The following is a 562,115-nucleotide window of genomic DNA, read 5'->3' as shown; positions in this document are numbered from 1 at the left end:
CAACACTGTCATTCAAGGCAGTTGACATATTCTATGCCTCAGTGGTAATCCCTCACAACAAAATTTCCCTGAAAGACAAGTGAACCCAATTAAAGGGCAGATTGGGTCATTTAATGATGAGCCAAAAGCCAAGCCTATCCTTGAAATATATTTCATTTTAATCAAAACTAGGAGGCACATTTTCCTGCATTCTAGTTAACACAGCTCTTAAAGGGAGCTATAGGCCACAATCTCAAGACACGCCAGAGTGAAACAGGGTGAACTCTGCTGGTTTTCCTTCACACATCTGATGGCTTCTGGCTCATGGCAATTGCTGCAAGCTGGCAAACAAGTCACTCTTCATTCTCTCTAGGGCACTGGCAGAGGTCAGCACAGCATATGTTACACAGAATTGAACAAAACTACAAATTATTGGATAATTTGAATATGTAAAGGATTTCTTCCTGGTATAAGTACAAATTCAGGCAAGTTATTTTTAGAAGCCATCTAAAGCTGGACAGCTTTTATCTATACCATTTCCTCAAGTATTAGACACTACTAACATTTCCATATATGTAAAACTGCTTACAAACAAGATTATTATCAAAGGTGTGCTGTCTACTCAGCAGGGATTTAAATCCTGCCTGCTGCTCCTGCAATAAGAAATCTAGTACAAAGAAATATAGTTTCTCTTAATAAATTAGAAGTTCCCTACTTAAAACAGCATTGTGTCATTTTGGAAACTGACTGATACATAAATATTTTATTTAGCCTATTTGTTTTCCAGTAAGACAAAAAAAAGAAAAAAAAAGGAGTTTTGCTTTTCATCTTAGCATGGGAGGATATCTACCATGCTGATGTTCAGAGCATATCTACATTTAACCAGTGCTGCCACCTAAGTACTGCCATAGCTGCCTTCTCTCAGAGCCCCCCACTGACATGACCAGTACCTCCACCTTGCAATAGCAGCCTCAATACCACTTCCAGCCTAGGAAAGCTGAGTTCTGGGAGCAGGGTGGGCAGAACTGGGCAGCTGCCCAGGGAGGGGTAAGTGGAGGGGAAAAAAAAAGTCCCTTCTCTAGACAATTTGGAACTTCCAACACGTTCTTCATGAAACATGCAAGCACAAGTGTTTGCAGTTAATTTCAAGATTAATTCCATGGTGTGTCATACATAACGTCACCATGTTCCTTGTTGGGGACTTCCTAGGCAGTTGTGCACAGCCACACACTGTGCAGCAAGTGGGACATGTCTGAGAAGCACAGGGCTCGCTGCACTGGTGCTGTGCATGTGGCCTGCACATGTGCAGCACAGCTGATGACTCCCAAATGCTCATACTTTTTGCATGCACAATAGTGAGTTGTCTAGAGGCCTTATGGGAACTGGTCAGCTGGATGAAGTCCTGAAATCTCAAAGTTTATGGGCAAAAAATAAGACCCATTAAAGGAATTCAGGCATGTGGGGCTCTGGTTGAAGAAAAGACCATCGCAGAAACCCATGCTGCAGGACTACCTGCACAACAGAGCAGAGCCTCCACCATCGCAGCAGTAACCAGGAGGGTGGAGAGGAAATGACTGATTTTGATCACTTCAAAGGAATCAAGCCTTGAATCTTATCATAAGTCACAAGGCTCTCCGAACAGCTTAAAGAGGAGCTCTCAAGCACATCAGACACATCCCTTTATGCTTCGTCACATGATCAAGCTGATGGGTGCATTTTAAACGTGCTCAGTTCAAACCCCGCCTAATTTTAAAGCCACTGATGCAACCGTCGGGGAAGCAATGACATACCCCGAGTTCAACCAAGTCTCCGAGTACATTGCCTAAAAAGGCCATGAAGCGAACACTCGGGAGCCCTATCAATGCCGAGGAATCCGAAGTTGATTATTGCTAGAAGCTGGCAATAGGCTCGTTCGGTTCGGTGTGACAGATGTCCCTCGCGGGGCTGTGCGGCCGCTCGGGACGCGGCGCGGGGAGCGCAGCTGCTCGGGGTTCCGCTGCCCTCTCGCGGCCGCCGCTGCGCGGACCTGAGCGCATCCATCCATCCATCCATCCATCCACGGATCCATCCATCTATCCATCGGCTGGGCAGGGCACAGCGAGCGCACCCCGGGCACGGGAAAGGGTAAGGGCTCTTTGAACCCCTGGGGTTTTAAATTGCGTGTGCAGAACGACAGCTGGTATACCCGACAGCAAGATGAGAGCGGCACAAAAAATGTATTCACTTGATGCCAAATCACTGTTTTTGCGCAATTACGTGGGCTCACAGAGGTTGGATGACACAAATTTCATAAGTACACCACTATTTTTACTCCCATTTCAACAGAAAAATTATCAATTAAATACTGAATAGTATCTTTTTCTAAATATATTTTGATGATCTTTCTCTTTGTCATTCAAGAAAACATTGTTTTGTTTTATTTGTTAAGAATGTTTACTTAGCTTAACTCAATGTTTGCACTTGTGAGGTGTTTTTTTTAAATATTGTGCCTATTGAGATGAGCATGTGCTGCTCTTAAAATACTCCAACCATAAAATGAAAACATCCATCAGATCCAAGACACTACTGAAGGTTATTCCTTCCTCTGAAATATCAAAGAGATTAGAAAGTCTAGCACCAAGGAAAGAAGCATCATATGCTCCTCAAACAAGTTTATGCCACAAATATCAGCAACTTGCGCATCTTTACTCATAAATGCATTTGTATTGTGAGGTGTGGTAAGAGGGGAGATGACTCCATGCCAGAAGGCTGCTGCTGCTTTGTCCCCTGGCACACTAAGATTCACCACGTAGTACCCAAAAAGTGTGGTAACTTTAAGCAACAAAGAATTTAAATGGGATTTCCTCCACTTAGAGCAGCACTCCCATGCACAGCAATTATGCAGGAGATCATGAATGAAACTTAAACCATCTATTTTCTCTCTTGCTTAGATTCAGAGAGTGAATTGCAATTGTCCTTGAAATTTGGAATTAGTTTATTCTGTCAGTTTAATTCTAATAATGGATGGTATTGAATTCACTTGCTCTTTATTCTAGCTCCTAATATGCTATTGCTCAAGCAGTCAAAGTGGGAAGTACCCAAAAGCCAACATTGAGATGGGATCATGCACCTTCACAGGTGCTGAAAGTGTTTTAAATGTGTTAAAGAACTTTAGATTACAGCTTATGAAGTACACAAAAACTAGTTCCACTAAAAGCTTAGTAAATTAAATTAGGCTTTTTTGTATTAGATTTGTATCCTATATCAGAAACAAGCCCTCCACATGATATCCCCTCTGCTACTTCCTCTGCCATATATTCCATCAACTACAGAGCATTAACTATTGAGGTACCTGTCTCACACAGTTCACATGCACACACACACACACAACTTGCTTTTTTTGCTTCATATTCAGCATTTTATTAAATGAATGACAAAAGGAAAAGGCAGAAAGTAAAGCTTACTATTAAATGCTTTTACCACAAAAAAGCATCTTAATAGATGAGCATTTTGCCCTTCAAGTCAATAAGAGCATGGTTTGCATATAGCAGGCAATAGTCAAGACATTTCATTCTGTTTACAGGGCATAAAACAGTCCTGTGAAAAAGTACTGTATTAGTTGGAAAATCTAAATAATTTCAATTATGGAATATATGAAAGGCCAAGGAGGTCACAGTGTGGCATCCTTTCAGGCTTGAGGGTGTTACTTTTACTGCAGGGCACAGCAGGTTTGACAATGGTTACAGGAGAGAGTCAAAGTATGTAATCCATGATCTTCATTGCTGTATGGAGTGTATTTCCTTAACTTTAGGTTGTTCTGTCAGAGGTAGAAATTGTCACTTAGCAATTTTGAGAGCTTCTGCATCAGAGGACATTTAGGGTTTGTTTTGTTGTTGGTTGTTTGTTTTGCTCTTCTAATTCAAGGCATAATAATTCATTATTCATGGCTGTCTACATGAGTTGTTAAAACCCTCAAGGAGTTAGAGGGGCACAAATCATGGCTAGAAATTTAAATACAGGCTTTCTTGCTCCACCATTGAAGTGTATTAAATGTAGAAATTCCAGAGCTGTAGGCCCACAAGTGAACACTTCTCTTGGACAAGAGCTAAAACAACTCCATACTTGGAGACCAAGCAATCCTTTCCTTTAGCTAGAGACCATCAGCTTTATAACTTAAATACTTAAAGCTTGCAATATTTGACTAGTTTCTCAGTTTGGAACCCAAATCAGAAAGATGGGGTAATATGCATCCCAAATAAAGCCTTTTCAGATGGAAAAAGTGTTTATTACCTTGGATTGTCTTGGAGGACAAAACTAATGTGCAAGTCTTGGCATCTTTGGAGAAAATTAAGCATTCAAAGCAGTTATAAATCATGTACATACTGTGATTGAATGTTATTAGCACTTGCACTTAGAGCAGTGCCACTGCCACAGTGTGAAACATTCCATTACCTCACCCTGGATGGTTCACATGATCAATGTGTCAAGCAGAACTGTCTGGTTTTGAAGCATAAGTGCCTTTCTAGAATTTTGGCTTCAAAAGGTGCAGCAAGGGAAGTTAAAATATCATTTAGCATGTGCTGGCATCAGAGGTTCAGGTCTTCACCTCCTCACAACAGAGTGGTTTCCTAACATTGACTTGAAAAGTTCAGTAACATCAGAAGTTTAAAAATATGTTCAGTGCAAAGCTTAGGCAGCTAAATCCCCATTTTGCCAACACAGTCACATTAAAAAATTCTTCTGAGTACAGAGAGGAAATATCTAGTGCTTAAAGCAGGAACCAGAAAACCTGGATTTTGTTTTTGTGTTACTTCAGGGCTATGACCTTGGCAAGTCAGCCTTCTGGCCTCCATTTAGTAGTTTGTAAAGATTTATAATACACACCAGGTTATAGAGGAGTCTGAGCTTTACAAAGCATGTTTCAAGAATTATTTTTTCTGTCTAAGTTAAAGTCCACATTAAATATAAAGAACTAGAAGTATTTTGTAAATATGCAATGTTTTATTAATGTGAACATTTTGTGGTCTTTGACAGTAGAAAATTTTTTTCCCTTATGGATGTCTTTAATGGATATGGTAATTGAAAGCAAAGTACTGGAGAAAATTCCAACTTTTCCCTGTAAGTGCTTACATATGTATGTACATTGATCCGGAAGGCTGTAGAACAGTATTTTTAACAGTACTCTTCAATGTCTGCTCTGCATGTTGTATGAAAGGCATGGAAAACCAAAGAATGAAGGATCTGAGAGTGTTTTATGGATTTTTCCACTTCAAAAGTTTTGCATATCTATTTAACACATTTTGTAGATTTCTACATGTTTGGGCTTTCTAATTTCACATCCTCAACCCCCAGGGGAAAAAAAATTACAAGAAATTTCCCAATGAAAGCATAACCATCAGGACAATACTGTGACCAGCCACACTGCAAAGAGCAAAAAGGATTTCTCTGGTCTCTGGGTTGCACAGGCTCCCCACAAAATTTATTCCATGTAAATACTTGGAAGGAAAACTCCACAACAGTTAATTCCAAGGCTTTGGAATTGAAGGTTCTAAGCTTAATCTTGTGCTTGCTGTAGAAGGTTGGTAAAACCCATTGGAATGAGAGCAGTTTGTATCCAATATGGTTCCTAACCAGAAAACAGATGCTGTTGATTTATGAAGCTGATGGGCACAAAAGACTCAGAAGTGTTACTTCAAACCTTATTTCCACTTTCAGACACAAAAAGATGGATCTGCTCTGACTTTTGAAGAATTAAGAGTTTAAACAGTTTAAAAGTACAAATGAAAGCCTTAAATGTTAACTACATTCATCATTGTTAAAAAGATTGGCAAATAATATGTTGAAATAACCAAACTTCCCTGTGATCGTGGTTGTCTTTTCTCAAGAGAAATTGTCCACAAGTGTTAGATTTTAAAGGGCAACTATGTTTTCTCTAATGAACATATACTATATGGAAACGAACAAAACTATAAAATAAAACTTCTCTTTCTGGTGGCAACTGGTAGGGCTGATTTCAAACACACTTTCATGACATCACTCACTGTCACTGTGCAAGAAATAGGAGAGAAATCCTGAAATTATGTAACTTTGAATGTGAACTCTCAGGATTCTGTAATCTAACTGCTCTATCATTTTCTCTTTAAGAAGTACTGAAGCATTTTATGATTCACCCTCAACAACTCTCCTCACAAATATTAATGCAATTTACAAAAGAAAGAATGTAATTTACAAAAGAAAACTAACACCATTAACCTTTTTTTTCTTAAAGGAAAGTCTCTGAATGTTAAAAAACCAATTTTCCCTACAGTGACTCTAAAATCTGGCTTCATAACCAGAGTGATTTCTAAGCTTCAGGTTTTATGCCATAAATATCCTCTCTTTATACCATTAAAATTATTCTAATGCTATCGTAGATTATTATCTCATTATAAATAGACTAAAATATTTACTTTTATTAATTTAAAGTGTCTTTTACTGTAACTTGTACCTTCTTACTGTCATATACAATCATCTACCTTTAAGCACAAAGAAAAGCAAAATGTGCATCACAGGTAGAATTCTCTTCCAAGATGCTGTGCAGAAAATGTATTTCAAGTTTCCATACGACTGCTAAATATCCAGAAACAGCCTCTTTCCTCCATAACCACTGTCAAACACAATTATTTATAACTTCCAATCATGATTTTCACTTGCACTGTTAGTCTGATTTTCAATTCCTCTTCTCTCTCACTTTAGCTTGGCCAGTGGAATTGTGGTCCCACTTAGCAGGATCCATTGCACATGCCTCCCACGCCATCCCCAACAGTTTTGAGTCTCAGGGAGCACAGCTCCCCACTGACAGACAGCCAGGCTGGGGTGGGACACAGCTCTGGGACTGGGGCTGTTTGTGCTGTGACAGCTTTGCCTTTGCTCTGCACCAGGTGGTGAGCACAAAATACCAGCTGGTCCCCTTGGGCTTGGTATTTAACTCTCTGGAAGTAGATGGAATGGGAGACTGTAATCAAGACAAGCAACTAAACAAGCATTAAGCAGTTGAAGATCTGAGGGGACAAAAAGGAAGCAATAGAGTTATTCTCTTACTGGACAGTACAATCAGCTAAGAAAGTGGAAAGTAATTGCTGTAGGAAGCCTGGATTCCTTCTCGCTCTTGATCAGTTTGAGTTTACAATGAACATTTCTCCACCATTTTATTGTCATACAACAGCTTCCTTGTGCCAAAATGTAAGAAGCAATTCCAGGAATTAGGACAGAATTTTTCTTTTGTAAACAGGCAACCTGGAATGGGTCCAAGTGCATCAAGTGCAAATTTATCTGGTTAGTGGGAATTTTTCTGGCAATTTAATTACTGAAGTAGCTTCTTTAGAACATAAAACAGACAGGAGACAGATTTGAAAAATGCCAGATAAAGGCTTTGAAATTTCAATTGGGAGTCTAAACTCTTCACTTTTCCACTTCACACAAACAAGAAATTTTTTTGACCCAGCATTTTGGATTGGAAACATTTTCAATGCAATTAGGCAGAGTAAATATGCAGGGGCAAAGGCCAACTCATAAAACAGAAGAGGGTATTGGGTTTGATTTGTTTTGGGATTTTTTTTTTTTTTTAATCAGAACAACATATCCAGTGGAAATATAGTCAAGTATTTTGACTACAGCAATGAATAACATCACTGCTTACTGACACCTTAAGTCTATTTCTCAGGACATAAATTGCTACTGCCTGAGTATAAAAGGCCAAGAACTCTAGCTGCTTCCATGTTATGTTATTGATTTCCGTTATCTAAACTCAATATCGGCTTCACTTTTCTCTCCCATGTCACTTTCCAACATTCAGCTAACAACTCCTAAAATACGGGCAAAATACATACCGAATTCAAAATTGCACTTTAGGCTGGACACATTCAAATGCCCATCCAGTCTGGCAGCAGCTTTCTCTGAAGGCAGTTTTTAGGCAAGCCAGCTTGAGCCATTACAATCAAACATTTCTGCAGGGCCTGGCATCAACAGACGTCAACACTGTCACCTTTTAGTGACATCAAATCTACCATATCCACATACAATGGCAGGAAATGTGCCTTTGGAGTTCTGTGTATTTTGAGACAGCACTCAGCCAAGTTGGACAGCAAGGTTTCCCTTCCAGGTGTTCACCTTTATCCTCACTGGTATTCCAAGGTCCTTATTTTGTTGACATTTCAGAAGGACATTCCCAGCCATGCCAAAGCATCTCAGTGTCCTCACTCCCCAGCAACTTGGTCAATCTGCCTGCTGCAGCTGGGCCACCCTGTGCTGGCACTGCCACCACCAGCTCCATAAGTTGGGCATTTAAAGCAAGAGATTCAGCCCAGGTAGGCAGGGGCTCACAGGCACTTCAGTTCTCCTTTGGTGACATTTATTAGCGTTTGACTAGAACAAGCTGGTCTTGAATTCTGGATTTTTGCCAACACATTGTTTCATTCTCTGTTTCTGTGATTTGATTGATGGGATGAAAAATGCATTATGGGAGAGTGGACTGAGTGGGAAGAAAAAAGGCTTCTGGAAACTCAAAAGAAAGGCACATTTAGCACCATTTTGTGAAGGTGCATGGTGATTATAATGCCCTACTCTACTTCATTTTTTCCTTAGAAAAGATTACATCTCTCCAAAAAAGCAAAGTATTGCCATGCCAAAGTTACACAGAGGAACAGGTAGAGGCGAACACTCAGTGCAAAGGGCTTCCCCCACAGGTTCAAGCCTCCACACATGAACTAAAACTACTGTACTTGAAATAAAATTTCAGGAAGTTACCCACGCTGATACCACACATTGCTGCCACAAAGCCGTTCTGTCCCATCTGAGCATCAGTTTCCTTAAGCTTTTCATCACGGTGCACTTGGGAGTTATTTTTATTTGACCTCCAGAACAGGCTTTAAGTGTTGTAACATCTGACTCATTTTCACATCCACTGCAATCTAGACAGAAGTCACTGAAAATGACCCACAATATAAAAAAGGAGCCACAATGAATTCTCAGCATCAATAAGGGTTGCAGCTCCAAACCACCCTGCCATTTTTTCAATAGCTTCAGGACAGCCATCTGGAGATGCTGCTGATCTCCAAGAGATGAGCAAGGTTAAATTCAATGGAATTAGAGCTGGAACTTTCACCTCTGAAATTAACTCCTGTGCCTTCTATGCTGCTGCAAAACTAAAAACCAAGTAGCTCATTGTCATCTGACTGCACAGAGCTTTTGTTAACGTAAGAAAACATGGAGAACTCAGAAACATAAGTGAAAACTGAGCCATATCTTCTGTATATATGAATATTAAAGAGGAATCATCTGTACAGTAAGTGCAATAGAGATCATGGCTAAGCTCAAGATGTACCACAGACTCGGTTTTCTTTTTACCATGCTGATCATCATCTCCCAAAGAAAAAAGGAACTGGAAGAATCCTCTCCTTAAATCTGGGCAACTGTACAAAGACTAAACTTAAACTCAATGTTTGGAGACATTGTTCAACTGTCTTATTGCTGCCTCAAAACACTAAGTGGAAAGAGATCTTTAATTGTGCAAAATAAACTTTTGTAATCACTTATCTAAATAAATATGCATTAGAATTGGAAGGATTTTTCTTCCTCAGCCCCTAAGTTTCTGGTGTTATAATCAAGGAAAATATTTGTTCTTCCTGCTGAAGTTTATTACACAAAATCTCATTTAAAACTCTCAATTACCCTGGCAATAATAGAACTATTCCAAGAAATGACAAAGAATGTTTTTTAGAGAACAGCAGAGTTAGAAAATGCAGACGAAGACAAAATGCAACCATGATGAAATATGTTAAGCTGTATACTTTGGGTTTTACTTGTGTATACAGACACAGAAATACCCAGATTTCGTAGTAGGCCTCCCAACCCATTCCATAGAATTATTGCCAAAATCTCTTTAAGTGTTCTGGATCTGCTTAATGCAAATATTTTGGTTGTAATTATTGATTACTTCACTCTTTTTCAGATCTTGGAGACATACTTTCCTTCAACTTGTTTAAAATTAAGAGCTCTAATCTCTAAGACTACCTTTATTTCTACTACAAATACTTTCAGGAACCAAAAAACCAGCTTTTTTAAAATCATGGGAGGTTTGTGACTTTCAGGAGCTTTTTTTGGAGGCAGTTTTTTTGCTTCATTTTTTAACTATTAAAGTTGTGTTTTACTTTGTTAAAGTTCCATTATCCTAATTTTACTACCAGTTCAATGTTCATCTGTCAAATTAAGTGTATTCCTACAAATTGCTATTCAGATAAGGGATACCTAAAGCTTCCCTTGAACAAAATATTCAAAGTCCATTGAATCTTATTTATCTGCTTTGTAACTATTTCAACTTTGAAAATTTTACTCAAACTAACGAGTACCTATGTGTGCACTTTATTTTACATTCAAAAAGAATAAATTTTGAACCATTGCTCATCTTAAAGCAGTTTGCAAAACTGGATCACAATCACTTAAGAGGCCTACTGACCTGCAGAGGAAGCTCAGCCCATTTAATGCACTAACCAAGTCTGCAGAGCTGTTTCAGCACCCATCTGGGTTAGCTTTTGAAGCCTTCCCAGGTAAAAAAATGTAATTTTCACTACCTATTGCTAAAGTACCTTTTAGATTCTCATATTTTATATATTCCCTCTACAAACCAAAGCCCTCAGGCTCATTGTAAAAATAAAAACAATGCATCACTTAAGGGAATAGAAATCAATATCTTAACTAGACCATTTTACACTTTCCACCAAGTTATTTTCATCCAATATGACAAGGGGGAAGCAAAGGCAGAAATATTAACTTGTTGCTGAATTTACACACTCACTGCCCTAATAATGATCATTTTCATCTACTGTATTGTGTTCAGTGCAGACTGTGCATGATCAGGACTCATCACAGTAATACAAAATAAGAAATCTAAGATTATTTTTCTTTACCCAAAATAGTCAGGAAACTATATAGACTAAAATCACATGGTATTTAGCCTTTAAAGGCTTAAGGAAAGGATGACAGGGTATTAATAGTGAACAATAACCACCTCTCTTCATAGATAATTAGTAATCCAGCACAGGTAATCAACAATGTTCGCTGAACTTTAGAAAAGGATCATTTTTCAAAGTCCCTTTCAATTGCTGCCTCCAACAGCTACTCTCACCACCACAGAGGGCTCTCCTAGCTCAAGTTTATTCCCTTTGGAGCATTTTGATGAGCACAAAGTCCAGGAATGAACTGAGCATTTGATATGCTGCCAACAGCAGTTCTCTACCTACATTTGCTATTTTTTTAGTCTCGTGTCACAGACCTTAAGACTCATTCACTATGACTGACTCTCCATTCTGAATTTAGAAATTCCAGGGTTGGGCACCACCCACAAAGGCAGTGCTGTGAAGTTTCAGTCATTCTGACCCGTTCTGCAGCCTGGCTCTGTGTGAGCTGGGGAACCTCTGTGCCCCTGCAGCAACACCAACACACTTCAGACCCAAAGTACTTCAGCTGCACCTCATGAATTCAGATTTTACAAATCCTCTTCTGGAACAGGACATTTCTAGGAATTAGCTGTAACAGCTCAATATGCCACAAGACAGGGAAAGTCCTCTCCAGATGGGACTCAGCATTTGCTATCTCAAGTAAAGAGGATGATTTGTGCTACTGGGTGCATCCATCCCCTCTCTGGAGCCTGAGGCTGCTCTCCAAACAAAGTCCCAGCTCCACCAGCACAAGCTGTTTGACTGATGTGTTCTTACATCAGCCCAGCTTCTCCTTGAAGAGCAGCACAGAACTCTTACGTGCAGCCTTAAAGGACTTCATTTCAGGGCCAGCTGGGATAGAAAGATCCTGATTCTAAACCATCTTCGTGGTCTAGAATGCTGTTTAACTAAAATAATCTCTTCTGTTCAAAGCTGCATAACAGTCAGCTGCCTTTTCTCACCTGAGCAGGACAGCAGTAAGGTGAGACCTAGGAAGCAGAGATGCCTCAAGGTGAAGGAGCAGAACAACATGCAGAATGACAAATGAGTTAACAGCGATGCAGAAGGACAAATTCAAGGAGCACACAGCAGGAGCTTTGCACATCAGTTCCCAATTGCAACTCCCATGGAAAGAGAGAAAAAAAAAATTGATCCTACAAGGAGGGACCCTCAGAAGAGCATGATTCTTACAGTACAATAACAAAACAGCTACTGAAAGACTCAGCTTTAGCACTAAATCCTGCCCCAAGGTAAAATTAATTAAATATATTACTAAAGGCCACATCTTCTCTAATAATAACACTACCAAAATCAAGTAATTGATAATGACATTCTGAATGAGAACCTATGTAAAGCTAAATAGTGCCATGAGGTAGCTGCTTTTGGCCAAAAACAAACAATTACAGTAAGGTGTTTTCTTTCAAAATACTCAATTTTCAAACTAGATTAGATATATGCTCTGCATTGATTGTTCACACACATCTTTCAGCTGATCAGATGTATTAACTCACCCCATAAGAAAAGCTTACCTGGAGAAGGAATGAGCCATTAGTAGACCTTCATTTAATGGCATTGAACTTAGCAGAAGAGGTGTTGGAAATTTCAAACTAACACCAGCACTCTTCTCTTCTGATTTAGTCCATTCATTTTTCTTTCAAATTAAGACATTTCTAATTTGACTCAAACTGAAACAACTAATCAGTTGAAAGAATGCTGCTTCTCTGCTCTCCTGATGCACAGGGTTGTCCCATACTGATTTTGGCCACCAGAAACAGGACCTACTAATTCCCTGATATACTCCAGGATCTGAGCAAGGCCTGTCAGCCTTTTTTCATGGACTTCTTGACAACTGTTACCTCCAATTTCAAATGTGAATGTCTTATAGTCGTAAACAAGTATTTGGCATAATAAAAGCATGATTTATGAAAAGATTTCAGTACATACATGAACTCTAGAACAATTACTACTAGCAAAGCACAAACATCACAAAGACAAGACTGGGAAACATTCCAGAAACACCCTCCATGGAGCAGACAGAAAATGTACACTTACAGGATGAACGAGGTTCACACACTTACTGCAAAGAGGACAGATTGTCAGAATATTTTGAGTTTCCTTTTGAAGACAGTTGTTAAGTCACTAAGGTATCCAACCTCACCCCCTAAAGCAGCTAACTTCAAAACCAGTCAGCAAGAAGAATGTTTAAATAGGAACCATATTTTTGTTGTCTTCAGTTTTGTTGTTAAAAAGAACGGATGGAAAATGTTGCTTATATTTCATATGTCTTAGCCTTAAACTACATCCATACATCACACCAACTCAAAAATAACTATTGTCATCATACCATTAAGAGATAATCCAGAATTCTCTTTTTGGGGAAAAAGCCCTAAACAAGGAAAACTCCCTCAACAATGCTCATACTATCCTAATTTTTTCTTGTTAACAAATAATAATTCTTGTGTTACTAAAAAAAAAAAAAAATCTGTTAATGATGCTGTTGAAGAACACTCAAGGTAAAACTGTGCCAAGTGTTCCTTGAAAATACCTTTCCCTTCCTGCACTGAGAAACATACTTAGTGTGCTTATAAAATTTAAGGCCAAAGTATGGCATTTTATGCAATCTAAATATTTAACAGGATTGTAGAATGCTGGTAAAGTCCATACTACCATATAACATTGCAGGATATGCACAAGCTTTTTATTAAAGTTTCAGTGTTGTAAGATTTGAAAAGATTCTTATTAATTACTAGGATAAATATCTTGCCTTTTTTTAATGTCTGGTAACAACTAAACAAGCAATGAGTGATGGATGTTCCCATCAAAAATGTTTGTACAGTAGTCTGGGTATGAGAAATTATCCCAGAAGATTTTAGAGGAAAGTGACAGCAAGAACTATTGCTTCAAGTGTGTGGATCGTCATTCAGCTTCTTCAAGTGACATCATAAATCAGTATCTCCAAGTATTCCATCTGAATAAGGTTGCCCTAATCATGAAAGGAGCTCTAGGAATGCTGGGCCTAAATTTCCTTGGCTTCCACACCAGAGATGTTGGAACTGACAGTGGGGAACTGCAGGTGGTGACAGTGTCCAAAACATCCCATTTGGAGGTGTTGGTTTGTCCTGCACAAGGTGAGCTCTGGTTTATGTCTGTACTTGAGCTGGGGGGGTGACACTGCTCAGAATGAGCCCCCACTGTGTGCAGGGGGCTGCAACCTCTGCTTTGAGCAAGGAATGAAACTGGACTCTCATGCAGCAGGATCTGAACTGTCTGCTAACAAAACACATCCCTCCAACCCACTGCACACCGAGCTGATTGCTGAGTTCCACAACCCCTCCACAGACAGGTCTGCCCTTGGCTCAAACCATTTTGTTTTCATACCCAGCTGGTGCAGCTGCCTGAGGAACAGACTCCCCTTGCTCCTCGTCCCCTCTGACAGATCTACAGAAGGCTTGATCAGCAACTGCCCAGAGTCATGATCAGCCTTGCAGGATAGGTCCTGCTCTTTGTGCTGGATCAGCTCATTGCAGAGTGCAAGTTCCCTGATCTTTGCTGGGGAATAGGACCATACATGGGGAGTGGGGAAGCATGAATTGGTAACAGATGGTCACAAATTCAGACACTATAGACGGCATCAGGTATCTGTAGCTCCTCCAAGCACATCCATTACCCTTACTCCACTCACTTAGTAACATTTTGGTCAATAAGCCAGAACAGTCAGACATGGACAGCTGAGCATCTCCTGCACAAAATGTTTATTGTGTGCAGTTGGGAACTTCTCTTTTTAACTGTCTCAGCATTTACATTTCAATATAACTGGCCAATACACTCCTGCTTCCGTAACCAGAAAATAACTCTAAGATACCTCACATGCATGGCAGCTTCAGCAACCCAGGAAAGCAGCAAAGTTCTCAGATCATTACATTCCTCCAGTTACTGATGGATGTGTTACTCGTACATCTTGAATAAAGAGAAAAAAAAAAGACATTTGTTTCTTTCAAGCTCCCTTTCCTTTCTAAGGAACGCCCAGAAGAGCCAGCTGGCACTCACAAACTCTCACTACTTATTGCAAGACAAATGTTTACTTCCTTTATGAAGTGCTAAAGTAGCACATCACTGACAGTTTAATACCAGGACCAAAAGCAATTTCCTGGAGAAATCAAAAAAGTAACCTTGATTAAAACAATCAAGAACCAATTTTGAGACACTGAGTTATCAGCTGAAACAAGAAAGACTAAAATTGGTTTCAAATTTATTTCTTTTCTATGGTAGCATCCTAGATTTCACTGAACAGGAAAATAAAGTTTCTGTTAATTAACTGCTTGAGAGGTTAACTAGTGCACTGCTGCTAAATAACCCTCAGTGCTGATGCAGAGGTCAGGGTGCTCAGTTTTTCCTAACATTATGTTGTGAACAATCACTCTACTTCACATTCTAATGAGATAGAATTTTTTGTGTTTAAGTCATGAAAGATCATCACCTACTGCTGTAAAGCTTTCTATTGCCCTGCTGTTTACTGTAATTGTGAAGCTCATTTCGAGAACACTCTCTCATCCAGCTTTGAACTCATAAGCTGCTACACCAAGCCTGCTATAGGAAATGTCTGTTCCATGGGAATGGGGGAAAAAAAAAACCCACAGAAACAAAACCCAAACAAAACCCAACCATCCAACCAAAAAAGGACAGTGTTATTCAGTGTAGGACATGAACAAAGAATAGAGTTCTACCGAGGTATACCAGCTTATTCATGGTCTCTTAGAACTGATATGCACACATGACAGCCCATTTTTCCCAACTCTGTACTAGAAATAGAAGAAACTTTCATCCAACAGTAGCTGTAAAACAGCACAGTTGGAAAATTTATTATCTTGGAATATGAAAAAAAAAAAATAAAAATCAAAGTCAGCAAAGAAGAAAGCACCCCAAAATATTAAACCCTGAAAGTATTCACACTCACTATTTCTTCCGTGGTTTTTTGACAGTTTAACAGTTTCTGAGAAACTTTGATCCCTTGCCAATTGCTTCCTTTTCCCTTGATCCATGCCAGCTTGCTGCAACCATTTCCTTGGTCTCCCAACACCTCCCCTTTTCCTAACTTCCTTTACCTTTTTTAGTTGAAGGCTTGCCTTGGGATATGGAGACCCTATAGCTGCATATTTACACTTCTATTCTTGCTCTATAGCAGAAGTATTTAGCCACTTTTTCAGCAGCAACTCCATTCTTTGATACATTTCACAATCTGAAACATGCTAATAAATCAAACAAAGGTATCTGAAAATATTCCTTGCATTTATTACCATGTTGCCACTATAACTAAAATTCTAAAAATTTCTATAAATTGATAGAAGCAAAACCAAATAACAGATTCGAGGTGCTTGATTCTTTGGGCTTTTTAAATAATCTGAAAGGATGCCCAGGGAGCTCAGGACAGCAAGGGCTACATTAAACTTATTTTCTCAGTTGACCTTAATTCATTCATTTTTGGTTGACCCAGAAATAATTTTCTACTAAATAGAGGCTCATGAGAATCAAGAATTTAGAGCTGACAGGATTATTTTCATGTTTAGACTTGTAGTCTATTTTAGATTATTAGAATGTTAGAGGAAAAATCCACCAGGGAGAGCTGAAAGCTTCAAATCAGTTTCTCTTTAAATGGTGGTTTACCTATGTAGAGTAAATTATAGATTAAATCACAAATGTGGCCAAGGTTGCCAGCTGTGTCCCAACCAAAAGCAGACAGTAACAGGGCTGGCAGCAGAGTTGAGGGTCAGTGGCTGACACACTGTGAGGGCTCACAGCATGGAAAACACAGCCTTTGAGGAACATAATGGGGAGAAAACATGGTGGTCTAAACTGCAAATCTTGCCCAAAAATAAGGAAACATCCATTTTTTCTGAAGGCATCTTAGCAGGATCACAAGTACAGGCACGCTAGTCTCAGAACTCAGGAGGAAGAGAACTCACCTAAACCCACAAACAGCAACAAAAAATTGGAGGAATAATTTGATAGAGGGTAACTTGCTAAGTAACTAACATGTGAATAGGTAAACTTTGCTTACACTTGAGGGTGTGGGCTAATCACCAACCAATAAATTGATTTCTAAGCACTTCTTCCTGGGGCCTCAGGACATGAACTAAACCAGGCTGAAAATAATTTTAAAGATCTAATTAAGTCATTAGCTTGAAGTAAAATAGAGTCTCTTCCTCATCACAAACAGCTGTACAAGCCACAACAAAGCAAGCAGGGATGTTTCTCAGAGCTCTAGAAATCCTGTCAGCAGGAAAAGCTGTCAGGGAACCAGCCTGTTAAACTCATAAGCACATGTCACACTCAGAGCCCAGTGTCACACTTGATGGTGACAGTTCACCCCTCAAGAATAGCAGCTAAATTACAGAACACTGGGGAACACCTACTCCACATCCTTTAGTAAGACTGTGTGGAACAGACCTTCAAAACCACAAAAACTCTGCAAACCGCAAGAGATTAGTTTGCTTGCAATACCATTTCATTCAGAGAGTATCTTTAGAGATAAAGAAGTTGTAAGAAGACTGGGGAGTATCTAGTAAGATTCAGTCTGGGCATCAGAGACTACAAACTACCAAAGCACAAAATACCCTTGAGAAACTCACCATGGATAGCAGTTTCTATGGATTTCTTCATATAGCTTAAGGGGTTGAATTGCACATGGTCAAAACAACAATCCCTAAAACTCACCTAGGTACCTATTGCTCAGCTAACACAATATTTTTCTTTTGGAGCTCCACAGAGTTCAAATATTATTCAAGGTAATAATAATTTTCCTTCAACCAAATGTACTTCCAAAGCATGCTGCTGGCAATATCTGGAATTAATGAAAAGAGCACTGGAGAACAATACTAAAATGAAGATTAACCAGATAGCCTGGATGAATACTGTGGCTGTTAAGAAGTGATGAGTCCAGATTGCTGCAAACCATTAATCAGGAATTGAGGCAAAATACAGGAACAATAGTTAGGGGCAAGAGTGGGTCACAAACCCCAAGATAATACTCTTGAGAGAACAGTGAGGGAACCAGGATGGTGCTGGAATGCAGCCACCCACCCAAACCTCAATATAGCCCCATCAGGCTCATGAGAGAAATGAGAAGCACTCCAGAGAGGGCAGGATGATGAACACCAAAATATTACTTAAATAAGGCTCACTGAGTGGGAGTGTAGCCTAAGGGGAAGCAAACTTAAGTGCACAGAGGTAACAAAGATAAATAAGTGTTTATTTCAGGAGAAATCAGAAGAGTTCTTTCTTTTCCTGGTGGACAATTAGTGCTGGAGTTACTTCCTGCCACTCAAGTGACAGATGCCTGGCTAATACTAAGAAACATTTTCTAATATGGGCAGAGAAATAGCTTTTCCAGTAGTTGTTTGTCACTAGGGAACAGCATTTAGGCACACAGTAAGCACTTCTGGAAGGGTTCAGGAATAGAAAAATTAGAAAAAGGTATAAAGTAGTCTCATTTTATTATTAAAACTATTATTAGTTTTAAGAACATGACAACATTCTGACTTGTAGCTATTAGATATATGCTATTACTACAAACTTTGGGGTTCTGGTTTGGTTTTTTTTGCTTTGGATGTTTAGTTGTTTTGAACAGCACAGCATAAGGGCAGACTCATTTAAGATATTTTTTCCTAGATCATGTCAGTTTCAAAGTTAAAGACCACAAGCTACAAGATTTCGCACTTATACCACTAAGAATTTAGTAGAAATAGACTCAAACTGGTTTTATTTCAACCCTTTATTTAAAATACTGATGGGCCTCTTGATAACACATTTTTATTTATTATTCATAATAAAGTGTTCAATAATTCCTTCTTACTCTATTTGTATTCAACAGCCAGATTATACTATCAAAGAAAAAATGATAAAAATGGGCCAGTATTTGAAGTGGCCATATATTTTTATGAAAATTTTTTGTGTTTGCATTTAAGGGTCAGAAAGACCTACCTAAACTCAGAGACAGAAGGTGGAAGCAGCCCTCCCAAGTGACACTGTATACTTTGAGCCCACTGGAGAAGGGGAATAGAAGTTGAATAAAATAAAGTCCAAAACCACAGCTGCCCCAAGTAGATTTTACCTATGTGTTATGCAAACTAATTTTGTATTTTCCTGGCCCAGTTTCAAGGTTATTTTTCATCTTTGGAGCATAAAACCTTAGACAAGTAGTTGGTTCCTCAACACTGAAGTTGTGGTAGATGAAAAAACATGTCCCTTGAGCAGAGCCAGGTTTTACCATCAGAAATGCTTGGGTTTGGTTATTCTTTAGGAAAGTTTGATGTTGCCATGCCCATCTCACTGAGTCTCCTAGTGACCACTGACATCTGCTATGATCTCAGTGAAGTCTGAGACAGAAGTTTGACATGGAATTGTGGCTCTCCATTTGTTTGAAGTTTTAAGGCTCAGGACTTGAGGGAATATTGCCACAAAGTTTTTTCACTGTCCAGAGCCAAGACCTCTCCAAAACAGAGAATGAGTAAAACCTTTGGGTAATAAACACAATGACATTGATGTATTTTTTAATAACCTAAACACTTCATTTAGCACTCTGCTGGGCCTGACAATGAAATTGCCAGCTACTTACTCACACAGTCCACCAAATCCCAAGATAAAGACTTTTGTTAATCTTGTGAAACTCCTTCTGTACTACATTTTATAATCCATTCACTACACTAATAACTAGCTTGCCAAATGGCAATAAACTTCCTGATTTTGAGTATTTATTTCTCTGCTAGAATCACACACTGCTCATCATGCATGTGAGGAGACTTATACATACCACAGTTATTCTGACATGGCAGAATGAAACTATTACAGCAGCCTTCAAACAAACTGAATAATGTTCCATAGTCATGGGGGGGGGGAAAGCTGGAAAGTGATACATATCAGTCAAGACCTCAAGAAAACCCTGCCAAGCTCTATAACATCATTTCAGCTCCATCATTTATAAAGCTTACATATTTAATATGAACAATGTATAACACCACAAAAAGCACCAGATTTAATTAACACACCTATTGGAACAAAACTGAAATGAATAATAATAGTGAAGCATTGCAAATTTGTCATTATTTCTCACATACCAGGCAGTATAAAGAACCCAAGAAGTTTTCTTCTCTGTCCCTGTAACTTGGCACACACACCAGTTAGAGCTGAGGATGGTTTCAAAGAAACACCTTAGCCTACAGTGCAGGTGAATACTCTGAGCTTGCAACTTGCATAGCAGCATTAGTACATCTGAAACAATGCAGTGTCAGGCCTTCAACCTGTACAGAAAATGCTGAAAACTGGATCTGAAGCCACCTTCAGGACAGGCAGCACCTCCTGTGCAGCTTTGAGAGGCAGCAGTATTTGGCAGTCTTGCCTTACGGCATGGTTGGGAAGTCCAGTTTTTCTCCTTTCCCAAGTTTGCATCTTCCAGCCAATGAGAAGTTTTCAGCTGTAACATTTTCACTCATTTCAGTAAACCTTCAGTGCTTTTCCTATGCACAGGTCTATGTTAAATTAAATTTGATCAAGTGCTGCCTTAACTGTTTCACACTGTTTGACCTCAGTTGAGCCATGGAAGTTTGCCGTAGTTCAAGGTCTTCCAATCATCACAACTAAGTCTCATAAAAGCATTTTTGCTTTCTATTTATCTTAAACTGATTATAAGACTGAATGGTGCAAGCACATGTGCACTGAACTATTTGACTTAAGGATAATTTAAAAGCTAGAGATGAAAATTGGATAATGATGCTTTTTCTGTTGCACAATATAAGATCAAATGGTTTGTCACTTTCTACTTCAATAAAGTGAATGATTTAAAATAATGCTACCGACATCAATTCAGTGGACTACTAAATTGGCTTTTCAAAATATTGCTCACATATTTACAAAAACCATAAAAGCTCATAATTCTCCCTATTCTGTTTGCTGTTACATTCCATCCATTAAGTCACCGAGACTTCCATTCCACAGCAAAATAGAGTTGATGTCATTCAGCAATAGCTATTTTTCCAAAATAAATTTAGCTCCTGCATAGCCAGTGTATCAGCTCTCACAAAAGGCAATTACACCAGAGGAATTGTCAGACACAGGGGTTTTTTCAGTTGGTTTTTTTTTTTTTGAAAGCTACCAAGGATATAAATTTCTATATAGGAAATTTTAATTAACTTTGGATACAGAAAGACAACTCCCTCTCGACACCTTTATACCTTTGCTGATCTGTTTAGATGTTTGGAGTTGTTACCTGCAGCCACCACAGCTCCACCCAGGGATCATCAGCATTGCTGGTTCAATTTATACCTGCTACATCACAATTTCTGACCCCCCAAAGCAAACATTTTAGATTGTTCTTGACCTCCAGGTTATCTCAAAGTAATTTTCTAACCTACCTAGCATTATCTGTGGCATCTGAGTCAACCCATGTGCCTCTATTTACTGGCAATATTCTATCCTGAGGAGTAAAGGAAAGATGCACTCTAACCTCAGCATGCAGATCCACTGAGCCTTTAGCTTAGTTTGTAACAGAACCGATACCAATTTAAATTGCTTAAAACATTTGCTCAGTTTATTCCTATTTTCCAAGATGGGTCAAACTTAAATTTAGTGTTCAAAGATGCTTTCACGTCACTAATTTTTGTAACAGTTAAAACTGCAAAGACACAGGTATGAGGAACTGCAGCATGTACAGAGTTCAGTGAAATCTAAGATCTTCCCAACTTCCATAAATCTGATATTTTTGGTGTTTCACCTGCCTGGTGTTCTGGGAGTATACCTGGTTACCTCTAATGAGAAAAAATGTACCTGGTTACCTCTGTGTGACTGAGGCTTAAATACACTCAGAAACAACCAAAGAAAGTTCAGCTCTCAATGCCACTACCCAGTCCCTGGTAGTTGTTCAACTCACTGCTAGCAGTTGTGTTTGTTTTAGAATCTGCTCAAGTTCATTTTTCAACTTTTGCTGGGAAGTCTACCTACCTCTCTCATACTGTATTTTTCTTTCTGACATTTTTGTTATTTTATTAACTGCTATGCATTAAAGTGACAGACTGCAAGAAAACAAATGGACACTGAGATGAAGCACAGCCAAAATTCTAGAACATTGGCTAGATTGTGGCAGGTGATGAAGGAAGAGAGAATTGCAAATGACTCTTCTGCAGAGGAGCACAGCCAGAGCGCAGTGCTGGAATCCAAGGACACTGCCCAGAGCCATCAGCAGCACACTCCTTGGAGGATCATTTGATCAGATACTTCCATGGAATGGGAGCTGCCAGCACTGCAATCATCATTAGAGTGCATGTGGTCAGCAGCTCCTAAATGCTTTCTTCAAATTGACCTGTGTATATTTTGGTCTGAGTGAGAAAGTTTCAGAAAAAAAAAAATCTGGGAAGTACATGAGGAAAATTTGTCATAGAACACATATTAAAATTCTCTTATATATTACCCAATTGCTTGAGCTCTGAAGCTGTTGAGATTTAGTTTCTTGTTCCTTTCAATATGAAAACTAGGCTTAGTAACAGTTCATAAATTGTACTGTTAGTTACAGAGGAGAATTTCCTGTGATAGCATTTTTAAGCTCCAGATCACACCAACTAAACCTTAACAGCTTCTGAATCAACACCATTTTTCACAGAAATAAAAACCTATGAGGCTTTTTTTAGGCATGAAGACATGGCAAAAGCTAAAATAAAAGTCCATTGTTAAATGTTGTGTAGAAGTCTAAAAGCACAGGGAGCAGATGGAGCTGGTGGCCAGGCTGGGAGGGTGATCAGGGCAGGGACATCTGTCAGCACACCTGAGCAGGTGAGGTACAAAAGAGCTAAAGTTTCTCCTGTCCCTCCCTAATGATGTTCCAGCTATATGAATACAATAGAAGCAGTCAATAAAGCTCCGTATGATTTGCAGGTCACATCAGAAATGAGCTGCACTGTCGTTACGCACATTAGCTCGTTTGCAAACAATTAAAAAAGGTGCATCTCTGCATTGCAATGCAAAGCTTTCCACCTCAGGCAATGGCACACTTGGGGACATGAGGACATCTAGGAGCCTACTGAGAGCATGTGATAAGTCATGTAAATGTTTGGATTTTCCTGAGCAAATGAGTCATTTCTCAACACGAGCTGCAACATTCAGCTACTATAAACAGCAGGAAAGGCTGATAACAAAGTGCCCAGAATTCACAGCACTGGGGCCAAATGGATCCATGTCTTTGTTTTTTTGGGTTTTGGGTTTCTTTGGGGTTTTTTTTGTGTTAATGGGCATTTCTTTCATCAGAAGCATTCCAAGAACCACTGAAGAAATTTCTGACTTCTGAGAGTAAGGCTTCTTTGTCAACTTTTCAGTGTTAAATTATAAGTGAATTATCTATATAGCTATGAATTAACTGCAAAAAGCACAGTGATCTAGTAATGCTATAAAATATAATGTCCCCAAGACTCAGTATTGAATTATTTATGGAGTCCTAAATAAAGGGGGCAAAGAGGAGGACATTAAAATCAGTAAGCCCCATGGAGTTACTAGCAGCTCTAGTTTTTTCCTGTCCATTTGACCTGACCTGTCCAAACTTCCTCAGCCTACACTCAAATTCCAGCAGTTAAATGCTCCATCTTGATTATTGTTAGAGAGTTTTACTGTAACATTAAAACCCTCCTCTGCTGCAGCATTCCTGACCAACAAGCTGTAAATGACTATGCTAAAGAGAGTTTTAGCAGTTTATTCCCATACTTGCAGTTCTTAGAAACTGGAAAGACTTGGAGTAACTTGGGGGGCATTAAGGGGACTAAAGGAGGACCCTGTGCCACAATCTATCCTGAGGTACACACTTGAGGTGTTTATGCACATTTTTATTCCCTTTGACTTCTGAGCTGAAAGGATGTGTCCCCATTTCCCAAAGATTGAGCTTGGAAAAAAGCCACTCAAAATACATGTGACAATGCAACATATTTCCATTCCAACTCCCTGAAAGCTGCACACAAACTCTGAAATCAGTGTATCAAAGAAAGAAAATAACCACTATCATTCTATTTATCTAAAAATAACTCAATTTCTTGTAGAAAGCAATAAGCATTGATAATAACCGAAAAATAAACAAACTCTTCCTAGAGAACACACTGTTTTTGCATTACTGAATTTTTTTCTGCACCACTGTTTTTCATCAACTTGTATTCTTATCTGCAGCATCTGTCCCAGGGTAACTGATGTTTGCAGGAAAAAAAGTCTATCAGTACTTGTACAGAGGTTCAAAACATACAAAATTTGTCTTGGTAATAGCATAGAAAAGGAGAACATTTTGCTCAGTCAATATCTCGTACAATAACTTGATAACAGGGGCCAAGCCCAGATTACAGAGCATCCAAACAAGATAGACAATAAAAATGAAGGACACTGGAGCCAGGGACTGTTTCCTAACACTTCAGCAAATGAATTCTCAACATTAATATTCTGGGAGTGTTGCAGTTGATGGATCCACACAAGAGATGACATTTTGGTATCTGCAAAACTCGTTTATAAGTGATAGATGGATATTTTACAGGGACTAGGGCCTCATAAGAAACAACTGCAAGTAATACTTGAAAAAACCATGTCATTTGTGCAGTTCTCTGACTGCAGCACAACTGGCAAAATTCCCATCCCATGTTAATGGCTAAAGAAGGGCTAATGGAACTGAAGTGTGCAGGAACACAATGGGATTCTTGGGGCTGTCCTGGGCAGGAGTTGGGATTGGATGACCCCAGTGGGTCCCTTCCAATCCTTCAGGATATTCTGTGATTATAATATTCACTTAAGAGATACCATATTTTCCTACTGCAGTATGTACTTTCCTCAACTGCAGAACAGCAGCCACAACGTTTTAAGCCCATTGTGTCTATCTTGTATTTTTATATCAGTGCAAAGTGACAAAAGTAGTTGCAAAGGGCATTGCAAGAGATGACACTTTATTGCTCCTATGAGAGTAAGTAATTTTCCCTGCTCCTTTCCCACACATGTAATGCTTATCCATTTTCACCACTAAAAGGATTTTTTACCTTTTTTGTCAGGTTTAGGTGGGACAGACTTCTCAAAGTACATTTTAACACTTTGAGATCTGTACAGACTTGCTATGTATTTGATCTATATTAAATGCTTAGAGGTTAAAAAGGTGTGGATTTAAGAAGAAAAAAATCTCATGCTAAGATCAGTCAACAACCATCTCTCAGGAAGAAAGCACCTACCAGAGCCAACGTGGCAATTTCAATTATCAAGCTACTCTGTGTGTGATATCATCTGTCTAGGTTTTATTGTGCTTAATACTTATGAAAAAAAGTCATGTCTTCTAAACAATTACTCTTATTTTAAAGATGCTTATCAAACCTAAAGGTAGAAACCTCATAGCTCTCTTTCCATAGTCAAGCACTACCTTTATAGATGTAGGAATACAGCTCAGCACCAAGAACTTGCAATAGAGCAGCTTTAAAATAAAGAGAAAGAAGGCCTCTAATTTATAATTAATTTTGTGACAGCAGCAATTCAAACCAAGTCTTCCATAATAAAACCTTATACCTCCCTCTACCACTATTGAATTCAGATTCATCAGAAACTGGTAACTCCCAAGAAATTAAGTCAACAACCAGCACATTGAAAAATCCAGTTATGGGAATATCCATTCAACCACAGCTGGTAAATGTGCCTGGTCAGTTGTCAACCATTTTTAGATCAGCTGCCATAAAAGCCCCACTCTAGTCATGAGTCTCACAGAGATTAAAGCAGAAGAAAACAAGTGTTTTATCAATTTCTCTCACTATCATCAGTGGATAAGTCTTTGGATTGCTATTGGTTACTAGAGTCTCATTACTGGACGTGATCACCTTCCCTGAAAGCACAACCCTGCTTGTTGCATCTTGCAGTGGAGCTGACTAATCTTGCTCCTACTCAAGGAGAGTCAGTTACAGGAGTGGTAAATCAAATACGTTTCTGTTTGCTTTTCATTAGTTTTCAGAGATTTGCATTAATTAAGTTACTGATTATCAGAATGAACAAGACTCCTAAGGCTAAGATTTTACATGAGTCATCTCACTTTCAACTCAGTGAGCCAAAAACTGCAGTGCCTACATATTGTTCCAACCAGCAAGATAAGGGAATCTGGCATTTGATGCCACCCTTCTCTTTATAGTTACATCACACTATTGTATTTCCCTCAACACAGCAGAAATCAAAAAGGGCAATCTTTGTTTATAGATCCAAACCACTTCTAATAAAATCTTGAACCAGAAAGCTCTTTTATTTTTGGCAGTAAAAAGGGGTGGGAGGGTGGGGATGGAATGTCCCACTGGAAAGCTTTGCTCAAGGTACATTTACAGGTTGCTTGATCCATCCTTGGGGCCCTTTTCTGAGCAGCTCTTCCTGTTGATCTCAACTCTTATGTAGATACAATACCACCCAGAAGGCAAAGCTCTCTTCCTCACATCCCTTGAGGGCTCTACTCTTGGAGTTATCCTAATTGGGCATTTGAATTCAGTTTACTTTAGGGAGAGAGGCACCCTAACTGTGTATTGTATATGAATGGGTCCAACACCAGGCAGGGTCACAGTTTCCCTCCTGTGCAGGAAAAAAAAACAGCTCAGTTTAGTGGGGGTTTTTGGTACATACACAGGACTTTTTACAAAGATGCAGTTCCTGGTGTTGTAGTTTCTATCATGTTGTACAGGTACCGTGGAACACAAGACAATTTCGTAAGTGTTCCCCAGGTAAGTTGCAGCTTTTGAAGAGAAGCAACCCAAGGAGCCATGCACCTAAATTAGCCAAACAACTTGTTTCATTTCCTAAACCTGTAATTCCCCAAGCAATACAGGTGAGAACATCTTAGACAGTTCTCTCAAGAGCATGAATGAATGGTGGCTTAAATGCTATCTTGGTAACAGAAATGCAGGATAAAAGAAAAAGCTCTTTCACTCCCCCAGTACTGCTGGCCCCAGGGGAAACAATTCTGCAAATCCCTCAAACCAGCCAGGTGAAAAAGCCCTATTAGACACCTGCAGTCAGCAAAAAATGAACTGCAAGAGTCTCATGGATGATGGTCGTGGAGCAGTCACATGCTACTTACCAGCCTCTAAAGAGGTTGACATGCTGCAGCCACACTTGGAATATAAACTAAGGAACTGTTCAAAGCATTTGAGAACTCTAAATGAACCCTTTGCATAAGGTTTCTTTAATTTCAGCAAACTAAATTCACATCAGTCATGTTATATTATTGCACAAGGAAGGTACAGAGAGGAACCAGGCTTCTGGGATTTTTTTTCTTCATATTTGCAATTAGCACTAAGATTCAATTCTTCATCATCACTTGGCATTCAAAATTGGATAAGTTACTATCACTTGAACGACACATCCTGTAGAAAACAACAGGATAAATTCCATGTTATTCATTTGGAATACCAAAGTTACTATATCTCTCTGGCATCAAGGGACAGTATTGCATCTTGCTAAGGAGAAAAGAGATCATCATAGGGAAATGGTTTATCTTCCCTTTGATTTGCTTTGCAATGTTCTTGTGATTACCCATGTATCCATAGAACTTAAACTAGGAGTTACTACTGTGGTTTTCCCATTGTTTATATTAATGGGTAGTACATTAGTACTAGTAATGGTAGTACATTAGTAATGGGTAGTACTTCAAGGACTAGAATGGGGATATAATTTCATTTACAACTCAAAGTGCAGACTTAGTTCACCTGCCCTGACACCTCAACATTCAGATCCTTATAAGCTGAGGTGAGTGATGGCAAAGTGGCACCACTTTCTGCTACAGCCTGGGCCAGATCAGGGCTCCAGAGCTCTGAAGAGAATTCTCCCTGGACTTGAAAATCACAAAGCATAAAGCAGCCAAGCCCATTCAGACTGTGGTTCAGACTGTGGTTCAGCCTGGTTTGCTGTCCCTGGGTAGGTGAACTGCTCACAGAGTCTCACATGACCCAAGACCTTTTCTTTCCTAGAAATCATTTCATTTCATAGGTCCCAACATTCCAACAAGATATATGTAAGTCTCTGAAAGCCACACACTCAACAGGCCACAAAGCCTGATTTGCAAGCAAATTAATGTGCTATAAAGTAACAAACCAATACCTATGTGCTCCATGTATTCAACAAAGCAAAATGCTGTCTCATGGCTGGACAAGACAGAAAAATTATAATCACAGCCCAAATGAGAACCCTAAATTTGCCACTACAATGTGAGTAATTCACATATTAAAGTCTTTCAGGAATGCAAACTGGGAAGAAGAACAATCACCTCATCACTTCAATTTCATATCTTCTGTTTTATTTTAAGGCTTACTAGTAAGGGCTTTCATGTATCTGGGGAACTTCATTTTGTTTAACTTTCCAGTCTTAATGTTTGTTTAATAGATACTATTTGTAAACTCATAGTGTTTCTAGATCCAAACTCTATTTGTATTTGTTTCTCCAGCATTTTTCCTCCCTCCTGTGTTTATTTCTCTACTGACACATCAAGGGAGGGCTTACTTTTGGCACATGATCTTGCCAAAGCAAATTGTTTTATGTATTATTTCCTTTCATCAGAACTTCAACATATAGACTTATATGCAATATCCTAAGTTGTTAATATCAGGATTCAAAAAAAAAAGAAATGGGAGGAAGAACAGGACACATGTTGAGGCAAGAAAGATTAAAGGAAAACATTTCTCTGAATTAAAGTCCTCTTAACAGTGCAGTTGAAACTACACCCTAAGTTTTGTTTTGTCATTAGACAAGTTCAGCCCTTGATTGAGTCATGTTTACAAGAAATGTGGGATCAATCTTCCTTTTCTGGAAACAATCAACAGGTTAAATTCAGAACACTTTCTCTTTTTGGTGGGGGAGTGAGACAGTAAGGTGGCAGCTAGGTAAAAGTGAAAGATAATAGAAGAGCAAAACTAGAGTAATTAGCTATTAACTGTCTCAAGTTTGCCTATGAAATGGGAAGTAAAACTTACAGCAGTTAAAAGTATATTAGATAATGTTCCAAGTCAAGCCCTCCACAGAGATAGTTCAACATATACATTAATTTCTATGATTTTCCAGATGTTGACTAGAAGAAAATAAGCATAGTAATTCACACTAATAATTGAGACCTAATATAGTACATGAAGTAATCTCCACTGTCCCATTTAGTCAGTACTTGGCAAAAACAGCTTTGACAAAGGGTAACTGTCAAACACATTTTCTTGTTGATCCTGATCTGAGACGCTCCATGATTTATTCAAAATTCTGTTCATAGTGAACAAGTTCCATAAAGATGACAAACTTTGTGTCACCTAGATTAATTTGAAAGATGTATTTGTTCATTAGCAATGCCATGTCAAATAAGCTGAGTCCCATGATAAATCAGTGCTGTCACAGAAGATTAACATACATTCACACAGGCAGAAACTATCCACAAAGTTACTTGCCTTCATCTCAAATAATTCCAGAGGCATTCATTCCTTGGGCACTATCAAACAGCTGTGGAGCAGCAGGGAGTTTGTGTGTGACCAAGCAGCACAAGTACCCTGTGCTTTACTGACACTTTTAAAAGCATGAATTCTTATATCACCAGAACAAGAAATTTTAGAGAAGTCACTCACCTAACAGCCTTAGCATTCCATAGGTGTGAGCTCAAGACATGTACTAATCTTTCATTGCCAAAGATGCAAACTTGGCAAAGCAGCACAAAGGAAGGGGACCGGGAAAGCAAGGGCATGACATTGCCAGCAAAGCTGACATTTAGGCTGCATAAATACAACTGAAAGGCTTGTTTTCCTTTTGGTAGGCAATGGATTTATGGATTGTAATTTTCAGGTGAGCTAGTGGTGATGGGAGCTCTGTTTCTCCCCTTCATGTTTCTATTAGAACTTGTTAGGTAAAACTTGACCAAAGTTGTTTCAGGGCATTGATATCGGACTCCAATGCAAAAACCCAACAAAACCAAACTGTCACATTAGTGAGACCTTAAAAGCAAATAAACACATAAAGTGAGGGGAGTCAGTGATAGAAGTACCTAATGTTGAGAAGGGTGGTAAGTTAGATATGATCAAGATTTAAGACTTTAAACTTACTTTACAGATTTTGAACAGGTGAAAAGAGGTTACAGTTTCTTCACAGGGTTCAATAGTTGCAAAAGAACCGCAGGTTATCTACTGTATAACTTGGAACAGGGCAGTTGGGAAGAAGTCTTAGAGATGCAATGTTATTGTTTAAATTTTGCTAAACCACCTATCTAAAGCTGATGGGAGCAAAACCTTCCAGAATTAAAGCAAATAACACAATTATTCTCTCACCCAATTACCTATTTTTAAATACTTACTCCATGCACAAATCCACTCCTGAAACATGCAACACAAACCAGAAAGCTTGCTGTGGACAAACATGATTAAAACCCACTCATTTGCATTATTTGGTTTGGATTTTTAGTTATTGCATTGTGGTACATGCAGCATTTTTGACACTCTGTGTTATATTTGTCCAGTTTGGAGCAGAAACTGAAGAACTGATGATAAAATTTTAGTACAGCTCTAAAGTAACAACATGATGTTAACACAATTCATATTATCCTCTTGTATGATCTTTTTATTTTTATCCTTATTTTTCTCCACCCTACTATTTCTAGTCTAGCTCTCCAAGCTCTGTACTCCTCCTCAAAACCTTTTTTATGAAACTGCCCTGCCCACAGCATTCATTTTGTGCATGGTCAAGGCTTCAGTCTCATGAAACATAGCTGGTATCTACCAGCTCTGATGAAAGGATCACTCCACAGACACACAAAGGCAAATGGCTTTGGACCCCCCACCAACATTAAAGAAAACTTGAAGGAAGGAAAATTCAGGAGTTGGCAGACCTAATTACATTTTCATAAGATGGATAAGATCTTAAAAATTCATAAGCATTGGAACACTTCTGTATTATGTGTTTGAGACCTCAGTCACACTTGCTATGATTAAAGAGTTCTGTGAAGAAAACAAAACAAAAAAAAAAAGAGACAAAACCCACTCAGCCCCCTAAAGGATCAGGGAACATCTACCAGTCAGGGCATCTGGCATGGAAAAAACATTTTCATCTTGCCCAGGTTTTGATTGAGCAAGATAAAGCTTCAAAAGCAGAAGTAGTGCTATCTATTGGGCCTTGTCTCAAGACAAAGCTTGAGATGCAACCCTGTTGTCTCCAGATTGGCTTTTGCCTGCTACACAAGAATTGTTCCAGTCCCATGGGAGTTGATAACATTAAAAAATGATCAGAAAGCAAGAGCCCACTCTGAAATACAGAACTTGAAAGGAGATGTTTAACATTTCTGGCAACAGTTACAGGTGCTTTAACTTCTTGATTTGGGGAACCAGCAAAAAAAAGCTTTTTACGTATAAGAACAGCACAGTATCTGAGTTAGTTAAGTAGTTGTCCTAGGTTGCAATATTGAGGTAGTTAAGTATTCTATTACCACCAGCTGTGGGCCATTAGCTGCTATCACCCACTCGGATGACAGGCAATGGGCCATCCGTTAGCTATTATCACTTGCTAATGACCCACCCCGCATGACAGGCAATGGGCCATCAGGGACCCACCGTGTGACTCATGGACTTATCTCATCCCATTGTGAGATGCTCTGCCGAAGAAAGAAGAGCCAGGTGTTCCCACCTGGATATAACCTGGCCCTGAAACTGCCTGAGCTAGCCCTGTCTACTGGGTTCCCAGAAGACCAGAGCTACCACTGGATCTTCAGCTAGAGACTAGACCTTCACAAGATCACCGCTTCAACTGGACTACTTCAGTTGGACTGCTACTACCACCCTAACAGGGTGTTAGGTTGTATCTGACTTTGTCAGTGCTTTTGCTTATATTATTTCACTTATTTTTAATTTCAATCTTGACTTGTAATCTCCCACTGGTTTGTTTTCAAACCAATACAGTAGTTTTCCTTGAATTTCACCTCAATGAAAGCTGGTTACAAACTTTAGTATAGAACTACAGACTGTGGGCCAAACATAGGGATATTTGGTGGGGCATCACCACAAATTAGTTAAACAATAAGAATGCATATCAAGAACACCTTTAAAACACAGGTGCTACCTTGCTATCCCACACAAATACACCAGAGGAACAGACATAAGTAAGACAAGTACTACCTACATTTTTTCCCATTTGTCTGTTCTAAGCCCTTCTATGACCACACATGCTTGTAGACAAGCATGCTACAGATAGAACTGAACATTTTGACTTGGTTCACACTGCTTGATCAGGCATTACACCTTAATTTTGCAAGGCCAGCTCTTCATTAACTTAGCAGGATGCTACTAAGCACTGCTTTCAGAAACTGGAGGAGGTAATTTTGCTGGAGGATAGTACCATGACTTCACTGCTGGAAGAAAAGCTTTCATTGTTCAAGTTACTGGCAGAAATTCACAGAGGTGAAGGCAGAAGATAAGCTCTCAGCAGAATTTTAATTTAGGCACATATCCATATCTTTATCTGTCTTTGTCTTAGAAATTGCAGTTTGTCTGTGATTCACCTTTCAGCTTTTAAGAGTTTGGATTGCTTGAAAAGAATTCATCCCATTAAGGACTCAAATACTTGAAAGCTCCTATGTGAAAAGATTTCAACCCTTTACGATCAATACCAGATCCATATCAGACTGAAAGAATACTGGAAATAATGTGGTGAACTGCCAAGAACAGATAGCTTGTTGTCTTGGGTAAAAATCTGGATTGCTGTACCCTTAGAAAAAGTGTTTCATGATTCTAGAATGCAGATTTGCATGAACCAGCACATCTAAGTGGTGCAGGAATAAATAAGCAGAAAAACAACTCACAGCATCGTTGTGCTCTGTCTGGCTATCTTGTGTGGCAGCACCAGGCCCAGCCTGGGTAGTGATCTTCTGATTTAAGTCAATTTGCTCTACTCCAAGAAATGAAACTGGTCCTGAACCAGTCACCACTGCAGAAAGCAGAGTAAGCAGAGCAATGTTGGGAGACTTAGGATGAACTTCGTGTCAGCAACTATGAAGGATCACGGATTTTCCTTCAAGTCAGAAATTTTAATCGAGCAATAAAGAAGAAAATCAACACTTGAAAGTTTTATTCCAGTAACAAAAAGCAGTTGAGACACACTAGCTAAAGTCTGACACAGATACCATGACAAACAATTCCCCCTGCCTTTGAGTAGATCTCTATTAACCAAATTCAACTACTTATTGAAATACACAACCTCAGCACAAAAATCAGGCTGTAGAAAGAGGTTTGGTCTTTTACCAGCAACAGCCAAACTTCCAGAAGTAATGCAGGATTTAGGATTTACACACATTTAAATTATATTATCATTACAAAAGCATTATTCTAAACCAAACTTCAGACTAAATTTGACAGCAAAAATGTCTAGATTTCAAGTTTTTCAGCCTATCAAACATTAGTGAAATCCCTGTCTTGAAGTGTGTAAGAGGTGATAGACGATACATAATTCTGAGTGAACTAATTTCCTTAAAGGCAATTGATAATTTGATTGATTTAATAAAAGTCTGTCATCAGAACACAAAATACTGGGACAAAACCAAGCAATGTAAAAAAAGTTCTTTTCCCCTGTTGATAATTCTCAGGTTCCTTTTAATTCTGCACAGACCACTGCTTGAGTCCCAGCCCCTGCCTCATGGACAACAGAGCACAAGTGAATTACTTGTGCGGGAGCCTTCCCTTTGCTCTTTCATTCTTATCCTTTCTTCCCACTAGATATTCATATCCCTTCCTTTTACCACTTACCCCAGGCATCTACCTCAAAGAGACTGCTTTTCTCTTTTGGGCTTCAACCAATCAAGGTCTTTTGACAACTGCTTACCAGCTCCCAAAAGAAAAATCAGACTCTGTTCTGTACACATTTAGTTTACTTCTCTTGCCTAGAATACATTCCTGGGGACTGCAAAAAAGTCATTCAAATTGGATGGCAGTGTGCACCAGCTTTGCTAAACTCTCATATAAGCACAGCTAGCATGGCATTCACAGTATAATGCCTACTGGTGCACAGTTTTGGCTTTTATAAGGGTTCTTTGCATCTGGCTAGAAAAAAAAAACATTAAGCAACTTCAGAACATACAGACAAATTCTACGCAAGTTCAAGATTTCCTCTTACTTTGCTTGCTTAACCCAATAAAACACAGGAGGTTCCAAATCACCAGTATTTACAGACACAACCAGTTTTGTAGCTTCAAGCAGCATCACCCCAGAGAGCCCAGCACAAGCCTTGAAAAACCAGACACAGTGACCCAAGGCACAAAACCCTCATAACAGGGTTCAAGCCTGATAATTCCTATAAACACATGCTGCAGCAATGAAGTCACTACCACAGCTGTCCAAAAAAAAAAAAAAAAAATATCCTCCAGAAGGGAGCAGATGACAACATAAAGCTAAAGTAACCCTTAATTCTAAGCAGTAAAAACTCACAAATGTATAACAATAAAACTCACTTATTTTATCCAATCCCTAAATCTTTAGTTTCCAACTCTAGTCCAGGTGTTTTGCTTAGATAAATTCATGTAGTATTTCATTGCTTTACCTTGATCATTCAGAACCTTATTTGGCTGCCAATGATTTTGTATTCAGGAGCACATGCCATGGAGATCAGGCCCTGGAATCCACTGCTTCTACATCCAGGATGTATTAAAGTTAACAAGCAGGTGCACTTCTTGCTCCAGGATCTCACTGCAGCCACACAGACAAGTTTTTTGTACAGACAAGTACACAACAGCAGTGCCTTTCTATAGTAAAAATCAGTGTGTAGGTAGTGAGTACCATTTAATCACCAACACAAACTCTATAGTTCATAGCCCACAGGAAAGCCATTAATGGAAAAGGAATCATTACATTTCTTTTTGAGACTCTCCCCAGACACAGAGGTTAGAAAGTTGTAAAAAAGCCTAGAAGAGATTATTGGTCAATACCACAAATGGCAAGCTGCTTGATGTTTCTATCAATGCTAACTTTATTAGAACTCTTCCTCTCCAGCTTTGTCATTGATATTACTCCAGTAAACAATTGCAATTTAAGTTTTTACATGGCAAAATACATCTATATAAGTGATTGAAAAAGAAACGTGCCTTACCTATCCACTACAGAAGTTACCAGCACTATATGAAGTTCTGTATGCATCTGATTAACTGTACAATACTAAACCCCTTGGTGCTGTATCCATGTGGCAATCACTGCAAGTGATTAGATTTGAGCAATGTAAATTTGTGCAGGTACTTGCATTTACCTTCTAACAGTCTTGGTGGCTAATCTGATGATCAAATATAACCAACACAGGTCAAATCCTTAACACAAAAAGCTAAAATTAAAGCAACAGCTCTAGAAGAAGAGTCCAAAAGCTGCATTTGTTTTCCAAGATTTTTTCATCTGGCAAGAGGAGTTACCACAACCTTCTCAAGGTAATCACTGTATATTCTATGGGCATAAATACTGGCAGAGCAAAACAAGACATTCAAACCCTACTGTGATTTAGAAAGGATAGACAGAAAATATTAAATGCTATCAGAACTCAAAAATTCCATCCACGTACCTTAACAGACACTCAGTTAAGCAATTTTTACTGCTATTAACATTGACATTAAGAAAATTTAGGTTGTCAGTTCAGGATTTTGGGAAGGCCTGCTCTTCATGTACCACTTTAGTGGGAGCTATACATCCTCTCTACTCTTGTAATCTTGGTTACAGGAGCCTCCTGCTTCCCTGAGGAAACTCTAATCAATTTTTTCACAAAGGGGGCATTCTGCAATAAAAGCTCTTCCAAACACAGAACCTTTATCCCTAAGTTGACAGGTAAACTTCTGTTTTTATCAGGAACCTTAAGGCCTACATATTGACAGTCAAAATGGACTTACACACTAAAAAATTAAAATCAAGCCTTATATGGCAAAATAGAAATTGATCAATGAATAACTTTAAATGGTTTGTGGATAAAGTAACTCAACTGATTCTAGACTAGATTTCTGCTTTTTTGCTCCCATCCTACTAAAATAAAGATCTCAGCCTAAGGATATATCCCAAGTCTTGTTGCAAAGTCATGCTTCACTTGCTAAGATTAATTATGTATATCCAAACAACAAATGAGTTAGACAACATTCAGGAAGATTAATTAGTTACAAGCAGAACTTTTTACCTCCACAGAACTTAAAGAGCAATTGCTTGAGCTATTTGCTGCCTGAACATGGCAGACAGTTTATTTCCTAAGTGAAAGAGTACTTTCAGCTGTTAGCAAAAAGTAGGACACAAGAAAAATTCAAGCTAAGTAAAGTTTCAACTTCTAGAGGAGTCAAAGGGTCTTCAGCACAAATATGTGTTGGAGAGGCATCATTTCTCAATATAAGCACCAGAGCACTTTTTGCTAGAAACCAGTTATAATCCATATTGTCCAGGACAGATCTGTGAACCAGTAAAATTCTTATCTATAACTATTTGACAATAGCTATGAGGCAGATTACTAAAGGCAACATTTTCCAGATGAAACAGTCCTCTAATTAGAAATAAAGTACTTTTTTCTTCCTTTTTCAGAAAAGACTGCTGTGAGGCAAAACAATAGAAATGGCACCATCTGCTAATAATCCAATTAGAGAATTTCAAAGCACCAGCTAAAAAAGCTAGCTGTTAGGGATTTATTCTTCTAAACATATTTCTCAATTACACCACATGGATGTCCACATGCTTTCTAATTAAATTCTATTTGGAAACTGCAAGAGTTCATGAGATCAATGAGAAATCATATCATGGATAATGCAAAACATGAATTTTTCCAGTTATATTTATCTGCACTTGTGGCAGAACTTGACCCCTTTCTCAAGTTCCCAATGATGGGTGTTAGTCAAAAATGTCTCAGACATCATTTCACAGAATATTCTCCAGAATGACCCAGGATATACCCTTTCTTCCTCCTTGGTTTATGGTCAGAATTCTCATTACATGCCAAAGGAACAGCAACTCACTAAAAATTCTGAACTGCTATATTTAGGCAGCAATAGCTGCCTGTCACTCTGGTTTATTTAACCAGAGATGGGAATTCAGCTAACACAGTTCAGCTGGGACAGGTTTACCAACACCAAACATCTCACTGGCTCTTGGCCTCTTGTTAACAATAGCAAAAAAACCCAAAACCCAACCACCACTAACATTTGAACACATCTTCAGAAGACACTGACCTTCAGTAAAGCAGCTGAAAGTCCCTCATTAAATCCAATGTTTCTGCCTTTCAGTAAGTACACTGTACTTTATTGCTGAAGAAGTCATTCCAAGCTATAAAATTTTGAATCCAAAGGTGATTTTAGGGCAAAAAGAAATCATTAAAAGTAGTATTTGTCTGGAAACACTTCAACAGCTGCTAAGGTATAAATCATATGTCCACTATAATGCACTAGGCCCAAATATCTTCCTCTCACTTCCCTTTCTCCAGATGAGCCTCCAGACAAAAGCACAAAATATTATCAAAAGCCTAAGCTAACAAGCTTAACATGGTTCTATTAGGCCTTCAGAAGAAGTAAACTGCTAAACATTGTACTTAGAGCCAATATTTTACTCTACAGCAGCTCTTGGACAAACACCAAAGGTTGCACATGGATTATTGTTGCACAAGGAACATCCAAATGCCCAAACCTGCAAGGACAACAGAAAAAAACCTTATAGCATTTGTGCTCACACCCCAAGAGGAGACTAATTTTTGTTGTTTGGTAGAAAAAGCTAAAACAAAGCCTTTCGGGGGGGGTTGAGATTAATTTCCCAATACTGCCCACAATATAGAGCCCATGAAAAATACAGATTTCTTCTACCACCTCTAATACTCCTGCAATGTGGTAGAACACAAGTTTTGTCAGTAGATTAAAGTGAGTTTAGAATTTAACCACAGCAAGTCTCTCTTGTTTCTTTTCAACCCTCAGGTTCCTCACTCCTTACAGCTGTGCCATATCAAACCAGAAATTATTTAACCCCATATATCCTGCATCAAATAGTCACCAACAGGAGATACCTCTAGTGTGTCCAATGAGACCATTCACATAGCCACATTTGTGTGGATCTTTCCAACCCATCCTGAAATCGGTTCCTTTACAGCAGCAGCACAAAACTCAATGCAAACCAACAGTGGGAAAGATAAAATATAAACCGACCTAAGTTTTATCTACTCCTTGCCTAATAATGTAACTTCTTTGACTAACATACAACAAAAATATTCTGCAATTACACACAAAGACTCACGAGAGCCTAAGCAAAAATATGTATGTATTCAGTCACAATCTCAAGCAACCAATTCACCTAATGAGCCACTCTAAACCCTATGCTAATAGCCAAGATCATAATGAAATTTCAGGATCAAGAGCCATCTCCCTGATGTGTCACCAAGGTCACATTCGATGGGCAGCTATCATTTCTGTTGATAGCATGCAGTTGAAAAGAAGAAATCTTTCTGAGCAGTTCCATTTCAGTTTTATTCACCTCATTTGCTGAGAAAATGAAATGGTGCCACAGGACAATATTTTAATGCAATCCATCTATTTAGTAAGTGATAAGCAAATAGGTATTCCATGAAATGTGATCACATAATAATTCAGGCTTTGACTGCTGGTTTTCACACTAAGCTATAGAAGTAAGGAAAAGCACAGCGCATACGTATTTCTGACAAAAATATACCCCAACTGGAAGAAAATAATAAACAAAAAAGCCCATTAAACACCCAAACCCCACAGCTATCCATTAACTTTTGCTACCACAGCATGCCTGAGGAAGAATACAGAGCAACAAACTAGTAAAAATATTAACATGTATGTTTTCCAATACAGGCTCTGTACACAGTGTTAGCACAATATTTACCAGCCTGGCACTGACATTAATCCAGAACTACACAAGTCATCTGCTCATTGCAAGTCATACTTGATTTTGTAGGCATTTAGGATATATCTTAATTATTCCAAACAGCTGTATTTTAAGACCTGCAACTGAGACAGAAATTACTTTACCTAAAAAAAGTGTACCAAATTATCAATAGTAACCTAAATATGAGTTCCCCTCTCATTCATTTTCCACTATAATCTAATTCTCAATAATCAGAATAGCTTTCACTAACAAGTCTGCTATATTAAGTACCTTTTAGGTCCTTCTGCTCTTCTATCCCCAAGAGAAACAAAACCTCATTTCTAATGAAGCTAAAATTCATCAGCTACTTTCTGTGTTATACTTTTCAACTTGCTTCACTCACCTGTAAATCCAGAAGCAAGATGACTACATGCAAAGACAAAGGAGGAGGCAACTCTAAGGGATAACACAGGTTCTGTTCTGGATGTCAGCTGCACATAATGGGCTAAAATAAAAAAGTTCTTTAAAAAAAAGCAGCAAACAAGGAATTGTCTGACAGCCAACTTCCATCAGGATGTGACTGCACTAAAGGGTGAGATCTTCAGGACTCCTGGGGAGAGGCAGGTGCTCAACATGTAACTGTCTCAAACACTTCATTTGTTTGAAGATGCCAGCCAAGGAGATTAAACCAAATGTGCTCCAATTCATTTTAATTCATATTCTCTTGGAAGGAGCATTAATTACATAAACTTTTGCCAGTTTTCTGCCTAAAACTTAAGCACATTTAATTCTGTACCCCTGAAGGAAAAGCAAGAATAAAGTAACTTACAAAGGTGTATAAGGAGTCAGCATAAGTGCTCTCCAATAAAGTAAAACTTGTAGTAAACAACTGACTCAGTGGCTCAGTCTTCCTGCTCTGCCCATCACATTAAAAGTTTGCCTAAGGAAAAGGCTTAATTGGGGCTTGCTTCCTCAAAGTGGGAAAGAAGCCACCCAAACACTTTCTGCTAGAAACAACCAAAAAAACCCAACAAAAATCTTATATAAGTGACCTACCATCAGGGCAGCTGCTAAATTTAAGGCAGAGCCTAAGTACTATTCAAGAGTGAGATAACCTATATTATTCTTCCAGTCAGTAATGTACTGTATTTGCATGATACAAGAGGACAGAAGTGAAAATAATGTACCCAATACCTACTTCATGAAAATATTCCAGTGGAAATACAGACCCATCCCATTTCCTTACTATAGGGAATAAAGCAATGCTCAGCAGAGCTGAAGTCTGACCACTCCATTTCCAGAGGCAACAATCTCCCACAGTTCAAGGCAGATCTAAGTAGACTAACTTTTCTAGTTCAAGTTTCTAATGGACCAAGCCAGAACTAAAATATTTGCTAATTTTATATACGCAATGCAATGTTCATAGATCTTCTCCACAAACTCTCTATTAGAGTTTCACATTTTGTACTGAGAACTTTCTGAATTTAAGTTCAAGCTCCATTTTCCTTTTCATTAATTGCTTAGCTAATCAGCAGCATTAGTAAGCCTTGAAACCATAGGAGTACACTGAATTGAGAGTAAGCACAAGACAGATAAGTATCTCATTTAGTATTCATATAGGATCATATATAGTGATATAGTCAAATTCAGAAAGCTCAAATTAGTCTGTCCATCTTCCAGAATTATAGCAATAGCAGGGAGATACAGTTCAAAATCTAATGCAAAAATATCTGAAACAAATCTCTTGACTGAATTCCTCTGTTAGAAGTTTAAAGAATTTTAAAGAAGTGCCTATTTCTTCAGGCCTCAAGCTTCTCGCAGTAACTGAGTATCAAAGTGGTTCAAGGAGGTAAATTGGAGCAGCAGAGCAGATAGGAAACACATAGGGTTTCAAAATGACTTTTATTCTCAAATTCAGGCTTTTAAAGTCTTGTAGTCAAAGCAAAAAGAAGGGAATGGCATTCAAGGAGATAATGGATTGCACTACTCCAGGATCACTATGTCTCGCAAGTGAATTGCTTAAGCAAATGCATCTTGTCAACTTCAGAATTTATGCCTCAAGAGTTAAAATCTTGATGTTAAAATCTGCTAAGTGTGTAAAAAAACCAGCCTCAGCAGAAGACATGAGGTAATGAATGTCTGCTATAATTAATTACATGACTTGCACACTTTTCCTCCCAGAAGTGAAGGGAGTTTTCTGATGAGCAGCTTCCAGGCTAGGCACTAGAAGCAGCCAAATGAATCATCTCTTCCCCTAAACCTGGCAATTGATGACTCTTCTTTTATATCAGGGTTTAATTACTTTTTGCTTTGAAAGTCAGTGCACAGCACAGTGTTCTCTGCCACAAACAGCCAAGGAAGCAATGAAGACTTAAGTTCCTACATGCAGCAGCTCTCACGGCCTGATACAAATAAGCCTTTTCCAAATGTACCTTTTGGAAGCACCTTCCACACCAGTAAAATCATTACATCAGTTAGAAGTATCCACCAGTTACTGTGTAATAGCAGCTTTAGGGAATACATTACATTAATTCTAGATTAAAACCAGTTTCAGCATAACTTTTGTCATAAGGTTATAATACTCTGTGAAACATCACTTTAGGATCAAGAAAACCTCTAAAAAAGTCAGCTACAGCTTAAATCCACAAGAGATGGCCCTGCTTAATATCTGTAAAGATTAAAGCTTTACATCTTTGGTCTTGATAACTTTGCCTTTTAACTAATTATTTAACTAAAAAAAAAAAATACTTCACTGAACAGACCTCGAGGCAACAGAAGTGCTTTACTTCTTGTCAAAGTCAGCTTTACTATTCAATACCCTGTATAAGATAACAAAAAGTAGCAGTTGCTTGTGTTATGCAAGATGTACTTTTTCTCTCCCCTCCCTCCTCTTTTTCACATACTCTTGTAACTCTAACACATATCAGAAAGATCAGATTAATCTGTGAAGATATTTCAGAACAAGTCAACAGCAGATAAACTATTGTCTGATTACACATATAAACCCTGAACATGAAATGATGCATTACTCAACTCACACAAAACATCTACAGATCACAACTCAGACAACCTTTGATCTGATAACATTGAAGCCTCAATTCACTTAAAGCATCATTACAATATAATAGTTAAAGAGAATTTCTAATAGGTATATGTAGTATATCATTATGTACTGTGAAAAACCACTACTGTGTCATATTGCCACTTAGACTTGATTAAATAACTTGTGGGAAATGATACAGCAGTAACAAAGCTTAGAAATGCATGATACAGTAAAAAACCCACTATCTTCACAATCAGTCATTTAATCAGCAAGCAATTGCTACAGTTCCACAGAACCTGACCCTGTATCGTGACTAAAGCTAATCATAGTTAGTGGTAAAGTCAATCATGTCACTGAGGAGCAACAGAAATCTCTCAGTAATTGCTGAACCAGCAACCAGGCAGGAACAGGACAGAGGAATGACCAAGCCCTTGAGCAGTGGCACAACTGAAAGTTGACTGAAGTTAAATATGCAATTAAATCAACTCAAGAAAACAAACAGCGGCAGATTCTAATCCACCCTGCCATGTTTCCACAGCAGAGGGGGACAACAAGGTTTTCAAAGCACAAGGGACAATAAACACAAACTTCAACTTGAGGTCCAAACCACACCGAACTTCAGTTATTTGGATAGATGATACACTCTGCAGCAAAAATTGCCACATTTGATGCTTTCCTCATGATTCCACCAGTTTCAGCAGCATTTAAACTGCAATAAGACTTCAGGCAGCAGTTCTTTTGTATGAACTACTAGACATTTTTTCTATATATCTTTTTGAAAACAAATATGATTTAACTTCATTCATATTAGTGGTCTGTGAAAAGCTTTGTAATAAGAATTCGTCTCTGAAGTTACTGAAAACTGAGTAGCACAGAACTACACAGGCAGAACAGTCTTGCCCCATCCAACATTAAATAATAAAATACAATGAAACAAAGTCCAAAGGCAAAGCACAAATATGCTACAAAAGCAGTTCATTTAAATATTTTCCCAGATAGAACAAATACCAAGACATTAGAAGCAACTACAACTAAACATTTTGAATGCAAGCCTCATGAACAGCAGACCCACAAAACCACGTTAATGATAAAATCAAAAGTTTTGATGAGGCATGGGAGTCAAATAGAACTTGTATTCTAATTTTAGATTACTCATAAGAAATGGGGACAGGCAAAGCCCACCTCAGCAGGCAGTCTTTCTGTAGAAATGTGTCCCTTTATTTCCTATAATTTGTGTTTTCTAACCAAGTTCCCTACCCTACATTGGGCACATCAGATCATATGAACAGCTCTCTATTTTACCAGCTGAAAGGTCTTGTCAGCTATTGTTAACCACAATCCAAAAACCTTTTTCACAATCCCTTCTAATGTGAAGCTGTATCTATGAGAAGTCAAGACCAGTAATTGCCAACCTATTTCATAGTATCAAAGAAAATCTGATCTTTTCACTTGAAGAAAGACAGTGTCATCCAGACACTCATTACTTAGGTCAGTGATGTTTGAAAATTGCCATTTTCAGAAGTATTTCTAAAGTCCTATTACTCATCTAAACATGATAATTTAAACCAAAGCCAGATCCCAGCTGCTCAAATCACCACAATTTAAAACAGATCCTGAGACACAACAAAGACATTCTGTATACCACAGGAAAAAAAAAGATGCTTATTGTAATCTTAATATTGCTATCCTTTGATATAATCAGTGTGAAAAAATGTGTTAACAATTAAAGAGCATTCAACCTCAAATGCCTAACAGAAGTTAGCTATGTTCTCATTGCTATGATCAAGAATAAACAGTTATTTCATGAAGACATACATAAGCATCCTAATTTGTAGTTCAGGGTTTATATGGGAACACTAATTGTTGCTAAAGATCAAATAACCAAAAGCTCTTCACTGTGCTGCTTAGTCACACTTCAAAAGGCACCTTCAGGGCTCTGTTTTAACCACGAAAGAGAGGCTGCAATGCCTGTCACAGGACTGTTACCACATTTGTTGAGTTTACCAAGACTATTAACAAGTTTAGCAAGTAGCTTCAAAACACATAAATAGCTATTTTTTAAATTCAGTACTACCCAAAATAAAAATACAGCAAAAGCCATAAGCAAATACTTCAAAAGCTCTAAAAAATATGGAAATAAAGTTGAAATTAACCTTTTGATTGTATTATTTCCCAGCTGCCCAGAGTACACTGGCATTCATAAGGAGTACAAGTGAACAATCACTAAAGTCTCATCTAATTTTTCTCTTGCATCCATTTCTATTTGAAGTACTCTTTCACTTTACTCATTTTTGAGAATCTAATAAGCAGAAGTCCAGCTTCACTTCACACTGAGCTCATTAGTAGAAAGCATAACCCCAGCAATTTATCTTTAGCTACTCTACAATGGGGCAGACACAGTCCACCAAAAAGTGGCCCTGAGTGCTGCACAACATAGCTATTTTGCTACTCTCCTAGTTCTGAGTTAATCCCTAGAAACCATATTTTAAGAAGAGTGTTTCAATGATCAGAACCATTTGCATTTCTCCTTTAGAACACATTTACAAGCCACTCTTGCTAGGATTTTCTATGGGAAATTACTAAAAAATGTCAGTGTGAATTTGAGCAACCATTGCCCAAGTCAAGGCTTAAGCAAGAATGTATGCATAAGTTAATATTTTAGCAGGATTGGTATAGAGTGAAAATAGTTTCTTCTAGAGGTATTTTAAACCTAAAAAACCCTCAGATGAATCCGCCTAAGTCTGAGTAGATTAGAGTAAGTTTGGCTAAAACAAGACTTTGTAACAAATGCCAGGCTAAGTTCCCTGGCTGGGAAGCTTTTTGCAGCACACATTTTAAGCCATTCAATAGCACAATTTGTCTGTGGAAACAGATCAGTTACATTACTAAGAACACTAAAATCATAGCCACAAAGCAGTAAATATGGTTCCAGGCCATCTTCACTGAGGCATTTTGTGAAATCTTGCACTCAAGATTAAATAGATTTATATTTTGAGATACAGCATGAATGTTTAACAATTAAATAAAAGCCAACTGTGTTTAGAATTAAAACTAGGCTCTAAGCTGTTGATCTGCCAGTAAAGCTATTAATTAGTATAATTACATAGAAAATGAAATTGAGATTCTTAATGTCAGAATATTTTACTAGGCTAAGCAAATAGAAAGAACAAAGAACATATTTAAGTGATTAGACCCTTCTGTTTCATCTTTTCAAATTGCCCCATTTTACTCAATCATATTCACTTCACTGCTTTTATTTTTCATTCTGCATTCAAAGCTAAATATAAGGGGGAAACAATTACACTAAAGAAAAAATATCCAAACCACCACAAAAAGGTGTTGGTTTGCTTGGTTTGGTTTCTATAAACATTTTCCAGAAGCTTTGGCAAAAAAAAAAAAAAATCTATCTGCTTTCTAGTAAGACTTACCAGGTCATGTCATTTCAGCCCCCCAGCCCCAGAATGAAACTGTCCAGGGCTGTGGGTGATGATGCACTTGCAGACTAGCAGGGAAGAAGCAGCTGAAGAGAAAACTGGTAGTGCCTAAAGGACTGAAAACACCTCAAAGCCTACAAATGTCTAGTCTGCTATTCCTTCATAGAATCAGATTCCTAAAACATTAATTTCTACTTGATTCAGATGGTCTCAGGTCATGTTGCAGTCAGAAGAGGACTGCTTAGCCCCAAACAGTATCAGCCAAGTTCCATTCAGAACAAGAAAGCATCCATTGGTTTTATCCAATAAGGTGTTTGAGTCCACCATTTAAAGGAGAAAAGAAGGGAACAGGGTCAGGACGAAAGATAAAAATCAAGAGTTTTAACAAAAAAATTGTTGTTAAAAGCAGTCTTATAAATAGGAAGCCTGGAACAGAAACAAAGCTAAACTACTACAACTCAATTAATTACTCTTTTTTCTTCAACCCAGGATAAATATACTCAACTAAGAAAAAAAAAAGTAACTTCAAAAAACCCCAACCAAGTATCCTACAGTTTGATCTTTTAGTTTCTGTAGAGCAACAGACCTCAACCAATGAGAACGTAACTGATAATTTTTCATGCATTCCTATGTAAGGCTGTTTCTAGAAAATCTAAGTTAAGCTATGAATATGGTCCCCTATTACAAATAAAAACACTGTTATAAATAACATGAGACGGATAAGTTAGAACAGTCTTAACTTAAGCATTTCATTACACCATCTTTTGGTAAAAGCTGACCAAAGAAATAAAACATACTTATTGAGCTACCAGGCATTTTTGTAGCAAAATACAGCTCTTTTAACTTACTATCCTTCATTTTTCCTTTTATTCTTTGTTATTGTTGAAAGCATCAGAAATATAAAAGCATTAAATAATATTTTCAAAACTACTGGATAAGAAAGTATAGGTTAACAAGAACTCTATTAGAGTTACACAACCCCACACTTTACAGTGCTGTTTAAGAAAACCTAAAGAAAAAAAAAAAGCCTATAGCTCAATATATTTTACTTTAACAAATACGAAGTATTTTAACAGAAGAGAAAATTTCAAAGAAAAAAAAAAATAATTACCTTATCTTTCATAGCTACCCACAGCATACACCTAAACTACCACAATTTTGGGGGAAGTCAGGCTCTTTTATAGCAGCCCTGAAACGAGATCCAGGTGAAAGCTATTGATGGTTAAAAAAGCTAATGACCTCCAGCTGGCACAGCTGATTAAACTTTTTACTCAATTTGATTAGAGATTCACAGTGACAGTGCTAAAGTTATAGTCCAGAATGTAGCTGATGATCTGTATGAAATTAAATGTAGTTAAAAATAACGACAGTCACTCGTCTAATTGTTTATTGGGGGGGGAGCGCAGTCAGGAAAGTTAATTCGAAACATGCCTTTGGTCAGAAGGCAGCTATATGAGTCCATGAGATGTTTTTTGCCGTTAATATTTGGTAGCTGTTCCTCGTCTGGCTCCCGGGACGGGGATTCCCGCAATGGCGCGGGAGAGCCGCCAGATGGTGCTGGAGACTAGCGGCAGCAGCCCGGGCAATCCAGGGAATAAAAACCTGGGAAAAACCACCTGTGGCGAAGGGAATGTCAGGTGTGTAACTGAGTGCGTTAGGGGAGCTCTGCCAGCAGTGAGCACATAAAAACCGCACGGGAACTACAATCGTTTGTAAGGCGTTTCAGAGAATAGCAATCCTCTGGGTTAATTCATGTGTTGAGGATGGTACTTATATACATATTTTCATGTCACGAAATGTCACTTTTAAGTATTTGATGCTGCTACCCAAGAGGAGAGTAGCATTTAAATACTGAATTATCCGTATATCAGGGCAATAAGTTGGATCTAAACTTGTGTCAACTATGTAAACTCAAAATGCAAGGGGAAAAGTAGCCAAGATTCTCACCCACCATTATGTTACAGAGTGGTAATAATGCATTTATAGTGGGTGTGAAATTCAAGTGACTTTTTGAGATAAATCTAAAAAAATGAAAAGTTAAAATTAGTTTCAGTCACTGTACACTCCAGGTTCTATTACATGTGGATTTGGTAACCTTGTTCTGGGATTGACTGATCCCCTGAGTTACCAGGTATAAGCAAACAAAAAAATGAACTCCTTGAAGTTATCATAAAACTTGCATTGTTATTTTATTGTTTTTAGCAAAATCTTGCAATTGTGGCTTTAACGATGGATATTTGCAAAATATGAAAGATGCATCAAAATTTACTTTTTAAGAATATATTGTACACTGAAGAAAGTATATTTTCACAACTGGGCTACTTGATTACATAAGTCCAGGAAACTCATTATGAGGCTCCTGTCCCATTCAAGCAAGCAGTAAAAAAATGTGACCAATCTAAATAAAAGTAATGGAAAAGTTTAATAAGGGAGCTGCAAACCTCGGAGTTTGTAACTGAAAGAGACTCTCACACCTACTTGATAGATTTTGCAGTGATCCCATGCAGCCACAGAAGGCTATTTAAGGTTAAATTGGTAAGGAAAACGCTAAGTAAAGATGTGTTTTGCTACGATGACTGAAATAGTGAGATTGAGTGATTTGGATGAGGTCAGTGTCTAATAGTTTAGAGAGGATTAGAAACAGTTACTGGCCCTCAATCTGTTGCTGTAATTAGTGAGCTACTCAAGATCCTTGCAGAACTACTCAGGTATTGGTATTACTGCTCTTAGTATTCATGGTAATAAATTAAAACATACACTCTTCTGGCCTCTGTTTAATGGAAGGTGAAAGTGTCCCATCTCAAAAATGCAAAACAGTTTCAAATTTACCTACTGAAAAATCTAGACAGGGTTAAACCTGGGCTTTTGATGAAGCTGCACTATAAATAAAATAACATGGCTTTAAGTTGTGCAGCTCTAAGTGTTCTTAAATAATGAAGAGCAAGAATGTGCAAAGAAACCCAAACAAACAAACAAACAAACAAACCAGAAGTTAATGCTCCAGTAAGTTTCTATTGTGGTGAACCCTGGGTCAGTTGTGCCAAAGTGATGGGTAGTACTCAGCACTTCTCAACAGACTGCTGCAACTCACTTGCTCCGTGTAGCATTTGGGATCTTAAGCAGCGTTAGTAAAACATTTGTCAGCTCGTATGTTACCCTGAGCAATTAGCAGGGAAAGACCAAGAGGGCTTTTTTAACTCATTGGTTTTTATGTAGATAAAAGCAACAAGCCTCCCCCTCAGAGGAAAAAAAAACCACCAACAGATTTACTTGCTGCAATTAATCCCTTACTTATGTGGAAATCTTGCCTGCTGGTAGATAAGACTCACAAAACATAGATTTCCACTTCCTACAGGGTCAGCAGTACACAGTTAATTAAGTTTGGTGATATAAAATGTCAATAAACAAAAGTGAACAAACTACACACTTAGGAAACATTTATGCTTCAGTGGCTACTGGATTTATAGAGTCTCTATAGGGCAATGGTTTTGATGAGGTCAGAATCAGGAGAACAGTCCCTAACTGTAAATTTATAGTTACAATAGCAAGCTAGGAATAAATATAACCTAAGCTGGAAAGAAACATGAAAAGTGACAGTCTTCTCATAGACAAGTGGGACAAAAGTATTTGTTTCCATAAAGCCATATTTACCATAAACAATGGACATAATGACCTTGCCATTCTGTGTTCTTCTTACAGCCTCTTAAAGTGAAATTCAGCTTCACAGCTAAGGAATCCTGATATATATTAGATATTGTACCACCAGGGAACAATCTGCAGCATTCTGACAAGATGGTCACTGCACTTGACAAATTGCTAACAGCTTGTTAGCAACCCACGTTTAGGTTTTCTATTCACAAGCTGTAGATACAGTCTGTAAAACTGTCCAAATGATTGCCAGTTCAGCAAGGGGAAGAGAACAGGTCTGCAGATAATGGAATATTTTAAATAGTGAATTAGTTACTTTGCATCTAAACTCCTAACTCTGTTTTAGAGCTTAAATGGAAATTGTAAGATGAAAATATTACAGAGTTTGCTAAAATACTTCATGTATTAAACATCAGCTATCATAGATGGCTGTGGAACCAAAGAGGAGGAGGCAGCAGCTATTTTAACTCTTTTATAATTTAGCAGGCTATGAGGGTGGAGTAACCATGTTCATATTTAGCATTTACAATGTATTTTAATTTTTTTCCAGATGTACTCACTCACTGTCAAGGGAGTCATATGGATTTGTTAATTAAGTCACTGTTATCCTTATTTTAAAACAAGGGGGGTTGGCTGTGGGTATTTGGAGTGGTTAATCACACAGTGAACGCAGCAGAATCAGGATTAGAACAGGATTGTCTTGTTTCCTGTCCCTGTTTTAATCAACTTGGTAGTCTTGACTGTCTAGACCATTCTGTATTTAATTTTTAATCCCATTTCTATTGAAAAAAATCTAGACTCCCATTTTGATAGAAGAGTAGAGCTAGCATAATTTTGATAGTAGTAGCAGTGTTTTATTGGCTCTCTCTGTCAGATTTTAGACTATGTGCTCTTTGTCCATGCACCTTTTTTCTTTAGACATCTATTTCTGTCCCAGTTGCTCCAAATAGGATTGTTATCCTCACATCTACTTACAGCCTGTTGTTGAATTTAACCTTGCATTACTTGAAGCAAGTTTCCTTAGAGGAAGAATTTGCTGTCATGTATTTCTGTGGCTTTTTATAGGGATGTCACATCAGGTAGAATAATAAGTACAAAAATATATGAATCTTGCAACTCAGATTAAAAATTTAACTGCTGGTTTTGGGGCAAAAAGAAAGATACCTGTGCTTGAAATCTCAAACAGCCATGGTGAAACACTCTGCTGATAGATTTTGCTCTTCTTTGTGGATATCACTCAGCTATTCACCGGCTGAGGAAATCTGTGCATAGTGAACAATTTAGCACTATAAAATCCCTGCTTGGGAATCCTCCCTGGTACAGGAAGCGAGGATGGGTAGAAACTGCAGCAAGCTAGGGAGAAAAATGGGAAGTGAGAAGTTATTGACAGCTGTGCTACAAGCACTGAACTTGCTGTATCTTGGACGGTAAAGCGCCGCGGAAGGTAAGGAAAGGCTGGGCTGAGAAAGCAGGAGGTGACATTTGCTCAGGCAGCCCTGTGGGGAGGGAAGAGGGCAAAGGGACAGAGCCCACACCTGTCCTTGCTGATGAAGAGGGCAGAGGGACAGAGCCCACACTTGTCCTTGCTGAGGGAACAGGGCAGAGGGACAGAGCCCACACCTGTCCTTGCTGATGAAGAGGGCAAAGGGACAGAACCCACCCTTGGCACATGGAGCAAACATTTGAGTGTTCTGCTGCCAACCCCAAAGCTCTCCTGCACGGAGGGGGAGTGACGAATCAGCAGGAGAAACAAGAGATTTAACCAGATCCAGGAGTGTGAGTACTCATTCACAGGGAAGTTATGAAATTTGTAACCAAAAGGCTGATGCCTTTGCTGGAATGTATTAACAGTGTGAAGTTTTGCTGATCGCTGAGCCAGCCTTTCTCGTATTACCACCCAGATCCCTACTTCGCGCAAACTGGAATAACACACAGAAATCGCTCTCCGCGGTGTGCGAATCGGCGCCCGTGGTCGGGACAAGGCTGTGGCAATTAATACCAATGAACGAGGCGGCCACAGCCCCGCAGAGGCACCGACAGAGCCCTGCAGCGAGCGCGGCGGCTGTGCCGAGACAGGCTCTCCCTCACGGCAACCCGCCCTGAGCGCGAGGGGCGGGGCGAATCTCGCGAGACTTGGGCGGCGCCGCGGAACCCAGTTTGAACGGCGGCGGCGGCCGGTGCGGGACAGGGCGGTGTGACGGGAGAGGGGTGAGCGGGGAGAGGGGCCGGGGCCGAGCGGGGCTAGCGCGGTTTGCTCTCTATGGCGCTGCCAGCTCCCGTTCCCTGCAGCGGGTGGGGCCGTTTGCGGCCCCCGGTGGAGCAGGAGGAGCCCTTCCCCGCCGCTCTCGGGGCTCGGTCGGGCCCAGGGAGCGGCCCGGTGTGCAGCGGGACGGGCCCGGCGGGAGGGAGGGGACAGCCGTGACCCGGCACTGGCTCCGCACAGCGCTGTCAGAGGCTGCCCTGCCTGTCTGGTGGCTGAACCATGAGGCTGTAGTGCTGTTTGTCTGTTCTCTGTAGTGCTGACCCACCCGGAAACGTGTCTGTGGGAGGTGATTGACCCTGAAAGTCTTTCAGCCTGAGTGTGCAACCTGGTAGGCGAAGAAATGGTCTTGTGTAAGTAACTGGAATTGTCGGGGGAATAACTGGGTTAAGGGAGAAAAACTACCCTGGTAATTGTGTTCCTGATCAGAGAGCTGCCCAGGTGCTGCTGACAGGGTCAGAACTCAGACAGCTGTTACTGCGGCCCTGGGGAATAGAAGCTGAACCGGAAGAACTGAGCTAGAGTGGGAGAAGAAAGTTTGTCTGCCAGGACAGTGCCTTTTATCTCCTACTCTATTGCTTTTATTAAGGAGTACTTGAATGGTTGAATAACAGAGGTCTGCAGCTCTCAGAATATGTTACAAAACGTTGGAAGATACTTAGCCAAAAACCAGTAGCTCTCTTGTAACTCAGTAGAATAAATTAAGACTGATTTCTGTTATTTCTCCCTCCTGCCTACTCACCTTGCTACCCATTTAATTAATCTTAAAACATTATTTTCAGAGCAATGTATTTAGCCTCGTGTATAATATCAAACTTCTGGGAATTATTTCCTTATACAACTTCATGAACAAACGTACCTGGACTTGTTTTATTCATCCAGAATTGACAATGAAAAGCTGAGGATATCTGTGCTCCAAAAGGCATACCTGCTGTTTTCCCCATTAGTCAGCAAGAAACATGTGAATAGGAAAGCTATTTCTGTTTTTCAACCTACTTCAACTGTAAAGTTAAAAAACTCCCATCAGATTTTTTTTCTATTGACTAGTAAATGATTTATTAAGAGCTTAGAGTTCTTGTATGTGAAACTGGAGGAGAAATGCCATAGAGATTGTAGAAGTAGGAGGGAGTGGGACAAAAATTCCCAAACAATCCTTTAAAATTACAGGTGTACTAGAAGAAGGTGACCCTTCTTCTGAGGGTCACCAAAGAAGGTGTTTCCTTGCCTCAGAGGCCAATTCCAGAGCATCCATCCTTTGGCAGCATTGCCTGATCTGGCTGTTTCTAAACTGTCTGACAGCTGCCTGAGATTTGAATAAGATTTGCATTAATGGGGAGGTTAGCTTGTGATCTGCATGTTCATGAGACAGCCAGCAGGGTTAAGCCTCTTCTGAAAAGGGACTGCTGTGGAGAGCTGTGCTGTGATGGCAGCTTAGACTCATCCAGACTAGACAACTGTTGCTCTTTTTATTCTTTTAAAGGTGAAGTTCAAGAATAAGGTCAAGAAATACTTCAATGGGCTTCTGGAGGTGAGTTAAACACATTATTCCTTTAATTTAGTAAGCTAGGAGCTGCCAAAAGGCTGTGTTGCCTCTGTACTGTTGTCTGATTCAAAAATAAAATGAAACTATTTTTAAAGTTCTTTGTATGTAAGTGAGCAATGATTCATTTATTCTCTTTACCAATGGAAGCACGTGCCAGAAGTTGTTGTTGCCTTTATGCTTGTATTGCTACATCTTACCTTAAACCCTTCATTATTACATTGTATGTGGTGTACTTGTCCTTGCACTAGTATAATACTGTTGATTCTCAATTATGGGTATGCGAAATTCCTGTGTTTCACTGGCTTGTTATAGTATAAGTGCAAAACCAGTATTTCAAGCATTGCAGTGGTTAGAGGTGAAAATTGAAGTTTTGAAGTCTGGCTGTCTAGAGTGTCTTTGTATGCATTAAACCTGGAGAGCAACAAGCGAGGAGAAAATGCAAAAACCAGAATGTGGTAATTTCTCTTTTTTGCATTGGAGAGGAATTGGCACTGTATTGGCACAATGTACTTTTGCATGTTAATTATATTCTTTTCTATTAGCATAAGCTGAGTAACTCCACTGGGAGTTATTCTTGTTAAATAAAAGTTAGCAAAAAAAATTAAGTATGGATATTGCAACATTCATAAGAAGTATGTATGTGCCAGTAAGAAATGGTGACAAATCAATTGCTTCTGTGAGAAAAGAAACTAAGAGTTAGGTCTTCAATACAGAATTACTTTAATTCTGAAATTATATAAAGATTGTGAACCCTGGCTTTGAAAAATCAACTGCAGATTCTTTTTTTGTGTTTGTGTCGAACTGTTATTTCCTACTTTCTGAGAAAACTCTTGGCATGTGTTGTTCAGAAGCCCAAGTTGATTAGCATTTTCTGTCTTAAGAGGATTTTTTGCAGCAGGCTGATTTAGCAGATTTGGGAGCAAGCAGTCATACAAGATTATGGTGTTAATTTGAATTGATTTTTATTTTTTTAAATATTTGGTTTGTTTGATTTACTTTGACTAACTTTTTGGCAAAATTCACCTTTTGTCTTCTTTTATACTCCAAAGTTAGAAAAGGATGAATTTTCTGAAATGTAACAAGGTGATGATTATTTATAAATACATTGCCTGCAGCAAGTAAATTTTGAAATAAAAATCAGTAAAGAAAGATTCCATTAAGTGCTGCAATGAATTTAAAGCCTTGTGTTAAATTCCATGTATTGTAACAGGATTTCTATTTTTGACTCTATATCCCATGTAATGTTATTAGGAGTACACTGTTCTGCTAATGCAGCTGCCTATGCCAACTTTAAGTGTTATTTGTGTATGCAAGAAATGCTACACTTGGTGTGGCTTGCTTAATGATACAAAGAAAATAGTGTCAGCCGTGTGCATAGCAGTGCTTTTCTAAGGTTATTTAATTGCCTTCTCTGGTAATTGGCAAGAGAGCTCTGTCCAAGATTAACGCTGGTTGTGGTGTACAGAGAAGCCAGGCTGGGTACACAGGGGTGCCTTTGCTTGCTAGACATAATCAAGAATAAGGCAGTAACCATGGTTATGAAGAAATAGCTGTTATTTTACTATTCATAGGTCTGCTTGTGACCTGTCTTTGTGTGTGTCTTGTATTCATGTGAAAATAAAACATTCCATCCTGGATAAGAATGGAAATCGAATAACTTCTTTCGCATAACCATTCTAATTTACGGCAATATATTTTTTAATCATTTTGTATTTGCAGTGTTGAATAAAACAAAGGAAGAAAAATGGAGGCAGAGACAGAGACCATTTTACGTCTCAAGCAGCAACTCAAGGAAGCAGAGAATGAGCGAAGAAAAGCAGCACAATATGGTTTGCATTTACTGGAGTCCCAAAGCGAGGTTCAAAATCAGTTGGATCAAACACGCCGTGAATTGACTGAGAAAACTGAGGTGATGACTGCCTTTTCTACTCAAAGTTCAAAACAAGAACTTTGTTTTAAGTATTTTCTGAAAGGCATAGGTGTTTTCAATGCCTTCTAGCATCTAGATTAATTTTAATAAACCTCTAAGTAGTTGTAGAGAGGGCTCTTTCCTCTGCTTTAAGACATTGAGCATAATTGTGTCTAACTGGGACAGGGTTTCGTAGCTAATTATGCATCAAGTGTTCAGTACCATGTAAGACTAATTGCCTTTAATGTAAAATGAATGCTAAATGCTAAAGTAAATTTGCTTCAGAGCATGTGTTTTGCCTCTGTTTAGCAATTCATTTGTGTATGCTCTCCCAGTCAGCTTTATATCACTTAAAAGCTGTGAGAAGAATGCTAGCAGCAAGACTGTAAAATTGATTTCTTCTGTAATGAAGTTTTCAAATTTTCCAAATACCCAGGGGTACTGAACTTATTAGCACATTTCTTTGCAGCTCAGGAAAAAGAGTAGTATAGTGCTGAATTATAGAAGTATTATTTAGTTAACCAGTTTTCTTCTTACGGGCTGTTCAGGAAAATTACAACCAGCAAAATCTCTTCCACTTTTCATAAAGAATTTAATTTTCATGTTTGTATTCAGCCGGCCCATTTTTCAGATAAATAATTTATCTTCATTTAGTCTGTTTCTGGTTGTGCATCCATCCCTTCTCCTGGGATAGAGCTAAAATGTTTGTTTTGTAGCAGCTGGAGGGTTGCAGCACCCTGCTGTTCAGAATGAACAGAATTTTTTTAGTCTGGTCAGTTCACCATTAGTAAGCTCTGTGTGAGAGGCAGTGAAGGCACAAGTGGTAAGGAAGCCAGGGCAGGATCATGGCTTGGTGCTGCCCAGCAGAGATGGCAGTTACTGAGCTGTCAAGCTGCTCCCATAGATTGTGATCCTGTGTGAGAGGCTGGAGCCAAGTTAGGGGCTCTGTGAGCCAGATCAGTTGGTAACTCAGATTCCAGGGGTGGAGGGAAGGAATTGTGTGCTTTCATCCAGCAGAATAACATCTTGTGTGGGAACTGTGCTTACCCAACGGATTCTTTTGAGCTTTTGAATCTCTGGCTCTCCTCTGTGCAATCTGAGAGCCAAAGCAGTTACTATGAACACAAGTGTGATTTCTACCAGCAGGCACAAAGAAAAAAAAGCCTTTCAGAAAGCTCTGTGTACTCTTCTGTACAAGAGTGCAAGCAAGTTCTGCTAGAATTTTGTTGTTCTTTGCTCTTCTCAGCAGTGCACTCCCAAACCTGGCCTGTGCACAGTCTTTATCTTTGTGTTAGAGCTCCTGCCCTGGGTATTTGAGAGCTAAGCCTTGATAAGCTGTGTCTAGGCCACAGAGGTCAGTTAGATACCTGACAGCTTTTGGTTTTTTATTTAGTTCTGGTTTGTGTCTCAAGAGTCACATAACTTTTCAAAGGAAAAAAAACTTGCATATTTGATTTGCCTTCCTCATTACCTCTTTTGCTTTCAAGACTCTTTTTTTTGTTTTTATTTTCTTTAATTGCTGTCTGAATGTTGCATAATTAGCTAACATGCAATCAAGCATAGATGGAAGCTGTTTAAAAAACAGTTCTTCAGTCTAGAAGGGTTGATGGATTTATTACGAAACAGACAATTTAGCTGTCTTAAAAAAAACCATTGAATTCAGCTGTTCTGCTTGATGGACTGTAGCAATTTTTAGCATAATTGGGTTTTGTGGTGGTGGAAAGGGCATATAAACTGTGGCTAAATTTGTGACACTTGCAGAAAAGATACCCACACCCTTCATATAGGGTGCAGAGAAATACAGAGTTTCCAGGAAGAGGAGGATATTGCACAATCAAATTATAATCATAACATTTATAAATAACATTTTAGAGCAGTTTTTTTTTTTAAACATGGGTATTACAACTCTAATTGGCACTCCAAACAAAGGACTGAATGAGCTGCAAGCATCTTGGTTCTGAGCCTGTGCTTTTTCATAAATGCTTAGGGAACAATGTACAATTACATCTAGATTTATTAGTGTGTTATTTCTTTCAGAAATTTGAACAAGAGAAGTACACTCTACAGAGAGAAATTGAACTCAAGAATCGAATGTTGGAAAGCTTGAATTTTGAGTGTGATTCCCTTAAGCAGCAGCAAAATGTGCAACTGGATAAACAGAAAGAACAGCTTGACAGAGCCTATGGACAGGAAATCAGTGACCTTAAAAACAAGGTTTGGAAACTAATACATAGCTAAGAGGTTGTTATTACCACTTTAGATACTATATGTTTAACTTATAATTGCACTCTTAACTACAAAAAAACATAGTTACAGTGCGTAGAAGCTTGGTTGGATGGTTTTTAAAAAACATCTGTGTACTTACTTGTGAATTACATTAAATTTCAATGCTTATTTTTAAAAGCTTACTCTTGCGTTTCCAAGACATTTCTGTAATTGGAACAGTCAGAAGTATTGTGCTTTTCAAGAATTTCCTATGAAATGATACTACATAGTTGTCAACTGTTTTTAAGTTGGAGAACCTGAAAGCAGAACTAGATGAAACCAGACTCTCAGAGAAACAGCTGAGACACAAAGTGGACCATCAGAAAGAAATAATTGCTGCCAAATCAGAAGAACTGCATATGATGTCTGAGCGTGTCCATGAGACCATGTCTTCAGAAATGCTCAACCTTCAGATAGAGCTCACTGAACTACAGAATGAGAAGGTGTGTGAGTAGCACTGAATCATTAGCAATGTAGCCTTGTTGAAGATGAAGTTCTGCCCTTCTTGCTTGTTTTACTTTTAGGTGTGTTGTCTCTAGTATCATGTTAGGATTTACTTTTATTCAGTGTGCACAGCAAAATATAACAGCCTTATAGCTAGGCTTTAATACCCTCTCTTCTTCAAGGTAATATTTTGTATTAATACTAATTACTATGAACAAATGTATTTGGTTTACTTGGGCCTGCTTTTCTTCCAATTGTTTTAAACAATTTTTATTTCATACTTGTTTGTTTAGGCCAAAGATGAAGAAAAGCTGAATGAGCTGCAGTGCAGCAAAGAACAGTTAGAACTCATGAACAGTAACTTACGGAACCAGCTGGAGCGGCTGCAGGGAGAAAAAGAGGAGAGGGAGAAAGAAGTTGTCTTCTACTGTAATGCATTAGAGGTATTCTCCTAATTTTATTTGACAGGGTAGATAATCCCCAAATTTCACAAGTTGTGTTGCCAGCTTTTTGGTGAAATAGGAGTTTTGAGGAGTTGTGAGGAGAGAGGGGAAAGAGAAGGATGATGGTTGGTCGTGGTTGGTGTTGCCTGCTAGTAAATGCTCTCTATTGGCTTTGTTTTGTGGCAGCTGTGAAAGGAGAGCCTTTGCATGGCACTGCTCTGCCTCTGGGGGACCTTCTCACAGGTCACTGGCAGAATTCTCATTTTTATTTCAAATTTCTACCGAAGGGCTTGGAAAATCTTGTACGGGGAGTACAGTATTTGTGACTGATCAACACCACAAGGAGAGTGGCCTGAATACTGTGAATTGAGTTGACAAACATCAAAGCTTACCGTTAAAGGCTTTTAGTTGTGTTCTTGTCCTGAAGAGCAAGTGGAATATTAAGTGTTTTAGCAGAATGAAATTAGTTTGTCTCTTAGTTACTAGAACTGTATGTACAGCTAAGTACTTCAGTACAATATAATCTCTGCTAAAGTATAGGAAGTGAAAAAGAGTTAAAGCTATCTGATTAAATTCATGCATGCAGTACATCAGATGCTTAAATGACCAATATCCTCTTTGCTTTAATCTAGAAAGCTCGGGAGGCTAATCAGGAGCTTCGGGTTCAGCTGGATCATGCAGTGCAACAATCTTTGGACCCTACAAGTAAAGGCAATTCTCTCTTTGCTGAGGTACAGCTATGTCGCAGATGCTTGACAATGTACACAGGCCAGAAGTATTTTCAGTTTTCTTTCTTACATTTATTGAAAATATGAGAGTATCTGTACCTGATCTGGCCAGCATGTATATCTAAGTCTTCAAATATAACTTCGGTGTTGCTCTGACCTGGAAAACCATTTTATGCTCTCTCTGAAGATAAGGAATCACTTTAAGTTATCTGATTATCAAGTCATAAGTTCTGACTGAGGGTTCATGATGGTTCTGTCTGCAGCTCTTGATTCTAAGTGGTCTTGTTCAGCTGATAAAACTTTAATGTAGAAGACAGTATGTGAAATACTGAAAGATGCTTATGAAAGATGTCTTACAAACTTACTGAAAAATGTCTGGATGTTTGACCATTTGGGAGGGTTTTGGAATTAGTTTTTGAGAAGGAGGTCAGCTGCTGTTAAATGCATAGGGAGGCATCATGTTTCATGACAGCATCCAGGGAATGGGTGAAGTTGGGAAACAGTTCACATTTTTTTAAACTGTTTGTTCTGTTGCCAGTGGACAAAACTATTCTACAGCAACACTGAAGCACACGAAATGTTTGTTTTGATATCAAAAGAACAAAAAAATCTGTTGCATTTCACTGATTGGGCTTCAGTGGCACTGTCTACTCACTTCTATTGCAGGGGGAATGACAGTAGCCTGTATATTCAGGTACTGTTGCCGGAAAGACACTATTTGCAGACTGAACACCAATTGCTAAGCAACATGTCCTTATCAAACTCATCATCCAAGTGACAGCAAGTGTTGTAATTTCACAGTAATAATTGTTCACAATGTTCTGTAGGTGGAGGACCGTAGGGCAGAAATGGAACGACAGCTGATCAGTGTGAAAGTAAAATATCAGTCCCTACAAAAACAGCATGCATTCAGTAGAGAACAATTGCAAAGAATGAAGGTATGATGATTCCTGTAATACTCCAGGGTATCCTTGGGTCTGATAAGGCACTGCTTTAATGCACAGGCAAGGGGATTTGTTATCTTTAAAATATGATACAGTAGTCGGGGGGGATGGAGATGGGAGAGAAAATAAGTGAGATGATGTTGTGCTGTGTGACTGCTGTGGTACATACAACAGCATCCACAATACAGTGAAGGCACCATGTTTGCTTAAGTTGTCTAATGGATAAAAGTAGAACACAACTCCTGTCAGTCAAACTAGCAGCCACTTTGTCTTGATAATTTTTTCTTTTCTTGTCTAATTCTTGTGCTACATGAATACTTATTCATGCATTAACTGTGGTTGTCAGGAACGAGCATAAAGAAAAGGACAGGCTTTTACCCCCTCACACTGTAGGTTTTTGGGTTTTTCCACTTCTCTGTTGCTTTCTTGTCTTTGTCCATATTTTTTCTTGCTTTTCCCTATTTTTGGTGTAAGAGTAAGTCATAGCTTTCATCATAACTTTTGAAGTTAGATGACACTGTTATAGAATAGGAGCCTGTTGGTTAATATTGTTAAGAACTTGTTATCAGAAGCTGATTTACAAGATAATGCTGCAGAGCTGCCAACTGTTCTCATGCTGGCCTCATGATTTTTCCAACGCTAAAGTGGAACTTTTCAGTTTGATCACCTACTTGGTCAAGCAGTTTGAGGAGAATGCTTAAACATCAGGAGAGATGATCATGTGTTGCACTGAAGACACAGGTTTGTGTTACCAAGCTTTTGTGGAGTAGGTTGAAAATAGTTCAAACAGTCTTAAAGGAGTAGAAAAAAACTGATACAGCAAAGATTTGACTGAGGAAAGTGATTGAGTAGGATCAGTTCCTTTGGAAGTTTTCCCCTTGTAATACAGGGTAAGTCAGTCATGCTGATTGAATGGTATTAAAAACACACCTAATACTAAAAGTACCAAAAATGGAGGCAAATTGGTATTCCTGTACTACTACTTAATGCTTTTATTTGAAATTTTTTACTCATAAAATTTCTTCTAGCATTGGAGAGAGGTAGTTTATGACAGCTGTTTTGCTTTAGCTGCTGCCTTAAGATCCCTGTTAGCATCCTCTGTGTTGTGCTGCACTGTGATGCTGCCAATTAAAGCTCAGTCTGTGGGCAGCTGATCTCTCCATTCACAGCTGATTCCCACAGGAGAGTTAACTGCTGCTGCAGCTTTAGTTGAAGAATCTGTCTTTGTGGTATTCACTGGTACATCCTGAGGCTCTGACTCCTGAACATAATGTAAACAGCATTCTTGGGAAAGTTTTACCACCTCTAGTGTATTTTTGCCAGTCCAGAGCATCCCTTTTAGTTTCTTAACGTTCCTATTCTCTGTTATGTAGATCAGCTGCAATTTGCAATTCTGGCAGTTAGCAGGAGGGCTTTTAAGGGAAAAGGTAGGGAGGGTGTCTGTGCTTGGGAACTGTACGGATAGTTTTGGTCAGCCAGTGAGGGGGAGATTACAATTGTGCCTCCCTTACATCCTGTAGAAGCTCTGAGGAGATAATTGAAACTTCCATTAGCTCTAACTTGTGTACAGAATCATCAATACCCTTCACCTGATATAGGATCTTCTATAGGGTAAATGCTCTTCTCGCTTCCTCTCTGTAGTCTAATCTCTTCACTTGCTCCTTTCTCTGTGATTTCTCCCTGTGTTACCTTATCCATACTGACTAGACTGATAAAAATGTCTGTTTTCACTAATACCTTGTGAAGTCTTTCATTTCTTGTATTTCATGTTATTTAAATGTCTAATGTATCACCTATAACTGAATGTTTAAAGACCTTTGTACTTAAATATTATGTGAACACCAAGAGAATTACTGTTCTAACTGCATATAACTTCTCCTTGGAATGATGGAGGATGTTCTTTTGCTTGAAAGAATGTATTCCACTGGAGGAGCAGAAAAAACTGAAATTCTTGGGTATTGTAGAAGGCAAACATGGTGGTGTTATACCTCAAAATCAGAAATGAAAAAAAGCGGGGGGATTAAACCTGTGGGTTTTCCTAAGTGGTTTCTTGAGATACAGGCCAGGCTTATTTGTCAGAGCTAAAATGCAACTGGGTTTTGGCTGCCTTGGTGTTTGTTTGGATGTGGAATGCTGTGTGTGTCCTTGGCAGTGTATTTATGTGTTCCTTAGCCAACACAGAGATGAGTGTGACCCCTCAGGACTGCACTGTTGTGTAAGATATCAGCTGTCCTCATAACTTGTGGTGTCTATGATGATAATTGCTAAAATTATGTGGTGAAGACTGAGTTTAAGCATCCAGTGCACTTCTGTATTCAGGTTTAGAATTAAAAAGCTTGAGTACCCAAATAGTTCTGGGTAAGAGGCTGGAATTTTCAGTCACTAATCCAAGTACTTGTTGAAAATATCTTTTTTCCTTTTTTCCAGCTGCAAATGGCTACCCTGCTACAGCTGAAAGGCTCCCAGGCAGAATTTGATCAGCTGGAACGCTTACAGTCTATGTTAGAGCAAAAGAATGGTGAAATAGAAGATCTTCTTATGAAAGTGAGGCAGCTAGAAAAATTCAAGGTATGTGGTTTTTAATTAAGTAGAAAACTGTAATTGGAAGCTAAAACATGAGAAGAGCCATGAAAACTGTCTGAACTCCAAGCTCTGGTTTGAAAAGCAATCCAAAAGCAACTCATATCTTTATTTGGCCCAAGTTTTATTTTACAGTTGGAGAACAGAGACTCCTGAAGTGCAGAGAAGCAGAAAATTCTACTCCACCCAACACCTAGGTTGAAGAAACAATTTTTGTGGGTTCCTGTGTGAAGCACCTTCATATCTTATGTAGTTACTTACAGCATTTAAATCAGTTACTTGGTCAGAGTTCACTGAACTCTGACATCCAATTTTTCTCTTGGAAGGTGTAGCCATTTGGCACTGTTACTGTGTGTACTTAGGCTTTAGCCTTTTTTAGTGTCTCAGATCTGTTGAATTTCCTGGATATTTATTTTCTTGATGTGTCTTAATTCTGCAGTTGAAGCATGCTCTTTTCTAGCAAAACTGAATTGCTTAACTATGCTTGTGAGGCAGTTTTTTCAGTCCTCTTATGCCACTTGAATACATCTTGTCAATATTTTGAAAAGTGAGAAATACTTGAGGACTCCTCTATGTACCAGTGTAAGGCTACAGTATTTCACTCTGTAAACACACAAACATCAGTAGCATTTCTTAATTGTTTCATCTTTCTTGACTTGTTTGGCCTTTTCTTACCACAGCTCTGGAATGTAAACTGAGGTGTATTAGCTTGTGCAGCAGGATTATGCTTTCCAGGATAACCTCCTGTATTCTGTATTTAACCCAAGTGGTGTGAAGCCAGGCTTGACCCATTTTAGCAGTAGTAGAGGAGGCCTGATTGTTATACCAGTTTTGTCATGTTTAAGCTTGGGCTGTACTTAATTTCTGTCTCTAGGCCATAAATAGTGTTAGGAAGCTGAATGATTCCAATAAGCATCAAAAGTATCTGTAGTCAGTGAGTGACAGAGGCCTCACTCACCTCTAGAGTGAGGTCTATGGGACAGGATTAAGCCTGATTAAACCTGAATACTGCTTGTGCAGAGAAAAATCTAAACAAAAAACCCCAGTGTCTCATGTTGCTGCATTTACAGCATCTTTACCATGAACCAACTTCCTCATCTGAAATATATAATTGATTTTGAGATTTTTGACTGTTGATTAGCACAGCTTGTATTCTTTTGAGGTACAGCTGCTGAAGAGTAGAAATAAATGCTGAAAAAATTTCCTGTAGGTTAACTAAATATTGTGTATTTTCAAGCAAAAAGCAAGAAAGCTGTTCTGCAGTGCTACTTGCAAACTGTCTGGAGTTGAGATAACTTACTTTTTTGCTTTCTTCAGTGAATGAGAGAGAGCTGTCAGTTTCAGTGCTATTTGACATTTGTAACAAATGAGAAAGTACTCAGAGCAGCTAAATTTTATCTTCTGTGTGTAAATCCCTCTGTGATGAGGAATTAGATTTCCACAGAAATGCATGGAAAATGTCTCCTTATAGCTAAGCTAATGTGCTTCTGAAAGGTCACTGCTTGACAAGCTGACATTTTTTCTTTATCAGAGTTTATATGAGAATATGGAAGAGTCCAGACCTGCTAACAGCTCAAAAGGAAGCGATTCTGAAAATGGTTACTATGCAGATTTACTGCAAATTAAACTTGACAACTCCAAGTAAGTACTTAAATCCTGAGGCCTAGAAGTTGTTGTAGGAGGGTTATCTTCTTGTTTTTCTCCTCCCTCTTTTGTTAGTGTTTGTATGCACTGACTGTATGTGCAGACTTGTCTTGTTCTTGTTGCATTTTTTAATGCTGTGGAACCAACCTGACTTCATTATAGGACTGAGAGTTGTTTTGTTTGTAGTTTCAGTTATGTTTTCAAAGATAGAAGCCAGAACTATTGTATATTATTATTGCTTTCTTCCAGAAATGTTGTCACTACTCCTAGATACAGGACAATTGAGAACTTTAATCTATTAAAAGTTAATCTGTAAGGAAGCTGTATGAGGATTCTTAGTCTTTAGGCTGTTTATGTTCCTTTCTCTTATAAAAAGAGAGATAATAGCACTTGAAATGTTTTACAGAACAAAAAAAGCTTGATTTTTTTTTTTTTTCTACCAGTGTATTAAATACAAATTTAAGGTGAAATTGTTGAGTGCTTAGTTGTCTTTAAACCTGCTGCTTTACTTAAAAAAACCCCAAAAACCAGAACAATCCAAGTTTGACTGATTTTATAACTTTCCTCCCACCCCAGCAAGGAAACAGAAACATTGAAAAATGAGCTGTCCCTGCAGAGAATGAAAGCTCTGTATGAGAGCCAAAGGGTCCTGGAATTTGAAAGGAAACTCTTCACAAATGAGAGGCATTTGCAAGCTTCTCAGAGTGAGAATATGAGGTTGCGAGTTATGGTGGATGAGCTAAAAATGAAATACGAACCTGAAGGTAAATACTACTTTTCTTGTCTGGGAAAATACAAATATCTGATCTTCTCAGCCTTTAGCAACGGAGTGACATTAAACAGGAAGGCATTGCTTTAGTTCCTGAATAAACCAATGCTTAAATAGCTGCCTTTCTGATTATAACCTGGTCAAAAACCTGCTGAGCTGAAGTATAAAAGCCCTACCTTGCTCAAAGACCTCACTTGAATATGTGAACACTGACTTGAGAAGACTAAACAGTACAGTTTTACAGTTAGAAATGACACTGTTGAGAGGCTTTATAGAGCACAGATAGATAACCATACTCAGGTGGGTGGAAACAAATCTCAGGTGTTTCCCATAATAGCTGCAGGCTCTTCGTGTTGATGAGAAGCCTGGGCTGTCTGGATGTAGGCAGCTGATAGGAGCTTTCTAATAAGGTGCAAAGCATTTACAGGAAAAGTGGTTTAGTAGCTCAAGTTAATATGAAATAAGTTTTGACTACAGAGGCCCACCTGAAAAAGAGCTGATAGCTGAGTATGTGCAAAGCAAGGCAGCTGTAGACTGTGCAGTGAAATGATTCTATTTAAACTGAGAGAGAGCAGGTTTAGATGAGATGTTAGGAACAAAATTCCCTGTGAGGGTGGTGGAGAAGCTGTGGCTGCCCCTGGATCCCTGGAAGTGTCCAAGGCCAGGTTGGACAGGGCTTGGAGCAACCTGGAATAGTGGAAGGTGTCCCTGCCATGGCAAGGGGTGGAACAAGATCAGCTTTAAGGTCCTTTCCAACCCAAACCATTCTGTGATTCCATGAATGGGGAACCAGATAGCTAAATGGGTTTTATCCATACCCAAAGGCTTTAACTTCAAAATGCTATTTGTGGAAGCTTACCTCAGTAGCTTGTAGTTCAGAACATTTAATTTCAAGCCTTGCTGGAAGACAGAGTGGATGAGGAGAGAGAAGTTGGGTTTTTTTCAAGCTAACTTCTGTTGGGATTGTTAGATTATATGAAGAGGCATTCTTTAGGCAAACTAAGTGGTCTAAGAATTATTCCAATGTCTTTAGTCATATGAAATGTTCTTTTTTAGTTTTATTATGAACATGTTGGTGGGCAAGTCATCTCCAGCCTCTCTTTTGTACCAAAAGTCTATTCCTTTTTTCCTTAGAAATGCTTAAAGGTCCTAAAATTAAAAAGAAGAGGGAGCGAATTCCAGTGGACACTACTTGTGAATACTTAGACAGCAAAAATACTTCAGTGAAAGAAATTGCTCTCACTCAATTGCCAAGTAAGGAAGGAAAAAAGATGACTCCCAAGAACTTGGAGCAGAGTGATGTTTCTCCAAAAAAACAGCCTTTCCATGCATCCCCACTAAATACAGCTCTCCAGGCAATACGGAACATTGTTGAACCTGAAAGAGAAAAAAAAAGAGTTAAAATTCAAGATGAGCATCATGTTGCCTTTACTTCAAATAGCAGAAGTGGAAACAATTCCTTGGCTCCAGCTGCTCCCAGGTCAGTGTCAGCTTCTGTCTCTGGTCAAGGCAATCAGCACAGACCTGCATCTCTTTTCTTTCGCTGCATGAACTGTGCTCTCCACTTCTTTATCTATTTCCTCAGTGTTGCATGCAGTGTCATTCCTCAGCTCCGGCTGCCTACACTGAACCTCTCACTGCCTTTTAGAAGGATTAAAATGCTGACTCATAAAAAAGACTCTTGAAAGTCTCTGAAATAACTTTCCCATTGCTTGAAGACATTTAAGGTGTGCAGGTAGCATGACAGCTCACTTGGTTTGCTCCAGCATGAGAAACTTTGTGTTCTTGGTCCCTTCAAAACTGTCACACACGTGTGTTACAGCTCAAGGTAAAAAAGGCAGTGGGAATCATGCTCCAGTATAATACCTAATTTCAGCCTCCAGCAACTTCCAGATTTAGCTAAAAGTCTAAAACTTACTTATATAATTCTTGACCTGAATTGTGTTAACTTTCATCGTCCAAGATAATAGAGAATTAATTAGCTATCTCTGTTGTCAGACAAATGACTTGCAAAATCTGGATGCACAATAGCTGGAAACACAACTGCCAAATTAAGATGAAATTTTTCCCCTGAACTGAGAATTGAAGTTACTTTTTGCTAGATGGTAAAGTAACTGAGAAACAGTCATTATCTCCAGCTTTTTTATCCTGGTAAAAAGAATGCTGACTTTGTTTTTCTACTCTTTCAACTTATGCCTTTTGTGTTCAGTTCGTAATCTCTGTAAACACATATTTGTGTGTTTGGGGGTAGAGAAAGTCTAGGCTAGTCTAGATGTTTTGCGCTTGCAACGTGCTAATGTCTGCTAGAAGAAATAGCCAAAGTTAATGGCATTCAGGAGTAATTGGATTGATGTTTTGACTCTTAGATCAATTACTCAAGGTTGCATGGATGTAATTAACAGACTTAAAGTAACCAAACACTGCAGTCTTCCAAAACTGTGGAGAGAATATGGCAGTTTTAGCAGCTGGGTTAAAATGCACAGGGACTCTTAGGAGGGAAGATCAGGAAGGTCAGATGTGGGTGAAAGTGGAAAGATTGGGATAATTCAGTGATAGTGCTGTTTTGATAATGTCCTCTACACATAAAGGAACACGCAGAATACAACCTAGTCGGAAAAGCTTAACTTACTTCCTCATATTGTTTTTAGAAAAGAAGATATAGTCTGCTACCAGGACGTTGTTGAAAATAGTTTATGTGAACTGAAGGGGGAAACCTACTGGAGAGGGGATGAGGAGTGGAAATGATTTATGGAGTTGATGTTGGAAAGCAGAGAGATTAGAAAAAGTGGAGGAGGAAGATGAGATCATAGTTCATACCCATTGCTGCTGGTTCAAATAAGGAACAAAACATAAAAAAATACTTAAAATATAAAAACCACCAACACAATTAAGCTGTCACAAAACTCCGTATAAGCTGTTAAGCTTTTTTCAATGGTGGTATGAGCCTGTAAAAGGCAAATCCAGGCAGAAAGTTCTGTTTGTTTCTGATTGTGTTAATGAACTACTAAAACCTGAAATTATGATGTTAAGGTAACATTAAGGATTTACTTAATGCTGATCTGCTATAATGTGTTATGAAATGGGAAGTCATGTTAAAGTCTGGGTATTTGAGAAGTTGGATTTCTAAACACTGAATCTCTGGGCTGTTTGGTGATGGATGTGGCTGAACCTTGGGCATGAAAAATATCGACAGATGGATCAGAAGTGTGGACCTGAAAAGCGAGAGTTCGGGGGAGGAAAAAATAAGGGTGGATAATTGTCAGTGTTTCACCTTGTGTTAATTAAAATAGGATGCTCCAGCTGAAAAGGCTGTTGTGGTCATTGGGGACTGGTTTTGTGCCTGGAATAGATTTGTGCAGTAATTAATGGAGCTGACATTGGCCCATGAATTGTGGGAGAAAAGAGCCACTGCAGCTGTGAAAGAGCTGCAAGCTTCATTTCTAGAAAGTGGTGTTGGAAATCTGTGTCAGCTCAGCTCAGGAGGCAATGAGGAAGTGGTCAGAAGTGATGTGTGTGTGCTTGTGGAGGTGACAAACTCCCTTGTGTGAAGAGACTTTCTGGCTGAGGCGATTTAACAAGGTACAGCTGGATAATCTCAACCAACACCTGTATCTGCAGGGATGTCTGTGTCCTTACAGAGGTCTGCAGCAAGCACTGGAGCAGCTCATTAAGTGATGGTACTGATTAGGTTATGAATGAGAGTGTTGAGACTAAAGATTTAAATAAAAAATAAATATAAACTTTAAAAAAAGTGATTATTAATGGCTACCAAAATTCTGGCAATGCAAAGGTTATGTGCAGTGATATCTTTTGTTTGGCTAACTAAGTGGTCAATAAAAAGATACATTTCTGTACTGAAATGTTCTTCTTCCCTTCTGAAACTGAAATAGCAAATTCTGCTGCACAATTTATTTTGTATTTAGGTTTGTGTTTGTTTGCTTGAGTTTGATCTGAAAAAGAGCTTGGGTGCCTAAGAGCTTATTTGCTCCCTTAAATTATTTAGTTGGATTACATGTACCAAATCTACTTCCCTTGGGCTGTGTCCAATTGCCTGTGGCCATTTGGCTCAGCAGGAGATCTGGATAACTAATAATGCACTTTGGGGTTTTAGGCATGGTTCTCAGCCTTGGGAAGTGAAGCCCCACCTGATGAGGCAAGTTCATCTTCCTTAAATGGGTAGAAGGAGCCTCAATTTTATCTCAGTTTTGCAGTCCATACAGTCAAAGCTTGGTAGAATCATGTCATAGTTTCACAAGCATTTGCCTAAAGTGGAGGTATTTAATCATTGTCTGTTGTTTCTGATCATTTCCCTGTGCTAACACCTGATGACAGTGCCCTAAGGGATGCTCTGCGTGCTGCCAGCTGTCCATCAGCTGCTCCCCTTCCTCTCTTCCACAGGATACATGAGAGCCTTAGCTGGAAAAAGCTTGTGGGTAGAGATAAAAATCTCAGAGGTCAGTTGGTCCTGGGCAAACCAGACTTGGGGAGGATTAACTCCTTACCACGTAAAGACTGTGGGGCAGTGAGAAAGAAAGAAAACTGCCCCAGCCCTTCTTCCCAAGCTCGGCTTCACTCCCTCATCCTGGATTCTGTATCTTCCTCACCAAGAGGCACAGGGTGAATTTAATTTTCAGTTGTTACATTATATGCTGAGAGAACTACCTATTATTGTAACTTGGCAACATTTTGTATAAATCCAGTTGTGTTGCTTTGGGACATAAATTAAGTCAATATGGCTTTTATTTGGTCTTTTGGTTTGTTTGAGTTCTTTCTGCATGTTTATGGGGAGTCTTTGTTGGCAATTTTGACCACTAGAGTAGTGCTTTTGGTGGCATGTACAGCATGTGCTGATGAATAAGCATAGAGTTTGTGCTGCTGTATGAAGTGATGTTTAATTTGGAACTTCATTTTCCATCTTGTCTTTTTTTTCTGAAAATAATTGTCTAACAGTCATTGGGGCTGTGGGTGATTTGATTGGGTAAAATATCACTATTAATCAATTGTTCTAATGGCATATTTGCATGTTCAGTAAGTTAAAAACAAGATTTAGGCATCTGAGCACAATCTGATATTTTGGTTTCAGAATTGTCTTTAACAGCAGTAAGACAGTTTTATCGCCATTTACATCCATAGCAGAATTAAAACCTGACACTGGACAAATGATGTACTTCAGAGCCTGAAGATAAATCTTCCCTCAATTTAAGATATTCAAGCACTAAGCTAAAGGCAGTCATAGTATAGAGCTAGGTTGAAACTAGCATATTGTTTTAAGGGTAGTTTTTTGGGTGGTGTAAAAGCAAGAGGCTTTACTTCATCCTGTCTGTATGATCTTGCTCAGACTTCTCACTTGGAGTTGTGTGTTTGGGGACTGGATCTCCTGTCTGTGCATGACAGTCACTGGTGGCTTTGCAGGCTGATCTCAGCCACTTAACACATTCAGTAACCTTTCTTACCCAACATTTCAGGAGATGAGGTGTGGGGGGAAAGCTTTAAGTGCTGACATGTGATTAGGACTGATACAAAAATGCTTTGGTCTCACTTTCTCCTTAAACCCTGCTTGCTCTGTCTTTGTATATGGATGGTCTTGTATGCCAGTTGGCTTGTTGATTTTGCCTAAAATTCTTATTTTAGTCCTGGTTTATATTAACTAAATATGTATTTAGAATGGTTGCTTTGCCTGTAGGTTAACAGCTGAATCCAGATTTGAAACTACAGAAGAAGATAAGAAAGAAAATAAAATCTCAACACAGAAGAAAACACAGAAGAAAAGATATTCAACATTGTATGTGTCTTCTAAGGCAAGACCTGAAACACAATGTGCTCAGCAATAAAACACTTCTGGAAGGAGCCTGGACAGTTTGGAGTCCTGCTTCAGCAGGAGATTCTGAATCAACTTCTGTCACACATCAGTGTACAGGTTGCTAACTTAAAAACTGATCTCTCTGGTGGTATGAAGGGTATGATTGCATGACAGAACTGCACTTTTGATGACTTCCAGAGGGCACCTGTGTTCCCTGGCACCTGACCTGAGATATGGCCTGCTCCTGACTCTTTGCAAAGTCTCTAAACACAGTAATTGCTGTTTGTTTGAAGCATGGGGCTGTTGTTGAGTAAAAGTTCTGCCTAACAGAGGTTTTATTATATGGTAAGACATACAGTGTTGAGGGAGAACACAACCTAGTGATGTGCTCCTAAATTTCTTCCAGTTCCTGGATTCAGAGTTCTTAGTAGTTTTCCTCCTAATGTGTAACTTTTCAACTTTCAGGCTGGCCTAATTGCAAAACTGTGTGTGAATCACGTTTTGTGTTTCATTGGTCAGTTTTTGAAACTCTATGGATTCTTGTATTTGTACTAATAATTAAAATAAAAGTTTATTTCTTTCTTTGTAAATTGTGGCCTGTGTTGTATTTGAGAAGAGGCATGTATGCATTTTTTAAATGAAGGTGATATCTTTTGTAGAACTTTGTTTAAAAAAAAAAATTGTACCACTCAATAAACAAGAAATTAATGCAGGTGCTGTGTGTCGTCATGTTTTTAGGAGATAATTCTGTAAATTTCTGAAGTCCGTGCAGAATAATTCTGAGGGGAGGTTTTAAGCTAGTTCCATTAATTTTTTTTTTTTAAGCATTTGTTTGCAAGTTGATTACTTCATTTGAGTCATCATACTACATCTGTTGAATGGATTAGCTACTTTCTAAGTAAAAGACTCAGTAGTTAAGGGGAAAGTTCTTTAAGACTTCTTTTGAATCTATCATGGAAAAAAAATACATTAGGGAATACTCTTGCAACCCACTGGTTTGTTTATGGTTTGGCCAGGTCTGAAGTGATGCCTGGGATTTTGTTAACTCTGACTGTGCATGTGTGTACCTTTAGCTCATCAGTTGCTCACCTCAGCAAAAACTGAATTCTGGTCACAGCAGAAGTGACTGAAGAGGTGGGAAAGTCACCTTAAATGGCCACATGTTGTCTCCCTTGCCAGGGCAGCTCCATCTCATTATCAGATCATTTCTATACAGTTTAGTTTAGGAACAGCCTGGGGGCTGCCACGCCTGTTGAACAAAATGAGAAATGCATGTGTCATAGAATCAAATTGTATCACTTCGTTATCTAAGAAATTTGCTGTGTAGCTGAAGTTTTCAATCTGTTTTTAATTTAACCTACATAAACGGAATATCTTCTTGTTAACTCTTATTATGGTGTTGCCTATTACAGCAAATATACAGCCATGAAATAGTTCTTGCTCTTTCTGACTGTGACATGTGAACTGGAATGATGTTATGTTGAAGAAATCCTGCTTCTTGTGCTACAAAATGTTTGAAAAAAATTCCTTTTTTATGCAAATTATGAAAGTTACATTTGTTTACTGTCACTGCTCTGAGACACAAATAGCATAAAACAACTGGAGTACAAGATTGCTCTAATTAGAGGAAAACCTGTGCTAAGTTGACATTGGAGAATGTACTTTAAATGGCAGTACTGAGCTGTAGATTGTCTACTAAAACAATTATATGTTGAGTTATGTTAATTGTATGTTAATTTATATTATACTTTGCTATATGTTGAGCTACTTGGCATATAGCATTTATAAATTTTTTTCTAGATCAAAATAAGTTGTCGATTTATGCAACAAACAAAACTGGGATGTCATTTCAACAAATGATGAAATTGATTAGGTTGATCTAATTACCCCCAGGATCTGGTTTACAGTCTCTGCTGCTGGAATTCACTTGGAGTGGGTAACCTTTACCATCTTATGCAATGTATTTGTGTTTACATATCCTCTTGCAGGAGTGCAGCTGGCAGGTGAGGGAATGTCTGGGATTCAGGCTTTGGCTTTGCCATAATCCACTGCAGGTACTCTGCATGAGGCAACTTGGTGTATTTTCTTTCTTGGTTCTGTTTTGTCTCATCAGTTGCTTTTCTGCAACTGTGCTCACAGATCTTGGCACAGAATAGAATTTAAAGGCAATAACATGTAACTTCAGTTTTCTGCTCAAATTATTCGTTACAATGGGAATTAGCATAGCTAAAAATGGATAATTAGCTACTCAGCATCTTACAAGGTCTTGTTTCTGGAACTGATAGCAACGTTGAAAGAAGCAAGAATTGTCTCTCTTCTGCCTGTCCCCAGCCCCCAAAGGGTAAGTTTTTCATGTGAGCTCCCTGCATAGAGAGTTTTATCTTTTGGGGAAACAGGGAATTTTCTATTTTCCTTAAAACACATTCTGTGTTAAAGACTTAATAAAAAAATGGTAAGGTGTGTGAGGGCGATGAGTCTGTCCACTGTTTTCTGTGGAATATCAGTGTGGAAGTAACTGCACAAATAAACCCACTTGGAATAAAAGCTTCTATGGACCAAGGGTGTAACTATTACCCACCTTAATTCTTTAGGCCCATGTTGGGGTTTGTCCTCTGCTGTAAGAACAGGATTTTAGGGTTACTGTGCACACTTTTCTGAGAGCACTTTCCTCTTGCAGCTAAGAGAGGATTTTGTTCCCCAATCCATTCCTTAGGAGTTCCAGACAGGAGTTCTTCAGACAGTCAGACAAGGTGGTATAGCTGAGGGAGACGAAGTGGCAGTGAGTTCCAGTAGTTGAGAAGTTGCAAAAGTGTCATCATGAAATTGTGCCAGGAGGAAGTTCCAGCAGCTGTGTGCAATGCTGAGAGCTGGTGTGGGGAAGGGGCTGACAGTGGGAAGCAGCAATTCCTGTGGGAGTTCTGGCCCTTGAGTGAGCTTTTGGGGTGAATCGGGAGGGTACTAGAGGGGATGTGAGCTCTGGCCAGAGCCTGGTCCCTGTGTTTGAGCTGTGCTCTGCAGAATCACAACAGGGCATCAGGAGAGTGTTGCAAATGGGATCCCAGTTTGCAGGTGAGATTTGTGTTTTTAAGATAATTTACTTCCAAAAGACAGTAGTATTATTTAGGTTTATTAAACCTACATGGAGAAGGAGGTTTGTAAATAAGTGCTAGAAAAGAACAATTGTCCTCAGGGCTGTTCTATTGCAGGGAAACACAGTAAGGAAGAGCAACACAGATCAAGAAAATAAAAGCAAGTCAACCTTTAGGCCAAATAGTGAATGGGAAGAAGGGATTTGCTGCAACAGGGATTGGGAAGAGTAAGGAAAGTAATTACCACTGATTAGGAAGTTACTACTCAAAACCCATAGTAAAAGATGAAATGGTTCAGCCTCAAGATCTGCTTTTGACAGATTAACAATATAAAGTGGATTTTCCAGAGAAAGAAAAGATTTAGAACTTTTAGATGAAACTTGTTGTCTGTAAATGGATATCATGGGAGTTGCTGAGAATTTAGCCCATTTTAGTAAACATAACAACTTTCAGTGTTATTTTAAGGGAGAATAATGAGCTAAATCCTTTTGTAAGCTAGTATGTAGATATGGTTAAGATCAGAACAATTCAAGCAAATCTGTGGTAGAGGTTAAAGTGATTTTCCTCCAGAAATATGTATCAGGCCCTCCACGTGCAATGAGAGAGAAGTGCCAGTCTGTGCTTCACATGATTGCTAGTTAAAACTGAGGGAAAAAAAAGTAAGGTATTATCAAAAAAATCCTTTTGGATGTAGCAAAGCAGTGTTAAACAATTTGGGTGCACAATGATTGCTAAATTGCAATGGAATATCCAGGGGACAGGATTGTCAACTGAATTTGTTATACTGGGCAGAAGATCAAACACTAAATCTTGAGAGTATTTTGTTTGGGTTTTTTCTAACTCTAAACTATGAGTAAAGCACGGACTTCATGCTTTAAGGTGACATACTGCCTTTAATTCAGCATATTGTCCTTAATCCAAATTACAAACAACTTGGCTTGGTCTTTGCACATCCAAGATGTCCTTACCCAAGTTAGTTCACACAGCAGCCTGTGTGAAAGCACAGGCTGTAAATATAATAAAAAATGGTTTTGGCAGTTTTGTGTTGACAATAAGTCTTTAAGAAAGTACTGTTTTGTTTAGACAATAGAGTCTCCTACTTCTTCCTCCAAACAGAAAATGACAGAAATTAAAAAGAATGGGTGTGGTTTGAAATGTAGCTTTGTTTTCACTCCATTTCTCTTAGGAGAGGAGACATGAAAAGTACAAATCCGTGTTTGAGGACAGGTTAGAAAACAGCAATTTTTAAGATGTAGTGTCCCGTGAGGTCAAACCTTTCAAGTCTGGTGTTGGTCTGGCATCCAGAATGGAACTAACCATGGCCAGGGATTGTCACTGCAGCCAGGCTGTGCACTGACTTGAGGTTCAGGGGTGGTGCAGCACAGTCCTGGAGTGGTTTTGGTCCTTCTTTTTTCTGCCGATGTGTTTACAGCTGACATCGTGTGACAGAAACACCCAGTTTGGGATTCCCCTCCCCCATGACACCGGGGCACACTATCTTGAGTTGAGAAAAGAGGAAGGAAGCTCCGAGCAGCAGCAAAATCTCGCAGAACGCTCGCAGCTGCCTCCGCCCGCTGCTCCTCCGAGGGTTGGGGATCAACTGCGCTTCCGGGGCCTGCGTTGGTCACCCATCTCCAAATCTGCATCCCTTAAATCTGGGATTCTTTGGCAGTGAGCATCCTTGGGAGCCTCCCGGATTCATGTGTGATGGCAGCATGGCACAAGACAGAGAAGAGTGGCGTGGGTAAGTAACTGAGGGAGCTGCCATTCGAGCGTTGTCTCTGTCTTCTGAGCAGGATGTGGGCAGGTGTTTTCTCTGGTGTGATGAGTTAACACCAGCCACTCCACCAGGGTGGCTTGATGGAAAGGATCAACTTTGAACAAAGTTTTAATCTTTCAAACAGAATGGCATGAAGTACATGAGTATCAGTTTTTCCCACCTTGGTGCTTTAGAAGCAGACTCAATAAGCAGTATATTGTATAATGTGCAGCAGCCAGAGGTTGTGAGGAACAAATGTAGGGGAAGGAGAATCCTACAGTTGCTTCTGCAAGACTGTCACTTGTGGTTAGTGTTACAGAAAAAAATCTGTGTTTGAGTTGCTAAGTAGTGCTTTTTGGAAGGAAAGTAATCTTAAAATGAATTATGTTAACTTGTACGAAGGACTGAACTGCTGTTTAAAAAAAGCCTTAAGTTGAAATCAAAGCTAAAGCACTTGAAGGATGTGTGCTAATACTTAGTTATTAAACTTCTAAATGACTCTAAAAGCATTTTTTAAAAGTAGGCCATAGTGGTTTGTGATATGTATTAAAAGCCCTACTGCCCTCATGAAATAAAATGTAGCACCAAGAAATTTATAAGAGAAAAATAATGTTTTGTTCAATGTCTATGTGCAGCAGTAGCAGAATTGCAAAATGGAAGTAGCCTATTCTGGTGGCAGTTTACATTACAAAATAAAAGGTGTGAATATTTTCTGTTTCAATTTTACAAATAGTAGAAAGCACCTAATTTTTGCACTTGTAACAGCCTCTATGGTACTTGCAAGGTACAGTAAAAGTCATCTTGTGAAATACATTGCTTCAAAAACTAATGACAATCCAATGATGTTTGTTTTCATGTCCAAAACACAATATAATTTACTCTAGAGTAGGTCAGTGGGAAGAACTGACACTGCAGACCTGCTGCTATTGCCCTTCCCCTGCTGCTCTCACGTGTGAGCACAGAGTGAGTTTGGTGTAAAAGGGAATCTGGGCACTCTGTCCCCTGCAGTGTGGTGATAGTCCTAACCCTTACTGGCCCTAAGTACGTCCATTTCCTGGGTTAAAGAGGGTTTTCTGTTAAACACCTGATAAGACACTATATATTTGTATGTAAGAAAATCCCAGTTGTAGCAGTGTCTGCGGTTTAGTCCGTCACAAAACAAAATAAACAACAATCAAATGGGCTTTCCAAAAATATTAGAACACTGGTTATGTAAGTGATCATACATGTGACTTTCTGGTAGGTTTTCTTCGGTAAGAGCATTCTGACTCTGTTTTTGCACCATTGCTTGAATTTAATAGATGAGTACAAATTCAACAACCTTTAGTTCATACCCAGAAGTTCTTTTCTTAGCAAAGCTGTTGGCTCACAGTTTGTCTTATTTTACTTTATCTTGGAAAAAATGTTTTCTTTCATTATCTAAGTTGGTGAGAAAAATGGGAGACTCTTTCACCCAGAATAATGAAAACAATCAAACAAACCCAGGCAAGCATTACCACCATCACTGGTTGTCCTGTCCCATAAATTACATAAATTTATGCTCTTACAAATTGACAGAAACATAGTCTAATTGCTAAATTTCAAGTAAATGAAACTTGTGGAATAATGAGGCCTGGAAAAGGGATATTGACAACTCTAGTCACAAATGAAGAGGTTTTGGAATTTACAGTCTGTTGTAAGCATGCCTTCTGTGTCTGAGGGAAATAAGAAATGTGGGCAAACTGAGTCTATGGAGTCAGAAGCTCGCTGAGAGTTGATGAGCTTTTGAAATAATACACACTGGAAGCTTTTTGAACATATAGGGCTACTTTGTATTCTGAGCCTTTGAAAGTCTTGGGTTTAAACCCCTGATTACAAGCCTCATGCTGAATTTTCAAGTCTCTCAGAAGTCTGCCTGATGCCTTCAGTTTCTGCTGATGAGCAGAGTTTCAGTTTGAGAGTGTTGAGCCTATCATGCTTTGGATGAGCAGACGACACTGCAGGGTGGATTTGGAAGACCACACCATCCCTTGGTTATGGTAAAATCCAGCCTGTTGTGCCCACAGAGAGAAAATACCTTTATGCAGCTAGTTTGGTATGTTAGACTTGCCTGGTTCTTCCTGGTTCTGGTAATCCACACTGGCTTTATTGTGTTTAAGAAGGAAAATAAGTAGCTCAAGTCAGCTAATACCTCCATCTGGCCCCAAGGTTAAGCAAGTGAGGAAATCTGTGTTCAATTGTTATCTGAGATAACAGCTCCTTACCTGAGAGCTGCAGATTTACCATTTGAGCATGATTTGCAGTAAATTAAATCATCTTCTAACCCCCCAGAGGTTCAGGACAAGTGTCTGACCTGTGATTTGTCCATCAGATCTGTGTCCATGTTGTGGTTGTTAAGGCATTCTTGCTCTGTGAGGTTTTAGAGGAGCTCCTTAACTTGGAATACTGGAACACATTTTTTATAGGTTTCTTTCCAGCAGTCAAGACATCCTGCTAGGAATGTATAATTTTTTCACCTGGGGTTTGTCTGTCTCCTTGCTGAATAATTTCACCCTGTTTTCATGAGAAGAAAATGGTAACAGAACACCAATAATTGATAACTTATGAGTACTTTACTACTCATAAAAGTGGAGCTGCATATTTAAAAAATAAAACAGGGTGCTCACTGAGCCTATTAATTAGAAATTGTTTGAATATGCAAAACAATGAGCTATTGCATTGAAATCATACCAAATTGTCCTTCTGTTATGGCAAAGTGCAATTAGGAGCTGGTTCAGCAATACCTTAGCTTTTTTTTTTTTTTTCAAATTCTGTATAAGGGTGGAAAAGTAGCCAATGAAAACAGCTTGAAACATGACTTGTTACAGAAAGTTGAGTCTCACAAGGAAACAATGTAATGCTTGTATTTTTTTTATAAAGAGCAGGACAGAGACTGCATGTGAAGGGAAATGGGCAGCAAAGACACGTAAGATTGTTAGGCCATATTATGCATTCATAAGACCTGTGTATGTTGCTGATGATGTTGGGCTATTTGTCACACTTTTTTGAGAGGTAGTTTGGGAGGTAGTTTATTACAAAACGTGTGGTTAGGTCTACAGCCTAAAACTTTGCACAGGGTCTTTTTAAACTTATCCTACCAAACAACGCAAGTTCTACAGTAAAATCTCTCCTGTAAAGTTTCCACTTAGTCATTTAGAAAAGTCTGAGCTGCTACATCTACTTCCTTTGCCAGTTTGTTGGTGCGCTTTTCAATGCATTCAGGGCTGTTAAATGAAGCTTTAAGAGAGAAAAACCAAAATGCAATGTAAATATATGACTCAGTAATTTGCATCTATATTTTGAGACAGCTACAACCAAGTAGCGCAGTGCATATTTTGAAATCCAAAGTATTTGCTGGTCAACAGTAATCTTGATCTCCATGGACTTTTCAGGAAAACAGTGTAAGAGCATGACCCTGCAAACACATCCCTCACCCTCCAAACACTCCAGAGAAATGTCTCTCGAAATGTCATGATAACTTTGCAGGGCTGTTTGCCATCCTCCCCTTCTGGAAAAGAGACCAGTCAGAATATAAGTACATATGTACTATACTGCATAAGACAAATTTTGTGTTGAGCTAAGGCAGTTCTGAGGAAGTGTTTTCAAGATTCTCTTGAATAAACAACTGAATCTGGGCAGCAGAGCCTCACTTCAAAGTTATACTTCTTTTACTCCTCCCTGTATGTTGAAAATGATTCAAGCCTTGCTCTCCCCATTCAGGAGGAGGAACTGCTGGGAGCCCCTTCATGTCAACAAAAATAGGAATTTATTCTTGGTCCAGTAAACTTCTTCAGTCTGAAATTCCTTCTAATTTCTGTTCCAGAAATATAACAAATATAATGATGGCAAAAGAAGCAAGAAACATAATTTATGGAATACTTGTAAAGTGAAGAGGAGTATTTAGCTCTACTCTCCTACTTCAGGCATCTTCCTGGAAGGCAATTTATTTTGAGAGTTTAATAATTTAAGTAAAATAAGTAAAATGTTTAAACAAAATGTGCCATTATGCATGTTGATCTAGCAAAGATGAATATCCTGTTTTAGAAACCTGGAGAGGAGAGCTAGAGGAACAAGAGAAGATGCTGATGGTAAACTCTGCTTCATAGATCAGCTTTCCCTCATCCAAACTGCTTTGGGCTTGGCTGCAGCGTGTGGCTGGATGGGATCAGTGCCAGAGGCAAAGCTCTGCTGAGTGATCCCTGTCCTGCACCCCTGGGGTCACCTTTAGCAGCCAGGCTCCTGTTCCCACCTGCACAGGTTAGCTGAGGTTCCAGGTGTTTGTATTTTAATCATTTTCCCTGTGTGATTGTAGCTTCTATAACTACTTCTACTCCAATGCTGCTGTAGAAGTCTCTAACCAAGCCCATGAAGAAAAAAAATTTACAGAGGCAGTTACCATAGGAGCCCACATCCTGTAACCCTGGAACAAAACTGGTGAAGAGGTTTATTTTCTTGAATTCTCTCTGAAGCTCTGCTGCTTCTTAACCACACATCGATAAGTTTCTGATTAGAGCACTTTTAAAATCCTCTGCTCCTGTGTTCTTTTCAGAGTCATACAGAGACTACAGAAAATTATGAAACTTGGTACTGTTTCCACATAAAACATGGTTTCACATTAAATCATCTAAACCCAGGAAAGAATTCAGCAAATTCAGTTTTCACAGGCATCTTTGTGCCCTTTCATACCAGTGTAGTCATAAATTTGTCAACTGAGTGCCTAAATCCTTTGGGCCAGTAAACAAACAATTCCCCAGCACTTATGATTGTGTATTTATCAAAGACCTGTATCTAAGGAGGTTCTCCTATATCCTGTGCAGAGCAGTGCTGATCAACACTGCTTTCCACAGACTTACTGAATTTTCTGTGGGGTTGGTTTGTTTGGCTTTTGTTTTCAGCCCTGACCATTTTCAGCACCTTTCCTTTTGCACAAGAAAAGAGACTATTTAATGGTGACAAATGGAGCTTCTTGATAGAATTATGGTTCTGTTTGTCTAGCCTAGTGTATTTATCCCAGCATCCAAATCTTAGTGACCATGTCTGGTTTTTAGTTTAACTCTAGTCTGTGACTGTATTGAAAAATAGTATTTTCCTCCTTTAATTTTCCAGCTATATACAATTTCAAAGGCACAGGAAGATCACAACTGCCTCTACAGATTGGTGATGTGGTCCGTATCTTGGAGTCCTCTGAAGGTAAGTCACATTTCCCATTTCTTGGTGAATAACATAATCCTTTCACCTCACAGCAACTCCCTGTATGACATTAGCAGCTGTCTAATGCTCTTATTTTTAGTGGTGGTGGTGGTGGTCTATTTTGAGGAAGAACCTAATCTTTTCTGAAGTGCCAAAATTAGACATATTACAGTACATGTGGTTTTTTGGGATGCCTTTACCAAATGAGGAAGTCACAAAGGTGAATGTACAGTCCATGAAGTTTGGGCCAGTTTGTGATATACCTCATGGAATTTATATTAAATTTTATTTAAGTTTTAATGGAGTACACTTTTTGCCTCTAAACTAAATATTGTGAGGAGATACTCAGCACCCCCATCATCCTATTGTATAGTATGGAAACCCAGCTAAAGAGATCTGAGGGTCAGCATAATAGAAATAGTTCTGAAAACCATCCAACTTACTGACCATGGTAAGGAGCAGAAGGTCAAGTCATGCATGATTGGCAGTCGATACCTTCACAATTCTACTGAATTCTCTGTAAGTCTGACAGAGATTCTGAGGTCTTCGTTCGTAAAAAGCAAGGAGGGTGTGGTTGTTATTTTAGCTCACAGCAACATCTGCAGACACCTAACTTCTAAGTGTGACTTACTTCCAATTTGCAGTGGTGCTCTTCACCAGGTGAAGAGTTTTTTTAAAAAATTATCAAGTGCCTAAAGTTCTGCAAGGTATATTGTGAAATTTTCTTCTTCAACCTGCTTCTGCTGACAGAACCTGCAGCTGTTGTATCTTAACAGCAGTTATGTTAAAATGGGAGGTGAATTGCTGCATCACACGTGGCAGAGCCAGCTCAGTGTTGAGACACTTGGTTTGTTGTGGTCACAAGGCTACAAAACTGAAGCTGTGTGAACCCAGCCTGTTCCACCACACAGAACTCGAGGTTGTTCTGTCCGGAAACAACAAAGGATTTGAGGGAGGAGCACCCCAGACACCAGGTTTACAATGTATTGGAGCACGAAACCATCATTATTTCTCTCCTGTTTGTAAGATTAATTCAATATCTTTAAGCATCAGTGAAAACATTGATGTCACTCAGCAGTCAAAAGATGCTTCTCTCAGAGTCATAGTGATTTGTGTCCTCTCCTAAAAGAATTCTTTAAGCCTCCATTCTAAACCTTTTGGCTGAGAACAAAACAAACACACAAACCAGGAACCTCCTCATCCCTGTATTGTTTGTTAGTTGCAGAAATAGCATTTCAGTTTTCTGATTCCTGTGGCACATTTGTTGTCAGCCCAGCCTAATGAGTTAGGTGCTAATCATATGGGGTTATTTTTTTAATCTAAAAGTCTTTTCTGAATCTTCTGCCCTTGATATGGTCTGTCATGCCTTGCTTTATGGAATATATTTGTCAATGAAGAAGTTAAATCCTTCTCCTTGTGTGAGTGAAGTTCACTCACTTTTATCAGATATCTTCAAAATATGTTGCCAGCTGCAGCTGGCGAGTAACCAACAGTGACAGGTTTTTCTTCCTGTGCTCATTTTATGTCCCATTTTAGTTGGGTTTGCATGCACAAAATTTATGCACAGAACATATATGTGCTGTCACAGCAAGTGGGATGAAACAGATTCTACACACTTGGTTGTAAATTGAGACTATGTGCAAATAATTCCGTTTTAGCAGTAAGATGGCATTTCATTGTTGAGAAAACACAGGGGGAAAAAAACTATCTGTCCTGAATCTTTCTCTGAGGTCAGCTATCATCCTGTGACTTTTAGCATCGTCTTTCTGACTGTACTGTTTGGTGGTTTTGGTTTATTTATATTTTTTATGCTCTGCTTACACGGCTACAATACCTGTGCTGTGATAGAAATGGTGAGAGAGAAAGAGTGATAGCAAAGAGATCATATTTGTTTGTTAAATTATCATTAGAAAATGTGTGCTTTTACTCATAAATTCTTTCTACGGGATGAAAAAATTTTAGTATTCAACAGAGTTAGTGTTGCTGCACAGGTGGTTTCTCATGATGGGGTATATGCACAGTGGATGTGGTCCCTGATCTAATTTAGTCATGTTGAACTCTGCTTTTTATGTTTTTTGTAGTTTATTTTGACTTAATTGTGGACTAGATGGAACAAAGCCTGAATTAATTTTTTACTTGCTCCTACTGCAGGACTGCACTCTTGTCTTTCACAAGGGCTTTCCAGTTACAAATGGAGCAGAACCCAATAATAGCCCTGAGTTTTCTTGAGATTCCAATTTGAATTTTACCCCAGGAGGCTGTTTATTCGAGATGACTCCAGAAGCTGTAATTCCTCATGGCAGAAAAATGGCTTAGTCTTATCCTGTTCAAGGAAATTGGATATGTAACAACCATGTGCTGTATTGAATTAATCCCAGGCCTAGAACACAGTCAGAGCTTCCTGGGCTATCCAGGACCAAGGGTGATTGTGGCTGAGACAGAAATAGAAATGTATATTATATCCATATGCATTATATTATTACATGTGCATATAGTACACTGCAAAACAATTTATTCTACCTATTTTACGTGAGCATGGGGTGTTAAATTCTCTGTAAAGTTATCTGTACTTACTGTGTAAGACTTGAAAGTAGACCATATAATCATATTTGATAAAATTTGAGTCATACTTAATAAAATCCCTGCTATTCACTTTAATCTATGTATGTATGAAGTAACTATTAATTTTTACAAATACAATGCTAGATATTTCTTTTGTTAAATAAACCCCATGACTTTATTGTGTGCTTTTTAATGCATATTTTTTTTGTCATACCAAGTAATCTTTCTTCCTTTTAGGTTGGTACAAGGGTTACCTAGTGAGATACAAAGGAGCAGAGGTAAGATCCTCCTGTTCATTCCTATAAGATGGTTCTTCAGGAATCAACCCTTGATTTGGGTTTTTTTTTTATCTCTCAGTAGATAGCTGACTTGAGAGATCTTAACAGGACTATCTCCAACTTCTTTCTTTTCAAGATGAATAAAATGATCAGCATTCATCCTGGGCAGTGTTGGTAAATAGCAATGAGGACTGGGAAAAGCAGGTCAATCAAGAAGAAATGACTGTGCCTTCTGGTTAATGGTGTTGAAGGCACCATTTGGATTGAATTCTGAGTTAATTTGCTGCTAGATGTGTTTGTGTCTGTACTCTTTGTAAGGATTCTTTAGGCTACAAGCAATATAAACAACGTGTATGAGGCCTAAATTCTTAAATATTTCTAATGTGCAAAAACCAAATTAACTTTCAAAACAGTCACTATTCTTAAACCTGAAAATGGAAAGCCACAGATGAATAGTTTTTAGCCTGGGTATGATGACTCCTAAGTTAAGTAGCAAGAAAATGACTTCTTAGTTTCAAATGCACTTTTCTAGAAGAAAAGCATTTTTGTTTGTAACTTGCTCTTACTGTAAGATTTTTTTAGGGGGCAGCAATGCAAATGCATTAGAACACTACACCTGTGTTTTAATTATTCCTTTGACATTTCTTTTGACTGAAAATGCTATAACCTTTTATTCTACATGACATTTTTATTTTAATCAATTAAAATCTAGCCTAAAACTAAAAAGGGAAAATATTTGCCAGAACCACTTCCTTTTAACTAATTCTTAATTAATTCCTAATATTGCTAAAGGGCTTCAAGATTAACATGCATAACATGCTTTAGAAAGTATTATTATTTTCATGTACTAAGATCACTAAATTTACCATTACTTGGACCTTCTTCTTTTACTTTGTTTCTTCACAGACTTTTTTGAACTTAAATCTTAATGAAAAAATGTGTAAGTGATAAGACATGATTGTGTTTTGATTAAGATCCAGTGATTAAAAGAAAATGGTTATAAAAGCTGAAATCTAATTTGGAGAAAGACTTTGTAAAGTAGCACATTTGTTATTGAATTATTATGGTCTTGAAGTACCATAAGTGAGATATTGAATAGAGAACAAACCAGGAAGATTCTAGTTAATTACCAAGGTGAGATTGCCAGCTCATGTGAGGATTGTCATGGACAGACTGATTGTCAAACATTGCTTTGGGATGACTGAAGACATTTCAGCTTTTGTACAGCAAAGACACATCAATTACATCACTTTGTCTGGTGACCATTTGTTTTCTACAATTGAAAATTAAAATAGGTGTTGAGAATGTCATGAAATCTGGTGCCTCCTTGGCTACATCTTGCTGGGCATCTCTGCACATCCCTGGGGAGCAGATGAGGCTGCAATCCCAGCTACAGTGGGGACACACACGTTTGGGAGGGCTGAGACTTTAGGGCTTTATTGTCTCCCCTCCTTGTGCATTGCAAATATTTCTGTCAGTATGCAATGATCCTGTATCAGTACTTCTCCTTTGGTTTGATAATCAAGCTGATCTCTAAATTAGATTGTGTTTCTGTCCAGGAAAGTGGAATGTATGAGATGATGCACAGACAAAATATTTCTTTACTGAATTTAAGCTGTATTTTATGAAATTGTATTTAATTGAACTGTTTTCTGGGGTGGAAAATGCTGTTTCTTATTAAGAAAGATGCCTATGCATTCTGTATTTGCAGAAATATGAAAAAACTTTTATTATTTGTCTGTTAAATAGAAATGCATCTATTTGGACAGAAAACCAAATAACCAGCAGTTAAATTGGGTATTACAGTTTGTCATTACATTTTATGTTCATATTCGTGGTTGTTACCTCAATGTTCTTGAGGTAACAACCATGAATATGAACATAAAATGTAATAAACATGAGGGGAATAAGTGTGGATTAATATTTTTTCTTCTCCTTCAACAGGGAATATTTCCCAAATCCTTCATCCACATCAAGGAAGCTACTGCTGAAAAGAAAAGGTATTGAATTTATCTGTTTTATTACATAATTGAACTTGTCTGCCAAAGAATGAGTTTTAAGGCATTTATGTATCTCACCCACAGTAATTATAATATACACCCATGAAATGCAGACACTCTGATAAGTTTCTTTCTCTTTCCTAGACATACAGAAAATATCATTCCTGCTGAGATTCCCTTAGTCCAAGAAGTTACCACTACTCTCTGGGAATGGGGAAGCATCTGGAAACAGCTCTATGTGGTAGGACATTTTCCATACTGTTTGTTACCTGTTACCCCAATGTGCATAAAAAGGATAATTCTTCAAACTAATGTTTTTTCCTACATTCAGGGCAGGGTCTGGGTGGATTAAAGAAATTGCTTCCTCACTACTAAGATTTTCTTCAGTGGTTTTAAATGCCTAGTGGCTTTAAATCTAGTCCAGTCATCAACCTTGGACTGGATGATCTTGGAGGTCTCTTCCCACCTGGATGATTCTGTGATTCTGAAAAGGGAAAGCTGACTTGCTGCTGAGGAGTGGTTTAACTTCACGCCTGTTTTTTCAACCTTGAGTATCCCATACATGCTGAATTTTTCATCATTTGGATTTGTAGAGTTGAAAAGTTTCCAGATAGGAGTATAAAACATAACTAAGATGCATTTAAAATGTATTTCATGGAATGCTAGAACAGAAGTTATTCAAGGGTTACTGTGAGCATGTAGCTATTAACAGTTGGCAATTTCAAGAATTGTGCTGACTGTTCCAGGATCTCAGCCACTGGGTTCTGCTTTATCTCTTTTGGGGCAAAGAAATGTTAAATATGCTGTAGTTTTCTGAAACATGCCACTTGTTAGTCTTGTTGATTAAGTCAATGAAAACCCTTCTTTTTTTGCAGTGAATTACAGTAAAACTGCTTTAGTGACTTCTGTGTGTTCTCTCACTTTTCTCTTAAATGTGTTAGCACCATGATCAAATGTAGATGTTCCCAGCATGGTCCTATCAGTATCTCATAAAGAAGTTCATTGTTTTTGTGATGTTTTCTCTTGATGAGAATTTGTTAAAGAACTCTAAACCAGCACAACTAAACAAAAATAACACAATTCCCTATCCTGATACAAACTGTTTAAATTTAATGTAATTTTTTTATGATGACATGGGATATCCTGTCCTTAACAATTTGTGGTATGAAAGGAGGAAGGCAGGCTCATTACTTTGCATACTTCTTGTTCCTGCTGTCATTTAGCATTAAATATGACACATAGCCTTTAGTTGTCAAGACCAGTGTTTCACTTCAACTCGAAGACTGAAACTTATTGAGGTTTTTTTTTTCTCTCTTAGACAAATAAGAAAGCTCAGTTCCAGCAGGTGCAGTCCATGATGTATGACCTGATGGAGTGGAGGTCACAGCTTTTGTCCGGGACTTTGCCAAAAGATGAGCTCAAAGAACTCAAACAGAAAGTAACATCCAAAATTGATTATGGTAACAAGTAAGTGGTCTCCACTGCTTCTGGAAAACATGATTTATTTTAAAACATGGCACCAATGAGATGATAGTAAAGTTTTTGTGTTTACAGGTTTGGAATTCAAAAGTGTCGATCATAGAAAATCTTTTTCAGACTTCTCCCTGTTACTCCTGTGCTAATAGTGGATACCATGATGACGCTTCTCATAGCAAAATGCCTTTTAAAAATGTTAATTTATTTCTTAATTAAAATACATGACATCATCAATTGGGAATATTTGAGGGCAGATAACTGGCCTCTATATACATCTATCACCAGCGTGCTTCAGGCCCAAATGTTGTCCATCCTTCACAAACATGGCTATGTTCAGTAGTGTAATGTGACCCTCCAAGTGGTGCTGGCAAACTGTACTGAGTCTGCAAACAAACACACATATAATCCACACCCAGCTCACTAGGGAATTTCCAGGCAGAACTCTCTTTCTGGTAATAGAAGTGAAACCACCAGGGACAGAATAGTTATTTGACAAAATGTCTTGTCTGCTCCTTGCTAATAAAAAGTCACTGCAACACAACAGATTTTTTTTGGCAAAATTGTGGGCTTATGTGAGGTCAGTGGTGTTCCACCATCTGATAAGGGGGAAGAGAGAAAGAGAGAGCTTGGTTAAAAAACCTTCGCAGTATTGTTTTCACAAGCATTAGAATCTGCTATAAATTGTGTTTAGCTATTCTAAGTGACTGTGGTTGTTGTGGCCTGAAGGCCTCTATGCAGCTGAAAGTCTCCAGTTACCTGTGGCTACACATAAAAAATGACCACCAGGGGTTATGAAACTCTTATCTCATTCACTGTGATTTGGATGTAAATTTGTAATAAACTGCATTCATACAGAACACACCATGGAAAACACATATCCTACTGCAGTGTGTGGAGCTGAATGGTCACTCAAAACCTGAATTTAATTTGAAGTGCTCCAATCAAAGAAGCCCAGCTGTGATTAAGACAACATTAAAATTAATTTGCTTTCAGATTTTTGTTTTCCCACTCTTATATTCTTTCTGTTTTATGAGACAGTAAACTGCTTCCTTTGGAATAGCAGGGTGAAGGGGACATTTAAAATTATTTGGACTGCAAGCTGGATAGTGTTTGTAAACTTCTGAATGTGTGGGGCTGAGTTGTGTGGTGTGAAGGAAACTTGCCGAACTGTGGAGAAGGAATAAAGGGGAATGACAATGGAGGCTGAGTGGGTCACTGGGAGAGGGGAAAAAAGTGGCAAGGAAAAGGGCATGATTTGTATTGAGAGCAGGGCAGAACAGAGCAGACCTAAGTATTGGAAATGAAAGGGTGAGAGAACAACATAAGAGCAGAAGGTTACAGGAAGACCCTACACACCTTAATTACAAATGTTGAATGTTAAAAGCTAAAAGCAATGAAGACTGCTAAAAGTCATTGAACAGGGGTGAATCTATTTTATGTGAGAGGCACTTCAATGCTTTGGTGACATTACTATAAATTCCTAAATATTGTAGAGCAGCTTAAAAACAATCACAGGGTGTAGTTAAATTTTTCTTAGCTGAAATACTGTTGCATGTATTTAAATTTTATAACTTTCAATCTTTGTGGGCCTCCCTGTTTGTTACGTTTTTAAGCTTTCTTCATATGGAAGGAAATAACCCTACCATGATGCCTTTTGTATTTTCACAGAATACTTGAGCTAGACCTGATAGTTAGAGATGAAGACGGAAATATCTTGGATCCAGATAAAACCAGTGTTATCAGCCTATTTCATGCACATGAAGAAGCAACTAATAAAATCACTGAGCGAATTAAGGAGGAAATGGTAGGAAAGACTGGATAAACTTTATGATTCCTTTGCTAAAATATAAACAAAAAAAGAGTCTAAGGGTTGAAGGATGAAATCTTCTGCCATAAACATTGGTAGAAAAACTTTGCTTCTGAGTTTATTAAGAGTAGATCCACATTTGTGTTATGACTATGGCTAAGACTCAAATGGTATTAGTTGCATTTGTGCACTGGATTTGGGCTGTGGTCTGGGCTGAAAGCTTGGGTCTAAAATTGGTTCCAAATCCAGTCTTGGATTCCTGTATGGAAATATGTCTCTTCCTTCCATCTGTGGACTACTCAATAGGCTGAATTGCATAGTGAATATTTACACACTTGGAGTTCAGACTGCAAAGCAGGACTGAGCACAGCTTGTTTTCAATAGAGATCTTGTGATCTCACTAGGTCTTGTGACTTCACTGGTTGTTTGCTAAGTAATGCTGCTTGCTAGTTAGTCTGATGAAGCTGAAGAATTTAAGCTCACTGAAGAGGAACTAAGGTGAATTCAGCATAATCTTGTGGACATCAGAAGTCTGTGTGCCAAAGCAAAGCTGACAAGTGCATAAATTTAATCTTTTAAAATGCAAAGCAGGTGACTACACTTCCTTGACCTTTTGCAATATTGAATCTCTGCAGGGATTTTTAAGCCCCTTTGGTTCTTTTCTCCATTTATGAGAAAGTAAACTGTAAAAGAGCAAGTAAAACACTTGACAGAAAATAGTTGGTTTATCATGACACTTCAGTAACGCCCATGACAAATCACTGGAAAACACCTTGTAATTAACTGACAATATAAGGAAAATGAAACTTGGGAGTTTGTGATAGACTGTGGTGATTTATTTTAAAAATAGAGACAAACAACAGGTTTAGAAGTGTTAAGAAGCTGCTTCTTGGCGGTTAAAATGGGATGTAGGCAGGATTCAGGAGCCTGTTTTTGAGTCCATGAACCCGCTCAGCTGTGTCCTGATCGCAGCATGTTATTTGTCTCCTCTTCAAAGAGATGAATTTCATTTTACCATTGCTTCTAGCACACTGAAACCCCACTGTGATGTAGATCATAGGCCTTCTGCTACATCTTACTGTGTTCAAAAATATATTATTTCCAGCTTGTAGGCTTGTCACTGTCTTGACATCTTGATACTTGCTCTTCTCTTTAAAAGAGGGGAGAGTATTTCCCCCTTTGCATCATTGCCCACTGGTTGAAAAACTGGCCTAAGACATGGGAGACATGGAATCACAGAATATCTCAAGGTGGAAGAGAATTATGAGAATTATTGAGTCCAACTCCCTGCTCTCTGTTTCAAGTTTAACCATTACATATACTACAAAGTGAAACTGCTCATACTATCCCACCATTTCATTCATGGATTATTATTAACTAATGCTTTTTCTCCTCCTGAGCAGTCAAAGGATCAACCAGATTATGCATCGTACTCCCGAATGTCTTCATCCCCCACCCACAGCCTGTATGTCTTTGTGAGGAATTTTGTTTGCCGGATTGGAGAGGATGCAGAACTCTTTATGTCACTCTATGATCCACAGAAATCAACAATTATAAGGTAAAGCTTCTTTCTTTGAGTGCAGAGGAGTAGCAAATGCAACCAGCCAAAATGAAGTAAAATAATTGCCAATGTGTTATAAAAATATAATAATGCACAGAATACATAAATAAAAGGAAGAAAACCAAAAGGAAAGTGAAGCATGGACAGATCTAGTTGTTGACTGCTGCTAAAAGTTTCTAAATTTCCAAATATTTTTTTAGGTGATTCCTGGATTGAACATTTCAGAAGTTTGGAAAAGCCTGAGCCCACTTCAGATTTAAGAGATTGCTCTTGATGGGGAATATTGTGGTGTTTGGAGTAAAGTGCTGAAGTGGGGGGAGTGGAGAAGAAGTTAGAGTAATTTACAAGTTCCTGGATAGATTAAGTTTCTGTTGAATATTCCCATCAAACAGACTATGGTGATGATAAACTTGCCTGAAAAAAAGGTGCCCATTTGTGTTATGTTCAAGTTACTCTTTTAAAACTTACTGTTGATATTTGTTTAGTGTTTTTCTTGTCTTTTTAGTCTGGTCTTAGATTTAAACCATCACCAGAGACTGTTATAAAATTTCTGTACTCTGTAAAGGAAGAAGTTTTAAATCATTTGACAATGAGATATTCATCTTCCAAACAGTGAGAACTACTTGGTGAGATGGGGGAGTCGAGGCTTTCCAAAGGAGATTGATATGCTCAACAATCTTAAAGTGGTGTTCACAGTAAGTGTTTTCCAATTTATTTCATATTTGCAAATGAATTTGTCTCTTCTCTGTGGTCACTGTCAGACTCATAAAGAGTGAGCAAGATGAAGAAGGAAGCAGAGGTAATCTCAGGAACAGAGGATGATGACAAATCACTGAGTTCTTTAAAGCAGTGACAATGCTTCAGTGGCCTTATTCGGATCAGTTTTGTGCCTCATGAATTTATTGATGACTTGATTTGTTTGCTTTCATGTGCTGTATCTCTTGATTTTTGTTATTCTCTCTATTTATCTTACATTTTTTTTAAACTTTAAACTGTCAGTTCTTTCATTCTTTTGGTGTGCTCAGGGGTTTTTGTTTGTTGGGTTTTGGGGGGTTTGTTTGGGTTGAGGTTTTTTTGTTTACTTTTCCCATTGATTGCTAAGGTTCAGTTTATTACTGGAGGTCCTGTTTCAATTCCACAACTTGTTTTTTCCTCAACTAATGCTATGATTCTTTTTTGTTTGTGTCTTAGGATCTTGGAAATAAAGACCTCAGCAGAGACAAAATTTATTTAGTTTGCCAAATAGTCCGAGTTGGAAGGATGGATCTGAGAGACAGTAATTCAAAGAAATACACACAAGGGCTGCGTCGGCCTTTCGGAGTGGCAGGTACCTCATGTCTCCTGTGCTATGGCTGAACCAGGATATCAGTGATTTTTGCCAAGACTGGACTATAAAATATCTACAAGACACATCAGAATACACAACAGCTCTATCAACTGTCTTCTGTAGATTTTTAAGTCCATAAAGGCTGCACCTACACTAGTATTTAATTCAAGTCAGAAATGTGCTTTTGAATTTAATTTCCTAATTATTCATATAGTGCCAAGCTGTGCAAGTGAAAGCAGAGAACCAGTTTAATAATGGATTTCCTTGCAGATGAAATAGAGTCAGCAATTATGTCCCAAAAGCACCTCCAAAGCGCTCATACCTGTATTCACAAGTTTAAATTCAAATTAGTCTGAATTTTCCCTTCACACAGAAGCGTGTTTGTAGTTTGGACTTTGCACTAAATGCTCTGCCCCACAAACCCACCCCAGCTGATCTACACTGCTGATGAAAAATCTACATTTACCTTGGGGCACAAGAATATCAATAGATAAGAGAAGCTATTCTGAAATGCTTTTATATGTTCTGATGATTTTTCTTTCATTCTTCTAGTCATGGATATTACAGATATCATAAAAGGAAAATCTGAAAGTGATGAAGAAAAGCAGCATTTCATTCCCTTTCATCCGTAAGAGAGTTGTAGATATCTTTTCTTATATGCAAAAGAAAATATTTATCTATCTATCCCTTTGGCTGTAACAATTTGTAAAATGGTTAAAGAATAAGAAACTTTTCCTTTAACAATTTTATGTTGTAATAGTGCTAATTATTTAAGTATGACTTTAAAAGGCATTTAAGACTTGCAGGGGTATCACAGCACATAAAATTAATGTACAATTCCATGAATGTTCTCCTTCAGACAGCTGGTACATTGTCTCATTTCACAAACCCAAGTTTAATAGTTACAAGTAAGCTTTATAAGCAAGGGTAACTACTATCTTATGAGTTTGGTTCTGTTTTGAATTTGAGAAAAATATGAGTAAAAACTGTGTTTCCTTTAAAAAGTAATAGAATTATCATATACTATCTTCAGAAGAAATGCCAGAGCAGCTGCCTAAAAACATAATGCTCACAGATCAAATTCAGAGATACCAGTGGAAGTACTGGAAATAACTCAGTGTGTCCTACATAACACTGCTGATTTGTACTATGGAGGATAAATTTATTTCTGGAAGACCCAGGTGTGAGGCACTGGTTTACTATTTCACTTGTCTCTAATTTGACTCAATATGGTTTCTATGTGAGAATTTGTTTCTAAATTCAAAAGCAGCTGATAAAAATTCCAAGTTCATTTATCTGGCAATTTGTCAGGGAAAGTGGACTGAGCTGGAGTGACATGTTGGTGAGTGCATTCATATTGTCACTGTCACAAAATACTAGTCTTGGTTGTTGACTGAATCTTTTCACTTCAGTGTGCACTCAACTGAATGTGAGAGGGCTGCAACTTGAGTGGGAGATAATAAAAATTAAAAATGTATCACAATATGGCAATACTGCAAAGACTGAGGCTGTTTGTCACTTATATTCTAAATGGTGTCTCATACATTTAGAACTTAATTCCTTAGCAGAAACAATATTGTTGTTTTTCTTGCAGGGTAGTGGCAGAGAATGACTTTTTACATAGTCTCCTAAGCAAAATCACTGCATCAAAAGGAGACAGTGGTGGACAAGGTAAAGTACATTTTTATTTTCTTTCTGAGTGACACAGTATTTTTGTGAAACTTCATTTTACATTGGAGCTGACCCATGAAGGTGGGTCAACTTTGAACCTGGAATGGAGGAACCATGAGTTTGTTGCAAAACCTTAGGGACTATTTAAATTAGTAGTGACAGTTTTGCATAATAGAGCTTTTACTTTCATCTACAGGAAATGAGGAAAGTGAATTATTATCCCTGTTTTTGTGGGTAGAGGAGGAAATAATCTGAAGAAGATTGCTTTTTCCCCCCACCAAAAATGTAATCTTTTTCCCCCTTTTTTTGCACTTAATAGGTCTTTGGGTAACTGTGAAAATGCTGGTTGGAGATGTGATTCAGACCAGAAAGGATTACCCACACCTTGTAGACAGAACCACCGTTGTTGCTAGAAAGCTGGGATTCCCTGAAATAATCATGCCAGGTAGGAGGTGCCTTGTTGTCTAATAGGAAGGATTTCTTCTCATTCCCCATGTTCATAAGCATTAGCTGCTGCTTTACTTATTTCTGTAATGGGTAACTCTGAGGCTCTTTAGAATTCATTCATGGTAAGTTTTGTTCCAATGTTAGAGGCTTATATAAAATAGTGAAATCCTTGGAAAGTAGTTGTTGGTACTTAAACAAGAAAAATTAAATCCAGACAGTGAGGGATAAACCTATCTCCTTGAACATAAATTTCTTATCCTGTAAGTAGATTATGGTGGGTGTCACTTGAATTTTAAATTAACCTTGGTTTTATTGTAAGTTATTGCTGTCCTTTAACAATAATAAACAAATGAATTTGCAATATCTTTCTTTCATTTGTATTTGACAAGGTATTTTCCAGTTGAAATCACTCACTGTTTACGGTGCTCCTTTTTAAAAAACAAATCACCAAAACCTTCCTCGCCCCAACTCAAGTCAAACCTCGATCCTTTAAAAAGTCATATGAATTCGTTCAGAGGAGAAAATTAAAATACGAAGCTCCCTCTAGAAGGAGAGCTGTGTACTTGGGAAGATTCCTAATGCAATCATGCGCCACCTTACCAGCAGGTGTCGGGGCAGGACGGGAATTGCTTCGAGTCACTCTGAGCTCCCATTTGCTTCTCCTCACATCGCAGTTACTCCTTAGCTAAGAACAAAACCCGAAAATCTAAGTTCCAATGGAAAAGAATACATTTTCACATGTTTCACAGCAAAAGGCAAGGTACCCATGTGCAGTTCAGCTGATCCTATGCTCTCACAGCATTTTAAGTGATTTTTTTTAACCTTTCAATTTCTCTTTTAGGAGATATAAGAAATGACATATATATTACACTGCTGTATGGAGATTTTGATAAATACAATAAAACAACTCAGAGAAATGTGGAAGTGATAATGTGTGTCTGTGATGAAGAAGGAAAAGTGTTGCCAGTAAGTTTTCTTTTTTTCTGCATGAGGGGCATAGAAACACGAGCTGTGTTTTTGATGTAAGGCTTAACTTGCACATTTTATAAAATACCACTGTTCAAAAACTCAATTCCCTAACTTGTGACATCTCGTGACAAATAAGTTTTATGATTTTTACAGTCATCTATCTATTAAAGCCCTATAAAAGTCTTGCATAAAAATGTAACGAGGAGTAACATTGAATGACCTATTTTAGCTGTGCCAAGGAACAAATGCTGATTCTGACAATTACTGCATTCTTACTCTAGGGGTTTTTTTGTGGAAATTCCCAGAGGAATGCAATTTGCACATTGAAATGTTAGAAGTACCATTTCTGCTACATTACAAACCCATGATTTTTGCCAGGAAATCTGTGTCATTGTCTCCTGAATTAAGTACATGGCAAATAATGAAATTAGTGACAACAATTACACATGCAACATAAATATTTACAGTGTCTTTTTGCTTGTCTATTCCCATTATAAAGATCTTTTGTCTTTTCCTTAGGGCTTATCACCAGTTTGGTATTCCAGGGGATTTTTGACCTGTCATTTTCTGAGCTACATGCTGTTGGGATCATGAGGCTGAAATCACAGTGACACTTTTTGAGATAAAATAAAGATGCAGTAAATGGCAGTGGTTCATGACTTGTTTATGAACTGCAACTAACTGCTTGACCTAAAATATAACTTTAAAGCTTGAGTGAGGAAAATCCTAATCCCACATAAGGTCCACACAACAAACTGTGGCCCTGATTACAAAACACTGCCTGTACAGATGACAGCACCTGACCATGACTTGCATGCACAGAAGTTAACTCTATTCTGTATTCTGTTTAATCACAGTTAAGATGCTTAAAATACATAGAAACAAAAATATTCCTTAAGGAAATAAACCCATTACGATGCATTAAATCTTGCATTCCAATATGATGTATGCTCAGTACTGCACATATGTAATTTCTGCAAATACTAGGAGAAAGTGAATTTGTCACATTGTCTTTGAGCTGAAATATCACACCTGCTGTCTGGGGCTAATATGCCTTATATGTCTTTAAGCAACAATTTTGAGGAGGTAATTGAAATGCTGTTGAATGCAAGTAATAATAGAAGTGGTTTTCCCTTTTAACCTATAAAAAACCCCCACATCAATAGACTTTCAAACCCATGAATTTATATTAATGCTTCTCATAACAGGTATATGTTCACTACACAGGAAACTGGATGGTTCTGTTCAGGTATTGAGCTAGTTCCCGTTGCAGGATTAGCCCTTGATTTACTGTTACAAGGAAAATGACTTTTGTTCCAAGTGAATGTCACAGAGGTGACAAACAAGTAGATGCACAAACCTTGAAAAATCTCTGCTCAGGAAGATGAGACATTGCTTTCTGCAGTTAAATCCCTCTGACCACACCAGAAGATAGAAATCATCTTCAGGTATCAGCATCACACCCTTCTGGTCACAGGGCATCCTGGTGTTTGAAGCAGACTTCTAAGATTTCCTGGATTTTCAGCAGGAAAATTGCACCTTTGCAGTAGTTAGTAGAGAGCCTAGATTGGATTAGTCGAATCTGTGCCTCCAGTAGGGAATTTAATGTTTGCTTCCTTCGAGAACTTTAGTTTCATGTCTGACAGATCTGATCAGAGCTCTGATCTTCCCTGAGCAGATTTGCTGTTCCTCTGTGTGTAGAACTTAGCTGCAGCCAGCCAGACCACATGCAAGCCTCTTCACAGAATCACTGAGAGAACTGAATTCCTAGGAAACCACAAGTTTTGAAGTTGATCAAATCTTTCACTTGGCTCTGTCCTAATTCTGATAGTTTTTAAAGAATGGGAAATTCTAATTACTTGTTGTTGGTGCCTCTGCAATGTCCAGTTTGGAAGAGCCTAGCACCTCTGAGACTCTGCTGGAATAAAGTACTTGCAAGTAAATGGAGAAATAAACAGAATAATGGAACTAGGGTTTTTTTCCTTTTGTGTTTCTTCTACTGATTGAGATGATGTGTTGCATACTTAAATCCCTTCAAAAGGAGAAATCAAGTCTATTGTATGCTCCTCACACATCTCTCAGAGCCCACTGTGTGACCCTGTAAAATGCAATTACAACGGCCCTACCCATAGATTATGATAAATACTTGTCTTCACTGTGTTCAGAGGCTTGGAAAATGCAGTATCTTCACATTAGTGCTTCCCCTCTGTTAGCGCTGTCATTATTATTTAATTTTGAATGATGCCATGTCCAAATCCAAACCTGGCGTGAGGGAAGGAGGGCGGGAAGCCGTGAGGGGAAGCCCCGGCCTGAGGCCGTGAGGGGGCGCCACCTCCCACGGCCGGGCTGGATTTCCCAGGCCGGGAGTGTCGGCGAGGTTCTCTCTGGTGCTTTTTTTTAGTTTTGCCAAAGTTAGAAAAATTTACCCAAATGAACGAGGCACTAAGCCCTGTTTTTTCCCTCCTTGTGTAAGAATGCTGTGTGCCTGGGAGCAGGGGACAAGCCTGTGAGCGAGTACAGATCGGTTGTTTACTACCAGGTCAAGCAGCCGCGTTGGATGGAGACACTGAAGGTATGGCCTGCTTACTTCCCTCTTGCTCTTTCAATTCTTAATGCCTCACACAGAAAGGTTGCACAGCGTCAGCTTCTTCCAAAAAAACATCTTGTCCCTGACTACAGCTGAAGGATGGAGTCTTAGTCATACATCAGTTATTAGAGATACATGATCACCGAGGCTTGAAATCTGGCCTAGAAAATGATGTGTAGATTTTGCTCAGCAAAACAAATGAGATCATCTTAGATAACCTGATGTCCTAACAGGGTTCATCAAAAGTGAAATACTGCATTTGTTCTGTTGTGGGGAAACAATGGATATGAGGAGCTTCAAATAAAAACAAACAACACCATACAAAATCCAAATGCGAACATCCACCCCCTCTTTTGATTTCAAAAAGAAAAAACTGTCTTGCTTCTCTTTAGAGACACACTAATAATTATCTAATCAAGCTCTAATGTCTATGATTGGAAAATGCCCAGAAGCTGCCAGAAGCAGTTCTAATAAAGCAGAGTCAGGCTTGCACGTTTTTTTAAAGACAAAATAGCTGCCTATGACAAGCTTGCAATTATTACCTTAAGGTGTGTTACCTGTGCTGGTGCAGGACAGGGAGGGAATGGAAGTGTAGTTTCAAACAGAAGCTTATTTGTTGCTTTGAAAACATTGACCTATTCTGTTTACTGCTTATTATACTAGTTCCTTTTAAAATTATTCTGTCGTTTGGGCTTGTCTACAGGATCACTAACAGTAGATTCTGTTGAAAAGCATAGTTAATATTGAGGTGATGAGTAGTAAGATTTGTAAAGGCAAGTTGTGAATGCACACAAAGGTGTGCAAGTTCTTAAATTTTTAGAACAGTAAACTTGATTATATGAAAATTTGGGCTTTCTCTTGCACAGTTGGCCTTTTTTGTTGCACGTTTGTCCTAAAGCATGCTGCTTTAACGATAAAGCACTTGCCAGTTCCTTTGATTCTCCTCAAGGCTTTACAATAAACGTAACCACAAAAATACAGTCAATTTATTTTGCTGTAATTTTCATACCCTTTTCACCTGTTTAATAAATTGGTTGTCAATCACTGTATCTGAAATGTGGAAGCTGCGTAGTGCAGAAGTGTTTTTTTAATTCTCTGTGTTTAAAAGGGTGAGTGGTAGGACTGCACTGTGCTTGTTTTCTAGCATACAACACCTGTGTGCAGTAACTCACTGGGTTCTGGGCTTGATTTCTTTGCCATTGCCAGACTTTGAGCGAAGTCTAACAGATCATTGCTTATCAGCCACCACTTCTGCTACTGTGATCAGGCTCAGCAGTTTTAAATGGCCTGTGAAAGGCACTGTGGAACCAGCAGAAGTGGTACTCATTTATTCTAAAACAGCAGCTCATTACATATGAAACCACCCCCCTAACTCTCTTCATTGTTTTCTGATTTTACAAAAGGTAGCAGTCCCCATTGAAGACATGCAGAGGATTCATCTGCGCTTCACGTTCAGGCACAGATCAACTCAAGAGTGTAAGTAGGGGATTTTTACTTCAGTGAATTTTAATTCATTGACGGGTAGTCAACCCAAAATCTTTTGCTTTGCAGCTAAAGATAAGGGAGAAAAGAATTTTGCAATGGCCTACGTAAGACTAATGAAGGAGGATGGAACAACTCTTCAAGATGGCATCCATGATTTGTTAGTCCTAAAGGTATGGGCTCAGTTTTCTTTCTCTCTTTCTTTCTCTCATAAGACATCTTTTCTCAAACTGTTGTCTTTGCAGTGCATGCATGTTTACTTAGTGCTAGATTGAGTTTATTATTCTATCAAAGATAATACAATGTTTTTCATCTGAACAAAATAGAAAGATGTAACCTGTTCCATTGGCAGTAAACATTGCTCTGCATTTTAATGACACAGAGGCGTTATCTAAGCACAGTGAGAAATGATTTCTCTTTTTACTGATATTTGTACTTTTGGCCTTCTGTAGTATAGAGAAAATGATCCTGCAGCTCTGTATCTGAGTTTGTACCATTCCTTTTGCTGGAGGTGTGGAAGAGTTTTATCCATTTGGAATCTTTGTCACACGAATAATCTAGGAATGCACTCTCAGGAGAATGCTTGTTTTAAACTGCTCTGTGTAGTTACTCAGGTACAAAGGTGAAAGGTTCAGCAATTTGGTTTTGGGTGTGAGGAATAGCTTTAGCCCTGGCTGGACACATGTACCATCTTCAACTTTATGAAAGCAGGGAGCAGATTTTTTAAGACTTTTGTTTTGTTTACTTCCACTCTTGGAGAATGGTGTCTAGCAGGAACTAAGAACCAGAAATCACTTCCAACAGAAAGCAAACTTTAGTTATTTCTCAGCACTCTTTTCAGTAAACAAGTTTGCTGTAACATTATTGCCAAGTGAGATGCATGCAACTAAATCAAGTTGCTTAGGCAAGCCAAGAGAGATTAATGGCAGTGTATAGTTATTTATCTTCTCTTCATTGAAACTATCACTGATAAATGCTGAGACCAGAAGGAAAATAATGACCATGTTGTAGGACTGTGTGGTTAATGTTGGTTATGAAATTCCACCTAATTCATTTCTGCATCAGCTCAGTAATTTTTTTCTGAAGTGACAGCATGGATGAGAAATGCTAAATGGAGTTGACCTAGTTTATGGTTGTGAGAAACAGGCAGATTTTCTGACATATGCTTGCCTATTCTACTATTAAAAACAGTAATTGTAAGCTGTAAGTGTTTAAAGCAGTCATACATCTGGCCTCTCAAAATAAGTAATTTGAAAACTGCAAAGTTTAAACTGTCTTTAGGTACTGGATCTTTTTGAGAAACTTTTAAATAAAATTTCAAGTCTTCTTCCCATTGTCTGTCTGACTTGTCCTAAAAAGAAGTCAAAAGTTTCTTTTGCTTCCAGAAATCTGGGAAGTAATTATTTGGCAAGCCTGATACAATCATACATGTTAGTACTGCATGAGGGTTTGGCCTCTTGTCTGTCTAGGTCTCTTACAGTCAGTGTTTAACCTTTCCTCCTGTTAATTTCCTCCTGTTAACCTTTCCTGAGTCATATCTGTCACAGTGTTGTGGCTTTAAGTGACAGCTCAAATGCATCAGGGAAATTTTCTGGAGTAGTTTTATTAAAGAAAAACTGTGTTCTCTAAACTGTGAAGAGCATGATTTTTATTGCCTTCGTCTAAAACTGCCTTCCTGTCTGGGGAATACTAATTTGAGACCCAGAAAATCTGTGGGATTGTGGTACACAACTTGATCAAAGAGAAAAGGCAAAAATATCTGTTGGCTCTCTAGGTTTGTACTGTTCATTGTACTGAAAAGCGTATCTTCTGTGTCATTTAGTTACTGCAGCATATTGCCTGATATAAAAATATAATCTTTTATGTTCAGGGTCCAGGTATAAAGTTATGATGGGGATACCAAAATAGTGCTGCTATTCTTTCCTTCCTCAGTCCTGATTTTGCTTTTAAGTTGTGTGCAGACATCATCATTCTGTTGTCTGTATCCTGTATACAGTCTTTAAGGTGAGGCTCACTAGTCTGTTGTGTTCCACACCTATTGACATTTTAATGAGAAACTGGTTCTTGCTTTTACTCTGCCAGTGGTGTCAGTCCCTTTCTACACCTTAGTTTCGTTTACTTCTCTAGAAAGTACAAAATAAGTCTAATTTTAAATCCAGTGGTGTGAAATGTGCATGGTGTGTTGTTTTTTCAGGGGGACAGTAAAAAAATGGAGGATGCTGGTGCTTATCTGACGCTGCCTTCTACACGTCAGTACGGGGAAAACAAGGGAGCAACTTTAGTCAGGAGCTCAAGTATTGTTGGAGGGCTTTCAGTCAGCTCTCGGGATGCATTTTACATTTCAACTCTTGTTTGTTCTACAAAGCTGACTCAGAATGGTATGTATCTTCTAAGCAGGTGGAAGTTTTAGAAGACATTTGCACAAATTGATAAATCACATTTTATATTTAATGTCTGTCCATTTATTTTCTATTAGTGGGCTTGCTGGGCCTTTTGAAGTGGCGCATGAAGCCAGAGCTACTTCAGGAGAACCTGGAAAAGCTGAAGATTGTGGATGGAGAGGAAGTTGTGAAGGTATGTCTTTAAGTAGTTATTCTAATAATACTTATCCATCATGCCCCTTCATACAGTGCAGTGCCTTTGTTAGTTTGAAAAGGACATGAGCAAAGCTCTTCCTTAGAGGGAGCAAGAAAGCAAACACCTGGACAGGTGTTTTTCACAGGGCTGCCCAGCTTTTCTTCTACTTTTTGATCTCAAATATGTCTGGTATTGGGCTATTTTTGGGCTGGGGGATTTTCAAGATTACTACCAGGAGATGAAGATAGTAATGATAAAATACCTTTCCCAATCTCTCTTCATCTGTTTCCTTTTGTCTATCTGAAATATCACAAACAATTCTTACTGTTTTCTTTTCAGTTCTTAATATCAATTTACCTGTTGGTATGAAAACCAAGAAGTGTTATGTACCTAACACAGCCCTTTCTTAATTTAATAAGTATGATATGAATAAAAAATTGTTAGTATTTTGGGAAATGGCAGAGACTATTACATTTGTGTTTTTAAATATAAACATTAGATATCTCTCTCGAGAGCAGGGATGATAATTAAAAAAAAAAGAGGAGGAGTGGATTTTTTTTTTTAACCAAAGATTTGTGTCCCAAGTCACTGAGGTACTTTTATTTGATTTTAAGCAGAATTTGAATCAGACCACAGAAGCAGGAAGAGTGTTTTTAATCATTATGTATATGTGAAAATAGCAACTACTAATCTTTGTCACTAAGGAATTGGGACTGCAGTTTTAACAAGTTATGTCATTTATATAATATTTTTATCTTTTCCATAAGCTTTGAGCTAAGCATGTATTATTGATTGCTCATGTGTCTGAGGATGTAGGTTCTTAAAATTAAAGCAATGAGAACCTAAATTCTTGGAAATGTTTTCTGAATTTAAGTAATGCTTCAGTAAAGGCAGTAAAATTCTAACTTGAGGGAAACCAAGTCTACTGTCAGAAAACTTTCTTGTGAGGTTTTCAAGTTGAATTTGTTACCAGTTTGTGCTTTCATATTGTTCTATAGTTTCTCCAGGATACATTAGATGCCCTGTTTAACATCATGATGGAACACTCCCACAGTAATGAGTATGACATCCTTGTCTTTGATGCACTGGTAAGAATCAGCACCAATGAGTTTATATGTCAAAGTAAAGAACCTTATCATTTTGAACAAACTGTCAAGCTGTTCATTTCAGGGAATAAGTCTTAAAGTCTCTACAGAACAGATGAATATTACTAATTGACTGAAAATCAAATTGCTTTAAAAACTTAAATAGTAAATGATCAGAAATATTTTTGAAACTTAATATTTAAATTTGAATTATGACCTTGGCTAATTTTAACCATGTCTGTTTCAGATCTATATCATAGGGCTCATTGCAGACCGCAAGTTTCAGCACTTTAATACTGTCTTGGAAGCATATATCCAACAGCATTTTAGTGCAACGTTGGCATACAAGTAAGTTTGTTTTCTCTTCTTTCTCTCTTTTCCTAAACCTCCATCATGACAGAAAAGAAAGTAAATCCTGCTTATGACTTTTCTGATGTAATTAATGGTGACTGTGTTTTGATGCTGCTGTTTGCTTATCTGCCTCTGAGAGACATTTGATTATAAATGGAATTAATGAACCTATAGCAAATGATTTGGGGTTAAATGATGCTTTGGCATTTGTTTTCTGTTGCCTGGATTTTGCTGTGTCTGAGCACTTCACATGTATCCTGTCAAATTTATCAAAAGATACTTTGCTGTAAAGCCTCTCCCTTTACGTCCCTGGCCTTAAGTTGAAATGGCTTAAGTGAGGACTTGAAGATTTCCTTAACCCATTTACATAGCTTTCCATGTAATTTTTTTCACATCGAGCAAACTCAAGGGGAAAAGAATTGTTTGAGAACTGTCAAGTCTTCATATGCATTTTAGTCTGATGTTGTGTCAAGAGGGTTTCAGTGCAGTGAACTGGAATTTTGGTATTTGTTATGTGTCCTGCTGTGAAATGGAGTTTTATTATTTGTTTACGTGGTCAGGCCAGAGAGCAGCTGGATGGACTTGTGGTGAGTTTTTTATTTATTTGTTTTCAACTTTTGGAGCTTCCACATAATGCCTGGATGGGAAGACATGGGATCACAGAAGAGAGCAAAAACCTGTGAAGACATGTGATACACCAAACTTAATCCCGGTTTCCTACTTTATTTAGAACAGGTTTTTGCAGGTGATGGTAGGATAAAATGACTGAATTAGGAAGGAAAGTAGCATCTTCAGCTCGTGCTGATCTCTGGGATGTGATATAGCAGGATAGATGTGGACTTTTAATCTACCTGATATCTTGTTCTGGCATCTTAATGGAGTGGCAGATTGAAGCAGAGCTTTAATTTGCAATATGAATAGTACATGGAAGACCTAAGCTGAAGGTTTGCAACAGTGGAGGATATCTCCTAGTGCCCGTGCTGAATTTGTATCAGTTCTAACTCAACAGGATATGTCACACAAATCATGCACTAGAACATGAGTTTCCTAGAGTTGAAAGGCAGCAGTGCAAAATCAGACATTTCTCACATCCCAGGAAAGTTGAAGTGAGCATTAGTGGACTCAGAAAGCTCAAGCACAAACTATGTGCTCTTCTTTAATCCTCTCTCACTCCATAAGTAATAAGCACATGTAATTTAATGCTTTATGTTACTGTGAAAGAAGAGAAGGAAGGACACAGAACCTCTCAGCCTCATTTGCATAAAATATTTCTAAGATTTACCTGGCTGGGAGTTTTTGATGGCTTAATCAATCTGATAAAGGCAAAATAATAATGTTTATGATTGTTCCCCACATCATGTGTTTTCTTTTCATTATTGATTCAATGCACATCATGAAAGATTTACTCTGTTTCCAGAGCCATTTATGAAGTAAGCACGTGTGTGTGGCCTAATTCCTAACCAGGAAGTAAATACTGTGTCTCAGACATATTATAGCCATGTTATGATATGGTTGGTTGGCAAAACTCTTACCAATTTTTTCTGTTCCTATTTAGTCATCCTTTCTCCTGGCTTTTAGAGAGTTCTGAGAGGTCTTAATGTGAACTGCCCCTACACACAAGTTGGATTAATTTTGTTCCATATCAGAGAAGTATAAAAAGGAGTAAATGGAAACACACAATGGATATAATGCCCAGAAGGCTGAGAGGCTGAAAGCACAGTATTTTGGTCCTGAAATGTGAGTTAGACTGGGGATGTGTATTAGTTACAGAGTTGGTTGTTGGCTTTGTTTGTTTAGGGCAGAGGACAGTAGGTTTCCATTTTTGTAGTGATGTGGGAAATAAACCCCAACCACCCTTATCTTGGTCCTTACAGCTACATTTAGATCAAGGTTACATCATCAGTATTGGTTTTACCATTTAAGATGATGCTATAGATATAAATTAAGGGACTTAGGTTTAGATGAACTTCTGCATTTTTGCAGAGGGTTGTGTGTTTAGCAAAAAGTTGCTTTTAGATACAAAGTAAGGAAGTGTTTGAATAAAATAAATACTTTAGGCAAATATTGCTGTGTACTGGAATATTGTAATATTTACGTGTAGTTAATTAGAGCACGTAGTGGTGTTTAATCACTGCTCAGTCTAGGTAGGCAGAAGTAATATTTTGTGTTACTTTGTGCATGTGTATTACAAACCTCTGTAAAGGTTCTTCCAGATCTGTGTAAAGTCATGCTGTTCTTTTGAGATTTCAGATTGCTCTCTTGCTTGTGCAGCTATGAATTTTCCCCTGATTTGTTTACACTGCCAGAATTTGTGCAACATAAATGCAGAAATGCATGCAGTCTGTTTTGTTGTATGTGCTTGACTGAGCATAAACATATAATTAGAGTTGCCAAACAAGTTAAAGACGTTAACTAAAAATAATAATAAAAATAGTTTTAAAAAATGTTTTTAAACTTCAGGAAATTAATGACTGTTCTGAAGACGTACTTGGATATTTCCAGCCGAGGGGAGCAATGTGAACCTATCCTAAGGACTCTGAAAGCACTGGAATATGTTTTCAAGTTCATTGTTAGATCAAGGACATTATTTTCACAGTAAGTACCCAGCTATTGCCATTGAATTAGCTGTCTAATATCAGAAATAGAAGGAGAATTGAGTAGAAAAAGCTGATTCTAGAACACAGCTGGTTTTTATGTTTATAAATAAAATATAAAAACTGGTAACTGCTCTAAAATACAGGTATTGTTTTTTGGTATTTCTGTAGAGGGAATATTCAAAACTCTGCTTTGTGACTCTCAGTGTAAGTTCCAGAGATATATTTAATAATAGCAGCAGGTTTCAAAGGGTGATTTTTCTTTGTGTCAGGTGGCTTGGCCTAAGACCAGTGGATGGCCAAACGTCGCAACAGATGGCTGGAGGCTGGAGACTTGTCCTTGGGAACACAGTGTTCAGCCCCCTCAGACTGGGCATGGAGCAGTGGCATTTCACTAATCATGGTCCAACTGAATTTAGAGTTTCAGACCTGCTAAGGAATTTTTAGGGAAGACTGAATAGACTGGATATGTGTAGCTCAGGCAGATGGGGGGGTGTAGTATTTACAAGTGGTATTCCAGTTTAGGGGAAAAGGATGGGAGAATGTAGGAGATGAAAAGTGGAAGGAGACAAATTACACACTGGTAATTGTACTCTCCCCATATAGCACAGACCCATCTCCTCAGTTCTGCTTCACTTTTTCCCATTTATCCTGAGCTGGTTTCCCCCTGAAGCTTGTTCTGGTGTCCTTTTGTTCTGTGGCTGAAGGAATGGCAGGGGCAGAAGCCAGGCAGTGTCAGACTCAGGCTTGTAGGGAGAACGAGAGGTTGGAGGCTGTGTTTGTGGTTGGCATTCACAGAACAGGACAAGAGTTACCTGTCTTTTGCTCAGTGGGAGCTCTAATACAATTTTTCTCTGTTATTCCACTGCCCATTTTTTGGGGGGAAAAAAGAAACGCCAAAAAAACAACAAAACAAAAAAACCCCTCCATGTAGATTTATGGTTTTGCAAAATTAAGTCTACTTTCTGAATTATGAAGTTTTGGTTGAAGTAGGAGTAGATTCAGAAGGTATTTGTTGCTATAGATAGTACCTTAGAAATATTATTGTCTCTAGGAACTTATTATAGATGCTGGTAAACAAGGTGTAAAGCTGTATAAGGAAGAAGATAGTGCTCAGGAGAACAGAATGTAACTTTATGATTCTATCATAAGTGTCATGGCAGATGGGGACTTTAGAGTTTTGGGGAAGAAACCATTGCATAGAGGATTATGGACAATTTCTTGTCTGGATGCGGGTTAGAAGGCAGGGGTTTGTTTCAGGGAGAACTTTGGTCCCCATTTTAATCCCTTGTGTTATCTCACAGCAAAAAGTGTACATTGGACAATCTGTTATAAACTAGGTTATTGCAATATCTTGCATATTCAGGTGGTTAGCTGCTGGTATCTACTCCTACTTAACTAGAGGTCTGGAACTCTAAATTCATTGGACAATTATTATTGTAGGCAGTCTTACATTTCAAGTTGAAAAGAAAAGCAAATGACACTGCAATATATAACTTTAAAAAGAGATTTTTCTCTTCTGATGGAGCAGAAGAGGCAGCACTTAGCTCACAGTATTCTGCTCACATTTCAGGATTCTCTTGTCATCTTGGCTTTTTCCTTAGCTTGTTTTTCTTTAACTTCTGACAGCTATTTCACATAAGTAATTTCACATGTCACCAGTGTTTTTAGTGTTTATGTAGGCAGTGTTTAGTACTAAGAGCTAGTATGAACAAGAGAGGAGAGATAATCTCAGAGTTTCAAACTTCAGGACAGGGAATGGAGAAATAATGGAGTGAGCTCAATTTAAATGCACTTTTAAACTTTAAAGTGTCAAATCGAGACTTTTTTTCCAAAAAGCAGACTGGTTAATGGGGCCAGTAAAAATAGCTCTTTTAAAAAGTGGCAATAGCAGCAGAAGACAGAAATAGTAGTAATTTGTGGAAAATATCCTATAGTAGCTCAGTTGTAGTGGGAAAAAAATCAAATTTTTTAGGCATATAAGTTACTTTGCAAGTAAAATGACTTTTTGGAAGTAAAAGCTCAAATGTGGGAGATGTCATGCTTTAGAGGCTTTTAAAACAATTTAAAGTGGTTATCTAGTCTTCAAGCTGAAAAATTCCTACATGATACAGTGAATAGCAGTTATAAACCACTGGGGAAATATCTGTGTACATAATATTGGATCAACTTCTGAAATAGATATTTAATGTTAAATGTGTTACATTTAGGGTGATGCAACTTTCTGATTCTGAAAGGATAACCTAATGTATCTCTCAACAGATTATATGAAGGCAAAGAACAAACAGAATTTGAAGAATCTATGAGGAGACTCTTTGAATCCATCAACAACCTGATGAAAAGCCAGCATAAAACTGCCATTTTGTTGCAGGTTGGTGTGTGCTTGGAAACCAGATGGATATGGGTTTTTATATGGGTTTTTTGGTGGGCTTTTTATTGTTTTTCTTTTTAAATTGAGGGAAAGACTTTCTGCGGAAATTTATCCAATATGTCTCTTTTGTAATTCCCTTCTATTGGAAGACCCGGTTGTCTAATAAATTTGAAGCCTAGTTTGAAAAGGTCAGGACGAGATACCTGTATAAAATTCTATGAATGTAGTGAGTGAAAGAACCAAGACACAGATGTTGGAAGCTTATAAGCAATCTAATGACATGAAGCCTCCAGTGGGACCTGTATGTTTAATTCCTGAGTTTCTCCAAATAATGCTAAACAGGGATTCCATCATCTTAGTTGTAAAAATAAATTTTATTGTATCAGTGTTTGGGAGTTATGTTGTTTACACTGCAAATAGGATCAGGGTTTGCTGTTCATGTCAATCTTAGTTATTCTAACACTTCCGAATCTGATGTTTTAAAGAAAGCTAGGGGAAAAAAGGAGCTATTAACTCCATCATTATAAAATTATTTGCAGGTCTGTATTAAGATGAAAAACTATCAAGATTTCCTCTATAGTAAAATGTAGAAGATTTATTAGCCAGCTGCAGTATTGATGCTTCATACATTCTTTATTAAAAACTCATTGTATTTACTTGGCTTGAATTTTCCTCTAGTTTTTTGTTTTGATTCCTTTCAATATGACTTAGATTAGAAGTGGAAGCCAGTGAAAAACTGTGTCTTGAATAAAACCTCAGGTGGCTGATCTCAAGATTTGTGTTAGCTGACACTTTGCATGGAGTGTTAATGTGCAACTGCAAGAGAGCTGAAAAAGTAAATACCAAGTTAATTGTATAATACCATGGTTACAGTAATGTTCTAAATGCATTTGAAAATCAATCAGATCCACTGTTATTTGATAATTCTGTAGAGGCCTTCCTGGGAATAGATTATACATTTGAATACTGCATAAGAAGCAGGACAAACTCGGGAAGAAGAAAAAAACATCTTTAAAGTAATACTGAAAGAGTTTATATAATAATGTTCGCTCTTATGGTACTTGTGCTAATTAAGAACTAGATCTTGGAGGGTTTGTGCTCTTTGGGAGAGGATGTCACAGCACTGCACTCTGCCCTGCCTGATCTCAGAGTGCCTGTGTGGGATTGTCCATCTGTGTTTCCTCTAAGGAGCAGGGTAGATCCTTCTTAAGAGTGACAAGAAAGGGTTGTAGAAAACTGTTTTTCTTGGTTTTCTTCCTGAACTCTTGCTGGGTGTGCAAGGGGCAATGCTGCCTCTGAAAGGCTGGTGGGAGTATTTAGGAACAGGTTGTAGTGCCAGTGGTACTGTGACATTGCAGGTACTGAGGAATGATGACTCTGCCTACCTTCATTTCCACATTAGCATGTTTAATGCAAGTTCCTAATGGTATAGGAGCAAATAACATAGTTTTTATTTAGCAAAAATGCATGACATCTTGGTTGATATATCTGAGAAATAGCAGAACCTTAAAAACAGAACTGAACATCTCTTAGAAGGACTAAAGAGAAGAAATCTACAGTATTTTGTTTTAAATAAAGTAATTTTTTAATCTACTTAATTTAAATTAAATTTGTATTTTTTAAAAAATAAGTAATTTTAAAGAACATGTGAGCATGATTCATAAATACTGGTTATTAAACAGTTATGCTTTGCTCAATACCATATTGGGAATTAAAATTTTTGATTTCTAATGAGTGCTGTCAGTTGTGCAGAATGGGTCCTGTTTATGGTTATGAAACAATGAAGCACTAGTGGGCTTTTGGGTATCTAAATCTGCATAAGGTGCTGTAAGTTTTCTCTTTAGCAGGATCATTTTCCAGCAGATATGAAATACTAGTTTATATCAATACTTTGCTGGTTTTCCAGCTCCCGATGACTCATACAGCTGTGTCTCTAAGGGAAGCCTACAAAGGGATTTTTTTACATACAGTAAATAAAAACTACTGTATTAATGTTCTAAAGTTCTAATAGGGGAGACATGGAATGAGAAGTGTCCAACTGTAGTTTAGTGCTGGCTGCTGGAAATAAGTTTAATGGGGGAACAAAATTAAAATTAGCACTCCCTCCCATTCATCATGAACTCCATAGGCAAGTGAGCCACAGCTTTCACGAGGGACAGTATTTCTGTGCCTGTTTGGGGGAGACTTCAGGGATGACACTTGAGACTCCTGCTCTGGTAGGTGGATGCAGGCCAGAAAATGGAGATAATTTCTGCTGAGAGGGAGGAGAAAGGAGTAGAAAAATTCATAAATCTGCCTCTCTACCTAAATTCACCACTGATTTCCCTTGGGGAATTTGAGATGACAATGACAGATGTTGTAGTAGTATAAATTAACTTTGCAGAGTAAGGGACAGGTGGTTATTCAGTGATCCTACTGACACACAGGACTCCATAGGTGTTACACTTTCATACCCAGAGAGGAAAGTTCAGAGACTCTGTTAGAAAAATACAGAAATAATCAGAGTATTAAAACTGACTTAAATCTGTCACACTTGAAATTATCATTGATAAGTGGAACATAGATTGGTAGGATCAACTGAATGTGTTCAAGTAGATTATGGTCTGAAGATAGCAGAGAAGAAAGTTTTAGGAGCCCTGAAGAAAGTTAAAGTAATTGGGTTTCTCAGGATATTGAAACTTGAACTAGTTTGCAGAGCCTTTGAATGTGAATTTTTAACTCTTATTTCATCCTTGGTTGTCCAAATGCCTATCAGGTTTAACTGTAGATGATTTAAAGAATTATTTTGAAACCTGAAGTTCCTTGGTTTCTGCTATTTTTTATTATTATTTAGAACCCAGTATTTTAGCCAGTAGTAATTTCCCAGTCATTTTTGCTGATAGAATCACACTTAGACTTGCGTTGAAAATTAATTCACTCAAGAAAAGATTGTTTATAAAATTACATGTTATATGGAACAGCCTCATCTTTGCCAGAAGCAATTTATTGTTTCTATTTGACTTTATCTACTGAGTGATATCTTACTTCCTAATCTGTTAAATGCTGTGTAGGTTTACAAAAAGTTAAAAATCTGTCTTTTCAGTCCTTGTGTTAAAGCTGGATGAAGTGGATGAGGCTTTGACTGACTTTAGTCTCTGAGCTTTGAGAAAGGCTGATACCTGGTTCTGTTTTGCAGTACTGCTCATATAAACTTTGAACAGATTAAGACTGAATTGTTAATTTATTGTTGGTGAACTGGAAATGTACATATTAATCCACATTAGCCTTTTAAAAAAACCCAAAACTTCTGGAGTTGGTCAAGTTACCTCTTTTGTTTAAAGATGCAGACTGAATGCTTCTCAACTTCAGCACTGCAAGAAGTAATTAAATTACAATTGGAATTGTATTCTCAATATCCCAACTTTGCTGAATTTTAAAAGCAACCCTCTGAGCTGCAGAGTGGCTGGGGTGCAGGTCCTGGGATGGTGCTTTGTAAGGCTGGCCCTTGAAGTGGAGATTGCAGTGTTTTAAGTTCACCAGTGCAAGAGTCAATGTGCAGGTGTAGGATTCCTCCTTTCAAGAGTTTTTTTGCAGATTATTCTTGTAATTATTTTAAACAATTAGTTCAGAATTCATACTGTTTTTACAGTGATAGTTCTTTCTAGGTGCTGTACTTAAACCTTTCTCTATTTTATTTTCGCACGGATGATGTTACATCTTTGTTGCCTTTATGGACGCTTTTCTGTAGCCAGTGCTGGTGAATTTTGTAGTTTTTAGAGAGATTATTTAATGAAATCTGTACTTCTGGAGTAGAGACTCCTTGAAATCTGGAAACCTGGAAATCAGTTTCCAGAACCCACTAATAGTTTGGTGAAGGGATGCTCTAGGGGTGAGGGGGAGTACGGAGGTGTCCATGCTTTCCTTTCTCTGAGCACTCAGGGGGAAAAAAACCCATCATTTTTAGCAGATGTATTTTGTGTCTGTTTAAATCACCTTCTGTTTCTGGGAAATAAAATTGAATGAATGATTTTTACATTTCAGATTATATGTTTTTTTAAATTGTCCTACCGTTGACTTCTGACTTGCAGTCTGTGAGTGTGCCCTTTCATTGACCAGCTTGTGCTCTCAACCTTAATTTACAAATCAAGCCCCTGCTTCTTTCCCAACTGTTCTGTTCCCCAACTGACACACCACATTTGACCTACAGATGGTCTTGTCTGCTGCAAATGTCAGCTCTCCCCAGCTCGCTCCTAGGCACTGATTTGAGAAAGCAAAACTCCCAATGCTGTGCGTGCTTTCAGAAACCTTAGATGACATGTTCTCAAGGTCGTTGAAACATAGGAAAAAGAAATTGTCTGTGGCACTGAAAAGTATGAAAAATAATGTAATATGAAGATGCTGCCTTTCTCTCATTTTTTCCCACGCGGTTTTGACCCATCCTACTGCAGCAGTAGATTCTAAGGACTTTATGGGTTTCTGTACAGCTTTCTTATGAGAGAATAAGCCTAGAAAGGTACTGACAGGGAAGCTTGGTTTGTGATGCACAATGGGGGATGGCACAATAACTTCTTAAAGTTGCCTTGATGGCAAGTAAAATTAGATTAAGAAACAGAGCGCCAGTGATTTCTTCGAATGTACTTTTCATCTCATGGGCACTCGAATTTCATGAATATGTATAATGTAATGCTGCAAAAAGAGGGCAGCTAAAAATAAGCTTGGTCAGGAGTAAAGGTTAAAATAAATTTAACAGTATATTGTATATGTAAGAAATAATTTTCTGCAGTGCTGTGGGTTTATCTGTATCCTGCTTAAAAAAACTAATCTCTTAAGGTTTGAAGAATGCAGAACATCTTGTACTGCTGACTAGGAGATTTTTATGACTTCATTAAGGGCAGTGCTCAATTGTGTCCATAGTGCATCATTTGAAGCAATTATTGCAAATGAAACTTGGGAGTCTAAAACAGTGCAGGGGATATACTCATTATTGTACTTCAGCTGGAACTGTGGCTCTGCAGAGAGGTGGTAGCTCTGTCCTTCCCACATCCCTCCTCCTGCAAGTGTAGAACAGGGAATATGTGGAAGTCAGACAGCACAATAGAGCAGGTGTCAGTGGAGTACTGCTTGAAATATTTTGTGGCCACTGGTGGCTGTCTTTTATCAAACATCTTTCCCAGCGTTTCACCTGTGAATAGCTGTAAAATGAAAATCAGATGCTGCTGTGTAGTCTCTTCATGCAGTGGTTGTTGCTTGAAAAGTGAGGAACAGCACATGCCTGAAGTAAAGCTGGAACTGGTTTCTAGCCCAACACAGGTATTCGTATGGGTGTTTTAAACAGCCCCAGGATTTCCCAAGATCAGTAGAAGATACAATCTCTTTGCTGAAGTGGTAGCAGCTTTTAAACACTCCATTGACCTTTTTAGGTTTGTATATGGGTATGGGATCAGATCTGCAGGAGAATGACATTATCTGAAGGTATCTTAAAGCCAGCATTGAGTGTCTTTGACATACTGTATTCACCCTTGCTGCAGACTAAACTCTCTCTTTTTCGATCAAGACATGAATAGTTTTTCAGGGTTTTTTTTTTTTAAATTGGCTACTGCAGTGGAAACTCATACAAATAAGCTTTGTTTTGTTTAAAAGGTCTAAAGGAGAGCCAAAAAAAGCTGTACTCTGATTGTCTTCATTGTAACACTCCTACTCTCACTAAATTTTTAACAAGGAGCTTGCTGTGTAAGGTACAGAGAAATATTGAACCTAGATAGCCTTCTATCAGATCAGTAATGGAAGACTTCACATCACTGTAACTTAGTTTTCAGCAAAATGTTAGTAGGTATTCATATCCTAAAGCTGCACGGTGAAGTAAAGTACTGCAGGTTAATCTTTATGGTTATTGGCCTTAAGTGTTAGTGGTGATTTTGAGCCTGAAAATTGCCTGCTGAAGTTTTCTTGTCCATGTAAGAATAGTAACTTGTTTCTTACCCTTGTCAGGGTAAGGTTTGATTATCTCACTATACTGTCAAAATGTAACTCAGAAATTGATAGGGGAAGATAAACCATCAAACAGCTTAGCTGCAGATGGTTGCTTAGGGACATGACACCCTTTCCATCTATTCTAGAAAGGGTGGCATCGTGGTGGGTGGATGGCTGTTACCCTGACTTCTGCCTTCCCCATGGCATAATTCCTGGGATGGAATTGATACAGCTCGTGCTTTAATCAGTGCTTGGTTTGCTTATTTGCATCATAGTTATACTTCAGTGGTCTGCAAAGAGATTATCTACAAAGCCTGAACCCTCTCACTGGTCTGCAAAAAGAGTAAGATCCACTTGGTACTATGGTATTTGAGTTCCTCTGTATAGCCTAAGTATCAAAGCCCTCATGAAACTAGTATTCAAATGTGATGTAAAACTTCAGTCTGGGGAAAGAAGTCCAAGTTTATCAGTTTGTTTTGTGTGTATTTGTGTCAGCTGTGTGCTCTGTGCTGTTTATGTACATGTACAAACACTAGGACTAACATGATCTCTCTGTCCCTTCAGGTTGCTGCACTGAAGTACATTCCATCAGTTCTTCATGATGTTGAAATGGTTTTTGATGCCAAGTTACTGAGGTAAGTCACTCTTGAACATTTCCTTGCTGTCAGTTATGAATACTTATAGATCAGTTTAAGTCCACAAAGCTACAACTGTTCTTACTGACCAAGACACTGGTGGATCCCTGGACCCATGTTTGTTACTGCTCTCTTGTCAATATTTGTGATACATAAATAAATTTAAGTCTTAAAAAATCATAAATAGTTAGAAATACATGGTCTTTTGCTCTTTTTTTCTGTCCTTATTAACACATGAATTCATCTGTATGGTATTTATGACACTTTTCCTTTACATGCAGCCAACTACTGTACGAATTTTACACTTGCATTCCTCCAGTGAAACTACAGAAGCAGAAAGTGCAGTCCATGAAGGAAATTGTACGCAGCAACCTCTTTAAAAAACAAGGTAAATACAAAATGCCTCCAAGGCTTAAAACAAATGTGTGAAAATTGTCAATGACTTATGTTTGTGCAATTCTTGTTTGAAATTGAGTGAAACAAATGCTGAAAGAGTGTGAATGCCTGAAGTTGGAGCTCTGGAGGGGATTAATCTCTTTCCACAGGATGGCAAGAGCTGTGCAAAGTGTGATTGCTGGCCTAGAGCAAGGAACAGGTGGGTCTCAGAGGAACAGTTTTGTGTGGTTTTCTTACCATATAGTGGTTGGGTGGATGAGCTATATATCCTTTCAACACATTTTAAGGTCTATAATGGAATAGGAACATGAAGTGAAACCTTGTGAGCACAGATGTTATATAAGGCCTCTGCCTGGGAAAGGGACAAAAGAGAAATCTGATTGTGCTCTGGTGTACTCAGCTGCAATGCAGCATTTCCACTTACAGGAATTATGATGCTTCTCAACCTCTATCAGAACTTAGTGTCTTTCTCAACTCTCAGGAGTGTTAATGACACTGAAATATCTTTATCAGCATTGTCCTTATTTTTCCTTCATATCATCACAAAAAATGAATTTTTGCTGAAGGAATCCTATCAGAGAAGCCAAGCTTTCCATGATTTGCTTCATCTCAGTGTCAAGTGTTCTGACTCCTCTCTTGTGGACCGGATGGTTGCTTCTCTCTCAACACCTTTTTGCTGTGTAGATAACCTTCAGAACCTGAAGGGCACACAGACTACACAGATGAGTTCCAATTTCTGACAACTTAGAGATAATGATTCTAGGAACTTGACAGTATAACAGTGGGTTGCAAATAGTGCTGCATGTGAGTAGATTGAGAAAAGATTGCTTTGCTCACCTCATTCTGTGTTGCCAGGAGAGTGATGCACTTCTAACTAGCCAGGACAGATAAAAATCACACTTTATTTTCAGACCTGTGTTGCATTCCGTTGAGACTGAAATGTATATTGTAAGTTTTAACAATAACTAGCTGTGTCTGTTGTGGTTTAAGACCATTGTAGATTTGCTGGGGAAGAAAAAAAAGTCAAGAAAATAAGGTAGTTGAGTTTATTGTTTAGATTAAATTAACTAGTATTTTTACCTATCTTTATATTAATAGTTTCCTGGTCAACAGCTGTGATATTTTTTTTTTAAACTGTGTAAATTCACAATTGCTTTGAATTGGGGAAACTCGAGTAGCTGCAGCTTAGGTATCTCCAGACATTGATCCAAACTATTAAGAGATGATCCTAATTAATTTTCACTACAGTTCTAATCCTGTATTCTCCATTCTCTGTGGTAGTTGACTGTATTTTTGTTTTACAAGCAGAGTCTGATAGATCATTGCAGTATGAGCTGCTTTTACTGCTGCTACTTCTAAGATCAGAAGTGCCAGACTTAGTTTTATCTGTGGTGCTTGTGGTGAGCAGCATTTAGACCAGAAGGAGAAATACCCTTTCACAACACTGAAAGACTCTTGTGTTAAAACCAGGCACTCTCTTGAACTCTTGTTCTTACTAAAATTCTGTCAGTTACCCTGACTGTGTTTAATATTGAGAAATTAAGTGTAAGCTATAAACTTTTCTTTTGTTTAATATTTTTTTCTTTAAAGAAACCTGTCTCATTGAGGTACAGTTGTTATTGGTTCCTAGATCAGGAGTGTGTTGGTCAGGGCACCAGATGCCAGGCTTGTACAATAAGGAATAAAGCCCTAATAAGAATTCTGAAGGAAAATAGTTGAACATACAATAACTGTGTGCTTCACAGTTCTATTCAGTAGTGTACATCCTACAGCTCCTTTCTTCCATCCCTCTGCATGTTCCAGAAGAGAAAAGAGTGGGTTTTGGATTCCCAAGGAGCTTTTGTTATAGTCTGCTTACTGTGGTACTTGTTTCATGTGTTTAACAGGCCTTAGCTTTAGCTGTGGCCTGTTAATGCAAAATACTCTGTAAAGCTTTTACTACTTGCAGATAAATAATAATAATAGATTGCTGGTTGCTTGTAAATGCAGCTTGTCTGATTTCTTGAAATATATAGCTGGCACATCATGGAAAATGTCTGCCTCAGAATGCATTGTGAATTCTAAAAAGGGGACATGGTTTCTGTTTCTGTATTTTTCAGGCAATAATGAATAAGAAATTTTGCTAGGAGGATTTCTAATTCTGAGGACCATTTTTAATACCAATAAATAGTGGGTTTTGCATCGTGCTGACCAGATAATTAATACATTTTAATTTTTCTCAGACAGGTAGTTAGTGGGTTCACTTAGTCTTAAATTTGTAGATGAAAAACATGTATTGTCCAAAACCTCTCCTCTATTTTTTGTTACTATCAGACATTTGACAGCAAAACCAAGCAGCTGAGAGCATGAAGGCAGCATATCATACTCGATTTATTTGCCAGCCCTGCTGTTTCACCTATATCCTGTATGCCTGAGTATTGTGACCCAAACTTGCACTAGTAATTAACAGTTAAAGTGTATCCATTTGATAACATATAGAAATTAACTGCTTGTGGTGATTACATCTGCAAGATCTACCTTAAAATGTTTTACTGTGATACTTAGTATAGTAATACTTGAGATATAATTATATAATAAAAATTAGGTATTGGTCTTTTTAGAGGAGCCTGGGGAAGAAGACTAGTTTTTTTAATGCATTAATTTAAAACAAAAGAAGTCTTCTGAAGAAGAGCTTGCCCAAAACAGAGAAATCAAGCTGATGTCATTTTAAAATAAAACTAAATAATACCCTGTTTGTTTTAGCTTTATCATGACATATTGTTTTAGCAATATCATGACTTATGATAGTACCAGACCAGAGAATATTTTTGCTAACTAGAACAAACTTGTTCAAACAGTTTGTATGTCAGTAGTTTGATGAAGTGACAGAATAAAACAGCTCCTTGCTGGTAACATAGGATTTAGAATTGCCATTATTGTAGAATTTAAAATGCCTGAAACTGACAAGTTTGCTTTTTTATTTTATTTCTTCTTATTGGAGTGGAAGACATACCTTTAGCATCCTTGGTGCAACCTGGTCAGGGTCAAATAGACTCTTGCAAATCTATTTTCTAGCTCCTGAGACCATTCCATGAAGTTGTCATTCCTCTAACACAGTATGTCAAACTAACAGTTCTACCATTGACTCAGTGGTGTTACCTAAGTATCTTTTAGGGCATTTAATACTGGAGTTTAATATTGGTCATGATCTTTGTACCTTTCCTTTCACCCAACTGCACCAACATTCCTAATGGCAGAAAATCCTCCTTATAATAATTACAGGGTGTTTTTAAACTAAATTATATTTTTAGATTATTTACGTTTTGTTTTCAACCTTAAGACTGTAATTACCATGGGGGGGAGGGGGGAAGTCCACATTGTGTTTAAGTGCAGGCACTGAAAAATGTGAAAAACCAATATACAATTAAGTATCTATAATATTATAGTGGCATGAAAATAGCATTTCTGTACTGTGCTGTTGTAGTACTGTGCACAGTAAATAGCAAACAAATTTTTTTTCATTTACATTGCCATGGCTTAAAATAGAAAATTCTAAAGATGCTTTTTTTTGCTCTACATTAAATACAATTGATTTTAAAATTAATTGGGTAGAGAAGCAAGTGTGTGTAGGGTGTAGACGCCGCCTGATTCATTACTGCGCTCAATGAGCTGGAAGGTCATTTACAAGAATGAAAGCACATGTAGGCTATCTCAGAATAGGATGCAGCCTGATAATTAAGGTAAGACTGCCAACAGTATCATTAACTAAAGTTCACATTTATCTAGAACAGGTAGTATTTTTTCTGCCATGAATATGGAATATATTTAACTACACTGCTAATTACAGCGAAGTCTATTAATTTGCGTATGTTTCAGATTATCCATTTTTCCTCCAGACTTTAGTCTCTTTCCAGGTAGTTCATTGCAATTCCAGTTCAATTAATTTACATCCATTCCCAGAGGTGTTGTCTCTGTAATTCAATTGGATTGCATATACTGGCCTTTCTATCCTTTGATCTGTTGATATTCCCAGTATTTTCTAAAGAAGCAGACTTGTGAAAACATGGGGAGGTGTTTTTGAAAAAAATAATAAAATAAAACAGTGAAATTTGTCTTTATTCGATAAGTTACACGTGAACCTGAAGTTGGAAACCTTGAGGGTAAACTGAATTTATTGGTATGTATTCCCAGGCATTCCAGAGTTTCCACTGTAGACTTCTGGAGTGCTTTCATCAGGTAGGAAACATGGTCCCATGCACCTCTGCTGTAATAGATCTTCAAAGGCCTTGCAGCACTAAAGCACTTTTGGAAGCTTTTAAATTACATTGCCAGGTTTTTTGTAGAGGCATTGATTTCTTGTTCCCACTGTGCAACTACAACGTAGCTTGGAGAGGTGATGGTGGTGCAGGAATGTGAGGGGCTGAGTGTAGGATGATGGATGCTTTCTACTGCTTGTGCACTTCCACAGTAACATTTAGGAGTGTTCTAACAGGATGTGTGAGCACAAGAGCAGCCTTTGATACAGTTTTGTCTTCAGACAATATTATGTCCTTTTTGGTCAGAGGACAAGAAATCTGCTTAATTTTTGACACTTTGCATTTAGATCACTTGATATTTTATTATTTTGAAATGTCAGAGTGAAAGAAATGGTTGTCTTGTCTCATACGAGCACCTCTAATGGGATTTTAGAGTCTCATTTATGATGCAAGAAACTGTCTCCTGTCATATCTTTCACTCTGTCTAGGGGGATGTAGTGGATTATTCTCTCCCTCTAGTGAAAATTTTTGTTAGAATTGCTTAATTTCTATGTAAAACTACTTTTCAGGAGTCACTGGTTTGTTTGTTGTTAGGAAACTTACTGCCAAAATCTCCCCACCATCTCTCTGTTTTTGAGAGAGCAACAAATGAAGATATAGTTGTTTATAAATCACATGGAGGTTTTATTGTAGTTAGTGTTGCTGAGTTAATAGTATTTCGAGCTAGATGTTTATTCTAAGCTGGCCCTGGTATATTTACAGACTTTATGCTGAAATTTGTAAACAAGTAGCCTTGGGAGAACTGCTTTTTATTGGTGGGAAATGGATATAAAGTGCTTCAACATATGATAAAATGTGTGTCTTTTGAAAGTGGTGCCTTGTATTCCCTCATGGTGCAGTCCTGGTGCAGGGTTTGTGCTGCAGCAGAGCAGAGCAGAGATCTGCCCCAAAGAACACCAGCTCGAAGTAGGTCACACAGATGGTCCCTGGCAGGGTGGGATTGGAGTTTCAGTGTCTTGGCTGGAAGCACAAGCCCTGTGCTCACTGTGGCTGCAGACACGGCTGCTGCATGTTCAGCATATGCAAACCACTTGCTGATTTTGGAAGAACAGCAGCAAGAGACATATGTTAGCACCAGGGGTTAATTTGCCAGATGCCAGGAGAAATGCTGAGACTACAGTAATTTTTTTTCCTCACTGAAGAACTCTTTCTATTCTATTACTGTTTAAACAAAATAAGTACTGGCACACACCCATAATTATACTGATTTCTTAACACTTGTGTACATTACCGAGTTTTACCTGTGAAATACTTTGTTTCATTCAGGAATTGAATACTGTTTGTAGTTTGAGTTGATTCAGTGTATTGTTTTTATCTTCAGGACTGGTAGGAAAAAGGTTTTTAAAAAAACAGTAAAGGAGGAATAATTTCTGATTAAGCATCTTTCAGGTTTTTTATTATGGTCAGAACTGAGTTATGGATATTGATTTTTACTATAATCTCATATTTTTGTTCCTACTGATATAAGTTCCTAAGCCTAAGTTTTTGGGCATTTGTGGGGGTTTTCTGTGTTGGGTTTTTTTTTTTCCTTACACTGTGTTCAACACAACTTCTCCACTTTTAAAGTCCTTGGACATAAGAGATTGTTAATGCATGTGACTCTCCTGTTTTTAGCTATTGGGAAAAAATTGGTACGAGTCACTGTTCATAATTTCCTTTAAAAATGTTCTGTATTGAAATCCAGTCTTTGAAACTGTAGATTCAGTCTCGAATTTTGTATTTAGCTTTTTTATTTATTGGGGTTTTTTCAGGGGTACATTACCTCTAAAACATCAAGTCCTGTATACATTTTTGCCACTTCTGTTCCTGCAATGTTTTGATGTAGATAAGTATGGCATAAGCATATCTGTAGGTATTTGTCTGCAAACATTTGTGATGAACACATGTAGACTAAAGCCATTACTTGTGTTTATTGGGTAAGAGACATGCTTGATATTGCTGCTGATAACTTTTTGTTAGACTTGACCCATTATGGCATTTTTAGTTACATTTTTCAAAAATATCATTATATGGAGGAAAGTCAAGTTAGGTTAACTACTTTTAACAATGAACTTCCAAATTTATGTGTAAAATTTGATTTACAATTACTTCAAACAGAAAAGAGAGACTAAAAACATATTAAAGCAGTTGATATAATACATATTGGGTGTCAGTAAAATGAAATGTGGAAACATGAGAGTTGGAATTCATCAATATTCACAGAACCACAGGATGGCCTGGGTTGGACTGGACTTTAAAGATCTCAATCTGCCCGAGAGGATGTGCTGACAAGGCTGTGTTGCAGCCTGGCAGACTGCAATGACTGCAAGCTGGAAAAGGCACTGAAAGCTGAAAATGCTGTCTTGGCTACAGCAGGGCAGTGTTGGAAGTTCTGACTGTCCTGGAAGGCCTGGCATTACTCAGCCCCTCAGGAGGGGAGAATATCCACCTGGAAGCTGGGAGGTGGAGACTCTGCAGCTGCTGCTGGTGTCAGTGGTGTGATGGACCTGTTGTGGATCCTGCCTCAGCTGCTGACACTTTGAACAGTCAGCAGGTGTTGTGTGCTGCCCTCACATGATCCTTGTGTTTCTCCTTCCTTTGTGTTCATATCAGAGTCCAGGAGGCAAAAAGAATTTGCATCTTGCAGTGCTGTCAGAATCTGTAGGTGACCTGTGGTACATTTCCTTTCTGTGGCTCTTACCTGAGCTGCGAAATTTTAATTTAGATTTAACAATCAATGAAAAATATACAATTTTTAATTTGTTACTTTTGGGGTTCCCAGTAAAGCAAAGAGATAAATTGTAAATAACAAAGAGGGAAGATTTCTAATAGGAAGATTGCTGCAGTTGTGAACAGATGTCCTTTGTGAAGAAGCACAAGGCTTTAATTGAGCACTGACTGCCACCAGAAGTCTCACCTCATTGAAAGAATGTTGTTCACTGCCTTTATTTTTAAGGCTTTGTTCTAAATCTGTATTCAGATGACACCTATGTCCTTATTAAATTGGCATGCCAGTTTTTAAGTGGGCATGAAGCCATCCTAACAGATGGATATGACTACAGGCATGCCAGGGAATCAAGAGTAGTGTTTCCTAAGGGAGACAAAAGTGATGTTAAATCTTTATTACCATTTTGGCTGCACATACGAGGCAGTCAGGGATGAAACCCGTCTGTGATTTTTGCTGAAGGAGACCCAAATGTCTTCTCTAATGACATTATTGCATTAATGACTTAGGAGTTTGAATTTCATTTACCTGGAACATAAGAAATCATTAGGTACCTTCTGGAGGGAATAAGATGAATAGAGGGGTTAAAAAACCCAAGTAAACCCAAAATAGAAAACATAAAACTTCTTAATCTTGGATGACAATGAATCTACCTGTACTTATTCACGAAGGTGCTGCCAGGGAACCTCTCCAAGAAGTGTGTTGGAATTTGGGATTGATGAATATATAGAATACTAAATCTTTTGACAGACCTTGATGAAGAAAATGCAAGATGCTCAAAGTCTATGTTGATGTCTTATGTGCTCAAATAAATTTTGGGGCAGCTCAAAAAAAACCAGAACAGTTGGGCTTTTTCATGCTTTTGAACATTAAAGAAGAATAGGTGTTGTTGGCAATGTTCTTACATTATTTATCAAGGAGAAAAGAAAGCGGCTAGTACTGAAATAGGCATCTGCCCCCCTCCATGTCTCTCCCTCATCTGTCTTGAGCTTTCTGGGGGCATGGAAGGAGGTGTGAGAATGTGAATTGCTTTATCACAGGCTCAGAGATTTGTTTTGGCTGGAAAAGACCCTTAACATTGAATCCAACTGTAAAACCTAGCACTGCCAAGTCTGCCACGAAGCCATGGCCCCACATCCACACATCTTTTAAATCTCCCCAGGGATGGTGACTCCATCACTGCCCTGGGCAGCTGTGCCAGGGCTGGACAGCCCCTGGGACACTTTGTGCTCATCTCTTGCTACTTGGGGGAGCAACACCCACCTTTCTACACCCTCCTGCCAGCGAGTTGTGGAGGGATAAGGTTCCCCCCTGATCCTCCTTTTCTCCAGGATGAGCCCCTTGCCCAGCTCTCCCAGCCAGTCCCCATTAGGCTCATGCTCCAGCCCCTTCCCCTACTCTGTTCCCCTCTCTGCGCTCCTCCAGCCCCTCAGTGCTTTTCTTGCTGGGGCCTGGAGGGGCCTCAGCAGCACCAGCACAGGAGGATGGTCACTGCCCTGGTCCTGCTGCCACCCCAGTGCTGGTACAGGCCAGGTGCCCGTGCCCTCTTGCCCACCTGGGCACACTTGGGCTCTTGTTCAGCCACTGGCCACCAGCCCCCCCAGGTCCCCTCCGGCCAGGCAGCTTTCCTGCCCCTCTGCCCCAAGCTGGAGCCCAGGACCTCTCACCTCACCTTCATGAGCCTCACCTAGATGGCCTGGATCCATCATTCCAACCTGTTCAGATCCCTCTGCAGAGCCTTCTTGCCTAATTCAGTGTCATCTGCAGCTTTGCTGAGGGTGCATCCAGTGATGAGTCTAAATCCTCAACTACAATATAATGTTTTACTTTGGCTATTTTTCTCAATTATGGTCTTCCACAATTTTCTTATTTTTTTCTCCTTTTCCCAGGCCAGTGAATTTCTGGTGTTTAAATAAGAACTTGGTTCATTTTGCTTGTGCAATGGTACCTTAGTATTATTATCTGGAATTTATATACTGGTTCAACAAACTTTTCCTTGTCCCAAGGATTTCATGTTTTGTGTAATGTCCTCGTGAAATAGTTTTAGCTGGGTTTTCAAAGATACAAGCAGAGGACTACAGGTTTATGTTTGCTTTAGTCCAAGTTCAGGCTCAGGCTGAGATCAGGCCTGCCTTGCTGCAAATGCTGATCTTTTTCAGTTGCTTTGACTGTATGTGTTTTTTAGAACATCTTGGAAGTGTATCCTCATATGGGATAACTTTAACTGGTAGGGGTCTTATAAAACTCAATTAGTTTTCCTTTCCTTCTATTGCTGAATAATGGGCATTACAAAATTAAGTGATTCTTCTGTATTAACTAACAAGCTGAGTTTATCTAGCAGCCAGTCAAAAAGAATAGACATAAAGCCTTAATCTTAACCAAATTAACCAAACAAATTAACACAAAAAAATTTAATTTCCTTGCTAAAATCTATCAATTATTTTCACGTTAGTATCAATGGCAAGTTTGATTTTTTTTAATAGGAAATAATATAGCTAAGACTGGTTAAACAACCTTTGAATTTCCATGTAGCTTGACACTTCAACATTGCTCACATCTGAAAATTTACTGCAAATAGTTGATCAGCTGCATATGTTAAGTCCTTTTAAGAGATTCTGTATGTATCAAATATGGATCCAATTTTAATTTATATTGCAAGTACAACTGGGAGTACTGAAGCTTGCAGAGTAATTAGCTCTTCAAACTGGAGGAAATCAATTGTGCCTTCTGCCTCAGCTGTTCTCGCAGTACGACAGGAAAAGTTTCTCTATGCAAGAAGCTCTGCTTTCCCCACACTTAAGGAGTATGGAATGGCTATATGCAAAAGACAAACTATGTCAAAGACTTGATTCTTTCACCAAAATATGCATGTGTGTGGTTTTTAAATGAGTTATAGACAACAGCAGGCATTTTGCATTCTGGTAGGAAGCTTTGATTGATCTCTGAAGGCTGGTATGGAGGAGTTTTAAATTCAATGAATTTTTTTTTCTTCTCCTCTTAAAGGTGTCTAGTGCATCTTGTTAGTTATGATCTCTTGGATGCTTCTTGATTATTGATCAAATGGGTATCACTGCCTCATGAAGTCAGATGTAATTTAGGGATTAATATACCCATAATACTTACCTTGAATCCTCAGTTTTTATTTTCCATGTGAGGACAAATTTAAAATGTACTTTTTCTAAAAGGTAGGATTCCTCTTGATCAACGGCTTTGCTCAATCTACTCTCTTACTTTGCTTTTGAAATAAAGCTCATTAGGTATAGGATTTTATTACTCAGTTGCTCCCTGTAACTTTAACAGCTACCCAAAAGGAATTTTTGTATTTGCTGTCAGACAGTTCAAAGGGACATCTTAATAGCTTAAAATTGAGCTGGATATTATTTTGAAGGAGTGAGAGCAATAAGTATGTTTATCCTGGCACATGTAGAACTGGAATGTGCAAAGAACCTTCCATCCTCTTTGTGAGAGGTCAGAAGTGGCTGAGATGTCACGTAATGTGATGGGACTTTGAACTTTGCTGTTATGAACAAGCTTGTGAGCACAGCACTCCCTGCTGAGGTTTTTTGAAGTGGAAGTGTTTTCAAGGCACTATTTTTAAGAATGGTAGTTATGGGAAAAGAGTTGCCAGCTAAATTTCTTACATGCTGTTGATCTGGAATCTGTATTTCTATATGTCATTGCAGATTAATTAAGGCTAAATATGTTTGTCTAAATGTGTTCATCCTCATGTTGTATTAGTTGTAGCTGTTACTGTGTCTGGTGCAGATTGTTAGAGTAAGTTATGCATCCTTATAAAAAGTGTAATTTCTACAGAGCAGGTTTAGAGCAGAGAACTTGTGACACAAAGTGTGGCCATGGGTAGGACAGTGCTGTAACTGCAGACAGGCATGGAGAGTGATGCAGGTGAGTTTTACTGCCGAGCGTTTAGTTGGTGTCTGGGATCTACAGTGCTAGAGGAGAAAAGGGTTTAGCTTGTGCTGAATCATTTCTTCAGCATATTTTGCACACAGTCAGAGAATCTGGAAAGGAGGACAGGGATTGAGCGGAGTGGAGACCAGGAAAGAGATATTTTACTACATATGTATTTTCTTACTGGTTAAATATGTGTGAAATGGTTTTTTGCCTCACTGCAGATGCTGTGCAAGTGCTGTGGATTAAAATGACAAGAAATAGGTTTCTCCTATCTGTCTTTAGAGCAATGAGTTTGATATCATCTCTTCTGATATAGGACACCTTGATGTTTGAGTCCATGGCTAAAAAAATGACAAGTCCAAAAATGTAATTATTTCTATATATGGGCACATATGTAACTTTCTTCTTAACTTTCTCACAATCTCTGTTCATTTTCCAGAGATTCAAGATCTTACACTCTCCAGTAAATTCCTTGCTGTGTTGTGGCACCTTCTTGTTATCCATAGTTGACTGTTCAGTTTCTGGGGATTGTAAACTGGTCATTTGCAGTGCACCAAGCTACTTCTACACTCGGATTGATTAGCAGCTTTGGCAATCAAAGGTCGTAGAATAGTTCAAGTTGGAAGGAATGGGAGAATGTGTCCAGTCCAACCTCCAGCTCAATGTGAGGTCAGACCAGACTGCTCCAGGATTGCTCCAGAAACTGTGCAATTTGTTAGTTCTACTTCTTTGCTGTCGCTGTGAGGAAGGGGTTTTTCCTTATATCCAGCCTGAACTTGCTTGGGTTGTGAGTCCATTTTTTTGCTTCATCTGATCCACTTCAAAATGTGTTAAGTGTGTGCCATCTTTCAGTAAGACTATTGCACTTCAGGTTTTTCTCATAAGCACCATGAAATGGAACTTGTTTAGTAAAAAATGCTATATCCAAAATACATCTTGAATATTTTTTGAGTGGTCAGAATGTTGATGAAAGAATTCTGAACTGATCATACTAGGAACTGTTTCCCCCTTGAATAACCTTGGAATGTTGAAGAATAGTTTCTACACATAATAGTGAAAACAGAACTAAAGTTTATTAGCTTTTTCAGAAGTAGGGAGTGACTAATCTGTTTTACAACTTGTACTTATTTGTTCAATGTATATATAAAGCCTTTATTTAAAAAGTCCTATCACATTTCAGCAAATTTTTAAGGTATTGCATGTAACTTTTTTTGTTGCTAATCTTGCTTTTTTTTAATGTTTGCTTAAGCTAGTAGCACTGCATTGCTTGCATTTACAGTTAGTTATTAGAAGTGGTTCATGTGAGCAAATCAAGAAGGTGTTTGCTAGTTACTGAATTACATCTCAGTTTAAGAAAACTTGTAATTTTTTCTGTCTGCAGCTGGTGAGCACAAAGCTGCCAGTAATGCCTTCTGGAGGGCAGGTTTTCTCTGTCTCCATGAACACAAATCCACACAGAAGTGCTTTAGGAGTGTTGGTATGCCCTGCTGGGAGGCTCCACTTTGTGTTTTGTGAGTGCAGCTGTTTGGTTTCTGCTTCAGAAGGGCATCTGTGGCTTGCAGGAAGTGCAGGAAGCGTGTCTGTGCAGAATTGGGCACATAAAAGAACTCTGGCTGTGTGAAATTCATTTTTATGCTGCTGTTCAAATAGGTCTTGTGTTAGTACGTGTTCTTTACCTGCTATCTTACTGGTGAGTTTGTCATTTAGTCCCTGAGTTAGATTTGTCTTGCAGCTTGGAATAAGTGATAGAGAAATAGTTACTGAGAGAAGAGATACTTTCTGAGGCAAGAAATTATGCTGCTCTTCAGACATGATTAAAAGCTCTTGGCTTCGTATAGCTTGGAGCTGTTACTTCAAGTAAGAATAATCTTCATGGATTGCTTCTGTTGCTTCATCTGCACAATTCAGACAGTTATAATTTACTTTCCATTCTTTTTTTTCTTTCTTTTTTTCTTGCACTCTTGTCTTCCTGTACTAGCAAACTTATTCTGGGAGGATTCTGAGCCCCTGGCTTGTTTTAAATCCCATGGGGTACAGTTTCACCATATCTCACACTGCACTTGTTTATCACAGAATGCACTGTGTGTCCAGGTGCTCTAAATAATTCTTAAAAAAAAATACATTTTTTTTCCTAGATACACATATTTGAAATAACTTTAATGAGAACAATGTCTATTTTGTACTCCTGACATTTCCTATAAGCACCTCTCTCTCAAAAAGTCAGTATATGTGTGAGGTTGGAATGTAGCTTCATATTTGTGTTCGCTTCCTTAAATTTAAATAAGGTTGAATGCATGCACAGCTCTCACTCCTATCACAGGCATGACAGGCCTTCCATTAGAGTCTTTAGAAGATATGTTTCAAAATGATGCACATAAAACAGTTCTGTTCTGCTGTTTGATTCTTATTTTCAGAAATAATTTAGTAAGTATAGTACTTTTTTTATATTAAAATCCTGTCATTAGTTAAACACAATTAATTTTCAGATGCTTTGTATGTAAGTGAGTAATTTGTCCCCAAGTGTTTGATATAAGCTAAACAGCCTTCAGAATTTAACTGAAGCAAATTATTTTTATTGGGAACTTGTGGTTTTGATATATGAAAATACTGTTGACGTATGAAAATTCTACACCAGTTTGGAATATTCCTGAGACACTATTGGAAAATCAACAATTCCACATTGGGAGTGTGGCTGTTAAGGCATATTGTGTTTCACTGTTTGGAGGAGGGTTTATTTGCACAAAGTATTTGATTTATATTTGTTGTTAAGATAATTCACTTTATTTCAGAATGCAGAGACATTCTGCTTCCTGTGATTACAAAAGAGCTGAGGGAATTACTGGAACCGAAAGAGGATCAGCAGCTCCAGGTCCAAGAGAAGAAGTACTGTGTGGAATTACTTAATAGTATCCTGGAGGTTCTGAGCTGTCAAGACCCTGTAAGTATTGATGATGATGAAGAGGGCCCAAGTCTGTAGAAAGCCTGAGCTGATTAGGTAATAAATTATTGATGATGATTAATCTCTTTCAAATATTTAGTACAAGTCAGTGGCAAAGTGAACTTTTCTCCTATTTTTCACAAACTTCAACTTTAAAGGGCAGTTGAGGTATTAAAGGTGAATACTGACATCTGAGTAACCTGGTCCAGTTGAAGGTGTCTCTGCTCATCACAGGGCTTGGAATACATGGCCTTTCAAAGTCCCTTCCAACCCCTATTTTCAATTATTCTATAATTATTTTAATTATTCAGAATAAATTTCAAATTTCATCTTGCTTCTTTCATAAAAACCCCTGTAGTTTCTGAAACAAATGCTTCTCACTGTAGAAGGGCATGGCTTCTGCTTTCAGCAATGTCTGCATAAAACAGATTACTCTTTACTATATTTCCCTTGGAGACTGTAGTTTCTTTCTCAAACTCCTGAAATTTTGGAACACCGAAACTGTCATCTGGGTGCTTCTTTTTTTTCCTCATTTGAGATAATATTAAGTTGACTTTTTAGTCCCTCACTTTTTAATGAGCAGTAGGTTATTCCATGGAGCTTCTCAATAATTTGAGGAATTTATTCTGAGAAAACGTTATAATTAATTACATTAGTAAAGCTGTAATTTCTCCTGTGAATACATGATGCTTTTCCTCAACTATAGTTTTCTAATAGAGGTGTTCAAACTTTGCAGACTTTGGATTAAGGCAAGTTTTCATTTTAGGAGTTTTTTACTGTGGCTCCTTGGATAATTTCCTAGTAAATGAAATCACTAAAGCATATTTCTTGATTCCATAAAAATCTTTTGAGTTTGATACTGAAGAGGCTTTTCTGTTTGCACAGGGCAATCTTTTCATGTGTATTATGAACTATTTGCCTTATTGTTTTAGATATAAGCAGTTCAGGAGGGATTGTTCCTAGGGGATACCAAAGAGGTATTGGAACATTTGAATTTTAAATGTAATTCTGAAGAGAAATGGTGAAAGCATGATAGGGCAATAATTGAAGTTATCATCTCATAAGGCTGTAATGTAAAGTAACCAGTTTTGTTACTGTATTCTTTAAAAAGTAAAACACAATAGTCAAACAAGATGGAATAATACTTTCACTGTGAATTTAACAGTTGCTGTCCATAGTCTCATTAAGGCCTACTGAAATTATAGGTTTGTACCTCACCTTCTTGTGAGTGAGAACATTATGCAGAACAGCAGAAGAATTGCTGATAATTTCAAACATATGCCTTAAAAAGAATACATTGATATTTATTCAATAGAAGCAGCATTTCTTCAATAGTTTCTTTCAAAGAAGGTAAACTGAAGATTCTCTGTGAGATATTTGGGTCACAGTTACCTACAGATTGTGCTTGCAGTGAATATGTATGAAATTGTGATATAAGGAGGAAAGCCCCTTGGGGTATGCTGAGCCCTTTGGAGACATCATATTCCTGAGTCCAAGAAATATTGTAGATTATTTGGGATCTCAGCAAAAAAACCAGATGCTTCTGTTGTACAAAGTCCATCCCCTGGCCTGCCTCTGGCAATACAACTGCTGGTCAGAGAAAATATGGACTTTAGAATATATTAAGCATGTGTCATTAACTGTAAGACTAGGTTTTGTAACCACAACAGCAAATGTGTGGCCATCACTTGTAGTTTTTTCTTTCCTTGACAGAGAGTTCATGGGTTAAGATCTGATTTTTTAACTAAACGCTGATCCTGCTTCAGTATTAAAAATCTGCTCTTGAGGTGACTTATCTGAAGGAGGAAAAAGGAGTGAAGGAAGGGAACACAGCAGCATCCAAGAATCACACAGTCATTTGCCTTTAAAAGCCAGTACAGATTTCTCTGGAGTGGAACACATTTTCCAGCTAAAGTGAGAAATCTTGTTTCAAGGAAATACTTTGTAACCTGGAGGCAAATGGAAAGGGTTCACATATGGCCAGGTTAGTGTTTAGGCAGTGTCCTTCAGAATGCCTTTACTCAGTGGGATCTGGATACAGACCATTGGTTTGGTAATTAACCAGATTATTTCAGCTGGGATTACACTTGAACTGAAGATGAATGCAGTTTTTTTATTCAACAGTTCATTCCCTGTAACTCTTAGCCTCTTTCTAAGAAAATGGATGGTTTGACCTGCTGCAGGAGAAAGCTTCAGGCTTTAGTAGCAGAATCTACTGTAGTTACAATATTATTAACAATAATGTCTTGTCCTTATTTCTTCTCTCTTTTCCATTTTAGCAGAGAAACCTGGTTTCAGACTAGTATTCAAAACTTTTTGGAAACTTAACTTTGATATTTTTGTGTTGCATTTATTCTTTGAAAGTCACCAGAAATAGAATACACACAAAGGACAGGGAAGAAAAAACAGCAGCAGTTGTTCTGTTTCGTGTGGCGAAAATTTATACTGTGGGGTGATCTTTGAAGTTGTTACAGAATTTTTGAAGAATGCATTTTCTTTGTCAAAGGAAAAGATATTTTGATATTACCAGCTCTGCTCTGCTGTTTTGCCTCATATTGTTTAGCAAGTGGCAACATGGGAATAATCCGATCCTTGTATTCAGATGCTGCTTTCTTCAGCTGCTGCCTCACTGCTGGGTTCTGCAGATAGCTAGTGTGTTGTTAAAAACACTGCTTTGTGGAGTGCTTGTGTGTTTATTTTTATGACTAGACAGTCACTGTTGGGCATCTCAGTGAGATGCTTAGGTTTGATTTTAAGTTTCCTTGCCAGCAAACAAGTTTTGGACATGGATGGCATTGTTTTGACTTTATCATGTCTAAAATTAGCTTCTTAGCTTGAGACTGTGCTTCAAGCACCTGTGAAATGCTTGAAAAATCTCAGAACTGCAAGTAAGTCATTGATGAAGGTCATGGTGAAATCAGTGAATTTTTGTTTGTTTTGTTTAAAACCACTTCCCTTTTCCATATTTGCAACATTTTTTTTATGCAACCTGACAGTCCTTCATGAGGTGACTTTGTCTCTAATCTGACATGTATGCTATATTTTAATATTTACTGAATCTGAACGAGATTTTATTTATAGTGCTTACAAAATTAAATGGTAAATGCTTTCTGTTGGAACCTACAGTGAAATCTTGGTTGAGACTATTAGTGAAAGAGAGTTGAAGAATTTTTTCCTGTTCTGTGCATTGTCAGTAATTGGCGGCAGTTGCATTTTAAGCAGTTTAACAAACTAGCAAACAAGCCTGGAAGCATTTTAGAATTGTAAAGAAATTTTTAAGGCATTTGCCTAACTTATGGCAGATACTAAGGCTTTAGCAAAAGAGAATTTTAAAGGAATGTAGTCAGGAAATCTGCATGTTCTTTAAAGGCCAGTTACCTTAAGGTCTTCTGCAGAGACTTTTCAGCCAAAACAATGCATGATTGTGTAAAAAAGAATTGTTATCCTTCTATATGTGCCTTTATTTGTATGTATGTCAACAGTGCCATGTTTTAGATTTGTGACCAAAACAGTGTTGATAATGCAGCAATGAAAATTTTAGTTATTGCTGAGCAGTGTTTGCACAGTGCCAATGCCTCCTCAGTTTCTCACTGAGTGCCATGCCAGAGAGGACGGTAGAGTTGGGCAAGAGTTTGGGAGGGGACACAGTAGGGACAGCTGAAATGAATTGACACAAGAGTGTTTCCAAGTGAATATGTCAAGGACAGGTTGTGTAACACTGTACTTCCCAAGCAGCCATTCAGTGAGTCCCTGTTTGTCACTGTCCAAATAATTGAGCACTCCATCAGGATGTGAAGTGCAAGGTTGGCTCTGAAGCAACAGAATTGCTTTCTCTGTCCCAGTCCTGTAGTAGTTTAAATAGAAGATGAAAGCTAAATCAAAGACTATCTGCTTTTACCCTACACACATATTTTTAAAAGAGAGTGAAATTTTGTTTGGTTTGGATTTTCTATTAACTAATCTGTGTACCAGTTTTTGCCATCCATCCCAACAACAAACCTGAAGGTGTTTGAGTTCTGTGAGAGAGCTCCTTCCTGCTGACCTACATACAGAATGTGAACTCTGATTGTTCCATGCCTTGGTCACCTGGAAAATCTTTTCAACAGGGAAGATAAACATACCCTTTTGATCACCACATTTAATTAAATGGAATAATACAATTCCTGTTCTCCAAGGGAACATTTATATAAGGTACAAGTAGTTAATTTAGCTCCTGAAAAAACCTTATGCTTAATCAGTGGACTGAAGCCAAATGATGGTGGGTTTTGCCATGTCATCCTTGTGAAGAGAAATATGATCTAAAAAAGCACATGCTGCAGTGGGTTGTTCGACTATCTTCTGAAGTGAGAAGCTGCAAGATAAAAAAAAAAGCTAAAATCTCGTGTATTGACAATGTGTGAAAACAATTTTTGTTAATTTAGCAATGTCAGTATTGAATGCCTAATTGTTGCTTAGATTATCAAGAAGAAAGGGAGTCAGTTTCAGAAAGAAACAATTTAATTTTATTTGCAAAGGTTTATCTGAAAATTCCAAGGTCTAGCAGAAAATAACCTTTGTGTGCTTGAGCATATGTAATAGACTTTCCAGGAGAGGTTTTTTATGTGCTACTTGTGAATTAAGAATAGAGCTCATCTTTAGTGATGGAGTCAGGGCTAAATGTTAAAACTCATTATGCAATGTTCTGAACTGGTACTAATTATGATATAGCACATCCTGCAATGTGGAAGGGAAGTTACATTATATGAGCTCTCATCTTTGAATTTAAAAAAAAGGGAAACTAATGAACAAATTACTTCCCTGTGCTGAGTGCTACTGCATAGTTTATAAGTTTTGGCTGTTGATAGTTTTTTTAAATTATAGTGGTAAACGTTATAAAAACAGCAACAAATGTGTCTTCTATGCAGCCACTCTCAAATCTGGTCGTTATAAACATAGGAAAGTACCAGAGAAAGGGAAAATTTAAAGAGGAAAACACCAAACACACAAAATTTTTCTGTGAATACATTGTTCCTTTATAGAAAATAACTTCTGAAATGCTGTGACATTCATTGCCGAAATGAGCTGAGGAGATAATTTAAGCTGCTGTATCTGTCATAGTCAAAGGATATAACAGGACTAAATGGTAATAGTAAATAAATTGCTAGATATGAGGAAGGTCCCTGTTAGGAGGTGTGTGGTGTGATCCAAAGCAATCAGAACGAGAAAGAAAGAAAAAGGAGAAAATGTTGGCTGACTTGGAGGGAAACCAGAACCAGCAGCAGTTTCTCCTGGTGTGGTATTGGAGCTCAGCTACCTAAAACATTATTGAGATCTCGCCATGGCTTCTGTGATTGTGGTGTTCTTTCTACACTGTATCTGACATTAAATAATGGTCTTGGTGTAAGCTATAGAGCCTTTTCTACTAGAAATTTGTTCAGACTTTTTCATTCTTGTTGCATGCTGGTTTCCCACGTTGTCTAGTGATCAGAGTAAGGTCAGTGACACTGGTGAACATAAGGTTTATTCCCATTTGCTCAGGTGTTTAAAATAATCAAACATCCTTCTTCAGTCAACAAGAGCAGTGCATGGGCTGATCATCTCCAGTTTGTGCCCTCCCAGAGCTGCTCGAGTAAATGAAGACAACTTTCTCCTTTAATAACTCTATACTTTGTGACTGCCAGCCAGGGATGTTCCTGACTCCAGCCTGCCCTGACAGCACTGACAGATGTGGGCAGCTGTGATACAGGTTGCCTCAATTAACTGTTACCATGGCTGAGTTGCAGACTACTCAGTCAGGGGGAGAACACTTGAGTGAGAGATGAGAAGTGACTGAAACAAAAACCAGTTGTGGAGTAGATTGGGCTGAAATTGGACTGTGCCACTTGACATGAGTATTCCACTGAAATTGCTGGAACTAAGGAGCAGTGTGAGCAAGAAGAATTAGTGTTGCTCTTTCAATAGGGCTCTTAGATTATACAACTTGAACTGTCAAAATGGAAATAATTGGTTTCTTCTTACTCTTAAAAGAGATATGATTTTAATATCAAAACTCTGTTTTTTTAATTTGCAGGCTTCAACTTATCACCATATTCAAGAAATAATGGTGCAGTTATTACGCACAGTGAACAGAACTGTTATTACGATGGGACGAGATCCATTAATTGTGAGTAATATTTTAATGCATTTTCAATGCTCTGAAACTAATTTTATAGTTATCCTGGAAAAAAATGCAAATATAGTGTTTGTGAAGTCTTTAAGAATTATTTATTAAAATTTTAAATTAAAAGTCTCAGGCTTTACTAATGCAAATATAGTGTTTGTGAAGTCTTTAAGAATTATTTATTAAAATTTTAAATTAAAAGTCTCAGGCTTTACTATTTCTTCATTCAGCTGTGACACAGTAGTCAGTCTTTTGAAGTGTAGTTGTGAGATTTGGACATTCTTTAAGAGAAGAAACGGTAAATCTAAAGTTAATTGGTATTGAAAAAAAGAAAGTTTTACAAACCTACATAAAGGACATGGTTTAAGACATTGAAAACAACATTTCTATTAATCAAAAGTGAAATTGTCTGAGTAAAATTTAAAAAAAAATATTATTTGGTGATGTGCTGGCACAGAACACTCACCTGAGACTGTGGTTTTTCAGCGGCTCCATGCTTTAAGAGTTGTATGCAAGGATAGATTCTGCAATTTATTCAGATTTAGGTACACATCTCCTGAGTGCTTCTCTGGATTTAGAGTATTTGTGAGAATGCAGGGAATTCATTGGGAATTCAGAGCTTGCCCTTCAGACTCAGCACTTATGGGAAGATGTTTTTTAATTGTTTGTCTTCAGAAATTTATTTTATTTTGCAAAATCATTAGCATAATTTACTTGATGATTTCGGCCACAAGAGATACATTGTGTGCCTTTTAAAATGTCCTGTGTTTCCCTCTATATTTCTATCGGAAAATAACAGTTTTAGATCATTGCCAGCTAGAGCATGTGTGTCTCCTAATGATCAGTCTCCTAATAATTGAGGAAACTAATTGAGTTCCTCAGAGGAAATATTTACCAATGGTTGCTGTGAACTCCCTCGTGGTACATCTGCAAGGTTCAGGCATCCCATGAGCTGTTTATGTGAACTGCAGTCTGTCATTGTTTGTGTGTCACCCTGGGGCAAATCCATGGGCACAACAGGAAATGGTTTGGAATGAAGACCAGTGACCCTTTCATTCTCCCTTTCAGTTCTCCACAGTGTTTGAAAATGCTTTCTGTACTTAGAAGGGAAGCGTGATATGAGTGTTGTGGATGACCTAATCCATCTATTAAAGAGTATTTCTGGATACCATAAACAGCACATGACAAAGCAAAACAAAGCTGTTGTAACCCTGCATAATAAAAGATCCATTAGGAAACCAGTAGGAAACAAGCTGGTTACAGTAAATTGAAATGGCTTGGAAAATCTGTTTCTTCTTCTTTCCTCCTCCCATCTACTGTAATTTCTTTGGCTCTTTTAACCTGAAAAGGACAAATTCAGTGTGAATTTTGAAAGGCAGTTCTCTTGCTTCTAATTATGTTTATGAGCACCTATGTATATCTGTATTTTGGGCATTTTAGAGGGTTTTCAAAGCAGAATTCTAATAAATTGCTATGTTTTCTACAGCTGAGACAACACCTCTCAACAGAATAACCTTTTACATGCAAATAAATTATTTTTAATGAACCAAAATCTTGTATTTAGAATGAACTGGCAAAAGAAGGTTTTTCCATGCTCTGTACGCTACCTTTAGTTCACCAAGTTCATTTCCAGGTTTAACACTTTTGAGAGGCTTAAACTTGCTGAAAGCCTGAATGCTTGATCTTTTCAAAATGAAGCAAATAGTCAGGAGTTATGTCCTGCAGAATGCTTAGGTGAGTTCAAGTGGCTGAAAGTAACTCTGCAAGTACAGGGGGGACATGTGGAATTGCTGCAGCTGGACTGTGTAGCTGATGTTATACAGGCATAAGTGACATTTCAAATGGGGCTGAATCTACAGCTTCCAGGAGGACTGAAGGTTGCTCTTTAGGTTCTTAAATCTGTTACTGTGTCTGTGAATATTACAAGCATTTTTATTAACTTCTGCAACATAATTTTCTAAAACTTGAAAATGGTGTGGAAAGCAATGCTAATACTGATTTATACTGATAAAAACAATGGTTGGAATTTACAAGACCTGTAATTCCTTGCAAGTTTAAATGCCTTGCATCTGAAAGATAACGGGATTTTATTTACCTGAGGGGGTTTTTTTTGCTTTCTGAAGGGATAAGCAGGTTAATTTTCATATTCAGGTGTTCTTTTCACAATCTTCTAGCTTGTTGGCAGAGATTTGGGTTTACACTTGCCTGGATCTTTTCTTGCTGCAATGCCAGTTGAAAGGAAAGGGAAAGGGAGGGTTCTGCCTTGGGCTTAGCTGGTAAGTGCCTGCTGGGAGTTGTGTTCATGTAATTACTGAGAAGAGTCAGGCTCAGAAAGAAATGATCTCTCCAGGAGAAGGAGGTGGTGCTGGAAAGGTAATTTGGCTCTCTGCAGCTCCTGCAGGGAAAACTTAGTTAAATGCCATTCTTGCCTTCATTGTGGTGTTTTAGCAGCTGAAGGCTTTAAACAGCTTTTTACTCTTAAAACCCCACAAAACCTTGACTGTTTGTAGTGGTAGAAGTGCTCCTACACTTGTCATGGAGAGGGACAACTTTATTGTCTGAAATTGGCTATTCAGGCTTTACCTTGAATACTTCATGAAATTTAGACTTCTAGGTAAAAGGTCATTGTCGTGCAGTGAAGTCCTAGTACAGGAATTACAGAAGTGCAATTTTTAAAACATGTAGAACACAGAAATTCTTGCTTTCTGTCTTGGCTTGGTTAGATAAATAGAAATATCGTAAGTCCACCACAGACATCTTAAAGGTTTCTTTTAGTACTTCCAAACTTGATTTTGCTCACAATATCAGTTTAACATGATTAAATAGGTGTAGCTATGCTACACAAAGAAGTTTTTAGCCAATATACATACATATATATACACAATATTGTACAAATAAAACTTTGCCAAAAGAAATCTGCGAACTCTGTTAAGCAAAGCTACTCTAGAGCAGATAATGACCAGAGAAACTATTTGCAGAGCTGCCATAGTTGGAGAATTTGATATGTTCAAATATACTCATGGTCCAGCTAAAAGCTGCAGCTTTTTTATTTGGTATTCAAATTTACATCCTTGCTCTACCTGGAAACACTGCAGAATGATTCTCTGAAATTCCTGTTAGTTTTCCATTATTTTTTCTTTTTCCAAGGAACAGCTGCTCCCTTCCTTTGTAATCTAAATGTTGTTCATTAATTGACTCCTGAAACCTAATAAAAATATCTCATTTTATTGCAAAAGATAACATCACATTTAAAGGGCCTAGAAATATACAAAACATACATTAGAGAATAAATGTCATTAGGAAGATGGTGTCTGTCTGTGCTGGCAGGGTTATTATAGAGCACAAAACCATCAGAAGCCCTACATGAACTGCTGTTACAGGAGAGAAATCAATATTTTATTCATACATTTTTTATTTTTAAATAAAGTTAGTTTGACTCCATAAAATAACAATTTCAAATACAGTAATTTTGGAATATACTGCATTCTGTGCAATGTTTTATGTATAGGATATGTCATTTAAATATATATTTCACAGAAGCCCACAATACTTTCATAATCAAGCACTGCCAAGTAGCTGTGGTTCGTTTCGGTTTTTTGTAGGGGTTTTTTTTTGGCTTCTTATGGGGTGTTTGTGGGTTATTTTTCAGTTTTATTTAAGAATGTGTTTGTATTTCTAACATTTCTTTCCTGCTCTGGGAGCTGTTTTTAGGGATTAGACAGTGATTTTGTACACCAGAAAAAGTTTTTGCAGCCAGTACTTTCACCTTCCAACAGTCTACCAATTTCTTTTGCTTTTCCAGTCTTGACACCATAAATTGTGTAGTGGGTATCTGGTAATTTTTTATTTCCTATAGGAATTGATAATTAATCACTAAAATATTTTAAAAACATAAACAATAAACCAAATCCCAATGCTTTCATATTGTATTTTCATATAGCCAATATTTGCCAGATATGTATCACAAAGCTTTCCAATTGTAGCTATTTTATGTTGCTAAGATATGCATATTTTAAAATCTAAACAGAACAGCAACCAAACAACACTACCCTGTTCCTGGTGCATCCATGACTGACACTTCCCCACCATCACCTTTCAGTGGGACAAAAGCCTTTTGTTGCAATGCTCTCTTTCAAGTTTTCCGTAGAATACCTTCTGTGTGTGAAGTGCTGTGGGCATGACTGAGGGTAAAAACTCCTTGAGGTCTTTCTGAAGGAAAGTGCTTTCACAGCACTGGAATTTCACCTTTTGTTTCACGTAAAACAGATACCTTGAAGGGGCTGAGTTTGAAAACTCTGAGCAGAGGGAAGGCTGAGAGACACATGCATGTTCAGCAAGGCAGCAGTGGGAGCTGAGAGTCAGCCTGGGAACCTCCAGTGCTTCCCTGCTGCTGGGTGTGCAAAGCCTAGGATAGAATTTCATATCTGTGTGTGGATGATCCAGACCTGACTGACTGAGAGAGAACTCAAGAGCAACAGACTCAGGAATCTGGAGAACAAAAGCTAATTTTGACTGGGAGATTAAGGATTGAAAATTGTTTATGGTTCTGAATTCCATCGAGCTCAGACATTAACATATAAAACCTGTAAGCACTTAAATCAGTGTATTTCAGTTTTTTAGGAGTATTGATGTTTCTTCAGGTTATGAGAAAAACTTAGAGCCTTACTTGCAACTACCTTTGGTTGGACTTTCTGAAACTAAAACGAGTATTTCTGTTCTTGCATAGTTTTCCTGACCCCAGGAATTGACTGGTGCTATGTGGTGAACCAAAGTGCTGCAGTTTGTTTAAATTACATGATGTGCATCCTTTGAAAATAGGTTGAAGGCATCATATGCATTATGTGGTCAAACCCAAAATCAGATAGCATAAAATGAGCTTTTTTTGTGCTTATCAACAAAAAGAAAGGCAAAAAGATTGGTTTTGTATCATAAATTATTAAAAATCAGTACAATACAGAAAAAAACTTGCTGGTTTTACCAGTGTTATAGCTGTTGGTATTGCTTACTATTATATTTTCCCACAGGGGATATTGGTCTTTAAATGTTATTTTAATACACAAGAATAACTTCCACACTAATAAATCCTTCATTGTATCAATTATAGAGACCAATGCACAAAAGGAATGCTGTTGGCACAGCAGCATAAGCACTGCATGTACTTGAGTGTAATACAGTGACGTGTTCTGTTGTAGTAATTTAATTCTTACCTTTTTATAACCACAACCTATTATTGAAGAGCTCTTCTGTCTCACTAAAGGCATCTAAAGACATGTTAGTAAAAATTCATTTTCTTCTGAAGAGCCCCTAACATAGCAACAGTTTTGTGCCTGTCATTTCTGTACTAACTGAACATAACATGGAAATATTTTCTAAGTGTCAGTCCTTTAGAATTTGGATAAAATAAGCCATGGCATTATTTCTTCTAAAAGATAAGTCTTAGAAAAAAAATTAGTTCTTCCAGACAAAACTCTTCTGTGCAAAATTGTTTTTAATGTATTTTTAAATGTGTAATTAACGCTAAGAATTCAAGGAACACAGAAGTGTACAAAAAGTGAACAGACATTTAAAACTAACATTGCACAATTAATACAGGATGACTTAGAAAAATAAGATGCAGGGGTTAATCTATGGAATACCCTGAACCAGAGCCACTTCTAAGAAAAGGTCTGCAGTACATTCCACTCAACTTGCTTTGGAAAACCTTTTCCCCTCTGCCCCCATATGAAAGGTGACCATGTTTTCATGAGTAAAATAATAGTGTCACCAATCATAAACTGGGTTCCATTGGCACACTGTGTACTAATGGTAACTTGAGTATTTTTGGAGGAAAGAAGTAGCTGCATTGACATCTGATAAAATCTTTTCACCATATATAATTGTTTTGTGTAATACAGCTCAGTTCACTAAATATTATTTTTATCTTCAATTTTTTGTCATATATTAATTTACATCTTAAGGCAAAAAAACATCTTGGGATATTTTGGTAAAGCCATACAGGTTTTAAATGGACAGACTGGGCAAGTGATTCAGTAAGACAACAGCCAAAATAGTTAATTCCTCTTTATCCAGCAATTGTGTGATGACATCTGAGGAGCTGTGTCCAGTTCTAGGCTTCCAGGTATATGAAAGACATCAGCTTACTGGAGGGGAGACCACCAGGGTGGCTGTGGGCTGCAGCATGTGAGATGAGAGGAGAGGCAGTGAAACTTGGATTTGTTCAGTCTGTGAGAAGTGAAGAGTCAGGAGAGAGGTTTATTATCCATGTGGTTCTTCTTAAAGGTGTACTTGGACAGAGCAGCATGTAATGGACACAAATCAGAATGCAGGAAATACAGATCAGATGTTAGGAAAAAGCCCTGGAACAGCCTGCCCCAAGGAGATGTGAATTCTTGTCTTTGGAGATTCTCACAACTCAAATGCACTGAATTGGACCTTGCTTGAGTAGGGCTTGAAGACAAGAGTTACTGTGACATTCTCTTGTTTTACAACTCCCCAGTTCTTTTCAGAGAAGTCCATTAAATAGCTGAGACTTCTAAATGGTGGCTTTTAATAATGAATAAATAAAAGGATAGAGTGAAACTTAACCTGAAATTCTTTTTTTGTTGTTGTTGTTCAGTATTAGATGACAGCAACAAAAATACATCAGTGGGGATGATGAAATAATTATAATTGCCTCCTTTGAGGAGAGATTTGTTTGAACAACTTAGGTTTCCCTGAATTTGTTCTTGATGGTGTGGTTTGTTCAAAGCTCAGTGAAGTTTTTTCCTTTTAATCCATGTTCTTATAAATGGGAAATGAAGGCTGTATGACATGCTTAGCTTTGCCTACCATTGTTTTTTAAAGTAGAGATTTAAACCTTGTTATTTTTGGAAAGTTGAAAAAAAGGTCTTTACAAAGCATATGAAAGTGTCCTTGGAAAAAAATGAGAACTTCCTTTTGAAAGAAACAATTTCTTTTCTTGAAAATAGTATCTTCATGCACCTTTATTCCATGAGATGATTTAACTAAATTCAATTATTTTGATTTTTCAGATACTCTAATTAAACATTTTTAACCTTTGTGATTTCATAATAGCACATTTTCAGGTGTGTGCTCTCAAGCTCTTTCTGTTTTATTGTCTTTTGAAATGTAAAAGGATGCATAAGGAAGTCAAATCCACCAGAAGCATTTTCTCTTCACCTTTTTTGTTTTTCTCCTTAACTCCTTTTTCTCGGGAGCTGGAGGATCAGGTGGTGGCTTCTGAGGTGAAGCTGAAGCTGGATTTTGCTCTGCATGGTCCAGTGTTTTCAAAATCTGATGAAATCTTCCTTCTTGTTGTCTGAAGTCATATTCTACACTATGGGAAAAAAATTGAGAGGTCTATGCTAGTAAGTGAGAAATTCCCCATTTAAAAAACATGTGGAAAAGCTGCTTCCCTCATCAGAATAACTTGGAATTATTCAATGACAGAGCCTGGGGTAAACACAAAGGGTTTAGGGGTTGTTCCTTTGAAAATAAGTTCACCTCTTAATTTGTTTTTGTGAGTGAAAACTTTTACTTAATATGAGTTAAGAACTCCAACATTGTGCCCAAAGCAATGGGACAAAAATTATGGAGACAAAATGAAAATGTATGAGGATGACCTTTCAAAGCATTTTATCCAAAGGTCAGATTTTGACACCATAATCTAACAGTTATATGCTTGAAATTAAAAACTCTCACATGCTTAACTTTGTTAAATGTGAATGTCTCCCACTACAACACAGGCTAGGAACAAAAATACATGAAATTAAGGCAGTATGGAAGTCTTTGAGATAAGTGGTGTTAGTTAACAGGAAAGTAGAACTCGTTTCCTCCATTGAAACCCTAATTATTATTGATGTCACACAAGAGCCAAGATGTTAATTAGATAACAGCAGATGAGTGCATAGAAATAAACGTAAGGTTCAAAAGGGTCAGTGTGGACAGGGATTAAGCAGTATTGTATGTATTTTCTTTATTTCAGTCATCTTTTCTGGGTAGAAGAGTGAGTTGTATCAGCTGTGTGCACTGTGAAGGTTTTTGGAGGCAGAGGAGAGTAGAAGGGTTGGATTTGCCATGAGGGGAGGAAAAGAGAATTTTCCAAGGGATGTTGAGATGTCACTTTAAGGCCCTGAATCTGATTTTGGCACTGATCAGAAGAAATCTGTAGTTAGTAAATATGCACATCCTTAGACACATTTAATTGGATTTTTCTATAGAATCCACAAACATCATTAAGTAGTATGTTAAAATCAACTAGAAGATTGTTTACCTTATAATTCGTATGTTTTGGGGGTTTTCATCAAATAATATAGCTCAACTGGTAAAAGGAAAGCAGGAGGATTATTTTCATTTAGAAGAGAGTAGAAGGGTCTCTTGAACAAGAAGCAATGTATAATAAATATTAAAAAAAGCAGAAGGAAGTGATATAAAATCAGAGCCTCTTGCATTTTATCAGCTGATTACTAAAACTGCAGCTTAATACCTTTCAATATTCACAGACCATGGCACTGGAGAACGAAATGTTGGCTTTATAGAATACATAAGGGTAGCATCTGCTCATATTCCTTTTTGCTGCCCTTCTCCAGAGTTTTTAATTTAATGTTGGAGATATCATCTCCAGAGGCAAGAGGTCAATTCTTCATTTAATACTGCCCATGAGAACTGGTTTTGGTTGCTACTTGCATTTGTTTGTTATAATGCAAACATTTCCATTACACAATCTAGATGGAAAATCCCAAACCCGGAATCCCTGCTGGGTCGTTAATAAAGCCAAATTTACAGTCACTGTTAGGCTGAAAAGCTCTTTATTACTTTAGTGATCAGTGTTATCCAGCTGGGGATTTCTGTGGGATTAGTGCATTGTTTGACTCGGGCTGTGTGTGATAAAGATGGTTCAGTGACAGCCACCCAGCACTCGGCATGTGCAGGGCTTGCAGCAGGGATCAGTTAGGTTCTTTGAGAGCAGGAAAACTGGGAGCAAGATAAAACATTTTATAATCACAACTGTGATGCTGTGTCAGAGGAAAAATACTTGCATGGACCTTTCAGTCCACGTAAACCACAGGTACTACACGTGTTTGTCTAGAGCAAATACTGACAACAATTACTTCTCTCAGAATGTTGTCTAATGAGCTTCAAATATTAGTCACTCAGAATGCTTTTTTCACAACAACATCCTGTGGAACACCTCTCTAAATCAAAAGCTATTGTTTCCTTACTGTCTCCTGTTTGTCCTTTAAAAGTGCAAACTTTTTAGAGCAGCTGTGTTCTGTGCATGTTCTATGAATCATTGCACTGTGAGCCTCCAGGCACCATTATGGTTGCAAACTACCTGGTAAATCAAAAAGGCCCCTTAATGTTTTCTTACTTCCTCTGTTCTTTCCTTTGAATGATGGTGCCTGTTGTTCAGGATCTTTCCTGCATTGAAGCTATGTAAACTTAAAAACACTGAGTATTTTCCAGAAGAGAGAAGGCATCCTGTGGTCAAGACTAGTCTGTACATAAATTCTAGAGAGTGACCTGGTTGTGTCTAGTACCATAAAATACTCAGAGATTGTTTGTTCAGAGACAAAGACCAAGTAAAGGAAATCTGTTTTGTCCTGGATTGTTTTTTTTGTGGGTACAGCCTGTGCTCATGGATATGTCATGTAACTTCCCAGGGCATCCAGTGGGCTGTGGAGAAGACTTACAGCTTTGTCTCAGAGGAGTTGTGGTGTTTAATTTGGGACATGTTCATCACTTGGAAATTTCAGTACCAGAGGTTTAGGCCATCAGTATGTAGCTGAGTTGTATGTTAACAATAGGTTTCAGTGCTGTGTCTAGTTTATTAAGCTCTTTACTAAATTTGCTTCATGCAGAACACGCAGTGTGAAAAACACTTCCATGGGAGTGGAATTATTTTAATATCTAATTATTAATAATTATTTAAATAATATCTAATTATTATTTCCATTAAAAAATTAAAGTTATAGTGACTACAAACTGTTGAAGATAATGGTATTTGATAGATAATGTTCTGAATATAATGTTCTCTGAAATGAAGGAAAAGGTTTCAATCTAAAAGAGAAATTCTCTTACCCTTTATTTTTGTAAATGTAATCAAGTAACCCAAGATGTGGGATTTCTGCCTCATAACGGAACTTGCAGAGATTAGATAATGTCTCTGTAAAATCTCTTGCTGAGTGGAAAAGCTACCTGTGCAGTACAACTGGTTGTAACTTGGGTTGATGTCTGGACAGCTGAAGTCTCTTATAGTGTGTTTGTATAGACACAGCACTTGAAACTTGTACAGCTTCCAGAACACAGCCCTGCAAAGCTTTCTGGCCACAAGAGTTTAGCATAAACTGCAGGTTAAATTTGAAGTAGCTTACACTCAAATTGCACTCTCTGAAATTAATAACCGCTGAGGTGAAAATTGTGGAAATTTTGGTTTTGTTTTGCATGTTAACGTGAACTGTAGCTGCAGCTCACTGGCACTCAGAAGACTGAGTTTATCTTTTCCAAGATCTAAAATTATTACAGAAACCCTAGCTTTAAAAACGTGCCACACAGAGGGATTTCATCATCAGAAATGGCATCACAGATTTTCAAAGCATTCCGATAATAACCCTATGAAATTTCAGTGGGAAGTTTCTGTCTGAATTCTCCCAAGTCCAGCCTCCCTTTCCTTTCAGCTAACACCACTGTGAAGTGTTTTCTGCTTGGGGGACAAACAAAGCAGCTCATCCAAACCACTTGGTCTTTTCTTAAAAATGGGGTTGGTCACAGTTGAGACATTTTATAGGTGTGAGCAAAGCACAGTTGTGTGCAGCTGGAAAGATGTACAGGCAGGACAGAGCTGTGAGGGAGTGAGGTACCTGTAAATGATGCACGCCGTGTTCTGGCAGGTGCTGCAGTTGTTCAGGTCCTGCCCAGTGTGGTAGAAGTTACGCCTGCAACAGACGGCAGTTCATGGGATATGAATTTATAGACACAAGAACAGAGCTCAGAGTCTTTTATGAACAAAAGCCATTCACTATTTGTTACCTATACTAAAAATTCTAGTATCAAATTCTAAGTTGGAAGGTTTCTTTTAAAAAAAACTGAACCCTATGAGTCTTGTGTTGCACCTTTCCCATCTCATGCTGTTAAGGGTTCTGGTTGTTGGTTCTTACATGAATACTTGTTATGAAAACACTTAAGACATGAGACTGCTTCTAGCAAACACACGTTCAAGTACTTGAAAATCCCTGCATTTGCTGAATGAGTCTGATCTCTCTGTCCTTCTGCTTTCCAGTCTTCCCTTTTCATGTTTCCTTAGTTGAGTATAGCCAAGTCAGATTTTTTCTGCTGATGAGTTACAAACTTGGAGTGTTGAAAAAACAAGAAAAGTGATTTTTCATGTTTTCTCAGCACCTGCTAGAGGTGAAATATTTTTATGAGATCTGCAATTAGAAACAGGTTGAGACTGGTGACTCTTTATGTCTGGAAAAAGTGTTACGCTTATATTTAACAAGTTTTATTTGAATTAGGAGAGATCAGATTGTACCAAAATGATTTCCTGATTGTTTTGGGAAAAGTGGGAGTTCTTCACATGCACTGTTGTGCAATCTATACAAGTGCTTGGAACATTCAGTGTTACTGTGAATAAATCTGCCAAGGTAGAGTGAAGCTTCTCATTGAATCTCAGAATGACACTTCCAGATATTTCACAAAACCTTTCTTTTCAACCATGTGATAACTGAACAGAAACGGATTATAAATATTGCTGGAAAATCTGACTGTGCTTCACTGTAAATTAGTCTTTGCTATGGGCAGATTTGCAAACATAATTGAAACTTGTGCAGTCTCCCATACAGAACTGCAGGGGAGAAGGAGTGGGTGTTCTTTTCTGTCATTTCCTAAAGAACCACAGTTGGGTGGTGGTTGAATGAAGATTACAATAGAGAAGTGGTTGCTTAAGCCTGAGACATAGTTGGATCCCTGCCTCGAATCTTGCTTCTTACCTGAACTTTTAGGGGGTGTTGTGTCATAAATGTTTTTTGCATTTTTGCTATTAGAATTTCTACATGGATTTTCTCTGTTGTGTTTAGGCTATTACAAATGTGGTGCTAGAAAATCATATGCAACAACCCTCTGAGGGAGGGTAGCTGGAGCTGAATTGTATAGGGAAAATACTATATAGAATAAGAATTTATGTGGGCACAGTGGAATCTAATGAAAGTGTTTTCATGCTAACAGCCAGATGGACATTACTGGCTAATGTTTCCAGATAAAAAAAGGAAAGCTGTATGGAGTAAAATCACATGCTAATCTGTTTCATATTATTTTAATTTTGTAATGAGTGTAAATTCCTGTTGGGATTGTGACTTGGAAAGTTATTCAACAGAAATGCAAGAAGTTAACTTCAATTCCCAACTAAAATACTTGGAAAAAGGAAAAAAAATTTTTTTTTCTTCAGAAGTTGTAAGAAAACTGAGGTGTTTTAATATAAAATTGTGGCCTCAGTTAGTTCTCTTCTGACAGTTCTGCCCACATGGGAACAAGTGCCAAGCCCTGATGCTGGGGGGTGTGAGTGCAGCACCATCATGCTCTGGGCTGTTTTTATAACTGAAGCTACACAAAACCCTCAGTGCAGCCTTCCTGTTGGGATGTTTGCACAGTTTGTGGAAATGTGGAATATTGTCTGATTCATTCATTAATTGTAATCAATAAATACAATTGATGCACATGATCTGATTTTAAAATTAAGGGTACAGTTTTGCACTCCTAAGTGATTTATCTACATGCATGAGATGCCTGTGCTAAGGATTAAAGTAAATGTATGGTAATATAGTCTTCATGTTGTTTTATCTTTAAAAACTAAAGTAAAATGGAACCTTTATTCCTTTGGTTTATTTCTGCCTTTTTCAAAGACAAATTGATTGAAGGATATACTACTTTAGAACAAAACAACTTTCAAGTGTATCCTAGATGCAATTACTGTAAGTAAGAGATGCTGTTGATAATTTGGAAAGCTCTCCTAGGATATTGTGAAACGTGTTTTGAGCATAGAAATACTTAAAATTCTATTCTAACTTTGTCCATCCAATCTTTAGATGTTAGTTGAGTTTATGAGGCTGGGTTTTTTGGGGTGGGGTTTGTTTTGGGGTTTTTTGGGGGGAGGCAGTTTATTTATTTCATTTTTTTAAAATGCATGATAAGTTGCATGAATACTGCTTGCAGCCTTGGCTATCAACCTCTGTGTCACCACACTGACAATAAATACAGGCCATGCATTGCTACAGAGGTGCAGAAGGGAGCCACTCTGAAATCTGAGTCTGAAGTGAGTTCTTGCTGACAGTCTTCACATGCTCTCTCCTTAGTTCTGATCTGCATGTTTGGCATTCCCTGTGTATCTGACCTTGCCATGGCTTGAACACCCTAAATCTAAATGAAAAAGGGAGTTGTTAAGATGGGTCTTGCACCAGATTAAGTAAAGGCAGTGTCAGCTAAAGCCAAACTATGCAGGGACTTGCTTCGCTGCTGAGGCCCAAATACCACAAAAAGGGTGTTAAGATACATTTTGCAGACTCATCTTTAAATATCAGAAGAGCTGTGTTTTTCAGTAGCAAAGGTTAAAAGAATGCTAACATCTACTTTACACTTCCGATGAATTACTAATATTAAAAATGAACCATACCCTTCACTGAGAGCTCTGGATTTTTCCAGGTCTTGGATTACATTCAAAAGGACTTTAATCTTCTCCTGGTTCGACTGCAAGGATTCCTCTACAGACTGCAGCCTGCCTTGTAGGGCAGAGAGTTCACCATGTGCCAAGTGAATTTGATTTATTTCGCTAATCTCTTTGTTGCTTTGCGGGTTTACTTCATTCCTTGGCGGATAAGACTTCATGTGAAATCCTTCTAAACAGCTGTTACACTGGGAAACATCTGACTGGGTGGAATTCTTCTCGATTTCAGTATTACATGACAGACATGGTTTTGATGCATTACTGCTGGGCAGTGACACCGTTGGGTGATCATCACTTGGTAACGTCACGCAGCTGGAATCTGGCTTGTGCTCTCCTGCCTGGTGACAGTCTCTGAGGAAACAGGGAGATGAGCTGTGATTTGATGGAGGTGACAATGGAGTGGTTTCCTTACTGCTGGCATCTCTGCTGGCTACAGACGGCTCAAAATCACTCTTCTCCCCTTCATGAGCAGCAGAGTGGGGATTACATTCACTGCAGTTCATAGAATTGCTTAGACAAGGCTCTGCTTTTTCAGAATCAGATGACAGTGTGCTGTTTTCGTGACTTTCGTTGCAGTTGATGACGGTAGAAGAATGCAGTGAATTACTTGAAACCATGGTTGTGTCTGGTGCATCCAGGGAAACACTTCTGTCTTGTGGGAAACTCACATGAATGTATTCAGGCACCTGTGTAGACGCAGTTGTCTTGTCTGACACTGAGAAATCATCCGAGTACATCGGTCCATTGCTTTGTGCTTTTGATGCTCTTTGACCCAAGCCCACCTCACTATTCCTGCATCCATCCTCCAAGTGATTACTTATCCTTAAATAACAGAGCTCTGAAGACATAATGTCTGGTTCACAAAGATTGCCATTTACCTGGATAGAGTTTGCAGGCTCCGCTGGCATTTCTGTCAGTGATTTGCTCACTGTCAGCCTTTTCCTTTTAAAAACCGGGAAGTGTTTCCTGAGGCTGGGAGAAGTTTGTATGGCAATATTCCGAAGCCCCTTCTGAGCCCTTGCAAAAGTTGGAGATTGAGTTAGCAAAAAATTGTGATCCCTAAGTATCTCTGTTTTTGCAGTAGTGAGTGCTGTGTCTCGGGCAGGATTTGCAGCCAGCTCTGTCTTGGTGCTGACACCATCCTCCTTGAAGCGAACCTGCTGCGATTTGCTCCTGCGGTGCTGCGGGTGTCGCATCAACTCCGCCGAGTCCAGGCTGTTCCTTTTCAGGAGCACTGGTCGCATTTTCATGTTTTGCTGAGCCATTGAATCACAATTTAAAGTCTGTAAGTAACGTGTTTCTTTGCGACCCATTTCATTGGTCATCTGACCTGTATATTAATATTGTTCCTAAGATACAAATTAACACCTCACTCCTGGAGCTTATCATTCTTCTCCTTATTATGTCTATTAAAGAGAACTGACATGTTCTCTTTAGGGATCTTCTTTCAAATTTAATTGCTGATTAGACCAAAACCTAAGATAAATTAAATATAAAATTTAAGGAAAGATTTCTTGTAGCTTGGAAATGCAGAAATCCTCTTGTCTGGAGCTAACATGGTCTTTGTATTACAAAATTGCAACAGGCTGTTACATTTACAGTTAACTAATTTAAAGGTAAGGTTGAGTCTATGGCTTTCCTGGTGGCTCTTACTTGACAGCAGCTCTCCATTAGGGATCCAGCTTTTTTTTTTCTGATGGACCAGTCACATCTGTTTTATTTGAATGTTGTCTAAACAACAAGCATAATAACTTTTGGGGGCATTTTCATTTCTGATGCATAGTTTTGCTGACGGAATATATCCATTAATACCAAACTGAATTGCTTTCCTTAGACAGAGTTTTTCTTCCTCAGCCATTTTTTTAATGTTCTAATTGAAACTAATCTTCCCAAACAGGTAAGCAAAATGTAACTGCTTCTGACCAGGGAAAACTACAGCATCCAGTGGGATTCAGTGAGAGAATTATTGATGTGTAGTTGTTACTGCAGCTCTTGCAAACACAAGGCAGATCATATCCAAGGGGTTGGTTCAGTTCTGTAAATAGAAGAGAGGTCCAGGCTGAATAACCAACAAAAGAAGAATAGCAGAAAATGTTTCCTGAAAATGAAAAGACAACAGTTGTAGCTGAACAAACTGGCAAACAGTGTAATTTTCTTGTCTCCTAGTAACTTTCCATCGTCACTGGTTCTGCAACTTTTGCAATGAGATACTTGCATACAAACTGAAAAATGTTTTAGAATTTTGGGGTGCCTACAGTTGGGGTTTTTTTGTATGAAATACAATGTTCAAAAAATGGATATATATTTATATACAACACGTACAAAATATCATAGGCCTGAATCTGGTCCCAAAAGAAGATCTTAAAACTGAAGTAATCAGATTTGAAAACGGCCATTAAATCCTGTTATGGATGAAATACCCAAAACTGAACAATACAAATGTGAGTTCCTAATTTGGAGGTTAGCTGAAGTTTGAAAAAACTTGGATTTTTTTAATATTCTTTTTATTTTTATTCATTTTAGGTTGTTCAGATTTGAGTACAACACTTGGTCCAGGAAAAATAAATTTATTTTCCAGTGTGATTAATGCAGGTCTAACCTTTTCTGGGGAGATGAAATCTCTTTCCCAAGCCATATCAGTCTAAAGCCTGAGTACCCTCAGTTTGCCTGCAGGACACTGGCCTTTCCTGATCTGTAAAGCTGTGGTTTGCCACATTTGTCCAGGGCTCATCATGGAAAAACAAACACTGAACAGTTTGAATGACCACTAAATCTTACATTTCTGAAAATCAGTTCGGCCAATAACACATTCACAATGACCACGTATTACACAGTGAATTCTCCTATCCCAAATATTCCAGAATAGACTGAATCCAGGTTCTGTATATGCAATGAGTGGGTGCTGAAGGAGAGATTTATGCGATTGGCAAATATTCGATGGGATTTTTAATAATCCAATATCATTTACTTTTAGTGATTTTTAAGATTGCAGCTAAATTCCCAGAATACTGGTAATTTACTATTGATCCTGTTCCCTGTTAATTCACTGGTCATTTAATCAGCCTTACTACTTCCATTAGCTCAGAACCTTTTATTTAAGCATTGCACAGATTTTACCATATTTAATTTACAGGAATGGATGAGATGGGTGCTGTGGGAAATATCTTGTTACAGAATATAGCAAACTGTTATGCAGCATCATGTAACATTTAGGCACTGTAATATAATTTAAGCAAAGTAATAATGTGATATTACTTTATTTTGTTTTAGAAGAAAGTAAGTGTTGGATTATTTCACTGCAGAGAGAAATGTCGCATAAGACATTGAGGAAACAAATATGTGCATTAATACCAAATTTTACTTTTGTGATAGGCATGAAGTCATGGAAATCACTGCACTGACTGTGCACTGGAAACAAGCATTACAGTAAACAAGTCCAACAGTTTCTGCAAATAACATTCCAGTGCCAAGTTCTGAGTCCTCATATCATCCACTAATTACCAGAGACTCTTCACAGTTTTGTTTGAGAATTTATCCAAATATTGCAGTAGCATTCTCCCCATCACAGCTGCTGTGCTCCAGGCAGATGGACTGCTTTAAAAGTTATACTTGCCCAATTAAATTCCGAAAGAAGCTTTAGAAAGCTAATCCTTTGTGTTTTAAATAAAACTTAAAAGCCCTTAAGGATTTTATGAGAGCTCTCTTCTTTGGCTGTAGAGGCATGTGAGCTACATTCCTGCACTCTTAATTTGCAAATTGCTATTTTAACTCTGTTGGTTTTTAGCTACCTTGGCATCCAATACCCTGGGTTTAATATGAATTGTAATGAACATTTTGGTGCTGCTGTTTATATTAAATCAAGCTGAAAGAAAAAAATATATATAGCTAGAAATGTTCAAATATTTGGATTGAAAACCCAGACTAGTGAATTTCAAGGAGTTATAGGTGTCTGTGCTTGAGTTAACAAATCAGGGCAACATTGCCACTTACTAAGTTTAAATAACATTTTTGCTTGCCCAGCATCCAATTCCTCATTCTTTCCTGACACAGCAATTTAAAGGTCTTGTTTTGTTCATTATTTCGCATTGACTGAAGTATGAAAAATTCTAAGGATCCATTCCATAGAAATGCTTTCAATGTATTAATTTAACTTATGTCACTCATAAAAAAAAAATTAAGTCTGTTTTAAATTTATGTTGTGTAGCAATCATAACAGTTTTAGTAGAAGAAATTTACCAGAAGGAATTTAATGTTCCATGGCTCCATAACCTCTCATCCAGCTCTCCATCCTCTCCCTCCCCATCCCTTCCCTGGGCAGCTGCCCACAATCCCAAGGCAATGCCCTGTGCCTTGGCTGCTTTGCTTGATGATCTCTGTGGGTTTGCTCCTCTCTCCATCCACTGTTGAATAAATGCCCCATGAGGTTCACAGTTACGTTCATGCTATGTTTAATGGTTCACATTTCATGCTCTGCTTTTCAGTGTTTTGGTTATGTGAATCTGACTGATGTTGTTTCATTTTTTTCTTTTAGGCATGGTTGATAATTTAAAGAAAATCCTGACTTTTCAGGTCTCTGTGTGCTTTGCACACACTTGTTAATGGTCGTTTTACTCTTCAGAGCAAACTTACTCTTGCTCCAGTGTAATTGTATCCCAGGGTGCAACAATTGAACTGCCCAGCAAACACTCAGGTGGCAAAACCTGCACCCTCAAACAGCAGTGGAACTGGTTTGGTTTCCAACCTGAGGATTGTGGCTTTGAGTTCTTGGAAATGCACACACAGCCTGCGTAGACTGCCAGGCAGAGGGAGTTTAACAACAAGATATAAGTATTTTTTATATAGTTATTCTTCCATCTTTCCTGCCTTCCCAATTTCTTCAAGAGAGTCAAACATATTTTTTGGTTCATATTTCAGTTTAATGGCTGAAGCTGTGGGTAGAGAAGTGCAGCTGGTAAGGATAAATGGAGATTACAGGGAATTGCATGGAGTGAAAAACTGTGAAGCAAAGGACAGTGGGGATTTTAGAAGAGTGCAGATGTGTTAGAGTGGTGGTTCTGGGGATTTTCTACAATTTGTGGCAAAAGTTACATATTTGACATGGTTTTCAAACTCTTTCAGCTGTGGTTAGACACCTTAACTTTTCATTTGACAAGTTTGCTCAAAATAGAAATGTTTTTTCTTATACATAAAAGTGTGACGTGTATTTGTAGAACTTTGTTTTTCTCTTATGCATGTTTTAAACCCAATATTTCTAGAAACTAAATGTGTTGACAGATCCTTTTCAATAAATCAAGTCATTAGGTGAAAGTATTTTGTGGGGGCTTTCCACAGGAAGATGATTAGTGTCATTTGCCTTCTACTTTTGTGCATCCACACTTTAAATTTCCCAATTCACTCTGTGGCAGAGGGTTGGAACAAGGTGATCTTTAAGGTCCCTCCAACCCAAACTGTTCTGATTCTGTAGCAGGTAATGGCTGTAATAACTTTAAGATAACATATTCAGACTCAGCAGTTTCCTGTCACGTCTGATTTGTGGTTTATCCTGTATAATACAGATTTCCTATGATGCACATTTGATGGACATTTTAAGTTTAAAGAGGCAGCTTGATGTATCTAATTATGGTTTATGTTTGATAATAAGCTATTTCCTAGGTGGGAGATCCTCAGCTTCTAAGAAATGTGTGTGAGTCTCACTTTCCCCTCATGTTGCAAATCTTTCCAGGGTTCCTAAACCATTGCTGGGATCAGAGGCTGCCTGTGGGGGCTGTTGAGAACTGTGCTTGTCAGTGCTGCCAACAGCCTGGCCACTGCAGAGCTCTCCTTCTATACAGCTTCACCCCTGCTTTTCAAAACAAAAAACTAGTATCTGAAATGCACTTTTCCTTAGTTAACAAGTCTAAATTATGGCTTTAAGTGCATTTTTTTTAATGTTGCTTTTCTTCCACTTCATTTCCTGTCTCCATCAGAAACTTCAGCAATAGCTGTTGGCCAATCTGCTTAATTTAGTCATAGCTCTTCTTTGCATAAAAGTCATGTTTGGTTTTTTTCCTGAAAATAATGAGAGATGTTGAGGATAAGTTTAGATATGCTTCTGAAATCCCTGGAGACGGCAGTGAAACATACATCACCAGCTAGCACACAGAGCTAGAGATGGATTTGAAACCATTGGAATTGGATGATGCTGAAAATTGCTTCCTTTTCCTGTCCTTTCTTGCAGAGGGAAATGGATGGAAATGTGCTCAAAGTTACAGAGGAACTGCATGCAAGGAGGCCTCTGAAGGGAATATTTTCAGATGAAAATGGGTGACAGATGCAGAGCCTATAAAGTAGAAACAGTCCCCCAGAAGTGCAAATTTGCAGCTCATTGTGATACACAGGAAAAAGCTGGCAGGGAACAGGAAAGATGAAACTGCTGAGAGAGATTTTTAAATGGCCTCTGTGTACAGGGGCCTGTTGTTGATCACAACAAGGAGTCTTATTGCTTTGGGTCCCACAGAATAAAGCACAAAGCTATTTATGAAGGTAAATGTGTTTATTATAAGAGATGGAATAATTTGTGTAACATAGTTTTGTACCTGGAGTTTTCTCCAGTGCACAGCTTGTCTTGTGTAATATTCTTCTATTTCTTACTCTAATTGGGCAGTGCACAGAATATGTTTCTGTTGGTGTGCATAGCCACAGAGGAGTTCTCTGGATGCTCCTGAATGTGCTCAGTTTTCCCCATAGCAGTGGTTTAGTAATGCTGAAGGAACTTTGCTTGAGCATTTGAGAAAAAAGGACTGAAGAAAGCATGAACTTTTGTACAAATCCTGCTAGTGGGTTTTGTAAGCCACCTCCAGGTGGGATCAAGGTGACCAGAAAAGAGGATCTAACACAGATAAGAAATACAGTGTAGGATGAAAGCTTCTGTCCTCAGAAAGGGAACATTTCAGTGATGGAAGAGATTATAGGATTTTTCCCTCCGATTGATTTTACAGCAAAATTTGAAAATTACTTCGGGTCTGTGAGACGGGGTAGAGATGATGCTGTGATATTTACTGCAGCAGAAAATGGACTTAGCTAAGCAAGTTTTAGGGATGAAAACTGAGGGTGGTTTGCCTATAATTTGATTGAGATGATGCAATACCATTCCACATGAAGTGCTGAAGATGCACTAAAAGGTAAAACCATGATGGTCTTATTTCTGAAATAACGTTGGTATGGTACTTGAACTATGGTACTTGAAATTCCTTTAGTCTACTTTAAGAAAAAATAGAAGTTCTTTTCCTTTGAAAACATGATACATTCCATTTGCTCTTTCAGAAAAAAAGGCTTCATGGATTAGAAAACATTTTTATCTCAGTATTTCTTCTGGAGCATGCACTGGAAATTGTTCATGCAAGGTTTAGTGTCAGGAGGTAAGATACAACTCCTTATTCACTTAAGAGGAAAGTATTTCAGTCACATATTTATATACAGACACAAGTTGGATTTTTTTTTCAGTGATAGTTTGCAAAGATGAGTGTACTTAAAACTGAGAAATTTCTCTTGAAGAACTGCTTGAATGCCTACAGGGAGATGGAAGTTATCCAACGTGACAGGCTGGTGAGCTGGAAAGTGTCCAAATAGCTGGTTCATAGCACAAAATTTCAGTCCTCTTCTTGTATAAATCTTATCAGTTGAAAAAATACTGCTAAGTACTTGATGTTTTTATCAAAGTATGCACACATTTTACACTTCAGATTATTGTGGGTTTATATTCAGGCTTATTCAAATGTTAGCAGAGCTATATGTAGATCTGTAGGTAACCTGTGCATAGGCAGGTTTGCATCTTGTGCTGCTTGACAGGCCTCAGCATTTGGTTGGAGACAGATTAGTTAATGAAAATGACCTTTTGAACTTTCTCTTTGGTTGTCAATTATAATGGCTATGGCTGTTAAAACAGCAAAACTTAATATTTTTTCCCAAGTAGCAAACTGAAAAGCTGCATTTTCATGGTTCCTATGTGACAGGTTGCCACTGCCCAGCACCTTCCTTCTGTTGAGACACTGATATAGGAAAAACCATTTAGAACTAGTGTAAGTTGCTTGCTAGAGACTGTGACTTCAACACTTGAGTTGTTTTCATCATTACAGTATTTATTTAATTCTAAAAAACAAGCTCTGAGTGTACTTGCTGCAGCCCCTCAGCTTTCAGTTGGTTTCTGGGATTTTTTTTTCCAATTAATTTATCACTTCAGATCGAGAATGACATGGCAAAGCTGAGTCCAAAAGTATTTAGCAGTCTGCAGTGCTGCAGCTGTGTGCAATGCCTTGTAAGCACTGTGTGTTCAGTTATGATTCTTCAGGATCTCCAGAACTTTTTTTGCCACTTCAGTATGTGGGAGTGTTCAGTAAATGTAAGGAGTCAACTGTTACTCTCACTTCTATCACAAACCTGGGTAATTGGGAAGCAGGGAGGGAGGAAACCATGCCAAGCTCTTGCTGAAGTACATTGTCCCATGACTTCTGTTTCCTGTGGAAGTACTGTGCGGAAAGGTTTTGCCAGATCTCACTGCGGTAACAGGGCTGGAATTTAAAATTGCATCTTGAGGGGTTTTTACCTGTATTCCTCCAGGCCACAGAATGACATCAGGAATGCAAGTAACTGAATATTTTGTCCTCCAGAGACATATTTTGTGTACTCAGCTGAATATACCTGCCCCTTCCCAGATGCCAGTTTTGAAAACCATTTTTGGTGTGTGGGAATTGAATTATGGCTGCTCAGACTGGGTTACCAGCAGTTGGCTGACAGGAACTGCAGGAGAGACTGGAATTGTGTTTATTGGCTTTGGCAGGGTGTCTGCAGGGACTGACACTTCCCACAAGCTCCCAACTTCTGCTCCAAAAAGCTACAGGTGGAGGAGGAATGCAGGTTGGGAGACAATGAGTGGGGGACTCCTGAAAAAAATCTCTGATCAGTTGTGGCCACGGCTGCTTTCCAGAGTCACAGGAAGCTTTTCTCAGGCTCTATCACTGCAGTGGTGGCTGCTCAGTCAGTCTGATACCTTGGCATGCTTCCTCTTTCAGTGTTTTCAAAATGGAGCTGTGATACAATTGGAAATAAGGCTGGTAGTTCAGGTTCTTGGGTGAGTTCTGTTTCATTCTATCCTCACCCTGTCAGGAGGCAGAATGATGCAGTCTGGAGGGGGACTGGTGAGGAGTAGAGCAAGAGAGAAATCTCTGTTATTTTGAGTCTCTGCTATAAGTAATTTTATACGAAATTACACTAGCCTGCTGAGGTTGGAGAGTTCAGTGACATGTATTTTGGGGGGTTAAAATTAAATAGATGAAAATTAGATGATAAGAAATCCTTGCACAGGTTTGTTCTCTTCCTCTCACTTTGCAGTTGCAAGTTTTATTTTTGTTTCATATTGTCAATAGAGAAGGCATTAAGGAAATTCAAAATCCAGATTTATAAGACTTACAAATATTTGGTAAGAGCCCAACTCTTAGTATCACGACTTTCTATTTAACAACTCAGCAGTTTCATGTTGCAAATAAATAATGGGAAGGGACAACACAGGTATATTTTACTTGTGTCTGGTCTGTTGTGCAATACTTCTCTTTAAATCCATGAGAAAGGCAGCAGGTTTATTCTCTTTTATGAGCACAGTAAAGGCAGTTTTTAAAGTTGTGTTCTAAGTCTGGTTCACCAACTTATCCATAATTCTCTGTGACTTTATTCTGTCATTTTATACACCACTTCTGCCCTGTGTATTTTAACACTCTGCAGTTTAATGTTGTTTGTGAGGTGCACAGATTATTATTATGCAGGGCAGGTGCCTTTAAAAATGACTTGTAGCATCATTACTGGCTGCCTACTACCTTTTCTAAAGGTAAAGAGAACTTGCTTTTGAAATGCCTTGCTTTTTGTGAGGAGAAGATTTGAAAGAATCCTACTTCAGTTAATTATTTATAGCCTGAAAATTAATGTAGCCTTACAACTGCTCTCCAAGCTTTGCACCTCTCCCAGTGTTTAGGAGCACCAGGAAAATGAAAGTTTCTCTGTAGCTCATGCTTTGACAGAGACACCCATTCTGAGTTACAGCATTATTACCATGTGTAGCACTATTTTGTATTATTAAAATATTTATGGCTAGATACTGTTTTCTCTTCAAAGCAATATAATAAAAAATCAGTCAAAACTTGTCCACTGGGGTAAGACAAACAACTGGCTAATTTGTTCTTCACAGTTTGTTCAAATAATATTCTTTTATTTTTACTTTTTTTTTTGGTGGTTACTGCTGGCTTGGGACAGATTAGGAAACCTAAAATTGTACTGAGGAATGTAGGAATATGGAGTCTTCAAAAAAAAGCCAAGCAACTTTTTCTCATGGTATTTAAAAGAAAATGTGTGTTTCTTCTTAATCCAAAGCTTGTTTAGTTTCTCACGAAGTTGGAAACAGTCTGAGTTACAGAGGGATTGGACACTTGGCTGGAACTCAAATGCCCTTGATATCTGAAGGGCTTAGGGTGAAATGTTCAAAAACCCTTAAAACTAGAAGGGTGAATTTACAGTTTTTCTCTCAAACTTGTAACTGTTTTTCTATATTCAGCTCTTAATCTTGATAATATTTGCTATTTCTTAATATTTAAGAAATATTAATATAAATAATTTCTTAAAGATATAAATTCTCCATGTAAAGAAATTGAGGCTCTGCAGTTTGAGGCTCTTGTTGGAGATGCCACAACTCCTGAGTCAAGCGCTGAGATCAGGTAGCTGAGGGTCTTTGGCACAGTGCATGACTGCCTAGGGAAACAGAGGGTGAAGTAAATTCTGTGCAACTCTGGTGTCTTAGGAGGATGAAACTGTGCATGTAGTGAGATATTCAATATGGTAATTGAAAGGAATGCAATACCATGGCAGAAAAAGTGAGATGATGATACTTCACTGTGTGTTGAGATGGCGAGAGAGAGTGATCTCATAACATAGAAAAGGATCATACAAGATATATTTATCTCCTGCTGGGCACATTTAAGAGTCAGATGGATCTTGTGTCTAGTCTGTCCTGGAACATGTCCAAAGAGCAGAGGTGCAATCATGGTTTAAAAACATAAATCACAAAAGTGTAGATAAACATTTCAATCTCCTCTTGGGAAAGCTGATGCTAAACCTTGTTGAGTTTCTAAGGTGGCACCACAGAGGGAGGGAGGTGACCCTTTGACGACCTGAGGGTCACTAAAGGGTAGATGAACATCTCTGCACACTCCAAGGGCTCTGAAACTTGCTGGAGAAATTAACACCTTCTCTGGGCAACATAAGCTCCTGTCCTAGTGATGTCAAGGAAAAACAGAAGCCTGTTTGTTTCCTTGCTTTTTCCCATTTCAGGTGTTTCATAATATCTGTACCTTATAACTGATTTTACATCTTGTACAAATTCAAATTTTAATTTTAGCTTACAAAGTTATATTTAGAAATTCAGAGAAGTTAATAATTGATGATATGTCTAATAAACCTAGAGTGTCCTGAGCTATGTGGCACCTCCTTGTCACTCAGTGTTGGGGTTTTTGTTATTCAGTCTTCACTGAGGTTGGCAGTCTGAAGAAGTCCAGAAGTTATATTTGGGAACTGCAGTAAGCCTAATTGAACAGCTGCATGAAAATAAGTATCTTCAAGAAATTTTTGTATGTTGGAATTATTTTTCCGCAAGTGAGGGCAATTAATTTCAAAGAGGACAGGAGATGGAAGACAAGCAGCATTCTGTACAAATGAATAGAAACTCCAGTGTCTCATATGTTTCAAAATATGTGAAGTCCTTAGAAAGTAATGTGTAAGTTAATTGCATAAGCAGATGCATATTGCCTTAAAATCATTTTCCTTTTACTTTCTGATCCTCTGCTAAGCATAAGAATGCAGAATGGCCTGAGTGATTGAGTATTTCACATGATTGTATCATCTCTAGTTGAAGAAAAAAGGAGCAATCTCTGAAGTAGTTACATAATATGGAATATGGCCTGCCCTGTCTCAGGAACAAAGATGACCTTCCTTCTTTTTTGTTGCCCTGGGATGATCTCCTGAGGCCTGTTAGTGAAATATCAGCAATTTTATAGAAGTTACTTCCTTCCTTCATTATTCCATATAAGCACTGAGTTGCCTTAATGGCCCTGCAATGAGGTTATTTTCAGAAAATTGTACTGTTTTTTATTTTAAAGAATAATTTCATTGTAAAAGGTCTCCTTGGGAATAGCTTCAGGTTTAATTTGGGTAAGTAGCAGTGTGGTTCAAGCAAAATACTGAAATGTGTTCCTGTATTATTAAGAAGGCAGGTAAAACATGAAGCATGCAGGCGTGGTTGTGTCTCATTTCAGACACCACTGGACATACAGATTTTCCAGTGTTTTCCAGAAAAAGTTAAACAAGAAAGCAAATGAGTACCTTACCACAAAGCTGATTGAGGCAGGCAACCTAGAATCTGTTAGAGACTTGGGTTAGTGTTATCATACAGTGTGTTAGCTGCATAAAATTGTATGTTTCAGGGTTTAATTGGTTGTTTGGTTTGTTTGTCTTGTAAAAATTAAAAAAAAAAAAACCAGCTACACATTTAAAAAAAATTACAGAACTCACAGAAATGTTGCCATGTGTAATCTGTCAAGATTGCTTTGTTATTCCCCTAAGTCCAGAAAAAGAATTATGAGGCAGGAATGTCTAACTGGCAGCCTGAGGGCATGTGTATCCTTGTGTAACAGGAATCGACCTAGTTCAGTGGGAACATCCATTCCTTTAAAAAAAAAAAGTTTCATATGTTGATAGAGATGTTTGTAGTCCTGGTGTCACTTGTTTGGTGAAGAGCTTCCAGAAAATCACAGCATTCTCAGGGCTGTTTCTGTTGCCATAATTAAGATTTCTGTTAGCAGACTAACAAGGCTTAATCTCATACCCTTTGCATGTCCCCAGGAGATCCCACAGGTTTGACCTGTGGCTGTTTCCCCCTGTGACCTGTCTGGAAACACTGATGTGCCCAAAGCTGTAGGGGAACACTTCAGCTGCAGGACTTGGAGGCAGCAGCAGGGAAATGCACTTGAACAAGGACTGTGTTTGAGTTTTTCCAGCAGCTCCCAGAGGCCAACCCAAAGCCCTCTGCCAGCCCACTGTCCCCATCCTGCACATTCATGTGCTCCAGTGCCTTTGCCACCAAAGAACCTGTTCCCCACACGCTGCTGGGAAATCCTGGATCATGTTCTTCAATTCAGCAGAGTGCAAATTCTTTTGTTCTCTTCTCCCAGATCCCTGTGACTCCATTACTGGTTTCCTGTTTTCATGCTTGAATGCTCTGTTCTTCCAGAGCATCTGTGCCTTGAGCTGTACAACCTGCTAGGGCCGACCTAATGTCCTGGAACTCTCTAATTGCAGCACAGGCAGTTAGACTTTTATGATAATCTGGAAGGGGTAAGAGAGCTCCACTGCTGTTCCTGTATTTCAAATTTCCTCCTTCTCTACTGCCTTATTCATTCAGCATCAACATAGGAACAAAATTATTTCTCCTCTTATTTAGTTGTAACGTTAAAAAAAATAGTTGTAATTATTTAAGTATTTTAAAGTTTGTTGTATTTAACAATCTTGGAGATCAAGACCTTGTACCAAGAAGAGATCAAATAAAAAACACTTTTACCATATGCGACTACAGTGCCATTTGAAAAAAGACAAATGGCATAGGTCTAGTAGTAAATGCTTTATTTTCATATTTTCTAAACATAAGATAATATATCAGAATGGCATCTTTCTTTTAAGGGAAATATTTAAGAAAAAATACTCTACGTTACTGGATTCCTGACACTGAGCTCTGCAGTCTAGAAAATCCTGTTATAAGATATAAAGTATTAGCAGTTTCCTTTAAAATGAAAACTGAGCAGAACAAGTTACTATTTTTTTTTCTTCTTAATAAACATGCCTTGAAAACTGATAATAATCTAAATGGAAAATTTGATTCCAGTCCCTCTAGCTTCCCAGACTCTTGCCTTAATATTATAATGTTGCAGCCATAGCTGGGAGAGTCTTTGAGGAAGAACCACACAACAGATCACAAGATTTAGATCACACAGGTTTAGGAAGCTGTAATGTAACATTCACTTCAATGGGTTTATGGTAACTTATACAGGAAAATAATTTATTTATAAAACATACCATAATGATGTCATCAAGATATCTCTTCAAATATCTTGGAAGTTCTTTTGAATTTGTGATGGTACAGCATCTACCAAATGCTTATTCTGTCCTTCAGTTCTGTAGAACTAAAAAGACAAAACATTACCTGTTTCACAGCAGGTCCTTAGAGTCATTTCAGTGGAGGGGGATAACAAAGGTGACTCCACCGACCATGATCTAATAAGTTTTTATGAACAGATTCAGTAGGATAGTCCTGAAACTGCTATTAAACCCAATGGCACTAATATAGAAAATATAGTGGAGGTGTAGGTTGTAATAGTTCTAATCATAACCTTTTTTCTGTGTGTGTTGCTAGATATGTACTGATGCTCCCACACACTCTGTGCTGCAGTGACTAATCATAAAAATAAAAGACTATAAGACTGTTCAGGAGATGCAAACTCTAAATATCAGAGGCATAACAAACTATATTTCTCAGGCATTCTCATTGTTTTTATATGGGTGTGATTCTGCTTTTGCTTGTTTCCTGCTAGGATTGCAATTCCCTAACATGGATCTACACTCATTATTTCTGTTTGACCCCTTCAGGAGAAGGTGTTGGCACCCTGGCTTCTTAGCAAGACTATCTACTTGAATGAAATCCTAGTTTAGTGATGAGGAAAAATAAATCTCTGCAAATAGCCTTGAATATTTTGGCAGTAAAACAACACAAAGAAGTGACTTTTTGGCACATAGTTGTCATCCTCAGGAGGAGTTCAGGTGGTCAGATGATGTGGCACCACAAAATATTTTGTTAATTGTGTTTGTGAAATTGCTGAACACTGAAGCCCAGTTTATATTTGGGAAGACCTTTTGTAACACAGCACTGTTACATCAAAACACACCCATTTTTCTGAGGAAGGGTTATGTTTATGTTTTTTTGGGGAGAGAAAGTCTTAATTTCAGAATAAGGATATAATTTGTTGTCAGAGGGATTTAATGGCAGGGGAGCAGAGGTGCCACCTTTTACCATCCTGGTTTGTTTTAAAAGCAGACAGGAACAGTTCAGTTTGGTCCCATTGTGGTTTTAGGATTCAGAGGCTCCTGACTGAGCAGCCAAGGGACAGACACACCCCTGGTGGAGCCTGACCAGGGCAGGTTGGAATTCCATGGGCGTTTCTGTTCATTGGCAAAACTGCTGTGCCAGCTTCAGAGCAGCCCTAGAGCTCCAGTTCAGCAGCTCCCCAAGCAGATACACTATTAGAACTGTTGAGCACAAACAAACTAAGCTGGTTCCCCAAACACTGCAGTCAAGAGCAGTAATTTCTTTACAAATAAAATCCAAGCATTTGTTAAATGTATGAAGAAAAATGAGGTCCTGTAGAAATTCTCAGCAGTTTTCTTTACTAACTTGAGCTGTGAACCCCAGGAGATGTTCCTTTCTCTCCCGTGTCACCCCGAGAGTGTTCTGTATACATGTATGGTAACATACAAACCCTAATTATTTAATTAGGTGGTTGTTCATCTCCTGGATTAACAACTTTACCTTTTACAGGCTTTTGACTGCTTTTTCTTTTTCTCATTTAAAAAAATGGAAGAAAAACCAAGAGCTAAAATAATCCCTGATTTAATTATTCAAAGAAATTTCAACTCTCATCTTCATTCTACTTTTACTGTAAGTATATAATAAATCCAGCTCTCGGGCTGGTGCTAAGTTATTAAAGGAGTATTCCTTATTCTGCCAGAGCCCAGGGATAATGTGTTAGAATCTCCCTAAAAAAAGACAGAGTGCACATGCATATGTACAAATAATTGATGCAGACAATGCTATTTGGGAAATTCCTATCTATATATTATTATAGTATCAAGATTCTTTATTTCCGTTACATTGTAATTGAAATTAAATCAGGTGGGACATCTTATAAGTGACATTCCTTAAAGAGACCCACACCTGAGGAGGATGACTGTCTGCAAGTTGTGGAATACCCACTAGAAGGACATTCTGTGATTTTTGGAGCTTTGTCCTTTCATCTTTTACATGTATTTCCACAGGTTTTTTTTTTTTCACTGAGAATTCCCTATGCTTTCCATTAAACAACTTACCTAAGATTCAATATGAAAAGCTCTCTGTTTTAGAAAGATTTTGGGTTTTGCTATAAACTTTTGGTTTTAGCCAATTACTCTGCTAACCAGACTCCAAGATTTTTTTTCAGGCTTAAAAGTGGAGCCCACTGCTATATAACAATTAGAAACTTGATAAAAGCCCCTACTGGATATCATTTAAATATGAAAAATATTTCAGATACAAATTAAAACTGTTCTAACAGTTGCTAGTTGCTACTAATCAACCCTAAACAAACACAGGGGGTAGACTGGTTAGTGTAATGGATGTGAGTTGTTGGAAAGTTATTTTTATTAGGCCCTATTTTCTTTATAAGATCAATTTAAAAGTAAGAGAAAAGTTTCTGGAGTGACATGACTTTCAGCAGTTTAAGGCACAACTGTTGTGATAAAGCTTTTTTTTAGCCATTCAATACAAGTATATTGTATTAGTCTCATATCTGATCAAGTCATTGAAATTTGATTTAATTTTTCTGCCTTCGGTAAGTACAGCTGAAAAAGAACAAAATCAAATAGAGTGGCTTAGTTCTGGGAATACAGGAGGTGGCTCTGTTTAGTTTTAAGGAAGTGAATCATCATCCAAGACATTCGTCTTCACACAGTGTAAATTTAAAATACACGGCTTAGCATTACAAGATGTTACTGCACTTTGAAGAGCTTGGATTGCTCAGTTCTGCTCTTTTTGACCTCAGAGTTGCTGTCCCTCGCAGCTGCTGTTCTGCTCTGCACTGCCCTGTTGCAATCCTGGCTGGGTTAGTTCCTGCTGATAAGAATTGCACCTCTGGGCAGAGGCTCCTTATCCCAGGCACTGAATCACTTCCTGCAAGTTCCCAAGTTGCTCTCCAGTCCTTTTAAATGGAAGAGATAGGCCAATCTTTGTTACAGTAAATAAACTGTGGGTGGTATTGTTAATCTTATTCTTTGCCTGTATTTGGTGTGTAATTCCATGGTTTCTATGGAATGCAGACTGCATCATCTCCAGCGCAGGAATGAGTGCACTGGGACACCTGGCAGGAGCAGCCACGCTCTGCCTACTCCACTGCCCAGCTGGTTTAGTGGCATCAGGGCAGTGCAATAGCACTTGGAATGAGAAATGAGGGAAATGGGCAGCCTGACAGCCCTGGGACACTGGGGGTTCTCAGTGGACATCTTATGGAGCAGGGCAGGAAGTTCCTTCTGGCCTGTGGGACCAGGCTGGAAAGCAGCTCCAGTGATTGTGGGGAGGCAATGAGTGGAGGGAAGAAGCTGCACAGATCCCTGAAGGGCAAGGATGGAAGATTTCATCTGATAGAGTAGAGCTAAGATCAGGAGTGTGACAGCAGTGGTTAAGTGAGGAGGCAAAGCAGCTCTTTTTTTTTTTTTTTTTTTTTTTGGTAACTGTGCTCTAGACAAGTTAGTTCAGTTTCCCAGTAATGGCTGCTCGTTCCAAATCCCAGTACCACAGAAGAATCACAGGATATTCTGAGCTGGAGGAGACTCACAAGAATCATTGTGTTCAACTCTTTAGTGAATGGTGCAGATATTAAATACCTGTATTAAACCACAGCCTGGGCATTATTAGCACCATGCTCTGACCAGCTGAGATCATCTTGGTGCTTTCTGACCTCACTGATTAAAGTTATCTGTAATTTATCTGTAAACACATCTTAAAGATGAACACAAAGTTAATATTACAGGAAAAGTTATAAATTACACTACTGTTTGAACACAGACTTAAGCAAAGTTAAATCAATTACAGTGAAGTGTTCATATCAACCAGAGACAGTAGCAGAAATTCTGGAGTGGATTTTAATGGCACAAAACCAGCTAAACAACAAAACCCAGCAGCAGCAAAAGCATTGCAGGGAATGAAAAATCTTTTTTGGAATATTTCTGGGAAATCAGTACAATGTTAAAAATACACCCCCCTAAAAAAATAGATGGCAAAGGAAATATTCTGTACAAATCATAGCAACTTTATGGCCTACCATGAATCATTATTCTATTGCTTTAATCTATATATGGAAGAGTCTTAAATGAAACAATACTGAAGTTGTTTTGTTTGTCTAACTTGTAACCTATCTTAAAATCACACAGAGCTGCTGCTGTTACTCTCTCATTGTGTGACAAAATTCTTCTCTATTATTCTACCTGGTAGTCTGATGCTCTTATAGTTGCACATCCTTTTAGGCAAATCTTATGAATGTAAAGAAAATGGTAGAACAAGCTGAAACAGCCTGGCATGTTTTCAGTCAGAAATGCAAGGCTGTCAGCGAGAGGTGGAAGCAGGATGCTGTTCAGTCAGCTATAAAACACAAGGAGACAGAACCAATGAACTATATGAATGTATAAATGGAAAATTAAAAACTCAGACCTACTAAGAGTAGATGAATGTTACTGTAAATGAATTATTAGTACGATGTGCTCATTGGCAAGCTCCAAGTCTGTATGGATTGGGAGCCATTTCCCATTTCACACGTGATGAATACTCGAGGTTGTTGCATAGCAGCCTCTCCTAATGTTTATGTATTTGTGCCTTTACAGCTAGAAAAAGTACATTTTAGGGCTGCACATGCATTGGCAGGGACATCTATTTCTGGAGAGAAACAGAACTACTGCATTAGCAATTCACTTGAAATTCTGCTTATTTTTCCTTTCAGACTGGTATTGTTTAGTATTTGCATAATATGATCAAGATGTTTGTTTCAACCTCTACATATGCCACAGTTCTCAGGGTCTAATGAGGTTTTCTGAGGAGCTGTGGCTTCAAGCTATTGTGGTTCTTCGTGGCATCACTGAGCATCTTCCATACTTGTAATCATGTTGCTCTTTAGCTCAAGACACTGAACAGCTGTGATGACTCAATGATTCTGTGAAGACATTCTTTTTGGAGACCTTCTCAATAGGCTTCTGGTACAACATAAATATTGATGATTTTTAACACCTGATTAAAATAGTTGATTGGTTAGTTTAATTGCACTCAAGACAACATATTTATCATTTTTCCTACAGAAAGATTTTTGTACTTGTTTCTGAACACAAAAAGCCCAACCAAAACAGAAGAGAACAGTTCGGCCTATAGAAACTCTTGGTCTTTATGTATGTCATTTTTATAATTACTGTTTCTAGCATGTGATGAATTTTGAAACTTCTGGCTTATTCTAAGAGGGAGTTCAGAACTGAATCTAACCTATGGTTGCTGCAAACACCACAAAAGTGTTGGATTGTTTTAATAGGTTTCTTTGCGCAATACAGAAAAATGTGTGTTAAATCAAACCTAGAGCACCAGCAGTGAGTGTGGGGTGACAGGTTGTGAGGGTGGTGCAGACCCTCTGAGCTCACACTGAGTGTGAGTGTAAGGGAAATGAGAATGTCCATGTGCTTATTATTTATACTCAGACTCTCTTTTGGTGAAGTGCCCTCTTAATGAGGGTAAATGCTACTTAAGTGCCTACATTAAATAAATATCCTCCAGAGTCCCTCCAGAAGTGCATCTGCATGAAGATTGCCTGCCCTGCAGCCACTGAAATACTTCTACTAGATTAGATCAAAATGTAGCTTTATTCCATGTTATTTCTGTTGTTTTTCCAGTGCATTTGCCTCATCCTTTGCTGCTGCTCTATTTGAAGTTACTACGGCAACCTGTCACCATCTGCTATTATAAAGTGTGCTGGGGTTTAGTTGCTAGGTTGTTGAAGTTTGTCATCTTACTCATATGATGCTGATGTTCCTCAGCTGTTTCTTTTCCTGTACATGTTGCATCCACACCTTATCTGCACTTTTCCAGCAGTGCAAGAGATTCCACATCTTCCTGCTTGACCTTAGGCAGTCCTGTTTGTTTTACAGGCTAAGCCTGTGATTCCTTTTGGTGTACTTTGTATACATTCAGCCAAAACAGCATTTTTTTAACCTTATCCACTATTTAGCAGTGTTTTTACTAAAGACAGCATTTCAGTTCATTTAAATATGATATCGATTACGAGCGGGGTTCAAGTGCACAGAGTTTGAATGTTTCTTGAGACATTTTCTCCTCTGTCTTATTTTCCTTTGACTACCTATTTAGTCATGTCCCTGCTCCTGACAGAAATGCAGTGTTCATACTATCAATTTTCTTATTTCTTTACATCTTTTTTAAAAACCTGTCAGAAATTTGGATAATTAAAAAAAGATAATTCAGTTCTGTTTCTCTTCTGGGTTCTTTTGTGTTCATAAGGAAATCAATGTATTGAAGTTGGGAAATATTTTATTAGAACTCTTTATAGTCATGCAGAGTTGTTTCTAGGGTTTTTTCTGTTCATATTGTCTCAGCAGTCAAGTGTTTACCTTGATGCATTTATTTTTTTACATTTGACCTAGTTCTAATCAATGCTTTCCACTGTAATTCACAGGCGAAATCCTAAACAAGCCTAAGCACAGCTAAAACGACTCACTAGGATTCTACCTGAACTTCACCTTGTCTGCCACAACCTCTTTTATACTCTTCAATCCCTCTGTATAACGTTTGACTTAATGAAATAAGTTTTAAATAGACTGTTGTGTGATTCTGAATTCCTCCTGCCCATCCCATGAACACACAGTCTGTGTCCAGGCATCACAGCTGCTTCTTGTGCAGAACTTACTGTATCCACAAGCAGTGTGTGCTCTTTGCCCATTCCAGTAAGAGGCACTTAAACCCCAGAGGAGAATTTCAGTGACTACAGAGAGATATTTGCAGGTTTGATCACAGCTCTGTAGAGCCCTGTATTTATCCTTAAGTTCTGCCAGTGAGAAGGGCAGTGCTGGGGGTGCAGGGTTACTTTAGAGACATGAGGCTGCATCAGAGAAATGAATATTTATTCATTTGGGGATTAGGAGGGAGGGACAAGCTTTAAACCTATAAAGATGCTAGCAGATTATTTCTGATAGTTGAGATTGCTGGCAAGAAAATTATTAAAGATCAAACAGTATTTGTACTTTCCTGCTTAACAGTTACATGGAAAGGATGGAGGAAGTTTTTGTAGCAAACCATCTTTATTGTCACCTTTTTTATTATCATTCAGTCCAACTGATGTGAATTGGACAGGTTTGGTGTGAGGTCCTGGCCAGCAGGATGTGATCTTTGCTTATGGCTCTTTTCAAAGCATATCAGCTGTTAATATTAAAATCACCATACACAGTCACTGAGGCATTTGTGCTGTACCATAATCACAGACATAGCTAGACACATTTTTTGAAGTTGGTTTTAACAAAAGAAATAACCTTCTTAAAGTCTTTATACCCTTAAGCATCATAATACATCTATTCAATGCTTGTGAAGAAATGCTGCTTATTTCTAGCACTGATTATTTAACTTGAGTCTAGAAAGGCATTCAGTGGTGAATGCTTAACTACTAAAAATACAAGCTGCTTTTCGTGTCAATTCTCTAACTTCTGTCGGTTATCTTTTTTTCAAAATCAAGACATGAGAAGAAAACCCCCACACAATTTCAGTCGAGAATCCTTTGCAATTCATGTTTCCTTTCAGCTATGCATTTAACACCACAGCAAAGATTTGTCTGCTCCAGAACTGTAAAAGTGAAGTACTACTGCAGGAAATCCAGCATTTCTTTTTAGAAGAGCATCAGTACCCGAGAACACACGATTTCTTACCTGAAAGCTTTTGGTTTACCTGCAGAAAATGAGTCTTCTTAGCCTTAAAAAGTAGGCAAGGCTCTCACTAGCACTAAGGTTACTCCCAAAGAAGATACGATAAGTCCTTTAGGTTGTAATTTCACTGTTTGTATGCAAGAAGTGTGCCGGGTCTGCTCACGTAGGAATAAATAAATAAAGCCCCGGCAGCACGAACTGAACAGCAGCTCGTGGAGGGAAGAACAAGACCTCTAGTGGTCACAGGCAGCAGCTGAGGCAGGGACGATTCCCTGCTCTGGAATGGGGACAAAATGGTTGGGTGCGACAGAGCAGCCCAGGCTCGGGAATGTGACAGAGGGACAATGAGCCCGAGCGGAAGGGAGAATCCCAGCAGCACCACCTGCACGTCCTGGGCAAAGGGGCTCGCCAGTCCCTGAGCCAGGACAGGGAAAAGATTCAAGGGAATCTAGAAAATTATTTTGCTCATCAATTTTGTTGTTAAAATAAAATCAAAGCATTGAAAACAGGCTCACTTTTAAAACAAGGATTAGAACTTCAGCAAATTAAAAGGAATTAATAAGGAGGAATCTTTGTAGTCTGAAGGGAAAACTGCAAATCATTAAACTCACTATTATTGCTTGGGAAATAAGCGTGACTTTCAGTAAGTCACAGTGAAAACTCAGGACTGGAAATCACATATCTTTCAGCATTTTGACTTTAGGAATTGAGAAAGATAAAATTACTTCCTTTTGAGGAAGTTTGAAAGTTTTGAGATATGAAGGTCATAGTGTTCTATAGAAGTTTGTGGGTTCTGTAATAGCTGCTTAAACACCTGCAGAATGTAAAAAATAGCATTTCTTGCACTCTTTCTTCCTGTGAAGAATAGAACTCTTACAAATAGAATAGAATTTGTAATAGAATTCTTACAAATTTCTAATCATATTCTAATACGATTCTAACATATTCTCTTCCTATGAATTCCTAGTGGAAGAATCCTAGGGAACATCACATGCCTTTTAGGAATCTTAAGGTGATATTGAGTTGTACTTTATGTATGAAGTTTTCCTGTCACAATGTGTGTTTCCGGATGGTGTCTCATTGATGATGCAGCTTTCTCACAAGAGCCTGTCCCTTGCCAAGGCAGCCTTTGAATAATCCTTTTGGCGTTCTTAGTATGTTTCTTTCATCTGGGCTTGCAAAAGCTTGAATATTATTTATTTTTACATACATAAAGGGATTGATTAGGCATTTTGGGTACTTCAGCTCTGGAAAGAGTACAGTCCAATATCTTAAGTAATCCACATGTGTTGATTCTGTCTGGTTTGCTTTCAGAGTCATTTTGTGGCATGCATGACAGCGATCCTAAACCAGATGAACGACCAGCATTATTCAGTGTACATTGAAACTTTTCAGACAAGTTCAGAACTAGTGGTGAGTACTAAGTGATTGTGGAGTTGATAGTTTTAAGTATTTGAGTTCCTGTGAAAAATCAGTAGTGGTTTTTTTTTTTTGGAGTTTCTTGTCTGATTCTTCCTGGAATAAATTCTGTTCCTGTACATTTTTTGCCTCTGTGTTATTGCATTGCCTGCAGTGTCTAGTGGTGACACTGGACAACTCTGTAATCAGAAATTTGGAAAAGCACAAATGTCTCTGTTGGTTGTTACACCAAGGTGGTGATGTAATGATCCAGAATAAGTGATGGGACCTTTGTGCTGTAGTCTTTTGAGGAAGGGGAAAAAAAAAATAGTAAACCCTCAACAAAACAATGGCAAAACTTATCCCCAACTAGCTGAACATTCCCTCCCCACTTCACACATGGTGATCCATTTCCAACTTCATTTTAACTGAGTCTACTCCTGGTGCAGGTAACATTGTAAGCTAAGTGTAGTAAATGCCCTGTTCTTGTAGTGCATCATTTTATGCCAGTGGTTTCTGGCATAATTTCATGGTAGTTCAGGTACATGGTAGCTTGTGCCAGAAGGTTTCCATAGTCCCGTGTCTGTGCTTTTACACTCCTGCTATAGCTCTCAGGTAAGTCAGGATAGTTGCAAAAGTTTTTATTGCACCATCCCAGTTAGTCCACTGAGACAATTTTAAACTGGTCAAGAACTGACCACTTACCTTTGTTTCTTAAAGTCAGAGTGGTGCCATAACTAAAACTGTAAACGTGGACTAAATGGACTAAAATTAAAATTCTGTATTTTTCAAATCTGTTCATTCTTTATGCATAATGAAACTGTTTTCCTAACTCACAAAAAAAGATCAACTTTACTCCAAAATATTACAACTTTTTCCTTCCATTCATTTATGCCTTATATTTTCCTAAGAGCTCTGCATATTGACTTAAATGTAATGGTTTTTAGCTTCCATTTGGAATCTGAGCCTGCTGTTCTACAGGACTTTGGCTCCAGTCTTGGCTTTACTGTTGTCACCAGAAATCTTCTCTTGACTTCACTGGGAGCAAATGGAGCCCTCCATCTTAGCTCATGAATCACAGCAGAACCACTTCCAAGGGTGTTACACAGCCCCAGACTGACTGCCTTTTGTTGTTCCAGGACTTCTTGATGGAAACGTTCATAATGTTCAAAGATCTCATTGGGAAGAACGTGTACCCTTCGGACTGGATGGCCATGAGCATGGTGCAGAACAGGTGAGGAGGGGCTGCAGGCTCAGTGCTTGTGTTCTGGGTGCTTGTGGAGAGTGGTTTCATACCTTACAAAAAGGTTTTCAGTGCAGTGTGGGGTGCAGTGTGGGATTATTCTGTCATTCCAGTTTAAATGGAATTATGTTAAATGAAAAGGTTGTTTGGATTTGGTGGGGTTTCTTTTGTGTTCTATGGTTTAAAAGGAAAGATTGTGTTTTAGTGGGTAGTGATGGTTCTAGTCAGGTGCCTAACCTCAATTTGTCACTCCTGGACACTAATGAAAATGCAGAGAGATCCCTGATGCCTCTTCTGAGGTGGGCAGGTACAGATGTTCTGGTGGATGTGTAAATTCAGGTAATATTTTGCACATTACAGTAGTTTCATCCCTTTTGTTTTTCTGTCTGAGCCAGTCTTTGGCCTATAAGGTAAAACCTAACTCCTTGCACTTCCTTAGGCTGCTGTTGCTGTGATTGCAAATTAGTGTTAATGTAGCAGGGATTACTCCATAAAATATCAGTTTAGTATTAAACTACATACAATCATCTGGCCCATGTAAGCACATCAAACCTTTAATATGTAAAACTGTTTCTCTTATCTAGAAAATGCTGTTAACATCTGCATTATCCACAAGTACAGGATGATTTTATTCTATGACAGTAGGAAGTGTCTGTCCTTGTTCAAAGAATGTCTTTGGGCCTTGGAGCTTCACCTGGTGATGTCTGTATTTCCTCAGGTCCTCACAGTAAAAATGCCTTTTGGGGACTCTACGTGTGTTCACATGCCCCTAATGACTCTGAACTGTGTGGACAAGTTGTTCCAGGCAGGTTTTGTTGCTCTAAGCTTTATCCTGTGTAAAGAAATAAGTCAGCATTAAAAAAAATATTGTTTAGAAGCTACTTAATAGCTCTTCTGTAAACACATTGCTTACCTAAAATGACTTGGCACTGTTTACACTCCCTGATTATGTTGCTGTTCTCTGGAATGCATAAGGAAATGAGTTATTGATCGTATTTTATGTCTTAATTTTATGTTTATATCAACAACTGGGAGGGAGGATTTTTATCAGTATTTATAGAAATTTGGGGCTGGTTTTTTTTTTGGTTGGGTTTTGGGGGTTTCTTTCAGGGAATGGGTGTTCTACGAAATAAATTGAAGACTAATTTAATTTCCTAGATTTGTCTTGTTAACATTCTTTACCACAAACCAGAGAAGCAGCAGAGAAGAAGTCACAGGGGATGAGGCTTAGGTCTCTTATAATAACACTGAGAGAAGAAAAGAAAATTAGAACAAAACCCCAACAAACCAAACACAAAAAATATCAGCACAGTGCAGGTTTTGCATTCTTAATTCCCCTGTTGTGAACAGGAGGCTCCATGCAGGCTTTTTACATCCTGGAGGAGGTGTTTCACCTCGAGTCTCCCCTTCCTGCGTTTGCAAAGAGCTCGGTTAGGGCTGTGGGGCACATCTGTGCTGTGTGGTGTAAGCTGCCCGGTGGCAGGATGTAGCTGGTGGCACTTGTGCCCTTGGGGTGTTCAGCAAAGCTGGCAGTCTCCCCTGCACCATCATGTGTGTTTTGTAGCTGGCAAGGAAAGTGGGAATTGGAGGAGTTTTGCTGTAGGAGGGACTGCAGCACAGAGATGTGAAATGAGTACAGAGAGGAGAGGGAAGGGAAGAGCATCAGCAGTACTGCAGGGCTGGTCCTGTGTGCTGAGCTGGCCACACCAATTCCTGCTATATGGCAGTAAAGACAGGCAGTGCCTGAATGATACCAGGGGATTTCAGCTCAAAGTTTGATGTCTGGCACAGATAGGGGCAAACAATGCCCAATGAGAGAATAACTTCTTACAGGGTCCAAGGGAAGGGAGAATGGGCACATTCATGTCCAGGAGAATTTGCGGTAGATGAGTTGAAAAAATGGGAGTAGAAGTTTGATTGACTAAACTTACTTGACAAGTGTTGCCTCTATCAGGATGGAATAATTTAACTCAAATTATTTTAAATCATTTTTATGAACGACGGGCTCGTTGCTTCCCAAGCATGTTCTGACTCCCAAAGCACATTTGAAGGAGGCAGAGGCTGTGTCTGCTTATCCCACCAGACAGGCAATATTCAATGAGCAACAGAGGATGGAAAGAAGGAATGAAATAACTTTTCTTTTTTCTGTTTCTCTCACCTTCCATTAACAGCAAAATGGAAAAAACCACTTTTTTATGGCATGCTAGGTAGGGCAGAACACTTTGGAAAACAGTAACATCATCATTGAGGTTGTGAAGATGTAATATCTGAGTTATTTTTGTGATCCTCCATGGTGGATTTAATTAACTTTTGTTCTAATTAAAGTTGCTTACTGCATTCTTCTTATTAGTTGCTACTGCTTGTATGTGCACTTTATTCCACTCATGACACTTAGATATTGGCTATTAACTTATTAAAAGCAGTAATTCCTAAGTACATGGCATTTGTGGGGAAATGCTTTGCTGGTTTAGGTAATACCATATAGTCTGTTTATCTTTCAGCTGTTCGTAATTTTAATTTAGAGGGATATAATTTCTCCCAGGAAATTCATGTACCTTATTGTCAACATGAAGTGCATGGGGAGTCAGATTCGCTGAGTAAAAGGAACAGTTAGCAGGGTTAGCAACTACAGGGAAAGTATTCACATCCTTTCTCTTGTCCCCTGGGCTTTGAAATGGTAATTACTCACATGGAGTCTGAAAGTATTTGATCTTATCATAATTAGTACCTGGCATCAGATGGGTTGGTGTCCAGTCTGAAGTGGCTTACTGAGCACTTTGATTGTATGCATGTCCATTTGGGTTGTTTTTTGAACCTCGCCCACATTATATTGAGGTATTTAAAAATAAGTGGAAACTGTTTCACCAGCACATTTCAAGGTCAGATCCTATTCGCTGAAAATCTCCTGCAAGATACACTGTGGGTATTTTCTAACACCAGTAGTTTGGCTTTTTCTAAAATATGTTTTCATTACCTGTGTATCTGAGTGTTTTCAGACATCTGTCAGAGTCAAGTCTTCCCCAGCGCTTTTTAAGTCTAACTTGAAAGGTTTAGCGCTGCAGGTATTTGGCAAAAGAGCTGGAATTGTTGTCAATTTTCTTTCATTAAACATACTAAAAATAGCTGCTTACTTGCAGATGAACTGCATTGTAACACCCTCAAGACATGGTTCTCGTGGAGTTCACATTTGGAGTAGTGTTGTTAATTCAGCCAAATCTCACTGTGGCCTCAAATCAGTGTCACCTGCACCCCCAGGCACCTCAGCAGCTCTCAGGACTGTGGGTTCTTTGCTCTCCTGGCCCAGGCCAGGCAGCCAAGGCAGGCAGAATAAATCCCTCTTTGGCACTTCTGTTAAGAGAAGGACAGTAAGGATTCCAGGTCTGGGTTTTGTTGGGGGATTTTCTGGGTTTTTTTTCTTTTTATAGATCATCTGAGAATGGCTCTGTGACTTCTGAAAAACATGATTTCCACATATGTATGCATGTTCCTGAACACAACCTTGGAAAAAGTGTTCAAGGCCAGGTTGGACAGGACTTGGAGCAACTTGGTGTGTTGGAAGGTGTCCCTGCCCATGGCATGGGTGTGGAATGAAATGAGCTTTAATGTCCCTTCCAACCCAAACCATTCTGTGATTCCGTGAACTCAAGTTGAAAGGGAGAAAACCTCAAATTAATTAAAATATTTTAGCTGTCTCTCAGCTTAAAATATTCAGCTATTTCTTTCATTTATCTGTTGGTGGAAATAAAAGCTTGTCATATTTAATAAACAAACAAACAAAAAACCCAAACCAACCCCCAAATAAGTAGTTTAGCTTAGTTTACCCTGAAAGATGATTCATTTATGTAACTAAGGTTGGATGACGGTGTTATGGTTTATTTTGTGCAAATAAGGCAGAATTTAGAAGGCTGATCTGCTGCATACAAGTAACTCTTTTCTTTGATCTCATTTTCCTCTGCAACTTTTGACTGATTTAAACATCTTCTATAGAAATGCAGTTGTTTTTATAAGGGCTTGAATTTTCAGGGGAGCAGAATACATTTATACACAAGCTCATGGCATATTGCAGAACTTTGTAATTTTAATGTATGAAAAAATATTTTAAGCAACAAGTATAAATGTCTAATGAAAATGTTCTTTTATGCACACTTGCAGAAAAGGGTAGGCAATGTATTGTAACAAGTGCAAACAAATTTTACTGTTTAGTCATTGATTTAATTGTGTGTAGTGATAGAATGTGTCCTTGGACAGTTTGTCTTTGCTATGAGACTAAAAATGTCCTTGCTGAAATGCAGCTTCCCTGTTAATATAAAGTCCCTTTCAGAGGGAATTTATTGCTTTATTGTTTTCCATGCTGGGGTATTTGGTACATGGTGCCCCAGTGTTCTCTAATTTGTATCTCCTTTCCATTACATCCAGGTTCTTCTGTTTTCTCTTTCTCAGTGTCTACAAAAGTCAGTATTTGTAATCAGGAAAATGCCACGCAGTTGTTCCTGGGTAAAGAGCAGAGGCAGTTGTTTCCCTGTGGGCTGTATGTACCTTTACTCCCAAGGAGAGTTCCAGTTGCAGCAGTTCCAGCTGTGGCTGCTCTGTTCTTGCTCTGCTGGGAGCCCCAAGCCTGGCACAGAGAGTCTCTTCCATCTGCAGGTGCCTGACTCTGCCTGTGCCAATGTCACCCTGCTTCTCCATCACTCACACCTTCCCAGCACCAAATACAAGATGCTTATTCTGCACTAACTCTGCATGCTGCTGGTTGTTTTGCATGTTGTGGAATTATCTGCTTACCAAGAATCTAAACATTTCATTATGTGTGGCTGCTGCAGATAATCTGCTCAGCAAGAGAGGCAGTTGCCCATCGTGGTCATGGTACAGAGTGGATGCCTGGTAGGTTTTAACTGCAGTCATTTATTCAGTCTTTTATCTAAAATGCAGAGAGAAAACATGCTGGGAGATATCCCATTCCCACTCCCACTGCAGTGTCTCATCTTTCCTCTATCAGCTGCTGGCACACTCACACTCCTAGACTAAGAGCTCTCTGAACTAAAAGAAAAGTCCTCAGTGGAGAGAACAACTCAACACCAAAAAACATCTTGGTAATTGGATATTCTCAGAAAGTCAGTGAAATAAACTTGCTTTCCTAGATACAGCTTTGACTTGCAGAGAGAAGCCCCTAAGGATCTTTGCAATGTGGCCTGTTATAAAATACTTCTGTATGTTTGCAAGTATTTTAATTTTAATAAAACATCTGGGGATTAAGACAACGAGGAGTATTTTCCCCTCTGTAGAATATATGTGCAAATGAGTAAAAAACATTGAAGAGATTACCCACACAAACTGTTCTATGTCACAATCAGAAAAGACTGAAAATTCAATATTCATAATTTCCATCAGTGCAATTGAGCAATCTTTCTGTGTTCCCCTTTCTGAGTAACTTTGACCAGCACTTCATGTGATATAAGATTTTCAGAAAATAAAATATATGCAATTTCCTTGTATTTAACATTATTTTGAACAGTTAATTTTCATATTTTTTTACCAGAAGCATCACAAAATAACCCTGCTGGTGTATTCTGTATTTGCTGCATAATCATCTCTTTTAAAATTCATAATCTGCTGGTTCAATGCAATGAAAATCAGTGGAAGAATGGAGAAGTAATTTCACAGTATCAATTCAAACTTCCTTCAAAAGGGAAGGCTGTGGGAGTTTATTAGTGTGTGACATCCTGACACAACCATGTTAAGACATCACAGTCATCTTTAAGAACCAGGTTTCAGCTTTGTGTCTGATTGCCTTTCTTGATGTAGCACTAAAGACAGCCTGTGATTGTTAATTGTCTCATTAATTCAGAATATTTCTACTATGCAAAAAATTGTCTGCAATGCACAAAAAAGCAAACGAGACAGAAGTGAGAAGAAACTCAAAATATAAGCAAAATAACTGGAAGTACCTCTCAAGCTGATTTACTCAGAGCCCATTCTGACAGCTCTATGTATGCTTCATTTTCAAGCTATGAAGTTTCTTAAAGCATCCAAAACATCCCAGTTCCCGGAGTTTGGCACTAGATGTGTACCTAATACGCAGTTTTGAAAATGTATTTTGGTTCCTAAGTGAGAGCTACACAGTGTTTAAAGCACCTTTTGGGTAGATGCTGAAGGAAAAGCTACATACACAGATCCTGTTGACCAGCTCAAGGGTCTCACATGGAAACTTCACATCCTTGTTTTTCTCTGGGAGTTCACTGCTGCTGCTGCCAAAGTCACTCTGGCACATGCAATATTCTGGATGCTTGGCATAGCTGTTTAATGTAAATTTTCAAATAATGCTAATAAGGAAGAAAATGATGCATGTTTGAGACAAACCCCAATATTATAATTGAGACAAGCAGCTGGAGCCACAGCCATGTAGAAGCAGTTGCTTTCTGACATTGTTATTTAGTTACACTCTAGTTGTACTTTGGAAAAGAATATAGGAATATGACAATTGCTCTATCATTAGAATTCAATATAAATGGTTCAAAAAATTATTCCTCACTCTGTGGTGAAGCTGAGTTGACACAAGGGAGAAATATGATGAAATTATACTTTGTGCCACTGGCCATACTTTTCCAGTTACCATGGAAGTGGATTTCTTCCCAAGTGTTGCCATTATTGTGCTCTTCATAACTAGGTTTCATGTAGCCACAAGGTTTTTAAATATTATTTTCATTTTGCATTCCCCTTCATTTATAAATCAGTGATTGCCATGTTCTTAGGAGATAATTTCTGCTGTTGCTATGTGAAGATTTTTGTTATCTTTTCACCTGGAGTCCATGTGAGTTTTAGTCTCTCTGGTCCCACTGCTGGCTTGTCTGGTGTCTCTCCAGTGTATTTTGTACCTTCCAGCACAAGTTTATAGTTGCCAATCACTGTTTCAGTCCCTGACAATGATCAGCATTGGGGTTTGGGTCTAACCCTCTCTTCTCATTCTGTAATGTGCCTTCTTCTGCGTGTTCTGCACACAAGGAAAAGCTGACAGAAGCCTACAGGAGAATAAGTTGACTTCAGCTGCTTTTCCCTTGTGTTTGCTTTATGTTACAATACCTATCAGGTGTCTTCTGCATAACACTTTCTGAGAATGACACTAAACTCAATATAAATTATGTATGAGTATTGTTTTGGCTCTGCTATTCCCTGCTCCACATTTCATAGAATTGGCATAATGGCCAAACCACGTCAATCAGAACTCAGAAAAGATCTTTAAAAATAATAGTCAGCACATCCTCCAGGGTTTGCAAGAACTTCCCTCATATTCCTCATCTGTTCAAGTAGAAGATTCACTGATGAAAGTGCTGGGGATTACAAAAAAACCTGAAATTAGTGTAACTTCTTCTGCCTTGAATTTCTGCACCAAACTCTCTGAAGGAAAAGCACTTAGGGTTTGTGGCAAGAAGTTCTAAATTGTAAAAACTGTCCATACCTTCACTGGCTTTTAGATGTGACTTTAAAAACCCCATATATGCCATCATTTTAATGGTTTCTTTCAGTAAGTTTTCACGACACAGGAAATACACTCTTTTAAACTTTATCTCTATTTTTCTGTGTCTGATTATCCAGCAGAAATTTGTATTTGATTCGTTTTTTCCACCTGTCATTACATCAGTGCAGTCACAGCTTGAGGAGACATAGCAAGCTTGAGCTCGAGCTGATGCTCATAAATACCTAAGTGAATTCATTCAGCCTTCACCTCAGGATCTGGGTTACTCATCTCAAAATTGAAGCAGTGAACTCCCAAATTTTAAAGTCATGTGAACCTGAAAAGACACTGAAGAGCATCTCACTGCACTGCTTTAAAAGAATTCACGTGTAAGAGTCTGAGGAAAGGTCTATTCATTATTTTGGAAAGGTTTCTAATTTTCTGTCTGATTTATGCACCTTTCCCAAAATAATGTCATGGATCCAGAAGTGTTCTTTGTCTGGAGCACGGTGCAGAAAAAGGCCAACTTTTGTAAAGCCACCTAAGAACTGTCAATGGGAATTTAAGGGTTTGTTTGTTTGTTTGGGGTTTTTTTGGGGGTGCTGTTTGTTTGGTTTTTTCATTGCAATCCTCTCCTTTTTTATGTTGCAAGAAGCTGATGTAACAATTCTAACTAGCTTGCTAGAAATAACTTGGTGTTGCAGATCTGAATTTTAGGTTTATTACCTATTTACATTTCAAAAGCAAGGACAACATGCAGACCTATTTTACTGCTAAACAAAATCATCATCTTCTGAGGAATAGCCTTGAAATCCTAAATTGATTAACATCTTGTTTATGAATACAGAATTCTTTCCTTGCTCCATCTAAGTCCCTCTATTTTATTTTGAGGGAGAATCAGCTTAAAATAAAACCTTTATCTTAGGGTGACATGAATTTTCAGTGTTGTCTGTCTTAAATTATTTCTCCATGTTACTTAAGGTACTGTTCTCTCCCTGTTTAGAACAGAGAGCTGTGTGTGAAATTCAGTACAGTTGCACAGGATTCTATTCTTTGGGCTCTCTTTCCAGCCAAGATTTTTAACAAATGTCTCTGACAATACAATAAAGTAAAGCAGAAGCAGCAGGAAAGTCAGAGAGATAGGGGAAACAGGAGCAGTCGAACCATGGCAATTTTGTTGCTGTCCTGAGCCAAACCCTGCCTTTTTATAGCCACATTTAGCTCACAGCCTTTGGACTTCAAAGATCTTCCATAAATCTTCAGGCCCAAGAGTTTTATATGGGCTGTACATTAGAAACATCAATCCTCATAAACTCAGGAAATATCACAGAAGTTATTGTGGGTAAAGAAATTTCCGCAATTTTAGATCACAATTATTTAAACTGATGAGAAATTAATTCTGTATTAAGTGACTGTAGAAAAGTTATTGTTTAATTAAAATTAATGGAAAATGTGACAATTTCAATTAGATCTTTAAAGATTAGTGTTTCAAATTATATTTTCTCATGTTTTTATAAAAATCCTGAACTGTTTTAAAAGTACCTGTTTAGTCTCATACTTGTGGCTACTTAATTAATGCCTCTTTTGGTGAAAGGGGAGACTGAGGCAGGACAGTGAAATCATTGAGGCAGGACACATGGCATTGGCAGGAGCCAGGAATAGCAGTCAAACCTCCTGCCTAAGTGACTCCCAATGACAGGAATAGATACACCCTTTAGGCAAAATACAAATGCATGAAAATATTTGGAACTTGACAGCCTGGAAATATTGCATGCTCCCTGAAAATGTGCCATTCCAGTCTGTCAGATAAAAATATTTGTGATAGTAAAAGGGATATTTACAGAAGACAGCTTACATATAATTATATTGTATAGAATCCTGTAAATATTTGTAATATTTTCTGTGATTTCTAGTGGGCATTAAAGACTTCAGTATTTCTTTGTGTCCTTAAGGGTTTTCTGTATGGCTAAAAGTAAAGAACAAGCTCCTCAGAAAAAATTTTATTATTACACACAGTAATATGTCCATATTATGAAATAGACTTCCACTAATATATTTTATGTGTATTTCAATTATGATTATTTCTGCTGTATCTTGCATGATATCTCTGCTTAAAGAGTAAAGTACTGAAAAGTGTGGGAGTTTTCTTGCAAGAAAAAAATTATTAGGGCCATACCAGGGTCTGCTTAAACTGAATATTTAGGTGATGTATTTCACCATGGTGTTGGAGTAGTGTGGAAATGCACAGAATTTAGGAAGTAAAGAAGCCTCAGAAATGGAAGACACCCCCTCCTTCTCCAACTGAAAACTGAGTGAAGAGAAATGCTGGAGCTAAAGAACTTGCTTATGTGAGTTGGCAAGAAATAAACTTTGTAAATCAAAGGGTTTAGAACAGTACACAGCTAGAGAAAAGACACAACTCTGAAAAGGCCTTGACCTAAAACTCCTGTTCAGAAGAATAATGATGATGATCACACAGGATAACATGTCTGTGATTCTGCTGAGCTGTGTGGGGTTTTGTGCTGCCTAAAATAAATCACTCCTTTAGAATCCCTTTTTTCTGCAACATCTTAAACTGTTAGTGTCAAGCATCAGGCAGCTTTGAGGAGATAAATGTCCCCATGTGAGTGGAGTGTTAGAGAAGAATGTGTTTATTTTCTTGTGGGCAGTGTGGGACAGCTTTCTGCAGGAATCACATTTTGGAGCTGGTCTCATAAAAGGTGGAAAAGTAACTCCAATAGCCTGGGAGATGACACTGGGGCACAGGGCAGCCCTGGCAGTGTGCACAGGGTGTTTGGCAGAGCAGTGATAGCCTGCAAGGGCAGGACTGAGCAAAATTAGATTTCTTGAACTTGACGAGATTTGGTGACACTCGGCTTTTCACAAATCAGCCCCTTATTTCTGCAGGCAGGATTAGCAGAGCCAGTGCTGGAAGATGAGCTCAGAGAATGCCCTGGACCACAGGAGGAGGCTCAGCTGAATGTGTGGGATGATGCTGGGGAGTGACACAGCACTGTCAGAAATTACCTCTCAGTGACACAAATCCCGCAGCGTCCCTCTGGTCACCTGAACTAAAAGGACTTGGCAAGGTGTGACAACATGCATAATTATTTAATTTCCTTCATCACATCAGCAATACAGGGGAACGTTACGTGGATGGAATGAAATTCTTTAGGTTTTCACAAAGAATATTTTCTTCCTGGAGAACCTCACCCACAGCAAGGGATTTCACTCCAGCCAGTCAGCACTCTAATGAAGCAGGGAGCTCCTTTGGGTGATTGCTCAGTGGTTCCGTGGGATTCCCTGCCGGAAAGCTGAGCTTTTGTTTTACCTCCCTCATTAAGAAACTGAGCTTAGCCTTTCTGATTTTTTTTTTTTTTCTTGTGATGAGACTAAAACTCCTTTCCCTGACTGCTCTGTTTCTCCAGTGGCTCACAGATGGCTGCAAGGGGACCAGTGTGACAACAGAGCTTGTTTGCTGTGTTCTACCATCCTCCAGTGACCAATGGCATTTAATTGTCCTCCCCTCAGTTTAGTCTTTGATGTGTCTAATCACTTCTGAGCCAGTATAAAATTCAGGCATTCACAGCATCCTGAAGCAATGAGCTGCAGAGTTGAGCAAGATTAACACAGAACTTGGGTCTGCTAGTTTTGGATGCACATTCTGATTGTGTTCAGCTCTCTGATGCTTCTCTGGGAAGCTGTGAGCACTCAGACTCTCATCTCCACAGTGCTTTTGATTTTATGGATCCTGTCACCTCCCTCCTCAGTCACACAGTGTCCTCTGACTGAGGAGTATTTCAGTGTCATATTTATTTGCTTGCTTTCTTCTCTCTTGTTTCTTTTCCTGTTTGTGTATCTTTTTGAGATGAGACACCAAGACACCACAGAGAATCCAGAACAAGGACACAGCATTCCTTTGACAGGAATATGACATATGGATATCCTGCAGATTCTTAATCTTTTGCTGATAATCCTAATTATTGAATTATTGCTTTCTCTGATGTTACTAATCACTGAGATGGTGGGGATTTCTGGATCTGGCTGTTACAACTATTAGATCATTTTCCTGACTGTGAATATCTGGTTGTATTTGAACAATCATTGTATTTGAACAATTATGATTGGTTTTCCCTTGTGTTCCTTTGTTTCTGTTTGCCCTGACAGTGTTTTCCATAGAAATATTTCCAGTTAATAACTTAAAAAATTTACCTATGAAGCAGAGGCAAATGATCACTTTCAGTCAATTTACAATTTTGAAAACAACTGAATTATTTAAATAAACTTTATAAATATTTAAAGATACAATTGATTTTTGTTTTACAAATGTCCCATGCTGGGAAGTCAGACAAAGAAATTAGCTTTAGAAACATGACTTAATCATGCTGCATTAATCAAGAGCTTAAATAGGTGCTGCTTTTCAGGCTAGAAGGGCAATGTTCATGCTCTTACTCTTGGAAGAAGTAACTGTATAGTATTTTGAATGTGTATTTTCGGTGTTTTGAATGTTTTTATGATCAGCCTTGGAGAGGAAGGAAGGCAGAGGTGTCATCCTCCCCTCCCCACCTGTAAGAAAGCTGAAGAACTGCACTTAATATCTTTGAAGTGTAAAAAGTGCAGTGGCAGCTCTTAAGTAATGATGTGAGCACAGGAGCTGTTCCAGCTGTCAAACCCTGAGAGGAGGCAATGCCACCCTCCTGAATGATTTGGGTTTGGCAGAAGGTGACACTGGGTTTGAAAGAATTGCTGTTTTCTCAGGAATGCAGTGTAGTGTGCAGCAAAGGAAAGAAAATTCTATTGTCTGACTTTTCCAACAGAGATCAAGAAACTTGTTTACAATTGTGTAATTGTTTTTTATGTGTAACAGTATAAATCCTGTGCCACAGTGCAGATTGTCACCCTCTGTGCTCATGTGTGATTCTCCCAATGTGTTCAGTACCAAATGTGCTCCCACAAATATCATACATGGTGGATATTGATTGCCAGAGGTCACATTCATTTATCTCCATCACTGCTTTTCTTTTTTAGGGTGTTCTTGAGAGCCATCAACAAATTTGCAGAGACAATGAACCAGAAATTTTTGGAGAACATGAATTTTGAAGTCCAAGTAAGTACTGAGGGTTTTTAGCTGAGCCAAGGCAGTATGTGCAGGAGTGCCTGAGCCCCTCCTGGTGCTGTGCCCCAGGGTCACACAGGCTGGGGCTCTGAATGGGGCAGGATTAGATCATCTTCCATATGACATCAGAATTGGGCTTTGCTTATTTATAAGACACCCAAACAGGGTATTTTGCGACTCTGTTCAGGAGCGGCAAGCAGAAAACTCCTTTTTCTTAACCAGCCAAATGCATTCAGAAAGTCAATCTTGGGTGTAACACAGAGCCTTTACAATGTCAGTGCTATGGATGTAGGACAGAAAGAGCTTAACTTTGCTGATTCCTAGAGTATTTAGGACTTAGAATTTATTTTTAACTTGTACTCTTCCCTGACAAGTCTATCTTCATTTATTTATTAGTTCTTTCTGTAATAATTTTTAATTAAGGTTAGTTGGGTTTTTTGGTTTGTTCGATATCATTCTGTGTAATTTCACTCTTCAGTTATGCATTTTGCCATGTTTGGCTTCCTTTAGATAAAAATGACAATGACTGTAGTTTTCACATTCATTAAATTGGTATCAAAATGTAAATACACTTTTAGATTCAGGACTTGTCCTTAAGTGGTGCCTGATCATGGTGTGTAAAGTTATTCTGTTTCACTCTTAACATAAAGTTCAGGGCTTTATATTTTACAGTTCATCTCACAACTTGCAATCTGTTTTCAGTGATTCCACTTGTGCTAAAAGCTGTTGGGGAATTGGTCTCTTGGTCCTCAGCACAAAACACCAAATAGCTGCAGAGCAGCCAAGGCAGTGGTTACACAGGAAGGGTTTAAAAGACAGTAGTGGAAAGAAAGGTAAAAGATTCAGTTCACACTCAGTTGCAGTGACCTCAAGTAGGAAAAGTGGAGCTTTTTCCACCTTGATTTCATTAAAAATGTTCTACCTTCAAAAGGTGTGACTATGCAAATGTATATATGTATAATATTAAGGGTTTTTTAAATCAAAGAGAAAGATATTTCTTCCAATTAACTTCAAATTTACTTTTTTAGTAAATATCCCTATTGGAAACTCTCAGATCCTTCACATATTTATGATGTAATCTGTCTTAGGCTCTATCAATTTATTAACAAGCAATTTATAACCTATAATTTCTATATCATTTCATCACTTTTTACTGCACGATGTGTCAGGAATTTTTAAAAGCAGATAAAGATCTGAAAGACATCACCATAGGCAGGACACCAAAACCCCACAGACTATAAACACTGTGTCTGTCAAAGTTTTATTAAGGTGTACACTGCCTTTTCCAAAAGTGAAAGCAGCAGTTTGATCTGGAGCTTTTATTTCAGCTGTTTCCTGTGGCAATTCTGTGCATTCCAAAGTGTTATCAAAACAACCAGGACGTTGTAGTTCAACATTGCACCTTTGGTTCAAAGGGGATGCATTAATGCTCTTTTATTCATGACATGTCAAATACTTGGAGGCTCTGAGTAAGCTAAACAATGTTATAGTAAATAAGTAGTGCCCTGTAAAGAATTGTAGTAGCCTTATAGTCTTCAAAAGAGGCTTTAAAGTACAAATCAAGGAGATACCTTACTTGTCTTTCATGAATAAAAGCTCTGCAAATCTTCCAAGAGTTCCCTAACTATACCTATTTAAAAAGCTACTACTACACTAAAAAAAAAACTGAATAGTGCAAAGAACCTATTCTAATATTCTTAATTATAAATTAAAATTTTATTTCCCACAATATATTTCTTTTTATATCAATACATCTTGGCTGTAAGCAAACGTGAGCAGTGGTTAACACGAAGTAAATGAGGAGCTGAATGGGCAGGGGAAAATAGAGATGCACATCAGTCAAAGTTTTATTTAAATAAAAAGATGAAACATCTTTAAGTTCTCTGTAAACAAGTGCGTGATTTATACTGTTTGTAGGGGGGTGTTTTCAGATCAGATTATTAATAGTTGAAGTAAAGTCTTGTTGCTGTTGAGCCGCTAGCAGAGAAAAGAACCCAGTTCTCAGTGGCAAGAAGGAAAAGACCTTTATTGTTTTGATTTCATCATGTATATAGAGTTTTCAAAGGTCACCCAGATTGGTCAGTCAGAAACCTCCCCCTAGGCCTGACTGGCCAGGCCTGCACCGTCCAAATCTTGGGACAATGTTTTTAATAACATCCAAACTTTATCTTTATTTATAAAACACAAAAAGAATTCTCATGGGAAAGACCTGTGCTAGCCACAAAGTCTTAATTAAAAGAAAAAATTAAAACTCTATTTAAAGCCCAGTGAAATAGATCTGACGATTTTCACTTGGCTGAGTGGCTGCATGGCAATAAATGGTAGACAGCCAAAGCAAACAAAGCAAGTCAACTGTGAAGCAGTGGAGCATCTAAAACTGTGTGGTTTAAATCTAGAGAACTGCAATGAAGAAATTTTTTGCTACTCTGGTGGAGCTTGTTAAATGGAGAGGAAAAAAGGGTTTCTGGCCTCTTTCTTGTTTGCAAAGCAAATTGGGTTTTTTGTGTATTATGTGATTAAGGTAGAAGGGAAAGAGGTATTGTCATTAAGGGCCTGGGAGAGGATGTGCTGTGTCTGATCAGGAGTTGGTACAGTCCTTAGCTTTAGAGTTAGTTATTGCCTTAAAGCCATTGGCTCAGTGCTGAAACTGCTGCACACAGAGAAAAATCGCAAAAGCACGCCCAGCCCAGCAGCGATGGGCTGTTCCATTTCCTGCCTTAGCACTGTCATCACTCGAGTTCACTGAGCCCATTTTGTTGGGGAGCCCTTCCCTAATCCCAGAGCTTTGCCACCAAGGTTGTCACTGCACTGGGCAGGCAGGAAGTGCCACAATGTTGGGAATATTGGTCTTGGAGGTAAAAAAAATAGTCTGATATCTGAGGCTTTGTGCCTGCTGGGTGAGGGGGTGATTTTCCTTGGTTTGTGTTTTTTTCTGGGTTTGCACACAGAGTACATGAGAGGTTGATTCAGTACATCAGTGGCACTCAGAGGTTGTGTCCCACAGGGATTCTCCAGTGTCAGCACAAAGCAAAACTTAGCACAATAAAACCAGGTCTGCCTGAAGGGCTTCTGTTATAGAATATTTACTGTTGTGCTGATAAAACAAAGCTGATTGCTCCAGAGGAAATAATTTTACAGGAGAGAAAGGAGTGAAATTTCATTAAGAGATTGACCAAAAATAAACCGTGAAGTAGGAGTGAAGGAGGGCTCCAATATTCATGGTGCCTTCAGCTGGGGAGTGCCTACAGTACAAACAGGGACAGAATCATGCATAATGCATGACTCTGCATGCCTCTGTACTGAACATAACCTAGAACATGAGGATTTAATGCACAGGAATCTGGAGTGTCAGTAGGAATTATTGGTATAGGTAAAAACCCTCAATATTTAGCAGTTTATATTCTATTCATGTCCCTGGATTTGAAACAGGTTATTTTCTTGCATTTGTGTTAGATATAAAGAGGTTATGTTAAATATTGAAACAGGTTATCTAGAAAGGGCAGGGAATATTTTCTCTCGTGAGGATTCTGAAGAGTGAATCCAGCAGTTCACCTGTCTGAAGCAGTCTAGCATATGGAGCTGGGGCAGCTGAGCTGGCAGGTGTCCTTCCAGCAACATGTCCAGTGCTTGCAGCTAGGAAAAGTCTGCAGGCCTGCAACTATGGAGTATTGGAGCTGAAGACTCAATGTTGCCTTACAAAATGAGGGTCTTGCTGCCCTTGTAAAATCCTTGCTCACTTCTATTACTTTGGCTAACCAGAAAGTATTCTGGAAATGACTCAGCTGAACTAGAGGTGAAAAACGAGTTAGATAATTGTACAACAATTATTAGAAGCAATAAGTGCTCACACCGTGGGGCTGGTGGTTGGTTACACCTGATGTGTGTTCTTATTGTGGTTTATGGTGGTTGGTTTAACATGTGTTTTGAAAAAGTGTTCCCTGAAGGTCACCCTGGTGTCTTTGCTTTAATTATAAGAACTGTGATTTTCTATACTCATGCAATACATTCATGGTATCCTCAATGGCTGTCTGAGAAGATGTCATCTGTGGCAAATAGGACAATTCCAGGGCATTTTGTTCTGTTGGCAGCTGATGTCATTGCTAGGTGTTACCTTTGTCCAGGATAGAGGATTTTCCCTCTGCTGTCACTGTCATCTCCTGGCTCCATCCCTTGGGTTTGGAGTCTTGCTCTGCACAGGAGGAGTCTCCATCCAGCAAGGGAACACATTCCCACCCAGAGCCACGTCGTTCCTTGCAGTGGCTTTAGTGCAGATTTCCTCTGGGAATGTCTGATTGGAGGTGGCAGCGTCTGACACATTCGGGGCAGGGCAGAGTGAGCAAACAAACCATTTTGTTGTGCTCAGGCACAGCTGTTGTAGAGCTGCTCTGGAAAATGCAGTCTTACTGATTCCTGCTCCTCCCTCCCTTCCCTCCATTAGCACTATATTTACAGGGCATTAGGAAGGATTATAATTCTAAATCTCTGCTGTTACAGGGATTATAATTTATGTATTAATCACCTATATTCCTGCCACTGAATTTATTATAAAAGGCATAATCCAACATCTAATGTCAGTCTGATTTGAAAGAAAATGCTTATTTTTTGTGTTTCCCTACCTTTCTTGCATGCATTAGGCTCCATTAATAACTCAGCAGTAAAGCAATGTGTTTCAGCATCCCAAACAGAATTGTGCAACTTACTTTTTGTGTTAAAATCTTAATTTAGAGACCCCGAAATCAAAACCCTGTGTGCCTTACAAATACACAGGGGAAAAATACACAGTGTGCAAAAATCTCTGTATGACAGAGACAGACATTGTAGAAACAATGCAGAGGTTAATAGCGAATGAAACCTTTGGGAAATTTAGCTAGCATGAACTATACTGCCAATATTAAAGTGTTATATTTAATTTTATAATGTTTTTTAATATTAAATATTGTATTGTGCATTTGAAAATTATCAGCTTACAGAGTTTAAAATTCATTGTTGATCCTTCCACCAGCAAATAGCTGGTGTCAGAGGTGTGTGAAGGAAGAGGCTGCAGCCTTTTCTCCTGGATAATTTTTTAGGATAACTACCAAATCTCTTCTTCATGACATGGCTGGAAATTTCCTACTAAATTAACTCCACATTTTCCAATTTGATAGATGTTCAAAGTGTCTTGGAATGTTATTGTGGGGTTAAGAGAAAACAAAACATGTCTCATAAGACTAATTTTTCCATTTTTAAAATCTGTTTCTACATGTTGTTACTTCAGAGAGAGATTACTTTGTCTCATAGAGTTTTAGTGTTAGTTTTGATGCTTAAAATCACGTGAGTCCTTAATTTGAATACATTTTTTAAATGGAAAAGATCCTATGTTTTCAGGCATTTCAGGGTACTCTGAGGACAGAAGGAAAATATGTTATACATAAGGTGATTGAGTCTCTAGGGTGTGTCTCTGACAAAGGTGGCACTGAACTTGGAGCTATTCAATGAAAAAATACACCATTTCATGATAAGGCTTCATTTTTCTCCCCACAATCTAGACCAATTTGAGAAATTTTCCGTTTCTCTGGTATAATTGACACATACAGAGTGTGTGCCCTGTACATCAATAAATACAGCTTCTCAAGGGGCTGCAAGCTCCACACTGGTCAAAATAATCTCTTAAAATATGTGGTAAGAGAGGAAAGCAGGCCCTTCAGGCCATGAACAGCATCTCTTCTGATGAGCAAGGCTGTGAATTGGCTGCAGATTGAGTTGGTGTGTGTGCAGCAGGGCCAGCTGTGCTCTGGGGCTGGGGCTGCTCACACACCCAGAACCTCCAAGGGCTTGGAAATGAGCAGCTCTGCTGAGTAGAGCCTTAGCTGGGCCTCCAGGGGGGCAATAAACTAACAGCAGGATCATCTACAGATTATAGAGGACATTGAGAGTTGTAGTTACGATGGGAAATGTCTGTGGTTCTGGGTGTGTTTGTGTGTGTTGGTATCTGTTTTTCCTGGTTATTTGCACACAAGACTTTTCCAGGCTCTAAAGGGCAGAGGCCACTTAAGTTTTGATGGAACATTTTGTTCTCAGGCTGTTTAGTGTGGGTTCCCAAGCCAGGCTTGTATTGCACCATACAAAATGAACAGCTCTGTTCCATGTTTTGTTCCATCCTTTGAATCACCACTGAATACATTTAACAGTGCCTTTCTGCTCTCTCACTGAGACCTACCACTGGTTTTAGACACAGCTGCATGTTTAAGGGTTTAAAGCTGTTGCTGACTGCCTAGAAGCTGCTGAAATTTGTATTTCCTTCCTTAAATTTGTGTTTCCTAGGGAAGTTTCTCTTTTCTCTTTCCTTTCCTAGTGTGTGAGGAGTGCTTCATTTTGATTGTCTGGAGAAGAAGTAATTTGCTTTCAGGAATGAAGGGTTGTGCACTGCAAGAGTGAGGGCTTTTTGTCTAATTCAAGTACACAGCTCAGTAATATCAGCTGTTATTTAGGGATGTATTTTGTCCTTCTTTCATGTGGAGAGCTCTTCACAAATTACACTGGAATTTCATACAAATGCATGTTGAATTAGGATCCAAAGAGGAGGCAGGAGAGGCCTTTTGAAGTGGTGCTCAAATGCAGTGTAATTACATTGGTGCCTTTAGCTCCAAATTGTTAAGATTCAACAGCATGTAATGTGTTCACCAAGTCCTGCTTTGGTTCAGAGTTTAATGTTGTTGGCTAATGAATCTCAAGTGAATCTTTTTTTAGCAATATTTATTCAGCTTCTCTGTTATTAAAAGCAAATGTGTAGTAGTGGTTATTAAAATTCATCTTTCTTGCTTTTCTGCTAATTGCATAATACTAATGATGTACATCTTTGCATAATATAAAAACTCATATTGCTTGCATCATTTGGGTTCATAAATTATTCCACATTATGCATCATTTAATATTATTCCTGCTTTCCTCAAAATTATTATAATTTCCTTATATTCAATTTACAGCTGTGGAACAACTATTTTCATCTGGCTGTGGCATTTATTACCCAAGATTCACTACAGCTAGAAAACTTTTCCCATGCAAAATACAACAAAATCCAGAACAAGTAAGCAAAAATGTATACTTTAGTTTATATCTTTAATTTTGTTATAAAATGATAAGAAAGGTAATGATAAAAGTTCCTTTCACATTCCTTTTCCCCTAGATATGGAGATATGAGACGTTTAATTGGCTTTGCTATCCGTGACATGTGGTACAAACTTGGTGAGTAGCAAAGAGAACTTCACTGCAACTGAATCTGTCACATAATGTTTGTCCCATTGAAAAATATCTGACATGAAGTGCTTTTGTAAATATTTCTGCTATTTGAACTTAAAATATGTTTTCACTCCTATGACTAAGCTTGGAGCTGACATGAGATATGGTTGGACTACTGCCAGATTTTTATTTACAGGAGAACTCACAACCTTCTTTCAGATTTCAAAAACCTTATTTTGCAGAAACTGAGGCTGAATAAATTTTCCCTGAGAAAGTTACTGCTCAACCTGAACCTGTGGTTCCAGAAATTAGGAGACTCAGGTTTGGAAGCTGTTTGGATTAAAATTCCAAGAAAAGGTTTTTACATTTGTTTTCCAGCCAGGTTCTGCTGCTCCTCCTTCATATGAAGGCTGCACCACATGGCATTACTGTGTGGTGCTGACAGAATTTGGGGGTTCTTAGGTTTATTTCTTACTTTCTACTCTAAATATTTATAAGAAGATGACAAAAGGTGAAAAGCTGAATTCTTCACTGAAAATATCAACTCCTCTGGCATTCCTGGCACTGAATTCTGGCACTTTAGAAGGAGACAGTATCCCTTCATATGCCCCAGCTTTTGGGATGGAGCAGAGAGGAGTGACTGAGTTGTAAGGCTTGACCAACATGGGTGGCTTAAACACTGTTTTAAATGATTGGAGGTCCTATATATTTTCCTAAAAATATGTGGCTTTCCCCTCAAACATTCAACTTTTGGTTTTGTTTCAGGCCAGAATAAAATTTGCTTTATTCCGGGGATGGTTGGGCCCATCTTGGAAATGACTCTTATTCCAGAAGTTGAACTGCGAAAAGCCACAATCCCAATTTTCTTTGACATGATGCTGTGTGAATATCAGAGGACAGGACAATTCAAAAAGGTAATTACAAATACTCAGTGAGAAAATGCATTTAAATATCATGTGCTCAGTGTTTCTGGTGAATGTGTGTCGTGTGAGCTTTTCTGCTTACAGAAAGTGAAATCCCAAGTATTAAGAACCAAAGAAACAGTTTTGGTGCAGCAAGTGCAAGATCTCCAGAGTGACTGAGTTGGACTTAGGCAAAACTTGTTGCAATGACAGCAACAAATGGATGGAATAGCAAATAGGGGCCCAGGGAGATTGCAGGATCTTAGTCCAGATTTTCAGGATTTTACTGGAAAAGGTTCTGAGCAGCAAGACTTCCATTGAATTCAGCCCTTCATTAAGTAGAAGATAGAATTAATGACCTCTAGGGATCCTCTATAATCTAAATATTTCCCTATCCCCTTTCCTTGTGACATAGATATTGGAAAGCCAAAACTTCCAGGTTTTACTACAGAGTAGGTATAGCAATGAATAGTTAATTATATATCATCAGATTTATCAGGAAACTGTAACTTTTCTAAGTGTTTATTGTGAGGAAAAATAACCACTGTGAAGAACTGAAATTCCTGGAGTATTTTCTGCAATCATTTTGAAAAGGAAAAAGAATTTTTAAGTCACAACTATGAAATATTTTGGATTGGTGGAATAGAATTGGGGATGGTGGGACAGCGCACCAGAGATTGTAATCTAAATTTCCTGCCACTGCTTTCAATGTCTGCCTGGGCAGTGGAGTATCCATCCCTGTCTGACATCTCCATTCTCCTCCAATTCTTTGGGCATGGGCTCACCTCATTCTGTGTTTGCACACTGCCTTCCATAGTAAATTATAACCTGGATATTCAGCTTTGTAGTTACACAAATAATTAATTCAGAACAATCTGTGTAGGGGAAAATGACAAACAAAAAGGCATCATTTTAGACACATGTAAATATAAATATCTTGTATACCCAGCTATGTTTGATACTTTAAATCATTTGGGGCATTTCTGTGTCAATGAAGTGTGGAACAAATGAGCAGATGGAATTTCCATTTTGGTCTGTATTCTACAGTGCAAAGCTTTTGGTTCAAGGCCAAGATTAAAAACCACTTTGTTTCTGTGCATCTGTTCCCTCTGTGTCCTGATAGTCCTATATTTTCCTTTTTAAAAATGTTTTCCTGCTCATGGCTTATACCTCATCTCTTGGGAGAGACACACAGATATGGACAGACCAGAAATCCTGAAAACTCATCAGTCATCCTGCCTGATTAACGGGAGCAGCAGCCTGGGAGAGGCCAGGCACTCCAGTGACCACTGAATCACTTTTCATGCCATAAAAATAAGTTTCAGGTGGTATTTTACAGTGCCAAGGAACAAGGACGTTGAGTTTATTGCAGCTTAAGGAAAAGAGGGAGTTTTCATCAGATGGTGCAAAAACTATTTCATAATTGAGCAGCTGAGTCTCATTGGACTCTAATGTTCTGCTTTAGGAATTGTGATCATTTACTCATCAAGAATCATGGGTTTATCCTCTCTTTTCTTATGGATGAGGTAATTAAGATAAAAAAAACATGCCTCTGTAAGTTTAGCCATTCTGGTAAGTTTTTGAGAATATATACTTTAAAGCAAAGGCACATTAAATTCTATGTTTGAAAGTTGTTACCATCTTAGTTTAATGGGGCAAGCAATTAATGTGAATGGATAATTACTGGATGCACAAACACACAAACTCAAGGTTTTGCTAGTGGACAATTTCATATGCAAATTGGCATTTAGTAGTATAAAGGATGTTTTCTTAAAGCTTTAGTATAAAATTTTGAGAATGACAACATGTTATTTCAAGAGTGCCTGGGGCACTCAGGAGCCCAGAATGACATTCACTTAAAACATAATTTTGTGGAACTTTAAAAATAAATAATTTATTTCTAATCTAATCTTCTCTAATGAGAGAGGAGGGGGAAAAAAAAAGCACAAACAGAAACATCTTTACAAGCTGAGCCTGTAGCAGCACAGGAACCAGAGCTTGTCTGGTGCCTCCCACACGATTTAATAACCTTTCCCAAAAAGCCTGTTTCTGTTAATGTGCTGTGGTGCTGTGCTGGGACAGAGCTCCATTCTGGGGGGGCACAGGGGTTGTGTTGGGGCTGGGGGCTTTGTCCTCCCTTATGCACACAATATACAGGCAGTAGGGAGATAAAATAATTTAAATTTATCAAGCAGGAGTTTTATTTTATTTAGCTATTTCTAGGAAATCATCCAAACCCAGAGAAAGCAAAACTCCACCTGTGGCTGTCTCAAGAATGACTTGCTATACAAATGTATTTAATGGCTTGGAATCTATATGTAGGTGTAGGACACAGTAAAACATTTTCTTGCAATCCCTTCTTCTACTTTGCACATGTAATTTCCATTCAGCCAGAGCAGTGTTATATAAGCTCATAATTTTAACTCTAATTGAAGATGTAGAGAGGGAGCCATTAATATCTACTAATTTTAGCTATCAAGGCTCTGTCTATCATGAGCTCAGAGAGCTGGGAATCTTGGAAAACCAATTTATTCGTCTCTCAGTGTCTGTGGTTAGACTCAGTCCTGTAAATGTATCCCTTTCTCCTTCAAATAAAAAGAGAAGCTTGTTGTTTATGTGTTTAGAGTTTAAAAATGCCATCCTCCAAATACTGATAAGCCACCTTTCCTTTCCCTGAAACTCAAGTTGTGTATTTTATTAGGATTTCCCTAAGAAAGACACATCATCAAGTGACCTCATACTGCTTATTCTGACTGTGATCTGAGGCCAGGAGTTAGAAAATGCTTGCTTAAAAAAAACCCAAACAAACAAGGAAAATTAGCTCTTTGCAGAGTAAATGAAAATATCATTTAAATAAACATGGATTTGAGTTATGTTGCGGATTTAACTTGGCTTAGGAAAGATTAATTCATCTGTGTTTATATTTTTGTTCAAATAAATCATTCTGTTTGTGTTTGGTATTTTCAGTTCAGTATCTCTCGTGGGTTCTGCCAATTGCTGGAGCCATCTGGGGAAGTTTTCTGTGTTTGCTTTCCTTGCTGCCTGCTCTGGGACCGTGTCAGAAAGCAGTGCTGGCTGCTGCTGTGTGCTTGGGCTTTCCAGCCTCGTTGTTAGAGGACAGACAGTGATTCTCAGGGAGCCTGGGGCAGTGTCCTGCTGTTCTGAGCTCTCACAGGTGACTGAGTGAGTGACTGAGCTGTCCTCAGCAAGCTCCTCTGGCACAAGTGATTTATTTGCTTTAAATGGCCATATTTCTTTCTCTCAGTTCTTGAAATCTTGTTATGTGTAAGGCTTTCAGGAGGATGTGAGATCAGCAGAGACTGAGTTTGTGTGGCCTGGCAAACACAATGATCTATCTGGATCAGACAGATCCATGTGGAAACCATGGATGTGTTTTGTGGTTTGGTTTGAGGTGTGTTCAGAGCTGGGAAGAATCCTTGGATCTATTAGATATGCAGGTGTGTTTAAAGCTAAATTGGTGCCAGTGACAATTAGGAACACTTTCTTTAAATTAGAGGAGAAAAATACTTTCCAGGGCTTAATTTTGGCACAGAAACATTAAAACTTTAGTCTATATTCTCGCCAACTTTTTTATTTGTTTTGAACCAAGCAACTGATTTTTCCTCTTCTTGCAGATTGTTGAGAAACTGCAGAAAAGATGCTTAGGAAGAGGTTCTGGGGTTTTTTTTCAGATCCAGCAATGTAAAATTATTGCTTCTTCGAGAAGTAATCAATTCTCTACCTGCTGAATAAGTACTAGGAAGGATTTAAGAGGTGGATGATTTTTAACTGGTGCTTGACCTGCACTATATTCACAGATTTGTCTTACTGCAATAAATCCTCAGAAAATGGCTGGATTGGATGGTTTTGCTTAATATTTCCTTGTCCTGAAACTGCAACGCACCTGTGTTACCCATGTTAAACACTAATACACATCCTGCTTACACATAAAAATTAATTCAGAGCCCTTTAAACTTCTATTTCAGCCTGGATGAGACAGAGTAATTTTATTTTTTTTTTGTTAAGCTATTTTTCAATGATAGCTTGTTATTCTCTAATATTAGTATAATATGTACTGTTCCACAGGCAGTCTTTAATTCATATTCAAATTACAGACAAAGAACTAATATTAGAGCAGCAAAACCTGCAAGTAACAAAGTGGTGGAAATGGCTCCTTCCTCCCTGCCCCTTTCCAGAGGTGTGTGTGCCTGCACTGCTTCTGCTCTGTGCCCAGGCTTTTGCTCTTTGTACCAGCAGTGCAGAGGTTTGTCTGCTCAAGGTTCTGTTTCAAAGCTTCTTCAAAGAAGCAGCAGCCACTTCAGAGTTCTGTCTCAAGAGTGGTTTGCAGGATCAGGGTAGCCAGTAGGGTTTGGTTGGACACTGGAGGGAGGAGGAGAATGTTTGGCCTTCATTCTTGAAAAATGATAAATCTTTTTTCTGGGTGGAGAGTTTGAATCATGACCTACTTGAAGGAAGTACATCTAGTAACATATTTTCTGTTAAAATATCATGTTCTTTACAAGTGAGGGAATTATCTCCTCTAAAACACATCTGAAGAGATGCATGACCTGTTTGGTACCCTAAGAGGAAGGACAATTTTCCTCTGTGTAACCCTGGCTTGGCTTCTTCAGCACAGAGCTGAATATTTCGATGAGGGTGTATTTAAATAAGGTTAAATATTTTGCACTGCAGTTATCTGAAAGTACCATATATGAACTACTACAGTAATTCTTTGCACCATGAAAGGCTTCTGGTTCTCTGATGGGATGATCTGGATTCCAGCCTGCCAAAGCTCTCAATTACACAGAAACACTCCAGGGAGAAACAGAATTATTCATGTGCTGACAATTGTGTGAAATTTTGTATCAAAGAAAAACGTGAAAACTCGCTGCATTAGCACAGTAATGAATTCTGTCATTTTTACAGTGGTTTTAATAATTAGATCTGTGTAAAGCAACTGAGCTTTATTTCAATGTAGGTCTCTGCTAATGCTCTCTCTGTGCCTCTTGATGTGTTAATGTCTTGTCAAGAACCCTGAGGTAGATCTTTCCTACATCTTCTGAGCAGGGTACACTTATTTGGATAAGGACAAAACTGCCTGTAGCTGCACACAGACCCTGAGGTTGTGTCTCATGTGCCCAGTGCAGGGGAAGCTTTGTGAAAATCTCTGTCCAAGCTTTCAGCCATGCTAAAAGCCCAGACCAGAATGTGCCCAAGCATTTGACCCTTGGGAATATGTGACATAACTGTACAAAAGTACATTGTTGTTGCCGTCTTGAAGTATGTTGACCTCTGGATAGCTGCTCAGTGTTTTGATTTTTCTTTCTTTATTAGTTTGAAAATGAAATCATTTTGAAGTTGGATCATGAGGTGGAAGGAGGACGAGGGGATGAACACTACATGCTGTTGTTTGAGTCCATGTAAGTAGTTCATGAGAATAAATAGAATAAATAGAATAAATAGAATAAATGCCTTCAGGATATGCGTCTATCTCATTGTTCCCAGTTCTCAGGTTGAAACCTCACCTAAAATAGAATCTTAGCAATTTTTTTCATGAGGGGACTGGAAATAGCACAATGCTTCACCTACACCTGGTTTGAATCATAGTTTTGCTGATTGAAATTATTTTCCTGGTTGCTTTTCATTGTTTTGTGCTTCAGCTAAATTATGAAAAATTATATCTAACCTGCATTTTTGCATACACCTCAATGTCTAGATTGGACTCCAAGAGATTATTGTCTGAATTTAAATAAGTCTTTGTGATGTCATGTACATGTTTTGCTTCCTCAGAGCCTGCTACCCTGCATGGGCTGTATTTCTGTGCAGGGGTTGCAGTCTTTGCAAAGTCACATCTCTCATCAGATGAACCATGAAAGCTTTGGGTACATGCACAGGGGACATAAAGAATCATTTATTCTGTTTCTTTTTGCAGCAGCTTTTATCAAATTTGAATGTTGCTGTCTAGTTTCCTTCAGGCTTCCCCTTAGGGTAAACAACCCCAGTATTTCAGCTGATCATATGGAATGCTTTCTGGACGTTCCTACAATGTCTCAATCTATTTTGATATAAAACATTGCCTTAAAGCTGGAGAGAGTGTTCAAACTGAGACTTTATCAATGCAAAAAGCAAAGCTTCCCTCAGATCTTGTGCGTGAGGCTCTTTGAAGTTCACTCTTTCTGAGCTGTGTAACATTGTTTGCTTGCCTTGTTTGCACTTTGCTCTTTCATTCCAGCACTTTTCTTGGAAAGTGGCACTCTCCAGTTAAACCCCATCTTTCAGTAGTGCAGTCAAGGAGTGTCATCAAACACAGCTCAGAGCTTTTGATCTCCTTGCCTTCCCAAGGCCCCCCCTTGCTTTGACATGTCTGTTTTTTCCCCTTGGTACTGTCCCACTTTCTAGAAGGCCTCAAGTTCAAAGTTTCCACATTTCTAAAGATGACTTCATCTTAAGTTCAGATAATATTTTTTCTTCTATCTTTGTAGCTGTTGAATGACACCTGTAGGTGGACAGTTGGAGCAGAGGCTGATGACCTGCCTGTGGTAGAACTTGTTCTGTCAGTTGGTTTGGTTTAAACCTTCCTGCCTTTACACCTTTGAAAGCAGGGATTTCAAGCCTCTGGCCCCAATTCCCTGTTCCAGCTGGAAGGAGACCCTGTTGAATTGGGCTCCACATCTGTTCATTTGGTCATATTTTCATCAGCTGATCTCCTATAACTGTCTGTACAGTTCCAAGAGTCACCTGCAGGCAGATAATTAGCAGCACCTCTGCAACCAACATTTGCCCACGCTGGTGGTTGCTGGGAGTTTGTCAATGCCCATAAATAATAAACTAAACAGGTTCAGCAGAAGTTTAATTAAGCCTTGGATTTGTCCCTAATGCCATGAAGGGCTGTGCCCTGTGCTAGTGAGTGCTGCTCTAGGCAGCCCTGAGGGGCAGCTGGGCTGATGTGGGACAGGGAGAGGCTGTTCCCTGCAGGCAGAGGAGACAAGGCTGCCCTGCTTGTAGTTCTCCTTTATGTGTACTCTGGTTCACCTTTCTTTAGTGACTGGAGTTATGTACTTTGTCCTGGGTGAGACCCAGAAATAGCTTGTGGTTTATGTCAATGTTTTTCTCCTTGTATTGGAAAGAAATGTGATGTCTTGGTGCCTCATGCTCATTGTGCAGTCAGGTAACATTCACAGGTCTGCCTGGTTTGCTGTTACTCCAAGGGAACCTGTGGCAAAAATCCATAATAGTCACTTAAATGGTGACTGTAGTTTCCTTCATTAGTGTCTCACACTGTTTCTGATACTTATACATGTAAAATAACATCATTTTTCCTGCAAAATATTCCGGTCTCCTCCGTGGTTCTGAGACTTTGTTACTTTCTTTCCCACAAACATAATTTAATGTTCTCCAGCCTTTCCTGACAGTTGTCAGCTCTTCAGCCCCTTTAGTGTTTCCATTCCATTTACAGTGTATTTTATAAGCCATGTGTCAGTTATTGATTTCAATATTTCAATTTCAGACCAGTCAGACAAGAGCAATTGGAGTATTCTGGTTTTATCTGTTGACCTCTGTCCCTCCTATCTTATACAATATGAATGTTCTTTCAGACATCCACAAACACACTCCCTGTATCTCAGCTCAGTATCTCCAGTGGAGTTGAACAATCTGAAGAATAAACTTTAGATGCTGGTTTTACTTTGCTTGAGCTAGAACTTCATTCCTGGGTATTCTGCAGGGGTTGCATTTTAGGCCAGAGCTTTGAGGATTTCTTTGCAATTGAAGTAATGAATATGCATTTTCTAAAGAAGGTTCAAATAATTATGAGGAATAAAAAAATTATTTTTGCTATTAATTAAAACAGTATACTTAGTAATTAAAGTTTAAAAAATATTGTGCCTAAAGTTAAATAAGATTATTTTTTTACTGGCTGTGTTGAAAACAATGATGTAGAGCTCAATTGGTAATTGAGCACTAAGAGGTCAGAACCTTCCCAGCTACCAGTAAAACACAGAACTGCCTTGGGGAAAATTAACTGCATCTCTGCCTGACCCAGTGCTTGCATCTGTATGTGAAAATGTACATTAAGTAGAGGAGACAAGCTCTTAAGCAAAGAAAGAAAATAATCCTTAATAAGATGCTGGTAATAATTTAATGATCTTTTAACATTTAAACTCTGAAAACAGTGAAATCTCTCCTCCTCAATCACTTCAGCACTTTTTAGAAACAGCATATGCTAATGTTTTGTTAATGTAAATTGAATCTGATGATGCCAAAATACAAAACTCTCTTTCCTGTATTTTTATCAAAAGAGATCAAGCTGCTCTTTTCCATCTGCAGAAAATTCATTGTTTGGCTCTGCTTTTGAAGTAATATTACTCTGCTGATGTCTTTTTTGAGTTAAAATTGTAATTTTTGTTCATTTTAATTTTCTACTCATATGTAACAGTACAAAGAGAAGGAAAGGGTTTTTGCTTTTTATGATGAGAAAAGAAGGTGCAGTGTTTATTCCAATAGTGTGACATTCCAGAGACTTCAAGTTGTGATAGCAGAGATAGCAGAGATGCAGGTTGCTCTGTCTTGAAGTTGTAGATACACCCTTGAATTCAAAGTCATCTTCAGACAGGAAAAGTAAATGTTTTTGGGGGTTTTTTTCCCATTTGATTTATATGCCATCTGTCTTCTGGATATCTAAATTACCAGCTCACAGAGGGAATTTCCAGTGCATTCTGCAGTTGATTTAGCCCTAATTCAGTATTTGCCTTCCGAATTGTACCAACATTAGTGTGTATTTGCAGCCTTACAGCGTGTGCCAAGCAGCACCCTGGCATTTTTAGCTTGGTGGAAAGCTTTGTGAGCCTGGTGAAAGGGCTCTTGGAGAGGCTGCTGGATTATCGCGCCGTGATGAGCGACGAGAGCAAGGACAACCGCATGAGCTGCACCGTGAACCTGCTGGTACGTTCTCTGCTGGGCTCCTGCTCTGAGGGAGGGGAGAGCAGTAGAATCCATTCATGAAACAGGAAGGTAAATCTTCCTGGGGACAGGAGTGGGTGACAACATTCCCTCGTGATTTAAACTCTGAGGCAGGAGATTTTTACATCTATTCGCTTGGATATATGCGTAAGTCTGAAAGCAACGTTTGCCCATTTCTTTTGTTTTGCTTGTATGTGTTATCCATTTTGATTCTGTGGATAAATCAGGAAGTTTGCTGCTCACATGCCTGTACCTATTGATGAGCTTTATGTGCCAGTGGGCTCTTGACAGAGTTGTGATGAGGAACTGAGCCACTTGCTGCTTCAGCATCTCAATAGTTACAGTTTTCAAATGTGGGCAGGAAACCTGCAAGGCACCCTCGCAGTAAAGTGCCAAGAGGTTTGAGGTTCTGATCTGGTCCTAGGCCAAGCTGTCTTCTCTTCTGTTCCTATTTTGTAATGAAGAAATTGCATACAGAGAGTCCTCGTCCAGGAAATTCCTCACAGCTGAGGAGGAATGTCCATCAACTTTGGTTGAAGCATTCACTCACATGCTCTCTGTTCCTCAATAATCATGGTGCAATGTGGTATCGATTTCTGCAACTCCTTCAGGAGACAGTTCTCATCACACATTTTCAACAGCTTTAGCAACTTACACACCTGCAAACATGGTGTCAAGAAATGAGCTTTATTCCTGGAATTGGCCCCTTTAGAGGTATTGCACAACGGTGTTCCATATCTGCTACACATCTGCTTCAATACATACCAGCTTCCATCAGGTGTAGCTGGAGCATGTGGTTTATTGTGTTAATGCATTTGGATAACCATATTTTCCTCTTCTCCAATAGAAAAATTTCCAATAATGATTTCATTATGAACTAGAAGTATACATATGTATAAAAATACACATATAATTAATAAAAATATTAATTGAAGAAGTAGTTCCAAGTTTAAACTTCAGATAGTCTGTAAATAATCTATTTCTCCTGCTGTCTATGCTGACTGGCAAGAAAAGCAAAACCTCAGTGTGTGTCTATATATAGCACTTTATTAAAGGACATTAGGAAGTAACTTTAAATATTTGTGTCTCTAGAACTTCTACAAGAACATTAACCGTGAAGAGATGTACATCAGGTATGGCAGCCATTCTGCTGGGTCTCTTTGGGAGAGGGCAATAATATTGTCTTGTTAATTCTGGTTTTATAGTTGTGCTTGGATTTCTGTACTTAATGTTACTTTGCCATCCACAATGACTCTGTGGTGGCCCTGGCCTCATCTGCATTCTCACTCTGTTGTTAGCTCAGCCTTCAGCAATTGGCAATCTATGCTATGAATTCAGCAGCAGCATTTTTTTCCATAAGAATTAACTTTTAATTGATCAAATCACTCAACATTCATTGTCTATTGTTTAAAATTAAGACAGTGCAGATAGATTTGAGGTTTGAGGGAGGGTGTATCATGCATTGAAGATGGCAGAGAAAACATTCTAGTTTTGTAGAATGGCCCAGTCTGCTGAGTCTCCTTCAGTATGCAACACTCCACCAGGCAGAGTTACTGCTGAGGCATTTGCTGTGAGAGCTCCAGCTGCACTGTCAAATTGCTTCAGATGTGGCATGGCCTCTTGCTGTCTCCAAGAGTTTTGCATGTGGGTTCAGCAGATCTTGCTGCTTCAAAAATTCCCTGTTTCCTGCCTCTCCTCTCATGCAAAATCTGCAGAGCAAAGCCCAGAGTCACAGCTGAAATGAGCCCTGGAGGTGATTCAGAGCTGACCTTGGAGCTGTGAGCCAGAGAGGCTGGGGGAACACTCCCTCTGTGGGCATTGCTGAGAGGGAAACTCTCTGTTGGGCTGCGAATGCCTTGAATTGCCACAGCAAGGTGTCAGATCTCTGTCCCAAAACTCCTGCTGTGGGTTACAGGATGAGATGCACTTTCTCCTCCTGGCAGCTCGAGCCCTGTGGTGGGCAGGGACTGTGCTGGGAGCAGCAATGCTGCCCTAGGGCTCAAGGAGAGCTTCCAACTTGGAACAACTCTTCTGCCCCAGCACCTCCCAGGTTGTACAGGGACAGCTTTGCCTTTCTGGGCTGGTATTTTCCACCTTCTTTCCCCTGGGTTATCTGCTGTGGCTGCACCTGTAAGCATGGAGAACATGCACCTGCAGGTGAGAGATGCTGCAGGGGACAGAAACTGCCCTGAGTAACACTCCAGGCATATTGGACTTGGAGGCCTCTCTCAGCCCCTGAGTGCAGGAATCCTTCCTCTTGGAGGAGGAGCTGGCAGCAGTTCCCAGGAGGAGGATGGCTCTTTCTCCTCCTTTTGTGCACAAAGTTCCAGCACGCAAAAGGAGCACAGCAAAGTGTGACCAAATGCTCAGAACCCTCAGTCACCCCCCTCAGTGTCCTTGAAGGCTCTTTGGGGAGTCACAGAGGGACATCTCTGGTGTTTCCTGTTATCTGGAACATTTTGACACTCAGTATTCCAGTCATGTCAGTATCTAGTCTAATCCTTGCTCTCTCCTCTATCAGGTATTTGTATAAATTGCGAGATCTTCATTTAGATTGTGAGAATTACACAGAAGCTGCATATACCCTTCTACTCCATACGTGGCTCCTGAAGGTTAGATTTTCTAAACTCAATATATAATTAAGCTTTTGCAATTTTCAATTTTATATAATAAAGTGAATGTCTTAATCTCTGATTTACTGCATATTAGTTATTTTCCACCGGGGTATTCAAGTATCTAGTTAGAAATACTGCAGTAGGTCATACAAAATTAACATTAATTTTTGAAATTGTATTTTCAGTAGGTGATTAAAAGCCATATATTGCTAAAACTACACATAAATAGTTTTCCTTTATAGTGTGGTTTTCATTTTTTTAATTTCTTGCTCTTTCAACCATAACAGTTATGAAAATTAAACACAGTTCTGGCTATCACAAAGGGACATCTAACTTTTATATAATATGGATTACACTACCAAGTTATGTTGGCTTTCTTTTGTAGCTGGCAATTAATTATCTTTCACTACAACTATTGTTCATTACCAATGTAACTGACAGTATCAATTGAAATGTAAGTAAGTAAGATCCATTTCCATTACAAGGCAACATTCCAATTTTAAATATTCTTCAGCAAAAATCTGAGCTTTCTTATGGAATTTACCTTACTGCAGAACTATATAAATTTGTGCTATTTTGCTTAAACTTCATTTTGATTTTTTATGATCGTGCAAATATGAGGTGTATTGTATGTATTGGTACAGACAAAGATAATAGCATATGAAATATTTTAATGCAAAAAATCTAAACCAAGTCAAGTCAAGGTGACACCACTGAAAAAAAAATTAACTCATTTTCTCACATAGACTTTTATCCAAAATTTGTGGATGGGGCAAGGGTGAGCAGGTACAACATTTAAAAATATTTTTAAAATATTATATCCAGTGCTGGTTATCCCATGATGTACAGCACTTGTCTGAACTGGGAGTGAATGCACTCCCAGTGCCTTTCCCAGTTTCTCTGTGGATGGATAAAACAGACTTGGGAAGAAAACACTTAGAAGAAGAGCCCAGAGGATCAGCCCTTGTGGGAGGGGGGCTTTGGTGTGAAATGCTGAACTTGAAAATCCTTTTTTCATGTGTTCTGATTCTCAGTGGTCAGATGAACAGTGTGCACCCCAAGTCATGTCAACAGAGTTCCAGTGCTCACAGACCTACAGACACTTGAAAGAGAATTTGTATGAAAAGATCATAGAATACTTTGACAAAGGAAAGGTAGGTCTGGAGAGTTCTTCCCCTCCAAATCTCTCTGCTGTGCTACTCTGAATAGTCGTGTTTAATGAATGTGCCCTGTATAAAATATTTGTGAGGAAAAGCTTCTTTGAAATGTGGGTCAAGTAAAAATTTTCCTGGAGGCTTATTGCCACAGTCTATCTATTCCATAGGAACATGTTCTTTCAATAACCTCATTCACTGAGAAAGAGGGCTCATGTTTCAGCACATTGTCACAAGCATCTCTGTCAGGCACTAATAAAATATAATAAAAAAAATGTTGAATCTACTTCCCTTTAAAAGGAAAAGAGTATGGACTACAGAGATTCCATTTCTAAACCACCTGGCCCTTATCTCCAAAAAACCTCAGACAGTTCAAAATAGACATATTTGTTTCAGAGAGGACTGAGAATTGTATCCTGAACTTAAAATGTAGTAGATTGATGTTCAGTACCTCAGTTTAGTTCAATTTAAGACAAAAAAAATGTTAATAAAATTACCTGTCAGTGCAATGGCATTAGAGCTGAGAATTTTGGAAATAAAGCAAAGGACTAGAAAGCAGGGAGAAACTCTGCCAGATAATTAATCTCATGACCCAATAAGACCTTTAAGTCATTATGTCTTGCTCAGATGTAGCCAAAGGTACTAAGGGGGGAGGCAATCCATTACTGCTTCTTGAAAAGAAGTCCTTCCTATAATTCACAAGGTAGAAAGTTTCAGCTTCAGCTGCCCAGGTTTTCTGTTGGCATCTGCAGTGACTGCACTGCAGCAGTGCCCACCTGCTGGCCCAGGAGAGCCAAACACTCCCAATTCCTGATCTGCAGTGCTCAGGTTCTCCCCAGGGAACAAGGACCCAGATGCCAGGGTGAGGAACAGCTGGCCTAGGAGCACATGGCACCACAGGAAAATGTCCTCCTGTGTGACCACCAGTGTCCTTTCAGCAGCAGAGAATTGTGCTCAGGGACCCCTTTGTCTGTATGTTCTGAATAGGTGAGGAGACAGACAGAATTCGAGAAACGTCCTTACAAGAGGGAGTTTGTTCCTGCTTTAGGGCCACTTTGTTCTGCTTTTGTGAAGTGCCCACAGCAGAGGAGAAAAGCAGCCCTGGTCTTTCAATGCCATTGTTAGAGGCAGCTGTTAAGTTGTGTGGAAAGAAAGAAGCTGCTGCTCTGGACAAGTGGCAATTTCAGACTTACAGTTCTTTAGCTGATGAGGAGAGCTGTCACAGCCAAGGCTCCCAGTGGTTATGGGTGCTGCAGAATGTTTTGGTAAATGGTGTGTGGTCTGGGGACAGGCAGTCCCCTCATGAACTGCTCTGTGCTGGGGATATGTTCTGGATGTTACCACCTTAGTGATTTATTCTTTTGTTTTCTTTAATGTATCTGAAAGGGTAGATGATTTTTAAAAAAATGTTATTCTAATAATAAAGTATGTTTACTTATTCCTTCCTGTAATGAATCATAAAACACTTTTATTTTTTAACATTAATCTGCTTTCCTTAAGTTTATGATTGCCCTGAGTCTTCCACTCTAAATGTGTTGTTAATAAATGACTGCACTTTAAAGACAGCATAATCAATAAAACTGCAGTTAAGCCCTGATGCATTAAAAACTTGTTTGTTGGTACTGGATTTACTTTTTGACTGTGTGGTTGCATTGCAGATGTGGGAAGAAGCCATATCTTTATGCAAAGAACTTGCAGAGCAATATGAAAAGGAAGTTTTTGACTATGAACTTCTAAGCCAAAACTTGGTAAGATTATATACAGATCTTCAAATTATTGCAGTCACAGGAATTAGTGCTTTTCAGCTCTCAGATGACAGGGCTGCTATGTGCTTGTGGTCTACAATGGATTTTTAATTCATTTGTTGAAGAGTTGCTGTTTCACTTAACAATCCAGTGGTAAAGATTCATAAGGAACTGTCAGTTAAAGCTGCATGAACATCTGTTTATTGAGGTATTTTGAAATGTCTGTAGATGAAATAAACATGTTCTCACTTAGGGAAATTTAAAGGCCACGTTTTAAAGTCTGTACTGCTTTAGGGTAGAAAGAACACCTGGATGAACTTTTCCCCCTAATTTTTTCTTTAAATTTTAGCACTTGAATCTTGATAATCCTGAAGAATTCCTTCCTAATCAGGACTGTAGAAGTATTACAGCACAAAGAATTAGAACTAGGTCCAAAGGCTACAAGGAAAATTTTGAAGGAAAATAAAATATTCAGTTATTTGTTTTCATTCAAATTGAATGAATCCAAAAAGAATCCCTCCCCTCACATACCTTTTTTTTTCTACTCCCAACATTTCATGTTTGCATGATTTTTAACAAATGTTTAGGGCTCATTCAATAGATATCCCTGAATCTTCCACAAAGAAACCGTGGGAATCAAAACATGATGTTCTTGAATGGTGCTGTGTATAAGGCAAGCTTCTTTTGCTCTGTTTTTATCATGAAATAAAAGACATTTTTGCCAGCTTAAGATGCAGTGCTGTGTTCTCACAGACATTACACCTAAATGCCACTTGGTATTTTATGGAAGAAATTGTTCTAAGCCCTTTACATGGTGTGTGCCATTAATACGAGGCTACAGTAAAAACTGGAGTTGATCCCACACCTCAGGAAGTATTTGAGGCAGGGAGTTTTTCGAAATGTATTATTTCAAGAATAGTATCAGTGGCCAAGGATGACTTTGGTGTTTGCTTTTCTCCTAAGGTGAGGGTAAGCCCAGTTCTGAGGTCACATATTAGAGCTGAAGCCATATCCATTTAGCTGTGTATTATATTTGCATATAAATGTAAACAGTTTTTTTATGCCCCACTGCACTGTCCTGTGTGATAACTGATTATTGCTATAGCTCATCAACTGATAACTGATAGCTCTTGCATGTGTAGCACTGCTGTAGAGGTTAAAAATTAATAGATAAAACCCCCAAACACAAGTAATTCCAGTTGGTTTTGCTTTCAGATCCAGCAAGCAAAGTTCTATGAAAACATCATGAAAATTCTGAGGCCTAAACCAGACTATTTTGCTGTTGGATATTATGGCCAAGGATTCCCAACATTTCTGAGGGTAAGCTTGTTCAAATTCTTATTTCTTCATCTATTTTAGTTCTTCTTTTGTTTTTCTGCTTTATTTATTTATTTACTCCAGAGTCTCTGGAGAGACAGGGCTGCTTTCCAGCACCTGGTGAAAATGGTGTTTGGCTTTATAATTGATTAACATTCAGAAAACGGTAAACACCTATTCCAAAATCTGGACACTGCTGTGTCTTTGTGATGATTACCACAAACCTGTAACTTCTGCCTCAGCAGCAGCCAGCCAGGGCAATCATCTCCTTATTCCTTGCAGAACAAAGTGTTCATCTACCGTGGCAAGGAGTATGAGAGGAGGGAGGATTTCCAGGCACAGCTGATGAGCAGCTTTCCCAGCGCTGAGAAGATGAACACAACTGCAGCACCCGGAGAGGATGTGAGGAACTCTCCTGGACAATGTATCCTTGGGCATGTGGGAGATTGCAGGGGGAAGGAGGGGTTGGAAACCTTGCTTAGCAATAATTTATCTGTGTGAAACAGTAATTTCCTGAAAAGGTTGAAAGTTTACTGATGTGGCAGCTTGGATTGCAGTTTTATTTACATGTCCTGCTTGTCTTTTATGGTTTGTTCCTAAGAGAGCTCCTGTTTTTCTGGCAGTTCTAAGGAGTCTGTCTCTTTCATTCGTCATAGAAATATTTAGGTTGGAAAAAACCTTTCAGATCGAGTCCAGCCATAAACCTTGTTCACCCATGTTCCCAAGTGCCACATCTACATGTCTTTTCCATCCCTCCAGGGACAGTGACTCAGCCACTTCCCTGGGCAGCCTCTGCTAGGGCTTGACAGCCCTCTTGGGGAGGGAAATTTATTGTAGCACATACATAGTTTAGCTTTATTTTCTTCAAATGGCAAAACCAGTGTCACACACTTGAAGAGACCCAGTTTAAAGCAGCAAATTGTCTATTATCTCACATTCATAGCTGTTATGTCTTCATATTAAATACATGTCTTTATGAATGTTGCTCTGACTGGCACCACACTTTGGTATCACCTCTATTTCTTGGCAATATAAACATGTCCTAAGTCCCTCAGTAATTTTCTTAGGAAAATTAACTCACAAACATTGTTAACCAACGTTTAGAATGGCCCCAATGATTCTTGGTTAGAGTAACTCTGATTATCTTTTTCTCTTGACTTAAGTTATTACTGACTGAGCAGGTATGAGATCACCTCATTGGATCAGACATTTGTTTTTGCATTTTGATTTTCCTTTATTAATTTTCAAGGTAGTGTTGCAGCATTTCACATACACAGTGGAGCCTATTCTGGTGGAACCTTCTGGAGGAGAAAGGGAATACTTCCTTTTCACACTGTTGGGACTGAAGTGGGAGTATTACAGGCTTGTCTAAAATAGTACATTAAACTTGAAAGCCAAGCTCTCCCAAGTCTGTCTTGTGTCTTAACTAATTAATTTTTTTGGAGATCACATGCTTCAGTCCTTAAGGTAGAATTTGCTCATCTATTTGCAAGGAGCAGGAGATAGGCATTACTTCTGCAGTTATGCAAAAGAATATAACCAGAGGGCATGAGTTTCAAACATACTGAAATATGTAAGAATGTGATATATTTACTTACAAACACAGTATTCAGATTTAAAAAATAGCACTTCCATAGAAAAAGGAAATCTCAAGTAAAAGGGCTGTTCAGTTATGGATTTCGAAGATGAAATGTTAACCATCATGACTTTATGCATGCCTAAAGCTACACAGTGAAACTGTTAACATCGGATGTGGTTGATGTTATTTTTGTAAGTTGCCTGAGCTTAAAAATTTAATGAATGAGTCAGTGTGATAAATTCAGCTGCAGATATTCAAGCTCAGGAAATAATAAAAATATGCAGTTCAAAATTAATATGTATCCACTGGTTACTACTGGCAGATTTTTCCTTTTTTGGCCAAGGAAACTCCACAAATGAAACTGTGAACATTTCAGATTTTTCATCAGAAAATGCCCTTTTTTATTATTATTATCTATTTTTTTTAATTTCCCCTGCAGCCTACAGTATTTCATACTAATAGTTCATAATATGCCCTTAACTTTCACCATTTCAGATATCCAGTGTTTTACAGTGCAGCCAGTCCTGGAGGAGCAGCCTAGATTCAAAAACAAGGCAGTGCCTGATCAAATCCTAAAGTAAGTGAAGTTCTGTAGTAGATAGTATAATGAAAATCAGGCCATATTCCTAAACTGACAACCATTATTTTGTGAACTCAGTCATTTGCCAATGAATATTAGAGTTTTTATGGTCTTCATTTACTGATTTTCATTTTCTCGGAATCATAGAACAGTTTGAGTGGGAAGGGACCTTCACAGGCCACCAGTCCAACCCTCTGCAATGTGCAGGAACATATTCCTCTAGAGCAGGTTGCTCAGAGCTCCAGCCAGTCTGTCCCAGGTATTCCCCAGGAATCTCATGAAGGAGCCTCTACTCATCTCCCACTGAAGAAATAACTTGTGGTTGCAGGGCAGGGAAGTGCAGTCTGTGCTTTGGGTCAAAGTTACTGAGTTTTGAACACAGCTTGTTACTCAAGTGGTGGAGAGAGGGATCTTGGAGAGGACTGGCAGCAGGAGAGGTTGAGCTGAAGGATCTTCAACAAAAGAATCTTGTTATGGCTTGTCTGGTCAAGTGCAGAATACATGATGGCAAAATGGTCTCTGCTGGTACTACAGTCAAGATTTTGTAAGGGAATAAAGGGAATGAATTGTCCAAAGTATTTTGAGAACAGACTGGCCAACAGCTGCTTCCAAACCAGTTGTACCCTTGGTTTTCAGCCTTCTCTATGAAATCTTTACTGAAGTTGCAGTTGACTCAGAGAGGAAAAATAAGAATCACCTCCCCACATACACCAAAGTAAATAAAGCAGATCCAAGCACAGGTCCAGTGTGACAGGATTTTAAAATAAACAAATACACACCAAAAAAACCCAACAAACCACCAACCCAAAAAGCCACAAAAAATTATGGTCGTAATTTCAGCTTGATTCATTTTAAAATCAGTTACTGAAAGGCAGATCCTGTTTGATTTGATTTCAGTGTAGTGCCAGAAACACTGCAAACTGCTACAGTTTATATAGCAAAGTGTACCATGTGAAGTACACTCTCTGCTCATATGGGAGACTTTGTAATGGTTTGTCTCAGCTGCAGAATTCAACCAAACTGCTGATTACATCTGGTCCTAAAGATTTACTTTTATGAGTGTACTTTATTGGGCATTTAACTGTTCACTACATTAGGTGATGACAATGCATTTATTTTGTCAAAGGGCTTCAAATATCTGTCCTTTCAGACAGAACTGTATAAAGTGGTCTGACTCACTGTGGCAGTATTTTACAGTTACTTTTCCTTACTAATGAAGAAAATCTTAGCAAGTTTGGATGAGGAATCATAGTTTCCTATGAACTAACATACCATGGTTTTCTTAACTTTGATGTTTGGGGCTTCTCCATTTGTTTTTCTGGTCTTTCAAAACATGGTTCAGTTTTACTGGAAGAGATTTCTAAGATTTTTTTTCTCTGCAAAATTAGCTTTTACTCAACATGAGTTTAAATTTAATTCCTTTTCAAAACAAATATTAAAAAGCCAAAGGAGAGGTTTTTCTGTGGACAGCAAAATACTTGGCCAGAACTCTGCAGTCCCAGCGCTAAAAGCCAAGTTTAGGTTGCAAGTTTAGTGGAAAGATGTGCTCACAGTGATGGAGAATGAATCTTCAGCTGAATAGAACAGATCATAACAGGAATTTGCAAAGGATTCTTCACATTGATGTCCCCCTCTACAAGTGCTTACACACATTCTATTATCTATCACAAGAAATTGTTATTAAAGGCTTCAGTTGTTTAATTTATTGAATATTGTTCAGCTTTGTGAGCAGGATTGTTAGACAAGATAAAAATGCTTTGTCATGTGCCATGTTCCACTCCAGATGAGAATATCTGCTCTGCTCACTCAGTTGTTTTGAGTGAAAGATTCTCCTTTCATAAAGCAGGATAGAGCTGGCAAGCAGTGCATGTGCCACAGCAAGAGTACAGGAGAGGGAAATTCTCTTCTAGTACTTCTTCTGTAGGTTTGAACATTAATCTGGAACTTCTGGAATTTTTATGCCTGGGAAATACACCCAGTTACAAGTATTGGAGCTTAATACTTGTAAAATATTACGTGTTGACCCTGATTTACAGATAAAGTAGTTGCCGCCTGAGTTTCCAGTAAAGTCCATTTTTTTGAGCAGTAAATTTGCTTTTAATTAAAAACTCAGCTAGTCAAAATGAAATATTTCTCTGTGATAACAAAATCCATTAATTTCTGGGTTCTGTATTTTACAATAGTAATTTTTAAATCTTTCAGCTTTTATAAGTCAAACAACGTGCAACGGTTCCACTATTCGAGACCAGTCAGAAAAGGATCTGTTGACCCTGAAAATGAATTTGCTGTAAGTACATTAATGACAAAGTGATGGATGTAGTTCTGGTAACTGTGACTGAATTTTGATCCAAGCTCCTTTCTTAGGCTCAGATTACCCATTATAGACGCCTTAGCTTTAAGATCTGGTTCAAAAAAGCCAAATACAAGACTTCTCTGTTTCAGCACGACTCCTGTGTACTTCATTATCCATCACTGTTTCAGTTGCAGGTGAACATTATGTAGTTAAGCATGTTCAACGTGTTCGTGTTAAGCAGTAACATTTTCTGGTACAGATTTTCATTATGAGGCAAGGTGACATGTAAATAAATATCAAATGCTTTGCTGCTTGTAGTTTACAACACTTCTATCAGCTGCCAGCCTGGCAATGAGGTGAGTGTTGCCTGCTTTCATCAGTCCTGTGAAATCTCAGTTGATAAGAGAATTGTCTATGTCATTTTTACTCCCATGCCTAATGGTCTAATGCTGAGGAATAGCCTTCACTCTTCAAATATTCTAAGAAATCTACACCACCATAAATTACTTTGCAGTGTTCTGCATACAAGTTGGTGTCTGTATTTTCATTTTACAGGTATTTTATGGTTTGTTTTGAAAAGCATCCCATCCAGTCCTTATGGCTTAAGCTGTGCTCTTGTCATACTAGTGGGAAAAGCCATTTCTCTCCAAAATGTGCAATTTCTGTTATGTGTGTGCTGATTAGCAGAGTCAACACTTCCATGTAAAGAGCTTCCTACCTGCCGTTAAATCAACACTTCAGACTCAAATTGACACCCCAGAATTGCAGTTTTATCAAGACTCATGATGCACCTTGGCTTTCTTTGCCATCTAGAGGGTTTTGAGCCCATTTATGAATATACCTTGAAATGGTTTTACAAAAGCTAAGTTGTTGATGTTTTCATTGCTGATGACAATAGATAAGATGCATGTTTCCTTCAAAGAAGTGGAAATTGGGATAGCTGGAGTGTCTACATTACATCTGTTATGGTATTTCTCAGTACTAGCAGTTTCAGTGAGCTGATACTGATAAAATAAGGAGCAGCAGGGTAAATGAAACAGTGGCTATTCCAAACTATTTTAAAATACCAACAGCCAGTCTAGTTCAGAAAAGAAAAATCAAATTAACAAAACTAAAGTCAGAATGTTGGCAACTCATTACAGGGCTATTACTGCTTTTAATTGCAGGAATACCTTTTGAATGTGGAGGGTGGAAATACAATGTGGGCAGAGGTGAGAGCAGGTCATTTAATGACAGTCATTCCATCTGGAATGGCAAAAATAGGAACACAGACTAAAAGATTAAAGGGTAATTTTCTTTTTCCTCTGCACTGTGCAGGCTTTGTGCCTGAAGATTACCTAATCTGAAATCAGGAAAGTTACTTGTGCAAGTTGCTGTGCTAGATCAATTTTGCAGTGTCTTTTTCTGCACAAAATATGCATATGTTTTCCATCTACATCCATTTCACTCTGATATCTCAGAAGGCAGAAAATATTAAAGTTCAAATCCTGAAGTATCATTTTCTCCTGCTGTGTTTTTTAACAGTCTATGTGGATTGAGAGGACGTCGTTTGTCACAGCCTACAAACTTCCGGGAATTCTGCGCTGGTTTGAGGTGGTCACCATGTCCCAGGTGGGTATGAATGTGCTCAGAGCCCATCCAGCTTGGAGCTCTGGAATCCTCATCGACAAACCAGCTTGAAAAATTATCAACAAGGCTACTGTTACTTCTTTTCATACATGCAAAACTGTTATTATTTACATTTAATCCTTCTGCTGCGCAATACAGAATCAATATATCTTATGTCTGATTTATCGTTTCAGGACCAAGTCCTAAGAGAATTGAACAAGTCTGTGTGGGTTTGCTGAATTGCAAAATTGTTGTTCATATATGTGGAGTTTTATGAAACCAAAAAGACATGTTTATCTGTTTGTGAATCTTAGAAGTCTTGTGTTTCTTTACAGCATGAAATTAGTCCTTTAGAGAATGCTATCGAGACTATGTCCATGACAAATGAAAAAATTCTGATGATGATTAACCAATACCAGAGTGATGAGAACCTTCCAATTAATCCACTTTCCATGCTTCTGAATGGAATTGTTGATCCAGCTGTCATGGGTGGCTTTGCTAAATATGAGAAGGTAAGAGTTCTTGAGTCACTGCAAAGAACATTCTCAGGTGCCTTATTCATAATCCTCCTGCATCCTTTGTTAAAGTGGCAGTGCAGTGTGAATGGGAAATATGAAGCCATAACTCCATCAATCAAGGGATCCTTATATCCCCATTTCCTGGTCACCTCTGTCTTTAAAAGCAAACCAGAGCAACTGAAGCTATTAGTTGATGTAAATCATGATACTCCAAATCTGTGCCTTTTTATTTTCACTGTAAACTTAATAAAAGAGGTAATAATTGGATTTTGTAGTAAGGGTCTCAAACTCAGAAGTGTTGAATAAAGACCAAATACATTTTAACAAAAAAAACCACCTTAGTTCCCCGCTGGTAGAGTGAGAAATTATCACCAGCAGCCTCTGGCTAAGGACCATGCATATGTCTCTCTTCTTTGATGACCAATATTTTGATCACCAGTTGGGCTCTATGGATTAATAATTAATTTCTTTACCTGTCAAAATGATGGACTGGATTTTTTTTTTCTCTAAGGCTTTCTTTACAGAAGAATATATCAGAAACCATCCAGAGGATGAAGAGAAGCTGAATAAACTCAAAGACCTGATTGCTTGGCAGGTACTTTCTCACTGACAGCAGCCACTGAGGTTTCAGCAGCTGTTCCTTTGTTCCATTTCTTTCTAGCAGCAGAACATAGTATTGAGATGATTGTGTCATTTCCACTTTTTTTTAACTCCCTGAAAGGTATTTTGTAGAATACATCCTTTGGAATGGTTTATCCCTTCCAAACCAAAAGCCACATGTAGCAGGCTACATTTTTTGGGGGTTTTTGTTGTGGTTTTTGTTGTTGTTTTTTTTTTAAAAAACCTTAATGGACTGTTTGCTGCTCTCAAGAATTATTTTGTTGTTCAATGACCCTTCAAGATTGCTCCTATGTGTCTTCTGTGTGGAAATAGCATGGAAGACTATAAGTAAATATTTTTAAGCTTTATCTCCAGAGGAGAACTGCATATTTTCCCTATACTAGCAGGACTGAGGTTATTTGGGTTTACTGTTTATTATTTTATATGTAGTCCACCTATGATAAGACAACCAGCACGCAGAACCCTTTTGTCCTCAAGGAGGAAAATGCACCTATGGGAGGCAGTAGCAGAAAAAACCCCTATTTTTGCTGAGATTCAAGGGAAAATGGCTCTTTTTGTTGGCCTGATAATGATAATGGAGCAGAGAAGAACATTACCTCCGAAATTATCCGTTCTATTTCCATTGTCTAGTCCAAAAGAGAAATCATTGTTATCAATAGATAGATAGAGGGATGCTACAAAGTAGTGAGATTTCATCTGGGATTTTACTATCAGAAATGAATAGCTCAAGGTTTTTCTCCTCATGTTCCATGCCTCATTCTTTGTACTTACTAAAAACATCCCTGGAAACATCCAAGGCCGGGCTGGCTCTGAGCAAGCTGATGGAATTGAAGAAGTCCCTGTCCATGGCAGGGAGTTGGACTGGAGGCCTTTTAAAGGTCCCTTCCAACCCAAACTATTTGATGATTCTGTGACTCTGTGTCTCTTTCATAGATGAGAAACAGCAAAAATTCACCATTTATTCTTCTCTCAGCCTTGAAATGAATCTTCCAAATAGTTTTGTTGGGATTATTTTGTCCTATTTTCTTAATGTTTTTGAAGTTTCTTCCTGTTTCATTTTGATTCCTCTCAGTTTGGTTACTAATTTGAGTCACACCTTCACAGCTTCTCCTGTGTTGTTGCCCACCACACCTCTGTGTATTGTTCTGGCCATCAGAAGTACTCAGTGGATTAGGGATATTGATTGACCATAATACCATCTGGCATTAGGAAATAAGTGGTAATTTCTACCTATCCTGCAAATCCCTCTAAGGAGAACAAACTGATCTGTCAGTAACAGATGAGCTTTAATACCATGTTTTTAAAAGTTCTATTGAAATAGAACTTCCATAAAATATGATCAACACAATGGGTGGACCAATGTTCACAGTGTTTACTGGGTCAGAACACAAAAAAGGAAGCATGGAATCCAAGTGGATTTTACAAAAAAAGCCCAGCTATTAATGCAAAAGAGCTAAAAGCTGAAATAAAGCAGTTAGAAAAGGTTAGTAGCAGAAGGGGAACTAAAAGTATTTTGCACAAATCTCAGAACATTAAAATACATAGAAGAGAGGAAACAGTCTCTGTGAGGCAGCCAATATTTTTCAGAAATGTACTGGGAAAACCCATTTTCCTTGAGGCTTTTCCATCTTGTATTTGCTGCTCAAAGCTGAGATCGATGGACAAATCCACCTGTCAGTCACAGGAAGAGTTTTGCAGCTGATTTACTGGATGCTAAACAGAGCCAGAGAGGTTGTAGGACCCACTTGAAAAGTCTCACCTTTTTCATCTTTTGTTCTCTTAAGATACCTTTCCTTGGGGCTGGAATTAAAATCCATGAAAGAAGAGTTTCTGATAATCTTCGTCCTTTCCATGACCGGATGGAGGAATGTTTCATGCACTTAAAAGTTAAAGTGGAAAAACAATATGGAGCCAGAGAATTGGTATTACTTTGCTTTTAACCTCTACCTCAATTTCTCTTTACTTAATACACAACTTATTCTAAACAAAATCATGCTATTTTTTTTCTGCTTGTGGGTTTTCTTGTGATCTGAAGGTAGTAGGATCTAAATTGTATTATCCAAGAGCTGATTCAATTCTCTGACACATCAAATATTCCTCATTCTGGAAGATTTTGAGTATATTTTATTACGACTTAAAGTTGCAAGCCTTTTCAGCCATATTGAGGAAGTAAAAGCAAATTCTTATGTTTGTTCTCTTTTGTAATTTTTCTTAGCGGTTTAGGGCTTTGATCTGCAGTTGATGTCTCCCTGTGCCAGCCACTTCCAGCTGTGTTGGGAAGTAAAACCTGTCATGTGTATAATACTATAAATACTAGTTGAGAACAAACTGAAGTATCTGGGAATTGAAGGATAACTTCTGAGCACAAACTCCCCAGACAATTCTTGAATAAAAAATTCTGAGCTGTACAGGCTAGCAAGAATGATGTTGCCTGGTTTTTGTGATTAAACACCATTTATTTCAGAAATTATCCTATACTGTTTCTTTCAACATCGGTGAATTTGTAATAGGATTTATTTCTTCTATTATGGGGGGAAAGTAGCAAGTTTCTAACCTAAATTTTGGATATGTGCCGTGTTATACACTTGTATGATGAAAATTCTATATATCTATCTGAGTATGATTTTTATTTGGCAATAATAGAGGCTGTAATTGCAATAATTTACTTGAAATTATGTAATTGCAGTAATAATTGCAATAATAGAGGCTGTCATCCACAGTCAACAATCTTGCCTTTTGCTTGAACTCTCAGGCTCTCTTAGGGATCAGCACTTAAAAAAACCCAAGCAATTTAAAATTTTGCAGAGAATGTACTCTGTGAATTGAGTTTGGGAGGTCTTAAGAGTTCATCCAGACACAAGATAAATCACAGTAATTAATGGGAGCAGACAGCTGCTTTCATGCCAAGTGTTAAACATCTGTGCAGTCTTCCAGACCTGGTGTGAAAAGGATGAATTGAAGATCCCAGGGTTGGTTGATAGAATGAGTTTCTCTTTCCCATCCTGCAGCCAGACTTTGATGAGAAGAGGGTGGGACGGCCAAGGTCAATGCTGAGATCCTACCGGCAGTTATCCGTTATCTCCATGACTTCCATGAATTCAGACTGCAGTACTCCCAAAAAAGTTGCTTCAGAAAGGTTGGTTATGAATGCAGTACAAGTTCTTTTTCAGTCCTGTTTTTTAATCAGTTTTGTGAGATGAAACAAAACAAAAAAAAATTTAAGAAAATAAAGACCACTAGTCTAACTGTAGCCATCACTTCCTCCAAGCTTAAAGCTACAGTGTTTCAATCTCGATAGACAAAATGCATTCAATTCTCATTGAAAAAGAGTGGCACTGCTTAATTTATCAATTTTTATGTTGTAAAATAAGTACAGTCCCATGTTCAAAAGGGTAATTACATCAGCAGAGAAGGGAGTAAAGCCCGCACCAATTTCATGGCCTTCTTTTTTTTTTTTTAATGAGAAGTAGCCCAATTTTTAAACTGGAAAAATTAGAGGAAGAGAGAAGGTTGCAGGGGGGTATAATCTCTGGGTGTGTGCATTCTTGGTGAAATAAATAGGAGGATGAAATGATGAAATAAATACGGTGAAATAAATAGGAGGTGAAATAAATAGGTGAAATTAATAGGAGGATGCATTTACAACATGGCAACAAATAGCAATACTCTGTTCCACTTTGGTTCTTTCCAACAACCAGGATAGCATGTCTTGCTTTCAGCACTAATATCACCACACATCAACTTGCCATGTGAGCTCTACTCTGTTTAGTTCAGGAGTCCTTAAGCTGCTGCACAAATCTTTAAAAGGGGATTTGAGCTTCTTTTAATATTTTACATTCTTCGCTACATTTTAAGATTATGTCATACTGCCTGAAGGCATCTTATTTGTATCTCCATCTGCCAGCTGCCAAAGCACATCACATACTTTTTGCCAGCAGTTTGCAAGGCTGCCTAGAAAGTAGAAGGAAAGAATGACCTGCATTTATATTTCATGGGGAAATGACATCAGAATATCAGCAGCTTTTAAAATATCACTCAGCAACTTGTACTTTTTTCTTTTGCTCCTGCAGCTTTGATCTGGAAGCAGTGCTACCAAAGCAAGGGAAAGCAGAATCAGAGGAGACTGCTCTGCAAAATAATCCTCATCCTGAAGTCAAGATGAGAAAGTCCAAAAAAAGAACAAAAAGAAGCAGTGTGGTGTTTGCTGATGAGAAGGCAGCAGCTGATATTTCTATCTCTGACATGAAATGTGTATGTTACTGATTTAGAGTAGTATTTTATAATCCATGATAAAGAGGACATTACTCCTTTCCTTAGGAAGAGAAAAATATGTCCCAGAGAACTCCAGCTGTCATAAAGGGAAATATGCCAAATGCAGAGATGATCTGGCCTGCCATGAGTGAAACATGCGAGATGCTGTGGAGGAAACAAATCAGTGAGAAAAGCAGCACATCTCTGCTGGGTTATGGTGACAGATAACAGAGCTGAGAGGCTGCAGATTCTGGAGCTTGGTTAGCTCCAAAAGGAGCACTGTGTTGGGAGGGTTAAGCTGCTTTCCTGTGGAGAGGCAATTGACTGTGCTGACATTTCATGGCAGCTCCTCGCAGTCAGGGCTATTTCAAAAGTGATGAGCCCTGTACGTTTTGTACCTTGTTATGGAACATGCAGCTGTTAGGAAATTGCAAGATTGCAAACAGTGCTCCTTAAATGGTGCCAGACTGAAGTTTGGAAGCACTGGCATCTCTCGCTCCACAGATCATCTGAGCACTTTTATTGCACTGCTGGATCATTAGAATGAGTTATGTAACTTACTCTGAGCCTTTTTTTTATACATTGTTTAATCCTCAGGAGAATTTTCTGTTAGTATATGTCTTCTTGGTACACAAGGCCCATCTAAATTACAAAGTCAGGCAGTAACAGATTGTTGAATTACATAGAGGGAGCATAAATAATTTGATCAAAAGTGTTTGAAGGAATCATCAAAGGTAAAATGAATTGAGTAGAAAGCCAAGATTCTTTGGAGAAGCACAGAGAAACTCCTAGATGATTATGACTGTCTTACACTGCATGTCCTTATGCAAAAGAGAGATAAAGCACAGTTGTGCTCTGAGAAGAATTGATACACAAAACCAAGTAACACCTTTGGCTTTTGATTAGATCAGATAACACATACACCAGACTGTGGGGATCCCACTGCATATTGAGTTAAAGGATTTTCTTCTGCTTCAAAAAAGCAGTGGCAAGGCTTTGCAGCAGCCAAGCTGGGTATGTTAATGCAACAGAGAAAAATGTTTTCAAAACTTCATTTTACTTTGTAGATCACACTCAGAGCTGTCTGATGGTATTATCCCAAAAATAGGATAGGAATTCAGATTTCAGATTACAGATTACTTCTGTAACTTTTTTAGAATAATTTTGTTCTATGTAGAATGAAAAGTGTTTAACTGTAAATTATCTGCAAAATTGTTGCATGTTTTTAGATTGTACATAGTATAATATGTGGACCAAATTCTCGATTCATCATTAATGTTGGGGTATTTTTATTTAACAGCTGTCAAGGAAATATGAGTTCATGAGCGACACCAACCTCTCAGAACATGTGGTGGCACCTCAGAAAACTTCTGTCCTCAAGCAGATGAGCACTGTCAGTCGCTCTATGCCAACTATCCCAGGTGAGGTGCTTACACTGAAGTGAGAGTTCTGAGCTTTATTGGGATGATAAGAAAACAGCAGTGAAGGCTTTGCTTCAAGCAGGGCTGGCAGCTCTCTCCATCCCTTTGAAATCCTCTGGGACAAGGATTCCAACTGAAGTGTGTGGTGACTGCTGCAACTGCTTGGTAACACTGTGGTGCCTATTTCAGTGCCTTTTACCCCCTGGTTCCATAGCACATCCCATTCCTCAGCCTGCATTTCATATCTCCCTCTCAGTGCCCCTCTCTTTCCAGATGCCTGTAACAGATGTTTAGCACAACACAACAGACTGCCATGGCCCACTTTTTTGTCATGTGTTTATCCATTTTTAATTTTTTGGCCAGATTGTTGTGGTTTTTTTCACTCTTCCGTTTCAATGTAATGAATTCTAGTGTTTCCCCATAGTTTAATTTTTTTATTCTAAGACTATAGTTGGATTAAAAATACCTTAATTTTTTCTAGTCATTGCAGTAGTTCATTATTTTGAGTTCTACTGTCTTACACTCTGACTCTCCTTTTTTTGCTTTTGTTTTGTGTAACCAATATTGTTTCCTTTCTAAGGATTAACCCTGTCTGTCAGCACTGTGACACCTGATGAAACAATTGCCTCACGTAGGCTGAGCCAGCCAGTGTTTCCTACCACCTCAGATGGTGACAAGAAAACCTCCAAAAAAAAGAAAGTGAACCAGTTATTTAAAACAATGGTAGGTTCTGTGTGTGTTTGCGGGGTGAAAAAGGAGGTGCTATGTGCTCAAAAATTCTACGCTATGAAAATTAAGTATTTTTAAGACAAATAGGTTCATAAGTCAAAGTCTGCTTTTTTTTTCTTGATGCTTTTCTCAGAGTGGGGTGAAAGCTCTATGTGGAAGCAAAGCTGGACGAGGTAGCACTTCCAGTGGGAGGGATGCAGGGATGAAGGGGTTGAGGAATGGAGGAATGGAGAGGTGCAGGGATGGAGGTGTGCAGGGAGATAGGGATGCAGGGATGGAAGGGTGGAAGGATGCAGGGATGCAGGGAGATAGGGATGCAGGGATGGAAGGGTGGAAGGATGCAGGGATGCAGGGAGATAAGGATGCAGGGATGCAGGGATGATCCCGCGTGTGCGGCTCCGCTCCCGCACCGCGAGAGGGCGCGGCTGGCTGCCGAGTGGCGGTGCCGGCGGGGAGGGAGGGAAGCGGCGATTCCCGCCGGGCTGTGGCTGTGCCGGGCTGGGAGCGCCGCGCTCGGGGCGGGCTGGGCGCGGCACAGCGCGGAGCTGCTTAGTGGAGATGCTTAGTAAAAAGTAGAAATTGGCTCCCGCTGGAGTCGTCACTGTTTCTGAAAGAACGGTTCACTGATGTCTGTTTTCCTATTTTTTTGGGTAGTGGGAGGGTGGCATTTATTAATGCAGATGAGGGTAGCTACCAAGATGCATTACTGCATGAGTATTCTGGGTCACTTGTAATATTGTACATGGCAACTTTTCTGATCTTTTGATGCAAAGGGTTGGTTTGGTTTCTTTTTTCCTAGGTAATAGGTTTCATTCGTATTCATTACTTTCTGCAGTGTTGTTTTTGTCATTTTTTTTTGGGTTTTTTTGTTTGTTTTTTTAAGGATAATGCCTTAAGGGCTTATAGAGCGTCATGTAGGAAAACCTGCATTTAAATGTGTTCATAATCATATTTTTCTGGTAGGAACGAGAATAACCTATTAATTTGAAGTCTGTAGTATTTCACTTACATTCAGTTTATCACATACGTACTTTTTCAGGCCCAGGAGTTGCACCTTTTCAGCACTACCTCATCCACTCATATTTAAACTTAAATAGTGTATAGGATACAGAGGATAGAATGCATGGAGGAAAAAGGACTAACTAAAGCTAAAAATCCATTTGTGAAGTGCTTCATGGCATGTTTGGAATCATGTGGATAAGTTTAAATACAGGTTTAAGGTTTTGCAGAATAGAGAACTGAATTCAAAACATGAAGGATTTGGTCAATTCTAGCTACAGCTTAAAGCCATTAGTATTTAATATACATATTACTGAATCCATCACAGAATCACTTTTAGTGTATGAAAATCTGTTTTGGTGTTTTTTCAGCGCATGTCCAAAGTTCTGGAAGATGGAAAACAGCCTGTGGAGTCCCATTTCAAACCTTCATCGACAGATCTGTGATTAATTTTTACAAGACCACTTCTCAACCAAAAATAATTTTATCTACATACAAATATTCTATTTTAGAGCACCATCTACTCTAAAGAAAGGCACTGATGGAGAATATGAACAGCAACACTCATGGGCTCTGATAAGTTAACTGTGATACAGATACAGGAATAACATTTGAGGAAATACTGCAGGATGTGGGATGTGGACCAGAAGGCTCTGGTTATACAGGTCAAAGGGAGCTGTGTGCTCCCTGGGGACAAAGTTTCTTCCTGGGAAGGGAGATGTATGGAAAGGCCAACTGCAATGTTCCCTGTGTGATGCCAGTTGGGGTCTGTTCTTCCCAGAGAGCAGAGGAGTCATGGTTTTCTGGAGCTTCTAAGACACACTCCACTGTCCTTAAACCCTCACTGGCACTGTAGCCAAGGCAACAGATGGCTCAGCACAAAATAGCCACTGACAATTTGCTCTGTGGCTGTAGCTGGATTTACAGCCCTCAGATCCCTGTGTGCTCCCAGCACACTGCTCTGTATCCTCAATCTTTCCCTGGTGATGTCCATGTCTGTGACACCATATGCCTGAGTTATTTTCAGAACAGCAGCTCTGATGTGGAAAACGTGAGAAAGTTTTATGTACACATGTACAAATTGACCTTACATGCAGCAGCATGATGAACAAAAGCTGCATTTTCTGCTGTTCAATAAAATGTTACAAATCTGTTTTATTTGCCCTGACCCTTTCTCCCTGACATCTCCAGGTGTCATCGTATAAAAGGTAATAGTTTTTTAGTGACAGCAAATGAAATTCCATGAGCTCAAGTTTTCTGGGTTTAGATTGATTTTCTGTGTGTTCTCAGCTCATGAGGTAGAGCTGGGAGGTGATGCCTCACTGGTGTGAAGCTCCACAGTATTGCAGGTCAGCACCTCGGGGGTTTTATAACCTGTCAGCTCTTTATACAAGCAGGTGTGTTATCCAGACTGAGAGGTGTACAAAAGGTCAATGATTTCCTTCACTCATCCCTTTATGTTTCAGACACTCACACAGGTTTATACCAGGTAAATAAAATATAACCATGTATAGTGTTGTGGATGGGGGGACTGGCCTTGTTGCCTTCTAATTGGATTTGGTAAGACAAAGAGGTTAATGTTAGTTCTTGCTGTAGAGTTGAATCTATGAAAATACATCTACAGTTTGTTTAAGCCTGTATTTTTCTATCAACACTTTAACATACAGTGTGAATAATTAGTTCTATGAATTTAGACACTCTTTGCAGGTTGTCAAAGGGAAGCTGTTTTCTACAGAAGTAGTTAGTGATTGTTTTCTGTGAGAGGTTTGGAATATTTGCCATTGGAACTAATGCTGCACCACAAAATACTTTTCACCAGAATAACCATCGGCAGCAAAACAAAATGGGCCCAGTTTTGACACTAACTAGTGTTTGACATGAATTCTTACAGACTTTTTTGTTTTATTTTGTTTCATTTGCTTTCCACAGCAACTTGATACTGCTTCTGAAGTGGCACAGAGGAGAAACAAAGCTTTCCTAGGAAAAAGTCCTCTGTTCAATAGAGAAGGTTATCTGTGAGTGAGAGAAAGTGAAAGATCGAAGGGTGCATGGTTAACACCTTGCTAACCTGGGGAGGAGGAGGGAGGTTATCAAAGCTGTCCTTCAATATTATTTGCAGATACCTGAATGTATCACAAAATAAACAAGTATTTTAAAAGAAAATGTTTGGTTCTACTGGAAATTAGTAAGAAATAGATTATTTAGGAACTGTTTATTCTTTGTAATAATACCTCTTAAAGGTTACCTTTTGTTTATAATATCTTGCAGATATGTTTTCAGGTGAGTGGAATAATAGCTTTACCTCTAGTTCTTACTATAAATTGGTTTTGAAATACTGTGACTCAGAGTAAAGAGTTAGGAAGAATGGAAGAAACAAATACCAGGAAGGCAGGAGCATCATATCCAAAGGAATTTTGGTGTTAAGCCAGTGGTTCAAGATTCATGCTTGTGTTTTGCTCAGGTTTTAATACAGTTTTTAGTGAAGGGGTTGGATTGACATTTAATTTAGTACATATCAGCCATAATTTTATTACTTGTCTATAATTTTAGTAGATTGTCCTCTATTTGCCAGCCCAAGTTTCAAGCCTGAAATCATGTCAATCAACTCTCAGCAGAAAAGCTAAATTAACTAACAAAAAATAGCTGCCAAGAGCAGGGCATTCATAGAACTGGAATTTTAAGGATGTTTGGATGACAAGCTCCAGCCTTTCCCAAGTTTCCAGAAACAGTGGATACTGACATTTAGTCCAAATAAACTGCACAGCATGAAGGGTGATTGCTGCCCTGGGACAGTAAAGTGCCAGTATGGCAACATCTGTTTAAGAATGTAAATCACCATTGATTGCTTTCATTTCTGTCACGAGCTCAACAAGCCTTTGGTTCATGTATGCAGCGGGGAGGGACAGAACCTGTATTTGACATTCTTTGAGATGAAGCACACCTCAAAGAAGGCAGAAATTCCCTCCAGGCCAGGGTCAGGCTTTGGCTGCTGTCGAGGGAATTAGTGCAGCAGGGGTGGCTTCAGCTCTGAGCCCTCCCAGTGCAGGTCAGGAGCACAGCCATGTTCTCACGTGTTTTCCTGTACCAGTTATTTCCCTTCCCTCTGACTTTTCCAATAGTCTGGCTGGTGACAGTCTGGGTTGCTGTCACGTGGCACTGAGATAATGCTGGGGTTGGGTTGTGTGGGGCTGTAATTAATGAGCTGTTTGCAGGGCCAGGAAAGCTGCACTTGCAGCTGAGATTGGATGAGCTGACCTGTACGGAGCTGTCACACTGCAGTGACCTAAGATGTATTGAAGCTGCACATTGTGTGTTCAGTTTAGGCAGAAATCTCAGTTTCAGACAGACACAGGTACCTGGGTGTCTCTGGATTTCTCTAGCTACGTCTTAAAGCCATGAGTAATTAATATACATATTACTGAATCCAGCACAGAATCACTTTTATTGTATGAAAATCTGTTTTGGTGTTTTTTCGGTGCATGTCCAGATTTCTGGAACATGGAAAACAGCCTGTGGAGCCCCATTTCAAACCTACATCCATCCTGCACCATTCCAAACCTGTAGAGTGCATTACCATGTTAGTGGTGCTGGTGCAGCTCCAGGAGCTGCTGTGCCAGTGCAGCACAAGGTCTGTCACTCACAGCAAGTGTTGGCATTTACCCACATCAGGGCCCTCAGGAGTATCCTCATCTGACTTGGGCCTCTTGTCTGTGCCAAGTGATCATACTAAGTCCTTATTATGGAATTAGGACTTAAATATTCATTCTGGAGGGGAATTTAATGTTCGTTAAGTTTCAATAAAAATTAGCTGATGTGAGCTATAGGAAGATGGTCAGAGTCTAAGTCAATAAGGACCAAGTTTCTGAGGAGGAAGGAGAGTTTTATTAAAGGTTTTACAGGCCTTAGGAACACATTGTTCTGGAACTTGAAGGTGTGATAGACCTGTGTACCTGCTTGACATTGAACTTTTATCTCTATTACACACAGTCTGTAATCTTCTTTATTAGACAGTAGAAATTGTGGGTGAGCAGAAGCACAGAATGGTTTGGGTTGCAAAAGACCTTAAAGGTCAGATATTCCCAGGCCCAGTGGGGTACTGGTGCCACACTGGTTATTCTGTAAGAAGTCTATTGACTGACATCATTGAATCTCTGTTTTCTTTTGTTCCACCCTGATCATGGGATGAGGGCACTTTTAGAAAGGAGAGATGTTAAATACATTTTAAAAATAGCATGCTAGGAGGGGAAAAGTGGTTTTATTTTTTATTAAATTTGGTTTCTGTTTAAGTCAGCTGAGGTCGAGGAGTTGTGTTTAAAGCCACCCAACCACATAATTCTCTATGTTCATTTCCTCTTCTGTTTTCAAGGATTTTAGCTTAACTCTCATAAAAATACCAAAGGATCCTTTTCTTGGTTTTTTTTTTGTTTGTTTCAGCTTCAGTAAAAAACTATTCAAATGATGGAACATTTATCCCAGATTCCATATATGCCAGTATCAATGGCAATCATCCAGAATTAGGGTATTCTGTTTAAAACAAAAGCACAGGTTGATTCTCCAGAGTGGGGGAAGATAAAAGGAATAACTTAACCAAACACAGCATCTTTCTCATTTAGAAATCAAGAGAAATCAGAGAATTTTAAGCCAACTTGTGTTTTGCAGCATCCATTTTTTTAAAAGCTGTTTCTGAGGGCAGTGAAAAAATAAAGTTTAATAATTCTTTCCCTCGTTAATTTTTGGATGAGGCTATGTCCATCTTTTTAGATGCCCCTTTTTTTTTCAGGAATATGAAAAAATATTGGGGCATTTCCATAAAAAAAGCTTGCAGCCATCTCCTATTCTGGGTGCTTTGGAGTAGTCACTACATAGAACTTACTCATATTTTCATGTCAGAATTCAGTTTTTTTCTTGCTCTTAGGCATTCAAGGTCCTTTTGAGAGGGAACATTGAGCAACACTCCTGGGCTGCCCTCAGTTGTAAGGGCTTCAGCATTGGCAGTGTTTACTGCTCTGGGTGAGGAGAGGACTTGTTCTTTATTGACTCAGTGTGTAATTGTCTGTTCTGATTTGCCCTCATGATGCAGCATGTGCTAAAGATTAACACTATAAACCAAGAATTGCTCTGCAAACAAACCTCGGGTAGGCCGTGGATTTCATAAACTTTTAAATGTTGGATAAATTTAATAATGGCTTTAAAGTTAGGACAGTTTGATCTGACTGGGTTTTGCATAGAATTGTCCTTTTTCAGTGTAATTTTTTGTCTTCCAGGATAGCAGACAGCTGCTCTGTGCCATGAGGGTTCTTTCCTGTGGCTGACCCTAGGATGAGACACCACTGTGAGTGTCTGTGCTGGAACAAATACAGTGTCTGTGTTAATGATTTTTCCTGTGTATTAATGCATTCTGCAGCTCTGGGTGCCCCATTATGTGTGGATATTCAACCTGCATTTAGTACCAGGTTCCTGTGACAGGCATGGCTGATCTCTCATTCACAGTTAACCCTTGATCAGCCTTACCCGTGCTTGGGTTAGTTCAGCTCATGGCAGGTGGCTGTTGATGGTGTCACCATGGGTTTAAATGGTGATTCAAAAGGCACAGGAAAGGTGATGGGGATCAGAAAACAGTCCTTTAAGGTATCTATGCCCTGGCAGGCCGGCAGCCAAAAAAAGACTTACCTAGGTCAGGTAGGAGGAATCTTGTACTGTTGTAACAAGACAAAAATGTCTAAAAAACTCTCCATGTTTGACAGATAGTTTGAGGAAAGACTTTCTGCAGAATGTTTGCTTGTATATTTTTAAATATAAGAAAATAACCCTGGATAGAGAAGCTTTAGATGAAGATTTTTTAACCTTGTATTTTGTATGGCATTTTATTGTACACTAAAGTATGTTATGATTGGATACCTGGATTCTGCAAATATTCGAGAGATGTGAAGTCTTACTTCAATTGCTTTGACACACTTAGCAGCACTAGTGCACAATGCCTGAATTTGTAGAATTTTTTTCCACAACTGCGTTTAGACTTCTTTCACAAGACAGGAAAACAGGAATATTTGAGATCAGGATGCGTAAGAAAAAAAAAACAAAACCAAAAAACCTAATCTAAACCAAAGACATATCTCTAAATTTACCAGAATTTCCACCAAAAAATTCCAAAACCAATGAAGGATTCCTATATGAAAACGTTAAAAATGTTTCCATACAGAATGGGTTATTTTTGCAGATGCTGGTACTACAAGCTCAGCTCCAGATCCGGGTGACGCTGCGCAGGGAGCACCTGGATCAGTCAGACCTGGATCAGACCTGGATCGTGGCTGTTCGCAGGCAGGTCAGCACAAAGCTGTGCATTCCCAGAAAGCATCGCCAGGGGGCGATGGGATGTCGCGATAGCTCGCCCATGTCGCAGCCCGGCGCGGCTCTCCCTGCCCGATCCCGGGAATGCCAGCGCAGCTCCTGGAAGCGCCAGGATTAACAGCGCCGTAAATCATCCTGCTCGCAGGTTAGGTTATCTAAGTTTACTGCGGTCAAGTCCTGGCTACGATAAAAGAACCTTAAGTTTATCTGTGCCCGGGTGTGTCCACAGAGGAGTTCACTGCACTTGCACCAATTCACTTTCCAGCTTTAGTTTCTAATTAATTTTCCACAAGTGTTTGTGTTGTGCAAGTACTGAAGGGCATAGAACACTGAAATTAAAACGTTTTTCCTTAATAAAAAGGAAGTTACGTTTTCTGAAAAAAAAAAAAAAAAATCTGTGCTTCTAAAATGTCTTTTCAGTGAGATCTCTGTTTGAATTGTGGAGTGGGAGGAGGTGGTTTATCCATACCAGCTAATACCTTGATGCTGAAATATGACTGAAACAGAAGCATTAGCATGTTACTGCCTTTTATTTCTATAAATCATTGAAATGCATTGAAATGAATAAACTTATTTCATTGAAATGCACAAGAATTTAAGCTTTGAAGGGTTTGGGAAGGGTGTGGAGATTAATTTCTTTGGTGCCCATGTTGATGTTCATACAAGACCTCATTTTAACATGATTGGTTTCTAATATAAACACACATTTAGTGGTGAGAGTAGAAGGACAAGCAGATAATCTAAAAGAGGGAACCATGTTGGCTCTTTGGGAGCTGCAGCAGCCATGAGGCTGTCAAAGTGGGATTGACTGAAGTATCTATATTTGTATTAATTTCCTGTTACTGAGAGGGACACGTCAGATTCTTCCATGACAACGAATTTGTCACTGATTGTGCCTTGAGGTACCCCTGTGTTGCAGATGTGACCCTGCCTGTGTCCCTCAGTGCAGCAGATCCCTTGGGAACCATAGGCAGCCAAAGGCAAGCTATGGATTCCTTGCCTGCCTGTGGCCTGTCACAGCTAATTCCCAGTTAGGTGTCAGGGGACACCTAATCCCCTCTGCCATATTTATTATATGTTAGGAGATGGTGGGAGGCCTTTGTGGATGTAGGAGTTATAACTACTTTTATTATTATAACTCCCATGGTCAGGGAGCAGCTATGAGCCCTTACAAGGTTTCAGAGGCTTCTACAAACCCAGTTATAAAGTAGCTTAAAAATCCACAGTAATTTTGTTCTGGAAGACTTGAAAAGTCTAAGGGCATTTTATTCTAGCATTGCAGCACTTATGGCACAAATCCAAATGATACTGTTTTTTCCATTAATTTAATGTTCAACCTGCATTTCTAGAAATAAAGCTCAGGTCCCTTGTTTTGCAATGCTGTATTCTACATTTCTTATGCTTTTGTAATGTCCTTGAGATGACATTGCTTTGCCTGCTACACCTTGTTCCTTCTCGTGGTGTGGTTTATTTTGTGGATATGCTGGGCAGATGATTAGTGGAGTAAGACATGAAGACTCCTAAAAGTAATCTACTGGACAACTGAGAACAGAGACCTTTTCACTATGTGAAAATGTGTTACTGATGGATACTGAGCTGTTTCTGATTTCAGGGTGTGAATTGTTAGAAACAAGGGAGGTTGCTTGGTATATTGACTTGTATATGGACTCTTTTCATTTAAAAGCAATTTTCCCCTCTTCTTTGTGACCACAGGAATAGTTTGCATGAACTGTGTGTTGGTGTGCACTCACTTCTGCCAGGTCACTGCATTTCAGAAACACTGGATGTGTAGGTTACTTTGGAGTATAAGTGGGAATGCTGAGAAATCTGAGTTTAAATGAAATTAATTTGAATCTTTCTTAACCCAAGATTTCAGATATTATCTTTTGTTTTATAAATGGGTAGACAGTATGAAGAAATATTACTGTTGGCTGTAGTAGATGGGTACACAGGAGCTGACCTAAAAAACCTATGGAAAACACTGTTTCTGCAGGGGCTCAGCCACAACCTTGCAGATTTTGGAAACTGAGAGGAGAAAATATTTGTATAACACAAGAGTTGTCAACAGTCTTTGGTTTGACAACAACCTGTGGCTGACCAGGCTTCCAGCTGGTAGGACATGCACTCAGGGCCGTGCAGTACTGTACTGCAGTAAAAAGAAATGGAAAAACATGATGCATCCTTCTAGCCAGAGCTTACTGACCCAATGCCTTTGGAGATAATGATCATTAAACTGTCTCCAGCATCAGCCTCCAATTTATTTGCGGAGTTTCCAGCCCTAAAAATTGATCTCTTAGCATAGGTTGGTCAGCATATCACCTTTTCCCAGCCTTTTTATATGGAAGCCTCACCAGTTTTCCTTCTCTTTTCTCCACTTCTGGGATTGCTACCTTCTTTCAACCCTGCCAGAAGGAAGACTCTCAGCTCAGGCTCACCCTACTCAAATGCACTGCACCAGAACTTCAGTAGGAGTCATTTGCAGAGGAAATTTCACAGCCTTCATCAGTCTCTGGCTGCAGAAGTAATGCTTTTTCCCTTTGTAAAGCCTGGGATATTTTCAAAGCCTGTATTCACTCAGCACCCACTTGAGTGTATTTTTATTGTAACTATGTGTGCAGAGCACCTCAGGGAACATTTAGGTGTCACTCATCAAAATCCATGATGCAGTTAGCTGAATTTTTACTTCTTGGAATAAATTTTCAAGTTTTTCTTGGTTTTAAGGGTTTTTTGGCAAAAATCTGATTTGTTGAGCAGGTCAAAAATGTATTATGTTTATTTTTCTCACTATATTCTGGATCTATAGTTAATTGTAGATGTGGTTTTACTTGTGTGAGTGTTTCTTAAGTGTCTTGTTCCATTGACTCTTCTGTAAATAGGGGAGGGGGGTTATTAGCAATGTTTGTACCAGTACTTGCAGGACTACACATATAATTTTAAAATATATCTATATGTTAGTAAGTTAGTTAGGAAGCTATAGGGAATGTTGCTCAAATAGCATTTTGCATGTTTGTAACTCAGATTCTTATGGTGAAAAAAGTTATATCCTATATTTCTTCCTATATTTCCTAGGTTTCTTGAGGAGGGAGGAACTCACATTATTACCTCCTAAAAAAATTAAGCATATTTTTCTTCCTTTTTTTTTTTTTTGTCCAAGTTACCTTTTGCACAGCAATTGTCACTTAGAAAATAAGCCTTTCCCACTATGTTCCACTTAACTGTTGTCTGTTTAATGTGTGTCTCTCATAGGTTATTTAGCATTTACATACTCTGAGCTCTCAGCCATTCAAATTAAAGTAGCAGCTTGTTTGTTGTGGTACAAGTGATTTTCTGTGCAGTGAAAGCATGTATTTTTAAAGTAACAGCTGTAGAGCTGCGTTTCTGAGCTGGGAAAGTGGTGTGCTTTGTCATTCTGTGCTCAATATTTTAGCAGTACTTCCAGTGGAATTTTTTTTGTACCTTTCAAAGCAACATTATGGACATGACATTGGTGAATCACTAATTCTTGGGGAATGAAGCGTCTTGGTGGTTGTACTGCAGCACAAAAGATTAAGATGAATGTGTGACAAAGCAAAAAGTTCTTTAGTACAGCCAGGAATTCAAATCAATGGGTCAAAACTGGTGTTTCTGCAGGTATCACAGGACAAGAGCTACCTAGGAGGCCCTGGCATACCAGGACCTTCTTTATTGCACGGATATTAAAGCTGAAGCAAATTTTAAATTATGTATGTGCCTTAATCACCAAAAAAAAAAAAAAAAAAAAAAAAAAAAAAAAAAATATCACTGTGAAGGGAACTGCAACTCTGCTGTAACTCCAGTGCAGACATTCATGCAGTGAAGAGCTGCCACCCTGAGACAGAGGTGGTGACATTGCAGCTCTGCTCTTTCCTCCAGATGTGCAGGGTGCCATGAAAGGCACTAAAGATTCTTCCAAGTCATAAAAGGCTAGAGATTTTCCTTGTTACTTAATTTTATGGAATCAACTCTTCTCTGTATAGATACAAATGAAATTATTGGAACTTGGCTAAAAGAGCTGTGCCAAACACTGTCACTGCTTTCATGCTTGGAAAGTGTGCTGAGAGGTTTTATGAGCTCTCTGCACCAATCCTGCAGCAAAGAGGAAGCAGCACATAATGATTTCCCATCTCAGTTCACCAATTTAAGCTCTAAAGAAAGGTTTGATTATTAAGCTTGAATTTTTTTTTTCTCACAAGATTAATCCTTACTTTAGGGAGTTAATTCCATTTATATCAGTAAGATTACTCACGTGAGCAACCAGCTACAGAATTTGCCTGTAGTACTGTGATTGCCTAGGGGGAAGTACAAGCAAGTCTGCAATTAAAGTTACAAAAGCAAAAGGCCTGACCTTTTCTTTTCTTTCCTTTTCTTTAAGTATATATCTCTACTGTTTCATTGACTAGTGAAAATGGCTTTTGCATTCTGAGGTGTTGCAAACAGCAGCACAAAATGGCTTTTCTTTAATAAGAAAGCAAATACTAAATGCTAAAGCTTCGCTGTGAAAGGCAGAAAGAGGAGGATCTCTGAGCTTTAACTTCAAGATGCCTTAGGCTTTCTTTATGTGCATCACATTAGTGGAAAATTCCTTCATTCATTTAAGAAGATAAACAGTTGTAACTTTCTCATTTGGTTGATGTGACATCAATGACTGACTGGGACTGCCAGCATTCCAAAAAGGATATCGTCCTCATCTGCAGCCAGTCAGGGCTGTGGGGTGGAGCCTGCAGCACAGGCTGAAACATTTACAGGTGCATAAGTACCTAGGGAAGGGCACAGGTGATGCACCTGTCCCGGGAAAGGAGCACTAGCACAGGTGTGTCACAAGCTGTCAGCTGCCTGGGTTAGAGCATGAGCTTCTTTGACCCACCATCGCACTCCCCTCCACGCTGCAGCCCACAGTTCCCAAATATCGGCCAAGAACCTCCGGAGATGAATATCTACTACGAGAACTTTTTCCATCCACAGAACATCCCGAGCCCACAGCGACCAAGCACCTTTGAGACAACAGATTACAACAGCACTCCCAATCCTTACCTCTGGCTGAATGGACCCTCCATCACCCCACCACCATACCTGCCAGGATCCAACGGCAGCCCCTTCATTCCTCAGTCATACGGGATGCAGAGGCAGCTCCTGCCTAACATGCACAGCTTGGGAGGAACTGACCTTGGCTGGCTTCCCCTGCCATCCCAAGAGGAGCTTATGAAGCTGGTGAGACCCCCTTACTCCTATTCTGCCCTCATTGCCATGGCCATCCACGGGGCACCTGACAAGAGGCTGACACTGAGCCAGATCTACCAGTACGTGGCTGACAACTTCCCGTTCTACAACAAAAGCAAAGCTGGCTGGCAGAATTCCATCCGGCACAACTTGTCTCTCAATGACTGCTTCAAGAAGGTGCCTCGAGATGAAGATGATCCAGGTATAGCCCTCTCTTCCTTTTCTCCCACCTCTAATTAAAACTGATTAATTTTAAAATACCTAGTGCACTGTAAAGAGACATAATTGGCCAGATACAGGACATTGACTCAGTAGCACTTTGTTCTTAAAAGGCTGAAAGCAACTGAGGTGTGAATCAGTGTTGCTGTGAGATGTCTGGAGGAAAGGGGATTCTGTCCTGCTCTGGGTCCTTCTGAGAAAGGACCAATGAACTGAGCATGAGGCTCAGCACACAACATTTAACTGGGCAAGGCACACTCGAAGGGCATTTGGTGTAATGCATGACTCATGTCAAACTTACCTGGGAATTAAAGGGAAGGGGATTTGTCAAAGAAATCCAATAGCTTTAGCTCTCAAGAGGAGAACAGGCTGCTTTTTTTTTGTTTGTTTCAAGTAATGTTCTATTTGGAATCACACGTCTGCCATTAGCAACCCCTTGGCTGGTAGGCTGTCAGATACTTCTTTATTCATTGTTTTCTATCAATAGGCGTTAAGAACCACTGAGAACATTTAAAACTCATTCAAATTTTTCCGGCAACAGAAGGCAAAAAATCTGGTTCTATCCTGTTAGAAACCTATACTACCCCACTGAATCTGCAGGGGCAGCCCAGTGTGGGATTTGATTACTCTCTGCCATAAATTCAGAAGACCAGCTATATAAATTGAAAATCTCCTTCCTTCACCAAGAAAACAAAACAAAAAAGCCCTCCCAGTGATTCCACTTGTAATTTTGCTTGTGGGAAGAGTCAGGGCTAAAGGATGGAGCCCAAAACTTTAATCTTTTTTTCTGAATTCTACAGACTTCTGCTTTTGAGTGACTAAAAATACGTGTGTTTTGCTCATGCAATTGTTCTGTTTCTGTGAAATGAAAGCCCTAAATGACTGCTCCTTTTGGTTTGTGTGCATATTTTTAAACTAAAAGTGTGGGTTTGTTTCCTTTGACAGGAAAAGGGAATTACTGGACTCTGGACCCGAACTGTGAAAAGATGTTTGACAATGGAAACTTTCGCAGGAAGAGGAAGAGGAAGTCTGACATTGAGGCCAGTGCTGCCACGCTTGCATCTGAAAAATCAGAGGACAGTACCCTGACTGGCAGCCCCAAAGCTGTAGAGCATCAGGATATCTTGGAAAACTCACCTGGGACTGACAACTCACCTGAGAAAGAATCTCCACCTCCCTCTTCCAGCAGCCCATGCCTCAGTAACTTCCTCTCCAGCATGACTGCCTATGTCCACAGCTCCACCTCGGGGAGTCGCTCCGGGCCTGTGGGACTCAGCTCTGAACCCATTGACAAAATGGGACAGAACGTGGTAGGCTTCAATTCGTACTCCCCACTCTCCAGTATCCCCAGCCATGGTGTGGGAGAGTGGTCCAATTCCATGCCTTCCGGTCATCTTGGCCACAGCAACTCGGTGCTCAACCAGTTTAACACTCATTTTTACAGCAGTCTCAGCACAAACAACACACTGTACTCCAGGGAAGGGACAGAGGTTTAAATGAAGGATTCTAAGACACTAAAGTATAGTTATTTATGAGAGGCAATGATCTGTGGGCAGGTGATTAGCATTAGCCTCTTGTTTCTAGGACCACACTGCATCCTCCTGCTGACAGCCACAAACTTGTTACCCATTATACTGAAATCACAGACACTCCACATTCAGCAGCTCCACGTGAAAAATCAGGGATCAAAAGAGCAAAGATGGGGAAAAGTTCTCCTCAGACACTGCTTGCATTACTGCCAGCCAGGGTCCTCTACTGAAGTGCTTGAGAAGTTAGTTTGCCTTAGGCAGGAAACTATCTGGCATGGCACTAACAGTGCTGTGCTTTTTAAAGTGATACTAGAAATGTAGTTGTATCTCTAAATATCCTGTCTTCAGGTGTAGGCTGCCTGTACTAAATGCTCAACAAGTTCTTTGGCCAAAGCTTTCTGAACATGGCAACATCTGTAATAAAAACTACTGTAAAGTGAGTAACAACCAACCCTTGAATGGTGAGTGCTGTCTCACCATGGCTTCCTCTCACACCAGTGCAGACCTTGTCTAAAGTCTGACCCCTTTCCCATCCCAAGGGGAATGTGGCTGTGCAGCAAACTGACATCATAGTGGACATAACAGGAATTTTGAAGCTGAAGGGAAGCGTAACAAAATACACTGGAATTGTCTTTGATCTTTGTGTTTTCAATTCTAATTACAGGGTCAATTTTATTCCTTACACATGTCAATCTAGTCACATAAGGGAAACAGGATCTGTCCTGAATACATAAATATATATATATATATATATTTTTAATCTTTAAGACACATTTTTTCAAAGAAGAAAACATATTTGTTATACCTTGACATTCTACATAAATCATTTCTACTGAATAAAGGATTTGAATACTGGGGTGGGAGGTGAGGGAAGAAGAAAAGGGAGTTAAGAAGTTTAACTGTCTCTGAATTTCAGTTTCAAAGGCTGGATCTTTCAGAGTACCAATTGCAGATATTGTAAAAATTTTCTGTACCGTATTTTCTTTTCATTTTGTAAAAGTTCATGCTCTTCATCCTTGTGTAAATACTAGAAACAATGCTTATTTTTCCTACACTGTACTGTAGCAACAAACATTTCAAAATATACATGGAGTTTTTTTAAACCAAGACTTGATTCAAGTTCCATATTTAGGTAGAGTAATATCTCAAATACCTGCAGCATACATAGGCAAAATGTTTAACTGTTCACATCTGAGCGCTGACCAGACTCTTGGAATAATAGAAAACATTAATGCATTGTAATAGATACCATTTTATCTTGACTTTTTTAAAACTCTACATGTTTTGTTACAGACCACCCCAGAAGCATTTTTAATAAAGCATTTGTATAGAAGAGTGTGTACCTGTGTGTGTGTACTGTACTACTCATGTATTTAAAAATCTCCATCCTAGTTTGACTTGAGCAATTTGTGTGAGGAAGAGGAGGGTAACAGTCCCAGAAGGTCAGATCCTGAGGTGACATGTCCAGGCAATCAGCATTTGCATGCCTGGCAAATATAATTGGCTGCTATTATGCAAAATTGGATCACTAAATAAAAATCACCCTTGGAGTTTCCCTGCTGGAGTAAAGTGGTGCCAATCATTTAAAATTTCAGAAAGCAGACTCTTTTCACATGTCAATTAGCCAATATGACTGCAATTTTCCTGCCTACCTCCTTATTATGTTTCAAGTTTTTCACTATCAAGGTTGCTCTGACTTTTCCTAGTTTTAGATCCACTATAATAAATTGCCACTTGAGAGTTGAAGCCTACCTACACTACTAACATTTCTGTTCAATAAAAAAAGAAAATGCCCTTCTGGTGGTGTCCTTGTGCCATCACTGTAAGTTTCTCTGGTCAGACACATGCTGGGGCTGAGCTGTAACTCAGAATTTTGCAACCCTTGCAGAATCTCAGCCTGGTGGGTGGGCTGTAATATACCCTGCAACTCAGCAGTGGCAGCATTTGTCATAAAGGTTTGCTCATGTTAAAACTGAGAAATGTGTTCAGTCACTGTGCTTATGCCTTGGGTTCAGCAGACATACAATAAATTGCCCAGAACTATAGTTCCTGTGGAATATATAGTCCACAAACTCAGAGGAAGTGTTTTCTTAAGTGGTGAAACAGAAAATGCTCCACTATGGACTTGGAGAGTAAAAGTGCAGGAAAAAAAGTAAGAATGACAGTGCTAAATGACAGTAGAGAGTAAAAATCAACTCCTTTGTCATTCAGGATTTTGTTTGACTCTCCTAGTTCCCAACCCCAAATAATAACAGGAACTCCATACAGGTGTGCAGAAGTTTGTGCCTCATTGCTTCCCAGATGCTGTCAGCCCAATGCTACTTTTGGCTTCTGCATTAGGAGGAAGTGCTGCTGAAATGCCAGTTCTCCACTGACAAAGGTATGTTCTCCAGTGGCTTCCCTGAACACCAAGGAATTGTTTCCCCTAAAACCATTCAGCTGGCTTGGCATGTCAGCTCAGCTGGTGAAGCTGTTCTTCAGGGAGGAGTGGAAAAATGATTGCATACATTATAATCCTATTTCTCCTTAAAACAGAACTACTTTGTAATGAAACAAATCTTCATCTGTGTTTTTGTGTTTTCCAGAGAGAGCAGGTTTTGGTAACCAGCCATGTCAATACATTTTTGGAGCTCCTGCACATCAGTGAAGCACCTGAAGGGAAGCTTAGCAACTATTCTTGTATGAGCAGCAGCACTAGTCTTTCAAAGGTAATGCTCCTATTCCTGTCGTTTACCAGTATGATCAATATAAGGGTGTTGGACGGAAAAGCATCTGGGTTTGGGGGATTTTTTTTGCCTTTTATTTTGTTTGGTTGGTTTTAAGTATGCTATTAAAGAAGCCACTAATGTAGGACCTATAACTAAAATATATTTAAAATATCCATGATATTTATAGACCTGTAGTCTGATTAGTTAATGTATTTACTGGTGCTGCTCAAAAGGAGAATCTGGGCTTCAAGAACTCTGAACAGCTTTCTCTGTTAAGATTTTTGATTGATCATTTCATTCTTAGAGTGTGTTTTGTGTTGAAATACAGCTGTCTTCACATACCACCGTGGACACCATGTTTCATGACTCTGCAATTACTTGTTCCTGGTTTAAATGTTAACCCTTAATGGCTTCTCCTATCTCACCACAAACACATCCAACCTTAAAGTGGCCAGGATAGGTTACTGCTTGCTTTCCTTCTATATCACAGCAAAACTGCAAACACTGGAAGCTTTCACTGGCAGGCAGCATGTCTTGACTAATGATTAATGAGTAGCAAGGTCCTACGTCAGTCTGAAGTATATTGTTGCTGAATCCTGGGACAGCTTCACCGTCACTGATCCCATTAGAAGCACCTTCTAAGCACCTTCTGGGTTCTTACTCCACAGTTTCCCTGTTCTCTGTCCTGGGTCTGCAGCCCTGGAGTCTGTGATTCTTCACCCCTGGCTCTAGTGCCAGTGAGAGGACCAATTTGGGGTTCACAGCAGAGGTTTGGGAACACAGGGATCCCTAATACCTCAGGGTTGTTCCACCTAATTATGGGATCAGCTGCAATCCTGGAGTCCTGCAGGGTCTGTTTAGACCTGTTTAGAGTCCTTTGTGCCCCAGCAGTCCAGTTGGAGCCCCATCTGTAATTCAAGACATTTAAGCCACAAAGTTTAAAGATTTGGGTTTAACTGCAAGATTCCAAGTCCCTGAGCTTCCAGATGATGAACTGATGACCTTAAACATTACAGCTTATTCAAAGATAACACAAAGAGGTGTGGCACAGGTACCCCTGTATAGGAAAATCACGTTTCAGGCCTCACAGTATTTACTTCTCCCGTTAACAGCAATGGGTACTTGGCCAGATTCACTCTGAATTACAATGCATTAAGCTTTCTCTCATAAGGGAATACACTATGAAATTCTTCACTGTTCAGTAGTGTCAATAGTTTCTTTGTTGCTTCATATGAAAGCATTCCCAGGGGAGGAAACAATTAACTTCTTCCCAGTAGGTTTGCCAATTCCTAACACTTCCAGTTTGTAGTACTTTGCAGCAATCCTTACAACTTTTTCTAAAGGATTTTAGGAAGAGCTGCCCTGGACCTGTGTGATTTTTTGCGTAAGTACTCACACCTCTGCATCTGTGATAGATGAACCAAAAGCCTGCTGTACATTTCTTGGAACCTCTAGCTTTCCCTGCTTTAAGTGCTCACAGCTGCAAGTCCTGGAGGTATTGTATTAAATACATCTCAGCTGTTGTTTGTTATGGGCTAAAAACCTGCAGGGCTGTCACCACCTGCACAGAAAGACACTTTAGTTTTTCTTATTTATGCTGCAAGTCTAGTTCTAAGGTGGTAAGGACTGTGATCTACCCAAACAGCCCTTCCTAAGTGTACTTGCCCAATATCCTGCCTGCTGATATTCTGTGCAAATTAATTTTCAGAATACCTCTCTAAAATGAATTTTTACATGTCTTGTGTTAGCTAAATTGCAACATAAATTGTGCTTTACCTCAGCATGGTTTTGATTTATTTTAAATCCTAAAAGCATTCCTCTACCACTGTCTTTGCAGCAAAGTGGTTTTAGCTTTGTGCAGCATATGATATCCTTTAAGAAGGAAGGTGGCAAGGTGAGCCAACTCTAAAAGTAGCCATTCTAATTTTTTAAAAAGTGTTTTCACTACATGACAAAAACAGCCAGCAGTATTCTTCATGTTGGGCATGCTTTGATTTTGTAACTGCCCTGAACCACTCCAACTCCCCCCTTCAATCCTTTGCAGCTGAAGATCTGTCCTGCTGCCTCCTCGTTACCAGTGATGAGTTACACTAATTAGTTCCCCTTGCTTCGGTTCCTCTGGCAGACTCCAGAAGGTGAGTAAGGTAAGCAGGCAGTAACAGGTGTTAGCATCAAACTCTGCATGAAGAGTTGTCAGAAGCTCTGATATAACTATGACACATCAGGAGAGTTTTACCCAGTGTTTGAAATCGTGTGTAGCTGACCTATGACAGCAGCACATCCAGCTGGATTAGTAACACACTTTATCCCTGCAAAGCCCCCAACTGCAGAAGCAATCTGCACATATTGAAATGCTGATTTCATGGCAATATGACCCAGAGAAGTTAACTGTGCATTGCCCAGTACCTGAATGATGGATGCTTCCAGGCACCACATGGAAAACTGACTTTTGTCATCAGGAAGCATTTTTATACATTCTGCATACAAGTTCATCTGGGACTCAGAAGTTCCCTGGAGTCAAGATGTCCCACAAAGCAGTGGAGGTTATTTGGACTGCAACACAGTGACAGATAGAAAGCTGCTGGGTTTATCCTTTCTGTTGCATTTGTGGAGCTTTAGATTTGTGTGGAGAAGTCTCAGTTCCACAGCACAGCAGGGTAATAATACAGCTCAGTGGCTATTTGATGCTGTTTGCACAGTGTGTTCTGACATGAGCAGCTTATTGTTTGCTAGTTCATGACAGGAGTTTTGTGTATGCAAACTTGCATGCAAATCAGGCATAATTTATTATGCTTCTCTCCAATGAGAGTGGAGAGAAAAAAACCACTGTTTAACTTCAGCAATACATTTTCCTATGAATAGGACAGCTATTAAATGATTTATGGAAGGAATGTTAAGAATGCAAGAAGTTCAAAGAAGGTGGAGGGATATCTTTTTCCCTTGCCAACTGGGAACCTGGTTGTTTAATGCTGATAAACCCATCATCTAACTTGACTTAAACTGTTGTGCCCATATGATGTACATGCAATTTACTGCATCACAAGTGGGCAGATCACTAATTAGAGGTCTTACTGTAATAAAAAATCACCAAACCAGTTTAACACAATTCTTGAATGGAAGAAGAAAGGATGAGGGTTTTCATATTTATTCACTTTTGCTGTCTGCTTCTTTGTAGGGGTCAGTGTGGCTAAAGCTGCAATGAGGGCATTCCAAGATCCTTCCCTACCCCAGGCCTGCAACAGCTGTGAGCAGCCCTATTTAGCTCAGGTGTGAGGAATTGTCCTGGACTTGCTCCTTAATTTTGCCAGACTGGAGATACTCATTTGGGATGCTCATACCTCTTTAACCTCTGAACCTGAATGATGATTGCCCTTCTGCAGTGAAATAGGTAACATTATCCCAGAGGTGAGAATTCTGGATTTTTTTTCATATTATATATATTAATGGGAAATATCTTAATGAAAAAATTCTACCCAGATGACTTAAAATTAATATTAATAAGCTGGCTTTATCACACATCTTTCTTTAATTTAAATAGATTAGACATACTTTAATGTCAGATAAGATGAGCTTTATTTTTTATTTAATTTTATTGGATTTGTTCATATCCAATCCATCAGGTTGACTATGCAAACATGCTAAAGGAGACACATGTCTCCTCATGTGGACTAAGTACCACTTAGAAAGATGGTGAACAAACATGCACCCTGCGTACAAATGCAAGTGTTGAAAACTATTGGTTCCTGGGATGCTACATGATCCTTACTGATTTCTATAGAATGTTTGATCTCTCTCCCTCTCCATAACAGGACATCTTTACAGCAAAATTCATCTGACACTTTTCATGTCACCTATAGAAAACTTACTGTTGTTTTCTATAGGTTCCAGGGTCAGTCTTGTGTGTTCTAAAATCACAGGTTCTCAGAACTAGCACACTCAGGTGATTGTTTTTCCCTTGGCACTGAAAACCATCCCCATTCACACTGCCACAGCAGACAACACACAGATACAGCTCAGAAAGAGCTGTGTTTTGTACTGGGACTATTTTATCATATATGTCACCTGACATGTGGCCTCATTAGTAATCAATGTTCACTTCTTACTTGGTGTAAGCATTAAGTTCCATTGATGCCAGGTTTATTCTAGGGGAAAATTCAAAGCTGACAGAACCTGAATATTTTTCCAGGAGGACAAAGTCATCTCCTGTTCTGTTTGGAAGTTTTAAATATGAGCTAAATCTGGCTAGTTATGAAGCAAGGTTGTTTTCACATTTGGATTTATCTCATCTTGTCTCCATTCACCTTAAGCAGACCTGTGCCAAACCATGTGACATACTCTGCAAGAGATGGGCATGCAGAGCAGTCATTGTTTTCCTGTTGTGTGTATGCTTCAATATTTTTAAATCACTTTGATATAAAATAGATGCAGCCAAAGAACATATAATTTCCTGCCCTCAAACAAGGATAAGACAATGTAAGTCACCTGCAGATTTGCTTGTAATATGTTATTTCTGGTTTTCATATAGTGTGTTGTTTAAAGCAAATATTGTAAATTCAATTGATTTTTGATGTTAGCATTTAATCAAATGTTGCAACTTCATGCAATTTTTGCAGATAGTATTTATGCAAATAAATATGCAAACAGGCCAGGTCTTTTATCCCCTGGCAAGTAAGGTAGCCCTTAAAGGGTGAAAGTCCTCAGACCACTGCCAATCAGGACCTTTTTTTCCCCCTCTATCGAAGGGAATTTAACATTCCTAGCCCTGCACAGAAGGGGAAAAATAAGGTCATAGCTGTGGAAAAATCTGTTGATCATAACTGATAATATGAAAATGAAGCAGTCAAGCAGGCTGTGGATAGCATAGGTCAGGTCTACTTACACAAAAGCAAAGTTAGAAATGCAGTGATAGAAACATGAACATTTTGGAACCCAAACGAAACAGAAGCCACCAACTGTGGTCAGATTAATCCTTTAATACTGCTGTTATTTCCTTGTTGCCATGTGGAACAGGTGATGGCTGGAGTGTCCTGTTATCCCAAATACAGGGGTAGTAACACCAACAAACATGACAGAGAAAGGACTGGCCTAAACCCTGGAGCATGGACAGCAAACAAAAAGGCTGCAACTTGAGAATTTTCCAAGTTTAGGAGTTTTTGACACAAGTGACAGCAGAAGTATTAACTACTCCCTGTAAATTTTGAACTTTAGTGTCACAGTAGTTTCTGCATGACTTTGAGAGTTCCTGGGGGGTGTTGGGGTATCATTATTCTTATCTATCTGATCTGACAGTGAAGCTGTCTGCTTTATTACTACATTTTTACTATTTATTGAGATTGTTCATCTGTTAACTAGTTTAAGGTTGCAGATTATATTTGTAAAGGAAATTTTCACCCAAATTTATTAAAAAGTTTGATATTAGATTTCAGTGGGCAGTTGTATGGATAAAAAACACAGATCTGTGTACTATGTGCAAATAATTCTGGGGATATGTACATGCTGGATTTGAATCACGTCAGGTAAAGCAAGTGCTAACCTATAGGTACTCCTGAAGTTCTATGAAAATTAAATTTGAAGCCCCACTCTATTGCCTCCAAGTTGTCCTTGTTGAACTCAATGTTTTCCCAGTAAGGAAAAAATAACAACCCAAAACAAAAGCAAGGGTTGTTTGTATTTTATCCTGAATCCACTGACTGCTTCACATATTCCTATAATAAGCTGGAGGATTTAATGGCAGGAGCAGTACTTTTTGGAGAAAGCATGAAACTGAACAGACAGGGACTGGGAAATAACTCTGGAACTGCTCAAATTAAAATTGCTGCCAAGGTTTGTCACAAAGCTTCATCCGTGGTCTCTTATAATTCTAGACTAATTCTGTATTTGGGTAAATGCTCCATGGTTCACTTTCATCATATCTTCCAAGGAAAAATGTTTAAAAAAGAAAATTTCAAGCAGTTTCAAATCATCACAAATTTTTGGGTTTTTTTAACAGTATGTGTTAGGGGAAGGGAGATAGGCTTTGTTACATAAATTTCAACATGGTCCTTCTTGCTCACTATTTTTTCCCACAGCTGATGAACAGAGACATACAATTTACTCTGATTCAGGTTCACACCTGAAATGAGAGCAGCAAACACTTAAGATTCACTCTGTCCCTGGGTCTTTGCAAGCTTTAACCATCTACTGTAGATGCACACTCAGGCTGGAAAGGAGACACAGGCACTTTGGACTTGACAGTTATTTTATGAGAATGGGATAATTACATTGCTAGAACAGAGAAAATGAGCCGTGCACAAATTAACAATCAAAATTAAATGCACATGTAATTAAATACAAGCAAGGGAACAGCCAAGTTTTAAAGGTTGCTTATGAAACTGCATCAGAGTTCATGTAAAGGAACAGAATTTACTGCTTTTGCCAATTGCTGGTTATTAACTGTCAGTATAGCTAAACTACATTACAAATTTAAAGTAAAGTGAATGTATCTGCTTGTACCCCACCCAGTGAAATACTGACACCCACTTGTGTTGGCTGTATTTCTGCAGAGTTCTAGAGCCTGGGTATCTGTAGGGTTGCACTAATTTTATTTGTTGTGGGTAAAACCTAGGTGGACAATGTCTGCTCCTGCTGCAATCATTCCAATGGCGCTCTGCTGTGTCTCCAGATGGAGCCCACTGTAGTAACTACAGCACCTAATTAAAATCACCCTCTGATCAATAACATGATTTTTTTGTTTACACCATTGAAAAGAAAAGAATATCCTCATTCTTTAAATTACCCTTTAAAAGGAAAATGCACCTGAAAACCAGGTTTTCGTCACAGAGTTCTTGGACTGCTTTATCCAAATTCACCAACACTTACAGCATAGGAGCAATTTGTCTGATAGTGCAGAGAGACCTACTGAAAAATCTGCCAGAAGTTCCAGGTTTTTACATGCTTTTTCCAGTTATTTAATTTTGAAACACTAAAAAAGCCACTGTACACTTCTGAAATCTAACATCAGTCTGTGTACTTCCCTGCCAGGAGAGAGCAGGCAGGAGGTACCATGAGACCATCACAGCAATTCCCTGTGCTCTCACAATGCCCTGACCACAACTGCAGAAAGAGATGATTTATGCATCCTACATGTCATGTCTTACCCAAGTTTAAAAGCTTATGGCTTCAGTCTGAAACTATGAGCAAACAAATGCCAGTAACTCAGGCAAAGACTGAAGGCATTTTCCACATACTGTGAAAAAACAAAGGCTATTTAATAAGGCCTAACAGTCAGGTCTTTTGCTCAGACACACAGCTTTTCCTTAGTATCTTACAAAATTATTTGTTTGGTTTTTTTATAGGGGAGCTTGCCTGGCTGGAACTGAAGGGGACTGAAGCAAGAGATGGTCTGAACTTGGGAGCACAGCTCAATTAAGGTAAAGAAATCCACAAAAAAAGTCCATTTGCCTGGTAAAGCTGCAGTGCGAACAATTAATCTCTCACAGCAATTACAGTTACATGGATTGGCATTCCAAACTTGGTGCTCTGTCTGGTTTATACTTACATTTGAACACTGCTCATGTGTGACAGAGAATAATTCTGTACATGTTAAATGCAGAATGATGTTTTCCTTTGTGTCCAGTGTATGTTTTGCTTCCAAAGGAAGGAAAATGCATTTTAAAACTGTCTTCATTAGGCTTCCCTGCAAAGTGTCAACTTCCTGTAAATTATGCATGTATTTGCATTTTGTTCCTTTGGAAACTGAGGTTTGGAATGAATGGATGTATCTGAGGTGAAGCAGTCAGCTGGTGTTACAAACGAGAGTGTTTGAGGTCACTTTAAAAAAATCACTGGCAAGGGTGTGAGCAAAAGTCAGATTTCTCCCTGTTAAGAGACTTTAAAATTTCTTTCCCTTTATTCTGCACAGCAGTGTTACCATGACAGCTGACAGTCACAGAGAGGACAAGGACACAGCATACCTGGGTTATTGTGTTGGTTAAAAATTGTAACTCAGTGCAGTTCCTATCCTGCAATCAAAGGTACTGGTGGAAACACCATCACCCTGCTTTGCCCTGCACTCCATAGCTGTCCATGTGATTATATCTTGCAGCTTGTAATTATCTCCTCGGTGCAGCCCCCCAAGGAAACAATAAGCCCTCCTCACCTTTCTGCAGAAAGGAGTCAACACATATTCCCACTGAACAGACCTACTTCAGCTGAGTTGTGATGGCTCTTTAAATAATTGCAATAGCAGAATTTAATTACAAAAATATGTATATATATATTTTTTATCCTCATTATACAGATTTTTAGACTCAGCAGGAGCTGTCTTCTCTTTAATCTGTCATTATTTAGGCGGAAAACACTCTCAGAATGGACCTAAATTTCAAGGCTCTGATCATTTTGTAGTTTCTTCTGACTAGTGCTAGTAAACAGGTGCACCCTTTACCTGCCATGATATAAAAGGTGAGCTTTACAAGAAATATAGTTCTTAATTCAGCATGTGTCACATGGCAGTTTTAAGGTAAACCCAAAAGAGCTGTGTGGAATAGTTAAACCCTGTTAGGATATTACTCACATGTTGATGATGCACATTGAAAAAGAGGTTTTCCAGTGCTGAGTTGGTGATACAAATATAAATGCAGTAAAATGCAGCAGCAGCTGTTCTCTGTGGTGGTAAATTCTGACTCTAGAAGGAAAAGCAATGGGAAGAAATATGTGTTAACAGTAATTTACAGAGAGATATTTTCTGGAAAAAGACATGACCCAGTAATGTGCAGAATAGAGAAAACCAGAAATAGTTGTTTTCATAAAACCATCAGAAAAATGTCATGTTCATTATACAGTAGGGATATATATTCTAAGGAACTAAGTAAAAAATCATGGAAATAAATGTATTACTTTAATCATTTTCATTTGCATCTTGCTGAAAAATAGCCTGATTTTTTTTTAAATTGCTTATATTATGTTAAACAGTACCCACAGGTAATGCCAGTGCTATTGAAAAGCAACCCATAAAGTTTTACTCTAATGTCATGCACGGGTAAATGATTGGTAAATCAGTTAAAAAATTGGTAATAGTGAGATCAGAATCCAACCCAAACCACAATTCTTGGGGGTAAAAAATCATAGATCTATGTTTATAATATTTTGCAATAAAATTTACAGCCCTGTTATCTGCCAGCTATGCAAAAACAAACACTTGTGCGGGAGGAGTGTGCCATGTGTTTATATATAAACAAATGGCCCAATCTTGCCTTAGGGCACTGCAATGCTGCAGCACACCGAGCACAGGGAGATAGTGTGGGTTTAGGGAAACCAGCCAGGCCAGGAGAGGTAATTTGTCTCAACCACCTAAAGGGAATGCAAGGTGAAGTTCCAGGCACAGCTCAAGTTCACATCTGTGAGCAGACTGTTGACTGGGCGCAGAGCAGAGCCCAAGAACCAGGAAAGCAGAACTCTGAGCTTGCCCAAGCCATGTCCATGGGAGCTTTGCTTCAGGAGAGCTCCATGATGCTTGCATGGCCTGCAGCCAGTGCAGCAGTGCAGGACATTCTCTGTGCACCTTCTTCTGCTGTCACTGCTGTGTCAGGAACTTCTTTGCACCACATTCCAGCGGTGAGGGGAGCTCACTCTTCACACAAGCTACTCTAATCCAAGGGATACTCTCTCTGTGATGTCCCAAAAAACAGAAAGAGGTGTAGGTCGTATGAGGTTCTCTGTTACTGACACTCCTCTGGAAAGTTGTTTCATGTCATTCATTAATTGTAGAACATAATTTTTACTACACATACTATCCTCAAACTGCATTTTTAAGCGTAGTAGATAAAATTCTTCCAGTTTCCATTTCTGGCCATATCTAGTGAGTCTGATAATGAAATATAAATTAAATATTCACTTGCTGTCGAGTTGTTTTTATTTAGCTCATCTGGGACAGAGGAAACTGAGTCTAATGAATGTAACTGTTCTGGAAAGCCAATCAGTTAAAGCTTGACAGAGTTTCAGAAGTCTGAGTTTGCCTTCACTAGACAGCAGTCTCTGACATGAATTTTGAGATTTGGAGTTGGTGAGGTGTCAGTTTTGCTACGCAAGCAGCTGTAAGGGGACAGGGCGACAGTAGAGAACTAGGAAGTTACACCTTTTGTGCAGAGTGGATTTGCTTCCTGTGCTGATCAAAGAGGCTTATGGCCTTACCCTGCACACTGGAGGAGGCAGCCAGTAATCCTCATAAAGATTATATCAGAAGCTTTTCCCTGCAGAGTGTAGAAAACTTTGATTAAAAGCTCATCTTTATTGTGAAAATTAGCCCTTGGTAGAAGTTATCAGACAGGCCATGGCAATCTAGGTCTTAATCAAAACAGTAGTTCGTTGCATTAAGGCACGTCAGAGATTATTCTCACTGCCATAAAGAGTGACTCATTTGGGTCATTATGTATCTAAGGTACGTTGTGCCCATGCAACAAGGTAACACTAATTTGCTGTGAAGCAAGAGACAGTTTCATACTGTGGCAAAACTTAATGGATTTTTTTTTTTTTTGGTTGTGTTTAGGGTGGGGGTTTGGGGCTTTTTAGTGGTGTAGTGGTGATCTTTTCACCTCGTAGCGTTGACATTCTTGATGTGGCAACATACTGGACATGCCAACTTTAGCTCTAGAGACTTATTTTTTCAGATAGAACCAGAAGAGACTTTTACCCAAAACCAGGACTAAAGAGGAGAAATGGGTCATGAATTGTACTTGCAAACAAGTTTGTGAAGCTCGGTGTCTAAGGCAGTGGCTCTACTTAAAATGGGGTGATTTTAAGGCACTTAGGCAGTTCCATATGGTGAATTTGAATGAAAAGACATGTTTTTCTTTATTGTGATTTTGTTTGGAGGATTGATTTTTCTGCTCCTGTTCAGCATGCATGGTTTTCTAGTGGATGGATTTTTCCAAGGCAAGTCAAAAGCGGCCCAATGTATGTCCAGTTTTCCAAAGTGTTGATGACTCCTCTTCAATTAGTTTTAGCCGTCTGTCTTTGGAACCCCCTTTCCTTCACCACCAGTTACAGAAGGGCACAGAGCAAAAAACCTAAGGCTAAAACCAGTAAGAATTTTACTTAGAAATACTCTAAGTAGAATAGAATTCTAAGATAAAACATAGAAATGGCAGACATGTCGACAATTGCTGAACAGTTGGGGTTTTTCTAATAAAATGTTCAATTTAGGTAGGGCAGAAACAGATCTGTGTCTTTCTGCAAATGCTTGAGTTCTGTGCGGGAATGCTGAAGGAACATTCATTTAAAATATAAATAAAACATCATTTCAAGAAAAATACAGTCTGACTTCAAAATGTTTAGACCTAAACACCAGATGGTGAGGCTGCTGCAGGTCAGGCATTACAAGAGAAATATCTGGGTGATGACTTTCTCCTGGTTCTTTTCACTGATATGCCTTAAGAGTCTTTCTGGTTTTATTTTAACTCTCATTTCTTTCAATCTTCCAGCCTTCAAAACTTAGTTTTTAACCCACATTTTGAATTCTACCACTGATATTATCAGTCAATAAACAAAACATAATTGTCTCCCTAACAAAGCAGATTCCCCACTTGCCATTCTGGAGATTTAAAAGTAAATTGCTTCCCTTTAAAATTAACCAGATACTTGGAAGACAATTCTGCATCAAAAAACTGGAACTGAAAGCAAGAATTAAGCTTACCATAGTCTCTTCTTTCTGTCTTTTCTAAATATCACTTTGGAAATATATCCAGAGAGCTATAACAGACAGATGCCACCTCTAATCTTCATTTAGCCAGATTACTATAATATAAGCTCTTCTTCTTTCTGCCATGCAGAGGAACAACTTATGGCAGCTCAAACACTGACTTTGGCTCAGTAATGAGTTTGGATAATTTACAGAGAGCAGCAGAGTAAGGACCATAATGTATTAAAATAATATTTCAACAAAAGGTTCTTAGGCTGGCATCAAGTCTCCACTAGAGTAGATATGTTATGCTCTGTAGTTTTAAAACAAGGCAAAACATAGAATTAAATAAACTAGGGATGATAGGGGAGCTAGATAATCGTTGAAAAGCAAGTGGCAATGTGGTGCACTGGGATGGCAAGCAAAGGATGCAGTGTATCACTTCAAATGCTGCCTACTTAGAACTGAAATAGGTAGTTAAACCTGTGCAACCCACCTAAGGATGTGTTCATTTGTACTGAGTGTGTTATGTAATGAAAAGTGATCCTTTTATTAACATTTCTTCATTATTTTTTTAATCTCTCATTCATAGATACTGTACACTTTGTCATTGTCTGTTACATATTGTAAACAGCAAAACCCAAGCTGGCTTTAAATTAAATTTGTTTTCTAATTACCATTTATTGCACAGGAACAAAATGTTACATTTTATGTTATTCTCAACAGGACCGCTAAAGCGCAGTTGGAGATAAGCAGTAAACACTAAAGCATTCCCATAAATCACGTTTTGCATATAATTACTATATGTCTATAAAAGTGAAATTTCAGCTATTCCCCTGTAACCAACCAGCTCTGGTCTAGGAATTGATTCAGCCTCCACTGCAGAGTCTCCACACACCATTTGTTCCAGCAGCTCAGATTTCATTCATTTCCATACTGTGAACAGTTCACACCATTTTACATATTAAGTCTGCTTATATTATCCTGCATTTGATACTATGTGATGAAGAAAGTCCAGTCCCTCCCTTCTGGCCTAGATAACACTTGCTGTCCTTCATAGTGTCCCCTCTGGAAAAGCTCACTTTTCCAGTAGGATTCCTCTATTCATTTTTAATCAGTTTGTTCTCCACTCAGTATATCTACTCCAGAAAGCTGGATTACAACAGCTGAGTTAGTTAATTTTGTTTGCATGAAGCAAAAAATGCTGAGTTTGTGCTAAAGAATGCTGGTATAACAAATCTAGTGGATGTTTATTTATGAGTTGGACAATTGTGTATTTATGAAATGGACGTGTGTTTACAAAATGGACAAATGTGGGAAAAAGCTTAATCTCCTTGAAGAAGGTTCTCATTTTCAAAGCCTACCAGTCTGGTCTGTGTTTTTGTGATCAAAAACTTAGTCATTTTCTCTTTAGGTCAAATATGAGAAACTAAAAGGAGCAACCTAGGTTGTAATAAGATGAATCATTATTTTAAGAAAACCTGCCACAGTTCGTTCTAGGTTATGACAGAAAATGGATGAAGATTTGCAAAGACTAGAAGGTACATACCTTTTTCCTCTTTTTTTTTTTTTTTTTTTAAGAGAGAGGGAAATATGAAATATTTTAAAAGTCAGCCAGCTATCCTGAATTCCAAGAAAAACCCTTCAACCATGCTAGCAAATATGTGTCTTTCAAACGACAAGAAACTTACAGATGAAAATCACAACTAACCTGAATTTGTCAGGAAAAAAGGTCATGCCAGAGCAGTCTAAGAGCGTTGTCCTTGGCAGGGAACCCTCACCATCACACCAGGACAGCAGTGACAGACCCATAACGGGGCCACAGCGGGGCTGCAGGGGATGGGAGGACATCGAACTCTGGAGTTTGCAGGTGGAAATGAGGGAGGACATGTAAGGAACCACCTGAACCACCTGAACCACCTGAAACACTGCAGCCACTGCAGGCACTGCAGAGAGAGGCTGGACTCTCGAAACAAATAACCTGTCTCCTTTCACATATATGTGTATCTATATGTGTGTGTAGAGGTATATATGTAGAATAACAAGAGCAGCAACTGTTTAGAAGAGACTTGCAGGAATGTTCTGGTATGTTCCTCACTGTAGCTCTAGAGCAAAGTCAGACAAGGAGCTGGTCGTGACCGTCAGCCCCTGAGCTGTGGCCCTTTCCTGGTGTGTGTCCACGGCCCGGAGCAGGCACTGGTGGCCCCTGCAGCCGCAGGAGCTGTGAGGCCACCGAGGAGCCGGGGCCGGGGCCGGGGCCGGCCGGAGCTGCCATGCGCCGGCGCTGCCCTCACGGCGCTGCCCTGCTCCCCTCACGGCGCTGCCCTGCTCCCCTCACGGCGCTCCCGCCTTCCCGCGCCGCTCCCGCCGCGCGCCCCGGCCCTCAGTGCCCTCAGCTCCCCCAGTGTCTCCCGTCCCGGCTCTGGCAGCAGGACCGGAGCAGCCCCTGCGTGTGCCGAGGTACAGAACCGGCCGTGTCCCTAACCAGGCTCTTGCTCCTGAACCCTGCCCTTGTGCACAGACAGTGGAGCGCTCGTGGAACGCGGCGGTTCCTGGCTGCAGGGGGAAAGAACGGGTTAGAGACGGGGAAAGGAGAGGATATCTGTGCCGCTGGGCAGGTGATGCAGCACAGCACTGGGCAGATTGTTCTGGATATCCCTAATCTGCTTCTGCCTTCCCCTGCTGCTGCTTCAGGGCCGGCATTTCCCCACAGGCTGTCCTTGCTCCTCTCACAAACCCCTGCGCTCCCGAGGGGTCAATTCCAGCCCCAGCCAAGCCTTCTGCTCTTCCCCTGCGCCAGGCATTTCAGGCTATAGACTTGCACTGCTTTAACATTATCCCATTCCTACAAAATTAATGAAACATTTGAATTATTCACTGTTCGGTTTTATAGAACAAGAGCGAGCCAAAGCGGGGCTTTACTCTGAGGGAGTTTATGCCGAGTTGAGTTTGCTTTTCAGGTGCAGAATTTAATGTTCTTTCTAAACAGGCTTTTTAGAGCTTGACTGCATATCTCTGCTTTTTAGAGCTCCTGGTTTGAATTTAGATCACAATCTTGTGGTGGTAAGAAACATCTTCATAGGCTAGAGACTGTTCTCAAAGCTGAGAAACCAGAAATAATTGAAATTGAAATTCATTACCCAAACCCTTGTTTTACAGGAATCTTAATGCTCTCAGTCTGCACTAGCCAGATAGTTTGAAAATATGGTGACCCAAACCAAACAAGCAAAAACCCAAACCAAATAAACAAAACCCAAACCAACCAACCAACCAAAAACCAAAACAAAAAAAGCCCTTCACAAACAAACAACAAATATCCCTCATGTTTTACAGCCTGTCACCCAGTCACAGTGGTAAGTGTAAGATCTGCAGAGAGTTCTGTATTTCATAAAATGAGAAAAAGAATCTTAAGCTATATTTCCCTCCCTTGTATCGTGTGCTGTTTCAACATTGATTGCTAGCAAGCAAAGTCATTATCTCAGCTATATGATTAGATCTTAATATACCTACTAAAAAGGCTTAACAATGCACAAGACATTTTTCATTTTGATGCAAGAAACCAAATGTACATCTTCTGAATGCCAGACTCCCATAATGTAAAGCAATTTGTTACTTTGGAAGAATCAGTGTCTGTGTAAGGGCAGTGCTGCAAACCATTTTCTACTGAGATGATGAGCAGCAAGTCCCAGTGTGTTCCTCTGACTTAAACTACCCTGAGATATGGTATCTAACATAAATTAAGTACTTCAGCCTCCTTTTTCACTGCCAGGGCCAGTCTCTAAGAGTCTGGAAGAATGATTCTCTGGATTAAAAAAAAAAAAGCACCAGTTAAATTCCATTAAGCTTGTGTAAAACTTTGCATTGCAAATGAGGACAAGATGTTGCAGACCTGGAAGTCTGCTGTATTTCATTTCAGAAACTGTTAAATGAGAGCATTTCAAACATTTTTGAAATGAGATGCAGTTTCTGAGCTCCAGGCTTCGTTATTTCACAAACTCTTTCCCTTATGTAAAGTCCTAAAGCTAAACAAGCTTGTGGGAGCATTGAGAATTGAAACTTCTGTGGCAATCCACAGAACTGAAGAATTCAGATATGGCTGTATTTATCAATTTATTTTCCTCTACAGTCACCCTTTGTATTCATATAGGCATAAAATTCATGTATTGTGCCCATAAGCAGCAATATGATTTTCAATGCAAGGCTGAGGATACAAATATAGTATTTCATGTAATGATCAACAACTGTAATGTGATTTAATCTCAGTTTTGGTGGGGTATTCAGGGAAGCTCATTTGCTGGCTGTATTCAGGGAAATGGGGTTTTGTGACATATTAAACAAGTTTTTCCTCCTAACATTAACAGTGAGGCAAGGCTTAGATTTCGGAATTGAGAAGGCAGGTTTCCTGAAATATTTATGTGTTGATGTTGTGCCCATGTTTGTTGTTCAGGATGGATGCAGCAGCATTTTCACTGCTGGTAGCCAAAAGGCTTTCTTGACTTCCTGCCTGTCCTGGAGTGCTAAACAGACTTCCAGGTCAGAGTCTTTATGTAGGACAACATCCAGAGAACAAATCTGAGCTGCAGTTTTCATCTCTCCGTTCAGAAAAATACAAAATCATAGAAAATATGTTCATTTTAAGTTGACTAAGTGTTTGGGAGCTACTCATGATGGTTTTTCTCCATTTTTTCTGCCATTAATGCATCTTTCCTTGTCCCAAGTGAATGCAAGTTCCAGCAATTCATTTCATCCACCAGTCCCTTTATAATTTCTTCCCTTCTTCCCTTCTCCTTTTCTCTCCCCTGTGACAAAGACAGGTATAGCCACACTCTAAAAGCAACCCAGCAAGCAGAGAACAAACTCTTGGAACCAAAACTTGGAAACTGGGGTTTGTAAGTAATGAAAGAATAATAATACAGTTTCATGATTGTGATGAAGTAATTATTGGGAAAGAGTGATAAAAGGAGGGGAAACAAAGGCTGAGACATCACCTAGAAAACAAAAAGCTTTAATATTTTGGCTTTAAAAGGAGTATCTGTGTGTAAGACTTGATATTTGCTACAGAATTCTTTCAGAACAAGTATTTAGTTTTAATTAGCAGGGTTATCTTGGTTAATGGCATTCTTTGAATTCTTCAGTGGCTGTGAAATGCTGAGGCCTTATTAAGGAAGAACATAGAGAAAAAGGAGCCACAGGAGATGAGCACGCTTTCCCAATTTCCCAAATTAAATGTTCCAAGTGTACATGTTCATGGTTTTCAACTTTAAAATACATTGTTAATTGAAAGAGCACAATGAGTGTTTATGGAGATGCAGTGGTGCATTCAGGGGTGTAGCTGATCCCCACGGGTTGTGGGTTTGCTGCAACCAGCAGTCCCCTGAGCCTGATTCCAGCTCCTCCTGCACACTCCTGCTGGGCATGCTTCTTAAGCATTGTCTTGGCTACAACTACTTTATGCTTTTGTGAGTTTATAAAAAAAATAAGAAAATATTTCTAAGCTTACATAAAAGTGCTGTGCTTGGAGAGGCAGCAGTGATTCACCTCACATTTTCAACTAATTTAGCTATATAACAATTCTTGTCTAACTACAGTCTTGGTTTGGAGAATGGATGATATTCACTGCGAAGCAGAGTCCTGCTTCAGAGGACTCCTACAGAGTGTAAATACCTTTTATTTGCTCTTTATACATAAAATACCTATGTATAATAAAGTACATGGAGTCAGACTGGTGGTCCACCCAGCTCAGTATCCTGCCTCCAACAGAAGTGGCCAAGGGAAGAGTAGAAAGTCAGCAGTCTCCTTAGAGATCCCAAAGGAATCTGCATTCAATATGCAAAACTAATCCCCCTCTAATAGCCCTCCATAAAACTGAACCAACTACATGCTTAGCTGACTCCAGTTACTGGTAATGCAAATATTGATAGATTTCAAAACTATAGTCTTCTGGAATTAGCAGATTCATCTGATTAAATGAATAATAAATCATCTCGTGTTACTCCTAACAGTAACACATTTCGTATTTGCATATGGTGTGAATGAAAGTTGTCAAAGACATGCAAACTAGAGGTTGAGAAATAAAGTTTCTGAATAAATAGAGATCTTGAAATAGAAAAGGTGATATAGACTTGGTCTTTGCTGGCACCCAAATTACACTTACCCATTTCTCTGTTTAGCTCCCCCCACAAAAACCCCTTGGGGAAAACCTTTTCAGACAGTTCATGGAGAACTTCCAATATCACATTCCCTCAGTCCTCAGAACAAAGTTGTATCACTCATGAGATCTACTCCTTATGCTATGTATACACTCAAAATACACACTGTAAACTGAATAAATAGCTATAAAATGCTGTAAGAGGTCACAAATGCCACTGTGGTCTTAAAAGGGGTCATGTCTAATATTTTTTTATTTTCATAGATAAATAATAAATTGTATGGTTTATAATTTTGAGACAGTTGAAAAGAATTTAGACACCGTGAATTCCAGTGAGAGAAAAAATACCAATTCTACACAGCTACATTTTTTTACCCTCCAGTGCTATTTGTAATTTGGAAATCTCTGTATTGTGTTCATATTGAAATCTAATTCTAGGAACATAATTTTAAAATTAATTTTGATACTTGGAAGATGCCTTGTGCTTTTCTCTAAGAGGAAGACAGAACGATGGAAAGATTTGGAAATCTCTGTCAATTGATAGTAAGGCTGTAAAGACAAGACAGAACCCTCTAAAGTAGTGATGGACTCTCCAAAAACATTGAGTATGTAGGCAGAGCAATCCTGAGAAAGGAGCTGTGGCCTTGTGCTGCTGGGTGAAGGCATCTGTACTTTCTCCTTATCCCGGTAGCAGGCTGTACTAGATCTTTATCAACAAGACTGAGCAGAGCTCTGCAAGAAAACAGGCTCTGTGGATTCTCCAGTTTTCACCTGTGTGTAAAATTGGAACAGGGTTCTGATAATTTGCCAAGCAGCGACTCATCTACAACCTGTGTCTAGAGGGAGCCATGTGTGTTTGCAGTCTCAGCTTGGAGTGGGGCTGGATGCTGATTATATCACTCCTGGCAAATTCCAGCAGGTATAGTGTGGCTCTGGAGTCCTGGAGCAGGAGCACAGAAATAGGCATGAGCAAGTTAAGATGATGGTCTCTTTTCTTGTTTAATTTATGAAGTTGTTGCTAAGGTCCCTGAAGGAAAGAGAGAGGCGCAGGGGAAGAAATACATCTTTACTCAGAGTTCAGTAATTAAGACAAAATTTTCAAATCTGCTTGTCTAAACATTAAGGGTGCAGTAGGAAGAATTTGTAGGTGATCAGGACACAATTGGGAACCCAGAAGGATCCAGTGGCTTGGGCATTAACAAAGAAGTCAGAAAATTTTCATTTTGCTCCCTGACTTTGTAGATGATTTTCTTCCAGTGAGTCACTTCATGCATCTGTTTTCGCACATTAATGTGTTAGTGCTGAGCATTCTTTTCACTGCTTTCTTCTATCACAGCAGTTTACTGGTATTTTTAGTGGATTGTGGATTCTGCTACAATGCATACAAAATAAACTCATAGAAGCAAAATCAGGGCCAGCCTGTGGGCACCAAAGTGTAAAGTCAGATTGTTTGAACTTCTAGGTGCACATTCTTAGGAATTAGGTTTCAGGATGAATGAATCTATTCATCTTTCATAGCCTTTGAGATTCTACTCACCTTTGGAACTTTCCATCCTCTGAGACTTGCAGGCTGCTGTTGATTAAGATGAAATTTTTTTTGTGAATACAGCATATGTTTTTTTTAGTGCATGCTAAATATTGCTATGGTTAAGTTGAAATGAGGAACAGGCATGCTGCACCATATTGTTATTTGCTGTGAAGTGATTTAACAAATGTTTGAACAGCTGTGCTGAGTAGGTCCTGTTGATATAAGCAATGGAATCACGAGAGCTGGTGTTTTGGTTGTTTACAGTGGAAAAGGATCAATCAAATAATTGTCTTCTGGGATAAAGGACTCTGTAGGAATGTAATAGAAAATTAAGGTACTTTAGGGTAAAGTCTGTGAATTCCAGCTTTGCCTGCAGTGAATTTTATGAAATATACACATTTCTGATCCTCCAGAAAAGGTGACAAGAGTTTTGGCTACTCTAGCAATCAAGATGGGAAAATTGCCTCGGAGAACAGTCAGGAGAGTTGCTGATGTTTATATTACTTAACAAAACTCTTTCGGTTCCAGAAATGAGCAGTCTCTGAACCACAATTCTAGGTGGACCAACAAAGTGACTGCCACAAAGATTGATCATTTGTAACAGAAAATCACTTCTGTGGCTAGCAACCCTTGCCATGGAAAGGCTCTGCTCTGCACTACCCTTAGCTCATTGCCAGCTTTTCGGTAATGAGGTAGTGAAAGAAATATGGTCTCTATACAGTAATGAGTGGTATTAAATGAACAGCTGGCATTCCTGGCATACCACAAACTCACCAAACAGGAAAAGAAAATAAGGGTAGAATATTTTAATGGGTTTTACTCCTAAAAATGGAAAGCAGATATCCAGGTCACAAAGACCCCACTTGAACTTTCTGCTTGTGGTCTGAGTTGTGATAAGAACTAATTTGTAAGGGCAGATTTGACAGTGGGCAGCCACTGTGACTGTAGGCAGCCAGTCCTGGTGGAGCTTGGGCTTTCAGCTTGCAGCAAAATGCACCGAATGAAGACCCTGAATTTTAGCATGGTGGTGAAACTCTTTGAACACTGATTTTGGTGCCAGAATTGATCCTCTCTGAGTATATGATTGCCAGGGCTCAGGTTCCCTGGAAAAGGTTTAGTGGTGGCAAGCACAGTGAATTTTTCAGGGAGAACTTCTGGTCTGGGAACCTGAAAGTCCTGGAGGTGTGTAGGGACCGTGGCAATGCAGTGACTCCACCCTTGTCCCTCTAGTATGTTCCACCATCCTGCTTTCCTTTTTTCACTGCATTGCCCAGGCCTCTGAGCACTTCCTTAGGCTTTTTATATAGAAGAAAACATGTAATGGAACATGAAAATTGCTTTCTTATACTAAGGGGAATGGCATACTGAGATATGCTTATTGCCAGAGTGACCTTACAAGAGAGCAATCCTTTCCAGGGGCATTCAGAGTGACTGAAGTGCCTTCATTGCAAGGAATGCTATGTAACAATAAAACATTCAGTAAAGTTTATATTGCTGCTACCATAACAGAGACATTATATTTAAATAAAGCAGCACTCCTTTCATGAGCTCACACTATAATATGAGTTATCAACCAAAAGGAAGAGTTAAACTGGAATTTACTTTTTCTGAGGGACAAAAGCTGTCAGATTGTGTCCTGAAAGCTGCAGGGGTGTTCCAGGTAGCTGAGTACTGGAACTCAGTATGGAACTATGACCCATAGTCATTGACTATGGGTGCAGAGGCAGTGTGCTGCAGCTCCATTAGTGATCTGCAGTGTGTCTTAATAGTTATTCTGCTTTGGAGGGCAGCTCATCAGAACTTCACTCTTTGAATCAGTTGTGTTTATCATGGAAGCTGAGAGACATAATCCAGACATCTCCATGTCTACTGCCATCAAGGCAAGGCCTTGGTGCATCTCAAAGTGGGCTTGAATACAGTCAGTGAGGAAGCTTGTGCTGCAAATCTCCCAGTAGTATCCCACTTAGCTAGTTAAAAATGTCTGTGAGCCCTTTTAGTCCTCTTTTTTGTAGTATAAGTGAATTCCAAACTGGAAACATTTGACTTCATGGCTTTGACCACTAGTTGAACACATTTTCAATCTATGTTAAAGATTTCTGTACTTTTCTTTTAATTTTGCGAATACAGCCTTTTCTATTTCAAACTTTTTTTTTTTTTCCCAATTAATACTTGGTCTTTCTAATGAGTCACAAAATTGTTCACCTAGACAATCAGGGTAGAAATCAGTAATATCAAGGTAAGTGGTGATGTGTATGTCTTGATGAACATTAATGGTACCAATTTCAATAATGCTTTCTCTGCTAGATAAAAGCTGGCCCAAAGATAATGAATCTGCCTTCAGGAAAAGCGAAGACATAATAGGCTGAAAAAGCATTTGTCTTAATTATGGTAATTATGTTAATTTAGGCTTTAAATAATAAGAGGGTGGCACTTTATATATTTAATATTTCAGTTAACTATGTGCATTAAGGAAAATGAGACAGAGACACAGATTCATTCCAGCATTTCATGTAAGAAATGGTAAGAGGTTTCTTGGGAAAAACAGCAGTATGAAGAAAAGAGATGTTGATGGGCTGTTCCTCTCTCACACTGAGTGTCTAACCAGGCCGTCAGATCTGCAGGTAGAGCACTGCAGCCTGCTTAGAACAGCTAAAGGCCTCACCCATAAATCCACTGGAGATTTTTACTTCCCCTGCTTCCATTGTCTCAGCTGCTCTCCTATCCAGTAGTGTGAATCTGAGACTTATTGTACTGAATCTACCTGGCAGGATTAGAGCAACCTCAAGGCTATTTCCTTCAAAATCAATCTATGAACAGAGCTTTCTTTGCAGTGAAATGTCATCTTTATGAATTCAGAAAGAAGAAAGTCATAATCCCCTGTGACTCCCTATACCCACATGTGCCTAAGTATCCTGGAAATTATTTTTTCTTCTCCATAAGTAGTAATTATATTTGCTTAGCTACTTCTGCATGTTTTCCAAAACTTTGTTCACAAACCAAGCTGCAGAATCTTCACATTCACTTTTCTTTCGTGCAGAAAACCTAATGAATGTTTAACTGTAATGTATAAACTTACTGGTTACCTGGATGATTAAATGTAGCAAATTCCATTCAGAAAGCTTTATTTCCTCAGGGAAAACACAGCCTCATTCAGTGGTTATAAAACAAACTTAAAAGACATGTAGATGTGGCACTTAGAGACTTGATTTAGTGGTGAACTTGGTAGTGCAAATGTGTTTCACATTGCTCTTCTCTGGAGACAAATCGGTTTGGGTCGGGCTGTTTTCATTGTGGAGACAGGAGGAATTACATCCTGCAGTTAATGCAGGCTTTCTCAGCTGGCTTTGGGCTAGGTAGTTCAACTCTCTCAGCCATGCAGCTGCAGAGCAAACAGCTGGGCCTGCTTTCAGATCCACCAGTAAGTGAGCTTGTGTGGATTTGGACTCTCCTAGATGAGCTGCATTACCCTAACGTGTATGCCCTCACAAAAAAAAAAAATTCTAGAAAGGGAGCTGAAGCTCCAGCAAATGAGGCTCAGATGCAGGATCAGCTGTGGGAAAGCTGGAAGGAAGCTTTGTGCAGGGACTGAGCAGCTGCACAGCTTTAATGGTAGCAGAGAATGTCAGTACTTTAATTCTCTACTCATACTACAGCCTTCAGCTACCACTGCAAGACCGATGTCGCTTTACCTCTCTGCACCAACTGCTGCCTGATTCCCTGGCATGCTCTTCCCCAAGTGAACCCTGCAGTTCCCCTCAGAGGGCTCCTCCATCACAGCCAGCTGCTATCTATCTATCCATCTATCTTAGTCTCTAATCTGGGCTATAAAGCAGGCCCATTTTCCGGGCAGTGTTTACTGAAAACACAGGAGCGTGCCTGGCTCCCTCGGCCATACCTCCTCCTGCCCTCCCACTCCCTGGCAGGCTGTGGAGGTCAGGCTGCTGCAGGACTCTCCTGCTGCCTTTGGGAGAGCTGCAGTGAAATCACCAGCCCGTAAGCCCATTAACCCCGACAGGTTTGCAGTGGCTTCCTCTGGGGTTAAGGGAGTTCATTATGCTCACAGCCAGTCAAGGTGGTTGACAGTAAAGCAAACAGGGATTGAAATCTTCATTAGAGAGAAAACTGGAATGCTAAAGTAAAGATTTGGGATAGGAGAACAAGGTGCAACATCAAGGCTTTCAGTGAGATCAGTAATTTTAAAATGAAATTTCTAAAGAAGCAGAGAAGAGATAATGAAAAGGGTCAAAAACAAATAATAGGGGATAATTATGAGGTTGGTGTCATTCACAAATGACACTGGAGAGCTAGAAAGAAGGACCTGGATCTTGCTGAAGTGCTTAATATTAGGAAATACTCAAGTCTTTAATGAAAAAACACATTTGAAATAGTAACTTCCTTGAATTTAATGCTGTAGATTAATTCTAAGACCCACATATTCTGTAATTATGCTCCTATTTCTGTAGGTATACACTAACTTTTGGGAAGCAGAAGCCATCTGGTGCTGCAACTTTGTCCCTGACAACTGGGAGTGTGGCAAGATAATTAGGGCCTTTGCTGAATAAAGTATTTCTAGATTTCTTTGCAGCTTCTTCTGAACTAATCTACCCATTCATATCCACCTTGAAAAGATGACTTGCCTTATTCCAGGAATTAGAAGAGCTGAATTCTTTGTCTTGCCTGTACTGTATCACTTTCTAATTTTTTTTTTTTTACCTTGGACTTAAAGGCTGTAGAAGGAAGTGGGCTGGATGATTTTTTCCTTGATAACAGTGCCTTTTCTTGCCTGGTGTTGTCACTAAAGCTCCACAAGCTGTTGAAACAGTGTTGTAATGGGGGAATATTGAGCCTGGGAGATGCAAGCTGAGCACTGATGTTTTAAAAGAGAGACTTTTAGGAGCCTTCCCTACTCTTGTTAAAGCCAGTAGACATCCCTGCATGTCAATGGAGGAGAGATAAGATTTCAAGTCCCATCTTGTGTCCTGCAGGTTTCCGGTGTGCCCAGAAATTCCAGCTGTCTCCACTCATGACTGAAGATCAGGAGAGCAGTTTGAATTTTTAGTCAAATAAGACAAATAAACCACTGTCCTCTCTAGTTAGGTATTTATTCAGTAATTAACCCAACTTTAAAGTTCACAAACTAGTTCTTTGTCTCTTTAAATATTTGTCCTAGGGGTTAGGGGCAGTGATCTCCAGTGAAGATGAAGAGTCACAAGAAGGGTTGGTCTCTCAGCCAGAATGGCCAGGAGCCCTTCCATGGTCCCACACAAATGCCAAGGCTGTTTTGCACTACAGACCCATCTGATGTCTGGAGTTCTAATATCCTTGGGCACTAGGAGGATATTTTTGTGTGTGGTAGTTTACATTTTCTATCCATTTGAGTTTCTGGGTAAACAAGAAGGAGAGAATATAGTTTCCTCTTAGCATTTTACGCTGGTTTTTTTCCCAGAACTTCAGGACAAGGAAGAGTTCTTGTTAAAAAAATAACCTTAAAAGGAAAAATGTGATTATCTGCTTTGTTGTAGATGTTAACAAAAGGCTCAGAGGAATCACAGCCACAGTGAAAGTAGTTGGTATGAAACTCCAGAATATGGACCCTTTTAGTTGAGAGTAACTAGAATAATTACATATTGATGAAAAATTATATCAGAAGAACTGAGATGCCTGTTTTTATGTACTTACCTATTAAAAAAGAGATATTTCAAAGTGATATTGAGAAAAGGTTTAATTTTAAAATGTAATTACCTACAAAACAAGATCAGTGATCTGGAAATAAACCAGTTTTACTTAACTAGAAAGCAGTTGCCAAGAGGTTTATTCCATGAATTAAATTTTATGGATTCTGTATTAAAAAATTCTGCAATGTAGCTGAACAATTTATTCTTGTCTTGACAGGAGCTATGATAATAAATGTCAAGAGGTTGGATGTGTAGGTTTTTCGTCCTCAGTAGGGTCTTCGTTAATTAAGAACTTTTGGCAACTATTCTTTCCTTTCTGTTTGAATTGTTTTTAGCAAAATGGAAGGGTAACATTTCACTGAAAGAACAAAATGTGTAGAATTTATTTCATTCTTATTACTGAAATAATCTTAAGCAGAATGTTGGGAGAAAATTCATTTAACACTCCTGTCAACCTTGATAATTTTTGCTTCTTCTGCTGGTCTTTTCCATTTCTTCTTTCTCTAATTTACAGCATAATGAGCTAATAGAGTCAGAGCTGCATCTTACTTTAGACAAAAGAAACAATAGGGCAAAGGAAGCTACAAACTGCCTCACACCTCTGAAGAAATCAATTAACTGATTAAATGGTCCAGTGTTTGGTATTTTGATTTGGTGCAGTTGAACATTTGCATGCAATATCTGTGGAAGCCTTCGAAATGCAAAAGTATATCATAAATTATATTATCTGTACCCAATCTACTATTTCTGAAATATGGAAAAAGACATTTTGTGGTTTGGCTTTTTGTTGCGTTCAAGTTCAGGGGTACTTACAGATTTGCTGTGCTCTTTAAAGAAGTTACCTTCCACTTCACACTCTCTGCTTCTCAGTCATCGCAGGGTTTGCCCAGGCTGTGGGATGATGAAAATACTGCAAACTGCTGACAGAAATTGAATGCAAATTGTGAAACAAAGTTTTATGAGGCATTGCAAACATTAAATATTTCGTTGGTGTCTTCTCTTTAGAGATCACTGCATGTTGTGAAACCTTCCTGACGCACGAAGGCCTGTGGAAGCTGTGAGGTGCCCTGAGCGCCAAGGGGCCTTCTTTGAAATCATTCTTCAGGCAGGAAGAGAAGCACTGTGCATCTGATGGTGCACCTGAAACAAAGTTGCACGGTCTGTTGATAGTTATTAGTGAAGGTAAGTGAGGAAGAGTTTAAAGATTTTTTTCATTTCAAGTTCTTTGAATTATGCATTAGGGGAAGGATGCTCAGAGCCTTTTGTATATGCATTTTATTGTACAGTTTGTGTTTTCTCCTGAGATATGCGTTAGTTCAATTTCAAGCTTTCAGATAAGCTCAAAGGAGTGAGTGGGCTTATTTTAGAGGAATGAAAAAGACAGAAGAAGTTGCTTTATATCTTTGCTGCCCAGAATTGCATTTAGAAGACCCGACTGTGAAAAATGCAGGTAATAGACTCTCTGCTGTTCTATTCAGAGGTAAAAGATAAAAGATAAGCCTGTTGGCAACCAGAACTCTATTTCAGCTGCTTCTGAAGTGTGTCACAGGCAAGTCTGCAAAGACATTTCATCATATCACTGATCAAGATTATGTAGTATTGAACTGATCTGCAAACATGCAGACTAAATTTATGTGTGCATTTTGCATATGTGTGCATCTGGATTTGTGGGCAAGAGGAAGGACAGCTTTCCAAGAGCTTTGTAGTAAAGTAAGAGAAGTTTATTGCTCATTAACTGCTTTCCAATTTTTCTTTTACTTTGGCTCTGTTTAGTATTTTTTTGTGCATGGAAATTGTAACTCAGCAATGCAGCCATGTCATGACAGAGCAGTAAATAGCATTTCCAGCTTGAATGGCTAAGACTTTGTAAAGGTAAGAGGATAAAAGGTGGTGCAGCAATTGTGCTTGACTTCCTTTTTGCTGTCACTGCCTGCTAGAAGCTGTTTTGTTCTGGCTGCTGATTAACTTCTTCAGTGGTTATTTGAAAGTCAGCAAACAAGGATTGTTTCTGAGTCTGAAAAAAATTATCAATAATTTAGGAGTGGAATATTGAAACAGCAACTCCAGTCTCCCAGAGCACACATTTAATCCTCCCTAATGTTTTTAATGTTAGAAACATGGTTACTTTCCACAGTTTTGTTCATATTACCTTGGATGTAAATCTCCTTCCTAAATGGTGTGGATGCACATGTTTTGTCAATGTTTCCTCTTTGGCAGGACAGACTGGAGTTTCACAGGAGAGAGAAGTAACATCAGAAGGGAACAGGATAAAGTGGGGCAATAAATGAGTCGTTTCCTGAGAAAATATACATAAAGCCTGGAAATAGCATTCTACTTTTTCCCTCCCTCACACCATTGTAAAGGATCCTAATAATGATGCCATTTAGCCTGTGACTGGTGGTGAAGTCTGTGCCATCATCACCAAGAGTAATCAAGATTTTGGACTAGTTTAAATCAAATATGTGTGGCATGTAACAAAGTACAGAATGATTGGGATGCTGGTTTTTAGGCAGAATTGGGTAAATCTGACAACACCCAGCTAAGCTGTGTATAGGAAAGTAAGTACTGTTGCCTGCATGGGGTGGTGCTGTGGTTGTGGAAAGATAAGCTCTGGTACAGAAGGAGCATCTGGGTGATGCCTTTATTGTGAGCTCAGGAGGGTTTGATTTTTCCAGCCTCTTGCAATGGTCCTGTCTGTGTCTTCAGTCCTGGCACAAAGTTCAACTATTAGGTCTTTATTCAAAAGTATGAGTGGAACAAATAATAGCTAAGTGCCCCTGTTGAAGTCAGATCTGAGATGCAAAATATATCTGTCAGAACCTTCCTGGAAGAATGGAAATTTACAGTAAATTCAGCACTGAAAGGAAAAGTGTAATTCTCTATTACATTTCTGCACAGGTCAGCAGATAAAGCAGATACATTGTGCAAGCCTGGCAGCAGAGATAGACTGTCTCAGAGGCATTTTATTAATTTTTCAAGAATATAAATCAAGACAATTTCATGTTGAATAAAGAATTAAATACTTTTTGCTCTCATTTCCGGACTCTCAGTAATCATTAAGGAGACAGTAAAAGGACTGCAAGGGAATTAGCTTTTTGACCCAGTATTCACCAACAGTAGATTCTGCTAACAGTGGGAATAGTCTTAATGAGCAGTTTGCAAGTGAAAGATTTATATACTTTCATTATAGGCAGATTTTGTGAGATTTTTAACTTTGTGGCCTGAATGAAAGCTCTGAGGCAGTTGCTAAGAAAATAGTAAGACTGACTATGGTACATGAGGAGATATCATGCCTTAGGAAAAAAAAAAAAGATATGTGATTAACTTCCAGCTCCTGCTGCTGAGACTCTGCTGAATGGCACATCATCTTGCACTTCCATGCATTTCAGGGGATGCCTTCTCCTGCTGTGAGGTCAGTGGAGAGGAGATGAGCAGCAGCCTTTCAGAGCTGAGACAGCAGGTGGATGTAAATGTAGGTTATCATATATATTCAATACATTCTAACTCGTCTTCCTAGTTCCACAGTTCCAGACTACTGAGTCTTCAAAGCACACATTTGCTGTACAATAGTTAGATTTGTTACCTTGCTCTGGCTGCCAGCTGGAAATAATCTGTTTAGCTTGATCCCTGATCCATCTTTGTGTGGGAAAAGGAGAAAGGGAAAGGTAAAAAGGGGATAATACACTGCTGCTGCTCTGCAGTGTACCTCAGGCAAGGACCTAATCCCAAGGGTCAAAAGCTGAGAACATCAAGCAACTTTAAGCTAACAAGAGAAATGCTTGGCAGTCCTCCTCCATCAGGGGTCAGGTGCCTCAAGATTTAACACATGGATGTGCCTCCTCTGCATAACCTTGTCCCACAGCCCATCCGTCACTGAGTGAAAATTCCCCCTTCTGGAATAACAGTACTTTCTCTGTTCTGCCTCAGCAGGGGCTTCTCATTGTCCTGGCTAGTGGGAATAATAACAGGGTTTATTTGCTTGAGCAGGTGCCCAGGGAGCCATTCCATGAGAGTTAAAATATTGCCCCATGTGCTCAGTGTTACCTCAAAGCTGAGTCATGTTTACTGTGGGACTGTTCCTCTGAGAATTATGGTAAGGCCAGACATGTGCCACTCAAAAATTGATAAATTGATCTTTAATTAGAGGATTATTTTTTTTGTATTCTACAATAAAACTGGTCTGCAAAGGTAAAATATAGTTTGTTGAAGAATCTTCAGTGCCACTTCACTGGAATTCTAGGCTGTGTTCATTTTTCAAGGTCTACTTTATACCAGTGCTTTTTTTAACAGGATGCTCTGTTATCAATAAGGTAGTAGGAGATTATTTTCATTCAAGTAAAAACGCTATGAAATCTAAGGGTGAGCTTTAGAAAGACCATATTGCCACTCAGTCCTGGGAAGATGGCTGCATCTTCTTGACCTGAGGGGAAATTGGAAATGTAGGACTTTCTCCTGAGACTTAGCACAGTGCATTTGGCTTCCTTGATTCAAAGGATACTGCAAGAGAAAATGCAGGAAATTACAGGAACAGAGTCAATGATGACTAGATCACTTCAACCAACATTCTTCTTTCATGTTAGAACAAAACAATGTTGCAGCCTGAGTTATAATAAATTGCTGCTTAATAAGGCCAGAAGTAAGCCATCTCTTTTCAGCTAATTCCTGTTCAGCTTCCCCAGCTATAAAACCCTTATTAAAGAAAGTTTAGCAGCTGTACTGTTCTCTGAGCCATGAAAAATCTTGATTAAAGCCACTATACTGGAGTCAATGAAGCTTAAACCTTGATATACTGGGACACGGGGAGAGCCCAAACCAGCTTTGTGCTCCACAGTGTCCTGCTGGCCAATCCACAGAGCACTGTTTGTTTTTGAGGCTGGAAAGCAGCTTGCCAGACCTCCTGCCTGTCAGATAAGCATCGAGTTATCTGTGCCTGTCTGCAAGGTTAAGAACAGCAAGCAGAAAGCTGTGCTCACACAAGAAAAGATATTTAGGCAACTCTGAGGCTGAGCTTCTGGAATTCCTGCTTTTGACAAGGAGGAGTGTTTGGGGGAAAAGATCATGTCTTCTACACTTCTTTTACATGGTTGGATTTGATGAATACATTTGAGCTGGCAGTGCAGTTGCCTTGATATCTCTAAGGAAAGCTGTGCCTCACAGTGTTATTTAAATCACCACATGATTGTAACTTCATTAAAAGCATTAATGCAAGCTGATTAGTGATTGATACAAGTCAATTATACTGATGAGTCAAGTTCTCCTCTGAGTAATATCACATGACTTCAAGGAATGGAACCTAGCACAGAGCTGGAATGCTGCAGATTCAGTGTTACTGCAGTCACAGGACTGAGGTTGACTGAGTCTTGATTCCTGCATTTTTAATATTAATATTTTTTTCATTTATTCTGGGTATGATGTAAAGGACTTTGAATTAGGTCTGAAAAGCAGGGGAACAGCTTTATATAGAATTTGATTTTTTGTTTTGCTCAGTTTTGTTTATCAGTCCTTGCAACAAATGAAATATATTTAATTGGTTTTATATTTGTTTTCATTTTGTACTTATCGCAGAGAGCATTGTAAAATACATTCCCACAGGTAATGAACTGCTGAAATATTCTGCTGAAAATTATATAAAAATCTTTTGATTTGTTAATTGATAAATGAAAAAATTTCTCATATCTAATTATAAAATTTAAGATTAAAAACTCCAGAAACATTGAGATTAAACTGCAAGAGATTTCGTCTGCAATGTAAGCCTGGATCCTCCAACTCATCAGTTGCTATTGCAAAATATCTTAGCAAGGAAAGAAGGGATAGTAGCTGGACCAAGGCCACCTGAGCAGAACACTGATTGGGAGATTGTAGTTATAGAATCAAGAATCATGTAAAAACATTTTTTATGACTAATGAAGATTGGTTAATGAGTAACTGGCAAAGAACAAATCGCACCTCTGTAAGTGGTTATTTAGATGTAATTGACTTTAGCGGTTTCACGCAGCTATTGTCTTTTATTTGGATAACCTTGTCTGATACACTAAAAATCCTTGGTTTTGCAAGCTTGTTTCTTTTTTAGTTAAAACAAAAAGGCTGACTCATTGTTCTTACTCCATCTGAAGTCCAGGCCAGCATCCATGTTTAGGGAAATGTTCAGGAAAAGTGAGACTGTTTCTGGGAGTGTAAGTGGCAGCAAATTCAGGCCTTTGATGTCATGCTATGAGTGAAAAATAATTCTGATCTATGTTCTAATTGCAAATTGAGTGGTGTTTCAATTGGTTCTCTTGGGGTTATGGTATAGAAGGTTTAAAGCACTGCTACTTTTAAATGTCATTCAGAAGTTGGGTGTTACTGCTGAAGCAACATCAAAGACTGGTATTACACAAGCAAAAACTAAGGATAAATTCTGTTGGGTAGAAAGGATTTATTTGTACCCTGTGTGTAAAATGTATCTTCTGTGCTTACAGGCTCACAAGCATGTGTCATGGTAGGTCATAAAATATGTCACAGATAATATTTTTTTCATTTTTCCATTCCGTCTTCTTTCTTTCTAGTTTGCTGTTTATTCTCTGCCAACAGTTTCTATCTATTTAGGTGAGAAAAATAAGTTATTGCTTTAAAAAATGTTATTTTTAATTCTTTTTCACTAGTATAGTTGAGCTTTTTACCTAACAATTTAGGCAAATAGTAACAGATTTTTTGATGATCTGATTTGAAGGAATTTTTCTAGAGCAGTAAACTGGGAACAGCTTGGTTTCTGTGGCAAATGAGGCAAAATTGGTTTAAAAATTGTTAAGGAATTGCTTTCTAGTCACTTCTAACTGTTTCTACTTCTAACATTTCTTGTGCTTGAGACCACAGGAACTAAAAGGAAAGAGAATCAGTATTCGGTGAATATTCATCTGGGCTATTTTCTTTGCAGTCATACTTATCATAAAACTTTCATGTCAAAAGAAGAAATAAAATAATCATTATTCTAAGACCTGCAGCTCTCACTATTTTTCTTATGATAAATACAGTCCTCAATAAACTTACACCTTTAGCGTGAACCTGCAGGACAGAGGAAAACTAAAAGATAACTTGAAGAATAATGAACTTGGAGATTGCTCACAAATTCAGGGAAACACCAAGCTGGATTAGCCTAGTTCTATTAAACACCATTTCAGGCTGAAGAATGCAGTATCTACTGGAGAAATATGAACCAAGCAGGCATAATTATCAAGCCCTGCATTTCCTACCTATCAAGAACTCTATTGCCAAGGTGTCTAAACCAAGAAACTGAAATTGGTGCCTACTGCAGGTGCTGGGGGAACTGCAATGTACCTGCTGGAACTGTTCTGTCCTGTGCTGCTCTGGGACAGCCCACTGCCATTTTTCAGCCCAGGGTATTCTCTGCCACTGTACTCATGTGGGCAAAGACCGAAGAGTGAATAAATGTAAATGAAACTACTCCCAAGTAGACTAGATTAAAACTACTACCTGTTATAATTTGCACTGAATTAATTCCAAAGACTAATGAAAACATGTGCAATCAAATGATTTCTCCTAGGATTGACTTAAGAAAGCAATTTAAAAGGTAATCTTAGGGGGGCAAAAAAGAAGTTATACCTAATTCAATATACTAAAATACTCTGTTTTATAGAGATTTTGGTGGTAATTTGTTGTTTGTAGGCTATTATGTGCAAGCCCCCACCAAGGACTGCTTTTGCCTTCTCTTATTATGTTCAACTCTTAAAAATAATTTTCCACAGTTCTGCAGCACAATTGATTTGGTCACAGGCAGGTACATCCTTCTGTGTAAGCTGGAGTGTAAATACCAGAAACAAAAGGAAGATTACATTCATCATTGATGTCTCCACTGCATTTAATCGACCTCAGGGATTTTTTTCATTACAGGAGATGAAATAACTACATATGAATACTGTGTTATTTGATCAGCGAAACGTTTTTAAAATAGCCTGTGCTTGATTACTCCCAAGGTCTTGGATTAGTGCCTCCACAGGTGCATGAACCACATTTCTCTGATTTACTCTTCATCCTTGGAAACCTGGGCAAAGCCTTGAATGTGGGGATATGAAAATATAAATGTTGTGATTATCATCTGCAATAATGCAGCTCTGCTGAAGAGAATACATGATTTGTTAACGTTGGTTTAAGAGCCATTGCCCCACAGAAACAGTGCCATCCTACCTTCTGGAGAGGTCCCCACAAGTAGAGTGCTGCAAGTAGCCCCACAAGTAGTATTTGTGCTGAATGGCACAAATCAGTAGTGCAATGAAACTCAATTTTTGGAGCATTCAGGTCCAGTATTGAGCTGTAAGCAGTTTCTGTCAGAGCAGCATGTGCAGGGCAACTTGTTCTCAAGAGAGCAAGTTGCCTCAAGAGAACCATTAGTAACAAAACCCATAAATTAGGAGTGAGGAGAAGAAAAGGCCTGTTTAAGGGCTAATTAGATCTCTCATAGGATCTGCACTTAGACCCCTTTCATGTTGCCCTATAACTAGGTGATGTTATAGATAGGCTGTGCTAGAGCCTATGAAGGGCATATGTGGCGCAAGGAGTTCCCTGGTGCCTTACAGGCACTCAGCACACACTGCTGGGAGTGCTGGAGGATAGCTGTGACAGAAATCAGTCATGTTAAGCTGTGATTGCTCTTACTCTGTTCTGTGAAAATGAGCATCCGCACCAGGATTGCATTCTTATTTCTCAAAAGCATCCAAGCACCAGGCATGCAGTGTTTGTGCTTCTTGCCACAAGTTGAATTCTTCATCGGGAGCCAGATGGATGATCTCAGATCTTAACTGACTCCACACCAGGTATCCAGCCTTAGAGCAGAAATACTCCATTGCAGAAAAACCAAATGCTTTAGGGGATCCTACACTGTGTACAGGGTTAACAGGAAAGCAGGAGGCCTTATTTATGTGTAGTGCAGGAATTGCCAAAGCTGAAGAAATACAGTTTTCTTTCAATGATTAATGTGCTCAGTAGAAGTGTGGCATTTGCTGCCAGCTTTCATTAACAAATCAATGGAAAACAAACCCGCGTGGTAGGGAGTGTGTCTGGGGACAGCTTAAACAGGACTGAGCTGCTTTAGATTTCAGCTGTTTTCTTTAGCACAACAGTGTAGAGCACTTTCTTGTTTATAGGATAAACACAGGGGATTGAAGTGATCTGTGTAGCACACAGGAGAGGTTGCCAACCCATAACATTCTGCAGAATGCAAAAATTCCATAGCTGCTCCCTTGGGAGTGATAGGCTGCAATCTTCTTGCATGTTGGTTTCAGTGTAAATAACAGTTAAATCATCAGAACAGACTAACTGCCAGTAAAACTTTGAATAAAGTATTACTTGGTTCATTTTCCCTCCTTCATAACACAGGTTCAGCAGATTCAGAGCTCAGTGAGCTATTGGTTCAGAAGTGGTGGTTCACACCCCATTAATACAAGTAGTGCATAAAAATAAGGCTTTAAATGTGTGCTTTATTAGCTTCCTCGCAAGAAGACTGAAATACAATAGGTAACTTTATTTTTAGCCTTTAGTTTGAGAGTGATAATACAAAGTGACCTCAGACTGGACATGATTTTGATCTGTGACAAGAACTTCACTGAATCAGCCTCAGGATGTGCAATGACTGGAGTATTGCTTACAGCATTTCCAGTTGTTCAAGGCTTTTTTTACTTTTTATGTAGCAATTAGGTTCTTTTAAACAAATGAGCAGAGACTCTTTCAAGCAATAATGTGGCTGTCCTTCAGACACATTGAAGCCTAGCAATCTTCAGAGCCATCTGTTTGAATATTTGCAGAATTATTCATTCGTGGTGAAAATACCTCACAGAGTGGCAAAAACGTACCAGGGGTAAAACCAATGGATACAAACCCATCACAATCTGAGGGAGGTAAGGCAGCCATCCCTGCAGGTGACAGGATTAGGACAAGGATGGCTTTGGGAATCTAAGATAATTGTTCTAAAGCCATGTACTCTAAGCTTAATGACAGTAAAGAGAAATAAGCTGTACCTTCAACTGTACCTGTGAGCTATGCTGAAACCAAGGAAACCTTCTCTATAAACGTTACATAGGAGACCAGTTCACGTCCCCTGCTGTTCCCATAAAATCAGCCTCTCCCAATTGTCTTCTCTGCAAAGTACAAAATCCCTCTAGACAGAAGAGAATAAACTAGATTTCAACAGTTTAGAACAGAATAAGCTTAGACTTCACAAAAGCTAAACTGACATGCATCAGGAAAATGTTTTTATGTACCAAATAGATGGAATTAGATTTAAAGTTTTCATGTCAGGATTTTGGTGTTTAGTACAGACTTGGTGCTCATGTGGCTGACATGGTCACACACTGAAGAGAACTTCGTGTTTCTCTTCAGTTATAAAGTACTGTAACTCTCTTCACCATGCAAATGTGATTATTTGCTAATGAACACACATCCCTCTGTGTGTAATTGCATCACACTTTTCAGTCTTATGTTCTCTCTGTGGTGGCTATGCTCCCTGTTGTGTGAGTCATCAGACTCCTCAAGTATATCCAGTGTGTGCTGTGCAGATGGATGCACTGAGCAGGTGTGGCAAAGCACAAGGCAGTTCTAGTAAAAGGAAATTGAAATGTATTTTAAAAGAGAATGTACGAATGCCTTAGTGTTTGATTTCCAGGGCGGTGATTAATTGCACACTGTGAGATAAGAACATGCAGGACAAATAACAGTGATAGCCGTTTCTTGTATCATGAAGTAGATTCACCTCTGGTTTGAGCTGGCTTTTGGTGGTATAAACTAGAAAGCAGGGACTCTGGCAGTGTAAAGATAAGTAAAAGCCCGATTTCCCTCTCTGTGGTGAATTCTGGAGGCTGGCAAGTTGTACACATAGGACACTGATTTCATGGGCTGCAATTGTCTGGCACTCTGTGAGGCCATTAAAAATGTTACCGCTATCAGATATGATGGTGAAAATTAAAATGTGGCCTGACCACATGACCACACAGCTCATGCCCATGCACAGGTTGATCCTACTCATTTATTTGTACTTGCTTGTACTAGAAAGCTCTTCTTGGCTTCCACGTACATTCTGATTTCAGGGAATACAGAGTGACTGTATTTAAACCCTGAACTCCAATACTGTCTTTGTGATCTGCAGACTCTGGAGGTGCAGTGCATCACCAGAATGTGTCCAGCTTGTAACTGAGCTAGGTGAAAGAGCAAAAGAAATTTGGAGCTTTTACCTCTTTCCCTTGTATGTATAAAATCATTGTATGCTTTGGTACAACTTGCAGTTCCAGCTAAAAGCTGTAAAACTTGCTGTGTTCCAGATCATAAATTGGGGTGAGATGGCAGTGCTGTGTGATGAGGCTTGCACAATACCCATGCAGCTTATATCTGACTTAAGGCTTTGCTATTAATTCCTCACTTTCATGAACACAAAATTAACTTCCTGTTCTTTTTACTTCTCTGAAGAACACATTTCTTGTTGCACAACACAAGCAAAAATCTCTTTCTAGACAGAATAAAATTCCTTGAGATGTAATGCAGTGAAGCAAGATCATCTCTGAAATTGTTGTGCATTTCCCCATTACCCAGTGCCTCACACCACTGGAAAATGAAATGAGTCTTGGCCTGAACGTTCCTGCTGTTATCTAACTCCCACTGTACTTCATGTCAATTATTAACATAGTAATGATAGAAATCTTAACACATGTTAAGAAACAGGACTCCTACAGAATTTTTCTTAATCTGTATTATTTTGCCCTATGATCTTTCTTTCAGAGCCTACCTTACTTCATCTTCTTTTCCAATGTGCTCTCACAATTGGAGTGTTTTGGGCTGAAATGTTCCTTTCCTTATTTGGAGAACAGAGTGCAAAAACTGTTCATTAATCTCTTTCATGCTCCAGCCAAAGATCTTGTTCATCATATATAAGCCTTCTGTTTGAGTTAATTTTATCCAACAGTGATACCAAGAAGACTTTAACAGTAGTCAGTAGAAACCACTAAATTACTTAGCTGAGCTCTCAGAATATATATATACACATATATATATATATAGGAAGTCACTGAATATCTGCCTTCAGTGTGGAAAGCTTTTTTTTGCTGTTGTTGCTGGCTTACTTACTTAGAGTTTTCAGTGAAGATCCTTTGATTTTTCTCAAGGTAATAAATAATACAGTGTAAAACCTGCTAACTGCCAGCAAAGAGAACAGTCCAGTCATGTAGAGCTTGGGGCTGGGAGTAGGAGGGTGCAGGTGGATGTAGAGTCCAGGCACTTGGAATGAAGCATGAAAACGGGGCTGATTTGGTGTACTTTGCTGTACTTCCAGTGCAGGTTTGAAACAGCATGTACTGAGGAGAAGATGCTTTGTATTCTGCAGCTGGGAAGGCTGAATATGTCTCCAGCCTGAGGAAACTGTAACCTTGGTCCAGCATGTGTGTCGGGGATGGAGGGAAACTTACCTAGAGCAGTATCTTTCTGCCATTTCTTTCCAGAGGATACAGTTTTAAGTGTATCTGGCATCTGGCAAGTGTAAAAACAAAAACTGGTTACATGCTGAATCTGACTCAGGACGAGTTTGGGTAGTGAAAGGTGCAGGACTTCTCTGTACAGCTTCTCCACAGGATAAATGATGACAGTACCTGGTACTGAGAAATCCCACCCTCATGAGTTTTCACTACCATAATGTAACTGCACATGTGCAAATGGCATAATTTGTACCTCCTTCGTGTAACTGAATTATGCTGCAAACCTGGGACAATTAAATACAGGGATCAGATAGGAAAAAAGAACCTTTTTCAGATGAATTTTCCCCAGCTCCATTGAGCTGTATCAGAAGAGCTGTTTTAGTGTTGCAGGTCTGAGGTAGAGATTTATTCTCAAGAGTCGCAGTCTGTCACTTTTTTCCTTTCTCCACGAGCTGTGAGGACTAATCTATAGAAAAGAGTATACTCATCCTTCCCTGCAAGGACACTGATCTCTGAATCAGAATCTGAGAGGAGTCAGCTAAGTGTCAACAAGGCTGTAGGTTGCATCTGCCCAGTCCATGCATTATAAGAAGCAGGAGCATTAAACAGTAGCAGAATGAATCAGTGATCCAGGCATGTAGGAGTTCTATATTTGAATTCATAGAAATTATGTAATTGCACAGACCACTTGTATAGGTCAGTCATGAAAATGTTGCTCCTTTCTGAAGTCAGGTGTGTTTTATCTTTTTTGCAGCTCTAAGGTGATTAAGTCTGAAAGCTCCTTTGTGATTGCTTTGTTTCTCATCAAATCACTTATTAAATGTGTAGAAAGCTTGTAAAATTAGGAGTATCTAATTGGATTATTATTTCATATGCAGAAGTCTTGAAACTGCTTCCCCTAATAAACTTTAGGAGAGAAGGACAAATTCCTGCTTAGATAGACGAGAGGCAGGGATAGATTCTAAAGGATGAAATGAGCCTGCAAACAGTCTGGTGAACAAGGAACATGAGAAAGGAACTTGCTTTTGCATTTCCTTTTGCATTAACAGTGTTAGCTGCTGAACTACATCACACGCAGGAGATAGAGTGTCTGTCACCTTGAGTTGTTTCTCAAATTCTGTGCTTTCTGGAGCTCTCTGTGTGTCAGTATAGCTGGAATTGGTATCTGGCATCACCGAGCTCCTAGGCCAAGGACTGAATGAAATGTTCTGTTTAGGATGCTGTGCAATGCCAGATACTATGGATGTTTTGTTGTTTCACAGTGTGTTATTTCATGTTCTCAGGGAGAGGGAAAATTGATTGCTAGAGGTAAGCATAAGGCCAGTGATGTGGTATCAGCTCCTCTTCCCCTGTAGCACTGCTTATCTCCCACAAATCACCATCATGTCTGCAGGATTCTGGCTGACAGGGCAGCAAATCCAGCTCACCCAGGGATACACACAGGAACAGGGCTCTGCTCTCTGGATGTGGTTTAGAACTCACCCAGCTCCCACTGACCCAGCACTGCAGGGGTTTGATGCCATCTCAGTGGCCCCCATCAGGGCTGGCTTAGTCTAGCGATAATTTCCTACAGGATCAAAACACGCTGTGCTGAAAAATAACTTGAGGAGATTTGATATATTGGATATCATGTATAAGATCCTGACTATATGAGAAATGTTGCAGATTATTCCATTGCACAGTTGCTGGGCACTTATCTGATTACAGGAGTAGTTGAAGAAGTGCTATTAGAAATTTTCTCCTTAGTACCCAGGATTTATGATTAAACTAATCACACCAATTTAAGGAAAAATTCAAGTAAGCATTGTTCTAGAATGAGAGAGGTTTTGTTTTCAAAAATTCAATTGAGTAAAGAAACTTCTAAGACAGGGAGTGCTATGGGTTATGCAGTGATATACCAGTATCAAAGCACTTAGCTGACCTTGGACACCACTGTGGGAATTCCAGCAGATGCACTACTTTAGGGAGCTGAATAGTATCCAATTAAGATACATGGTATGTTTTATATTTCTATATAACTTTATAGTTGTGGTATCAGTTATAAAGTAGCATGGGTGGATATTATCACCATTCTAGAATGAGGTATGTGAGATACAATCTTCTTTGTCTTGGCCTGTTGCACAGTGATGGCAAAATCTGAGCCTGTACCTGCAGCTAACTCCCAAGTTTATTCCTTCTCCGAGTCTTCCAAATGCATCCCTAACTCATCAGTGCTTGAAAAGGCACATGTGGTGACATAATGAATTTCCAATAGACTTGAAGTATTAAGAACAGTGACAGGGATTGTTCATTCAGAATATAGTTATTATCTTTGCTCAGGGAAGAAGATTTACATGGGAACAGGCAGAGAGAATTGTTACTAAAATGATAAGGGAAGATTTTGTCATAGCATGAAATACAGAAACATTTTTAATTAAAGTAGAAGCAGTGTAGGGGCTAACCAATAATGTTGACACAAGAATCAGAAGATATAAATTGGTGAAGAATAGATCTGCACTGAAATTTTTATATAAGGAGAGAGGGGAAAAAGGTCTTCTATGATGAAACAATACTTTTATGGAAGGACAAAATGATGCAGAGCCATAAAAATCAACCATACACAGTTTCTCATGGGATCACTTTGCAGTCAGTGTTCCTTTAATCCTAAATTTCTCTGTACCATTTGAAAGCATGAATAGAGTTATTACCACTCGCAGGCAAAAATTTCATTATCCCAGAACTCATCTGTTTCTTGTCCTATACCCAGTGCCACCACAATTTTAAATCAATTGCTCATAGTAGGCATTGGTTAAGCAAGAACTGGCATGGAAACTGCAGTCCTGCATCACCTGCTGCTCTGAGCCATGTAGTACTACATGAGCAGCAGCAATGGACAGGTGAGCAAATGGTCCTGCCACAGACTTACCTCCTTTTTTGCATAATTTTTTTTATAACTAATGTTTACAACAACACTAATTCCATGCTGTCACTAGAGCCTGCTCTTATGCTAAGGCATTATTCCCTGTGTAAGGTGATTTTTGAAATACCATGCTGCCCTCTTGAGGGTACATAACATGCTTGGGGGGGTTTATGCAGTTACTGGAAAGAAAAAGACATTTTAATGAAAATTTGTTTCTTGTGGAAATAACCAGCTTAGACAGGAGCATTTCAAAGCCACCTATGTGTTTTGGATGTTCCAAAAGGATTTGGCCATGCAAGGCCTTGTGAGTAACTTAATTTCTCAACCCTAACTCCTCAAAAGATTTAGAGGATCATGTACAGAAATTGCAATGGCCAGGAGTAGAAATAGGGTTTCTTTCTTACAAACATTGTTCTATTTAGATTTGAACACAGACTTAAAATGCAGAAAGGGAGGAATCCTGTTTCCAGTGCTCTGGTATTGACCAACTGTCTTGCATGACATAGTCATGGTCCTGCTGCTCCAGAGTGGGGAGTACGCAGTGATTGATCCAACCTGTACTGCAGAGCTCTGGCTGCCTCATGGTTCCTCCCCTCTGCAGTGTTTCATTTGAAATGTTTGCTTTAAGAGAACTCAGTGTGTCGATATTGGCAAGATAGGAAAGCAGGTGGTCAGGACAAGTGCTGTAAAGGACATGCAAAATATAAACACAGAGGAGGGAGACACTGTGACAGAGATTGCCTCTTATAGTTGGGGGGGAAATAACATTAAAAAGGAAAGTTACTGAAGTGGCTGTTTGTAAGAGTCCCTCTTAAATGAATTGTTTAGCATGAGACCAGATGGACAAGGGTGGGAATAAGGTTAGGTTAAGTAGGTTGCCTAATTGCTCATTTTTTATTCATTGCTCTGGGAATCAATTTATAGTGCAGTGTGTTCATCAGAGACAAACAGACTGGAACAAAAGAAGGAGCTGGTTAGGTCCCAAGTGTTGTTGTGCCACTGTAAGGCTTGGGTTGACAGGATATAAGACATTTTAGCCTTCTGCCTTCTCTCCTTCTGCTCCACAGTGCCTGTGCTGTTCCAAGGGGATCCTGGAGAAGCAGAGGTATGCTGGGAGTGATTTCTGGAGGTAGAAAGTTTAACAGAGATTCTACCACCTTGACCAGAGGCAAAGATTTCAATTTGTCCCTGTAGTTTTACAATGTTTTCTGCCTGTCCCCAGGGGTCCCTTTCAAGCCCAGCTGTGCTCCCAGGAGTGGGACTCAGAGCCAGTGGCTGATGAAGCTCCTGTCCCACTGGGGCCAAGGTGACACAGCTCCTGACTGGCAATGAGGTGGAAATCACTGGCACTTGTCATAGCAATGGCAAAGTCAGTGCAGCCTTTGCAAGGGAACTTTCCATTCCAGCTGCTCAAACAGGAATCATGGGTTCCTCAGGTGCATCTCCAGTCTGCCTGCCTTGACTAGAAACTGGTAATTGTATTTCACTGAGCAAATATCCATGGAATGACTACTACCAATGAACCTCAAAACCATCCCCTTACAGGGATCAGTGTTACTAAATATAGGAGAAGTGTGTATTCTTAATATCATACAAAAAAGGAAACCAATGTCCTTTTCCAGTACCTTTTGTATGCAAAATTTCCAGGCCCCCTATACTGTACTTCTTTATTCATATTTTCACGTATTCTTGTATTTCTTCTATAAAAATAGGCACATGGATTGAATAAAAATCACAAAAAATAAGCAAAAATCCAAGTAAAAAATTAATCAGAAATGTTTATAGCTGACTGTGAAAAAGAGCTCCTTTTTTCACTGATTGCCTGATGAAGAGCAAAACATTTACTTTTAAATTATCAGATGCTTATTTCCAGATCAGGCTATACCTGACAAGGCCTTCAACAAGGCAAAAGCCCCACAAAACAACCAAACCTATACGACCCCAAGAGCTTGACTGAGTTTGACTTCAAATATGGAATAATGTATTTAAGATTAATTTGAAAAGCAAGTCTGCTGGAAAAAAAGCATAAGTTTCTTCTTGAAAATTAATCCTGTTTATTGACACTGTTATTTTTCACAAACATAACTTTTTTTGTCTTCTTTTTTTCTTTTTCCTTTTTTTTTTTTTTTTGTGGTGAGAGCTTAACTGAATACAGTCTCTTTTCTTTCCCTAACGCAGAATAGGTTTGCCTTGTTCCTCAAGGCCATGTGACTCTTCAGCATCTTTCCTGCCTTTCAATTTTTGCTTACTAGGTTAAACATGGAAGGACCTTTTCACTTGTGTTGTTTCTTACTTATTAGAGACCTACAAATTGAAAATATTAACATGTCTTTGTGCCTTAGGATATTGGTGCATAATTATAGTACAGTAAATATTGAATAGAGAAAATAATTATGTTCAACTGCCTCCCATCTCTCCTGTGATGTTGCTCTCATATATTCCCTTTTTAAAGGTCTGTTTACTAGAGAGGGCAGTAATAGATAAAAAGAATCATAGAATATGTCTGAAAAGACCTCCAGGATCACTGAGTCCCATGATTAACCCAGCACTGCCAAGGCCACCACTAAACCATGTCCCCAAGTGCCACATCCACATGTCTGTTACATTCCTTCATTAATAGGGACTCCACCACTGCCCTGGGGAGCCTGTGCCAGGGCTGGACAGCCCTTTCCATGAAGAAATAAGCAAAATTTCTGTTGGGACTCTCAGAGCTAGGGGCATGATGACAACTGGTAACAAACAGGTGTTTATAAAAATACCTGTCCTATATTTTATATCTCAGTGGCAGCTCAGTTCTTCAGAGATTGCTTTGAGGCACTGTATATGCAGACATGTTGATGTGGGATTTTGTAAGCCAAATGTAATCTTGATGACATTTTTGTTACAATCACTGTAGCAGTGGAGAGCAGTGCTTTGAAGATTTTCTGTGGACTTCTGTGGGCAAGGGAAAACTTGCTTAGACACCTAAGGTGCATAAGCTGTGATAGATCTACTGTTGAGGTTCAGGCACTTTTCATATGAGCTTTATTGGTTTGCAGAAGTTCAGAGAAAGTCCTCTTGTAAAATTCCTGGTTTTACTTTCTTGACAAATTAACATTAAATGGGGACATTGCTCATGCACATTGACTTTTAATATCTGCTGATAACCTGGTGAAACATGTCTGGCATGAACCTAAGCACAGATTTAGGAGGAGCTGTAGAGTATCTGTATATTTGTGTGATACAGTTCAGCGGTTGTATTGTGTTAACCTTCCTCTGTATCTCATTTCCCTGAACTAGTGTGTTGCAGTCTCAGCAAAGGAAAGCTCAGGTTTTTGTGTGCAGTAGAACTGTGCATCAGTAAACAAGAGCAGCAGCTGTGAACTCAGCATCTGCAAACTGGGCAGTTTTACATATTACACTTCTTTTTAAACTGAAATCACACGAAGCATTCAACTTAATGACTCGGTCCAGTTCATTTTGCTTGAAGCTAAATGACCCTGAACTCCCACACAGTCTGATTTCAGGCTGGTCTGGATTGGTACTAAACTGTGAAGAAGCAGGAAATGACCTTCAGTAACAACACTTACTGCTGGTTTAGAGTGGACACATGGTCATTGTCAGGACACTCTTTTTCCTCAGCTGAGACAGAACAAGATGTGAGGCAAAATGTTGTTACCAAAAAAAATTCTCACTAAAGTACAGTTATATTAAAAACTTCTATATTCACCCTTGTACTGTAGAGTGCAGATCTAAGATGTCTTTCTATCCTTGCATTTTTACATCCAAACTGGAGAAATGTATCAGAATAGGAAACAAATATTATGTAGTATTGTTGCATTATTAACTAGTAACCAGTTGTTTCTGTCACAGAATTTGATGAATGTAAGCAAAAAGAGATTTGATTTTGGCAGACCCAGGTGTGTTTTTGTAGAAATGTTATACAGAGATTCTGTGAAAGCAAAACTCTAGTTTTCAGGAGAAGTTCTGCAAAGATGTATACAGCTGAAAAGAAAATGTAATGTCACTTCAGAAGATTATCTGGGCTTGTCACATATTTTGTTGACCTAATTAGTAGTCTGTAGATATTGTAGGCTAGAAAGCAGCCAGTATTGTATTAGTGAAACTTCTTATGCAACTGTTTTTATGGCTTTGTTTAAGATAAGATATTTTATGCTGGTATAGTAATACTTAGATAAGTGTAATTAATAATAGTAAATTATACAATTTGTCATCTCAGATTCTCCATTCTCCCTTTCTTGGCAATGGAGCATTTTGTTTACTTGGTTTCATTCTCCTACTGTGTCCTCAGTGCTTCTGAAGTGACACAACTCTGACCCTTGCAGATATCAGCCTCAGAGCTAAGTTCTGTAGGTTTATACACAGACCTGGAACCCCAACTTTGGAAGCAGCTGAGGCAAAAATTATAAAAGATGGTGTACATAGCAAATAAAAAGTGTCTCCCTTGAGTTCTCATGGGCACCTTGCTAGTCATGAAGGAAGTTCCTGAGGACCTTAATCACAGGCAAAAGGTAGGAAAGAACAAGACATTTGCACAAGCCAAGAAAGTCTGTCTTGGAAAGAAGTTTCCGTCTACAGAGGTAATTAAAAATGTTGCTGAGACCTTGAAGAGAGAGCTGCACTGAGGCATGAGAGCAGTAGGGAGTTTCCTTGTAGTAAATATTCTGTACTTGTATAATGCTGAGAAATTTGAAAGTGTTGGCTTACTCTGAAAATGACTAAAACCTGTACTTCCCTATCCATCAGATCTTACTGGGGTGCATATTCAGTTACAGCTTCTTACTTAAGGTGAAGATGAAAGATTAAAGGAACATTGCTACAAACCAGAGCCCTCTGACACAGCTCAGCTAAGAATTGAGGAGCTGGGTTGGTTTTGCATTGCATCAGCAACATTTCTGATGAAGTCCTGGATAGTGACACACGAGCAGAGACCCTCTTGGCAGCACAGAGGAGATGGAATCACTGCAGCCTGGAGTGTCAGGATTACAATGAGTTTGCTTAAACTAATAGTCTACAAGCCTGGAAATTGAAGGGAGAAAAGTGTGTGTGACATGATCCTAGTCACAATTTAAGCACTCTAAAGACACTGTTTGAAATAGAAAATGTGTTGAGTGTAAAAAGAGTGCTAATAAATCTGATGCCTTTTCAGAACCTTGATGAAACAGGTTATGTAGATTGCATAGTTTTTACTCTTTCCTTCTAATTGGTAGCTATAGTTTGACCTCTGTGATTATAAGTCAGCCTTAGCTCAAGTGTCCTGAAGGACATATATTGGTCCTTATGATAACAAATATAGATGCTCATCTAATCATAATGTTAAGGAAACATTTGCAGTCATGTAGATAATCCACCATACAACTTGACATAGTCATTATTTAGACAAAATGGATTCTACATACGTACAGATCAAATGATGAGTAAAAAGCTTTCTGCAGTATCAAGTTGTTCAAGCTTCATCATAAGTAAGGATTAAAGTTTTAAATTCAGGGAAGTGTTTGACAGCATGGGGGATTTCTCTTTAAACGTGTTTCAAATGTTAGATCATGATGAAACATCATCTGTAACCTTCAGAAGGTTATGATGAAGAAAAGACTTTTAGGATGTTTTGGTAACAAGCATATGGCCAACAATGGCAAAATGGGACCGACTGAACTTATAAACATTACATCAGCCCTGTGCTGGAGATAACATGTTTACTAAACTTCTCAAAATGAGCTGATACCACGAGTCATCTCATTGTGATCAGCACTAGGACTATTTCCTGCTAAGACTGGCTAGCAGGCTGGTATATTACTGCTTGCCCAAAATATTGAGCTTAGAAAGTGAAGCTGTCTTTATTTTGTGTAAATAAGTACAAGTGTTCTCTCCTGGAAGGACAAAAAGGTTGCCAGCAAATACAAATACTGGAAAATACCAGCGTGCTAATGATAAGGACATTTGAAGTTCATCTGGTTTTAAGGAAATCTTATAATCACATTGATAAATTAAAAATTTATGCCTTTTAGTGTTTCCAAGCAGCTATGTTTATATTTTTAATTCAGCAAAACTGGGCTTTCATATTTACATCTATGCTACAGTCTGTATCTTAACTCTTGAAGTTCAAAATGCACTAGACTTAGCACTCTGTGAAATGGGACAGAAATGTGTTCAAGTTTTGCTGTGCTCTTCATTGTCTTCTCAGAGATCACTTCATATTTTGGCATTTTCCAAAAGCTAAGGAGAACACTGCCAAGTCCACTTAATTGGGAGGGCTGGGATTAAAAAAAAGTGGAGAAATAAATGCATAAAACTAGGTCAGAGCACTTGCCTGCATTTCCAGAAGGAAATAACTTGAATTGGTTAATGGTATTTTCAGAAAAATTTCTAAGTATTTAAATATTCCATTGATATTTAGGCTACTTTTCAGAGGACACCTCTATGGTAACACAAGAGTTATTTTGAATGTGCCTTTTCCTTGCTAAGCCATCTTAGCAAAACCAAATGTCATTTGTTGTCTCAAAAGCTAAAACCATATTTCACATGTCAGATGTACAAAGATGCTACTGAACAAAATTACAGGCGAGACATTTAAATTCAGCTTCTGCTGAAATTTCTGTCATATCTTTTTCCAATGCAGTGCACAGCAGCTCTCTGTGGTGACAGCAGAACTGGTTCTATTATGCTGCAAAGTAAATTAATACTTTATGTGAAGGCTCAGGTCAAAATAAAAATAGTTGATTTGCGCAGAAGTGACATTGTTATGTGATTAGGCAATACTGTAGCATAGAAGTGGAAACCTGACCACATTTATTTTCAAATTTCAATTGTGTCATTTTTTAAAGCATTTATTTTTAGGGTCATCATTATTAACATTTCTTGTGCTACAAGAGAACCCCATCTACCCAGAGAGCAGATGACCTTTTCTAGTTTAGTATGCTGAATACATTAAATACTATAATTAATTTCAAATAAGGGAATGAGTAATATTTTTTATCTGCAACATAAAAATTTTAATGACCTTCAAAGAAAACTAAGATTATGTCTAGTTTTGCATGTCCTAATCCTTGACAGTTATCAATATTTTGTTGGTGTATTTTAGGGGCTTCAAATATAACCAGAGTTTCAGATAAATATCTTTGAAAGACAGATGAGCTAAAAGCAAGAAAGCTACTTTATATCCCACAGCACAGCTCTTCAGCACTTTTGGAAATGTCACTGATAATCAGGAAATTTTAAAATGAAGTTTAAAATGTAAGCAAAATCCTGCCTTCCCTAGGACTTCATGAGTCAGGTTTGATTTCAGTATCTATTTCTGCTTGAGAAGAATCATTAAAGAACATACATTTGCCAGAATTACTTAGAAGAAACACGAGCTAAATTGAAAGGTTTCAATTTGCACTTAAATCTAAGTATGTGACTCTCCTTGAGTTTAAAATAGAGGAGAGGGGTATTTAGTCATGACCTGTTGTTACAGATTCTGAAAATGTTGAGCAATCATATTTTTGTCTCCAATTGTCATATGACTGTGGCTAATGGAAGCAGGTGCTGTTTGTGTGCAATCACTGCAACTAAAGTCTGCCTGCACTCATTTCCCTTCGTCATCAAAGAAACAGAGAGATTCATACAGAGGAAACATTTTTCCTCCTTTTTCCCCTACTTTTCCCCTCCTTTTTCCCTCCTTTTTCCCTCCACTTCCCAGTTGCTACAAATACTTCACTTTAAAAAAGCAATTAGTTTGAATTGTGTAGCTTTATAAAATGCCTTTTAAAGCATTCTGCTGCCACTTCTTTGGCAAAAGTGGTCAATTTGTCAAGAAAGTTCTTTGGCTTAATGAAAATAGGACAATTTTTTCCCTTGGAGTGTATTTTCCGTATTTGTGGGATTTATGTACTTGTCATGGAAAGACACCAGAATGGTCTTCCATGTTTCTAAACACCAATTAATTACTTTAATTTGCTTTTCCATGTACAAAATAGTAGTTTTCACAAAAAAAAAAAAAAAACACTTTCCCCATTAAAAGAATAAGAAAATAGTGACTTTTTTTTTTCTCTGCAACTAGGAATCATTATTAAACAGAAATATAGGAATATTGTCCTGGGTTCATAGCCCGACTCCTTTGCACGTTACTCTGATCCACATGTTAGCACAAAGAACTACCCAGCCATAAAGCTTTAAAGTTGTTCCATGCTGATATTGCATATACAGGACGATTAAGGTTGTACTTATCTGGCTGCTGCTGTGATTTGAAATCTGTTCTTCTTCTGTTTTGAAGTTCAAAGAAAGAATGCAATAGTCCTGCAGTAACTCCATTCCGTAGAAAGGCTTGGCAATTTCAGTCACTAAGTTACTTATGCAATCAAAACCAACGTTTCAGACCCTGGAAAAAGGACATTTCTACAGATGTTCTTCCAGTTGACCATTTGTCCAAAATTGAGTAAAAGTATTTACAAAGGCAGCTGTATTTTGCTTTCAAAGGCACCAGTGTGTGATCTCCACAGTATTCTCACAGTGCACACATTTAATTAGTCACAGGTACAATGCTAGCTTGAATGCCAGTCCTTAAAATATCTATTTCTTTTATTTAATTAAACTTTATATTTAATGCAATATATTTGTATTGTAAATCCTATCACACTACTAAATCCATTTTTCTACTGCTAGATTTGCATTTAATTCAGGATTTGAATTATGCTCAACCTCATTGTTCCAAGTAATAGAATTTATTATAATGGATCTACACAATGCTGCACATAATGAAAATGGGAGAATCAGAAAGCTAAATTGTAATGCCAGAAATGGAGGAAAATAAGACTGGCAGTTTTGGATTACTGTGTTTTGGAAGGCCAATGTGTTTCCAAGGCCTCATTTTCAAAAGTTGCCACTGACCTTTCCCACAGTGCTGAGCAGATCTGTTGTAATTTCTTATTAATCAGACTAACTCAGAAAAACATGCTCTGTACATTTACAGAACTGGTGTTGAATTCCTTCAGTAATTGAAAAGAAAATTAAAATCTTCCATTCTCAGAGGTGTTGTAACTTTCTTTCCATATTTCCTACACTAAGATGAGGCAAACTGTCCTAGAATTTACATTCAGTTACATTCAGTACCTTCAGGAAACCCCTCTCACATTATTACAACTCCAATAATCCTTCAGCTGCCCTCTAAGTTTCTTCATGTGAGGGATTTTTGCCATTTGGTGATACAAACAGGCTTCATAAAGTAGGCAGAGGAAGGAAAAATCTTTAAAAATCATCTAGAAATTTATTATTTCACGTAGTGATAAAAGAGACTAAAAAATGAATTGAAAGATCTTTTAAGGTGTTCTTAAATCAAGAGGATGTATTTTAAGAACAAATTAAATAGCAAGCAGATATTTTTCTGTAAATAAATATTTCACCTCTATTTTCTAGGTACGTGATTTAAGGTTGAAGAGCATTTTCCAGCTACCTGTCTTGTGCATTACCGAAACATAAAAGTAAGTAAAAACAACTTGATTAAATATATATTTTTTCGTACATTAGAAAATATTTATTACATAGAACACAACATGTGCATAACTTAAAAATAATGTTTACTAGTAATTTCTTATTCTGTCCCCCAGCTGCCACAGTGGCTTTGCTATATCCCAGAATTAGAAGTACTGATAAAATTGTTTTCTTGCTCCTACTTCCCATCTTTCCCATGATTATCTAATAGTTTTCATGCACTAATCAGACTAAAATATATTAAGATTACTTTGCATTATGAATGTTTACCCTTGAAAATTGTTTGTATGAAATCATTCAATTTTAAAATCCACTTAAAATTGACCTTCCTAATTTGTACTCCAAACTCCTACCCGCTATTCTGGTTGAAATAAGTTCCCCACAGATCCAGCCAGCAAACCATATTGAAATCCATCTGATCACCTGTGTCACTGCATGGTGCTATCCCAAGAAACGGGGCTTTCTCCAAGTGAGCTTGGTGGGTCTCTGCTCTGGGATTTATAAAATGCAATAAAAAATGACAAAAAACACAAATGCAAATCTATTTTAAAATATAATATTAGCATTGTCAACATGGAAGACTTTATTTACTGCACAGAGAAGAAAATACTCAGAATAGTGTAGTTTGTTTCGGGGAATGCATGAAAAAGTTTCAACAACTAACACACAGTGTTTCTTTGCAAAATAGCCTCGTGCCTGATGCTGAAGTGAAATGGGTTTTGCTTATTCTTGTAAAAGAAGGTCATTACATTCTACTGTGACTGCTCCTTTTGGATTACCTGTCTGTGTCTCTGCACAAGTCAAACAATAAATAAAGGTAGTCTGTTAATATAGATTAGAGGTTAAACTGTTATTTATTGTCACCTTTTATGGAGAGATTCTATAAAGGTTGTTATTGACCTTCTCTGCCTACAAAATAAGAGTCAGGTATTTATCCCAGGCAATCCATTTGCAATGAAAAAAAATTATAGTCTTTCTGAGGAGGCACAGGCAGAAACTGAGCTGCAAGGATAAATCCTGATGAGTAAGAGTTCCCAAATTGAAGTGCGTCACAAATTCTTATCAGGTTATGTCTCTGAGCATATGAGATGAGGAAATAGCTGAGAAACAACAGATCCTCTCCTGCAATTTTTGAAGTCTTCTTTTAAACGTCGTCTGGGATTTGGATAGAGTTCAGCATGAGAAAAGTATTCAGCACATTTTCATTCCTTTGAGTTTATGTAGTACAGAGAGCTATAAAAGTAAACAACAGCAACAACAAAATTAGCATTCTCTTTCATGTGTTCCTTGAAATTGAAATAGTTGAAGAAAAATCAGAGTAACAGCCACCCACTTACTGTGCCTTAATCACATTACCAGCATCCCCTTGAATTGGTTTGTGATGGTGCTTCTGCAGTGTACCCTGGATCAGAGCACACCTCAGAGAGAGCCCTGCAAAGGTTGCTATAACCTTGAAGCCACAGAAGTACTTCCTGAGTGCAGAGTATGGAAGGTTCCTGTTACAGTGAATAGAAACTCCTTATCTGAACATCCTAAATTGTGAGGATGTCAGAAATCCTCCCATAATGTTAATAATGGAGAAGAGAAAGAGGAAGAGGTTTGATAAATATTTTATTTTGTCTCTTATAAAGTAGCCGCAGTCTTCTGCTTCCTCATCCAGTCTGTCTTTCAGACAAAGCCTTATCACATTGTGACCATTTGAAAAGATTTAAAAGTCACTTGCTCCTGCAGTTCTCCAAATCTGCCCTGTTGTCACTTCACCTGTGACCACACCACGGGGTTATAGCAGAAGGAAACGAACTATAATGACCTTTGAAGAAGAAATTATATCCATCCAAGACATGGCCCTCTTTGCTATTCCAGCTTGTCTAAGTGTTGGCAGAGTAGGCAGCAAATAAATCCTATGGGATCCAGCTGGGTAACTCCTGTAGTTCATCATCATCACAGCTAAGTCAGAGTGGGAAAGGGAGGGCTCTGCAGCCAGGTAGGAGCTGTGTTAGAAGCAGTGCCAATGAAACTGTCTGACACTGTTTCTGCATTAGGTCTTTGCAAAGGATCACACACTTTGCCTGGTCCCCTCAGCATCAAGTCCTAAACAGTCTGCAGGACACTGTTGGCTGCTCAGACTGATGGAGGTAAGGGGACAGTTGTTTATTTATTGCATCTTCCTCATTTCAAAAGCAAAATTACTAGAAAGATTCAAGTATTTTAAATGCTTGAAGAAGGAAGGTCATGATTCATTTCCCAGCTGATATCTGGGCAAGTACCTCTGGATTCTGCCATGTGTTACTACTGGAGTTCCACTCTGATTAATTTAAAATACTCATTTATTCTTCAACGTAAACCCCAAATTCTCAAATTCATTAAACATGGCAAACAGAGAAGTAAGTCCTTATCAAGTGCTTCCTTACAAATATCTGTACAAAAAGTATAGGAAAAACAGCCAGGAAACATCATAAGGAAAGGAAGTAATTGTCGCATAAAATAACCACATTCCCTAGAAACTTCTAAAGTTTTAGGAAGAAATTTTTCCCTGTGAGGGTACTGAGGCCCTGGCACAGGTTGCCCAGAGAAGCTGTGGCTGCCCCTGGATCCCTGGAAGTGTCCAAGGCTAGGTTGGACATTGGGGCTTGGAGCAACCTGGGTCAGTGGAAGATGTCCCTACCCATGGTAGGGGAGTGGAACAAAATGATCTTTAAGGTCCCTTCCAACTCAAACCATTCTATGATTCATTCTAAGTTCTCAGGAGGATGTTTATCTGGAAAAAACATACAGTAGGGTAGATCTGACTGTACTAGACACAACCCTGGAGATAATATAAGGTAAGAAAAATTTGAGATAAGACTTCAGCTCCTCAACAGCACTTCACTGGTATGTTCCTGCTAACAACCTTGCTCCACCTCAAAGTTTGTTAAGGTCTATGGTGTTGCTGTCCTTGCAGCATGAACTTTGACTGGGAAAAAACATCTACACATTGCCAAATTTCAGTAGTCACTAATTTTTGAGACAAAATATTTTGTTGCATATGGGTTGTTATGAAATGCGCCTTGCTTTTCATTGTTCTAACTGCCTGCTTGGGAAATCTGTCATTTTGATGATAAAAGTTTTTCTTTTTCCCCTTTTAGTCTTGGAAAAGCCCAAAATTTCACTGCTTGCATAGCTATCCACATGACAGTGTTGGAGTGGATAGTGTCACACACAGTCCAGTGAACACCTAAACAATCCAGTCCAAAGTGCTTCCACTAACTGGTGACACCATTAAGGCTTAGACAATTTAATAGGAAAAATAGAATTGCTAATTGATAATAATCATATCTTAATCAGATTGATTCCTTCTCAGAACAGTTAAATGGGATGTTCCTTTAACCTATTAACCAGGTTACCCTTTCATAATGAACTACTTGCACTGTCCAAAAATGTTAGCTATCTGACAGGTGTACAGAGCTTTATTTAAAGTGACTTTATGTCACTTCCCAGCTGCTGTATCCCATAGCTCCTGGGTTACCAGTGACAGACTCATTAATCTGGCAGCTCTACAGAGATGAGGTGGGAATGCTCCAGTGACTCATGTTCTTACTCACAATCCAGCTTCACCTTAGACTGAAGTACATCAGTAGGTGGAAATTTGAATTTTTTCTGCATCAGCTGTAATATTTTACTTGTTCATTTTCAGGTTGCCTATTTGCAGCCAAGTAAAATCAAATTTAGGGAGCTTTTAAACCAAAATTTGAACTTATGTATTCAAAGACCTCTAGAGCTGTGCGACACAGAATATTAAAGATGCTTCATTGCTGCCAATTCTGCTTCCCAGCAGCAAGGAGAGAGGGATTTAATCAAACGAGAGTGCCTGGGCAAAGAGGTAAATCATGCAACACTTTTCAAGGGTGGGCAATGCCAGCCTGGGTAGGCACAGAAGACTCTACATCCAAAGCATTTAAAATGTATTTTATAGCACCAGCAGTTGCCAACAAATCCTTGCTAGTGTGATCAAAGTGTTAATGAACAATGACATGAAATTGCTTCTGGCAGCTTTTTCAAAAAGTGACCAAGGCCGTGCTGCCCAGTAATATTCAACAGCTGGTTGACCTTTGTGTCAGAGAAATTGTTAAGAAAAAGGTAATAAAACAACTTTGGATGAATTATTTTGGTGAAGTATTTTGACCTTCTTGTTTTAGAATGACTGCATATTTGTATTTGTGAATCTTTTTGTGGCACTTTTATTTTTCAGTGGTATGATTATCAAAACCAAACTTGTTACTGTTAAAAGATGGTCTTCTTGAGAGTAAACCTGAGTAGGTTATAAAACACAGAGTATCAGAGAGCTGATGAATTTTTGCTTCACCAAAGGTTGATTTGCAAGAGGGGCTAGGATTTTTTATATGTATACAATGCACATTCCTCTGATGAGATATGATGATTCAAGTAAGTCAGAGTAGGATTTTACACTTCTAGATTCCTCTCTTTGTGATTCTTTATAAACATTTCTTCCACATTTACATTGAAAGTTCTTGCTGGAGGAGAAAGCTATAAAAAGCAGGCACTAAAGCAATATAACCTAGGTGTCATAAAAAGCTTGGGTAGTAAAATGTCATCATTTCTCCAGAAATAAATGCTCTTATGACTTTCAGTGGAATCCCATTTCTTCCTTTAAATGCAAAGGTGGGGTCGGGATGAGCACAGAGCAGTGACACCAAAATGATGCTAAAGCTCAGTGATCAGTTGTGGGTACCAGCCAAGGTACCAAAGCCAAGTCATGGCCCTATGATAAGGTATGAAAGTTATTTATGTAAATTACTGAGGGATATGTATCAGACCAAAGTAATTATCTAAGCAGAGCCCTTTTATTCTGTGATCTTATTGTCCCTACTTTCTTTCTTCCTTGATTTTAGAGTCACACACAGACTTTTACTGTTCAGTCACTTGAACCCTTCAAGGCCAAACTTTTGGTTGTATTCAAATCTTCACTAAGAAAAATTTTGTACTTCTGATTGAATCGCATTTTTGTGTTCTCATGGATTTAGGTCAGAGAGAGCTCCTTAGGATCCTTCTAGGTCTCTTTTGAGGCACACTAACCTCTGCAGTTCTGTAACAAAAACCTGCAGATTAATTACAACCTGAACAATGAACAGGGAGACTGACCAGCAGTGAACAGTTTATTTTGTAGCTGCTCATTTTTCTTATCATCTCCATTGCAAGAGTGTAAATTCAAAGTAAATATCTTTGAGGTATATGAATTCAAATGAAAATTACAGGAGAGGTATTGTGAATAAAATATTGAGACAGGTACTCAGAAAAGGTGAATATTTACACAGGTAAAGAAGTTTCCAATTTCATAAGTTCCTTATTTAGAGTTATCTCACACAATTGTCAGCAACAAAAAACCTGCACTATGTACCTAAATCGGCAATTAATGTCAGAACATTTTTACCATTTTCATTTTACTTAATTTCAGTATATCTCATTTAACTTTAGAAGGAAATTTATAGTGATTTACATGTCCCAGACATGTCAAAAGAGATATTAAGCAGTATTAAGCCTTAAGAAATAATCCTGCTTTATTTCATTCCTTCTGAGGACTGTGCAGAGGAATAATGTGAATGGATTAGGAAATTGGTGTAATACCTGTCAAGTAATGTTATCTGTGAATGTGCATGAATTCTCCAAAGTTAAACTAAGTGTTCTATATCAAATTCCCTAAGTTCTTAAGGAAGGTAGGAATAAAAATAACCTGTTAAATTAGCTTGTAAATCTCCACTTTCAATGGGCCATTTTTATATTCTTGGTTTGTACAGAGCCTAATGCAGTGCTTTGTAAACATGTCTCTGGCTGAACCCACAACTCTATACTGCAAGGATGTTTCTGCACCTTCAGTGGGAGCCAAGCAGAAAAGGGGCTAACTTTGGCCAGGTAATTTCAGTCCTTGCAGCCACATCAGAGTGCCTGGATCTGCGAATGTTCAGGGTACACAGCCCTACAGGTATATGCACTATTTTGGGATGTGCTCTCAGCAAAGCTGACTGACCCTCTCAGGGAGATCATTCCTGCTGCTGCTCAGGGTTGTAAACTAATTTTGGGAAGTAAACCTTGCCTGGCTGCAATAGATGGCAAAGGGAGCACACTTATATTTAAATATTTTGACACACTTCCTGAAAGTATACCTGTGATACCAGAGAAAACCTCACAGTGTAAATTTATGGAAGTCCAGAGGGGATAACTAAAGCATCTGCTAGGCTGGAATAGGATATTTTGATTGCAAGCACTTATATAATATGCAATTCTGCACAGGATCCAGGCAGTCTGAATTTTAGACTGTGATGAGGGTAGAAGGTACAGTGTGTGAGTATTAATTAGCTCTGAATTTGAAACTGAAGAAAAGGTATAGTATAGAAAATACTGAAGGTATTGAACCTTTTATTGACGTCAGCTGTGTAGTGCCTTCAGCAAAAAACATGTTTTGTGAGTTGACTGCTGTCAGCACACACCTGACATAGGCACAGGAAGCAGAGAAGCAGCTGGCATGGCAAACATGCCATACCTTGTACCTGCTGGTGTCTGGAATCTGTTTCTCACCCTGCTGGAGAGATCACCGGTCCATCGTGTGCAGGGAAACAAGGAGGAGAGGGCACTGAAAGGGTGACTGGATTCGTAAGGCAAGTCATTGTCAGCTGTTACCAGCTCTTGACAGCCTTATTCCACATTCCACTTTGTGAAATTTATATATGCTGCTGTTTCTTGTTCATGCAGTTTGAAAATGTTAGGACTGACTCCCTTTATTTGCCACTAAATCCAGCTCCTGTGTTATTTGTGGGAATGGGAAGCACCTCCTATTTCTTTGTGCTGTGGTGCTATTCCAGTGTGTCTGCAGCATCAGTCTGATAACCAAATTGCACAGACCCTTTCCATGATTTATCTAGCTTCCAAACTTGCTGAAAAATGAGCACAATAAAAAAGAGTTGTGAAATGTTTCTCTGGTTAAATGTCAGTGTTAATATATCGGAATGCACAGAAACGGAGATTATGTATAACTATAGACGTTTTGCTGCATTTAAATGTGCCTAATTTGTCATAAAATTATTTCTCTGTGGTTCCAAAGAAATCTAGTAACGTCATAAGAGATTTCACCCATTAAGAATTTACAAGAGAAACTATCAACTCTCAGACCTGTTCCTGGAACAGTCTTCCAAATTTTCATTTTTGTCTTTTTGAGGAGTTTTGAGTTACTTTATCCCACATAGTTTCATTGCACATTTTAGATTCTTTTTATTAGAGAAAAAATGAAAGCAGTGCTATATATATAAAATTTATCTGAACAGGACAGACCCTAAAAAGAAGCATAATTTAGCATTAATTTTTATGGAATGTCTTAGCTATAAAGCAAGTTTGGTGAAGCAACAGTAAGAAGGGCCTCACTTTCCAGTTTTGAAAAATAGGATTGTAGAATTGTTTGGGAAGGAAAAACCTATGAGACCATCCAGTCAAATCATTCCCCCAGCAGTGCCAAGGCCACCACTAAACCGTGTCCCCAAGTGCCACATCATACGTCTGTTAAATCCCTCCAGGGACAGTGACAGGTCTAAGTCTTTGAGGCTAAGTAGCTGCCACAAAATGATCACAGCTAATAACTGATTAACTTCTGTCATAGTTATTTCAGAGCAATCTTGCTCAGAGTTGAAAAACTCTTAAATTCCTATTGAAATAATGGATTTCACACATTCTCCCTTCTGCTAAAAGAATCTGAACAGACTCTAGTATTTCAGTTTGCTTATTTGTTTCAGAGCATAAAGCAACTTTTCCATGTCCGCAAGTCCAGCATGGCAGCTCACCCAGGTACAGAGCTGCTGGGTTTTGTGCAGACACAGCCACAGCCAGGACATGCACACATGAGGTTTGCCACAAGATAAATGCACAAGCTGGAGTTGAAGACTAGTGAACTTCAGTAACAGGAGATCCAGCTCTCTCAGCCGTCACTGTAGTCAGCAGAAAGGAAAAGGCTTCCTTTGGATTGTTTGAATATACCCGATTTCTCTCCTGTGGATGGCACTGTGAGGGATAATCACTCTGACAGTACACAATGTGAGCAACTTCTGTGAGTGTTTGTATTCCTTCCCCCTGCTACAGCCTTCCCCCTGGGATCACAGATCCCTGAGTGGGAAGCTAACACAATATGTTCTTAAGGCAATGCCATTAATTATCTGACATCTGTTAGATACTTGTCATTTTCACATTTGGGCTAACTCACCAGCCTTTCCAGGCAAACATGTTGCTGTTTTCCCCTTCCTTTTCTTAACACACATTTATTGTGGGAAGAAGGGCATCTAGTGGCTTCTTTCTTGTTGCTCTCCAGTTGCACCATTCCATCTTTCAGAGACTGTAACACTGGGAGTGTGTTAGGTGGAACTCATGGCACAGTTGTATTTATAGAGTAGGAGCAGTTGCAAGAGTGAAGTTTTCATTTATGAAATAAAGAAAGGATTTGTGCAAAGCCATGGTTACAGGGAAATGCCCATTCAAACAGCTGAGACAGGAATGGGTTGAGGATATTTTGTTGTTCCTCCTCCTGGCCATTTCATGAGTTAATCAAAAAGAAGTCTTCTGATAAAGCAACAGAAGTAATCAAGCCTGTAATTTCAAAATGATAATACCATATCCCTGAGCAGAATGCTATTCTTCTGTTCAATTCTCATTTCTCTACCTCTAATGTTTATAGGGCATTTCATGTGGTAATGCATGCAAGCTAGCAAATGACAAATAATGTGGATAATTACAATAGAAGCAGCTAATAGAAGCTTGCAATATCTACATCATGTTGCTAACCATTACAGTTTATGGTATTAAATTCATTTAAATGAAGAAGGGATAATTTGCAATGGAGCAAATGATAAACTTGACTTATTGGTATTAGCACACTCCTTTATTTCTCCATGCAGGATTTCAAGCACTCTACTGTTACTGCTATGAAAATCTAGGATAAAACAGCTGTGGTGAAATATCTGTAAGCAATGTCATCTCAATCAAAAGGGCTCAGCATTTTCCAAAAGGCAAACTACAGTCATTGGCTTCTTAGGATCTGGAGACAATTTCACAATTCCTTGCTTTATAAACTTACTTTTCCTGGGTGGATGAACAAAATCCTGTTGAATGGCAGATGTGAGTGTCCATGAGAACGAGAAGCAGACACAGTTCTATGGCTCTAGACAGCTGCTCAGGAATGAGTAAAGATTCACAGTTGCTGTCAAGCCCTCTGTCATTTCAATGGTTCTACTATGACTGGGAAAAAGTATTTGATAGCTTCAGAAATCACTTCTATTGTGAAACCCAAAAAGCATGAGGAATTTCTAAATGATTCTTGAAAATCTTCCACTTAACTCATTCATGTATCTGAATTTCACTTTAAAAACCACTGCAAGACTTGTTGTGCTTCCAAATTCCAGTGGCTCAGACTTCGCATGCCAAGTTTTACCAGCAGCTATCCCTTTCCATGATATATGGACTGTGAAGAAACAAAAATGTTTATGAATCTCCAAAAGTTCCACTAAAAATAACATTTATGATTAATTGCCCAAATTATCCCACCAGAACATCATTGATATTTACTGTTTATCTTTTAAAAAACTCAGCTCCTAATTACCTGACTTTACTAAAATATTGAGCAGGGCAAATGATATATATGAATGAACTGCAGGAAATATGCCTTTATTTTTGCATAAAAGATATGTATACCAACTGAACAGTTTCAACACACAATTCCATCTGTATTAGCATCATATGTGCACTTGTCTTCAGTTATTGAATATTCCAATATTTATCATGCCATATAATTACCTTAAATACTACATTTAAGAACCACTTATAAGCTATTGTTCAGAACCTACTACACACATTTTCTATATGTATTACTACACACAAAAAAAATCTTTCCAGATCACCAAGTGGAGACCTTCCAGACTATCTACAAAGCATAAGCTTATGCTATTTATTGTTTAAAAATAATTACATTTCTGCTGTTAAAGGCTGCAGTGGTTTTCATTCTGTAGGTGCAACACTGGTGGTTTTAATATTTTATTAATCAGGCATTATTAAAACATTCTCAGAAAATCGTATTATGTGTTACATAATGTAACATTATGTGCTACATAATTCCTTGAAGTTTTCTGGCTGAAAACTCAAACAGAGTTTCACCCATTGTGCTATTCCACAAATAGGTATTTTATCTTAGGGTTTACTCTTCCTATTTAATGAGCATATGTTAAGGCAAGGCCATTTGCTTAGCACTCTTCTCCGCCTGTCACTCTTTGCCTCAACTACTGGGACTGTTACTTTTAAAGACAAAGTCTCACTTTTGCTTTACTATATTTGTACCATGATCTGGTAAGGCTTTTTTGGGCCTTCAGCATTTACCAGTTTTCATTGCTCAAGATTGGACATGTGCTCTAGAGCTTGTGAAATACATTATCAGAAATTATTGTCATTTGTCAAGGTTGTGTGTTTGGTTTCTGTTTGACTTTCCCTGCAACTTGACTTTCCTTGCAATCTGGATTAGAATTTTTATACACAATTGATGGTAAAAATCAGTTTCTCTTTTGTCAAAGCTTCTCATGTGAAAGTTTAGTAAAGTGCATTGAAACTTTAAACTCTCCTATTAGACCAGATAGGAATTTTTAAATGAAAGCTAAAGCCTTCAAAGTAACAGCAAATTGTAATATTTTGAGTAAAAGTTTATAAGGCACTTGGGGATATGGTTTAAGGGTGATTATGTGGCAGATGGTAGGATAAGATGATCTTCAAGGTCTCTTTCAACCTTATGAATCATGAATGTAATGATTTGTATGTAATAAAAATCATATGTATCATATGAATCATATGTAATAAAAATGAATTCCTTAAAAGACAGACTCTCTTATGTTTATTAAGCTGCTCACTAAAATATTGTTTGAATTTGAAGTCAATAGATTTTTTTCTATTTCCCACTCAAACAATTTCTTTAAAACATCTTTATAACCATAAGATACAACACAAGATCGTGGTTTCTCTCTTCCTACTTCATCTCTGACTACACAGGAAAATAATTTTGTATATCCTTTGTTTTCAAACTCTCCTGAAGAGTGGTTATGTATTTATCTGTTTTATTTTGCCTGAAGTTGTAGTCGAGGTAATTTTACTGCAGTTCTAAAAAGTGATCTGCCTGTTTTAGTTGCCTAAAGTGCTTACTGATTCACATCATAACCCTAATTCTACATCCTGAAATATGTTTCTAGTCTTCCTGATCTTTTCCCCTCCTGAGACAACTTGTTTGGTAGTAATTCCATCTTTATCTGGGATTCATAAAAGTGTCTGAAGAGCTTCACCTTCCATAACAGAATGTGTTCTCCGAAAGCCTCCAGGGACAGAGGGGTTTTGTGTGTTCAAGTCTTACACACAGCCAGAGCAGCCCATGATTAAAGAGAGGTACAAGCAGCTTCAGCTCTGAGTAACTCTGCACATAAACCTGTGGGTTTACTTCAGGCAAAGAGCAAACTGCAGCTCATAAACTGACATGCTGATGTGACAGTGTTAGCAACACCAACAAGAACACTCCTTATGGAGGTATAACTTAATAATTTTATCTAGTAATTTCAGTGTTTCAATTTGAAATATTACCTTACGAAGAAAATCCAGAAAGTGTTTCAGTTCCAAGTAAACTTCAGTGTAGAAATTAAACATATCTTACTCTCTTTTTTCCTTTTTAAAATAAAATGCCATGTAAGGTCAAGCTCCTGCACTGTTGGTCATCTTGCTGGTTACTATCTCACATTATTGAGGATTTTTTTTAGAAAAGCCTTGCCTTTAAGAACCACTCTGTTTGGTTTGTCCAATTAATTTTGGCAACTCAGTATATTGTAGATATTTTTAATCTCATACATAATACTTACATGTACAAATATATTTAAAATATTGTAAATATTTTAATGAATTTCAGGTCATTGCAATATCCTATTTTTTCCTTCTACTGTTAGTTTACAGAAGAATTTAAGTACAATGTGAAATATTATTTATAGGATGTGGAAAAAACATCCAAATGTAGGAAGTAAACTGGCAGAAACTGGGATTTATCAGTTGAAGCATTCTGCTTTACAGGTTAGCGAAGCAAATAACTGCTCCTTCTACTGACACAAATGTTTTCAGTACTTGCTACAATACCATTTTGCTATTTTTGTGTCTATATTTACATAAACTTCTGCAGGTGCTTTTGTATATAGAAGAAAAAAAAATCACCTCATATGTTCTTTTGTGTTCAGCTATATTTTGCATTCTAGCAGCAAAATCAGCAGCTTCAGCTGGACTTTTTCCTCAGAGCCCACAGAAAGGGCACAGTGAACTTGTTTGCCCTGGGGTGCTGGCAAGAGATTGTAAACTGAAAGACTGTACTACAGGAATTAGTGCATGTGTGAAGGGTTTCCTGCTCTCATTTCTCAGCTCCAGAAAGCCCCACAGTCTAAGCTGCATATCATGTTTTCTCTTTGAATCACAGTTTAATTGTGCCACACCAGAAAATGCTGTTCTGAGTTGCAATTCAGCTTCCCCCGCAGTCATAAACCAATACATTCAGAATGCTTTATTTTAAAGAAGAAACATAATGAAAGCACATCCCAGGCACACTCTGTCCATCTGCTCTCTACTGAACATCCAAGTAATTCCACTCTCCTATGAGATGCTGGTAATTCCTTCTTCACTGGTGCCAAACAGCAAGTTCAAAATACAGATGAATGCTGAGCAGCAGGAAAAGTGGTTCCAGTAAATTAAAGAAAAGTGCTGATAGCCATTGCCTTGCTTGGTGTCCCTGGCTTTAAATACTCCAGGGCACACTCTGGGGAAGAAATGAGCAGTGCCCAATGCCCAGGACATTAGTTGGCAGGTTTTGGTTCCAACTCCAGTCAGGTGTGTGCATGAGGGCAGTGCTCATTGCTGAATTAACCCTGAGCACAGGCTAAATGGATAAATCTGTCTAGCAAAATGCCTCTCTTGGCTTCATTTAATTTGGGTTCATCATCTTTTGCTTTGCTCACCATAACTTATTCCATATGAATTTAAACTGATGATGAAAAGGAACTATAAATTAGTTGCTGCAACACACAATAAGCTCTCCACAAAGCAGGAAATTCATTCACCATTCACCAACCTCTGTTGACACCTCAGTCCTCTCTTCTCCATTTCTTCTTCAGCTCTTGCAGCATTTGCGTTACTTTTTAGCCCTCACTCCTAAAATCATGACTGCCCCCTCCCCTTTTTTCTCCTTTTTTAGTGTTGACACAGCTTTCCAGTGACTGTCACACACTTCAACCTGCCCGAAGGTGTCCTGACGTGTAAGGAGAGACAAGCAGGAAGAATGGGGGAAGAACAAGCCCAGGGATCTGGTATTGAATCTCAGCTCTGTTACTGACCAGCAAACAATGTCAAAAGAGTGTTTTAAGGTCTCTTAAGGAACCTCAGATTCACCATGTCAGACAATCAACACATGACTTTTTGTGTGTGTGTTCTTTAGATTTTCCAATTGCAATGTCTTTTTACATCTCTCAGAAAGTTTTTAATTTAAAAAAATACAGGAATATGTTTGAGAAATTTTTCATCACCATTACACATACACTTATTCACTGTTAGTAATTCCACACTGAACTCCTAAAAAAATCTGAAACTCTGTCCCTAAAGACAGTAAAATAAATAAAATCCAAGGTTTCATTCTTCCTCAAGATGAATTAAGTGTTCGACCTCTTAGACACTGCTTTCAAATAACTTTAATGATAATAAGGCCTAGTTATTATATTTTTATGCTATTATATATTATGTGAGGCAAAATACTTATGTATTTATAAAACACTAATATATTTTATACATACTAACCCTTAATTGTTTGGGGGTGGTCTTTTTAGGAGCCTTGGCCCTGACTGATGAACTCCACATAAAGGCACTGTCTGAAGGGAAGAGAGACTCAAACAACGAATCTGTGTTAAGTGTATGTTAATTTTTTTGGTCATGCTTCCTAATGTGCTGAGTTTTTCTATATAAAGAATATTATTTGTGAATTACCCAGAGTTTTACCTAATTTTATTTTTAGAATTTCTGGACGATAAGTAGAGAGCTTATAACTAGGCCAGAAGGCATGCTATGTGCAGTTCTCTTTAAAATTTTCCATAAGGAAAAGAAATTCCTAAAAATGAGTGTATTACATGTTTGAAAATTCAAATTATCCTTAATTTCAAATGGTTTCTAGTCTTAATTACCTCTAGATTTTTATTTTTTTTAATTAAATGTTAAAGGCGGGGAATATGATCTCCAAAGCAAGCAGGAAGATGTTGATTATAAACTGTTTACAAATATTTCTGGGCAGGTTTTGGCAGTTTCATTAACACTCAGTGCTAATAGTGACCAGGTGTGTTCTTCACGTTAATGTCACTGTAGCTCCATCTTGTGGCTGTACGACTATTCTTGATTAATTTTCCATTCTGTAAGAAAACGTTGATTGAAAACAAACATGAAACAACAACGAGGAGATGAAATTGTAGACATGATTAATTTCATTGGGGTTTTGTGTAAGAAAAAAGTGACAGAAAAACACTCACAACCCTAAGTGTTTAGTAATTGCCTTCCATAGTTGCAATTTGCCATGTCTATTGGATAATTACAAACTGGGGGAATTTTAAGTTAAAATATTATTTAAGAAAATCAAAGAAAAAGTTCATGCATATTATGATTATCTGTATTTATGTTTATGAATCATATATACCCTGTCAGTCATGTTTTTTTCCTATTTCATATAGGTCATCAAAAATTCTGATGGACAGTTTAACCTTGAGGCTGCAATTAAAAATGTTGACAGCATGTCCAATGAGTTGAAGAAAATAAATGGTAATTCTGGCTTCACCCTCCAGTTAAACAAGAAACTGTTTAAGACATTGTTCTAGGAGTGTGCAGTTGTGAATGGCTTGGTTTTCTATGTCAGGCAACTGTGTTTTAATGTAATGAAGCAATAGATTCGCTCTTGTGTTTTGAAAAATTAATGAAACAGTAGTTAGAGAGCAAGGGAAAGGAGTTAGCTAACCATGGGAAACACCTGCTAGGTGATCAGAGCTGCTGCTTTGTAGGAACACTGAGAGTCTTCTGATACAAATATTACTAATATGCTAATACCCAACTACATTTAACCATAAGTGAAACAAGGCAACCCTTCAACTTTTTGAATGAGTTGGTAGATGAACACTAAAAAAAGTGCAGTATGTAGATTACCATTCACTTAGCATCTGTCATTCAATAAATACCATGCTGATACACTGCCCTCTGTCTTTCAGTGGAAAGCCAGCTACTGCTTTGTGACCTCATTTTGAATTTCAACCATCCTGTAAAGGCCAAAGATTTAAGAGAAGACTGAAGAAAAGACTTGGAGTTTGACAGATTAAGTAACATCCATTTTCATGTATTGTCTTCTATTAATACTGCTGAAGCTGCTGCTTCTTCTCCTTTTTCTTTCTTCTTCATCTTCCTCTTCTTTTTTTTAATTAAGTTTGAACTGTACTATGATAGCATGGTTTCCTGCAGTTAGACTATTTTTATTTTAAACTAAACACATAGAATGGGGGAAAAAAAGTAGGTTATTCATTCTGAGAGGGTTTTTTAACCTACATTTCCCAAATTAAACCCATTAGGCCTGGAAAGACTGATGTAATTAATTAAAGGTCAGGAAAGTGGGCATGAAGTTTTTCACATGTGGTTGTCTCCTTTTAAACAAAGACTTGTTGGAAGGGTAACCAAAGATTTGAAATTTACTTCAAGTCATTGCTCTTATCTCAGTTGCGCTCAGGGAAATGGGGTAAGAAACTGGCAGTGAAGGAGGAACTGCAACTTGTGTTTTCAGCTGCCTTCCTCGTCTTAAAAAGGGTGCTGAGGAAGGGGTCAAAGAGCAGATTACTTCTGGAAAACCAAAGGTACTTTTCATTCCACTTTCTGTAATGACTCTCTAATGCAACTAGTTACAAAAATAAGGGGGAATTTGTGGCTTAAATACTCTATCCTGTACTCCTCTTGGCCCAAAATCTGCACAGCCACTCTTTTCATGTAGTTCATTACAACTAATATTCAGTCATATTTTACTTATGAACTTCTTTGAAAGTTGAGATGTATTTTTATTCTTATATCAAATAGATTTATCTGAATAATCAAATAGAGATTTATTCTACTGAACAAAATATTCAGTGTTAGAATTTGTTATGTTGGTTTGTATTTTATTTCTTTTTCACTGGTGAGATGATTTTAAATGAATAAAACACAATTCCATAGAAGGTGTTTCTGGGTTGTCAGATCTTTCAAGGCAGTACAATGGAATAGAATTACAGCTCACAGAGTCAGTGGTGATATGGGAGATATTGTTCTTAATTTTAGCTTTTTTTTTAAGAACATAGATTAGAGCTGACTTTTCCTTCACCAGATCAGTGCTAAGTTTTTTAAATATATTGAGAGCTTTTTTAAGCTGAAGAATTAAAAAATTTTTTTTCATGTTTATTTTTGGACTCATAGTTGCATGGAAGTGAAATTCACTAACTTTGAATTCTAGCTCTTAGCTAAACATCTTGGAAAGGAAGGTAACATTTTCAAAACATATCTCTTTCAGTAAAACCATTTATGAAATCTGATTATGTTATCTGAGAAGCTTTATAAATTATATGAAAGGTATTTTCTACCTTGAATTTTGGTTCCAGGGTTTTAACAGATATAGACACAAATAGCTTTAAAGGAGAAAAGTGTGGCAAAGTGTGTCATAATTATCAATCCAAGGTCTTGTCAGAAAACAAAGGTAATTGAAACCTGAGGCAATGATTTGGAGAAATCCCACTTAACAAAGGTGAGGGAGGAACTCTTGATACAGGATGCTTCAATGGTCCTCAGTTGCAATTTGTATTTTAAAACTGTGACTGTTCTGGTTTTCTTTAAAACATACAGTAAAACAGAAAGAAGCTGTGCAAGAGGAACTAAGTTTGGCCTGACTGTGCTTTCTAAGAAATTTGGGGGGGTCCTGCCAGTTCAGGATCACATGATGATAATTTCGTTGATGTAATTCCTGTAAAAATGTAGTTGCTCAATTTAGTCAGAAAGACCCAGCTGAAGAGAGGTCTGTGTGGAGAAAAGCTTCCTGTGGGTGAAGTTAGAGAATTCTAGAAGATACAAAATTCCAGGTGTTGGCTAAGGCACAATCCTCAGGGGCGTGGCAGAGAGGATGTGCTGTCTGTAGGTGTGGTGTTTTCCTGGAGAAGTGGGAACAAACCCAGTCTCACAGCAGAATAACCCAGACACAGATCCTGACAGGTACCTGCATTTCCAGGGCTAGAGGGTTTTGGTGTTACTGAAACCTGTGTATCTTTCAGGTCTGGGTTGGTGTCACAGTCTTTTCAAAGAAGTGGACATGATTAGATTAGCGGGGGGGAAATTGGCTTTTATTGTCTTTTGTCTACTCCTCAGCTTTGACAATGTTTGGGTCTACTCTGTATCACTTCAAATAATGTAATTGCTGCTGCAATTCCCAACCAGAAAAAGAGTTCCTGTGAGGCAGAGACTTGTGCTGATATTTATTTATGGTTCATCAAATTTGGTGTGGAAATGATTTCAAGAGAATATACACATCTTGGGAGATAAAAAATTCTCATGCACTGTATGATTAATGGACAATAAGAAACACCTTGTAGGAAAATTATATTTATAGAGTGCTGCATTTATGGCATAATTTAAAAGTAACACAGTCCTTTTTCTATGAAATTATGGATTTTAATGACTTCATGGTTTTAGTTTGCTGAAAAGGGAAATATCTAGAAGTTTACAAACTTCAGTAAGCTTCAGTACTATATGTGATCTTCTTTAAGTCTCATTTAAATATGTCCTGCTGCATATTTTAACATGCACTGGTTTCTTGAACCCCTGTCTTTTCCATCAATCAGAAGAAGGGGTGTTCTTTGGAAGTGGTCAATGATATCTGCTACTGAAGAAAAATCCTGTGGGATGGAAAAAATGAGAGGGCTATGGACAAAATGTCAGAATTATTAGTAATCAGTAAAAACAAAAGTTTTTTTAAAATCTCAAATATTTTGCAGTATTATAAAAATACATATAAGGTCCAATAAATACCATCAGATCAACTGTTCTTATTCCTACCATTATCTGAAGCTCAGTAACTCTGTGTATAAGCTACTGCAATGCTGTGTAATGAATTTATGCACTCTTGGTCTGTTTAATACATGGTGCTGTTCCTCTGCTTGACCAGATGACTGTATTTGAGAGTTCAGAGTGGCTGATTGATTCAGGGGAGTCTGTCTCAGTCAGAACTGCCAGGAGTGTGCTGACCACTCAGTTCAGTGCCAGCAAACCCACACAGTCCTGCTGGCTGGGCTGAGCCACCAGTCTGGGAGCAAAGCTGTGACTTGGCAGCTATGGATGAGCTCTCAGCTCTGTATTTCCCTTATCTGGTATCATAGTGGTAAACAAACATTCCCTAAACAGCACACAGATTTCTAATAGCTGTGTTTTAAGGCCAACTCCTTCATTCCCTGAGTGCAAACAGCATAACCTGGTTTTACTCATAGCAGTAACGATATTCTCCCATGAATAGCTCTAGGACAATAAGCAGACTTCCACTCCAGGTGAACAGTCACCTGACACTTAGGAATGAGGCAGGAGATTCCTTACAATGAAGAGAAATAGTGTGAAAAACACTTAGTACCTCTTTTCCTTTTAAACCAGTTCCTAACAAATATAAGTGATCCTGCTCCTGGTAGCGAATCTGGATGTTGTACACTTTATCTCTGTACAGCACCATCAGCACATATGGGTGAGTAACAGTTTTTCTTGAGCTGTCTCTCACCAGGAATGTTCCATCCTGAAAGATGAAAAAATGAAAGATGACAAATAGAAGCCACTTCTGGGTTGATCAGTCTAACAACCTTAACTAGAGCACTCATGATTTTAAGTGTTTTTTCTTTCTGAAATCTTTTTCCTTCTAGTAAGAGAAACTGCACTATGAAAGCATTTAAATCATTTGTCAAATGTGTTGTCTTTCAGTTTGCTACTTAAAACTACCTTCTCTGTTACAAAAGCAGATATTTAGGGAAGGTAGGAATGGTGGTGTACGAAAGAGAGATTCCATTAAAGGAGAAAGTAAAATACCAAAGACCAAACCTCACATCACTTTAACCAGAAGACAAGTTCATTTCTGCTAAGTGCCAATCAAAGTTCCTATGTGATGTATTTACAGACAGCTTGAAATAATGACATTGTCTGTGTCTATTGGGTAAAGGCAGTGATGCTGTATCACTCTCTGCTTTTCTTCATTTCAGATCTCTTTTGACAAGTTTTCCATTGAAATCCCTTTCTCTAAGGCACTGAATGTGATGTCATAAGCTGGGACTTTAGTACAAATCACTGGAATGGTGCACATGCCACCTTCAGCTCATGGCATGTGCTGTGAGGCAGCACAGAGTAACTACATCTCCCATAGCAATGGAATATAATTCTATTTTTCTTTATGGTTTTAATTAATTTTCACATGCACAGATAACCCTTGTTTAAACCTGTACTTCATTTTGCTGGTCTATATGGCCTAGAAAAGGGTGGGATTCACCTTCCTAATTCAAGCTATCTAAAAATTGCAATCTGCAACAATCCCTTGCTGGTGCCAGAAAACCATTCCAGTGAACAAGTCACTCCTCCTAGTACAGGCAGGGTGAAACTGCTTTTCTTAGACTCTGGAAAACAACATCCTTCACGGCTGGTTTAGACCAGCTGTATAACTTTTCTGTGGGTTCCTTTCAAGGTGAATTCCCCATTCCGAGTATCTCCACTGGAGGTACAACCTCACCATGTTGTTTACCCTCCCTGCTGAGGGGATGAGAGGTGCCCAGCCCTTTGAGTACCTTGTTTATCCTCCGGAGAGCTGCCTCTGCCTCGGGCCGGCTGAGGTAAGCCACGTACCACTCATCCCTCAGCGAGCCCTGGGGCTGCGGGAGAGGAGAAGGACAAAGTCAGCTGCCAGGGAATAGCAACATATAAATCAGTAGAGAGAAATCTCATTTTGAGGGACATGTGGGTCTCTGTGCACGATCTCGGGAGTTATGAGTGTCAGGGACCATTCTGGAATGTATTTCCTATGTTATGGAAAGTGGTGCTAAGTTGTTCTAAATTATCTGCTCACTTCGATAAATTTGAAAACATTACAGGTCTAGCTATAATGCATCTGCAAGTAAGCTAAGAAAACAGGTATTTCCAAATATTTTCAGTAGACGATTTTAAGTGGCACATCCTCTTCTGTCTACCTGGACACTAGGCACAAAGACATCCTTTGCCTTTGTCTGGTTGGTTTTTAACTATCCTCTGAGACAATAATGCAGATCTCCTGTGAATATACTACATATGGTGGCCCAGCAGTGCCATCACCACAAAGTGGTTTTCTCTAAACTTATTTTATTTAAGGAAATGCGAAGCAAAAATGCACTTAAAAGAATGAGTCCTTTACTCATCAATGTTTTGTGGAGGGAGAACTGAAAATCTAATGCTACTTGAAGGCAGTTGTGCAAAACAAGTAATCCAGCAAACAAGTATTGTTCTTACTTTGTTCTGCTGGGCTTTAGCTATTGTTGTTTTTCTTGTTGAGGACAAAATAAGGCACTACAGTTTGACACAGAAAAGGAAATTGAAAGCACTCAGTATCATCCTGACAGTGACTACTGACTAGAAAAACAACCTTGAAAGATGTTTTCTCTCAAAACCAGAATATTTGCTGGTTTTCAACAGTTATGGTTCATATCTGGTACCTCATCTTCATCTGTGTTGGTCTGGTGAACAGTGTGTCTGCTAGGAATTGGCAATGGAGGTCTCATGTCAGCTGGGCCTCTTGAAGGAGATCTGCTGTTGCTGCCTTCAAAGATACAAAAGTAGAAAAACAATCTTAAAACCAGGAAAATAATTCCATCTGTGCATCCAGGGTGTAGCATGTTGATTTTATGAGGCATGAAGTACTTGTATCACCCTGGCACTGAAACTTTTGGAATTGATTTGAGATCAGATTTAGGCTTCTCTATGAGAACCAGATTCTTTACATAATTGCATCCTTGGTGCACAGGGACTTTAACTGAGCTCTTGTAGTTCAGAGTTCCATGAAAGCAGATGAACTTGAAATAGAGGTGACATTTTATCAGTTTCTGTACCACAGTTACTCACTTGAGAGCATCTTGTTTTCTTTCGAGATAGAAGTAATATTGTCTCTTTGCAATCCTTGCCTTCTCAGCAATTAGAAAGTAAAAAATGTCACTGCAGGACATTGACAGCTGTTACAAAATGTGAAGCATTACTTTTAAAGCAATTGATGTGGAAGTTTTCCTTATTTTTTATTTTCTTACAAGAGAAATATGGAGCATATTTCACATGAAAAGCATTTGCTAACCTTTTTGGGGAGTATTAGCATACCGCAGTGATTTGCATACCTCAGCTCTCAGTACTGTACAGAAAAAGATGATTATATGAAGTTTTGACACTGGTTTAACCAGGCAGGAAGCCCAAACTTCATGGGAAAGAATAAAGCCCAAAATCTTTGATTCAGACTAAGTAAGGTACGCGAGATGCCTTTCAGGAACTTGATAGTTTTCTGTTCACAGTCCAACCAGAAACATCCATGGAAAAGAAAAACTGTCATATGCACTGACACTATGTTTCAACTTCCATTCACTCACTGAAAAAACCCCAAAAAGTAAGGATGCAGGATACAAACCTGGATGTAAGCGTGCTGCTAGTGAGCCAGTTGAAGACAGGTTTCTAGCACTGTCAAAAAAAATAGTCAGTATAAATACAACATTTCTGTGCTCTGATCATCTGTCTTTGTGCCTGTTTTACAGAATGTGAGAACCTCCTGAGACTTGTGCAGGGTGAGGAAAGCCTTCCCTTCTTTTTGTTTTTCTTTCCTTCTTTTTGTGTAAGTGGATCCACCTTTAAGTTTCCCTGGAGCTCAGTATCTGCGAACAAGGTAATCAGTAAAGGCCACCAAGACTTCTGTACCAGGATCAGTACAGAAAATCCTGCAGCTTGTTGGGTTTTCCCAGGGAATGACTCCAGCATTCCCCCAGCACAGGAAGCACAGGGAACAGCTAGCTCTTGCTCGCAGTGGGGTTCCACTTACAATTACTTGTCTTGCAGCTTCTGTAACATTGTTGATAAAAATGCAGCTTCGCATTAATGTTGCCAGGTGGCAAGGACCAGCAACATTAGGGGCTGGGGCATCACACACACCAGGAAAGGCTAAGGGAGCTGGGACTGTTCAGCCTGGACAAGAGCAGGCTCAGGAGGGACCTTATTAATGCACATAAAATATCCGAAGGGAGAGCCAGGCTCTTTTCACTGGTGCCCAGTGACAAGACTGGACAAGACAAGCCCAGTGACAAGACCAGAGGCAGTGGGAACAAACTGAAACTCAGAGGTTCCCTCTGAACATCAGGAAACAGTATTTTACTGTGAGGGCAACCAAGCACTGGAGTAAGTTGTCAAGAATGTTGTGGAGTCTCTCTCTTTTCTTGGAGATATTCAAATGCCATTGGGATGTGGTACCAGACAGCCTGCTCAAGGTGACCTTGCTTGGGTAGGGGATGGGACCACAAGACATCCAGAGGTCCCTACCAACCTCAACTCACATCCAAAACTGCTCAAAATGGAGTCCTACTCTTCAATTTTTGTTATTATTTTTTGTTTCTTCACCTAACTGGGAACAAATGGCCTGCACTCCTTTCCTTTACTGTTCATATTTCTCTTCTGCTTAAATGAGCTGTTGAAAAGGCTCTGAGATGAATATGCTAATTTTGTTTGCAGAACAAAAACACCCCATCATGACTTGATTCATGGGAGAGAATCAGTCAAACTGGGGGCCTCTGCTACAGCAAAATTTGGCAATGTTCTTTGAATATAAGCAGAAGTGTTCATCATAGGAATAGCTCAATTTGCATATGCCCTTGCTATTGCTACTGCAATATTTGTTTTGCTGGGGTGTCAGCAGTTCCAGAGGATGATGGTAAATGAGAGGAATTCATCAAAGAGCCATTAAAAAATGCAGAGATTAGAAAATGGGCATCACACATGGACTCAAGGGACCCACCCTAACTCATCAAAGTCTAAGTCTGTAGCATGGTACCTCAGAAATCAAAATTTTATTAGGGGCTGATCTACCTAGCAAGTGAAGGCCTAACAAATATTTATAAGTTAAGGCTGGGAAAAAATTGCAGCAAGGTTCACAACTTTAAATAGCAATTCTCACCTATTAGTGTAAAATTTAGTAAAAGGGAGGTGAAATTCTTTCAGATTCAACTCCAGACAACCAAGGTTGTGGGGTTTTATAGTTTTGAGTATGCAGGACCCTTTTGGCCTACATCCTTCCTAGTTTTGTAGGAGAAGATGATCCCTTCCCAAAAGGGCTTCTCATTCTTATAGATCCTGCAGGCAATGGGAGAGATGCCTCAAGAATGGAAGTGTTGTACCATTTAGGCTCTAAAATACTTCCTTGCTATAAAACAGAGAGATTAATGGTTTTGTCCTGGTTGCCTGATGTACACTCTCTGCTCCTCCAATGCAGAGCTCCAATTCTATTCTCCTGGACAGTAGGAACAGCATTAATTAGCATTTTGTAGAGGCAAGGGCACAGTCTGAGTAATGAACTACTCCACACGGTTACCTTGTGTGCCTGAGAACCCTGTAGCCACACACACACTGATATTTCCTAAATTGCCAAGAGATTGAGACTCAAAAGGAATGACACAATCATGGTGAAACAAACCTTTCTGCACCAGGAATGCTGTTGGATCCTGGCTTTGGTGGAGGCTTGACAGATTTGGGTGGGAATGCATTGGAGCTGTATGGGGGCAAAGACAGGTGTGGCACTGGTCTTTGGGGTGCATCTGTGGAGAGGAAGAGAAGGAAACTTAACTCTTATATGAGACATTCTTAAATGAAGTAGAATGAAGAAATTCTGGCACCTTGCTACTGTTTAATTAGATAAACATAATGCAGTAAACAGTCTATAAACAGTCCTGGATGTGTTATTTACAGATTGGAAATTCATATGGTTAGCTGAGAATTTAGATATTAAAATTAAAAATAAACTGAAACAGGCTTGAGAAACATTTATGTTTTCTAAATTCTGTTTTGGATAAGCCACAATTCAGGTACTTTTAACTGCAGCAGAGCTGAAGGTGGTACATTTTTTCTGTCATGTTGCTTCTAAATAGCAGATTTGAGATCACCTTTCTGAACATCATTCTGAAATTTCTCCCAGCATGAAATAAAACATTTTTTTTTCCACAGTATCCTCAAACCTGAACTCACAGCAAGAGCAAAACAAGTTAACTGCTCTGCACAGCTTAAATAACCTTAATCTTTATGGAGGCTTAGGGGCAGGGATAACTCATAGAGACTTGGCCAAATGTCCTGTTTCTGTTATGGAGTCACTTTACCAACTTAATTGCAGAAATCAGCCTTCCGCAGTAATTCATAAATACAGTTGGTACACGAAAGAAGTTCTGCTGCTGTTCATAAAAGTGAATAACATTGCACAGAGCCTGGAGCCAGCAGGGTTTGACTGAAAAATTTGCTGAGAACTGGGAGACACCAGGTTCTGTTTCCAGCTGTTTGATGCTGTGTGCAGAACACAAATCTCTCTAATGTAATGTATTTCAAAATAAGAAATCCTGCTGGCTGGTAACTGGCTGACTGAGGGAACTCATTACCTATTGATTTCCAGGGGTTTGTGGCTTTGATATATAAATCTGCATGAAGCACTTTGTATGAATTCTACAGCCTATCAAGGTGCCACCTGACTTTTGAAATGGCTCTAAGGAAACAACTGAGATGATTTCTCTCTTTTTTTTTTCTTTTTTTCTTAACTAAGGCAAAGAAGGGTTTTAAGTTTGAAAAATCACTGTAGAAATACTTACTGTCTTCTTCTTCCTGAGGAACCAAAAAAAAAAAAAAAATAAAATCAGCAACATATTATAGCACAGTTCTTAGGACTATCTTACAAAACTAAATTTGGACATTGGTGAATTTTGAGTGTAAAAGGACTCTAATATCTACACTGTCACTTCCCTCTAAACTGTTGGGGGTTTTGTCTTCATCTAACAACAAACAATTTTGATGTTTTCACATTAAAGTGCAGATATTATTTACAAGCAAGTTGTATGGTGGATGTCCCATAATGGATCTTGACCTAAAATAGTCAGAAACTCTCAGGGGATATAAAGTTCCCTTATTCCTTCAGTAAAGGTAGGCTCTCAGAGTTACCTGAAAGTGAAACTTTTAGCTCAGCTTTAGCTGAAAAAAACCCAGAACCCCAAATCTTCTTTAAGCAAAACCACTTCTCCCATGTCATAGAAGAAATTCTGGCCTTATTCTTCTGTTATCTAAGATAAAGTTCTTGGGAAATAAACTGACCTTGACATAGAAGAACTGCTTAAAAACCCCCCATGTGCTATGAAAGATCCATGAGTATTCCTTATAATTTATAAAAGAAACAAGTTTACCTTTTCCAGAACTGTTAATTTATACAGGTACTTAATTTTATTGTAGTCCCTATAGATTAAAATTTCTGCTTTGAGACTATACTTACTTCATTTTTCTTGTGTGATGGCCAACTTTGCCTGAAATGAAAACAAAACACTCATCATAGGTGGAATACTACTCATTCACTTTGTGTGCATTAGGCCATATTTTCAACTAGACCAGGAATTTACAGGAAGTTTTAAAGACCAATGGATGCTGAAATACTTTTTCCTCATAAAAATATCTAAGATTCCAATTTTCAGCTATAAGCTAAGTCATTATTCTAGTCCTTAGCCCACGTTGATTTTCTCAACAAGGAAAATGTCTGATGAATTGATTTTAAGTTTAGAGCTTAAAACAAATTTGTGCAATGATTAAACATTAGTTTTCAAGTCTTGAACTCATTTATATGGTAACACTGCTGGAACACATCATAAGAATATCAAGCTTTTTTTCCCTGATAAATTATCCTGGCTGATTAGCAGATCTCAATTATTTCTTGTCTTGTTTTTAAGTTCAGCCAGTGTTCAGCTCCCAGGTTGTCTAGAAAATGCTGGAGAATGATCTAGTTCTGCTAGAAAATGGCTAGTAAGGAGTTTTGCAGGCTAATAAAATCATTGGGAGGAAAGTACAGATTTCCTTTTCTTACATCCCAAAACAATAGCAACAGAACCCATGAAAGAATGTTCCCTAGAGGAAGAGCATGTCCTGATGGGAAAAACACAGATCATATATATCTTTGTACAACTTGGAAGTGAGTCATGCCCCTCATAATGGCTCTTTCAGCTATGGCTGGAGAGAGTTTTTCTGCATTGACACCTCTCTGCAGCTTAGAGTACATCCTGTGCATATTAATAAACCAAAACTTGGATATCCACAGACCCTGCAGTACCAGTCAAGTAGACCATCATGTGTGGCTAGTCCATATTTTTGTTAAATTTAATTTCTACTTTATTGAATTTCAATTAAATGAGCACTTACTTTCCAGGGCTTTGCTTCCTTAGAGGAGGTGGAGTGCCTCTTTCATATCTGTCACTTGGTGGGACAGGAGGTTTTGGCATCATTGCTAACTGTTCCCCCAGGGATCTAAAGCAGGAGCAAGATGATGAAATAAAGGCAAAAAGCTGCTTATTAAGAAATAAGTGGGTAATACTGGCAATGAGAGGATCTTTTGCACAGGACAAACTCTTACCTTAGCTGTGAAACCAGAGGCTGTAAAACAACAAGGAATAGTTAAGAGAATGTGAAAATGTATCAAAATAGGCAAAAACTATCAATAATCAATTTAAAAAATTACCTTTTCAGGAATGCCTGGCTTTTTCCCTGAAAATAGCAAAAGCTTACATTTAGAAAAAAATGAAAGTTAATTAATTAAGCTTTCTATTAAATAAATTAGTTTCGAATATAAATGAAAGTCAATCTTGCAGATTGAAGCACTCAACCTCCTGAGACGTAAGCCAGAAAAATATTTTGGCTTTGTAAGGGATGGCAAAATTGCAATATCTCTTATTAAAAGCAAATTTAAACATTTTCAATGTGGTACGTGTCATAGTCCATATTTTCTATGGTTCAGCTTTGAACTACTGGTGACTTTTTTGCCATTATATAACAGATAAGAGTTTAGATAATAAATAAAATTGTAGAGTCATATCTGTAGATGCTTTGTATAATGTGGTTTTCAGTTCTGAAAGAAATGCCATTTTTTTCTATGTCCTATTAGTTCTCAGCCTTCTTTTAAGTCTGTTGCCACATTACATACAACAGTGTATGCAGAGTTTCATTATCTTTGCATGCAAAGGTGATTTCCTCCTTTAACCTACTAAATATTTCCTTGTTCAATTACTTAAGTGCTACATCAAACCTTTATTGCATGGGATCTCATGTCTTTCTGTTCATCTGTCTGACCCAGGGTTGCTGTTTTCTAGATAAAATTTCTCTCCCACATTATAAGTACTGCTCACACTATTTATTCATAGACAGACTACCTTGATTACATTTGGTTAAGCCTTATTCTTTTGCATTAATTATATACAAACTGATGACTTTCAGTGATTAAAGCAACTCTAATGATATTAGTATCAACAAATACTGACCTGATCCTGGGCTTTCTCTTTCATATGGGGGAGCAAGGCGATCCAGGGAGGGCTTTGTGCTTCTGTCTATAGAAGGAGCTGGGGCTAAACACAACAACTGTGTAAGATAATTTGCTGGTATAGATCAATCTATCTTTATTTTGCATAGATTAGAACTGGTGTTACTTCTTTAAATAATAAGTGAGACTTCTGTAGAGTAGTAGAAGAGAATGGAACTCAGGAGACAGAGGCAGAAGTGAAGCCTGTGGGAAAAGCTTTACAGAAGGAACACCAGCTGTACTCACGTTTCAAAGGCTTCATATTCCTGTCTCTACTCAAGTCGTTGTTGCTTGGCGGAGGAGGGAAAGCTGGAAGCTAGAACAAATATTTAACAAGTGGTTAAAATGTGTCTTCACCTTCTGTTTTAGTTTGAGTGCACTGACTCCACCATGCACATCTGCCAACCTTTGTGTCTGGTACAGCACAAGGAACAAGGCTCTGCTCCCTGCAGGAAGGACAGGAGCCATGGACTCTCCTGAAGCATGACCTACATGCATTGGCCTTTGTGGGATGCAGAATTGCCTCCATCTGTTTTCCCTCACAGGGAACACTCCAGGGGGATGTCTCTTCAGGGATGGGGTGTGTATTGTCAAAGGAAAGAAACAGGAGCTTCAACAACGCTGTTGTGTCTCTGTGGCACTGCATCAGACCAAAAGTGCCTCAGTCACACCCTAAACCCTTACTGGTGTACCCATGGGTAGGTTTAGTGTACCTCTGTTCTGGCGAACACTGAACCTACAGTGCCAGCTGTCAGCAGCACAAGAGCTCTCAGTTTTGAAGTATTCACAGCAGGAAAAAAAAAAAAAGGAAAGAATCTGGGTCCTCAAGGTTCTCATTATACAGTCTCTTGCAATTTTATGTGGTCCTAATTCAATTGAAAAACTGCTAGAAGTAGAGCTTGGAAAGACTTAACTTTTTTTTCACTTTACAAATATCACTAAAGAAGCAGAAAGGCATCTCTTACAAATATATAATTTATGTGGGAGAGGCATTCACAAACAAGAGTATATTTCCAGTGTAACAAACAATAAAGTAATATGAAATAATTTAATATACTTCTCCCATGAAATTTAATTGTACCTTGAACAATGGCCACCCTGCAACAGAGTTTAAATCTATTTTGATGGCTGAAATTCTTCTTCTACATACACAAGGTGAATAAAAATCACATTACACTTGGACTTCTAAGAAGGTACTGGTATAGGAAATAGGTGAGATATTAAGAAAGGAACATACAGTAGCACTTCTTCCCCCAAATGAGGCTGGTCCTGGGGATGGGCCAGGTCGCTGGGGAGGTAATGGAGGCTGATGCAGTGATCTGGCTGTTGAAGGTCTGTCTAAAGAAAACAAAAATCCCAAACTAAACAACTATACAGAGTTTGGTTATTTAATACTCATTAGCTCTTCATGACAAAGAGGTCTTGCAAGAATCTGGATACTGAAGTTAATATATCACAAAGACATTGCTGTAGAGTAGGATTGGCAGTTGCTTTATGATCAATGTGTTGTGTTGGGAGTTCCAGGCTGTCCCTGTGGGGGTGACTCCCTTGCCAGTCTGTTGGCCCACGGTATTTGTTTTCACTCCCTGCAGCACAGTGGGTGAAACACCAGCCATTCTGAATGGCAGGTTTGTGCTCCTGTACTGGGCTCCACAGCTCCAGGCTGCTGAGGAATCAGATTTAAAATAAAAATGACAGGCAGAGAAAGCTGATCATTCTTTTCCCAATGTTCACTAGAGTTTTTTTGCCACTGTTGCGACAACTTGCTCTGTCCAAGGCTGCACTGCTAAAGCGACTACAGCACTTTTATGTTTGTAACTTCGTACAAATTCAAATCAAAGGCCAAATAATGAACACAAATAATCACACAAAACTAACCTTTATTCCAACAGAGCTTGTCCAAAGTAGAAAATGTAACTTTAACATTTACAAACCAAAGTCTGTATCACTAAATCTTGTTCATGAACTACACTGTTAGCTTCAAGGAAAAACCTTCAATATTCCATTACCAGCCACCTAAAGTGTGGCTCATAACGTGAAAATATAATTTACAAATTATTAATAGCACTTAATTTTTAGTAATTACCTATATAATCTGTGCTGCTGGGAAGTGACTTGGCAGGAAATATGACATTGTGATGTGCTTCCTCATTATTGGATGGAGGTGGCTCATAACCATCACTGTCATGTTCTGCATCCTCAGGGTCCTCTGTTGGTGATTCATAGTCAGCCTCATCTTCCTTATCCTCATCTTCATCAGGGCTTTCGTAGTCATCATCATCATCCTGATAAATGAGCATAAAAAGTGGGTGCTGTAACAGACCACTAAACCCTCCAGAGCAGTTTCTTTGTGGCCTTTCACTGTGGTATTTTTCACTCTGGAAGATACCAAGTTTTTACAACCAGTTTGAGTGAAAGAAATCTGCTGAGATAATACGGGGAAAGGAGGCAACACTCCACTAGTGCATGGAGCACTCAACCACTTAAGAAAGGAAACAAATATCATTTTATAACTGTAAGCGCAGTGGGAGTCAAGATAAGGTGAAAGTTGATTGAAATAGATGAACATTTTTGTTGTCTGTTTTTAGGGAACAGACAAGGCACCAGCAGACAATCCAGTGTTCCTAGGAGCACACTGGAGCAGCAGTTGATGCTGCTGGTATTCACTCTTGCTTTTTAACATGTCCTCTACAGCCTTGCAACCCAACTTTTGAAAATTTTTCATAAAAACTGAGGTCTTTGATTTGGGTCCTGGTGTCTTCCAGACCCAAACCAGCCTTACAGAACTTGCAGGACCTCATAAGGTCACAGTGTCAATATGGTCATTGCACATATCTGTGCAATCTGCCAAGGCTAGAGAGAAGAGCACTCCATTTGTCACTGGTATCACAGCTGGAATTTCCAGAGTCCTCTGTACTGGCACAGAGCTCTGTAGGTGGTTACTTTTATCTCTTGTGCTCCCAGAATAGCAGCAAACCTCCTGTGAACTTAGTAACAAGTGGCTTCTAAAAATGACTCTCTTTTTTGTATTTGAAGAAAAGCCATCAGCAGTGGTCAGCCTCAGAGATCTTCCTAAACCCAGGCTGTGCATCAGCAGCTGAGGAGTGTGTGCTTCATCTAATGACCTTTGTCAAAGTATTTTCGATGCCAAAAGGCAAAAGGAACTTCTGCAGTCCAAATAGCTTTAGAAAAAATTACTGTTCAATAAATCAGCTCTGGAAAATAAAATGGCAAGAATTTGCCATTGAATACTACAGCAGCCTTTCATCTACTAGATGCCTCTTTGAAGAGCTTGAAATAGGCATATAAAATTCAGCTGTGGTTCTGTGGGGCCCTGGTCTTAGGCTGGGAGCTTCTACTTGAGCCAGTGGCATAGGAAAGCCATTCTGAAGCTTTGCCTTGCATTCCTGGGGGAGAACCTGTTCTCAGTGAGGAAATTTGTATGCAGCCTGTCCAATCATTCCTGCTCTGCTTTTCCTCCCTCAGCAGCCAGTGCAGGGACAGCCCACCCAGAGCAGACAGTGCCCAGAGCTGGGGGGTTTGTCAACCCAAATACTCACAAATGAAGACCAACCACCGTCATCCTGAGCATACCCTGTGTGGAGAAACAACACACATTTCTGAGCATGCACAGTCCAAGATGTGATAACTTGACAAAGAGAACCAAACAAATCCCAGGTGAGTTCTGCCCCTCAGTCCTGTGCCACAGGAACAAGCTGTTCTCTCAAGGGCAGGCTGGCAGCCACAGAGTAACATCCTGATGCAAAACCAAGATAAAGCCGACCTGGTACAACATGAGCTGTGTGCTGGCAATTCAAGTTTGTCCCACCTCCACTTTTAAATGTAATTTGAAACAAAATGTTTTCAGAATCAGCCCAGACTTCTTATCTCTTTGCTTAAGATTATTTTAGCTTTCATAATAGAAGGGTTTTTTTGAATTTCAGCTTCCATCTCTAATACAGAGAGGAAGTGCTAGGAAGATGCTAGGAGGAAGTGCAGGGGGCAGAGATGTTGGAACAGAAATACATAAGCACTGATAGAATGTATTGAGTTAAAGAAAGACATTTTGGTAATTCTCATGTAAAAGTCTCTGCTCTTGTCTTCACCATCTTTTCTCTTTAAAAACACTTTTTCTTATTTATTGTTCTGCATCTACTGTTTTATTTTTGAAACTTCTTTATACTCTCACATTTTCATTTATTGCTTTGGATTTTTGGTTCCTAACTCTGCTCCCCTCAGTTGACTCTGCCCTGCAAGTATTAATTTAAAATTTTAATATTTTTAAACACTTTTTGTTGTTAGAGTCTCTCTGCCAGTATACACTTACCTGGGTTTTCAGGAGATTTTTGTGATTGGGCCCTGCAACGAAGGTACAAAAAATAAATTCCTTCTATTAAATGTGTGATGCTTCTTTTGCAAATAAAGGCAATAGTTAACTGTTACAGTAGAATGAAGTTTACACAGAGGAGTTTAACTCTGCCCAAAATGCCAAAAACACATTAGTTTTAATTAGTTGATATCTCACTCAGAGCATCCTAATATAATCTAAAATGTTTCTATAAGAACTGAAGTCAGAAAATTCAAATGCTTTGAAGCAAGGGGACTCAGTAAATATATTTACCAGTCCTGTAAACAGAAACTTCCTTTTCTAATTCAGATCAAGCTGTTCAAAGTCAAGTTCAGAAATGCTTGTAAGGTTAAAAAATATTTTTAAGATTTTCAATTCTAGTTTTGGATCCTGGTTAATGGATAGGTGTAGAATCATGTTATCAGGTGACACAAAACCATGTTCTGTAGACTGGACTTGGTTTACATTGTGCGAGAACATAAATTGTTCTTTTCTTATATAAAGCTCTTGCAGTTTTTGCTCTTTTTCTATTGCAATTACATTCAACGACAAATCATTAAGAACTAAAAAGTGTAATGATGTATAGATCTGTGGAATGCATTAAGGATGATTTATGAATAATATATGCCTAGGCTTCATAGGCTTCATAGCCTTCCTAAAGACTGAGGTACTCAGGTGGAAAATTGCATGAAAAGTGCAAATGTTACTTGGTTCTGGACATGGCAGAAGTATCCAGGGTGTTTATGGGCTCAGGATTTGCTATCCTTGTCAGATGCCATTAACGAAACAGAACTTTATTTTATAGAATTTCCAGGCTGTACTTCTGGTCCAGGCATCATTGATCAAATGAAAAACAGGCCAGAAAAGATCTAAAAGCTTTGAAAAAGAAAGCTAAATTGTTTTACTCACCATTTTGAAAGGAAAGAGAGCCTCCCTTCATTTTTGTTTATTTCTTGGCTTAATTTACTTACAATTCTATTGAAAAGAAAAACAAAAATAGTTTAAAAACCCCCTTGAAACTTGTCTCTTGTAAAAGCAGATAAGTTATTTTCTTAGCTGTTATCCCTCAGTATTTGCTAAATTTAATCTGGTAACTCATGATTATTATTTACTATGTGATGAGAATACTGAATTTACCATCTTTTTGCTAAGTTGCTCTACAGCACATCTGTGACCAGCACAGGTCCTTCTCGTGAGAACATTTTGATGTGCTTTATAAACAAAGATAAAGTTTGAATGTTTTTGCAAACAGGGTCTCAAGACTTGGGCAGTTCAGGCCTGGCCAATTAGGCCTAGGGGGAGGTTTTTGACTGACCAATCTGGGTGACCTGTGAGAAGTCTATATATATGGAAATCAAAATAATAAAGTCTCTTTTTCTTGCCTGAGAACCTGGGTTTCTACTTCTCTGCTAGCGGCTCAACAGCGACACACATCCAATTCCAAATGAGACTTTTTTACCTAGGTAAAACCCTATATTGTTGGATCATGTTTAAAAATAAACATTAAACCCAGCAAGCCTTACAATCTTTGGGTGTTGTAGACATCACACTGCTTCAAATAATGGCCGTGGCATTTGTATGATTTTTGCATGGAAAAAGCAAATAATACTTCAGGAAGCAGAATTTATGTTTGCAAAAGCAGGGATTAAATGTTCCCTGAGTCTCTTCTCTGTTCTTTTTGTGTTCCTCTGCAACCAAGCCATACCTCATCCCAAATGCCTCCAGCAGAGAAGGGAGAAAGGCTGATCTCATTCCATGTTTTAAATCACTTGCAGGGCATGGCAGAAATATTCAGGGAATATACAAAGGTTATAATTTTATGCCTGGAGAGATTTTTCCAAGTGAGTGGCAGTCAGTACTGAGATTCACAGGGTTAATTCTACTGAGAGACCAGAATTCTGCTCTGCTACTAATTAAGTTTGCCTCTGTGATTATTTTGCTTCAAAGAAAGCTTATGATGAGCCATGGTCTGGTTCTGAATTGCCATTATTTCTTATTGAAGAACATCCAACTGAGAAAGTCCTGTGGCAAACAGAGCAAAGCATCTACATACATCCAGTTAAAAATATCCCATTTCACTTCCAGCTTATATTATTTAGGTTCATCAGAGACAGTAATTGTGGAATCATAAGTATTATGAAAAAAAAATCAAGAATCTAATGTATCTGTTTGTCTCAGATTCTAAATTCTGTAAAATCTTAACTTTATTGTTTGTTAATGTGGAATTCTTCCCCACACAGATTGGGTCAATCAAATTTGATATCAATATTGTAAAATATTGTTTATGGCCATGCAGTCACCACTCTATTTTTGTTTTTCTTCTCCTTTCGTGTCTTTTTTTGCTAGTCAGCAATAACAATCCCCTAGTTTTTTCCAAATGACCCAATTAGTGCATCTTTCATGTCTAACTGCTCTTCTGAGCTGGGACTGGAGGAAGACAGGTTTTCAAGCAATCTAATATTAAAAAGAAGCCAACAAAATGAAGTTATTTCAGATCAGGGTGATAGTGCTGTCAGAAAAGGATGAAGATGAGTGGTGTGAAGTTAAGGATATGCACTCAAGGATCCAAGTACGAAAAGAGAAACACAGAGAAAGTATTGTTTAGGTTTTCTTGTTTAAGAACATGAAAATTTTGCAATTTTCTGTTTTGAAGCCAATATTGTCATGCTTGTCCCTTTTTGAAATAAGCACATGCACAAGTATTAACAATTTCAGAAGCATTACAGCTGTCTAAATCTGACATTGTCACTCAAGCATGTTGGATAAAGCAAGAGAATTGCCAGTTACAGGCATAGGAGTCCTTCTGCTCTTCTTTCCTATGGAACCAACACTGTTCTGCGCAAGAAATTTCCCTTTTCTGCCAGGGATAAGGAAGTTTCTGTATAAATAATCAGTTCCATGTGAGACACCAGGAAACATCCTGGGGTGAGCAGTGCTCTGCACATATCAGTGCTTTGGTGGAGAAGTGGATTATGGAATTTGTCTGAGGCTTATTCCCTGTTGTAGAAGAGGTAGAGGATCATTCAGAATGTCTTGGGGTTTTCAGCTAAAGAAGTAAAATGAAGTTCACTGGGTTTGGAGCTAATAATTCTTTTAGTTCAGACTTCCCTGAGTATGAATGAAACCTGAGTGTTTGGAAGCTTTCTGGACTAAACCTGGGCTGGCTGCTATGAGGATTTACACCAACTGGTTTTTGAGGAAAAACTGATAGGAAAAAGTTGATCATCTTATCCTGCTGCCAAAAAATTAATCATTTGATGCTTAAAATACAGTGTCTAATCTTTACTTCTAGTTTATTTGAAATACTTCACACCAATGGCTCAGAGGGTTTATTAGGAGAAAGCAAATTTTAGGAGGGTCACTTTACAAGCAATGTTCTTAGGGAAGGTCGGTGCACTGAGCAGCTGAGCCTGTGTCTGAGTGAGGAAGGAAGTACCAAAACCACACGGCTCTCTGAGTTGTGGGAGTGGATGATAGGAGAGGATAAGGCAACAGCACTTGCAGAAAATGTTACTCAGACTTCTCTTTCTCTTTCTACCTCCTCCACCAGTTGCTAAAGTTAAAACTGGCAGGAAGTTGAAATTTTTAAAAAACCCACACAACCAGCCCCCAAAGCAGGACTGCAAAACTGGCTTTTGTTCACTTAACTCCAGATATTGTTGACACGAGTATAATTCACTCTACATGTATTGGGATAAAGATGGGTAAGAGAGATGGAATACAAATTCCTCCAGGGCCAGGAGGCTGCATATTGAGCATAGTGAGCACTGTCAAAAGCAGAGTTGGTGATAAAGTTTTTGGTTTGGCCTTTGAGAAGATCCTGCCGGGCAGATGCAATGTTGTTATACTGAATTGAAAACTGACTGAATATCAGTTATGTTCCAAACCTTGCAACAGCCTTTAGATCCCAGCTGAGAGCACATGTGCACACACTGACATCTGCCCAAGGCTTACCTTTTTAATAGAGAAAGCACAGATTTCTCAAATGTTATGTTTGCACTTTTACTCTTCTGAAAGTAGAACAACTTTCAGACTGTGCAATGTCTGCAGGCTCTGGCTGTGTTGCTAACTGAGCTGGCAGATGCAATGAGTGCAGTGATCAGCTTTCTGTGGCTGGAAATTTCCACCAGTGCTATGGAATACACATTGGAGTGCTGTGGGATATTTCCTAAGCTTTCTGAACAAGGCTGGGAATTTCAAATCTCAGGTTTGCCAGAAACCTGCCACTGAGAATAGCCAGAAGGATCAACAGCCTACTGAAAACTTGGACACCTTTTCTCTCAGGATAGTAAACAATAGGAGTGACAAAGACTAATTTCAGTGTTTACACCATGGTTCAGGTATTAACCAACCACCAGTCTTATTTTTAATGAAATCTTTGCTTTTTCTTGTTTATGAATTCTGACACCAGCAAGTAAAGCACATTCTGTTGAATATGCTTTAAAATATTTTGCAGGACTCAAATTTGTTCTCCACAAGTATAAAACTTCATGACTTTCTTTGACTGCCAGTAGTGCTAATGAGCAATAGGAAAACTCTGTCTCTTATGCTATATATTGGCTGATTGTTTCATTAGATTTATTATCAAATTGTTAGTAACACCCTCATGATTAGGTCTGAGTTTCATTTAGCTCTTAGGACAGATGGTCAATGTCTGCTCTGTGTAAAATATGCCACCTCCCTTCCCAGTTTCACCAGGGCATCTCTTTCAGGACATAGCATGTTGTTTACCTAAACACAGCGATATTAATATTAACTTTTTTTGCAAAGTTTTCCAGAAAGAGTTCAGCCCTTTCAGTGGAGAGTGCTAAAGATTTTAACTTCAAAATAGTGCTTAAATTTTTTTGGTTTGGTTTGGTTTTTTGTTTTTAAAAAGACACCAAAAGTTCTATGAAGACGTGCACCTGTAACAGAGCTGACGGAGATTGATTTTCAAAGTAATAATTCTGTTAGTAATAACAGAAGGTTGTAGGGTTTTATAATTAGACTCAGGAAATGACCTGTCATACCTTGTAATGACAACTGTGACCTACTTTGACTCTTGAAAAGTCACAGAATCATGCCCAAATAATGACACAGTTATATTCAAAACCTGAGCAGTAGGTTTGCACAGAGGAACACATTTAGCAAACACACACACCCAGCTCAGGAGTCCTGCACAGATTCAGGCTGTGGTTTGCAAACCTTGTATGATTCCAAGTAGGTCAGAATATTCCTGCTAAAGTTACTGGGAAACAATCTCTCTTCTACATGTGTCTTTTATTCATTTCCTCATTAGCCAATGCTATAAGTGTAGCACCTTCTATTTATATTAAACTTTTTTGCAGAACACACTCAGATTTTAGTGCTGCTATTGAATACCAGGTAATGTAGCTACAATATGCTAATGTGTCTTTCGGCTTGTAGACAAACTCTTCCTACCAGCTGAGGTTTGCATTATGACATGAAAGAAAAGTGTGAATGCTCTCTAGTTGAAGTCAACAGCCAGCACTTTGTGTCTGGATGAGAGTGTAGAGATTCTGAAGTAATGACATTAATGTTTAAAAAAACACCAGATTCTTCTACCCATTAATTCTATCCAGGAAGGTTGTTTTGGGGTTTGATGGATTTTTTGTTTATTGTTGTTTGTGGGGGTGGTTTTTTTGGTTGGTTGGCTGGTTTTAGTGGCAACCAGTTCTCTTCCCTATTAAAGCTCTAAATTCTTGTTTCTAAGCATTGGCATTACATGGAGGACCTTTCTGCTCATATAATCACCATAATCCAGGGAATATTTTGCTTGTTTGTAAGTGTGGAAAAAGGTCTGAGAACGGAGCCCTTAGTTCCAGAGCTTTTACTCTGATTTAAATACCAACTTATTTATTCAGTTCCTCAAGTTGTGCACCAAGCTTCACTCTGCTTTTAAAGCTCTTGATTTCAAATTCTCTCCTGGCTGAGAAATCCAAACAATCTGACTGGAAAAGGCTGTTCTGTTTCTGCTAGGGTGTAACAAGTGAGAAACCCAAACGACTTGGCTAAAAAAAGGCTGTTCACTTTTTCTAGGGTGTCACAAGTTAAGTGGACTGTGAAAATCAAATTCTGAGATATCAATAGGTTAGATGAGGAGATAGAAGCAACTCCACATGCTTAGATTTCATTTTAACTATTCACCTATGGCATTAATATCTCGTCTGTGTTTATTGGACTATCCAAACTGACTATTTTTGTCTCACAAATTTGAAAGCAAATCACCAAAAGTTCTCAAAATTATAAACTCAGACAATGAGAACACGAGGTAATTTTGCCAAAGGACTGCTAAGGTGGGACAAATTACCAGAGAATTACAAGTTCTACAGTATGGTAAGACGAGTCTGTCACAGACAATCTGATCTCAGTATCAGTAACATTGTTAAATATTTCTTTTAACTGACAGTGAGTTTGGAAATTCTGAGACACCAGACACCAGAGGATTGTATTTAATAATAATATCTGGACTTCCTTACTAAATATTGTACATCACCAACCCCTATTAATGGGATGTTTATTGTGTGAAAATTTAGATGTGATTTTAGGAAACATGTCATGGCTTTCATGCAAGTCCTTCAATCTGATCTGAGCAAGGGTGTCCTGCTGGGCTCAGCTTTTCTCACCAGCTCACCCACGAGCACAAAACTTTTCAATGTTCTTAGCTTCCCCAAAACTCCTTACACAAGCTCTGATGCATCAGAAAAAGCAAAGCAAACTGTATCTTCTGTAGCAAAATCAAGATATGCATGGAGGGAGTGAGTCTGGAACTGGGAAATGAGCAACAAAGAAACAGCCCTGCTGGAACAGCTTAAATTCTCTTTTTCCCCCCTCCTTTGTTTGGAAAACCATGAAGAGCTCCATGTGTCTCATGGTTAGGAACCTTCTGACCTCCAGCTTATACATGTAGCAGAGAACTCATTGCAAAATTAAGTCATTCATTTTTCACCATGAAATATTAGAAGAAGCCAATTTCTCTTACTCAGTATTAACTTAATGAGATTAATGTTCTTCATTTAGTAACCTCTATGAAATTATGGAAGCTGTTCACATGACTTGGAAACTTTTTGAGACCTAATCCACAAGAGCTGAGGAGCTATTGAACACTGAATCACAAGTTCCAGGCTGATTTATCTCAAACACCCACCTAAAGCAAAAGCACAATGAAAATAATTTCAAATCCTCAGCTGCTGTGGACATAACTGACTTTTTTTTTTTTTTCCTTCAAATTAAAGTCAACAGTTAAGCAGCGAACAGTTAAGTCATACTTCAAAGGCAATACTTGCAAGAAAGTTTAACCTTTGTGTAGCTGCTGTCAGTCAAAAAATTTATGCACGAGTTCTTTTGAACATCCCCCAGACAATCTTCTTGTATTGTATCATTTTGCTTGAGCAGTCATGACAACACCCATTTTATTTTGGAATATTCTTTTTCGCTCAGTACGCTCCAATAAACAGGTCTCTAACCAATCACTTGCAAATCATTTGCCTGATGTTTCCTATGAGATTTCACTGCAAAACAGCTAAAATAATTTTAAATATTGAAGTAGTTTGACTTTACTTACGGCACTCTGAGTTTTGGAAATTTCTGAATATCATTTTCAGACATGTTCTGGAAAGGAAACACATGGGATATATCACAAAATTGTCCATGGAACACCCTGTGACTTACCCAAGTAAGTCATGCATATAGATTTGAAAACGTAGCATGAATCCATGTGGTATTTAAGTGACTTCAGAAGCCACGTATATTGAATTCCTTTGTGTCTGCTTAGTGAATTATGCAAGATTGTGCATGATTGCAAAATTTCAGGGTAAAATTGCAGATTTTAAAATAGAGAACCTTTGGCTGGAGTTTTGTTCTCAGGACCTTATCTGTAACATCACCATACATGTAAAATCCCATGTTCCAGTGGGCACATAGCTGGAAAACTCCTTGGACTTAAAAGCAGCCTTGGCACCCCAAAAAAATATCTTTCTAGAAACAAGGATGGGGGAGATTGTTTGTTACCCCCTCAACCAAAATACAGCAACTGGACTGAGATTACTCCTGACTGAGATGTGCTCTTTGAGGAGCTTTCATGATACTCCTGCAGAGTCATCCCTTTTCTTCTTCCAGCATGTGCAAATCCATAGTTAGGATAGATTTAGGCACTATGAAAAGTTTGGATTTAGCTGATTTAGTGTTTTGTTTAGTTAATCACAAGCTGCGTGAACTCTCTTTGGAGCATGGATGATAGTCTGGTTATTTCTGTATTTTTACTGGCAACAACAATAGGTTTCTAACTACACATTGGTTTGCAAAGCTGTCAGTGTCAATGTTCAGGACAGAACAAATCCTAGCTGGGTTTTTCCAAACTATTTTGCTCCTGGGAGGAGTGAAACACAGGAAAAATGTACTGCTGTTATGGAAATGTCCTGCAACACTTCGTGAAGAATCATATTTTTTCTAAAGGCTTTTCATGCTTCTCTCTGAAGTTCTCTTCTGGTGATAAACCTGACAAATATTAAGAGGTACAAACTCTTTTACAAGGGCCACATTTCTGTTTTAAATAATAGAGAATTTTATTAGAATAAGTTACACAAAACCTTGGTTTTATTCCTGCTACATCTCAACTGGGCTTTCCTTGTGGTAGCCAGTAGACACAGAAAGGTGATTTGAAAGTAGGATGTTATTCTAGTGGATTACAGCAATATTTTTACAGCCAGGTTTATCATGTAGATGTGACGATAGCTACGACCCCAGCAAACACTCAGCCTGAGCAGCTGCTTCTGTGCAAATGGAATTTGGCAGTTTCCAATCACTCACAAGATGTAAAAAGATGTTTCTTAGGAAAACCATTCATAGAGAGAAGCAAATATTTTCCACATTGCTTTGTACTCTAGAATATTCTATTGGAAGTCTGCTTCTGTGGTTCTGTGTAACAAGTGAACTTTTTTTTTTTCATTATACTATTGACAAGTAATTGAAAAGCTTAAAAAGAAAGTCTGAGCAGAGGTGACACAAGCTGTTTGGTTTGCTCAGTAGAAAACATCCTTTGAATCTGGTGGGATGCCTCTAAAGAGCTGTTGCACTATGTAATTACAGAAGCACTGTGGAAATAGTAGAAAATCCCAGAAATCAATTAGAAATCACACAGTTATTGAACTTTTTTATTTTCACCTCACAAACTCCCAGATTTTCATTATGCTTCCAGAACTCTCACTCCAGCCACAGATCCTTAGTGCTTGAGCTGAGGATGATCTCTTGGGGGTTGGTAGGATAAATCCCATAACTTGTATCTGAATAATGCTGACTCCACCCTCCAGTAGAAGGGAAGGGTCATATCCTGTTCCTACAAAATCTTGTCTCATTGGACATTTTTGTGTGGTGTTTCAATGAAATATCAAAAAGCTGGATATTAAGGCAAGTAAATGAAAAATAAGAAACTTGAGAAGAGGTATGCAGAGATTTTCTCACTATGACTACATAAAAAGAAGAGCATAATTACTACTTCTGGGCAAAACAGAATGGTTAATATTTGAAAATAAAAGTAAAAAGCAGTAATACTAAAAGCTCTTGAACATCTGCATGGATGTGTATTTAAAACCTGCAAACAGCAGCTGTGTCAATGGAAGTTATCAGCTTTTCTAAAAGTAAGCCAAGCCCGGAACAATGTTGATTTAAAGCCACTGGGACTTTGCTTACTAGTTTTGATGCTCTTAAATTTTATTGATTTTGTGTATTGCTACAGAAGAAATCTAATTTTTGAGGGAGTTATTACAATGAAAAGCCATTTATTCTGACCAGAGCTGTGTCTTCTTTCATATGAGAGGATAATTAAAAAATTTTCTGTAGTTAATATCTGAAAACAAAACCTATAAAGGAAGAGATTAATTCAAGACAAGATTATGGTTTTAGAACTCCCCTGTCAGTGTAAAAAATACTAAAAAATATTCCTATAGAATATTATGCTTGGGCTCCCAGCATTCCATATCTAAAGCAAGTTGTCTGGCTGATTTTAGCAAAAGCATTTACCTACCATATTTATACCTCAGTAACCACCTCAAGGTGGCTCCTCGTCTGCCAGTGCAAAATAAGGAGGAGTCAAAACCATCACTTGACTGGAATTTTACAGGAAGGAATTCTACCACTCCACTTACCAAAAACCTTTGTCCATTTATGCTGTGCTTCCTCACGACTTTCTCACAGTCCTTATACTTCAGCTGTCAATAAGAAGAAGATGATTATTGCACCCTTAATTATAAGAATCAATTAAGACACTTAAACATGTGGCTGGCTTTGAGTAGATGCTTTCAAGTTACCCTTTTGTATGCCATAGCCTGTCTAAATGGCTCCTTTTATTCCATAATCATGAATTTTTATGACACAGATTCTTCAGTGGACTCCAGGGTTTTCATCCATTTAGGGACACATAATTCCTCACATTTACAAACCACCTCACAGTTGCCTGGCCCAAAGAAATATTTGAAAAATGGATTGTTGTGGTACTGACTAGGATGAGTAGCTGCAGAAGTAGAGCAAAAACCTTGTTAGCCAGGAATACTAAAGCTGACTGATCCCAGTCACAGAATACATTGTTGTGATCAAAAAGCTTTCTCTTCTAGATGGAAATCTCACTTGTTAATCCTGGAAATTATCTATAATATTTGTAAATCTTTTCCACAATACTATGTTTTCCAGAAGTATTTAGGACAAGGACGTGCTCTTTAGAAGTTTCTCATGAAGCAAGACGTGACTTTCAAACATTTCCAGCAGGTGTTTTAAGTTTTTGATTTTTTAAATTTTTTTAAATTTGGACAGTAATAGCATAACATAAGAACACAATTTATATTTTTGATCTGGCTAGAATGCATTTTTCTGTTTCAAGCTGGTCAGGTCCATATCAGAAGGAACCCACAGAGCAGGCAGATGAAGTGATTTTTGAAGGCTTTGAGACAAAAGAATGAAAGTTCTGCCTGAAACTTTAATTAGTGAAAGTTACACAGACAAATGACCCTGTGCTGCTGGGACAGTTCCCCTAAAGCAGAGAACACCTTGCAGGGAGCATTATGTTCTTTTGTAGTTCTATCCCACATTTTCATTTTGAGGAGTAATCTTTTAACTTTTGTATGTGAGAACAGATCCTGAAAACAACTGAACAGCAGAGAAGATATTTTTAGGAGCCACCTTCAGTTATTCATATGCAGACCTAACTCTGGTAAATATTTTAGGATACAGATTAAAATTTTTGTGCAGACTAAATACTTAAACCTGTAAATAATTTCTTTCATACAGTGAGTGCTATCGTGATGTTACCAGCAGAAGTCTGTATGCAGAAGGAAGCAACACTTCACTGTGACTGAGACCTAATCTCATTTTTAAAATAATTCATGAACAGTATTGTTTAGCTATTAAAAATAACCCTTGAAGTATCCCAAATAGGAACATCTTTTCTATTTTCAAAAAAAAAAAAAAAAGTAAAAACTTTGGAAATTATTTGAAAATTTGGTCCTCCATTGGTTCATTCATTCTCTGAGTTTATCTGGGGACAAGATCTGGTCACTTGTGATAGGTGCACAGAACTGGCTGATTTGGGCTGACATTATTGTCTTACACAGATTTTTCAGATGACTTAAACAGCTTTTGCCCTGATTTAGCTCCCCAAGAGTGGAATGCCTTTATCTCTGTTCTGGAGGGTATCTTGATCAGTGGAAGGGAGGTACTACAGATAAATGTGCATTTTTATGGTAGAACTTACAATTAATCCTTTTGGCACTGTTCAGAATATCACTATCAGATCTTTCAGAAAGCCGTTTTTCCCTTCTTAATTTCTTGGAAATGGTGGCCCAACTTCCCCCTGCACCGTTGTTGCAATGTTTTTCGTACTTGTCTGAAATTGCCTGTTGATAATGATCTCATCTGTTCCATCTCCATTTTTTTGTTTCACTTTCCTGGTGCCACTAACCCCTGTACCCTAAAATTATGGGCTTGTAAGTAGTTGGCAGTTTCACTTCTCTGGAGATTTGGTAGACACAGACTCTAGATCTATATTAGCTACTTTTGCATTCTACTATCAAACTTGCCTCAATTTCCCAGATAAAATTCTTGTACAGCTATAGGAACCATTGAAAAAATAAACTTCACATTATTTCAAAATGAAGGTGTTCCAGGTTTTACAAGCCTAGCCATGGATGTGATTAACAAAAACATTCAGAGGCTCATTTGTGACACCGAGCAATTTGGAAAGAAATATCACTTTGGAAAACCATTGAAGATGAAACAGAAAACTTGTAATCTTCACACCTTAGTGCCTTCTGTGGCTGTTAGTATGTGTTACACCAAGAAATGTTGTAGTAATGTGTTTATTTCCTCAAAAAAGCCATGAGTTTCTCTTATAGCAAATTTACAAATCCCTTTCAAGATTCATTTTCACTGACCAGTTTAGCACAGCTTCTCATTTGACAGTTTTGCTTTTAGTTCTGCAGCGAGCTTTGCCCATTATAAAATATCTAAATTTAGCACAACCAATGTTCCAGTGGTTTGCTCCTCCATCAGATGAAGAAAAAACACAGCCACACTCACCGTCCTGAAATAGTCTGCTAAGTTATCTGGGTTCCAGGTGAGCACGTCGGAGCGGTGGGGAATGTTCCTCAGGTCCATGGTAGGTTTTCTCCTCGAGTTCAGGGAGTGCTCATAGCAGTGCTGTTGATGATACAGCCATGTATTCCCTCTGTGTTGCCACTTCCAAGGAATTCCTTGCCCGACACTAAGGCGCTTCTGTCAAAGAACTTTTCAGTTCAGAGCTCCATTGGGAGGACGTTCCAGAGAGACACTGCTTCCTCTGCTACAAAATGGTCTCTTCTCAGAAAAGTTTCAGCTAGTCAGCCTTACCACTTCCTTCCTCTGAATATAAATAAGTAAACAAGGAAGCACAGTGGAGGGTTGAAAATGCTCTGCCTGCTACATATAAGTAAGTTCCTATGGACCCTATTTGCTTGTAATTGCACATATAAATATTTATGTATTTATTCACATTGTACAGCATAAAAATATTGTTATATTATCTGCATAGGCATGGGTTACTCGGCTGTGCAAGTCTAGCCCAGTTTAGCTCCCCCAAAGAAGAAAACATTTCACTTAAGAGAAACTTCAATTTACCTCAGTACCTGAAGTATCTTTCTTTATACAATAAAAGGTTATTGTTAGAGCTGCACGTAAGGAGGAACAAATGAATTAGCAATGGAATTACAGTCAGTACTCCTTCAAATAAAGAATCTCTTGGTGAAACTAAAAAATTTTCAGACGAAAAATTATTACGTTGCCATTGTATCAATGCTTCATTTTTTGGCTACTTCTTGTGAAGATTTTTGGATCTGAAAAAGAATCCACAAAACTATAATATTACCACAGGGACATGACAGACTTTCATCTGTCCTGCACAACCAATTCAGGTATCTTCCTATCAGTAGGTCCCTTTGGTGAAATTACTTGGAATTGAGTAATTCCAAGTGTGTCTGTTTTTGAAAAACAGTTAGCATGTCCCTTCTCCCTTTTCTTTTTGTGGAGCTTCCTTCCAAAGCAGTGCTGATACGAATCCTTGGGCTCATTCCTCCATTAGACTGAACAAAAGGTGGTAATTTCTGAGCTTCCTGTATTAGTGAGAATAGGTGCATAGTTCTGAAGCACTGGAAAGTTTCTCTTCTTTTTATGAAGAAATTAAATGCATCTCTCTTGTTTCTAGTTGTTGATGACCTTCTAACCTTATGTCTGCAATCTGCAGGTGTGTTGCATAAGAGCTATGTATTTGAGATCAGACCTACAGTCTTCACAGTACTGGATATAAGAGCTTTCCTTTTGAAATTCAGAGTCTGATTTAGAGTAGCTTACTTTTTTTCTGGAGAAAATCTGGTACATGATGGCAGCATGGTATTTAAAACTCTCTGAAATTAAACTGCTGTCACAGCTGTTCTAAGCAGTGTAGCATTTATCAAATACATGCTGTAGCTGTGTGTTCTGCATTCTTACTTGAAATTATCTGTGTGAATCATCTGAGGCATGTCCTGACAGTATCACAGAAATATCATCACCTCTAGGTTTGGGGATGAAATAGGACTAAATGAACTGGTGACGAAGAATCCCCAAAGGAAAAGTTGTTTTGCTGGTGCATTGTCAGCAGTGGTAAAGAGGAGGTTATATAACTCAGAAATCCCATCCCAGCCCCTGTATTTCACAGGCAAACAAGCAGGGAGGCAGGAAGAAGCCTGAGCTAGAAGTTCTAACTGCTCATTCTAATACGTTTCATTACCTGCCTTACGTGATTTCTATCCCAAACCCAGCATAGCAGATCAAATTGCAATTGTGTTACTCCTTATTTGTATGGATATTAAACTAATTAATCTGGTCAAAAGTTGTGCTGGTGATGTTTTGGGAGAATTACAGTATCATTCTTATGCTAAGAAAGGAGGAATGCAATTACCTTCAAAGTCAATCTCCCAGTCTCGAGAGCAGCTAACACAGAAATTCTAACACATGTACCTAAATCATTATTATTTGCTTGCATCCTGTGAGTGCATCATAGCTAAGTGCAGATTTCAAGCATTTCTTGCAAAACCCAGCTTGCTCATGAGCTTGAGCTCTGTCTTTCTCTGCAACTTCTTTTGTAACGTGGTTAACGCATCAGATGTGGTGCCCCAGTGAGGCTTGCTGAGGAAACACTATGTATTTTCTACATTTGAATTTTCACATGTACTCCTAGCTCAGTTAGCAATCTCGTGAGATGGATTTTAAGATCTTAGATTTTCAAATGCTGGAAAACATTGCCTTTACTGCTATTATCAGGTGCATACCTTTTCATTGCAACTTTTTTCCCCCTCTTTTTAAATAACTAGGTGTTTCATAGGTATTTTATAGCCTTCAGTGACACAACCTTCACACAAAAAAGTGCCTCTTCAATAACAGCTGCCGATGGTAAGTTCTTTCTGATGCAGTGATGGTCTGGTGACTGATGTTTGAAAATGTGAGACTCAAAGCATTTTAGGCAACAGAGGGGGAAAATTCACACTGCCCACATTCTGCTGCCTTCAAACAGCAGCAAAGTTTTCCATTTTCTCTCACCTCCTCTGGTGGTCTTCTGTCCCCATTTTAAACAGAGTCAAGGGCTTACTTTGAACCACTTTCAGAAGGGTTTATTTTTCTATAATAACTCAGGTTATGTGTCCATATTCCTAGAGCCAAACAAAACTAAAGTTCAAACCTTGTAAGGATTTAGTCTTCATGTTCATCTCAGTCCCAAAGCAAAGTGGATCTTTATAACATGGTTTTCCTTTGCCCTGCCCAATTTTGTTTCTAAAAGACTGGGGTAGGTTCTTCCTTTTACCCTAGACGGCCTGTGGTTCCTCTTTTACCATGGCTTAATTCCCAGGCTGTATTACCTACCTATAACTGCAAGAGACTGAAATGTCAGCATTAAATAACTCAAAGGATGGGACATTTGGTGATTTGCTGAGGCTGGGTTTGCACCCCCAAACCCAATGGGAGGAGGATGGGTTTTGGGTGTGTGGTGGCAAAATCTCTGAGCATAAGAACAGAGCTCACAGGAGGATGAGCACAACAAACTGATCTTTGCTTAGCAACAAGCTGAGTTTAGAGCCAGATAAGGGAAGAAGACCCTGCACAGTGGGATAATGCTTTTTACCACGTCAATGTTCTCCCTTACACACCTGGTTCAGGTGTAGAACTCCCCCCTGGGGAAGTATCAGGGTATTTACATTCACACCTAGGCCAGTTTGAAAAGGCAATTTGTAGGAATGGAACTTCAAGGTTTCCGCCACATACAGTGACAGAATCACAGCCCCACATTGGAGACTGCTGAGTGCAAGAGCAGGGATGGATGGATGGATGGATGGACACTGAATATGACACTTCAATGGGAATAGCAGCCAAGGTAGATGCTAACCAACCTACCTGCCTCTGGAATGTATGGCTTGGATAAAACTGCCTGAGATACTGGCTTCAAAACCAATTTCATTTAAAAAAACAAACAAACAAACAAAAAGAAAAGAAGTGTACTCTATCAACTCAACTATCCACAAAAATTTTCCCAGACAGAAAAAAAAATATATGAGTACTTGAAGAAGCATTTTTTCCATAGCTAGTGAATTGTGTTACACTGAGCAGGTGTCAAGATGGAGTTTAGGCAATTCCAAAATGCCTGAAATCCTAAAATACAGCCACTGTAGACTGCAGCTGGGCTCTATTCAGAAACCAAAGAGAATCAAATATCTACTAAAGTGCTGTGAAAAATAAGGCAAGTACCTAAACATATTCTAGCAACAGCAGTGTGCTCAGGTACATGGTTTATTCCACTCTGGGTTGTAAGTGGCATCATGTGTGTGGTTTGTCCAGAGATGCTGCAAACAAATGCAGAGGAGAACACTTAGGAGACCTCAGCAAAGCTGTCTGCTGAGCAAAGACTCAAAAAAAATGTTTGCTAAGTCTGAGAAAGGGAAGTTGGAGATGAGGGAAGGAAAAAAGGAGATAAACTTTGTGACTTTGGGTGATAGCAGTCAGTTGTTCTCACGACCTGTGAAAGGCTCTGCTAACAAGAAAAGCTGCTGCAAGTGTGAGAAGGAGTTGGGGACTGAAGAACTCTCCTGCAGTGTTTGGGCTGCTCAGTGCTGTTCAGCAGCTCAGTTCAGAAACTGCCAAACAGGGTAAGCTGGGCTGTGACACAGAAGGGGCCAAAAGCACAACTGGAAAGGATGTTTGGGTTTGGATATGACCCTTCTGGACTAAGAGTGTCTTTCGGGTACAGAACTCTACCAGTGAACACACTGGTTTTGTAACTGAGTTTGCCAGTTTGATGGAGACATTGGAGCTTAAGGCAAAGATCAAGGAAGTTAAAAATACACTCTTTGCTGTGGCCTAACTGCTCAAACTCTTTCCACCTGTGCAACCAAAAAGCACAGCTTTCCTCCCCCAGCCCCGGGCCAGACTGGTGCCAAGGAGGAGCTGCCAAGACCTTGGCTCTGCAAGGCTCCAGGGACCTCCAAGGCTCTTCTCCACCAGCCCAGCTCTCTTTTGCCACAACAGCTCCTGCTCTGGTTCCCAGCTGATGTCTGACCATCCTGTCCCCTCTGCACCACGGCAGGATTGGGCTGTGCTGGGGGACCTGCCAGCTCTACTGGAAATCAGCATCCACAGGAGCTGCTGTCCCTGGATGGAGCTGAAGCCTGAGGTATTCCCATTCAGTGCTTCCATAACAGGCTTTCTATTTGCTTTGCCTTTTGGGTTTTGGTAGGGTTTTTGGTGTTGTTGTTTTTTTGGTTTTTTCGGGTTTTTTGATACAGGTTTATTTAAAAAAATCCAAAACTCCAAAACTGTTCTCTTCAGCAAAGATGACAGAACAAAATTTACAATTTTTGTTTCATTTAAGTTTTTTAAACAGCAATATTTCAAGTCTGTCCAACTATTCTGACAGCTAAAGATATGATTATTTCAACTCAACCCATTTTGCTATTTTAATCAAATGAACTATTGACTCCCACAAGCAGCTTATTGGCTCTGACATTCAGTCTTTAAGTGCTCTCCTTTTATTCAGACAGGCAGTGGTTTTCTAACCTAAACAAAGCTAACTCCACAGAACTTGCAGAGTTTACACTGTAAAATGGTTGACAACTTGGGATTTTGGTCATTGTTGCAGTTGCAACATTGTTGTCCATACACAAACTCAGAACTGGATTCTGATCCAAATAGATTTCCAATTCTATAAGTATTTCAACAGTTTACTGACCAGTAAGAAAAGCACTTGTGATTCTGCAATGCTGAGAAAAAGGAAAAAGCTTCTACGGCTTCTTTCTTCTCAGGAAAAGATTTTGTCAATCCTGAAAGTTTTCAAGGGCGAATTTCACAGATCAGACAAGACACAGGTGTCTCAGAGAGAAAAAGCTGCTGCTAACCAACATCGTTTTGGGTATAGTTTTGGTTTTAATGTTAGTTTTGTTTTCAATATTTATGTTCCTCTCTATGACTTGCTTAGAGTTTCCAAGACACTAAATTCTTGAACATCCCATGCTTTTCAGCTTTTCACTGTTATGTTCAAAATACAGTGTATTCATAAGAGGTATTTTTTTCTTATAAACAAGCATTTTGCATATATTTTCAACTGTACCCATGTATTTTACTATGAGTGGACTTAAGACCACTCTTTTTATCCCCTGGCTCATTATGAAGGAGGGTCAGCACAGGTCAAAAGTAACTGTCTGTTGGAGCAGCCATGACCTGTCAGGTCTCTCCTCTGAGATGTGGATTAAAGTAAGAGCAGAGTAGGACCTCTCATTGATCTTACCTTCCCATTCATGTAATAGAATACCTGCAACCACTACTATTTTCCAAATAAATGCCAGAGGATCAAAATGGATAAAAATATATTAATGTATTTCTTTTATTGCCATCCACCAAATAAAATTTGAGACTGTGTAGGGGAGAAGATTCAGTCTCATTTTGCCATCTAGTGGCAACACTTTGGCTTACTGTGATGCACTTTGGAAAAGCAAGCTGACGTTAGATAGAGGTAGGTATGAGTTCTTAACTCCTTGGAATAATCAGTTATTTTTCTACTAAAGATATTAAAAAGCCTAATTACATTTTATAGCAGTGGGCACAAACAGGCACATTGCTAAAATGAATTTCCATTTGAAGGTACTTGGGTGAGCAGAGCCTGTTTCAGTAATCCAGTGTGTTTCTTCGTATCTTTATAAATCTGGATCACTAATGACTGTTTTCCTTGTGGATGTGAATCGCTAATTTTCCTTTCTATTTGACCCTGGATTTTTACCAGGATGGTAGTGTATCCAAGCAATTTATCTTTAGAAATATAAAGGACAACTTGAGGCAGACTGGCTGGACAAGCCATTTTTTTCTTCCTAAGGAGAAAGGAAAAACTTCTGAACTTTTTTTTATTTTTAATTATTGTAATTTTGCATTCAACTTACATTTCTTTGGTATGATTTTGTGTGTGTGTGTGTGTGTGTGTCTGTACTGCAAGGTTTATAATATTAATTTTTTTTTCCCTCTTCCTACAGTTCTGTGAAATACTGGTCATTCTCTGGACCCACAAGATCCTATGGTGCTGCTTTGGGGCTGTATGGAATAAGTGAGTATAGCCTGGCAAGTGATGATGTTGTGGAGGGTTTGGAATTGTTTTTGAGGTCCAGAACTGTGGGGCTGCATTTCTGTGCTAGAAGTGATCAGGATGCTCCAAACTGCCACAGACAGCAGGAGTAACCAGGGTTCTGATTAATAGATCCCTTGGGGAGCATTAGAGGTGAACCAACACTGAATGAGTGGTGCTTGTAAATAAATATATGAAGGGTCTATTCTAGAACCATTTAGTTGCAATGGAAAGCAGATATGCAGAGGTTCTGCTTATTATCTATTGTAATGCAACAATATAAAAGCATAGGAATAACAGTTAAGAAAATGTATAAGAAAGCGGAAGGAACAGTAAGAGTAGGAAGACTCACCACACGTGGTTCCTGTAACAAGACTTTACTGAAGAGATTTGATTGTTGCAATCTCGATGTCTGTTGGTCCAAGTCATACTCAGAGTCTTGATCCATCAGCGCTGAGGGAGAGCTGAAGAAACACAAGATTCAGTGGGTTAATACACATTTAGGTTTAGATGGAACACACAGGTACCTCCCCTGGGAGTATGGAATTTTACACTGTCTGAAGGGTCTTTGATATTTTATGACCCCTTCTAAGTCATGACCCCACCTCTCACATGAGCAATCTTGAGACAGTTATGCCCCATCAGAAGGGATGAAAACCTTCAGCTCCAAGTGGGTGAATGTCCCATGTGAATGTTAACCCTTCACTGGGGGCAGGGGGAGGACATGGGCAGGATAAAAAGCACCATGACCTGTCTGGCCTTTTATCTGGCTCAAACCCCACAGCCTCTGGTGCTGGGTGTTCACCCCCTCTGTCTTATGCAGATCAGGTTTTGCCACCACACCCCCAAAAACTCTGGTCCTCACCTTGGACCCGGTGCCAGGAAAGTTGAGGCATTAACCATTAACATCTCAGTCTCTCACAGTGCACTTTGTAATGCAGCGGAGATTTACGCCAATGCACCCTCCTGGGCACCAGACATTGTTTGAAGGATTTCTTCAGAGTAAATGATTCTGACACCCCTAAAATTTGTCTTGGTCAGTAGATATTGTAAGAAGCAGCCCCTTCCAGCTGTGCAAGTACGAATAGGTTCAAACCTGGCTCATCTTTTCGGGACCTTGTTATCTGAGGACTAATTCCACTGATGGTTGGACTAGATGGTCTTGAAGGTCTCTTCCAAATTTGATGATTCCATTATGTGAGTTTGGTGGTGCTGATGTACCTCTTGCAGCAGCTCCTTGCCTTCCCTACCCCTGCCTTGCCTCGCCTTGCATACAAGTGGACAAGTACAAGCAGAACGGGCAGCCAAGGCAAGGCATGCCAAACAAGCCATGGTGAAACAAAGAAAGGCTAGGCCCCCGACAGGGAGGGCGGGTGCTGCCGGCGGGTCAAACCGGGGTGGAGCGACGCGGGGGGTAGTTCTGGACCTTTTCCGCCCCCGACCCAGACAGAGGGGAAGAGAGGAACGGCGGGATCAGCACGGCCAGCAGGACCAGCACGAGAAGCCGCGATGGGCGAGGAGGTGGGCTCTGTCGAGGCGGCCCGACCCTGCGGGTGGCGGGCGAACCCCGGTGCGGGCACGGCTCACCTCGGGCGCCCTTTACCGGGGACCGGAGGCGCCGAATCCTGGTGCGGGTGCGGCTCACCTCGGGCGCCGTTTAGCGGGGACTGGAGCTCCCGACTCCGGTGCGGGCACGGCTCACGTCGGGGAGACCCTTTCCGCGGGGAACAGAGCCCCCGAGCCCCGGCTGAGGGCGCGGGCTGGGCTGGGCGGCGCCGCTCCCCCCACATCCCCCTCCCGTGTCCCCGCCATCCCGCGCCTGTCCCCCTGCATCGCGTGCCTGTCCCCCCGCATCCCGCGCCGGTCCTCCCCCATCCCGCGCCCTTCTCCTCGCCATCCCGCGCCCTTCCCGCCGCCGCCCCGCTCCGTTCTCTGGGCTGGGCCGAGGCCGGGGGTGCGCGGGACTCCCGTTAGCACCGGAGACTGCGAGGAGAGCCGTGTCCTGCCTCTCCCGGGAGCCGCTGGGCCGGGACACGAGGCTCTGAGGACGGTGTGGGGCGCATCTCTTAACCCGCTTTCAGCATGCATTTCCCCAGTGGAGGTCCCCGTCTTCATCCCAAAGTGGGTTTTGGTCTTCAGGGAAGGTAAAATCTTGGAGATGGACAGGTGCCACCCTATGGCGGCATTCACTCTTAGCTGGTGATCATCTTCTACCTCAACCCTTTCCCAGTGAGATATCTGATAAGGGCCATTGTTTCCTTGCTAATGCTGATGAGGAAGATCGTGACGGTAATTTTACCATAACAGATTGCTCTGCTTGTAAAGCTGTCAGATGTTCCCCTTAAATGGAAGGTGGAGTACCTAATTCAGGGTTTACAAAGAATGCTCGTGCAGGCCATAATGATTGTTTATTTAGTTGCTGAAGTACTCTGATTATCCCACTCAGTCGTGTGTGGCTTCGGGCTCTTTTTCAATAGACCATTAGCCATTTTGATGCTTCCTTTTGACGGGGGGTAATATGGGGTAGGGAAAACCCATTGAATTCTACCGTTTTGGCCCATTGTACCTACTTACATGGAATATGTGAGCTTGTTTCACTGCTCAGACTAGAGGTAAAAGTCCCTTTTCCCATTCAAAATATCTCTGTTCTGTCTCTTGAAATGCAATCGAACTAAACAGTGAATGGTCTCTTTGGTTAGGGCCAGTTTGCAGCAGGTTACAGGAGGTACCATGATCCGCAAAAATCCATCCTGCTATGACAGGATCGTGGGGTGTACTGGTCCTGTTGGAAAGGATACAACTTTTAAATTTCTTTTATAAACTTTACCTTTGTCCAGGGAGGGGGGAATTGCAATTTTTATAAATCTTAAAAATAATGCTTGATTATTTAACTCTCCACCTCTGCTTTCTGGGTGGACAACCTGTAAATCCTAATTCCTGGGAATGGTCAGTTAGTCTGACATTACGCATAATGTTCTTGGTATCACCACGAATATCACTCCATCCCACATGTCGCCCGTATTTATGAAATCATGCATTAGTGTTGCACAGGTCGGGGTTTCCCTGTGTTCTAAAATGGCAGCAGCAGTCTTGGACAATTGTGCATTAAAGGCTGTTTAATTTTGTCTCGTTTTGTAACAAGGTAGAATTTGGCCAATCTTCAGGACATGCAATTAGTTTTCTAATATGCACAATGTCAGGAGGATTTGGAGGCTACATAAGCATCAGCTCAACTTTTTCCTCCAACTTTTGATTTTCTTTCTGTTCCTCCTTTAGCTGTCTCTGCATCTGTTCTGTTTTCAAGGACAGTAGTAACTCAGCCTCTTTCCTGCTTTCCGGTTCAGTTGTCAATGCTTGTTTCTCTTTAATATTATATTTTCTGTGCTGGCAGGCTCCTAGACTAGGTTGCTCCAAGCCCCATCCAGCCTGGCCACTTTCCAGGGATGGGGCAGCCACAACTTCTCTGGGCACCCTGTGCCAGTGCCTCACCACCCTCACAGGGATAATTTTCTCTCCAATATCCAATATTACCCACTATCTTTCAGTTTAAGCTGTCAGGATGTAATGGATCACCTGGGCTCTGTGCTCCAGCCCTGTCTTGCAGCACCAGACAGTTTCTGCCTGTATTTTGGCTCTCCAAGCCCTTGCAGGGCTGTAGGGAACTGTTGATGACTTTGGGCTCTAACAAAGTTGCTGGACTTAGTCCCGAGGAGCAGGTTTGGACAGCCCTTGGGAGTCTGTGCAGGTTTCCTGAGAGCAGAGGGGTTCATTTGCTCCACCACAGTCTGGCTGGCTTGCAGTTCCCTCATGGGGCTGGGATGCTCCCAGCTGGGACGCTGGAAGCTCTTTGCTCAGACTATCACCACCATCGTCTCCTTCCTCAGATGTGGACCAATGGCATCAATGACGCCAGTAAGGTTGCCTTGCTTGCCTGGGAGCAGAAGAATGGCATCAAACTGGTGCAGGTCAACGGGCAGAGGCGCTATGGAGGGCCCCCTCCAGGTATGTCAGGAGAGCAGCTTGGCCGTGGGGCCCCAGGAGTTCAGCAGGGCTCACCATGGATACTGTGTCCCCATGTCCCCGCAGGCTGGGCAGGCACAGGGCCCCAGGAGTGTGGGAAGGCTCAGCACAGGCACTGTCCCCATGTCCCTGTAGGCTGGATGGGTGTGGGGCTCTGGGAGCATGGTGGAGCTCACTGTGTCCCCATGTCCCCGCAGGCTGGGTGGGTGTAGGGCCCTGGGAGTGTGGTGGGGCTCACCATGTCCCCATGTCCCCGCAGGCTGGGTGGGCGGCCCGCCGCCAGCCGACACCGAGGTGTACATCGGGAAGCTGCCGCAGGACATATATGAGAACACCCTGATCCCGCTGTTCGAGAGCGTGGGGAAAATCTACGAGTTCCGCCTCATGATGACCTTCAGCGGCTTCAACCGGGGCTTCGCCTACGCCAGGTACAGCTCCCAGCAGGAGGCCAGGAAGGCCATCGCCACCTTCCACCACTTCCAGGTGCGCAAGGGCTGCACCATCGTCGTGTGCCGGAGCACGCAGAAGCGCGAGCTTGTCGTGGACGGCCTGCCTGCCTGGGTGAGCCAGCAGGAGCTGGAGGCCATGCTGCAGATGGTCACTGAGGGGATCCTCAGCGTCACCCTGTATGCCAGCCCCTGCCAGAGCCAGGCCAAGCTTGCTGTGCTGAAGTACAGGTCACACGAGACTGCTGCCCTGGCCAAGAAAGCCCTGATGGAAGGTGAGTGGTGCTGAGGGATGCTGCTTGGGACGGTCTTCCTGGTGTCTCCCACCTCCAGGCTTGGCTGCAAGGTGCCTTCAGCCTTGAGACACCCCTTGCTCTCTCTCCCTGTGTCCTTGGTGCAGTTGATCTCTGGCAGTCCTAGTGGGTGGTGGGATGAAGGAGCTGCTGGAGGTCTCCAGGAAGCTGCCTTCTCCTGTCCCATGACTGCAGTGCCCTGATGGGACACACTTCCAGACATCGAACCCCAGGACTTCCAAAATCCTGCTTTATACCCATTTCTGCCCCTGAGAAGCATTTGTCTTTGATACCTGTTCACCTTGTCCCTGAAGTCAGGCTGCCCCTAAAATCCTGGGGATCACTGCAACAGATTGGGATGGGATGGGATGGGATGGGATGGGATGGGATGGGATGGGATGGGATGGGATGGGATGGGAGGGGATGGGATGGGATGGGAGGGGATGGGATGGGATGGGAGGGGATGGGGGGAAGGTGCTGGAAGGCAGGTAACCATCTCCTGTCTCCTAGGGAACCAGATGCCCATGAGAGCAAGGATGAGGGTGGAGTGGCTGTACCCTCAACTGAAGCAGCAGCTGCAGCTCTGGGAGGAGGAGCCACCATCCAGCAGGGTGTGTGGAGACATGAGCCTGGCAGTGCCCAGGCCAGCGCCTCTGCCTCCGTCACTGCAGATGGAGCACCTGAACAAGCTGTGCTTGAAGCATCGCCTGCAGACACTCACGTTGGTCACCGAGTGTGTCCATGTGAACCCCGATGGATGGCAGCTGTTCTGGTACCAGGCCATGATCCCGGGTTACCCTGTGCCCATCACTGGGTTCACATGGGTCTTGCGGGACAGGCAGGGCCAGAGCGTGCACGAGAAGGCCAACATGGTGGTGGCCCTGCGCCTTCTCCAGGTGTTAGGTGAGTCCTTGCATAGTACCTGTGCCAACTCCCTGCCTTTCCCAGTGTTGAAATGTCTCCTGGGAGTGTGGAGCTGCAGCAGTTCTGCGGTGGGGCAGGGCAGGGAGGGAGCCAGCCGGGCAGGCAGGGTTAAACACTGTTACCTCTGAGCTCCAGGTGGAATTCACGGTTGGCAGCACGGGATGCAAGGAGGGGGTTTGGGGGTGAGGGCAGAGCCTGACGCCTCCCTTTCCACTGCAGGGTGCCAGCTGACTTAAGCAGCCGCCGGAGCCACGATTGAGCTTGAGCTGCCGGCCCTGTTGGGGTCCTGGCCCTGTTCCAGCTTCCCTTTGCATTGTTCACACTGGTTTTGAGAGCTGGCTCTGGAGGATAAGGGCAGCTGCCCTGTCCCCCAACAGCTCTCGAGTTAGTTCTGGTTTGGGGTTGCTGGTTTTCTTGCCCAGTTTGGCATAAGTTGGTTTGTGTGGCATTGGAGAAGCAGGTCCTAGAAAGGCAGCAGCTCTTGGAGGGGCTGCCAGCATGGGATGCCTTTGTGATGGAGGGAACTCCTCCACTGGCATTCCTGATTCCTGAGGAGCAGCCTCAAGTGAGGACAAGGCCACACATGGGAAGTGTCCTGGTGGTCACAGATGTTCTCTGGGCTGGTGGAGCTGCTGTGTGAGGAGTGCCTGGAGCCTGTTTGCTGTGGCACAGTGAGGAAGCAGCTGTGGGGTTCCCAGCTGTCAAAATGATTTTTTGGGAGTGAGAGGTCTGGCCACATGTTCTTTTGGGATTAAAGAGTTCTGGAAAGCACCAGCTGTGTCACATCATCTTTTCCTCCCACATCCTCAGCTCCCTGCCCGTGCATCTCAGTGCTCTCCCCCCACACCAGGAAAGGCAGGGGAAGGGACAGCATGAGATTTGGAGCCTTCACAGTCTGGTGGGCCCATTGCGTGGGAAGCAGCATTGCCTGGCACCTCCATCTTTGTGTCTTCTTTTACTCACTGGGCTCTTTCCAACCAGCCTCTGGCCACATCCAGTCCCATCCCAACAGGTGCCACATGACCCCTGGGAGCTCCAGCTGGTGGTCCAAGGGGTCCAAGACAGTGCTGGGAATCTACTGGGAGATGTGAGCCACAGCCAGGAGCAGAAATCCCAACAGAGCTGCACCAGATCCTCCCCATTTCCCAGCAGGTGCAGGGGGTCCTGCAGGGGATTGGCTGCAGTGTCTGACCATATCTGACTGCTCCAGGCCCTCCACCTGCTGCCCACTCTGCTCAGCCCCAGGGACAGACCCATCCTAGAGGGACCCCAGTCTCTCTCCCTGCTCATGGCACACTGTGGTGCACATCTAGACCCACCAAGTCCCTTTGGCAGTACCCAAGTCCCATCCTTCTTCCTTTTGGAGATGCCCAGGATCCTCCAAGAGCCTTTTGGCGCACCCTTTAAGTTCTTTTTTGCACTCCCTGGCAGTGTCTGTCCCTCCTGGGGCACATGAGGAATCCTTGCCTCAGAAAGATGAGCCAAACCATCAGCACAAGGTGCTGGAAAGTGAAAGGCACTGGGTTTATTTCTAATAGAGCTGAAGTCCTAATTAATTAACAAAGGATAATTGACCTGCTGGGACAGCAGAGCAGGAAAGCAATGAACCTGTTTGCCCTGGTCAGGCACCCCAGGACCCCACATCACCCCCTCACCCCTCCTGAGAACTGCCCTGCCTCACCCCCCCATCCTAGAACCCCCAAATACACCAGTGAACTCCAAGTATTATCCCCTCCCAGGGCTGCATCCCCATCAGAGCCCCCCAGCCATGTCCCCAGCACACCACCCCCCATGCACTAGGGACCCCCACCCATATGCTCATGTCTCAGAGGCACTCCCCATCCGTCAGGGACCCCCCACCTGTTCCCAGTCCCTCTCACCCCAGCCATAACCTCCCCACCCTTAAGGACCTCCCCTGCTGCCCCCTGCTCCAGGTCCCTCCGATGTCAGGTACACCTCCTCCCGCAGGACCCTCAGCCTCTCCATCCCAGCGTGTCTCGCCACCCCAGGGTTCCTCCCGCGGGCCCTCCGCGCCCCATGGCTGCTGTCCCGTACGAAACACCCACCCGCTGCACCTCGCGCTGCCCCTTTAAGACTGCGCCCGCAGTCCAGCTTGAGTGGCAGCCGTAGGAGCCAATCAGAACGCCAGAGTCCCGCCCACCGACAGTGCACACAGCAGCATGACCACGCCCCGTGGGCGGGCACTGCCGGGGCTGCGGCTCTGATTGGCCAGGCCCCGCGCTGGGCGGGAGCAGCGCTGAGGGGGCGACAGCCCCGACCCGCACTGCCGCTCAGTCACTGTCGCTGTCGTCGCTGTCGCCGCTGTCACCGCCCTCCCCTGCCGCCGCCGCCTCCGGCTCGGCCTCGTCCCGCAGGCCGGCGAAGAAATCTTCCCCGCTGCCCACCGCCTTGCTGCTGAGGGCGCGCAGCGGCCCGCCCTTCTTCTTCTTCCGACGGTAGTCATCGACCACCATGGACCCGAGCGCCGACACGTCCCAGAACTTCACCTTCTGGTCGTGGGCGCTGCTGGCCAGGAGCTTCCCGTCCGCGGCCACGGCCAGCTGCTCGATGGGCTCGCCCAGGTGCTGCCCCACGCAGCCCAGCACACGGTTCGGCAGCACGTTCACGGCCCTGGGCACGACACGGGGGCACTGAGGGCCGGCAGCGCCCGGGGACACCGTCTGCCCTCCCGTTCTGTGTCCTGAGCAAGGCTGACCCTGTCCCACACCCTCCTCATTCCACCTCATCCCATCCCACCTATCCCATCCTACCCCCCACAATCCCTGTCCCACTCCATCTCCATCCCACCTTTCTCCCCTTCCTATCCACCCCCTCCCTTATCCCATCCCACCCCCCACAGTCCCTCCTGATCCCATGCCTTTCCATCTCCCCATTTCACCTCACCCCATCCCACACCCACCCAACCTTCCCCACCACACCCCCTGACCTGATGACTCCATCGAGGGACCCCACACACACGATGCTGTCCGTGATGGGGACCATGCAGTCAATGGTCTCTGCCCTCAGCGCAAAGCGGTCACTGGCGGCCCCAAAGCCGTCCCAGTTGAAGAGGTAGATGGTGCCTTCACTGGAGCCACATGCCACCTTCCTCCCCCTCTAGGCATGAGAGAAGGCAGTGAGGCAGAACAAGAAACTCGGAGCGAGGACAGGGGTCATGGGATCCTGCTCCATGTCAGGGAGCAGTGCCAACCTTCATCAGCACGACAGACGTCAGGTCCCCGTTCTGCGGCTCCGAGAGCAGCTCAAAGCGCCGTCTCTTCACGTTGTAGACACCCAGGGTGCCATCACCACTGTGGGAGGTGGAAGGGACACACTGTGAGCATGGGACAAGGCACAGGGCACTTCCCCCAGCCATGAGCAAACATGGGGAGCCTGACCCCATGAAGCCCCTGCGGTACCTGGCTGTCAGTAGCATCTTCCCGTTGCCATCCACAGTCATGGCACTGATGTACTCCTCCTGCTGCCGTGCCTCCAGGATGGCATCGCCCTTGCGCAAGTCCCACACCTTCACTGCCCCACCGTCATCACCCGTGGCAAAAATGTGGTTGTCGATGGGCAGCACGCAGTTGAGGGCTGAGCTGCAGAGACCCCACACCCCCACGGTCACGGCTCCAGGAGCAACGCTCCGGGCTCTCCCTGCCCGGCCCGGCTGTGTGGCCCCGCCGCGGGAGGGAAGGGGACAGTGCTCCAACCGTTCTGCGTGGAACGAGCCGCCTCTGTGGACTTACTCGTGGGCCTTGGGGAAGCGCGTTTCCAGCCGTCCCTCCTCCGCCGTCAGGATGTGGATGGACTTGTCCTTGGACACAGTGAAAAGCTCTGGAGAGCCGCGTTAGTGCCCCCCGCCCGGCGTCCCCCGGTGCCACCCCACGTCCCCCGCACTCACTCTGCCCGTCCTGGGAGAACGCCACGTCCCGACACGACTTGAGGTGATGCCCCGAGGACCAGAGCTGCCTGTTCTCCCCCTCGGTGTAGGAGTACGAGTACCTGCCGGCACAGGAGTGCTCGCCGGGACCCGCGGGTGGCCGGGGAGCCCCGCCGCCGGTGCCCAGCGGGTCCCAGAGCCGGGACCCCCTCCCCAGCCCCCGGCCCCACTCACAGGTACACGTCGCCGTCCACGTCCCCCGCGGCCAGCAGCGGCCGCGCCGGGTGCAGCGCGATGGCGTTGGCTGTGGCCTCGAGGCAAATGTCCTCGGGGGTGTCCCGCACTCGCGGCTCCCGCGCCTCCGGCTCCGACTCCGGCTCCGACTCCGGCTCCGATTCCGGCTCCGGGGGGTCCTGGGGACAGCAGGGCCGTGGGACCGGGGCAGGGGGCTCCGGTGTCCCTCAGCCCCACGCGTGCTCACCTCCTCCATGGCGGCCGCCATGACGCTCTGCTGATTTGCATGGCTCCGCCTCTATTTGCATAAACCCCTCCCATTTGTTTACATAGGACCGCCCACCCGTGCTTCCCCAGCGCTGCGGGGAGCGGCCCGGCCCGGCCCGGCGGGACTGCGGCGTGGCAGCGGTTCGGGGTGGCACCGGCTCAGGGTGACACCGGCTCAGAGTACCACTCCCCCACCGGCGGGTTCCAGCCCCAGGGCGCCCGTAGCCCCGTTTCACCAGGTCGCTTCCCGTCCGCCTCACGTTTTCCTATGTTTTAGCGCTTCACCAATGGGATCTCCACGGGCTCCCCTGACCTCCTCCCTCTGATCCCAGAAGAGGCGGCGGCCAGAGGGGCCAGGTGGGACTTCGGCGCCTTGCAGGGTCTGGGGCCTGCAGGCCCCCTAAGAGACCCCAGCCCAGCCAGGGACCACCACAAACACTCCTGCTCCGAGGGGCCACCCCAGCTCGCTGCTGGCCCTGCCCTGCAAGAACGAGCTTTGCCTGGTGCTGGCCCCCATCACACACACCCACAGCATCCCTCTGCCAGCGCTGAGAGCAGCTTCCATAGCCTCTGCTTCCGGTCATTCTACGTGCTGTACCCAAGCTGAGGCTCCTATTTCTTCCCCCGGCCCTGAGGCACAGAACATTTAGCTGGGAGTACTGCCCACAAACAGACTTGTTAATTTTATCCAGAGATGCTGCTCCCAGCCCAAAAGGCTCCCACCATAAATACACTTACCCACAGTTTGCTCTGTCAGCCCCAAGAGTACCTGGTAAACGGAAAGGGTCCTAGCAGCCCTGCTGCTCTGAAGGAGCCAGAATGTGCCCAGGTACCTCCTCTCTGCACATACATACACAGATGCTTACACAGAAATTTAATGTGGTTTTATTAAGGCTACAACATTTACACAGCACAAGCTCTACAGCAAAGAACAGAGGGAGGGAAGAGCCCTCCAGCCCTGAGCAGAAAGTGGACGGTGTGTGGGGCAAGGAGAGCACACCAGCACACTCCAGGAAGACAGCTCCCAGCAGGCCAGGCTTCCAGGAGAGGGAGGAACAAACACGGGAGGCATCAGTACTTGGGACGTTTCACCTCAACCCTGGAAGAGAGAGAGAGACAGGAGCATGGTGAGGATGCAGGGCAGTTAGTTCCCTGCCAGCCAGAGCTCAGCACTGAAGTCAACACTTTCACACCGCAGAAGGTGGAAGAGGTCCAACAGGGCTCCTGCAGCTGAGCCACAAGCAGAGACAACTGTACTAACCCATCAGCCTCCAACTTCTTCCTCTTCTCGATGATCTGCAGAGAAAGCACAAAATCCTGTTACCCTCAGGGAATCTCGCAGTTTACAACCAGCAGAGGGGCTGGAAGGTGCCAGATACACCTGGGGAGAGCTGCAGCCAGGCCAGAGTGAGCTGAGATGAGCTACAGCTAGAGAAGCTTGGCCTATTCTCCCTTTGCTCCTTTCTGGCCACCACAGATCATTTGTTCTCACCCTCCTCAGCCCATCCCACACTGCTGGGGTGCCCATGGCCAGATCCACTAAACATGCTCCATCCCCTCCAATCCCCTTTGGATAGCTCCAAACTGATAATTTTGGGCACGTTTATCTGCTGCACAGCGTGAGGCAAAAAGCCCCTGACTAGGGCTGCTCCCAGAACAGTTCCAAATACAGCTCCAGATGCCTCTGCAACACTGAAGCCCCAAATATTTGGCTGATGCTCCTTGCAAGAGCAAATCCGGCCCTGCTGCCCTCACACACACTGGCCATGCTGGGAAGACCCATGCATGGACAGTGAGGCAGGACTGGGTGGGAGCTGGGCAGCTCCTGGCTCAGCAGCCCCAGCCCAGCTCAGGCACTCACCGCGCTGATCTTCTTCCACTGCCGGTCCAGCTCGGCCTTGTCGTTCGTCTCCTTGAAGCGACGCGTTTTGCGTCCCTCAGACATCTTGATGCCGTACTGGAAGGCTGCCCTAGAGAAGGGGCAAGACAAAGTTCAGCACTCACAGTTCAGCACTCAGTGGATTCAGAACCTGCCAGAGGAAGGGACACATCTCCCCAGCCTCGAGCACCTGCTCCACAGCTGGCCTGGGCCCCTGAAAGCAGCACCTGGGCTGGAGTCCTCAAGAGTAACACTAAGAGCAAAACCAAACCACCAGGCCCAGGAGCCACAGTAACTCCTCAGTTCCTCACAAAGGAACCCTCAGCTTGCTTTAAGCTGCCCCAGCACCCAAGTTTGGCCAGTGTGGCCATCCCACCCAGAAGCTTTGCTCAGTCCTGAGGGCTGCACTCACTTGGGCAGAGCCTCCTTGTTGTTCATGTACTCGCTGTACTCCTCCTGTGTGTCAAAGTCCCAGCGGCCCAAAGGCCCCTTCTTGTTACCCTGCAGGGAGAGAGCGACTCAGAGAAGTTCCTCAGTTGCTGCTGCAGGGGCTTCTCACACAGCCCAACATGCCCAGCCATGAGCTCAATCTCCCACCAGCCCCAGATCAATGGTGTTTGCTCCAGATCCCCTCCAAAAAAAGCTCCATACAAGAGATTCTGTGGAAGTCGGAACAGAGTAGCACACCTGCCAACACCTCTGGGTCAAGTGCCAGTGACACAAGTTTGCTCCCTGACACAACATGGAGCTGATCAGCAAACCCCAAAGTTCACTGAGCATCCAGCTCCAGTGCTGCTTCCTTCCCATGGCATCCTCTCAGCTGGCACTGGTGCCTCCTTTGCTGACTGCTCCTGAAGGCTGGTGCCAACATACCTGATCCATTTTGCTGTAGTCCACCTCTTCATCACTGTCCACAGCCATATCATCCATTCTGGGAAGAAATAAGCAAGGAAAGAGTTCAGAGTGGGTCCATGAGACATGGATCAGGACCTTTGAGTTGGGAATCATGTCTCATGACCTCAGACCAAACACACTCAGTTCCTGGACCAGAGGGAAGTGCCCCCAGCTGCAAGCCCTGCAGGTGACCTGTACCACAGGGCATCCAAGGTTGGAAATGCTTCCAGAATGACTCTGTAGGCTAAGAGCTGTTCCTCTTCCACTGAGGGAGGCCAGAGCTCCACAACCACATGGATTAACAAGGAATCCAGCAGATTCCCAGCCACCTCAGCCTACCCCTGGCTCTGAGGGGCAGCAGGCTCGATGCAGCCATTTAGAGCAGACAGCAGCTAAGAAAAGCCTGAACCAAGGGCTTGGGACCATTTTACCAGTCAGCTGTTCCCACAGATAAGGCCAGGTCTGCTCCCTCAACAACTAGTGGGGCTGATGTTCAAGTTCTTGCTGCCAAAGAACAGCAGCCCCTAGGCACACCCCACTCCCCTCAGCACACCCTGCTCCCACCCCACAGCGTCCCGCTGCTCCTCACGTGGCAGGGTAGCACTCAGCATAGCTGTTGGACATGCCAAAGAAATCTCCCAGCTGCTTCTTGTCTTCTGGCTTCTTCAAAGTGGCAACAGTTAAGGAAAGCACCACATGAGCTGAGCCTTACAGTTGCAGGCTGGGCACAGCCCACTGGAAAACCACCTCCGGCCCCAACACAACTGAATTGGGGGGTGCAGAGCTTTTGTTTGGTGTAGGAGAAGCAAGGATTGGGCAGCATTTCCCTGCTCCTGGTGAGGCAGGACAGCCCTCCAGATGCGCTTAGGCAGGATCTGCATGCAAGGGCAGCCCAGCCCCACAGCCTGCCAGGCTGACAAAGACAGTAAAAGGATATGCCTCTGTTCCTTCCCAGCCAGCAGCTCCAGCAAACTTCTCATTGATGGACTTGATGAGCTCCTTGGCTGAGCCAGGTCCTGGGGCAGAGAACACAGCAGGTTAAATTGCAGGGGAAGAACAGCTCACTGCAAAACATGTGAGGCTGGAGAGAGTCCCTTTGGGACACAGTAACAGGACAAACTGCACGAGAGGTATGAGAGGAGCAAATCACTTTTGCACTGATCCCAGGAGACCTGGAATCTTAGAACAGCTTGTGTTGGAAGGGATCTTGAAGCCCATCTCATTCCCACCCCCTGCATGGGCAGGGACACCTTCCACTATCCTGGGGTGCTCCAAGCCCTGTTCAACCCAGCCTTGGACACTTTCAGAGATGAGGCAGCCACAGCTTCCCTGGGCAACCTGTGCCAGGGCCTCAGTACCCTCACAGGGAAGAATTTCTTCCTAATATCTATTTTAAATCTCTCCTCTTTTAGTCTAAATCCATTCCCCCTTGACCTATCCCTACCTTTCTCACGTGTCCACAGCACTTGACTCACCTTTGTCAATATCTGTCGGCTGCAAAGAAAAGAGAGAGACACAGTGTCAATCACACAGAGCTGAACCACAAACCCTACAGGCTTGTGCTAGTTCTGCCTCACTTGCTGAGGGAGAGGAGAAGCACCCAGCAAGCCCTGGGGACAGGCAGAGCTCAGCTAGAGCTGACACTGACACGTGGAGGGGCACGACCAGAGATACACAGAGCCCCCCCAACCCCACAAAGGGCAGAGCTCAGGCGGGACAGTCCTTCACGAGCAGAGACTCACCTCATCATCAGCCTTGGGCTTCTCAAAGTAGCTGTGCCTCTTCTTCTCCTCCTCCCGCTCCCGGTCCCGCTCCCTGTCCCTCTCGCGCTCCCGGTCCCTGTCACGCTCTCGGTCCCGGTCACGCTCCCGGTCCCTGTCACGCTCTCTCTCCCGGTACCTCTCCCGTTCCTTGTCCCGTGGTATCTTGGCAGTGGAGGGAACATAATCCCCGATGTCTTCAAAGATGCTAGAAGTGGGAAAGAGCCTGGAGTTATGTGTGCTGCAGGAGAGGCCATAAGCACCTCCCTGTCACCTGGAACCTGATAAGAGAGCACACAGGACCAGCACCAAGAGCTAAGGACACCAGATATGGAAGTGGCTTCACATCTGTCAGAAGTATCACTGCACTTCTGCTCCCTTCTACTGCAGGACCTGAATCTTGTGGTCCAAGGCAACAGTGAGCCCCTACCTGCCTGAAGCCTGAAATCCAAATCAGGGCTTGCCTCCAGCCTTGTCCTACAAACCCCAGGTGCAGCAGTTCCAAACTCAGCCCTCTCTAAACGTGGTTGGCCAAAAAGACATTCCTTAAGGGACAGAGCTATGACCCCACAGCCTGAGGGCAGGGAGGCACTTACTTCATATCAGCTTCAGGAGGTTTCTTCTCATCCAGCTTCCCTGCAAGGACACAACAGCAGTGAGAGGCACATCATCCACTCTGCCACCTGCACTGCTCCCCTGTCCCCAGTCCGGGTTCCAAGCAGAAGGAGTGGCAAGCCTGGAGGATGTCACATCATACCCTGCTCCCCCAGGAAACCATTGTGTTCCTCCCCAAGAGGAGGCATTTCGCCAAAGAACTGTCCTTCATCAGGAAGAGCAGAGCACCATGAGGTACCCTCACAGCTCTTATCTCCCAGCAGCCTGTCCCATGTGCTCCTGCCTTCAGAATACAGCACTCAGGAAACCACTGCTCAAGCCCAGTGCCTCACAGCACAGGGGAATGCCACAAACCAAAACATCTCATTTCTTCGGGATATGCCCCAAGCACTAAAGTCCTACTACTCAGTTCCCTTCAACTCCTACCTTTGTCTTTCTTCTTCAGCTTCTTGTTGCGGGTGCCTTGCCTGAGATAGGAGAGGATCTGCGTGAGCTTGCTGATGACAATGTCATTGGTGGTCAGCGTGGTCTGTGCCTAAAAGGGAAATCCATGAAGAAGCATCCTGCTCCATTGACAGGAGCCCTTCCCAGATAAACCTGCTCTGGACAGTTCAGAGCAGTGAGGTGAAGCAGGCTGGAGGCCAGCTGGGTACCTCCATGGTGGGGCAGTCAGCCTTGCTGCGGATCAGCGTGGTGGGGATATCGGTGTCGGCGTACTCATCATCCAGGTCTACCACATAGGCCATCCTGCCTGGCAGGAACAGCTCGTTCCGCTCGTAGGTCTTATTCTTGAACAGGATGCGGTAAATGTTGCGGCCTGGACAGAAGAGAAAAGGTGGGATAGCAGAAGACAAGCCCAAAGTGAAGCATCTTCAGGTTATGAGTGACATGAGAATCACCTCCTAAGGATACACTTGCTCCAGCCCTCAAATTCAGGACTCTCCCCCTCTAATGGCCTTCATTCCACCATTCACCCTTCAGGGTATCTCCCATATTCACAGCACAGACAAGGTAAGGAACAGCCACATCCACACAGTCTTACCTAGACGGGTCTTAAATTCAATTTTGTTCTCAGGATCTTCATCTTTCCTAAACAGAAACAAAAACCAGAAGTATTAGTCAAGCAAATGCCTCCTCTGTGCCCTCCTCTCTGGGTCGCAGTTGCACTCAGGAATGCAAAATGCCCAATCACTCACTTAGTTTCTTTCTGGGGCTTCTCCATCATTTCCTCCTCTTCCTTCTCCTTGCTGGCAATCTCAGCCCGTACCTGGATGCAGGGTAAATCCACACATTACAGCCCAACTCATGCCATTGCTGCCCATCCATGAGTCCACTTCCACCAGCTTCCCAGCCCTGCAACAACCAACCCTTCCCAGCAAGGGAAATCCACGCTGCCAACACTCAAGTGGTACCACCCACCCTGTGTGTCTGTGGGAGAGGGCAGGGCAGAAAAGCAGGTGATACCTGCACTCACCTTCTGCAACAGCGCAAAATCCAGACCCTTCACCAAGTGAGTGTGCTCCATGTCACCACCCAAGAACTTGGACTCCTGGATCAGCTGTCTCCTCTTCTCCGCAGCAGATTTATCCCTGTGCAACAACAACAGAGCCAGTCAAGGGCCAGCCCCATAGACAGCCTGGAGAGCTGAGGCACCTCCACAGCTCACGTACGCCTCAGCCGTGGGCCCCACAGCCCTGTAGTTGGCAGTGGTGCTGATCAGCTCTGTCTCCTCATAGTCCTTGTTCACTCCATCTCTCCTCTCCTTGGCTCGATCTCGGTACTTCTCGGCCAGTTCCCTCTCACGCTCGATCTCCTGCTGCCGCAGCTTTGCGTAGTAGCTGAGGGTGGAAAACAGCTCAGGGTTAAGAGTGACACCTTCCTGTCTCTGAGGTCAGGTTATAGCCCCCAAGGCCCCACACAGGCCTGTTCTGCTCCTAGCCCCTTCCCCAAAAGCACACTAGGGCACCATGGGATACAACAGGCCTGGAGGAAACTGCTGTACTAAAGCCAACTAAGGAAGAGCTCCACCCTCCCTTCCAACGGAAAGCTCTGCTGTGCAGATGTGCCCCAAGGGACACAGTGATCCCTGTTACACCACTGCCCTGCTCTGCCAGACACCCACAGACCTCTCCTGCTTTTTCTGGAGGTAAAGCTTCACCCCCATCCCACTGCTGCCCTCCCACAGCTGTTCCCCAAAGTAGTGACAGCCCCTCAGGCCGAGCTCTTCTCCAAAGCTCCAAAATAATCCACTCAAGGTCCTCTTGGGGAGCCCAAGAGATCAGAACTGCTTCCATGGGCAGGACATGATGTATAATAACAAATCGTGCTGCATCTCTTTCCCCACTTACCTTTTCTTCTTCCTCCTGCGAGCAGCTGGATCTTCATCTTCATTGTACTCCCGGGGCATCCTGGAAAGGGGCAAGAAAACACATGTATAGTCTGCAGAGCCATACAGGTGGCAGGTGGAGAGAACAGTCCCTCAGATACAGCAGAGCACTGAGGTGCTCAGAGATTAAACAGAACAGTCTCTCACCCTAATTTTCCCCTCATTCCACACTATCAGCATGGAGAGGAAGGGAAAAGACTGATTTTCACTGAACCAAATCTACCACCTGCACAAAGTGTCTTAACAACCATAAAACCCTGCTCTGTTATTTACAGCAGCCCTGACCCACCTGCTTATCCACTTTCCACACTCACTGGCAAAAGTCCCCACAGATACTCCTCTGCAGAGTGCAGGGAAGAGGGTCAGCTGGGCATAGGGACCCAGAGGGAAAGGGGGCATGGATTGTACCATAGACCTGTGAAACAGAGCCCTACTCACTCATGGTGGCGAGATTTGGAGGGTGGCGCAGATGTTGGCGCAGCCCGCGGGGTCATGAGAAGCTTCCTGAAGTCTTCATTGGTCAGCTTGGACCTGCAAGGGAAGAAGGGAACAGCAATCATCATTCCCAAAGAGCTTTGGCACCAGTCAGCTTTGGAGGAGGAGCAGGTCCTGTGTGACCAAGATGGGCACCAGGTACCCGTGGAGGAAGCCCAAAGGCTGGAGTGCACCAGTGACTTCCAGCTTCTCCATGGGAATCGGCCTGGGGTCCCACAGAACTGGTCCAGCCCCACCCCAGTGCCCCAGCGCTGTACTCACTGGTGGAACGAGTGCGAGTCGTCCACATCGTGGCCATCGGGGGCCAGGGGGTTGGAGAACGGCTCATCTGGGGGAGAGGAGAGAGAGAGAGCTCAGACACTGCCAGCACAGCCTCACCCCATCCCAGCCGGGCCGCCGCTCAGGACCCGTGAAAGGAGCTGGTGTCCACCTGCAGCTCCCAGGAGGATCCCAGCCCGCTGCCACCCGGGCTAGCCTCGCCAGGGTGCACAGGACAAGGGGTCCCGGTGTCACTGCGAGACCCGCTGCCCCCCAAGTCTCGCAGCTCCGTGCCCTCCCGGGGGTCTCCCAGGGCCTCCCCAAGAGTGTCCCGTCCCCCACACCCCGGAACTGCTCCTGCATTCCCTCCACGGCCCGCAACACCAGACGGCCCCATTCCCGGGGCGCACCCCGGTGTCAATCCCGCGCTGAGGGTCAGCCCCACCGCACCTCCGCCTAGCTCCTCACCCCTGGGCTGCCCCGGGGTCCCAGCCCGCGAGGTCCCCTCGCCCGGCTCCGCAGGCTGTGGCCGCACGCCGTCCCCCCGCAGAGCCGTGCCTCGCACCGGCCGGGGATCCCCGGGGTCTCCCCGCTCCTCCAGCCTAAGTTGGGCCTACTCCGCCCCCCCGCGCCGGGCCGCTGCCGCCCCGAGCGCCGCGACAAGCCCTGCGCGGGCCGAGTGTCCCGGCCCAGGGGTGTCCGGGTGTGCCCCGTGTCCCGTGTCCCCTGTCCCGTGTCCCGTGTCCCCTGTCCCGTGTCCCCTGTCCCGTGTCCCGTGTCCCCTGTCCCCGCACTCACTGTCGCGGTCCGGCATCGCTGCGCTCCTAACTCCGCTGCGCGGCCCTTCCGCTCTGCGCTGCTCTCCCAGCGCACCCCGCGGCAGGCGCCCCCATTGGCCAGCGCGATCATGGCGAGCGCTCCCATTGGCGAGAGCTGGCACAGCGAGCGCTCCCAATTGGCCGGAACTGGTGCAGAGAGCGCCCCCATTGGCGGGCGCGGGCACGGCGGGCGCTCCCATTGGCGGAGAGGCGCGATCCCGCCCCCGCGCTGCTGTCCGGCAGGGAAGATGGCGGCGGCCGCGGTGAAGAGCATCGGGGGCGGGCTGGGCCGCAGGCTGAAGGAGCTCCGCATCCACCTGTGCCAGCGCTCCGCCGGCAGCCGCGGCGTCAGGTCAGCGCGGGGACGGGCCGGGACGGGGGTGCTCCTCCAGGGCAGCGGGACAGCCCCGGGCTGAGCCACAGGGACCCGCCGCTCCTCCTTCCCTCCGCAGGGAATTCATCGAGCAGCACTATGTGACCCTGAAGAAGGCAAATCCCGACTTCCCCATCCTGATCCGCGAGTGCTCCGGTATCCAGCCCAAGCTCTGGGCTCGGTACGGTAAGTGTGGGGTGCCCGCTGGGAAGCGCCGCGGAGTCATCCTGGAATGGTCTGGGTTGGAAGGGACCTTAGGGAGCGTGAATGTTCATGGGGAGGGTCAGAGGGAAGGGTGGGTGGGGAAAGGACAGGGTGGGAAAAGGGGAGGGGAGAATCACGGACTGGTTTGGGTTGGAAGGGATCTTAAAGCTCATCCAGTGCCACCCCCTGCCGCGGGCAGGGACACCTTCCACTAGACCCGATTGCTGCACACCCCGTCCCGCCTGGCCTTGGACACTGCCAGGGATCCAGGGGCAGCCACAGCTTCTCTGGGCACCCTGTGCCAGGGCCTCCCCACCCTGACAGGGGGGAATTTCAGCTGTGGGCTGCAGCAGTGGCCGTTCAGGGGTTACTCGAGGGATGTTGGTGGAGAGGGAGCAGCTGCCCTCGGGACAGGGTAGGGGTTCACTTCAGGGAAGTGACCTGGGGGAAGCAGAAGAGGGCCCAGTGCTCAGCAGGGAGTTTCCAGCCCCTGGCTGTGATCTCCAACCCCCACCCCATTCACTACACAAAAACGTGGCTGTTTTTCCTTTATTTTCACTGCGGTCTCAGTGAAACACCAAGAAGGGAGCAGAAAAGCCTCTCTGGAAAGGATTTGTTTTCCTCAAAGGTCATCTGGGCTGGGGAGAAATAATTTAGAGACTTTTGAAAAGATCCAATGAGTCTTTAAGCACAAGTTTTCCGGTGTGAGCGCACAGACCAGGGCAGTCTCACTTGTGTCTGGCTGTGACTCGTAGGGGAAGGGAGCCCTGGGTCAGGGCAGCTGTCAGAACAGAGAGTTTTCAGGGTGCTTTCCTGAGTTTGGTGAGAACCCTGCTGGGATGAAGCTGAAAGCAACAGGGTTGCTCTTGGATGGGTCTCTGCCCAGCTGCTGTCCAGCCAAAGCTAATAAAAAGAGACTGGGAAAGGTGTTGGGTTGCTTTGAGTTCTTTCCAAGGGAAAGGACAAGAATAAGGAGAAGGTGGAAATGGTAACTTGGGCACCTGGAGGGACAGGGGGAAATGGCAAGTGTGGAGGGGTGGTGATGGGAGCCTGGGCTGTGACACCAGTGCCCTTGCACCAGGAAAGGACTCACACCCCTGCCCCCTCTCATCCTCTCTGTTTTCCCACAGAGTTTGGGAAGGAGAAGAGCATCCCACTGAACAACCTCTCTGCGGATGAAGTGGCCAAGGCCCTGGAGAGTGCAGTGAAAAGCCATGTGTAAGGACTGACAGGAAATACACACGTGCTGGAGACGTGACTGATGATCTTTAATGTCAAACATGTATCTTCAGTTTATCAATTCATAAACACAACGTGCTTGCCTTGAGCTTGGTGGTGGCTGAAAGCCCAAGCAATGGCTGATGCAGCCATTCACTGCTCCCTGGCACTAGGAGTGTGTCTGCCCAGGCTGCAGCTCAGCTCTGCCCCTGCTCCAGGCTCTGGGGGGCACTGGGCTGGTGGCAAGGAAGTGGTGACAAGGACCAGCACCCCTGAGCAGCTAGCACTGGCACATCAAAGCCCCGAGCAGCCCTTGGGAAGCCAGGCAGATGAACAGTTTATTCCTCCCCAGAGTTCCAGGGAGGGCAGGGAAGGGATAAGGCCTAGCAGAAGGCAGGCAGTGTGGCCTGGCAGGCACTGGGGGCTCCTGGGGGCTGCCTGACCATGTCCAGCAGTGCCTGTGCCCGTTCCTGCAGCTCTGGGGTGCTCTGGTGCTGCTCCAGGGCCTGGTGCCCACCGTGCCTGGTGAAATCAGCAGCAGCCTGTGCAAGAGGAGAGGGTAAGAGCTGATCATCTCTGCCCACAGCCACCACATCCCAGGGAACAGGGCTGAAGGGATTCCCCAGAGCCCTCCCAGACACTGCCTTCCCAAGCCAGGTAAATCCCACCATGCTGATGATTGGCTAGGAAGGACTTTAAAGCCCATCTCATCCCCACCCCTGCCACAGGCAGGGGCACTTTACACTTAACCAGATTGCTCCAAGCCCTGTCCTGCCTGGCCTTGAACATCCAGGGATGGGGCAGCCACAGCTTCTCTGAGCACCCTGTGCCAGGGCCTCACCACCCTCACAGGGAAGAATTTCTTCCTGTGATGTGAAGCAACCTCAGCAGGGTCAGAAGAAAACAGTAGAAACAGCCTGCCCAGAAACCAGTCCATGCCAATAAGAAAGGAACTCTCTGGAGACACAAGAAGGGCTTCTACCCTCTGCATCACAGTGTCGCTTTGGGCAGGGGTCTGGGTGCTGAGGGGTGGGGGGCAGTGTGGCAGTCACTGGGGGCACGGTAACTTAGATTACAATAATCATCCCTCCACAATAACAATAACCCCCACAATAAGCATTCCCCATCCCCTTTGCAATCCTGTGCCCGGAGCTCCCCCAGCTCTCACCTCTGGGCAGTGCAGGAAGAGGAGGTGCAGCAGCTCCAGGCATTGCCCCACGGCCTCGGGGTTGGGCAGTGTGAGGAGGGGCAGGAGCTGGGGCAGGAGGGGCTCGCAGAGCAGCCGCTGGCACTGGAATGGTCCCTTCTCTGCTATGTTGCACAGCACTGTCAGGACCTGTGTGAGGGAGAAAACAGTGAATGCTCCATGGGCAGATTCCTGACAGGCTTGGGAGGGCTCCCAGCAAATCCCCATGCCATGGAATTGTGGAATGGTTTGGGTTAGAAAGGACCTGAAAGGTCATCCAGTTCCACCCCTGGCCATGGGCAGGGACACCTTCCACTGTCCCAGGCTGCTCCAAGCCCTGTCCCTTCTCTGGGCACCCTGTGCCAGTGACTCACCACTCTCACAGGGAAGAATCTTCCCAATATCCCATCTAACCCTGCCCCCTGTCAGTGTGAAGCCATTCCCTGTTGTCTTGCCACTTCATCCCCTTGTCCAAACTCCCTCTTCACCTATTTTTCTTAGTTCCGCCAGGTGCTTGCCCACAGCACCAAACCACTGGGATTTGGAATGACTTTTCCATGCCTACCCCAAGGCACTGTTCATCCCTGTGCCAGGCAGACCCAGCCTTACCACCCACCCCTGGAAATGTCCCAATCCCCTAAAGCTTTGGGGTCTTTCAAAGGAAAGTGGCAAGAACCTTCCCAGTCCCGCTCCAGGGGCTGGCCCCAAGTTAACATCTCCCTTGGAACCACTCTTATGCTGGGAAAAGACTCTACCAGGGGTAAATAAAGCTGGAGTGGCTTCAGGGGAATGGCTGGTGACTGCCACAGCAGGAGACTTTCTGCCAAGTTGTCACTGCCACCCCATCCACCCTCCAACTCCAGCACTGTCAGTGTGGGATTCATGTTCCTGAAACTCCAGCACTTCCCCACCATTCCCAAGGCATGAGGCAAGGTCTTACCAACACACTGGCTGTCTGGGAACACGTCAGGAGCTGCAGCAGGGCTGGGAGCAGGTCCATGGAGAGCAGAGCAGAGCAGAAGAAGGGATCATCCGCTGGGGTGGGCAGAGAGGGAAAGTGTCAATAAAACCAGGGTGGGTGCCAGCAGTGTTCAGATGTGCCACCAGCTCCATGGGACACTCACCTGTGAGGTTGTTGAGCAGCCACAGGCACTCCTGGAGGAGGAAGGGGTGCTGGTGGAGGAAGCACTGCAGGATGAGGAAGAGGGCGATGAGCAGGCGCCCGTCCTGGCCCTGCCCCTGGCAGCCTGTCTCTGCCAGCAGGTTGCTGAGACACCGCAGCACGGGGCACACAAGCTGGGACAGAGGGACACAAAAATCCCATTAGCTGAGCCATGGCCCCATGGCAATCCTGAGAACAGCCAGCACCCTGCCCACCTCTCACCAGCTCCAGGCCCTCGGGAGCATCCTGGGGGATTTCAGAAGCCAGGTCGAGCAGCAGTGAGGTGAGGGCAGGCACAGCCCCCAGCGCCAGCAGCACCGTGTTGGTGTTGTGCCTGCAAAGGGAAGGACACTGCAGTGGCCTTGGAGCCTGGAGAGGGCAAACTGCCCCAGCCCCTTGCCAAACAACAGGGCCTGGAAATTCTGAGTGCTCTCCTGCACCACCACAGGGCTTATTTCATGTTGGAACAGTGGCTTCTCTCACCTTGGAATAGCAGCTTTCTTCTGCGCTTATGAGAAAGTTTAGAAGTCCATGAAAAACAGATTCATTGGGATTATCTGTGTGGGTCTGGGAACAACAGCCCTGACCCCTGAGTATCCACACATTCCTTGGCTCTGGTGGCAGGCAGGGATTGCTGGCACAGCCCACATGGGTGGCACTGGCAACCCCGTAAGTGTGAGGATTCAGAGAGCTTGCCTTGGGAGGTGTGGGAGACAATTCCAGGCATGGGAAGCTATTCTGGGGGCATTTCAGAACACTAGGAACAGCCTCCTCAGGTTTATCACCTGTTACCACTCCATAAAGGAGCTCAGTGATCCTGCAAATGGCACATTTGCTCAGACAGGAGAGCAGGGATACCCAGGATGGCTGGGGAGTTGGTTTCCCAAGGGAAAAGGGAAAGGGGAGACCATCCAGGTCGCCTCGCAGGACCATGAGCCTTTGTGCCTGCTTGGCTGCCCCCAGGGAACTCAAAACAAGGAGAAAAATGCATTTACCTACAAATGATGTAGTGGAGACACCATGCAAACTCCACGGCTGCTCCCATCCCAGCCTTGAGGCCAGAGCAAACCAGTCGGAGCATGTGCTGGGGGAGAACTGAGTCCAGGACCAAGCTGGGGTCAGAGAGCAGAGTTAATGCAGGCACAGGCTGGAGCACAGGCAGGACAGACACCGACAGGGAGAGAGAAACCCAGGTCACTGAGCAGGGAGATGCTATACCCCGTGCTGGGGGCCACAGGGGTCCAAATACACACCTGGAAGGGACTCTGAGCCGAGGGCTGCAGCCTTGGGCTCTCCCTGTCCATGGCAGGGCCTGGGGGCACTCAGGACACCTTGGCTGGGGTCACATTTTTGGCACTGGGGGCTGTCAAGCTGATCTTTTCCTTCACAGGAGGAACACAGCCAGAATTCCCTGCAAGGCTACCCTGCTCCATGCTGGCCTTTACTGAAATACCAGAGCTGTCTGCTCGGATGAGGCCAAGGGAAAGGAGCCAAGCGCTGCTCCCCAGCCTGCATCAAAACTTGCACAGTTCTGGTAGGATTCTGCCCTGAACTATTAATGTCACTGGGATGGGGAAGGCATCATGTCCCCAGTACACAAATACCACAGCAGCCCCCAGGGCCCATCCTGGTGCAGCATTCAGAGGCTCAGACTCACGGGATGATCTCTGTGGGTGCTTCCTTGGCTTGGAGGAGCTGTGAGAGGACATAGCCCACACCTTCCAGCACTGCCTCGTGTGGGGACTGCAATCAAAGAGAACACAGCTGATCTCTCCTGACAGAGCCAGGGCCCTGGGGTGCCAACCAAACCCAGGTGAGTGGCACAGCTCTGCTGTGCCTGGAGCAGAGGGAGCACAGAGGGGACCAAGAGGGAACTCAGGAACCTGTGGCCACACCAGAGCTGTCCCCCTGCCCACACTCACTGGGCTCAGCCCAAACGTAGCAACAATGCTGCTTTGAGCATTTGGACCTGCAAACCACAGCCCTGCCAGACCCAGGCCAGACAGAGGGGACAGGGCTCCCTGAGCTACAGACTGCATCAGGCAGCCACTGCATGGGGCAGAGTCAGCTGGAGAAGAGCTGGTGGTGAGCTGAGCCCTGAAAATGGAGTGCAGGGGAGCCCACAAGTGACCCCCACACTTGAGGAACAGGTCCCTGCAGAGAGGACACAGCTGGAAAGAGGGCTGGTGACTCAGAGCTGTCAGCCAGAAAAGTCTCTGGAGGGCAGAGCAGAAGTGGGGCTGAGCTGTTTCACCCACCTGGATGCAGGATGCCAGCACTGGAATAATGCCCTGAGGCAGAAGTTGCTTCCTCACAGCTTCACTTTCTACCACAAGGTTCCCCAGTGTGTACAAACACAGCTCCTGCAACAACACAGCACAGCAGGCAGCTGACCCCAGGCAGCCAGAAAAGCTCTGGGTCCCACACACTGTCCTGAGCGGGCAGGAGCTGACTTTGGAGGGGGAAACACAGATGGATACTGCTGGACTGTCCATCCATCCCATTCCCAGCTCTATCAGCTTCAGTCTGATTGTTTTCTATTTGGCTGAAGTTGAGATCCGATCATTTCGACTTTGGAGGTTTTCCAAGCTTATAATTTTCAGGATGACATTTTCCTGAGCCCCCTCTGGTTCTCCTGAAGCCTGCCCATGTGCTGCATTCAGATGTGATCAGCACCTGGGGGTCACTGCCCACCTTGCTCCTTAGCTCTGACCCTGTCTGCTTCCCAATGGGGCAGCTGGAAAACACATGGGCATCCCAGAGCTACTCCAACTGTTTGCTCCTATCCCAGATTAAACAGCACAGCACGGAGCCACAGGCACTCTGCTATTTACTATTATCTTTTCTTTCTCTTTCTTTATATAGTTTCTTCAGTGATATCTTTGTGCTTTTACATTGTTTCAATTCCATAGATAATAACCAAAATGGCTAAGTACCTCCTCTGCACTGCAATCAAACTGTTCTAAAACAAACCTGCCATATATATAAGTACATAAACATGGGTCATTCAGTGTGGTTTCACTCTAACCCAACCCAAGGCATCTATGATTAAGAAGAACTCAGTTATCCCACCTTCAGCTCTTAGCCCCTGGGCACTGGGAACAGTCCTGCCCCGAGAGGAAGGTTGGACCAGTGGATTCCAGAGGGTTCCTTCCCACCAGCACTCCCACATGAGCCATGTTTGGCCAAAAGAGGTCAATACCAACCACCCCAAAGCATCCCCAGGTAGCAGAGCCCTGGCAAACACGTGCATGGATCTCACCGTGAACTCCAGGCTGTGTCCCGACAGGTAGGTGAGCAGGTAGGGGGTGACAGGCAGACACGCCTCGGCCACCGTGGGGACACTGGAGTGGGACAGCTCGTGCAGACAGCGGGCAGCCTCCAGCTGCAGCTCAGCCAGGCTGCTGGTGAAGAGCCCGGTGAGCGTCCGGATGCTGCCGTCCAGCCTGGGGGATCCAAAGGCTGCTGTCACCTCCTACTCAGGGCTGCTCACCCACCCAGCCACAGGGGCACCCTCAGGACATGCCCTTGCCAACAGCCATGCCAGACCCGAGCTGACCTGACAAACTTCTGCTGAGTATCCTCATTCTGCAGAGCCCAGCGGAGGCGGCTGAGGGAGAGCTTCCTGTCCTCTGAACCCCTCTGCACACCCCTGAGCAGCTCCAGGACCTGGCCAGGGAATTAAAATGTGTGTGAGCTTCCAGCAGTGCCAGCATTAAGGTTTCATCCTGTTAATCCTGGGGGCAAAGGAACCCAGGGCATGAAGATGGGCACGAGGAACTGTGTCTGGCAGTGATTCCAAACCATTCCCAAACCTGCCCCCTCCCAGCCTCCTTCACATGCTGAGGCTGGGGATGACCCCTGGGGTCCCCATTGCCATGGAGAATGTAAGATTCTTCACCTCATCCTCTGAGAGTGGGTCTGGCACGACGTCTGCTCCATCCTGTGCACCCTCCTCAGCCGCGCTGTCCTCCCGCAGGAGCCGCTTGCTGACCAGCTGCTCCTGCCGCCGCGCCTTCCTGAGAGCTGCATGGGATCGGGACTGTCACCACCTGCCCAGGCCAGGGCACTTCTCCATCCCACCCAAGAGCCTGATTCCTCCCTTCATCCCGGGAGAAACTGCCTGTTCCCCCTTGTGCAAGCCTGGGGCTGGGGCAGAGGGTTGGGCACACCAAGTGCGAAGCCACAGCTGGGATAAGGGCAGGAACACAGGACAGAAGCACAAGGAGCAGCAGGAGGAACCCCAGACTCGATTTCACACAAGATGATAAAATCATTAAGGTTGGAAAAGACCTACGAGATTATCAAGTCCAGCCTTCCACTGAACACCACAATGGCCACTAAGCCATGTCCCCAAGTGTCCCATCTTGTGTTGTGAAAACACCCCCAGGAATAGTGACTCCACCACTGCCCTGGGCAGCCTGATCCAATGCCTGACCACCCTTTTGGTGCAGAAATTTTCCCTAATATCTAACCTAAACCTCCCCTGGCGCAGCCCGAGGCCGTTTCCTCTCATCCTGTCCCTTGTTCCCTGGGAGCAGAGCCTGATCCCCCCCGGCTGTCCCCTCCTGTCAGGGAGCTGTGCAGAGCCACAAAGTACCCCCTGAGCCTCCTTTTCTCTCCGCTAAGACGTAGGCCAGACCTCGGAAAACCCAAACAGGGGAGGGTTGTTGAGGAAATGGGGAATTCACGGCAGAAATCCCGCGGGTTAACACTGGAAGCTGCAAAACGCTCCCCCGAGCGGACAGCGGTGCATCACCCGCGCATCCCGCGATGCGCGACCGGACGGGGAGGGGCTGGGGGCGGCAAGGGCTGAGCCGGGGATCCCTCCCACCCACGGGGGGCCCCGCAAGCCCCCGGCTGTCCCCGCTGTCCCCGGCCGGACCTGCCTCTCGCTCCCGCCGCCGCACCCGCAGCTCCTCCGCGCCGCGCCCGCCGCGCTTGCCCCGCCGCCGGCCCCACATGGCGGAGGAGGAGGAGCAGCAGAGGAGGAGGAGGAGGAGGAAAGGCCGATCCTGGGGCGGTCCGGGGCGGGGAAATCCCTGTCTCGGCCCCCATTCGCAGCCAGAGCGCCCAGCCCGCTGCGGGCATGGCCAGCTGTGCCTCCCTAGGGATGTGTGCTGGCTGCGCTGAGGCCAAAAACAGACCCCAAAGATTCGCCACAAATGTAAACCAAGGCGGCTCCGTGCCCCGGGACCTTCCACCGTGGTGATGGGGACCGAGAGGCAGAGGAACTCGTGCTTTCCCAGGGAGGTGTTTGGGGAATTTGCAGCTGGAGGGCAGAAATTAAAGGTGCCAGCCCCGGGCAGAGCTGCCGAGCCCGTCCGAAGGGGCCGGGAGGAGAGCCCAGAGGGCAGCTGTGGTTTTTCCATCATGCACTCAGCAGCAGTTTCTTGGAATTCCAGACCTATTCGGGTGGGAAGGGACCTTAAAACTCATCCAGTTCCACCCTCTGCCATGGGCAGGGACATCTTCCACTATCCCAGGTTGCTCCAAGCCCCGTCCAACCCGACCTTAAACACTTCCAGGGATGGGGCAGCCACAGCTTCTCTGGGTAACCTGATTTAGGGCCTCACCTCCCTGACAGGGAGGAATTTCTTCCCAATATCCCACCTAACCCTGCCTTCCGGCAGGGAAAAGCCATTCCCCCTTATCCTGTCACTCCAGGACCTTGTCCCCAAGTCCCTCTCCTGGAGTCCCTTTAGGCACTGAAAGGAGCTCTAAGGTCTCCCCTGAGCTTCTCCAGGATGAGCACCCCCAGCTCCCAGCCTGTCTCCAGAAGAGAGGTGCTGCAGCCCTTGAGGCATTTCCATGGTCTCCTCTGGACTTGTTCCAGCAGCTCCACATCCTTCCTGTGCTGAGGAATTTCATGTAACCCGATGATGTAGAAGAGGAATGGTGGAATTGCTGAGCCCCTCTGCACAAGAGTCCCAGAGAGCAAGGGACAGGCAGCTTCCACCCCAGCCTTTGTGGCACCAATGCATAGTGCCACATTAACAACAAACTGGGAGTTGCATTGTGCAGCCATGTAGTTTTGCTACCTTTCTGAATCCAACATAGGCAGAGAATTTCCTGGGAAATAAAAAAAAACCCTCCTGAGAGATCATAGAATCACAGAATCATTTTGTTGGTAGGAAAAGATCTCCAAGATCATCGAGGCCAACCTTTCATTGATCACCACCTTGTCAGCCAGACCAGACCACTTCAGTGCCACATCCAGTGGTTTCTTGAACACTTGTGGGTCTTTCCAAGTGCCCATTGGACTCTGCTGGCTGCGGGAGAGTGTAAACACCTTGGTGTAGGCACAGCTGCCAGGGGCTAATGGAACAAAGGGCAAGTGATGTGAGCTCCTCAGGCAAGCCAAGGGGCCAGCGTGGGTGAAGGAGTGCCCTGTGCAGCTTTGGGCTGCCTGGATAATGGATGGGAATTGTGCCATCCCCATGCTACATGGAACACAGGCACCTGGGCATGGTCTGGATGCCAGGAATGACAGTCCTCTACACTTCTGCGCTGTCTACAGGTGCTCAGCAATGCCAGGGATCTGGAAGGGAAAGGCTGATCTCAAGAGTGCATTTGGGGAATCCTGCCCGCACTCTGCTCTGTCACCCTTCCTAGGAAACTGAGGAGCACTGGCGGTCGGACCACATCCTTCCCCAGCCCGCAGCCTCAGGGAAGCGAAATAGAAGTGTCTTGGGTGGCTCCGTCCTGCTCAGGAAGTCACGCCGCGAGGAGCGAGGGCAGTGCCCGGGAGCGGAGCTCGAGGTGTCTGCCAGCCCCGGGCGCGGGGAGCCGAGCGGGGCAGGAGCAGCTGCGGGAGCGCCAGCGGCAGCTGGAGCACACCTGGAGCACCGAGAGAGACCTCCTCCGGCGGGACGCGGGGCACGATCGAGTGCCGCACGGAGCTGAGCGCTTGGAACCTTTGGCACCTCAGCCCGGCATTTGGCAGCGGCTGGAGGAAGCAGCCGTGGAGCAAGGGAAGGTTTCGCTGTGAGCTGGCTGGTGAGTCACTGGACAAACGCGCCCCGATCCCGCTCCCCGCAGCGAGGGGCCCTTGCTGCAGGTGCCGCAGGAGAGCTTCTCCTCGGGACGGTGGTGCAGCCCCGCGACGGCAGGGACAGGTAGGGAGAGCTCCGTCCCCGGTGGGCTTTGGGATGTGGCCAAAGAAAGCTGTGGCTGATCGGGGCTGGTGCCAGCAACAGTCCTCCTCAAAGCAGGAGGCTGGGCTGGGGATCCCCAAGGACCCCCTGCCACTCAGCAGAGCTGAGCCAGCACATTCTTAGGAGCCTTTAATCTGTGCTTGCTGTTTCTTTCGCAATCTGCCGATCACTCTGTCAGCTGACCAGCGTCTGGTGCTGACAGGGATGTGTTCAGACCCTCAGGGAACATTTTCTACCACCCCTTTGGGGACTGGTGATGAACCAAATCTCTGGGTGAGGAAAGAGAAAACATGAAGCCATCTGTTGCAATTTCCTGCCCCAGATTACAGAGGAACAAACAGAGCTGGGGCTCTCTCCGTGGTCAGTCTGGATGGATACATCTGTCCTCACTGTCTGTAACTCTGCATTTGTAGTTTTTCCCGATTCCGTGGCATTTCCTGGTCGCTTACGAGTAGGAGCCTGCAGCAAGGCAGCCCAGGCAGACAGTGCAGAGCCTCGGGAGTCTCCCTGCCGAGGGAAGAGTGGCACAGGTGCAGCTCCTGCGGGTTTGGCTGCTGCCCTGAGCACTGCCCGAGTCATGGCTCAGGGGCCGGGCGGGTGCAGGAGGGATGAGGGCAGTGCCCTGTCCCTGAGGGGTGGCTCTGAACCTGCCCAAACCATCCACCCAGGTCAGGGTGGTCCCCTCAGCTGCCATTCACCATTTCTCCTCCAGCTTTTAGGTTGTTCACCATGAGTGTGGCTGTGCTCCTCCTCCTGGGGCTGGGGCTGCTGGAGGCAGAAGGCAGAAGAAACAGGTGTTACTTCAACCGCACTGAGGAGTACTGTGTGTGCTACAACCTGTCCGAGGAAACTGCAGGCAGCATCATCCAGTGCCTCGCAGCAACTGTGGTGGAGTTTCAGGGTGGAGATCTGGAGAGATATATAGACTTCCCTGTAAGGGACCTGGACGACTCTGCCATTGAAACTCTGGGCTCCCTTATTGTCCAGAAAATAATTATTGGAAGTGTCCTGGTGCCTGAGATACTCCTTGCCCGCGTGCTGAAGTTCTTCTCCTACACCCATGTGCAGGAGCTGGCCTTTGACAGCTGCATTTTCCAGGGGACAGGGGACTGGAGTAGCATGGACAGCCAGAACTTGCCCATACACTCCCTGAGCTTCCACAACGTGACATCTGCCCCGCTGACGGGCCAAGAACAGGCCTTCTCCAGCCTGAGCAAGTGGCTGGAGAGCCTGGAGGAGCTGGCTGTCACCAGCTCCCGTGTCACCAGCCTGCCCTGTGCCATTGGGAGGCTGTTCAGAGCTCTGCGCTCGCTGGACCTGGCACAGAACAGCCTCGGGGATGGGAGCCTGACCCCTGCCTTCTGCCAGGGAGCTTTCCCTCAGCTCCACGTGCTGAGTCTGCAGCACAACAACCTGAGCTCCTACCGCAGCGTGTGCAAGGGCATGGAGCTGCTGCTGAAGCTCCAGCACCTCGATCTCAGCCACAACAACCTCGTGGCAGACACATCCTCCTCCTGCCAGTGGCCAGCATCCCTCCGGCATTTCAACCTGTCCAACGCTGGCTTGGATGAAGTGCCAACACCTCTGCCTCCCAACCTCGAGGTGCTGGACATGAGCCACAACCACCTCCATGCTGTAGACATCTCCCAAAGCTCCCTGAAGAAGCTCTTCCTGAACCAAAACCTGCTGCAGGCCGTGCCCTCCATCAGGCATTCCCCCATGCTGGACACCCTTCACCTGGACAACAACTCCATCACAGAGCTGCCGAGGGATGAGGTGAAGCTCCTGAGGCGCCTGCAGGACGTGGCTGTGGCTGACAACCCCTTCAGCTGCTCGTGCTCTGGGGCTGGGGGGCTGCAGGCGCTGGCGGCTGGGGGGCACCTGGGGCAGGGCTGGCCTGAGGACTACAGGTGCCACTCCCCGGCTGAGTTCCAGGGCTGGCTGGTGGCACAGGTGCCACTGTCAGTGCTGCACTGTGACCCTGCCGCCGTGGTGGCCCCAATCTGTGTTGCCCTGGCCCTGCTCGGCCTGGTTGGGGCTGTCTGTGTGGCCAAGGCCAGGCCCTGCCACAGAGCCTGAGGGGCACCTGGACCCTTCCCAGCAGTGCTTCCCCACAGGGCTCTGGGGGAACAGCACAGCCCCCCAAGTGCTCTTGGTGTCTCCAGTCTGTGCTCCCCTGTGCACAGGATTATCCCACTGTGCTGTGCCCAGCCAAGTTTTGGGCACCCCACACTGTGCTGTGCTCTGTCCCAGGGCTGCACTCTCCCACAGGAGTTTCCTTGTGGCCAACTCCAACTCCCCAACACGCCCCCATTGTCCCTGCCATGCCACCTGCCCTGGACAAGAGGAGTTCAGCTCCATCTTGTTCTCACCAGCAGCTCTCAGATGCTCCAAGCCTCACTGGGGTCTCGGGTTCCTGCCCAGAGCTCCCCAACACCCAGTCCAGCCATCCTTGGAGCCCCCATGGCCCCTTTGCTGATCCTGGCTGGGCCAGGATGTCAGGTGTGGCAGGATGCTGCTTGGCTGTTCTTCAGCCTAACAGAAAAACCACAAAAGATAAGAAAATCACTGAAGTGAACACCTCTGCACACTAATGCTTGTAAGCAAGAGCAGCCAGGACTTGAGGCACTGGCAGATGAGTCCAAATGCAAGGTTCAACCAGAGACTTTTTAAACAAGAGGAGAAAATGGGTTTATTCTGGGTTATTCAGAGAATATCTCATAGTAAGGAAAAATGGATTATGGGATGCTGAGGGAGATCAGGGGAATGTGTGACTGGGGAATATTCAGAGGGAGGGGGTGGGTGGGGAAGGAACAGGCATGGGAAAATGGGGATAGGGGAGAATCATAGAATCACAGGACCGTTTCAGTTGGAAGAGACCTTAAAGGTCATCTCATTCCACTCGCCTGCCATGGGCAGGGACACCTTCCACTATCCCAACTTGCTCCAAGCCCTGTCCAACCTGGCCTGGGACACTTCCAGGGATGGGAGAGCCACAGCTTCTCTGGGCAAGCTGATTTAGGGCTTCCCCACCCTCACACGGAGGAATTTCTCTCCAATATCCCACCTAACCCTGCCCTCTGGCAGTGTGAAGTTATTCCCCTTATCCTGTCAGCCCGTGTCCCTGTAAAAAGAAGGGGCTGGTGGCAGGCAGGCAGTGCTCAGCTGGCCAAGCCCTGCTCTTCATCCTCAGGGCCTGTTCTGCCTCCACATTAAAGTCTGTGCTTGGGTGCTGTCTGTGTCCCTCCCTCTCTCTGTTTGGGACAGGTACACATGACCTGCAGGCAAACACTGCCTGGGCTGGCTGGGGCTGGGGGAAAACAGAGTGTGGGCAGGAGCAGGGCTGGAGCGGCAGAGAGGCTGAACAGGACACAGGGTCGAGGAGTGGATCGTGATGGACTCGGGGTCTGCTGCATGTCCCGGGCACCTGGGTGTGCTCCTGCCCGGGGCAGAGGGGCTCTGGAGCTGTGCCACCAGCCCTGAGCAGCCGGGGGAGGGTGGGGCTGTGCGAGGGCAGTTGGTTCAGGGTGTTGGTGAAGGCACTGCTCTGCTGGTGTTAACCAGGGTGTACAACAGGGTACCCTGCATCCTGGGGATCCTGGGCTGGCTGGACACGGGACAGGGAGCAGCAGCTGCTGGCTGACAGATAAGGAAGGAGAAATCACTGTCTCCTGGCATCCTAGGCTTTGCTATCACTTGGGAGCACCCACATGGGGCTGTCTGCCTGGTCAGGGCCAGGCCCTGCCCCAGAGGGGCTGTGTGACCATTCCCACCGGTGCTTCCTCACAGGAGCTCAGTGGGAAGGCTCACAGGACCCCAAGGGCTGATGATGAGGAGCTCTTGCAGTCCCCAGCCTGGGCTCCCCTGTGGAGCAAGGCTTTCCTCAGCCTTATCCCACTATGGCTTTTCCCAGCCAAGCCCTGGGGAACCCCTCAAAGCCCCATGCCATGCTCTGTCCCAGGGCTTCACCCTCCCAGAGGGTTTTCCCTGTGGCCAGGTCCCCAAGCCCCAACACGCTCCCACTGTCCCTGCCATGTCACCTGCCCTGCTCCTGATGGAGCCCCCAGTGATGCCTGTTCCATCTGTGTCCAGCTGGCATCAGTCTCACACCTGAGGCACAGGTGAGGGGAGTTTGGGGAGCAGGGATGTTGGTCTCATTCTATACAGGGAACAGGTGATCCGAGGGACACTTGTGCATCTCCCCATCATGCCTGGTCCTGTCCCAAAGCAGGGCAGGGGCTGTCCTGGGCCCTCTTTTCTGTCTCCCACCATCTGCATTTCCACAGACCACAGAGACTGTCAGCTTTGGCATTTCCTTCTGTGCTCTCTTGCTGTGACTGATCTCCAGTAAACGTGATTCTGTGGTTCGTGGTCACTTCTTGTGCCTTTATGACAGTCCAAAGCCTCTCCTCTCCCAGTCAGAGATGTCCCTCTGGGAGCAGGGAGCACCCCAGTGGTGTGAGTGGCTCCAGGCACTCACTTGCCCTCCATGGTGTCGCTGATTCCTTGGCCAGCAGGGCTCAGCCCCTGGAGCAGGGAGCCTCCAGGCTGGGTCAGGCTCTGCCCATTTCCATCAATAATGCAGGAGAACCAGATCCCCTGGTAACCCCATCCCTGCCCTGGCCTAAGAGCTGTTCCCAGGTGGCTGCTGCTGCACTGCCCATGGATGAGGTGAGTGCTGTGGTGGGGGACAGCTCAGGCTGGCTTGGAGGGATCTGTCAGGGGCTGCTTATCTCCCTGGAGGCTCCTCCAGCTCCTGGCAGGTGCTGAGTCTGTGGTTCCTTCCCCCTCTGTCCCAGCAGGCCCAGCAGGATGTCAGTGTGCGAGCAGCCGTGGGACTCCACCAGGCAGCAGGTAGAGCTCAGGACATCGCAGAGCCTTTACCTGAACACCCACACGAGGGGACAGGGCAGCAGCTGTCTGTGGTGGCACTGGGACCACTGGCCAAGCTGCGGGCCTGGTCTGGGCAGTGCTGACAGCGACGGGGTGTCCTCCCCATCGTGGTGGCTCTGAGTCATAGCGGGAGGGCTTGGGAATGATGTGAAGCCCTGGGGTGTGCCCCAGGCTGGGAAGGGGACAGGACAGGGCTGGGGTGGGGGTTTGACCCTCACACACCACCCTACACTCGGTGTTTTCAGGGCCAGGGGAAAGCTGGACATACAGCAGTGAGGACCCCCTACAACTCCTCTTCGCTGGGAAGGAGCCCCAGGTGAGAGCTGCAGGACAGGGACATCCAGGGGACGAGGGGCTCTGTCCTACTACCTGCCATGCTTGGGACTCTGATAGCTGCAGAGGTCTTGGGCTGATCCTGCCCTACACCCCTGTGGGCTCCTCCCTCGTGGGGAGCTCCTGGGTGTTCCCAGAGAGCAGGGGAAGGGTGGGGTTCTCCCCTCACCCCTGCCTGTGCCAGGCCCTCTGTGCCACCCCTGCCATCTCCATCCCAGCGTGCCCAGTCCCTCCTCTGCCCTGCACTGGTCTTGCTGGGATAGGGAAAGCTGAACATTATCCCCTCCCTCACACCAGGAGAGCTCCCTGACTGTCGATGGTGTGTTCCACTTGGATGCAGGACAGGTACCCTGAGCCCTGAGTCCTTCTCTGTCCCCCTGTCCCCAGCCATGTGAGCCAGGGCCACCTGCACATGCTGTTTGTGCCATGCTGTGCTGGCTGTGCCATGCTGGCTGTGCCATGCTGACCCTGGTCTGCTGGATATGTCTCTCCTACCAGGAGAAGGTCCTGGAGTTGGCAAGACCCCAGCTGGCCCTGGTTCCCCTTGGCTACAGCGTGTCCCTGCTGCTGTGGGACCCCCACGGCCCTGGGACACAGCTGCCCTTCCAGAGTGTCATCTGGCAGGTGAGGGCACAGGGGAGAGGTGACAGGGAGAGGTGACAGCACAGCTGTGCAGTGCTGGGCTCCCAGGTCACCCAACAGTCCCCAGTCCCACCGGGGCAGGGGTGAGACCCAGCCACAGGTCTGGGAACCAACAGCTCCCAGCTCGTCCACAGGTGATCAACACCATCTTCCAAGAACTGGAGGCCTTGGGGGATGACACACAGAGCCTGCAGACGGTCAGCCTGGTGCAGGTAGGGCAGGAGCAGGGCAGGATGTCCTGGGATGAGGATCCTATTCTCTCTCTGCCACTGCCCAGACCCTGCTGTGCCAAGGACAAGTACTGCCCAGTACTGCATCCAGTCCCCTCATCCAGAGGGTGATCAGGCACTGGAGACCTTTGGATCCCAGGTTTTCTCACCCCTTTCCAGGACTTCCCAGATGTGGGAAGCCTCAGCTGCCCACGGAGCATCTCCCAGGCTCCAGCAGCGTGGTGGGAGCAGGGCAGCCCTTTAACCCCTTCCTGCTCGCATCACAGCTGGGTTTCCCTGCCAGTCACTGCTCTCTGTGGCCTGAAGGTCTCTCCAGTGTGGCCTTGGCACAGCAGTGATGCCAGCTTCTGCCACTGGGCTGCGTCCTGCCCTTTGGCCCTGGGATGCTGCCAGGGACCTGATAAGCTCCACACAGGGCTCAGGCGTTCCCAGGACTCTGCCCTTCCCTGGCTCCAGGGCTGGAAAACCTGGGAGTTACCCCAAAAGCAACCCTTCCCAGCCCACACCTGGGCATGGCCACAAGCAGTCGGGGCCCCTGGTGAGTGTGAGATGCCAGCAGCCCCATTTTCCTGGCCCCCTGCCTAATGCAGCCCCCTCATTCCAGGTCAGCACCCATGACAAAGCCTGGGACCTGCTCCATCCTGATGGCCGAGCTCTGCAAGTGATGGATGTGGCACCCCTGGGCCTGTGGGTACCTGATGCCCCATGGCTGAGCATGTTGGGGGCTGGTACCCCAACATCAGAGTGGGGCTGGGCAGGGAGCATGGTACCCAGCCACAGCATGGCCAGGGGTATCCCTCAGTGAGTCCAGGGCGTGGATGTGACCCTCCTCATCTGATCTCGTCTCCCTCTGCTTCCAGGATGGTGGAGGAGGCAACAGAAATGGCTGTGCCCGATGCCCAGGCTGCCATCAGTGCCTATGCCAGGGGGCTGGATGCCATCCCAGCGCTGTTCCAGGGGTGTGCCCAGCAGCCCCTTGCAGACAGGCACTCAGCTGTGCAGGGGTGAGAGATTTGGCACAGATCTCGCAGGCTGGGAAGGATTGGCCCGTGGGGTGCTGGGGCTGGCTCTGCTGCAGACACACTCCCACAGCAGTCTCTCCCCAGGGCCGGCAGCCTCTTCACTCTCACTGTGGAGCGGGAGCTGGAGGGTGGCAGGCGCCAGCGCTCAGCCCTCAGGATCCTGGTGTCCCCAGGGGCCACCAGGCCCTGCCCCAGGCCGTACGTACCAGGCTGAGCAGAGCCCCAGCCCCAGCACACCCGCATGCCTGCTGTGGGTCAGGGAATTGCATCCCTGCAGGTGAAGCAGGAGGGACACCCCAGTGGGAGCCCATGGCTGGGAGCCACTCCTTGGGGACATGGGCTTGTTCCCAGAGTGGCCAACCCATCCTTTGGCTCCTGTGGGTTGGGACTCAGCCTGCCTGGCACTGCCAGAGCCATCCCTCTCCTGGGGTGTCTCTCCCCATGTGCAGGGAATGCAGGGAACCTGATGCTGTCTGTCTGCCCTGGATCGTGGAGCGGCTGCTGGAGGGGAACAGCCTGACCTTCCTGCTGCTGTGTGTGTCACTGCCAGGTAACCCCTGGGACTGGGACACACTTCAGATGTCCCCTCCAAGGACTGTCCCCATCCTGCCCCACACCTGGCACTCGGCCCCTGGCTGCTGCCCAGTGACACCTGCAGCCATTGGAGGCTGAACACCAGCTCCACTCATCTCATTGCACTGGGACCTCCTGTGCTGGTGGCCCCCCATGGCCCCTGCCCAGGGCTCCCTGTTCTCCCAGACACCTCCAGAGAGGAGATCCTGGGAGCCCTGGGACTGGCTGAGAGGGTGAAGGGGCTGGCCAAGACCATCTCAGTCACCCTCTGGGACCCTGAGGAGGAGATCGCGGCACGCCGGAGGGAGATCCGAGGGCTGCGGATGGAGCTGCTGGCTGGAGCCAGCCTTTCTGAGCAGAAGACAGCTGTTGCCAAGCTGCAGAGAGCCCTGAGGGAGCTGCAGGTGGGGAATGCCCCTGGATCCACAGGGGGCCAGGATGGCACTCATTCCCTGGGTTGGTAAGATCCAGGCTCTTGACTCATCCTGGTGTAAAGACCTTGTCCAGCACTGAGGGCAGGGGCTGAAGCTGTCCCAGGGGTGAAATGGAGGGGTGGGATGTGTCCCTGGAACCATGACAGGCCTGGAGGTCTGAAGCACCCCAACAAGGACCTCTAGTTCCTCCTTCCCAGGTGCTGAAGAGTCAAAGGTGGGAGAAAAGGCAGGCAGTGGCTGAGGTGCTCAGAACAAGCGAGATGCAGCAGCCCAGTGCCAAGGTGGGCAGAGGTCGGGCCAGGGCCTCTCATCCAGGGACAGTCCCTGTGCAAGAAAAGCCCCAAATCCTGGCTGCGTCCCTGTAACATCTCCTTCTCTCACAGGATCAGGTTTCTGCAGGGAATACAGCACCAGGCCAGCAGCCTGAGACCCAGACACCCCCAAGCAGTGCCAGCCTGGAGCCAGCAGGACCAGAGCGTGAGGCCAGGCAGGCATCCCACACCTGGGTGGAGGATATGTGGGCACGGAGCATGGCTTTACATGGTGGGAAAGGCCTCAGTCCTCCATCTGAACCACCTTCTTCAGCCCCCCATGTCACACTCATCATCCTCCCCTGTCCCCACATGGCAGGACAGGGTGACAGCAGGAGCAGCCAGGGAGGAGACAGCCGAGCTCCGGCCAGCGCAGGACAGGGGCTGCTGGAGGAGCCATCCCAGAGCAAAGTGTCACAGCCACGGCCCAGGGGTGACAGCGTGAGTGGGAGTCCATGGGGTCCCTGCGCAGGGCCAGTTCTGTGCTGCCAGCACTGGGTCCTGGTGCTATCCGAGCCTGCTCCGCTCTCCACCAGGCAGGGAGCCGCTGCCAGCCACGCCCATCCCCGGAGGTGCAGCGCGCCCTGGCCAGGGCACAGCGGCAGCGGCTGCGGGCTCAGCACTGCCGGCAACTCCAGCGAGAGCTCAGGGCCGGGGCTGTGCCAGCCCAGGAGCACAGCGGGGAGGTGGGCACAGGCACCCACAGGTGGGCCCAGTCTCTCCTCCCTGGCAGTGCACAGGGAAGCAGGGACACCCCGGAGCTGCCCTAACCTTGTCCCTGTCACCTGCAGTGGGACACAGAGCGCTGGCAGCAGGAGGTGACTGCACTGGGCTTGAGCCTGGAGGCAGAGCTGCGGGAGCGGGAGGCAGCTGAGTGGGACCTGGAGGCCCTGCTGCGGAATCACCACCAGGAGATGCAGGCCTGCAGGCGGCACCTGCTGCAGGTGGGCAGAGAGGCCTGGGGACACCCCTTCCTGCCGTGCCAGGGCTGTGCCAGACTGCCCCGGGCACCCCGCAGGTGCTGCGGGACCAGCAGCGCCTGGCAGAGGAGCAGCGGGAGGCTCTGGAGCGCCGGCACCGAGCGCTGCTGCAGGAGGTGCTCTGGGACGCCGTGGAGCTCGCCCAGCACAACCAGCACCTGCGGGATGCCCGACGAGCGGGTACAGCCAATGTCACCACACAGACCCCCTGAGCCACGCCCCAGGGCGTGGGGACAGCTGGCCTGGCAAGGGACAGCCAGGAGACCGGCCAGCCCCAGCCACAGGAGTTATCCCAGGCACAGCCTCCACCTCCTGTCCCCTCAGGAAACCTGGTCCAGGGAGGGACAACCCTGCTGGGAACCTGCCTGTGGGAGCACAAGCTCAGCCTGGTGGGAGGGCTGGCAGCCCTGAGCTGGGGCCACATGGAATAAAGAAGGTGCCCCTCATCCATGAGTGTTGTCAGGCTCAGACTCACACCCCTGCCCCCAAACCTGTCCCAAGGGGCACAGACAACCTCCCACAGGGAGGGCAGACAAAGGACAGACACACAGATACTATTGAACCGCAGCTTTAATACCCCAGGTGGCCTCTGCCTGCCAGGAACTTGGTACAAATTTGGCAGGGGGGGATCTCCCTTTTGGGGAGTAGGTGAAACAGTTCCCACATCCCCCAGTCCCTGTCTGCTCGGCGGAGACACTGCCCAGGAAGGGGAAATGGGGCCTGAGGACAGCAGGGCTCCAGCCAGGGGCTGGGCTGGAAACCACAGAGGTGGGAGAGGCCCCGGGTAGCAGCACCAGGAATGGTGGGGATCAAGCAGCATCCATGGGAGCTGAAATGGCACCAGTCCCATGATGGGCTGGCAGGAGGTGCAGTAGGGCCAACTCCTGCTGGAGCATTCCCAGGCCACTGTGGTGTGGGGAAGCAGCTTGAGGACATGGGACACAGAGTCCCAGAACCATTTAGGTGGGAAAAGACCTCTGAGATCATCAAGATCATCTTAATGCCAGACCATGGCATTAAACGCCACATCCGAGGCATCCACACCTCCAAAGATGGTGACTACACCACCTTCCTGGTCAGCCCCTTCCAATGTTTAATTATCCTTTCTGTGACAAAATTATTCCTAATGTCCAACCTGAACCTCTCCTGGTGCATCTGGAGGCTATGAGACATGCACAAGGGGTTCAGGACCCTTGCTAAGGCTGGGCACGCCTGATCCCATGGGAACTCCATAGCACAGTGCCTGGCTGGACCAGAGTAGGGCCCAGTTTCCCCATGGAAGCAGGGACAGGATGCTCTCCCCCTCAGCACTCTTCCTTGGGGGGTCCTTGGAGCTGTGCAGGTGCCCACCAGGAATGATTCCAGCCCTGAGGAAGGGTTAGGGCTGCCCAGACACTTGGGAGGAAGGCAGTGGCTATGTGACTCCATAGTACAGGTGCACAGCCAGGCCGATGCACACCACAGCCATGAAGAAGAGGAGGGTGAGCTGCAGGTTGAAGAGAGCAACAGAGAGGAGGGCATTGACCAGGATGGAGCAGGAGATGACAAAGAGCCTGGTGATGTTGCTGCTGTGCTTCATCACCACGGACATGATGAGGCCATTCAGTGCCTGGCTGAACACAATCAGCAGCACCCACGGGGAGAAGCCCTCCAGGAACCCTCCCTCCACGCCGCTCCACAGAGAGCCCATCAGGTTGAGCAAGACCCCAAAAAAGTACATGAAGATGTTCTGGAGGCTGAGAGGCAGCGCCTGGGTCTTCAGGATGGCTTCGGTGTAGACAGCAGAGAGGCCGGAGATGAAGCAGTACACGGAGAGCAGCAGCAGCCCCACGGGTGTGACGTGCAGGCGCATCCCGCCGGTGTCACCGGGTCCCCGCAGCCCCCCGCAGCTGTAGGTGACACCGGCAGCCAGCAGCAGCAGCAGGGCCAGCCAGCGGCGTGTGCCCAGGCGCTGGCGCAGCAGGAGGCTGTAGAGCAGCGCCGTGCTGACAATCTTCAGGTTGCTGAGCACCTGGAAGGTGCTGGGGTCCATGAAGAGCTGCATGTGCACCACCAGGTTGTTGTTGGCAGCGTAGAGCAGGGCCGAGAGAGCGAAGGGTGCGGCGTGACGCCAGGACACCGCTGCTCCCAGCGGCTCCCGCGCCCCGGCCAGCAGGAACAGCAGGGACAGCGCCAGCTTGGTCAGCTCCACGAGGACCACCACAGACGTGGAGCTGAAGGGGATTGCTCCATCCACCTTGCAGAGGGTCAGGAGCGGGGCGTGGGAGCCGTAGATGGCCACAGACAGCAGCAGCATCAGTGCCCAGAGCCCCCTCTGGAGCAGCCTGTTGGCAGAGCCAGCAGCATTCCCAAACATCCCCATTTCCGGGCAGGAGACAGCACGAGTGAGCTGCTACCAGTGCAGAAAGGCCAGACAGATTCTCACCCTGCAACACTGAAGAGACCAAATACCAAGAATTTAATGAGCCTGATTCAAGCAGGATGTTCCCTGCAACATTTGTGATGCAGCAGGAGAGCAGGGTGTTGTCTCTCATTAGGAGGAGAACTACAAGCCTTCCTGAGAAGCCACACAAAGCACATTGCCAGGGCACAGCGTGGGCTGGGTGGCAGGGCACATGGGTTACAGGGCACACAGGTGGCAGGGCACAGCAGCCTCACATTCCCAGGGCACAGAGGTGACAGGGCACAGCAGCCCCTCAGTCCACAGTGGCACAGGGAAAAGTGAGGGTAAAAGGCAACCGGCAGCCCCTCAGTGCTCTCAAGCTGCTGTGGGTTAGTGCAGTGATCACCACTGCCAGGATGCCCAAGAAACACCCATCACCAGCTCCCTGATGTGTCGCCGTAGTGTGGTGAAAAGCCCTTTTCCAGGGAAAAGAAGGGTGCAGGTGATGTGCCTCCCAGAGCCCTGCGAGTGCTCTGTGCCTGCTACCTACGGAGCACCGTTCCTGCAGTCCCTGCTGCCTCCGGGCTCCTCCTTGCTAGTCCCGACCTTTCTTCAGTGAATTCAAATAGTCCCGAATCGTCTTCTCAACGTTGGGCACGGCGTAGTTCTGGGCGGCGTAAATCCCCGTGCAGGTTCCGGCCACGAAGCCCAGGACAGCCGAGAAGCGGAGCTTGGCTACCAGGTATCCCGCCAGGAAGCCTTTGAGGAAGGGCGATGCCAGCAGGGACCCGTCCTGAGGGGAGAGCACAGTGAGGCACGGCCGGGCGGGGTCGGGGAGACACAGGACATGCCCCAGGGGTGGGTTGTGGGTTATTTTCTCCCTGGGATTTGTTTCCCCACACCCCAGTCCCTGTCAGCGGGGGCGGCCTGCCCGCCCCGAGCCCACACATTACCTGCCCCACGCCGGCCTGCACCTCGTCCTCCACCCTGCGCTGCAGGCTCTCCAGCTGCCCCTTGAGGAAGGCGAGGTCCTTCAGCTTAGGCAGCGAGTCCTGCCGGAGACACGGAGTTGATTCCCGGCCCCTCCCGCGGAAGGAAGCAGCACACCCGCCCCGGCCGCGGCGCCCCTCAGCCCCGACCCTCCCCGCTCACCTTATCGTCCGCCATCTTGGCGCCGCCGCCGACCGCCGCTCATTGCCTGACAGGGAGGCACGTGACGCCTCCCCGTTGGCCCCGCCGCTGATTGGTTGTCATGGAGGCAGTGACTCCTCCCGCCTCTCCCCTTCCCGCCACGGAAGCGTCTCCCGGCGCTGATTGGGTGGAGCGGCGTCACGTGACAGCCCCCGCTCCCTCATGCCGCCCGCCCGGCGCCATTTTGGGGCAGGCGGGCAGGCGGTGGGGTTCTCGTCTCTTGCGGTGTGGCTGCCTTCAGCCCTGCCAGAGCGCTGTTCTGCACCAAGCCCGCGGGGCGCTGGCACCTCCGGGGACGCCCCGGGTGAGACTGACAGCACTCATGGTCGTCCCTCAGCGTGGTCAGGTTCCCCGGGGCCCAGCCGCCGCCCCGCCCCCGGGGTGCCTGTGCGTGGATGGCTATGCCAAGCTCCGCAGCTTCCCAGCGCTCCTCCTTGAAGAGTCTGATCCAGTCCCAGGCTTGGCCAGTAGTTTATGTCTAAAGGGTTGTACAGGTGCAGTTGAGCCTTTATACGACTTTGCCCTTCGGGATTAAGGATGGTAACCCTAAAATATTTAAATAAAATAATTAATTATGGTACCAATTAGACTAAAAGATCTTAATCAGAATTATTTACTGCACAGTGTAGGTAGCTCTAACTGCTAGAGCAGTGCACTATTTTTGAAGCAATATTGATACTAAATGCTGTTAAAGGTAGCAGAGTAATTAATGGACAGAGGTTGATGCTGCTCACCCATCTCAATGCCCAGGAGCATATCTCTCACTCAGCCTTGAGGAGTCACTCTGGGCAGACCCTCTCCAGGGAGGAATTTCCACCTATGCTCCCAGAAATACCAGAACAAAATTAAGGAAAGAACAAAAATTATCTTGGTGTTCTTTTCCAACCTAAATGATCCTGTGATCGTCAAATCCAATCATCGAAGCGGCCCTGCCAAGCCAAAAAAGCACTAAAAAGCTACCGACTCCCAAGAGCCACACCCACATGTTTTTTGAACGATTTCAGGAAAGGTGACTCCAATACTGCCCTGGGCAGCCTGTTCCAGTGCTTGACCACTCTTTCAGTGAAGGTATTTCCTCTAATATCAAATGCCTGGCACAACCTGGGGCTGTTCCAGCTCTGTGTGAGCCCAAAGCCCCACGGAGCTGTGCTGGGGCCACGCTCCAGCTGACACAGCCACTGAAGGTGCCAGTGAAAACCAGACTGCAGCACTTCCAGCTCGGAAAACAGACACTGCAGAACTGCAGGCAAGACTGAGGAACTGTGGGAAATGTTGCTTTCAGGTGCTTGGCACAATTTAATTAAAACCTGGGATGCTGGGGGTTATGTATGTGTTACTCTCGTGGGTGCTACGCCAGCAAGGAGGCAGCTCTGTGAAGCCTTCTGGGCTGTCAAGCTGCTGCTCTCCAAGTTAATTTAGATACATTCCCAGTGTAAATTACACTGTTCCCACTGAGCACTGGGAAGAGGAAAGGAAAGGGACTCGGGAAGCAGTGGCAGGTGCAGCCCAAAGAAAAAGCATTAATATTGTTATTAATAGCTGGTTTAAGTCCAACCATTGCTGAAGGCTGAGTGCTGAGCTGCTGTTTCCTTGCTTTGCAGGATTCCAAACTTCATCCAGAGGCAGGTGTGGGCTTAGTGAACCTGACTAAGGTTTTCCTCAGCCATCTCAAATCAGCCACTTTTCAAGCAGGATTTTTACTGTATGAAAGGTAAAAATAAAATAAAGCTATGTGAGTGCAATGGCCTTTCTTGGAACACAATCACAACACTCGAAAAGCACCACTTAGTGTAAGGCTCATTTAGAAAATTTGGGTATTTGTAAAAAACATGTGAGGGCAGCAGAGACCAGTGATCAGTCACTGCTCTCACCTCCAGAGAGGTGAACCCATTGCCAGCCTCACCAGCAATTTCTGCAGGACTACATGGCACAGTAAGTTTATACTAAATATTGGGAAGAAATTCTTTCCTGTGGGGTGCTGAGGCCCTGGCACAGGGTGCCCAGAGAAGCTGTGGCTGCCCCTGGAAGTGTCCGAGGCCGGGTTGGACAGGACTTGGAGCAAGCTGGGATAGTGGAAGGGGGTGGGAATGAGATGGGCTTTAAAGTCCCTTCCAACCCAACCCCTGCTGGGATTCCATGAAGATCAGTTTTTCTAGGTTCATGGTAGAAGCCCAAGCACCTGCCCTGCAGAGGGTCTGTGAGAGAACTCACCTCAGCCTCCCGAGGTTACACACTAAGGCTCTGTGCTGTGTGGAGCAGCACAGATGGGTCGCTGCAGGTGGTTCCTGGGATTTCTGGTGGGAAAACAGCTGGGATGTGAGGAAGGGCTGGGAGAAGCCCTGTCCTTGCTGCATCTAAGCCGAGCCCTGCCTGGAGGGAGGATGCAGCCAGTCTGTGCCTTGCTCAGCAGGATCCTGGCTGTGACCATCCCTCTCTGCTCTAACTGGGACGTGCTGGATTGTCGTGGCCCCTGGACCTGCTCAGCTCCCCTTGCTGAGGTGTGGTGGCATTGCTGCTCCCGATGGATCAGGATGGGTCTGCCTCCAAGCCGGAGAGTCCTGAGTCTGAGTCAGACCTGCTGTGGGATGCGGTAATTAGCACTAAAACAGAGCTGTTTGTGCCGTTGGAGAGCTCAAGGGGAAACTGGTTATCCTGTGTTGGCCAGCTTAGCAGCGAGCTGCCACTTCTGAGGTTTGATTTTCCTGCCTCTGATCCAGCCCTGCCTCCGGTTCCTGCTGCCAGCAAAGGCTTTCACCTTGGCCCTGGCTGTGCCCTTGAGCAGTGGCAGGAGCTGAGCCTTTGGCTGGCAGCACGGCTGCTGCTGGAACAAGGTTGTGCTGTCAGATTTCCTCTGGGCTTGTGCCTGTCTTTCAACCTGTCCCCTGCTAGTATGGCCTGAGCTTATCAGCATCTCCAGCCCAGCCTGGCTGCAGTGATGGGTGAGATAAGAAGCTTCCACAGGAGAAGGGAGCAGGGCACCAAGGAGGACACAGAGTTGTGCCCCACAAGGATGGGTTTGAAGGTGTGAGCCCTCGGGGACTGCGGTGGCTTTGCTGCTCACACAGCTGCTGCTGGCTGTTCCTGTGTTGCTGAGCTCAGCCCCGATGCCATGCATTTCCCTTGCATCTCAGCAGGTGCCCACAGCATTTGCTGTGTGCCCTTGGGAACACTGCTCAGGTGACCAGGACCCACATCCTGCCTACACCCCAGGGCCAGATCCCTACTCTGCTCCCTGCACCCAGGGTGACCTCCCAGGAGCAGGAGGTCCCTGACCTGCTGTCTTCCCTCTCCAGTCAGTGGAGAACAGGCACATCCTGGAGGCCTTGGCAAAGATTTCTGATACCCCTGCAAACCAGCTGGCTCTTTGCAGTGGCCTTTGCTGTCCCAACCCTCCCTTCACAGCCCTTTCATCTGCCGTTTTTGCCAGTTTTGCACAGATGCAGTACCCAGAGATTAAGCTGCAGATTAAGGTTTTACTGCATCCCGAAATGGGTTCCAATTCTGAGTCCCAGCAGGACCAACGTGCAGCCAAATCTCTCCTGAAAGCTTGCTGGGCTGGAGCTGGGGAGAGATCTCCCACCGTGTTCTCTCACATGCATGGAAGGTAGAGCCCTGCATTATAGCCCAGGTGAGGCACCTGGAATTGCATCCAGTTCTGGGCCTCTCACAACAAGAAGGATCGAGGGGCTGGAGCTTGACCAGAGGAAGGAATGGAGCTGGTGAAGGGTCTGGAGCACAAGATAAGCAGCTGAGGGAGCTGGGTGGAGGGGTCAGCCTGAAGAAAAGGCTCAGGGGGTACCTTCTCCCTCTCTAAAACTCCTTGACAGCCAGGTGGGGCTCTGCTCCCAGAGAGCAAGGGACAGCACCAGAGAAAATGGCCTCAAATCTCTCCAGTTTGGAGATGTCAGTTTGGACATCAGGAAGACTTTATTCACTGAAAGCATTATCAGGCATTGGAATGGGCTGTGCAGGGCAGTCACTGTGGAGTCACTGTCCCCAGAAGTGTTAAAAATGCATGGATGTAGCACCTGGGGACATGGGTTAGTCCCTTGGCAGTGCTGGGTTAAGAGCTGGACTTGATGACCTTAGAGGGCTTTTCCAGCCTTAGTGATTCCATGGTTCTATGATTCTAAAAGGAGCTGGGCAGCCGAAGGCAGGAGCAGGGCTGTTGTCTCAGCTCCAGCCTGCCCCCACCCAACCCTTTCCACCAGCATCTTCCCATCCTGGCTGAGCCTGCTCTGCCACCAACACTTCCCCTCAGGCTGGAGGCTCCCCTGGAAGTCCTGCACATGCTCCGTGTGCCTGCAGAAGCCACCCCATGAGTCAGGCCATGTGGGCTGTGTGTGTTTGTCCCAGCATACAGGCACTCTCATGGCTGGGATTTCCAAAGCCCCATCCAACACCACAGCATATCACAGAATCATGGAATATTTTGACCTGGAAGGGACCCACAACAATTACTGAATCCAACTCCTGGCCCTGCAGAGACACCCCAATAATCCTGCCCTGTTCAAGAGCTCCTGCAGCTGTGGCAGTCTTGGGGCTGTGACCATTCCCTGGGGAGCCTGTTCAGCACCCAACCACCCTCTGAAGGAAGAACCTTTTCCTATCCCACATGGGGCAGACTGCACATTTTGCCCAAGATGTAGGATATTGCAACTTGTCCCAGAGGAAAGTGCTTTATATGGCACAAATCCAAGCAGATTAAAAAAACAGTACACCCACAGAAGAATATATGAGCAGTACATAACAAAGAAAATGGGAAGCATGTCACAGGGCTGTGGGCTGAGTCAGCTGCTCCAGTAACCGCGATGCACAGGAGGTTTGGGTGGGAGCTGGGGGTCGCTGCCATGGACAGCACATGCCCCAAGAGGAAGGGGGTTGGGGAAGGGTGATGGGAGCCCTGAGGAGCAGTGAGGGGCTGTGGGTTAGAAGCCATCAGTGCGCAGTGGCTGTGGCAGGTCTGACACACTGATCTGGAGGTTGAGCTCTGCTGAGTCCAGGGTCGTGGATGGGGTGTGCACGTGGTTCCCCTCGAGCATGGCGATCTCCTCGTGATGCTCCTGCCGCAAGTGCCACAGGATCTCTCTGGACAAGAAGTGGGTGTCTGCTTCTTCTGGCTCTGGAACAGAAGAAAGACAAAACCTGCCTTCACTGGTTGTCCTGGGGCAGAGCTCTGGGTGGGGAGCAGAGTCTCTGTGAGATGCCCCAAAATATGCAGAATTTCCTGCACAGTCAAAATACAGCTTTTACTTCTCACTTTCAGCACAGCAGAGGGAAAAAATTCAAACACCAAGTGCAGAGAGGAGAGTAAAATTACAGGCACTATGTGCTGGATTCCCAGTAGTGCTTGTGAAGGGAACTGCCTTGCTGGATGGAAATGCTTCTCCCCATCAGGGAGAGTGCTGAGTTTCCTCTGAAAAAAACCAACATTCATAATAACAAGATGCTGATTTCATCTGGTGGGGGTGAGGAGATGGGAGATGAAAAGATGATGAGAATGAGGGAAAGCCTCACTGCCTCCCATCCCCTGTCAGCAGGAATGGCACTGAGCCAGCACACACTCGTCCCACTGCTGGGGAGGGCTTGACAGCCCCAGCAACTTCTCCCTGGAACATCAACAGCAACGGGAGCTGCTGCTTCCCCTGGATGCCTGCTGTTATACTTAATCCTTGCAGTAGACAGCTTGTCTCAGGTCCCTTTGGGGACTTCAGCTAGGACAGCCAGTGCTGCCAGTACCTTCCCTGTTCCTCTGATCCATAGCAAGAACTCCTTAGAACCATGGGATCATGAAATATCCTGAGTTGGAAGAGATCCACAGGGATCATCCAGTCGAACTTCTGGCCCTGCACAGACACCCTGTGCCTAAGAGCATTGTCCAAATGCTCCTGGAGCTCTGGCAGCCTTGGGGCTGTGACCATTCCCTGGGGAGCCTGGGCAGTGCCTGATCACCCTCTGGGGGAAGAACCTTCTCCTGATATCTAGCCTGACCCTGCCCTGACATAGCTCCAGCCATCCCCTGGGTCCTGTCCCTGGTCCCAGGGAGCAGAGGTTGGAGCTTCCCCTCAGGAGGAGCTGCAGCCCCCTGTGAAGCCTGACCTCAGTCTCCTCCAGCTGGACAGGTCAAGTGCCCTCAGCTGCTCCTCCAGACCCTTCACCATCCCTATGTCCCTCCTTTGGGCATTCCCTAACAGCTTTAGATCTTTCTCACATTGTGGTGCCCAGAACTGCCCCAGGATGGGAGGTGAGACCACCCCAGCTCAGAGCAGAGCAGGACAATCACCTCCCTCACCCAGCCAGTGATGCCATGTTCAGTGACACTCCCATTTCCTGTGGGAAGGCAGCCCCTCCCTTCCACCCATGGCAGCAGGGGCCACCATGGCCCCTGACTGGGGACATCAGCTGATCTCTGCATAGACCCCCAACCCGAGGTCATTTGGGGCTAGAAGAGCACAGACACTGTCCTGGGAACCCCAACCCCTTCCCTTTCACTCACCCTCGTAGGCAATGAGTCGGTAGGCATCTGCACACTCCTTGGAGCCTTTCAGGATCTCCTCCACGGTCCTGTAGAAAAGCTTGGCCTGCTCCAGGCGCTCCTCCCGGCTGAAGGCAGCGCACTCATCCTGGGACATGGCATAGAGGGTCTGCAGTGGGGTGGCATATTCCACGGCACAGTGCCAGAGCTGCGAGGATGGAAGGAAAAGACATGGGGACAGGAGGACAGGGCAAAGGGCTCCTGGGGGACTCTGGCTCTTGGCAGAGCCCTCAGAACCCCTCAGCGGCTCCTTGGCCTGTCTTGCACTGGTGCTGTGTGCTGGAACACTGGGACAGGGACACTGGGTCTGGCCCCAGTGTCCCCCTGCCAGAGCAGCTGGCTTAACAGGTCCAGGTGTCCCCTGTGCCAGGTGGGCTCTGGGAACTACCTCTGCCCATGGGGTGCAGCCACTGGCTTTGTCAGTGCTCTCAAGAGTAGCCTGGAGGGTGATTTTCCCCATGGAATTTGGTCTCCTAGCGAGATATCCCTTCCCTGTGATCACACTTTCTTGGTGGCTTTCTGCTATACAAAGGGAAGTGGAAGGGCAGCACCAATCTCTGCTCTCTGTGACCAGTGGCAGGACCTGAGGGGACAGCTGGAGCTGTGTCAGGGGAGGGTTAGGCTTGATATTAGGAAAAGATTCTTCCCCCAGAGGCTGGTCAGGCACTGAACAGGCCCTCCAGGGAATGGGCACAGCCCTGAGGCTGCCAGAGCTCCAGGAGAGTTTGGACAACACTCTCAGGCACAGGGTGGGATTGTTGGGACTGTCCTGTGCAGGGCCAGGAGTTGGAATTGATCATCTTTGTGGGTCCCTTTCAACTCAGCATAATCTGTGATTCCATTCTTCCAAGTCTGAGCATCTAACAAAAAGCTGGAGAGCAGAGAAGAGCAGAAACATTGGAAAGGTGGAAGCACAGCTGGAAGGAGGCTGATCAAAGAAACAAGGAGAAATCTGATAAGGCCGTAAACATTCCAGGAGGAGCAGGGTTACCAGTAAGTCTTACACTGGTTAAACTGGAAGGTTTAATGGAGTAAATGAGAAGGACAAGGGATGTGATCCCCAGGTAAATGCAGATTAGCAGGAAGTTCCCAGCTTTGGCAGGCAGTTACTGCCGTGCCCTGGAGCAGGTGCCAGCAGTAACTGCGTCGCTGTGAGGGACTGGGCAGGAAGCTGAGGGGCAGAATTACTGGAAAGCCAGGTCCAGGCTCAGAGCTGCCGGAGCTCCCGGGGAGCAGAGTGACTCAGCAGGAGGCTGGCAGATGGAACACAGCATCAGTGCGTGCAGCAGAGCAGGAAAAACCCGCCGCCGACTGTGCTTCCCCTGGAGCAGGGCCAGGAGGGGCTCGGGGTCCCTGCAGGCAGGGCTTTGAAAACAGCAGCTCAGAGCTCAGCCTCGGCCAAAGGGCAAAGCAGGGGACCCAGGTGAGGAGCAGAGCTCTGCCAATGCCTCCATCCACAGCCTGGGCCAGCAGCACCAGGATGTTCCCTCCTGCAAGGCAAAGGGGTAGGGGCCAGTCTGCGGGGAGATGTGGGAGGAGATGAATGCAACGTGAGATGGAGAGATTTAGGGCTCAGCAGCCTGCAAAAGGGGTGACTGGGGGAATGGAGGAGAGTCAAATAATGACTCACACAGACATCTTCAAGCACCTCTTTACAACACAAGGAAACATTCATCCTGTGGGAGGGGATGCTCTGTAGCCCACATCTGCTTTTTTTCTGCTCAGTTTTCTACTGTTTTCTGGACTTAAATCAGCTCCAGGAGGGGTTAAGCAAGCCCACCATCCCTGCAGCTGAGGCTGGGAGGAGGTAGCCAGCAGGAAGGGGTGCAGGAATAGGACCTCTCCATCTTGTGGAAGCCTGGTGAAAGCTGGGAGCATCTATTAGGAGAGGGGACAGGCTCCTGTCCTTACAGCCACTTCTGGGGCCAGCAGGACCTCTGGGATGATGCCCCCAACACTGCTCTCAGTATACCTGGTTTTCTTCATCCCTGATTGCGTAGAGGCTGTGTTTGTAGGCCCTCTTTTTGATGCCACCTCGGGCCAGGGTGGTTTCAGTGAGGTCTGTCACATACTGGATATTGCTGTCAGTTTTCTCCAGGTCATCACAGACATTACACCTCAGAGGGAACAAGATGTGGAGCTTCCAGGTCTTACTGCATGCCAGCAGGTTGGGATGGGCTCTGCTGAATTCCTCCATGGACTTTTTCAGCCCTGGTGGAAAAGAGCATTGGGCAAAGGTGCCTGGTGTGAGTACAGCTGCATTCTGCCTTGCTCCCCATTTCCCTGCTAACACGGTAAAAGTGGGAGGATTGTTATTAGGAGCTATTTCTATCTGTAGGCATGAGAATGCAGGGAAACAGCTACGTACGTGGCAGGACTATTTTTAGGTACCCAACGTAATAGGACCAGGCAAGCCCATGGGCGACGTTCTGCTTGGACCTCTCGGACATCTCAGATATCTCCACTGCTGAGGGCTTCTGTGGAGGGAAGGACAGACAGAGCAGGTGATGACAGCAGCCACCTGGGCCCATCCTTAACAGTCAGTTCTCCACAGGGATTGGGGAGCTCCAAAGAGATCTGGAGAGTGAACAGCCCCACCACCCCTTTCCACCACCACGCAGGGCAGCAGGACAGAGCCCCTGACAGCCCCCATAGCCCCTGCAGAGGAGGGAGCTGGGAATTTCCCTGGCAGCACCCTCCACTGGGATCATGTGTCCCAGTGCAACTTGTTCATCTGCCCTGTGCTTCCAGCATGGGAGAGGAGGCATCCCAGTGCCTGATGATGGGATTCCCAGTGGCCTCTGCCAGCTCTGTGTGAGTTTAGGTGGAGATGAGTGTCCAGTTCCACAGGCACCTGACAGAAGCACCTTCTGCAGCCTGTGTGGCCCTTCCAGTGCTGCTGGGGCACAGCAGAGCCCTCCCAATGCTGCAGAGGCACCTGGGGCTTGGCTCTGCCCCACACCACTCTGATAATTGAGAACACATAGGCTCTGCTTTCCCCTCAAGCACCAGCTTGACTGACAGATTTAAAATACCCCTGTTTTTCATGTGGGGGGTGCTGTGCCATTCCCTGGAGTGGTTGTGCTCATGAGGAGGCAGCCAGGCCCTCCTGCCAACACTTCTGGCAGCATGGGGCCAAGGGAGATCAGCTCTGCAGGCTGAGCTGAGAGTGTTCCTCCCAGCAGGCTGACTCCAGGTGGGCTGGATGTGCAGAGGCCACGCAGAGGTGGCCACATGTCCCCATGGCTGCTTATGGCTGAAGGGCTCCCCGGGCAGCCAGCCAGGCTGGAGGTGTGGGAGCCTTACCTGGAGCCCCAGGGCGAGGATGAGGAGCTGGCACAGACTGGCCAGGATGAGGTGGAGGCCAAGTGGCTGCCCATCACCGAGGAGAGCCACGTAGGCTGAGCCACAGACGAGCAGCATGGGCCCGTGCCAGCGCGGGGGGAAGCAGCTGCTCAGAGCCCTCCAGAAGCTGCCATGGTGCCTGGGTGGGAGAGGGAGACAGGAGTCAGGCTGGTGGCCACCCACCCACCCTCTGCAGCCCATGGGGCACTGGCCAGGGCTGCTCCCACCTCCCAGCTAGTGCCACCAACCTGCCAGAGCACTGCAGAGCCCTGTGGGACCCTGCCCAGCACACCCCAGTGCCCCCAGCCAGGAGAGGGCTTGGGTCCCTTGCAACACCCATGGGACTCAGAGGGAGCAGATGGAATGTCACCCTGGACAGCAAAGGGAGACAACAGCCCCCTGCCCTCCAGCACTGAGTTGGGGGGAAAGGCTGGGGGCCAAGATCTGATCCCCAGGGAAAGGGCACACTGGGGAGTTACCGTGGAGAGGAGACATCCATGGACATACAGGGCAGCTGGGCAGGGGGAGAGGTGGAGCTGAGAGGGCAGGAGGGTGATGGAGGGCAGTGTGCTGCTGGGCACAGCACAGCATTGCCCCAGAGGGCACGTGTGGGCGCAGAGATCGGGAGCAAGCCCCACCTCACCCGGAGGGTGCAACGCCCTTGTCCCCAGGGTGGTCCCAGGAGCCCGGCGGGCAGCCAGCCAGCCCCGCTGGCTCACCTGGAGTGGAGGTGGAAGATCTCCTCGGCCAGGTAGCAGGTGCCCTTGAGCAGCGCCCCGATCTGCAGGGTGGCGAAGTGGAAGGTGAGGCTGCGGGCGGTGGGCACGATGGGCTCCCCGGCGAGGAGCAGAGCCCCGGCACAGAGCGCCAGCAGCAGGTACACTGCGTGCTGCGCCCGCCCGCCGCGGGCCTGCGGGATCAGCGGGACATAGCGCTGCCTCGGCTCCCGGGACATCTGCGACACACGGGGGGGTCAGCACAGCTTGTCCCCGGCGCCCACGGCAGCAGCTTGTCCCCAGCGCCCACGGCAGCACTGTGGGAGGGATAAGAGCAGGTCAGGGGGACAAGTGCACATCCATCACTGAGCACCCCAAAGCACTCAGCTCCCCTGAGCTTCCCGCCTTGGGGATGTCCCCTGTGCCCAAATGGGCTCGGAAGACAGAGCCTGGCTGGTCACCGCGCTGCCAAATGGATGCCAGCCCGCCCCGCTGCGCGGCCACAGGGCTGCCCCTGCTGTGGCCACACTCACCGGAGCAGTTTCCAGGCGCCAGCCCCGGGTTTCCTGCAGGGCGCTTCCCGGGATCTGCGCTCCCGCAGCTGGGGGCTCCTTCCCGAGGCTGCTGCACACACGGACCCGGAGCCTCTGCGACGTGCAGGCTTCTGGCACATGGAGCCACGGGTGGAGCTGCACAGCTCCCAGCACGCAGAAAAGTGAAAATGAAAGGAGCTCTGGCGGCAGCAGGCAGCCTGTAGAGCGCCAGAGCTCTCCCACACAGGGCATCCATGAGGTCTCTATGAGCCTACGGAAAATCCAGGCACTGGTCGATGTGCCAGGTTTCGATATCCGTGAGTTTACACATCCTGGAAAGCCCCAAATCTGCCATGACATAGTCTGAGAGGAACTGGAATGAGGAAGGAAACCAGAATTTATTGAGATTTACTCTATCAAGGGCAGTTGATCTCCAGGATTGCATTGATTCAGCTCAGCAGGTTGCCAGGGGCAAAAGAGACTCCAATTCCATCTGGCAGAGGGTGACTCACAGTGCCCTGGATCCCCCTACCCCACACCCCCCACATTCCAGGAGATGCCAGCTCGGGAAGCAGTGCCCATGGGTGCTGGCAACACAGCAAGGGCTTCCTGCAGGCAGGCTCTTGGTGGCCAGCAAGGCCCTCAAGACTTCCAGTTCCTTGTTCCAAGCAGTGGTGAGGTATTCCCATCCTGGAGGAAGATGGAGCCCATAGGAGCAAGTGGGATGCACTTGAGGATGCTGAGGGAGATGGATGATGCTCTGGCAAGGCTCCTCTCTGATCTCGTTGGAATGTTGTGGCAATCAGGAGGTTCCTGGTGAGTGGGAGAAGGCAAATCTCACACCCAGCTTTGAGCAGGTGACCTGCAGCCTGCTCAGTGTCACCTCTGACCCTGGGAAGGTGATGGAGCAAATCCTCCCAGCAATCCCTGCCAAACACTCAGACGATGAGACAGGAACAGCCATCAAGGATTTACAGAGGGCACATCACATCTGATGGACCTGACTACCCAGAATGGCCAGAAAACTGGCTGTGGGGATGAGGGGAGAACCTTCAGTTCAGCAAAACCCTCAGCATGGTCCCCATGGCCTCTGTGGAACCAATCTAGGTAGATGCAGGCTGGGAAAGGGGGTCATTGTCCAGAACATGCTCAGGGTCCCATTGCTTTCCATCCAGGAATGTCCCTGGGGGCCAGGAGACCCTCACAGTCCCCACAGAATCACATGGCTCCTCAGGCTGTCTCAGGCTCATAGCACAAGGATCTTGATTTAGACGTGTCCACAGTTCACATTTAATTAAAATCATAGAATTACAGAATCATTTCAGTTGGAAAAGGCCCTTGAGACCATCGAGTCAAACTATTCCCCCAGCACTGCCAAGTCCACCACTAACTCATGTCCCCAAGTGCACACATTTTTTAAATCCCTCCAGGGATGGGGACTCCACCACCTCCCTGGGCAGCTTGTGCCAGTGCTTGACAGCCCTTTAGGGTGAAGGAATTTTCCATACTATCCAGCATAACCCTCCTCTAGTGCTGGCTTGAGGCCATTTCTCCTTGTCCTGTCCCTTGTTTCCTGGGAGCAGAGCCTGACCCCCACCTGGCTGCACCCTCCTGTCAGGGAGCTGTAGAGGGAAAAGGTCCTCCCTTAGTCTTTTCTTTAGGCTGAGCCCCCCCAGCTCACTCAGCCACTCCTCATCAGACTCATGGTCTGTTGCCCTTCTGTGGACAAAATTTGAGCATTTTCAAACCCAGAGAGTGGGAGGAAGGGCCTGGCAGTGAGCTGCTTGTTTCAGTGGTACCTTAGAAACCCCAGAAAACCATCTGGCCAGTGTTCCCAGCCCTGGGAGGGCTGTGGATACAGCCAACATGTTGTTTGCTTCGTCAACACAAAGGCTGGCTAAAACATCCAGCCAATCACTTCCTCCTCCAGCGCTGGGAAAAAGTTTGTCCCATTCCAGCTGGGCTTTGCTGACCTGCTCTGCTTGGGTCCCTGATGTGGTGGAGGGGCTGCCTGGCTCCCCAGCCCCCTTCTTGCAGGTCTCCAAGCAATTGGTGGCTCTCCTGCCCACAGAGCTGTGCCTCTTGCTTTCAGTTCTACCCTCAGCACACCAACACCTGCAGTATTTCTGTCTCACTTCTGTTTGGAGCAGAGCTGTGGTACCTGTGGACCTGTGGTCCAAGAAGTGAGTCTAAACTCCAGGAATGAGGTTTCGTAGAATTTTGGAATCATGGAACAGTTTGGGTGGGAAGAAACCTTAAAGCTTACCTCATTCCCAACACCTGCCATGGTCAGGGACAACCTCCCCTATCCCAGGTTGCTCCAAGCCCCATCCAACCCAGCCTTGGACACTTCCAGGGATGGGGCAGCCACAGCTTCCCTGGGCAACCTGATTTAGGGCCTCACCACCCTCAAAGGGAGGAACTCTTTCTCAATATCCCATCTAACCCTACCCTCTGGGAGTGGGAAGCCATCCCCCCTCATGCTGTCACTCCATCCCTTGTCCCAAGTCCCTCTCCAGCTCTCCTGGAGCACCTTTAGGCACTGGAAGGGGCTCTAAGGTCTCCCCTGAGCTTATCCAGGCTGAACACCCCGAGTTCTCCCAGCCTGTCTCCTGAGCAGAGGGGCTCCAGCCCTTAGAACATCTCTGTGGCCTCCTGTGGACACCTCCAACATCTCAGCTTGCCTGGGAATGGAGAGCCCAGTGCTGCCCAGTGCCACCCAGTGCCTCTGCACAGTGAACAAGAAGTGGCAGGACTGAAACTGCCCCCTTTGTTCTCCCCAGCCTTACTCTGGCCAACAATTTGCTTTTCCAGATCGTGACTTGATTGACATTCCCTCTGTCCCTGTTTGCTGTTATTCCCTCAAGCAGAGGGAACAAGAGGTCACATATGATACTGGAAGATTTTATATGCATAAAAGACCCCAGCAAGGCACCTCTCTGGACCACGAGCACCACAGCACCTCCAACTGGGCTGGTGTGACACCTGTGTGAGCCTTGGCTGGGCAGAGAAATTAACTCTGCAGAGATCTACAAACACTGCAGCCCTTGCTGAGATCAGGAGAACCAAGGAGTCATGGAATAACCTGGGCTGGAAGGGACCCACAAGGATCCAGTCCAACTCCTGGCCCTGCACAGGATGCCCCAACAATCCCACCCTGTGCCTGAGAGCATTGTCCAAATGCTCCTGGAGCTCTGTCAGCCTTGGGGCTATGACCATTCCCTGGGGAGCCTTTTCAGTGCCCCACCACCCTTATATTTTCCTGATATCCAACCTAAATCCCCCTGACACAGCTCCAGCTATTCCCTTGGGTCCTGTCCCTGGTTCCAGGGAGTAGACGTCAGAGCTGCCCCTGTGCTGTCACTCGGGAGGAGCTGCAGCCCCCAGTGAGGTCTGACCTCAGTTTTCTGTGCTCCAGCTGGACAGGGCAAATGCCCTCAGCTGCTCCTCATGTGGCCCCTCCAGACCCTTCACCATCCCCATGTCCCTCCTTTGGACACTCTCTAACAACTTTAGATCTTTCTCACATTTTGCTGCCCAGAACTGCCCCCAGATAGAGGCTGGGGCATGTGGCATGTCCCCAGCCAAAAGCCAGGCCAGGAACATGGTGTTTTCCCTGCCATCCCCTGGATGAAGGGCTGTGAGCAGGCAGCAGCAGCGTGACAGAGCTGGCTCTGCTGCAGGATGGGCATGGCAGCAGCACTTCCTTCCTTTAATCCCTTTTTTTTTCCATTGTTGTGTGAAAGCAGGTAGAGCTGCTGGCTTCATCCGGAGGGCAGGCTGCCCAGTGACAGCTTTTACCAGGGATACCTGCAGGGATGGGGTTCCAGTGCCAGGCTGGTGTCAAAAGTGGCTTTGGTCCCTTGGCTAAAAGTGCTGCAGTCAGTGTTTTTAGTGCTGCATTTGCACCAGCACTGTCCCTCAGAGGTCCCGTGTGAGAGGGATGCTTTATTGTCACAAAATAGCAAAAATAAAGTGCTCTGCAATATTCTGTGTGGCCTTGGGCTGTGTGAACCAGGCCAGACTCTCTGGTGCAGTGAGGAGCCACCGTGTGCTGGGGAAGATCTGGTGGCAGCAGGAGACCTGCTCCCTCCAGCTCCCAGGCACAGGTCATGTCTCACTCACTGAGCCAAGCACTTTCACAGAAATCACAGAATCATGGAATTGGAAGGGAATCCTGAGTTGGAAGGGACCCACAAGGATCATCAAAGTCCAACTCCTGGCCCTGCACAGGACAGCCCCAAGAATCCCACCATGTACCTGCGAACATTGTCCAAATGCTCCTTGAACAACCTTGTCCAAACATTTTGCTGTGGGACAAAGGAGGTGGCAGTCAGAGGGGCCAAGGGACATGTCCCTCCAAGGGAGTTTCCCCTTGGCCTCGAGGTTATACAGGGCCCTGATCTTGGCTCACAAAGCCCACATGGGGACATAGTGCCTTTCCAGGGATGTGCCCAGCTTTTGAGATCCTTTGCCTCGCCCTGAGCCCCAGGGTGGATCCCTCAGCAATGAGGAGTTTAAAATCCTGGTGGCAGAATGGAGCATCCCTCCATCCCTGGATCATGGGGCTGCTCTGAGTGCTGCACATCCCTCACTCACTGAAGTTCTGCCTTCCTTTGGGGCACCAGAACCTTCTGCCTAAGAGAGTTTGAATTTAACAGATGTCAGTGGATCAATCTGTGATTTCTGCAGTCTGTCAGCTGCCAGCACCTGTAATGTCCTGTGGCACTGAGTCCCCAGTTACACATTGGGTGGAGAAACCATTTTTGCTCATTTTGGAGCTGTCACAGGCTGACATTGGAACAAGATGAGTTTCCAGGTCTCTTCCAACCCAAACCATTCCATGATTCCATGATTGGGGCGGTACTGCTGGGCAGAGCACCTCTGGGACAGGAGCCACTCCTGGATCTTTTTTCTGCGAGTTTTTTTCTTTGAAGCTTGTCCACCACTGTGTGCTCAACATTGGAGGCTTTTCCTTTTCCAATTCTGTCTTTCCTCCTTTAGAGTGACCTTTTTCCACCTTCTAACAAAGGCCTCATAAGTTAGCAAAGCCTGGAATAAATACAGCTCGGCTGGGAAGTTTGTATTCCTTTAAATTCTTGTGCATTTCCCTAAGCCCTTCAAGAGGTTTTTCCCTAATACAGCACTGCAACTCGACCCTGTGGAGCAGAGCTGGTCAGAGGGAGATGGTGAAGGAAAGGCACAAAGAGACAGGAGTCATCTGAGGACATGGCAGGACTCAGAGAACTCCTCCTGTGATGCTCTGCTGTTTGGGAGCAGGAGATGTTGGCATGGGATGGTGTTGGCAGGTCAACACAACACCAACCCCCAACAACCAACACACACCCCAAAACCACCCACACCCAACCACCCCCAAAACCAACCCAAACCAAAAAAAAACCCCCCAAACCCAAACCAACCAACAAACAACCAAAACCCCCCACAAAACAAAAACCCCCACCCAACCACACCAACAAAACACCACACCACCAAAAACCAAAAAAACCCACCACACCAAACACCACACAAACACAAACAACCCACAAACCACAACAAAACCACACCCAAAAACCAACACCCCAAAACACCAAAAACACCACAAAAACAACTTGACTTGGTGGTACTTGGAAAATTGCCCCAGAAACATGAGAAAGTTGCTTCCAGAGATATTCACGAGGAGTGAGAAGCCTTTTGTGCCTCGGAATACAGACCCAGCCATGATGTTTGCCCTGGCAAGGTTTGAGCATGGGGCTGCTCTGGCCTCAGGGACCACAGGAGCATCTCTAGAGAAGAGGAATCTGTGATGTCACTTCCAGTGACTGGGATCAAGTTTCCAGACTGGGATCAGGCACTGGCTGGGCCACAGAAACAAAAGCAGAACATGCTGGAAGCAGTTTTGCCCCATCCCAGGATTGGCCTTAAGAGCCAGGACTACTTGGGATTAGTGTCTGAGCCTTTCCAGTGCTGAAGGGACATTGGATCAACGTGCTGTGCAGGGTTGTCTGGAATTTGGCAATCAAGGGGTGCCCAAAAAGGAACGGGAAAAGAAGGAGCAAGAAGCAAAACGACAAGGAGTCAAAGCACTTGAAGAAAACCAAAACAACAACAACAACAACAAAAAAACCCCACCCAGAAATCCATTTTTATGAATTTGTGTTTATTTTCTTTGTAAAAAAGGTGAAGGGACAAGAAATTAATTTAAAACATGCCCTGTGCTACAGCCTCCAGAAATGGTGGATTCTCGCAGAAGGCTGGCAGCAAAGTCAGCACGAGAACAGCCCAGCATGGAACAGAGGCAGCGCCAGGGACCCTAAACCCCACATGGGCACACGGGCAGGAGGACAGGGAAGGGACACGGTGTCACCAGCGGTGCTTTCAGTGCCATTTAACGTGGCGTGTGCTTCCCGGGGCTAGGAGCAGCCACCACCGAACGCCCATAGGCTTCATCAGCACAAGCCAGTTACCCCAGGAGGGCTCTGCCTGTCCCGAGTGCGCTCAGCCTGCCCGGGACGAGGCCCGGAGCCTCCGCGCTGGGGCCGGGCACATCCCGTGGGGCTGCGGGGTCTCAGTCCCGTGCTGTCCCTCAGGCCCGTGCTGTCCCCTCAGTCCCATCCTGTCCCCTCAGTCCTATCCTGTCCCCTCAATCCCATCCTGTCCCCTCAGCCCCATCCTGTCCCTCAGTCCCATCCTGTCCCCTCAGTCCCACCCTGTCCCCTCAGTCCCATCCTGTCCTCTCAGTCCCACCCTGTCCCCTCAGCCCCATCCTGTCCCTCAGTCCCATCCTGTCCCCTCAGTCCCACCCTGTCCCCTCAGTCCCATCCTGTCCCCTCAATCCCATCCTGTCCCCTCAGTCCCATCCTGTCCCCTCAGTCCCATCCTGTCCCCTCAGTCCCACCCTGTCCCCTCAGTCCCACCCTGTCCCCTCAGTCCCATCCTGTCCCTCAGTCCCACCCTAACCCTCAGTCCCATCCTGTTCCTCAGCCCCATCCTGTCCCCTCAGTCCCATGCTGTCCCCTCAGTCCCATCCTGTCCCCTCAGTCCCATCCTGTCCCCTCAGTCCCATGCTGTCCCTCAGCCCCATCCTGTCCCCTCAGTCCCATCCTGTCCCCTCAGCCCCGCGCGCTCCCCGCGGCCGCAGGCCCAGCTCGGCCGGGACTTCTTCCCGTTCCGTCTTCTCGCGAGAGAACGCTCCGTGGCGTCACGCGCCGCGGCGGCCGCCTCGCGCGCGCGCGCTCTCACGCCGCCGCCGTCGTATCCTTCCGCGCGCTCCCCCTCCCCCTTCTGGAGAGTTCTGCACAGCGGCTCAGCACGACAAATAGTTCCCGCGGCTCCCCGCCCCCCTCCCCCTCCCGCTCCTCCTCCTCCTCCCGCCGCTCCCTCCCCGGCCTCTCCCTTCCCTCCCCTCCCAGCCGCGGCGGTGCCTCCGCCCCGGGAACCGGAGCGGTGCCCGGGGGCAGCGGCGGCGGCGGCGTGGCGGAGTGATCCGCGGCGGGCGGCGCGGAGGCAGCGCATAAAGCGGCGGCGGCGGAGGGAGCGGAGGAGCTGCGGGAACGCTGAGCCCGCGGCCGCCACCGCCCGACACCGGCCAGGCCCCGGCCCCGCCGCCCCGGGGGGCCCCGGTCCCCTCCCGCCCCTCCGCTCGCTCCGTCCCTCCCCGTCCCCTCCCCGCGCAGCCGCCACCTCCGCGCTCCTCCTCCTCCCCCCCTCCCTTCGCAAATAGTCCCGCGGGCCGCCCCCTCCCTCCGCCCGCGCCCCTCCTGCCGCCGCCTCGCGCACACAATGGCGCTGAAGAGAATCCACAAGGTAAGGGCCGAACCGGCCCGGCCCCGCACGGCCCCGCTCCCCCCGGCCCGTTCGCCTTATATAACCCGGCACGGCCCCGGGCCTGCAGTGGGGGGGCGGGCAGGCCGGGCCGGGCCCGCCCGGGTTCCCCCCCGCGGGGCTCGGGCCGGGCGGCATCGCAGGGGCCGCTCCCGGGGGCCGCGGCCGCTTTGTTCGAGGGGGGCCAGGCCGGGCCTGCCCGCGGGGCTGCACCGCGGCTGGGCCCCTCCGGAGCAACGTGGCCCCCGGGGCCGGGCCGGGGCCGCGAGGGGGCGCCGGCGGCGGGGCCGGGCCGGGGGTGGCGGCGGCCCCGGCAGCTGCTGCGGCTCCGCGGGGGCTCGGCCCGGCCGGGGGAAGGCGCCCCGAGGAGCGGAGCGCGGCCCGCCCTGCAAGTTCCGGCGTGGCTCGTCCCGGTGCCCCGTGTCCGAGGGCTCCTCTGCCGCCTCCAGCAGCGACAAGGATCGCGGTGTCGGGCGGCGGAGCGCTGAGCACAGTAAACCTGTCACACAGTAGTGTGGTTTGCTCTTTTAATGCAGCCAGCGCTGTTCTGCTGCCTGAGTCATCCCGCAGGCTCGCAGGGAAAGCTACGAGCTTGCCTTCTCCTGGAGCGGGAGCTGTGCTGTGCTCCATGTCCTGGCATTTTGGAAAAACACTGCTGCTCAGTCCACTGCCGTCTTAGGACAGTGTTTGCTTGATCATCAGTGTCTTTTACCAGGAAGAAAATCCTCGATGGTAATTGAAGTCCTCTGGCATTACCTTGGTGACTCAGGCAGGGAATTTGTATCCTTTTCCCTGCAAAATGTGTCGCTGTCAGTTTGGAGTCCGTACAAGGTTCAGGTGTAGAAAACAACCTTCCCATAGTGTTTCTGCTCTTTATCAGTATGTAAATTATTTTTTATCTAGAGCCAGCTGCAAACCCACTACCTCACAGCTCAGTCTGTAGCCCCGTTTGATTTTGTGTGTAGTGTCGGGTTTGTGTTAACATCTCTGCTTTGGTTGTAGGTTACCTTGGAGGCTTTGTGAAGCTTCATGTGTCCTACTGATCAGGTTAAAGCTCAGGTGGAGAAGAAAATGCAAGAGAGCTTGAAGCCTTGCTTATGCTTGTGGAATAGGTAGCACTGGGAAGGGAGGCATTTGGAGTATGATTTTAGACTTGAATTTTCCAGCTGTGGATCCGGTAATGAGTTACATAAGGAAGTTGTGTTCCAGCTGAGTCTTGCTTCTCTGCAGTGTTCTGTCCCTTACTTTAGTGATCCTCGGGGCATTGTGAAGACTGTTCTCCAGTGTTTGTGGACTCAGGGGTGTTTTGGAAGCGCTCTTGCTCCTCGGCAGTGGATTGGTAGACCTTGGAGACACAGCAGTGGATGCTGAATGGGGTAAACGTGGTTGTGGAGGGCTGGGGCACACACAGGCAGTGCAGGGCTGTTGTGAGGAGGGTGAATCTTGTGTCAGGTAACTCAGGAAAGCTGCTTGGTTGTAGTTCAGTGAGTGCTGAGGGTCAGGAGTCAGCACTCTGAGAGCACTTGTGTTTCCGGGCTGGTTTGTGATGGGAGAAGAGCTGGATGTGTGGAGTCTTTGTTAATGTTGGGTGCTTGTGGACTGACTCTTCATGCTGCTTTCCAAGAATAAAGCATCTCAACAGATAATGGAGACTGTGTAGGGTTTGAGAGTTTTCAAAGCCTTGGGAAGTAGCAAGAGGATCACCAGAGCAGTTTTGTGTGAGCTCTGCACAGCACCAGGAGTTTCAGTGGAGTGAGTATGGTGGCTGTGGAGGAGAGGGAGGTGATAGGGCTGGAGGCAGCATTTCCACAGAGCAACTTACAGGGAGGGAAATGAATCTGCCTGTTGTAGCAGCCCAGATGCTTTAAAAGTTGGATGGGAATGAAGCTACAGGCTGGAAGGAGCACTCTGAGCGAGTTGCTGTGGGTGTCTCAGTGTAACTACTTCAGTGATCACGGCTGGCTGTTTACGCTCCGGCTATTTTAAACCCCGTGGAGAGCCCTCCTGTCATCATCTCAGGGTTGTTCTGGTCTCTGAGAGTGTGGAGTGGCCATCCCTGTCAGGATAACGAGGGGACAGCCAGTTTCTGACCTTTGCTGCTGCAGCTTGTGGCTGGAGCAGAAGCCTGCAGAATGTGGATTGAGTAGGAATAATCCCAGTGGACTCGAGCACAGAGACATGATGGGAGGGAAAACTGCTGCTTTGGCTTTTTTTTGAGGGTGTTATCAGTCATGGTATATCAGTGTGCAGGGCTCAGTCTGGCCACTGGCTGTTGCTCTTGGCAGTTTAGGTTTTTACTGAACCACAAAAGCTTTCTATGAGGTTTTTGTCAAAATTTGTGTCCTCGGATAACACAGGGCTGAGAACTTGGAAAGGAGAAAATCCCAAGAGTGAAGTTTTGATACAGTGTTACCTGAAATGGCCTCTTGCACGTTGAACTTGGCTGTGCTGAAGAGGGGCAGAAGCAGCGGTGGTGTTGCTGGTGTGTGAGGCAGCACAGGAAGCTGCAGGGTCTGTCCCAGTGTGTCACTGGTGGCACAGTTGCTCCTGGGATTGTGCAGAGGCTCGAGCTGGGGTAACATGTGTGCACGCAGCAGCAGCTGTTGCCTCAGCAGATGCTCCAAAAGAGCTCAGGCTGGGTGAGACCTGCTCTCAGATTGCTGCTTGTGTTACTCACCACAGTATTTTGGGCAGTGTGGCTCTGAATTCTCCTTTAGGTGCTTTTATTGGATCATGGATCTGAAACTTGAATTCTTTTCTTGTGAGAAGTCTTTGGGGTGTAAGCAATGCTGCCAGTCAGAGTCCTTGGGGGTAACACTGAAGTATAGCAATTGAATTATTTTTGTATATATGTAAAAATTATTTATTTTGTCCTGAATGTATTTGATAAGAAAAGCAGTGTAAAGCAATCCAAGGGCAGAACGGGAGGGATATAGAGGAGGGCCAGAGTCAATGCCTTCCATTTTAAGGTTTAAACCAAAGCCCTTTGGATTCAGCCCCATCCCCATCTGTGTTGCTTATCTTCAGGGAATGCAATACCTATAACTGGATAACTAGGGCACCGTTTGGAGTTGTTTGAATGGGAGAGCAAGGGAAAGGTTAGCTCATTGTCTTTCATGGGTTCCCCTGTGTGATCAGCGGGTGAGGGGGAAGGGAAAGCAGCAGCTGTGCTTGAGCCCTGCTCAAGTAAAATGCTTTCTGTAGCAGAGGAATTGTGGATTACTACTGCTTGTAATGCATAGGCCCAAACCCCAGGTAACTAAACTCTGAATCCCCTAGTGCTTTTCCTGTTTAGCTGTAGAAGAGGGTGGTAGTATTTGCTGTAGTCCTGGAGTCCAGAGCCATCTGACCTCTGGAGATACTTAGGCATCACTTCTGCCAAAAGGAGCAGTGCCTGTGGGTGGGATATGTGAGGACAACGGTGCAGACCAGCACTGGTGGTCAGAGCTGTAGTTGTGCTACCTGTGCTGAGCCAACCTGGTGTTATTTCTGTGCTGCCAGTTTTGTACAGCAGCCAGTGAGAGCAACTGGGTTCTTCCGCTGGGCCTCTCGCTGCGTGCGTGGAGCTGCCAGCGCAGCCCATCTGTGTTGGAGAGCTTGTGTACAGAGAATGCTGCTGAAGCTTCTGTTAGCTAGAGAGGTGTTTTGATACTCAGACTCTACACCAGGAGGAAGTTACACATTGCTTTGGTCTTCTTCCTGTTTAGGCTTTGGAAAAAAAATAAAAAGGAAAGGTGACAGTTACATCAGAGCTTGTTTATACCATGTACCATGGTTATTGCTGTGTTTCATGACTTCTCATGCTGCTCACTTGCCTTCTGACTTTTTGCAGTCATGTGTGGAGTCAAAATTGGGGGATCTGAGTGATTTCAAGCATTGCAAAAGCAGTTTTTGTCAAAAGGATTAAAATGCTTCTGTTAATCGTGGTGTGGTGACAGCATTAGAGTGGCAGATACTCTGCAATGACAATCCTGTGGGCAGGAGAGTACCTATAGATACTGTAGGGAATTGTTGGTCTGACCTTGGTGCGTGTGTGTGACGCTGCCTGGTGCTGCAGGGCAAATGGAGAGCAGAGCTGAGGGAAATGCCTGCTGGATACAGGCTCTGGCACCTGGCAGAGAGATGCTGCTGGCCCAGGGAAGATGCACAGGCTCTTCCCAGCCTCCTGCCCTGCTGGCCCTGCACAGGGAGCTGGCAGCTCCGTGCTGTGGTCCTGAGGTGAGGCAGGGTGTGATCAGTTCGACTTTGGCGCTCATTCCCCATTGCTTGGCTTTACTCTGTTGGGAGCTGGGAACAATTCATGGCTAAGTGGCTATGAGTTCTTTTTTGGTTACATAAGTCAGGATTTTGTAACATCTCCGTGCACTGCCTGTTGCTGAAGGGTTCAGGGGCTTCAGGCAAGTAAACTTGCTAAAGGCAGATGAAAAGCTTTTTTCACTTAGAGCAGCAACCTGAGGCAGAAATTAGGTTTATTATCAAGCTAATGTGGTCTCTGAGTAAAGTGCAGTGTGAAAGCAGCTCAAACTGGAGCAGGGTGGAAAGCCCATGGAGTTCAAGCTAAGAGGACTTTGGATAATCTAGAAGGATACATATAGTGTGTTGGAGTGGATTTGAGGAGCTCTGCTGTGTACCAAGGCTTAGTAAAATTACTGGAGCTGACTGTTAAACCGTGCTGGCTTTTTACTTGCCTGATTGGCTTCTTGATGTTGCCAGTTATGTTGGTTATTCTTACTGAAGCCTGTATTAGCATTAACTTAATCCTTAAAACTAGTTTTATCTTTTGGCCAGAGCAGGTTTTACCAGGAATGTGTTAGACTGGGGAGGGATTTGTTGTCTGTGGGAATAAATTGGAACTTCTCTAGCAAATGTCTTTGAAGTTGACAATTATAACTTGAAATATGTGCAGGGTTAAACTTACAAGACTTAAACCATTTGTGTTTGATCGTTTTTTGAAAGCTTCTTGTGCAGTTTGTGGACTCCTGGAATAAGGTATGTTTTAAAGGCAGTGTACCAGCCCCTGAGAAACAGACCAGGAGGAGGGTAAGATGAGGGTAGCGTGGGGCTGAGCAAGGCTGGTGGCACTGGTTTACCTGTGAGCCTCGAGGCCTTGCTGGCAGCTGATGCCTCTCATGACTTGGGAGGCACAGCTGGGGGATCTGTGGTATAAGCACATTCCATCTTCCTTAAAATGCTTTCCTGGAACCCCTGAGTAGGGATGGTTTGTTGGGAACTTAAGAGCACAATTAAATCTGGGTTTAGAGCCTAAATGTCAGTTTCTTGCGAGATTCTTGTAGCTTTTAGGATATCTCCTCTGTGGATTTAATGGTACTAGTTTCATTCAACTTGGCCTTTGGGTAGGGCACCTTGAACCTTGCTTTGTGTTGTGCTTCCACTTCCTCATTTTTGCTAAGGGACTCATTAACAACTGTGAGATGGGTCAGGTTAATGGCAGGATCCACAGCAGTGGGCCCAGCCCTGGGGGTGTTTTGCTGTAGGGGAGATGGCAGAAACTTAAATTCTGTAGGATGCCTTCAGCTGGAAAGCCAGCTCAGGGTGAGGCAGCCCTGGGAGCTGAGTAACTCAAACTGGAACTTGATCTAAAGGCTGCTTGTAAATTTTTGAAGCAAAACCTGCAAGTGCTTAAGGATCAAAAACTGTCTGGAGTGGTAACTGCTATAGCTTTCTTCAGGCTTTGGCTTAATATTGTGGTCAAGATCAGGTTTGATCATGGACCAGCAAGACTTCCTGGATCACAGGGAAAAACAGTGGGCCTTGCAACTTGGGATCCAATACATTCAAGGTTTGTAGATGATACCAAACTGTAACTGAATCCTCCATGTGTTACGAGTTCCAGTTTTATGGGAACTCGAGAGTCGTTTGTTCTGAGTTACAGAAACCACCTGGTTCTCAAAATCCCTCAGCAACAACATCTGGAAGCCAAGACCTCACTGGGTCTGGGTTGCACTTGCAGTACTTCAGGAACTGCACAGGAGGCTGCAAAAGGCAGAGTAACCTCTGGGACAGGTGCTTGGCTCCGTGCAGCAGCAGTGGGTACTTCTCTCTGCATACCTGGGTAGATGCAGTCGTGTGCTGTTCCTTTCTTGTTCTCAGACTTGGCTCTGCAGGTGTGACAAATGAGCACCTGGAAAGGAATGGAATGGTATGGCATATTAAAGGGCTTATCTGTGCCCTGCCAGGAAATCCAGGAGTGTGCTTGCCTTTCCTGTGGTCAGAGAGGCAACTGGTACCTGCACTCCAGAGGGGTCTTATGGGGTGAAAGGGAGGAGTTGAACTTGTTATCCAAGCTTTTCTACAAAATTTAGGAACTTCTGTACTGTAGGGGCTTGAATTGAGAGTTGGTGCTATACTTTCCAAACACAAGGAACTTACACACTGTTTTTTACTTAGACCTTTTAATCTGTGATGTTTCACTCTGTGAATTTACAGAGCAGAACCTGAAATGCCACCTTGTCACTGAGACAAGTGGTACAAGTGGTTGTTGTAAGTCATGGCTTTCTACTGAGATAATACCCAGGGCTTCAGAAAATTAAAGTGTTCCTTCTCCCTGGAACTGAAGATGAAGAGAATAAAATAGTATTTTGATGAGAAACTGCTACTACCTGAACTTCACTGCTGCCTCTGTGTCTGTTGGGGACTTACCTTGTGGTCCCACTGTTATAACCATGCAGTTTGGGGAAGTGGGCAGTGCATTTGGGCAGCAGAATGTAGGGGGAACATTGGGGCAGCCCTGGAGCTGTGTGTTCTGCCAACTGGTAGAACTGAGAATGTGTGCCCAGGCTCATGTTTGTAACTATTTCCCTTTTATAGCAGGGAAGATGCATGTTGTGTGTTAATAAATATAATCCATGGTAGGTTGTGGTCCTGCGTGGAAGACATGGATTCTTACAGTTGTATCTTCTGAGTCTCATGTATGCATAAAATGGGATGAGAAGTTGTGAGGAATATTTTTTCAGTTAAATGTGTTTGGGGTTTTGAATACAATAGCATTAAATTGTCTTTTCCAGAAAATCAGAGTCCAGTACCATTTGGAAGTGGACTGTACTCCATACACCTTCAGAAAGAGTAGATATATTGCTATTTTAAAGTTTTCATGCCAGTTCTTGGGAATTTGTGCATGCATAGTCTCACTTCATTCTTCATAGCCATGACTAGACCAACCCTGAGGAAGGTGTGTGTAGGTGTGTGCACAATTGTGTGCTACCCTGATGTTCAGTGTGTCTCTGGGCTTGCTGATGCTGAAGCAACTCCAGAGGGCTTTGTGCCTTCAGAGGACACCTGGAGATTCTCTCTCCACCTTCAGGAGGGAGAAGGCTCTTCAGCAGGTGCTGCATGCTCAGTGTCTGCTCCTGTTTGAGTCCATGCTGAACACCAAGTGGAAGAAGCCCAGCAGGAGCTCTAGAAAAGCTTTCATAGCCTGGTGTCAGGTCAAGGAGGCTTCCGGCTGGAAGCAAAACCCAAACTTTTATGTGTGTGTGTCAGGGCCTGTGAGCTTTCTGGGGCACTGCATCTAGAGGGGCAAATCCAGAGATTTTCCTGTTTGATATAAGGCAGCATTTGTGTCTTGTTTGGTTAGTGGTGGCCTCCCAGTTCCTGGGAAGTAGAAGCTTGAACTCCCAGAGATCATCTGTTCAAGAGCTTAATCACTGCCTGTAAATAACAAAAGGCCATTAAATGGCAAATTTCTTCCATTCCTGCAATCAGCTTGTCTTAATCATTGTACTTAAATATTTTGTCTGCCAAAAGCCTGCTATGGAGATTCCAGTTTGGACTGTTCTGGGAGGTGAAAAGCTGAACACACAATAGACCAGGGACAGCATGGGAGTGTTACCCGAGCACTAGGTAACAGTTGTAATTCTTATCTGGTGTGTGTTCAGCTTTCTAGACAGAGTCCACAGAGAAAAATGGTAATATGTTTGGGCCTATCATGCAAAGCAGGTCAGTGACTGAACCAGAAATGGAGCAGGTAAAGTTTGACTTTAAAGTTTTACTGTTTGCATTTCCCACCAAACATCCACTTCCTGAGCAAATGGCTGATGTGAGTTACTGGTAACAGTAAGTCTGAACTGTGCTGAAATTTTGCTTCAAATTGAAGCTTGGTATAGTTCAGGCATACTATGAATTACTCAGCCTGTTCAGACTCGTAATAGAATTTCTTCAGAGGAAAATTTGACTGACACAGCCACTGAAAAGTGGGGGGTTTCAATGAGGTCTGTGTGTATGGAAAGCCTTGTGTTTTATTCCATTCCACCCATGGTCACTGATGTGTACGTGTGGAAGTGGAACAGGTTTTGGGAGCTGAGTATGCTGCAGGCAGGCTGTGGAGGTGACAAACTGGATCACTGTAGCTGGAGCAGCCTGGGAACTGTTACAATAGAGGGAATAAAATAAGGCTGATACTGAGAGTTGTTGGATTGAGGCCATCTTATCTGTCTGTGACCCAGGGCCAGTGGAAGATAAAATACCTTGGTAATGCTTGAGACCAGGGAAGGCAGACCTGACAACCCTTGTGACGTGAGGACTCAAGGCTCTGGAGCCTGGACAGGTCACTGTGCCAAATGTGTCTCGTGGGTTTAAGATGCAACTTCACTTTCCAGAGTCCTGGTTATTAGTTCTGTGGTGCTGCCAGAGTACCCCTGGCAGCCTTTGTGCAATGACATGGTTGTTTTTGAAATGAAATGAAACAAACTCTTCCTGTTTTTTAGGAGTTGAACGACCTGGCACGTGATCCTCCAGCACAGTGTTCAGCAGGGCCTGTTGGGGATGACAGTAAGTATCCTGCTCTCAGCAAGCTCCTGCCCTCTCTCATGTTTTTCCTTTTCCTTCTGAAATGGGATGTCCACTTCCTCAGCAAGGAGAACCCTTCTGTTTCTGTTAGAGTACTAGGTAATTCTCCACATCCTGATCTTAAATTTGCTGCTATTCTGTATCTCTAACACCTTCCTTGTGTATCAGTGGTGTTCTTCCCCACTCTATTGATTGGGCAACTCAATGCACATCTTAAATTACACCTTTTAAATGAACTGGTCTGGAATTCCCACAGGGAATGGTGTTAGAAAACCTCAGTAGCTCTGTGGTCAAGCCAGCAAGCAGCTGCCCACAGCCTTCTGAACTCAGATATCTAAACTATACATGGTGTCTGAAAACTGTACCCAAATCAGCTTGCTCTGCCAGGTCCTGTGTAAGGGACAGCTTCAGACAACCTTTCTGGCCTTCCTGTGCAAGGCTGTTCACCTGGGGTGTGATTTGGGATTGTTATTGTGTTCTGTGCTCACACTCTTTCCTGTAGGAGCTCTGACATGTAGAAAAGGCTCCTGGAGAACCCTTGGAAGCTGTGACTGCAATGTCCCCTAAACAGCATGCACTGAATTTCTTGTGCAGTGTGGTCTGACAAGTGATGCCAGCAAAGCATCCAGGCTCCTGAGAGAGGGGAGAGTGAAGTAGGGAAACCCCCATTCTCTGTGCTGAGAGCTCTGAACTCAGCTGTCCTTTCTAAAAGGAAAAAATCAGTGGCTAAGATCTTTCTGAATAATTTCTGAATTACTCAGCAGTGCTGAAGTGTATAGAAACTTACACATTCCTGTAGAGCTACGGAGCTACATTAAAATAAAATCACTTGAAACCTGAGGGTAAAAAATACTGAAATTAGTGGGAATGTTCCTGTTCAGCAGCACATGAGTGGAAGCCCAGCTTGGTTTTGTGGGTGTTTAGCAATAGGGTCAAGCTTCTAGTTACTTCACTACCTATTTCTGTTTTCCAAGTAGTATTTCAAAGAGGGTTGTAGTTTCATAGACAAGAAATTACTAGGATGGAGAGCCAGTCAGAGGCTTTTATTCCCTTAAATTAGCAAGTGTGATTTGTGCCACTATAAACTACTTTGTGTTTTCCAAAGCCTTATCAAAGGTGATGACTGTCTGGCAGAGGAGGTGGTAACAGAAGTTGGTGAAGGCTTAGAGTGAAAAGTTACTATTGAGTACAGAAAGCTTTAAAGTACTGTTCAGTTTTCCTGGTGCCACCTTTCTGAAAGACCTCTAATGAAAGACTTTTGTTCTAGAGGGCCACAATTTGGGTGTGTGTAAGTGGATAGCAGTGGCAGCAACAAAAAGGTGCCTTCTTCAGGTCCCTGTGCTCCAAGTCTGCTGCAGCTACCTTGTCAGAGCGACATTTCCCAGGGTTCAGGACATGCTGTGCTTGCAAAGTGCTATCCTGTGGCTATTCCAGCTGATACAAACTGTCCCCAGCTATAAGCTTCTCATCCCTGTAGTTCATAGAGAAGGTAAAGAGCTGTTCTTGCCTTGTAAACTGTGGGAACGGGATTTTCTTGGCAATGTAGTTTTAGCTTTCTTCCACCCACCTCTGGGCTATGTTTTGGAAATGTGCTTGGGACTGGATGACATTGGTGAGCTTCTAGTGGCTTAGCCTTTTCCAAACATCTACCTGTGCTTACCTACTGAAAGCCAACAGCCCCTTGCCTTTGTAAATACCTTTATATGGCTGATTTCAAAGGGAAAAATCAGTTGGAATAAGCTTTGCATGACAAATCCATCTCCACATTCACCAGACTTGTCCTGGATGTTGTGAGGATTTAAAGCTTAGGTTAAACAAGCATCCAAGTCTGGGGTGGAAGTTGAGTGGGGGAAAACACAAACCTTCCTTCTAGCTTTCATAAAGTTAAGACTGCCTATGGATTTGTTTTGATTTCTGGGTTTTTGTTGGGTTTAAGGGAATAGTTGGTTATTTGAGGTTCTCTTTTCAGCAGTGCCTCTGTGTACTGCGGAGCAGTCACAGTGAATCTCATCAGCATCTACTGGTGCCTGTGAGATTTTTACTGGTTTTGTTGTGATTTTCCACAATCTTGTGTGGGGTTTCTGCTGCCCCTTGGTCCTCTGCTCCAGGTTTCTCCCTCTCCAGCTGCAGGTGACAGGAATTTCCTGGGAAACTGTCTGAACCCCTTGAAGATGGGTGAATGCTACATATGGACATGTGAGCTGCTGTTTTGCTTTCCTAACTCTGCATTGGATGTAGAGTTTCTCAACACCAGGCTCCTGAGAGAGTGTATATTTAAATAGGGAAATCCTCCATCTCTGTTAGAGCTGAGAACTTCAAGCTCAGCTGTCCTTTCTAAAAGGAAAAAATGAGCTGCTAAGATCTTTCTGAATAATTTCTGTGCTATTCAGCAGGCTGAAGTGTATAGAAACTTACACATTCCTGTAGAAATGTAGGAGTAGATTAAAACAAACCTGTTCCAACCTAAGACTCTTCTCCCCTGGCCTTGCAGGACTGCTCCGACTCAGCTTTTTTCCTCCTTCCTTGTATGAGATCATTCTGAGCTGTAATGCCTGTACTATGTGTAATTAAAAACTCCTCTTGCTGGATTAGAACAGGTAGTACCACTCCTACTTTTGGCCCAGGTACTCCTGGTGGCTGTGGATACCAGGTGCCAGTGAAGCAGTCACTTCTGGGTGGCTTCATCTCCTGTCTTGAAGACTTTCCTTGAAACAGCTGGAGTCATCTACAGCTCCCCAGCTCTGAAGGTGCCATGTAGCTGACATCCATGCTGAGGGATGGTTTTAATTCACAAATAATTTGCTAGGCTCATGCTCTTTGCACGAGTGCTGGAGCCTGTGGAGACACAGGAGCCCTGAGGACTCCCCAATGTGCCTCATGCAGACTATCAGCTTTGACTGTTTTCCTTTCCAGCACAGCAACATTCTTCATGTGAATGTTCTCTTGGGCAGATGCTTCCAAGTGAGGATTACCTTCTGTCCATTTAACCTCAAGTGTGTCCTAGCACATCCTGGTCCAAGTATGGGGCAGACTGTCATCCCTGCATTCTCTTAGGACATTTCTTCCTGCTGCTTTAATGAAACCTTGAGGCCTCTGTGAAACTTAAGTGTAATGAGGATGCCACTGGCTTAGCTCACCTCTGTGTGTGGTTTACACAGAGCTTAGGCTTCCTCTCCATGTGGTGTGGGTCTGAGTAGCAGAGCAGGTGTGAGCTCATGCTGGATCTCTGCTGTAGCAGGCTCAACGCTGGCAGTCAAGAGCACTGATTCAGCTGATTCATTACAAAATACAAAGTTTAAACTCAGTTTTGTGTCTGAAAAGTTGTCTGTAACTGTGGATTTTTATTGCAGTGGGGTTTTTTGCAGGGCACATGTGTGGTACCACAGCAGTCCTGGAGTGTGAAGCAAGTGACTGCAGAGTGTCGAGTGCTTTGCTCTGTCTCTGTTTAATTCCTTGGCTTGCTTCCCTGCAGCCCTTCAGAAGGCTTTGTTTTTAAAATAGACTTTTCTGTGCTGCTTTGTCTGGAAGAAAGTAGATCATTACTTGAGCTTCTCCAAACTGAAGTAAATCTCTCTCTTTTTCAGTGTTCCACTGGCAAGCTACAATAATGGGACCAGTAAGTATGAGAGAATTGATGTTCATGGCTTTTTCTGACTGGTTGTCTTGTAATAACTCCTCAAGCTGCAATGATTCTTTTTCATTAACAGAACGACAGTCCCTATCAAGGTGGAGTATTTTTCTTGACAATTCACTTCCCAACAGATTATCCCTTCAAACCACCTAAGGTGAGTGGCTTCTGCCATAAATCTGTCTGTTACCATATGGTGTGATGTATATTTGTGAGCCTACAGTGAAATTTTCCTTCTTTTGCAGGTTGCATTTACAACAAGAATCTATCATCCAAATATTAACAGTAATGGCAGCATTTGTCTTGATATTCTACGATCACAGTGGTCCCCAGCACTAACTATTTCAAAAGGTACCTCCAATGATTATTTAACTTTACTCTGCTAAAATGAAGTACTGATTTGGGATGTAAAAACCACTGCATTCCTGCTGGAATCCACTATATCTGTGGTTGCTGCATCTGTCCTGTGACTACATGGAGGTTGCAGCCAGTTCCTGAGCATGGGGTGCTTGGGACATCCAGCTTCCCTGTGGCCATAGGGAGACTCCTCAGCTTTGCCAGTGGACCAGATAAGTCTACACTGGGTACATACTCCTGCCACCTCAACTCTCAGCACTTTAACTAAAAATATATAAATATAAATATACATCTATATATAATTACCTAGAGTGTGACAATGGAAGACTTTAATGTTCAAAATACACCCAGAGTAAAATATGTAAGGCAGCAGCTGTGGCTTTTAAAAACTGGTGAAGTTGCTAATTCTGTGTCATGCTAGAAAGAAGTTCTCTTTCAAGGGAGCATCAGAGCTCCATGTTGGTAATTTTTTAGCAGAACTTCCAATGGTGTGGACTACTGAAACGTGGTTTAAAACTTACCTAGCTTGAACAATTTAAAATTATTATTAGCTAATAGCATCTTTGTCCCTGTGAACTGTGTTAGCTGGTGGGGCACTATAAAATATAGCCTTTGCCTGGTAAAGCAATATTCATATTTAATGTAAATAGGAGGCTTTAACCATCTTGAAAGAAGACCCAGGTTGGAATTTTTTTGGCTATTGAAACGGTAGAGATTTACAAACTGTAGATCAAGTTTTTAGGTCTAGCCATGGCTATTTGGGAATATTTTGAGTTTACCCTGTGCATGATCCATGTCTTGACCCTTCTGTTCTGTAGCTTCACACTGTCCTTGTAATCAATGCTGCAGTTGTCACATTGATTACATTGTCCTTCACACTGTCCCTGCTCTGAGGCTCTCCTGTTGCCTGTCCTTCTCTCCAACTATGTGTGATGTTCCCAGGCACTTTTAGGTTGAGACAGGTGATTACTGGTACATCCCTTGGACATTATCACTGTCTCCCATTCCCTGAACCCACAGACATTCCCACCTTCTCTGTCCAGCTAAAGGCATTTATAGAAGCAGATGGAAAGGGACAACAATATCTGCTTGTCTCTTGTCAGAAGTGAATCTGCTTGTGCACAAGGCTAAAAGTCTTGAAAGAACTGAAGAAATGGTGTCAATGAAGAAAAAATGATTGGAAGGTTGCTGCAGTTTCCTTACAAGTGCTCTCAGTCAGTACTGGCTGCTCTTACAAGCACTAAGTTAGCACCAAGCTCTGATATCTGTTATGGTTTGATTTAATTGCTGTATATGTGGATAAAATGCTGTATTGTTTTAAGGAGTATGAAGTGAGCATATGGGTGGTGGTGTGATAGACAGCATGATTGAAAATACTGGAAGATAGAGTGGAATTAGGACAATTGGGAAAAGATGGGGCAAGAATTTAAGAGGCTAGTCCAGGGTGGCAGTGAACTGCCTGTTAGTGGCTGTCAGCTTTAATCACTCACAAAATACATCCTAGTGTTAATTTTACTGCCCAGATACATTTGCAGTATTTATGCTTTAACATCTCAATCTCCTTCTGTGTTCTGCTTTGAACTCCTTTTTTCTTACCCTTTTCAAACTATATCTGTGTGACTCAGCTGGAATAAGCCATGGGATCAGGGTGGCTGTTCTGTGCCACTTTGCCCCTTCCAGTGCCCCATCTTCCTCCTGGAATTAGGGGGATCTCTAGTGCTGATCATTGCTGAACTCACTGCTGAACAGTTCACCTGAATGCCCAAACTTTGCTGCACATAGCTCAACATCCATACAGTTCTGTCCTGGGAGAAAACCTTGTCCCAGTTCCCTTGGGCTACATCTATTGAAGGAATTAGAGCAACAAAGCAGATTCTTATAGGTGACTTTACAGGAATTGGGAATACTTTCCTCAGAATCACAGAGATGCCCTATCAGAAAGCAGACCTCAACTTCAGAAGCAAAGAGCTGGTACTCATGGGAAGTGTTCTCATCTTGAACAAATGTAAACAAATTCCACAAAGGCAACTTGAATCTTTCAGGGTTGAAATCTTGTGTTCAGTCAGATTAGAATGTGTTGTGACAGATTTTGGGGCTGCTTCAGCTTTCTAGTAACTGATCAACCTTATCAAGGAATGAGTGTTTTGCTAGCAGGAAAAACTGTTGAATTAAGTAATTTAGGGTGAATAAGAAGATTTAAGACATTCAGCAATAAGATCACATCCCTTCTAAAGCAGCAATTTAATATTTGTAGTGTAGATTTCTCAGAGTATTTCATAAATAGTGCCACCCTTAAATTGGTTGCTACTGGGAGCAAGCTGTTTGGATTTAAAATGTCTAAGTAGATAACTTAGAGCACAGCTATAAAAAAAAGCACTTCCTACTGATTGAGAAATCTGGGAACACTAGAAACAGGCCTTCTAGGAAAGAGCTTATCATGCACAGCTTCCTCTGGAGGCAGCACTGTCAGCAGCTTGCTGTTACAAGCTCACAGTTAATGTGTGGTACATAAAGATGTTTTTCACCTTAACCTGCGAGGAGAGAGGGGAAGTGATGTACAGCGACTTCCTTTGGATTAAAATTGCCATTTTCTGGTGGAAACACTGGAAAATCATGTCAGTGCTACTTAATCATTCCAGTTCAGTGGTAAAGGTAGGGGTCTTGCCTCCTCACTCTCTGGAGCCAGCCCTTTGTAAGCAACTTAATAATGTGATTGTGGCTATGATAGAGGTGACTGGTGTTTTGGGGGTTTTTTCTGTCCCTCCTACAGTTATTAAAATAGTTAAAACTTGGGAGAACAGCAGTGAATGTCTCAGTACAACAGCTGACTTGCTTATATTAGTAATTCTGAACTCAGTGTTCCCTCAAGAATACATACTGGAGAATAAATAATCTCAAAATACAGTCTTAACCACGCCTTGGTGGGTAATTTGAACTCCGAGGCTTAAGCAGAATGCGTAGGCTTAAATTAAAAACATTATCTCCAAGTCTGCATAAAAAAGAATCCCTGTTGCCTGAAACAGGAGAATGAAGTGTTTTAACATGATTACAGCTGTTCTCAGCCATTTTGGGGGGGAAAATATGCTTTTTCTTGAATTTGTGCAAGCGTTAATGCTGAACTAAAGCACTTCTGCAGTAAAGGTTGGACTGATTTGCTGTCCTATCCCACATCTCCCCATGTTTTGTAATGAGTGAATCATGGAGTGAGTGTGGTGAGTGTGCTGGAGGGCCCTGCCTGGTGAGGGGCAGTGAGTAACCTCAGCCTCATTTGTGCAAGACTTCAGCTCCCACAATCCAGACTTCCATGCCCAGTGCAGTGTGGATTTTCTGTGGTGTTGCTCATCATGAATCACTTCACTAAGACTTGCTGGAAGTAATACTACCCAAAGACTGAACTGAACCTTCATAGTGCAGTTTCCAAAATCAGGAAGTTGGTTTCTGATTGTCATCTTGGCTTTTTGTTTGCCCATTGTAGTGTTTAGCCACATAACTGGGGGTGGCTTTGTCACAGAGCATGGGTCAGTCTCCAGCTGTACTGAGTTGGGGTTCTGAGGGAAATGCCCATTTTTATGTTTCAACTCTCACAACTGTAGTGGAGCCACTTGTACAGCTAACCAGGAGTTACCCTTGCTCAAAAGAAGACTGTACTAGGAGCAGTGGTGCCAGCAGGTTGGGGGATGTGATCCTTGCCCTCTGTTGGGCACTGATGAAGCTGTATGTGGAGCATGTGTCCTGGGCTCCCCAGGCAAGGGAGGTATGGATGTACTGGAGACAGCCCAGTGAAGGGCCATGAATGCCACGGAGGGACTGGAGCATCTCCTGTTATGAGGACAGGTTGAGAGCTGGGACTGTTCAGCCTGGAGAAGAGGAGGTTCTGTGGCATCTTATCAGTGTTTGTAAATACTTAAAGGGAAGATGTAGAGACGACAGAGCCAGACACTTCCTTCGTGGTGCCCAGTGACAGGACAAGGGGCAATGGGTACAAACCGAAGCACAGGAGGGTCTCTCTGAACAGCAGGAAACACTTCTTGTTTTAGTTTTGCTGTGAGGATGCTGAGCACCAGCACAGGTTGCCTTGGGAGATTATGGGCTGTGCCACCTTGGAGATACTCAAAAGCCCTTGGACATTGTCATGGACAACCTGTTCTAGGTGGCTCTGCTTGAGACAAGATGATCTCCAGAGATCCCTCCCAACCTCAACCAGTCTGTGATGCACTGGGCAACACTTAACTTTTCTTCTTTTGTCACCAGAAATTGTTGAACTGACTTAGCAGGAATGCAAGGTGCTTTGAAGCCAGAAGTTTAAACTGCTCAGATTTAAAGGTACACTTCCTGTAAGGCTGGGGACGATGGCTGGAGGAGTTGGAAATGGGGTTATGGTTAAGAAATAGGATTTAACTTGAGCAAAGTCCAGAGTTGCTTTCATTTATTTATATGCATCTTGCCTGTTCACAATCAGGAGCCAGGCATTTGAACTGTTGGTCAGTGGTATCTTCAGAGTGTTTAACGTTGCAAGTTTAACATCTGTCAGTGCTGAGAAAGCTTTGATAACTGTACATCTCAAGTTTTAAGGGTCAGGGGCCTGAAACTCAGAAGTAGTGATTGTGTAGGAGAATGCTCCTTCCAGGAGTCAGATTTTTTTCCTGATTTTGAGGAAATAGAGATGAAAGTAGTGGACCTTGATGTGGAGGCTGCCAGGCTGATGATCAGCGAAGGGGCTGTTGCTGGTGAGAGGAGCGGGACAGCTGGATAAACCCTTCAAAACAGAATTAAGAATTCCTCAGCAGCATTACATGTCCAAAGCTCCTATTTCTGCTGGCAGAGGTGTCTCCCAGCATACCAGGCTCAGTTAAACCTGAGCTGACAACTGGTTCCTTTCACACTCAGAAACTGGGCTGGGCAGAAGGCTCAGCACTGTCTGCCAGAGCCCATGGCCTGGCCTCCAGGAGGTGACAAATGGCTTTCCAGGGAAAGCCCTGGCATGCTGTTTGTTGTTCACTTGGGACAGAGAAGGTGGCATGGGCTGCTGCCATTGCTGTGAACTTGTGATGGCCAGGGATTGATGCTTCTCTGTTTTCTCCAGCTGCTCTGTGTCAGCATGAGCTTTTCTATTATCAGATGATCCTGATAGTCCTGTGTGGCTCCTGCCAGGATGGAGAGCTAAGTGTCGTCTTGCTGTCCTGACAGTCTGGCATGCAGAGTAACCATCTCAGCACCTTCTTGGTATTGTAACAAGCTGCTGGTGCAGTCTCTGTGCCTGCTTAGAGATGGACCTTTACTCCTAGGTGGATTCTAAATTGGCTCCTCTTTGGAGAGCAGTACCTGCACCAAATAGCAGTTGGATCAGAACACACCAGCTGTTTCTTCTGGGAAGCTCATTACCTTGGAAAAATTAGTGCTTTTTATCTCCCTTCTGTGAGTTCAGCTGGAGATTCCATAGCTCCTCAGTTGCTTTTGGTTACTCTGAAGTGCCCAATGGATGAGTGCTTTACTGGAGCAAGTTTGTTTGGAATTCCAGCTAGGCTTGAACAGCAGGATTGGTAGTGGTTGGTACCCTGTGTCAAGGGGATGGCTGGAGTGGTGGATATTAGACCAGTCAGGCTTTGCAGACAAAGTGAATGATTTGAGGTTTGTGTTTTGGAAGATGAGGATCAGCTGCTTTTAAGAGTCTTTTACCTCTGAGTTCCAGGAGCTTTAACATGCCTCCTAAATTTGGGTGTTCCAGTAGCCAGATGGGCTTTTAATTGTGTTCTGCCCTGCTCATTTGGCTAGTGCTGGAAGGACCTGTGGAGCACTGATGTCATGGATTGTCCTGACTAATGACTGAGCTGCATCATAGCAGAGGAAACCCAGCCATGGAATTTACATACAGAATTTACATCAACCCATGATGCCAGTCTGAGGTGGGGCAGAACCAGGAAGGTGCAATTGCCCATCGAGGGTGGTGGGCTGGCCTTGGTGGTGTGAGAGCACAGCACAGCAGCTGCTGAGGTGGATTGTGCAGTGGGGAACTGGAGCTGGTCTTGTTGACAAGCTGTCAATGGCACGATTTTCTGCACAGAGGAGCTGCCTGGAGAAAGATTGCCCGTGAATTTCAGAGTGTTACATGCTTTGTAAAGGCAAGTCTTGCAGTGGGCACTTGGATCCCAGTTGTGCAGTGTTACACTGGTGGACCTTATTTTGCACATTACTTAAATAGTGTTTTAATATTGCGTGTTCAGTGATCATTCTGCCTGATGAGAGTGTATTTCTGTCATTGCTCTGTGGGGAAGCTAAGCCTGCTTGCTAGAAGCTCTTTGTTAGCAGCCCTTCTGCTTAATGAGTTTGATTCTCCTAGTTTCTTGGTGTTGAGAAGTGCTGGGTCTGTGCTAGTCCATGGCAGCAGGAAGCACACTGAAGAGTAAATTGTATCTGTTGTCTGCAGAGATAGATGGGGAGTGTAGTTGAAGGGTTGGAGGTCAGTAGGCTGCCTGGTTGGTGAAATAGAACAAAGCAAAACCAATTTTTGAGTGAAAGGAAGCTTTAAACTGACAGTGGTTTAAGTTGCTTAGTGTTCTGCTACAGACTGGACAACTCTGACAGCTAAGAGTGATAAGATGTGAAATAACTCTGTACAGAGTTACTTCAAGGGATGAATCCCTTGAGTCAATGGCAAGTAAAATTTACTTTGGTATTACTGGGAAAAATTCAGACTTAAATTCAAAGCGTGCACACTTGTGGTATGTCCCTGCCTGTGAGAGACTTGAAGGGATGCTGCCAAGCTGATAATGCTTTGCCTATGGCCGTGCAGGATGTTCAGGTGTAAATTGTCACTTACCTGCCTTGTGTAGTTACTCAACCTGATTCTGTGATTCCAGAATTTTTTGGGAGTTCTCTTTCTGTTGTCTAGTACTAATGTTGTAGTCATTTGACTAGTAAATGTCAAGGCTTTGCTGTGGAATTAATTTCAGTAATACTTCATTAGAGAGGGAGATAGACAGAATGAGTTACAGCAACACTGTGGAATATGTCAGGCTATTACCACTGAAATTTGTAAGGGTTGCTTCCTCTTTACCCTTGCACTTGAAACTTTGAGAAGGTACCTTTTCCAAGGGGTTTTTCTATATGTTGGTTGGTCTAAAACATGTGTATGTGCAGTGTTCTAGTGGAAAGCCTTGAGAAACTTCCTGATTTGATTTTGGACAAATAGCTGGGTTCAGCAGGATATTAAAATTAAACCAGTTTAGTTAAAAATGCTTTTTTTGCTGAGGCTGTACAGATAAAAAGGAAATTGTGTGAAGTCACCAGCAAGAGTGAGTGTAATGAAAATAGTTTGGAATAATGAAGGCTTAGAAAAATAAATCAAAGCAGATGAATGTGGCAGTGCAGCTTGAAACCAAATGATTGTGTGCATTTTTATTTAACATTTTTGGAGGGATACTGAAAAATGAAGTGCTGAGTATTGAGAAAAGGGGTGTTAAGGTAGGCAGAGAGCAGTGGACAGACCTGCAGTGTGGTTCTCCTGATGAAGGCTGAGGCACTGTGTTCAGAAAAGTCCATGGGTTTTTAAAGGGCTGTGATAAGATGAAACTTGAGGGAATAGTTACAACAGTTGACTAGAAAACTTTGATTGGATTTCCTGTGTCTTCTGGTGAAGGCAGAGGACAGATTGGACCTGTCTTGCTCATCCTACAGCTGAAGAAACTTCAGTGACCAGAGCAGTGGAGTCTGATAGACAGAAAGAAAAGAGTTACAGAAAATTGCTGGAGGAACAGCTGTTTTGAACTGACTGGGTGTGAGGTGGCAGAGAGGTTCCCATTGAAAACTAGCATGGGCTTTACTTGGTTTATGTGGAGGAAGAGAACTGGGCTGGATGTATGCTACAGGTGCTAAATGTGCTGTGTGTCTTGCTAAGGGACAGCAGCTCAGGACCAGTGCCTTCTACAGGCCTCCTTCACACTCTGAAGCTGTGTGAGAGGGAGCTCAGTAAATGCTCCCTGTGTCAGTTGGTGGAGGAGAGTCATTAAGCTCTTAACTCTCACGAGTGTACTGTAGAAAATTGGGAAAAGGGGGAAGAGGTTGCTCTTTGTTCTAGAACCAGAAATATGTTCACCTAATCAAGACTAGTTGACTACTGAACTTGTTCTAGAGGCTTTGAACTGGGAATTGATAATTCATTAGTGAAGGGTCTACAGAAGTAGGTGAGGAAACTGAACTAAGTAGCTTTGTGGGTTCTTTGTGCTCACAACACTGAGCAACTTACTCAGTTCAGATCTAGGGAATCTTTCTCTATTGTCCCACTTGAAAAAAAAAAACTGAATATCAGACCTGTTTCCATCTTCTCTCTGGAGTGTGGTGAGGCCTTGGCACAGGTTGTCCAAAGAAGCTGTGGCTGTCCCACCCCTGGAAGTGTTCAAGGCCATGTTGGATGGGGCTTGGAGCAACATGGGATACTGGGAGGTGGTCCTGCCCATGGCAGGGGAGTGGAATGAGGTGGGCTTTTAAGGGCCTTCCAACCCAAGCCATCTTGTGATCTCTGTTTTGTGTTTAACCCATCTTAACTCCTTTGTTGTTTTTATAGGCTGCATGCTGTTTTCTTACATTTTTCATAGATAGCTCTGCTTCCTGCAAGTGATGGAAATTGGAGCAGATTTGTGTTTAGTGTCTTCAAACTCCTCACTCCTGTCATCTGCACCTTGCTTGGAGGCTGCACTGACAACTGCTTTGCTGCAATCGGTGAAGGGACATATGGAGTGGCACTGTTTGATCCAAACAGGCTGAGAGAAAGGAATGTTTGGCATTTTCGGGAGTGGGGCAAGATGTCCCTGCCATGCCTGGTGTAGTGTTGTCCCAATATGCTTGGATTATAACTTCCTGCCTTCTCCTCCCTTCTCTGCAGTGGCTGTAGGAATGCCCATGTGCTATTTGTGGCTTTGCAGCAGTGTCCTGGTTCCTTGTATTGATGAGGGTTGTCACTCTACCGAGCGGGATGTGCCTTCTGGGATATTTTCACTATATAGTGAAACACTCACATTCTAGGGGTTTGTGGTTGGTAGCAATGCAAGGGCATTCTTGGGTCGTTTTGAATGCTGTTCTGCACTTAATCCATCCCAACTTGCCTTATGCTTGGAAAATAACTGGATAAAGCCTCTTAATTCACTGCAAAGCTAGCTTATTTTAAACAGATCTTCAAGGCCAGGTTGGATGGGGCTTGGAGCAACCTGTGCTGGTGGAAGGTGTCCCTGTCTGTGATAGAGGCTGGGACAAGATGAACTTCAGGGTCCCTCCCAACCCAAACCATTCTGTGATTCTTAAGTAGCTGCAAACAGCCCTTGCATCCTTCATCTCAGCTGGACTTGCCTGCTATTGGACTTTTGATCAGTGCTTCTCCAAGTTATCCAACAGTGAGGTGTCTGCTTTAGGGAACAGCTGGATTTTGGGTGCAAAAGCAAGGATGTTTTCCCAGAGGATGCTCAGGTAGAACATTCCTGCCTTGTGATTTAAGGCTGTTGCTGGATACACCTGTCCAGGAGGTTACTCTCTGTGATGCTGTGATCGTGAAAAGTTGTGTAGTTCACTGGTAAAAGGAGTATGTTCAAAATCACTAGGCTGAATTACGTGGGATTGGTGCTCCTTGGTAAACAAATAAATGCTGCTGATGTTATTGGCTGGAGGGGAAGGAGGTGCACGGGCTGACTGCTGCAGATGTCCTCAGCTGTCCTGGAACTAATTCAGTGTCTCTTTTCTCTCCTTAGTACTTTTGTCCATCTGTTCTCTGTTGTGTGATCCCAATCCAGATGATCCTTTAGTGCCTGAGATTGCACGGATCTACAAAACAGATAGAGAAAAGTGAGTATGGAAGCCAAAACCCATGGAATTTGACAGGGCAGAATCCACACTTACACAGTAAAGGGGAACTGAGAGGTCCTGCTTCTTGGAAAAGAGTGAGAGTGAAAAAGGCAAACCAAAGCTCTAACTTTGGTCTTCCTAGAGATTTGTTGTTTTTTTCCTGGAATCTATAGTGCCACTGTCTGAACTGCTTTAATCCCATGCAACCACCAGAGGGAGAGCAAGTTACTCCAACGGGAGAATATTCCATGGCAGCTCTGGGTCTGGAATCATACAAAGAAATAACAAAAAACTCCCTGTTTTGCCTTCACATGACAACACAAGGAAAGAAGTGGTGTAGAAGTGGGGCAGGAGGGCTCTCAAGCAAGTATAGAGAAACTTCAGTCCTAATAAATACTTTAACAGTTTAGTGATACTGTAAACACTTCCTACCTCACTGTTCCCTTCCAGATCTGATCAGGAAGGGAAAATAGTCCACAAATCTACTTATTCTACATCATACTTGAGCAGTGTTAGAGAAGTTTATGCATCCTGGTTTGGAGAGCTGCAAAACCAGCACCACATATTTGGAGACATAATCAACAGTGATTATCTGCACTTTTAAGTGTGCAGAACTCCTTCCTATTTTTTCCAAAAACAGGGAAATAAATTTTGGGTTTAAACAGGAGGACTTGCTCCTTGTGTAGTCTCTGAGCAGTGATGTGAAGGAGAGAGTTAGTTATGAGTGGATTATTAGATTGTTTAAGCTAGAGAACATTATCTACAGACCAAATTGCAACACCAAACCATCCTGGTATACATAACTGTAGGAAACTTCATGCTGTGTCTTACTCTACGAATTCTGTAGAATATGAACAGCTTGCCTTCTGTTGTTAGAAGCTTTCAGCAGTGCTGCTAATCACCCAACTGCTTTGTGTCACACAAGTATCCTGAGCTTCCTCTGGCTTTAAAGGATATTTGGGTGCAAAAGCTACAGATTTCTTGGGAATTGAATTATATTGTGCCGTCAGAATAAAAAGATTCTGATGGACAAATCATTGTGTCCTGACAGTCATCAAAATACCCAATGTGTAGAAAGAAATAAGGCTGTTGGGGTTTAGCAGATGAGTTGATGGTAGGTACTGGGCTTAACTTTGAAGGGAAGCAGGAGATGGGTGGACATGTTAATCTATTTTCCAGAATGACCAAGTAAAACCCTACGGTAACAGTTTCCCCAGGGACACAGCAGATGGGGCTGGGGGAGGCACAGTTAAAGCCTTCCTGAAAATCCTTTCCCCTCAGCCCTGCTCTAGCTCTATTTTGTGCCTCCAATCACAAAGAGCTTATATTCCTGTTGTAAATATGGCCAGGTATTTCTTTTCCATTAAGCACTGTGGGCTTTGTTTCCCCTGTTTGCTTAAGGTTTAATTTTGCTCTTAAATTTTACCAATTGCTGATAGTACTGTTATTTCATGCCATGTGTAGACTAGAGTGCTGGAGCTGAAATACTGTGCAGATGCCATGTTAAGTAAATCCTCTTTTTATACACACAGGTACAACAGAATAGCTCGGGAATGGACTCAGAAGTATGCGATGTAATTAAAGAAATTATTGGATAACCTCTACAAATAAAGATAGGGGAACTCTGAAAGAGAAAGTCCTTTTGATTTCCATTTGACTGCTTTCTATGAGCCCACGCCTCATCTTCCCCTGTGCACATGTTTACCTGATACAGCAGTGCTGCGTGTTGTACATACTTGGAACAACAAACTAGAAATACTGTATTTCCCCGTACCAACATTGACTCCTAGCAGAGAAGTGTGTGTGTGAAAAGCTGGTTCTTCAGTCATAACTTTGTGAGCCTAAAAGCATTCCTTGCCGAGTTAAATTGGGAAATCAAATGGGAATGGGGAGAGTTCTGGCGGGTTTCAGATTTTTTAGGGACAGTGTTGCTGATCCATGAAGGATTTTAAGTGGAATCCTTTTAAACTCATAACAGTTATGAAAAGCAAGGTGAAGAACTTGAAGCTGTTTCTGTATTCATTTTATTCTGAAGGACCTACACCTTAGGTAAATGTTATGACCAATGAGAAACTGTACCCACATCCTGTGTTTAAGGTCTAAGTTTAACCGGTCACCATTTAAATGGATTGGAGCTATTAGTGCATCAAGTGATGTTGATTTGTTTCAACTCTCTCCCTTCCCTTCATACTTTTTTTGGTTTGTATGTGGTTTCTCAGTTAATACCTAGCTAATAGCTCTTATTTTTTCTTAAGTTTTTTAACTGCTTAGGTCTTTCTGGATGTAAGGGTTAAAAAAAAAAATCCATATGACAGAAAACTTGTGTGTATTTAAAGACCCAACTGCTCCCCTGGAGCTTGTACGTTCAAGAATGAATTAATCTGTGTAATAAACTGATTACTACAGTCATTACATATAACTTTGTGTGAATAGGCTTTTAATTTTCAGAGCAGTTTGTTACAGGCTTAAACTAACGGTGGATTTCTCTAAAAAAACTTTTTGGGCTGAAGTCGTGAAGCAGTTTGGTTTGCATCACACAAGGCACCTGAAGAGGCAAACAGGAGCTTGAGCACTTAGATGAAATCAGGATGTGTAGTGTGCCAGGAACTTGACTGTTAAACCAAATAAGCAGTTTACTAAATGCGAATCAGAGTGACATTTTACAAAGCCTGATGGTATTACTCCCACTTGCATGGGACCTAACACAATGCATATGTACTGTAGGTAAGTGAAACCTTATGTAACTAAAAAAATGGATGTAAAAGGGTAAAAAAAAGAAAAAACCTACCAAACACATCAGCACAAACTTTCATAAAATGTAGCTTTTACATAATTACTTTGCACTAAACATTTGCAAATGTTCATACAGTTTTAAATTGTACTTGTATGTGTCTTTTTTTTTTTTTTGAACAAAGTCTTCACTTGAATCTAGTGAAAAAATGTAGTTTGAAACTTTTCTTTGTATACAAGTGTATTTGCCAGCATCGTTGGTGTGACAGTAGGTGAGTCTGCAAGTTTATCTCCTCTTAGTAGAATTGTAACCCAAGCCATCGGGCAGGAGAGGCTGGAGCTGCTGGCTCTCCGGCCACAGGGTCTGTCCCAGCCATTCCCAAATGCATCTTGACACTCTTGCACAAACGAGGAATAAATGTCCACTGCTTTTGGTCTAAACCTGTTCCTCTTGTCTCATCTCTCGATGTCCTGGTGTCACAGTGCTGGAGCAGGTGTGAGCTCTCCTGCAGGGAGCTGTGTCCCTCTCCAGAGGCACGAGGACACTGCTGCTCTCCTAGCATGGGGACAGTGTGGCTCCAGGGCGGAGCAGAGCTTCACTGGAGAAGGAAGGGAGCACATGGCCACATGTCCTGGCTGAGGGACACTGTAATGGTCACAGGGGAGGGGAAGAGATTGGTGTGCAGGGCTGTGAACCTTGGGTTGAGTCATCTGAAACTTGTGGCACTCGAGTTAGCCACAGGGTGTTGGCTGGACTGTTTGGAAAGCAGCCTGTGGCCCTGGATAACACCTGTGACATCAAAACTGGAGTGTAGGCTGGTGGCTGCTGGTGTGTCTTTGGTTTGTGCCAGCGTGGATCCGTGGCCTTGCCTTTCCTGACCTGTTGTGCTCCTGCTGGACTCTCCAGTACACTTCAGCCATGGTGGAGTTGCCCTCCCATGTTTTTCTATAGGGTCAGCAAGAAGTACAGGGAGGGGGTTGCACTGATTGTGAACAGTTTGGGGGGATTCTCTTTAACTGCTTTGCAATTGAGCCATCCAAGAATGATTTTTGTGGCAGATCTGGCTGCCTTTGGAAATTGGCAGTTACTGGAAGAGATCAGAGACTGTATGGGGGAAGAGACTGAGAGAAGAGGGAGCAGTGACAGCTGAGGGAACTGAGGGGGATGGTTTCCCCTTCTGGTGGGGCAGGACCCACAAACACGAGGTGACAGGACCTTAATAAGCCACACATGCATTGAAACAGTCCTGAACCTGTAACAGCTTCACCTTGGAGGATGCATTAACACATCTGCTCGTGTTGGGAGGAGTCTCATTCACAGTGAAGTGTTTAAACAGTTCAGACTTTTTTGCTGATGGCATGACCACAGTTGTGTAGTAAAAGCAGGTCTGGTGATGTTTGAGATGGGAGGATGTACACTCTGTACCTCCTGTGGGTTGACTGTTGTTGAGGGTTGTACTGTGAACTAGATGGAGGAGCCTTTAGCATTTAACTGAAACTCTGACCCAGCTTAGCTATTTTTGGGACTAGAAACTTGCACCTTTGAAGCTGTGCATTGAGTGGGTTCTAATGTCAAACAGCACACGAGGTCAGGGGCTCTGGTCATTGGCTTTCTAAGAATTGAGCTTGTCATGTCATCAACCTTTTCCATCCCTGTCCAGTTTTTACCTTAATTTAGTAACTTAAGTTGCCTGCTTCCCTTTGTCTGGCTTTTCTTGTGCTGGGCCTTATGCAGATGTAGATTGTTCATGCAATTCCCTTTTTTCCTGTTGTGTGCTGAGTGTGTTTTATTTAAAAATAGTGCTTGGCTGCTTAGAACCCCCAGCTCTGGCAGCAAAGCTGGAACACTGTGCCTGGATACATTCCTTGTGCTCATCAATGCCCATCCACTGCTCAGAGTGACCCAGAGGAGAAATGTGATCCATGTATTTTGGAACCTCTCCTGGATCAGCACTGAGCAGCCACTCATCAGTGGGCAGGAGTTGGCTTAACCATTCCCATGGCTCAGAGCCTCTGTGGACCTGCGGACTGGGATGGAGCTGATCCTGGGAAGTGCTGGAAACCTGATTACTGTGCTCGAAACACCCGGCTTGTCCTGTGGTAGGATGTGCTGCTGCTGCATTTCTGTCAGCTTTTTGGCAAGGCAGGAGGGATTTTAAAAAATATTTTTAGTTATTGTCATATTATCCCAATGCTTCTAAGAAAGCTGCATCCTGAAGTGTCCTCACACTCTTCTGTTCAGTCTCCATGCGTCAAATGATGTAAAAAAGCCAACAAGACTAAGTTGGGGATGATCTTGTGTCCTTAGTCAGCTCAGCAAACTATTCCCTGTCCCATACCTCAAAAGGTTGGGTCTTCCCTGTTGTTTGGCAGCTGCAGCTGCAGACAGCACTGCCTGGCTCTGTTTTTTGATGGTCTTTGTCATCTTCAGCAGCAAAACATCACTAGAGCTGTTCTTGTTCCCAGTTCTGATGTACAGGAGAAGATGAGAATCCTGAGGGAAGCTCGGTGGGAAGCTTTGCCCAGTGAAAGGTGGATTTTCTTGTTTCTGAGCAGCTCTTGCTGGGAGGAGCAAGGCAGGAGACCTGGGCATGTGGGAGGTGCAGAAACTGCTCACAGTAGTTAATGTGTCACCCCTAAAAACCAGGATAACAATCCACCTCTGAATGTGCTCAGCACTCCCATTCCAGGTGGAGGAGCCCTTGCTTAAGGTTCCAGGCATACCAGCGTGGCCCAGCAGAGCTTGGAAATTACCTCCTGGGAGAATAAAAGCCTGAAGGTGTATCTGAGTGGCAGGAAGGTGTCCCCATTAAATAGAGGCCCTCAGAAAAGTCTTCTCATCCCTGCAGCATCAGGGAAGCATCCCTCTCTCTCCTGTGGGTAGCTGGAATGGAATTTCATCCCCACAGTTACTGCTTCCTTCCATTCCATGGCTCTTCAGGTAGGCTTGGAGCAAAAAGCTGGAGATCTCAGCTGGGTTTGGCAGAAACAGTTTCCTCCAGGGAATGCACAGGGACAAGAGCATTGAGGGAAGGTTAAAAGCAGGACAAATCCTGCTGTGCTGCTCTCGGGATGCATGGAGACCAACCCTTGTGTGAGTGACTGTGCTCAGAGGCTCCGGGAGGAATCCCTGCAGCCCCTCCCTCACCTGGAAGTGTGTGTGTCTAGATCCATGCTAACAGTCTGTATTCTTGTATTGTGTTGCAATTTGATCACCATTAAATAATTTCCTCAAACTCTTTGGCTTGATTGCTTTTTTTTTTTTTTTTTTTTGCTTTGCTTGTGCTTTTTGCCCATGTATTTTGGCTCATGTTGCTTCCTTTCCTCTTGTGGCTGCTCTGTCCCTTCTCCCTGAGGCTTCAGTCCTGCACTGTCCCTCTCTCAACCATGTCTGGTCACCTTCATCTTTTTTTTTTAAGCTTCCTTCAAAGCCTGGCTCACTCTGACCACAGGCAGTGCTTTGTGGGTGACCTGGAGTGGCCTTGAGGGTTGTTTGTCGGTCTTCATGCAGAAATCCCTATGCTCTCACCAAGCCCAGCACTGTCCCCTTCCTTCTTGGAAGCTGTGACTGAATAGAATTTTTTTGGTGCTTTGATGTCATCGAGCTGCTTCCAGCACCCCAGTCCTTGATCCAGTGGGGTCACTTGTGTAAAGCTGGGATCAGCTCTGGAGCCAGAGCACAAGGCATGTGTGGTGTTGGAGGGAGCCAAAGCTGTCTTTGACTGTAGGTTCCCACAACTCATGGCTTTCTCTTCCCCGGATTTGGCACCCACAGGTTCTATTTTTTCTATTTTGTTGTGTTTCTGCCTCTCTGTATCCACCCCCCTCCTTCCCTGTGTGAGAAGATTTAGTTTTCATTGTTGTCTAGTCAGGTGAAACCACCTCGGGCAAGTGGGGGTTGGGTGTATTTACCATTCTTGTCCTTTCATGAGCAAATCTCTTTGTTGCTCAACTCTAAACACATCTTTGGGTTGAAAAAAACAAGTTGTTGGGGTATAGATAAAACTTGGCATTTTGAATAAGCAGTGAACTGGTGTCCTGAAGCCACGAGCACCATACCCCAACCTTCCCTCTCCCAGTGTGGCTCTGTGTCCAGCTGAAGCTGCGTGGCTCTGCCCTCACCCAGCCCCAGCTGCTGGGGGTGGCTTGGGAGACACATCCTGCTCTGCTGCTGGGCTGCCCGGGCTGGGACAAAGGAACAAGCTGGCCTTGGGCCACCACAGCTGGGAGCAAGTGCCAATGGGAGTTTTCTAAAGTGAGGGGAACATTAATTCCTTGGTCTGATGCAGCAAAGGTGGCACGGAGTGACTCCTGCAGAGCTTTCTGGCTGCCTTGAGCAAAAGTGGTGTTTTGTGACTAAACCCTCTCTTTGCTCCCCCCAAGGTGCCCGAGGCAGTTGTGCTGTTTGGGAGCTTTGAGTCCCTGCCTTGTGGCTATGCTTGAACCAATGTTTAGCAAGTCTTATTGAAACAACCTCCCCTGGAGCTTGAGATGGTGATTATTTTTCTGCCCCCTGACCTGGAGCTTGGTGAGTTGCTGCAGTGCTGCTGCCGGGGGCTCTTCGGGAGGTCTGTGCGTGGCCAGTTCAGTGTGGGGAGCAGGAATTCTGCAGGGTGTTGGACAAACAGAATAATTTGGGTTGGAAAAGCCCCATAAGAACGAGTCCAACAGTTCCCCCACCACTGCCAAAGCCTCCACTAACCCAAGTCCCAAAGTGCCACATCTGTGCATTTTTTGAACAGCTCCAGGGATGGTGACTCCACCACAGCCCTGGGCAGTGTGTGCCAATGCCTGTGAATCCAGTGAAGATTTTTTCTCTAATAACCAACCTAAACCTCCCCTGGCACAACGTGAGCCTGTTTCCTCTTGTTCTGTCACTTGTTACTTGGGAAAAGAGAGTGACCCCACCTGGTTCAAACCTTCTGCCAGGGAGTTGCAGAGAGCAGAGGAATAACTCAGTATCATCAGAGCTTCCAGGAAAGGATCATTGTACTTATAACTTACCCATGGCTGTCACCTGCACAGCTGGAGGAAGGATGTCCCAACATGTCTGATCCCCTGATTAACCCTGTGCACAACTTCCCTGATTTGTCCCCTCTTTTTTACACCTGTTGCTTGATACCATGTGGGATAACAACTCTGATTTTCAGGTAAACAAGCAGAATGGAGCAGTTGGTGAGGATGTGTGAGCAGGGTGATGCAGGACAGTGAGGTGATAGCAGCTCCTGGATCTTCTTGTGTCCAAGCAGGTGCATGTGGGGACTCACCTGCAGAGATGAAGGTGTGTGTTCAGTCCAGCTGTGGCACCTGGGGCCAGGTGAGCTTCAGCTGCCTGTTGATCCTGTTGAGTCAGAGATGGGATTGACTCTGCTGGATTTACCACTTGTATAAAGCTCCGTGGGAGTTTTTTTCCTGTTGTTATCCTAAATACCAACATAAAGCACTCGGTGTTTCAACTTGCAATGCCTTCTTGCTGAAAATCCTGATGGAAAAGCTGTAGGAACTTCTCCAGATGCATGCTGGATGCCTCATGGGAGGATGGGTTTTTGCCAAGTGGGTTTTATTGGGTTTGTTGCAGGGTAACTGCTCAAATCAGAGAATCATTTAGGTTGGGAAAGACCTCAGAGATCATCGAGTCAAACCACTGCAGTCTGAGCTGACACAGGACAGGTAAGCACAGACTCTGTGTTTAAATGCTAAAATCTTCCCTCATGTCAAATCCTGCCTCAGTCAAGTAATTCTACTCAAAAATGCCATGTTGGCCCCTGTCAGGCTCCCACCAGGAAAGCCCAAGTCCTTGTCTGGAGGCTTTTTGAAAAGGCTTCCCCATGCCAGTGTCTCCCCCAGAAACAGGGGAGCATTTTTTGGGTGGTGATACAACCCCAGCCCAGCCCCAGGTAGGAGCAGATGGTGCAGAACTGGGATCACCTTTCTCCAGCAGCACCTGGAGCCCAGTGCTGAGGGAAGGTGTCCTGGGTGGGAATGACATCAGATGAGCTTCAGGAGGGTGTTGGTGAGGCCCTTTTGGTACAAAACTAAAGGGGCTCTGCAGTGGGATTGAACCTTCCCTGCTTTGAGTCCTCTCATGCATCCTGTTCTCTGTTGGGTGACCTGCATTGCCTCTCCATGAACTGAATGAAAATTCCTACTGTTCTGCCCCTTTCTCTTTTATCCTGTTGTCTTTTCCCTTTTTCTCCTGGCAAAGTTGCCTCTCTGCCAGGCCATGCCCGTCCCTGCCTTGCCTGAGCTGCATTAGCAGCACTGACACCCTCTTGGCCAAACCCTTGGCTGTAAAACCACTGTAAACTACTCAGTGTTTCTAGGTTTGGGGCTTTTTTCCCTAGCTCTGCCTTCCAGCTTCTGCCATTCCCATTGGTTACAGGGGATTTTTTTTTTTGTGGGAGAGGAGCTGGAGGTGCTGCTGGGACCCAGAGTCCCCAAACCTCTCAGTGTAAATAAGGGATCTGCCGAATTCATGCCCCTTTCCTTGAGCCCAAGCCAAGCCTGCCTTTGAGGTGAAACTGCCAGACTCAGAAGCTGTTTCCAAGGAGAATCTGCCCCTCCTTCTTGTGGCTGCCTGCCTTTGGGGACTGCTGGAAGCCACAGGACTTCTCCAAGATGCAGCAAGAATAGAAAGGCCAGGGTCTGAGACTGAGCTGCTGGGGCCTTTGCTGAGCTGCTGGGAGGGCTGGGGTTGGGATCACACCAGCCACGGTCCTGTGCTGGCCCTGGAGCTCACAGCCCCCTCCAGCTCCCTCAGACCCCTGCCAGGCAGGAGTGCTGCATCCTGGCTGCCCGTGGCTTTGCCCAGGAGGAGAAGGGATGCTGGGGGACCTGTTCCCAGGCAGCTGCCTGCAGTGGGAAGGGCAGGGGTGCTGCTCCAAGCAGGGATGTGGCACCCTGGGCACTGTCATAGCTTCACCAAGGGCTGTGGAGAGGCTGCAAGGGACCCCTTGAGTGCTGGGGGGTTGCAGGGCAGGAGCTTCCCCTGTAGCTGTGCTGCTGGGGAAGCAAGGATGTGGGAATCATAGTCACAGACTGGTTTGGGTTGGGAGGGACATTAAAGCTCCTCGTGAAAGGCGTGGGCTGGGATGGCCAGGGGAAAAGCAGCTGGACCCCATGGCAAAAGAGCATTTATCACTCAGGTGTGAGTTGTCAGGGCAGCTTTGGGCTTTCCAGCTGTGGAGCTGAGCACAAGGGGAATCCCAAGGCGGCAGCAGCGGGAAACTGAGGACAAGGGGAAGGGGGCAAGGGGACAGCGGGATCCCCTCTATTGCTCCACTCGGTGTGGGTGAAAAAATACAGCTGGAAAGGGGAAATATCGCCCATCAGGGCCCGAAATAGGAAATAGCTGCGGCCGGGCGGGGGCAGCAGAGGCCGGGAAGCGGCGCTGCCGGGCCGGGGATGGGGATGGGGATGGGGATGGGGATGGGGATGGGGATGGGGATCCCCCGTTCCCGCCCGCACCCCGCGCTGCCAGCGGAGCACGGCACGGCCAGCCCCGGCATTTAGGAACCTGCTCTCATTAGCAGCAATAAAACTAGTTGTTATTTCTATTTATTATTATCGTTGGAAGCCCGTGAACCCTGAATAGAGCAGATGTGCTCCGCGACGCTCCAGCCCCCAAATCCTCCCCCAAGTGTCTCCTACAGACACAAAGGGCTTGTCCTGCTGCTGTGTCTGATCAGCGTCCTCTGGGAAACCCAGAGAGAGGGACAGGGCAGGCTGGGGTGCCTCCAGGGCAGGGGACACGGGACATCACCTTATTGCCGTCTCCTCTTGCGGATTCAGGACCAGGATGGGAGATGCTGGACCTGCCCACCATCCCCTGTCTGGCCACCCGCTCCCTCCAGCAGCCATCCCTGGCGCCAGCCACCCCCCTGGAGGTACCTCGGGGCTGCACGGTGCCAGGCTGGGGTTCATCTCCCCGGGACCCTCACACCTCCACCGAGGAGCTCCGGGCACGAGGGGTGCCCAGCCCTGGCTGCCCCACGCCGGGCTGATCTCGGGGTGCCCCCCGGCGCCAGCTCCCCCCTCCCCGGCCTGGCTCGCTGCGTGTCCTGCCATCTTGCGCCTGTGAATAATTCACCGTCCCTGTCCCCGTTGTTTCCTTGCAGGTATTTATAGCCCGTGATCACGTCTCCTTGGAGGCAGCTCGCTCCGCCGCCGTGTAAATTTAGCTCCCGTCGTCTCTCACATGTCATGCCCTCCAGCCCTTGCGGGAGCCCTTCCATGCGGCTCCTTTCCGGCGGGGGCCGGAGCCCCCACATTCCCCCTCCCTCGCTGTCCCCATGGCTGCCGCAGCCCCCGTGGGCCCTGGGCAGCGGTGCCGGGGATGCCGTGCCATGCCCCGTGTCCCCGTGTCCCCGTGCCCGCCGGGCCCTGGGCGCCTGGGCAGCTCAGCTTCCCTCCGGCAGCTGCACGGGGCCACCGAGCCCTTCAGCTGCTGCGGCACGGGGGATGCTTTGAAATTCCTGGGCTGCCATCTGTGCTATGCAAATCCCCCAATCTGACGGCTGTGTGCGGACCCGCTTCCGGACCCGGCGATGGAGCTGTTACCGTCCCGCTCCTCCTTGCAGCGGCACATTCGGAGGAGCAGAAGCATCACCCTTCTCCTGGCACCGCCTTGACACGCAGCCCTTGGCTCTGCCCGAGCTGGGCCGAGGAGTGAGCAGGGAATGGGCAGCTCTGGGCTCGGGGGATGGTTGCTCCACGAGGTTACCTGGAGTCCCCAGAGAGCCCGGTCTGGCTGCCGGTGCCACGGTACCCCTGTCCTCGCCGAGCAATGGAGCCAGGGCCGGGACTTCAGCACATAGCCCGGCTGCACTGCCCACAGGTGGGCTCCGAGCACGGGGACCAGTGGGGACCGAGCCCACTCAGCCCCTGGAACAGCCGGGGGCACATGGAACTGCCGATGGCAGGAGCAGTGCTGATATCCCGGGCACAGCGCATCCCCCCTCAGGGCCAAGCTGCTCCCACAGGACACCCACAGGACACCTCGCTCCCCCACCCCAGGGACACTGTCCCCAGCCTGGGATCTGCATAGATCAGGCAGACACAAAACAGGCAGGACCAAGCACTCCCCTGCTCCCCATTCCCCACCCCGATGCTGCTGTGCAAATACCCACATGAGCTGCCCCAGCTTCCCCCTAGATTAATCCTGCGGGGTCCTGAGGGGCTGAGGCTGTACCCAGCGGCGCTGAGATGGCAGCGAGGGGCCACCATCCGCAGCACAGCCCCCTGCTCCGTGCTCTTTAAACGTCGATCCGGTGGGAAGGTGGCAGCGGCTCCCTGGGGTGGCGAGGGAAGCGGGGGGCACGTTTGCCAGCACGGAGCGCGGGAGGTAATTAATGAGCATCCTGCGCTGCTCCCCGCTGTGCCTCCATCCCCCCAGGACCCCTCGGCCGGCAGCGCGGGTACCGCCTGCTCCTGCCGGCGCTGGGGGCCGGGGGACCTGGCGGCACGGGGCCTCGTTAATATTTTAGGAGCTCTTTTGTCCGCAGGGGATGGGGAGGCTCGTTCGCAATCGCCTTTCATCTCCGTGAGGCCTCCGCGCGGCTCCAGCCTCTTATCTGCCGCCTCCTCGCTGCTTCGCTACAGCTTGTTATGGGACTTGGGTTGTTGTTTTTTTTCCCCGGGAAGGGTTGGAAAAAAAGCCTGGCTGCTCCTGGCCAAAGGGCATCCGCCAGCCGTGCTGGCGGCAGCTGCTGGAGCATCCCCACACGGCTCCTGCCTGCCTGCTGCCGTCCCTCTGCCGCCTGCTCCGGGGCTGCAGCCCCTGCCCAGGCCGGGCTGTGCCAAGGGCTGCGGCTGGAGGTGTCCCTGGTGGTCCTGGGGAGGGGCCTGGGGGCGGCTGCTGGACCTGGGCCCCTGTGGTGGCAGAGAGAGGAGGTTTGTGTGTGTGTATGCACTGCCTGCTTGTGCCAGGGGTGAAACTGGAGACCACAGGGGCAAAACTGGAGACCGCCAGGGGCTGTGCCAAGGGGTCCACCAGTCCACTGAAACCCTGTTCCTTGTGGTGGATGCCCAGTGTGAACAAGAAAAACCAGCCCTGGTGCTTCCTGGCTGGCTGGGAAGGGGCAGAACCAAGGTGCAGAGCAGGGTTGGTGCGAGAAGGAAGAGGGTGATGAAAGAGCAAGTGGCTGGAGGGAAAACAGCTGCATTTCTGCTCCTTCTCTGAGCTGGGGAGTTTGTGCAAAGTTTGGAGAGCAAAGGATGTCCTGGGAAGAGGTCTGGCTCAGCTCTGAGCCTTTAACAGCTCCATGGACAATTGTCTCTAGGTCCTTCCTTGGACCTCTCCTTCATCCTCCCCTTGCTCCTCTTGTCATCTTGGGAAATGCATCATTGTCCCCATGTCCCACACTTGTGATCTTGGCTCCTCTTGTCCCTCCCAGCCAGTGTTGCTCATGATGTCCTTTCTGCAGTGCTGGTCCCAGATGACTGAGAGGCATGGGCTGCTTGGGGTCCCAGTCTGGGGTTCCTGGGGATCTCCAGGTGATCCCCCATGCACACACAGGCTCTCCTGGGAACTGTGTTGCCTTTCAACTTGACTCTGTCCATCCCCTGTGTCACAGAGGGCTGAGGCAACAGGACTCACCTTGTCCTAAACCCAGCCCCATGCCTGGCCACCTCCAAGAGCAGGAACGGCTCTGGCAAGGACAAAATATGTCAGTCCCACCAGGGCTGAACCCATCTGCCTGTCCCTTTGCCCAAGCAAGAACTTTGATCCCTGGAGGAAATCTGGCTGAAGGCTTTCAGGGGAACTTTTGCAGCTGTGTTCTGCCAAGGCTGACAGCTTCTTCCCATGGGGAGGTCCTTCCCCTTCACCCAGTGATGCACAAAAGGGTTCAAAGCTCCTTCATTGCACACTCCAGCTGCAGGCATGCCGGTGGGGACTGCTGCTGTCCCCTGGGGAGGTGGCATCCTCCTGGCACTGGCACTGCTGTCGGGTCACCCCAGCTGGCAGCCCAGGCTCAGGGACCACAGGGAGGGCTGGCGCCTGCGCTCAGGAAGGCGGTGAGCTCACGGGTTTAATTTTCTCAAGGCTTCGTTCGGCTCTGACATGTGATCCTCGCTACAGGAAGGACGCGGCGAATGCGTCGTCCCCCGGGGCTGCCTGACTCGACCTTGTGGGAAGAGGTAAGAGCACAGCATGGCTTTTCCGCCCCGCTGGTGTCGCTTCCAACAGCAATTTAATATCTCCCTGATAACCCAGGCCGAGTTTCAGGCACTGTTAAAAAAAATAAAGCATCTGCTGATAAAAGTCGATGTCCTCAGTTGAAATCCCTGGTGTGGGTCTGCATGGCTGGCCCCACACCATGGCCAACTCCAGGCTTGTCCTTGTCCTCTGGCAGGGACCAGATGTCCTTCTGGAGAAGACAGAGGGACCATGGGGACTCCCGGTGTGGGGACTGTCACCCCTGGGCTCTGTGCCCAGTGGAGGGGGAACGTTCACCAGCCCATCTGGGACACAGCAGGAGCTGAGACAGCTCCATCCCACCCCATGGCAAAGCTGCCATCACTCCCCCTCTTCCCTCCCAGCATCCCAGACATCTCCACATGGTCCCACCCAGCCCTCACCCTGGGACAGATGCACGAGGGCTTTCCCCAACAAGGGAAGGTCTGGGATGCTCCCTTTGGGTGTGCACAGCCACCTCGCTGTGGACCAGCACAGGCTGCAGGGACTGGGGCTTTCTTTGGATGGAGCAAGACTGGGGTTGGGCTCAGCCCAGGCATGACCCTCAAGGCCAGTCTGGCCACGCACGTCTCTCCAGGTCCAGGTCTCTGATCCTGGCTCCATGGGCTCATTTCCTGGTTCCACTTGCTGAGCTTAGCTCCCCCAGCTCGATTTCCCAGGCTCCTTGCCATGGTCTCAATTCCCTGTGCTCACCTCCGTGAGCTCTCCAGGGCCTCCAGAACTGAGGTTCCTTGAACATGGCTTGCTGGACACGGATCTCCAGGCTTGGTTCTCCAGGCACACCTTGCCAGAGGTGTCTCCCAGGCTCGACGCCTCGGTGGTAGTTCCCAGCTGCTTCCCGGGGCTCTCCCCATCAGCCCGGTGCCAGCAGAGGGCCTCCCTTACCAGCACAGCACCGTCTGGAAATTATAAAACACATTATCTATTTGGCAAAACTTTGTGCAAGGATCAGGAAAAGGGCTGGAATCCGTTCTCCTCCAGGAGACCGGAGACAGCGTGTCCCCCCCGGCTTCTGTTTTCAATGCCAGCACTCAGCCGCGTTAAAGCCGTGGGAGCGTTCGTCATTAAAATGGCAATTGTGGAGCCAGGCAATAAATTTAACATCATAAAAGGCGCTGGGAGGGTCTCGCTCATCTGTTGCTCTTCAAAGAAAAGTGTTAGTTGCTTCCGAAAAAAAAAATTGGGAAGAAGCAGGTGAGAAGGGACGGGGTGGCAGCTCTCCCTGACTGCTGGGGCGCTGCGGGGAACTTGGTGACATTTTGGGGTGCCCATGGGGCTGGGGGTGCCGGAGGAGGGGGCGTTTGGGCTGGGGTTCTTTCCAGGCGATGGGGTTTCCTCTCTGCGTGTCGCAGAGGGGTGAGCGGAGCAGAGGGGCTGGGGGGGAGCAGCTCCCCTGCTCTGCTGGGGTGCTCTGCCCCCGTCCCCAGGGAATGAGGGACACCCAGCAGGCAGGGTGACATCGGGCAGGGCTCCCTGCTCCGTCCTGCACCCTGCGGCGCCGCTGGGTCCCCCTGGGCTGGGACCACCCTGCTCCCGCCGCCAGCGCCCGCCGATAGCCATCATCTCCCAACGCCAGGCTCCGGCCGCCGGCGTCTGCCGGCAGAATTAGCCGTCGGATTGGAACCGTTCGCTAAATAATTCAGGAGATTTCTTCCTTTTTTTTTTTTTTTCTTTTTTTTCCGAGAAAGCTGTTTTCTTTCCTTTTTTTCCTTTAAGGTCGGAGTATTTTCCAGGCTGGGTTTCCACTGGGGGGGTGGGGGGGTGCGGACACGCTCAGGCAATACCGCCATGTGTTTACAGCTCAGCTCCCGGCGTTATTTAGGGATTGTAAAACCACAGCAGCTCGCTCGCTCGCTCCCCCCCGCTCGCCGCAGCCAATTTTTTTCCTCCATGCGGCTCTCGTTGCAGCGGCAAAGGTCAACCCCGCTCCTTTGAAAGCAGCACCCCCCTCCCTTATCAGATTTAGGAATCCTTGGGGGAGGTTGAAGCCGAAATGCAGGCAAAGCCAGCTGGCCGTGGTCCGGCCGGGGGGGGCGATGGGGCTGGAGGGTGGGAAGGAAGGATGGAGGTGGCTGCCGCGGGAGGAGGAGGGCGGTGGGATGAGCCCCCGCGGCCGGGCGGGGCAGCTCCGACAGCAGCGAGCGCGTGAATAATGGGGGCGCAGATAATACAGCTGATTAGCGGCCGCGAGGGCGAGGAGACGCCGCGCCGGGCTCGGGGAGGGGGAATGGGATGGGAGGAAAAAATCGCTGCCGGGGTGAAGTCAGCGTGGCTGGCGGTGGGGGTGTGGGGTGGCTGGGGGAGCCCCACGGCAGAGGGGTGGGGGCGCGGCAGAGGGGTGAGCCCTGCGGATCTTGGCTGGGGGTCATGGGAGCGGGGTGAGCTCCATGGAAGAGGGATGTGCCAGAGGGTGAGCCCCTGGAACTGCACTGGGATGAGCCCCGTGGCAGAGAGATGGGGCTCACAGTGCCCATGGCAAAGGGCTGGGGACTATGGCAGGGCCTGGGAGCGGGGTGTCCCCTGGGATAATCTGCTCTGGGGGGCACTCCCAGCCCTCTGCCCCCCCCAAACTGGGCAGCCCAGGGACACCTCAGTGAGGCTGGGCATGGGAAGAGCTCTAAGGGGTCAGGGCCATCGAGGGGGTGACCGGGGACATCAGAGCAGTGGCGTTGTGGGTCCCTGGGGAGAGGGAAGGAGGCAGGAGGGAGCAGGGGAAGGGCTGAGGACAGGACCCAGGCGTGGGGCAGAGCCCAGACTTGGGGCAGGAGGCCCTGTCAGTGCTGAGGGCAGCCCCAGCCCCAGTGCTTGTCACAGCCCTGGAGACATTCCCTGCTGCTCTTCTCCTGGCCCAGGCACCACTCAACGCCTTCAAACTTTGCCAGCGGATGGTTTTTAATTAAAACCAGAAGATGCTGCTCCGTGCCCCGGCCCTTCAGGGATGACCACTGCTCACATCCAATGCCTTTGGTCTTCCTGGCTGCACAGCTTGACACGGGGAGATGAAAGTCCCTCCCTGCCAAAAAAGCACCAGGAAAAAAGGGCAGTCATAAAATCACAACGCCAAGATGTCCCCAGCCGAGGGTCCAGCGAGGTTCTGCTGACCAGGAGCTGTGGCCAGAGCCGAGCAGCAGCCTGGGGAGTGGGGCCATTGCCTTCAGCCCTTCTAAAAATAACAGCTCCAAGCGCAGTGAGCGCCGGGTGCCTAACTGGAACCAGCTTTCCAAACTCCCAGCTGGAAGCAGCTTTCAGAGCCTGCACCAGCCTTTCTGGGAAAGAGCAATTAAATATAGTGAGCGACTGAAAGCGCTGTTCCTGCTGCCCATCCTGCCCCTGTGTGGGGAGGACACGGGGAGCCAGATTTGGAGGGCAGGTGTTTCCCTTTGCTCAGCTCGGAAAGGCTAACCAGGCCTGGAGATGGAGCTAGAAGGATATCACGGAGGGCATTCAGCCTCCCTGGTCCCAGGAGAAAGGGGACAGTGGGCTCAGAGCCTCCCAAGGAGAGCAGCTGGGGCTTCTCCAGTGTTGTCACCTGCTGGTTGCCAGGGTGCTGGAGCTGGAGCTGGCATAGAGCTGAGGCCACAGCCAGGCTGGGGCCATGAAGAGCAAATGCCAGGCTGTGGCAGGGAAGTGTGGATAGAGCAACATCCTGCAGCCCCCTTCAGCCAGCTGGGGTGGGAGGATGATTCTGGAGCCAGGTGAGGGGCTCCGAGTATCCCACAGGGCCTCCAGCCCATCCACTCACATAGGATCCAGCTCATCCATCCCTATGGGATCCAGCCCATCCAGTCCATCCATCCCTATGGGATCCAGCCCATCCACTCACACAGGATCCAGCCCATCCATCCCTATGGGATCCAGCCCATCCATCCAGACAGGCTCCATCCCACCCACTCACATGGGATCCAACACACCCAACCTCATGGGCTGAAGCTCTGTGGATACATGATCTCCATCCCACCCCTTTGGGGCTCAGCCCCATCACTCCTGTGGGTACCCATGGTGGGCATGGGTGCTGGATTGCTGCCCACACTGAGGCTGGAGGTGGCCCCATGCAGGTTTAGCTGGCAGCATGTGCCCAATGTCCTATGCCCATGCCAGGCTCATCACCTCTGTGCCCAACCCTTCATTCCACCGGCACAGAGCCTGCACCCCAAGTGCTGCTAACAGCTGTCCCCACTGCCACTGCTCCCACTGCTCCTCAGCTCCATGCTCACTTCCCATCCCCACCAAGCCTGGTGGCTTGGCCCCTGGGGTGCCTTGGCTGCCCCTTGGCTGGGCACCCTCCGGGCTGCTCCAGGCATCCGTGTGGTCACGCTTGCCCCAAGCCGTGGGGTGCCTGCCAGCGTCTGCCTGCTCTTCCTTCCCCTCCCTAATGAGAGCAAACGGGGCCAGGGCAGAGCCCCCGAAACTCCCCCAGCAGCAGCTCCCCGGGCGCTCGTTTCCTCTCTGCTGCGTTCGTCTCGTTACGTCCTAATTCCCTAACGAAGGGCCATGAGAGAGGAAGTCTTGCGGAAGCCCGTCCTGGCAGCAGCCTTCCTGCTACCACCCCGTGCTCCAGCTCCAGCAGAAAGTGATTTCCTCAGGATTGGACAAGGACCTGCTTCGTGTTTTTGGTCTGGCACCAACCACGCCACTCTTCTTCTCCTCTTGATCAGTCAGGGCCCCACTGTTCTCCTTCCCAATTTGTATTTATCCAGGTCATGAGCAAGGATGTCCCACACCCTCCCTGAAAATGCAGGTGAAATGCTCCTGTTTTCCCATGCCACCAGTGTCCTGTGGAGTTCCAGGTGCCACCAAGCATCCCGAGCACTCCATGTGTGCCTCCAGCTGAGTGGCTGCCACTGGTACCCATGTCCAGATGATAGGAAAGGTGTTTTGGGATTGTCTTGGGACAGCAGCCCAACAGCTGTTGTGTCCCAGTGAGTTTCTGAGCACAGATGAGAATTACCATCACCAGTTCTCCTTAGCAATGCACAAATGCCCCTCATTGCCCATTGTTTGTCACTGCTATGGAGTGACCCTCTCTGTTTTCCTTTTCCCCATGTTTCAGGGAGTACCTGTACCCCTTAGCTTCCCTCACCAACTCCTCCTATCTCCTGCAGACTCCTTTTCCTCCCTCACTGCATCACAACAGCAGCCAGATCCACGAGAAAGGGGACAACAGTCCATGTGTGCAGCTCTGGAAGCCCCTCGGGCTGGGACAAGGGTCTGGAGCAAGGAACGGTCACCACTGGGCATGGCGAGCCCTGCCAGCTTGACCAACGGATGTGCAATGGATGTGCAACCACTTCTTCAGGATAAAACCCTTCCTCCACACAGAGATGCACAACCAGGGGCTTTATTGGGGGGTTTTGTTTTCTTTTAGAGCCACAGCAGTGACATGGGGGGCCCTGGGCAGACAGAGCAGGGCAAACAGGTCCCACTGCCCCAGGACAGTGTTGTGCCAGCAGGGATGGATGCAGACAGGAGCAGCCATGGCTGGACTGCCTGTGGGTGATGCTATTAACAGCCTAGAGGCCTCTGGGGACCCTTTGGCAAACACCAGAGTCTCTGCTGCCTCGGTGCAACCCCTTGATAATCCCAGCTCATTCCTTGGCCAACTCAGGTAGCTCAGCAAAGCTCAGAACACGGGAATTTGTCTCTCCTGCCAAGGGGAAGTCATTCCAGAGGATTCCCCGAGGGGATGCTCACAGCATGGTTCATGGGGAAGAGGGGCAGCTCGTTCAGGGCTCCACCAGGTAGGTGAAGACCAGCTCTGGAGCCCGGGAAGGATGGCAAAGGGAGATGGGGATTCTCCCGCCTCTTTCACGCTCACTGCCTTCCCGTGCAGGGCTCGGCCCCACCAGGTGAAGGCAGGAAGGCATCAGGCAGCACAGCAGGGCTGGTGGGAGTAGCATGGTGGGGGGCCCAGCTGGTGCGTGGGCCCAGAGAGAGGCTGCACAGAGAAAGGAGAAATGGGAAAACGGCTTCTTTAAACCCCCGGGTGCCATGGGAAGGCAGGAGCAGGGTGAGGCAGGGAGGGAAGAGCCCGAGGGGAGCCCCTGCTGCTGGACAGGAGGGGATGGAGAGCTGGGCTTATGGCAGGGAGCCAGCAGGAGGAAGACAGAGCTGTGGGGTTGGATGAAGCATCAGTGACTGAGCTACACCAATGACCACGGACACTGGCAAAGGCACTGCTGCGTTTGGAGCAGACTCTGCCAGTAGCCCCCAAACCCCACTGAAGCTTCCCAGGAGCCACCAGCACACAGACTAAGCCCCTGCATCCCCCAGCCTGGAGTGGGGTCCTGGGGGTGAAGTGCAGGAGGAACCTTTCCTCCTGGAGTCACCATCCTGCCCTATCCAGAGAGCTGCTGGGAGCTGCCCAAGGCAGTGAGACCTTGCTCCCCCTCACCATGGAGCATCCAGCATGGAGGAGACATCCAGCATCCTTGGGACATGGAACGAGTCTCTCTACCAGATGACCACTGGGTGATACCTTCATGTCTCCAGAGTTCCCATTCTGGCTCCTTGTGTGTGTCACTACACCTGCCTTGCTCCTCCATGGCTTTCTGCCCAGGTCATGTCCTGAGCAGCCACTTCTCAGGATGGCATCTCTTGGTGCAGCTGATGGAGGGTGGATCAAGACTGGACCATAAGCTGGTCTTAACCAAAAGGGATCATTTCCATGAGGTGCAGGGAAAAATGAATCCTCTGACCATGGGAGAGAGCAGGAAAGGGCTGTGGAGGAATGGCAATGGAGGGGGTGGCACCCCAAGAGGAGGCTGTGGGAGGTCGGAGGGGTGAAAGTGCTGCAAGGTGGGTTTAATTCCTGGAATGGCTTCAGCAAAGGACACCCTGACAGCACAGCTCAGTTCCTCCCAGCTGTGCTTGTCTGCAACACAGCCATCCCTGCTTCCCCAAAATACTTGGGAGGGCTGGAGTAGGCCAACTCCACCACCCTCATCGATGCTGCAGGGAGCCTATTTTAAGCCTTGCTAACGTAGGAGGATTAAATTTGGCTGGCTGAGACACGTCCTGCTCCCAGCTGTCCCCCAGCCTCCCCTGAGGTTGGCAGCTCTGCCGCAGGCACGGCTCACAAGGCAGGAGGCTGCCCCGGACCTCCAGGGTCAGCTGCCCTGTGCAAAAGGAATGCAAAACTGGGGCATCTCCTTGGATGCAGAGGCACCCGGCTCGGGTTGAGGGCAAAAGCTCTTGCAGACACTGGTGTCAACAGGTTGACCCACAGGAACCTGGTGGGAAGCACTGTGGGATGAACTCTGCTGGTGTGGATGGGTTTGAACAGAGCCAGGGCCTTCAGCCCCACGGTCCCCTCTACAGTGCCCTAACCTGGAGGAGCTGAGTGGTGGTGGAGCCCATGCCTTGTCCCCATCCTGGCATCCCCCTGCCTCCTGGGGATGCCTGTGCTCAGGCAGTTCTCTCAGACTGATTTGCCCCTTCCCATGGGGTGCACAGTCCTCTCCCCTGCCCTCGCTCCCCATGGTCCCACAGACCCTGTCAAGCTCATTGTTTTATTAATTGACAGAGCACTCATTGCTGGAGGTTTTGACGAAGAACCTCATGGAAAATTGCATGTTGCCTGCGTGGAATTCCCTGCCTGGTGCCAGCACTGTGTATATTTAAGCGAGTGTCACACCCGGCCATCGAGGGCTGCATCACCAACGCCGGCTGCAGCTCAGGCAGCCCAGGGCAAGCGTTTGGCTGCAGGAAATGAAGCAAGAGCTAATTTACACCTATTGGGATAGACCAGCACTGACCTCCATCGCCGATTCCCGCTGCCGTGGGGAGCATCACTCCACGGCTCTTCCTCCCTTTGCTCATTTGGAAGACGGGGGTAATAATCCCCATCACCTATTTGCGAGGCTGTTGTGAATTTTCATGAGCTCCCATCTGAACGGGGCTTTGAGCAGGAAAACTGCTGTATCAGCTCTAGGCAATGATAAACAATACTCAGCATTTACATATTCAAAGCACTTTGATTAACTCTTGGGGTTTAAGGACTTGAGTCGATTCCCACCCGACCGTAATGGCAGCTGGACGGGGCGAGGGGCGGCGCTGGGGGAGAGCTGGGGAGACAGCTGGGGGTTCACCCCGCCGGGCAGAGCCAAGAGAACCCCCCGATGAAGTCACGCAAAGCACCTCCTGCCTTCAATCCCTGCCTGGAACGGAGAAATAATAAATCCGGCTGATTCCCGCCTGCGGGAAGGGGCAGATCCCGCCATGCGGAGCGGGTGCCGAGCGTGGAGTATCATCGGTTCTGCCGCAGAAGCTGTAACCAGGTGTTAAATAGCTGTGAAATGCTATCGTGATTCATGCAGGAGTTGCCAAATAAAGGAATTTTTCCTTAAAAAAAAATAAATTAGGGAAAGATGGGCCCACGCCTGCCCTTGATGCACAGCGCCGTGACCTCCTCCCCAGACGCCGGCTAATTCCACAGGGGCAAAAAGCGCGGAGACCAAATCCAGGAGTGCGATCTCGCATTTTATTCAGCAGGTTGTTTTTTTTCCCTTACCAAGCCTTCACAATCTCCTGGATTTAAATGCCGCCCCCCACCCCGTCCCTCCCCAGGGGATGCTCAGCCCCCGGGGGTTCTTGCTGCCACAGGATACTCCAGCATTATTATTGAAATCGCTGTCAAACAAGAACAAAACCTGGCGAAACTTTGGTGCCGCCCTCACCCAGCGACTTCAGATGCGGCAGCGGCCGGGGCTCCCTGCGCTGGGGAGGCGGTGTCCTTGCAGAACCGCCAGCTCCAGGGCAAAACCCCTTCCTGAGCCCTGCCGAGCCGCCCCGTCAGCTCCTTCTGCCATTAATTAACGGCACTCTCGGAAAAAGTAGCTCTCCCTGCTCCAGCGTCGGGGGCCGCTCATCCCGCACCGCAGGATCCCTGCGTATTCCCCAGCCCGAGGCAGATTAGATGCTGCTGCCACGTCCGACGCCGCCGTTGTACACCCAGCACCGTGTCCCTGGCCCTGAAAATCCGGCGCTGGCTGGGAAAGATAAAGGGCAGGGACAGAGCCATCCCTGCGGGCGGCTGGAAGCGGTGAGCTGGGCTGCGCTGGCCGCCACGCATGAGCACTGCGAGGCCGCTGCTTCGGTTTCCTATATTAAAAAAGGTTTTCCTGCTGCTAGGAAGGAAACTTTGGGCACCGTCCCCTGTGCAGCAGCCCGGGAGGAGCAGCCGGAGCAAAGCCCTCGCCAGCTCCGGGAACGGCAGATGCTCGGAGCTGGTGGGGATGCGGGAAGCGTGGGGGTTTGCGTGGGCACAGCCGCCTCGGCCCACGTCCCAGAGCCGGTGGCCGGTCCTGGAGCTCTTTGTACCCGGTGGTGGGGACAACTGGACGGAGCTGGCCGCGGAGCGGGGCCAGAGGGAGGGACAGATTCAGCTCCAGAACTTGCGGGGAGAGAGCACAAGTGAGATGTCCCAGCTGCTCCCTTCAGCAGGAGGAAGGAGCGGGGAGGGCAAAGGGGTGGCCCTGTGGTTGGGGTACAGGGCTGACCCCGCCTGTCCCCATCCCACCGGCTCACAAGGACACGGGGACGGGGCAGCATCACCCGGCAAAACTCCCGGAGTCCCGCGCGCCCGCCGCTGCCCCTCAAAGCGGTCCTGCCGGTGCTGTCAGAACACACCGGGGACGGGCTCCTGCCGTTCACCCCCTGCCCGGCCCAGGCCCCGGTCCAGGGGGGGCTGCGCATCCCCCGGGGGGCTGCGGGGCAGCGCGGAGCGGGGACCCCGGGGTGCCGCTGCCGTGCGGTGCCGCGCCGGGGCCGTGCCGTGCGGTGCCGCCCGCGCCGCGATCGATCGGCATCGACCGTCCCCGCCGCGCTGCTCCAGTTTCCAGCCAATGTCGGGCGGCGGCGGCCCGGGGACCCGCCGGTGGCACCGCGCACCCGCCTGGCGCCGCCCGCGCCGCGCTGCCCCGAAGAGCCGGCCTGGACCGCAACGGCCGCGGAGCCGCTCGGCCGGGGGCGGCGGCGGGAGGGCGCGGGCGGCCGGGCACCGCACCGGGCACCGAGCAGGGCAAACAGCCGGGCACTGAGCAGGGCAAACAGCCGGGCATGGCACTGGGCACCGAGCAGGGCAAACAGCAGGGCACCGAGCAGGGCAAACAGCCGGGCACCGCACCGGGCACCGAGCAGGGCAAACAGCCGGGCACTGAGCAGGGCAAACAGCAGGGCACCGCACCGGGCAAACAGCAGGGCAAACAGCCGGGCACCGAGCAGGGCAAACAGCAGGGCACCGCACCGGGCACCGAGCAGGGCAAACAGCCGGGCACTGCACCGGGCACCGAGCAGGGCAAACAGCAGGGCACCGCACCGGGCACTGAGCAGGGCATTGAACCGGGTACTGAGCATGACATCAGACTGGGCAAACAGCTGGGCACCGAGCAGGGCAGCAGACTGAGAACTGGACTGGTCAAACTGGGTACCACAGTGGGCACTGGACTGGGAACCAGACCAGGCAAACAACCAAGTAGTAGACTGACAAAGCAATGGGGCAAACAACCAGGTGCCAGGCAAGGCAAACAATTGTGCACTGAACTGGCACTGAACCAGGTACCAGGCTGGGCAAACAACCAGACATTGGAGCAGATATGGAACCAAACTCAGAACCGGGCAAAGAACCAGGCACTGCAGCAGGCAGTGTTGGACTGGGCACCAAACCACATCAGGCAGAGCTATGATGACACTGAACCAGACACTTATGCAGGCACAAAACCATACTGGGCACCATTCTGGGTGGCACCATGGCTGCACCCAATTGAGTATTGCCCCAGCAGGTACTGAATGAGGTGCTGAACCAGGCACAGTGTCACTGGGCAGTGCCATGCAGGGCACCGGGTGCTGCACTGGGCAGCTCTGTGGCAGGGACTGTGCCAGCTATCCTGTCCCACAGCACTGCCCTGCACCAACACTCAACATCCCACACCACTGCTCCAATGCTGTGCCCCTCCAAGCCCACCTAGCACCCCCAACACCACCCAGCATCACAGCAGGGACCCCTGCTACCCTTCACATTTGCTCCCTGGGAAGGGACACATGTCCCACCGGGACACTGACGCTGCAGCCCCTTTGGGACTCATGAATGACACCCACCCAGCACTGCCACCCCAAGACCCTGTCCCCAAGGGTGTAGGTGCCACCCACTGCCACAGTTAACCAGGTGCAGCAGCAACAGGTCTGCCAGCCCTGGGCTGCCAGGAACCCCAATAGACCCCCAGTGCTGGCAATGCCCTTGGGTTTTTGGGAACCCATGGATCTGGGGGTTTCTTTTGGCTTTATCCCAGCATGGGCAGGCCCGTGGTCCCCCCAGGTGCCCGTGGGAGGGTGCCGTGGTGGCCGTGCAGCTGCAGGAGGAGGGACGGCTCACGTTATTTCCGTGATAGTACTGAAATGTGCCCAAACACTGCCTCCATTATCCGCTGCTGGGCTCTCTGCACAAGCGGGAGAGTGACCCCAGCGTGTTTTGAAACGCAGCCCCTGCGCTAGGTACACAACCCGGCGGCTCTGCTTACCACGGAAACGCTCGGCCCGGCTGGATAGAGCAGCTTTTGATTGTGTGGGTGTTGCTCCCGGAACCCTCCCACTGCTGCCTCAACTGCCTCGCAACCGGCAATGCACCGAGTGGAAAACAAGGCTGGCCAGAGGCTGGGCGAAATCTCCTAAGGAAGGTTCTGCTGGAGGAGCCACACTCTGGCTGGGTGTTAAGAGAGCATGGATGACGTGGTTTTCAAGGCATCCTTTGTGGAAAACACAGGGAAAAGGGATTTTTAAGTGTCTAATGCCCTGGTACTGGGAACTTCAGAGGGTGGTTTTAAAGAGCAGTGAGATAACAGCAAGGTAACTCTCAGGCACATGGTGGGATTGTTGTGGTGTCTTGTGCAGGTACAGGAGTTGGACTTGATGATCCTTGTGGGTTCCTTCCAACTCTGGATATTCCATAATTCTATGAGTAGCTGGAGAGACAAGGCGAGGGAGAAGTGGAAAGGTGGAGGTCTGGGTGCTCCAGGATGGGCTAAGAGCTATGAAGTGTTTGTCCCAGTGATGGAACACAACCCTGGGCTGGCATCACTCATCTTATGAATGCCCTGTGCCACTCCCCGGGGCCAGCAGAGCCCCTCCAGTCCTGAGACAGGCATAGGCTGACTGTCCCTGCAGACTGTGCCAGCACCCTGGCAGTGTGGGGGATCCCTATGGATCATATTTTGGGTAATGCTGTGTGTGACCAACCTGCTCAGCAGGGAGGCAATGGGTGACAGCCAGAGCAGGCAGTGAGAGGGGCTGGAGGGTCCCAAGGCTGGGTGGAAACACCCCAGACATGCCACTGTCACATGCTGGGGCTGGGGACGGTGATGCTGGGAGATTAGGGTGGCGTTGGGAGGTGACTCAGTTTCCCCAGATGGACATGGCAGGCAGGCTGGTGGCAGTGGTGGCAGTGGTGGCAGTGGTGGCAGTGGTGGCAGTGGTGGTGGTGGCCGTTGGGCTGGCAGCGGGCGGTTGCAGAGGCTTCCTGTTCCTGCAGGATCCGGCTGGCATTGTGCCGCACAGCGAGGGGGGCAGAGCCTCTTCTTGCACCTGCCCAGAGCATCTGCTAGGGAGAAAATCTCCATGGCAACTCTGCCGGTTCCTCCAGCCCTGTTCCACGAGGGACAGGGCGCTCTGCCTCTGCCTCCCCCCACACAGCTGGGGTGTCCCCATGGTGGGGACAGGTCACTGGTGCCCTGGGAGATGGGCTCTGGGAAAGGACAGCTTTGCTGCAGAACAGCTCCTTGCCATGGCAGGCTGCTGATCCCTCCCCGAGGGGGCTCCAGGCCTCAGACCACCAGTGATGGGAGCTGAGATCTGGGACTCACCAAATTTAGGAGGTGACTCCCCACTTTGCTCCCAGTTTCAGAGAAGGCAGGTGGTTTCCCATCTTCCCTGACACATCCCATCAGGACACACTGAACCTTCTTGTGCCTCTGCTGGAGTTGAGACTTTTGCCCGTTCCAAAGCAGGTAGGAGGGGAATTTTGGGGAGGTGAAATGAGATCCAATGGGAGCAGGGCTCCTGAGCCTGGAGCCAGCGGTGAGCCTGGGCATGGAATGCAAACTCCATGCTGCTCATTTGGGCATCCTTCCCTGGATGGGGGTTGCTGAGTGCCATTTCGAGCCCCAGAATCTCCCCCTCACCTCATACAGGTGCAGAGGAAGGGATGGAGCTGCTTTCTTGGGCACTGCCAGTCTGGTGTCCCTTGGGAAGCTGGGCAGTGTCAGTCCCTCAGCCCAGGAACCCTGAGCACCCATCACCTTGCTCTCTCCTTGCTGCAGGGCTCTCTGTGAGCCTGGACTCCATGTGGGCTCTGGAAGGGGCCAAGAAGGAGGTGGAGAAGAGTTTTTCCAGTGAGACTGGTGAGGAAAGGGAGGGAAATGCAACTGGAAGCTGTGCTTGTGAGGGATAGGGAGGCTCCTCACATCCTCTGGCCCTGCCATTATGGGCACTGAGGGAAACACCGTTGAGTTTTTAAAGGGCTTTTTCAAGGAGTGCCTACAAACCCCCTCCTGGTTCCAGGAGTGTCTGGGATGCTGGGGGATAACCCCACTTCTCCAAAGGCCATCAGCCCACCAGTCCCTCCAGACACCTGCCACCCCTGCAATCCCAGCCTGGCTGGTGGGGCCTTCTCTCCTCCTTCCCCCTGAGCTCCAGAGGGCACCTGCTCCATTCCTGGCCTCACTGAGCTCCTTCCGAAATCAGGGCATTCAGGCAACCCCTCAGCTACTGGAAACCCACAGTCTGCACTTTTAAAAGGGTAAAACAAATTGCTGTGCCAAGGAATTAAATGAGGGGAGCCCAGCCCTCACTCTGGGTGAGGGCAGGAGCATTCCAGCTGCAGTCAGATCTCTCAACCACAGTAGGATACCCCAAAATTTCATTTGTCCAGCCAGGATGCAGGCAGTCCCCACACCAAGAGGCAGCCTCTGATCCAGAGGGTTTCCAGGTGGAGGATGGAGTGGGACAACCCAAGGAATGGCCTCTCTGCTATATAAAGGTGGAAACTGAGGCACGGGATGATTTAGGGACTCAGTCAAGCCATGTGTGACAGGATGCAGATGGCCTGAATCCCAGGCTCTTCTCTGAATTGCTGCTGAATTCTCCCAGAGGCAAAAAATAGCAATTTTTGATTGCCTCTGAAGCACCCGTTGAGGACGCTGAGCCCTCAGGAAGGAGGGAGCTGTTAGTGGAAAGGATCCCAGGGAACCAACTGGAGCTTGGGGACATGGTCCAGGCTGGGGGGAGCAGGGACAGAGGTGATGAAAGGACAAGGGGGAATAGTTTTAACCTAAAAGAGGAGAGCTATAGAATGAATGTTAGGAAGAAATTCCTCCCTGTGAGGATGCTGAGGCCCTGGCACAGGTTGCCCAGAGAAGCTGTGGTTGCCCCAATCCCTGGAAGTTTTCAGGTTGGACAGGGCTTGGAGCAACCTGGTCTGGTGGAAGGTGCCCCTGCCCATGGAACTGGATGATCTTTAAAGTCTCTTCCTACCCAAATCATTTTGTGATTCTACAGTGTCCTCCTCAAGATCATGCTGGAGATGGATATTTGGGATGATCCATGAGCTGGGGTGAGTGTGTCCAGTGAGATCTCTGTGGAGCATCTGCCAGTCTCTGTGCCCCTCCCCAGACTGGCCCAGGAGGGCACAGTGGTCAAAGCAGCACCAAAGACCCGCTCTTGGGATGAGGACCTGGCTGTCCTGGGAGCCATAAGTCAGACCCACAGCCAAGGCATTGCTTGAAAGAACCTGGCTTCCACCTCTGGTTGGTGATGGTCACTTCCTGGGACCTTGCTGGTGGGCTCAAGTTGGTTCCTGGGGACCAGGTGTGACTTCTCCTGGAGGCTTGTGGAACACATGCACTTGCAGCCTGGCTTTCTCCCTACCCCAGCTTATGTGCCAGGTGGTGAAAGAGTTTGGCCTTTGCTGCTTGTTGAGAACTGCCCATGTGTGAAGATAAAACGCAGGGAATGTCACGTCCTGGCGCTGCCGTCTCCAGGAGCGGCCGAGGAGGCTGGGACATGCTGGAGGTCACCACGAGGAGCTCTGATGGGCTAAGCTTATCAGCTTCACCCCTCTCAGACATCATCTGTGTGGCTCATGCAGAGTAAAAGGATCTCGGGTGTGGTTGAACTCCAAATCACCTTTTGGAGGATTTTGTCCTCCTGCTGTGCTGTGCCTGGACACCAGTGGAGATCCCCAGTAGGCTGTAGAGGGTGTCATCCTTGCCAGGTGTTGGGACTTTTCAGGTGGGTCTAATTGGAGTAGGAATAGTCTTAAAAGTGAGAGGTTCCATGAGCTGCCCCACAGTCGTGTGGCACTGGCACCCACGGGGTGTTCCCACTCGAGCTGTGACAGGGCTCTGGGCTGGGAGAAGCTTGGATGCCTGGGACCTGGGCAGAGGCTGGACAAAATGTGCTCATCACCCTGATTTGGCCTGGAATCTGCTATTTCAGTCTCTGTGACCTAATGCTCTGTAGGTGCCTTTGAAAATAGCCGGAGGGCGGCTGCAGGGGCTGGGTTACAGCAGTGATCCTGAACTTGAGCCGTGATGGAGCAGCACCACAGCCCCACAAACCAGGGCAGTTTGGCAGAGACACCCCGAGGAACTGAATCTGCTGGATGTGGAGTGAGGGAAAACGTTTGATCCAGAGAATGCCAGAGCTCCAGGTCATTGCAGAACATGAGAACAGGAAAAGGTGCCAGAGTCCGAGGGGACGATGCTGAAGTCATCAGCGTTAAAAATGGCACCAAAATCAGCCTTTTCCTGTGAAATAATTTGGCTGGAATGAAATTGTTTTTCCTGATGGCAGCCAGCCCCTTTAGGGGTTAACTGCAGCCCTGCTGAGAGAACTGTAAAAGGTGTTTCCGAAATATTTCCACTGCCCCGTTGGTTTTATGGCCAGGAAAGGCAGGGCAGGCCTGCCTGGGCAGCGGGGTGCTGCTGAAACCCAGTGCTGGACAGCCCTGCAGATGGAAACCAGGTTTGGGAAAGCAAGCAGGGATTCCAGGCTGGACATCGGGAAAGTCACCCAACAGAGCAGATGGATGCAGGAAGGGACCCCCCATTGATGGATCCGTGATGCCATGGGGATGCTGAAAGTCCTCCCTGGCTTGGGGGACAGAGTTGATGGGGTCACTTTCACATTGGGGTATGGAGGGTCTGGAGAGCCTGTGGAAAGGATTGGGGATTGGGGAGTCACATTCAGTGAGCCTAACCCCACCCCTTTGCCCAGTGCTGGTGGCTCAGACCTTTGTAGGTCTCAAACACGGATGGAGAGGCACCTCACCCTGGCCATGCTGGACCTCAGGGGCACAGTGGGTAGACACACAGAAGTTTGCAGGTGTGAAGGCCACAGGAGATGCCATGATGCTGCCTGGGTGCTCCATGTGCCCTGGGACATTTGACTTCATCCATGTGCCCTTGGATCAGGCTTGGACACAGGGAATCATGGAATCATTAAGGCTGGAAAAGCCCTCTAAAATCATTGAGTCCAACCATTAACCCAGCACTGCCAAGACCACCACTAACCTGTGTCCCCAAGTGCCACATCCACATGGCTTTTGAACATTTCCAGGGACTCAACCACTTCCCTGGGCAGCCTGTTCCCATGCCTGACCACCCCTTCTGAGAAGAATTTTTCCTTAATATCCAATCTAAACCGCCCCTGACACAACTTGAGGTTGTTTCCTCTTGTCCTACTGCCAGCTGCCAGGGAACAGAGCCTGACCCCCACCTGGCTGCACCCTCCTGTCAGGGAGTTGTGGAGAGGGAGAAGGTCCACCCTGAGCCTTTTCTTCTCCAGGCTGAGCCCTCCCAGTTCCCTCAGCTGCTCCTCATCTTGCACTCCAGACCTTTCCCCAGCTCTGCTCCCTTCTCTGGACACGCTCCAGCCCCTCAGAGTCTTTCTTGTCATGAGTGGCCCAGAACTGAACAACAGCCTCAGGGACACAGAGGGTGCTGGTCACTGGTGTGCTGGACACCCTAAAACCCATCCCAAAAAGCCCACTGCATGGAGTGTAGCCAGGAGCAAGCTTTGCTTTGTCCCATGATGAGCACCCCAGAGGTTCCCTCCTGCCCGATGCCTCCTTTCAGACACTCCCAGCACTGGTGCTCACACCGTGTGTGCTCCCTCTGGCTCGCCTGTGCAAGTCTTGGCTCCCTTCTTCCCTGTGCTTCCAGGCCAGGTTTCCAAGTGCTTTATGCTTAAGCTCAGGCCCAGAAATTTGTGTCCAGGCTGCAGCAAAGAAGCAGCAGCCAAGTCTGATTCGGGCAAAATGCAGATTGAATTCCCTGATCTGTGCAGACAGGATATGAAACAGGAAAGTGGCCACAAAGTCACTTCTCCAAAGTGTCCTTGTGTTTGGGGGGGATCTTGGGCAGCCCCCCTGGGCTGGTGGCTGGGTGGGTTCTGATCACCTCTGTACCTGGGAAGGGGCATCCCATGATTAAGGATAAGTGAAGGAAAGATGTTTTTTGCTGGGGTTTCTGCAGCCATGTGTCACGGCCAGGTCCGGCTCACAGCTGTGTGCAAGGGCAGCTGGCAGGAGCCACATTTGGTGGCCAGGCTGGCCTGGCCGAACTGGGGGGAATTTTTATTTCACTCTGTGCCTTTTCTCACTCTCAGAAGTAATGAAATGCAGGAGCCAGCATTAATGCACCATTAAAACTGCAAATTTCAGCACGCAGCCATCAGGAAATGCAAATACTCGGGTCTACTGTCAGTGGTACCTCTGCCGTGACAGCGGAGGAAGGAGCTGGCACGTGGCTGACCTTTGCTACCGGGAAAAAATCCCTGGTGATGCTCAGCTTCTGGCTCTCATCTCCCTCCCTGAACCCTTCATCCTCTCCCTCCTACATCTGGGCTCACCCCCCTGCCAGCACTGGGAGCACAAAGGGGAAGGGAGGCACAAGGGGGTGGTTTGGCTAATCGGTGACTGTCCATGGAGGGTCTCATGCTTCTACCTGAGGTCTGGGGTGCTCCCAGGGGGCTCGGGCTGGGGAGTGCAGTGTGGGGGGGAGGCAAACCGTGCCGGGGCTGCTTTGTCTGTGCAGGGATGTGCCTGTCCCCAGGCCACCAAGGGTGACAGCCTGAGGAAGAGGAAGAGAAAGGCTGCAGGAGCCCCTGCTGCAGCTGCAAGCACTGCCTGCTCCACCTCACAATTGTGCTGTGCGTCGCTGGCAGGGACCTGCTTTTCCATAAATTTGGGTGGAAGGGAGAGCTTGGCAGAGCCCTGGGCTGCAGGGAAGGATTTACAGCTGCTCTGGCTGCTCTGTGTTCTCCTTGCAGGGCTGGGGCTCCTGCAGAAATGCCCTGCGGAAGGAGGAGGAGATGGAGGAGGGAACCCGTGCTGGCATCCATCCAGGGAATGGGGTCCCAGCCAGCACTGGATGAGGGGAGCTGGAGGAGGTGGGACGAAGAGGGACATCCTTGGTTCACCCACGGGTCTATGGAGATCACGGGGCTGGGAAAGCTGGGGCAGGGGCAATGGGGAGACCCCCATGCTGGGCTGGAAGTGGGTGATTCTGTCCAGCATGGGCACTGCTAGACACTGAGATTTACAGCAGGGGGGGAATTGATGGGGAGACACCTTGTCCACCTCTGGAAAGGTGGTGACATCTCCCAGTTCCAGCCTGGCCAAGTGCTGTGTGCCCCTGAAGCATCTTGGGGCACATAGAGCATCTCAACCTCTGGGGCACTTCGGGGCACTTGGAGCACCTCATCCCTTGGGGTCACCTAGGGCACCTCATCTCCTGGAGCATCTCAAGGCTCTGAGGATACCTCTTCCATGGAGCACCTCACCCCCTGGGACACCTCAGATAAGGACACAGGCCACTGGCAGTCCCAGTATTGAGCACCATCCTCTTTGAGCAGGTTTGCTGACAAGTAACACCTTCCTACCACCAGGCCATTTCCTCCTGCCTGGCTGGCAGCCTGGCCAGGGATCCTGGGCAGTCCCTTCAGCTCGGGCAGTGCACATCCGTGTATCCCTCCTGGAAGATGTCGAGCCCAGGAAGCATCTGGGCTGGCTCACGAGGATGCAAACATGCTCTGATAGCTCCAGTTTGCTCTGGGTTATCCGAGGTGATGAGCTGTGCTGCCCCAGAGTGCTGGGAAAAGACCGCTTTCCCTCTTTCCACTGAAGTTTGAGTTTTCCAGGCAGCCTTAAGCAGTGCTGGAGCTTTCCCAGAGATGCCTCGTGGCTCTTCATTCTTCCCATCTCTCCTGCCTGCTCTCCTTTACTCAAAACAAGAGCCGCTTGAGGAGGGAGATGCATCCCAAACGTGCCTCCTCTCCTTTGCGACAAGCACAAAATAGGTATCAGCCCTGTTTCCAGATGGAAACGTGAGGCCTGAGGATGGATAAAGAGTTTTCTAAGGCTTCGGAGCAAGGTGTGGACAGCGCTGAGAATAGCATCGCGAAATCTCAACTGCCAAGCCCTTAGCCTAACCAGAAGGTTATTCTTCTTCCCTTATGCTCATACATATCCATTAGGATGAGACCATATGTGTGAGATGTAGATGAATTTCTTTCCTCTTGACAAGTCCAGTTGGTCTTCCTAGGTAAGGAGATGGTGGTCTGTTCCCATCCAACTCCAGGCTGGCTCTTTGCCGCGATTTCTCGGGTTGTGTTTGCCCCGGAAGAAATGGAGCTACACGCCGGAGCTTCAGGCCTAGCTGTTCTCCACATGCCAGTTCTTTTGATGCCAGACCTCCCTGGGGGGCTGTGGAAGTACCCCCAGAGCATGGGGAGTGCAGGGAAGCTTTCAGAGAAGGAGAACAGCCAGGTAGGATAAAGCAGGGGGAAGGGCTCCTGGCCAGCTCCCAGTAAGGACCTGTGTGCCCAGCCAGGTCCCAGAGGGCTTCCTGGGGAAGAGGAGGCATCTCTGATGGCAGGAGCAGTGTGTGAGTGCACAAAGTGTCTCCCAGAAGACCTCAGTGGGACCCCTGCACACCTCAGCTCACCCAAGTTCAGCCCTTGCAGCTGAACTCTGGTGTTGAAGGGGCCCTTGAAGACAAAGCAAAGAGAGACATCTTGGAGGTTTTAGGTGGTTACAGATGTGATGGGAGACACATCCTGTTGTTGCTTCTCCTATCAGGAGGAAGAGTGGCCTGGACACAAGCGCTCCTTGTGATGTGTCACAATTCCTGTGACATGTCACATGCTGCAGATCAGCACAGGGCTGGGATGGTGGATGGTGTTTAGGTGACCAAGGGGGGACAGCTTCTTACACCCACAGGGTCAGGTCTGTCAGCATCTTCCACAGCATCGATTGATCACGTGGTGCTGCTGATGTCTGTTATGGGCACAGGGGAAGGGGGTGAGCTCTGGGCACTGCTCCAGCACCTGAGAGTCAGGGGTTGATTTCTTCTCAGGATGGTGGAGCTGGGCAAAGAAGACCAGCCTGAACAGAGAAGGCAGCCTTTGAGAGTCACAGAACCATGTAGGCTGGAAAAATCCTCTAAGATCATTGAGTTCTACCATTAACCCAACACCACTGTGTTCACCATGTCCCCAAGTGACACATCCACATGTCTTTTAACGCCTCCAGGATGGTAATTCCATCACTGCCCTGGGCAGTGTTGCCCAAAGTCCTTTCTGCAAGAAATGGTGAGCACAGTTCACTTCCACAATGTCTTGGGCAAGGCTCAGCTGATAGGAAAAGTGGATGTGGAATGGAGGGAAATGCAGTCAGGTGGGATCTCACAGGGGAGGGACCAACAGCCTGCAAGTTCTCAGAGGCCTCATGACCATGGGAGGTGACAGGGCATCACCTCCCTGTCCTGTGCCCACAGGCACTCCTGGCTGCTGGCTCACATACAGCTATGAGCCTGATTTTATGCTACACATTCCAGGCTTCTTTCTCCATGGCCCTCCAGAAAACACAGACATGCTCAGGTGACACTCACCACCATCCTCAGGATCCCAAATCCCTGCTGCCTGCTGAGGCTGTGCATGTACCACCTGGGTGCAGGAGCAGGGGCTGGAGTGCTAGGCAGGAGGCAATGACCTGGCTGCCACAGTGGCCAGGAGGAGGCCAGCGCAGTTTTCACTGTCATTTCCCCACGACTCCTGACTCAAGTGTGCCCAAATTAGCTCTTGCCATAAGTGACTTTGATATTTCCAGTGGAAATCATGTAACTGGCATGCCTGTTTTTAAAATCAGGGTTGCTCTGACCTTTCTGTCTCCTTGTTTGTGTGGATGGGCAGGAGAGGTTTGGAAAGCCCCATCTGGCCCTGCTGTCCTGGTGGTGAGAGCTCACAAGGGACCACACTGGGCAGGTGTCCTCCCATCCCAGCTGCTGGGGCTGAAGGATCCTGTCCCACCAGGGCCAGGGGTGGATTTGAGATGAGCCCACAAGGCTGGCCAGGAGATGAAATGTGGCAAGACATGGGTGGAGCAGGAATAAATCCCCCCTGGAGCCTGGCCTGCTCTGCGTTTTCAGCTCCCATCTGAAGGACAACATTCTCTGGTCTGAAACCAGTGAAACCAGTGTTTTCACGTCACTGGTGTCTTCCCAGAGCTGGCAGCAGCTCGGGGTGAGCCAACAATCTGCAGGCACTGGGAAAACCCCGGTGTTAATGTGACCCAGGAGCAGTGACCCCTGCGTGGCCATGCACCACAGCACTTGCCTGCTCCTCTCTCCTCGGTACAGCTTGGGCAGCGCTCCTGTGACCCCCAGCAGCAGCCGCAGGCAGCAGGAGGCACGGGAAGGGATGGGAAGGGATGGGATGGGAGTGTGCCGACGTGCCCCAGCCCCGCGGCTGCCCGCCCTGCCTGCGCAGGCAGATGGCTTTTGCAGGGCGCTCCGGATGTTGGAGCCAGGCTATTTTGGACCACGTGGGCGTCTGAATTCCAGGCGAATCCCCGGCTCAAAAAAAAAAAAAATTCCCAACGCCTGCCAGGGTCCCCGGAGGTGGAAACGCTGCAGCTCCAGTGTCCTCGTGGTTCTCCTGCTGCCTGGCACGTAGGCGGGACTCTGGCTGCAGCCCACCCGCCCCTGCGGCACAGACCCCCTGTGCCCACTCTCCCTCCTCCTGGCAAAGCCTGGGACATCCGCATGGCCGTGGAGTCCCTTGGCTCGATGTGAGCAGCTCCTCAGCCCCCAGAAGGGCCGGTTTGGGTGGGGGTCTGGCTGTGCTTCCTTCCTGCAGGCTGGGAGATGCCCGCCAGCCCCCGGGGCTCTCCACACCACGCTCCCCCCTTGCTCCGCCGTGCCTGGGTGGGAGAGGGCAGAGCGAAAGCAGCTTCCTGCCCTTCTCCCAACCGCCGGCGCGGCGTCTGTTTGCTTTGAGGCCCGGGTCCCTCCTGCCAGGACATTCCCGGGCAGCGCTCGCTGCCGTTTGCACAGGAGCCAGGGGGACACCCCGGACCCCCCGGGCACAAAGGCCGGTGCCTCACGCCTGCCCCGCACCCGCGTCCCCCTCCTCGAGCACCCCAGGAACCCACGCCGGGCTCCCACGAGGGACAGGAACCATCCGGTGACCCCGAGGACAGCGGGGCTCGTGTCACCGCCCCGCCCCAGCCCTTTCCAGGAAGGGGTGGCCGGTCCCTGCGTCGCTGCGGCATGTCCCCGGGAAGCGGGGCCAGCGCGTCCATCGTCCGCCATGTGGGAGACAGCTGGGGTTAAAAATTAACACCGCAGACCTCAGCTAAGGGGCAGCGGGGGCCGGCGGAGGGGTACGTGCTGCCCGGGGGACCCCCGTCCTGCGGCTCAGGGCTTGTGTAACCGGGAAGGTGGGACTCCCATGGCCCTCCAGCTGGGGAACAAGGGGCTGCGGTGTCCCCTGGGCTTGGCTGGACACAGACGGAGCCCTGTGCCACTGCAGCAGCCAGCCGAGCATGATGGTGGGTCACTCCGACCCACACTCTCCGAGGTCGGCACCCAAAAAACACCAGCTGCTCCAGCTCTGCTTTCCAGTACCATCAGGGCCAAGGGGTTTGTACCAGTCTGGCCCCAGTTTGCCAGGATGGGGAGGTGTCTCCCAACACCGCATCTGGAGGAACTGGGTTCCCCCATCCAGCCCCCTCACCAAAATCAGGGATGTCACCAAGGTCTGGGGCTCCTGACACAGCATCTGGCTGGATTTGGGTCCCCTCCACCAGGAGACACCCAGCACCCTGCAAGGAGGAGGTGACAAGACAGTGCCAGCTCTGTAACCCACTTGGATGGCAGCAGCTGGGTTGGGGGAATTTGGGGTTGGGAATTTATGAAGGTGCATTTGTGCTCCAGAGACTGTTGGGACATGTCTCCCACTCACACAGCCTTGGCAGCCCCCCAGTGCCCCACTGCCACCCAGGCGAGGGGGACACAGACCTGTGTGATCCCCCCTGACTGCTGCAGGGTCAGGCTGTTCAGTAACACCTCCCTGTCCCACCACCAGTAATTTCTGGCTCCTCTCCTGGAGATGTGCAGAGGTCCTGGATTTGTTCCCCAAATGGGGAGGGGGCAGTGCAGACCCCACTGCCAGAGCCCAAAGCCTGGCATTGGTGGGGGAGATTTTGGCACTGGCTCTGGCAGGCAACGGGCAGGGACAGTGCTGCTGTTTGCTGGCATGTTTCTGCCCTGTCCCCTTGCCATCTGTCCCATTCCTCTGCCCCCTCTATCCCTGTGCCCTGTGTCCTCCATCCCTGGCACCATCCTTGTCCTGTCTCTCTGTCCCTTCATCCCTGTCCCATTTGCCCTCCTTCCCTGTCCCTATTCTGCTCTCCCTTCGACCTTGTCCCTCTCACCTTCCAGCCCTGGCCTCATCACTCCTGTCCTCTCACCCGACCTTCCTGTCCCATTTGCTCTTCATCCTCATCCTCATCATCATCATCCTTCATTTCTGGCCCACTCACTCTCCACCACTATCCCCCTTGTCCTCCATCTCTGTCCCCTCTGCCCTCCATCCTCATCCTCCTGCCCCCCATGGGTCTCAGCATGCCATGGGAAAAGGCTCCAGCAGCAGATCGGAGGCTCAGGGACTGTGTCCCCAGGATGGGGACACCCTTGTCCCCTTGCTGTGGGGATCTGCCTTTTTTTGGAGCACTGGGGGACCCCCTCTGGATTTGGGGGACTCCCTGTGACTGGAGCACTGCAGGCTGGGTAGTGGGAATGCTGGGGAGCCTGGAGGTTTGCTGGGGGCCACTGGGCTGAAGCCCCATCTTTGCTGCTGTCACTGTCAGTGACAATTCCTGACTTGACTCCATGCCTCAGTTTCCCCTCTCTTCGGGGATTCCAGTCCTCAATAAAAGGTGATTTGTGCACAAGTGAATTTTCCAAACACTCTGGGAAATGAAATGCTGCTGCATTTGGGGACCTTCAGTGGGTGGCAAACTCCAGGTGCCACTGCCACAGGCCCTGCCTTGGCAAACGGGGACATCAACACCCTGTGGTTAATGGTGGCATCAGGGGTTGTGTCAGGTCCTTAAAAATAGCCAAAAAGGGCAAAGCCCTTGGTGAAGCCCATCCGGGTGAGATGGTGTTGTGTGCCGGGCAGTGTCACCGGGAGTAGTGCTGGTGGGATGCTGTCCCTCCTTCTGTGTCACCAGTGCCACCCACATCCCATGCGCCGGGCACGAGGCTCCTCTGCTCCTTTTTTGGGGGCTCAGAGGCTGAATTGTGGAGGAAGGCAGGTGGGGAACATATTGAGAGGGCGAGTAGAGGAGCTGAAAGGGTGCCCAGGAGGACGGGGCAATGCTCCCCCATCACTGCCATCCGGGAGGGAGATTTTTTGGGAAGCCGAAGCAGCATCACAGCACCCGCGGTTGCAAATCCCAGTGGCTAAATCTGCGAGAGGCGCATAATTAACGAGACGTGGATCAAATACAAACAGCGCATCCGCGCCGCTCGCCTCCCCCCGCCCCATCGCAGATTTTTTTGTTTCATTTCGAGGCGGGAGCGGGGTGGGAAGAGATTTCGCATTCCTGTGAAAAAAAAAAAAATCAACGGCAACACAAACCCAGTTTCATTTTTGTCAGGGTTTCTGCTTTTGAGAGGGTTTGGGTATTTTGCTGGCAACTGAAAAGGCTGCAGGAATTGGGGGTGGTGGGTTTTTTTTGGGCTGTTTGTCCCTGGAAAGCTGCTCTCGGCTGAGGAGTGGGGATTTAAGGATTTTTTTTTTAAAGTTCCAATTTTTCAGTGCCCACAACTCAAAGGGGAGAAAAAAAAAATCAAACCCAACAACAACTCTCCCCCTCAGCAGCAAAAAATTCTGGCAAAAAGTTGAGCAGGAAACTTCTGGGCCAAGCGTGTGTTCCCCCCCGCGGGGCCAAACCTCGGGATTTGTCCCCTCCCTCTGGGTGACTTATCGGACCATCGATTATTTGCTGTTTATTCAGGGGGATTTCAGCGATGTCCCGCTGTGGGACCGTGAGGTCCCTCCCTGTGGCGGCAGCAAGCCCGGGGCTCCGAGACTCTGGGACTGGGGCTCCTCCCCAAAGCGATCCTTCCTGTGCGCCTGGGCGTGCTGGTGGGATGGGGGAACTCTGCACCCCTCAATTCCCACCGCTGCACCTCGGCTACCTGGGGGTGACTCTTTCTTCTGGGACCTGCTGCCAACTGCACCCCGCGGGGGGACAGAGGAGTGGGGAACACTCTGTGGACACCCCAAGGAAGGGAGAACAGAGGGACTGGCACCCCACGGGGGATGCAGAGGGATGGGGTACATGCAGTGAGACACCCCACACTGGGGACAAGGGATGGAGCACATGCAGGGGGGCATCCCATGGTGGGAATGGACAGAGGGATGTGCAACCCACAGAGGAACGGATGGATGAGGAACATTCTGGGGTATGGGGATACACTTGAGGGTGTCACCCCTCGGGGAACAGGCGGGCAGGAGGAGGCACAGTTGGGTGACACCCCAGAGAGAGGATAGAGACATCCCACTGGGGATCTGTGGGGATTACAGAGGGGCACAGTAGGGTGGATAGGACGTGGGTGGGGGGACATCATGGTGACACCCATGGGTGCGGCTAGGACACGGGGTTCACAGTGGGGTGAAACCTGTGGGGGACAGGTGGGACACGGAGTGCGTACAAACAGGGTGACATCCGTGGGGGTGGATGGGACATGGGGGACACACTCCAATCCCATTCGTGTGGGACACGGGGCGTTGGGACACCACGGCGACACCCGGGGGGGCAGCTGGGACACGGAGGGCGACACACCACAGCAACACCCGCGTCGGGTGTACAGCCCACGGACGGCACAGTACAGTGACATGAGGGCATCTGGGACACGAGGGGACACTCCATGGTGACACCAATGGGGGCGGCTGGGACACGGGGGAGGGTGGGCACACCGCGGCGACACCCGTGACAGGGGGGTGGATAAGACACGGGGATCACAGCGGGATAAACCCCGTGGGGGCTGGGTGTGACACGAGGGTCACACTCTGTCCCCACCCGTGGGGTCGGCCGGCACACGGCGCAGCGGGGTGACACCCGTGGGGGCGGCAGGGACCCTGGGGATGGGTGTAGCCGCACGGCGATGGGGGTCGGGCGAGCCGGGGCGGGGGGAGGTTGGCTGTGCGGGCGGCGCGCGCGCGGGGCGGCGGGGGGCGCGCGCGGCGTGTCGTGTCGCGGCGTGTCGCGGTGTCCGGCGGCGCGGGGCGCTCGGCCCGGTCCGGTCCGGGTTTTGCCGGCAGCCGCGGGCAGCGGCGGCGGCGGCGGCAGCGCCGTGCAGCGCGGAGCGGGGGCTGCGCACTCCCAGAGCGAGCGGCGATGTGGAGGTGGGTGTGCGGCGGCGGCGAGGCACCGAGCCCGCCTCGGCTCCCCGGCCCCGGCCCCGGCCCCGGGCAGGTGCTGACCTTCCCCCCCTACCCCGCTCCCTTCCCCTCCTGCCCCCTCCCCGGCGCCCGGGCAGCCCCCGCCGCTCCCGGCAGCGCTGCCCGCAGCGCGGCGGCTCCCGGACCGCCGGTCGGTGCCGGCCCCCGGGGCGCTCCGGCGGCGGAGTTGGGGTGGGGGGTGTCTGGGGGGCGTCGGAGAACGGGGAGGTGGCGGAGAAGAAAAAGTTTGGCGGGGGGATCCGCGGCTCGCCCCGCTGCCCGGCGCCGTGCCCGGGCTGCCCGCGGCGGCGGCGGGGCCGGAGCTGGCCGCCTGCCCGCCTGCCCGCGTCGGGCCCGGCCGGTGCTGCCTGCGCGGCGCCCGAGCGGCCCCGCCGCTTCCCGGGGATGGGAGGGGAGGGGGGAGACGTCGGGGTAACGAGCAAAGTTTTTCGCGGTGCGACTGAACCCCGCTGCCGGTACCCGCAGCCCGGCGGGGATGCGCTGGGAGCCGCGGGGAGGGATGGAGTGAGCCCCCCACGTCTCCCCCCGCCGCCCCGGACCGCCGCGGCAGCGCCCGGTGGTTTCCCGGGTGACAATGGTGGCGGCGGGGCCGGGGGGCGGCGGGGGCGGCGGCGCCGGGGGGAGGCGGTGGGCAGCGGGGCCGGCACTGCCACCCGCGGCGGGACTCGCGTGGGGGGCGCGGGGGGAGACCCCCACCCGGCGCCGGTAGCAGCCCCTCCGTGCTCGGTGTCCGCGCGTGGGTCGCTCCCGCCTCCCCGGGGTGCGCCGGGCTCCCGCGGCAGTTTGGCTCCGCCACCGGTGCCCGGGCGCGGGGTGGCCGTGGGAGCGGCGCCGCTCGCCATCGCCCAGCCATGTGCGACAACTCACCCAACTTTATCATCCCCTCTGTTCCCAACGAACCCCCCTCCCCGCCCCGCTTCTCCGTCAGACGGGATTCCCAAACCCCCTGCTCCCCCCACCCGCGGCGGGCTGGGTGCCCCCCGCACCCTGCGCCCCCCGACACCCATCGAGCCACCGCGATCGCGCCGTGGAACATCCCTCGTTCGCACCGGCGTGGGTGCCACTAGCCCAAAGCCACCGTAGGGGCTGTGGATTGTACCCGAATTTGGGAATTACGGCCCCAAACTCCGCCGAACCGAGGGCCCATGCGTCCCACGGAGGTGCGGGGTGTTGGGGTTTTTTATTTTTTTTCCTTTTATTTTTATTTTATTATGCCTGTTTTTTTTCCACCGCATCCCGCAGCCGGCAGCGTCCTTCCTGCGGGGCCGGGGCTGCTTCGGGTCGGGTTATTCTTTGCTGGGATGATTGATTGGGGAGAGGAGGATGAGGGGCTGGCATGAGGGCTTGAGGGGTGGGATGGGGATGGGGGGGCCATCCCACGCACAAACAAAGCTGCGCCCACATCCTGCGGTAACGGCCCCGCGTGTGCGCTGACCCGGCCGGGCAACCTTCACCCCCCGCCGCTCCCTGCCGGGGGTGCTGGGGGAATGATGGGGGATGCCATGCTGTGGGAGGGCGGGCGAGGCCGGGTTTGGGGGGGCGTGGGGGGGATGCCCATCCCGGCTACCTGGGGCGCGGAGCCGGGGCCGGCGGAAGTTTTGTTTCTCTGGAAACGGGCCCTGCTGTGTCAGCGGCCCCTTTGTGCCGCTTTGTCCGCGCCCCCCGGCCCCCAGCCCGGCGGCGGGGCCGCACCTGGGGCTGCGGGGGGACGGGGACCCCTCCGGCCCCCCCCGCCCGCCCCGGCCCCCGCGCTCCCCGGCCTCCGCTGCTGCCCGCGGGCTGCTCTGCATCCCCCGGCGGGGCCGAGGCGAGGGGGGTCGGATGGGAAAGGGGGGGGGGTGACTCTTCCCGAGGTCCCGCTCAGCGGGAGCGCTCGTAGGCATGGAAACCCCGCTCCGTCCCTCCGTCTGTCCGTCCGTCCTTCGCGTTCCCGATGGGAAAAGCTTTGGAGAAACGGCTCCTCCAGCGGCACCCGCGGGGCCGCCGCAGCGCGTCCCCATCGGTGGCGGTGTCACCCCGAGTGTTCCCGCGCGGGGTACCCCCCGGAGATGCCCCCGGAGATGCCCCCGGCGCTGCGCCCCCCTCCCCGGTGCCGGTACCGGCGTCTCCCCGTCGTGCTGGCAGATGTCGCGCCCTGACCTCGGGGACGCCGCCTGGGGGGGGTGCTGTGGGAGGGATGTCGGGGGGGACACGGTGACGGGACGATGGGGACGGGGACGCGCCGGCGTGTGACAACAAAAGCAAAGTAACAAAGGACCCGCCGGTGCCGCTCGGAAGTTGGTCCCGGCGTCGTTCGGGGCTCGGTGGCCCCGGGGGCAAGGCCGGGGGGGAGCTGTTTGCCTGGCGGGATGTGCAGGCAGGGGGTGCGGGGGTTGTGCCGGGCGTCACGAATGTCGCCGTGTCCTCCCCCCTGCCTCGATGGGAAGAAGCAGGAGCCGGCCGAGGCGTCCTTGACATGGATTTTGTGGTAGGGATGCGGGCAGCCGGCGCCGCTCAGCCAGGCATCTGCCTGCACCTCCCGCGCTCCTGACTGGACCTTCTGCCCGTGACACCAGGTGGGTGGGCAGGGGAGAAGAGCTCTGGGTGCTGCACCCCAAAATTCAACCTGTCCTTCCTCTTCCTCCTCTGTGGCAGAGGTGGTTCTGGGGGAGATGCTGTGGGGGTGTGAGGGGTGTTTTGGGGATTCCCCACCCTGAGGGTTCCTCACCCAGCAGCATCCCCTGGTGTCACCGGGGCTGTTCCAGGCAGGTGGCAGCAGTGCAGGTGCTGCTTGTCTGTGACCTGGGGATGCTGCAGGGTTTGGAGGTGACATCCTCTCCCCAAAACAGTCCCCTCTGACAAATCTCCTGAGTGCAGCACTGGAAGGAGGACTGGATCCAGGGTGCTTGGCGCTGGCTGTCAGCACCTGGCACCTCCTGGTGTGTCCATGCAAGGCTTGGCCGAGGCTGGATCCGGCCCCAGCTGGTCCCAGACCCTCCACCTCCCCCAGCAGGGACATTCCCCGGGGTGGCCACAGCGGTGCCACTGTTCCCCTGCCTCCCTGTTTTGTTTTCCCAAATCCTGGCTGTAGGAACAACCTCTTGATTAAGTGTATTAATAGTTAAACTTTCAGCTCATAGCTTAAACTCACCAGACCACGAAAAGCTCCCTCCTTTACTCATGCTCTGGTGCTCAACTAAAATATTGCACTCAAAAGGCTTGTATGTTCTTTTTCCCCCTTTCCCCTTCCTTTTCCCCTGACTCGACTTTGACTCCTGGGAGCATGGGGGGTCTTGTGGGACTCCCAGTTGTCACTGCTGCCCCTTGCAGCCACCTCTCAGCACAGAGCCCAGGCATGGAGACTGAGGGGACTGGGTCCCCCCAAAGTGATTGGTGCTCTTGAAACTTACCTAGGTTGGGGAGGAGGATGGGAGCCACTATCCAAGGCTGGCCCTCCACCCAATTGGGGACATTAGAATGGATGGGCTGTGGTGGCTTGGGGAAGGACGGAGATGCTGGCAGTATCAGTGTGTGGGATTGGCTGTTTTCCTGCCAGGCAGGTTATGGGAAGGAGGAAGGTGGGAGGTTCAACCATGCCAAGTGCAAGGTCCTGAACCTGTGTGGGGACAGCCCCCAGGCCCAGCACAGCTGGGGGGTGGATGGGCTGGGAGCAGCCCTGCAGAAATGACTGGGGGATGCTGGTGGGTGACAGATGGGACATCAGCTGGCACCGTGTGCTTGTAGCCCAGAAAGCCAAGTGTATCCTGGGCTGCACCACAGGCAGCAGGGTGAGGAGAGGCTTCTCCCTCTGTTCTGCTTTGTGTGAGACCCTCCTGGGGCACAACATCCAGCTGTGGGGTCTGCAGCACAGACAGATGTGGGGTCTGTTGGAGCAGGTCCAGAGGACACCACAGAGATGGTCCAAGGGCTGGAACCCCTCTCTCCTGGAGACAGTCTGGAGATGTTCAGCATGGAGTAAAGAAGGCTCCAGGGAGACCTTAGAGCTCCTTCCAGTGCCTAAACGGGTTTCAAGAGAGCTGGAGAGAGACTTTGGACAAGGGCCTGGAGTGACAGGACAATGAGTGAGGGTTTTAAACTCTTAACAGGTCAGGGTTAACTTGTACATAGGGAAGAAATATTTTCCACTGAGGGTGGTGAGGCCCTGGCACTGGTTGCCCAGAGGAGCTGTGAGTGCCCCATCTCTGGAAGTGTTCAAGGCCAGGACGGGATTTGAAGCAGCTGGGCACAGTGGAAGGTGTCCTTGCCCATGACAGGGGCTTGGAAGGAGATGAGCTTTAAGGTCCCTTCCAACCCAAACCAGTCTGTGATTCAGTGCAGGGAACAGTGGTGTAGGACAGGCAGGAGGCAAGAGGCATGTGGGCAAAGGGGTGTCTGGAGGAGGAACCACCTCCAGACGTGGCCAGTGGGAAATCCCAGGCCAGAGTGGAGAAAATGTGAGCTTGCTGCTTGCTCTGCTGTGGGGATCAGGTCTGCAGCTGCCTTTGCCTTCAGCAGAGAGACATGTCCTTGTGGGGAGACTGTGACTCTCCATCCGGGGGAGCCCACTGTGGGAGCATCAGGGCATGTGGGTGAGGAGCAGCCTGCATCCCAATCCATGTCCTGTGTCCCTTGGGGCTGGAGCCCTTAGGAGATCTCCAGGGAGAGCAGGCAGCAGAACAGTGTGACCCATGTGGGTGGCTGAGGGTGACCTGTGGGTTCCTTTGCCTTTGGGAAAGTCCAAAGTGCACATTTACTCTGGCCAAAGGCCCTCAGGCACCTGACATCCACAGTCAAAAAGCTTTGGGGTCTGTCAGCATCTCAGTGCTGGTGATGTACCTGCCCTATAGTCTCTCCTTTTGAGGTGCTGGGATGCTAGGGATGCATCCCTTACATCTTTAGAGTGATTTCATCCCTGCTTGTCTTTTCCCATGGCTCGCAAGCAGGTGGAGTGTGTTGATGGTCTGAGATGACAGCCCTTGCTGCACATGGGTGGCAGCCTGTGATTATGTGGATAAAAGGGTTTTTGAGGTCAGAAGGTTTTCCAGCGGCTGCCTTGGTGTCCCTGGTTTCCACCATCCATGGTTATGGCATGGAAAAGGGACTGGAATAATGGCTCCCAGGCTATGGGTTTGCCATGGGATGTGTAGGTCTGGTTTGATGTCCTTGTCCTGGAATAGTGTCATTTGTACCAAAGCTTTTCCCATCGCCTCAGCTGGGACATCCTCTTTGCTGGGAGGATGAGGGTGCATCACCTCCCCACAGTGATGCTGACAGTGTGGTGGCCCGGGCAGGGGAGGATGTGTATCTGCTGTGACCCTGGAAGTGGTGGCAAAGAATGAAAAAAAGACAAGCTGCTTTCTGATTTTCCAAGCAGGATGTGCTTTTCCATCTCCTCCCTTCCAGCTCTGAGAGGTGGGAGCTGGAAAAGGGCCCTGCCCTGTGACAGCCCTGTGCTATTTCAGTGGGGGCACAGTGTGGGTGATGGGTGGGACGTGCCCACGGAGAGATGTACCCTGTCATTTCTAGGTCACTTCTGAGATGGGCTTCATCCCCAGGCTCTGATTGTCACCTGGGTGGTGGCAGGGCTGGGAACAGTGCTTTCCTGGCCTCATGAGTGACTCTAGTGGGTACTGGTGGCTGCTGCCACCCATGAAACCCCCAGCTGAGCCTGGCATACGTCTGCTCAGCATGTGCTGAGCTCCCTGGGGATGGCCCCTGCTGGAATGAGGATTGGGTTTGTGCCCTGGTGTTATGAGATTGGACATGTTCCCCTCTGGTGCTGCTGTCCCTGGTCACCTCTTGGCTTGTGGTGGTTGACTGTGGTTGGAAGCAGCTCTCGTTTGATGGATGTTTTGGTATTGCCTTTGCAAACCTGCCTTGAGTCCATGCCTCTGCTCCAGCTCTTTGTAGAGATATCTGGGCAATATCTATCTCCCACAGACTTCCTTGTTGAGTTGTCCATTGCCCAACAGAGCAATGCAGCTCCATCCACTCAGCCCCCGGGTTCTCTCTTGTTGTCCCCAAGGGTCTTGGTGTCATTGGTGCTTACTTCTTTTTGCTGGGACTTGCCCTTGTGGCTTTTGTGCCTCTTGCTCTCCGTCAGAGACAGGAGTTTGGGGTCCAGGGCCAAGTCAGGTCTCTCATTAGAGCATCCTGAAGGCTGAGTTGTTCTCACTTGAACATCCTGACTGTGAAGGGTCCCAAGTGTTTGCAGATCCAGGTGCTCTTACCCTCTAAGAACTCTTACTACTGTGCACCCACTTGCTGCTCAGACAGAGGTTCCTGCTCTCCTGCCACTCTTGGACAAGGAGCAGGGCCAGGGAGGACCATTCATGCCCAAGGAGTTTTGATGCCTCAGGAAGTGCAAGCGAGCTGTGCACACAGATGATGCTTGGAGGCTCTGTGAGATCTTGCTCCTTCTGTAGACTGCTAGAAGAGTTTGGGCAGGAAGAGGCCTTAAAGTTCATCCAGTTACAGCCCCTGCCATGGACAGAGACATCTTCCACCAGACCAAGTTGCTCTAAGCCCTGTCCAACCTGGCCTTGGACACTTCCAGGGATGGGGCAGCCACAGCTTCTCTGGACAACCTGTTCCAGGGCCTCACCACACTCCCAGGGAATAATTTCTTTCTAATATCCAATCCCAAACTTTGCTCTTTTACTTTAAACCCCTCATACCTTGTCCTGTCACAACAGGCCCTGGTGAAAAGTCTCTCTCTGACTTTCCTGCAAGCCTCTGTAAAATGTTGAAAGGTCTTTCAGCAGGTCCAGGCCTCTCCTGGGTCATGGGGAGGTGGCAGTGGCTGGTGGCCAGGACATGGCAGTGTGTTGGGCTGTCCTTCCCTACCTTTCCCTCCTGCATCTGCATCGTGCCCTGCTGGGATTCCAGCAGGGAGGCAGATCTGAGCACCCATCACTCCTGGGGTGCCAGTGGCTGCTCTCTGCCCCGTGCCTCGCTGCCAGCTAGGGACTTTTCCCCCAGTTCCCGTGGCCGGTTGGAGCGGCAGCCGAGGATCGCTGCCTGGGAGCGCTCCTCTTGCCCTCTGCTTTACCTTCTGCATCTCACTAATCTGATGACCGGAGGTATGCGAAGCATTTCAAATATGGCCTCGTTAGCTGGCTCCGGACAGAGCACGCAAGAGCCGTTTCTTCACACTCCTATTCCAGCCGGCTGTTGCCGTTCCCTCCTCCCACGGGCATCCTGCTGCTGTTTGCCCCATTCTGGCTGGGATCGGCACAGCCAGCTGAGCCCATCCTGCCCTGGGGAATGACTGTGTCCTGCTGGCCATCGGGTGGGTGTTGGGCTCTTGAATGGTTTGAGGGCATCATTGGGTGCATGGGTGAGGAGTGAGTGTGTGCTGGGGATTGGGGTGTCCCCTCTGCTCCCAGCCTTGGCAGGTGCCCAATCATTCCACAGTGGACTCAGCCCCCTCCAGGACCTGGAGGGGATCCCATGGCACACGTGACAGTGGTCCTGGGGAGTCTCAGGGAATCTGAAAGGCATCAGGGTGGGGGATGTGGGATGGTGGGTGCTGGCTGGACACAGAATTGCGAGTGCCAGGCTGGGCTGTCCTTCCCCACCTTTCCCTCCTGCATCCGTGGGAAGTACCCAGTGTAGGGAGTGGGCTTGGAGGGGTGTGGTATGAGTATGGGTGCAGGGGAGGGAGGACCCTGGTATCCCCAGGGAATGAGTGGTGTCCAAGGGGACTGCAGCCCATCTCTGTCTGGCTCTCCAGGGTGGTTCTGGCTGGGGCACCCAACTCAGGGTCCCATGTCTTTGTCCCCGGGGTAGGCAAGCAAGGCATTCCATCCATCTGTCCATCCGTGTCTGTCTGTGCCTCCCATCCCCTCCATGCCTTGGGTTGGCACAACACGTTGCCTGCTAGAAGAGGCTCCATTGCCACCGGTGCTGCTGGGCTTCTGCCTGCTCCCAGTGCCGGCACTGGTGGGACCCTTCACTGTTGATGTCCCTAGTGTCCCCTGCCTCGCCATGGTGACAGTGTGAACCTGGCACCATCTCCCCGTTCCACTATTTAAAGCTGGGGCTGGGGGGAGAAAAATAAACGCGGAGGATGAAGATGATGATGGTGGCTCTGGCCGCCCTTGGGGACAGCTGGCCCCGCGTCGGCGTCCCTGGGGAGGGGATGCCATGGCCTGGCACAGCCGGGCACAGGGCTGGGAGCTGGACGCCAGGCGTTTGCGCTTTAATGCATCAGGACAGCTTGCAAATTCCAGGCTGGCGCGGCGAGGTGCCGGCCGCGGCGGAGCGTGCGCGGTGTCGCGGCGAGAGCGGCGCTGCCATAACCGGTTAGCTCGCCCGACGCCGGCGGGGCGCGAGGCCCGCGGGGAGCTGGGGCAGGGCACGGCTGCTGGCAGCCCCTGCCTCCCGCCGCGCCAGCGGGGTCTGCGCAGCCCCCGGCCCAGCAGAGCTGGGGGCAACCCCGGTGTAAGGGGGCACAGCAGGAGGTTGGTGTGGAAAGGGCAGATTTGTAGGGATCTCTGTCCCCTACCTGCGGGGACCCCGTCTCACCAGCTGCAGGGACCTCTGCTCCTCCTGTCCCCACATCTGCAAGGACCTCTCTCCCCTCTGTCCCCTTCCTGTCTGCAAGACCCTAGTTCCCCTCATCTGCAAGGATCTCTGTCCCCTCCTCCTGCAGGGAACCCTGTTGCCTTTGTCCCCTCTTAATCTGCAAAGCCACCTGTCTGCCTTCTACAGAGCCCCCTGTTACCTCCTCAATAGGGACCCCTGTCCCCACTTCTTTAGGGACTCCTGTGCCCTCATCTTCAAAGCCCCATGTTCTCTCCTGCCTTCAGGCATCCCTGTCCGCCCATTCTGTTGAGAACCCTGTCCCTTCACCTCCAAAGCTCTGTGTCCCCTCACCTGCAGGGACCCCTGTCCCCCCATCTGCAGATCGCCTGTCACCTTTCTCTGCAAAGCCTCCCATGCACAAAGACTCCTGCTTCCCCTGCCCCACTTCTGCAGTCCCCACATCCACAGGAGCTCTTGTCCCCACATCTGCAGCCCCCTAATTTTCCCACCTGCAGAGCTCTGGGGTGATTCCCAGTCCTGCCCTCCCCAGCACCTGGGATGACCTGGAGGTTGTTCAGGGGCAGCTGGTGCCATCTGAATCCCCGGGAGAGGGGGTGACCTTTCATCTCTACACGTGGGGAAACTGAGGCAGGGAATGGCACTGAATCCTCTCTAAGAAGTGTTTTCTCATCCTTTCCCTGAATATTTCCCAAAAATCTGAGCCTGTCAGAGGAGTCAAGACCCCCAGGCTTTGCTCCCATCTCCCCACTGCCGTGTCATCTCCCTCCCCCCACCCTCACATTCAGATTCTTTAAATAAAAAAGCCTTTAAAACATGTATTGCCACCTCGCTGGGGAAGCTGGAGTCACCTGGAGTGCTAATCCCGAAGCACCCTGGGGCTATGGGTGCTCCCTGGACTCGCTCCCGCGGGGCTGGCGGAGGAGGGGGCCCTTTGCTTTGCGAAGGCGTTGGGGGATTAGTGGGAGGATTGGTAAATCTGACCCCAGGTAAAGATTAAGACCCAAAAAAAAAAAAAGGAAAATCGTTGTGTTTTTCCTGTGCCTGATGCACCGTGAAGATTAAACTGGGATGAGTCTGTGCGGCAGCCGGTTCGATCAGGGGTGGGGGTCAGCAGGGAGGGATGTGAGGATGGGGCAGGGATGGGGGTTGTGTCTGGGGGTCTGGAGATGCCAGAATTGGGAGGAAAGGGGAACCTGGGGGAATGGAGAAGCTGGGGAGGGGACCTGTGGCTTGTCCCCGGGGGTCCCCAGGCTGCCTGTGGTTGGTGCTTTGGGCGACAACCATATCCATAACCACTGCCAGCCTAATCCTGGAAATAGCTGGCACTGGGCTGTGTGGGGGCAGCTTCAGCAGCTCATCCCAAAGGCCAATAGCTCGATGGATAAGGCTGGAAAGCACCCTGGCAGTGGGGAATAAGTGCCCCACAGCCAGCAGCTGCCTCCATTAGAGGTTGGATGAGCTGTTATCCCACCCGATGTCCCTGGTCTGCATCCCCCAAACCATCCCACCACGCAGCCACCTCAAAGGATAACTGGGCACCTGGTGCCTAGTATTCCTTTGTCCAGGCTCTCCACCCTCCATGGCTCTGGGGCCAGGGAGGGTCCCAGCAGAGCACCAGGATTCTTGTCTATCCCGGTGATGATGCTCTCCTGGGAAATGATGGGAAAGGGGACAAGGGGCTTCCCTCCAGGACACAGAGTGAGGGACTTGTCCCTTTCCACAGCCAGGGTGTTGGGAAGGGACTGACTTCCCTGCCATGGTGCTCCTGTGTCCTTTTGCTGATGGAAGGGCAAAGGAAATTGGGGAAGCCTCATCTGGGCTGTCTGGCCTTTCTGAAGGACCATGTGACCAGTATGTGTAGGGAGGAAAGTGGAGTGGCCATCCCTGGGGAAGAGCATGGAGTGGCTGACCCCTGCACTGGGATAAGGCCTTTTGGGGGGCTGAGCACTGACTTGGGGATTTTGGGGTGTTGAGCACTACGTTGAGGGGCTGAGCACCATTCTGGAGAGCTGAGCACCAACTTGACTGTTTTGGGAGGCTGAGCACCAGTGTGAGAGTCAAACACCATTTTGGGAGACTGAAACAGCTTGAGGCTTAAGCACAATTTTGGGGGCCGGAGCCCCAATTTGGGGTCTGAGCAGCAGCTCAGTGGTTGAGCACTGGTTCAGGGGGCTGAGCACTGTCGTGGGAGTCAGGCACTGTTTTGGGAGGCTGAGCACCCTTGCAGTGGTTGAGCACTGGTTTGGAGGCTGAGCACCAGCCCAGGAGTGGACCACCATTTTGGGGGGCTGAGCACCATCTCAGGGGTCAAGCACCTGTGCACCCACTCAGGGGTTCAGCACTGGCTTGGGGGGATGAGCACTGGCTTGGGAGTTGAGCACTGATTGGGGAAGCTGAGAGCCCCTTTGGTCACCAAGCACTCGTTTGGGTGGCTGAGCACCATTTCAGGGGGCTGAGTACTGGGTCAGAGCAGTGGTTTGGGGCATGGTTTAAGTGCCGTTCTGGGGCTAAGTCCTGGTTTGAGGGGCTAAGTCCTTCCTGAGAGGGTTGGGAGGGCACCCACTGAGGGTGTGTTCCTGTCTCTCACACTTGGGTGTGGCACTGCCAGGTTGGGGGATTGCTCCTGCTCTGTCTTTGCTCCCTGTCCTCAACACAGAGTGGCCTCTGGATGGGGAGTATCAGGAAAAGCTGACTCTTGGTCTCCTTGCTGCACCAAGTGTGTGGGCCCATCCCAGACCTTCCCTGCCTCAATTTCCCTCCTGCAGTGGGAAACTTCCCCCTCTCCCCCTTTAGGGGTTTTCCTGCTGCCTGCTGCCCACAGTGTTCCAGCTGCTCTCCCACTGGGCTGCCATGGGCATCCCTGCCACAGCCAGTGGCTGGCTGCTGGTACTCTGGGCAATGCTGGGGTACCAGGAGCATCCCTAAGTGCTCCCCTGGGAATTCAGGTGTGGTGGGTGCCCTGGCAAGCCCTCACCCAACTGTTCTGGAGCCTCAGTCTGCTCTCCTGAAGGTTTTGGCAACCAGAAATGGAATCTACCAGGACGTTTGCCTGGAGGAGGATTGCCCTCAAACTGGTGCCAGTGTGTGAGGAAGGGGCTCTGTGGGTGCAGGGGCACCATCCCCTGCCAGCTGAGCTGCTGCCATCAGAGTGGGGAGAACCACAGTCCCCTCCCCAGGGGTCTGCAGGTCTGGGGAGGTGAAGAGGAGCCCAAGGTATCTCCATCCATTGACAAGGATGCCATATGCCCACTCTCTCTGCTTTGCAGGTCACCTTGAACCCTGCTGGCCCCAGCTGACCTGGGGACCCATCTGACACCCTGCCCATGCCTGGGCCAGCAGCATCTGCACCATCCCCTCTGCCCCCGGGGAGGCTAGAGGATGGGACAGGGCTTTTTCCTGGCTTCAGGGCCATGCTGTGTCCCAGGGCTTGTTCCTAGTGCCAGCACCTCCTCTGGAAGCATCCTTGGGCTCCTTTCTTCCTGTGGGATGCAGCCCTCCTGCTCCTTGGAAGCTCCTCTCCTCCTGATGGATGGGGGACAGATCCAGACCAGGAGGAGGATGCATGTGGTTCTGTGCCCAGGGTCTGCATCACCCCAACAGGGTCATGGCAGTGCCACGTCCCCACAGGCTTCCCAGGATGTGTTGACACTGGGAGCTGGTCAGGGTGGGATAATGGCAGATCTGCTTATAGGAGAGGGATGCCACTGGGGACACTGGTGTCTCCAAGTCCCATCCTGGAGGACAAAATCATGCTCTTGCATCCCCTGGCTGGCTTTGCCCTGGGGTGCTATTTTTGGCTGCACCCTCAGCTGCTCCCCAAAGCTCTCCTGGGGGATGACCACGGGGTGAGGGGTCAGGGTTGTGTCCATTCCAGACCTGCCCAGGAACCCTATCCCAGAGCTGGAGTCAGCCCTGTAGTGAGGAGTAGCTCCTGGGTCCCTCAGAAGCAGATGCACCACACCCAGCCTCACTGTCCCTGAGCACCTGCCGTCATTTATTGGGTCAAAATAAGGCGAAACTTGGAAATTCAGGGTTGGAGAAAGGCCTGGGGGTCCTGGGGGGTGGGAAGGAACACAGTGCCCCAGGCCAGGATGACGGTATCTTGCTGATGCCGGGATGCTGAGAGCATCCCTCTGAGTATTCGCCTGGGAATGTGGCCATAGGTGTTCGAGGGGGGCTGGGTGCTCCAAAAGACGCAAATGCTCTGTGCCCTCAAGGCTGAGACTGCCAAAACTCATCTCAAGGGTGAAAATAGCCGGGGGGCAAGGGGGGCGCTTGGCCACATCCCTGCCCAGCTTTGCTTCAGCCACATCCTGTCGGGGGCGGGGGGGATGCCTCGCTCTGGAGGGACCCTCCGGTGGGCTTTGTGCCGGGGGGGCCGTGCCGTGTCGGAAATCACGTGGCTCTGGGGCTTGGGGCTTTACGGGAAGCGCGGGTTGAGGCGAGGGGCAGCTCCCATCCCCCCGGGATGGCTTGGCCGGGGTTCAGCTCGGGATCGGGCCCCCAAAGCAGCTGCCCCGTGGCGGCGGCGGCTCCTTCCCGGCAGGCGAGGGGTGACGGGGGGGACGAGGAGCCGCCATCGCTCCCCGGAGCAGATGGTCCCTCGGCAGCAAAGCTGCCCCTTCCGCATCGATTACCCGGGCCGGCCGTTTAACGATCGCTTTCCGGGGTTAATTAAACTCTCCTCGCCGAGGGCGACTGTGCGGCGGGGCCCTACCTGCCTGCAGCCCTGATGCACCCCCCCAAAACGGGGGGGACCAGCCTGTGGCTGGAGCTGGGCTTTGCTTCCAAGCCAAACCGTAATTCCCATCCTGGAGTGCAGCGGCTGTGCCAGGGGAATCGCCACCACCGTGGCTGCGCTTCTCCCCGAGGCACCCGGAGCAAGGTCAGCTGCCGAGTCTGGTTGTATCCCTTTCCAGGCAGCATGGGGTGCTGGAGCAGAGGCTGCCCGGTGCTTTCCCCTGAACGCTGTTTTTTTGGGAGCGATCCCCACTACCTCGCTCCGTGGGGTTTGGTCTGCGCCCACCCATGTCTCTATTCACAATGATTTTGGAGGAAGGCGTCGAGAGCTCGGCGGCAGACGGCGGCTCCGGAGCACCACGGGTTGCCGAGCGGGTCGCAGCCCTGGGATTGTCAGGAGTTGCTGCTTTTTGCATATCTAAATGTGCCCTTTCAGCCGGCGCTCTCGGTCGAAACTGCCATCTTTTGCCTCATTGTCAGCCTCGCCGAGGTTACGCATCGTTTGCTGACTCACAGCCTCCTGCTCTAATTACTCGTTCAGCTCCCTCCCCGGAGCCACCCGGCCAGTCCCGGCACATCTCTTCCCGCTGCTGCACCGCCGGCCGGAGGGCTGGAGCCGGGGCATCCATGCAAACCCCCTCCGTGCACCCGTCCCTGCCCGCGGGCATCGCTCCGCCGTCCGGGTGCAGCGGAAAGCTGCTGCCCTGCTATTCTGGTCCAGCATTCCACTGCGTGCACCCCTGCGATGGTTTTGGGGTGCAGCCGTGGGGCTGCACTTGGGGATCCATGCAAACCCTCCTTCCTGCACCCATCCCTGCCCGTGGGCATCGCTCCGAGTCTCCAAGAGCTTCTCTCCTGGTTGTCTGCGCCAGCTTCCCACCGCTCACCGCCCATTACCCTGCTGTTTTTGGGGTGCAGTTGGTGGGGGCTGGGGGGGCAAACACACCGAGCATCCAGGCGCGATGCCGGGGGGGCTCCGTGCTGGCGGTCCCACCGGGCATCCCTTCAGGCTGAGGGATGCTCACTCCCACGCACCCTCCGAGCTTCCCAGGAGCATCCCGGGCGCGCAGCCCCCCCGGGGCCAGCGGAGCCCGGCCCCCCCTCGGCGGCAGCGCCGGCTGGGACGAGCGGCGCGCTAAACCCGTAAGCTGAGCCTCTTTGATCCCCGTCCGATATGATCAGCCGCCGGGAAGCTCTGAGCCGGGCCCAGCGTGATTTCCAGCGTCGCGGGGATTCGAACAGACGCCGCAATTACCTATGGGATCGGGCTGATCCCGCTCCTGGCCCTGCTGCTCCACGCTGGCTGGGGTCCTGTCTGCCAGAAACAGGGAAAGCACCAGCTCTGACCTTTTAAATATTATTTTTATTATTACCATCATCATCATCAAAATATCCCTCCATCCCAGGCTTGCCATCACTGTCATGACAGTAGGAAGAGCCTGCTGTCTTCTCCAGCATTTCCCTGCACAGATCCTTACACCTTCCAAGGAGAGGGAACCCAAACGCACCCAGCGCAGCAAGCCAGATGGATGCAGGGGCTCAATTTAGCTTTAATTAACTTGATTTTTTATCTCCCCCTGTTTTTGATCAGTAATATTGAGGTGGAAACAACATCCCTGCAAATCCATCTTGCTAAGGGAGGTGAAACCAAGCCGGGTAATCCGGTGGTAAGGACAGCACTCCGACGGGTAATGCAGTTGCGCTCGCCTTGGAAGAGGAGATATTTTATATATTTATATATCAAGGAAAAAAAAGAGCCATATATATGTTTGCACAGGCTTCTCCCTGTCATAGAATGGTCCAACCACGCATCTTATCTCGTAAAGCCATATTTTGGTCCTTTTTTTCCCCCCCAAGAAAGTGAATTTTAAGCATCAGGAGACAGTGATGGTTTCTTTGGAGCTGTTAGGATCTGCCATGTACAATAAATCTGTCTTAGTTTGTGGATTATTGGCCCAATAGACCGTAACGGCTCTGTCAGCCCCTCCTGGCGCGCTGTGTCCGGCAAGCTCAGCCTTTGGTGCGTTTTCCTGGTTTTTTTACTATTTTTCAGCAGGAATTTGCTCAGGATTTTTCTGTGCCATGTGCATGTACAGCAGCTGATAGGGAATTCATAGGAGCTCAGTAACGTTCTTAGGTTTTGGGGTTTTTTTTTGCTTTTTAAAAAATATTTCCCCTCTGGGAAAACCCAAAGGCACAAAGTCTAAACCCCCAAACCAGGATGAAGAGGAGGGCAGAGCCTTACCTGCCAGAGTGCATCCAGCCAGGGGCTGCCTCCCCAAAACTTGTGCTGGTTGAGAATGGGGATTTACTGCTTTCCAGTAGGATTTTCCCTGGATGGCCCTGCTCTTGCCGGCCGTTGTTCCCATTCCACTGTACTTGATCCAAACCCGGAAAAACAGAATTTCCCAGGGATGGTGTGCTGGCCCCTCCAGCCTTACCAAGCTGGTAGCACATGCTCCTCACCCTCAGTCTGAATTTGAGGGCGTCTGAACCCCCCAGAGTGGGGGGGGACCTGCAGCTGGTCCTGCCCCATTTACAGGCACCCCCTGGTCCTGCTGCTCAGCGTGGCCTCAACGTGGCCCTGGGTGATGATGTGGGATAAGATGTGGGGTGCAGGTGTAGGGCGAGACGTGGTGTGCACAAATGATGATGGGGTGAGCACTGAAGGGGGGACCAGAGTGGGGTGCAGGTGTGGAGCACAGGTTGCAGGTGCAGGTGGGGAGGTGTGGGTGCCATGCTGGTAGCATGGCCTGGGGGAGTCGGTCCCCTGTAGGACTGGGGGACACACACATCTGCCTTCGTCCTCGAGGCGAGCAGAAGGAGGTGTGTGGGATTTGGGATGGGGAGAGAGCAGGCTGAGCTCCCGGTGCCATGCGGGATGGCGCTGACGGGTGGCCCCTGCTGTGCCAGGGACGGCTGGCGGTGCCACAGGGGGGCTGCCAGCCGGGGATGCCTGTAAGTCCCCCCAGGCGCTGCGCTGGGGGAGCTGCTCTGCTCCCAGCAGCTCCGTAAGCCCATTAAGAGCTCAGGGAGCCTTACACCTCGGGGGGCTGCAGCAGGGACTTGCACTGCTTCAGCTTAAACCCCTTGAGCTGAAGCGGGGGTGCTGCTGTGGGGACATGAGGAGGCCCGTGGCCATCCTCTGGAGACGCCCATCCTGAATCCCCAGTGTGGGTGATGGCTGCTTCCCTTGGGATAGTGAGGGCTGCAGCTCTGGCACTGGGTTTTGGTCTTGCTGCATTGTTAAAATGCACCATCAGGGTGAAAAAGTCCATTTTTTTGTCTGAAAAGTCATCAGGGAAGGATGTTCCCCCTCTGGGTGCTGTCGTTCAGCATCACGGTGTGCAGGAGAAAAGTACAGGGAGGGCAGGCATCTGGGATGAGGATGGGGAAACCACGCCGGCTGGGGGGAACCTGGTCAGGAACTGCTTGGGAATTTTTCTGCCCTTAACCTGGATGTGCCTTATGTCAAAAGTGTCAGGAACTATGATAGCAGGAAACCCCCTTCTGCCCCCTCAGACAGGTCTTTGTGAAGCCCGTGGGATGAAAACAGCTTCATCAGAGCAGCGAGGGAGATGTTGTGGACAGTCCCTAAAATTCCAGTGCCTCATTCCAGACCCAACGATGGGTTTCTTCTTGTTGAATTCACTGCCTACAAGTCCATATCTGCTGGTGCTCCAGCTTACTGGGGGATGGATTCTGTGGGTGCTCCCTGCCCAGCTCATGCCACAGCCCCTGCTCATCCCCCAGCCTTGCTCGGGCTCATCCTCCATGGATCATGCCGCTGAGGGCAAGCTGCAGGACCCCCTGGGATGGGAAGAGGGAGGAGGATGGAATGGAGGAGGCTGGGGAAGCAGCAAGTGGAGAAGAATGTCCATCATGGAAGCTGAGAGCAAGCTTTGGGTGAGAGGCATGTGCTTGGGAGCTTCCCTTCCATGGTGGGAGCTTGCCAGTGCTGTGGGAAGACCCATCCAGAGATAAGGATGTGGGGTTGGGTTTCAGAAGGGATCAAACCCTTCTGTGTAGGTGAGGGAAGATGGTTCTCTTGCAGGAGGGTCACCAATCAGGCAGGCAGCTCCTGGGAGTAGGCTGGGAGTCCTGAACCCATCCTCTGGGCTTGCTGGAGAAGGGCTGGACCACCACGTGGCAGGCACCAAGCACATCCAGCTTGCTCCTTGTCATTCCAGCTTGCCCCCTGGGAAGTGAGGGAAGGCAGAAGCATTGACATCTAGTCCTGGCTTTAGTGTAGCCCCTCAGAGCTTGGGACCAGGAAGGAGCATGAGCCCAGACAGATGCTGACACCCTGCAATCAGTCCCCTCAAAGCACATCTCCAGTGGGATAAGCTCTTTCCAGCTCCCACCATGTCTCCTTCATGCTTCAGCTTCGCCAGGCTGGGTCTTGTGGCCCTTCCCTATCTTCCTCTGTGTTGTGACAGCTTGTAGAGGGGTTTTTCCGTGGCTGCTCTCCTCGAGGTCACAGAGTGAACCTCTCTGTTTCTTACTGTGAGTCCTGCAGCTCTTTCAGCTCAGGGTCCTCCCATCCTGACTCATGCTGTGGCTGGTGGTGGTGATGGTGACCCCTTCCTCCTTCCCAGGACTCCAGCTCTGCTTTCCAACTGTCCTGGGTTTGGTTCTTTAAGATCTGCCAGCTTCCCCCATCTCACTTTTTTTAAAATAGCCATAGAATCAGAAAATGCTTTGGGTTGGAAGAGACATTAAAGCTCATCTCATTCCAACCTCCTGCTATGGGCAGGGACACCTTCCACTAGACCAGGCTGCTGCAAGCTCTGTCCAACCTGCCCTTGAACATTTCCAGGGATGGGGCAGTCACAGCTTCTCTGGGCAACCTGTGCCAGGGGCTCACCACTCTCACAGGGAATCTTCCCCTAATATCTTACCTACCTCTGCCCTCTATCAGTTTAAAACCCTCATGCCCTGTCCTGTCACAACAGGCCATGGTGACAAGTCTCTATCCACTGTTCTTCCATACTCTCTCCATTCATGGAAAGACCACAGTGGGGTCTCATGGCTGTGCAGGATCCCCAGGGACAATCTGAGTGTTCCATAGCAGTCCCAGTGTTTTCTGCAGCCAGACTGTACCTGATCACAGACAGAAGCAGGGCCTTGTTACAACACCTCCCTGCCCTGCCACCCCATCATGGGCCCAACAGTTTTCTGGGAACAGTTATCTAGGTACAGTTTTCAGGTTGCCCAGGGATGGTGTTTTTCTATCCTCTACTGCCATGTCCTGGAAGGGAAGACACCTTTCCTTTAGGGCTGATTCTTAAAGAAGCATTAAGAACCAGGAAAGGGATCCAAGAGGAATCTCTGAAGGAGAGCTTGGCTTGAGTCAGTCCTTACGTGGCCTCTGGCCTCAGTGGTGTTTGCTCACCAGAGAGCATGCTGTGTGTTGGGTGCAGGTCTCCTCCCCAGCCGTGGTCCTGGTTGAAGACAGACCTTGTAGCTGAGGACATTTGGTCACTGGTGCCAGTGTTGCAGTGTCCCCCCATCAGCCAGGACGGGGCACCCCTGGGGCTCTCTAATCCCCAAGATGTGGTACAAATGCTCAGTGCTGGTTGCTCCCTGGGATCCAGCAGGTACAGAAGGTGAGAGCATCATCTTCTTGATCACAGGATGCTCCAGTTTGCCCATTTGTTTGGGTGCTCAACTACTCAGCTACTATGGATTCCTCAACTACCCTTGCCCTTGAGTGTGTGGATGGCTTGGGAGATCCAGGTCTAGTGCTATGCCCATCCAATGTGGAAAAGCCCAAGGAGGGGAGAAAGACAGTGAGGGGTGCAGGAGACCTGAGGACCAGTGAAGCCAGCACCTGAAGTGTTCCCTAGGGAAAAACCAAAATGGTGGAGCACCTGACAAGCATCCCAGTCCTGGAGGTGTTGGCAGCAAGTGTCCCCATCCTCTGGCACCCAATGGCCTGGGCAGCACCCTCCTCTCTGCCAGGGCTTCAGCACTGTCAACAGCTCAGCATCTTCCAGCCTTCTTGCCTGTGCTGCCTGGAGCTGTCCTGGGCTCTCTGGTTCCATCCCCAGTGCCTCCAGCAGGATCTGGCTTGCAGCTGGGGTCACCTGTGATGTCTTGGGGAGCAGGAAGCTCTCAGGGTGCACAGCAGTGAGCTCAGGCAAGTGCTTGTGTATGAGCTAGAGAGCACCAGGGTTTGCTCTGTGTTATTCTGGATCTAAGAGGAAAAAAAAAAGGATTGCTCTTTCCCAGTTCCTGCATTTCCTGAGAGCAGCCTAGCTCCTAGCTTATCTTCAGACAGCCTCAGGGGTATTCCCTTGGAGTTTGGGAGTTTAATCAGGCATTGCTGGGGCATGTGAACTCTGCGGCGAGTCGCCGTTCCCAGGGAGGGGAGCGCCTCTCGCAGATATTTGGGTTGGCGTGCCTGGGCTGGGGGCTGGGCTGGCTGGGAACGCGCTGCTGCTTTTCCTGGGGATGCGACTGGGAATGGCTGGGGGTGACGACCTGCCTGCCTGGGAGGATTGTGGGCAGGATGGTGTGGGCAGGGTGGGTTCCCCTGGACATCCCCACGGTGGGGCTGCCTGGGCTTCACTGTGCTCCTTTGGACCTTTCATCCCCTCCAGCCCTGCCTTTGCCACCTGCCTCTTTTCCTTCCAAACCCATGGATTTTCCTTGTAGCATCCTAGGTGAGAGCTGCTGGTCCCCACCAGCTATCCTGATTATGACCTCGTGCCCTTCTTCAGGCTGTTCTGGCCATGACCCAGTCCTACTGCTCGTTTTATTTTGGGTGATTTTGAATTGGGCATAGAATCAGGATTCCAGTGGAAATGCCCGATGCCGGGCTCTGCTTCACCGGTGGAATCGAGGTCTTTGTTGCTGGCTCTTTCGCAGGCAGTATTTCTTTTTTTGGGGGCTGGATATATTTCTGGCAAGTAAAATGACGGATGCTCTGTTTCGTTTCCAGTGGCAGCGTTTCAGATTCCTTGCTCCAGGGCAGGAGCCGAGCGAACTCCGATTCCAGAGCAGCTCTGGTACCTTGGCAGCTTAAAGGCCACGGGGTTTGCTTGAATGACAAGCGGTGCTGAGCGTGGGGAAAGCTCGGGAGAGGCGGTTTTGTGCTCATGCCTTCCATCTCTTGTAGGAATGAGATCCCACGGAGCGGGGAGGCAGCTTTATAATGTCTTCCTGCTCCGCAGGCAAACTGGGAGGTGGTGGAAAGACATGGAGCAGGATGGCGAGCCCTGCCTTGGGGGGATACTCCTTGCACCACTGCTGGGGAGATGGGGAGAAGCAAAGTCTTGAGGCATTTCTGTGTGTCTTCCTCCTAGGAACATCCTCTTGGATGCTGTTACCCCAGCTCTGCCCGTGCCTCCCCTGCACCCCTCGTACCAGCTTGGAAGGATAGAATAATGGAATCATGGAATGGTTTGGGTTGGAAGGGACCTTAAAGCTCATCTCATTCCAGCCCCCTGCCATGTGCAGGAACACCTTCCACAGTCCCAGGTTGCTCCAAGGCCTGTCCAACCTGGCCTGGGACACTTCCAGAGATGGGGCAGCCACAGCTTCTCTGGGTGACCTGTTCCAGGGCCTCACTAGTGCCTCTGTAGTGATCCAGGTGCATATCCCAGTGACTGCCTGAGCTGCATCCTGCAGTGTTGGTGATCCCAATCCATCAGGGAGGACAGAACCTGCCAGCAGGGCTGGTCTGTGGTTGGGATGCTGCTGTGCTGGAGCGAGGTGTGAGGGATGGGGGTCCACAGCCTGGGGGGTCAGGGCAGACTAGGGATCTGCCTTTCTGAAGCTCCCCAGTTTTTTTTTTTGGCTTGTCTGCATGGACCTGAGACATGTGTGGGTCCACAAGCAGAGTTTGCCCATCCCTCACAGAGCTCCCCTGCACCTGGTTTTGGTGACAGAGAGAACCCTGACTGCTGCCTGACCCCCAAAACCTGTCAGGGGTCAGGTCACCCCAAAACCTCTCAAGCCTCTCTGGCCCACTGGGCTTACTGGAAGCAATTCCCCTGGGCACCAGTGGGGATGGGATGGTGCCAGCCCCATCACTGTGGTGAGTTTTGGCTGTGCTCAGCAAGGCTGTGGGGCTGGGAGGAGACCAACCCGGACTCCCTGAGGGCTGTGGGGTGCCCCACTGCCCCCTCCCAAAGCTGAGCTGGTCTTTCCCCCGCCAAGCCCTGGCCAAGCAGCCTTCCTCCCCTTTCTCCTCTTCCTCCTATTTCCCTCCTGCCAGCAAGGCCAAGCAAAACGCGGTGCTGACCAAAAATAACAACCGCCGGCAGATCCAGACAATGGATAAACCCCCGGTGAGGGCGAGGGCGACCCGAATCCTCCCAGAGGAAGACGGGATTATTCGCCGTCCTCTTAGACATCTGTCAATAGCTGCCGTCTGTGGACCCGCTTTCCGACAAGGCCGGCGGCTTTCCCATGGGGCCGTCGCCTTCCTGCTGGGAAAAGTGGTTCTTCCAAAGCGGTTGCCTTCAGGAGCAGGGGTCGTGGGCACTTGGGATCTCATCACTGAGCACCGTGAGGTCCCCACTACCCACTAATGGCCAAACTCAAATGCACTGAGCTGGCCTCGGCACTCTCCAGTGGTGACAGTGACACAGGTGGTGGCATGGGTGCACCGGCCCTTCCCACTGCCAGCTTTCCTGGGATCTGGAGCAGCCTCTCAGTTTGTGCTCTGCCACCATGGAGCTGCCTGGTGGGATGTGGAGGGATGAGGTTTGGAGAGAGCAGGGAGCACAGGGGGACCTCTCCAGGTTGGAGGTATTCTTGGAGATGGCATTGATGGATTTGGGCACTTCTGGAGGTGGCACCTGTGGCACTGATGGATTTGGGCACAACTGGAGGTAACATTTGGAGTTGGCATGAATAGATTGGAACACCATTGAAGGTGGCATTGATGGTTTTGGGTCTCTTTGCCATCCAGTATTCCCCTGTGACTGTGCCTACAACTTTTTCCCTTTTTTTAAATTAACTTCCCTTCACTCTGCCCATGCCGATGGGTCTCTCTGTGACCTGGTTGTCGGTCAGACCCCGAGTAATTGACGCTGTAATCGCCCCATCTGTTAACAGAGTGATTCACACGTCTTAGCTTGGCCTGGGCAGGACGTGTGGGTCTCCCCAGGGCAAAGCCATCCTCAGCCCCCCAGCTCTTTGGGGGTCCTGCCGGGATGCCCGTTGTTGTTGGCATCTGCCACCGGGCAGCTCCTGCCCCCGCCCACCTGTCCCCAATGCCCTGGGGTCATTCTGCCTGGTCCCCTGAACCTCACAACCCTGAATCACCTGGGGGACCTCACTTGGTGGAGAGAACATGGGGAACTAGTTGGGCCAAAGGGCTGGAGTCCCTCCAGGAGGCTCTGGGGGGGATTTGCAGAGGACAAGGGGGGTTCTGCTGTGCTGGGATTGATGGCGCATCTCCGGGGCGATGCCAAGCCGGGGGGAGTGGGCGAGCGGCAGAGCCGTGCCACGGCGCGTGAATGTCAGATGCTGCTTGGCTGCGAGCTGGGCTCGTGCGAGAGCAGATCTGTTCAATCCCATTTGGAGAGGGGGGAGAGGCGGGGGGGGCCCTTCCCCAGGCTCAATCTGGTAGGTTTTAGTTACAGTCGTTTTAGGATTTGGGCAGCGAATTGGTGCAGCTTTGGCACAGGGGGGGATGGATGAGCACCGAGGCTGCCAAGCCTCCCTCGTCCCCCGGAATTGGGGAGGGGGGGACCGCGCAGGTGGGTGCAGCCCCCGGGCTGAGCAGCGCGGCCGTCACCCGGCTCTCTGGGCAGCAGCTGGGCGAGCGGAGGAGGGGAGGAGGTGCCTGGCGTTGTCCGCAGGGCACCCGCAGCCCTGCAATGCTCGGGTGGACGCTTCAAATCGCGTTATCTCCATAACCGCCCGGCTCTGGCCGCTCCGAGTGGCAGCGGAGATAAGTGGATTTCCAGGGAGCGCCTGGTCGTCTGACATTTAAGACTCCTTAATCCGTAACCACCACCCCGCGGAGGCAGGACGCAGCCACATTTCCCAGCTGGGGCAGCCCCGGGGGCAGGTCGGTCCCTGCAGTGGTGGCTCCAGCTGTGCCAGAGCCACAGGGTGAGGTTCAAGGATGTGCACGGAGGCAGTGGCATCCCTGGGCACATTCTTGTCCTCTCCACGATGATAACCTCCTTGGAAGTCCAGGGCACATTGGTGATAGGCTCTGGGGTGTTGCCTGAGTCAGGCATCTGGGTGTGGCTGTGCTGACAGACTGGGAAGCCTGCAGCAGCCATGGGGATACATGGAAAAAACTCACCACCAGTGGGGAAAAAATATGTCCTTGCTGGATCCCTGGCATAGGGAGCCCACCTGGGGAGATGGCATCACTTCCTGCCTGCTCAGCAGGATGTGGCACGGCCTCCCCATGCTACCCCTGAGGATGTGCCTGGCAGGACACATCCTAGCCCTCCCTGTGTGTGTCCAGAGCTGCTCCTGGGGGGCATCACCGGGCCTGAGTGGCTGCCTGCAAAGAGGAGACGGGTGAAAGCCACTCTGTGCACCATGATGATTTGCCATCTGCTTCCAGGGCAAACTCCAGATGCTGGATTTAATCTTCCATAGCCTTTTTAATTCAGGAGTTGGCTTCTTAACATCCCTCAGTGCCACCTCGGCAGCAGAGACAAGCAGAGTGGCTGCCACAACCAGCCCTTCGAAGGATGTTCTGGAGGACAAGAGATGAACTATCTCCATGTGAGTTGCCCATCTGGTGACCTGTCATACCTTGACCCATCATACCTTTGGCTCTTTAACCCACCCAGGCTGAGCCTGAGCATTCACAGCACTGCCCAAGCCTCCCCCAAGCTTGGGTGTCCTCTCTTGATGTCTGGAGAAAAGGTGGTGGGTGATGGTAACTTCCATGGTACATCTAGGAGTGGATCATCTGGCTGGACCAGTTTTTGGGAGGATGAACGCAGAGAGCAGAGCTTGGGGGCTCTTGGGTTGACAGAGGTGATGGCTTGCAAATAACATGCTTGTCTTTGCCTCAGGCACCTGGTTATCAGGCACCATGGATGGGTGTCCTGTAGGGATAATCAGCCTTGGGAGATCATGGATTGATTTCTCTCTTGGTTCACCTGCTGCTGGACATCTGGCTGGTGAGGCTGTGATGAGACATCACCGCCTGTTTCAGTTGACCTGTGTCACCTGGTGGAGGGAACAGCAGGTTTGACTGTGCTGCGGAAATGGGGCACCTGGTGGCTGAGTCAGCTGTTGTGGTGCTGGGGTCAGAGCTACTGTGAACCTTGTTCTGGTGGGGCTTGTTCTCCTGAGCCTCTGACCTGGGTTGCAGCTGGACCCTCTGGCTTGTGACAGTGCTACAGGGCCGTGGTCCTGGTCTACCCACAGAGATGTGTTTCAGACACTAGGATGCCTGCTGGGTGTCTTGTCTCCCTATGCATCACTCCCACCACCCATAGTCCTGTGCTCTTGGACATCCCAAGGTCCTGTCCTCTGCTGGCCAGGGCAGCTGAGGAGCACAGCCCCTCCAGCCCCACTCTGGAGCTGCAAGGGGAAGGTGCCTAGGTTTGCAGCCTCCCTTCACCTACGTCTTTCCTGGGTTGCCTTAGAGAGGGGCACATGCTGGTGGTGGGTGCCCTGCCTTGGTCTGTCCATGGCACAGCTGAGTCCGTCCATCTGTCTGTCTGTCCATCCATCACCAGGGTGTGATGGCACTGGGGAGGAGGTGGGGGCCATGCTGGGTGGGCAGCCACGCAGCGAGGGGGAGGAAGTGGGGACAAAAACCCGGCGGAGGGGACAATTGCAGCCTTTCTCCAGGCTGAAAAGACGCCGGGGTCCCTTCCGTCCTCGTCCTCCGTCTGCTGCGGGCAGACAAAGCCACCGCCCCCGGTGCCCACCCAGCGCCCAAGGATTAGAAAAAAGGCGAATTTTGATTTTCTCCTTTTGTTTCCGGAGCCCGGGAGCAGCTCGGCTTCAGCTTTGCTGCTTTCTTCTCCCTTTACGCCGTGTCTGTGCACAGCTGACCAACCGGCAGCTTTTCTGAGAGGAGGGTGATTTATTTAAAATTAAAGGAAAGCAGAAGTTCTTTCTTGAAGACGAGACTTTTTAGGTCGGCGGGAGCTGATGGCTTTCCAGCCATGCAACGAAAACACAGGGGAGCCAGCTGGAATTTGCAGCTTGTCATTTTTTTAGGAGAAGCGAAGCTCCTTTCCTGCTCCCCTCTGACAGTGAATGGTGCCTGCAACTGGGGGGACTCTCAGTCCATCGGCTGGCAGGGGTTTCTCCGGACCACCAGAGATGATCCTTTTGCAACCTTTATTTATTTTGGCTCTGTCAGGACTATTGCAGAGCAGTCCCCTGTGTGCTGGGGTGCAGGGAGCCCTGGGGCAGAGTGAGGGGGGTGACGGGTGGTGTGGTGCTGAGAGCTGGGGGAAGACCCGGGCAGAGGAGTATCCCATTTTTCCCCCCAGGGCCACAGAAGAGCACAACTGCCTTGCCCCATCTGAGAATTCCAGGCTGATGGGAGGGGAGGCAGGTCTTTGGGGTGACCCATGGAAATCATAGAATCACAGGATGGTTTGGGTTTGAAGGGTCCTTAAAGATCATCTCATTCCACCCCCTGCCATGGGCAAGGACATATTCCACTAGACCAGGTTACTCCAAAACCTGGAGTAACTGGGTAATGCTCCAACCTGGCCTTGAACATTTCCAGGAATGGGGCAGTCACAGCTTCTCTGGGCATGTTCCATGGATGCTGTCCCTCACCCTGGGACTTCTGGCTTTTGGACTCTGGACCTGGCAGGGGCTTGGTTGTAGGAGAGAAGCAACGTCCTGCAAAGGGCTGGCAACCCCTGGGTGTGGATTGGGGCCTCCCGACCTTGGAGGTGTCCCCTTGAACCCTGGCGTCCCTCCAGGCTGTTAAGCTGCCCCGTGCAAAGACCCGGGCGAGGGAGCCCATCACGTGCCCCTTAATGCCGTGGCCGGGACTAAGCACCTTCTGACAGGGACCCAGATGACGCTGCCCGGAGCCTTCCCCAAGGGATGGGGGCCGGAAAAGGGGCAGAAACGGGACGGGGGGGCCCTCGCTGTCTTTACTCGGGTCAATCATAAAGAAGGGATTAAGATCATTAATTCCTCCCCCCGCTGCAATTAACGACGGGGCCGGGCAGCGGCTGGCGAGGAGCAGCGATATCTGCTGTGCTGGGTGGTCCCACGGTGTCAGGGTGGGGGACCCCCCGTTTTGTGAGAACTAGCCAGGCACGCCCCAGCACCCCGGCCTGGGGTCGCTGGCGAGGACAGTGTGGGGACAGACCCGTCCCAGCTGGCACGGCCGCGGTGTCCGGCGCCTGCTGGCGCGGTGGCCCCGGGGGCTGGAGGGCAGCGCCGGGTGGTTGCAGATGGTGGGAGCTGGCGGAGGCAAAGCGGCGGCCGGGACAATGGCGGGATTGTGCGGTGGCGCCGCTGGCACAGCTCGGCACGGCTCGGCACGGCTCGGCGCCGCGCCCCGTGCCAACAGCGGGCACTGCCTTGCTCCGCTGGGGCTGAGTGCGGCCGCGGCGCTGTGCCCGGTGTCCCCGTGGGTGCGGGGAGCTGCAGCGGGTGGGCTGGGGTGGCCCTGTCCCGCAGCCGCGGGTGCTCGGGGGCTGTGCCAGGCTGTGCAGCCATCGCCCCGGTGGGAAGGGGCTGTGACGGGGGGCTCAGAACTGCTGCCACCCGATCCTTGTGGCATGGTGGGACCAGCCAGGGAGCCTGGGCGGCATGTCTGCCTGCAGAGGAAGATGGGAACTGGCGGAGATGGTGACCACGGCGTGGCTTCAGCCGGTGCCTTCCTCACTTTGGCACTTGGACCCCGCTGTGGGGAGACCCATGCGGGCAGGACCCAGCTCTTTGGCAGGGCGATGCAGAGCATCTCCAACAGTCGTGGCTGGAGACCACCCGTACCTCCCCGGCAGCCCCAAGGCACGGTGGTCTCCATGCCACAGGGCGAGCGGGCAGGGTGGCAAGTCCCGGGCCGGTGCGGCCGGGCGCTTGGCTCCCTGCACGGCGCGGGGCGGGCGGAAGAGGCGCAGGGCCGCAGGAAAGGCGGCCGCGGGCAGGCGTGAGATAACACCACCGGGCGCTTTATCTCACATCCTCCCGTCCGGTGCTTTTCCTGCCGCGCTCCCCGCTCCGGCCCCAGCGCCCGTTGCTGTCGGCACTAAGGTGTGACCCGTCCTGAGGTCTCCGGGGACAGGTCCCCCACCTCCCTAGCAGAGGCGACGGGTGATTCAGCTGCATGGCAGCAGCTCGCCCATCCTCTCACCGCCCCGTCAGCCCTTTGGGGTGCATCCCACCTCAGTGCTGCCCAGCATCCCCCCGCCTGGCGTGGAGCGGGATGCTGGGGAAGGGCAGCCCGTCCTGCCGCCGCAGCCTTCCCTCCCCACGTGGCCTGGCGAGCTCCCGGCTGGAGCCCAAGCCCTGCATCGATCCGCGCTGCATCTTAAATCCCGCAGCAGCTGAAGCAAGCGGTTTTTAGCGCCAGGGCGGGGGGGTTTCTCAGTGGGCGAGCCGGCTCTGGCACCGGAGTGAGACACCGGGGCTGCTTCCGCAGCCGGTACCACGGTAGTTGGCACAAGGACCTTGCCCCCATCAGCGTTTTAACGGCGATGCCCAGGCTCTGCCCATGGGAAAGGGTCCTCCTGGGCTTTTGTGGGGTTCCTGAGGTTGCACTGGAGAAGGGGATCCGAAGGGTGATCAATGGGCAGCAGTGGGGTGTGGGAGGCACAGGGATGCCCCTCGCTCTGCTGCATCATCCCTGTGCAGGAGTGAGCACCTCGGCAGAGCTCTCCATGCATGGCCACATCCCTGCCTGGGCTCCAGAGAGGAGGGTGCCGTGATAGCCAGGATGGAGGGATGGGGTGGGCGAGGGGCCTCCTCCCAGTGCCACCCTCCCCCAACTGCCACCGGGGTGGGGACGTGGGTTCCTGCTCCACTAAGCCCTGCAGCTTTTCTCCTCTAAAGCCTGATTACTTGGCGGTGCCTGTGTGCGTGCGTGCTCAGGAGGGAGGAGGAGGAGGAATTTCACAACAACAAGTGTTTGCAGCCACACTGGGCCCAGCTGCCCCGGAGTCGCCCCGGGGACAGCAGCATAGCATCCGCTCCAGGAAGGCTCTTGCTGTCACTGCTGAGCTCATGGCTCCACTGGAGCAGCCGGGCATGAGTGCTGGGCATGCTGGGGCATGGCAGGAGGTCAGCACTAGGGCTCAGAGCTGGATGCTGTGGCTCCCTATGGGGCTAAAGGTGGGTGCTGCAGCTCCTGATGGGGCCTGGAAGTGAATGCTGCAGCTCCCTGTTTGGTTTGGAGATGGACACTGCAGCCCTTGTGGGGTTTGGAGGTGGATACCATGGCTGCCCATGGGATTTGGAAGTGGATGTTGCAGCTCTTACAGGGATTTGGAGGTGAACACTGTGGCTGCCCATGGGATTTGGAAGTGGATGCTGGAAGTGGCTCAGAATTGGATGCTGCAGCTGGGATTTGGGGTGGACACTGCAGCTGTTGGTGGGGTTTGGAGGAGGATGCTGTGGATCCCTGTGGGACTTGGAGGTGGACACTGCTGCTCTCCATGTGGCTTCCTTCCCTTGCCCTGTGCTGGCGCAGGGACAATGGTCCAGGAGGAGAAAGAGGAGGAGGAAGGGGGGTGCAGCCTAGCCTGAGCTGGGTCAGCACCATCCCTGGGACTGTGGGAGGCAGGGAGTTGCCTCCATGGCACCTGGCTGGGGGGACAAGGGTGGCTGCAGGGTGGGAACCAGGCACCCCTTGCATGAGCTCCAGCTCCTGGCCCAGGAGCTTCCCGCTGGCGCCTGTGGTCCCATCTGGCGTGGGGCCGCATGCTGCTGGAGCGGAGCGGGAGATGAGCCCCGTGACTTCCCTGGGGCTGCTGTCCCTGGGGGAGGAGAGCTGGGCACAGAGAGTCTTTAAGCATCGGAGTGCCATTGCTACCAGGCCAGGACTTCCCCTGTGACCCCCCAGTTCTGTCTGGATGGCGACCCTTTTAGAGAGCAGCGGAACGGATCTCCACTGAGGTCCGTTCCCTGGAGTTCCTTTGTTCGCGGCGCTGAGATTTTCATGGCAGGGGGAGGAAGAGACGCTTTGAAAAGCCCGTTGGCTCTTGCCAGCGCTAACTCTCTTTTCTTTTCTCCTTCCAGAGCCGCGTGGTGTGTCCCAGAGCCGCAGAGTATGTCTGTGCACTGAGAGCACCCTGAGTCCTCCGCAGCCAGCGCGGGAGGAGACGCCCCGTTGATGCGCGGTCCCGTCTGAGCGTCCCCGGTGGCTGGCGGGACAGTGCTACCAGAAGGGCTTTGGGGGTCTTTTGCTTTGGCATTGGGGGTGGGTTTTTGGGGTTTTTTTTTTGGTTTTTCCTCTTTTTTTTTTTTTCCTTTTTTTTTTTTTTTTTAATATTTTGGGGTTGGTTTTGTTGTTGTGCTCCGGGCACCATGTCAAATTCGGGCTCCCATCAAGACACTGGGAACAAGCCAGAGACGGAAAAAAATAACCAAGATGACTCTCAACCCCCTGTCAACTCCGAGAGGAGGAACAAAAGTGGAATAATAAGTGAACCTTTGAACAAAAGTCTTAAGAAGTCCCGTCCACTCTCCCACTATTCCACCTTTGGTAGCAGCAGCTCAGTAAGTGAACATTCAGAGAAAGGCAACCCCTTAGCTAATGGCAACGATGCGACTGTGGATAAAAGTCATTCTACCTCAAAGCACAAAAACATCTCTAGTATGCTGAGCAAATTAGACCGGATGTCGGAGCTCTCCTCAGAAGGACAGACCGCCCTCCAACAGTTTGCTCAGTCAACAGAAATGCTCAAAAGAGTGGTACAGGAGCATCTTCCTCTAACAAGCGAGCACGGGACTGGTATCTCTGACATGGAGGCAGTCTCAGCTGCAGAGACAATGAACGGCCCCTCTGATTTTCCTTACCTGGGGGCTTTTCCCATCAACCCAGGCCTTTTCATTATGACCCCTGCCGGCGTGTTTCTGGCAGAGAGCGCGCTCCATATGGCTGGCTTGGCAGAGTATCCCATGCAGAATGAGTTGGCATCTGCCATCAATTCGGGGAAAAAGAAACGGAAAAGATGCGGCATGTGCCCGCCCTGCCGAAGACGGATAAACTGCGAGCAGTGCAGCAGTTGTAGGAATCGCAAAACTGGCCACCAGATTTGCAAATTCCGAAAATGTGAAGAACTCAAAAAGAAGCCTTCTGCAGCACTGGAGGTAACCGGCCCCTCTCAGGCACCCTAACCCCTCCTCGGGCTGCGCTCCTGGGTTTGGATCTTGCCCTAGATAATAAAACACCTGGTACTTCTTACTTTTTTTTTATTTTTCCCTTTTCCATTAACAGCTCTCACCCTGAGATGTGTGCTTTGCCCAGTGCCCCCAGTCCCCACCCCCCACTATGTACTGGGGTTGGTTGGTGTGGGGAGGAGGGCTGGGGTCTCTACCTGGGGTCCCTGGGCACCCTGGACTCTGCTCTCCCCTTTGCAAACACAGACGGCAGCAGGGCTCTGCTGGGTTTTAGTGACAGCATCCCTTGTTCTTGGGGAGTGGCAGCTCCCTGAGCTGGGGAGAAGCATCTAACCCCAGAGGAGGAGGATGACTTTTTGGGGCAGAGATTGGGGTAGTTGGTGATGATGAAACCCGTGGCCACAGTGCTGCCAAAGCCCAGCCCCTCTGCTCACTCTGCTCTGAGCAGGACCTCAGCAGTCCCTGGGTTTGGGAGCAAACTGCTGCAGTGTGTGCTGGGCAGCATCCCCAGTGGTGTAGCTGTGCTGGGTCTCCCTGGGCCAGCGTCCATCTGGGGTGGACAGGATGAGTCCAAAAGGCAGCAGCCAGATTTCCCATGGCAGCAGTGCTGCAGTCCCCACTGGCAGTGCTCCTGTTTCAGCACCCAACAGAGCCAGGAGCATCCCTGGGGATGCTCAGGTGCCCTGGTGTGAGCCTCTGAGTGGTGCTCAGGCTGTCACTGCCCAGCATGGCCTACTTGTATTTTGCTTTTGCAGTTGCCCTGGCTTTGGAGGACAGCCATTGGGTTGGTGTCCTTGCCAAATTCACTGGGGAGGTGTGACATTCATGTGGGAACCACAGGGAAAGTCTGGTGACTTGGGTTGTGTGGGCCTGAAATTCATTGGTGGCATGGCATGGGTAGGGGCTGGGTGCCAGCAGGGCAGGGGTGTCCCATGGACACGCTGCTCTGGCAGAGCCTCCCTCTTCCTGCACACCCAGGTGTGGTGCTGAAGCCAGGTTTGATTTTTCCATGAGCTAATCCCACTGGCAGCTGTGCTGGTTTGCTTCCTCCTTCTGGTGAGCACATCCCCATGGAGATTGGCAGAGGCTAAAAAGTCACCTGGACATCAGCTGGATTGAGCATCCTGGCACAAGGGCTTTGCCCATCCTCTGGTGGTCCCAATGCAACCAAAGCCTGCTGCTTCCTTAGCCACGTTCTACGTTTTTCAATTAGCATCAGCTCTGAATGAATACTGAAGGGGAAAAAAAATCTATTTGGGCGGTGGGGATGAGGAGAGGGGGACTGTGTCTTTCAAAAACCGCTGTATTGCTAAATTATATTCTTGTTCTAATTTGCTGAGTCAGTGATCTGGAAAAAGGGAGAAAGGGAAAAAAAAAGTTCATTTCTTCCAAAGAGTCCTAAAGCGGGTCAATAGACTCGGAGCTCGCAGCAGCTGGAGGAGTCGCTCCCTTCTCCCAGCACTGTGCTGGGTCTGGGGGTGATAAATAGCACCAGGAACCCATGGAACAGTCACCCCTGTGATGGGTTTCTCCATCTCACGACTGGCTGGGAAATCAGGGCCACTGAAATAGGGTTCTGCGTCTGGTAGAGTCAGACCCCACCAGACATGTGTCCCCATCCCCCCTAGGCATGACCATAGGTGTGTTGAGGCTCAAGAGAGATGTGTGCTGGTGGGATGGATGCCTGGGCAGGTGTGGGTTGCCCCAGGGCATCACCATCCCTTTTTCATGGTAGACCATCCCCTCAGAACATCCATGTACACCATGTGTTGACCTTGCTAGGGTTGTACAAGACTGTGGTGGGGACAGGGACACCATGAGCCTGGCTGATGTCCCACGTCACCTGGGTCTATGGCTGGGTTGTTAAACCTAACCCTGCGTCAGCCAGCTTTGGTCACACGCTGTGTTGGGCCAGCTGTAGGGCAACCACCAGCACCTATGCTGTGCTGGAGACCTGTCTGGAGAGGGCCAGGATGCAGAGTTCCATGGACTGCTGGTCCTGCTGGGGTGCCATCACACCTCTGTACTTGGGACAGAAGGGACCATTCAGTCGCCCTTCATATGGGGCTGAAACATTCACATGGCTTTGTGAAGCATCGTCCCTGACTGGGGAGGGCAGTGCCATTGCCTGGGAGAAGGACAGTGACAGTGACTCTGTCCTGCCACCCCTGTGCATCCAGAGGAACGTCCTTGGAGAGCCTGGACAGGGGCTGCAGCTGTGATTAAACGTTGATCTAAAATCAAGCAGTTAAAAAAAATAGAATTAAACCTTTATGGCGGCATAAAAAAACGGGCTAAATCCCTCAGCCGCCGTTAAGCTTTATCTGCACATCTACAGAGCCCGAAGAACCGGTCGCTGCTGGTGTCCTGCTGTGGTGGGGCTGCCTGGGGCTCTAAGACCAGCAAGGTCGGGTGTTAGGAGCAGGCAGCAGCAGGTCCTTGCACAGACCAGGCTCCTCTGGGCTCTGCCAGCCCCAGCAACCCCGGCTGATGCTGTGGGGGCTGCTAGCCAGCCTTGCACAGGTCACCCTGGGCTTGTCTGCAGAGCTGTAGGTCACATAAAGGCCACGAATAGTTGGGATTTGACCCATCAGAGCTGTGCTCCATCCAGAGAAGCTGTGCTGAAGAGCCCTGGTGCCCCAGCTAGTGCTGGGTGGCACAAGGGTCACTGTCACCCTCACTGTCACCCTCGCTCTCACCCTCACGTCAGCCTCACAGAGAGACTCTCACTGTGGAGGACAAGGAGTGAGAGTTTTAAACTGAAAGAGGATAGATTCAGGTTGGACATAAGGTAGAAATGTTTATGAGGAGAGTAGTGAGGCCCTGGCACAGGTTGCCCAGAGAAGCTGTGGTTGCCCCATCCCTGGAAGTGGCCTAGGCCAGTCTGGACAGGGCTTGGAGCAAGCTGGGCTACTGGAAGGTGTCCTTGCCCATGGCAGGGTATGGAATGAAGGGAGCTTTAAGGTCTCCTCTAAACCATTCTGTGAGTCTGTGATTGTGGGGATGAGGAGGATCTCTCCTGGGCATCCACATTAGAGCTGGCTGTCCACCTTCCTTTAGTAATAAAGGAGCAGAGGTGTTTATCAGACATCTTCCAGACCCATGAGGAGCCCCCTCTCGCCTCATTCCTCTCCCCCGGAATGATGGATCTGAGTAGGTGGCCCTTGCTGGAGAGTCTACCCTGCTCTGCCCTGCCTGTTCTGCACCCAGTGCCTTGGGTGGGATCCAGCGTGGTCAGTGTGCTGTGCCCAAGCCCTGTGCATTGCTGGGCACAGGCACTTGTGCCTTCCCAGATGCCTGATTTCCTGTTGGAGAGACCTTTGGGGAAGGGGTGATGCCTGCAGCTTGTGACTACCCCAGCTCCTTTTGCTCCCTGACACGAGAGGGAGCCAGACCAGGTGACATCTGCCATCAGCCTGGTGGGCACCAGCAGCCTGGTGGGCTCCACCAGCTCTTGCCCATTCTGGCCCTTCACCCTCTCCCCTTGCCCAAGCCCCATGTTTTGGTTGTTCTTGTGGAAGGGAATATCCTCCTGCAGGGATGGAGGTGATGCTGCCCTGGTTTTGATTAAGTCTTGATCCAAGAGAAGGACCCAACAGACCTCACTGACTCCTCTGTGGGGTTAGGGACTAGAATGTGTCATGGGTTTGGCTTTTAGGATGCTCCATGAGGTGTCCCAGCCCTGCACATGGGCTCAGTATTGTGCCCTGCCCTTGCCTCAGGGCAGCTAGTCCGCTGCCCCTTACCTGTCACTGCAACCTGTGGCCTCTTTCCCACTGGTGTCCCTTGCTTGCTTGGAGATGTGGGACCTGCAGGGTCCTCTGAGGTGATTGTGTGGTGACCCTGTGGTGTGTCTGGCTGACACAGCTTGGCTTTGCTTGGGGGCTGTTGGCATTGAGAGACATTGTGGTCCTTGCATACTCCACCCATTGAATATTGTGCAGTCCTTCCTCCTCATCCAGCTGGGAAATGTCCCTGGTTCTTCCAGGGGACCTTGGAGCTGTTGGGGCATGGCCCCAGCTGAGGCATGGGGTTGGGGCATGGCCCCACACCATCTTTCCTGGAGGTGGCTTCAAAGAGATTTTGTCCATTGTTGGGCCCTTTGTTGGCTGTGGGGTTGAGCCTGGTGGGACTCATCCCTCTTCCCTGTGAGGTGCTGAGAGTTCCCTGGTGATGCCTGGGGCTGCTCTGTTTGGGTCAAGGGGGTGATGTTCCCTGTGTCCTGAGCAGCTCCTGCTCTGGTGTCCCCAAGCCCAGCTCACTCCTGCCCCAATTTCCATCCAAATGTGCTCCTAAACTCATCTGGTGGCTGTGCTCCTGTCCTCTGGGTGTCCATCTGTCTGTCCATGGCAGTGGGGGATGGCAGTGAGGGGGCTGTGCTGGGCTGTGGCATGCCATGCCAACTGTCCACAGCCCAGCCATTGTGCTCACCACTGGCCAGAGGGGAAGTCGGGGGCTGTGCCGTTGTGCTGGTCACAGCACGGGGACATGGGGACACAGAGACATGGGGACACAGTGATGTGGGAACAGTGGCCAAGCTGCTGTGCTGGTGTCCGGCTGGGGAGGGGGGCTGGCAGCGGGGGGACCTCACCCCCATCTCCCTGCAGCTGGCATTGTGGGTTGGAAACCTGGGGATGTAGAGCTGCATGAAAGGGTGCTGAGCCTGGGCTGGATCCATCCCAAGGCTGGGGATTGGGGTGCTGGGGTGGGGGTGCTGGGTTGGGTGCCCAGCCCTGGTGCCACACGGCTGTGCCGGACCCGACCTAACGCCTTGTCCCTTCTTCTTCTGTCCCCCTCCCTGTCTCTCTTCCTTTCCAGAAGGTGATGCTTCCTACAGGAGCCGCGTTCAGATGGTTCCAGTAGGAACGGGAATCCCAAAGCTCTGTCATCCAAGTGCAATGTCACTGCTTGCTTGTGTTGTCTCAGGCAAGGGATTTTTGGCTGAAATGAATGGATGCACCTGTGTCTCTTTAGAACCAAAAATATTTTCTCGCAAATCTCATTCCTGTTTTTATAATTTTTTTCTTCTTTTTTTTTCTTTTTTTTTTTTTTTTGCGTTCGTTTTAACATCTTCGAGTCCTAGTCAGACATTTAACTGCTTTTCAAATAAAAAACAAAAAAAATAATCAAAAGAAAAAAACAATGGATCTGTAAAGTACCAAGACTTAATAGACAGAGTATGGACAATCAGTTTCTTTCTGTGTTTTGGTGTTGATGTTGTTTATGTGTGAAAGATGCAGTACTTGTGTAGGGAATGTAAATTTACAGTAACCTTTTAAAATCTAGTTACTAATAAGCACTACTGTAATTTAGCACAGTTGTTTAATTGCACCCTCATTTATACTTTTTATTTGATTCTTTCCCATCATACAATAGAGTGGATAGTTTCTAGAATGCCTCAACTTCATGTTTATAAATGAGAATATGTTTAAAGCAATGTAGTATCCCTTCTCCTCGCCATTCACCTCTGGAAGTTTAATCCACAAGAGGGTCGGTATAAAAGGTGGAAGAAAACAATTGCTACACAACTGGCGGAATTCAAAAAAAGGAAAAAAAAGAGTAAAAAAAAGGCAAAAAAAAGTCATTGTTAGTTTATTAATATAGAACAAGAAATGCTGCGTACAGAAAATCCTCCTAATTGCAACGGTTTACTCCTAGAAGTAATTTTGTAAACTTACAGAAGTTAAAATCAAAATAAAACAAATATTGCAGGACCTGTGCTGAAGCAGTTACGCAAAGTGATATTTCTCTTCTGTTCACCCCCCGTCTCTCCAGCTCTCTCTCCATCATTAAATTGAAATGCTGTTTGTAATGTTTTAGCGATCCAGGCTGTTTTTGTGAATAAAATGAATGCATGTTTTGTGTCATGATTTCCAGCTTGGTTATTTCTCTCCCACCCCTCTGTCCAGCCCTCGAGGCCCCCCGGCAGTCATGGTGGCCCTCGTGCCATGGTCCTGCCGGCTGCAGGGGACCTCACCAGTGACAATGCCAGAGCGTGGTGGGATGGTGTGATGAGCTGAGCTGGAGTCACCCCGGCTGCTAAATCCCCACGGTTAATCCCAGCAGTGGCTGGGCTAAGCCAGCCTCGGCTCCTCCCGAGGATATTTCCCGGCTTGACCTGCCTGGAGCTTTACCCGGCTGTGCCAATGCCATTTGTTTTGGTAAAACAATATTAATGTGCCATGAAGAACTGTGATGAAGCTCACGTTGTTTGGCCATGTCTAAAATGAACTCCCAAAGGTGAGTGGGCTCCGGATGGCTTTTCAGCCTGGCCTTATGTCAGGTCTGGGTCAGCAGGAGCTGCCTGGGATGGAGGTGATGTTGGATGGGCTCAGCCATGGAAAAGCCATGGGGCTGCTGACAGTGCTTGGGGTGCTGTGCTGGGCATCATGCCAGGCAGGTGTGCTGGGAACCTCCTTCCAGCCCCCTGGAGGTTCTCCGGGGTCATCCCAGCCTGGCAAGAAGTAGATCTGGCTGGACCCGGCAGTGCTGGCTCTGCCTTGCCGGGAGGAGGTAGTGAGAGCCTTTGTCCCCAGCTCCAGCCAGTGTTTGGGCCAGCATCTGTTGGCCAGATGTGCACCCGGAGGAGGGGGGTGACGGCGGTGCGTGGGCTCTGTCCCTGCCTGGCAGCGACCTGCTGGGACGGAGCAGAAAGTCCTTGGGGAAAGCTGCCCCAAATGCCCTCTCCAGCAGCATTCCACATGGCTGTTGGGTTTGGAGCCCAAGCCCAGGCATCTCGGTCACACCAGTGCCTGAGCCCAGGGGCGCCTGTGGGAACAGCCAGAGCACATGGTGACAGTGATGGAGCTGGGCCAGCGTGGCGAGGGACACAGCTCAAGGCCTGCAGGGACAGACAGGGCTCTGGTGAGTGGCATGCCTGGCTCTGCTCCGACCAGGGTGGCACTGGCAAGGGGCTGCTGGGAGCTGGTTCCCAACCCGTGTGGCTCACACAGCCGAAATCACTTAGCAGGAATGTGGTGGGGGGTGTTCTGGGAAAAAGGAGTCTGGCTGGTTTTCTTACGACTGTGGCAAAGGGTTGGGGCTGTGTGGAGGCACAGTCCTGGCACCCGGAGGGAGCCAGCTCCTGCCCCATGCTGCGAGAGTGTCCTGGGGAGCAGCACGCAGAGCCCCCTCCCCAGCCCTGATCTCCTGGGGAGCTGCGAGGGGGGTGCTGCTTCATCCCAGCCACAGCTGGAGCTGGGGGCTGCTGCGAATGTCACCCTGGCCTGGCTGTGTCACCCACCACAGGGCTCTGCTTGGGGCTGTCGTTGGCACGGAGCAGTGCTTGGGGAAATGACATCATGGCACAGCAAACCCCGCTGTGCCACGCTGGCAGAGTGCTGGTAGGGACCACGGGTGTTAATGGGGAAGATGTGCACTGGCAGGGGAGGGGAGTGATGGCAGGCATGTGGGGCTGCCAGGCAGGACACGGACATTAGCAGGGGACAAAGAGAGCAAGGGCTTCCCCGTGCAGGAAATCAGGTTTGGGAGAAAAGAATCAGATGTGGATTCAAACCCTGCCTGTGAGTGGGTTGGGGGGTGGGCAGGAGCGATATGGGCTGCTGGGTGCCTCCACCCCACTTCCAGCTCACCCCGTGTTGGGCTGCAGCCCTGCCCCCAGGTGTGTGTGTAGGAGGATGGCCCTGTGCTGGCCTGGAGCCTTGCCTAACGAGCAGGACCTCAGGCATCCCCCGAGGGTGAACCCATCCCCTCCTCCGTGCTCACCCTCCGTCAGGCACAGCCCCTGTGCTGGGCTGTCGCCACGGCTGCTGCTGGAGAAGTGGCACTCAGGGCTGCTGTCCCCAGGGTGCCCGCTGGCAGCCAGGTGACACAGGGCGCATGGGATGATGATAACGAGCTCGGCACGGCGCTGAGGGACAACCCTGGGCGCTACCACAAGGGCTGGCCTCGAGTCGCTCCTAATTAACATCCTCATTAAACAGAGTTAGCAGAAGGGCAACCAAACCTGCCTTTGGCCCTAGGGCGTGCTGTCACAGAGGGCACAGCCGTGTCCCCATCCCCGCTTGGCCTTGGTGGCGTGGGAAGGTGCCAGCAAGCGATGCCAGGTGAGGCCAGATCCTGGTGCTGCACTGGACCAGCAGCAATGCCAGCAGTGTTTTCTGTGTAGAGTAGCCTGGCCTGGAGACGATGGATTCTGGGGTGAGCTGCAGCTGGAGATGGAACTTCCACAGTGGTGCCAGATACATGTCCTGTCCTGTCACAGGGGCACCCTAGCACACTGTGGGGTGCCAGGCTCGGCTGCGGGGTGTCACCCATTCCGTGTCCCCCGTGCTGGGTCTCAGTCTGGCACGGTGGGCTGGTGGCCGCCTCGTCCCGCCGTCCCCCGGGCTGCAATTAGCAGGCTGACCCCGGGCTGACCTGCCCCCCCGGCGTGGGGATGGGGCAGGATGCAGGAAGCGCCGAACAAAATGTGCTTCAGCTGAGCCGGATGGCGGGTTTGCCGCGAGCGCCGCCGGCCAGGCGTGACCTCCCGGCCGGCAGCCTGCTCCCGCTGCCGGGGCTGCCGCGGGGACCGGGGCTGCCAGGGGGACCGGGGCTGCCAGGGGGACCGGGGCTGCTGGGACAGCGAGGGGACCGGGGCTCGGCAGGGGAGGCTGCGAGGACCTTGGTGGTGGGGTGGGAACCTCCCTGAGCACCGAATCCTGGCTGCTGAGAGGGGACCCAGTTCACACCCACCACTCCCAGGGGAGGTTGGGATGGTGGGATCTGCTCAGGCTTCCTTGGTAGGGACACATCACAGCCCAAGGGGACAAGCAGCCCCTGTGCCAGGTGTTAGAGCTATCCAGCATCTCCGGCATGGCTGGGCCATTGGTGGGTGCTCTCCACAGTGTCCTGGGCTGAGCTGCCACCAATTTGGTTGGGATTCTGGCAGTTCTACAGCAGCCAGACAGGACCGATGCAGATCTCCCGGCAGTTCCCAGGCATGGGCAGCTGTGGGGATGCTCACTGTCACACACCTGGCGTGGCTCAGGCTGGAGCCTGGTGCTGCTGGGACAGCTCAGCTGGGACCATTAATCTAAATAAGCTACCCAAGTTCTGCTCCCTGCAGCTGGCCAGGTGACCTTGCCTGTGTCACATACATCATGGGAGTTTTCCAGGCCAATTTCCAGCTTTGGCTGAAGTTTTTCCCAAAGGTTGTGCAGTTTTTGAATTCAGGCTAAGGATGCCTCATCCCTTTGCACATTCTCCACCGGGAATGAGCTCTTTGTTGGCTTCTTCCCCACAAACTTCCCATGCCAGGGGAAGAGAGGTCCCACAAGGTCTATGGGATGCTGTGTTGTCTCTGCACCAGAGCAAGCCTGAAAAGGGCTTTTCTCAGTGAAGAGGAGCCATGGGAGATGCTTTACCCATGCTAAAGGCTTGACATCCACATCACATCACATCTGGGAATTCCAGAATTCCTGACCTACCACCACATGCTGAGATCTCCCCATACCTGAGCTGGGGCAGGAAGATGTTTACCCAGCAGCATCCTTGGAAAGGACTCCATAGGTGTCACCCACTCCTGCCTCCTGCCTCATAGGTGTCACCCACTCCATCCACCCTGGGATGAGCTGTGTCCCCAGCTAGGCAGAGCTGCAGCTCCAGCTGGCCAAGGGCCCTGGCTGGCCGCCCTGCTGCGGCTCTGCAGGAGGCTGAGGATGCTACTGCAGCCATCACAGGGTGGTTTCTGCACAGAAACTGCCCAAGGTCCTCCTGCCCTGGGGACCAGAGCACCACCAGACCTGGCATCCTGCCTGCAGCTTCACAGTGCTGCCTCCATGGGGAAGCTTTCTTGGTTTGGGGTCTCGGGTCCCCCTGCACCCCACAGAGCGGATGACTGCTCGGGGCGTGCCAGCTGTGCTCCCATGATGAAGGAGGACACCTCTGCCATCCCCAGCTCCTTCAGCCCCAGCAGAGAACCCCAACCCCCAGCACCCCAAAGCTGCAGGCAGCAAGGACCATTTAGCCTGGCTGAGCCATGGTATTCCTCTTTTTAATCACGATCAATGCCTGATTATTCCTGATGAGCACTTCGGTGCTCCCCGATCCGCGCTGCTCTCTCAGCCAGCATTTGCTCGCTGCAAAGCCCACGCCAAGGCACGGCAACTCCCGCTTAATCGGGGACTGGCTGCTGTGCCAAGGCCGGTTTCAGCACTGCGTCAAGATGTTTTAAGGCCAGAGCAGTCAGGATTTGTGAGAAATAGGTCGGCCTGTGACAGCAGAAGGAGGCTACTCAGTGCAAGACGTGGTCTTATCAGGCAGGGGAGGCAGCGGCTGGTGCGGCGTGAGCCTTCAGCCCTTGGGTGACGATGGGCGGATGACAGTGGCTGAGCAGGGGCTTAGCAGAGGTGACAGGTACCACCAGTCCGAGCTGGGGCCTTGCAGCCTGCAGCCTGCCTTGCTTTTGGCCAGCCATTGGTGCTGACAGCCCTGGTGAAGCATCGGTCGGGGGAGTTGTGTCTCCCCCCACCAAAATGCTGCGAGTGGATGTCGTGCTTGTGGAGCTGCCCAGATGGTACCATGAGTAGTGGGAACACAGGACCAGGCCCTGCCCTTGTCCCCTCAGCCAGTCCTGCAGCCTCTTTGAACTGCTGATCCAGGACTGGAGGATGAGATGCCCATGGAGCAGGAAGGATGTCCTGCCCTCTGCTGCACTCTGAGCCCCTTGGGCTGGCTTCCCCTGCAGCCCCTCTCCCTGAGCCCAAGCAAGCCTGGGACAGGCCTCAGGGATGGAGGAGCTGCTGGTCTGTGCCTTGCTGACAAACCCATGAGCCAATGAGTGATTAGAGCAGCTCATACTAAACCCAGGAAGGGTGCAGGAACAGGGTAAGCATGGGTGAGACCTCCCAAATCATTTAGGTCCTTAATGGTCCATCTGGTCCCACCTGCTTTCTGGCTTTGCCTGTTCTGGTTGAAGAGGAATGGTGACCAGGGTGTTCTACAAGGCCACCTCCTGCCATGAGGGTTCCCTGTGGACAAGAAGATGACAACAGGACAACCTTCCCCTCTCATCCCTGCACATAGCAGGTCACAGCAACATTTTGCCCTGGAAGAGCTCTGGGTGACCCTGGGTTTCTGCTTCTCCTCACCCACCCTTGCCATTGAGGTGTCACCCTCTTGTCTTGGGGGCCTTAGGAGTGGGCAGGGGGGTGATGCCTGTGCCCACCTGCCTTCCATCCTTGCAGGCTGGGACTGCAGCAGAGCCAGCCAAGCCCACCCCCGGGAGCCGAGGGCCGACGCCTCCATCAGTACATCCTGCTTGACCTTTACAGTCATTAATTTCTGCATTTTACCTCACGTGCTGGCCCTGTGCGTTCTAAAGCTCCATCTGCTGTGGGCAGTGATACCTCCAGCGGTGGCACAGCCATGACCCTCCCCATCTCCAGCAGAGTTCATTTTCCAGCTCTGGGAGTGCACCAGGCAGGAGACTGATGCCTGTGAAGACTTGCAGCTCCTGCACCTCATTCTGGCAGAGCTGGACCCCAGCAGTGAGCAGCAGTGCTTGGCACAGCTCAGCACCCCTCAGCTGTGCCCCGTCACCCTCTGGGTGCTCGTGTGCTGGTGGCATCACTGCCACTGGCATCCCTCCACCTTGCCGTTGTGGACACAGGTCTCCTACTGCCAGGTGACCTGGGCACCAGCCTGGTGGGAGATGCTCTGATTCCCTGAGCAAGAGATGTCTTTCTCCTTGCTCCAGGTTTTTTCTGGTGCTTTTAACCTGAAGCAGGTGGAGTGAAACCAGCCTGGGGCAGATCTCACTTGTGTGCTCCCCACTTGCCACAGTGAGGGATGGGGTGCAGGCACTGGGCTTGCACTGAGTCCCAGCTCCTGCCTCTGCTGGGTTGGGAGGGCTCCCACCAGCAGCACGGTTCGCTGCCTTGCCGTGAGTCCTGACATTTCTCCACCGAGACAGCCGCAGGGGGAGGTATAAATTGGCTTTGCTGCAAGTGTGTGTGTGAGGGGGGCTCCCTGCCCCCACAGCTCCAGCCCATGGAGTGCCTGAGCTGGCTGGTGGCCCTGTTACCTCTGCTGGAGTAGGGTTTGGCTGTGGTGCCTTCCAGATGAAGCACGAGCGTGGCAGGGGGTGATGCTGCAGGGCAGCTGAGGAGGCAGAGCCACTCCTGGGGGCTTGGACCCGATCTGGGGGAAGGGACCAGGGCAGAGCAAGACAGGAGGGGATGGGGAGTGCACAGGGAAAGAGAGAACACTTATCCTTTAGGCAGAGGAGCAAGAGAAAAGGGCAGAAGAGGCAGGAAATGGGGCTGGGAAAGGGACACAGCAGAGATGTGAATCCCTGGGGAAAACACAATCTGTTGGGTGGGAGGAATGGTGGAGGTCTCGGTGCCCCACATCCTACCAGTCCCCCCATGAGATGGGCCCTAAGGGACCCACATTTAAGCCCCAGGAGGCAAGATGGGCAGCAAGTCAGAGTTGAGCCTCCAGAGTGAGCAGTGCCCAGGGCTGCGAGATGCCCACAGTGATGGGTGCTGACCTGCTCTCACCTGGGTACACTCTACACTTTGGGCCATCTCCCCAGCACAGTGCAGAGCTGCTGCCTCCAACCCCACACCTCCATTTCCTTACTTCTCCAGACAAAGTGACCGCTTATCCGCTTGGGTTTTCAAGCTGTGTGCACAGCCCCGCGCTCACCCCTTCGGCTGGACACGGGCAGGAAGAGGAATGCAACCAGGCAGGTTTGTGCAAACACAGGCACTGCGTGGTCCCCCTCGGTCTTTAGTCTGGTAAGCAAAATCAGCATCTAATCCAGATCAAACAGGACTTTAGCTCCTGTCAAAGGACTGATCCCCTATTCTGCCCAGGCTGTGGTATTTAAAGGGACACAGCCAGGTTAAGTATGGCTGGAAACAAAGGGTTTGTGAAAATCATCATAATAAAAATAACAACAACAAAAGCTGGGAAAGATTAGCGGGAAGAGAGACTATAATGAAATATAACTGCCAAAGAAAACTGTGGTTAATGGAGACATCTCCCTAGAGCATTTGAAACCTCAGGTAGTGGAGGAGGAAAGAGATAAGTGAAACCACTCAGAAACCAGCAGCAAAACAAACCAGGCTGTTCCTTGATCAGGGCAAGAGCTCTCCTCTCCTCTCCTCTCCTCTCCTCTCCTCTCCTCTCCTCTCCTCTCCTCTCCTCTCCTCTCCTCTCCTCTCCTCTCCTCTCCTCTCCTCTCCTCTCCTCTCCTCTCCTCTCCTCTCCTCTCCTCTCCTCTCCTCTCCCACAACATTCCCATGAAGGAACTGGATGCAATAATGGATAATTTGTTTATCTGACTCCCAGGCTGCTCTGGGAGTTGGGCAGCAGTGCCAGGGGGTAAATTCCCTCTGAGCACCAGGATGGCTCTGCAGACTGGCACAGCCCTGTGCCACAGCTCCAGATAGGATTTAGCCACCCGACTTCTCCTGACCTTAATAACTGGCGCTGACTTAACTGGGAGTCTGGTGGCTAAATCCCGCGTGAGTCTGGAAGTGTAGGAGTCAGTGTCACAAGTAATTTATTCCACGAATCTCTCAGCCTCCTAAACTTGGGGAAGCCAGTTCTTAACACAGATCCTGGTGCTGCCACAGCCCTGGTCGAGCAGATCTGCAGCAGCCTTTCTTTCTCCTCTTCCCTCTTTCCCTCCCAGCTGCTGGCTTGCCCAGGCTGGAGAGCAAAGCCCTCCTCAGGCCCTTCTCCCACCCCAGGAACAGGCACATTCTAGACCCAGGCAAAGCCTCCACTGCCCACAGAACCATGGAGCATCCTTCCAGCCATGGACAAGTCCCAAGCCAGCCATCGCCAAAGAGAGGCAAGATGCCCCCAATAATGTGAGTCCCTACAAGCAAGGTCTGGCTCACACATGGGCACTGCACATGGATGCTGCATCCTGGGGACCTCAGTCTTGCTCTAGGGATGCTATCAGTCCGATGTGGCTCTTCTGCCTCATTCCAAACCTCTGCTGTGGTGTGTTGAGGTTGGAAAACCAGAGGCAATTCCTCGTCTGGGCTCTGTGGGGCTGGAGCTTGGGTGAGTGTGCAGGAGTAATGCCCATGCAAAGGGAGGGCTAGGCAGTGCTGCTCTACTGGATATGGTGTGCAGAAGCCTTTTCTGAGGTTTCTGGCCCTTTTTGGAGCCGAAGTGCTGGAGGCAGGTGGAGCCCCACTAAACACAGCTCTCAGACAGGAGTGTCCAGCCCTGGCACCCCTCACTGCCTGGGGGTGCAGCCTCTGTGCTCAGAGCTGGCTGATTTCTCACATCCACATCCCTGACTCTGCTCTCCAATGTGACCAAACCCAGTGGCCTGGATCTCTCCCAGGCATGACCACATGTGGGTTACTCCCTCTCCTTCAGCATCTGCTTAGACAGACACTGCCAGCAACCTCTGCTGTGCCATGGGGATGCCAAGGACTGTGGGCTGTGGCAGGCAGGCAGGAGAGTTCCGTGGGCAAGGAAAGGGGTGCAGGCAAGCACCAACAAGAGAGCTGGGGCTGCAGGGAGGGTTTTCAGCTGGGCTGGCCTCACCCCTGCAGCATGGGATAGACCTCAGTGGCTGGACCTCAGTGGCTGGGGAGTTCAAGCTGGGTTACAGCCACTGCCACAGCCTGAACATCACATTCATATTCTAGTCAGAGTTTTTGGGCATCTTTTCTTTTCTTGGCAGTGTCAGAGCTCCAGGACAGCAGGGAAAAGAGGGAGATGGACCTCACTTGCCATGTCTCTGCTGCTCCAGCTGTCTCAGAGGAGTTTGCTGGTTGTCCTGAGTCATGTCTGAGCTGAGCAGAGCTGAGCTGACACCCAGCACAACCTGGGCTGCTGCATTTGCTGCCTGGGAGCCTTTTTGTTCCTCCCACAATCAGGTCACAGCCTGTCCTGTCTTGGTGAGGCAGGTTCTGTGGGCACAGGCAGGGGTGGACATGCCTTTGCTGCCCAGCACAGACAGTTGTCAGGCCAGCAGCAGCTGCAGGAAGCTGGGGACCTGCCCTGGGGCTTTCCCTCTGCAGCCCTCCTGAAGGGCAGGCACAGGGCTGGCACCTCCTGGGTGGGTGCAGCCCAAAGCACGTGGGACAGTTTGGGAACATAGCTCAGAAATCGTGGCCATGCTGGGACATGAGCACTCTGGAGTTTGTCAGCCTTGTCCTGTTCCTCCTTCAGAGTTCTGGGGATTCATGTAGTCTCGGTGAGCCATTGCTTGCCTTCACTGGGTATCCCCTGCCTCAGTCTCCACCTGCCTCTGGAGCTCTGCTGGGAAATGAAACCCTTCTGATGGTGTGAGGTGCAGGAGTAAGCTGTTCTCTCTGCAGCATCCGTGGCATCATCACCTCTCTTTGCCCCTGGCTGGGATCCAGGAGGCTGTGCCCACACCGGTGAGGTGTGAAGCAGGTGAGTTCACACTAGAGTTTGAACTGTCCTGCAGGTGCAGCTTTCAAACCTGGCAGGGAGAGATTTGGGAAAAAAAAAAATCCAGAAAGAAGAGAAAACACAAACAAGCCACCTCCATCTTGCAAAGTCCTTGAGTCACATCACCAGGGCTGGGAGCATCTCATCCCTTTGGACCTTGCCTGTGTCCTTTCCCTGGGCATCAGCTACTGCACAGTGAGGCTCCACCATGTCCATTCTCTTGGCTGCCCTCTGCTCCCTGGAAGATCCCAGTTTTCCAGAGGCTGAGCACATTCTGTGGCATTGCCAGGCTAAAAACTACTGTGCAAACAACCTTTCCCAGAGGCTGGTATTTCCCCCAAATGCATGTGCAGCTCCTTGGGAAATGGAGCAAGGCCCAGCACAGCCATCTCATTCCTGATTCCAGGCAAGGCAGTGGGAAAGCTTTATGGTCCTGCTTGGTGGGCAAAGCTCTTTCCTCAGAAATGAGTTTTTGCTTAAATTTTGGAGAGAAAAATGTAGTCTGACTCAGACACAAAGCATGGAAAATTTCAAGCAGGCAGTTAATGTGTGGCAAAAAGTATCCTTGGGCTGGGAGAATGAGTGGGGTTGTATTGTTTGGGCTGTTAAATCAAAAACCCAGGGGAAAGAAATAACTTAGGGTCAACCCAAAATGAACTGTTCTAGATATTCTTTCTGAAACAAAAAAGTGTTGCTTTGAGCAGCAGGAGGCCTTTGGTTTTATCCACTACTGATATAAATGACTTTTCTAGATGGCAAGCAAAAAGTTGCAAAGTTCCTCTAATACACGAGAAATCAAACACTTTGCTTATCCCAAGGTAACAGATGCTCCTTGTCCTTTCAGAGGGAGCCCAAATTCACAAATCATAGAATCACAGAATCATAGAATATCCTGACCTGGAAGAGATCCATAAGAATGGATCAAGTCCAGCTCCTGGCCCTGCACAGGACACCTCCACAAACCCATTGTTCGTCTGAGAGTATTGACCAAGCACATCCTGAACTCTGTCAGTCTTGGGGAGCCTGTTCAGTGCCTGGCCACCTTTTGGAACAAGAACCTTTCCCAGAATTTCAACCCAACCCTCCCCTGACACAGCTCCAGCTGCTCCCCTGGGTTCTACTGCTGGTCACCAGAGAGAAATAATTGGAGCGCCTCTGAAATTAGAGATTTTGGTGATGAACTAGTAGTGTGGACAATTCCAGCCTGCCTGGGAAGTATTGGATGGATCCATGTTGGGATCTGCACTTCCTACATCATCACCCAGAGCATGTAGAATGCTGAGCAACATTTATTGTGTTGCTGCTACCATCCTGCTAGGCTGTGCAGGGTGCAATGGCTGGCAGCATGGTCATGGTCCTCTGACCAGCACAGGGGCTTGACCTGCTTACAGCAGGTAGTTCTCTCCCCTGACTTTGCCCACAGGTCCAGCTCTGGAGCTGGGAAGTGGAAGCAGGGTGGGTGGGATGTGCAGCACAGGCTGTGGCTCTGGCTGAGGTGGGGAAGGATGCAAGACCCTCACTGGGAAAATGTCAGGGTATTCAGTTTATGATTTTTCTGCTTGTCCTACCTGGAATGCATTTCTCCACCACGACAAAGGTCACAGCAGAGACACCTCATGCCTTTGCATGCCCTGTGCTCCTGCTCCTTGCCGAGGCAGCCTGTGAGGAGGCAGGACCTGGAGCACATCACCCCTCAGGAGGCCACAAACACCCCCACTCCCCCTGCAGCAGGCTTTCCAGCCCAAATTCTGTGCCTGTTTTGAGAGGGTGTAGTTCTGGGCTCCCATGGAGCTCTCATCCAGGCCGGATGTGGCTCACTGGGGAGAAAATCCTGTTCTCCACCTCCCTGTCCTGGCTCAGCTTCACAGCCTGCCGATGGGGTTTGGCCAGGGAGACTCATTCGTCCTTTTAGATGCCTCCTCTCGCCCTTCCTTAGGCAGGACTGAAGCAGCAGAGCCTCTCGGGGTGTCCTCCAGGTTGGGACAGCCTCTCACCCCATCCCCTGCCCGGGGGAGCTGCTGTAGCTTCCCTGCTTTGTGCTCTGCTTCCTTGGCACCGGTTATGCAAGAGGCTTTGGAAGCAAGACAAAATTGCAGCGGGAAGAAATCATCGCACGGCTCTGGTGGGAAAAGATATTATCCTGCGTTGCCAGCGAGACTGGCCGTCGGCAGGTAGGGCCCGGAGGAGCGCTGCGTGGCAGGATGATCGCTGATAAGATGCCGGGTCCTGCTCCGATGGCCTCGGGAGAGGGAAGCGCTGCGCTGTGAAGCTATGGAAACGGGCAGGCTGGGTGCGGAGCGGTAATTGGGCCACTCGCATCACCGCAGGTACGCCGGCTCTTTGTGTGCACCGCGCCGGAAAGAGCGCGGCTGCGGGAACGGCCATGCAAAAGTTGCTCCATTGGAAGCGCCGGCTCTGCCGGCAGCTGCCCCCGGCCGTCCCCCCTCCCCGGCCCCCCGCTCTGCCTTTGAGTCACCTCGGCGGCGTGACGGCTGCATCCGCCCCGCGCGAAGGTCACGCTTAAAAGCATTGGACATGGCTGGGCGCGGAGGTGGGAGAGGCGCTGCACAAGTCGCATCGCGTTTGAAGGAGTTGCGGCCAGGGCAAACCTCCCCAACGTGCCCTTCGAGGAAGGGGGCTCCCACCGCCTTTCATTATTTGCCAAGAAACGTAAGCCCAGAGGTCCGTGAAATTGTCAGGATGTGTGAAATCAGGCACCGCCGGGCAGCTCTCCTGCACGACCATTTTAAATATTTAACACGTTGATTATACAACATTTGTATTGAAACGCTGGTGTGGGCCCAGACCCGGGGTTTGGGGAGGGGCGGGATGGGGGGGGATTTGGGATTTGGCCACCCTGCCCTGGGCTCCTGGCAGCCGCCGCAGCGCCGGCGGGAGGGGGCGGCGGGGGGGCAGCGGGGAGGCTGTGCGGGAGGCACTCAGGCGGCGAGGCGCTCCTGCTCGGGAGCCTCCGAGTGACAAACGCGCTCAGGAGCAGGAATTCATTCCTGTAAATATGTTTGCATTATTTATTTTAAGCATTTTTATAAATCATAATAGGAGAGACATCTGCTGTTAAAACTGCAAACTGCATTCATGCCTAGGGCAAGGCGGGAAGAGGCTTTTCCCCGGGAAAGCTTGGGAAAGTTTGGGGAGCACCGCAGATTTGGTGGGGGGGACGAATGGGGGAAAATGTGCGGGGGCGTTTTCTTGGTGGGAGTTAAATATACCCATTCCTTCCGGGGGGCTTTATTTAAGTCCTTCTCGCCTCCTCCACCCCTCTGGCTTTTGACACCTTTTTTTATATGGGCTTTATCATGAGGATGGCATCTCCCTCTCGCCTTCCTGATGGCCAGAGAGGCTGGCAATAAAGCACCCCACTCCTCTGCAGACATAGGCGGGCACATGTGGGTATCAGTGGGTCTTGTTTCCCTCGGGTGCAGCAGAGACATCCGGAGGGGATCCAGCACCTCTCAGTGATGGCACAGCACAAAAAAAAAAAAATCCCTCTCCCCAACCTGGTGGCATCTGCAGGTCCCTGGAGCCGAGAGCTTCTGGAGACGGCGGTGGCTGGTTCTGGGTGAGGGGAGGAAGCTCCGGGTGACTCTGACTCACCGCTCCGCAAGATTAATTGCCGGGCGTTGCAGGAGGTTTATCACTGCCACCCGCGCTCGCCGCGTCGCGCCGCGGCTGCGGCTCGTTCTGCCCGGGGAACTGGGGCGAGGAGGGGCCTGTGGCACCCGGGGTGTGCCGGTGGAGCCGGCGTGTCCCTGCCAGGGGGAGGCCATGGTGGATATCTCCCCTCCGCACGCCCCGGGAGCAGCCCCGTGCGTCAGCTCAGCCGCCCCAGGGTGCAGGGGGTCCTGGGTCTGTTTCCTGGATGGGTCACGCTGTCCTCTCCCTCAGCTCCCTGCCCCTCAGGGCAGGCTATGTTTGAGTTGGGCTCTCGCTGCCACGCTTGGCTCCTGGTTTCGAGCCGTTCTACCTTGCCGAGAGGCCCCATCATGGGAAATGGGTGGCAAATCCACTCATTCTCCAGGGCTCATCCAGGCTTCCCCTCCATCCTGATGTCCTCAGCCATCGTGTCCCACAGCACTGACAAGCTCAGCAACTGTGATGAACAAAATCTTTTGCATAATCAATAATTAATGTCTGGGGTTTCCAAGCAGCTAATTAATCTCCTGGTGAATCGTGAAAAAAATATTTAGGATAAATATAGGTGTTTTCAAGCCAGGTGAGCAGAGGTTCACCCTCAGCTCAGGCTCTTCTGTTAACCCACATCCATCCTGGGAGAGCTGCTTGCTCCAAGTGATGCTGTTCATTGCCAGGGAGTGGACAATATTGATCATAAATATTTGCCTAATGAGATCATATCTGCTTTCCAGCATATGCAGTGAGTGACCTCAAAAGGCCTGGTGTCCTTTGGGTGAGCTCCCAACCAGCTTAATTGTCTATCTGAGTCTTGCAGCTCTGGAGGTGACCTGCACTGGGCTGTGTGGTGGGGTCAGGTCAGTGCCAGCCATACTGGGATTACTGGAGGCAGGGAACAGTCCTTTGCTGGGGCACATCAGAGCCTCCCTCCCCAGTGCTCCCACCCAAAAGATGGGAAATACAGCACATAAACAATTCAGGTTCCAGCCTTAGGCAAAGATTTGAGAGGATTACTCTGGTCACCGGTTTCAGATTCAGGGAATATCACAGGCTCCATCCACCCCATCCCCAGTAAATTCTGACTTGGGAAACCTCTGCTGGGGTCTCTACAAGCTTCAGCAGCAGCTGTACTCAGGCATGGCAGCCCTGGGCAAAGGATTTGACCCAATTCCAGGCAACCTGAAGGCTTGAAAAGTCCTTGAAGCAGCGATTTCTCTCTGTGACTTTCAGGGAGCCTGTGTGGCTCTCCCCTGCTGGAGACCTGTGAGGTCTGGTAGATCAATCCCAAGGCAGATCTGCAGCTGTGGCTCCTTGCTGGTGACCAGGGACAGACCTCTGCAGTCTCCCATCCGATCCCAGACAAATGTGCCTGGGCGTTGCTCAGGTCCAGGCTTGCTGCAGTCCATTTCTGTGTGAGCAGGCTATGAATTTGTTCTCCCCAGCTCTGGCTCTTCAGCTCGTCCCAGAATAGCCAAGTCAGTGACTCGTGGCTCATTTTGAACGATTGCCAAGCAGCTGCAGCTGTCCTTGACTTTATCTCTGCTCCAGTGTGGCTTTGCCCAGCTCCACAAGTTCACACTAGGAGACTCCACTCCCCCTTCCCAGAATAGAAGACATCCAGGGCCCAGTGTCAGCAAGTTTAGCAGCTGTGGGAAGTGTTATCCTTTGAGCAATCAGTAATTAGTTGAGTTGAAAGGCCAGAGTCCTTGTGGCTAATGAGTAGCTCGAGATGAGACCTACAATCTCCTGACCCTCTCTAAGTCTTGCTGGTGGCTTCCAAAGGCTTCCTGGATTGCTCTCACCTTCATGCCAGCTCCCAATGGCCTTCTGTCATGGAAGCTGGTCCTCTCCAGCAGACCCAAAGCTCACAGTCACTCTTTCCTGGTCACCTCTGGTTATGTCCTGTTCCTCCTTGCACCACCTGCCCTCCACACTGCCCTCAACCACCTGTTTCCATCACACCTTACACATCCCTGCTCACTTCCAGTCTCCAAACTACCTGTCCACAGCTGTCACATCTGGAACTGCTGTCTCTGTGACCAGGGCTGGCCTCGGTCAGTGCTGGTGGAGGAGACATTGTAGGGACACTGCTGTAGGCAGAGGGAAGATGGTTGATAATGGTTGATGATGGTGATACCCAGATCTGCTTCTGATGGATGGAGCTAACTCCTGTGCCTCCAGCCCCTCTCAATCTTGTTGTCAACCTGGAAAAAAAATATAGCTCACCTTCTGGAGAGCTCACCTTGATGATGTGAGCACTGATTTTTGGGTTTGGCTCATGCTGAGGGACTGTGAAATCAGCACAGGGCAGAAGATGCAGCCAGGGGAAGAGGTTGATCAGTCAGCAATTGCTTCTCTGTGCAGATACTTTGTTCATTCAGCCATGGGTTCCTCAGGAGCAGCACAGAAAATGAAGGTGTGGTGGGATTAATGGATTTACCTGAGACCTCTGGAGCCTCCTTTTCCCATGTTTTACCTATTAAGTATCTCTGTTTCCCTGCTGTGCAGATAGTGACTTCTTTTCCTTCAGAGGTGTTCCAGGCTGGGAATATTCACAGCCCTGTGTCATCTGGTGTCAGCAAAGAGATGGGAACATCTTGGACTGAAGTCAGTTGATTTATTGTTCCTGATTCTTAGAGGAGCCCAGAGTATGACAGGATCGGATCTTCTCATTTGCCTTCACTTTTAGTGGGATTGGAGTGAAGAGAGTCACAAGAATTTGAGGTGATTCTCTTTTTTTGATCTTCTTTTTTCTTTTTTCCCCCATTTTTTTTCTTTTTTTTTTTTTCTTTTTCTTTTCTTTCTGAAGGTAGTTCTTCCCCTTTCCAGTGATGAGAACAGCAGTGGGAGATTTGTCCTCGAGAAGGGAAGGATTCAGATCTAAAGCAGCCATGCAGTACCTCTGAGGAGGTTATCAGGAAGACAGCCAGACTCTTCAGAGTAGTGTGTGGTGAGAGGAAGAGAGACAACGGGTATAAGGTAAGTTAAGAGAAGCTCAGACTGGTGATAAAGACACACTTTTTCCCATGAAGGCAGCCAAGCACCTGCAGCTTGCCCAGGAAAGCTGTACTGTCTCCATTCTCTGAGGTTTTCAAGCCCCACTGGACAATGAGGTCTTGCAGCTGACCTTGCTTTGAGCAGGAGGTTGAACTAGAGACTTCCTGGGGTCCCCTCTGACCTGGAAAATTCTGCCACTCTGTGCTGAGGTCAACACAGATGAGCTCATAGGAAGGACAACACCCCAGGACTGCTGCACCTCCTCACACAATGAGCTCCAAAGCAGCTCTTTGGGCTCCTGAAGGCTGGAAGTAAGTGGCTGAACCATGTCTAAGGCCATGGATCACCATGCACTGGCTTCACAGAGTCATATTATGAAATCCTAGAATGGTTTGGGTTGGAAGGGACCTTAAAGCTCTTCTCATTCCAACTTCTGCCATGAGCAGGGACATCTCCCACTAGACCAGGTTGGTCAGAGCTCCCCCTCCCCTGCACTAGGACATCAGATTTGACAGTCAATACCCCATCCATGGCATCTCCTGGGCATGTGCCCCATGCCAGGACTGTCCCAGGAATCAGAGTGAAGGAGAAGGACAATCACAAGGTGTGGCAGCTGCCTGGCTGTCCCTGAGCCAAAGGGACCCAGCAGGATGCCCAGAGATGCACTCCTGCCTCCCCTGCTGTGCTGCAGGCCGGTCTGGAGCACTCGGGGCCTCGGGGGACCACAGGGCGGCTGCAGTGGTTGAGTCAATGCCTCTGAGCTCAGACTCATAAAAAACCTGCAGACCACAGTGGCTGGGAAGGCTGTGCTGATGTGCAGCACAGCCTCAGTTCCTCCCTCCGTGTTTTCTGTGACCTCTTTGCAAGGCAGCTTTTGGCGCTGAGGTTCACATCCTCTCCAGATCTGCTGGCTGTGGCAAAACGAAATTGGCTCTGCACAAGCTCCCCAGCTCCACATGCACTTCCCTGCAGAGGAGATGGAGGGCTAAAATTGCAGCGTGCTGGTTATTCCTGTCAGCAGGGCAAACCTCACCTGGGGGATGCTCAGGGTTCCTTTGGCTCGTGCAGCTCCCCCCTCCCAGCTCAGCTCCCCTTTGGGATGTGCTGCTTTGAGTGGGGAGTGCCAGTTCTTTAGCAACTCAACGTCCAGAAAAACCTGCAGTCACAAAACTAAATATAGCCCAAGAGAGGCCGTGAATATGGTGACGCAGTCTGGAAGTGGTTCCTGGCTGTTCTCCAGTAGCTGGGAGCAAGGCATGTGGCTTTGGCTTTTTAGGGGCAGTGGTGTGCAGGGGAGGTGGGCTTGGCAGCACGGTGGGCTCGAGGAGGGACTTCATCCTCCTGTGGCCCCGAGCACAGGCTGGTGGGGTGAGGCAGCAGACATGGTGCCACTCGTGGTGTTTGGGGCTGGGAAGGGGTTTCAGTGGTGCAGAGACCTGATCCAGGATTCACCCAGCTGGAGCTCCCTGGTGGATGGGACTTGGAGAAGTCCTGTTGTGGAGACTTGTGACATTTCCCACTGTGTGGCTCAGGATCTCCTTTAGCCCTAAAACCACGGTGAGGGCTCTCAGTGCTGGCACTCCTGTGAGGGTCACAGGCAGGGCTCTGGTCTCACCCCTTGGTTTCCTCCAGCCTGAGGACTGTAGGGTCTCCTGGGCTGTGAGATCTCATCAGAAGGGATACACAAACCATCACTGCCACTCGTGGCTCCATCAGGGCCAAACCAGGAGGCACAGAACACAGCAAGGAGCCAGGTAACCTCAGGTTCCCACCCTACACATGGCTGGGAGGGCAGCTGGCCAAGTGCTGGAGACCTCAGGCACCATGGACACCATGCTCAGCCAGTGTCTCCCTCCTGCACAGGGAGGCAAAGCTGGCTCTGGCTGGGAGCTAGGAGAGAGTCACTGGGGACTGACATCTCACTGGGTGCCACACTTGTGCTGAAACACAGTGAGGGTCAGGCTTGGCCACTTCTGCCTTTCTGGCAGCTGCTGGGAACATCCCCAGGCAGGACCAGGGCACTGTGTGTCTTTCCTCTTATCCCTGTGGCAATAAGGTGGTGCAGGAAGATGTGCAGGAAGGGACATCTCCCATCTGGCCCCCAATCTGGCCCTCAGAACTTCCCTGCTCCAGGGACTGGGTCCCATGCTGGAGGAGATCTCTCTGCCTGTAGCTCTGGAATGGCTTTCCTTCTTCACTCAGCCAGATGCTGATGTCCCCTGAGCTCAGTGAGCTCCCAGGGCTAGGCACAGCACGTGGGATGGGGTGGTGGGAACTGCAGGGCTTTGGCCAGGATGTGCTGTGGCCCTGCTCATGACCCAGAGCCACACTCAGTGCTGAGTGGGAACTTCAGGAGCCATTTCCAGGATGAATTGTGGATGGATATGACAGGATTCTGCCCAGCCAGCCTTCTGGGGTGTGCCTGGGGGTGCTCACCCTGGTCAGACCCTCAGTGTGCACCCCAAAGAGGAAAATCTGTCCTTGACCCTTGCTGCAACCTGTCCTCATGGAGAGGATCCTGCAGAGAGCCAGGTCCTGTGTGGAGGGAAAGGCTGGATACTGGCAGAGCCATTCCTCACATCCAGAGTGTGCTGGGAGCTCAGTCATACCCTGTCATGTCTGGGGATACAACCTTGTCTGTGGTTGCTTTTCCTTGGACAATCTTTGCCACAGTAGCAGCTTGATTTTACCTCTGGAACCTACAGAATCACCTTCTGATCTGCTCCACTATTTCTCTGAATGATTCTCGTGCCCAAAAATCCTGGACAAGGCTGGGGAGGGCAGCAGGAAACCTGTCCCACTGTCCTGGGTGGTTCATTGTGTGGACAGCCCTGGGAAGCAAGGCACGAGCCTGGGTTTAATGCACCCCATAGAGTTTGCCACACCCCAATCCCTGACTGCAGAAGCAGTCATGGTCCTCCTCACTGATGTTGGGATGTTTATGGTCAACATTATGGGAAAAAGCATGGGAGAGGTGGGTGATCTGCACCCTGCTATGGTGACAGAACTGGTAACTCTGTCTTACACTCTGTCCCACGTACCCTCCCCACTCTGCTGGATTGGGGTTTACCCCTCCCCTGCCCATGCTGAGATGCAGATCCAGCCTCCTGTACATCAAAATATTAATCCGTAGGTTTCACAGAGCTGAAGGAGCAGAGAGAGCCACAGCGGGAGCGCTCGGAAGCAGACGGCGCTGCTGCATGGAAATCTATGCCCAAATGCTCCATATCATATCATACAGCATATGTCTAGAGACAGGCCAACAAATTTAGACCTGAAAATGTGTATAATTGCCAGGCAGGACTTTGAGACTGACAGAGCTTCAAAGAAAACACAATTTGTATGTGTTGAGAGCAGCACAGTGGTTCTCCAGGAGTTAAGTTTAGTGGGACAGACCCTCCCCTTGTATGTTACTTTAGTCCTAGTGGAGCCTGAAGGTCAAACCTGGCTCACTCACTTGCACCACTTCAGTATTTGCTGCTTTGGCTCAAAACCAGAGCTTGCCGGTCTCAGCACAATACACAATATCACAGAATCATGGAATACCCTGAGCTGGGAGGAACCCATGAGGACTATCAAGTCCATCTCCTGGCCCTGCACAGGACAGCCCCATGAATCACACCATGATTCTCATGTATTTCCATTTATTTTTCCATATAGCTCTTTTTGCCTTTTCCTATTCTCTCTGCAGCTTAGTTTTCCCAATCATTGCCCAGAAACTGCCCTGGAACAGTGGAAAATGTTGTTGCCATCAGATCTCACTGTGGTCAATGGCACGTGGCCTGGAGCTTAAAGGGAGTCCCCCCAGCCACGGACATTGATTCCCAGAGCTCTGCCTGCTCTGGTTCCCAGCACAGCTCCTCAGGCAGCAGTGCCACCACCCTCTGCTGCCACACACCCCTGTCCCCATGGTGGGAACCACCTCGAGGGCAGGCAAACCTGCGAGCAGCTTGGGGGTGGCATTTGGTGGCCTGAATGGCTTGTATGGCTTCAGAAGTGACCTGAATTGTGGTGTGACCTGCCCAGGGTGTGCTGTCCCTGCTGTCCCTCTGGTAACAGCTCACAGGGCTCCTGCCAGCTCTGGGGCTTGCACCACCAGCACAGCGATGGCCCAGGCTGGGGGTCATGTCCATTGGCAGGATGGTCAGTCCCAGTCAGAGTGGGAAAACTCATCCCATCTTCCCTCTGCACCTCCCATCCCCTTTTCTCCGTGGGATCTCCTCTCACATCCCACCCCACCTCCCCTGGCAGTACCTGCAGCATGACCTCCCCAGTCCCAGTCTCCCATCCCTCCCTTCCAGCACAGCGGGGAGCCTCGGGGCTCTCCCTTGCTCTCCTTCTCTCCCAGGAGCCAGGTGAAACCCAGTAGTTTTTAGGATCTGTGCTGGCAGAAAAGAGCGAGCAGATGGTGCCCTAAAATGCCCGCGCCCCGAAGAGTGAGCTAGTGATCATTTGTGAAGCTCTCGAGATCTATTTTTTTCCCAGACCCTGCTGAGCCTGGCGAGGACTATAATTGCAGCCTGGACTGGCTGGAGAGGGCAATACCCGGATGGGCTCCTCGCCTTTCAGGCTGTAATTGGGCCCTGGCGATACAAAGCACAAAGCTCCTTTCCTTCCTGTTTGCCGGGCTCCCTCCGTGAAACCTTCCCCTGCCTGTGCTGGAAAATATGTAAATACCAGGGCACGGGAGAATTGCTCCCTCGTGCCTGCGTCACGTCTGAAATACCCATTAAAAATATATGTTCCAAAAAGAGCACCTCTGCACTGAGCACAAACTCTCCTGGCAGTGGGGGGCTGTTTGAAGGGAGCGGGAGGGAGCGGATCAAAGGCAGAAGGGACGGCGCGGCTGTCCCAGCTAAATTAGCAGCAGGGATGGGGGTTTTGGAGGCTCCACAGGATCAATAGGACTATCTGGAAATGCCTGGCAGTCACGCAGGAGGCTGGGATTCAGCAGCGGGGTCTGCAGTGCTGTGCTGCGGCTCGGCTGGCTGTGCCAAGCCTGGGGAGGGATGCAGGGAGCCAGGGAAGGGGGATGAGAGGAGGGGGGAGAGGGGCTGCCTGGCCACGGGCTCATGCAGCAATGTGCAGGTCTAATGAAGGGCCTTGAGGACATCCATGTCCCCCAGCACCGTTGGGATGGGGCTCTGGTGGCATCACCTCCCTGCCCCTGTGTGTGAGGTCCTGTCCCAGTTCGGGTATGGTGTGACTGGTGGGGAGAGCAGGGAGTCCACAAACATCCTCCTGGCTCCTTCTCTGCCTCGTGGCCTTGGGGCCTGGGAAGATAATTACACATAAATTTTGTTGCAAAATGTCCCCTTCAGCAAGGCTGGGGACAACAATTTGTCCCAGAGACCCCTTGTGATGAAGGAGCACAACCTGGCTTTTCTGGGCATCCTGGCAGGGCTTGGAGGGTCTGGGAGGTGAGGGCTGGTGATGCCTCTAGTCCTGGTCTCCTCCACGAACACCCTTGGGGGTGTGCCTGGGGCTGGGGGAGCCACAGGGCTCTCAGGCTGGGCACTGGGATCTCTCACAGCTCCAGCCGGTGAGAAAGGGCAACCCACAGAGACATTTTCTTCTTCTTCAAAGGAATTCAGTGTTTGGCTGGAGCGTTCAAAGGATATTTAAAAAGAGAAGATAAAAAAGAAAGTTAAAAGCTGCCCAGTGAGGGGTGGAAGCAGGAACGTGGGGAGAGAGCAGGGGCAGCGCCAGCAGCAGAGCAGTGGCAGGACACTGAGAGGAGATGAGGAGAGCCTTCATCCCACGGCTGGCCAGCCAGGGCACTGATTCCCATCCTCCAGCATCTGCATCTGTTGCGGCCATCTGCAAGCTGGGTCTTGGCATTTGCAGAGCCCTGGAGAGCCCTGGCTCTGCGGGAGGAGTGGGGCTGGGGGCAGCGGTGCTGGGTGACCGTGGTGGGAGCAGGGAGCCGTGCCTGGGGGAGAGGGACCTGCAGCGTGGGAAGGGTGGGATGAAGCAGGGACGCAGAGCAAGACACCGGGAGGGAAAATGTTAATCAACTGCAGTGCCTCCCTGAAAGGAGCCAAATGTAAATGAGATAATTAAGCTATTATTTAAAGCCGGGAGACGGTGGGGACAGGCCCGGGGTGGCCGGACTGCATTTTAATCAGCTGCCTGGCTGGGGCTGGGGAGCCCGTGCTGGTGGTGCCCCAGCCTCTGCATCCCTGCCTCTGCATCCTTGCCTTTGCTGCCAGGCTCCAGGGTTATGGAACAGCCCCTCTGGGAGCCACTGCCAGCCCCTGTCCCCTCTGCCCAGCCACTGCCATCCCGTGTCCCTGGGTATCCTGCCAGGTCAGGGGGCAAGGGTTTCAGGTGTGGGGGTATCTGTACCTGTGTTACCACCTTTCTGTGGGGTTTTTTCCAGGCTGTAGGAGTCCCTCTGGTGCCTCAGTTTACCTGTTCTCGCTATGTGGGATGCTAAAAGCTTATAATGAGAATAAACAGTGCTGGTGAGGATAAATCCACACAAGGAAAAGGAGAATTTAAATGCTCCTGTGGTGTTGGCCAGACTGGGTTTTGGGAGCCTTTTTTAACTGTCTTGTGTGGAGTGACCAGGTGACCAGAAGAAGTCTAAGTAATCGCCCTGTGGCTCAGTTTCCCCACCTCTGGAAGCAGTGCTGAGGTTCGGAGAAGCTCTCAGCACAGTGGGGAGCTCCAAGGTCACTTGTGAACTGCTGTGAGCCAGAAAATGGGGCAGGACAGGATTTTCTTCCTGCATTTCTTTGTTTTTGTCAGGGATGGAAAAGAAAATTATGTCCAAAGCCATCCACGACAAGGAGCATGAAGTCATTTTGTTCCATGTCATCAGGACCATCCTTGCCAGTGGTGGAAGATCTGGCTCCTGGAAGCAGAGACTTCCGAGCAGCATGGGGAAAACGGATGGTTGTTCACTCTTTTTTTCATATATCAGCCATTATCCAGGTGAAACACAGTTAGCAGGGGCCAGGTTCAAAGGAAGCCCAAGGAGATGTCTGTTCCACGGAGCATCCTTAAGGAGAGCTCCTCACCATGGGGAGAGTGGGTGCTCCCAATTCACACGGGAGGAGTGAGAGTTCAAAGACAAAAGGAAAAAGCCCACGGAGAACTCTTAAGGAAATAGGCAGCACCTCCCTAGCTCAGAAAACCCTGCTCCACGAATGTCTGGTGACAAGGGGAGCAAGGAAATGTTACACATGCCAACCACATCTGTAATAGCTTCCCCAGGCACCTGCATTGCCCCGATGGAAATGGGGGACCAGGTTAGAGGGATGCCTCCTGCCTCTCTACAACACAGCCCTTATCTTTCAAGAGGCTTTCTGACTGTATGCTTAAATGGTAAGTTAAAAGCTTGATCCAGAGTGGCTTTCAAGTGCCTTGCTCTTATTTAGGTACCTCATTCCTGCAATTTCCATTCCTTCGCAGAGCTGGGCCCTTAAATCCTGAAGACACTTCAGAAAACGCTATCCAGCATCCCATCTTAGCAAAGGGTTATTCCAGCATCCTTCCTGCTGGTCCACAGACCTCTGAGCATCCTGCCAGCGATGGCAGCTGACCCCTGGCCATGCCTGGGCTGGTCCTGGCCATGTCCCTCCCAGGGCTGCTGATGGTGGTGATGGGAATGCCGTGGAGGATGTTGGTTTTCCCAAAGCATGCTGCTGGGGAGCACCATGCTGACCCATCCGAGTGTGAACCCAGCCTCCCACTGCTTCATCTGCCCAAAGCAGAAAGATTTTTTCCCTTCTCTCCACCCAGGCAGCCAGGCTGCAGCTGCCTCCCCTCTCCTAGGCCTTCAGGTACACTTGGACTATAAATACTTGGCACCAGCACCACTGCGGTGGTGCTGCAGTTTTATCTGTGTGCTCAGCACGGGCAGGTATGGCCTTTGCAGACAGGGGAATGGGTTTGCACCCTTGTCTCTCCGTTTCCCTCCCCCCAGCTTTCAGGTGAGGTGAGTGCCATCAGCTCTGCTGGAGCTCATGGAGTGTGCCCAGGGCTCTGATCGATCTCTGAGTGTCTCCAGGGCTCAGATCTCAGTGGCCCTGGGCAAGATCACACAGGTTGAGCTTGGCAGCTATGCTGGAAGTGCTTTATAGCTCCAAAATAATTTGAGGAATGAAGAAAGCAAATTCCCTGTGATTTATCCAACCAATCCCAGAGTGATGAGGAGGAGTTTGGGGTCACACATAGCGCAGGGGTTGCAATGCCTCATCTGAACTGGCCATTGGATGGTGTGAAAAGAATACAGGAGGTAAAATGTGTGGCTCATGGGGGTTTATTTGCCATAGGAAACAATTTGTATTTCTGTTTCCTTCTGCCTGGTATTCACAGGCAAGACAAAATTAGCCAACCAACCTTTCTCTGAGCTCTGAGATTTACTGCCCTGTGACTCAACTTCCCCAACTGTGATCTAGGGAGAACAATCCTTTCTTCCCAGTCAGCAGTGTGGGAAGCTTTGTGCACCTCCTCCTTCAGGCAAAGCTCTGTCCAGAGCGTCGAGATGGGAAGAAACTCTGCACCTGCATGTCTTTAATTGCAATTCCAAGACTGAGTGTTTTGCAAACTGCTGGTGAGTATGTTATAGGACCATGAAGTTGCACATGCTGGGGATGAGAGGAGATGCTGATTGCACAGCTCCTGGGGAGAGCACAAACAGCCTGGTGCCTTCTTTCCTTGGGGCCAGAAAGGGCCCAAGCAGTGAACTCCCAGATTCATTAAGGCTGGAAAAGCCCTCTAAGATCACTGAGTCCAGCCATTCACCCAGCACTGTCTCAAGGCCACCACCAGACCATGTCACCAGGTGCCACCTCCACACATTTTGGAACACTTTCAGGGATGGTGACTCCACTATTTCCCAGGGCAGCCTGCTCCAGTGCCTGACAACCCTTTCAGTGGATCCCAGGGTATGATGTTGCAGATCTCAGGGGAAGCTTGGCAGTGCCTTGGTCTCTCTGCCTGTGCAGGAGCAACCCAGGGTGGGCACCCTTCATTTCTAGAGGTCCCTGTGCAGATATCTTGGGGTGGCAGAGGTGACTCCTCACCTTATAGTGCCTGTATTGAGCAGAGGAAGGAGGTCACCTGTCCCAAAGCTCAACACCGTCCTGGAGAGCTTTTCCATATCACCTCCTCTGGGATGCAAGTGTGGTTGTGAGGTGGCCAGGGCTGAGTGGGACTTGGTGGCATTGCCAGGCTGGATTCAAGCCTGGAGGAGCAAAGCTTGGTGCCACAGCCTGCAGTGCTGGCACAGCTTAAGAGGCTCCCAGCAAAGCTACTGGCACAAGTGGCCCCTGGTCTGGGCAGCGAGCTGGGGGGCTGGGGGGGCTTTTACAGCCTGCACAGTGATTCCAGGCAAATCCCTCTCAGGATGAGACAAAATTAAATAAAAAACCGACTCAGTGCCCCAAGCACGTGTGAAGTTGTTTTCTCAAGGGTTTGTCCAGACGCCGAAGTTCCCACTCTCCCAGCAGGAAGAGGAGAGAAAAAAACCCAGGCACAAAAGCCTTAGGAGCAGTCACTGGCTGGCGTGGGTGGGAAGGGGGCCAGGCTGGGCACTGTGTGGTGGCAGTAATTTTCCACACGCGGTGGATTAGGTGAGACTCTCGGTCAGGAGTGAATTCTGGTTTTTTCCCCTTCTTCCCCACCTCCAGAGACCGGTGTTGGATGGGAGCCCGGGAGAGGCGAGATAAAGGTCTTCTCTATCAGACAGCTGTTGAAAGATCTCAAATGAAGAGGCAGGCATTGCTCAGGAGCCATTCAAGGCAGCAAATGTGAAGGGTAAAGTGTGTAACAGGTACTGTTTGTTGCCTTGAGAGGCCTTTGAACATACATCCTCTCCTGGCTGGGCAGCTCCCCTGACCCCCATCTGCCTGGGGCTCTCCAAGGCTAGGTGAGCTGCTGCCCTGGTGGGTTGGCTCTGCAGCTGCCTTGCCAGCTAGAGCTGGGAGAGCATCATTTCACATCCATCAGGAGGTAGGGAAGGTGTAATTATTCACCGGGGTGAGGGAACTTCAGACCTTCCCTTCATTCCTTCTGCAGCCCTCAGGTAGGGATGAGGTAACCATCTGGGTTGAGAGAACCTCGGACCCTCCCTCCATCCCTCCTGCAGTCCCCAGGGCTGGTGGCTGCCCCGGGGGATGTGCAGCGGAACCCAGCTCATCGCCCAAGCTCACTGACAGCTAGCCCTGACCCTGTCCTCGCCACCTGCCATGTCTCGGGCTGGACACATCTCGGGCATGCCCGACTGCCCCCTCCCCAAGCTGTTCCTGCCCCTCCCGCTGTGCCCAGGTCGGGCGCGGGGCACGCCCTGTGGTCCTGGCCATGGTGTTGTTGCCACGCTGCGGTGTGTCACGAATCTAATCAGATCTCACGCTCCAGGGAGCAATTTGCTTCACCATGGGAAAGCGGGAGACGCCTGTGCCGGGCCTCGCACGTGGCTCCCCGCCCGCGGCGCCGTGCCCAGCGGGACACGGAGGGCATGGCTGGGGATGCTGGGCGAGCACGTGCTGCCCTGGGCTCTGCCCCAAGCTGGGAGCCACTGCTGGGTCACCCCAGTGTGGCCACAGGGAGCTGGTTCCCCAGAGGATTTCTTGTCTCCCCCATCCCATCCCATCCCATCCCATCCCATCCCATCCCATCCCATCCCATCTTCTCTCCCATTTTATCCCATTCCATTCTATCCCTTCTTTTATCCTGTTTCCTCTTGTGCCATGCTGTGTATTCCATCCCCTTTGTTTTAGCCCTTACCATGTCACGCCATCCCATCCCTTCTGTTTTATTCTGTCCCATCCTTCCCGCTGTTTTATCCCTTCTGATCCCATCCCAGCCAATCTCATTCTCTTTGTTTTACCCTGTCTGATCCTGCCCAGTCACAATGATCCTCTCCCATGCCATCCCATTCCATCATCTCCTGGCCATACCATGCCTGCCCAACCCTATCCTCCCTCCAGCGAAAGCTCTGTCCCTGTCTGTATCTCCCAGAGACCAATCTCATGCAATCCTCTGGTCCTGACCAGTTCCCCTCAGTCCCCTGTTTCTTTTCCATCCCAGCCCCATTCCTGCTGGGTGCATGTCCCCCTGTGCCAGCCATGCCAGAGGCAGGAGGTGGAGTGGCAGAGCAGAGCCAGGACACTGTCCCCTGGCTGGCACAGCTCACACCCATTCTCACGGCAGGAATGGATGCTGCCAGGGGGACAGCCAGGATCCAATCTCTGCTCTCTGTGACCAGCAACAGAACTCCAGGGAACAGCTGGAGCTGTGTCAGGGCAGGGTCAGGCTGGATATCAGGAAAAGGTTCTTTCCCCAGAGGGTGGTCAGGCACAGAACAGACTGGGAATGGGAACAGAATGGGAATGGTTGCAGCACCAAGGCTTCCAGAGCTCAAGAAGTCTTGGACAATGCTTTCAGGCACAGGGTGGGATTGTGGGTGACCTCAGGATGAGCCACTCCCAGAGTATCTCTCTGGCAATAATCTTCCCTCAAGACCTTTTCTCTACAGCTCCTGTCCCATACATCTGCCTCCTTCTTGGGTTATTTTGCACATACCCACCATCAAGTCATGCACAAAAGTCAAACAGAGGCTGATTTACCCCAAATTAAGTGGCTAGGATCTGATTGTGAGCTGCTTGGAGTGCAATCCCAGCCCTGGAGAAGTCAGGGACCAGGCCCTCGCAGGTATTGGGCTACCTTTGGGGTTTTTGCAGTCACTGAGGGAAAGGATCCAGACCTGCCCTTGACTCAGCCATTTTATAGCATCTCCTGAGCTCAGTGAAGCTGGCGCTAAACCTCGGTCGCTTTGATCATGACAAATAGGACCTGGGAAGCCAAATTCAGTGCAAAGTCACTGCCTGTCTGTGGAGCTGCTGTTTTTCCTGGTTTTAGATGCCGATTTGGTGCATGGCTGGTGGCTCTGCCACCCACACTGCTGGGTCCAGGATGGTGCTCTGTGAATCCAGAGGAGCTTTGGGATGCTGGTGGGACTGGTCCTGCCTGTGTCTTCACTCATCTCTGTGGAAGGAGCTGGCTTGGGGGATGCTGAGGGTTGGTGTCTGGGACTCCTCTTGTGTTGAGTGATGGCAGAGCTTGTGCTTTTCACTCACTGATTGTGTCTCCCTGGGCAGGATGACACGCCAGGACGGGTAGTTGTGGGGGGTCACTGAGTTGCTGTCCTGGTTTCGGTGGGTGGGGGTGGGTACCCAAGTCTCTCTGAGGACACTGGTGGCCCAGGACACCCAGCTTCTGGCCTCCACAATTATCCCTGCCCCTTCAGAAGCTCAGCTGGCTTTGTGGCCAGGTGCAAGCCAGCGGACACTGTGTGGGACTGGGAGCCCACTGAAGAATGGCCGAGGGTTTTCAGCCCCTGGGCTGGAGGAGCCATACCCAAGTGTGTGGACCTCTCCATGCACCAGTGTGAGGTCTGCAGGTCTCCTGGAGAGGCAGACAAGCTGGGATGTCTGACGGGGGTGCTGGAAATTTTGGGACCGTATGAACCCTGTTCCCAGTGCACCAGCACAGCTGCATCCCCAAAGAGCCACCCTCAGAGGGACGTGAGAAGCCCGAGCCCCGCGGGGCAGCAGCGCGGGGAGAGCATCCGGCACGGGCGGGGAGTGTCGGGAGCAGGCGGTGGGATGCGGGCGGGGGGAGGCAGCCATCCGCTCCCCGCTCCCACTGTGCCTCGCTCTACTTGCCGCGGTCCCCAAGCTCCCTTCCCTTCCCCTCCGCTGCCTTTTATGCAGCTCGCCCAAGGCTCCAGGGCCTGGGGATCTTTCCAGGCTTCCCCAGCTGGGGTTTGGCAGCTCTAATTTTAGGCACTTCGCAGTTTTGCTTTCTCGCTGCTCGGCTGAGGAAAAGCGCTTGTGCAGGGAGGCGAGCCTGGCCCTTCCCCACCACTGCTGGCTTTTTCTTTGTCTCTCTCCCCGGCTCGCTCCCGCCTGGTGCCTGCTGCTCCGAGATGCCGGTGGACATTAATAGACCCTTTTTTAAAGCTGGAGCTCTTGCAGAGGAGCAGAGTGGGGATGCACGTTGAGCCAGGACCCCTCCAGACCTGCTGCTGCCCCACGGTGATGGTCCCCTGACCGTGGTGTGACACCACACTCCCCCACAAAATCACTGGGAAGGGCTTCAGTCCAGGCTGAGAGGCTGCAGGCTCTGAGGAGAGCTCAGCCAAGGACATCAGGCTGGCCATGGTCACCCAGCACCTTTCAGTCCTAAGGAATCTTTGGGAAGAAGCTAGGGAATGCTTTGATGCAGGAAACCCCAAAACTAAACACGGATCAAAAAAAGTGATCAGATAATGAACAGAAAACCCGGCAAGAGCTAATCCAGCCCTCAGGTCCCTGTTGGCAGGCTGTTAGAGCTGCTGCAGGATATGACCCTGGACCTGGTCAGCCTGGGGCTGAGGCAGGACAGCTGGTGAGTTCTAATTCCAAATCCAAGCCAAGGACAGCCCAGTGGGGCAGGGGATTTTGCCCAAAGTCCTTGTTATGCAATTTGGACACAAAATTGGAACATCCCCCTCCTCACATCCTCAGGGATAGTATCTCCTGGGGAAGACAAGGAGAATTTTTTGCCAAGGAAGTGAAAAATCAGGTGAGGAGGTGGCAGCAGCTGGGAGAGCAGGATGGGCTAGCTGGGATGAATCCTTCCCACACAGGGGACGCACTTGCATTTTGTCCATTGTACCCAATGAGCTTTCGTCCTCTGAAGGGGAATGACTGGGGCTGGAGCTGTCTAACTGGATTGTGAGCTGCCTACTCCTAAAAGGGCTCTGCATCCCATTATCCATAAACCTGTTCATGGCACATGGCTAATTCAGGCAATTTCCGACACGTTTATGCTGCCGACATAATAACCAACCCGTCGGCCTCAGCCGGGCTGGAGCCCCGTGCCTCGAACAGCAATCTGCAAATCAGGCTGTGCAGCCGGGGTGTGGCCGGGGCGGCACGACCTGCGGAGGGCACGGGGTGCCTCTGTGCCCTCCCTGCTTTCGGAGCCTCTCTGCTGCCCGAGGGAGGTGGGCTGGCAGGGTCCCCAAGGATGCACTGCCCTGCAGGTGATAGGAAGCTTAACTCCCCCCTCGCACGCTGGCACCCCTCTTGTCACAGGTCTGCAGGACCCAAATCCAGCTTTATCAGAGGGCCGCAGCGCCGGAGAGGGGCCCAGCTGGCTCCTCTCGCCCTCTCCGCTCCCCATCGCTCACGTGGAGCGGTGGGTGGACGTGGCTCTGGCTCTGCTTCGCTGCCAGATTATTTCTGGGCACCGCCACAGACGGACGCGGCAGGGAGTGCGCGGCTGCGAGCCGTGCCGGGGGTGCCGCGGGGGGCTCGGCCGTGCCGGCAGCTGCGGGCCGGGACCTTTCCCGCTGTGCCCTCCCGGCATCCTGTCCCCACGGGCGGCCGCGTGGCTGCCCGGTGCCGTGGGTTGGCTGCCCGCTGACACCGCCGTCCTCCCCCTCCTCGCCGCCGGCTGTGAGCGCGGTGCGTCATCCACCGCTCCGCTAATTCGGGGGCAACTATTTTGCGCCTGCGACGGATCACGCCATGCGCCGCGCCAGGGCCCCCGCGCTCCCCGGCCCAGATGCCCCCCTCCCACCTGGCCCGCTTCCCCCTGCCTCCTGTATCCAAGGAGAGGGATCAGCGCCGGGCGGGGGGAAGCGGGGCTCTGACGCAGGGCTCGCACCGCCGCTAATCACCCCGCGCCAGGAGCGGCTCCAGGCCCCCCTCGCCTCCGCCGTCACGGCCGCGCTGACCCCGTGCACGCAGGGTCAGGGACCCGGGGCTGATTCGGGGCTGAGCGCGGCTGTCACGTTCCCTCGGCAGACACGGTGCAGCTGCCGCTCGCCGGGAGCCGCGGGGGCTGCTCCGGGGTGGCCGCGTTCCCCGGGGTGAAGCCGCTCCGCAGGCACCCCAGTGCCGGTGGGCTCCTCGGGGGGATGGCAGCCAGGCACAGCACGGGGCATTGTCCCAGGGGAAAAGGGGGTGAAGGGCTGTGCCTGCTCCGGGGTCTCTTCTCCGTGTCCCACACAAGGGCTGGGGAGCATCTGTCGGGATGAAGCACGCACCCGGCAGGATGGAGAGGGATCGCTGCGCTCAGCTGAGCTGCGTGCACGGGAGGGGCGAGGCGGGCGCCCACCCAGCGCTGGCTCCACGGCGGATCTGTGGGATGCCCAGGCTGGATGCGGGGATGGGGTCACGTGCCCTTTGGAGAAGATGCCCGCGTGGGAGTTTGCCTCGGGGTGAGCTGTTCAAGCAGAGCTTTTCCTCCTCGAAACCCCCACGCTCTGCGCTCCCGACACGACTGGCGAGCTGTTGGTGCCGGCAGAGCTGGCGCGAGGGCAGTGGCGGTGGGGACATTGTCCCCAGGTGGGCGCAGAGGAGCCAGGCTGCGTGTCCCCGGGCTTTGCGTGCGAGGCTGTGCTGGGCGCTGGAGCACACACGCAGTCACACGCACACTGTGCTGCAGTGAACCCCACCAGCACGCCTCGAAGCTGGGGTTGATTTTCGTAAACCTTCCCAGACTCAGACTGGGTCTGGAGTTGTCCTGCATGGGTGGACATGGGAAAGCCAGCTGGTGTGGACGGGCACGCTTTGTGAGGTTGTGTATCCCCATCCTTACTTCCAGGTGGGGGCAGGATTGCAGGAGACAGAAAAGAAGGAGAAGGCTTGGAGGCATTCATATTCCTGGTGGGACCTCAAGAAACATCCCTAAAGCATCCACAGTCCCTGAGGATACAGGTAGGGGGACGCACATCCCCCTCCTCCAACACACCAGGGATGCAGCACCTTCTCCCCGGCGTAAAATGGAGCAGGATGTGGAGGGAAGAAGGGCTTTGAACAGTCAATTTCCATCGCTGAAAGCTGACAAGTTTAAAACAGCTAATGTGCCCCGCAAGATGAGGCCTTGGGAGATTTACAGCTCTCCTCGGCTGACTGCTCCCATACGGTGTGTATGTCAGCCAGGGAGCCTTTTAAAGAACCAAGATAAAGCTGCAGCGGGGCCGCATTGCCCACCAAATGGATGGCAGAGAGAGAGGAAAGGAAGGAGAGAGGTTGCTGTGTGTGTTTTTTTTCCCATCAGGCAGATGCTGAGCTCATGTCCCCTCATGCAGCCACCACCATGGAGTTACTCCAGGTCAAGGTCATAGCAGACCTCTTGGAGCAAAGTTTTCCTAAGCTGGTGCAGGAGGAGGCTTGTAAAATTCAGTAGGACCCATCAGGAGCCCACTGGGACAGGTGTCAGCAGACACGGTGGTGGCACTGTCCCTCAGGGATCATTGTATGGTGCCCATGGAGTGAGGAAGCCCTGGCGATGGGCAAACCCAACCTGAGCCCTCTGCTGCAGGCTGGAGGCTGGTGCTGGACTGGGTGGGATGGTGGGGAGCAGCCTCCTGAGTGGGCTGAGTGAGAATGTTGGGTCTCAGCAGGACCTCAGCTGGGGGAAGCATCCCTTGGAGGGCTCACCCAAAATTCAGGAGCTGCTGCTAAGTCCCTGAGTGTTGCTGCCAATCAGCTTTCTGTGCCACATCAAAGCCAGGCGGGGATGTTGGATACTCCCCAGGGCAGCTGGATCCTTGCTCTGACCTCTTTGTCCCTCTGAATCCTCTGCTGCAGCCAGCAGCACTGTGTGCATGAGCAGACCCATGACCAACATCAAGTTTTGTGGGGTGTCAGCTGGCTAGGGGACCTCAGACACATGGGGTGTCATGGGACCTGCTGCCCATCCCCAGCATTCTTGTGGTGTCTGCAGTGTGGGAGCTGTGTCCACTGCCACCCTCTGCCTGCTCTGCCTGGCAGAAACTTCAGCAGCAGTGGTGTCAGGGGGCAATTCACTTCCTCAAGGTCATCAGGAGAGCTGGGCTGGAGGCACTGTGTCCTGAGAGCACCTCTGCCTCATGCAGAGGCATGGTGCTGGCTGGGGTGGAGTTGCTGGCAGGGGATGGCAGTGATCCCCATTTCCCAGGCTGGGCAGGCTGCTGCTCTGGGAGCCCCACATCTGCTGGACTAACATTGCTTACATCAGTCCCTCTGCTCTCCCCAGCCCAGCCCGGGCTCTCCTGTGTGGAACAAACACAGCCACCTCAGCAGGCTGCTACTGCACCTGAGGATGGTGAAACACGAGACAGGCAGGGCCAGAGATCCTCAATCCACCAAACCCAGACCAAGCCATTCAGGCAGACCTTTTTGCCTCCATTTGCTGCCAGAAGGTCAGTCCTGCTGAGGGGACTGGGAATGGGGGAGCTGGCACACTTGTTTTTGCACGATGCTCCCTGCAGATACCTCTGACCTGTGGGTACACAGGGTTGCTGCTGCGCTGGAGGTTTGGGTAAGGAGACCTTCTCAAAGCCCAGGGGTGATTTTTCTGTGTTCCCAACCCTTCAAAAGCAGAGCTCACTTCCCTGCCTTGGCTGGATGGTGGACAAAGGTCCAGTGTGACCTGGCCCTGTCGGGGCTGGAAAAAGCTGTCCAGGCTGGTTTTGGGGTCAATGGCAGCAGCAGAGGATGCCAGCCGTGACACTCAGATGCTGGAGTGGCAGGGAAGCTGTGGCTGCCTGGGGCTGGGAGAAGCCAGCCAGGCTGGGGGAAGCACTGCTCCGTGATGCCTGTCAGCCTCCTCATCCCACTGAGGAGAAACAGGACAGGGCAGAAGAGTCAGTTGCAGGATGTTCAGCATGGGGCATCTGGAAATGCTCTCCATCATTTCTGCTTCTCCTGCTGCCCAGCTTTGCCACCCCAGAGGCCAGGAGACCCAAGCTCCTCTGGACTGGGAGGGATTTAGTATCCCAGCAGCTAACTGATGCTGCTTCTGGCAGTGGGGCTGGGGTGTGAGGGCTGGTGGCAGCACTCTGCACCCTCAGTGCCATGGTACTGCCAGGCCTCGATGCACCAGGAGCTGGAGAAGCCCCACCCTGGCAGCAGCACCTGGCACATCTCTGGCTCCTGCAGCTGCTGATGCAGAGAAACAGGATGAGGTGGATCCACTGGGGAGGACAGAGCTATTAGGTCCTCCCTGTTCCTCTTCCTCACAGCACTTGCCTCAGTGGTGGACCCTGAACAACACCGAGACCAGTTGCCAGCCCTGACACTGGGGAGAGGAAATATCATCACTGCCCTGAGGTGTTTGAGTGTGTCTCCTCTGACCCCCCAACCCTCCTGGGAGCAAAGAGCCCTTTGCCCACCTGCAGGAAGCAGAAGGCACTCTCTGGTCCTGGCTGGCACCTGTGCTGGGCACTGGCAGCAGACCCAGTGCAGTGCTGGGGATGGGGACTTCCCTGGGACACCCTGCAGAGGGTTTGGGGACACACATCTCACCCCCTGCCTGGCCCAGGGAGCAGTCCCATGGCTCCATTCTGGGCACTGCCCAGGTTCCACATGGGTTCCTGCTCTCCTCGAGGTGCCCAGGCCCAGCCTGGCTCCGGGGGCAGGGGGAAGCAGCATCCCCTTATCTCCATTCCCTTTGTGCAAACACACGAGCCCTCCTGGAGCCGCCGTGTGATGCCGCCAGCCGGAAAGCCGCAAAGGCGGGGAGGTTGCCCAGCTTCTGTCTCCTTCCCAGCAGGTGTGGCTGGCCCTGCCAGGCAGATGGCTCCGCGCCTGGCAGAGACGAGCGCCGGCGCCAGGAGCAGCTGGCTCCATCCGTACCCGGGCCAAGAGCGGAGATGCTGAGCAGTGCGGGGAGCTCACGGGAGGCAAACGAGGCTGTGACCTCTCCTGCCAGGCTCGGCTTGGGCCAGGCACCTCTGGGCTCTGCACTCAGGTGGGGTGTGCTGCCAGCTCCTGCATCCCACAGGGACCCAGGGAGAGGTGCTGGCAGGGATCAGTGGTGCTCTGGAGGGGACGGGTGCCTCTTGGGGACAGCCCCAAAGCCCAGGGCCGATGCAGGAACCTCCAGGACACACTTGCTCCAGTGAGATCTGCCAGTCAGGCCATGGGGCCTCTTGTGCACCCTGAGGCAGCTGAGGCTTGGAGCTGAAGAACCCCAGGGTGGCCCCTGCTCTGAGCCATCAGCCCCATCCCAGTTTTGCTCCTTGCTGCCTGGGCTAATGATCTGCTGGGCAATCAACAGACCAGTTGGAAACCCTGTCAGAGCCTGGCCAGGCACTACCTTGTTATTTCTATCCAGCCAAGTGGGGGAAACAGCCCTTTTTCATCCACTGACAGTCACTGTGCTGTTCTGCAGCTCCTGGCACAGCAGGACAGGCTGAACCAACCCTCAAAAATCAGAATGGAGACAAGAAAATGCCGCCCCCCGCTCCAGGCTGTTCTCTACTGCAGAAGGGGAGCAGCCCATGTTTTTTTTCATGATGGCAGCAATAAGGGGACTGCAGAGGCTCTTGTGGTGTGTTGGCCAGCCATGCCCATGAGGGATCAGCACAGCAGCCTCACGCTGCACAGTGCAGCCTCATTTTCTGTGCTGTTATTAATTCCTCTGTTTGCCTGGCTCTGAGTGGAGGCAGAGAGCAAAAGCAAATGAACCCAACCAGGACTGACGGCCTAGGAGCTCAGTGTAACTCCTGAGCCTGGTATTAAGGGCTGGGAGAAGCTGTTCCTGGGACCTGGCTACCCAAGGGGCAGAGGAGAGATGGAGGGGGGATGGTCCATGGGAGCAAAGCCTTGGGGTAGGCTGCTCCCATCATCCAGGCTCCTCCATCCTCATCTTGCAGCCGGCGCTGGAAGTGGAAGTTTTGAAGTCATGCACGGAGCTGTTTGCTTGGTATTTCCTGCCCCCGAGAACAGGAAGCAGCAGTGAAGCCCAGGAGGGAGCTGCTCTTGGGAGAATTCCAGCCTGACACATTTTGATCCCTGCCTACAGGAATGGGGGAAAGCTCCATGCTCTTCCCCTTATCCCTGTGCCCAGTGCTGGGAGCTGATGGGCCAGGTTGAGGCCAGCTTGGATGCAGGGATGTGGATTGCACAGAAACGTGGCAGTTTGAATGATTTTCCATTTCCCTCTCCCTTGTACCTCTCTGACCTGGACCTTGTTTGCTCAGGCTCTAGGACAAGCACGGAGATGCTGGCTTGCAAGCTGCAGTGTGAGAAATGTCTGCAGTGATGGACGCATGTCCTCCCAGCTGTCCCATGGCTGTCCTGCCCTCCAGGGACTGTCCTCTCGGCCCCATCAGCTGCAGGTCCACTCTTACCTCCCCTCCCTTGTGAGGTCTGGAGCAGCACCTCATCACCCTCCCAAAACCCCTCCTGTTTTGAGGACTGGGTCCATGCTGGGAACCACCAGCCCTGCACAGAGGCTCCCTCAGCCCACCAGGGCTTGAGTGCAGAGCCTGAGGTTGTCCCCTGCCCTGTGTCACCTGGATCAGTGGCGTCCCTGCCACAGGACTGTGTTCCCCTCTGCAGTGCTGCTGGTCATGGCCAGGGGAAGGGCAGGTTGGGCTGGTGCCTGGTGACAGGCGAGGGCTCTGTCACGGCAGGAGTTACTCCCATCAGGACTGCCAGCGTCTGTTGCTGGCAGATCATGGCAGCAGTCTCCGAGGAACGTGAACAGCACATTATTAACAATCTTTTAAAGAGCTGCCAGTGTGTCCCGGGTCCCTGTTTATTTCTGCATATGGCCTGTCCTCTGCTGAATGCAGCATTCATAGGAGGTGTCATCTCAGCTTAAGGGGGTCTATTACTTACCCCAATCAAACTCCTGCAGTAGGTGATCCCTGTTCTGGCCAAGGACAAAATCCCACAGAAGGAGGGAGTTTATCCTCCCTTTAAATCATCCCTGCTTTTGTTTTCTTCCTCCTGTGGGATGCATTTTTGCAGAGTGGATGTTGGATCAAGGGTGTCCAAGCTGGAACACACTGGTCTCTGGATCTTCTCCCAAATCACAATCTGCATGGATGCTCGGGCTGCTTCTGTGGCACTGCCCTGGCTGCACCCTGCCATGCAGAAATCTGGGATGCACTGGCTGGAGAGGACATGGCTGGGGATCAGGGACATGCCCAAATAGAGGTGCCATTCAGGGCCAAGGTGGCTGGCACAGAGAGGGCAGGTGAAGCTAGAGAAGCCTAGAGAAGAGGAGACTGAGGTCAGACCTCACTGGGCTGAAGCTCCTCCCGAGGAGTAGCTATGATCTCTGCTCTCTGTGACCAGTGACAGGACCCAGGGGATGGCTGGACCTGTGCCAGGGGAGGGTCAGGCTGGAGATCAGGAAAAGGTTCTTCCTCCAGGGGTGATTTGGTACTGAAGAGGCTCCCCAGGGAATGGGCACAGCCCCAGGAGCATTTGGGACAACGCTCTCAGGCACATGGTGGCATTGTTGGGGTGTCTGTGCAGGGCCAGGAGTTGGACTGGATGATCCTGATGGGTCCCTTCCAGCTCAGGATATTCCATGATTCTGTGCTGCCATCCTCAGCTTAGCACAGATCCACCCCACTGGCTGCACCCACCCACAAGGGCACTCCTGGCCCTGCCTGAAGGATGCTGAGCTCGCTGTGCAAAAAGCAGTGATTCCATTCTGTGGTCACAGAGGCACCAGCTGGGACCCAGACCGAGAGCTCAGGGTTTCCTGGCCTTTCTCACTTTGCAGTGTCAACACCAGCCATGGGACAAAGCAGCACAGAGCTGCCTTGCCTCAGCAAGAGGAGGTTGCAGGGCTGTGTTTGGCTAGATCCTCCAACACTGGCTCGTGTGGGCATAATATGTGTTTCAGAGGTGCTGGAGTCCCCACACAGGGGTGGTCCCTTCCATGGGTCCTGCTGGCAGGACACAAGGTTGTTTCTTTGGGCAGACATGAACCAGCTGCTCTTTGGGGCTGTTCAGCTGCCTGGTGCTCCTTGTGTCTGAACACAGCCAGGTGACATGTGACAGACCGGGGCTGGGATTCTGGGAGAGCCAGAACCTCTTTGGGAGGTGCCTGCGGGGATTTTCTCAGCACTCTGAATCCTTCTGCTTCTGCTGCTCCCCTGGGGTCTCTGCCCAGGAGTTTTCCTGCTTCCCTGTCATTGCTACAGATACCCATGGGCAACCTGAAAAAATCACAGACCATCCAGCTTGGGGTCCACCTGGAAAACATGTCCTGGGTGAAGGACAGACCAAACCAAAGCAATAAAGAGTTCCTGGCTGCTCTTGGACAGCATCTTACAGTTGCACAGCACCCACAGCAGTGGCAGTGGAGGCAGTAGCACATACTAACCCTGATCAGTCCATGGGAAAGAGGGTTCAGGATTGTCCCTGATTTTCTTTGGGGTGGCAGATCTGGGTCTGGATTCTAGGCACCTGCACAGGACAAGACCTTGGGCTGTGTCAGCAGTGGCAGGTGCTGGGGTCACCTTTAGGGGGTGTGAGCAGAGGGTTTGCTGCAGGGCACTGCCAGCCCCTCCAGCAGCGAGCAGGGGGTGCAGACCCGCCGGGACCAGCAGCCAGAGCCTTTCCGGCCATGCGCGCTTCGCCAGGAGCAGTCGCCTGGGCAACTGTGAGCGCCGAGCCAGACGAGCCATCAGGACAGGAGCCATTGTGCTCCTTCAGGGAATGATTCCCAGCCCTTTTCCAGGGTCAGGGGGCTTCCTGGGTCACCCCTATTTGCCAGCCCAGAGGTGGGCAGCACATGGCCTTGCCTGAGGCTCTCTGGTCATCCCAAATCACCCCTTCAGGGTGGGATGATGGGTGAGGGAGACCACAGCCCCCCAGCAAGGAAAAGCTGCCAAATGCCACATGAACTGAGAGTAAAAGTGGCAGCTCAAACCAGCACCAAACACCGGGGATGAACCCAATTACCAAACTCCCACTCCTGACCCTACGCAGAGAGCAGGCGAGGTTTCCCTCTGCACTACTACTTGTAGTAAACCATGGGTGTACATGTGCACGTATGTGTGTGCATGCCCAGAGCAGCAAACACTCCCCATCTCGCTGCATTTCTGCCTCCCTTTCTCTGTTTTGCTGTTGTTGCTGCCTGCCTGACACCTGCCTGCCCTGGACGAGCTGCTGCTTTGCTAATGAGCTGCAGCATCTCGCTCAGGGTCCTGCTCACCGTCGGAGCACAGGGACTCTCCAGGCTCATGTGCTTAGCTCAGCCCCACTGTTTCAATCCCTGCCAAGAGAAATGGAAGAATCTGGTGCAGCCAGGCCTGGAAAAAACAGCAAGGACAGTCTCTGGTTAACCCTTCCCGTGCTGCTCCTCTCTCCTGCCTTCCCACGCACAGGGAACCCTCAGGCTTCACACCCCTCCTTCCCACATCCCAGGCCGTCCGCGTTTCCCTACCTCTGGGGAAACAGCAGCGTTTCTCGTGAGATTGCCCAGAATATGCAAGGAGTGAGTATTCCCACGGCACTTGAATGCGTGCCCCCTTTGATGGCGGGAGGGCAAAGGGCAGAGATCTGGGAAAAAAAGAGAAAATCATTAAAAAAAAAAAGAGAAGGGAGAGAGAAGACAGAGAGAGAGAGAGAAAAGAATTAAAGCAATTCAGGCAGGAGCTTTCCTCAACCTCTATAAAATACAGTTCACGTTTCCTGCGAGCCTGGGGCGCAGATCACATTCGACGTGAGGTGCTTTACCCAGCCCCGGTGTAAATTCCGGAGCCTCGCATCTGCATGGCGTGATGGGAAAAAGCTTAAGAGGGGCCCGGGGAGCTGCAGAGGAGGCGGCTGAGCCTATCTGGCTACCGCAGGGGCTGTCGATGCACAGACATTCCAAGGCTATTTGTGAAGGTGAAATGGTCTGTAAAGATTCCAGGACACCATGTGGCAGGATGGTTAGCAGGGCTTCTCCTCCGGTGTTTGCACAGCGCTGCCGGGCTGGAGGGAGGCTGTGTGCGCAGAATGCCTCGCGGTGATTAGAGCATCTGCAAATTTCAGCTTAATTCGCGGCATAATGAGACACGGAATATTATTAGCCTGCAGCCATCCCCCCGCCCCAGCGGCGATCTGCAGCTCGAGCTGGTTTCACCTTCTCGCCGCGGGAGCCCCGGGGAGGATGCTCACCCCGAGCCCGCGGGCAGCTCCACGGCCACGCAGGACCCAGCTCCCGCCGCAGGCACGGAGGATTTGCACTTTGGCTTGTTCAAAATGAGGCTGTGCTGTCCTTCCCCCTGGCTGTGCACACCAGCCCCTGCTCCACTGGCCTCTTCTGCAGCACCCTGAGCCACAGCCAGCCCATATGGGCTGCCACAGAGGCTGCTCGTGGGGAGTAGCTTCAGATTCAGCTTCAGCTCCTCATCCCAAGGTTTTGTTGCCCTTGGTTCACCTTCCCAGTCCGTGAGAGCCAATCTGGTGTGTGCCACCCACCAGGGCAGGAGGTGCCAGGAGGGCTCAGGCAGTGCCCAGGCTGCGCAAGGAGCTGTGGTAGTGCAGGGAACCAAGAGCACAGATTTGTTTGACAGGGAGTGACACACACATGGGGTGACTCTTGGTAAGAAGGGGTGTGTGGGGATGCTGGGCCTGCTGGCAGTTCCCAGCCATGTGCACACAGACCCATGCCAGCTCTGAGCTCTCCCCTCCATCCCACCACCCGGCAGGACCCTGTAACCCCAGCTCACACAGGTCCTGCTGCACTGCCTAATCTCTCTTGTTTTCCGGCAGCCAGAAATGTCCCAAACATTGCCACCCTGAGATGGAGAGAGCTGCTGGGCAGCAGCAGGAGGTGAGCCTGTCTGGTGCAGTGGGGGCTGGCATGAGGGTGTTGGTGGGGTCCTGTGCTTGATGTGAGGCTCAGGGAAATCCCCGGTGTGGGTCTGCATTCAGACAGCAGCAGTCCAGTGACTGCCCAGGGTCAGCAGTCCTGGCCTGGGGTGACAGTGAGAACAGTGGGGCTGTGGGGGGTGAGTGGGAAGCACAAGGTGGGCAACCCATATGCCTGGCAAGCACCTGCATGTGTGTGTTCACATGTACAGAGGTGAACTGGATGTGTTTGCATGTAAGTGTGAGGGATAAAGGCTTTGTCCATGTGTGAGTTGTGTGCAGGCGTGTTGTACCCTGGGATGCACTGTGTGTGTGTGTGTGTGTGTGTGTGTGTGTGCGCTCACAGGCTGTGTGACAGTGTGTGTGCCTGTGCCTGTGACAGTGCATGGACCCGTGCAGGCTGCAGGCAGGTGTGACAGGATATGTGGAGGGTGTGTGTGTGCTGAGGCTGTTACCACATGCAGACAGACACCTCTGTAGCTGTCCGACCCCTGCTCCACGGACTTGCTGGCACCAGGGACACGCACGAGGCACTGGAGGTCACGTCCCTGGAGCTGCTTCCTTCTTCCTGGCAGTGACAGCACAGGACAGCGCTGGCTCTGCCGCCCCGGGCTTCCCCCACGCAGCTCTCCCTCCACCTTGTGCTGACCCACGCGGCTGCGTGACCTTGTCGCTGCTGCCGAGCGGAACCTTCGCGAGTTTCGCCTGGGCTGTTTTTCAGCGACATCAGCTCCCCTGCCTGCTTCAAAGCTGGCATTTGCTGCCATAGGTATGACAGTGACATCTGCAGCCAGAGGCTCCCCCCTCTCTGAGGTGCTTGGAGCCTCCTGAATCCCTGTCCCTCACACTCGGCTTTTACTGTGCCGTGGATAGGTTTTTATAAAGCAAAGTCCAGGGCAGGCATCACCACAGCAAAGCTGTTCTGAACACTGTTAAACTAACACTAACTGCCACCATGGTTAATCTGTACCAAGGTCAAATTCACAAATCGACAGGTTAGCTTCAGTTCCAGACTGAAATTAGATCATCAATTAATTAAATCATCACTTTGATCCAGAAAGAAAACTGGAGAGGACCCAGTCCTCGTAAATCCTGTGGAAGCCTCTGAGAAGATGGCTCTGTATTTTTTGGGAAGAATTTGACTGAAGAAATTCAGATCCATAGTGTGATAGTGATAACAACTTATCCCCCACTGCCTAAGCCATAACCCCATGCTGAGCAGGGCACTGCCATGTCCATCGTGTCCCCAGCAGACATTACAGCTCAGCATTAACCTCTGCTTCAATAACCAGGGGCTTGAGGCTTCCCATATACCAGAATTGACTGATGACTATTTCAAGTTTCTTAGGACTTTGAAACCCAAAACCCACTTTAATTTTATGAGTAATTTTATGGGACAATCTTTAGGGCTGTGAAAGCTGAAAACTTCTCCTTCGGGTGCCTTGACCTTATGGCTGCTCATCTACCCATGCGGGAGCCCCTCTCCACTTTCATCTGATCACCCTTGAATTCAGAGCTATAAAAAGGATGGGCTGTCTCCCAGCTAATAAAAATAGGAAAAAAGGGAGAGGCAAAGCTAAAGATAAAGGTGTTGTGAGCCTTCCCCTCCTGCAGTCTTTGGAAGGTCCTGGAGCTGGGACTGGTGTCTGAATCAGCAACCAGATGGTGAAGTCCTTCAGGCAGGGAGCTGCTCACTGCTGGCTGCCGAGGGTGCATGGGCTTGCACAGCCTGCTCACTCTGACGTGGGATGGGATGCAGAGACTGCAGGGTGGGCAGTGCAGAGCTCCTGAGTCAGGGGGCAGCTTAACAGGGTCTTGATCACCGTTGGCTACATGGGGTCTAGAGGAAGACCAGGCTCCTGGCATGAATAACTCCTGAATTCCCAAGCTCCAGCTCTGCTGGCTCCCTGAGGCCCCTTCCCATGCAAGTTAAGTGTGTGTGCCCTTGTGTTTCTCCATGTGCCTACATGAAGGGGATGCTGAACTGGGAAAAAATGCAGATATGCTGCAAATGGAACCAGGGCATGTCTTGGCTCCAGTCACAAGGGAGGTTTAGTCTGTTCTTCATCTTTCTAGAACCAATGTCCACACACCAGGGTGACTAAAGTCAGTGCCAGGTGCAGCATTACAGAATGGAGGCTTGACCCCCTCTGGCAGTCTTCAGGACCTGGCACAGGCACCTCTGGGTCTCGCTTGTTCCCAGATAATCAGATCCAGCATCACTTCCCCATCTCTGGCATCTATGAGCAAACATAGATTACATTCCTCAGTCTTTGCTCATCCTTTTCAGTTGACTCTGGCATTACATCTACTGACAAGTCACATCCACTGGCAACTTCTCCTCCACCTGCCTGAGAGGGAACCTAAAAATGTAAATGCTTCCTTCGCCCCAAATCTGCTCTCCACAGAGGGGCCTGGCAATGCCTCTGACAACAACCAGCAACGTGTCATTTGTTTTTATTACTCTAGGAGGGCAAGCTGCTGTGCGTGACCAAGGAAACCGAGAGCAGGCTGCCCTTGTGAACTTGCCGAGTGCCTGATGGAGATCGGGAGAAGAGAGCTGGGGGAGTAGGAAAAACATTACTTCTCTCCTGCTTATTGGCCGAGGCAAGATTGATTGACTGTACTCGTGATAGCATAGCACACGTCAAGGTAGGCACGAAATTGTGGTGAGTGCTAGAAAACCACCAGCCGTGGGGATGAACTTAATGGGAGGGAAGACATATGGGGTGGATGCAGGTTTTGTGTTGAGCTGGGGAGTGGTGTGGCTCCCTGCGGCAGGAAAGGAGAGGAGATGAGTCCGACACGGAGCACAGAGGCGTGTGATGGCACTGGCTGGCCACTTGATAGAGCAGGGCTGGCCTCATTCTGCCTCCCTTTTGATGTCTCCAGCATTTATAGCCAGTGCTAGAGAGAAAAGGACACTTCCAGGATGCAAGTCACCTCCTCGAATCAGCCAAGAGGTGTGTCCAGAGGTTACTTCACAGGTGGGGGCTTCCTCCCTTGCCAGCTGAAGCCCTGCCCAGTAGATGAGATGCTCCCAGGCAAAGGGCAGGCCTAGGAAAGGACCTGAAGAACAGGGAGGCTGGGAGGCACATTAGGGATTGTGATGGGAAATGGGAAAACACCACGGTACTGGCTCAAAGCCTGAGCAAGTGGCTGGGGGTGGCCGTTGTCATATGGTGCCATGCACAGGCCAGCTGGAGGGATGGCAGAGGAAGAATCAAGGTAAGGGGTTGTGAAAAGAAGAGGAGCTGGAGGTGTTTTATGGTAACATAAAGTTGGTTTGGTACCAACAGTTTGGTTTTGCATGGTGGTGATGACTCCAGTGCTATTTCCCACTGACAGATATTCAAACCAGAGCAATTTCCATGAAGGACATGAAAATTATTTTTTGGATAATTTTTCGTTTCAAAAGCCTCAAAAACCTGCCTTGCAATTCACCTAAATTTGATGCTTTCAGCCTCCAATTTCCCAGAACTGAGGGGGAAAAAATTCATTTTAAGGGGGAAGGTTGATGAAGCAGCATTTCCCTGCTGCTGACCTCCACCATCTGAATTGCACCACATCCGAGACTGAGTGCACAGCAAAGCAGGGGCGCAGGAAGAAGCTGGGGTGTTAAAGAGGCCAAGGGCGTCTGGGTGGTGGTGGGAGGCTGGTCTGGGAGCTCCCTGCCAGGGCGAGGAGTGGCGTGAGTGGGGCTGGGGACCCGCGCGGCACAGCCGGTCCCTCCGCCTGCCTGCGCGCTGCTGGCCCCGCAGCTTCCTCTGGCAACGCCTTGCGCAGGCTATTTTTATGCTGTGTGAAAAAGCGAGTCCTTCTGCGAGCTGAGGGAATGCGGCGTGGAGAGGGAAAGTGAATTAGTGAAGGTCACAGGCGGAATGTCGCTCTGCGCGCGGCTGGGGCAGAGCGCGGGGAGCTGAAGGGGATGGCGGGCGGTCTGGGAGACAGGCTGGGCTGGGCGGAAAATGGTTGTGGAGCAGCTCCACGTTCCACCTCTGCCTTCCCAGGGAACATCCCGGCGCCGTGGCCCTGCCAGCACGGGGGAGCGAGCTGGCTGAGAACACCTATTCCTGCGCTGCTCGCTCGCGGTGGCGCCGGGGGTTGGTGGAGCATCAGCCGCTCCACGGGCTGGAACCGGGCTTTACACACGGCATAAAAAGTAATGATCGCGCTCTCCCGCTAAATCACATGCAGCCAGGCTGGAAGTGGAAGCCGCTTCTGTCCGCAGCGGCAAAAGGCTCCTACACGGGAGAGCCCAAATAGCTGCTGAAGGCGAGAAGCAGCCTTTTTCCCCTGCTGGAATCATGAGGGAGGCAGTGTCCAGCACCACGGCCCCGGGACATGGCCAAAAACCACAGCCATTTCTGCGGTATCCCTCTCCCCACGCTTTCCCCGCTTCCTCTAAAGCAACGGCTTTCCTGAGAACAGCAGGGAAAGGTGAACGCAGAAGATGTCCTGCCTGCCCATCCCTGCTGGCAAATGGGAATTCAGGATCTGGACCGCGCTTGGGCTTTCCTCGCTTGGCTCAGCCAAGTGAAAAGTTGGCCAGGGTGCTCCTCCCCTAGTGCGGGTTTGGAGCAGGGCTGGGAGCCCGGGCGAGGGGAAGTGCATCCCTCCGCTCCCGCTGCCCTCCGCCAGCCGCTCCGTCCCGCAGCGCACCGCGTCAGGGTACCGCGGGGAGCCGGCGTGCTCCCGGCAGCCTCCTGCTTCTGGGGGACGCTGGAGGCACAGTTCCCATCACTTTCCCATCTCGGAGCAGATTTATGAGCCTCCCAAAAGCTCTCCTGCAGCCCTCCAGGAAGGCTGGGGCTGGGGGCTGGCGGAGGGGGGGCTGTTTGCGGGGAATTGTGAATCTACTTTCTTACACGGCTGCGTACCACTGTGCAACGGTAATCCCCTGAGCAGGGTGAAACGGAGGCCTAGCTACCATGACCTCCTCTGTAGGTTTCCATGGATACCATGTACTATAAATAAAAAAAGGAATTTCAAACCAGTTTTCAATCCTGCTTAGTGGGAATAGGAAACCTCTTTTGAATTTAGTTTCCTATCTTACTTTACGGGGGTTATTTTGCAGCCTGTTTGAAACAAATAATTACCCCTTCAGCCAGGAAATTACCACCAATCTTACCTATTTACTTCCAAACACTCGGCTAATTAGCACATTGGGGAGAGCTGCCTATTTGCACGCTGGAGATGGGAGGCTTAGTGTCTTTATTTTGGTGGTGCTGGGAGAAAGGACGCGGGGCCAAGGGTCAGCGAGGGGCGTCAGAGCCCTCCGAAGAAAAAAAATAATAAAGAGAGCAGGAGAGCTGTAAAACTCGAAACGCCGAGATGCCGTGTGAATTAGCGTGCGAGAAGCCCCGGCAAAAAAGGGAATATTACATCTGCATCCTTTTGCAATGAATCAGAGTCATGCTGCAGATTTTGTCTGGCATACTGGGTCTCTGGAGGATAGAAAATAATTTGGTCGCAGCAGTGGGAGGTGTGTGTGCGTGGAGAAGGGAGTTGCTTTCCAACAGCCTGCTGTGGTGAGAACATGCCTGACACTTCATTCCTTTCCAGTTAATGCAGCGAGGCCGGGAGGAAACTTAACCCTCTAATTGCTAAAGTGTACCGGGGACTCGGGAAAGTCCTTGGAAAGCAAACGGGGCTCCCGGGGTTGGTCTCCCCTGGCCCGGCACTGCTGGCAGACAGCTGAGGGATTTGCCCAAATGGCGGGTGGTGGGGGCAGGGGAAATGCTAATTCGAAACAGGCGCTGGCGAGCGGGGCCAGAGGACAGAGAGGTTGTGTTTGTCAGACCTCTGGGCTGGCAATGGGCCGGCCAAGTCCAGTCCGTCACAATGCTGGGTCTGAGCCAGCTGGACACGTGGTGGCTCGCGGAGGGGTCTCACGGTCTGGAGTTCCCAAATGGTTCTGCCGCCCAAGCTCAGCGCTGTCGCTCCATGATCCTGGATCACTGGCACTGAAAAACCTGAGTGCTTTCCATTTTTTTCCATCACCACACCCGTGTTATGTCCCCCCACCTCCCTACATGGCTCCTGCTGCCATGGCCACTCAGCACGGCGTGGTCCTGGCAGGGGTGACCAAAACTTCCACTGGACAAGGGAGGGAGAGAAGGTGAGGGATGTGTGAGCACAGACTGGGCAGCCCCATCTGCTGCAGCCCCTATCCATCTGTGGCAGCCAGGGGATCTGCTCCCTGCTGCTGTCCCTCGGTGATCCCTGCGAGGCTGTTCCCAGCAGGCACAGCTCCGTGTGTGAACCAGCTACCAGGAGTGCACCGTCCCTTTGCCTCGCTCATCCAAGCAAGGGTGTCCTACAGAACATAGGGCTGGGACTGGGAGCAAAAGCTCTCCACAGCTGGGAAGGACGAGGAAGAGGAGGAGGAGGAGGGAGTGATGCACAAAGCATCCGGGCCTCAGCCAGAGTTTCGTGTGCAATACGGGTAAGCTCTGCTCAAGGCTTGTCCATAATGTTTAATAGCACAGGATGATCACGGGCATCTGACTGGGAGCCTGTTCACTGCTGCCCTCCTAAAGCTCCTTATTAGCATTTCCAGGACATTGATGTTGTGCTCGGGTATACGGGAAGGCACTCATAAGTTACAGAGCAGCAATATATCAACGTTAGAGAAGGGCCCATTTAAGCTTAATATCAGAAGCTGGGTTTTTCTGGAGTCAGGTGTCTTGTTCCCATTGAAATTCAACAGGAGTTGGAGTCTGCTCCCAGGGCTTCTCTGAAAGTCCCAGACTTAATTAGTATTTATCTTAATTAGGGGGATGTTACCTGCTCTGGGAACCTCATGCTATCTGCTGTATTCATCCCCACAGCACCCTGGGAAAGAGCTCCCAGCCCTTTTTGCAGTGGGGGAACTGAGACACATGGTGGCTGGTGCTGCCAGCCTGCCACTCAGCAGGGAGCAGAAGATGTCTTCTGGGGGTCTGAGAGGGTCATGGCATTGCCCCCCTCCCTCCCTGGATGTTGTTCCCTTGGGAGACCACGTTAGAACATGCAGGAGACCAGAGGGAGGTCGCTTGATGGGGTGCAGCAGGAGGATGCTGAGCCCCCCTTGCTGCCTGCCTGGGTCCCGGGGACATTTTTTGGGGGACCTGGGTGGACACAGAGGTAGCCCAGCCCTGGCTGTGCTCTGGAGCACCGCTGCTCGTTCCCCATCTTCAGGCCAGGCCACAAATCGCAGGGTGGAGGATGGGAGGGTGGGGAAAGAGAAGAAAATCAGTGCCTTTTTTTTTTTCTTTAAAAAACAACAAAGTTACCGGCTTGGGAAGAGCTTAGAAACCTGATCTGGTCCGAGCCATAAACAGCCAAGAAGGACAAGCCATGGGGCTCTCTTGGCAAGCGGAATCTCACCCACACCCTCCTGCAGAGGCGGGGAGAGGCAAACGAGTCCTAACAGCTCCAAGGTCCTCTTAGCATGGACTTTCCTAGGGCAGAGAATCTGAAATCTGAGCTCACACCGCCTGCCCTCAGCCCCTGCTGCTCCGCAGTGCCGGGCAGGATGGGGTTCCCCACCGCGGGATCCCTGTCCTCCCCCACTGCTTGGCATGAGGGATTGGGTTAGAATTCCCAGCTGGGCTGGCAGCTTCAGGGAAGGGGTTTGGAACAGGAACAAGCCAGCTGTCCCCTGGCAGAGCCATCAAACTTGGTGACCTCCCCCGTGGTGCTCCAGTGGGTGGGATGTGAGGCCTTGGGGGTGGCAGTGCCATGCAATGGAGACCTCCAGGGTGCTGTGGGGACCTCCAGGGATGTCCTGGGGATGCTCAGGGGATGCAGATGCAGCGTGACCCAGAGATTAGGGCAGTGGGTGCCAACAGGAGGAAAGAGAGGATGAGCATCTCTCTCCTTCCACTGGGAAAGCTGCTTCCAGGGAGAGCTGCAAGGCTGTGCTGGAGGATATCTCCAGAGGATCAGCCTGGCCCACAGGGCTTTGGGCCAAGGGCTTTGTGCAGGAGATGGTAAAAGGCAGCTCATGGCTGGCCCACAGAACATGCAGGGGATGGCACAGGCAGGGCTGATGTCTGGACAGAGGCGGGAGAAAAGGGACTTCAGAGACGGGCAGGGGTGGGATGAGCCGTCTGCAAACACCCACCAGCAGTGGGACAAGGAGCAGGGAGCAGGTCTGTTGGGTGCAGGGACAGCAGGAGGCTGGGAGCTGCCACATCTGCTGCCATGTGCCAGGTGGGTCAGCCTGCAGCTGACCTTAGGGACATTTTTGGTGGTCTGGTGACAGGTGACTCCATCCATGGGTCAGGGAGATGTCTCTGAGCTGGACCTGACTGCCGTGGTGCTGAGCATTCAGATGCTCATCAGGAGCTCAGGTAAGGGACAGGAGGGGACTTCTGTTGCCACACCAGACCTGGGTCCAGGTCTTTCTCCAGCTGTCCTCCATGAACTGCATATCCTGGAGAGCAGGAATGGTTTTATAGATTTACTTGTGAACTGCAGGGCTGGAGTTTGAGAAACAGTTGGGGTAAAAAGGTCTCTTGAAGGGAACAAATGTGGCTTGATAATGAAGAGAAAGGAGGAATTAGTCTCTGGGGGTGAATAGTCCCAAAATGCAAAATATTGCAGAAATTCCTTCATTGACCAATTGGCTCAAGGCTTTGAACACTTGTATGTCCTTTCACCACTCTGTTTTTTTGCTCACCCTGGGAGAAGAATGGCAAAAGTTTCGTAAGGAAAGGGAAGCTCTCAGGAACTAAGGGTTGATGTTGAATAGCCTGATGAAAATTCCTGGAAATGTTAACATAGCAGAGCTGTAATTAGGAGCCGTATCCTCGCAAATCGCATGGAAAGCTGTGAAAAGAGCATTCCTTCCAGGTCCTGGGGACACAGGAATACAACAGGTGGCACTGAATTTAGTACTACCATTAAACAACCTCTTTTATTCAGCCAGGAGAAATGTGGTGGCTGGAAAGATGGACGACTCCATCGTTTCATTCTGCTTCATGCAGAGCTACCATTACCCCGCTCGATATTTTATGGAAGGCTCGCCGGGCTGAGCCTGTAGGCTTCGAAATCATCGACAATGTGCTAATGTAAAGTTGCTTGAGCTTATGGAAGATTTTGAAGGCCTGGATTCCATGTGTTGAGACTGGCACCATATCAGAGGAACAGCTGAGTATATGGAGCAGGGAAGCTACGTGTAAGTTATCCAGCAAGGAGAGAATCCGCCTGGGGCTGCAATCCTGGGTGCTGTGATGGAGAGGGGAGGCAGCGGTCCCGGCTGGTCCTCCCTCACCATGCAGAGCCAACAGGCTGGGGCTTTGCTCCATAAGAGCAGGATTAACCTGTTGGTGGACACTGTCCTGGGCAGCTTTGTCCTGTTTATTCGCAGGCCAGGCAGTGATCCCAGGATGGGATTCACTGTGGTGGGAAGGACAAATGTGTGTCTTCTCTCTGCTGTGGGACAGTGCTTTGGCTGCCATCACAAGTGTGAGCCTGCAGAAGTGGCTCTGGGGCCACAGGGTGAGGGACAGGATATTTAGAAAATCTATTTTAAGCTTGGCAAGCACTTCCCTCTGAAGGAGGTCATCTCTTCTCTAGGGTGGCCAGGAGGGAGAAGCTCCTGCCTGGAAGCTGCCTGCTCAGAGGGAGGGATACCAACCCACTGCGTTCAGCCTGGAAACCCCTTGGAGGCAGTGCTAAAGGGATGAAATTTCCTTACCAATTCCCAAGCTGCTTTGACAAAGATCCCAGGAATACCCACGTGTGCAGCGAGGTCCTGCCCCACCACCAGAGATTTCATTCACCCATGTAGAGCAGAAATAATCGTCCCCCAGCTACCTGGGCTCACTGCCTGCCCCACTGCAGGAGATACTAAAGCAGGAACAGCCAGGGCAGAGCCCAAAGCAGCTGGATGGATCTTGGTGCAGTGTCCTCAAGGGTTGGAGCAATCCAGGCTCCCCTCATGGGTGGTGCTGGCTCACCAGGGTGGGCAAGGAGCTCACCAGGGTGGGCAAGGAGCTCACCAGGGTGGGCAAGGACCTCACCAGGCTAGGCAAGGAGCTCACCAGGGTAGGCAAGGAGCTCACCACCTCTGGAGCCACATATGAAGCAGTGGTGGCTGGAGGGTGCCTGAGAAGGGAGGAGTGGGTCTGCAGGCAGGGGGACAAGCTTTTGTGACAATGAGCTTTGAAAACACCACAAGCCCACCTAAACTGGTTTTCCCAGGAACTCCATAAGCCTGCATGGCATCCTGGCACCCCGGCCAGCACATTGCTGCTGCTGGGGACAAGCTGAAGCCTTTGTCTTTCCTGGGTGAGCAAACAAGCTGAAGACTTTAGGTACAGCATCCAGCATCCTTCCTTCTGGAGCAGGTCACCCCTGGCCACCAAGCCAGGCTGCTCCTTCCCCAGAGCAGTTTGTGGAAAGAATTTTTACACTGGCCTAATGCAATTGGGCTGAAAGAGCTGCCTCACTCATCTGAGCTCTTTGGGAAGGCTCTTGGGCTGGGGCTTTTGCTGTCCTTAGAAGGGGCCACCAGGATGTGTGAGTGGAAGTGAGAAATGAGATTTCCCGGGAATAATCCTCCTACATGAAACTCAGTGGCATCTGTGAAAAGTCTCGTGTGCACCAAGAAGATCCACGTGAGGGAACGTGGGGAGACGTCTGGAGTGAGACCATTCCTATTAATTTGCTCAGAATTTGTGGGGGTCAGATTCAGTGGGGTGATCAGGCTGATTGGAGAGAGAGGCACTGTGGGCCTGGATGGCACAGCTGAACTCAGCACAGTACAGGGCAGATCACAAACCTGTTTTGCAAATGGGAGAGGCAGGACCATCCTGAACCTCTCTAGAGCCACTCTCTGCATTGAGGGCTCCTGAATTGGCTGCCACCTCCCAGCAATTGGGTTATTTTGTGACAACCCAATGAGGACTGCTTCTCAATAGCCCAGCAGTGACCAAAAAGGTGAATAAAAATCAGAGACTTCGTGGGAGAGACTGCAGAGAAGGATGTCAGGAGTCTCTCAAAGGCGTTAGGCAGGCGGGGGGTGTCACCATGACCTCGCCTGGAGCACTGTGGGCAGGGCTGCACATCCCACCTCACAAATGACAGTCACAGGCACAGATCTGGAGGAGGGCTGGGAAAATAGCTCCAAGACTGGCAGACCCTGGGGCTTTTATAAGCACAAGCTTGGGCCCATTTGGCTTACAAAGCACTAGAAGTCCTGATTCCAGCTGGTTGTTTCTGGGGGGACTGGAGCCAAAGGCTTGCTCCAGTGTTTGGGGAAGTCAGCTGGACTTTGTTTGTCTGAATGCTCTGACCTGCAGTGACATGGGCTGGTTAAAACCTGCCAAGAGATGCTCTGAAGTAGCAAACTCCTGCCTACATCAGACCAGGAAGGTGTTTCCAGCTCCACGCTGTGGGTCAGCATTGTGCTGTCTGTATTTCCTTAGGCATCTGTTAACAAGCCACTGCTAAATGCTGGTAATCCTCCTGCTGCAAGCCCAGGTCTGAGTGTTTGCTGCAGCAGGATAATGTCCCCAGCTAGAGAGTGTGTTTGGAGCCCGTGCAATGGCCCACTTAAATCCACGTGAGACTTGAGGGGTCTTGGCAAAGGAGCAACCTAAATCAAATTAGGAAGACAAGGGGATGTTCCCATGGGCCACTGCCTCGGAGTGAGCCCACAGGACTTGAAACAATGATGTTTCTTTTGCCATGGAACAGTAGAAATAGGTAATCCAGATTAGTTGCTAAGTGCCTCCAGGAGGTAGGATTAGTAAAAAGAGGAGTCTGCAGCACTCAGCTGGCAGAATCCCATACCAGCAAAAGGGTATGGCCATAACAGTGCCTTTGCAAGTGCCTGTCTGGTCTTAGAGGGCACATCACAGGAATGATCATGAGAAACTCTCCAAGGGCCACAGAAGCAATGCTTATGTGTATAGGAGATATCTGTGAGCCAACCACCTTGGCTCTCCCTCCAAACATCATGATTAAAGCACTGAGCTTACTAATTTTGGTGTTGTTTTGGCATAAACCTTTTGGTGCATCAGTAGATGTTTGAATTCACAGAGACAACATGAGCAATAAAATGGTATTTCATACATCAGGTTTGTTTTCGCTGTAGAGAACTAGTCAGAAGTGGAAATTTCTGTTTGAAGATGTTTGAATTCCCAGTTATTTGGGTCCTACATAAGTCATAAATTCTGATGAGCTTCCAGAGGCAAAGCATCTGCCCTTGATGGAAGTAGATTGGTTCTGCACAACAGCAGTGCTCAGCAGCTCAGGGTACCTGTTCTAACTCCATCCTTGGTTTAACTTGGTATCTGACCATACCTTGTTCCTCTTCTCTCCCTGGGGCTTCTTTCCTGTCTGCTTACCTGGAAAGCTCATTGAGACTGGTTGATGCCAGACCCAAAGGAGACGAACCTGTGCACCACCTGATCCCGGGGTGAACATGGCATCCCACCATGGAAAACACCCCCTGGACCTGGGAGCAGCATCAGAGACAAGATCTGTGCTATTTTGTGAAAACACAAAGCTCTGGAACATTGATCTGCTTGTACTGAAACCATTGTTGCTTTTGAAGTAGCTCTACTGGAGGCAACGTTTTGCCTCCAGGGCCTCCAAAAACTAGAGGAGGCAGCAAAAAAATCAATGGGGGTTTGGTGGAGGAGGTTTCCTAGCTGCCTTTCCCAGTGCTCTTGGCTGTTGATAGGAGTGTTTGAGGTGCCACATAGCCTGGTGAGGTGTGGGCACTTTGCCTCCATCAAAGGTGGGGAGAAACATCTGCAATACAGGGCTTGGGGGGCAGAAATAGAGGCCACAAGGTGTGAGAGTCAGTTTTTCCTTACAGGTAGGAGGTGAAGAGTCTGAATCCTGATTCCTTTATGCAGAATAACTAAAAGGAGAGGGTGTCCCTGTAGGTCAGCATTGTTTGGATGAGAGCTGTGTGTGCACTGGGGAAACCCTGTCCTGAGCCCTGAGCAAATGGGGTAACCTCAGAATCAGGTGTCTTTGTTTGAAGATGTAGGTGTTTGAGCAATACACCCACCCAGGGCTGCACAGAGATCACATCTCTGTCCTAATTGTCCCTCCTGGTTGGCATCAAGTGGTCAGGGATTGCAAAGTGCTAGTCCAGCCCTTCCCCGAGGGATGAGCTGCTGCAGGATCCTCTCTGATACATCCCTTCCCTGTCCCTTCCCACCAGGCACAGCAGTGGTGAAGCCCCCAGAGCCTGGTGGAGAACCAGAGCATGTGCAAACCTGCTCTGTGTCCTTCCCAGGCAGTGTGATTTGGACTGGGACCTAACCCCAGCCGTCATCTCTGCCTGGGATAAAGGGAGTTTGTTTCTGCCTTAGCTCATTGCAGTATCTCCTGCTGGCAGACTTTCCAATTAGGGAGCCAAGTGGGAGTCAGGAGAGACCCCAGGGTGGATTTCACACTCACTCTTTATTTATATGTAAACCTGGATGTAGGGCTGAGCTGCTGAGAGTGGGAGCAGGAGCACCGAGGGGGAGAGGCCAGCCCAGAGAACAGAGGTCTTTGCAGCTCTCATTTGCAGTGTGTAGGGAACAGAGCTGAGAGCAAGGCAAAGTCTGGCTTGTCTCTCCCACTGCTTCAGCTCATGGGCTCTTCCCATACCCTGCTTGTGTCTCCCAGAATGGCACTTGAGCATCTTTGAATGCTGGGGATGGCAAGTTCTCCCCTGGTGACAGATTTGAGCATCCCTATGTGCCTCAGTACCCACCTGGAGCACACACAGCATGGAGGTGCATGGCCAGGCTCAGGTTTATGGGGTCTGGCCCTGCATGCTTCCACTCTTGTCCTTGGCACTCCAGTGCCCCAGAGCTAAGCCCTGAGTGTCTCTGCTGTACCCCAACACTGATGGTGTTTTTGGCCCCACAGAGAAGCTGACCAGCAAGGGAAGCACAGGGAGCATGGGCAGAGAAAGATGGCACAGCTGGAGGGCACATGGACCACAGTCAAGAAGCAGGGAGCAGCAGATACCCCGGGCAAGGCTGGAACACCTTCCCTCCTGGGTTCCCCATTCTCTGCTCCCTTCCGTTTCCATTGGGTGGGACCCTTTCAAACTGCCAAAAACCACTGGCCTTCCTCTCTATTTTAAAAAAGTATTTGATGAAGGCAAACAGATGTGAAATTAAAACCTGGAGGGAGCAATTCTTCCCTGGCCAAAAAGGATCAAAGCATTGCCCCTGTGGGCAGCCCGTATGTGAGTACCCCCCATTCAGGGGGCTGAGTCCCCCAAACAGGCAGCTCCACATTGAACTGTTCTGGTCACCAGGGCCTCTTTGCCAGGCTCGCACAAGGGCTGTTTTCCAGGTGCTGTTGCTGTGCTTTACGGTGTGATTATGGCTGCACAAACAGTTCCACTGGCTCAGCTGCTCCCTCCCCTCCTTCCCTTTGTCTGGGAAAAGCGATGTCTCTCCAGCTAGTTTTTGCTGGCATCTGAGCTGGATGACAACTCCAGGAGATCAAAACGCAGCACTGGTGAGTTGGTCACTGTAATGACAAGTTTTTGGTCAGCTGGTTGGGTGCTGAGTTAAGCCAGATGCTTAGTTAAGCTTGGTTTAGCTGGTTTGCTTAGCAAAGCACCTCTCAGGTGGGAACAAGGACATGCAGGCTCAGCACCTGGTTTCCAGCTCCTTGTTTTGCATCAGGGCAGTGTTTGCTACCTGGCCGTGCTGTTCCTCACTGGAATAGGGGTAACAGGATTTCTTAGCTTGGCAGGTGTGCCGGAAAGATAAATTCAGCAATATTTGGAGGGTATCGCAAGACTCCAGCTTTACTGCGAGCCACAGCATTTTCTCATCCACACCACTGAACTGCAGCTACCTCTCATGAACAGGCAGAGCAGGAAGAGACACCTGCGGGGTGGCTGAGAAATCCAGGAAAAGATGAGCAGCACAGGGAATGTGAGCAGGGATTGCTCATTCTCGCTCCCAGTTGCAAAGCAGGGGCATGAGGCAAAGGCAGTGAGTTGAAGCAGATGGATGGAAGCAATTTTTCAAGGAACGTGCTGTGGTGCTGTGGAACTCCTTAATAAAGGGCATCAAAGCATTAGTGTAGATGCAAGATCATGGAAAAGAAACCCATGGAAAAGCATGCACTCGGCAGACAGCATCTGGATGAAAAAGACCAGAGAGAGACTGGGACAGTGCTGTGGGAAATACTGTGTGTTTGTCTTCTTCTTAGATGCCAGGGAAGGGTGTGTAGGAGATATCCTTCCCCACATGGCCTGGGCAGGACAGGCCTTTGGCTGGCAGTGCCATTGCTCTTGTGCAAGGCAAATTTCAGACCCTGAGGTGCAGCGCCACACAGAAAGAAATGGAAGCCCAGGTGTCACCATCATCCTGAGTCCTGCAGTGGGACACACCCACTCCAGGAAGGGCTGTCAGTGATCACGGAATGGGCAGGTCTGGAATGCAAAGCTGTGGGGTGCGAAATGTGCTTTCCAGCCAAGCCTCTGCTTTCATTTTGTGGTGTTGTAGGTCAACAGATGATAGAACAGTTTGGGTTGGAAGGGATCTTAAAAACCATCCCATTTCAACCTCCTGCCATGAGGAGGGACACCTTCCACTATCCCAGGTTGCTCCAAGCCCTGTCCCACCTGGCCTTGGACACTTCCAGGGATGGGGCAGCCACAGCTTCTATGGGCAAGGGTGATAAGGGAGGCCCAGGAGCAGCTACCCAGATGGATTGCTGCCATGTGCAGGTGAAATGGGGCAGCTTTGGGGGTGGACAGCACATCAGTGGGATCTTACCTGGAGTTGTAAGATGAGGTGGATAAATAAATGTGATGGTCAGAATAGGATTCACATATATTTGGGTGCAGATCTGTCCCTTAAACCTTTTCCTGTACCTAAAATGGCCTCAAAACAATGAGCATCCACGAGCCTATTGCTGATTTTCAGAGCCAAATAAAAGTCCCAGGGAATCAGCAGGCATCCAGCAACCAAGCTGAGTCAGAAAGCCCCTTCGGAGCCAAAACCCCAGGACCCAAAAGGAGACGTTGCCATCTCCTGCAGCCTGAAGTGGCTCCCAGCTGAGCCATTCCGTCCCCTCCCGAGGACCCGGAGAGCCAGCGGGCAGCCCCTTCAGCACTCGGCCGCTGCATTATTTAAGGGCCCGGGCGCAATTAGTGAGGCACTGGAGAGCAGCCAGCAGGGACTGCAGGTGTTGGTGCCTCCCCGGGGCACGGACACCGGGAACAGCTGGGTTCCACCTTCCTGGCTTGCAGCTCTCAAGGGCGCTCCCAAAAATAGGCTGCTGCAATCACCTTGGCCAGAGACCCTGCTGACACAAATCACCCTGGCAGAGCGGCGGGAGGAAGAAAATATTGTGATTTGCACAGAGACGAGAACAGAGACGACAGAAGGGCGATGATCATGACAACCTGCCTCTCCACAGACCCAGGCTGTCTGGAGGGATAGCTCTGGATCAGTGCATCGTGGGTGTAATCATGGTAACCCCACCAGTTTGTCTGATTCCTTCCTTGTAGCATCAGCTTTCCCCCCACCACTCCTGACCCTGCTGGATCTTGTTTTGCTGCCCTGTCTCAACCAACCAAACCTGTTTTGCCATACAGCCCCTGGCAGAAGCATGGAGCTGCCAGCAGCAGGTGCTGAATGTTGCTTTCCCACTGTAATTAGCAGGCTGAGCTCCTCTCCTCGGCTCTCTGATCTCTGTTTTCATTGCTCTCTGCTGCTCATGGGAAATGTGATAGGCAGTATCCAGGGTCTTGTGTCAGCAGCAGGCATTGCTAGGCTGAGCACCTTAGCAACAGGGACAGGATGGAGTGGAATGCTGCAGGCAGAGGTGTGTGAGCCACCTCTGGGTGGGCACCTCATAGAAAGGACATCTCTGTTCTAGCTGCTGCAGAAGTTTCCAAGAGCGTGAATGGCTTTGTGGAAGAAAAAGGAAGGGTGATTGGGATGCCCTTGCAAGCACCAGTGGCTGTATCTGTGGTTGGCATTTGCCAAGGACCAGCGTGGTGAGGCTGGCTCAGGTGAGCCTGCCTCCTCCACAGCCACCAAAGCTGTCCCACAAGACACTGCATCACTGTTTTTCTGCAGCAGGCACAGCCTGACTCATCTTTGGGAGGCATCCTCCAAAATGTCACTGCGAACAAACCTGCTTGGTTTCTGTCACTACCTGCCGGGGACTCAGCTGAGGGAGGAGGGAGTCATTCTGCAGGGCAGGATTCCAGGCTAGCTCCCATCCCCACTGATCTCCCAGGGTGTCCCTAAATGCCTCCAGGGAGCTGGTGGCCTTCCCAGTGTTGTCTTGCTGCATGCCCTGCTGCTTCCCTGGCTGTGCCCTAAGGCTCTCCTGTGTCTGGAAGGGAAATTCTTCAGTTGTGACCAAAACCCACTTGATCTGACCATGCCTGAGGGGCTGGTGAGGGTGGAAGATACCTTTCTTTGTGCTTCAAGTGGGGGATTTGGAAACCCTGGACCTTCCAAACACTGAGGCAGAAGATAAGACACATAATTGAAATAGGCTTTGCTCTCAAAAAAGCTCAAAACTGTTACCTTCACTGTCCCCATTCTCACAGTTCCCACAGCTGCCCTTTGGGGCTGTGGCTCAGCTCTGTAGTGGCCAAGAAGCCACCAGGACACTTGGCAGATGGCTGTCAGAATGGGGTCTTTTCCCATCTTCCCTTAGAGATATCCCTACCAGGACACCCTTTCCATTGTCCTTCATCATGTCTCTGAGCTCACTGCTACTCAGTAAATACCTTCAAAAGTCAGGATGCCATCCATGGATCAAAACAGTTTGGATTGTGTTCAAAAACAGGTCAGAAAAGTTCTTTTCACAGCTAGAGTCTGTGGTAAATACAGGAAATGTTCAGTTCTTGTGTGAGTACCACAAAAGCCAGGACAGAGGCAACCCTCAACCCCTCTCAGGACTGTTTGGAAGAGATGTGCTGTACACACTGTGCTTCCAAAGGATGACAGGTCCACAGGGTCACTGGGCAGAACATCTTGGGACTGAAGGCAGTAGCAACGACACCAGAAGAGCCTCACTCTCTCCCTGAGAAAAGGGAAGGAGAGACAGGCTGGGTCCAGATGAGGATGAAGAGGATTCTGTGGGAGCACTGGATGTGAATCCCCAAGCAGGGGGGGCAGGACCCCCGGGAGGCTCAGCAGGACCCTGTAGGAACCAATGGCTCACCTGGCACTCAGTGTTGGGTGGACAGAGGTGTTTTGTGGTGAGGGCTTTGTCTTTCTCAGCCTCCCCTTAGGATATCACTTCCACCCCCAAGCCCCCTCATGACAAAGTTGGCTGTGCACACTCGTGTGACACAGGAGGAGCCCACGGGAAGGCTGGTCAGTGTGGTGATCTGGGGAGCACACAGGGCATGGCTGGAGAGCTGGGTGAGCTGGCCAGCCTGCTCCAAACAAACAATTCCCAGTGGCAAAAACCTGAGCTGTGCTCAGAGCCCAGGCTGGTGAGCAGCTGGCTGGAAGCCAGTCAGGTCC

General features: G+C 45.5%; 18 protein-coding genes and 3 long non-coding RNA genes across 39 annotated transcripts; 11 read left to right on the top strand and 10 right to left on the bottom strand.

The window, feature by feature from the left end:
- The first annotated feature begins 50,971 nt into the window (after positions 1–50,971).
- SPDL1 (spindle apparatus coiled-coil protein 1) lies at positions 50,972–70,924 on the top strand. 3 transcript variants are annotated; one of them, XM_085073422.1, is made up of 13 exons: positions 50,972–51,060; positions 51,401–51,496; positions 52,624–52,671; positions 54,406–54,595; positions 56,633–56,809; positions 57,109–57,303; positions 57,598–57,747; positions 58,380–58,478; positions 59,303–59,413; positions 61,847–61,987; positions 63,531–63,640; positions 64,220–64,407; positions 65,547–67,220. In XM_085073422.1, exons 4-13 carry the CDS (start codon positions 54,431–54,433, stop codon positions 66,095–66,097), a joined length of 1,887 nt encoding a protein of 628 aa, XP_084929548.1. In that variant the 5' UTR covers positions 50,972–51,060; positions 51,401–51,496; positions 52,624–52,671; positions 54,406–54,430; the 3' UTR covers positions 66,098–67,220. The 3 variants fall into 3 exon arrangements, with proteins under 3 accessions (XP_084929548.1, XP_084929549.1, XP_084929550.1); XM_085073423.1 differs by lacking the exon at positions 50,972–51,060 and adding an exon at positions 51,073–51,091; XM_085073424.1 differs by lacking the exon at positions 50,972–51,060 and adding an exon at positions 70,096–70,924 and having other exon boundaries at positions 51,185–51,496; positions 65,547–65,892.
- Positions 70,925–74,829: 3,905 nt separating this feature from the next.
- On the top strand, positions 74,830–224,796 carry DOCK2 (dedicator of cytokinesis 2). The gene is made up of 52 exons (XM_085073400.1): positions 74,830–75,045; positions 80,185–80,268; positions 83,068–83,108; positions 85,053–85,108; positions 85,253–85,349; positions 86,427–86,575; positions 88,253–88,388; positions 89,795–89,949; positions 90,566–90,647; positions 91,144–91,279; positions 91,832–91,907; positions 92,874–92,950; positions 93,270–93,395; positions 94,239–94,363; positions 96,840–96,938; positions 98,357–98,429; positions 98,505–98,608; positions 100,630–100,813; positions 100,912–101,009; positions 102,011–102,100; positions 102,345–102,445; positions 104,909–105,043; positions 107,305–107,413; positions 113,927–113,997; positions 114,279–114,385; positions 128,094–128,242; positions 134,292–134,384; positions 171,238–171,336; positions 172,461–172,555; positions 185,043–185,121; positions 192,096–192,196; positions 192,296–192,354; positions 193,114–193,262; positions 198,585–198,670; positions 202,034–202,190; positions 203,301–203,341; positions 204,730–204,820; positions 205,858–205,977; positions 207,636–207,725; positions 208,938–209,042; positions 209,322–209,463; positions 211,114–211,195; positions 213,401–213,485; positions 215,016–215,102; positions 215,435–215,611; positions 216,129–216,212; positions 218,023–218,160; positions 219,247–219,374; positions 220,309–220,489; positions 221,790–221,910; positions 222,491–222,633; positions 224,010–224,796. Exons 1-52 carry the CDS (start codon positions 75,009–75,011, stop codon positions 224,082–224,084), a joined length of 5,505 nt encoding a protein of 1,834 aa, XP_084929526.1. The 5' UTR covers positions 74,830–75,008; the 3' UTR covers positions 224,085–224,796.
- Positions 137,985–170,209, bottom strand: INSYN2B (inhibitory synaptic factor family member 2B). Of its 3 annotated transcripts, none has more exons than XM_085073401.1 (4): positions 169,927–170,208; positions 148,045–150,193; positions 145,241–145,315; positions 137,985–141,717 (listed from the first exon to the last, which is right to left on the bottom strand). In XM_085073401.1, the coding sequence occupies exons 2-4, from the start codon at positions 149,418–149,420 to the stop codon at positions 141,531–141,533; spliced, it is 1,638 nt and encodes a 545-aa protein (XP_084929527.1). In that variant the 5' UTR covers positions 149,421–150,193; positions 169,927–170,208; the 3' UTR covers positions 137,985–141,530. The 3 variants fall into 3 exon arrangements, with proteins under 3 accessions (XP_084929527.1, XP_084929528.1, XP_084929529.1); XM_085073402.1 differs by having other exon boundaries at positions 148,045–150,130; XM_085073403.1 differs by having other exon boundaries at positions 141,611–141,712; positions 169,927–170,209.
- Positions 224,797–228,454: 3,658 nt separating the features above from the next.
- FOXI1 (forkhead box I1) lies at positions 228,455–238,302 on the top strand. Of its 2 annotated transcripts, XM_085073411.1 has the most exons (4): positions 228,455–228,970; positions 229,856–230,131; positions 233,617–235,423; positions 236,386–238,302. In XM_085073411.1, exons 3-4 carry the CDS (start codon positions 234,850–234,852, stop codon positions 236,934–236,936), a joined length of 1,125 nt encoding a protein of 374 aa, XP_084929537.1. In that variant the 5' UTR covers positions 228,455–228,970; positions 229,856–230,131; positions 233,617–234,849; the 3' UTR covers positions 236,937–238,302. The 2 variants fall into 2 exon arrangements, with proteins under 2 accessions (XP_084929537.1, XP_084929536.1); XM_085073410.1 differs by lacking the exon at positions 228,455–228,970 and having other exon boundaries at positions 228,998–230,131.
- Positions 238,303–238,431: 129 nt separating this feature from the next.
- LOC146431114 (uncharacterized) lies at positions 238,432–253,737 on the bottom strand. Of its 2 annotated transcripts, XR_014854856.1 has the most exons (4): positions 253,042–253,737; positions 249,845–249,903; positions 248,229–248,339; positions 238,432–240,585 (listed from the first exon to the last, which is right to left on the bottom strand). It is a non-coding gene; the product is annotated as an uncharacterized LOC146431114 (long non-coding RNA). The 2 variants fall into 2 exon arrangements; XR_014854857.1 differs by lacking the exon at positions 249,845–249,903.
- C13H5orf58 (chromosome 13 C5orf58 homolog) lies at positions 239,268–320,825 on the top strand. Of its 6 annotated transcripts, XM_085073414.1 has the most exons (14): positions 239,268–239,349; positions 239,555–239,677; positions 241,722–241,812; positions 242,853–243,082; positions 247,012–247,086; positions 265,687–265,863; positions 289,417–289,481; positions 290,180–290,308; positions 291,534–291,626; positions 302,771–302,882; positions 303,396–303,478; positions 304,284–304,371; positions 304,812–304,919; positions 320,687–320,825. In XM_085073414.1, the coding sequence occupies exons 10-13, from the start codon at positions 302,855–302,857 to the stop codon at positions 304,889–304,891; spliced, it is 279 nt and encodes a 92-aa protein (XP_084929540.1). In that variant the 5' UTR covers positions 239,268–239,349; positions 239,555–239,677; positions 241,722–241,812; positions 242,853–243,082; positions 247,012–247,086; positions 265,687–265,863; positions 289,417–289,481; positions 290,180–290,308; positions 291,534–291,626; positions 302,771–302,854; the 3' UTR covers positions 304,892–304,919; positions 320,687–320,825. The 6 variants fall into 6 exon arrangements, with proteins under 6 accessions (XP_084929540.1, XP_084929539.1, XP_084929538.1 ...); XM_085073413.1 differs by lacking the exon at positions 320,687–320,825 and having other exon boundaries at positions 242,853–243,065; positions 304,812–306,145; XM_085073412.1 differs by lacking the exon at positions 320,687–320,825 and having other exon boundaries at positions 304,812–306,145.
- LOC146431113 (uncharacterized) lies at positions 269,749–289,984 on the bottom strand. The gene is made up of 5 exons (XR_014854855.1): positions 289,915–289,984; positions 277,118–277,182; positions 276,446–276,506; positions 274,701–274,828; positions 269,749–271,258 (listed from the first exon to the last, which is right to left on the bottom strand). It is a non-coding gene; the product is annotated as an uncharacterized LOC146431113 (long non-coding RNA).
- LCP2 (lymphocyte cytosolic protein 2) lies at positions 307,056–334,382 on the bottom strand. Its single transcript, XM_085073404.1, has 20 exons — positions 334,113–334,382; positions 331,691–331,753; positions 329,113–329,159; positions 322,458–322,523; positions 321,528–321,559; positions 320,761–320,795; positions 319,287–319,485; positions 318,438–318,538; positions 317,447–317,516; positions 317,163–317,246; positions 316,367–316,392; positions 316,262–316,281; positions 316,051–316,155; positions 315,126–315,167; positions 313,310–313,432; positions 311,264–311,313; positions 310,311–310,414; positions 309,414–309,497; positions 308,225–308,380; positions 307,056–307,499 (listed from the first exon to the last, which is right to left on the bottom strand). The coding sequence occupies exons 1-20, from the start codon at positions 334,188–334,190 to the stop codon at positions 307,377–307,379; spliced, it is 1,608 nt and encodes a 535-aa protein (XP_084929530.1). The 5' UTR covers positions 334,191–334,382; the 3' UTR covers positions 307,056–307,376.
- Positions 334,383–334,420: 38 nt separating this feature from the next.
- On the top strand, positions 334,421–347,155 carry DND1 (DND microRNA-mediated repression inhibitor 1). Of its 4 annotated transcripts, none has more exons than XM_085073406.1 (5): positions 334,421–338,766; positions 340,613–340,683; positions 344,586–344,703; positions 344,981–345,442; positions 345,971–347,155. In XM_085073406.1, exons 3-5 carry the CDS (start codon positions 344,586–344,588, stop codon positions 346,510–346,512), a joined length of 1,122 nt encoding a protein of 373 aa, XP_084929532.1. In that variant the 5' UTR covers positions 334,421–338,766; positions 340,613–340,683; the 3' UTR covers positions 346,513–347,155. The 4 variants fall into 4 exon arrangements, with proteins under 4 accessions (XP_084929532.1, XP_084929533.1, XP_084929534.1 ...); XM_085073407.1 differs by lacking the exon at positions 334,421–338,766 and adding an exon at positions 339,392–339,501; XM_085073408.1 differs by lacking the exons at positions 334,421–338,766; positions 340,613–340,683 and adding an exon at positions 340,693–342,222 and having other exon boundaries at positions 345,971–346,363; positions 346,604–347,155.
- Positions 347,156–348,309: 1,154 nt separating this feature from the next.
- WDR55 (WD repeat domain 55) lies at positions 348,310–350,783 on the bottom strand. 2 transcript variants are annotated; one of them, XM_085073398.1, is made up of 8 exons: positions 350,749–350,783; positions 350,502–350,680; positions 350,289–350,389; positions 350,134–350,221; positions 349,804–349,983; positions 349,596–349,695; positions 349,332–349,501; positions 348,310–349,015 (listed from the first exon to the last, which is right to left on the bottom strand). In XM_085073398.1, exons 1-8 carry the CDS (start codon positions 350,767–350,769, stop codon positions 348,676–348,678), a joined length of 1,179 nt encoding a protein of 392 aa, XP_084929524.1. In that variant the 5' UTR covers positions 350,770–350,783; the 3' UTR covers positions 348,310–348,675. The 2 variants fall into 2 exon arrangements, with proteins under 2 accessions (XP_084929524.1, XP_084929525.1); XM_085073399.1 differs by having other exon boundaries at positions 350,502–350,656; positions 350,749–350,775.
- Positions 350,784–351,637: 854 nt separating this feature from the next.
- On the bottom strand, positions 351,638–359,884 carry IK (IK cytokine). Its single transcript, XM_085073393.1, has 20 exons — positions 359,854–359,884; positions 359,059–359,125; positions 358,741–358,833; positions 358,265–358,324; positions 357,587–357,754; positions 357,391–357,505; positions 357,113–357,183; positions 356,959–357,005; positions 356,570–356,733; positions 356,343–356,451; positions 355,898–355,937; positions 355,284–355,509; positions 355,017–355,035; positions 354,480–354,557; positions 354,131–354,212; positions 353,521–353,578; positions 353,060–353,148; positions 352,630–352,738; positions 352,030–352,064; positions 351,638–351,867 (listed from the first exon to the last, which is right to left on the bottom strand). Exons 1-20 carry the CDS (start codon positions 359,867–359,869, stop codon positions 351,840–351,842), a joined length of 1,674 nt encoding a protein of 557 aa, XP_084929519.1. The 5' UTR covers positions 359,870–359,884; the 3' UTR covers positions 351,638–351,839.
- Positions 359,885–360,066: 182 nt separating this feature from the next.
- Positions 360,067–361,777, top strand: NDUFA2 (NADH:ubiquinone oxidoreductase subunit A2). Its single transcript, XM_085073397.1, has 3 exons — positions 360,067–360,225; positions 360,326–360,432; positions 361,581–361,777. The coding sequence occupies exons 1-3, from the start codon at positions 360,122–360,124 to the stop codon at positions 361,670–361,672; spliced, it is 303 nt and encodes a 100-aa protein (XP_084929523.1). The 5' UTR covers positions 360,067–360,121; the 3' UTR covers positions 361,673–361,777.
- On the bottom strand, positions 361,698–369,011 carry TMCO6 (transmembrane and coiled-coil domains 6). 2 transcript variants are annotated; one of them, XM_085073394.1, is made up of 12 exons: positions 368,902–369,011; positions 367,918–368,042; positions 367,576–367,685; positions 367,279–367,462; positions 366,275–366,379; positions 365,674–365,759; positions 365,012–365,128; positions 364,239–364,350; positions 363,979–364,150; positions 363,795–363,889; positions 362,837–363,004; positions 361,698–362,210 (listed from the first exon to the last, which is right to left on the bottom strand). In XM_085073394.1, exons 1-12 carry the CDS (start codon positions 368,978–368,980, stop codon positions 362,052–362,054), a joined length of 1,512 nt encoding a protein of 503 aa, XP_084929520.1. In that variant the 5' UTR covers positions 368,981–369,011; the 3' UTR covers positions 361,698–362,051. The 2 variants fall into 2 exon arrangements, with proteins under 2 accessions (XP_084929520.1, XP_084929521.1); XM_085073395.1 differs by having other exon boundaries at positions 367,279–367,417.
- A 1,533-nt stretch (positions 369,012–370,544) lies between these two features.
- CD14 (CD14 molecule) lies at positions 370,545–374,403 on the top strand. Of its 2 annotated transcripts, none has more exons than XM_085073391.1 (2): positions 370,545–371,015; positions 371,886–374,403. In XM_085073391.1, the coding sequence occupies exon 2, from the start codon at positions 371,903–371,905 to the stop codon at positions 373,250–373,252; it is 1,350 nt and encodes a 449-aa protein (XP_084929517.1). In that variant the 5' UTR covers positions 370,545–371,015; positions 371,886–371,902; the 3' UTR covers positions 373,253–374,403. The 2 variants fall into 2 exon arrangements, with proteins under 2 accessions (XP_084929517.1, XP_084929518.1); XM_085073392.1 differs by having other exon boundaries at positions 370,545–371,134.
- A 3,979-nt stretch (positions 374,404–378,382) lies between these two features.
- Positions 378,383–380,833, top strand: LOC146431104 (uncharacterized). The gene is made up of 7 exons (XM_085073390.1): positions 378,383–378,843; positions 379,053–379,581; positions 379,684–379,843; positions 379,931–380,052; positions 380,148–380,297; positions 380,403–380,555; positions 380,630–380,833. The coding sequence occupies exons 2-7, from the start codon at positions 379,561–379,563 to the stop codon at positions 380,801–380,803; spliced, it is 780 nt and encodes a 259-aa protein (XP_084929516.1). The 5' UTR covers positions 378,383–378,843; positions 379,053–379,560; the 3' UTR covers positions 380,804–380,833.
- Positions 380,834–381,145: 312 nt separating this feature from the next.
- Positions 381,146–382,953, bottom strand: SLC35A4 (solute carrier family 35 member A4). Its single transcript, XM_085073387.1, has one exon. It carries the CDS (start codon positions 382,951–382,953, stop codon positions 382,006–382,008), a length of 948 nt encoding a protein of 315 aa, XP_084929513.1. The 3' UTR covers positions 381,146–382,005.
- A 73-nt stretch (positions 382,954–383,026) lies between these two features.
- On the bottom strand, positions 383,027–384,214 carry LOC146431102 (SLC35A4 upstream open reading frame protein). The gene is made up of 3 exons (XM_085073389.1): positions 384,127–384,214; positions 383,928–384,026; positions 383,027–383,767 (listed from the first exon to the last, which is right to left on the bottom strand). Exons 1-3 carry the CDS (start codon positions 384,139–384,141, stop codon positions 383,570–383,572), a joined length of 312 nt encoding a protein of 103 aa, XP_084929515.1. The 5' UTR covers positions 384,142–384,214; the 3' UTR covers positions 383,027–383,569.
- Positions 384,215–388,825: 4,611 nt separating this feature from the next.
- STING1 (stimulator of interferon response cGAMP interactor 1) lies at positions 388,826–395,592 on the bottom strand. Its single transcript, XM_085073386.1, has 7 exons — positions 395,295–395,592; positions 394,765–395,078; positions 394,007–394,184; positions 393,069–393,177; positions 392,673–392,911; positions 390,662–390,848; positions 388,826–389,287 (listed from the first exon to the last, which is right to left on the bottom strand). Exons 2-7 carry the CDS (start codon positions 394,998–395,000, stop codon positions 389,094–389,096), a joined length of 1,143 nt encoding a protein of 380 aa, XP_084929512.1. The 5' UTR covers positions 395,001–395,078; positions 395,295–395,592; the 3' UTR covers positions 388,826–389,093.
- Positions 395,593–402,663: 7,071 nt separating this feature from the next.
- On the top strand, positions 402,664–428,904 carry UBE2D2 (ubiquitin conjugating enzyme E2 D2). Its single transcript, XM_085073385.1, has 7 exons — positions 402,664–403,097; positions 411,839–411,902; positions 415,505–415,536; positions 415,628–415,705; positions 415,794–415,899; positions 425,640–425,733; positions 427,266–428,904. The coding sequence occupies exons 1-7, from the start codon at positions 403,074–403,076 to the stop codon at positions 427,309–427,311; spliced, it is 444 nt and encodes a 147-aa protein (XP_084929511.1). The 5' UTR covers positions 402,664–403,073; the 3' UTR covers positions 427,312–428,904.
- Positions 428,905–439,512: 10,608 nt separating this feature from the next.
- On the top strand, positions 439,513–447,627 carry LOC146431099 (uncharacterized). Its single transcript, XR_014854853.1, has 2 exons — positions 439,513–439,602; positions 447,183–447,627. It is a non-coding gene; the product is annotated as an uncharacterized LOC146431099 (long non-coding RNA).
- An 18,641-nt stretch (positions 447,628–466,268) lies between these two features.
- CXXC5 (CXXC finger protein 5) lies at positions 466,269–502,866 on the top strand. 2 transcript variants are annotated; one of them, XM_085073383.1, is made up of 3 exons: positions 466,269–466,408; positions 495,893–496,966; positions 501,815–502,866. In XM_085073383.1, the coding sequence occupies exons 2-3, from the start codon at positions 496,181–496,183 to the stop codon at positions 501,857–501,859; spliced, it is 831 nt and encodes a 276-aa protein (XP_084929509.1). In that variant the 5' UTR covers positions 466,269–466,408; positions 495,893–496,180; the 3' UTR covers positions 501,860–502,866. The 2 variants fall into 2 exon arrangements, with proteins under 2 accessions (XP_084929509.1, XP_084929510.1); XM_085073384.1 differs by having other exon boundaries at positions 466,369–466,478.
- Positions 502,867–562,115: the final 59,249 nt, after the last annotated feature.

Source organism: Lichenostomus cassidix, chromosome 13, assembly GCF_008360975.1.
Source record: "Lichenostomus cassidix isolate B80296 chromosome 13, HeHo_3.0, whole genome shotgun sequence".
In the NCBI taxonomy this organism is placed as follows: Eukaryota; Metazoa; Chordata; class Aves; order Passeriformes; family Meliphagidae; genus Lichenostomus; species Lichenostomus cassidix.
Note: the sequence above shows the minus strand (reverse complement) of the source record. Positions and strands in the feature narration are given on the sequence as shown.

Excerpts from the sequence above, each read along its gene's own strand:
- FOXI1 (XM_085073411.1), top strand. The coding sequence starts at position 234,850 with ATGAGCTTCTTTGACCCACCATCGCACTCCCCTCCACGCTGCAGCCCA. Across the intron at positions 235,424-236,385 it reads TCGAGATGAAGATGATCCAG|GAAAAGGGAATTACTGGACT; the intron begins GTATAGCCCTCT and ends TTCCTTTGACAG.
- INSYN2B (XM_085073401.1), bottom strand. The coding sequence starts at position 149,420 with ATGACCAATGAAATGGGTCGCAAAGAAACACGTTACTTACAGACTTTA. Across the intron at positions 145,316-148,044 it reads TCCAGAGCTCTCAGTGAAGG|GCGTAACTTCTACCACACTG; the intron begins GTATGGTTCATT and ends CGTCTGTTGCAG. Across the intron at positions 141,718-145,240 it reads ACGGCGTGCATCATTTACAG|TGTAGAATATGACTTCAGAC; the intron begins GTACCTCACTCC and ends TTTTTCCCATAG.
- NDUFA2 (XM_085073397.1), top strand. The coding sequence starts at position 360,122 with ATGGCGGCGGCCGCGGTGAAGAGCATCGGGGGCGGGCTGGGCCGCAGG. Across the intron at positions 360,226-360,325 it reads GCCGGCAGCCGCGGCGTCAG|GGAATTCATCGAGCAGCACT; the intron begins GTCAGCGCGGGG and ends TTCCCTCCGCAG. Across the intron at positions 360,433-361,580 it reads CAAGCTCTGGGCTCGGTACG|AGTTTGGGAAGGAGAAGAGC; the intron begins GTAAGTGTGGGG and ends GTTTTCCCACAG.
- TMCO6 (XM_085073394.1), bottom strand. The coding sequence starts at position 368,980 with ATGTGGGGCCGGCGGCGGGGCAAGCGCGGCGGGCGCGGCGCGGAGGAG. Across the intron at positions 365,129-365,673 it reads GCACCCACAGAGATCATCCC|CTTGGTCCTGGACTCAGTTC; the intron begins GTGAGTCTGAGC and ends CTCTGACCCCAG. Across the intron at positions 362,211-362,836 it reads TCTTCCTGCACTGCCCAGAG|GCTGCTGCTGATTTCACCAG; the intron begins GTGAGAGCTGGG and ends CCTCTTGCACAG.
- UBE2D2 (XM_085073385.1), top strand. The coding sequence starts at position 403,074 with ATGGCGCTGAAGAGAATCCACAAG. Across the intron at positions 403,098-411,838 it reads CGCTGAAGAGAATCCACAAG|GAGTTGAACGACCTGGCACG; the intron begins GTAAGGGCCGAA and ends CCTGTTTTTTAG. Across the intron at positions 415,706-415,793 it reads ATCCCTTCAAACCACCTAAG|GTTGCATTTACAACAAGAAT; the intron begins GTGAGTGGCTTC and ends CTTCTTTTGCAG.
- STING1 (XM_085073386.1), bottom strand. The coding sequence starts at position 395,000 with ATGTCCCGGGAGCCGAGGCAGCGCTATGTCCCGCTGATCCCGCAGGCC. Across the intron at positions 393,178-394,006 it reads TCCTCGCCCTGGGGCTCCAG|AAGCCCTCAGCAGTGGAGAT; the intron begins GTAAGGCTCCCA and ends TTCCCTCCACAG. Across the intron at positions 389,288-390,661 it reads CCGACTCATTGCCTACGAGG|AGCCAGAAGAAGCAGACACC; the intron begins GTGAGTGAAAGG and ends CTTCTGTTCCAG.
- LOC146431102 (XM_085073389.1), bottom strand. Across the intron at positions 383,768-383,927 it reads TGCAGGCCGGCGTGGGGCAG|GACGGGTCCCTGCTGGCATC; the intron begins GTAATGTGTGGG and ends CTCTCCCCTCAG.
- IK (XM_085073393.1), bottom strand. Across the intron at positions 357,006-357,112 it reads AAGCCCCAGAAAGAAACTAA|GAAAGATGAAGATCCTGAGA; the intron begins GTGAGTGATTGG and ends GTTTCTGTTTAG. Across the intron at positions 355,510-355,897 it reads CCTCCTGAAGCTGATATGAA|CATCTTTGAAGACATCGGGG; the intron begins GTAAGTGCCTCC and ends TCCCACTTCTAG.
- DOCK2 (XM_085073400.1), top strand. The coding sequence starts at position 75,009 with ATGGCAGCATGGCACAAGACAGAGAAGAGTGGCGTGG. Across the intron at positions 75,046-80,184 it reads GACAGAGAAGAGTGGCGTGG|CTATATACAATTTCAAAGGC; the intron begins GTAAGTAACTGA and ends TTAATTTTCCAG. Across the intron at positions 105,044-107,304 it reads TCAAGGACATTATTTTCACA|ATTATATGAAGGCAAAGAAC; the intron begins GTAAGTACCCAG and ends ATCTCTCAACAG.
- C13H5orf58 (XM_085073414.1), top strand. The coding sequence starts at position 302,855 with ATGGGGGAAGAACAAGCCCAGGGATCTG. Across the intron at positions 302,883-303,395 it reads AGAACAAGCCCAGGGATCTG|GAGCCTTGGCCCTGACTGAT; the intron begins GTATTGAATCTC and ends TGGTCTTTTTAG. Across the intron at positions 304,372-304,811 it reads TGAGTTGAAGAAAATAAATG|TGGAAAGCCAGCTACTGCTT; the intron begins GTAATTCTGGCT and ends TCTGTCTTTCAG.
- LCP2 (XM_085073404.1), bottom strand. The coding sequence starts at position 334,190 with ATGGACCTGAGGAACATTCCCCACCGCTCCGACGTGCTCACCTGGAAC. Across the intron at positions 329,160-331,690 it reads TAAATGGACAAAGGTTTTTG|AACATGTCTGAAAATGATAT; the intron begins GTAAGTGGAGTG and ends TTTCCTTTCCAG. Across the intron at positions 310,415-311,263 it reads AGCAGCACGCTTACATCCAG|GCAGCAACAGCAGATCTCCT; the intron begins GTTTGTATCCTG and ends GTATCTTTGAAG.
- SLC35A4 (XM_085073387.1), bottom strand. The coding sequence starts at position 382,953 with ATGGGGATGTTTGGGAATGCTGCTGGCTCTGCCAACAGGCTGCTCCAG.
- LOC146431104 (XM_085073390.1), top strand. The coding sequence starts at position 379,561 with ATGCAGCAGCCCAGTGCCAAG. Across the intron at positions 379,582-379,683 it reads TGCAGCAGCCCAGTGCCAAG|GATCAGGTTTCTGCAGGGAA; the intron begins GTGGGCAGAGGT and ends CTTCTCTCACAG. Across the intron at positions 379,844-379,930 it reads ACGGAGCATGGCTTTACATG|GACAGGGTGACAGCAGGAGC; the intron begins GTGGGAAAGGCC and ends CCCACATGGCAG.
- DND1 (XM_085073405.1), top strand. Across the intron at positions 344,704-344,980 it reads CTATGGAGGGCCCCCTCCAG|GCTGGGTGGGCGGCCCGCCG; the intron begins GTATGTCAGGAG and ends ATGTCCCCGCAG. Across the intron at positions 345,443-345,970 it reads CAAGAAAGCCCTGATGGAAG|GGAACCAGATGCCCATGAGA; the intron begins GTGAGTGGTGCT and ends CCTGTCTCCTAG.
- CD14 (XM_085073391.1), top strand. The coding sequence starts at position 371,903 with ATGAGTGTGGCTGTGCTCCTCCTCCTGGGGCTGGGGCTGCTGGAGGCA.
- CXXC5 (XM_085073383.1), top strand. The coding sequence starts at position 496,181 with ATGTCAAATTCGGGCTCCCATCAAGACACTGGGAACAAGCCAGAGACG. Across the intron at positions 496,967-501,814 it reads AGCCTTCTGCAGCACTGGAG|AAGGTGATGCTTCCTACAGG; the intron begins GTAACCGGCCCC and ends CTTCCTTTCCAG.
- WDR55 (XM_085073398.1), bottom strand. The coding sequence starts at position 350,769 with ATGGCGGCCGCCATGGAGGAG. Across the intron at positions 350,390-350,501 it reads GTGGACGGCGACGTGTACCT|GTACTCGTACTCCTACACCG; the intron begins GTGAGTGGGGCC and ends CTGTGCCGGCAG. Across the intron at positions 349,984-350,133 it reads CGCTTCCCCAAGGCCCACGA|CTCAGCCCTCAACTGCGTGC; the intron begins GTAAGTCCACAG and ends GGGTCTCTGCAG.
- SPDL1 (XM_085073422.1), top strand. The coding sequence starts at position 54,431 with ATGGAGGCAGAGACAGAGACCATTTTACGTCTCAAGCAGCAACTCAAG. Across the intron at positions 56,810-57,108 it reads TCAGTGACCTTAAAAACAAG|TTGGAGAACCTGAAAGCAGA; the intron begins GTTTGGAAACTA and ends ACTGTTTTTAAG. Across the intron at positions 64,408-65,546 it reads AATGAAATACGAACCTGAAG|AAATGCTTAAAGGTCCTAAA; the intron begins GTAAATACTACT and ends TTTTTTCCTTAG.